Raw genomic sequence first — 544,193 nt, forward strand, 5'->3', positions numbered from 1 at the left:
CCTTTTCTTGAACTCACTAACACTGTTGTCGAACCAGGGAGCTCGATGTTGTGGTTTACGAGGTCTTATACGCACAGGGGCGATATCAATTGCAGCCATAACATCCCTATTATATTAATGGACTAGGGAACAGGGATCTTCACAGGCACCAGTATAGCAGAGAGATCCAGGTTTGCTGCAAGAGCCTGGGGAGTCATACCCCTCCTTGGACGATACCTGGTCAACTCCACGGGCAGAGATTTTATTTGAGGGGTTGCAACCAAAGGGAGTGGTGGTCTGACCAGATGACTGGGTTTATTTTTAGGTAAGTGACTTCTAATCCAATCTGCAAGACAAGATCAAGGGTGTTACCACGTTTATGTGTGGCAGAAGGAATGACTTGTGTGAAGCCCAGAACATTCATTGTGCACAGGAGGTCTTGGCCAAGGCGTGAGAGCTCATCATCCACCCATGCATTGAAATCCCTGAGGATGAGCCATCTTTAATGTTCCAGAACCAGGCCAGCAACAGTGTTTGCAATTTCTTGTAGAAATATCTTTCCATCTCCAGGGGGCCGGTAAATGAGAAGTACTCTGAAACCTAATTCTGTCAAACTCCGGGCAGCAATGCATTCGAATGAGCAAGTAATTTCAATAGGGTGGACCCTAAGTTTAAGTTATTTTTTGAAGCAGATAGCCACCCCGCCACCACTGCAGTCCAGTCTTGGGTTGTGGATGGCAGAGTAGTTTGTTGGGATCACAGCCTCCAATGTAGGTGCTGCATTTTCATCTAGTCAGGTCTCTGTAATAGCGGCTAGATCTGCAGATTCAATAAGGTCAGCAATTTTTGCAGTCTTGTTTCTTATAGATCTGGCATTACAAAGGACTGGCCTGATTGGGCATACCAGAAGGCCTTCAGTTTTCTTTATGTTAGGTGCAGGCGCTCAGGGTATGGGGGTCAGCAAGCGAGAATTGACAGTTCTGTTCTTCCAAGCACAGGGCCATCTTTTGGGTATCACTTCTATTTGATTGTTTTTTGAATCTGGGAATGAGCAGGTGGGCAAAGGACTTTGGTGGTTACCGGGGAAAATACATTTCCGGCCTGCTCGCTCCCCACGAATGATCCTGTGTTTTCTTTTTAAAATGCCAAGGGATTGGAGAATAGAAGCCTTTGATGATGTAATAGGAATTGCGGAACGTGGTGGGCTGAGTGAAAGAATGAAGTTGGAGGAATACGTATACATTGGGTCATCAATGACAGATTACTATAAGTATGAGCTGCATATGATAATGAGAGAGGGAGAGAAAGGAGTGTTTGTTCCCCCCCCCCCCAGTGTACATGGGGGTAGAGCTTTACAGTGGCAGTGTCTACAATGTGGATGCAGAGGTAGAGCTATACAGTACAATACCAGTGTACTAGTTTTTATCTGCTTTAGTTTGCAGACAGATGCTGACTAACAATATAATCTCTCTAGAGGTGAAGCTGGCCCAGAAGTTCACTCTTTATGCAAGGAGATCACATAGCGATATTCTAGACTGCTCATAACTGTACTGGCCTCTGTCGTCCCCACCCTGTACATACTCCAGCAGAAGGAAGAGCAGCCCAACTCCTCCAATATGCCTCAACCCCTTTATCCACTCACCAGCCCCTAGGGTCTTGGGAAAGTACACTTGGCTCTCCATTGGTCAGCAGTGGCAATTTTCTTATAGCTTGCCATGGGAAGAGACATTTTCTGCTAGCCCCTGCTGTTCAAAGCAAGGTAGGAGAGTTAAACGTTATAACTCAGAGCAGTCGGACCTCTGTTTGCCTCCCTCAGCCCATTGGCCCTGGATCACTACAATTTTACTGGCCCAGGGGGCAGATGGCACCCTGCGCCCTTTGCCAGCCAGCCTCTGGGCACTACTATGGGGCAAACAGATGTGTCCCGCTACAGCTTTGCTGCGTACAGCAACTTGTTTTGCAGTGAATGCATAGCGGCAGCAGGGCCGGTTCTTGGGATTGTGGCGCCCCGGGCAAAGTATAAGGGCGTGGCTTCAAATGGGGGCGTGGTCAGTTACGCCCCCATTTATGCCCCTGTAGCGACGCTGGAAAAAAATATAATTAAAAAAAGTATACTTACCATCCCCGTTCCTGATCCAGACCGCTGCAGACCTCCTCCGCCGGCGCCGCTCTTCTTCTCTCCTTTCCTCGATCTATGGGAGAGACGTTTTTACGTCTCTCCCATAGAACAGCATAGACACTAGAGGTCAATTATGACCCCTAGTGTCTGTGCCACTATGCTGTGCGGTGCGCGATGACGTCATTGCGCACCGCACAGCAAAGGTCCTCTCCATGAAGGGAAACTAGACTGTAGCGTCTAGTTTACCTTCATTGAGAGGACCTTTGCTGTGCAGTGCGCGATGACGTCATCGCGCACCGCACAACTAAGGTCCTCTCAATGAAGGTAAACTAGACGCTACGCGTCTGGTTCCCTTCAAAGCGGGGGGCACAGCTGGGCACTGCGGGGGGCACAGTGGCGGATCTTGCCCTGGTGCGGCGCCCTCCGGATGGCGCCGGCGCCCTCCGGAAGGCGGCGCCCCGGGCAAAAGTACTGCTTGCCCGTGGCAAGAACCGCCACTGAGCGGCAGCATACGCATAGATGTCTTGATCAGTTTGGACGCAGTGGGGCCCACAAAGTTCTGGCTTCGCCCCTGCTGTTTGCCATAAAGATTGAGCATGTGGGCAAATATTAATATACAGTATTTAAATCAGTACTTTTTTTCAAAGTACTTATTTAAGAGTTTTTCTCCAAAACATGGTAGTCCTTAATGTAAAAAGTGTTTGAATCCGAGGGAGACAGTGCAGGAGCTTTGTCTGCACTGAGACTTATAGGGTGAAAGTAATAGTAATAATAAAAAATAATAGCAAAAATAAAACGTAAAAGTCGCAACAACCACTCTAGAAAAACAGGGTGTTTTATTAAAGTATGTGAATTGTTACAACTTGGGATATACATACTGTATGCTACAGTATACGCATAAAATGTCATGTAAACATGGAATCTTAGGGGCAGACTTAATTATCTGCTGGGCTTAATGCACGGAGATATTCAATTATAAGCCAATTTTCCCATCTACTATAACTGCACCCTCTAAGGCTTACCACGCAGCAGTGCTTTAGCCATGTGATAAGCCCTACAGCTAATTGAATCTGCACTAAAAAAAATCCACAATACAAGACCTGTTGGGGTACTTGAGGACTGGAGTTGAGAATCACTGCACAAGATTGTTTCGTTTTCATTCACAAGTAAGCACCCTGCAATAAAAGATTTTGATCTGTTGCAGGCTCTGGCTATATAAGGCAGGAAGTGAACACGTCCAGTTAGTGATGGCCATTGAGGGGTCTACTGTTGATGGTGCCATCAGTAGTTTACATTGATGCCAGGAAACAGTCGATGAGAAACCATTGATGGTTTACGCAAATGAACGCCCATCAGTGCAGCTGTGGGGGTGGCAGTCAGTGGGCTGAGCTGTGATGTAGCTAAGTTTTCTTCCCCGGGCGCAGTCAAAGAAAAAAAAATCATATGTCTCTCTACCATTGAGAGCAAAATCATTGACCATCAGTGGAAAACCATTAATGGCCAATGACCATCCCTTCATCCAATGCTGGTGATATTGCCTGTCCTTGGGATTATGCCTAAACCTGCTGCTGTTTATTTGAAGATTTCTGTAAATGACCTATATCACTTTGTGGGGGTAAAGGTGGTATTTAGACTCTTCTTCCTAAGGATAAGTGGAAGTCTGCAGAACCACTGACCAGGTTACTGATGTATAATACTTTGGAGTTGTGACATTTCAAGAACTTAGCATGCCTAAGAAAAGAATACCCATGAACTGACCACCTTCTGACCGACAACCCTGCCAAGATCTAGGGGATATTCAAAATAATGTCTCAAGATCCGCTTACAAAGTCACCTGAAATGTTGCTGGACTCTCTGTACTTAGGGGGTAATTCCAAGTTGATCGCAGCAGGATTTTTGTTAGCAATTGGGCAAAACCATATGCACTGCAGGGGAGGCAGATATAACATGTGCAGAGAGAGTTAGATTTGGGTGTGGTGTGTTCAATCTGCAATCTAATTTGCAGTGTAAAAATAAAGCAGCCAGTATTTATCCTGCACAGAAATAAAATAACCCACCCAAATCTAACTCTTTCTGCACATGTTATATCTGCCTCCCCTGCAGTGCACATGATTTTGCCCAATTGCTATCAAAAATCCTGCTGCGATCAACTTGGAATTACCCCCTTAACTTGAAGATGGATTGTACATCTACATGTTAGACCAGTACTTCCTATATTTACCTGTTAACGTTTTGTATCAAGTCTTATCTCTACACAGGCTAATAGGCCCTACACACTGGCCGATCCGCCGCCGAGCTGCCTGACGGCGGATACGGCCGACGGGCGACCCGGCGGCGGAGGGGCAGTGACGGGGGAGTGAAGTTTCTTCACTCCCCCCGTCACCCGGTTGCATTGAAGTGCAGGCAAATATGGACGAGATCGTTCATATTGGCCTGCATGTACAGCCGACAGGGCACCAGCGATGAACGAGCGCGGGGCCGCGCATCGTTCATTGCTGGAGCCTCCACACTGCACGATATGAACGTTATCTCGTTCATTAATGAACGAGATCGTTCATATCGTGCAGTCATGTCGGCCAGTGTGTAGGGCCCATTAGCCAATGGTTAAAGTAATATTTGTCTGTGCTATACTTACACATTTTAATTTGCTACTGTATGGCTAAATGTCTGTGTGATCGAGTCTATGTTATGCATGCACATAAGATAGACTTGATCACACATTTAGCAATATCATATTAAAATGTATAAGTATAGCATACAGTAGCTAGGCTTGCATTAAAATCAGTAATTAGTCTTTAATTCCTCAGCAGCAATTCTTACAAATATAAGCTTGTAATAAATAGGGAACAGTGCTAGATGTAACCAATAGGCTTTTAAAGCATTAGAATGTAAAATGCAACAAACAGTAATAGATGTCAGCTCATCCAACTTGGGAAACTTAGGGCCTAGCTCAGATCTGATAGCAGCAGCAAATTTGTTAGCAGTTGGGCAAAACCATGGGGCTGATTCAGACCTGATCACTGCTGTGCGCTGTGTGATGCTTTTGTACTTGTGCGAGTGGGGGGAGTGGGGGTAGGGCCTGACATCCAGGTGGACAAGCCCCGCGCTGGGCGTCCCCCCGCATGTCAGAGTAAATGATCGTAGATGTGCTAAATTTATTACATCTACGATCAACTCTGAATTAGCCCCAATGTGCACTGGGAAGGGGGGTGGGGGGGATAGATATAACATGTGCAGAGAGAGTTAGATTTGGGTGGGGTGTGTTCAATCTGAAATCTAAATTGCAGTGTAAAAATAAAGCAGCCAGTATTTACCCTGCACAGAAACAACATAACCCACCCAAATCTAACTCTCTCTGCAAATGTTATATCTGCCCCCCTCCCCTGCAGTGCACATAGGGGGTCATTCCGACCCGTTCGCAAGCAGCGGTTTGTCGCGGTGCGAACAGGTCTGAAATGCGCATGCGCAGCGGCCGCACTGCGGATGGGCATCGTTGCCCGGCAACAGGGGTCGTCGGGTTAAGTCGCGATCTACAAAGGAAGCGGTCGCAGAGCTGACCACAAGAAGATTGACAGAAAGAAGGCGTTCCTGGGCGGATCTGGACCATTGGCTGCCGTTTTCGGGGAGTGGAGAAGAAAACGCAGGCGTGTCCAGGAGAACGGAGGGCGGATGTCTGACGTCAAAGCCGGCTCCAGCATCGCAGAGATTGTCGCACAGGGTAAGTATGTCCAGGGGTGGTACTCATGTGACCGCCGGTCAGCTGACCGACAGTCACATGACCTCCTCCGTGAGCCCGACGGCTCACTATCCCGATGGTCGGCATGCCGACCAACAGGGACTATTTCCACTCGTGGGTGTCCACGACACCTATAGAGTGGGAATAGAACCCGTGGCGACCGCAGGTCACCACCGAGCCCGCAGCGTGGCGAGCGGGGATCCCGGCGTCGGTAAGGCGTCGGTAAGGTGACCGCCGGTCAGGAGACCGCCGGTCACCAGTACTACACCCATGTCCAGGGCTAGTCATGTTTTGCTGAAATTTTTTTTAGCTTAGCAGGGCTGCACAAGCGATCGCAGCCCTGCTAAGCCAAAATACTCACCCCCACAGGCGTGGACAATTGATCGCAGCAGCAGCAAAAAGTTGCTGGCTGTGATCAACTCGGAATGACCCCCATGGTTTTGCACAACTGCTAACAAATTTGCTGCTGCGATCAGATCTGAATTACCCCCTCAGTGTCCATAACATTTCTTCAGTCACTTGCCAATCACATTAGGGGAGCCAATTCTGACTTATTTTTTTCAATCCCGGGATTAAGGATTTAATAAATCTCAATCCCAGGATATCCGGGATTGAGTTGATCAATACAAATATCTAACTTTCATGCCCTTCGGGAATAAAATAACTTTCACCCCCCCAGCCAGCCCAACCCCACACTAAAACAATCCTCACACATTCATTTGACTCACCTTCCACCAGAGCCCACTCCAGAAAAACTGACGAACAGCACTGAAGCAATACGCACAGTCTCGCCGCTTCAGCAATCACTGGACAGCACAGCACAGTTTGCAGAGTGCAGGCAGGGCCAGCTCAAGCACTCACTGGCAGGCCACAGAGGTATTGGGGCAATCAGGGCCGAATTAAGCCGTGGGGGGACCCGGGGAACTTAAGATAGGGGGGCCCATCCGTACTCCTTCGGACTTTCCCCTCATCATTCAGCTTGCCCCAATTGTAAACTTAATAAATTATATTGAGGGGGGGGATATGTAACAGCTGTTATAATCATCTTAAAAGCAGCCTGCCCTGTGCCTTTCCCACCCACAGGCCGCAGTAACGCGGCACTTGGGTAATGCAAATACACCAGAATGTATGTGAGTAACTGTCGAAGGCACTGGGCACCTAAAACGGCACTGGTAGAGGGGGCATTACGTGTGTAAGCATCACTGGTAGAGGGGTCGTTACGTGTGTAGGCGTCACTGGTACAGGGGGTGTTATGTGTGTAAGCGGCACTGGTAGAGGGGGCATTACGTGTGTAAGCGTCACTGGTAGAGGGGTCGTTACGTGTGTAGGCGTCACTGGTACAGGGGGCGTTATGTGTGTAAGCGGCACTGGTACAGGGGGCGTTACGTGTGTAAGCGGCACTGGTACAGGGGGCGTTACGTGTCTAAGTGGCACTGGTACAGAGGGCGTTACGTGTGTAAGCATCACTGCTACAGGGGGCATAATGTGTGTAAGCATCACCGGTACAGGAGGCTTTACGTGTGTAAGCGTCACTGGTACAGGGGGGGGCGTGACATGTGTAAGCGTCACTGGTTCAGGGGGCATTACATGTGCAAGCGTCTCTGGTGCAGGGGGCATTACATGTGTAAGTGTCTCTACTACAGGGGTCATTATGTGCGCTGTGCGTTTGTAAAGTATGCGATGGTGCAAATTTATAGTTTACAGGGGGGCGCCGAACACTCTAGCAACGGCCGTGACTGCACACCCACTGCACTGCACAGCACTGTCACCTTTTACATTGATTCAGCGTCCAGACATTACCCTCCGCGATATCACCCACTCTATCCGTTACATTAGCCATCTCAGGGCTTCCAGGCCGCCAGGCCAGGTGCTGTGTTGCGGAGTCAGGGCCTCTGGGGATCTGGGTGTGGCTGTGGTGGGGAGGCACTTCTGTGACATCACACGCAGAGCAGGCTCCGGGGCTCAGAGAGTATGCGGCGCAGGGAGGGCTATGAAAGCCTTCCGCTGCGCCGCTTTCATACACATCTATGCCGGTTGGCCGCAGCAGCTTTTGTTCCACCTGCGGCGCTGCTAGGGAGTGGGGATTGTTGATGCCGGAGGGCAGAGCCGGCCCTAGGTATAGGCAAACTAGGCAATTGCCTAGGGCATCTGGTATGCCAGGGGCATCAGCAGCTTCTGCTGATTAAAATGATATGTGGCATGCCTATATTCTGTGTGTAGCATTTCGTACGCAGATACAGCCACAGTCGCACACAGTATAGGCATGCCACATATCATTTTAATCAGCAGAAGCTGCTTGTGTATCCTAGCCACATAGCAATGCAAATAAGATACATTTTCATAAAAAATAGGCACCCGACGTTAGCAGAGCTGCCAGTTGACTCACGCTGGGAACTACATGTGTCATTATGTGTATAAGGGCACTAATAATGTGCGGCATATGTGTATGGCCAAATGTGCACACTGTTCTTATTTAAATTACAGGGGGTAGGAAAACAAAAAAAAGGACTGCTATGGGTGGGGGGTGATGGTGCTGGGAAAGGGGTGCAGGGTCAGAGGCGGAACTAGCGGTGGTGCTAGGGGGCACCAGCCAAAATCTTGCCTAGGGCATCATATTGGTTAGGGCCGGCTCTGCCGGAGGGGGCAGGTGGACTGGCAGCAAGACATTGATGGTCATTCCGAGTTGATCGCTCGCTAGCAGTTTTTAGCAGCCATGCAAACGCTAAGCCGCCGCCCACTGGGAGTGTATTTTAACTTAGCAGAAGTGCGAACAAAGGGATCGCAGAGCGGGTTAAAAAAAAATTTGTGCAGTTTCAGAGTAGCTTCAGACCTACTCGGCGCTTGCGATCACTTCAGACCATTCAGTTCCAGATTTGTCGTCACGAACACCCCCTGCATTCGGCCTGCTACACCTGCGTTTTTCCCTGAAAACGGTCAATTAACACCCAGAAACGCCCTCTTCCTGTCAATCACTCTGCGGCTGCCTGTGCGACTGAAAAGCATCGCTAGACCCTGTGTAAAACGACATTGTTCATTGTAATAGTACGCCGCACGTGCGCATTGCGCTGCATATGCATGCGCAGAAGTGCCGAGTTTTTTCCTGATTGCTGCACAGCGAACAAATGCAGCTAGGGATCAACTTGGAATAACCCCCATAGGATGCTGCAGTAAAAGGATTGTTTTTTCCCTATCTACAGTGCAGAGACTTGCTGCAGATGCAGTGGTATACCCTCCAGCTGCACCTTTTTGGCAGGTACAGTCCCTTTTTTTTTATGGTCTGTACCGTTTTTTGACTCTCCAAGCTTCCATTGAAAGTATAGGAAAAGGGGCGTGGCCACGCCACTGTACCCGTGGCTACGCCCCCTTTTCAAAAGTGCATCAATGTTTATGTGTTGGAGGGTATGTTGCTGCAGATGCAGTGGACCTATTTTGGGGTGTGAGGCTGGAGCTGCAGCTCCATCAGTCCCACTCCCATTGCTAATCCTGCGCTGTGAAAACACAGCAGCCAAAGGGCAGAGCCTCCCATTGGATGTAACCTGTGTGGGAGGGCGTTTCTCGCCCAATCAGCTGTGGACTTAGTGTGATAGACCTGCTGCTAACCCAATGAGAGCTCCTAGCCACGCCCAGCGTTAGAGGGCCAGGCACAGAATCACAGGGCTATTATATAGGAGATATATATATATATAAATGAGAAGAAGTCTGTACAGTGCAGTGCACTCGCAATGATCGCTTTAACTAAAGTAACTGTAGAAGCCCAGTCTCTGACTCTCCCCTACTTCTGTCTCCACTCTCTTCCGTACCGTTTGGGCACTGCTGCTGCCTCTGTGGATCTCCTCCTCCCGGCTCCCACACAGCGCACACACAATGCCCCTGTTTTGGTGGCTCTACAATCCAAAGTAGCAGGAGCCGGTCACCAGGGGCAGTGACGATGCTGCAGGTACCAGGAAAGGGGGGGGGGGGGGCGCACAGCCACATAGCTGCACAGTCTCCCCTAGCATTGCGGGACCCGTTGGGGCACACATAAAAAAAAAAAACTTAATTGGTGAGCCATATGTGTACTTTGGCCGGGCCCCGTGCCCCCCCCCCTTTATCCGGCTCTGGGAGCAATGACTGTAGTGACTCTCAGTCCCACCATGGTCCTCCTCCAATAAGTTATGGTCTAGAGCACAGGTTCTCAAACTCGGTCCTCACACGGTCCATGTTTTGCAGGTTACCTGTAGATTTTCGAAATGTGACAGTTGGTGATACACTGTGCACCTGCTTGGAGACATGGAAAACGTGAACCGTGTGGGGTCCTGAGGACCGAGTTTGAGAACCACTGGTCTAGAGCAGTGGTTCTCAAACTCGGTCCTCAGGACCCCACACAGTGCATGTTTTGCAGGTAACCCAGCAAGTGCACTGGTGTATTAATTACTCAGACACATTTTAAAAGGTCCACAGGTGGAGCTAATTATTTCACTTGTAATTCTGTGAGGAGACCTGCAAAACATGCACTGTGTGGGGCAGGCCCGGCGTTACCCGCTCAGCGAAGGGATGCAAAGCAGGGAGGCGCCTGCCTGGCAGAGGCGCTGTCCCTGCTCTGCTTTCCCCGCTGCAGCGCCGCCCGCCTGTCTCCGCTGTTGCTGCTGCTGCCGGCTGCTGTGCCCTGTCACACTGTGTGACAGGCATCGGCGCCGACAGCTTCAATCCTCCAGTCCTCCTCCCTTACTTGACAGCAGTAGTGTAGTCGTCGTCATAAAAGGGGGCGGGGCTTTACGGCGGCGAGGGGGCGGAGCTACACAGAAAAGGCTGCCTGAGAGGGACAGGACTGATTGAAGTACTCACTCGCTACTTGTCAGGTACTGTAAACGGGAGAGGGGGGAAAAGAGCGCTTGTGTATAGAATGTGTGTGTGTGTGTGTGTGTGACTGTGTTTGTGTAGTATGTGTGTGTGTGTTTGGGGGGGGGGAGCAATAAAAACAAAGCAGTTTTCTGGTGCCATCTTACTCCCCTTTGCCTGCTCACCACTCACCCTGGGGTCTTGCAGCTTGTTAACATCACTGTCTGGAGGCTGGCTGAGGACTAAATCCATGGCTGCCAGTCCTCATTTCCCTACTCAGGGCAGAGTGTGCAGCATTTGCTGATGCTGCATGCAGGGAGGGTTGGTTCTAAATTCGTGGCTCCGCCCCCTGACGTAAAAGGTACCTTGGGCCACTTGAATCTAGAGACCATGCAGGGAGGTTTACACTTGTATGCATACCTCCCAACTGTCCGGATTTTCGCGGGACAGTCCCCTTTTTTGGGACTGTCCCGCTGTCCCACCCACGGGCCGCAGTGTCCCGCGGTGTGGGGGAGGGGGGCGTTGGGAGGTTCCTGCACTCTCTGCCCTGCTTAGCAGAGCAGCAGGGAATAGACGCTGTGCACATGCGCAGCGTCTATTCACGGAGACGAGAGGGACTGGGGGCATGCCAGCAGCTCACTGAGTGTTGGATATGCCCCCATGGTGATGAAATATGGGGTTTGGCTCGCGATCGCGATACTCCAGCGAAGCCACAACCCATTTTCTATAAGCCGTGCCCCTTTTCATCCAGGCGCGGCTTTACCGTGCGAGGGTGTCCCAAGTTCCCCTCTATAGAAGTTGGGAGGTATGCTGTATCTAGCCTCCTCCATATTTGACACCATCCTGCTATAGACAATGTGGACTACATACTTATTGCCGGCGGGCAGGATGCCAGCTGTCAAGATCCCGACAGCGGCATCCCGGCTGCCAGAATGCCAGCAACTGGGAGTGTATTTCGATTCCCCTTGCGGGCTCAGTGACTTGTGACGCTTGCCACAGATTCTATTCTCACTCTATGGGTGTCGTGGACACCAACAAGTGGAAATAGCCCCTGTGCGCCGGAATTCCAGCTGTCGCCATTGTCAGCTGTCGGGATTCCGGCAAATTGATTGCATCCCAACAATGCATGTGCCCATTTACTGGGGTCAATGGGGCTGTGAGAGGCCCTAGTAGGTCTTGAGATCCAAACACCCCTCACTCACCCCTGTCTGACTTCTCCTCATCGGGATGCTGGTGTTGGTATTATGAATGCCGGGATCCCATCAGCCCATAGGATGTGGCTCATTCTCCTTACACTCATTATTTGGGGGAGGGGATGGAGGGTTCAGTGATACACACACACACACATACACACACACACACACACACACACACACACACACACACACACACACACACACACACACACACACACAATGAACCCAAGGGTTCATGTGGGCATTATACACAGGTGCAGAAGTATATACATGTGGGCATTACATGTGGGCATTATACACAGGTGCAGCAGTATATACACATGTGGGCATTATACACAGGTGCAGCGGTATATACATGTGGTCATTATACACTGGCGCAGCAGTATATACATGTAGGCATTATACACAGGTGCATCAGTATATACATGTGGGCATTATACACAGGTGCATTGGTATATACATGTGGGCATTATACACAGGTGCAGCGGTATATACATGTAGGCATTTTACACAGGTGCAACGGTATATACATGTGGGCATTATACACAGGTGCACTGGTATATATTGCTGGAAATTTGGTGAGTTTTGATCAGTGATGTGCATACAAGAAATGGGGATACTATTGTGTGGCCACGCCCTTGTTTGTGAAACCACACCCCCTTTTTTCAATGCTTACTGTCCCTTTGTAAAATATGAGAGGGCGCAAATTTATAGTTTGCAGGGGGGCGCCGAACACCCTAGCACCGGCCCTGGTGTGGGGTCCTGAGGACCGAGTTTGAGAACCTGTGGTCTAGAGCATACTATTGGTAGAGGTATAGTACACTGCACTCACTGGGATTGGGTATGGTGTGCTGCTGTATCTGGAGGTGTTTCGCCTTCCTGGAGATGTACTAAGCCTTGAAAAGTGTTACATTTCACGGTGATAAAATACCAGTCGATCAGCTCCTAACTGCCATGTTACAGGGTGGGTTTATAAAATGACAATTAGGAGCTGGTTGGTTAGTACTTTATCACCATGAAATGTATCACTTTTCAAGGCTTAGTACATCTGGCCCTATGTTAAATAGCTCAAGGGGGAGATACAGCGCTGCAGATTATAAGGAATGGGATAGCATATATGTGGAATGATAATGATCTTTGTGATGTGCTCAAATGGTAAAGATGTATGTGTAAACAGCCTGATGTTGGGAAAAAGAGATACAGAACAAAGAAATGTATGGAGAAAACAGATTTATTATGTACTATGTTAGGATACACAGTAACAGTGGCAGAACTTGTGAGTGGTGGGCCCAGGTACAAAAAATATTTTGGGCCCCCCTCCTCCACTCCAACCAAAGTTCACAATATGCCACATGGCAGTGGGTGACAGGGAGAGGCAGAGGGAAACAGCGTATGGAAAGGGGAGGCAGGGTGACAGTGACAGGGAGAGACAGGGGTACAAGCAAAATATCCTGCACAGTGTGGAAAACAGGAGGTATGTACCTTGGTGGGGGCAGGAACACAGTGGCCTCTGCTCTATCTGTGACAGGGGTCCTTGCATCATCGTTTGGCACTTGATCAAGAAGGGTTCCGACAGTGCTAGTTATACTGATTGTGAGCTGCATTAATTCACGGACAGCAGTTAATCAGAAAAAATGTACAGCAGTCTGTTAATTAGAGTCAGTAAGTGGCTGGGATCATCAGCACTGATAGGTGGCAGGACTCCTCTATCAGTCCGGCACATACAAAGTCAGCCCTACCCACCTAAGGTAAGGGACAGGTCCCTCAGGCAGTGGGACCCATCCTGCTCTCTGCATTGGGCCATTCATCCAACATTGCTCAAAATGCTCTGCAGGGGGCCCAGGGGATAGCTCATTGCTGGTCTGGGCAACAGTGGGACCCTTAGACCTCAGGGGACCCGGGGCAATGCATCTCCTTCACCAATGGTAGTTCTGTCTCTGCACAGTAATCATTCTCTGTCTGGGTTCCCAAAGCACTCCTTCTAGATTACTGGTCACAGTGCCAGTACGTTTTCATGCACAGGGAAGGGGGTACACACAACTTCTCATGAGATGGAAAGGGGTCATGCCTGGGGTGACCTACTACTTTGTCCTTGTCGGGGAATAGTGCTTCCTGTTGATGAAAGTCAAGTTTCTTGAGCCTACTTAGGGCTGCTGCAAGTGACAGTGGTGGGGCAGCATCCCAACCAATAAATTTCTTTACTTACGGGTAAGTGAAGAAATTTATTGGACAGGACACCACACCACCACTGAGGAGGAGGCCGGCGGCTGCTGGAGCCGGATGTGGACCGGAGGAACTGAGGACACAGGCACCGGAGGTTGTGGAGAGAAAGACGCTGTCACCGGCAGCAGGCGGAGAGCTTGCCCCCGGCGGTAAGTGTGTATACACACAGCCCCACGACCCCACACCTCAGCGGTGCACACAACAGGGGACTGACAGGCGGGACGCCACACTAGTCATACCCCAGAGACATACTGAAGGAGACACAGCTTCAGACGGCACATAGGCACCCACCACACCTATGGTAAAGGTGACCCGTAGGGTACACCTGACATTTACCTGAGCTGGGGTCTTTAGGTATACCACTAGGAGGGTATACCATGTAAAGGGTAGTCTGCAGGACACACCTGATAGTGGTGTAGGACCTCATTGCGACAAGGAACATTTTGAACATATTGACCAGCAGGAGGGTACAGACAAAAGGGTAGTCTGTAGACATACCACAGGCATAAATATACCTCAATAAAACAGACATTTCTCTGACGTCCTAGTGGATGCTGGGAACTCCGTAAGGACCATGGGGAATAGCGGCTCCGCAGGAGACTGGGCACAACTAAAGAAAGCTTTAGGACTACCTGGTGTGCACTGGCTCCTCCCTCTATGACCCTCCTCCAGACCTCAGTTAGAATTTTGTGCCCGGCCGAGCTGGATGCACACTAGGGGCTCTCCTGAGCTCTTAGAAAAGAAAGTTATATTTAGGTTTTTTATTTTCAGTGAGATCTGCTGGCAACAGACTCACTGCTACGAGGGACTTAGGGGAGAGAAGCGGACCTACCTGCTTGCAGCTAGCTTGGGCTTCTTAGGCTACTGGACACCATTAGCTCCAGAGGGATCGAACACAGGCCCAGCCTCGGTAGTCCGGTCCCGGAGCCGCGCCGCCGTCCCCCTTGCAAAGCCAGAAGCAAGAAGATGTTCCTGAAAATCGGCGGCAGAAGACTTCGGTCTTCATTAAGGTAGCGCACAGCACTGCAGCTGTGCCCCATTGCTCCCCATGCACACCACACACTCCGGTCACTGATGGGTGCAGGGCGCTGGGGGGGGGGGCGCCCTGGGGCTGCAATAAGAGTACCTTACTGGCAAAATAACACATAATATAGTCATTAAGACTATATATGTGTAAAATCCCCTGCCATATATTCCATAAAAAAGCGGGAGAAGCCCGCCGAAAAAGGGGCGGGGCTATCTCCCTCAGCACACTGGCGCCATTTCCTCTCACAGCTCCGCTGGAAGGACGCTCCCCAGGCTCTCCCCTGCAGTTTCCAGACTTCATAGGGTAAAAAAGAGAGGGGGGGCACTAAATTTAGGCGCAGTATCTGTATATTAATAGCAGCTATAAGGGAAAAATCACTGTATGTATAGTGTGAATCCCTACATTATATATAGCGCTCTGGTGTGTGCTGGCATACTCTCTCTCTGTCTCCCCAAAGGACTTTGTGGAGTCCTGTCCTCAGTCAGAGCATTCCCTGTGTGTGTGCGGTGTGTCGGTACGGCTGTGTCGACATGTTTGATGAGGAGGCTTATGTGGAGGCGGAGCAGGTGCCGATAAATGTGATGTCACCCCCTGCGGGGTCGACCCCTGAGTGGATGGTTATGTGGAAGGAATTACGCGACAGTGTCAACTCCTTACATAAAAGGTTTGACGACATAGCAGATGTGGGACAGCCGGCTTCTCAGCCTGTGCCTGCCCAGACGTCTCAAAAGCCATCAGGGGCTCTAAAACGCCCGCTACCTCAGATGGCAGACACAGATGTCGACACGGATACTGACTCCAGTGTCGACGATGATGAGACTAGTGTACATTCCAATAGAGCCACCCGTTACATGATTACGGCAATGAAAAATGTGTTGCATATTTCTGATATTACCCCAGGTACCACAAAAAAGGGTATTATGTTTGGGGTGAAAAAACTACCAGTGGTTTTTCCCCCTTCTGATGAATTAAATGAAGTGTGTGAAGAAGCGTGGGCTTCCCCCGATAAGAAACTGGTAATTTCTAAAAAGTTACTAATGGCGTACCCTTTCCCGCCAGAGGTCAGGTCACGTTGGGAGACATCCCCTAGGGTGGATAAAGCGCTCACACGTCTGTCAAAGAAGGTGGCACTACCGTCTCCGGACACGGCCGCCTTAAAGGAACCTGCAGATAGAAAGCAGGAGGCTATCCTGAAGTCTGTATATACACACTCAGGCATTATACTGAGACCAGCTATTGCTTCAGCATGAATGTGCAGTGCTGCAGCTGCGTGGTCAGATTCCCTGTCAGAAAACATTGATACCTTAGACAGGGACACTATATTGCTAACCGTTGAGCACATTAAAGACGCAGTCTTATACATGAGAGATGCACAGAGGGATATTTGCCGGCTGGCATCTAAAATAAACGCAATGTCCATTTCTGCCAGGAGAGGATTGTGGACTCGGCAGTGGACAGGTGATGCTGATTCTAAAAGGCACATGGAAGTTTTGCCTTACAAGGGTGAGGAGTTGTTTGGGGATGGTCTCTCGGACCTCGTTTCCACGGCTACAGCTGGGAAATCAGCATTTTTACCCCATGTTCCCTCACAGCCAAAGAAAGCACCGTATTATCAGGTACAGTCCTTTCAGCCCCAGAAAGGTAAGCGGGTTAGAGGCGCGTCCTTTCTGCCCAGAGGCAGAGGTAGGGGGAAAAAGCTGCAGCATACAGCCAGTTCCCAGGAACAAACGTCCTCCCCCGCTTCCTCTAAGTCCACCGCATGACGCTGGGGCTCCACAGGCGGAGCCAGGCACGGTGGGGGCCCGTCTCAAGAACTTCAGCGACCAGTGGGTTCGCTCACGGGTGGATCCCTGGATTCTACAGGTAGTATCTCAGGGGTACAAGCTGGAATTCGAGACGTCTCCTCCTCGCCGTTTCCTCAAATCTGCCTTGCCGACGGCTCCCTCGGACAGGGAGGCAGTGCTGGAAGCAATTCACAAGCTGTATTCGCAGCAGGTGATAGTCAAGGTACCCCTCCTTCAACAGGGACGGGGTCACTATTCCACAATGTTTGTGGTACCGAAACCGGACGGTTCGGTGAGACCCATCTTAAATTTGAAATCCTTGAACACTTATATACGAAGGTTCAAGTTCAAAATGGAATCGCTCAGGGCGGTTATTGCAAGCCTGGACGAAGGGGATTTCATGGTATCACTGGACATCAAGGATGCTTACCTGCATGTCCCCATTTACCCCCCTCACCAGGAGTACCTCAGATTTGTGGTACAGGACTGTCATTACCAATTCCAGACGTTGCCGTTTGGTCTGTCCACGGCACCGAGGGTATTTACCAAAGTAATGGCAGAGATGATGATACTCCTTCGAAAAAAGGGAGTTATAATTATCCCGTACTTGGACGATCTCCTTATAAAGGCGAGGTCCAGGGAACAGTTGCTGATCGGAGTAGCACTAGCTCGGGCAGTGCTACAACAGCACGGCTGGATCCTGAACTTTCCGAAGTCGCAGCTGGTTCCTACAACGCGTCTACTGTTCCTGGGGATGGTTCTCGACACAGAACAGAAAAAAGTGTTTCTCCCGGAGGAGAAGGCCAAGGAGTTGTCATCTCTAGTCAGAGACCTCCTAAAACCAAAACAGGTGTCGGTGCACCACTGCACGCGAGTCCTGGGAAAGATGGTGGCTTCTTACGAAGCAATTCCATTCGGAAGGTTCCATGCAAGGATCTTTCAATGGGATCTGTTGGACAAGTGGTCCGGATCGCATCTTCAGATGCATCGGCTGATAACCCTGTCTCCGAGGGCCAGGGTGTCGCTGCTGTGGTGGCTGCAAAGTGCTCATCTTCTAGAGGGCCGCAGATTCGGCATACAGGACTGGGTCCTGGTGACCACGGATGCCAGCCTTCGGGGTTGGGGGGCAGTCACACAGGGAAGAAATTTCCAAGGACAATGGTCAAGTCAGGAGACTTCCCTACACATAAATATTCTGGAACTAAGGGCCATTTACAATGCCCTAAGTCAGGCAAGACCCCTGCTTCAACACCAGCCGGTGCTGATCCAGTCAGACAACATCACGGCGGTCGCCCATGTAAACCGACAGGGCGGCACAAGAAGCAGGATAGCGATGGCAGAAGCCACAAGGATTCTCCGATGGGCGGAAAATCATGTGTTAGCACTGTCCGCAGTGTTCATTCCCGGAGTGGACAACTGGGAAGCAGACTTTCTCAGCAGACACGACCTCCACCCGGGAGAGTGGGGACTTCATCCAGAAGTCTTCCAAATGATTGTACAACATTGGGAAAGACCACAGTTGGACATGATGGCGTCCCGCCTCAACAAAAAGCTAAAAAGATATTGCGCCAGGTCAAGGGACCCTCAGGCGATAGCTGTGGACGCTCTGGTAACACCGTGGGTGTACCAGTCGGTGTATGTGTTCCCTCCTCTGCCTCTCATACCCAAGGTACTGAGAATAATAAGAAGGAGAGGAGTAAGAACTATACTTATTGTTCCGGATTGGCCAAGAAGAGCTTGGTACCCGGAACTTCAAGAAATGATGTCAGAGGACCCATGGCCTCTGCCGCTCAGACAGGACCTGCTGCAGCAGGGGCCCTGTCTGTTCCAAAACTTACCGCGGCTGCGTTTGACGGCATGGCGGTGTAACGCCGGATCCTGAAGGAAAAGGGCATTCCGGAGGAAGTTATCCCTACGCTAATTAAAGCTAGGAAGAAGTGACCGCAAACCATTATCACCGCATATGGCGGAAATATGTTGCTTGGTGTGAGGCCAGGAAGGCCCCAACGGAGGAATATCAGCTAGGTCGATTTCTGCACTTCCTACAGTCAGGGGTGACTATGGGCCTAAAATTGGGTTCCATTAAGGTCCAGATTTCGGCTCTATCGATTTTCTTCCAAAAAGAACTGGTTTCACTACCTGAAGTTCAGACATTTGTTAAGGGAGTGCTGCATATTCAGCCCCCTTTTGTGCCCCCAGTGGCACCTTGGGATCTCAACGTGGTGTTAAATTTCCTAAAGTCGCATTGGTTTGAACCACTTAAAACCGTGGAACTAAAATATCTCACGTGGAAAGTGGTCATGCTGTTGGCCTTGGCTTCGGCCAGGCGTGTGTCAGAATTGGCGGCTTTGTCTTGTAAAAGCCCTTATCTGATTTTCCATATGGATAGGGCGGAATTGAGGACTCGTCCCCAATTTCTCCCAAAGGTGGTTTCAGCGTTTTATTTGAACCAGCCTATTGTGGTGCCTGCGGCTACTCGTGACTTGGAGGACTCCAAGTTGCTGGACGTAGTCCGGGCCCTGAAAATCTATGTTTCCTGGGCAGCTGGAGTCAGAAAGACTGACTCGCTATTTATCCTGCATGCGCCCAACAAGTTGGGTGCGCCTGGTTCAAAGCAGACTATTGCTCGCTGGATCTGTAGCACGATTCAACTTGCACATTCTGCGGCTGGACTGCCGCATCCTAAATCTTTAAAGGCCCATTCCACGAGGAAGGTGGGCTCTTCTTGGGCGGCTGCCCGAGGGGTCTCGGCTTTACAACTTTGCCGAGCAGCTACTTTGTCGGGGTGAAACACGTTTGCTAAATTCTACAAGTTTGATACCCTGGCTGAGGAGGACCTAGAGTTCGCTCATTCGGTGCTGCAGAGTCATCCGCACTCTCCCGCCCGTTTGGGAGCTTTGGTATAATCCCCATGGTCCTTACGGAGTTCCCAGCATCCACTAGGACGTCAGAGAAAATAAGATTTTACTCACCGGTAAATCTATTTCTCGTAGTCCGTAGTGGATGCTGGGCGCCCGTCCCAAGTGCGGATTGTCTGCAATACTTGTATATAGTTATTGTTTAACTAAAGGGTTATTGTTGAGCCATCTGTTGTGAGGCTCAGTTATATTTCATATTGTTAACTGGGTATAGTATCACGAGTTATACGGTGTGATTGGTGTGGCTGGTATGAGTCTTACCCGGGATTCAAAATCCTTCCTTATTGTGTCAGCTCTTCCGGGCACAGTATCCTAACTGAGGTCTGGAGGAGGGTCATAGAGGGAGGAGCCAGTGCACACCAGGTAATCCTAAAGCTTTCTTTAGTTGTGCCCACTCTCCTGCGGAGCCGCTATTCCCCATGGTCCTTACGGAGTTCCCAGCATCCACTACGGACTACTCAGAAATAGATTTACCGGTGAGTAAAATCTTATTTTATTAACCACAATTAAAGTGTCCATTGTCAATAAACACACACTCAAGTATAATTAGGACCAGTACACGCACATTTCCTATTTATTTATCCCACATCCCACTTCCCCTCCCCCTCCTCTCCCCAAGGAGCGTGCTGACCACTCTTTGTTAGAAACCACACCGCCACTGACATTTGGCCAAAATCATGTAATACTGTAAAGTTGCAATTCATGCAGATTACCTATCCAACTAGAAATTGATAATGTTAGCAAGCATGTTTACCACTTACTTACTGGCAGTATCACCAAAGATGGCAATGATGAGTAGGTGATTCAGTGTTAGGCTGTAGGGATCCACCCACACAGGGTACAAAAGGGGTGTGGTTACCCAGAGGCTGCCCTTTGTGCAGAGCCTAAGTGGGGCTGAGGCAGTCAAGCAGGCCAGGTGACAAGGGTTCTTGCCTTTAGTTTAGATGATAGGACTGAGACTTTGTCACAGAGGCTAATGCCAAGGTGGGGTATTGGAAGGCAGCCAAGCCTGGCCGAAGCCTGTGATTTACCTGCAAGGAGCAGGCAAAGCTAAGAGACACTTTGTGTGGCAGACTAGCTGGCCATATAGAGAGAGGTCAAGAACTGAGATAGTGTCCTATACAGGGGCTAGGATGTTTGTTATTTTCTGTTCATTTGCTGCCAGTAAAGCTTCATTTTACAAGAAATACTGTGTTTGGATATTCATTAAGCACCTAGACACTGTACCAATACACGCCTCTACCGAGCGAATTACCCCAGGTCATCACAAGCTATACTAAAAAATACTACAGTACCTGTTACTTTGATTTCTTGTCTCTATAGGGAAGTAAAAACCTAAGCAGCTTGAGAGTGTTGTTCTAGATTTGGAGTTTTGTTCTATTGCAGAGTATTTTAAGAAATGTTGAATAAATTAAGAAATGTTGTGAAAATTAGGCTCCCCAGCCCAGTGCCCTAGCAGGGCAATAATGCACATTAAGCTGGCACCTGCACCCTCCTGCACATGTGATGCCATGTAGCCACAAAAGAGTTGTCTGCGGTCGTTAAGCTGGGAACTGGGCGCATTAAGGTCTTGCAACAGCTAAATCTTGTGTATCCAAGATTGGAGAGGTAGGAGGTAGACCAGAATATCAACAGTCTAATGTAGCCAATACTATTAAGGGTGAGTTTTGCATTACACCTTGAACAACATATTTTCCAGTCCAAGCAATTGCAGATGTTAAAAAGCTATCCGTTTGCTAAACCTTCGAGAAAAATCCTTCATTAAATAGACAAATAAGCTTATTTGTGATCATTATAATAATAATAATAATTTTATTTATATAGCGCTCTTTCTCCAATAGGACTCAAGGCGCTTAACAGATACATAGCATAATATAGTACAGAAAATAATGAAGTACATTTTCATAAAATACAGAAGCATGAAGATACTAAAAGGGACATTATGGAAATGCTTGAGTAAACAGAAAAGTCTTGAGTCTACTTTTGAAGGATTCTATAGTTGGGGCCTCTCGCGCTGTGCGGGGAAGTGAGTTCCATAGAGTCGGAGCCGCATGACTAAAAGCTCGACCCCCAGATGACTTTCGGTAGATTCTAGGTACTGCTAAAAGTCCTTCATCTACAGATCGCAGTAATCGAGTGGGGCAGTATGGGGTCAGAAGCTGTTTCAGGTACCTTGGGCCTTGGTCATGTAATGCTTTGAAACTCAGTAAGCCAATCTTGAAGATGATTCGCCATCGTACAGGCAGCCAGTGAAGGGAGTAGAGGATGGGTGTTATGTGGCTAGAACGGGGCTGGTTGGTTAATAGCCTGGCAGCTGTGTTTTGCACCAGCTGTAAGCGGTGCAATTCTTTTGCTGGTAGACCAAGGTAGAGGGCATTACAGTAGTCTAAACGAGATGATACAAATGCATGTATGACTTTTGGCATATCATCTGAGGGAATTAAGTGCTTGATTCTGGCTATGTTCCTCAGGTGAAAGAATGAGGATTTGATTGTTGCTGATATCTGATGTTTAAGTGTCAAGCCACCATCCAGGACAACGCCAAGATTCCGCACACCATCACTGGTCTGTAATTCTGAATCCCCGAGTGTAATTCCAGTTGGTTGGCTATGCTGCAGTCTTGTCCTTTGATGTTGCGGTCGTATCATAAGGACCTCTGTTTTATCCGGGTTCAGTCGCAGCCAACTGGCGCTCATCCACTCCTGTAGTTCAGCTAGACAGCCATTTAGGGTTGCTATTGGGTTATCAGTGCCCGGGGCAATTTGGATTTTCTAGGGTGCCATGATTAAAAAAAGGAGCAGCCTGTAATAGGGGCAGTAATACAGATTCTCTCATGGGTACCCCAGTAGCAAATACAGTATTTTTATTCGAGGAAGGGGGGGGGGGGGGGCATATATATATATATATAGTTCATGCATGCACACATACATATAAAACACCCACCTCCCCACTCACCAAGCACGGGTGATCAGCTGTGTCCAGGACAAGGCACCATTCTATTAGGCTCCGCCCCCAAAATGCCGCGATTCGCGGGTCTTACAACTGGTTGGATGATTGGACCCCAGTGGTTCTGGTTCCTGTCAATGACTGTGGTCCTGGGCTAGCAGCTGAGTGGATGCAGGGGACTGGTGACTGGAGGAGGTCGCACAGAAACTCCTCCAAACTGCAGTGCAGGAATCTGACAGGTGCCGGAGGGCTGTCTAAAAGCATGCTGTAATTCTGGTAAGGAAGGAGGGGGGACTGGAGGGCATGTGCAGTGGGAATCCGGGAGAAACACTTCAGTTTGCTTGGTAGCGGGGGACTCTGGCAAAATACGGGAGCCTCCAGGCAAGTCTGATTGGGCTTCCTATTGGTCAGAAGTCCGCCTTGTTGCTATGCTGTACTGTCCTGTGGGATACCAGATACAGCTGGTTAGCCTGCCCTCCACCAACCCCCGCCGAAGCCACGCGGTGCACTGTGCTGCCTGCTACCTCCTCCTCCAGCCGGGAAGTCCTCATCATTAGCACTGGGGGAGGGGGGGGCTGAGAGTAGAGGGGAGAATTGCTCCTCCCCCCGCATGTCACTCAGCACATCACACCACTAGTAGTCCGGGGGGAGGAGGTGGAGAGCGGACCCTCCTCCTCCGGCAGCCGGGACTTGAATGCACTGACTGGCCTGGGGCAGGGGCACTGTGTCGCCGTGGTTGTAGTGCCGGTGACGGTATACAATGAGTCAGTGTGACTCATTGTAATGCCAGCGTTTATCGGCCCCTTCACTGTGGCAGGCTGTGGGCCTATTTTCAATGGAGGGCCTGGAGCTGCAGCTCCATCCGCCCCATTGTTAATCCGGCCCTGATCTGAGGTCTACCATGATGCGGGAATGCCAAACACAGATCCTGATGTTCATCATGTACACACTACAATTGTGCTGAACTTGTACAATGTGTTGAGAGAGTTTGTAACCAGAAATGAAGAGAGGAAACTTATTTTGGGCAAAGCGTAGGAGTAGGTCCTTCACAGTGGCGGAACTAGCAGCGATGCAGCCAGTGCAATGTACCGTGGCCCTACTGCAATGAAGGGGCCAGCAGCCGAACGCTTTATAATGAGTCAGAATAGCTCATTAAATACCACCCGCCGGGGCACTGCAAGCTGTAAAACAGAATAAGCTGGTGAGCTGAGCTCAGGGCCAGCTGTGGTCCGGCCAGAGGAGGAGGAGAGGGAGGAGGGGCTGTTCTCCTCTCTCATCCACGACATGCCTCTTTCCTTTTGCTACTGGCACTGGGGAAGTGAGGGATATGGACATCATGTGACGTCCCCAGCAAGAAATGATTGTATAAGGAAGGTAGGAGAGAAGGAGCTGCTGTAGCTTAAAGTCCTTTGGGAATTCTACCAGTAGAGACAGTCAATATGTATCATTAAACCTACAGTCCCCTGCTCCTATATATGTGTGTGTGTGTGTGTGTGTGTGTGTGTGTGTGTGTGTGTGTGTGTGTGTGTGTGTGTGTGTGTGTGTAACACGTATGATAAATCAGATATTATGCTAAATCCCAAGTATATTTGGCCCTCCAATAGGTTAGTGTGGACTCTCCTAAGTTTCAAAGCATCTGAAGTCAGATTCTTTGAAACTTAGGAGAGTCCACACTATCCTATTGTGAACTAATCAGATTATTGGGCCACGTTACGTAATAACTTGATACTCATACATTAAGACTTGAGTGCCCAAGTATTGTTCACCGACTTCTAATCTATTGATGGATGCTTCATTTACAGCAAGACATACCCCTGATGAAGTCTCGGTATGAGACAAAATGCATTGGGTTACCTGTCTCTATTGTGACCTTCAAGTTACAATAGAAGGATGAGACATAAAGGATATCGGTCAAAATTTTGAAAATAGCTGTCATCATATTTTTACGTATTTTAAATAAATATTTGTATTAAGTGGAACCTTTTTATACTTGTTTATGGGGGACCAAAGCAGATATTGGAGATGTTTGCTGCAGTTCCCCATTTTTGACCGCAAATCAATTCCTATAGGGTTCTAGGGGGTTGCTAAAATGCCAAATTTATGAAGCTCTGGAATGTGAAATATTCTGTATCTTGACCCTGGCAGCTATGGCGAAAGGCATTGTAGCCTATGGGCTACACATCACAAGTTTCCGGGAGAGAGATCTGTAGGTTCCCTCCATGGCGCTCTCCGCTTGCTCATGCACAGTGGCAGCACTGGCGCATTTATAATGGATGCAGTGCGTGAGGTGCACACGGGCCCCCAGGATCCAGGAGAGCCCACACCGCACACCCTGCACCCATTACTTGTAATACTTACCCTCCGGAGTCCCGCAGCAAAGCAGCAGCACTGCAGAAATCACTGGGAAAATGGCGCAGCGCCATTTTCCCGGTGTTTCTCTTACGTCCTAGAGGATGCTGGGGTCCACATTAGTACCATGGGGTATAGATGGATCCACCAGGAGCCATTGGCACTTTAAGAGTTTGAGAGTGTGGGCTGGCTCCTCCCTCTATGCCCCTCCTACCAGACTCAGTTTAGAAAATGTGCCCGGTCACAGCTAGGGGAGCTCTACAGAGATTTTCTAGTAAAAGTTATTTTTAGAGAGTTTATTTTTTTACAGGAGGCTGTTGGCAACAGCCTGCCTGCAGCGAGGGACTAAGGGGGGGAGCAGTGTCTGCCCTGTGGGGTCTGAGCCACTGTCTCCGCTGACTGGACACTGAGCTCTAGAGGGGTCGGATCGTTCTCCGCCACAGGGGACCGTTCACCCCAGCAGCATGCCGCCAACCCCTTACAGAGCTGAAGAGTGGTGAGTGAGAAACCGATCCCCCTAGCAAGCGGGGGGCCGGTGTGAAGATGGCGGCAACGGGGAGGGAGCGCAGTATTAACTGCGCTCCTGTGAAGGTTCAGAGGCACATGGTGCGGCGCTGTGAGGGGGGTCCAGAAGTCTGTCGGTGTCCGCGGATCTCAGCCAGCACATTTTACCTCAGGCCAGTATAATCCTTGAAGAGCGGGAAGACAGCGCCATTAAGGGGGCGGAGCTTCTCCTCAGAGCGGACCCAGCAGCGTTTCAGCGCCATTTTCCTGCCTGCACAGCATCGAGAGGAAGAACAGGTCCCTCCACAGCAACTCCAGCTATCTGTACACGGTACCAGGGAGTTGTAGAAGGGAGGGGAGGCTGTAAAAGACTCTGTATCCTATTAAGGTGCACAGTCAGCGCTGACAAGGGGTCTCCCTTCATTAAAAGCGCTGTGTGTGGGTTGGCTCCAATATCTGTGTCTCTCTTACCATTCTTGGGGGGGAAACTCTGTCTGCCCCCACACGTGTGTGTGTGTGTGTGTGTGTGTGTGTGTGTGTGTGTGTGTGTGTGTGTGTGTGTGTGTGTGTGTGTGTGTGTGTGTGTGTGTGGAGTGTTTGGTGGTCTCCTTTAGCTATGTCCAGGACACTGTGTCATATGCTGCAGAGGATTTATCCTCCCAGGATGATCCCATTCCATGTAATCAGGATAGCACTGGTTTAGCACAGATACCAGCATGGGAACCTGAGTGGTTTTTCTCTATCAAATCTTGGATTTCTCAGATTTCTGACAGGGTTGCAAGTAATGAATATGCAACCCAGGTATTACAGAGCTCTATGGCAGTATGGCCTGTTTCTGGTACCTCAGGACACCCCGCTATATACCCCCACAAACGTGCACTTGTGCATGTCACACAAGATGACACGGATACCGACTCTGACACTACAGATGATGATGGGGATTTGTTGTGGGGGTCCGCATCTCTTGCAAAGGGGGTGCACTTGTTGATAGAGGCTGTCAGGGATGTGTTAAATGTTAATGATACCACACCTGAGCAGGTTGAGGAGGCTTTTTTCACTGAAAATAAAAAAGCCTCGCTAACCTTCCCTGCATCGAAGGAATTGAATGCTATATTTGAAAAAGCATGGGAAAACCCTGAGAAAAAATTCCAGTTCCCTAAAAGGGTCCAGGTGGCATTTCCTTTCCCTGAGGAGGATAGGAAAAAATGGGAAAACCCGCCGATTGTTGACGCGTCTGTGTCCAGACTCTCAAAGAAGGTGGTTTAACCTGTTCCAGGATCTACCGCCTTAAAGGCGCCGGCTGATAGGAAAATTGATAACACGCTTAAATCAATGTACACTGCTTCAGGTGCCGTATTGCGTCCCACTATTGCTACGGCATGGATTGCAGAGGCAATAGTAAAGTGGTCGGCTACCTTACTTGAGGATTTGGATACTATGGACAGGGATGACGTTGCATTGTATTTACGCAACATACATGATTCAGCAGGTTTTATGGTAGAATCCATTAAAGACCTCAGTTCCATGTCTGCGGTAATATCTTCCAAGTCTGTTTCAGCTCGTTGGGGAATGTGGCTGCGCCAGTGGTCGGCCGACGCAGAATCCAGAAGAAGTGTGGAGTCCTTACCCTATACAGGTCAGGTTCTCTTTGGGGAAGCTCTAGACGCGTGTATATCCACTGCTACAGCGGGTAAGTCTCCATTTCTTCCCTCAGCAGTACCTGCTCCGAAGAAATCTCTCTCTTCATCTGCAATGCAGTCCTTTCATCCTAAAAAGCCTAGAAAGGCCAGAACATCCAATACCTTCTTTAGGGGAGGTCGGGTTAAGTCCAAGAGACCTGCCGTGGCAGGTTCCTAGGAATAAAAGCCTGCTTCGGGTACGCCAAAGTCCTCCACATGACGGTGGACTTCACGGCCCGGTGGTGGGGCCAGTGGGAGCGAGACTCGGACACTTCAGTCATGTCTGGGTATCGTCCGGCCTGGATCCCTGGGTGGTAGATATTGTGTCTCAGGGATACAGGCTGGAATTTCAAAGTCTCCCTCCTCATCTCTTTTTCAAGTCGGGATTACCAACTCTGTTAGAGGACAGCACTGTACTACAAGACGCTGTCCAAAAGATGGTGGAAGCACAGGTCATTGTGCCAGTGCCACCTCACATGCTGAACAAAGGATACTATTCAATTCTTTTCATGGTACCAAAACCGGATGGTTCGGTCAGGCCCATTCTGAACCTAAAATCATTGAACCCCTTTCTAAAGGAGCTCAAGTTCAAAATGGAGTCTCTCAGGGCAGTGATATCAGGTCTGGAAGAAGGGGAATACCTGGTATCACTGGATATCAAGGATGCGTACCTCCACATTCCGATCTGGCGGCCGCATCAGGCTTATCTCCACTTCGCATTGCTGGACTGTCATTTCCAGTTCCAGGCCCAGCCATTCGGCCCCTCCACAGCACCAAGGGTGTTTACCAAGGTGATGGCGGAAATGAGGATTCTCCTCTGCAAGCAGGGTGTGAACATCATTCCATATCTGGACGATCTGCTGATAAAGGCATCATCCACGGAGAGGCTGCTGCAGTCCATTGTTCTCACAACACGACTGCTCCAGAGTCACGGTTGGATTCTGAACCTTCCAAAGTCACATTTGGAACCGACCCAGAGGTTGTCATTTCTGGGTATGATCCTGGATACGGAAGTGCAGAGGGTGTTTCTTCCGCAGGAAAAAGGTGTTGGTGATACAAGCTATGGTCCGGGATATCCTGAAGCCACCCCGGGTGTCGGTTCATCAATGCATTCGCCTATTGGGAAAGATGGTGGCCTCTTACGAGGCTCTCTCCAGTATAGGTTCCATGCTCGGACCTTCCAACTGGATCTCCTGGACAAGTGGTCGGGATCTCACCTCCACATGCTCCAGAGAATTCGTCTGTCGCCAAAGGCCAGGATTTCACTCCTCTGTTGGCTCCTATTGCCTCACCTTCTGGAGGGCCGCAGGGTCGGGGGTTCAGGACTGGATCCTTCTAACAAGGGATGCGAGTCTTCGGGGCTGGGGAGCAGTCACTCAAGGAGTAACCTTCCAAGGACGGTGGACAAGCCTGGAAGCCGGCCTGCCCATCAACATCCTGGAGCTAAGAGCTGTCTACAATGGTCTTCTTCAGGCAGCCCCTCTTCTGAGAAATCGGGCCATTCAAGTGCAGTCGGACAACGTAACAACAGTGGCTGACATAAACCGACAAAGCGGAACAAAGAGCAGAGCGGCAGTGTCAGAGGTGACAAGAATACTCCTCTGGACAGAAAAGCATGCATTAGCACTGTAAGCCATCTTTATTCTGGGAGTAGACAACTGGGAAGCAGACTTCCTCAGCAGACACGGTCTCCATCCAGGAGAGTGGGGACTCCATCCGGAGGTGTTCAAGGAAATAACAGATCTTTGGGGTTTACCCCAAATAGTCATGATGGCCTCTTGTCTCAACAAGAAGCTTCTGCATTATTATTCCAGGTCAAGGGACCCACAGGCAGTGGACGCCCTGGTATCTCCGTGGGTGTTCCAGTCAGTGTATGTGTTTCCACCACTCCCACTCATCCCAAGAATCCTAAAGCTCATAAGGAGAACAAGGGTTCAAGTGATCCTCATTGTCCCAGACTGGCCAAGAATGGCTTGGTACGCAGACCTTCTAAATCTACTGCAAGAAGAGCTGAGGCATCTTCCTCTTCGGGAGGACCTGCTGCAGCAGGGGCCGGTCGCCTATCAAGACTTAGCGCGGCTACGTTTGACACCATGGAAGTTGAGCGCCTGATTCTTGCTTGGAAGGGCATTCCGAAGAAGTTTATTCCTACCCTCATACAGGCTAGGAAAGGGGTAACGTCTAAACATTACCATCGTATTTGGAAGAAATATGTCTCTTGGTGAGAGTCCAAGAAGCTTCCTACGGTGGCGTTTCAACTGGTAACGTCTGAGGTTGGGATCTGTGAAGGTCCAGATTTCAGCCCTATCCATTTTCTTTCAGAAACAATTGTCTGCCCTCCCTGAGGTTCAGACCTTTTTGAAGGGAGTTCTGCATATCCAACCTCCCTTTGTACCACCTTCGGCGCCTTGGGATCTTAACGTGGTGTTGCAGTTCCTCCAGTCGGATTGGTTTGAACCTCTACAGGAGGTAGAGGTCAAATTTCTTACATGGAAGGTGGTTACGTTGTTGACCTTAGCTTTTGCTAGATGTGTGTCCAGCTGGGGGCTTTATCCTGAAAAAAAGCCCTTACTTGATCTTCCACGAAGATAGAGCTGAGCTCCGGTCAGCAGTTTCTTCCAAAGATTGTGTCAGCATTTCATATCAACCAACCTATTGTGGTGCCAGTGACTACTGACTCCTCAATTACATCAAAGTCCTTGGATGTCGTAAGGACTCTGAAGATATATGTGAAGAGAACTTCTCATCACAGAAAGTCGGACTCTCTGTTTGTCCTATATGATCCCAAGAAAATTGGGTGTCCTGCTTCTAAGCAGACTATTTCTCACTGGATTAGGTTCACTATCCAGCACGCTTATTCTACGGCAGGACTGCTGTGTCCAAAATCTGTTCAGGCCCACTTTACTCGGAAGGTGGGGTTTTCCTGGGCGGCTGGCCGGGATGTCTCGGCAGTGCAACTTTGCCGAGCTGCAACTTGGTCTGGGTCGAACACGTTTGCAAAGTTTTACAAGTTCGATACTTTGGCCTCTGATGATATGAAGTTCAGTCAATCAGTTCTGCAGGAGCCTCAGCGCTCTCCCTCCCATTCTGGGAGCTTTGGAACATCCCCATGGTACTAATGTGGACCCCAGCATCCTCTAGGACGTAAGAGAAAATAGGATTTTGGTACCTACCAGTAAATCCTTTTCTCGTAGTCCATAGAGGATGCTGGGCGCCCGCCCAGCACTTCGTTTTCCTGCAAATGTTATTTGGTTCAGTACAACTTCGTTATAGTTGAGTACTGCATTGTTATTTGGTAAGTAATGTTTCAGATGTTGCTGAGTAGTTCAAGCTAGTTGGTTTGACATGCCTTGTATGTGTGAGCTGGTATGAATCTCACCATTATCTGTGTATAATCCTTCTCTCGAAGTATGTCGTCTCCTCTGGCACAGTTTCTAGACTGAGTCTGGTAGGAGGGACATAGAGGGAGGAGCCAGCCCACACTCTCAAACTCTTAAAGTGCCAATGGCTCCTGGTGGACCCGTCTATACCCCATGGTACTAATGTGGACCCCAGCATCCTCTACGGACTACGAGAAAAGGATTTACCGGTAGGTACCAAAATCCTATTTTTGTGCATGCACAGTGAGAAAATCACTGGAAAAATGGCAACCACACCATTTTCCCAGAGCTCTGCGCATGCACTCTAGACTCTGGGGCAGCCCTTGGATCCCCTAGGGACCCTAGTGCCCAGAGTCACAGCGCTTCCAGTGGCTAGAGAGGAGGGGGCCCTGAAGGCAGAGCCAGCCATAGGCATAGGCAAACTAGGCAATTGCCTAGGGCATTTGATATGCCTAGGGGCATCAGCAGCTTCATGTCTTGACAAAGGTCCCAGGACCGAAACGCGTCGACAGACCGCTGTGTGAGTAGCCTTTTATTTTTACCCACAGAGACTATTTATGGACTTTTAAATATATATATACTTTTTTTTGTTATATTTTTATATACATACATATTTTTTTTTATACTTGGATGAATCTTCTGTGGAACTTGTTTTCATTGCATTTTTTGCACCAGCTTTTTATGGATTGTTATTACTCTTTGAGGAATAAAAATTAGCCAGATAAACTTTGGAGTCCAAGAGTTTTTTGCCCCACTGTGTCGATAAAGCATGGATTCAGTAAAGATACCTTGATGGGAGTTTTCTCTACACACCGAGCTGTAAGTTGTGGTACGATATTTAAACGTGAACAGTCACTTAAAGATACCTTGATAGGAGTCACCCAATCAATCACTGTGTGAGTCAGGGGTACGCATTGATTAAGTACGGTGAAGGGTGTGTTTGGATCATTGTTGATTAACAAATTGTTACACACATACAAGCACTATCCCAAGGTGTAAGTGAGACACTTATGTACCACACCAAGTACTTCATTTATATGAGGCTGTAGTATCTACGGTTCTACACATTGGTTGCTTTCCTTTTTGTCTTCCAACTTCACAAGACCGCCATGTGACGCGGAGACACATCAAGTGCCAAACTGAATATGCATCAAAAGATACCTTGATAGGAGTCATTATTTCCATCTTTGTGTGAGTTGGGGTACGATACCCAGGCTTTCTTGATCTATCTGAATTGATATTGCCGTCCAATTGAATAAGGATAAAGATACCTTTATGTGTACGACTTACCCCCCGTTAGTGTGAGTGGGGGTACGCGGATAACTCTTCTACAATTACCATTTCTATGAACATATGGGAAAGTAATTTGGACATAAAGTCTCCCATAAACCCTTTTCCCCTCCCCTTCCCTATGCGCCTAAGGAGCGAACTGATCCTACCCTCTTTTTATCAGCAGCTTCTGTTGATTAAAATGATATGTGACATGCCTATATTGTATGTGTAGCATTTCATATGCAGATACAACCACAGTCTCACACAGTATATAGGCATGCTGCATATCATTTTAATCAGCAGAAGCTGCTTGTGTATCCTAGCCACATACCAATGCAAATAAGATGCATTTTCATAAAAAAAGGTGCCCGACGTTAGCATTGAGGCAAGATTTATGAGGACACATCTGTTTCCAAGCAGAGGCAGAGGTCACAGCGTTAGTGGCAGTGTGAGTGCTGTGTGCATGTGAGTGAGTGGGTTGTGCAGTAGTGTTTGAAATATGTGTAAGGAGCATTATGTGTGTCATGTAAAAATGCATTAATAATGTGCAACATATGTGTAAGGAGCACTGTGTGTGTCATTATGTTTATAAGGACATTAATAATGTGTCTCATATGTGTAAGGGGCATTACTGTGTGGCATTATGTGTATAAGGTGCTCTACTATGTGGCGTTGCATATAGAAAGGGCACTACTGTGTCGTCCAATGTGAATAAAGAGCGATAGGGTGTGCTGTAATGTGAATAAGGAGCAATTCAGTGTGATGTAATGTGAATAAAGAGCAATAGGGTGGTGTAATGTGAATAAGGAGCAATTCAGTGTGATGTAATGAGAATAAGGGGCTCTACTGTGAGGAGTAACGTTTATAAGGTAAAGTGATACTATTGTGGGATGTAATATGAATTATGGACACTATCGCATGATCAAATGTGAATAAAGTTGCAGTACTGTGTGGCGTAATTGGAATTGGGGTTACTGTTGTGTGGCCATGCCCCTTGCCAGCAAAAACACACTCCTTTTAGGGCTGTGCGCCAAATGTGCGAACTGTTCCTATTTAAAATACAAACCCCAAAATAAGGACTGCTATGGGTGAGGGGTGATGGTGCTGGGAAAGAGATGCAAGGTCAGAGGCTGAACCAGCAATGGTGCTAGGGGGCACCAGCCAAAATCTTGCCTAGGGCATCATATTGGTTAGGGCCGGCTCCGCCTGAATGAACCTGCACACGTCTCTCCTCCTCTCTAGATATGCCCCTGCGTGTCAGGCACCCAAACCTATAAGTAAAGCGATGACTTTTCTTCTGACTCATTGCAGGGATAAATTTCTATCAGAGTCCCTGGATGTGATTTCTGCCCTGTTGAACCTTAATTTCATATCACAGGTTGAGTATCCCTTATCCAAAATGCTCGGGACCACAGGTATTTTGGATATCGGATTTTTCCGTATTTTGGAATAATTGCATACCATAATGAGATATCATGGTGATGGGACCTAAATCTAAGCACAGAATGCATTTATGTTTCATATAGACCTTATACACACAGCCTGAAGGTAATTTTAGCCAATATTTTTTATAACTTTGTACATTAAACAAAGTGTGTGTACATTCACACAATTCATTTATGTTTCATATACACCTTATACACACAGCCTGAAGGTCATTTAAAATAATATTTTTAATAACTTTGTGTATTAAACAAAGTTTGTGTACATTGAGGCATCAGAAAACAAAGGTTTCACTATCTCACTCTCACTCAAAAAAGTCTGTATTTCGGAATATTCCGTATTTCGGAATATTTGGATATGGGATACTCAACCTGTACTGTGATAAGAAATTATGAATATTGGGACCAATTCCGAGTTTACTTCCACATACCCAAGTAGATCTAAAGCAACAATTTGTCTACAAGTAATAGACTGAAAAAAATAAACTGTAAGTGAAAAAAAAACTTCAAGCTAATGAAAAGTATCCCCAGGCATCCAGGAAAATACAAAGCTTGCAATTCACAGCCAAAACTGAGCAAACTCCATGCGAGAAAACAAAGTTCACTTTACATAAAAAGCATGCTGCAAGGGAAACGGAAAGACGTGCAGTGGAAACAAATACGCTGAATGGTAGGTCTTCCCTCAAATCAGCAATGACATGTGGGTATTAGTGATGTTTTCTTGACCTCCATTTCCTAAATTAACTTTGTAGATTGATGTTTTTTAAAAATACAGTTTACGGCACAAAGTTATTTATATAACAAAGGTTTTTAAGTGGCACTTGTTCCTGCTGTACATGCTGTTAGTCATACAGCCTCCGTTATATTTGCAGGGACTACTGTCCACACTATGCTGTGAGTGCGTTGCAATGTTAAGGTTCCTGTGCAGAATTCAGATGTTCTTATTATGTAACGTATGCAATTTGATCGTTTTAACACACAAAAACAGCACAAAAAACAAACAATATAAAGAACATATTACACTTCTACTAAAATGGGCAATGAGAAAAAGCATGTATACTACTACAGTTTACTTTGTTCTTAGTTTATTTACCTTTATAATTATTTTGTCAGCTGTACATTTATTAATTGATAACTCATCACAAACTGTAGCTGTTATTAAAGGGCATTGTTTTGGTTTGGGTTCTAATTTATCATCGTGTTTTAGTTTTGGCAAAACCATCCTCAAGTGTTTTTGGTTCAGATTCGATTTTTGGTTCGATTTTGGATCCCTTTAAAAATCGATAAAAATTGATAAACATTGATTAATAAAACAATTCTATAAAAATCAATAAAAACAGCTAAAATCATGCAATTTGGACCTGTTTACATGCAACTCAAAACCCATGTTCGAGTTTTAAATCAGATTCATAAATCCGGGACCCCAAAGTGATTCTGAATTGGGACTCAACACAACCCGAAGTTCATGTGTGTTCGTATTTTAGGAAAACCAAAAAGCACATCCCTAATATATATATATATATATATATATATATATATATATATATACACACACAATATATATATATATATAGTCTGTAACATGCTTGTGCTATTTTACCACAGTTTTCACTGCACCACTGGCTGTTCGAGTGATACAGGGCGTTGATTAAGAGGATGCATTAAAGTTATTTATTCTTAAGTCCTGGAGTGCCATGTCCTGTCTTGGACATTTGTTTGTTCTGACTCCTCTCCATATTTAAATTTTGGACAAAGGCACACAGGCAGCTGGATATTATTGGGAGTGCCGGATTATCTGGACATTGTATGTATATATATATATATATATATATATAAGAAATGGGGAAGAAGTGTGGCTAAAAACACTGTTTTTATATGCTTTAAAAACACCAAAAGATGTTATAAAATTACAAAAGTACGTTTTTAATATATACGAGAGTAAAAACAGTTTCAAAAAATGATTTTAAAGTACAAGAATTTTTTTTTCTCATATAACACTACCGAGAAATAAAAGGATAGGAATTCAAACTTAACTTGAGAACAGTGGGTGGTCAGTTCAGGCCCAATGCGTTTCGTCTCAGCAGACTTCCCCTTGAAGAAGTCTGCTGAGACGAAACGCGTTGGACCTGAACTGACCACCCACTGATCTCAAGTTAAGTTTGAATTCCTATCCTTTTATTTCTCTGTAGTTTTATATGAGAAAAAATGTTTCTTGTATTTTAAAATCATTTTTTAAAACCGTTTTTACTCTCGCATATATTAAAAACTTATTTTTATAATTTTATAACATCTTTTGGCGTTTTTAAAGCATATAAAAACAGTGTTTTTAGCCACACTTGTCGCCAGTACCCCTATCCCCCCATTTCTTATACTTTTTAACAATACTATACCAGTGTTGTAATTTTAGGGTTGGGCTGATACCCTTTTACAAGGTTACGTGGGCTTTTAGCTTTTTATCGAAATTTTGTAATTTATTTATACAGTTTTACTGAGATTTTCACCTCACAAGTGGCGCTGTACTATCTTTTTGCATATATATATATATATATATATATATAAACACATAGAGGGCACCGGCTCTCCCATAAGCACTTTACAGCTGAGCGCCGGGTGCCTGTGCAGTAAGGCGTATGTACATGCAGAAAATGGCACAGCACTCCAAGGCGACTTTGAAATGAATCATTCAGTCAGCAGGGATACAGCAACGTTTCAATGTATTAACATTTTCCTCAGGCTTAACAGATATAAAGACATTACTTACATATATAGTAGACTCTCACCCGGTGCAGAACGCCGTCCTTCCGGAAACGGGACAAACACCCGCCCAGCGGCGTGAACGTCAAAAATGACGTCATCCATGTGCTCCCCATCACCATGGTAACCCGATGCACTGCAATTGAACACAGTTTAGCTACAATAGTACACAATGATAATCCAATATGAACGATCGTGAACCATATATAGGACCAATGCGTATAGAAAAATATATGCATAATTAGTATAATATTAAGATATCTTCAATCTACAGAAAAGAATCTTATTTATCTAAAATAACTGAGAGTAAGATATTCATTTAAACCTCGTGGAGCCACAGTGTCCAATCTCTGGATCCACTGGGCTTCCCTCTGTAGCAATTTTAACCCTCTGTTACCACCTCTTAATGAAGGTGGGATATGGTCGATCATTCTGTATCTGACCGTGGTTAACGGATGGCGTGCCATACTAAAGTGGCGTGCGACAGGCTGCTCACTTTTACCCGTATTTATGGCTGCCTTGATGGCCGACCTATGGGCTGCCATGCGTTCCTTGAATGTTCTTTCGGTTTTACCGATATATGACAGCCCACAGGGGCATATCAATTGGTACACCACATACCTGGACCCACAAGTGAGTCTATGTTGGATGTGGTAAGTTTTACCTGTGTGTGGATGTTGGAATTTGTCACCTGGTATTAAAAACTGGCATGTCGTACAGGTACATCTATAACACCCCTTTCTCATGCCATAAAAAATGGATTGGGGCCTCGGATCATATACATCTGTTCTGACTAAGATGTCATGTAAATTTCTTGTTCTTTTATAGCAGGGCATAATTCTGGACTCAGACAACTTCAAATCAGGATCTGACTGTATAATATCCCAGTGTTTTTTTACTGAAGATTTAATAGTTTCACTTACTGCATTGAATTCCTGTACCCAAGGGATACAAGACTCAGATGCTGAATTATTCTGGGGGTATAGAAGTTGGTGTCTATCCAATGCCAAGGCCTTAGTTTTAGCTGCCTTGAGCACTGTAGGATGGTAACCACGATTTTTAAATTTATCAGACATGTGGTCAATTTGCTCCGCTGCTTTTGCTGGATCAGAGGTAATACGCTTGGCCCTAATGAATTGAGAGTAGGGGAGACCGCGTTTCAGAGGATACGGATGACAACTTTTAAAGTGCAACAGATTATTCCTATCTGAAGGTTTTGAAAATAATGATGTTATTAGTCTACCATTGTTAACGGTTAATTGAACATCTAGATATTGGATGGTGTCTGCAGATATCAAATAAGTAAGTTTAATGGGATGCTCTCTCTGATTATGGATATCAATGATAGATATCAGTGACTTCCTGGAACCTTGCCAGATGACCAATAGGTCATCTATATACCTACAAAAGAAAATAATGTTTTTAGAAATCTCCGTATCCATAAAAAACAATTCTTCCTCTACGCCAAACATATATATATTCGAGTACGACGGGGCCACACTGGACCCCATCGCACACCCTTGTCGCTGCAAGTAAAACTTGCCATCATATAGGAAGTAATTGTGACTTAATGTCATTTCCAACAATCGCACACATAAAGGAATGTCTGGTCCTGCATAATCAGCTTGAGCCCTAAGGAACTGGGCAACGGCCGCCAGGCCTCCCTCATGTGGTATAGATGTATATAAACTCTGTACATCAATAGTACAGAGTAATATGTCATCTGTCAATAAAGGTAATTCTTCCAACCGCCTTAACAATGTACTCGTATCCAACAGATATCTAGGATTGCGCTGAATATACGGTTGCAAGATATCATCAAGAAAAATTGCTACTGGTTGGAATAATGATCCCCTCGCCGATATAATCGGTCGGCCTGGGGGTTTGACCATACTTTTGTGAATTTTGGGTGTAGTATATAGTACAGGAACAATGGGATGAGACGGAATCAGCGCATTTCTGATATCTGCTGGAATAAGATTAGACAATACAGCCATATCCAAACAATGTGTTAAATCTCTGGTGAATTGAGCAGTTGGGTCACATGTTAGCTGATAATACGTACAATCATCCGCCAACTGTGACTCAATCTCCTGCTTATAATCATTCAAATTTTGTACCACTAGTGCTCCGCCTTTATCGGCCGGACGAAATACTAAATTTTTATTGGCCGCTAGTTGGATCAGTGCCTCTCTTTGACCTTTGGTAAGGTTATCACGAACTGGCAATGGTTTTTCAATCAGCTTGTCACAGTCCTGTTCCACCAGCCGCATAAATGTACGTATAGACGCATTGTTTGATTGCGGATCAAATGTCGATTTAGGAAGAATCTTCTTGAGTTTTTCCGGCATTTGTATAGAAGGTGGATTTGGGGTAGGTGTAGCTGGTTGAGGCTGTTTAGCAAAAAATTCTTTTAATTTTAGAGTCCTGTTCAAATGATATTTTTCTACTTTCCATTGTAGTGGCTGTGGTTTTGGCATAGGGACAAATGATAGCCCTTTGGAAAGAACCTCCATCTCGACTTCATTAAATGTGTAATCAGACAGGTTGACTATGAGGCTTTCTTCACTTTTGGAGGTTTCGTGCCTCTGCCTCGCCCTTTGTCTTTTCCACTGTTGGCCCCGCCTCGTGTATGCTCGCCATCTTGGTCGCCTGGTTCTTTGGCTCGGGTGGCTACTCCTAAAGGGCCCCGTCTTTGTGATGGTGCTATAGTGGCCTCAGATTCACTCGCTGTGGAGGTATATTCATTAGATGACTCTTGATATCGCCTATTCTCTGGGCGACGGCGAAAAAATGGTTTCTTGGGACCATAATGCTGCTGGTTATCATTCCACCTATAGACATTGTTATTATCGTAATCTTGATCAACTTTAATTTTTTTGTCAGCTTTGAATTTGATCAGATCTCTTTTGTAAGTCTGTAACTGATTGCTTAGTTTCTCATACCAATTGGTTTCTTCATCTGCCACCAATGCTGGCTTGTGTATAACTTCAAAGCTTGCAATCTTTTCCTTGATAATGTTCATTTCTTTGGTACTTTGTTCGATGATAAGCAGCATTAAATCCATGGAACACCGATTCATGATGCCTACCCACTTTCTGCAAAAGGTCGGATCGTGACGACCTATTGTGGGTGCATTTTTTATGCGGAGTCCACGAGGGATTTTTTTGGATCGGTAGTATTCACTAAGTGATAAACAATGATAGTAGAAATCTATCTCTTTCCGCTTATATTTTAACAATGTCCGAAATATGTTATCAAGTGAACTTGCCTCCGCTTGATCTTGTAATACTGCATCATAAAGTATTCCCTCCGCTTCAGATTCTGAATACATATGTATAATGCCGAGCGGGCTTACTTTTGGCATAAAGCCACTCATGGGTTCCTCCGATGTAGTAGGAGCTGCCATCTCAAATCAGCCGTTGTAAAATCAGAAATGAATAAAGTGCTTATAGTTTTAAAGTGCTTATAGCGTAGCAATGTTCATGCAGGATGGTATGGCAATGTGGCGGTACCGCAGCACCTTTACCATGTATGTGCAAAATATGTGCAGAATAAAAAAGTGCAAAAAATAGTGCAAGGTTGACAATTAGTCAGCCGGCTCACAGAGCCATGGATGCCTGGATGAGGATACACTTTTACCTGCTGGGGAGCCTTGTAGTATAGTCACTACCACTGCCACCGGTGTGACCAAAATATAAACACATAGAGGGTACCGGCTCTCCCATAAGCACTTTACAGCTGAGCGCCGGGTGCCTGTGCAGTAAGGCGTATGTACATGCAGAAAATGGCACAGCATGACTATGAGGCTTTCTTCACTTTTGGAGGTTTCGTGCCTCTGCCTCGCCCTTTGTCTTTTCCACTGTTGGCCCCGCCTCGTGTATGCTCGCCATCTTGGTCGCCTGGTTCTTTGGCTCGGGTGGCTACTCCTAAAGGGCCCCGTCTTTGTGATGGTGCTATAGTGGCCTCAGATTCACTCGCTGTGGAGGTATATTCATTAGATGACTCTTGATATCGCCTATTCTCTGGGCGACGGCGAAAAAATGGTTTCTTGGGACCATAATGCTGCTGGTTATCATTCCACCTATAGACATTGTTATTATCGTAATCTTGATCAACTTTAATTTTTTTGTCAGCTTTGAATTTGATCAGATCTCTTTTGTAAGTCTGTAACTGATTGCTTAGTTTCTCATACCAATTGGTTTCTTCATCTGCCACCAATGCTGGCTTGTGTATAACTTCAAAGCTTGCAATCTTTTCCTTGATAATGTTCATTTCTTTGGTACTTTGTTCGATGATAAGCAGCATTAAATCCATGGAACACCGATTCATGATGCCTACCCACTTTCTGCAAAAGGTCGGATCGTGACGACCTATTGTGGGTGCATTTTTTATGCGGAGTCCACGAGGGATTTTTTTGGATCGGTAGTATTCACTAAGTGATAAACAATGATAGTAGAAATCTATCTCTTTCCGCTTATATTTTAACAATGTCCGAAATATGCATATATTTTTCTATACGCATTGGTCCTATATATGGTTCACGATCGTTCATATTGGATTATCATTGTGTACTATTGTAGCTAAACTGTGTTCAATTGCAGTGCATCGGGTTACCATGGTGATGGGGAGCACATGGATGACGTCATTTTTGACGTTCACGCCGCTGGGCGGGTGTTTGTCCCGTTTCCGGAAGGACGGCGTTCTGCACCGGGTGAGAGTCTACTATATATGTAAGTAATGTCTTTATATCTGTTAAGCCTGAGGAAAATGTTAATACATTGAAACGTTGCTGTATCCCTGCTGACTGAATGATTCATTTCAAAGTCGCCTTGGAGTGCTGTGCCATTTTCTGCATGTATATATATATATATATATTAATAATTACTTTCACCCAAATAAATAAGTGGCTAATGACAACAAGGTCCACACTAGGGCCGAATTAAGGTTTATGGCGGTCCCAGGGCAACTACCAATAAAATTGTCAAACTGATTTACTGGCGATGTTATTAAAAAGTATAATATGTAGTTGTTTGGAAGCCCTTGTTTACCTAGTACAACTGTTCTGTGCCTGAAACATTGTGAGAGTTATCCTCGGAAAACTCTGCAGTACTTTGAGTTGTAGAAGAGGCCTGTAATAAATCCCCATTTCATCCATAGCTCACTTGTACATTATTTCAGTGTTGCCTATAATTCACTCCAACCTCCGTCCCCCTGTTACCATTACCCATCAATATACAGTATCTCCTATACAATAGCCCAGATCTATGACTGTGCCTGTGTGTAAAACGCTGGGCGTGGCTAGGAGCTCTCATTGGGTTAGCAGCAGGTCTATCACACCCAGTCCACAGCTGATTGGGCGAGAAACACATTCCCACACAGGTTACATCCAATGGTAGGCTCTACCCTTTGGCTGCTGTGTGTTCCCAGAGCAGGATTAACAATGGGGCTGATGGAGCTGCAGCTCCAGGTCCACATCGCAAAATAGGCCCACTGCATCTGCAACAACATACCCTCCAACAATTTACACACAGAAATCAATGCAAATTCCAAATCAATGCAAATTCCATGCCCCTTTTCCTATACTTTCAATGGAAGTTTGGAGAGCCAGAAATCGGTACAGACCATAAAAAAGGTCCTGTACCTGCCAAAAAGGTCCAGCTGGAGAGTATGCCACTGCATGTGCATCAAGTCTCTGCGCTGTAGATAGGGGAAAAAAATCCTTTTACTGCAGCGTCCTATGTCCTGCTTCCAGTCCGCCTGCCCCCTTCGACATCAACAATCCCCACTCCCTAGCCGCGGCGCAGGTGGAACAAAAGCTGCTGCGGCGACCGGCATAGATGTGTATCAAAGTGGCGCAGTGGAAGGCTTTCATAGCCCTCCCTGCGCTTTATACTCTCTGAGCCCCGGAGCCTCCTCTGCACGTGATGTCACAGAAGTGCCTCCCCGCCACAGCCACGCCCAGATCCCCAGAGGCCCTGACTCCGCAACACAGCACCTGGCCTGCCGGCCTGGAAGCCCCAAGATGGCTAATGTAACGGATAGAGTGGGTGATATCGCGGAGGGTAATGTCTGGACGCTGAATCAATGTAAAAGGTGACAGTGCTGTGCAGTGCAGTGGGTGTGCAGTCTCACTGACACTGCACAGCACTCTCACCTTTTACATTGATTCAGCGAGTCAGTCAGTTCTGCCAGCCAGTCACTATTGTTAGCGCTGCTGTCCCAATGCACCGCATTACAGGGAAGTAGATGCACTAAATAAAATACAGCTCACAGCAGCCTTTAGCGCAGGAGCATTCCCACGCTAAGGGCTGCTGGGAACTGTAGTTTATTAAATGCATCTTCTTCCCTGTAATGCGAAGCGTTGGAACACTGGCGCTAACAATAGTGACTAGCTGCTTGGCTGCTGTGCAAGTCTCCGGGAGAGCCATTGCCAAAGGGAGGACAGCAGCTTAGCTGTTTCCAAGAAGAGAAGCAGGAGAAGCATTATCCACCCCAACCCCACTCGCAGTACCTCTGGGTCCCATCTGCGTCACCCCCACACACACCCTCCACCCAGGGCCGGTTCTGGCTGTGGTTGCGCCCCGGGCAAAACTATAGGGGCGTGGCTTCACACGGGGGCGTGGTCAGTAACGCCCACATTTGTGCCCCCTGTAGCGCCGCTGGAAGAGAATTAAAAAAAAAGTATACTTTAATACCCGTTCCTGATCCAGACCGCTGCAGACAGCCGCCGGCGCCGCTCCTCTCCTCGGATCAGCATAGACACTAAAGGTCAATTATGACCCCTAGCGTCTATGCCACAATGCTGTGCGGTGCGCGATGACGTCATCGCGCACCGCACAGCAAAGGTCCCCTCCACGAAGGGAAACTAGACGCGTAGCGTCTGGTTCCCTTCAGAGCGGGGGACCAGCGGGGGGCACAGCTGCGAGGGTGACAGCGGGGGGCACAGCGGTGGGGGGGCACAGTAGCGGATCTTGCCACGGTGCAGCGCCCTCCGGATGGCGCCGGCGCCTCCGGAAGGTGGCGCCCCAGGCAAATGTCCTGCTTGCCCGTGGCAAGATCCGCTACTGCCTCCACCACCCACGGTGGTTCCGGACTCCCGCCCCCACCTGCTGCACCCCCTCACCTGCGACAGCACTGCACCAGCCCCTCCCCCACCCGCTGCACCCCCGCAAACGCCCCTCCCTAACCTGCGGCACCCCCGGACCCCTCCCCCATCCGCGTCTCCCCCGCACCGCCACTCCCCCAACCACAGCACCTACTAGGTGATTTATCAGGCCCTGCGTGCGCTGTTCACGCTGCTGCAAGGAGCTACGAACCCTAACCATTGCACGCCCTTTGTCCGTGCAGTATTTAACCACTCACACAATTATGATTGGAGGTAATACTCCATATATTAAAAATATTGCACGCCACAAGGGCGTGCAAGGGTTAAGGGGGCGTATCCCCTTACGACGGTGTGAAGAGCTCCCAGAGGGCGCGATGAATCACCTAGTGTACTATAAAAACCCAACAGTTAAACATTTTTTTCTCCATCGCAAAGAGACTTTATACATCATTATTTGCAGTTAGTTCTCTTTCATGTTTACTAATGTGATATATGCTGGTTCTCTATTAGACAATTAGAATGGTTGTTTTTTTAACATATGAGGACAGATGTAATGACGCCCGAGTTGGCCGGACGTGCGGGTAGGGTTACCACCTCATCCCTTTAATTCTGGACACATTAATTACACAGGTTCTGTGGCTGGCTGGCTTCAAGACTCCATTTCACCTGGTTTTAATCAGCCACAGAACCTGTGTAATTAATATGTGTCCAGAATTAAAGGGATGTGATGGTAACCCTACGTGCGGGTTCCCGGCCAAACTCAGACTTTTTTTTAAAGTGGCAATCATTTACAAAAGCATGGTTTTCCTTGTAAATCATTGCCGCTTTAAAAATAAAGTCTGAGTTTGCACAGGAACACGCACCTCTGGCCAAATCAGACATCATATCCGGCCCCTGATGTTTGTAGCTGTACTATGATGTTTGCTCATTCTACCATGCATTTTAGATATTCATCTGCGCTGTCCAGTCTCCATCATAACCAGATAATGAGAATAAAAAAAAATAAGAATTTACTCACCGGTAATTCTATTTCTCGTAGTCCGTAGTGGATGCTGGGGACTCCGTAAGGACCATGGGGAATAGCGGCTCCGCAGGAGACTGGGCACAACTAAGAAAGATTTAGGACTACCTGGTGTGCACTGGCTCCTCCCTCTATGCCCCTCCTCCAGACCTCAGTTAGGAAACTGTGCCCGGAAGAGCTGACACAATAAGGAAAGGATTTGGAATCCCGGGTAAGACTCATACCAGCCACACCAATCACACCGTACAACTCGTGATACTATACCCAGTGAACAGTATGAATAACAACTGAGCCTCTCAAACAGATGGCTCAACAATAACCCTTTAGTTAGGCAATAACTATATACAAGTATTGCAGGCAATCCGCACTTGGGATGGGCGCCCAGCATCCACTACGGACTACGAGAAATAGAATTACCGGTGAGTAAATTCTTATTTTCTCTGACGTCCTAGTGGATGCTGGGGACTCCGTAAGGACCATGGGGATTATACCAAAGCTCCCAAACGGGCGGGAGAGTGCGGATGACTCTGCAGCACCGAATGAGCAAACTCAATGTCCTCCTTAGCCAGGGTATCAAACTTGTAGAATTTAGCAAATGTGTTTGAACCCGACCAAGTAGCAGCTCGGCAAAGTTGTAAAGCCGAGACCCCTCGGGCAGCCGCCCAAGAAGAGCCCACTTTCCTCGTTGAATGGGCTTTTACAGATTTAGGATGCGGCAGTCCAGCCGCAGAATGTGCAAGTTGAATCGTACTACAGATCCAGTGAGCAATAGACTGCTTTGAAGCAGGAGCACCCAGCTTGTTGGGCGCATACAGGATAAATAGCGAGTCAGTTTTCCTGACTCCAGCCGTCCTGGAAACATAGATTTTCAGGGCCCTGACTACGTCCAGCAACTTGGAATCCTCCAAGTCCTTAGTAGCCGCAGGCACCACAATAGGTTGGTTCAAATGAAAAGCTGATACCACCTTAGGAAGAAATTGGGGACGAGTCCTCAATTCCGCCCTATCCATAAGGAAAATCTGATAAGGGCTTTTTCATGACAAAGCCGCCAATTCTGACACACGCCAGGCCGAAGCCAAGGCCAACAGCATGACCACTTTCCACGTGAGATATTTTAGTTCCACGGTTTTAAGTGGCTCAAACCAATGTGACTTAAGGAAATCCAACACCACGTTGAGATCCCAAGGTGCCACTGGAGGCACAAAAGGGGGCTGAATATGCAGCACTCCTTTAACAAACGTCTGAACTTCAGGCAGTGAAGCCAGTTCTTATTGGAAGAAAATCGACAGAGCCGAAATCTGGACCTTAATGGAACCTAATTTGAGGCCCATAGTCACCCCTGACTGTAGGAAGTGCAGAAATCGACCCAGCTGAAATTCCTCCGTTGGGGCCCTTCTGGCCTCACACCACGCAACATATTTTCGCCATATGCGGTGATAATGGTTTGCGGTCACCTCCTTCCTAGCTTTAATCAGCGTAGGGATGACTTCCTCCGGAATGCCCTTTTCCTTCAGGATCCGGCGTTCAACCGCCATGCCGTCAAACGCAGTCGCGGTAAGTCTTGGAACAGACAGGGTCCCTGCTGCAGCAGGTCCTGTCTGAGCGGCAGAGGCCATGGTTCCTCTGATATCATTTCTTGAAGTTCTGGGTACCAAGCTCTTCTTGGCCAATCCGGAACAATGATTATAGTTCTTACTCTTCTCCTTCTTATTATCCTCAGTACCTTGGGTATGAGAGGAAGAGGAGGGAACACATAAACCGACTGGTACAGCCACGGTGTCACTAAAGCGTCCACAGCTATCGCCTGAGGGTCCCTTGACCTGGCGCAATATCTTTTTAGCTTTTTGTTGAGGCGGGACGCCATCATGTCCACCTGTGGCCTTTCCCACCGGTGTACAACCATTTGGAAGACTTCTGGATGAAGTCCCCACTCTCCCGGGTGGAGGTCGTGTCTGCTGAGAAAGTCTGCTTCCCAGTTGTCCACTCCGGGAATGAACACTGCTGACAGTGCTAACACATGATTTTCCGCCCATCGGAGAATCCTTGTGGCTTCTGCCATCGCCATCCTGCTTCTTGTGCCGCCCTGTCGGTTTACATGGGCGACCGCCGTGATGTTGTCTGACTGGATCAGCACCGGCTGGTGTTGAAGCAGGGGTCTTGCCTGACTTAGGGCATTGTAAATGGCCCTTAGTTCCAGAATATTTATGTGTAGGGAAGTCTCCTGACTCGACCATTGTCCCTGGAAGTTTCTTCCCTGTGTGACTGCCCCCCAACCTCGAAGGCTGGCATCCGTGGTCACCAGGATCCAGTCCTGTATGCCGAATCTGCGGCCCTCTAGAAGATGAGCACTCTGCAGCCACCACAGCAGCGACACCCTGGCCCTTGGAGACAGGGTTATCAGCCGATGCATCTGAAGATGCGATCCGGACCACTTGTCCAACAGATCCCACTGAAAGATCCTTGCATGGAACCTTCCGAATGGAATTGCTTCGTAAGAAGCCACCATCTTTCCCAGGACTCGCGTGCAGTGGTGCACCGACACCTGTTTTGGTTTTAGGAGGTCTCTGACTAGAGATGACAACTCCTTGGCCTTCTTCTCCGGGAGAAACACTTTTTTCTGTTCTGTGTCCAGAACCATCCCCAGGAACAGTAGACGCGTTGTAGGAACCAGCTGCGACTTTGGAATATTCAGGATCCAGCCGTGCTGTTGTAGCACTTCCCAAGCTAGTGCTACTCCGATCAACAACTGTTCCCTGGACCTCGCCTTTATAAGGAGATCGTCCAAGTACGGGATAATTAAAACTCCCTTTTTCCGAAGGAGTATCATCATTTCGGCCATTACCTTGGTAAATACCCTCGGTGCCATGGACAGACCAAACGGCAACGTCTGGAATTGGTAATGACAGTCCTGTACCACAAATCTGAGGTACTCCTGGTGAGGAGGGTAAATGGGGACATGCAGGTAAGCATCATTGATGTCCAGTGATACCATGTAATCCCCCTCGTCCAGGCTTGCAATCATCGCCCTGAGCGATTCCATCTTGAACTTGAACCTTCTTATATAAGTGTTCAAGGATTTTAAATTTAAAATGGGTCTCACCGAACCGTCCGGTTTCGGTACCACAAACATTGTGGAATAGTAACCCCGTCCTTGTTGAAGGAGGGGTACCTTGATTATCACCTGCTGAGAATACAGCTTGTGAATCGCCTCCAGCACTGCCTCCCTGTCCGGGGAGCTGTCGGCAAGGCAGATTTGAGGAAACAGCGAGGGGGAGACCTCTCGAATTCCAGCTTGTACCCCTGAGATACTACTTGTAGAATCCAGGGATCCACCCGTGAGCGAGCCCACTGGTCGCTGAAGTTCTTGAGACGGGCCCCCACCGTACCTGGCTCCGCCTGTGGAGCCCCAGCGTCATGCGGTGGACTTAGAGGAAACGGGGGAGGACTTTTGTTCCTGGGAACTGGCTGTATGTTGCAGCTTTTTCCCTCTACCTCTGCCTCTGGGCAGAAAGGACGCGCCTCTAACCCGCTTGCCTTTCTGGGGCCGAAAGGACTGTACCTGATAATACGGTGCTTTCTTTGGCTGTGAGGGAACATGGGGTAAAAATGCTGACTTCCCGAAACGAGGTCCGAGAGACCATCCCCAAACAACTCCTCACCCTTGTGAGGCAAAACTTCCATGTGCCTTTTAGAATCTGTATCCCCTGTCCACTGCCGAGTCCACAATCCTCTCCTGGCAGAAATGGACATTGCGTTTATTTTAGATGCCAGCCGGCAAATATCCCTCTGTGCATCTCTCATGTATAAGACAGCGTCTTTAATATGCTCTACGGTTAGCAATATAGTGTCCCTGTCTAGGGTATCAATGTTTTCCGACAGTGAATCTGACCACGCAGCTGCAGCACTGCACATCCATGCTGAAGCAATAGCCGGTCTCAGTATAATTCCTGAGTGTGTATATACAGACTTCAGGATAGCCTCCTGCTTTCTATCCGCAGGCTCCTTTAGGGCGGCCGTGTCCGGAGATGGTAGTGCCACCTTTTTTGACAGACGTGTGAGCGCTTTATCCACCCTAGGGGATGTCTCCCAACGTGACCTGTCCTCTGGCGGGAAAGGGTACGCCATTAGTAACTTTTTAGAAATTACCAGTTTCTTATCGGGGGAAGCCCACGCTTCTTCACACACTTCATTTAATTCATCAGATGGGGGAAAAACCACTGGTAGCTTTTTCTCCCCAAACATAATACCCTTTTTTGTGGTACCTGGGGTAATATCAGAAATGTGCAACACATTTTTCATTGCCGTAATCATATAACGAGTGGCTCTATTGGAATGTACACTAGTCTCATCGTCGTCGACACTGGAGTCAGTATCCGTGTCGACATGTGTCTGCCATCTGAGGTAGTGGGCGTTTTAGAGCCCCTGATGGCTTTTGAGACGCCTGGGCAGGCACGGGCTGAGAAGCCGGCTGTCCCACATCTGCTATGTCGTCAAACCTTTTATGTAAGGAGTTGACACTGTCGCGTAATTCCTTCCACATGTCCATCCATTCAGGTGTCGACCCCGCAGGGGGTGACATCACATTTATCGGCACCTGCTCCGCCTCCACATAAGCCTCCTCATCAAACATGTCGACACAGCCGTACCGACACACCGCACACACACAGGGAATGCTCTGACTGAGGACAGGACCCCACAAAGTCCTTTGGGGAGACAGAGAGAGAGTATGCCAGCACACACCAGAGCGCTATATAATGCAGGGATACACACTATACACAGTGATTTTTTCCCTATAGCTGCTATAATACACAGTTTGCGCCTAAATTTAGTGCCCCCCCTCTCTTTTTTACCCTATTGAGCCTGGAAACTGCAGGGGAGAGCCTTGGGAGCGTCCTTCCAGCGGAGCTGTGAGAGGAAATGGCGCCAGTGTGCTGAGGGAGATAGCCCCGCCCCCTACTCGGCGGACTTCTCACGCTTTTTTCAGGATATTTTTGGCAGGGGATTTTACACATATATAGTCTTACTGACTATATTATGTGTTTTTTTGCCAAGCTAAGGTACTCTTATTGCAGCCCAGGGCGCCCCCCCCCAGCGCCCTGCACCCATCAGTGACCGGAGTGTGTGGTGTGCATGGGGAGCAATGGCGCACAGCTGCAGTGCTGTGCGCTACCTTAATGAAGACCGGAGTCTTCAGCTGCCGATTTCCTGGACGTTCTTCTTGCTTCTGGCTCTGCAAGGGGGACGGCGGCGCGGCTCCGGGACCGGACGACCGAGGCTGGGCCTGTGTTCGATCCCTCTGGAGCTAATGGTGTCCAGTAGCCTAAGAAGCCCAAGCTGGCTGCAAGCAGGTAGGTTCGCTTCTTCTCCCCTCAGTCCCTCGTAGCAGTGAGTCTGTTGCCAGCAGATCTCACTGAAAATAAAAAACCTAAATATACTTTCTTTTCTAAGAGCTCAGGAGAGCCCCTAGTGTGCAACCAGCTCGGCCGGGCACAAAATTCTAACTGAGGTCTGGAGGAGGGGCATAGAGGGAGGAGCCAGTGCACACCAGGTAGTCCTAAATCTTTCTTAGTTGTGCCCAGTCTCCTGCGGAGCCGCTATTCCCCATGGTCCTTACGGAGTCCCCAGCATCCACTAGGACGTCAGAGAAAAGTTAACACAAAAATAAAATGTATAAACACTCCCAGCACCACACTGTAGGGCATTCAGTTTACATTGTTATTAATAATATTATTATCCTTTATTTATATGGCACCACAAGGGTTCCGCAGCACCTAACAAAGGGGGCTATTCAGGTTGGATTGCAGATTCTGCTAAAAAGCAGACTCTGCTATCCTTGTTTCTCTATCGTCCTAAGTGGATGCTGGGGTTCCTGAAAGGACCATGGGGAATAGCGGCTCCGCAGGAGACAGGGCACAAAAAAGTAAAGCTTTTACCAGATCAGGTGGTGTGCACTGGCTCCTCCCCCTATGACCCTCCTCCAGACTCCAGTTAGATTTTGTGCCCGAACGAGAAGGGTGCAATCTAGGTGGCTCTCCTAAAGAGCTGCTTAGAGAAAGTTTAGCTTAGGTTTTTTACTTTACAGTGAGTCCTGCTGGCAACAGGATCACTGCAACGAGGGACTTAGGGGAGAAGTAGTGAACTCACCTGCGTGCAGAGTGGATTTGCTGCTTGGCTACTGGACACTAGCTCCAGAGGGACGATCACAGGTACAGCCTGGATGGTCACCGGAGCCGCGCCGCCGGCCCCCTTGCAGACGCTGAAGAGAGAAGAGGTCCAAAATCGGCGGCTGAAGACTCCTGAGTCTTCATAAAGGTAGCGCAAGCTGTGCGCCATTTTCCTCTCAGCACACTTCACACAACAGTCACTGAGGGTGCAGAGCGCTGGGGGGGGCGCTCTGAGAGGCAAATAAAAACCTTATTAGAGGCAAAAAATACCTCACATATAGCCCACAGAGGCTATATGGAGATATTTAACCCCTGCCTAACTTCAAAAATAGCGGGAGACGAGCCCGCCGTAAAAGGGGCGGGGCCTATCTCCTCAGCACACAGCGCCATTTTCTCTCACAGAAAAGCTGGAGAGAAGGCTCCCAGGCTCTCCCCTGCACTGCACTACAGAAACAGGGTTAAAACAGAGAGGGGGGGCACTGATTTTGGCGATATTGTATATATATAAAAGATGCTATAAGGGAGAAACACTTATATAAGGTTGTCCCTATATAATTATAGCGTTTTTGGTGTGTGCTGGCAGACTCTCCCTCTGTCTCCCCAAAGGGCTAGTGGGTCCTGTCCTCTGTCAGAGCATTCCCGGTGTGTGTGCTGTGTGTCGGCACGTGTGTGTCGACATGTATGAGGACGATGTTGGTGAGGAGGCGGAGAAATTGCCTGTAATGGTGATGTCACTCTCTAGGGAGTCGACACCGGAATGGATGGCTTATTTAGAGAATTACGTGAGAATGTCAACACGCTGCAACGTCGGTTGACGACATGAGACGGCCGACAATCTATTAGGACCGGTCCAGGCGTCTCAGAAACACCGTCAGGGGTTTTAAAAACGCCCATTTACCTCAGTCGGTCGACACAGACACAGACACGGACACTGAATACAGTGTCGACGGTGAATAAACAAACGTATTTCTCATTAGGGCCACACGTTAAGGGCAATGAAGGAGGTGTTACGTGTTTCTGATACTACAAGTACCACAAGAAAGGGTATTATGTGGGAGTGGAAAAAACTACCTGTAGTTTTTCCTGAATCAGATAAAATAAAATGAAGTGTGTGATGATGCGTAGGGTTACCCCGATAGCAAATATTGGCGTTATACCCTTTCCCGCCAGAAATTAGGGTACGTTGGGAAACACCCCTTAGGGTGATAAGGCGCTCACACGCTTATCAAGTGGCGTTACCGTCTCCAGATACGGCCGCCCTCAAGGAGCCAGCTGATAGGAAGCTGGAAAAATATCCTAAAAAGTGGAAAAATATCCTAAAAAGTATATACACACATACGGTGGTTATACTGCGACCAGCGATCGCCATCAGCCTGGAGATGCAGTGCTGGGTTGGCTTGGTCGGATTCCCTGACTGAAAATATTTTATTCATGTAGAGCATTTAATAGGATGCATTCTATATATATGTATGTGAGATGCACAGAGGGATATTTGCTCTCTGGCATCAAGATAAGTGCGTTGTCCATATCTCCCAGAAGATGTCAGGGACACGACAGTGGTCAGGTGATACAGATCCCATACGGCAGATGGAAGTATTGCTGTATAAAGGGAAGGAGTTATTTGGGGGTCGGTCCATCGGACCTGGGGACCACAGCAACAGCTGGGAAATCCAACCTTTTTTACCCCAAGTTACATCTCAGCTAAAAAAGACACCGTCTTTTCAGCCTCAATCTTTCCTTTCCCATGAGGGCATGCAGGCAAAAGGCCAGTCATATCTGCCCAGACATAGAGGTAAGGGAAGTAGACTGCAGCAGGCAGCCCTTTCCCAGGAAAAGAAGCCCTCCACCGCGTCTGCCAAGTCCTCAGCATGACGCTGGGGCCGTGCAAGCGGACTCAAGGTGGGGGGGTAGTCTCAAGAGTCTCAGGGCGCAGTGGGATCACTCGCAAGTTGACCCCTAGATCGTACGAGTATTATCCCAGGGGTAAAGATTGGAGAGTCGAGAACATCTTCTCCTCGCAGGTTCCTGAAGTCTGCTTTACCAACGGCTCCCTCCGACAGGGAGGCAGCATTGGAAACAATTCACAAGCTGTATATCCAGCAGGTGATAATCAAAGTACCCCTCCTACGACAAGGAAAAGGGTATTATTTTTCCACACTATATTGTGGTACTGAAGCAGACGGCTTGGTGACACATAGTCTAAATCTAAAATGTTTTGAACACTTACATAAAAGGTTCAAATCGAGATAAAGTCACTCAGAGCAGTGATAGCGAACCGGAAAAAAGGGGACTATATGGTGTCCCTGGACATCAAGGATTACCTCCATGTCCAAATTTTGTCCTTCTCATCAAGGGTACCTCTGGTTCGTGGTACAGAACTGTCAATATCAGTTTCAGACGATGCCGTTTGAATTATCCACGGCACCCCGGGCCTTTTTACCAAGGTAATGGCCGAAAAGATGTTTCTTCAAAGAAAAAAGGCATCTAAATTATCCCTTACTTGCACGGACCTAAAAAGGGCAAGTTCCAGAGAACAGTTGGAGGTCGGAAGAGCACTATCTAAAGTAGTTCTTCGACGGCACGACTGGATTCTAAATATTCCAAGAATCGCAGCTGTTTTCCGACGATACGTCTGCTGTTCCTAGGGATGATTCTGGACACGGTTCAGAAAAAGGTTTTTCTTCCCGAGGAAAAAGCCAAGGAGTTATCCGACCTGTCAGGAACCTCCTAAAACCAGGAAAGGTGTCTGTACATCAATGCACAAGAGTCCTGGGAAAAATGGTGGCTTTTTACGAAGCAATTCCATTCGGCAGATTCCATGCAAGAATTTTCCAAAGGGATCTGTTGGACAAATGGTCAGGGTCGCATCCTCAGATGCACCTGCGAATACCCTGTCGCCAAGGACAAGGGTATATCTTCTGTGGTGGTTGCAAAAGGCTCATCTATTGGAGGGCCGCAGATTCGGCATACAGGATTTGATCCTGGTGACCTCGGACGCCAGCCTGAGAGGTTGGGGAGCAGTCACACAAGGAAGAAACTTCCAGGGGGTATGGACGAACCTGGAAAAGTCTCTTCACATAAACATTCTGGTACTAAGAGCAATCTAAAATGCTCTAAGCCAGGCGGAACCACTCCTGCAAGGAAAACCGGTGTTGATTCAGTCGGACAACATCACGGCGGTCGCCCATGTAAACAGACAGGGCGGCACAAGAAGCAGGAGTGCAATGGCAGAAGCTGCCAAGATTCTTCGCTGGGCGGAGAATCACGTAATAGCACTGTCAGCAGTGTTCTTCCCGGGCGTGGACAACTGGAAGCAGACTTCCTCAGCAGACACGATATTCACCCGGGAGAGGGGGGGTCTTCATCCAGAAGTCTTCCACATGCTAATAAACTGTGGGAAAGACCAATGGTAGACATGATGGCGTCTCGCCTCAACAAGAAACTGGACAAGTATTGCGCCAGGTCAAGAGATCCACAGGCAATAGCTGTGGACGCACTGGTAACACCTTGGGTGTACAAATCAGTATATGTGTTTCCTCCTCTGCCTCTCATACCAAAGGTATTGAAGATTATACGGTGAGGAGGAGTAAGAACAATACTAGTGGCTCCGGATTGGCCAAGAAGGACTTGGTACCCGGAACTTCAAGAGTTGGTCACGGACGACCCGTGCCCTCTACTTCTGAGAAGGGACCTGCTACAACAGGGTCCCTGTCTCTTTCAAGACTTACCGCGGCTGCGTTTGACGGCATGGCGGTTGAACGCCAGATCCTAAAAGGGAAAGGCATTCCAGAAGAAGTCATTCCTACCTTGATTAAGGCAAGGAAGGAAGTCACCGCGAAACATTATCACCGCATTTGGCGAAAATATGTCGCGTGGTGCGAGGATCGGAGTGTTCCGACGGAGGAATTTCAACTGGGTCGTTTCCTACATTTCCTACAATCAGGATTGTCTATGGGTCTCAAATTGAGATCTATTAAGGTTCAAATTTCGGCCCTGTCAATATTCTTCCAAAAAGAATTGGCCTCAGTTCCTGAGGTACAGACTTTTGTTAAAGGAGTACTGCATATACAGCCTCCTGTGGTGCCTCCGGTGGCACCCGTGGGATCTAAATGTAGTTTTAGATTTCCTCAAATCCCATTGGTTTGAACCATTGAAAAAGGTGGATTTTAAATATCTCACATGGAAAGTGACTATGTTACTGGCCCTGGCTTCCGCCAGGAGAGTATCTAAATTGGCGGCTTTATCTTATAAAAGCCCTTATCTAATCTTCCATTCGGATAGGGCAGAACTGAGGACTCGTCCGCATTTTCTCCCTAAGGTGGTATCAGCGTTTCACCTGAACCAACCTATTGTGGTGCCTGCGGCCACTGGCGACTTGGAGGACTCCAAGTTGTTGGACGTTGTCAGAGCCTTAAAAATATACATTTCAAGGACGGCTGAAGTCAGAAAATCTGACTCGCTGTTGATACTATATGCACCCAACAAGTTGGGTGCCCCTGCTTCTAAGCAGACGATTGCTCGTTGGATTTGTAACACAATTCAACTTGCTCATTCTGTGGCAGGCCTGCCACAGCCTAAATCTGTTAAGGCCCATTCCACAAGGAAGGTGGGCTCATCTTGGGCGGCTGCCCGAGGGGTCTCGGCATTACAATTCTGTCGAGCAGCTACGTGGTCGGGGGAAAACACGTTTGTAAAATTCTACAAATTTGATACCCTGGCAAAAGAGGACTTGGAATTCTCTCATTCGGTGCTGCAGAGTCATCCGCACTCTCCCGCCCGTTTGGGAGCTTTGGTATAATCCCCATGGTCCTTTCAGGAACCCCAGCATCCACTTAGGACGATAGAGAAAATAAGAATTTACTTACCGATAATTCTATTTCTCGGAGTCCGTAGTGGATGCTGGGCGCCCATCCCAAGTGCGGATTATCTGCAATACTGTACATAGTTATTGTTAACAAATTCGGGTTATATTGTTAAGGAGCCATCTTTAAGAGGCTCTTTCTGTTATCATACTGTTAACTGGGTTTAGATCACAAGTTGTACGGTGTGATTGGTGTGGCTGGTATGAGTCTTACCCGGGATTCAAATTGCCTCCCTTATTGTGTACGCTCGTCCGGGCACAGTACCTAACTGGAGTCTGGAGGAGGGTCATAGGGGGAGGAGCCAGTGCACACCACCTGATCTGGTAAAAGCTTTACTTTTTTGTGCCCTGTCTCCTGCGGAGCCGCTATTCCCCATGGTCCTTTCAGGAACCCCAGCATCCACTACGGACTCCGAGAAATAGAATTATCGGTAAGTAAATTCTTATTTTTCACATGCTGGGGGCCGCCCATCACAGGGCAAGGCCACCCAGCATGCTGACCAGGCCACCCAGTGGCTGCAACTGCAATTTAATTGCAGTCCAAGCAACTGTGGATTACCTCCTGCCACTGCATCCCGGCTGTGAAGGCATGGAATTTCACACGCAGCCACCCCGAAAAAACGCAGCTGACCCGCCTCCATTTTCCCCGCACCACGCCCACAATGGTCCATCGCCACCCCCATCCTCCCCCAGCGAACACCTCTATCTGTCAATCAGGTAATGCCATTTGCAGCCAATGCGATGCTATGGCAGTGAAGCCCCCCAACGGTTATGTTGTAGTCATCCTGAATAACGGCAGGACAGTCCCAGCAATCAGTGTACTGCAGACATGCCTGGCATCCAATTCCATACTCCAAAGAGGTCCTTGAATCAGGTTCCCCTGCACACATCTGTCCTCTTATCTAGACTAAAATGAAAAAATATGAAAAATGACCTCTTTTGTTCTGTGACAGCACATGGTGTCTATTTAGCAACTGCAATAATGCTGATTTCTTGTAGCCATTTATACTTTGCATATATAATGCTCCAGGAAGAGTAGACAATCATGAGAGTGCAGCTGATGTTTAGCAAAAATCACAACCACATCCTAGGCTGTGATACTGATGTCCAACCAGTGGTGCCGAGAGAGGGGGGGGGGGGGGGGGGGGAGGGTACAAATTACCCGGGCCAGGTCCGATGGAGGGGCCCAGTGAGGGTCCAGTAGGGGCCCAGGTCCCCTCTCCCTTATCTGACAGCAGCAGCTGCAGCTCTTCTCCTCAGCCCAGCACACGCTGCTGTGTACTGGGCTGCAGTGTGGCCATGGTGGTGCTTAAAATACTATTTTTTTCAGTATTTTTTCTAAGGGTACATGACCGCACCTACTGTGATAAGGCCACGCCCTTTAAAAGTACCTGGGCCCAGCTCAGCTCTCGACTGCCCCGTGTCCAACCCATGTAGGATAGCAAACTACAATTGTTGACAATTGTTTTGATTTATGGCTGCTGAGTCTGATTATTGCACAGTGTGTACACTGCATCCAGGGCCAATTATTGTTTTAAAACCTGTTGGATCTCCTCATCTGATCTGGCCTGCAGCACAATGTTTTTCGGTCCCGATAAATAATGAACTTCCTTCTGTTGAAACTATCATGGCTAGAGAAACACATTATGGGCACGTCGAACTAAAGTGCTCAGTCATTATATCAATTACTGTCTTCTGCTGCAACTGCCGAGTGTCCCTCTGAAGCATTAAAGAATCGCCTGACACAGTAACCTGATTCAAGGGTCTGACCGGTACACTGAGGCGGAGAAACAAACTAAATTAGCTAATACTTTGGGCTACACTGTCAGGACACGGCAGACAGAACTTTCATCCATCTAGAGCTCCCCATTGCTAAGGGTTATGCTGCAGCACAGATAACCTCCCCCCATACACAAGCTAGTATATCCACATGTTAGTGCCACTTTATTCAGTGTGAGCTCAGACATTTCGGAGCCAGGGGCGTAGAGTGGACGGCCAGGCTCTGGTAAATTAGGGTCATGGCATAATTGCAGAAGGTGTGGCCACACCCCTAAAAAAAACTAGTAAAAATATAATAAGGTGTGGCGAAATGCGCAGGTGGGCAAAATCCCCCCCTCCCTACATGTGCTGGCTTCTGGGGACAGAGAAGCTGCTCACAGGCGAGGAAGGTGTGTGTGTGTTGGGGGTGGGTGGTAGGAACCCAGTACCAAACCCCTTCCCCTCTCTGTGCCTCTGATCCTCTCAGTAGCAGCGGGTTCATTACAGTTTACACAACACTGCTCGGGCAGTACAATGGTGTAATGGTTAGCATTACTGCCTCACAGAACTGAGGTCATGGGTTCAATTCCCACCATGGCCTTAACTGTGCGTAGTTTGTATATTCTCCCCGTACTTGCGTGGGTTTCCTCCGGGTATTCCGGTTTCCTCCCACAATCCAAAAATATACTGGTAGGTTAATTGGCTCCCAACAATATTAACCCTAGTGTGAATGTGTGTGCGTGTACATGTGATAGGGAATATAGATTGTAAGCTCCACTGGGGCAGGGACTGATGTGAATTGGCAAATATTCTCTGTAATATTCTACAGTACTAGTCAAAAGTTTGGACACACCTTCTCATTCAATTGATGTGTCCAAACTTTTGACTGGTACTGTATATGTGCGCAATATAAATAACTGGTAGTAATAATAATAATAATAATAATAATAATAATAATAATAATAGCTGTTGGCCATCTGTCTCATTTAAGGCCACCACAAATTGTATAGGCTGGTCAATATAACCTTAATCACTGTACAGCCTTTGCACAGAGGCTGACTGCTAGTACTGGGATGTTTTATGTCCCCATTGCAATATAGACTATTGGGCCAATGTTTGTTCTGGATTAGACAGTATAAACAAATGGTGCTAGTACTGTCCTAATTATATTGTTTTAATACATTTTCTAATTGATATTTATAGCATTTTGAGTCTCTATTGTTTGCATCAAGAAATACTGTATATTTTTTTGTTTGTATCAAGTTTCAAATAAGAAACATTTTAACGCCCCAGGAGGCGTTGTCTACTCTTTTTATCTGCAAGCTGTGACTTTTTGCCTAAAGTAGGTAGTCAGCAGACTTTTTACAATTTTTTTCTGACAATAAGGGCCTAATTCAAGGTTGGTTACAAAAACTACAATTTTCCTCTAATGGGCAAAACCATGTGCAATGCAGGTGGGGCAGATATAACATGTGCAGAGAGAGTTAGAGTTGGGTGGGTTATTTTGCTTCTGTGCAGGGTAAATGCTGGCTGCTTTATTTGTACACTGCAATTTAAATTTCAGTGTGAACACACTCCACCCAAATCTACTCTCTCTGTACATGTTACATCTGCCCCCCCCCCCCCCCCCCCCCCCCCCCCTGCAGTGCACATGGTTTTGCTCATTAGAGGAAAATGTTGTTTTGCAATCAATCTTGAATTAGGCTCTTATTTTTTATTTGGAATCAAAAGGACCCTTTTGTATTTTCTTTCCCTAGCACATTTTGAGGTGTGTACATGATCTATTTAACATAGGGCCTGATTCATGTTTGTAAGTGAAGCAAAAAAAAAAAAAAGCAACTGGGGAAAACTACAATATGCTGCACTACAGGTGGGGAAGAGAGAGTTACTGGAGATTTGTTTGGGACATGTTCAAGCTGAATTATAAATTGCAGTGTAAAAATAAAGTTGTCTAACATTTGTGGGCTACATACAAAAGCAGCCAGTATTGAGTGCCCTCCTATCATGTGTGGGAGGTCAGTGGCGCACCCAGGGGGGGTTTCCGAGTACCCAGAAACCCCCCTCCACTAAAAAAAAAAAAAATTGTTTTTTTTTTTTTTTAGCTGCATGAGTATTATTAATGACTGTCTAGCGTCCTCTGCAGCCTGCTGTCTTCCTGGTGGCACTTGCAAGTACAATAAAAGTCTACTTTATTTTAATTATAGTACATATATATCCATGTGCATACATATATACACATGTATATACATACATACATACATATAAACACACACACACAGATATGATATATATATATACATGTGTATATATATGTGTACTGTATGTGTGTGTACATATATATATATATGTATGCATGTTTAATATGCTATGTATATGTATATATGTATGTGTGTGTGTATGTATATATATATATATATATATATATATGTGTGTAGATATATGTATGTATATATATATATATATATATATATATATAAATACACACACACACACACAGACACACTAGTTTTACGGACCAAGCATATACTGGGTCACCTCAGTCCCCACCCCCGTGATTGGCTCCGCCCAGTTCTGGAAACCCCCCCATGCAAATCCTGCGTTTGCCACTGGAGGTGGGGCCACATGACAACACACAAAACAGGCTCTACAGGCATGACAGCCTACCAGGAATCTTTCTGGTGAGCCCTATGGCCAATCCACCCCTGTCAACACACATATGGCGACATGGTTCTCTTTATGAGGGGGGGGGGTCATGTTTTTGGACTTTTTCCTTCCTTGCCTATCCATGTCACAAATCACAGTGTTTAGTAACCTTGTTGTGAGCGAAGCAAAACAACGTGCCCAATGCAGATGAGAAACTGTCCACACTAATCTAAAAAAGGCAAAATAAAATGGACATTGTCTGACATTTCATATGTCGCCCTTTTGTCCATGTTTTTTATTTATTACCATTTTCTTTTATAGCGCAGCAAATTCCGTTGCCCTTTGCAATTGGACACAATGATAAAACAAAACTGGGTAATAAACAGTCATAGAGGTAGGATGGCCCTGCTCGCAAGCTTACAATAAATAGGGAAATAGGCATTGATACACAAGGAAAGGCACTATCTATTGCATATTTGTCCACCGTATTGCAAAGGTTATAGGTGGGTGGCATGATATCACATCACAGCAATGATGAACCATGGAAAAAACCTTTTTTTATCAGGCGCTAATATCAAATGCTATAAAAAACCCTTTTGGATAAAATAACAAACAGCTGCAAAAAGTTAATGACCTGGGGTTAGCAGGTCAATCAAATTGCACTGGGCCACCCAAGTGCAATTAACCACAAAACTCCAATTGTTAGAAACTTTTGCGCTAGATTATAAATTACAGACTCCTATTGAATTAAAAATATTTAATAATATATGAATAATCACAAATCATAAAACAAGACCGGTCTTAGTAGTTTAAACATCTAAGATGACAAGTATATATACTTTCCAATAAAAGGAGGTGGACTTAAGCATATTCTGTGCACAGAGGTGTAAAAACTAGCTTTATAGCTAAATGACTTGATTTACAAAGTCAAAAAAATATAGATCAAGTGTAGCTGCTGGTAGAACCCGTATAATAGATGTTTCCAATAGACAGTCACTTTGTATCAAAGTTCCTTTGAATGTAATAATCCAACATAGGTCAGTAAAATGAAATGAGAGCCATTTTCAACCGGAATCTTACGTGAGGTGTGAGCAAGTAGTATCAGCAGGAGTACATCCCGACGTCCACCACACTGGCTTCTAGCTGCGGGGAAAACGGCACCTGCACTGGCGCCTGCTACAACCTGTCCTGCTCGGTCTGAATGCTCCACAGGTCTCCACCTCTACGTGCCGTTTGCGGGCACCGGTGAGCGGCTCCTCTCCACTCAATAATAAACAACCAGCAGATGAATGCTGCGGCCGGTATGTACTACGGGTCTAACTCCAGCTGGGGTCCAACAGTTCAGCTTCTGACCCGTTTCGCTCCTCCCACAGGGGCTTCCTCAAAGAACCTTTGTAAATTAAGTCATTTAGCTATAAAGCTAGTTTTTACACCTCTGTGCACAGAATATGCTTAAGTCCACCTCCAATGATGAACCATGGTCAGAAAGAAAGGAAAGTGAAGAAAGAGAAAATATGTGGAGGATATGTGCGGACTGTACAGTGGGGATATAATCGAATAGGAAAGCTTATGAAGGTTGAGTGAGCGGTTCTGGAATGTGATAAGCTAGCCCTGAAGAGGTGAGTTTTCAGGGAACGTTTGAAGGTTTGGAGACTAGGGGAGAGTCTTATTGCGCGTGGTAGGGCATTCCACAGAGTGGGTGCAGCCCGAAGGAAGTCCTGCAATCGTGCATGGGAGCAAGTAATGAGTGTGGATGAGAGACATAGATCTTGTGAAGAGCAGAGAGGTCGGTTTGGGAGATATTTTGAGATGAGCGAAGAGATGTACATTGGTGTAGTATGGTTAATGGCCTTATGTGTAAGTAAAAGTATTTTAAATTGAATACGGTAGAATACAGGTAACCAATGGAGGGACTGACAGAGTGGATCTGCAGACGATGAACGTCTAGCAAGGAAGATTAGCCTCGCAGCTGCATTCAGAATGGATTGTACTGGTGAGAGTCTCTATTTGGTAAGACCAGTTAGGAGACTATTGCAATAATCAATGCGGGAGATAATGAGAGCATGGGTTAGAGTTTTAGCAGTGTCTTGTGTAAGGTATGGTCGTATTTTGGATATGTTTTTTAGATGCATGTAACATGATTTTGAGACAGATTGAATGTGGGGAGCAAAGGACAGTTCTGAGTCACGTATGACACCTAGGCAGCGAGCTTGTGGGGTAGGATTGATTGTTGAGTTCTCAACAATGATAGAGATATCAGGTTGGTAACTATTATTCTATTGGTAATACTATTATATTGGTAACTACTAAAGGTCAACATGACCTTTTGTTCATGTTGACCTTGTGCCTGTCGACCATATGGGGTTTACCTAATGACTGTAGACCTACTGTATGTAGATCTAGTATAACACACACGCTCTTTTTCCCTCTGTGCTTGTGTTTTATCTCTTCATCAGCATTTATATCTGGCTCTATCTTCCCCTTGTGAAGGTTGTGGACTCCATTGCAGGGCCGTAACTAGTGGTGTACATGCAGTGCCGTGTTCCAGGTCACAGGGCCCTAGGGACAGCACTGGCATTGTCGCAGCCTGTAGCATTGCTGTAGAGCTGGCCAAAGCATCCCGGGGACGCCGGTAGACACCCGATAAGTGGTGTAATGTATCGCATCATGTATTGATGCATAGTACATCCCACCATAAGAGTAGTAAAGACTCTAAACTAACTGGTGGCAAGATTCACATTCACAGTACACACAGGGTGGGATGTAGCAACAGGTAAAATGTGGTAAAATCTGACATTTAAAGGCTTATCACAATACATGTGGCTCCCCATATGTACAGTATAACAAAGGGCCAGCAAGCCCCAGAAGATTCTATGGGTATTAATGATGTCCTCATGCATAAAGATCTGGAGAGCATAACTTTCGGGAGCTTGTGCCCGCTAGCCAACATTATCTCACCCACAGAGAGAGAGGTATCAAATTATGGAGAGAGATAAAGTGGACAAGTTGACCACAGCAACCAGTCAGCTTGTAACTGTAATTTCTTAGACAATGATAGATAAATGATAGCTAGAAGTTGTAACTGTAGGGGAGAAAGGATGTATCAAACCTTTTAAAAAGGACAGATGGAGATGTTGCCCATAGCAACCAATCAATTTCTAGCTGTCATTTTATAGCATGTACTCGATTAATGATAGGTACAGTATAAGCTTACTGGTTGCTATGGGAAACTTCTCCACTTGTCCTACCTGCATCCCTGTCTCTTCCATTGCTGCTGCTGACTGAGCTCTGACTACAATGCACTTCCTGGTCACATGACACATCCAAGTGTACATCAGTGCACAAGGCCTGCCCCCACAGTCAGAGGCATGCCTCTATAAGCTCCATTTCTGTGTACCTTTACTGCCTGTGGTGTGGATCGCCCTCAGCTCTGCAAAGCTCTGTTGCTGCCGCATCTCTCGTCTCCCTGCAGCTCCAGGGAGCTCCACAAGCTGGTGAGTGTTAGCTATAAAAAGGATTTCAATAAACAAAGAAGAGGTTTATGTTACAAATATCTTCTTTGTAATATTCTAATCATTTTTATATAAATCTCAGGAGTTTGACAGTGAGTATGACAGGGGAGGCTCTGAAACCCTATAAATAACAGGATAAGTAATAGGAAAATGACTATGTTATGTATTTTATCCTGTAGGTCTGACATACACCTATTGTACTTAAAGACTACACTAACATGAACTCTGAAGAATTCAGGAAGAAAGGGAAGGATATGGTGGACTATATCGCTGATTACCTGGAAAATATTGAATCAAGGCAGGTTTTTCCTGATGTGGAGCCTGGATATTTAAGACCACTGATCCCAGATTCTGCTCCAGAGGAAGGAGAGACATATGAAAATATAATAAAAGATGTTGAAAGAGTTATCATGCCAGGGGTAAGTAAAACATTGGAAAAGAACCCATGTGTGCCTTTAAGTACATGCTAGGATAAGTTAATGGTTTAAAACTGTCAGGGCTGAGCTATTCTGATGGAGAAACTGAGATAGCACGTGTTTAATTCCTTATGCAAATGACCACAAACATTTGCATAACAAATGCTGTAAATGCTGTTTATTTATTCATCATTAACAATTCTACCATAATGGTCATTTACAAAAGTTTAGAGATTTATATGAGGAAAATTCAGATTTTTAAACCGTATTCCTATAATTTGCTGCTGTCCAAAACTTGCTGCCTGACACTACGACCTGACACACATCCCCTCTGGGGCCCACCTCCCCTGCAGCCAAGGGTACTGTATTACTTCTTGGGGGAATCCAGCTGCAACACCTCTCCATACAGCCCCCTGCCCCTCCACCCCACCTTGCCTTCAGCCAAAGACGACATCTTCTGTGTGATATTTTTGGTACATGGCACATGCACAGGAGATTTATCAAAGCTTGGAGAGAGATAAAGTACCAATCAAGCAGCTCTGATTTTTCCAAACACAGCCTGTAAATTGATAGGTAGGAACTGATTGGTAAGTACTTTCTTTCTGTCCACTTTATCTCTCTCCCATCCCCTCAGAGTCTTTACTAACATGCAGGGTTGCTGTTAGGGAGCAGAGCCATACCTAGGCGGAGAGGCGGGCCCACCATACATCTGTTGGACCGGCTTCAGTGCTTTCAGGATTTGCATTCCACTGCAGAATTTAAACCATAAGCTGTCATGTGATCGGGTAGCGGGCACTTCCAGGTGCTGTTAGGCAGGAGCAGCGATGACCATATACCCGAGAAGTGCTGGCTGCCGCTGTGTGCTCAGCCTGGCGCTTCCCTGCCATCATCACTCCGCTGACCCAGCACGACCTTTGCTCCGCTCCTATCCAGCAGGGCAGCAGCAGCAGCAGGTGACTGGCTATTGCTGTTACTACAACTAGCAGCAGCGGTCGACAATCATCACTCCACTCTCAGCCACAAGGACAAACTACAGCTCATTAATTTCAATACACCACTCAAATCCACTTTGAAGTAATGAACAGAACAAGCTAGTTCATGATGAATATACATATTTTTTGGGCAAATAAACATGTTTTGTACTGATCCACATTGTTTACAAATCTGATACAAATTTGATCTCCTTAAAAAAATTTCTTATCAAAGTTTCCATCCTAAGCTGCGATCACAGCAGTGCAAATGAGGGGCATTCTGTCAGTCAATTTTCAGCTCCAATTTCAGCCTATTTGTAGCAACTGCCAAAGGTGATTTTGTTTGTTATTTGCATATCTCAAGCATACCTGTTCAGATTATCTCAAAGGAGTTTAAATGGACTGTAATCAGGACTCTGTGGTGACCAAACCTTGTTCTTCAGAACCTGTTGTCGTTTTGACAGGGGCCCTCATTCCGAGTTGTTCGCTCGCAAGCTGCTTTTAGCAGCTTTGCACACGCTAAGCCGCCGCCTGCTGGGAGTGAATCTTAGCAAAGTAAAATTGCGAACGAAAGATTCTCAAAATTGCGATTACACACCTCTTAGCAGTTTCTGAGTAGCTTCAAACTTACTCGGCATCTGCGATCAGTTCAGTGCTTGTCGTTCCTGGTTTGACGTCACAAACACACCCAGCGTTCGCCCAGACACTCCCCCGTTTCTCCAGCCACTCCCGCGTTTTTCCCAGAAACTGTAGCGTTTTTTCGCACACACCCATAAAACGGCCTGTTTCCGCCCAGAAACACCCACTTCCTGTCAATCACATTACGATCACCAGAACGAAGAAAAAACCGTGAGTAAAATTCCTAACTGCATAGCAAATTTACTTGGCGCAGTCGCACTGCGGACATTGCGCATGCGCATTCGCGACTAATCGCTCCGTTGCAAAAAAAAAATAACGAGCGAACAACTCGGAATGACCCCCAGGATACGGGCAGTCAAAATCCTGACGCTGGACTCCCGACACTGCTTAGAATCCCGACAATGCTCGGAATATGCATTTGAATTATACATAGGTTACCTTATATTGCACAGGACTAAGGCACTCATTCCGAGTTGATCGCACCAAGCAACTTTTTGCTGCTGGTGCGATCAACTAATCTCCGCCTATGGGGGAGTGTATTTTAGCATAGCAGGGCTGCGAACGCTTGTGTAGCCCTGCTAAAAAAAGTTTCACACAGAACAAGACCAGGGTCAGACCTACTTACCCTATGCGACGGATCCAACGATGATGGTCACGGCTTTGACGTCAGACATCCGCCCTCCAAACGCCTGGACACGCCTGCGTTTGTCTTACCACTCCCCGAAAACGGCTTCAAACGGTCAGTTGACGCCCTGGAATGCCTTCCTGCTATCAATCTTCTTGCAGTCGCCGCTGCGACCCCTTTCTTCGCTGTCAGCGCCGTTTCAGGCAATGACGCGCATGCGCATTCCAGACCTGATCGCACTGCTGCAAAGAAGTGCAGCGTGCGATCGGGTTGGAATGAGGGCCAATGATGCATTTTCTACAGTGCATTGTTGTTATTATCTAGTACATTATCATGCATGCACTGGCAGAGTTTACTATATATATATTTATCAAGGGGCCCAGCCCATGCACTCTCTAATGGTTAGGCAAACCAATGTGGCGGCTGACCACACCCCCTCTGGATTGATCATCTGCACATCAGGGAGAGAGAGGAGTGACTGCTTCTGCAGGCGCCTCTTTCCCCAGCGCAGCACACAGCAGCGTGCGTGCTGGGCTAGGGAGAGGGGCTGCTGCTGCAGAAGTCACTGCTCTCTACCTGCTCCTACTGCCGCTGCCTACAATGGGGAAAGGGGGGGGAGTGGGACCCGGGCTCCCCCAGGACCCTCTAGCAGGCCTGGGCCTGGGAAATCAGTCCTGTTTGGAACACACTCTGATTAATTTGTTCTCCTGTTTTGTGGTCACTAGAGGTTGCCAAGGTTATGGGCGATCACGTAAACGGTTATTTAAAGTGTAACTCTTCAGGGTACACTACATGGAACCAAGCGAAACCTCCAGATAAGCAATTTCATACAAAACTATCCCATGCCTTTCTCAAAGCAACTATGGCAGGTTGATAACTCCTTCCTGGGAGCCATTTACGAGACCACTTTACACTTTTTCACAAGTATTCACAGTATCACAATACAAGGCGAACACTGGATTTCTTCCAATGTGTATACGATGACAAATCTGTTTCAAACAGCATTGGGCATGTATCGAATATCACTACTGTGGCACCCAGTCAGAGCTGCCATGGATGTGTTATGGATTTTTGTGGCTTGTCACCACTACAAAACGTAGCCTGGCTGAACTCTTTGTGGCATGCAGTAGGTAAAGGGTTAAAGACATATGCATCTGGCACAGGGACAATACTGGCTCAGCGAGTCACATAGGAGGGAGTGGCATGCGCTGGGTCAGTTACCTGCCACGTTCAAAAAAAGGCCGTTGGTGTGTTAAGGCGGCCATCTTAAGTTAACGACTAGCATTGAGCAGAGAAGGATGTAAAGGCTGAGGGGGTCCACTGAGTCCCTAAACAGTCCTAAGAGGCGGCACTGAGAGTGACTGAAGGTGGGTCACTGGACCGTAACAGTTTTAAAGAGAGTGCAGGGAGGAGATTGCCAGGGGAGTTCCATGTGAGTAACTGCAGCAGAAGTGAGGGATGGCCCAGTATTCAGAGTGCTGGGATCTACAGCATCAAAGAGGGAGATAACAAAGAGGTTTTTGTTGTTACAGATGTGCGCTGTTAAAAACAAAGATTTGCAGCAGAAAAACACATAAAGGAATGTTCATCCAACGCTCCAAGAATTGGAAAATAGTAAAGTAAAAATATGTGTTTCAGTATGCGCTTCCCTGTTTAAACATGTACCAAATACAGTACACCATAGTGATGGCTGAGAATTTTTACGTGAGTACACACAACATGCACCACATCGAAAAAATAAATAAAATACGGAGCTTGTTTCAATTTCAATCTGAACAATCCGACCCCTCTTTCAAGTGGCTCATTGATGTAAATAGGAGCACCTTGCGTTCAGCGAATAATGGATCTGAAACAATAACACGTGCCTTCCTCACAGATGCTTGTTACAGCAGTAGTGGGAGAAGCACAAAGATGACAGTGATAGTGCAGTAGTCTAGACAAAACAAGACCATTTAATACAAGTTGCACTTACAAAACAAATCGCATCAACACATTCCCATTGGCAAACACAGGAACATTGATGCACACATCTCACGGAGTCCCACAGGTGTTCAATGTGGTATCATCAGCAGCTACAGTTCCGGAATCTGCAGTCACCCCTCCAAAGCGATCGTGCAGCGCCACCTAATGTCCACATCAATGGGAAGTCCCAACGACCACACTTAACGCGTTTCGGATCTCACCGAATCTTTCATCAGAAGTGTGGTAAGTGTCCCTCAGTCCTCCTTTTAAGACTCTTTGATAAGTCTAATGTGTAACAGCTGTGTGCAGAGTTCCATTTCCTGAGTCCCAGGCGGATATGACTTCACCCGGAAGTCTACATGCATTCCAGCGCTGGTCTGCGTTCCATTGATGCATTCCATGGGCACTACTTACTTCCTGTATTTCAAAAAGGAAAATAGGATTTTAATACCTACCGGTAAATCCTTTTCTCTTAGTCCATAGAGGATGCTGGGGATGCTTCAAGAACCATGGGGTATAGACGGGATCCGCAGGAGACATGGGCACACTATAAGACTTTGAATGGGTGTGAACTGGCTACTCCCTCTATGCCCCTCCCCCAGACTCCAGTTATAGGAACTGTGCCCAGGGAGACGGACATTTCGAGGAAAAGGATTTATTTAATTATTGTAAACTAAGGTGAGATACATACCAGCTCACACCACTAACACGCCGTACAACATGGCATTCAACAACAACGCATGCAACGGCATGACCAACAACAGTCACAGATTGACTGAACTCAACGCAACATGAGCGTAACTATAACCAAACTGCAGATACAGCCCGCATTGGGATGGGCGCCCAGCATCCTCTACGGACTAAGAGAAAAAGATTTACCGGTAGGTATTGAAATCCTATTTTCTCATACGTCCTAGAGGATGCTGGGGATGCTTCAAGAACGATGGGGTTTATACCAAAGCTCCAGAACGGGCGGGAGAGTGCGGATGACTCTGCATCACCGATTGACCAAACAAGAGGTCCTCCTTAGCCAGGGTATCAAACTTGTAAAACTTCGCAAAGGCGTTTGAACCCAACCAAGTAGCAGCTCGGCAAAGTTGTAACGCCGAGACTCCCCTGGCAGCCGCCCAGGATGAGCCCACCTTTCTGGTAGAATGGGCTTTCACCGATTTCGGTAACGGCAATCCTGCCGTAGAATGAGCCTGCTGAATCGTATTACAAATCCAGCGTGCAATAGTCTGCTTAGAAGCAGGAGCCCCAATCTTGTTGGGAGCCCACAGGACAAACAGAGCCTCTGTTTTCCTAATCTGCGCCATTCTGGCGACATAGATCTTCAAAGCTCTGACCACATCGAGAGACTTTGACCCCGCCAAGGCGTCAGTAGCCACTGGCACCACAATTGGCTGGTTAACATGAAATGATGAAACCACTTTAGGCAGAAATCCGCTCTATCAGCATGGAAAATCAAATAGGGGCTTTTGTGAGATAAAGCCGCCAACTCAGACACTCGCCTTGCAGACGCCAAGGCCAACAACATGACCACTTTCCAAGTAAGGAATTTTAACTCAACCTTGCGCAAAGGTTCAAACCAATGTGATTGCAAGAATTGCAACACTACATTAAGGTCCCATGGTGCCACTGGGGGCACAAAGGGAGGTTGGATGTGCAGCACGCCTTTTGCGAAGGTCTGAACTTCTGGAAGGGAGGCCAATTCTTTCTGAAAAAAGATCGACAAGGCCGAAATCTGTACTTTAATAGAGCCTAACTTTAGGCCCGCATCCACACCTGCTTGTAGGAAATGGAGCAAACGCCCCAGGTGAAATTCTTCCGTAGGAGCCTTCTTGGATTCACACCAAGACACATATTTTCTGCAAATACGGTGGTAATGCTTTGCCATTACTTCTTTTCTAGCTTGAAGAAGTGTAGGAATGACTTCACTGGGAATACCCTTTCAGGCTAGGATTTGGCATTCAACCGCCACACCGTCAAACGCAGCTGCGGTAAGTCCTGATACACTCACGGCTCCTGTTGTAACAGGTCCTCCCAAAGAGGAAGAGGCCAGGGATCTTCTATGAGCAACTCTTGAAGATCTGGATACCAGGCCCTTTTTGGCCAGTCCGGAACAATGAGGATCGCCTGAACCCTTGTTCTTCTTATAATTTTTATCACCTTTGGAATGAGTGGAAGTGGAGGGAACACATAGACCGACTGAAACACCCACGGTGTCACTAGGGAGTCCACCGCTATCGCTTGAGGGTCCCTTGACCTGGAACAATATCTCTGAAGTTTCTTGTTGAGGCTGGACGCCATCATGTCCACTTGAGGAACTCCCCAATGACTTGTCACTTCTGCAAAGACCTCTTGATGAAGACCCCACTCTCCTGGAGTGAGATCGTGTCTGCTGAGGAAGTCTGCTTCCCAGTTGTCCACTCCTGGAATGAAGACCGCTGACAGAGCGCTGGCATGTCTTTCCGCCCAGCAAAGAATCTTCGTGGCCTCGGCCATCGCCGTTCTGCTTTTTATTCTGCCTTGGCGGTTTATTCTGCCTTGGCGGTTGTCTGACTGAATCAAGACCGGCAGACCTCAAAGAAGATGTTCTGTTTGCAGTATGCCGTTGTAGATGGCTCTTAATTCCAGAATGTTTATGTGTAGACAAGCTTCCTGGCTTGACCACTTTCCCAGAAAGTTTCTTCCCTGTGTGACTGCTCCCCAGCCTCGGAGGCTTGCATCTGTGGTCACCAGGATCCAATCCTGAATCCCGAACCTGCGTCCCTCCAGAAGGTGAGAACTGTGCAGCCACCATAGAAGGGAAATTCTGGTCCTGGGAGATAGAATTATTTTCCGGTGCATGTCCAGGTGAGACCCGGACCACTGGTCCAGCAGGTTCCACTGAAACACCCTGGCATGGAACCGGCCATATGGAATGGCCTCGTAGGCCGCCACCATATTCCCCAGCAACCGAGTGCAGTGAAGAACTGACACCTTTGCCGGTTTCAGAAACTGTTTTACCATGTTCTGTATTTCCAGAGCTTTTTCCACTGGAAGAAAAACTCTGCAATTCTGTATCTAGAATCATACCCAGGAACGACAGCCGTGTCGTTGGATCCAACTGTGATTTTGGAAAATGTAGGAGCCAGCTGTGTTGTTGCAGAATTGTCAGTGAAAGGGCAACATTCTTCAACAATTGCTCCTTGGACCTCGCCTTTATAAAGAGATCGTCCAAGTACGGGATAATTGTGATTCCTGCTTGCGCAGGAGAACCATCATTTCTGCCATTACTTTGGTGAAAATCCTCGGAGCCGTGGACAGACCAAACGGCAACGTCTGAAATTGGTAATGACAATCCTGCACAGCAAATCTCAGGTAAGCCTGATGTAGAGGCTATATGGGGACATGTAAGTTAGGCATCTTTTATGTCGACCGACACCATAAAATCCCCCTCCTCCAGACTGGAGATCACTGCTCGTAGAGACTCCATCTTGAACTTGAATTTTTTCAGAAAGAAATTGAGGGATTTTAGGTTTAGAATCGGTCTGTCTGAGCCATCCGGCTTCGGGACCACAAACAGGCTCGAATAAAACCCTACTATGACAATCACTTGATTTTGACACAACTTTAGTATCGCAGCGCTATCTCCCTTTCTGGAAGAGAAGCTGGCAAGACCGATTTGAAAAATCGGTGAGGGTGCACGTCTTGAAACTCTAACTTGTACCCCTGGGTTACTATGTCTACTATCCAAGGATCCAGGTCTGAGTGCACCCAGACCTGACTGAAGAGTTTGAGACGTGCCCCCACTGGTGCGGACTCCCGCAACGGAGCCCCAGCGTCATGCGGTGGATTTGGTAGAAGCCAGAGAGGACTTCTGCTCCTGGGAACTTGCCACAGCCTGTGACCTTTTTCCCCATCCTCTTCCCCTCGCAGCAAGGAAGGAGGACCCACATCCTTTTTTGAATTTATTGGGCTGAAAGGACTGCATCTGATAGTGAGGCGATTTCTTCTGCTGTGCAGGGACATAAGGTAAAAATGAAGACTTACCCACGGTAGCCGTAGACACCAGGTCAGTGAGGCCGTCGCCAAACAAGACCCTACCGTTAAACGGAAGAGACTCCATCGCCTTCTTAGAGTCAGCATCAGCATTCCATTGATGTATCCACAACGCTCTCCTTGCTGAGACCGCCATGGCATTGGCCCTTGAACCTAAAAGGCCAATATCCCTTACAGCTTCTTTTAAATATGCTGCAGCGTCCCTGATGTGACCCAGAGTCAAAAGCACACTATCTCTGTCTAGGGTATCTACCTCAGATGACAGGTTATCTGCCCACCTTTCAATAGCACTACTCACCCATGCCGCAGCAACGGCAGGCCTGAGTAGCGACCCTGTAGTGACATAAATGGATTTTACGGCATTTTCCTGCTTACGATCCGCAGGATCCTTTAGGGCAGCCGTGTCAGGGGACGGAAGCACCACCTTTTTGGATAGACGCGACCGTGGGGATTGACTCCCACCTTTCCCTGTCCCCAGAGGGGAACGGATATGCCATTGGAATTCTTTTGGGAACCTGTATCTTCTTGTCAGGATTTTCCCAAGCCTTTTCAAAAAGCGTGTTCAGTTCATGAGAGGGAGGAAACGTTACCTCAGATTTCTTTTCTTTAAACATACAGACCCTAGTATCAGGAACAGCAGGGTCCTCAGTGATATGTAATACGTCTTTTATCGCCACAATCATGTACTGAATACTCTTAGCCAGCTTAGGATGTAATCTGGCATCACTATAGTCGACACTGGAATCAGAGTCCGTGTCGGTATCTGTATCTGCTATCTGGGTAAATACACGTTTCTGTGACCCCGAAGGGGTCTGGGCCTGTGACAAAGTATCTTCCATGGATTTCCTCCATGTTTGGTTCTTAGACTCAGATTTATCAAATCTCTTAGTCAACTTTTGTCACGTTTGCGTTTAAAACACTCAACATATTCACCCAATCATCCGTCGGCGGTGCCGACACGGTCACTCTCACATTATTTTCTGTCCCCACTCCAGCCTCCTCCTGGGAAGAGCATTCAACCTCAGACATGTCGACACACACGTACCGACACCCACAACCACACTGGGACTATAGGAGACAGACCCACAATAAAGCCTGCAAGAGGAACACAGAGAGAGTTCTGCCAGCTCACACCCAGCGCCTATCCCGGTACTGAGGCCAGTAAAATGACTGCCCAGACCTGTTAGCGCTTTATGTATATACAAATCAGCACCAAATTATTTGTGCCCCCCCCGTTTTGCACCCTGTTACTAGTACAGCAGTGTGGAGGACAGGGCCAGCGTCTCTGCAGCTTTTGAGGAGAGAAAATGGCGCTGGTCAGAGCTGTGTAGGCTAAGCCCCGCCCACTACATGGCGCGCTTCAGTCCCACTGAAAAATCTGTTTATACTGGTGGGGGTCCCTTAACTAGTGCCCTGGGCACTGTTATAACTCATGCCAGTCTGATTTGAGGTGTTAATACTGCCCAGGGAGCCCCCCCTGCACCCTGCAGTGCTGTCTTATGTGTGGGAGCATGGCACGCAGCACGCCCGCTGCGCCATACCTCTTCTGCCGTCACTGAAGTCTTCTGATCTTCTCATACTCACCCGGCTTCTATCTTCTGGCTTTGTGAGGGGGGTGACGGCACGGCTCCGGGAACAAGCAGCTAGGCGTACCGTAGTGATCAAACCCTCTGGAGCTAATGGTGTCCAGTAGCCTAAGAAGCAGAGCCCTTGAACTCTTAAGAAGTAGGTCTGCTTCTCTCCCCTCACTCCCACGATGCAGGGAGCCTGTAGCCAGCAGGTCTCCCTGAAAATAGCAAACCTAATAAAGTATTTTTCAGTGAAACTCTGGAGAGCTCCTCAGTGTGCATCCAGTCTCACTGGGCACAGAATCTAACTGGAGTCTGGGGGAGGGGCATAGAGGGAGGAACCAGTTCACACCCATTCAAAGTCTTATAGTGTGCCCATGTCTCCTGCGGTTCCCGTCTATACCCCATGGTTCTTGAAGCATCCCCAGCATTCTCTAGGACGTATGAGAAATTATGTAACCCAGAAGATCATGGGTATCCCGACGCTGGCCTGCATTCCACGGGTGCATTCCACCTTAAAATATAGCCTGACGAGGACTCTGAAAACACACAAATACAATTTTGTGGGTAGAAGTTGTGGCTAGTATCTTTAGTTTAAAGTATACCACCACCATTTTACACACAAGATAAAAGGCTTAAAGTGACAGTGCACATTAACAATAAAAACACATAAAAATTCAGTAAAATATATATAATCATTACTAAGGACAAGAGGGAAGATAAATGACAGGAATTCGAAACAAACAAGAAGAAGAACACCCCAAGGTTTCCATCGATGCGGATGTTGCTTAATGTGCAGGACAGTTAAGAGTAATTCCAGTAAAATCAAAGAATTCAGTGTTGACAATAAGTCCTACACAATTAATCAATTATCACTTGTAATTCACGCAATGTTGTTTATGTGTTCGAATGCAGCTGTGGCCTTAAGTATGTGGGCAAAACAACTAGGGTCTTAAAAACATGGCTGGCCAAACATATATACAACATTAGAAAAGGTCTCGACACACCTACTGTGTTGGCACATTTTAACTCGTCCCATAATAAAAAACGAATGCCACATTAAACATTTTTGTGGCATAGAACAAGTCCTACCAAAACATAGAACTAGGGACTTAGATAAAAGATTGTCTAAAACAGAGATGCATTGGATTTACCAATTAAAAACTTTAACTCCTAAAGGCCTCAATAGCGAGTTTGAATTGGGGTGTTTACTGACTTGATGCTCTTCTTTTGGTTTGTTTCGAATTCCTTTCATTTTTCTTCCCTCATCCTTAGTAATGATTATACATATTTTATTGAATTTTTATGTGTTTTTATTGTTAATGTGCACTGTCATTTTAAGCCTTTTATCTTGTGTGATACTACCCACAACTTTTACCCACAAAATTGTATTTGTGTGTTTTCAGAGTCCTCGTCAGGCTATAGTTCAAGGTGGAACGCACCCGTGGAGCACAGGCCAGTGCTGGGATGCGCACGATCTTCCAGGGTACATCATTTCCTTTCTCTGACTTCCTAGTGGATGCTGGGGACTCCATAAGGACCATGGGGAATAGACGGGCTCCGCAGGAGACTGGGCACTCTATAGAAAGATTTAGGACTATCTGGTGTGCACTGGCTCCTCCCCCTATGACCCTCCTCCAAGCCCCAGTTAGATTTCTGTGCCCGGCTGAGCTGGATGCACACTAGGGGCTCTCCTGAGCTCCTAGAACAGGCATTCCCAACCACGGTCCTCAAGGCACACCAACAGTGCAGGTTTTAGTGATATCCAGGCTTCAGCACAGGTGACTTAATTAGTAGCTCTGTTATTTTGATTTAACCATCTGTGCTGCAGCCTGGATATCACTAAAACCTGCACTGTTGGTGTGCCTTGAGGACCGTGGTTGGGAATGCCTGTCCTAGAAGAAAGTATAGTTTAGGTTTTTTTTATTTTCAGTGAGACCTGCTTGCAACAGGCTCACTGCAACGAGGGACTAAGGGGAGAAAAGCGAACCTACCTAAGTGGTGGTAGCTTGGGCTTCTTAGGCTACTGGACACCATTAGCTCCAGAGGGATCGAACACAGGACCCGACCTCGTCGTCCGTTCCCGGAGCCGCGCCGCCGTCCCCCTTACAGAGCCAGAAACAAGAAGGTGGTCCAGAAAATCGGCGGCTGAAGACTTCTGTCTTCTCCAAGGTAGCGCACAGCACTGCAGCTGTGCGCCATTGCTCCTCATGCACACCACACACTGCGGTCACTGATGGGTGCAGGGCGCTGGGGGGGGGGCGCCCTGAGCAGCAATAGTAACACCTTGGCTGGCAAAACTAACACCATATATAGCCCCAGAGGCTATATAGGTGTATATTAACCCCTGTCAGAAACGATAAAATAGCGGGAGAAAGCCCGCCAAAAAAGGGGCGGAGCCAACTCCCTCAGCACACTGGCGCCATTTTCCCTCACAGCTTCGCTGGAAGGAAGCTCCCTGGCTCTCCCCTGCAGTCCTGCACTACAGAAAGGGTATAAAAAAGAGGGGGGGCACAATTTAGGCGCAGTATATATATATTATAGGCAGCTATAGGGGAAAACACTCTGTATAGTGATATCCCTGTGTTATATAGCGCCCTGGTGTGTGCTGGCATACTCTCCCTCTGTCTCCCCAAAGGGCTTTGTGGGGTCCTGTCCTCTGTAAGAGCATTCCCTGTGTGTCTGCTGTGTGTCGGTACTGCTGTGTCGACATGTATGATGAGGATAATGATGTGGAGGCGGAGCAAATGCCTGTGAATGTGATGTCACCCCCTGCGGGGTCGACACCAGTGTGGATGGACTTATGGAAGGAATTACGTGACAGTGTCAGCTCCTTACATAAAAGGTTTGACGACATAGGACAGCCGGCTACTCAGCTTGTGCCTGTCCAAGCGTCTCAAATGTCATCAGGGGCTATAAAACGCCCGCTACCTCAGATGACAGATACAGACGTCGACACGGATATCGACTCCAGTGTCGACGATGATGAGACGAGTGTACCCTCCAATAGATCCACCCGTTATATGATTGAGGCTATGAAAAATGTATTACACATTTCTGATGATACCCCAGGTACCACAAAAAAGGGTATTATGTTGGTGAGAAAAAACTACCAGTAGTTTTTCCTGCATCTGACGAATTAAATGAGGTGTGTGAGGAAGCGTGGACTTCCCCAGATAAGAAATTGATCACTTCTAAACGGTTAATGGCTGCGTACCCTTTCCCGCCAGAGGATAGGTCACGCTGGGAAACACCCCCTAGGGTAGATAAAGCGCTGACACGCTTATCAAAGAAGGTGGCACTACCGTCTCCGGATACGGCCGCCCTAAAAGAACTTGCTGATAGAAAGCAGGAAAGTACCCTAAAAGCTATATACACACACACTGGCATTATATTGAGACCCGCTATTGCATCAGCTTGGATGTGCAGTGCTGCAGCTGCGTGGTCAGACTCCCTGTCGGAAAACATTGATACCATGGATAGGGACAATATTTTGCTAACGATTGACCATATAAAAGACGCGGTCTTATACATGCGTGATGCACAGAGGGATATTTGCCGGCTGGCATCAAAAATAAGCGCTATGTCCATTGCCGCCAGACGGGGGTTATGGACTAGGCAATGGTCAGGTGATGCCGACTCCAAGCGGCACATGGAAGTTTTACCCTATAAAGGGGTGGAACTTTTTGGGGAAGGTCTTTCAGACCTCGTTTCCACAGCTACTGCTGGGAAATCGACTTTTTTGCCACAGGCTACCCCACAGCAAAAGAAAGCACCGTATTATCAGGTACAGTCCTTTCGGCCCCAGAAAACTAAGCGGGCTAGAGGCTCATCCTTTCTGCCGAGGGGCAGAGGAAGGGGGAAAAAGCTGCAGCACACAGCTAGTTCCCAAGAGCAGAAGTCCTCCCCTGCGTCCGGAAAGTCCACAGCATGACGCTGGGGCTGCTCAGGCGGAATCGGGAACGGTGGGGGCACGTCTCAGGTTTTTCAGCACACAGTGGGCTCTCTCACAAGTGGATCCCTGGGTCCTTCAAGTAGTATCTCAGCGGTACAGGCTGGAATTCGAGACGTCTCCCCCCCCCCCCGCGCCGTTTCCTAAAATCTGCCTTGCCGGCAACTCCCTCTGCCAGGGAGGCAGTGTTGGTGGCTATTCAAAAACTGTATTCACAGAAAGTGATTGTCAAGGTACCCCTCCTTCAGCAAGGAAAGGGTTACTACTCCACAATGTTTGTGGTACCGAAACCGGACGGTTCGGTGAGGCCCATCTTAAATTTAAAAGCATTGAACACTTATATCAAAAGGTTCAAGTTCAAGATGGAATCGCTCAGGGCAGTTATTGCGAGCCTGGAGGAGGGGGATTACATGGTATCCCTGGACATCAAGGATGCGTACCTGCATGTCCCCATTTACCCTCCGCACCAGGAGTACCTCAGATTTGTGGTACAGGACTGTCACTATCAGTTCCAGACGCTGCCGTTTGGGTTATCCACGGCACCGAGGGTCTTTACCAAGGTAATGGCCGAAATGATGATACTCCTTCGCAAGAAGGGAGTTTTAATTATCCCGTACTTGGACGATCTCCTGATAAGGCGAGGTCCAAAGAACAGTTGGTAGTGGGGGTGGCACTTTCTCAGGAAGTGCTACAACAGCACGGCTGGATTCTCAATATTCCAAAGTCACAGCTGGTCCCGACGACACGTCTTCTGATCCTGGGAATGATTCTGGACACAGACCAGAAAAGAGTGTTTCTTCCACTGGAAAAAGCCGAGGAATTGTCATCTCTGGTCAGAGACATCCTAAAACCAGGAAAAGTGTCGGTACATCAATGCACACGAGTCCTGGGAAAAATGGTAGCTTCGTACGAAGCAATTCCATTCGGAAGGTTCCACGCAAGGACGTTCCAGTGGGACCTGTTGGACAAATGGTCCGGGTCCCATCTCCAGATGCAACAGCGGATAACCCTATCGGCCAGAACCAGGGTGTCGCTGCTGTGGTGGCTGCAGAGGGCTCATCTACTAGAGGGCCGCAGATTCGGAATACAGGACTGGGTCCTGGTGACCACGGATGCCAGCCTTCGGGGCTGGGGGGCAGTCACAAAGGGAAGAAATTTCCAAGGACTGTGGTCAAATCAGGAGATTTCTCTCCACATAAATATCCTGGAGCTAAGGGCCATTTACAATGCCCTAAGCCAGGCAAGACCCCTGCTTCAAAACCAGCCGGTACTGATCCAGTCAGACAACATCACGGCGGTCGCCCATGTAAACAGACAGGGCGGCACGAGAAGCAGGATGGCGATGGCAGAAGCCACAAGGATTCTCAGATGGGCAGAGAATCATGTGTTAGCACTGACGGCAGTGTTCATTCCGGGAGTGGACAACTGGGAAGCAGACTTCCTCAGCAGGCACGACCTCCACCCGGGAGAATGGGGACTTCATCCAGAAGTCTTCCAAATGCTGGTCAACCGGTGGGAAAAACCACAGGTAGACATGATGGCGTCCCGCCTCAACAAGAAGTTGAAAAGATATTGCGCCCGGTCAAGAGACCCTCAGGCGATAGCGTTGGACGCTCTAGTGACACCATGGGTGTACCAGTCGGTTTATGTGTTTCCTCCTCTACCTCTCATACCCAAGGTACTGAGAATAATAAGAAGGCGAGGAGTGAAAACCATACTCGTGGTTCCGGATTGGCCAAGAAGAGCTTGGTACCCGGAACTTCAAGAGAGGCTTACAGAGGACCCTTGGCCTCTGCCGCTCAGACAAGACCTGCTGCAGCAGGGACCCTGTCTGTTCCAAGACTTACCGCGGCTGCGTTTGACGGCATGGCAGTTGAACACCGGATCCTGAAGGAAAAGGGTATTCCGAAGGAAGTCATCCCTACCCTGATCAAAGCCAGGAAGGATGTCACCGCAAGACATTATCACCGCATTTGGCGAAAATATGTTGCTTGGTGTGAGGCCATGAAGGCCCCGACGGAGGAATTTCACCTGGGTCGATTCCTGCACTTCCTGCAAGCAGGGGTGACGTTGGGCCTCAAATTGGGGTCCATAAAGGTCCAGATTTCGGCTCTGTCGATTTTCTTCCAAAAAGAACTGGCTTCACTGCCTGAAGTTCAGACTTTTGTCAAGGGAGTACTGCATATTCAGCCTCCTTTTGTGCCCCCAGTGGCACCTTGGGATCTCAATGTGGTTTTGGCATTCCTGAAATCACATTGGTTCGAACCACTTAAGACTGTGGATTTAAAATATCTCACGTGGAAAGTGGTCATGCTGTTGCCCTGGCGTCGGCCAGGCGGGTTTCAGAATTGGCGGCTTTGTCTTGTAAAAGCCCTTTTCTGATTTTCCATATGGATAGGGCAGAATTGAGGACTCGTCCTCAGTTTCTCCCAAAGGTGGTCTCAGCTTTTCACTTGAACCAACCTATTGTGGTGCCTGCGGCTACTAGGGACTTGGAGGATTCCAAGTTGCTGGACGTAGTCAGGGCCCTAAAAATTTATATTTCCAGGACGGCTGGAGTCAGAAAGACTGACTCGCTGTTTATCCTGTATGCACCCACCAAGCTGGGTGCTCCTGCTTCTAAGCAGTCTATTGCGCGCTGGATTTGTAGCAATATTCAGCTGGCGCATTCTGCGGTAGGCTTACCGCAGCCTAAATCTGTAAAAGCCCATTCCACACGGAAGGTGGGCTCATCTTGGGCGGCTGCCCGAGGGGTCTCGGCTTTACAACTTTGCCGAGCAGCTACTTGGTCGGGGGCAAACACGTTTGCAAAATTCTACAAATTTGATACCCTGGCTGAGGAGGACCTGGAATTCTCTCATTCGGTGCTGCAGAGTCATCCGCACTCTCCCGCCCGTTTGGGAGCTTTGGTATAATCCCCATGGTCCTTACGGAGTCCCCAGCATCCACTAGGACGTCAGAGAAAATAAGAATTTACTCACCGGTAATTCTATTTCTCGTAGTCCGTAGTGGATGCTGGGCGCCCATCCCAAGTGCGGATTGTCTGCAATACCTGTACATAGTTATTGTTCCAAAAATCGGGTTTTGTTGTGAGCCATCTCTTCAGAGGCTCCATTTGTTATCATACTGTTAACCGGGGTTCCTATCACGTGTTATATGGTGTGATTGGTGTGGCTGGTATGAGTCTTACCCGGGATTCAAAAATCCTTCCTTATTGTGTCAGCTCTTCCGGGCACAGTTCCTAACTGAGGCTTGGAGGAGGGTCATAGGGGGAGGAGCCAGTGCACACCAGATAGTCCTAAATCTTTCTATAGAGTGCCCAGTCTCCTGCGGAGCCCGTCTATTCCCCATGGTCCTTACGGAGTCCCCAGCATCCACTACGGACTACGAGAAATAGAATTACCGGTGAGTAAATTCTTATTTTTTGAAATACAGGAAGTAAGTGGTGCCCATGGAATACATCAATGGAACGCAGACCAGCGCTGGAACGCATGTAAACTTATGGGTGACGTCATTTTAGCCTGAGACTCAGGAAATGGAACTCCGCACACAGCTGTTACACATTAGACTAATCAAAGAGTCTTTTAAAAGGAGGACTGAGGGACACTTACCACACTTCTGATGAAGGATCCGGTGAGATCCGAAACGCGTTAAGTGTGGTCATTGGGAATTCCCATTGGTGTGGACATTAGGTGGAGCTGCACGATCGCTTTGGAGGGGTGACTGCAGATTCCGGAACTGTAGCCGCTGATACCACATTGAACACCTGTGGGACTCCGTGAGATGTGTGCAATGTTCCTGTGTTTGCCAATGGGAATGTGTTGATGCGATTTTAATTATCTGTTTTGTAAGTGCAACTTTATTGTATTGTATTAAATGGTCTTGTTTTGTCTAGACCAGGGGTGGCCAACCAGTCAGAGGCAAAGAGCCAGAAAAGATCCGTAGTAAAGGGCAAGAGCCAGTATCATGGGGGCGTGGCCTAGTTTTCACAAAGCCACACCCCATTCTTGTGTGCGCACCTTTCGGTATGACATTTGTAGGAGTATGACCTTGTGTCATAACCCCATTTTTAGTCATGTTGTACAGTGCCACATACATATAATGCCCCAGTACAGTGCTACATACTGTACATATAAAACTGCCAAAAAATGGGTCCCTCCACAGTGGCAGATACATATACCCCTCTCCACAGTGCCAGATACACATATGTCCACACAGGGCCAGATAAATATATGCCCCCACAGTACCAGATACACATGCCCCCACAGTGCCAGCTATGCCCCCAGTGCCAGATACACATGTCCCCACAGTGCCAGCTATGCTCCCAGTGCCAGATACACATGCCCCCCCAGTGCCAGATATGCCCCCAGTTCCAGATACACATGTCTCCACAGTGCCAGCTATACATGTCCTTACAGTGCCAGCTATGCCCCCAGTGCCAGATACACATGTCCACACAGTGCCAGCTATGTCCCCAGTGCCAGATACACATGCCCCCCCAGTGCCAGATATGCCCCCAGTTCCAGATACACATGTCTCCATAGTGCCAGCTATACATGTCCTTACAGTGCCAGCTATGCCCCCAGTGCCAGATACACATGTCCACACAGTGCCAGCTATGCCCCCAGTGCCAGATACACATGTCCACACAGTGCCAGATATGCCCCCAGTACAGAGACACATGCCCCCACAGTGCCAGATATGCCCCCAGTGCAGATACACATGTCTTTACAGTGCCAGATATGCCCCCAGTGCCAGCTACACATGTCTTACAGTGCTAGATATACCCCCAGTGCAGATACACATGCCCCCACAGTGCCAGATATGCCCCCACAGTGATAGATATGCTCCCAGTGCAGATCCACATGCCCCCACGGTGCCAGTTATGTCCCCAGTGCAGATCCACATGCCCCCACAGTGCCAACTATGCCCCCAGTGCAGATCCACATGTCCCCACAGTGCCAGCTATGCCCCCAGTGCAGATCCACATGCCCCTTCAGTGCCCCCCCCCCCCCCCCAAAGTGCTGCTCACCGTGCTGCTGCTGTGAGGGGAGAGGAGCACAGCGCGCACTTCTCCTGTTCCTCTGACTCCGGCGGCGGTGTCTATCTTTAATTCAGCGCCGGCCCATGAGCCAATCAGAGCTCACGGTCCAGCAGCCAATCAGGAACTTAGCTGCTGGACCGCGTGCTCTGATTGGCTCATGGGCCGGCACTGAATTGAAGATAGACACTGCCGCAGGAGTCAGAGGGGCAGGAGAGGCGCGCGCTGCGCTCTCCTCCCCTCTCCTCACACACCGGAGAGACCTTAGATTAACACACAGCAATTTCTAAGCCTTAGAAGTTGCTGTGTGTCGGGCAGCGGTGGCCGGGAGCCGATCGAGCCGCATGCGGAGGATGAAAGAGCCGCATGCGGCTTGAGAGACGTGGGTTGGCCACCGCTGGTCTAGACTACTGCACTATCACTGTCATCTTTGTGCTTCATCTTTGTCATCTTTGTGCTTCTCCCACTACTGCTGTAACAAGCATCTGTGAGGAAGGAACGTGTTATTGTTTCAGATCCATTATTCGCTGAACGCCAGGTGCTCCTATTTACACCAACGAGCCACTTGGAAGAGGAGTCGGATTGTTCAGATTAAGATTGAAACAAGCTCAGTATTTTAATTTCTTTTTTTGATGTGGTGCATGTTGTGTGTACTCACTTAAAACTTCTCAGCCATTACTATGGTGTATTTGGTACATGTTTAAACAGGGAAGTGCAGACTGAAACACATTTTTACTTTATCATAGAGGGAGAGACAGTAAGCACTTTATCAGCCTCCAGTCAGAGAGCAGTGAGAGGATAAAATTGTCAAAATCTTCAAAAACACTGAGTTTGGAGACCCAAAACAGAAACTTTGTTGCCAATTGACAAAAGAAACTAGAAAGTATCAATTGAGAGAAGATAACAGAGGGGACAATTACTTCTACTCAGAACGAAGCAACATTAACTTCAGCCTAGGGACAAACTTAGTAGTTTCCAAAATTACCCATTTGCTATTCATCATGGAGACATAAAATCAGGATGATTGTTAATTCTAGGAATTGCACCACCGGGAGTATTTCCGCTTAACTGCGTTACTATATGTTATGAAGCCTCAAGGTTAGAGTAATTATAAGTGACTGTACTGTTTCTTGAAAAATATGCTTATAGTGTAAACCACAGGTATTGAACCTGAGGCCCTCCAGCTGCTGTGGAACTACTAATAATAATAATAATAATAATAATTTTATTTATATAGCGCTCTTTCTCCAATAGGACTCAAGGCGCTTAACTACACATCCCAGCATGCCCTGACTCAATTTTAGTATGCCTTAATAGCAAAACTGTGGCAGGGCATGCTGAGATACATAGTTCCACAGCTGCTGGAGGGCCACAGGTTGAAGATCCATGGTGTAAACTATTGTTTTTCTTATTTTGGGGTATTTGGGTATTGCGTCAAATTGGTCATATGTATGAGTAAATTGTTCTGCTTTAGAAGGGTTGTTTTTTTTTTTGAAGTGTAATATTACCAAGCTTTTAATGTAAGGTATAATGCTTTGTGACAATTAACGAGAGGTTCTTCCAGCCAGTTGAGCTTCCACTGAAATAAAAATAATTATGGTTGTCGTAGGTGTACATTTGTAATACAGATTGTGATGTTTTTATTGGACATTGTAACTGTTGCAAATATTTATATATACACACATGTTGTAATATTTAGGAACTTTTCTTAATTTCACTCAGAAGTGATACTAATGCTGGCTATACACCAGGACGACCAGCATCCGATCCGATTCCAGGCACGATTTCCCTTCAATTCCCCCGGCAGCTCTGGACACACGATTTGGTGGTTTGGACACACGGCAGGTCGTTAAACAGTCGTTAAAAACTTGGGAAATGCCACTTAAAATCATACGATGCATCGTGTGTACATCAAACATGGTATGATGTGCATATAATTACAACAGATAATATGGGCTGCACGTATGATCATTTGATGCGATGTGCAACCCACAGGACCACGCATCAGATTGTAATCATGCATAAAACATGCACAATGTGCACACAATGCGTCAATTGATGCATCAATATTGTGACGTATGATCATTTGATGCGATGTGCGACCCACAGGGCCACGCATCAGATTGTAATCATGCATAAAACATGCACAATGTGCACACAATGCGTCAATTGATTCATCAATATTGTGTATCCGTACATGATATCGACCTGTTGTATGGCCAGCATAAGACAATAAATCTACATATTACTTCAGTCAAGCTGCAACATTAATATTCTTTGTATAAGTACACCTCTTCACCTCTCTGTGCGACAATAGTGAAACCTGTGTTGGGCACATCATCCATACACCAAGTTCTGGTAAGAAGTGAAATCCAGGTTATATTTCATACTTACCTGGGTATCACGCTATTAGAAGAAGTTTTGTTAACAGATCATTATCTGGCTGTTAGCATACCTCCCAACTTCTTTATCTCAGAAAGAGGGACCTTTGCGCATGCTTAAAATTAGGGGGCCTGGCCTTGCTGTTAGGAGGTGTGGCTTAATGGGGAATGCTGCACCTGCAAGTCACAGCAGGTGGCCTCATTTCTGTACAAAACACCTCTATCAAGTTCATCCTTCCCAGAGAAACTGACGATTCTTGGCATGTAGTGAAATTAATAAGCTGTACTATACACTACCAGACACCTACCACCCCAGGCCCTAGGGATGTACACTCACTACCCACTCAACATCCCTTGCCCCAAAGAATAACCACCCCACCCCCTGGCCCCACGGACATACTGTACAGTAACCCTCCAGCCCAGGGACATACACCCCCAACCCCAGAACATACACTCCCCTCCTATCCCCCAGCCCCCTAGACATAGATATTCACCCCAGCCCAGGGACATACAATACTTTGTATTTTCCTGTGGTGGCCAATGTGTTTTTTTTCCCTGTCGTGGACCAATGTGTTTGGGCGGGGGATGCCTATTTTGTCAATCCTGGGTCCCACAATTTCTCATAGCAGTTCAGCCTGCATGGCATCATCTTTGTGAACATATCACACAAGATGGCACCACTGTTGGTGGGAGAACCTACTACAGGAACCCTCTTGAGTCAGGGTCCCATGTGCGCTGTGCACCCTTTACCTATAATATACTGTATACACTAGTATTGGTAATGACTATGATGGTAGTAGATGATACTGACATGAATGGATGTGAATATAATGAAGACTTGGCTATCCTTGCCTGGGAGTTTCTCTAAAAGGTAGAATACTTATCTCTGCTGAAAATACCCATTTAGACTGCATAATTTCTCCTTTAATTCCTACGGCATAACTCCTATTTGTCCTAATAAAAAAATAAGACTCAATAACTTTGCCCCCATTTTCCTCAAAATATCCCCTTTTCAGTTAAAATATAGATTGCTTTTCCTCAATTACCTTCTCAAAATGAAGAAAATATTTGTTATAGTACTTTCTGGAGTTTATAGATGCAGTTAGCAAGTAGTGTTTTATGATAATTTGTATCTTAAAATGTGCCAATCTGCATACACTTGGAATGATATTAGGATGTTCCATGTTCCTATTGATACCTGTAAGAAAAAAACACTAGATTAGGGGGAATGTTATATTTACATTTTGATAGAAGTAAATTTGCATTCAATTACAATTTTTATATGTACAAAACCTGAATTATTTACTGATATATACTTTATATTTTAGCCAGCTAAACATTTATTATTCTTCACAGGTAACTCACTGGCACAGTCCTTATTTTTTTGCATACTTTCCTTCTGCCAATTCATACCCAGCCTTGCTGGCAGATATGCTGTGTGGGGCTATTGGGTGCATCGGCTTTACCTGGGTAAGCTTCACTGAAAATGCTGACTGTTAAATACCAGATAATATATATTGTATAATATTAAGGATTATTTTGACTTCATTACAGCGGAGAATAAATTATAATATCTTACTGTAGGTCTCTTAAGTATGGGAAGCAATTTAGGGTCATCTAGAAGATTTTTATACAAATATATATATATATATATATATATACATACATACATACATACAGAGAGAGAGTGAGAGAGATGCTGATCAGTTAAGTGTATATTTGTACAAATGTATGTCTTTGTTGCAATGCGATGCAACAAAACTGCTTCATGAGACTGCCCTCATTTTGATATACAACACTTGTATATCTGGATGCCACTTGAGTCTATATATGAAGCACAACAGAACTTGGCATGAAAAAACGCTGCCGCTGTTGCATTGTAGCACTTCGTATACAGAATCAGACTCGGGGGCTAATTCAGACCTGATCGGTGCTGTGCGTTTTCGCACAGCAGCAATCATCTCTGAATTGTGCATGCCAGACAGCCGACGGTTGTCTTTAGCTAGCGATCACCTCTGCCTGATTGACAGGCAGAGATGGTTGCTGGTCGGGACGGCGGCATTAAGCTGCCGTTTAAGGGGTGCGGTCCAGCCAACGCAGGCGTGGCCGGACCGTGCCAGGGGCGGACCGCGGCAGCTGCATGATGTCACATGCAGCCGCTGCGGCCCAGGCAGTTATAGAGCTAGGCACAAGTGCAAGTCACTATAATGGCAGAAGTAACATCAATGATTGATGCAATAGCTGCACAATTAGTGAATAATCGCACACAGCTGATGTTGTTTAGTATAATCACACACAGCTTGTATGCTGCCTCACCATTTTAGCTGCATGTTTTTGACCCTTATGCATGCTGAATTTCAGGTTTATTCCTTTGTTTAGCTTATGTTGGTAAGTGCATCATTCAAACTGTTCATGCTTTATGTGAGGATATGGATTCTCTGATCACTCAGGTAAACAGTTTAGTAAAATGGCAAATGCCCTTTATTATAAACATACATGCACAGTACACTAAAACAGTATCTATTACATGCCAGGATGGTATCTCACTTACTAGGTCCCCACAAAAGTATAGGATTACAGATGTATGAGGGAGTATCTGTAGGCAGAGCCAACAAGCCTGCACTTCCAGGAAAAGCTTGTCATCCAGTGTCCACAATGTGTCCAGACACGATCCTCTCTCAGCACACTGGCAGCCTCATCTTCGGTGCACGTCCAGTAGCCTTTTTGAAACCAGAGGATAACAACAATGCTTCTAGGCTTCAGCATACTGGAAGCGCTATCCAACCAGTTGCTTTCAGAAGCAAAAACACATCATTCCTCTCAGGCCAGGAACTCCACTGCACTCCCCTAATAGCCCCCCCGTTTGCTATTATAAAACCTTTGTCTTTCCTACCATGAGGCGACACCCCCTGGCTCTGTATTGGGTGAGTTACATTAAGGGGCTGACTACAGAACAGTTTCAGATCAGACCTACTTTCACATGTTCAGGCATGTCCCATGGGCCACACTAGCTGTTAACTAAATTAACCTTACTTAATTAATCCGACTATGTGGCCTGGAATCCATTGTGTAGAGAAGAATGAGGGGGGTGTATGGGCTGACAGCTGAGACTGGCTGAATCTACCCAACAGAAAACACATAGGTTATCTGAGCAGTCACATGGGGCATAGCCAGATTAAAGAGGGGATGCACGGCATACTGTACCCCAGGCCCCCCTTTGTCAGGGGCCCCCTGGTCAGAGCACACTGACATCACTAGCTAAATTATCTTATTTTTCTATGTGTATTTTAAGGTTAAGTTGTATTAGTTCCACTACAAAAATTTTTTTAGAAAATAGTTGTCTTTCAATTAGGTGGAGCTATAAACAGTACCCAGGCATTTTTAAACTATTAGTTAAAATTAATATACACCATTGTTTTCAATTTTATATACACAATCCATACCTCCCACCATGACCCATTCCAGGAGAGACAACATGCTCTCTACCTGGACTTCCTTCTTAATTTATGATTGCAATCATCTGTGTTGAAACACCTTTCTTATCAATTAAATAGTTTAACACAGGTGACGCCAATCATATATTAAGTGGGAAGTCCAGGTAGAGAGCATTGTGTCCCTCCTGGAATGGGTCATATTGGGAGGTATGCATAATTTAATATACATCCCACACCTTCCATCGGGGCCCTCCTGTCTTAAGTGCCCCAGGCAACCCCAAGGCTTAATCTGGCCCTGACATGGGGGGAACATTATTTTACAAACTATAACACAATAACCAATATACAGGTTGAGTATCCCTTATCCAAAATGCTTGGGACCAGAAGTATTTTGGATATCGGATTTTTCTGTATTTTGGAATAATTGCATACCATAATGAGATATCATGGTGATGGGACCCAAGTCTAAGCACAGAATACATGTATGTCTCATATACACCTTATATACACAGCCTGAAGTTACTTTTAGCCAATATTTTTAATAACTTTGTGCATTAAACAAAGTTTGTATACATACACACAATTAATTTATGTTTCATATACAACTTATACTCAGCCTGAATGTCATTTAATACAATATTTTTAATACCTTTGTATATTAAACAAAGTTTGTGTACATTGAGCATCGGAAAACAAAGGTCTCACTATCACTCAAAAATAAATAAATAAATTATATATATATATATATATATATATATATATATATATATATATATATATATATATAATAATAAATATAATATATATCTATATATCTATCTATATATATAGTATACACATACACACCGTCATTTGCATTCTGTACAAAACATCAGGCTAGAGATATTATTCCCCGATAAGCAAAAACACATATAACAAGAGGGACTATGTTTCACAATAATATGTGATGTCCAGTTTTACATCTCTATTGGGAATCCAGGCAGCATGCTGTATAGGTGATAACATAGTTCTTTCCTGCCCCTTTGCACTTACGCACTGAGGGGGTAATTCCAAGTTGATCGCAGCAGGAATTTTGTTAGCAGTTAGGCAAAACCATGTGCACTGCAGGGGAGGCAGATTTAACATGTGCAGACTGATTTGGGTGTGGTGTGTTCAATTTGCAGTGTAAAAATAAAGCAGCCAGTATTTACCCTGCACAGGAACAAAATAACCCACCCAAATCTAACTCTTTCTGCACATGTTATATCTGCCTCCCCTGCAGTGCACATGGTTTTGCCCAACTGCTAAAAAAATTCCTGCTGCGATCAACTTGGAATTACCCCCTGAATCAGGCTGTCAAAAAGTACTCCGCGCGAGCCAGCTGGGACTGGGTCCATTACACTTTACAATTTAGGACATTAGTAACATATGCACATTACAGTGTGTTTGTAGTTTAATTTACTGGAAACACTAAGGCAGAGGTTCTCTTAGTGCAAATGAACGCTAATATGCAACAAACTGCAGTATAATTGCTTCTAACGCTAGTTTGCACAGGGTGACTCCTATTTTGTGTACTTGGATTTTTTTTGTAATTTTACACTGTGGGCGTGCACGTTTTTTGTGTGCAGATTTGCGTTCACTTTGCAATTGATTGAAACTATGCTTTTGCTAATACATTTGCATTCAGGTGGTCATTCCGAGTTGATCGCTAGCTGCTTTCGGTCGCTGAGCAGCGATGAGTCAAAAAAATGGCACTTCTGCATATGCGGCGCAATGCGCATGCGCGTCGTACTATTACAAAGAACAATGTAGTTTCACACAAGGTCTATTGAAGCTTTTCAGTCGCACTGCTGACCGCAGAGTGATTGACATGAAGTGGGTGTTTCTGGGTGGCAACTGACCGTTTTCAGAGAGTGTTCGAAAAAACGCAGGCATGCCAGGAAAAAACGCAGGCGTGGCTTGGCAAACGCAGGGTGTGTTCGTGACGTCAAAACAGGAACTGAACAGTCTGAAGTGATCGCAAGCGCTGAGTAGGTCTGAAGCTACTCTGAAACTGCACAAAAATATTTTGTAGCCGCTCTGCGATCCTTTCGTTCGCACTTCTGCTAAGCTAAAATACACTCCCAGTGGGCGGCGGCATAGTGTTTGCACGGCTGCTAAAAACTGCTAGCGAGCGAACAACTCGGAATGACCACCTCAACCTTGAATTAGGCCCTATATGCCAAAATGTGCAAGAAAGGTTCTGCTGTGCATGCTCAGCTGCTGCTGTTGTCTCTGGGGAAGCCAGGTAGACTTTCTGATGAGTCGCCACAGAAGTTATTATTTAAAATAGGTTTTACGTATTGCAAGGTGTACTGTATTAATACACCTGTAACAAACATAGGGGATAATTCAGACCTGATTGTAGCAGCAAATTTGCTAGCAGTTGAGCAAAATCATGTGCACTGCAGGGGGGGGGGGGGCAGATATAACGTGCAGAGAGAGTTAGATTTGGGTGTGGTGTGTTCAAACTGAAATCTACTATTTACCCTGCACAGAAACAAAATAACCCACCCCAATCCAACTCTCTCTGCACGTTATATCTGCCCCACCTGCAGTGCACATGATTTTGCCCAACTGCTAACAAATTTGCTGCTACTGACAGCACTTTGTTGGTGCTGTTTATATACTGGTTTATATGAATGTACAGTATCGCCAAGTCACAAGCTCACCAGTTTATATTTGACATATAATCCTGTTCTTAAATAAGAAAATCATGTTATTTGTAAATATTTCTTTAACTACATAACCTAAATCTTAAATGCATCAGCTGTTATATGTCACATACAGTATGCAATTGTAGATCAGTGTTTGTCATTCACAAATATTAGCCTAGGAAAGCTGTCATTTATAGTATAATAAAATGACAGACAAACTAGAAATGTTATTGATATAACCCTTTCACACATAAACCCCGGCTTTAACCCAGCTCGGACCTGGGACATTGAGCACATGTTGAAGCTGGGGTTCCCGTACTTACACCCTTCACACTGTACATGGGTCTCCCAGTGTCCCAGGTCTTCCGGCTTACAGTGGATGCTTGAAGATAATTTCTCTTCCAGTCAACTCCTTTTAGGCATGACCTGTTTCATTTTGACCCAGGTAATGCCTTTCACTCTGCAGGCAACCTGAGCCCATCCCAGGATGGTAGCGAGCAGGGTCCCAGACCTGGGACATCTGACTCAGTTCACACATAGCAGAGACCCGAGTCAAGCCGCAAGCCCTGGCAAAAACCTTTGTTGAATTATGTAAATGGGGTATTAGGAACCTATTTTCCAAATAAAATTTGTTGGGTAACCTCAAATATTAAGAAGCCCCCGGATGTACTATGGAGGGATCATGCAGATATCTCAGATATCTACCGTGGTCCCTTCGTTTCCAACCACAAATCAGTCCTATGCTATGCAGTCAGATTTACCAAACCTTTCCTGAGCTTGGCCCCGTAAACTATCACTCTGCTCAGAGGCGGAGCTACCAGGGGTGCAGCAGGTTCATTGCACCCGGGACCCTGTGGACTAATGGGCCTCCTGCTGCCCAGAGCAGCAATAAATTATCCCCTAGCTCCCCTGCAAACCAGTGCTGATGATTACAGCCACATACTGCCCCTAATTAACAGACAGCTGCACATTATTTCTGATTCACTGCTGTCTGTGAATTAAAGGCTGCTCACATCTGGTGTAACTGATACTATCAGAGACTGCCTGACTGAGTGCCAAACTGAGCACAGACAGAACAGAGGCCTCTGTGCTCCTGCCCAGGGTACATGCCCACTGTTCTCCACAACCAGGGCCAGTTCCGGGGGGTTCTTGCGCCTGGGCGGCATTAGGGGGCGTGGCTTTATACAGGGGGCGTGATCAGTTATGCCCCCTGTACTGTAGTAGGATGTGCGGTGCACGATGACGTCATCGCGCACCGCACAGCAAAGGTCCTCTCCATGAAGGAAAACTAGACGCTAAGCGTCTAGTTCCCTTCGTGGAGAGGACCTTTGCTGTGCGGTGCGCGATGACGTCAACGCGCACCGCACATCATTACAGTAAAGGTCCTCTCCACGAAGGGAAACTAGACGTGTAGCGTCTAGTTTCCCTTCACAACGGGCAGCCGACGAAGGGAAACTAGACGCGTAGCGTCTGGTTTCCCTTCACAGCAGACAGCGGGAAGCGGCAGCGGGGGGCACAGCAGCAGCGGATCTTGCCATGGTGCGGCGCCCTCCGGATGGCGCCGACGCCCTCCGGAAGGCGGCGCCCCGGGCAAAAGTCCTGCTTGCCCGTGGCAAGATCCGCTACTGTCCACAACATGCATGTGCTTGTACCCCTGTCATCCACTGTCTCTCCCTGTCATTCACTGCCTCCCCCTGTTAGCCTCTGCCTCCCCCTTGCGGTGGGGTGGAATTATATTTCTGCACCTGAGCCCACAACTCACAATTTCCACCACTGACTCAGCTTCCAGTTCTTCAGCAAGAGAAGAGTGGTAAATTTTTGTGAAAATACTAATTTTCACTGTGTAAATTTATGTGTAATATATTTATGACATCCTTATTAAAAATCTGAATTGTGATAAATATGCTCATTAGAGACAGCTGTTCTAAGCATTGGAGATTGATAAATAAAATACCAACCAATACCAACCGGAACACAGACTATAACATGGCAGTTAGGTGCTGATTGGCCAGTACTTTATCTCTCTCTGCTTGTCTCTCCAAGGCTTAGTACATCTCCCCCTTTATGAGTTACAAGCAAAACTTCACACACATAGGGAGGGAATGTAGTAAGAGTCTGAGTTTTTGTGTGAGCATTCTCTTGCATCATCTCGCTGCAAGTATGAGTTTGTTCCGAAACTTGCAGTATGTAATAGTCTGCGAGCTGGAGGGTGTGAGTTCATCTGAAATGCAAGTCCATGTGATTTTTATCATATTGTTGCTGCAGGAAAACTCACAAGTTTCATTACAGGGTGTGAGTTTGACAGAAGCCTGCACAGATCATTGAGAACCATGCAGGACTCTGGGTATTAATAAGTGTTGAAAAAAAAATAAAAAAAATTACGTCCCCACCACCACCACCTCTTTCCCCCAAAAGCATATCCAGCACCGGGGTCTCTTGAGCTGGTCCTGGTTGTTAAAATACAGGAAAAAAAACTTGGGGGTCCACCTCTATTTTCATCAAACAGTTGTTGGTTTTGGAAATATGGGGGACAAAAAGAGTAGGGCTCCCCTGTGTTATTAGCAACCAGCACTGGGTTCCTACGATCAGCAGATCCCTAAGAACTAGTAACTGAGCTAGTGAAGTAGATGTTTTTCAGAATTATACTACAATGCTTGTAATGTTTTCATTATGACACTCTTTTCTGTGGAAATAAAAACTAAAGAAAATAATAAAAATATATATATTTTTTTTCTTTTTATTTGCTAAATTCAAGGCTTCTAGTCCGGCATGCACAGAGTTGGAGACAGTAATGTTGGACTGGTTGGGGAAGATTATAGCTTTGCCGCCACAGTTTTTAGCTGGTAGTAATGGTGAAGGTGGAGGCGTCATTCAGGTAAGATATCTTAAAACTATATTTCTTCAGAGTGTTGTTATGTAATTAATGCAGCCACCAGTCAAGACTGTCATCTCATCTGTTATTTACGGAGAGAGTTTTATCACACGGGTTCTGTGGTTAATTAAAGGCCAGGTAAATTAAAGAGAAGAACAATCAAACACAGATTTAAAAATTTCTCTATCAGGTAATGAAATTAGTTTAGACTCCTGTCATACATTTACCTATACAGTATACAAAAGATACAGTACATATACAAATATTGGCAGAGCTCTGTGGGAAATGAAAGAATTATCTCCTGACTAATAGAAAAAAAATGAATAACACATTAAAAATATAATTCAAAAAAACACAGCAAATACAGCTATCTGTGGGAAAACTGTGTTATGTACTAAGAGTCTGAATCATATTTGTAAGTAAAGCAAAAAAGCAAGCAACTGGGTAAAACTGTATGGCATTAGATTTGGGTGTGGTGTGTTCATACTGAAATCTAAATTGCAGTGTGAAGAAAAAGCAATCTAACATTTATCGGCTACATGCAAAAGCGACCTGTATTTACCTTGCACAGAAAAATATAATTGCATTTGCTCCATACTTGCCTACCTGACCCTCTCCATGAGGGAGAAAATGCTCTGTTCCTGGACTTTCCTGGTAATGTATGAATGCCATCACCTGTGGTGAAACACCTTTCTTATCAATTAACTAGCTCACCACAGGTGATTGCAATCTTACATTACCAGGAAAGTCCAGGAACAGAGCATTTTCTCCCTCATGGAGAGGGTCAGGTAGGCAAGTATGATTTGCTCACCTTGCATGACAACATGGTTTGTTTCAGACACAACGTTCCTGTTTTTTTTTTTTTTTTTTGCTTTACTTACAAACATGAATCAGCCCTAAATGAGAATACATCAGTACTTCATACAGATGTGTTCCTGCTCATCCTGCATATAATTGTCTGCTGCGATGCGTACGCACTCGGCAGTGATCATATGCAGCTTGCCGCTGCTAGTTGCAGTGTGTGACTGTTCCCATTGCTTTCAATGGGAGCAGATGCATACACACATGCCCGTGAACAGTAATGGGCACACTGTTCGCGGCAAGCAAGTCACGTTTACCGCAACTTATTTGTAGAATGAGCAGGAACCCATCTGAACTCAACCACAGGGTTTTAGTGTGATCGCTCAAATTCTTCTTTACAGTATGTCTTAGAAGATACTGTAAGTCCTAATAATCAGCCTAAAAAGTTATTATATTTTGGTCCACAATAATGGAACTTTACATAATGGGATATTGCATCCCAGACCACGGCAATGGGATCATTAGCGCAACAGCTAGTGCATCAGATTGGCAATTATATGTTAATGCAGCGATAAATGTTGATATAACGCCACTTAGCTATTTGCCTAGAGACACGCTACTGATTGAAATGTATAAGCACCAGCAGTCCAGGTGCTCCCAGTATTATTTGTTCTGCAGAATCTGTGCTGAGAGTCTGCTCTAGTGGCTGCCTGGCAACACATGACTGTACCTTTTCAAGGAAAAAAATAAGGTTCAACCTAGAGTTAACAGTACATCTGTCACAAGGGGTACCAAGAGGGGATGGCAGAGCCCTGGAGTGCTAGGGAGACATAACTATGCCCTCCCGGCAGTGCCCAGCTTCAACAGGGGGCTACCAATGAAATTAGGTTTTTCCTTCTACTACCAGGGCCCATTTGATCTCTTGCTGGCCCTGTCTTTGAGGCGTGGATGAGATCCGGATATTGACATATGAAGGACAGATAAGTATGTTATGAGGACTCATTTACAGTGCACCCAAAAAGTATTCACAGCGCTTCACTTTTTCCACATTTTGTAATGTTACAGCCTTATTCCAAAATGGAATAAATTATCTTTTTGTCCCTCAACATTCTACACACAATACCCCATAATGACAACATGAAAAAAGTTTTTTTTAGATTTTTGCAAATTTATTAAAAATAAAAAACTAAGAAATCACATGTACATAAGTATTCACAGCCTTTGCCATGAAGCTCAAAATTGAGCTCAGGTGAATCCTGTTTCCACTGATCATCATTGAGATGTTCCTACAGCTGAATTGGAGTCCACCTGTGGTAAATTCTATTGATTGGAGATGATTTGAAAAGGCACACAGCTGTCTATATAAGGTCCTACACTTGACAGTGCATGTTTAAGCACAAACCAAGCATGAAGTCAAATGAATTGTCTGTAGACCTCCGGGACAGGATTGTCTCGAGGCACAAATCTGGGGAAGGGTATAGAAAAATATCTGCTGGTTTGAGGACCCAAATGAGCACAGTGGCCTCCATCATCTGTAAATGGAAGAAGTTTGGTACCACTAGGACTCTTCCTAGAGTTGGCCGGACAGCTAAACTGAGTGATCGGGGGAGAAGGGCCCTAGTCAGGGAGGTGACCAAGAACCCGATGGTCACTCTGTCAGAGTTACAGCGTTCCTCTGTGGAGAGTGGAGACCCTTCCAGAAGGACAACCATCTCTGGAGTAATCCACCAATCAGGCCTGTATGATAGAGTGGCCAGACGGAAGACACTCCTTAGTAAAAATCACATGGCAGCCCGCCTGGAGTTTATGGACTCTCAGACCATGAGAAACAAAATTCTCTGGTCTGATGAGACAAAGATTTAACTGTTTGGCGTGAATGCCAGGCATCATGTTTGATGGAAACCAGGCACCGCTCACGACAGGTCAATACCATCCCTACAATAAAGCATGGTGGTGGCAGCATTATGCTGTGGGGATGTGTTTCAGTGGCAGGAACTGGGAGACTAGTCAGGAGAGAGGGAAAGATGAATGCAGCAATGTACAGAGACATCCAGGATGAAAACCTGCTCCAGAGCGCTCTTAACCTCAGACTGGGGCGATGGTTCATCTTTCAGCAGGACATCGACCCTAAGCACATAGCCAAGATATCAAAGGAGTGGCTTCAGGAGTCCAGATTTGAATCCAATTGAACATCTCTGGAGAGATCTGAATGGCAGTGCACTGATGGAGCTTGAGAGGTGCTGCAAAGAGGTATGGGCGAAACTGCCCAAAGATAGGTGTGCCAAGCTTGTGGCATCATATTCAAAAAAACTTGAGGCTATAATTGCTGCCAAAGGTGCATCAACAAAGTATTGAGCAAATGCTTTAAATACTTATTTACATGTGATTTCTTAGTTTTTTATTTTCTAATAAATTTGCAAAAATCTCAAAACTTTTTTCACATTGTCACTATGGGGTATTGTGTGTAGAATTTTGAGGGGAAAAAATTATGTTATTCCATTTTGGAACACGGTTGTAATCAGAGGCAGAACTCTTGGAGGAAATGTTGTCAGCTGCCGCCGGGCTTCTGCTTTGAAGGGGGTCACCTCTCCTCCTGTTCCGTATGTTCAGAGACATTAATCAATTAAGTTAATTGACAGCAGCCGATAACTCTTCCATAGCCGACTTCCCCACTGGCTACTATACCTTACAAATCACACCCTCTTTATTATAGATATACTGATATATGGATATCAGTAAGACACCTTACTGATGAAGCTATTTGCTCCTATAAAGGAAGCATGAGAATTCTAACTATATGAAGTTATTTCTCTGACAATTACAAGTAACATATAGTTAGAATTCTCATACTTCCTATGCAACAGCAGATATCTCCATCAGTAAGGTGCATGCTTCCAGTGTAATAGGTTGTGGGTTCTAATCCTGGATATGACACTTGCAAATTAATTGTCAGAGAAATAATCAGCATTGTCAGTGACTGAGCAGATCTATGTAGAGTGTGGCTGGACCCTGCCTAGTTGCAATGGTTTTGTAGTAGCTTCACATAGTTAGAATCTTCAGGATTGCTATGCAGGAGCAAATTTTATATATATATATATATATATATAACAGCAGCAATGAGGGCGGCACTGGGAGACGTAGCAAGTAAGTTGAAGAAAAAAGTGCTTTAATAAATCTACGTTTCGGGGACGCAGCCCCTTCGTCAGGACGAAGGGGCTGCGTCCCCGAAACGTAGATTTATTAAAGCACTTTTTTCTTCAACTCACTTGCTACGTCTCCCAGTGTGCCCTCATTGCTGCTGTTGTATGGTGGTTGTATCCAGGAGATGAAGGCACGGGGGCAAGTTTCCTACAACGCTGGGGAGCGTAAGGAGTGCCGGGTCATACTGCATGGTATATATATATATATATATATATATATATATATATATATATATACATATGGGGGACACTCCAATATTTTTATTGCCTCCAGGCAACTAGGACAAACTTACGCCACTGGTTGTAACATAACAAAATGTGGAAAAAGTGAAGGGCAGTGAATACTTTCTGGATGCCCTGTATTACATAATCCTGATGCCCTTAGATAATTGTTTCTAATATATGTATGTTTTATAAATTATTACATTGTTAAGTGTTATCAAATGGTGATATTTTATCTATCAATCCAGAGTAATTTCTTTCATTTGACATATTATTGTTCCAACATTTATATAGAAAGTTATATATACATATACTAAAACAAATATTTAGATTTATTCTTTTGTGGTATTATTTATTGAGACATGGCAAAACTTCTGTGTATGGCTGCATAATTATTTGTTATTCCATTTTTTTTCTTCAAAGTGGCTGATCTTTGTTTATATTAGTTTATTCATTCATAATTTTGTTCACTGTTAATTGGCTCTTCACGAGGTCTTTCTGAGTTTTCATTCTTCGGCTACACAAAGAGATCAAGGATTCTTTTCAGTTTAGTAGAAATGGATAATATAGATTCTTAAGGTCAGACAGTAACAAACTTAATAACTTGTTCCATAGTTTCTAATATTAGTACAAAATGCTGCATTTAAATGTAATTATATTGCCAATAAAAACAGACAAGACAAATAAGCCTTCCTCCAATATTCGATTTGCTAGCAGTAGATACTGATTATTTGTAGATTTCTGTGACACCAAAATAATTGACATTTAGAAAACAAGCGTGCGTCCAACGTGATGTTATGTGTTGTGAGACATTTTATATTATTGATTTTCTATCTCCCAGCACTTACAAGAGGGTACATAATCCTAAATGTTATGTGACTGAAAAAGTCTAAAAGCATATTACCAAGCCAAAGTGTAATTGCACTGCTGGTAAACTGTTGCCTGTGAAATTGGTCTGTAATTGCATTTGAAAACCTGCATCTTTCGGATGCATCATTATCAGCTGCTGTGTCTGGGGCAGCACTTGAAATGAGAGGAGAGATGAAAGAAAACACTCTATGGATGTGAACATTGGTCTCTCAGTTTCCTTGTACAGCTGGTTGCTTTACCATGGCTACTACTTAACCATTTCATATCACTACAATTTAGAAATAACATTGCTGCAATAATGGAGACGTACAAACAAATACCAACTCAAGTTTAATGTCGAAGCAGATGTGTACCAGCCCCTGAGTTTCTGTTTTGGAATTGGATATGTATCTCCTTTGTGTTTTGGATCTGTATTCGGCTTTGCCAAAACCGCCCTTGCACGTTTTGGTTTTAGAGCTGTATTTTTTTGTACTTTTCAAAATAATAAAACAGATACAATCACAGAATTGTTGTCTTTTTCTTTGTTCCTACAGTATTATTAACCTCAATAACATTAATTTCCAGGCATTTCCATTCAAGCTTGACCACCTCACAGCTCACAATATTGTTTTCATCCAGTTTAGGCCAAAAGCTTGCAGTGGCAGACAGGGTGGCAGTTTAATAAACTATTCAAATGTTTATCAACTACACAAGAAGACAGTCAGCAATGTACCAACCAGCACATAATGCAGAGAAAAGAGGTGCAAGATTGAATTGTCCTTGGGCCTCCCTCCCACCCACCCTTATGTTGTGTATATTAAACAGGACATGAACAGTTTAACAAACTAATCACTTCAGCGACTGGGACTGCCACTTGTGGCTGAAATGATTGGTTTGTTTGGGCCCCCACAAAACAACCAACCAATGGGCAGCGGACAGTGCTGGCAATGATCTTTGTGTACAAAAAACTGAATCTACATAGGCACGACGTCACCATCATCATTTTCATCATCATCATCATCATCATCATCATCCGATTCCTCATCCCCTACATCTTCTTCACACAATATTAATTTGTCCCTGCTGGATTCCACCATTACAGGTGCCTCTGTATTCTTTTTGATGGAGTTGCCAGTAAAGGTCTTCCTCGTGGAATTTGTAATTTATTTTGTAATTTATCTTGATGAACATCATCTTTTCCACATTTTGTGGAAGTAACCTACTACGCTGATCCCTGACAAGGTTACCGGCTGCACTGGAAACTCTATCTGAGTACACACTGGAGGGTGGGCAACTTAAGTAAAGCAAAGCTAGTTTGTATAAGGGCCTGCAAATTGCCTTTTTCCCTCTCATTAGTGAAATGGACTGTCAAACATGGCTATTGGGATGCTATCACTAAAATATGGCCTGCAGCGTCACAGTACTTGCATGAATATTACATTGCGGTACAACCTATAGTATCAATACTTGTATGAAATTGGGGTATGACCTACAGCGTCACAATAAGTGTATGAATATTAAGCTGAGGTACAACCTGCAGCGTCACAAAACTTGGATGAGTATTCCACTGCACTAAGACCTACAGTGTTACAATACTTGTGTGAAATTGGCGTACGACCTACAGTGTCACAATATGTATATGAATATTAAGCTGCGGTATGACCTACAGCATCACAGTACTTGTCTGAATATTACACTGGGGTACAGCACAAAAAAACTATTTTTTTTACTTTTTTAAAACTTTTTTTTTTTTTAACACTGGAGCAAAGCCCCTGGACGGACACAGCGGAGCCCCTGGACGGACACAGCAGAGCCCCTGGATGGACACAGCAGAGCCCCTGGAGGACACAGCAGCCCCTGGACAGACACAGCACCCCTGGATAGACACAGCAACCGCTGAAGGACAAAACAGTCCCTAGATGGACAACACAGCACCCCTGGACAACTGCATTATAGAAGCTCCACCTCTGGAGTGAAGTTGCACGCCGATCACCAGGACCTTATGCAACCCAAAACTTGCGAAAATCCAACAGTATCAGGATGACGTTTTGCCTGATTTTGGGATTTCAGTCAGACGGGAAACCCCGAGCCATACTCTGATCTCGGCTCAGATTTGTAAGTTCATGTGGGTCTAGTTCTCTGAGAAATGGACCCGCTCATCTTTAGTTAGGAGGCATAGCCATGTTGTTCTTCATCCCAGCTGCTTGTTGCTAGAGTTTCTTAGGAGCATTAGCAATACAGAGCCGTTGTGCCAATGACAGCATTCATGCTGACCTGCTCTTGCGCCAATACTCCATGGTAATTTTCTACTGGTTTCTCTGTTGTCCTGGACATTGGCTACATTTAACTGGAACATGCTGTCTGTTACTATCCTGATCTTGGCTGCATTTAATGCAACACGCTATCTGTTGTTTGTCCTAACCCTGGCTACAATTTGTAGTATAAGCTGTATGCTACTAGTCCATTGGCTTTTCTTACTAATAAATAATTAGTTACTCCCAGCGCTAAAAACAAAGCTGTCGGAACACTCTGAGAAGTGGCTATACATGTACTACAACAATTTTTGAAGGAAGGATTACAAATAGAAGAATCGCAGATACTGCTTTGAGACTTTTCATTTCATGATTAAAGGTGTTAGCAGTTCCCACTGAGGGTGTAGTATGGTATGCTGGCAGCCGGGATCCCGACTGCCGGCATACTGGCAGCTGGGTGAGCGCAAATGAGCCCCTTGCAGGCTTGCTGCGCTCGCCACGTTGCGGGCACGGTGGCACGCTATATGCGCCATGCTATTTATTCTCCCTCTAGGGTGATCATGGACCCCCAGGAGGGAGAATAGTTGTCGGTATGGCGGGTGTTGGGATTCCAGCGCTGGTATACTGAGCGCCGGGATCCCAACAGCCGGCATACTGAATACCACCCCCCACTGACTATCTAAAAAGACAAGATTTACTATAATGTTATGAACATTTTTCTCAAGTCTTAACGAAAGAAGCAGTGCTATTCATTATCTTCTCTTATCTTCTATTCCATGTTTACTGATACACGGTCACTTGCTATCTCTCCAGATCTTACTGTCTTGACCTTTGGTCTGCTCCTGGTTTATCTCTTGTTCAAGGTCAGCCATGTTTCTGCTGTACCTGTCCACCTGCAGTCTACCTAGTAACTTGCTGATCTCCATACTCCTGAGCTAGCAAACATTTAGATAAACCAGAGCCTGTGATATTATTAGTGATTACCCACAACACAATTACAAGGTCTTTATTTTGTAGGGAGTAGAATCTTCTGTCTGTACCATTCAGTCTCTGTATCAGATGAGGGGGAGGGAAGGAAGGGTGAAGAATCATCACTAAAGAAATGTTTATAGGTGGAATACAGTACACCCTCACATGGGTGAAGAATCATCACTAAAGAAACATTTATAGGTAGGATACACCCCCCTATTATGTGAGTATGGTACGCCACCTTATAATATTTTATAAGGTTGAGGATGTTAATATCACCTTGCCTCCTAGACCGGAATTCTATAGAAAACTAAGGGTGTTTCATAATCCCCTTTTAAGACATATTACACTATTGTGTTTTTTTCCGATGTGTCTGGTAAACCACCATTGAGGATACGAGGGCAAAGAACTTTATTTGAACTAAGAACTACTAACCATAACTGAGACAATACTTAAGGACACACGTATTATTGCCTTTCTGTTACTTGACACTACCCTAACCTTCTTTGTGAGCGCTTATGATCACAGTGTTATATATTTCTGATTCCTATTCATCTAGGATGGTACAAGACTATCACATAAAACACTGTGGGCATAGGCGTAGCTACCATTGATGCAGGGAGTGCACCTGCTATGGGGCCCAGAGCTGAGAGGAGCCCACCTTCCCTGTCACAGTGGTGCATATATAGAGTATATTGGTAGATATATTGTAAATCTTAGGGCCTACAATATATCTAGTTACACCCCTGGACCTGCTCATTGTAATGTGCACCAAAATGAACTAGAAAGCATTATAATGTTACATAATATAAACAGGGTCCGTTCTAGACCTTGTGGAGTCCACGGCGAAAGTTTCATTTGGCATTGACAGGCGTAGCTTCAAAGGGAAGGGGAGTGGCCACATTTATGCCCCAAGTAGTTGTGCCCCCAGTAGCTTTGCCCCCTAGTAGCGCCACTGGCAAGCACAAAAAAAAAACAACACAATACTCACCAGCCCCGCTCCTGCTTCCTGACTGCCGCTGCTGCTCCGTCTCTGACCTTCCACTCCTCTCTATGGGAGAGACATCATAATGTCTCTTCTATAGCGCTGCACAGACACTAGAGGTCAGTTCTGACCACTAGCGTTTGACAGTGGCTCCGGCTGCAATGGGCGCACACACAGCCCACGGCGCCTGCTGCAGCCAGGGAGCAGGGTGGTCACCTGCGGGGTGACCGCAGTGCCACGGGCACCCGCCCTGCTTGCCCGTGCCTAGAACCGCTCCTGAATATGAACTGGGGCACTGTAATGTGGACAATTTGAACTGGGGATACTGTATATAATAATGTGATTTGGGAATACTGTGTGGTATACTTGCCTACTCTCCCAGAAAATGGAGGGGCTCCCGATTTTTGGGGAAGCCCTTCCCCACCCCCGGAAGAGCAGGCAGATCTCCTGCATCCTGCTCGCACCCTAGTAAAGTGGGCAGGATGGAGCATGCGCAGCAGCCATATAAGGTGCATCATTGCCCGGCAACAGCCTTCGCCGGGCAGCGATGCCGCGTATGAAGAAAACGGTCGCGGCGGCAACCGCAAGAAGATTGACAGGAGGAAGGCATTTCGGGGCGTCAACTCACCGTTTTCCGGGCATGGAGATCCAAACGCAGGCGTGTGCAGGTGTTTGGAGGACGGATGTCTGACGTCAATTCCGGGACCTTCATCGCTGGATCCATCGCACAGGGTAAGCAACTGCAGGGCTAGTCTTGTTTTACACAAAAGTTTTTTGGCATAGCAGGGCTACACAAGCGATCGCAGCCCGGCTATGATAAAATACACTCCCCCATAGGCAGAGTCTAGTTGATCGCATGAGCAGCAAAAAATTGCTATGTGCGATCAACTCGGAATGACCCCCTTAATTACTTGCATTCGCATGTCCATGGGGAGGAGGAGGGGCAAAAACAAAGCAAATCGTATAATTGTAGCCCCTCCCATGGACACGCAAAAGTGTGGCATTTCCTATGGTGGAGGCGAGCTTGATGAACCCAGCCATGCCCCCTGAAGATCCCTGCAGCATCTCCTCTCCAGGCTCCTCCTGGAGAGGAGAAATTAAAAGTACTGTAGGTAAGTATGCTGTGTGGCATAATGTGCACTGGCAGCCCTACAATGTGACATAATGTGAACTAATGCACTGTTATGCACACCAGTGCCTGCAGGAATGTACTGGTGTCTGAACGGATAGGTATGCAAAACAAATGGACTCACAGACAGACTGGGGAATATGACATAACGTACACAGAAGGTGATAGGGTAACAAAATACACACAAAGTGAACAGAGAAGCCCAGAGGCTAAGGAACTGGGTATCTCCCTTGTATTAGAAATGCTCAGATGGGAAAAGCAAGATGTTGTGTTTTAATACGTAGAGAACCCGAAATGCTGTTGCTAAGGGCAACAGCAAAACCCTAAAGGGTTACCAACGGGTGTGGCAGTAAACTCCTTGGTCAGAGATGGAATGATAGACACAAGGAGAGTCTCCACAATCCTAATTCTCACTTGCAGTGCACAGGTTCAGCTTACTGCCACTAAACTGACCCCTGACACCTAGCACAGTGAGACAGGAATACACAGGCAAGTCTTAGAATACAGCCGCAAACTTGCTAAGTTCACAGAGTAGTAACAGAACCCCAGCAAGCTAAACGACTGACTCCAGTCTTACTGCTAGGTCTGGATTGGCAGAGTGTAATACCAAATCCCCAGGCCTATTTGCAGTAAGCAACAAACAAATACAAAGCTACACAGTACTGGCTAACTTTCAGGAACTGACTAACCAACAAAGATTCAGCAGCATCTGCTTAAACTGAGAAGAGGCCTTATAAAGCAGGTGCTGTCCACGCCCCACTCAGACCTCACAGACTGTGAGCACAAAAACCAGCACCGGATCCCCTGCCGTGCACAGAGCCTATAACCACTGCACAGCAAAAGACCCGAACCGGAGTATCAGCTGCGCTCAGGTTACTCCGCTAGCACTTGTCTCCCGGTTGCCATGACGACGTGGCAGCACAGGGCAGGAGACCCTAACAGTACCCCCCCCCCCCCTCTGACGAGGGGTCAAAGAACCCCTACCACCGGGTTTATCGGGGAACTGCGAGAAGAAAGAGCGTATCAGTCTGGGGGCATGAAGATCACAACTGCGCACCCACGACCGCTCCTCCGGGCCATACCCCTTCCAGTGCACCAAAAATGACAGCCGACCCCGAACCACCTTGGAGTCAAGAATCCTTTCAACAACAAACTCCCTCTGGCCACGTATCAGAAGAGGTGAAGGTCTTCCACTGGAAGAAGGATTGCTAATCGCCCGTTTTAAAAGGGAACAATGAAATGTTTTATTGATACCCAAAGAACGGGGCAGATCTAACTGAAATGCCACCGGATTGATAACCCTGGTGATCTTATAAGGGCCGATGAACCGGGGGCCTAACTTAAGAGATGGCTGTCTCAACTTCAAATTCTTGGTAGACAACCAGACGAAGTCTCCTAATTTGAAGCTGCAGGGTCTTTTCCGCTTATCAAAAACCCTTTTGGTCACTAATGACACAGACACAAGGGCTTTCTTCACTTTCCGCCAAATACCTCTAAGGACCGAAACCACAGAGGAACCACCAGGCGTGGAGTCCAGGGGGTCAAAAGAATTGGCCTTAGGATGATGCCCATACACACAAAGGAAGGGAGAGATCCCTGTAGCAGAGTGAGCCGCGTTGTTATAGGCAAACTCCGCCATGGACAGATGAGCAACCCAGTCAGTCTGACACTTGGAGACATAACACCTGAGGAACTGCTCCAAGGACTGGTTCACCCTTTCAGTCTGCCCATTAGACTGCGGATGGTAGCCTGACGACAAGCTGACAGAAATCTGGAGATCGGAACAAAATGCCCTCCAGAATTTGGCCACAAACTGGGATCCGCGGTCAGAGACCACATCAAGTGGCAACCCGTGGAGACGCACAACATGCAGCATAAATAATTCAGACAGGCGTCTGGCCGATGGCAGCCCAACCAGTGGAACGAAGTGCGCCATCTTCGAAAACCTGTCAACGACAACCCAGATGACTGTCATCCCCGAGGATTTGGGCAAGTCCACCACAAAATCCATTGAAATGTGGGTCCATGGCTTAGATGGGATAGAGAGTGGATGTAATGGGCCAACAGGAACCCCTCTAGGAGTCTTATTTCGGGCACAGATGTCACATGCCCGAACCCACTGATCCACATCCTTAGCCACCGAGGGCCACCACACCGCCCTAGATAGCAACTCCCGAGTTCTGGCAATACCCGGGTGACCTGCCGACTTCTTGGCATGGAATTCCAGGAACACTCGCTGTCTTAACCTAGGAGGCACAAACAAAAGACCTACCGGAAGGTCTGGAGGAGCCTGCTCCTGTGCTCTAAGGACTAATGATAAGAGGTCCTGGGTAATGCCCACTTTAATACATGATGGGGAAACAATGGGCAACGGCTCCTCGGTGGTCTCCTGGATTGGAGCAAAACTCCGCGAGAGCGCATCAGCCTTGATGTTTTTTGACCCAGGGCGATATGTTATCAAAAAATTAAAGCGAGAAAAAAACAAAGCCCATCGTGCCTGCCTGGCATTGAGACGCTTCGCTGACTCTAAATATGCCAGATTCTTATGGTCAGTGAGAATTGAGACTACAAACTTAGCCCCCTCAAGCCAGTGTCTCCACTCCTCGAGTGCATCCTTAATAGCCAACAATTCCCGGTTACCCACGTCATAATTCATCTCGGCAGGCGAAAATTTACGGGAAAAGTAAGCACAGGGATGAAGGCGATTATCAGACACTCCCATCTGAGAAAGCACTGCCCCAATACCCATCTCAGAGGCATCCACCTCCACCACAAAAGGACGCTCTGGATCTGGGTGTCGCAGCACCTTGGCCGAAACGAATGCCCTTTTGAGACGGGCAAAAGCCGCTTTAGCCTCACAAGACCAGTGAGCAACATCCGCCCCTTTCTTAGTGAGTGCCACCAAGGGCGCCACTATAGACGAAAATCCAGCGATAAATCGTCTATAAAAATTCGCAAAGCCCGGGAAACGCTGAAGCGCCTTCAAACTAGTGGGCTGCACCCAATCCAGGACTGCCTGTACCTTGGAACCCTCCATTTGGAAACCTTCTGGGGAGATAATATATCCTAGAAATGCGATTTGCTGAACTTCAAATTCGCACTTCTCCAGCTTCGCCCCAAGCCGGTGGTCTCTGAGTTTCTGGAGGACTAAGCGTACATGCTTCCGATTGTTCCTCCAGGGAATGGGAGAAGATTAGGATGTCATCTAAGTATACAACTAAGAATCTATCCAAATATTCCCTGAGCACATCATTCATTAAATCCTGGAAGACTGCCGGGGCATTACAGAGCCCAAAAGGCATCACCAAATATTCATAATGCCCTGAGTGGGTATTAAAGGCAGTCTTCCATTCATCCCCCTCTCTTATTCGGATTAGATTGTACGCACCGCGTAGGTCAATCTTAGAAAAAATGGTGGCAGTACGAAGCTGGTCAAACAAGACCGAAATGAGAGGCAGTGGGTATGAGTTTTTAATCGTGATACGGTTCAATTCCCTGAAGTCGATGCAGGGTCGCAATGAACCGTCCTTTTTACCCACGAAGAAGAACCCCGACCCAACTGGAGACTGTGAAGGTCTGATAAATCCCTTAGCCAAGTTCTCCTGAATGTACTCTGCCATAGCCTGAGTCTCAGGACGTGACAGGGAGTACAACCTGCTCTTGGGAAGCTTAGCATTTGGCAACAAATCAATGGCACAGTCATAGGGGCGATGGGGAGGTAGTACCTCTGCAATTGTTTTGGAGAACACGTCCGCAAAATCTGCATAACACCCTGGCAATCCTGGCAAACTTAGCTGCGAGAGCCTGACTGGAAGGCTCAAGCAACTCCTGAAACAATCAGTACCCCAACTAAGAATCTCCCCAGAGACCCAGTCAAATTGAGGATTATGGGCCCTTAACCAGGGTAACCCCAACACCAATGGGGCAAAAGTACAGACAGTCACATAAAAGGACAATTTTTCAGAGTGTGTGGCTCCAATAAACAAAGAAATCTGGCTAGTGCAAGAGGTAATTTTACCTTGGGATAATGGTTCCCCGTTTAACCCACAAATCTCAATTTCCGATGCCAAGGGTACTAAGGGAACAGAGTGTTTCAGGGCGAATTGGCGGTCCATAAAAACCCCATCGGCCCCACTGTCCACAAAGGCCTCAGTCTTGACAGTTTGACCGAGGATCTTCAAGGTCACCGGAATGATAAAAGTCTTTTTGGGAAATTCTGACTTCTGGCCTGACAGGATATTTCCCATCACCCTCAGGCCCTGAAGTTTTCCGGCTTTTCTGGGCATGATACTACCACATGACCTTTATTCCCACAGTACAAACACAACCCCTGCTGTCTCCTCCGCGTCTTCTCACGCGAGGAGAGGCGGGTAGCCCCAATCTGCATAGGCTCCTCGGAAAATTCCTCAGAGTCTGAGGTTCCCTTGGGAAGGAAGGAAATCTCAGTCTCCCTTTCAAGCCTACGCTCTCTCAGCCGTCTATCCACCCGGATGGATAACTGCATGAGCTGATCCAAGCTATCAGGCAAGGGATATTGTACCAGTTGGTCCTTTATCTGGTTAGAAAGACCTCTTCGGTACTGGTGTCTCAGGGCTGGGTCTTTCCACTGGGTATCATGGGCCAACCTCCGAAACTCCGTACAGTAAACCTCAACTGGCCTTCGCCCTTGCTTAAGGATCGAAATCTACGCCTCGGCTGAGGCCGTCTTGTCAGGGTCATCATATAACATGCCCAGTGCCGTAAAAAAAGCATCAACACTTTTAAGCGACGGACAGTCAGGCTGCAACCCATATGCCCAGACCTGTGGGTCTCCTTGTAGCAAGGAAATCACTATGCCCACCCGCTGAATCTCCGACCCAGAAGACTGAGGCCTAAGCCGGAAGTATAGGTTGCAGCTCTCCTTGAAACAAAAGAACTGCGAGCGATCTCCAGAAAAACGATCCGGGAGATTTACTTTCGGCTCCTTAACCCCTGCAGGTGCTGCTGCTGCGGGAGCTCCGCCAGCAGCCTGGGAGGTGTGCATTTTAATGGACAAATCATTAAATTGTCGAGTCAGGACCTGCACCTGATCGACCACCTGTTGCAACGTATTTTGAGGGGTATGCTCCATATTCCCACAAAATTTCAACAGGAGTATTAGGCTGCTGAATATGTTATGCACACCAGTGCCTGCAGGAATGTACTGGTGTCTGAACGGATAGGTATGCAAAACAAATGGACTCACAGACAGACTGGGGAATATGACATAACGTACACAGAAGGTGATAGGGTAACAAAATACACACAAAGTGAACAGAGAAGCCCAGAGGCTAAGGAACTGGGTATCTCCCTTGTATTAGAAATGCTCAGATGGGAAAAGCAAGATGTTGTGTTTTAATACGTAGAGAACCCGAAATGCTGTTGCTAAGGGCAACAGCAAAACCCTAAAGGGTTACCAACGGGTGTGGCAGTAAACTCCTTGGTCAGAGATGGAATGATAGACACAAGGAGAGTCTCCACAATCCTAATTCTCACTTGCAGTGCACAGGTTCAGCTTACTGCCACTAAACTGACCCCTGACACCTAGCACAGTGAGACAGGAATAGACAGGCAAGTCTTAGAATACAGCCGCAAACTTGCTAAGTTCACAGAGTAGTAACAGAACCCCAGCAAGCTAAACGACTGACTCCAGTCTTACTGCTAGGTCTGGATTGGCAGAGTGTAATACCAAATCCCCAGGCCTATTTGCAGTAAGCAACAAACAAATACAAAGCTACACAGTACTGGCTAACTTTCAGGAACTGACTAACCAACAAAGATTCAGCAGCATCTGCTTAAACTGAGAAGAGGCCTTATAAAGCAGGTGCTGTCCACGCCCCACTCAGACCTCACAGACTGTGAGCACAAAAACCAGCACCGGATCCCCTGCCGTGCACAGAGCCTATAACCACTGAACAGCAAAAGACCCGAACCGGAGTATCAGCTGCGCTCAGGTTACTCCGCTAGCACTTGTCTCCCGGTTGCCATGACGACGTGGCAGCACAGGGCAGGAGACCCTAACATGCACTACTGTCAGAAAATTACAACTGCTAAGCAGTTCAAAATGTTGCTATAGGGCCCACAAAGTTCTGGCTATGTCTCTGACTTTGGGGCATATTTATCAATATGTATCTATCTCCAACAATATGGCTGATTTTATTTTATTTTTATTATTTTTTTTTATTGGCTTTCACCTCAGTTTATTAAAATTTCGCTAGGCAGATACAGGTGAAACTCAGAAAATTAGAATATCGTGGAAAAGTTCATTTATTTCAGTAATTCAACTTAAAAAGTGAAACTAATATATTATATAGACTCATTACATGCAAAGTGAGATATTTCAAGCCTTTGTTTGTTATAATTTTAATGATTGTGGTTTACAACTTAAGAAAACCCCAAATAAAAAATCTCAGAAAATTAGAATATTACATAAAATCAATAAAAAAAGGACTTTAAATACAGAAATATCTGCCTTCTAAAAAGTATAATCATGCATATGTACTCAGTACAGCCGGCATATCGACAACTATTCTCCCTCTTGGGGTGTCCACGACACCCCTGGGGGAAGAATAAATAGCGCGGCGAGCGCAACAAGCCCGCAAGGGACTATTTTGCGCTCACCCCGCTGCCTGCATGCTGGCAATCGAAATCCCGGCGCCGGTATGCTGGGCGCCGGGATCCCAAGCGCCGGCATAACTTACTACACCCGCTTAGTTGTTATGGAAGATCAGGATGCTTCAATAGCGGCCTTCAGCTCTTCTGCATTGTTCGGTCTCATGTCTCTCATCTTTCTCTTGGCAATGCCCCATAGATTCTCTTTTTTCTTTAGTCCAGGTAAGATGCTTCTGACGTTGTTTGTTGTTCAGGAGCGGCTTGAAAAGAGGAATACGACATTTGAAGCCCATGTCCAGGATCCGTCTGTGTGTGGTGGCTCTTGATGCACTAACTCCAGCCTCAGTCCACTCCTTGTGAAGCTCCCCCACACTTTTGAATGGCCTTTTCCTGACAAAAAAAAAAAAGAACTGGTCTGTTGCTCTGTGGTCCAAAGTCCTCTTTTCTGATGAGAGCAAAATGTGCATCTTATTTGGAAACCAAGGTCCCAGAGTATGGAGGAAGAATGGAGAGGCACACAATCCAAGATGCTTGAAGTCCAGCGTGAAGTTTCCACAGTCTGTGTTGATTTGGGGAGCCATGTAATCTGTGTTGGTCCACTGTGCTTTATTAAGTCCAGAGTCAATGCAGTCGTCTACCAGGACATTTTAGAGCACTTGGTGCTTCCTTCAGCAGACAAGCTTTATGAAGATGCTAACTTCATTTTCCAGCAGGACTTGACACCTGTCCACACCGCCAAAAGGACCAAAACCTGGTTCAACGACCGTGGGATTACTATGCTAGATTGACCATCAAACTCGCATGACCTGAACCCCATAGAGTATCTATGGGGCATTGGCAAGAAAAAGATGAGAGACATGAGACCGAACAATGCAGAAGAGCTGAAGGTGTCACACGCCATAGGCGGCGTTCACCGCGCTTACCCCTGCGTGCCTGCTGGTCTGTGTTGCGGCCTCCGCCTTCGATGGTCCACGGGCTCCGGCGTCTGGCTGGCGCGGCTCCCGGCGGTTCCCCGGAGCAGGGGCGCGGCCATGACACCCGGCATCACGTGGGCGGGGAGCAGGTGACGTCATCAGACTGTTCCGCCAATCCAGCGGAGGCGGGAGATTCAAAGGCAGACGCCGGGCAGAGCCTCCTGCAATAAAGTTCTATATAATAATAATATTTTCACCAAGCTTTACTGTCAGAGTCCTGTATGAGGAAGACCTATATCAAGCCATCCCTGTTCCGACCCAACTGTGGTTCCTCTCCCCTACCATCGGGAGAACCCCCGAGTTCACAACACCCCCAACCTAGGTCAGTGACAGTATACTCAGGCCTCATGGACCCGGGGGATCGGAGCCCAGAGGCAAGTACCATCCAGGACTTGATTTCTCGAGTACAAAGTCAGGAAGCAGCACAGGGCCAGGTGATGCATTATCTCCAGGAATTATCTGGCCGGCTGGATCAAATTCAGACTTCTCTGGCTTCAGTAGTACCGGCCCCAGCTCCAGTACCCGCTCCAGTGGTTGTCTCTAGTAATGTTCCATCCTCCTCTGGAACCAGGTCACGCCTTCAGCTCCCTACTCCTTCTCGCTATAATGGGAATCCAAAGAATTGCCGTGGTTTTCTCAATCAGTGCGAGGTACATTTTGAACTTCTTTCACATAACTTCCCTACTGATCGGTCCAAGGTGGCATACATTATTTCTTTGCTCGAGGGTTCAGCGTTGGATTGGGTGTCTCCGTTATGGGAGCGATCTGATCCATTGGTTTCTAGTTACACCAATTTCATTACGTCATTTCGGAGGATCTTTGATGAGCCCGGCAGGACGATCGCTGCCTCTGCAGACTTGCTTCGTGTCCGACAAGGCTCTCGTTCAGTGGGACAGTATGTGATTAATTTTCAGACCATAGCCTCAGAACTGCGCTGAAATAATGATGCTCTTCGGGCTGCCTTTTGGAACGGGCTCTCCGATCGTCTAAAGGACGAGTTGGTCACTAGAGATTTGCCGGATTCTTTAGAACAGTTGATCTCGCTCTGTGTAAAGGTGGATCTTCGCATGCAGGAACGAGGTGGCGAACGTAGTCGGTCAGATCGATCAAGGGTCCGATCTCTTCCGTCTAAGCAAACGGTAATTCCAAGTCCTGATGAACCCATGCAGATTAATCGATCTCGGCTGTCCACAGAAGAACGTCAGCGTCGTCGTGAGGGTAGACTCTGCCTCTACTGTGGAGCCGCAGATCACTTTCTCAAGTTTTGCAAGTCTCGCCCGGGAAACGGGCAGTCCTAGCTTGTTCCGGAGGAGTTGAGCTAGGGGTTTCTTCTAAACCTTCTCCGCCAGTGGACTGTTTACTCTCCGTGTCTCTGTTCTCCGAGTCAATAGCCAAACCCGTTAAGGCTCTGCTGGACTCAGGGGCTGCAGGGAATTTTATTTCCCTTTCCTGTGCCCAGGATCTGGGTTTTCAGCTACGGCCGGTCGAACGACCTATTACGTTGACTGCTATCAATGGGACCCAAATTTGTAACGGTCTGATTTCAAGTTGTACAGTACCAATCAAACTGCAAGTGGGAGCTCTGCATCAAGAACACCTGGAGTTCCTAGTGATTCGGGAGATGCCCCATGATCTGGTTCTTGGCCTTCCTTGGCTTAAACTTCACAACCCTCACATCGACTGGAGTTCGACACAAATAACATCTTGGAGTTCTTTTTGTCATTCAAATTGTCTCACCCCTGTCTATCCGCTCGGTGTATCTTCCAAGTCAGATGAAGGGCTCATTCCGGAGGCCTATCAGGAGTTTTCGGACGTGTTCTCGGAGCAAGTGGCCGATCAGCTACCACCACATAGACCCTGGGACTGCCCCATTGAGCTCATTCCGGGGAAAATGCCACCTCGGGATCGCACTTATCCCTTATCATTGCCCGAGACCAAAGCTATGTCGGACTATATCAAGACTAATCTGCAGAAAGGATTCATCCGCCCCTCTACCTCCCCGGCGGGGGCGGATTTCTTTTTTGTGAAGAAGAAGGACGGAGGGCTGAGACTATGTATTGACTATCGTGGTCTAAATGATGTCACCATTAAGAATAAGTATCCTTTGCCGCTCATTAAGGAGCTTTTTGATAGAGTTCGCGGAGCCCGAGTTTTCACCAAGCTTGATTTAAGGGGAGCTTATAATTTGATACGTATCCGACAGGGGGACGAATGGAAGACGGCCTTCAATACCAGGGACGGGCATTACGAGTATCTGGTAATGCCGTTTGGCCTCAGCAACGCCCCTGCCGTCTTCCAGGGATTCATTAGCGAAGTCTTTCGGGATATGCTATACCTAAGTGTAGTGGTATATTTGGATGACATTCTGATATTTTCTAAAAATCTCACAGAGCACAGAATACAGGTCAAAGAGGTACTTCTTCGATTGCGAGAGAATCATCTTTATGGCAAGATTTCCAAATGTACTTTTGAGGTTCCTTCTATTCCATTTCTTGGTTACATCATTTCGGGCACGGAGCTTCGTATGGATCCAGAGAAACTCACTGCCATCCGGGACTGAACTCAGCCTCTTTCCTTGAAAGCGGTACAATGATTTCTGGGTTTTGCAAATTACTACCGGAAATTCATAAAGGGATTCTCTACCATTGTGGCATCTATTACTGCCCTAACCAAGAAGGGTTCTGACCCAAGTCATTGGTCCTACGAAGCTGTAGCAGCGTCCGCTCAGTTAAAGGCAGCCTTTATGTCCGCTCCAGTACTTCAACAACTACATTTTTCAAAACCATTCTTTTTGGAGGTTGATGCTTCCACGGTAGGCATAGGTGCCGTGCTTTCGCAGTACGCTCCAGATGGGACGTTACATCCATGTGGTTTCCATTCTCGCAAATTCTCTCCTGCGGAACAGAATTACACCATTGGAGACAAAGAGCTTTTGGCAATAAAATCTGCCTTGGAGGAATGGAGATATCTTTTGGAAGGTGTTAAACACCTAATTACAATTTTCACTGATCATAAGAATTTGCTGTACCTCAAGACGGCCCAGTGCTTGAATCCCCGTCAAGCTAGATGGGCGCTCTTCTTTACTCGGTTTTCGTTTGTTATTAAGTACCAGGCTGGAACTTTTAACACCAAGGCTGATGCTTTATCCCGTTCCTTAACAGCTTCGGATGAGGAGAATTCCGTTGAGAAGGCTTTGGTTCTCAGTCCAGTTTCTATGTCAGCGGCTCCCACCGCTCTGGGTCGTCCTCCTCCTGGGAGAATGTCTGTGCCAGCTAAATTTCGACCAAGGTTGTTGCAGTGGGCTCATATTTCCAAGTTTTCCGGTCATCCTGGAGTTCAAAAGATGTGGGAGTTTCTACGAAGATCTTACTGGTGGGACACTATGAAGAAGGATATTCAAGATTATGTCAACTCATGTCCTCAGTGTGCTCAGCACAAAATTCTTTGATTGCCTCCTGCGGGGTTGTTGCATCCACTGTCCATTCCTCAGAGGCCTTGGACCCATATCTCTATGGACTTTGTCACCGAATTGCCCCTCTCCAAGGGTCACAATACTGTCTGGGTAATTATCGACCGTTTCTCTAAGATAGCACATTTTGAACCTTTGACCGGGTTACCATCAGCTCCCAAGTTGGCGTTGTTATTTATCCGAGAACATTTCCGCCTGCATGGCTTACCTCAGGAAATCGTCTCTGACCGGGGCGGGGGTACAATTCACTGCAAGATTCTGGAGAGCTCTCTGTACGGCCTTACAAATAAAACTCAAGTTTTCATCCGCTTACCATCCACAAACCAATGGGCAAACTGAACGCGTCAATCAAGATTTAGAGACTTTTCTCCGTGTTTATCTTTCTCCCTCCCAAGATGATTGGGTGGAACTGTTGCCATGGGCCGAGTTTGCCCATAATCATCTGTACCACTCATCGACTGGTGAGCCCCATTTTTCATTAATTATGGGTTCCATCCTCAAGTTCCTGAATTACCCATTTGTCCTCCGGAGGATGTTCCTGCTGCAGCCTCTACTCTTCGGCACTTCAGCCAAATTTGGAGTCGAGTTCATGCTAATCTCAAGAGAGTCTCCGGCCGCTATAAGTTCTTTGCAGATAGAAAGCGACGAGCAGCTCCCCAATACAAGGTTGGTGACAGGGTATGGCTTTCCACCCGCAACTTCCGGTTAAGGGTGCCCACTATGAAGTTCGCCCCAAAGTTTATTGGTCCTTACCCCGTGTTACAAGTCCTGAACCCGGTTGTCTGCAAATTGGGATTGCCTTCCCACCTCCGGATACCAAACTCCTTTCATGTCTCTCTCCTTCGCCCCCTTATTTTAAACCGGTTCCATTTAAAGTCCCCGAGGCCAACCTCTGCAGAGTCTGAAGCTGGAACGGACTTTGAAATCAAAGCTATTCTTGACTCTCGTTATCTTCACAAGAATCTACAGTATTTGGTGGAGTGGAAAGGTTTTGGCCCCGAGGAGAGGAGCTGGGTCAAGGCTACTGAAGTTATGGCTCCCCGACTGGTGCGGATTTTCCATTCCAGACATCCAACAAAACCTGGAAAGTGTCCGGGGGCCACTCCTGGAGGAGGGGGTACTGTCACACGCCATAGGCGGCGTTCACCGCGCTTACCCCTGCGTGCCTGCTGGTCTGTGTTGCGGCCTCCACCTTCGATGGTCCACGGGCTCCGGCGTCTGGCTGGCGCGGCTCCCGGCGGTTCCCCGGGGCAGGGGCGCCACCATGACACCCGGCATCACGTAGGCGGGGAGCAGGTGATGTCATCAGACTGTTCCGCCAATCCAGCGGAGGCGGGAGATTCAAAGGCAGACGCCGGGCAGAGCCTCGGCGCCTGAGGTATCGTCTCTTCCCCTGAAGTGGATGCCAGTGCTCTCGTTCCCGGCGAATCTCTCTGCAGTCGTACCCCAGTGTCTCCGGCACTTCTAGGTGCCAGTTGCTGCACAGTTCCAGCGTATACAGCGGCTGGTGTGTTCCTCTGCAATCCAGTCACCAGTGCTTCTTGGAGTCAGCGTGGGCTGCGGGCTAAACGCCGCTCTCAAACTCTACAAGTCATCAGTGTCTTTAAACACCGTTCTCAAGTTCTACAAGTCATCAGTGTCTTTAAACACCGTTCTCAAATTCTACAAGTCATCAGTGTCTTTAACCACCGCTCCCAAGTTTTGCAAGTTACCAGTGTCTTTAACCACCGCTCCCAAGTTTTGCAAGTTACCAGTGTCTTTAACCACCGCTCCTAAGTTTTGCAAGTTACCAGTGTCTTTTACCACCGCTCCCAAGTTCTACAGTGTCTTTAATCATCGCTCTCAAGTCATACAAATCATCAGTGTCTTTAACCACCGTTCTCAAGTTCTACAGTGTCTTTAATCACCGCTCTCAAGTCATACAAATCATCAGTGTCTTTAACCACCGCTCTCAAGTTCTATAAATCATCAGTATCTTTAGTCACCGCTCTCAAGTCATACAAATCATCAGTGTCTTTAACCACCGCTCACAAGTGTTTCAAATCATCAGATGCTTTAACCACCGTTCACCAGTTCTTCAAATCATCAGTATCTTTAAAAACATCACTCACAAGTTCTTCAGTCACTATTATCTTGTACCAACACTCACAAGTACTTCTTTTCCTGGAATCTTTAACATTGCTTATAAGTTCTCCTATAGGCCTGGACATTCCCCCCATACGTTCCTTCTCTGCTATGAGACATTGTGTTGCTCCCTTCCTGCAATAAAGTTCTTTAATATTTTCACCAAGCTTTACTGTCAGAGTCCTGTATGAGGAAGACCTATATCAAGCCATCCCTGTTCCGACCCAACTGTGGTTCCTCTCCCCTACCATCGGGAGAACCCCCCGAGTTCACAACACCCCCAACCTAGGTCAGTGACAGAAGGCCTCTATTGAAGCATCTTGGTCTTCCATAACACCTCAGCAGGGCCACAGGCTGATAGAGTCCATGGGGGTCATTCCGAGTTGTTCGCTCACTAGCAGTTTTTAGCAGTCATGCAAATGCTAAGCCGCCGCCCTCTGGGAGTGTATTTTAGCTTAGCAGAAGTACGAACGAAAGGATCGCAGAGCGACTACAAAAAAAAATTGTGCAGTTTCAGAGTAGCTCTAGACCTACTCCTAGCTTGTGATGACTTCAGACTGTTCAGTTCCGGATTTGACGTCACAAACACGCCCTGCGTTCGCCCAGCCACGTCTGCGTTTTTCCTGGCACACCTGCGTTTTTTCGAACACTCCCTGAAAATGGTCAGTTGACACCCAGAAACGCCCCTATCCTGTCAATCACTCTGCGGCTGACATTGCAAGTGAAAATCTTCGCTAGACCTTGTGTAAAAATACTTTGCCCGTTGTGAAAGTAGGTCGCGCGTGCGCACTGCGCCGCATGCGCAGAAGTGCCATTTTTTTGCATCATCGCTGCGCAGAGAACATTTTTAGCTAGCGATCAACTCGGAATGACCCCCCATGCCACGCCGCATTGAGACAGTAATTCATGCAAAAAGGGCCTAAACCAAGTACTGAGTACATATGCATGTTTATACTTTTTAATCCTTTTTTATTGATTATATGTAATATTCTAATTTTCTGAGATTTTGGATTTGGGGTTTTCTTAAGATGTAAGCCACAATCATCAAAATTATAACAAATAAAGGCTTGAAATATCTCACTTTGCATGTAATGATTCTATATAATATATTAGTTTCACCTTTTAAGTTACTGAAATAAATGAACTTTTGCACGATATTCTAATTTTCTGAGTTACACCTGTAAATGATACTGGCCCAGAGGTAAGGCATAATGTATTGCTTCACCACTGTGCGTATGAATACGCAAAGGACATATGTTGCTAGAATTAATAAGGCAGGTTCAGTCTCATGTTAAAAACAAACAAAAAATATCAGTGCAATTTTCAGTATTCTCCTATACTGTATAAAATCTGAAACCCTGCAGAATTTTCCTGTAAAGAACACTTTTCCCATAAAGAACACTTTCTCATTTTGAAATCCGCAATCAAGATTATGGGGCTAATTCAGGTTGGATCGCAAATCGCGATCCAACCGGAATTATTGCGCCCATCCTGCGCATGCGCCCGCTCTTTCTGCGGGGTGGGGGCAACGCTCTGTTTCCAGGGCGGAGACGGAGCGCTGCGGGTGCGGATGTGGCCAAACGGATGGTGGTGCGTGATCGTGATCAGGAACATAGTGGAGGGCATCCTCTATTTCTGCTAACAAGCAGAAATTGCGAAGCGTTCACAATTTCTGCTTGTTGAAGGGGGGAGTGGAGGCAGCGGTCAGCATGCTGGATGACCTTATCCTGCGATGGGCGGCTCCCAGCGTTCTAGCAAAAGGTTTGCAAATTCTGAATTAGGCCCTATGTTAATACCAGGGGATATATTTAATAGGGTCCTAGTTTGCTGAAGGTGCAGGACATGGCCCGTGAATGGCGGTATTTTTAAAGCGGCAATCATTTACAAGTTAAAACCAGGTTAGTTTTACCTTATAAATGATTGCCGCTTTAAATAATTTTTGCCATTCTCACCCAACATCCCGCACCTCCTTTTACGTATACCTACATAAATGTAAAATGAAGTATAATTGATACTTGCAATTTATGTTGTAAAATGGTTTAGATTTTATTAAACTTATTTTTTTTTTGGGTTCTCTTCTTCTTTTTTGTATGTCTTTTATGAAACGTGGTATTAACCAAATCTTTTCATGGTGGGCTATAGCAATAATGACAGATATTGGGTATAATTTGATACCATGCAACATACAGTACATACATAAAGCTGGGGATCATAATACAGTTATGTTTTTTTCTCAGGGTACAGCAAGCGAAGCTACATTAATGGCACTGCTTGCTGCCAGGACCAGGGTTATAAGACATCTCCAGTCGGAAAACACTGACTTAAGTGAAGCAGAGATAATCAATCGGATGGTAGCCTATTCTTCAGACCAGGTTTGTTGTAACAACATTGATGGGATGTGCCAGCGCAATTGAAACTTCTTTGAGACAACAGTTTATGCTTCAAATCTTTTGGGCATTTGAACTGCACCAAGGGGCCACTCAGCATTCCTTAAAGAATGTGAAAAATAATTTTTTATTTACTTTTGAAAGAATAAAGTAATAGGTAACTAAAGGGATATTAATGATATCCCCTGCTTACCTTTCACCTCTGATGTGGTTGCCATCAGAGTTGGACTGGCTCACCGGGGCCCTGCTGCCAATTTGTGAATGCTGGGACTATGTTTAGAGGCACCCAGTTCTTTGCACTAGCACCTACAAACAGCATCACTGACTAATTGTGATGTCAGTGATGCTGACTGTATGTGCAAGATCAGATGCAGAGAGTCAAATCCCTTCAAACATTGGGGGAGATGTACTATAGCGGCACATATCGTGCCCCTATAGCTCTTCCTGTTTCGCCTCATTACTGAGGTAAAGCAGGAACGTACATTGACGAGATGTAATAACATCTCGTTTGCCAAGCAGGGGAGTGAAAAAAAACTCCCCCCTCCGGCGATCCCTGCTGCTTAGTGCTGATGCACTGTCTCTCTCCCCCCCAGCCAACACCAGGGCACATGTGCGATATCTCGCTACTCTCACAAGATCTCACGTGCAGGCCGGAGCCATCACCCGCCAAAGCTAGGGACAGCACCATCCCTGCTGTGGAGATAGGGCAACTACACCTGCAAAATCGATAGCTGCAGGTGCCAGAACGGACCACTCATACTTTGCCCTGCACATCGGCATGCCATCTGTTAGATAGCAGCGTGGATAATGACAGGGAAGCATAGCACTTGCCACATATTGCCGCATTAATACATACAGTAACGTGCACTGATACCTCATTCCCCCCCGTTCATACATCTACCCAATTGTCTTGCCATACATAGACTGGCATTGGTGAGTCAGTCTGACTTTCTCTGGCATCCCCATAAACTAGTATGGGCACCTTCACTTATAAAACTTATAGTTCAGGAGATGCTGTCAATTGTTTTTCATATTAGTTAGAGGTGCCAGAACCATAAACATCAGGAAGGAAACTATGGGGGACATGTACTAAGCGGTGATAAAAGTGGAGAAGAGAGCCAGTGGAGAAGTGGCCCATGGCAACCAATCAGCATTGACGTAAAATTTAGAATTTGCATGCCATAAACGTATACAGGGCAGCTGATTGGTTGCCATAGGTCACTTCTCCACTTTTATCACTGCTTATTACATGTCCCCCTTAATCACTTGGGAGAATCTAATCCTTTAAAATGTGATGTATTTGAACTAAACTAAAAACATTGGCCCTCATTCCGAGTCGTTCGCTCGTTCTTTTTTTTCGCATCGCAGTGAAAATCAGCTTAGAGCGCATGCGCAATGTTCGCACTGCGACTGCGCTAAGTAATTCTGCTATGAAGAAAGGATTTTTACTCACGGCTTTTTGTTCGCACCGGCGAACGTAGTGTGATTGACAGGAAATGGGTGTTACTGGGCGGAAACACGGCGTTTTATGGGCGTGTGGCTGAAAACGCTACCGTTTCCGGAAAAAACGCAGGAGTGGCCGGAGAAACGGGGGAGTGTCTGGGCGAACGCTGGGAGTGTTTGTGACGTCAAACCAGGAACGACAAGCACTGAACTGATCGCACAGGCAGAGTAAGTCTGGAGCTACTCTAAAACTGCTAAGTTTTTTTTGTTCGCAATATTGCGTAAACTTCGTTCGCACTTTTAAGATGCTAAGATACACTCCCAGTAGGCGTAGACTAAGCGTGTGTAACTCTGCTAAATTCGCCTTGCGACCGATCAACTCGGAATGAGGGCCATTATTCCTTGAGAACTTCCTGGTTTCTACATTATTTCCTTGCTAGAGTCATAAAGATTTCTAAAATCATAACACACATATTAGCTTGTGGCATCATTAATCATATAGTACATAATATGGCAAATTATCATAGATTTAATACGTCTTCACCAACAAAAGAGTTGTGCCAGGTACACATTAGGCTACTCATGTTTATGTAGAATCAATTCCTTCTCTGCCATGATCAGTACAAATCTAAACCACTGAGCCTTTCATTGCTCCTGAAACACAAGTGACATTATCCTGTGCTGTCTCCCCCAGTCCGCTGCAGTGGTTCTATTAGAGATCATTTTGTCCCTATCAGTATTAATTATCACAGTACTATAAATGCAATTATTATAAATTACATTAAATGGTTGCTAGTATTACATCAGTGTACGGACAGAAAATCCATCCCTTTTGACTAGTAACAGCAGTGCCCTGAGGCCCACTGCTAAATTAAACTGGAACAGCTTTAGCAATGAGCAAGATTTTTATTGGTAAGCAGTAGTGGAGATCTTAAAGGACCACTAAACCTAAACTACAAGCTGTATTATATCAAAATATCTACTGGCGACATTCACAACTGCTCTCTCAAGGTTGGGTATGCGTGACCGGCAGTCTCCATACCTCCGCCAGTACACCAGCAGTGGAATGCCGGCAGGGGGGGGGGGGGGGGGTGAGCGCAACAAGCCCCTTGCGGGCTTGTTGCGCTCGACACGCTGCAGGCTCGCTGTATGGCTGCCTCTGTTTCTATTCCCACTCTATAGGTGTCGAGGTCACCCATGAGTGGGAATAGTCCCTGCTAGTCGACATGCCGACTGTCGGGATTCTCAGGGGGCGGGATGTAGGGGGAGGTGTTGTTAACCTTGGTCTCCTGACTACTGGTCACATAACTACATCCCCTCTCCCACCCACTAGTTCAGGATGTATTTCACCTCTGCTGGAGATGTAATGAAATACATTGTCTACTGCTCATATCTTCTGCGCTGTCTCTCTTCCCAACTCTTTTAGTTTTCCTGTAAACTCAACACGAACCTGAAAGAGTGGCCATTTAGCTGACCAGACACCCCTTGACATCTGTATAGACAGCTTAATCGACAACCATCTAATGGCCGCCGTTTCCTTTCAATCAAAAGTGTCTGTCATAGGGCTGAAAGGGGTTAAGTTTAGGGGAGTAAAGAATTATGAACAGATATAACATGTGCAGAAAGAGTTAGATTTGGGAGGGTTATTTTATTTCTGTGCAGGTTAAATACTGGCTGCTTTATTTTTACACTGCAAATTAGATTGCAGATTGAACTCACCACACCCAAATCTAACTCTCTCTGCACATGTTATATCTGCCTCCCCTGCAGTGCACATGGTTTTGCCCAATTGCTAACAAGAATCCTGCTGCGATCAACTTGGAATTACCCCCAATGTATGTGTGGATTTTTTTTTTCTTACTGTGAGGGCCAATGTGTGTTTTTTGTTTTTGTTTTTTCTTTGGGGAACTGATGGTGTGCTTTGGCAATTTTAAAATATGGGGGGTAATTCTGAGTTGATCGCAGCAGCAAATTTGTTAGCAGTTGGGCAAAACCATGGGGGTAAGTCCAAGTTGATCGCAGCAGAAATTTTGTTAGCAGTTGGGCAAAACCATGTGCACTGCAGAAGAGGCAGATATAACATGTGCAGAAAGAGTTAGATTTGGGTGGGTTATTTTTAGAGATGAGCGCCGGAAATTTTTCGGGTTTTGTGTTTTGGTTTTGGGTTCGGTTCCGCGGCCGTGTTTTGGGTTCGACCGCGTTTTGGCAAAACCTCACCGAATTTTTTTTGTCGGATTCGGGTGTGTTTTGGATTCGGGTGTTTTTTTCAAAAAACCCTAAAAAACAGCTTAAATCATAGAATTTGGGGGTCATTTTGATCCCAAAGTATTATTAACCTCAAAAACCATAATTTACACTCATTTTCAGTCTATTCTGAATACCTCACACCTCACAATATTATTTTTAGTCCTAAAATTTGCACCGAGGTCGCTGTGTGAGTAAGATAAGCGACCCTAGTGGCCGACACAAACACCGGGCCCATCTAGGAGTGGCACTGCAGTGTCACGCAGGATGGCCCTTCCAAAAAACCCTCCCCAAACAGCACATGACGCAAAGAAAAAAAGAGGCGCAATGAGGTAGCTGACTGTGTGAGTAAGATAAGCGACCCTAGTGGCCGACACAAACACCGGGCCCATCTAGGAGTGTCACTGCAGTGTCACGCAGGATGGCCCTTCCAAAAAACCCTCCCCAAACAGCACATGACGCAAAGAAAAAAAGAGGCGCAATGAGGTAGCTGACTGTGTGAGTAAGATAAGCGACCCTAGTGGCCGACACAAACACCGGGCCCATCTAGGAGTGGCACTGCAGTGTCACGCAGGATGGCCCTTCCAAAAAACCCTACCCAAAAAGCACATGACGCAAAGAAAAAAAGAGGCGCAATGAGGTAGCTGACTGTGTGAGTAAGATAAGCGACCCTAGTGGCCGACACAAACACCGGGCCCATCTAGGAGTGGCACTGCAGTGTCACGCAGGATGGCCCTTCCAAAAAACCCTCCCCAAACAGCACATGACGCAAAGAAAAAAAGAGGCGCAATGAGGTAGCTGACTGTGTGAGTAAGATAAGCGACCCTAGTGGCCGACACAAACACCGGGCCCATCTAGGAGTGTCACTGCAGTGTCACGCAGGATGGCCCTTCCAAAAAACCCTCCCCAAACAGCACATGACGCAAAGAAAAAAAGAGGCGCAATGAGGTAGCTGACTGTGTGAGTAAGATAAGCGACCCTAGTGGCCGACACAAACACCGGGCCCATCTAGGAGTGGCACTGCAGTGTCACGCAGGATGTCCCTTCCAAAAAACCCTCCCCAAACAGCACATGACGCAAAGAAAAATTAAAGAAAAAAGAGGTGCAAGATGGAATTGTCCTTGGGCCCTCCCACCCACCCTTATGTTGTATAAACAGGACATGCACACTTTAACCAACCCATCATTTCAGTGACAGGGTCTGCCACACGACTGTGACTGAAATGACGGGTTGGTTTGGACCCCCACCAAAAAAGAAGCAATTAATCTCTCCTTGCACAAACTGGCTCTACAGAGGCAAGATGTCCACCTCATCATCATCCTCCGATATATCACCGTGTACATCCCCCTCCTCACAGATTATCAATTCGTCCCCACTGGAATCCACCATCTCAGCTCCCTGTGTACTTTGTGGAGGCAATTGCTGCTGGTCAATGTCTCCACGGAGGAATTGATTATAATTCATTTTAATGAACATCATCTTCTCCACATTTTCTGGATGTAACCTCATACGCCGATTGCTGACAAGGTGAGCGGCGGCACTAAACACTCTTTCGGAGTACACACTTGTGGGAGGGCAACTTAGGTAGAATAAAGCCAGTTTGTGCAAGGGCCTCCAAATTGCCTCTTTTTCCTGCCAGTATAAGTACGGACTGTGTGACGTGCCTACTTGGATGCGGTCACTCATATAATCCTCCACCATTCTTTCAATGGTGAGAGAATCATATGCAGTGACAGTAGACGACATGTCCGTAATCGTTGTCAGGTCCTTCAGTCCGGACCAGATGTCAGCATCAGCAGTCGCTCCAGACTGCCCTGCATCACCGCCAGCGGGTGGGCTTGGAATTCTGAGCCTTTTCCTCGCACCCCCAGTTGCGGGAGAATGTGAAGGAGGAGATGTTGACAGGTCGCGTTCCGCTTGACTTGACAATTTTCTCACCAGCAGGTCTTTCAACCCCAGCAGACTTGTGTCTGCCGGAAAGAGAGATCCAAGGTAGGCTTTAAATCTAGGATCGAGCACGGTGGCCAAAATGTAGTGCTCTGATTTCAACAGATTGACCACCCGTGAATCCTTGTTAAGCGAATTAAGGGCTCCATCCACAAGTCCCACATGCCTAGCGGAATCGCTCCGTGTTAGCTCCTCCTTCAATGTCTCCAGCTTCTTCTGCAAAAGCCTGATGAGGGGAATGACCTGACTCAGGCTGGCAGTGTCTGAACTGACTTCACGTGTGGCAAGTTCAAAGGGCATCAGAACCTTGCACAACGTTGAAATCATTCTCCACTGCGCTTGAGACAGGTGCATTCCACCTCCTATATCGTGCTCAATTGTATAGGCTTGAATGGCCTTTTGCTGCTCCTCCAACCTCTGAAGCATATAGAGGGTTGAATTCCACCTCGTTACCACTTCTTGCTTCAGATGATGGCAGGGCAGGTTCAGTAGTTTTTGGTGGTGCTCCAGTCTTCTGTACGTGGTGCCTGTACGCCGAAAGTGTCCCGCAATTCTTCTGGCCACCGACAGCATCTCTTGCACGCCCCTGTCGTTTTTTAAAAAATTCTGCACCACCAAATTCAAGGTATGTGCAAAACATGGGACGTGCTGGAATTTGCCCATATTTAATGCACACACAATATTGCTGGCGTTGTCCGATGCCACAAATCCACAGGAGAGTCCAATTGGGGTAAGCCATTCCGCGATGATCTTCCTCAGTTGCCGTAAGAGGTTTTCAGCTGTGTGCGTATTCTGGAAAGCGGTGATACAAAGCGTAGCCTGCCTAGGAAAGAGTTGGCGTTTGCGAGATGCTGCTACTGGTGCCGCCGCTGCTGTTCTTGCGGCGGGAGTCCATACATCTACCCAGTGGGCTGTCACAGTCATATAGTCCTGACCCTGCCCTGCTCCACTTGTCCACATGTCCGTGGTTAAGTGGACATTGGGTACAACTGCATTTTTTAGGACACTGGTGAGTCTTTTTCTGACGTCCGTGTACATTCTCGCTATCGCCTGCCTAGAGAAGTGGAACCTAGATGGTATTTGGTAACGGGGGCACACTGCCTCAATAAATTGTCTAGTTCCCTGTGAACTAACGGCGGATACCGGACGCACGTCTAACACCAACATAGTTGTCAAGGCCTCAGTTATCCGCTTTGCAGCAGGATGACTGCTGTGATATTTCATCTTCCTCGCAAAGGACTGTTGGACAGTCAATTGCTTACTGGAAGTAGTACAAGTGGGCTTACGACTTCCCCTCTGGGATGACCATCGACTCCCAGCAGCAACAACAGCAGCGCCAGCAGCAGTAGGCGTTACATGCAAGGATGCATCGGAGGAATCCCAGGCAGGAGAGGACTCGTCAGAATTGCCAGTGACATGGCCTGCAGGACTATTGGCATTCATGGGGAAGGAGGAAATTGACACTGAGGGAGTTGGTGGGGTGGTTTGCGTGAGCTTGGTTACAAGAGGAAGGGATTTACTGGTCAGTGGACTGCTTCCGCTGTCGCCCAAAGTTTTTGAACTTGTCACTGACTTATTATGAATGCGCTGCAGGTGACGTATAAGGGAGGATGTTCCGAGGTGGTTAACGTCCTTACCCCTACTTATTACAGCTTGACAAAGGCAACACACGGCTTGACACCTGTTGTCCGCTTTTCTGTTGAAATACCTCCACACTGAAGAGCTGATTTTTTTTGGTATTTTCACCAGGCATGTCAACGGCCATATTCCTCCCACGGACAACAGGTGTCTCCCCGGGTGCCTGACTTAAACAAACCACCTCACCATCAGAATCCTCCTGGTCAATTTCCTCCCCAGCGCCAGCAACACCCATATCCTCCTCATCCTGGTGTACTTCAACATCTTCATCTTCAATCTGACTATCAGGAACTGGACTGCGGGTGCTCCTTCCAGCACTTGCAGGGGGTGTGCAAATGGTGGAAGGCGCATGCTCTTCACGTCCAGTGTTGGGAAGGTCAGGCATCGCAACCGACACAATTGGACTCTCCTTGTGGATTTGGGATTTCGAAGAACGCACAGTTCTTTGCGGTGCTTTTGCCAGCTTGAGTCTTTTCAGTTTTCTAGCGAGAGGCTGAGTGCTTCCATCCTCATGTGAAGCTGAACCACTAGCCATGAACATAGGCCAGGGCCTCAGCCGTTCCTTGCCACTCCGTGTGGTAAATGGCATATTGGCAAGTTTACGCTTCTCCTCCGACAATTTTATTTTAGGTTTTGGAGTCCTTTTTTTACTGATATTTGGTGTTTTGGATTTGACATGCTCTGTACTATGACATTGGGCATCGGCCTTGGCAGACGACGTTGCTGGCATTTCATCGTCTCGGCCATGACTAGTGGCAGCAGCTTCAGCACGAGGTGGAAGTGGATCTTGATCTTTCCCTAATTTTGGAACCTCAACATTTTTGTTCTCCATATTTTAATAGGCACAACTAAAAGGCACCTCAGGTAAACAATGGAGATGGATGGATACTAGTATACAATTATGGATGGACTGCCGAGTGCCGACACAGAGGTAGCTACAGCCGTGGACTATTGTACTGTACTGTGTCTGCTGCTAATATAGACTGGATGATAATGAGATGTAGTATGTATGTATAAAGAAGAAAGAAAAAAAAACCATGGGTAGGTGGTATACAATTATGGATGGACTGCCGAGTGCCGACACAGAGGTAGCTACAGCCGTGGACTACCGTACTGTGTCTGCTGCTAATATAGACTGGTTGATAATGAGATGTAGTATGTATAAAGAAGAAAGAAAAAAAAAACACGGGTAGGTGGTATACAATTATGGACGGACTGCCGAGTGCCGACACAGAGGTAGCTACAGCCGTGGACTACCGTACTGTACTGTGTCTGCTGCTAATATAGACTGGATGATAATGAGATGTAGTATGTATAAAGAAGAAAGAAAAAAAAACCACGGGTAGGTGGTATACAATTATGGATGGACTGCCGAGTGCTGACACAGAGGTAGCTACAGCCGTGGACTATTGTACTGTACTGTGTCTGCTGCTAATATAGACTGGATGATAATGAGATGTAGTATGTATAAAGAAGAAAGAAAAAAAAACCACGGGTAGGTGGTATACAATTATGGATGGACTGCCGAGTGCCGACACAGAGGTAGCTACAGCCGTGAACTACCGTACTGTACTGTGTCTGCTGCTAATATAGACTGGATGATAATGAGATGTAGTATGTATAAAGAAGAAAGAAAAAAAACCACGGGTAGGTGGTATACAATTATGGATGGACTGCCGAGTGCCGACACAGAGGTAGCTACAGCCGTGGACTACCGTACTGTGTCTGCTGCTAATATAGACTGGTTGATAATGAGATGTAGTATGTATAAAGAAGAAAGAAGAAAAAAACCACTGGTAGGTGGTATACAATTATGGACGGACTGCCGAGTGCCGACACAGAGGTAGCTACAGCCGTGGACTACCGTACTGTACTGTGTCTGCTGCTAATATAGACTGGATGATAATGAGATGTAGTATGTATAAAGAAGAAAGAAAAAAAAAAACACGGGTAGGTGGTATACAATTATGGACGGACTGCCGAGTGCCGACACAGAGGTAGCTACAGCCGTGGACTACCGTACTGTGTCTGCTGCTAATATAGACTGGTTGATAATGAGATGTAGTATGTATAAAGAAGAAAGAAAAAAAAACCCACGGGTAGGTGGTATACAATTATGGACGGACTGCCGAGTGCCGACACAGAGGTAGCTACAGCCGTGGACTACCGTACTGTACTGTGTCTGCTGCTAATGTAGACTGGATGATAATGAGATGTAGTATGTATAAAGAAGAAAGAAAAAAAAAAACACGGGTAGGTGGTATACAATTATGGATGGACTGCCGAGTGCCGACACAGAGGTAGCTACAGCCGTGAACTACCGTACTGTGTCTGCTGCGACTGGATGATAAATAATGATATAAAAAATATATATATATCACTACTGCAGCCGGACAGGTATATATTATATAATGACGGACCTGCTGGACACTGTCTGTCAGCAGAATGAGTTTTTTATTTTATAGAATAAAAAAACACCACACAAGTCACACGACGTGTGTTTAACTTTTACAGGCAGACATTCACAATACAATATAGTATACTATATACTGGTGGTCAGGTCACTGGTCAGTCACACTGGCAGTGGCACTCCTGCAGAAAAAAAGTGTGCACTGTTTAATTTTTTAATATGTACTCCTGGCTCCTGCTATAACCTAACTGCTCCCCAGTCTCCCCCACAATTAAGCTGTGTGAGCACAGTCAGATATTATACATAGATGATGCAGCAGCACACTGGGCTGAGCACAGATATGGTATGTGACTGAGTCACTGTGTATCGTTTTTTCAGGCAGAGAACGGATTATATTAAATAATATAAAACTGCACTGGTGGTCACTGGTCAGTCACTAGTATAACTAACTAATACTATCAGCAAAATTCTGCACTCTCTGTCTGAGTACTCCTCCTAAGCTCCAGTAAATGAAGTGTCACTGTCTCACTCTGTCACTAGTATAACTAACTAATACTATCAGCAAAATTCTGCACTCTGTCTGAGTACTCCTCCTAAGCTCCAGTAAATGAAGTGTCACTGTCTCACTCTCACTCTCCTATCTATTTCTTCTCTAAACGGAGAGGACGCCAGCCACGTCCTCTCACTATCAATCTCAATGCACGTATAAAATGGCGGCGACGCGCGGCTCCTTATATAGAATCCGAGTCTCGCGATAGAATCTGAGCCTCGCAAGAATCCGACAGCGTCATGATGACGTTCGGGCGCGCTCGGGTTAACCGAGCAAGGCGGGAAGATCCGAGTCGCTCGGATCCGTGTAAAAAAAGCTGAAGTTCGGGCGGGTTCGGATTCCGAGGAACCGAACCCGCTCATCTCTAGTTATTTTATTTCTGTGCAGGGTAAATACTGGCTGCTTTATTTTTACACTGCAAATTAGATTGCAGATTGAACACACCACACCCAAATCTAACTCTCTCTGCACATGTTAAATCTGCCTCCCCTGCAGTGCACATGGGCCCTCATTCCGAGTTGTTCGCTCGCTAGCTGCTTTTAGCAGCATTGCACACGCTAAGCCGCCGCCTACTGGGAGTGAATCTTAGCTTTGCAGAATTGCGAACGAAAGATTCGCATAATTGCGAATAGAAATTTCTTTGCAGTTTCTGAGTAGCTCGGGACTTACTCTGCCACTGCGATCAGTTCAGTCAGTTTCGTTCCTGGTTTGACGTCACAAACACACCCAGCGTTCGCCCAGACACTCCCCCGTTTCTCCAGCCACTCCCGCGTTTTTCCCAGAAACGGCAGCGTTTTTCCGCACACACCCATAAAACGGCCAGTTTCCGCCCAGAAACACCCACTTCCTGTCAATCACACTCCGATCACCAGAACAATGAAAAATCCTCGTTATGCCGTGAGTAAAATAACTAACTTTTGAGTAAAATAACTAACATCATGCGCTCTGCGAACCTTGCGCATGCGCAGTAAGCGACTAATCGCAATATAGCAAAACTCTGCAACGAGCGAACAACTCGGAATGAGGGCCATGGTTTTGCCCAACTGCTAACAAAATTCCTGCTGCGATCAACTTGGAATTACCCCCATGTGCACTGCAGGGGAGGCAGATATAACATGTGCAGAGAGAGTTAGATTTGGGTGGGGTGTATTCAAACTGAAATCTAAATTGCAGTGTAAAAATAAAGCAGCCAGTATTTACCCTGCACAGAAACGAAATAACCCACCCAAATCTAACTCTTTCTGCAAATGTTATATCTGCCCCCCCTGCAGTGCACATGGTTTTGCCCAATTGCTAACAAACTTGCTGCTGTGATCAACTCAGAATTACCCCCATTGTTCCGTGTGCTGCGAGTAAAATAAGGTTGAAAATTACTGCCCTGGAGGGATAATAAATAGCGTGGTGCACGTAGTGCACCACCGTGCCCGCAGCGTGGCGAGTGCAGCAAGCCCGCAAGGGGCTCTTTTGCGCTCACCCAGGCTGCCGGTATTCCGGCGTTCAGGGTCCCAGTGACAGTAATTTGGCTACCCGGGATCCCGACAGCCGGCCAGTCATACTACACCCATGTACTAGTGCCTATGGGGTCTATTCATGTAGAAAAAAAGTGAATTGACACTTATCACTATAGATTGCATCATTTTGATGCGATATATAGCTTTGATAAGAAGCTATTCATGTATACTTACCCTTCTGGCGATGCAATCCGGTATCCACGGCTCCGACAATCCCGTCTTCAGCTACGGTCCGCTCTGTGATGCGAGGAGTCAGTCAGAGGGTCCCTTCTGCGCATGTGCCTCTAGCCAAGCTCCCGAGAGGCTGCAGGGCTGCTGGAAGGTCAAGGGCAGAGCAGGTGCCGGAGCCGGAAAGAGAGCAGGGTAGCATTGTACCCAGCAACACACACATTGCCCCCTGCACCCAGCACCACACACACTGCCCCCTGCACCACACATACTGCCCCCTGTACCCAGCACCACACGCACTGCCCCCTGCACCACACGCACTGCCCCTTTTACCCAGCCCCTCACACACTGCCCCCTGCATCTAGCACCACACACACTGACACACTGTCCCCTGTACCCAACACCTCACATACAGCCCCATGTACCCAGCACCACACACACTGACACACACACACAGCCCCCTGTACCCAGCACCACACACGCTGACACACACACAGCCCTCTGTACACCCAGCACCACACACACTGCCCCCTGCACCACACACACACTGCCCCCTGTACCCAGCACCACACACACTGCCCCTTTTACCCAGCCCCTCACACACTGCCCCCTGCATCTAGCACCACACACACTGACATACTGCCCCCTGTACCCAGCACCTCACATACAGCCCCCTGTACCCAGCACCACACACACTGACATACACACAGCCCCCTGTACACCCAGCACCACACACACACTGAAACAAACACAGCCCCTTGTACACTCAGCACCACACACACAGCCCCATGTACACTCAGCACCACACACACTGACACTGCAACCGCATCCAACAGAATCAGGCCCTATGGGGGTCATTCCGAGTTGTTCGCTCGCAAGCTGCTTTTAGCAGCTTTGCACACGCTAAGCCGCCGCCTACTGGGAGTGAATCTTAGCTTCTTAAAATTGCGAACGAAAGATTCGCAATATTGCGATAAGACATCTCTGTGCAGTTTCTGAGTAACTCGAGACTTACTCGGCATCTGCGATCAGTTCAGTGCTTGTCGTTCCTGGTTTGACGTCACAAACACACCCAGCGTTCGCCCAGACACTCCTCCGTTTCTCCAGCCACTCCCGCGTTTTTCCCAGAAACGGTAGCGTTATTTCACACACACCCATAAAACGGCCAGTTTCCACCCAGAAACACCCACTTCCAGTCAATCACATTACGATCACCAGAATGAAGAAAAAACCTTGTAATGCCGTGAGTAAAATTCCTAACTGCATAGCAAATTTACTTGGCGCAGTCGCAGTGCGGACATTGCGCATGCGCACTAAGCGGAAAATCGCTGCGATGCGAAGAAATTTACCAAGCGAACAACTCGGAATGACCCCCTATGAGTAGTTTTCTGCCCCCGGTGACAGACCCCACCCCCTCAACAGACTCCGCCTCCAATAGGGCTGCATCCAGATATTTCCTGGGATGGTTTTCTATCCCAATCCGCCCCTGCACCATACTAAAGTATAGTGATGTGATTCAGGCACGGAGCGGGGGTGCTGCTGGAGAAGTCAGGATCTTCTCCACGGTAACCCGCTCTGTGAATATCCCAAAGCAAAGAAAACCCCTATATGTCTTTATCATTAACTAACGTCTATTTAGCATTAATTTTGTTTTCTGTATTGCATCATGTAATGAAAAACACTTTGCTTCATCACTGCTCTAGTCAATGGAATTATACATGTAAGGCTAATAGTGCTTGGCCCTTAAAGGTTAACACATTTCCATTGTAAGTCAGTACACAACCAAAAATCCCTGTGACCTTCTGCAGTCAGTGTTAGCTGTCAGATCCCATCTTTTATCAGTGTATCTACACAAAGACCAGCTCCCTCAACAAGTGCCCTCCAGCTCGGAGGAGGAGACGGCACAGGGCAGCTGCCCTTTCAGGAAATAAAACCAAATGAATCTCTCATACCTTTATAGCCTAGAGCAGAGTAAATACAGCCAGCCTAATCCTACTCCTTATTACACAGGAAATGTACTGAAGCAAATGTACTCCTTTATACCCACATCACAGCTTTTATATTTGACCAGCATCAGTGGAATAGACTTCAATGAGCCGCTCACATTTTAAACATACATTTATTTATAGTACAATATTTATAAGAACAAAGGGATTGTCAAAAGAAGATTAACATTAAACAATATCTGGCATTTACATTTCACACACATTTACATATATTTATCCATAATCTTGTTTCTAAGAAGGATATGCTAATTTGGTAAATTTCTATGGCTTTTAAGACATTTTATGTAAACATCTCTTCTGATCATATGTTTTTGGATTATTTTATTATTAATCAAATTACTATGCAAAATTACTTTAGTTCCCCAAGTGGCTTGGTGTTTCTATTTGTCTGTATTAAACTCCTCTTCCCATTGTGGCTTTGTAATGTATTTACAGGCTACTACTGAAAATCTAAAATACATTCACACAGCAAAGCATGCGTTTCCCACACTACGTGTTGTAGTATCAGGGATCAGCTATTTACGTGTCCTAATTTGGGTTTAGCGAACAGGGCCAGAATGCATCTCATACCCCTTTCAGATCTCCAATGCCGGATCCCACCCGGGAATTGGAAATGGGTTCTTCCCTGGTGGGATCCATCATTGGAGCCTCTGCGCTGGCTTTCTGACCCGGAAATATGCCGGGTTGGTTGCCCTAGCAGCGGGAGGCGGAGCCGGCAGTGGGGGCGGGGTTGAGGCGGCGCTGGGAGATAAGCTCATCTCCACGCTGCCTCTCCCTATGTAATCCATTTACGTTGTCACTGGGAATAACCCTTCTTATTATCCGGGTAATTCTCATGGGGCCCTTTCACATAGCACACTGTCCCGTGTTGACCCGCAATATGCCGGGTCGATACTGGGTTATTTTTGCGATGTAAAAGGGTTAAAGTGGCTTTATATGCAGTTTTAACCACTTAATCAGATGTGAGGCCGGATGTAATGACACCCAAGATCGCCGGAGGTGCGAGATGCTGGCCGATCTCGGACGTATTTTTAAAGGGGCAATCACTTACAAGGCATGGTTAAGACTAAGGCCAGGTACACATTACAATGACCTGGATCTTGTCCATGGGTTAGTAAAGATAACATTGGTTGCCCATACTCGCAGAACAATATAGTGCGCGACGCACAATATATATTGTTCAATGGCCGCATCCAGAATATGGAGTCAAAAAATGTCAAACATGACATTCTAAATGATAATCTGATCCATCCACACCTTGTCTCCCTGCAGCTTTCATGTGCTCCACTCTGATTGTGATGTCTGCGCTATTCCCATGTCTTATAGGGGTGAACACTTCTATGGCTTTATTTTTATGGTCACGTGACCACTGACATCATGGAAACGACTTGTTCAAATGAGGGTACCAGAGTATTAAGCACAAGTCCTCAGAAACTGCATACATGACTCCTCTAATAGCCCAATGGCTTTTCATACTGGTCGCGGCAGTAGCGACTTGTGCCATGTTTCTCTACGTACATGATTGCAGCTGAATGTACGGGTCAGTCAGAAGGGAGTGGAGCAAATATGATGCAATTCCTTGCAAATAGCTGCAAGGGGCGGGGCTCTGATCATGGGCCATGGGACCGCTGCTGACTTAAAAAAAAAATGTGCTCCATCAGGAAGGGTTTCTGTGTCATGCGAAGTGGGCGCAGAGCAGCCCAAGCCTCCTTGCAGGGGAACCCAGGTGAAATTTAGCTGATGTTTTACTCAAATGCTGCTGTCTGCTACCTGTTCTTGCAGCTTTATTAGCTGTTGCTGATCTCTTAAGATCAATTGCTGCATCATCATGGCTTTATTTTGCTATGTTGGGGTCTTGTTTTAAAGATAAATGCATACTATTCACTGTAAGAATGTTCTCTGTCAGAAAATCAGGGCAACAAGTAACTAGTCTAGTCCTCCCTTACCCCCAACAAGTCCAGATTTTAATGGGTATATTTATTACAATCCGCATCTCAGATGCGGCTGGGATGTGATAAATTTGCCCAAATCCACATTGCGATATTTGAGTACATCGCCGGGAGGTTTCAAATATTGCATGCAGTGATAGAGCTTGTGAGAAAGTTCTGTTTCTGCAAATCCTCTAACCGCAAACACCCCTTTTAACATTATTTTAGTAAAAATAATTTTGATAAACATGCCCATAAATGAATTGCACCAATTTTTATTAATGATGCCTTCTTCCCCAGCCAGGTCAACATTATAATAATGTATTCATATTCAGACCTTCCAACATGACCCACCCCACTAGGTACAAAATGCTCTGTTCCTGGACTTCCCTCTTAATTTATGATTTCCATCACCTGTGTTGAACTACAGTAGTTACATGATATGAAAGCTGTTTCTTCACAGGTGATGGGAATAATAAATTAAGAGGGAAGTCCAGAAACAGAGCATTTTGTACCTAGTGGGGCGGGTCATGTTGGAGGGTATGCATATTTAATAAATAGGCCTGAAACCACCCCCAAAACAACATAAAAATGATAGCATGCAAATGTAATAAATAGAGTAATTTACTCCCCACCCCCAAACAGCTCCAACATCAAATTATTGCAATTTATATTTAATAAATAGGTCTCCTTGAAATCCAGCCAGCCTTAACATTTAATAACATTGTTATTTAATAATTAAGGCCATCATAACATTGGTGGCATATTTTTAATAGAACTACAATCAGAGTATATACCCGCTCCAAGAATTAATTTTATTTTTTTATATCTATTTTTATATCACATTGGTTTAAATAAGGGAGTCCATTACTATAGTCTATATTACATATTGTTATTAGTTATATGAACAAATTTAATAGGTGCTACCCACTGGTTCAAGAAATACAAAATAAAACTTAGGAGAGAAAAAGGGACCAGTTTAAAATGGGTGCACAATGCCCTTAGTATTATTAAAATAACAAAATAAAATCAATTTTATTAGATATGCTCTAAAAGAAAGTTTTCTATACCAATGTAACATTTACTTAGAAAGCTCAATTAATGATTTTCTATTTTATTGTATTAACAATGCCTCTAATATAGTTTAATAGAGAGCAGAGGTTTTTTACCATTGTAGTACACTTCCAAGCAGTGCAAGGTATAATTGCCAACTCTCCCTGATTGTCAGGCAGACTCCCTGAAATAGTAGCGATTTCCTTGACTCCCTGAACAGTCTAGCAATCTCCCTGACTGAACTTTACTCACATTGTGTAGCTGTTGTGTATTGGGGAACAAAAACCCCAAATAAAAGCCATCAAAGATATATAAATTCAAATGGGATTCTCAATGCCATTTCCCTGTATTGCTTATAAGGCACAATGATCCCTATACAGATGGAGCCACGCTTATCTAGTGCGGCTCCATCACAAACATGCACTCCCAGCGGGACTAGGCGATCCGGCGCATAGCCCCGCTACGGGAGTGCACAGAGACGCTCCCATTGTAGTGCATGGGGCACAGGCGCATCATGGATGCGCGCGCGCCCAGGCACAGAATAGATGCTGTGCGCATACCCACAGCATCTATTCAGGGGAGACAGAGAAACTGGGGGCATGGCCAGCAGCTAACAGAGCACTGGTCATGCCCCAACCGTGAAGAAAAAAGGGGCATTGTTCGCGATCACTGCTTTCTCACAAAGCTACACCCCCTTTTGATGACAACACTCCCCCTTTTCGGGCGGGTTCGCTGCTTCGTCACGCAATGGTCCCACTTTGATGCACCAGAAAGTTGCCAGTGGCAGTGCTATGAAGCAACAATGTTAACCATTGTGCCACCATGTTTTTATAAATATATAGAAGTTACTTATTTTGATCAGTTGAGCTCTGGTGATCTATACATTTTTGAATCAGGAAAGTAAAAATATGGTGTTTAATTGCAGGCTCACTCATCAGTGGAGAGGGCTGGACTAATCAGTGGGGTGATAATGAAGAAGGTTCGATCAGATGAGAACTTTGCTTTCCGTGGACTTGCTCTCAAAAAAGTTTTAGAAGAAGACAAAGCAAAAGGTCTAATCCCAGTGTTTGTAAGTCTGATTTAAATTCCTTAAAATAAATGGCTTAATTATATTTAAAACTAGCTTTAGTACCTGGCGCATCCTGTGTGTGTATATTTTGTATTTATTATATATATGCTGACTTCTGTGTCTGTGCTTTGTATGACACAGCCACTTAGTATGACACATCCATGATGGTATGGACATACCCCTCTCATTGCCATTCATCACCGTGCGCTCTCTACATTAACGCCCCACACAAAACCATAACAGAATTTTTATCTACATTCAGAAAAAAATGATCATTCATATTTACTTTATCTGTGAAATTGTATTCTACTTGTAACCATCCAGTAAATATTGTCCAGCATATACCAGCAATCTTTGACTGTTTCTGTACATGACATCGCCCAACAAAAAAGGACATGAATATATTTCATTTATTTTGTAGTCTGTACATATAAAGGTATTTTTCAAGGAATATCTTTAACAAACTGGGACACTTAATGAAAATCTGTGTATTATGCATATTAACAGTTGCAGTGTATACTCTATGTGAATTTTGTAGTTGGAATAATATACAGTAAATATCATTATCCACCTCCTCAAAAGTCTGCATAAGTTTGCGGTAAGGCAGAAAATGTAAAAGCCCAAACTGCTTCTAGTTTAGAAACATCCCTTTCATTTTTAAAAGACTACAGTTTGGTATAACTAATGGTTTCAGCAGCAAATCATGAAAGTGGGGATATTTGGGCTGCTTGTACATGCGGTGATTCCATTTGCAATACATTTCTCTGCCGAAGTGTACCTGAGTAAGGCATAGTGTGTCCCATTATAAAATACAGGATATTATCTGTTCTTGGGGTCTAATTCAGGTTGATCGTTTATCCCAAAAGTCAGGAAACTGCGTTAACGCAAGACCCATTCGGAGCATATGAAGAACGGGTCCTGTGATCGCATCACAGGATTGTGAACGCCTCTTCCTGATTGACAGGCAGAGGCGTTCAGGGGCAGGAAAGGGGCAGCCGGTGTTGCCGGAAACATGTGTGTGTTGCCCCCATATTCCGGGAGTGGCGAGGCCAAGGACTGCGTCACGAGATGCAGTTTCCTTAGCCTCACAAGTAAAGCCAGACTTACTCAGCCTGATGTCGCAGATGATCATCCCGGACTGCGATCGCATTGATAGCAGTATTACTATCGCAAATGCAGGAAGGAAGTGCTATGCCCCACTTTCTGTATTTGCATTGCTAAGGATTGCATTTGCAAAGCTGCTACATCCCATCCGCCAGTATGCTACATGCATCCCCCTAGAAGTGCCTGGCAGCACAGTGGGTTACAAAACTATTCTTCCTGGGTTTTGTCAGCATTGTAAGAATCATAAATTGAATCAAAGATTTAGTAAGGCCCACAAGAAGAATAGCAGATTACCGTAGATTATAGATACACATATCTCCCAATTTTTAACTGTACGGGGTTGGGACCTGCAGCCAAAAATGGGGCAGGGCCTTGAGATGGGTGGGCAGGATCTTGGAAAGGAGGGGTGGGGCTTGGGGCCACGACCCCAATTTTCTTAATTTTGGGTGTGTGCCCAGTGCTCCCTGAGCCGCAGGGCAGCCCACGGCTAACACTCCCTGCACGATAGATGCCGTGTTGTAGCTCAAACTGAATCTCACACTGGTTGAGAAATCCCCTGCAGAATCTTGGAGATCCGTCAAATTTTGCTGGCGTTGGAAGATGAAGACGTGGAGCAGAAATGGGTAAGGTGGGTGGGGTTATAGCTGGAGTCACTGTGGTTGACGCACCGGACGCGTCTGATCCACGGAGGGTTGTCTGAATCCCATCCAGCCGAGTAGAGAGATCCTGGAGACAGCGGATGATGTGGCCCTGTGCAGCCTCCTGATGTTCAAGTCGGGCTGCCAGTTCTTGCATCGGCCTGGCCGCTTGATCCTGGTCTCCGGCTGGATTCATAGGGTCAGTGCTTACTGTCACAACTGAGGGCGTGAGCTGACGGGAGGCAGCCTCAGTTGTAGGGGCTGAGATGTAACGGAACCTGGGAGGTTGTATCAGACCCCTAGACATGTAAGTAACATGTAGAAGAAATGCCCGAAGGCGTGAACACGACAACCAGGGTAAAAGTCAATGATGTTTATTATGACAAACTCCGTAACACAGCAGCAGTAAAAGAAAACATAAAAATCAGCAGAGGATAAATACAGTTCCTGGGTTCTACAGGGTGGCAAGGGCCACAGGGCTCTGGTAGTGTGAGATAGTTCTTATAATCTTCTAGTTGGAAAGTCCTTACCAGGCCCGACTGTAGCAATGGAGATAGCCCAGGATCGTACCAGCTGGTGTTCCAGGAAAAGCTGGGCTGCTGTGGATAAAACGGCTGCTGTGGGTACTGGCTGGAACCAGACTGATGTTGGCACGGAGTGGATACTGGCTGGAACCAGTTAAATGATAAATGTAGCTTGAGAGCGATGAAATATGAAGTGATGTTTGGAGCTTGAGAGCGGTGAAATAATAATGCCGGTGATAAATGATAATCTGCAGAAAAGGGTACCGGCACTTTAAGAAGAGCTGACCTCTGCTGGAAGCTGATTGCTGTAAGCAGGTGGATCTGTAGCTGGAAGCAGATTAATCCAAATGGATAGGAGAGTCAGGCTACACCGCAGGTGGAATGCTGGTGCGGGTCTCTTTAGTGGAAGTGTGGAGATAGGAACTGGAACCTGGAAAACAACCACAGGAGAGAGACAAACTGGAACTAGGTTTGACAACCAAAGCACTGACGCCTTCCTTGCTCAGGCACAGAATATTTATACCTGCAGCAAGGAAGGGATTGGCTAGGCAATTATGCAGATTAACAATGCAGACAGCAGATTGGTGGAAATGAACAGATGACAGAATCCAAGATGGCTGCGCCCATGCAGACACTTGGAGGGAAGTTTGGTTTGTAATCCATGTGGGAATTAAAACAGTAATGGCGGCGCCGGCCACAGGAGACGCCAGACTGATAAGTGCACATTTAACCACGCGGGCACAGCGGAGGCCGCGGCTGACGTAATCACCACTCTGACACTCTGCATGCAGAAACTCAGGAACAGCGGCGGAGGCCGCGGGAGACGCCATTCCGGATGTTACAGGCGTTGCGGTGACCGCGTCTCAGAGTGACAGGAGAGGAGGCAGGAATGTGGACATCAGTATGACAGATGGGATCCGGTCCTGGAACGCTGAGCCAGCCTTAGAAGGCATCTGAAGGGTAAGTAATGGCGTCCAGATACCCGGATCGTGACACCTAACTGAATATGAAGCATTAGTTTTTCATGTAAAAAGAGTATGCACTGCATTGTAAGGTGACTGTTAAAACAAGTTTTACTGTACATAACTTATTGGACGGGATGCATTAACACTGATTTTGCGGTCAAACCGAAAAAACAATTTTTGGAGGTTTGACCGTTGTTTTCACATGCACCAAGCTCCGGAATGTGATACATTCAGGATCTTTGATGCGTTAAGATGGCGTTAGCCTAAAGAAGCTTATGGGCTCCTTTCCGTGTTTCTCTATGAGATGTATCCAATCAGATCCCTCCCAGCACCCTCTGTGGCATAAACCCAAAGTCCTTCAATCACAAAGGACAGCTCTTACCAGGAGAGCTGTCCTTTGCTTAATTCTTCATGCATACAGTGTTAATAAACGCTGATATGCATGTGATGAATTGCTGGATGCATCCCTCCTCTTGTGATTTTGCATAAATGGGTGTGTTTTCAATATGAGTGACCAATCAGATCCAGTCATCATAATTATCATGTGTGCAACTTACACATGGGTATAGCACCCCCAGGTCAGCCACCCCTAGGGGTGCATTGTCACTGCCCCATGGCACCCTGCAACCAATATTGCTGCTGCAGTGTCTTTTGGATACTCCAGACAAGCATCTTCAGGATTCACCAGGCAGTGCTGCACGTCCCGTTGCTGATGGCTCCTCCTCCTCTGTGTGACATTATAACATCATGGTGGGGCTGGCACAGGGTGCTCTGGAGCCCTGTTATGCTGCTTGCCTGCAGGCAACTATGTTTGCAACTTTTCAACAGCTATTTGTGACTAAAAGCCAACACCACACCCTTACTTTACTTTGTCTGCATCCACACGCCTGCTCTACACATATGCACGCCCATTTCAGGCCCTGTTACCTAGCTGTGCACAGTCACACATCTGTTGGGGTGTGGTATGTTAGATAGAATAGACTTAAGTCGACAGTGTCTAGGTCGACCACTATTGGTCAACAGTAAGTAGGTCAACATGGTTTCTAGGTCGACATGAGTTTATTTACATGTTTTGGTGTCATTTTCTTTGTAGAGTGACGGGGAACCCCAATTAATACACCGTGTCCCTTCTCATGGCTCGATTCACTCGCCATGCTTAGGGCACAGGTTACCGTTCCCAGTTTTGGTCCACGTGGATTGTAAAGTATGAAAAAGTTTAAAAAATGTTGTTTTGAAAAAAACCCTCATGTAGACCTTTTGTCATGTCGACCTAGTGCATGTCGACCTAGAGTTCCCGTCGACCTAGAAACCATGTCGACCTACTTACTGTTGACCAATAGTGGTCAACCTAGACACTGTCGACCTAAGTCTGGTCGACCTAGAGACCGGATCCCGGAGGCGGATTGGCCATAGGGTTTACAGGGAAGATCCCCGGTGGGCCGATGCACCTGTGGGGCCTGTTTCGCTTGAGGACATTGGTCCTATTAATAGACATAATGAATAAGATGCAAAATAATTTGCATATATGAAAATGACTTTGCCACTTAGCCTGTGTTTGCAGATGATCTAGTGTATGCTCTGTCTGCCTGCTTGACTGACATATAAGATTGAGTGAATAGTGATTGGAATACGGTTGGTGTAATAAGCAAGAAAATATATCTTTCTAAATAATTATATAGTTTCCTAAATTCTGAAGGTGTATCATATAATGTGCTCATAATATTTAATTTTATTTCCTTTTAACTTCCCCCTTGATGCTGGACAAGCCCACTATCTGGAAAGTCTTGGGGGGAGGGTGCTGCTGCCACGGCCCATGGGTAGACCTTGCACCTCTGGTGCTGCCCATGTGGGGCCACTAGTGCAAATTTTTCCAGGGCCGCTTTTTGTTCCCAATCCGCTCCTGTCGGATCCCCATCTGTTGTACCACTGAAAAAAAGACAAGTATTGTAAAAAGATTTCATTAGGATTCAACTTTTGTTTTACATTGACTAATTATAGAAGTAATATGCTTAACATATGGGAAAACTAACTAGACCTTAAAAAAGTATATATTTTGAAATTACAGTAGCATACTTTTTATAAAACAGTCACCAGAATCAAAAGTATGCATATAAATTGAACTATGAAACAGTTGACTCCATATACTGTAAAAGCAAATAACTACACTTACTGTACATTCAAGAAGTCACATACAGACTGTTACACAGTAAAACATTTTATGGGACAGACCAGGTTTAAAAACAGTATAGTCTGAAATTAAAATCAAATTTTAGTAATTATACTTCTCCAAAATCATTAACTCAAAATATTTTATTTTGTTTCCCAAAACTGAAATTCTTGGTGAACCCAAATAATTAGAATAAGTAGAAAGAAAATATTGTACCATGTTTACCTTATTTACAGTAGGTTTAAAATGAAATACGTAGTGGATTTTATGATTTGATCAGACTTCTTATCACATTAATAGTGTTAGGGTCTCCTGCCCTGTGCTGCCACGTCGTCATGGCAACCGGGAGACAAGTGCTAGCGGAGTGACCTGAGCGCAGCTGATACTCCGGTTCGGGTCTTTTGCTGTGCAGTGGTTATAGGCTCTGTGCATGGCAGGGGATCCGGTGCTGGTTTTTGTGCTCACAGTCTGTGAGGTCTGAGTGGGGCGTGGACAGCACCTGCTTTATAAGGCCTCTTCTCAGGGTAAGCAGATGCTGCTGAATCTTTGTTGGTTAGTCAGTTTCTGAAAGTTAGCCAGTACTGTGTAGCTTTGTATTTGTTTGTTGCTTACTGCAAATAGGCCTGGGGATTTGGTATTACACTCTGCCAATCCAGACCTAGCAGTAAGACTGGAGTCAGTCGTTTAGCTTGCTGGGGTTCTGTTACTACTCTGTGAACTTAGCAAGTTTGCGGCTGTATTCTAAGACTTGCCTGTCTAATCCTGTCTCACTTTGCTAGGTGTCAGGGGTCAGTTTAGTGGCAGTAAGCTGAACCTGTGCACTGCAAGTGAGAATTAGGATTGTGGAGACTCTCCTTGTGTCTATCATTCCATCTCTGACCAAGGAGTTTACTGCCACACCCGTTGGTAACCCTTTAGGGTTTTGCTGTTGCCCTTAGCAACAGCATTTCGGGTTCTCTACGTATTAAAACACAACATCTTGCTTTTCTCATCTGAGCAGTTCTAATACAAGGGAGATACCCAGTTCCTTAGCCTCTGGGCTTCTCTGTTCACTTTGTGTGTATTTTGTTACCCTATCACCTTCTGTGTACGTTATGTCATATTCCCCAGTCTGTCTGTAAGTCCATTTGTTTTGCATAACAGTTCAAACACCAGTACATTCCTGCAGGCACTGGAGTGCATAACAGTCCTGACACCAGTACTTTCCTGCAGGCACTGGTGTGCATAACATATTCAGCAGCCTAATACTCCTGTTGAAATTTTGTGGGAATATGGAGCATACCCCTCAAAATACGTTGCAACAGGTGGTCGATCAGGTGCAGGTCCTGACTCGACAATTTAATGATTTGTCCATTAAAATGCACACCTCCCAGGCTGCTGGCGGAGCTCCCGCAGCAGCAGCACCTGCAGGGGTTAAGGAGCCGAAAGTAAATCTCCCGGATCGTTTTTCTGGAGATCGCTCGCAGTTCTTTTGTTTCAAGGAGAGCTGCAAGCTATACTTCCGGCTTAGGCCTCAGTCTTCTGGGTCGGAGATTCAGCGGGTGGGCATAGTGATTTCCTTGCTACAAGGAGACCCACAGGTCTGGGCATATGGGTTGCAGCCTGACTGTCCGTCGCTTAAAAGTGTTGATGCTTTTTTTACGGCACTGGGCATGTTGTATGATGACCCTGACAAGACGGCCTCAGCCGAGGCTCAGATTTCGATCCTTAAGCAAGGGCGAAGGCCAGTTGAGGTTTACTGTACGGAGTTTCGGAGGTTGGCCCATGATACCCAGTGGAATGACCCAGCCCTGAGACACCAGTACCGAAGAGGTCTTTCTAACCAGATAAAGGACCAACTGGTACAATATCCCTTGCCTGATAGCTTGGATCAGCTCATGCAGTTATCCATCCGGGTGGATAGACGGCTGAGAGAGCGTAGGCTTGAAAGGGAGACTGAGATTTCCTTCCTTCCCAAGGGATCCTCAGACTCTGAGGAATTTTCCGAGGAGCCTATGCAGATTGGGGCTACCCGCCTCTCCTCGCGTGAGAAGACGCGGAGGAGACAGCAGGGGTTGTGTTTGTAATGTGGGAATAAAGGTCATGTGGTAGTATCATGCCCAGAAAAGCCGGAAAACTTCAGGGCCTGAGGGTGATGGGAAATATCCTGTCAGGCCAGAAGTCAGAATTTCCCAAGAAGACTTTTATCATTCCGGTGACCTTGAAGATCCTCGGTCAAACTGTCAAGACTGAGGCCTTTGTGGACAGTGGGGCCGACGGGGTTTTTATGGACCGCCAATTCGCCCTGAAACACTCTGTTCCCTTAGTACCCTTGGCATCGGAAATTGAGATTTGTGGGTTAAACGGGGAACCATTATCCCAAGGTAAAATTACCTCTTGCACTAGCCAGATTTCTTTGTTTATTGGAGCCACACACTCTGAAAAATTGTCCTTTTATGTGACTGTCTGTACTTTTGCCCCATTGGTGTTGGGGTTACCCTGGTTAAGGGCCCACAATCCTCAATTTGACTGGGTCTCTGGGGAGATTCTTAGTTGGGGTACTGATTGTTTCAGGAGTTGCTTGAGCCTTCCAGTCAGGCTCTCGCAGCTAAGTTTGCCAGGATTGCCAGGGTGTTATGCAGATTTTGCGGACGTGTTCTCCAAAAAAGTTGCAGAGGTACTACCTCCCCATCGCCCCTATGACTGTGCCATTGATTTGTTGCCAAATGCTAAGCTTCCCAAGAGCAGGTTGTACTCCCTGTCACGTCCTGAGACTCAGGCTATGGCAGAGTACATTCAGGAGAACTTGGCTAAGGGATTTATCAGACCTTCACAGTCTCCAGTTGGGTCGGGGTTCTTCTTCGTGGGTAAAAAGGACGGTTCGTTGCGACCCTGCATCGACTTCAGGGAATTAAACCGTATCACGATTAAAAACTCATACCCACTGCCTCTCATTTCGGTCTTGTTTGACCAGCTTCGTACTGCCACCATTTTTTCCAAGATTGACCTACGCGGTGCGTACAATCTAATCCGAATAAGAGAGGGGGATGAATGGAAGACTGCCTTTAATACCCACTCAGGGCATTATGAATATTTGGTGATGCCTTTTGGGCTCTGTAATGCCCCGGCAGTCTTCCAGGATTTCATGAATGATGTGCTCAGGGAATATTTGGATAGATTCTTAGTTGTATACTTAGATGACATCCTAATCTTCTCCCATTCCCTGGAGGAACATCGGAAGCATGTACGCTTAGTCCTCCAGAAACTCAGAGACCACCGGCTTGGGGCGAAGCTGGAGAAGTGCGAATTTGAAGTTCAGCAAATCGCATTTCTAGGATATATTATCTCCCCAGAAGGTTTCCAAATGGAGGGTTCCAAGGTACAGGCAGTCCTGGATTGGGTGCAGCCCACTAGTTTGAAGGCGCTTCAGCGTTTCCTGGGCTTTGCAAATTTTTATAGACGATTTATCGCTGGATTTTCGTCTATAGTGGCGCCCTTGGTGGCACTCACTAAGAAAGGGGCGGATGTTGCTCACTGGTCTTGTGAGGCTAAAGCGGCTTTTGCCCGTCTCAAAAGGGCATTTGTTTCGGCCAAGGTGCTGCGACACCCAGATCCAGAGCGTCCTTTTGTGGTGGAGGTGGATGCCTCTGAGATGGGTATTGGGGCAGTGCTTTCTCAGATGGGAGTGTCTGATAATCGCCTTCATCCCTGTGCTTACTTTTCCCGTAAATTTTCGCCTGCCGAGATGAATTATGACGTGGGTAACCGGGAATTGTTGGCTATTAAGGATGCACTCGAGGAGTGGAGACACTGGCTTGAGGGGGCTAAGTTTGTGGTCTCAATTCTCACTGACCATAAGAATCTGGCATATTTAGAGTCAGCGAAGCGTCTCAATGCCAGGCAGGCACGATGGGCTTTGTTTTTTGCTCGCTTTAATTTTTTGATAACATATCGCCCTGGGTCAAAAAACATCAAGGCTGATGCGCTCTCGCGGAGTTTTGCTCCAATCCAGGAGACCACCGAGGAGCCGTTGCCCATTGTTTCCCCATCATGTATTAAAGTGGGCATTACCCAGGACCTCTTATCATTAGTCCTTAGAGCACAGGAGCAGGCTCCTCCAGACCTTCCGGTAGGTCTTTTGTTTGTGCCTCCTAGGTTAAGACAGCGAGTGTTCCTGGAATTCCATGCCAAGAAGTCTGCAGGTCACCCGGGTATTGCCAGAACTCGGGAGTTGCTATCTAGGGCGGTGTGGTGGCCCTCGGTGGCTAAGGATGTGGATCAGTGGGTTCGGGCATGTGACATCTGTGCCCGAAATAAGACTCCTAGAGGGGTTCCTGTTGGCCCATTACATCCACTCTCTATCCCATCTAAGCCATGGACCCACATTTCAATGGATTTTGTGGTGGACTTGCCCAAATCCTCGGGGATGACAGCCATCTGGGTTGTCGTTGACAGGTTTTCGAAGATGGCGCACTTCGTTCCACTGGTTGGGCTGCCATCGGCCAGACGCCTGTCTGAATTATTTATGCTGCATGTTGTGCGTCTCCACGGGTTGCCACTTGATGTGGTCTCTGACCGCGGATCCCAGTTTGTGGCCAAATTCTGGAGGGCATTTTGTTCCGATCTCCAGATTTCTGTCAGCTTGTCGTCGGGCTACCATCCGCAGTCTAATGGGCAGACTGAAAGGGTGAACCAGTCCTTGGAGCAGTTCCTCAGGTGTTATGTCTCCAAGTGTCAGACTGACTGGGTTGCTCATCTGTCCATGGCGGAGTTTGCCTATAACAACGCGGCTCACTCTGCTACAGGGATCTCTCCCTTCCTTTGTGTGTATGGGCATCATCCTAAGGCCAATTCTTTTGACCCCCTGGACTCCACGTCTGGTGGTTCCTCTGTGGTTTCGGTCCTTAGAGGTATTTGGCGGAAAGTGAAGAAAGCCCTTGTGTCTGTGTCATTAGTGACCAAAAGGGTTTTTGATAAGCGGAAAAGACCCTGCAGCTTCAAATTAGGAGACTTCGTCTGGTTGTCTACCAAGAATTTGAAGTTGAGACAGCCATCTCATAAGTTAGGCCCCCGGTTCATCGGCCCTTATAAGATCACCAGGGTTATCAATCCGGTGGCATTTCAGTTAAATCTGCCCCGTTCTTTGGGTATCAATAAAACATTTCATTGTTCCCTTTTAAAACGGGCGATTAGTAATCCTTCTTCCAGTGGAAGACCTTCCCCTCTTCTGATACGTGGCCAGAGGGAGTTTGTTGTTGAAAGGATTCTTGACTCCAAGGTGGTTCGGGGTCGGCTGTCATTTTTGGTGCACTGGAAGGGGTATGGCCCGGAGGAGCGGTCGTGGGTGCGCAGTTGTGATCTTCATGCCCCCAGACTGATACGCTCTTTCTTCTCGCAGTTCCCCGATAAACCCGGTGGTAGGGGTTCTTTGACCCCTCGTCAGACGGAAGGTACTGTTAGGGTCTCCTGCCCTGTGCTGCCACGTCGTCATGGCAACCGGGAGACAAGTGCTAGCGGAGTGACCTGAGCGCAGCTGATACTCCGGTTCGGGTCTTTTGCTGTGCAGTGGTTATAGGCTCTGTGCATGGCAGGGGATCCGGTGCTGGTTTTTGTGCTCACAGTCTGTGAGGTCTGAGTGGGGCGTGGACAGCACCTGCTTTATAAGGCCTCTTCTCAGGGTAAGCAGATGCTGCTGAATCTTTGTTGGTTAGTCAGTTTCTGAAAGTTAGCCAGTACTGTGTAGCTTTGTATTTGTTTGTTGCTTACTGCAAATAGGCCTGGGGATTTGGTATTACACTCTGCCAATCCAGACCTAGCAGTAAGACTGGAGTCAGTCGTTTAGCTTGCTGGGGTTCTGTTACTACTCTGTGAACTTAGCAAGTTTGCGGCTGTATTCTAAGACTTGCCTGTCTAATCCTGTCTCACTTTGCTAGGTGTCAGGGGTCAGTTTAGTGGCAGTAAGCTGAACCTGTGCACTGCAAGTGAGAATTAGGATTGTGGAGACTCTCCTTGTGTCTATCATTCCATCTCTGACCAAGAAGTTTACTGCCACACCCGTTGGTAACCCTTTAGGGTTTTGCTGTTGCCCTTAGCAACAGCATTTCGGGTTCTCTACGTATTAAAACACAACATCTTGCTTTTCTCATCTGAGCAGTTCTAATACAAGGGAGATACCCAGTTCCTTAGCCTCTGGGCTTCTCTGTTCACTTTGTGTGTATTTTGTTACCCTATCACCTTCTGTGTACGTTATGTCATATTCCCCAGTCTGTCTGTAAGTCCATTTGTTTTGCATAACAGTTCAAACACCAGTACATTCCTGCAGGCACTGGAGTGCATAACAGTCCTGACACCAGTACTTTCCTGCAGGCACTGGTGTGCATAACAAATAGTGCTCATTTGGATTTTGAAATCATGAGAAGCTTATTTTTTACTGTATGGAAGAGGGGTTAGGTCCAATATTCTTGTAAATGTATCATTCCCTTTTTTTTTTAGGTCTGTGCCACCCTGGGGACAACCGTATCCTGTTCATTTGACAACTTGGTAGAACTGGGGCCTATTTGTAAGTGACATTATTACTCAGTTTGCAATGTATACTGTCTTCCTGGCTATTCTTACAATATTTCAATTTATTTAATAAAATCAACTACCGTATTGCTCAGCCAACTTAAAATTAATTAAAATTAAATAAATTACGGATCAATAAGGAACAATCTTGCATGTAAAAAAATAAAAATAAATTCGATACAAATATGTTGCACCAATGGTAAGTCTGGTAAGCCTGAGATTTGTTTGTTCTTTATAAATTATGGGTAATAATAATATTAACAATAAATGATTATAGATTTCTGAGCAATTTAATAGAATGGAGATTGTTCAATTGCAGTTACCAGTGGCAACAACGTAGATAGGATACTTGCTTATAGCAGCCTAATGTAATGAGTCTAATGAGAGCTTTGTTTTGGCACTAGTTTTTATAATGTTTTTCCATTGAAACATCATAATAAAATATTGTAACATTACATAATCAGTTCAAGACAAATCCATAACCAATCTTGAAAGCATATTGTTACGTATAATGTCACCCATAAGAGACAATGCTTACAATTATTAGTCACAAATTAGAAATTGTCAGGTGAAAATACACTTTCACTTAAATAGCAGATAACAGTCACTGATCAACAAATGAATACAGCCTTTAAAAGATCTCCTATGAGGGATTGCAGTAAAGGGCCATATTCACGGCACGATTTGGGGAGAGATGTGTGCTGAGCGGTTCGCTCAGCACACATCTCTCCCCCCGCTCAGCACAGCGCGATGTGTGCTGAGCGTGCGGGGGGAGACAGGGGGCCGCTCATTTCACCCAGCGGGTGTAGTGAGCGACCTGCTAGATTGGCCTGCATGGCCAATCTAGCACCAGCGATAGCGATGCGCGGGGCTGCGCATCGCTATCGCTGTGACGAGTACACACAGAGTGATCACTGCTTAAAATCTAAGCAATCTAGTCAGATTGCTTAGATTTTAAGCAACGATCGCTCCGTGAGTACCCCGCTTTACTCTTTGACTATTATAACCAAAAGTGAATGAGTGGGAGCCACAGGGCGGCACCAGGGAGACGGCAAAGGAAACAAAAAGGAGAATCACCATAAAAATGTCAGGAATCAAAATTGATCGGAGAGTCACCCAATATCTCACGGATGCTATACCGCTGAGCATGTTTCAGAGATTTACAAATCCTATGCTGGAAATCAGGACTTAAGGTGGTGATATAAATTTGCTCTCCCATATCTCAAAAAATGTAGAAACACGTGTTCCTTTTTCCAACATGGTTTTGATCTGATCCATTTTAAAAACATTAATTATTATTTATTAATGAACAGATGCAAAAGCTTAATTAAAGAGAACTGTCAGTTTATGTTGAGGTACTTCTGTCCCAACCTCGGTCCTCAAGGCACACTAACAGTGCAGGTTTTAGTGATATCTATGCTTGAGCACAGATGGTTAAATTAAAATAAGTTAGATACTAACTAAGTGACCTGTGCTCAAGTATGGCTATCCCAGAAGGGCCCAATTTCAAGTTAAAGTAGGTTATTTACATGCTGTGCAGGCTGACATGTTCTGGTTTGGGTAAAGGAGCATACAAGAAACAAAGTTCTCCACTCGCATGGGGTGCTAAGTTTGAAGTATTTTTAACTAGGGTGACCATAATATCCCTTTTATCTGGGACACCTATGATTTACACAGGTTCTGTGGCTGGCTAAACTGTAGCCTGAATTTCACCTGGTTTTAGCCAGCCACAGAACCTGTATAAATTATAGGTGTCCCAGATTAAAGGGATATTATGGTCACCCTATTTTAACCATAATCAGAAAGGGGCATATTTATCATCCTTAAAATGTCCCAATGTCTACATTCCCTAGGGCAGTGGTTCTCAGCCTTGGTCCTCAAGTACCCCCAACAATTCATATTGTCAGGGTCATCTAGCAGTTGAACACATGTATTCATTACTCACGGACACATTTTAAAAGACCCACAGGTGGAGCAAATAATTTCACTTGCAATCCTGAGAATTGAAAAGCTAAAAAATCCCAGTTCACATTTTTTTCATGATGAATATACCCCCAATTCTCTTTACTACCATGTAACAAAATAGCACAAATGTAATGAAGCCCATACAAACAAGTCATTCACTTTCATTAATCTACCTTGTAAGACATCAATGCCCTAATTTATCAATGAGTGATAAATTTCACTGTGAGTGTTAAATTGCACCAGCCAATCCGCTCCTAACTGTCATTTTTGAAACACAGCCTGTGACATGGAAATTAGGAGTTCATTGGCTGGTGCAATTTTGTCACTCACAGTGAAGTTTATCGCTCATTGATAAATAAGGGCACAAATCTGTTATTCTAATCTGCTTTATGACTGAAATTGTGACCCCCCCCCCCCCCCCCGCCATATGCCACTTGCCACCCAGCTGCAGTTATTTCATGTTTTTTTTATTTAAATATAATAATGTTCTGTAGTATCAAACTAACAAAAAAAAGAAAAAAAAAGTATAACAACAATTTATAAGCTTACATATCCTCTGGGCAGATACACAAAGACAATTATGTAAGTTGGTACAATTAATCACAGCTAAATGCCATTGGAAAATAAAAAATAAACATACACCATAAGGAAGAAATAACATAGAAGGCGGGAGTGGGGTTAGGGGAGTTTTCTACCTATTGTGCCAAATTATCAAGTTAGAGGAGTTTTATAATTGGCAGAGGATTTAAATTCAAGCCAAGGGAGCCATGTGGTGCTAAATTCACAGTGTTTATCAACTCCAAGACATAACTCTCCCATAACCATATAAAAGTCTATCCTAACAAACCATTCCGTCAGAGAAGGTGGGGCCACTGACTTCCAGTGAACTGGTATAACCACACTGTTAAGACATTTGAGCAAGGATTGTTTGTAAACCATTTAGAGCCTGGAGTACAAATTTAAAAGTCAAAAGGAAGTATCTGAGGGAACTACAAAGACTAACGCAGAGAGAGAAATAACTTTCTTCCAAAAGGGAAGTAATCCTCTACAGTCCCACCAATTGTGTATGGGCAAAGCTTCAGCAGAATTGCAACACCAACAATCATTGAACACAGCAGGGAACATTTTAGCTAATGTTTGTGGGCATCTGTACCAGCGGGATATCACTTTATAGTGACTCTCAATCACTGAATAGCTGATGGAGCTAGCAAAGGAATTATCAAAAATCTTAAACCGGTCCTGGGGGTGACAGAGACCTTCAAGTCACAGTCCCAGTCACCTAGAAACTTGGAGGGGTTCAGGGTAAACTTTCTGAATCAACACTCTATAGCATAAGGAAAGAAACTGGGGCAGGCGAGTAGTTACAAGGCACAGATACTCAAAGATGGTTAGTGGACTACTGCAGGCCAATCGCACATCTCTACTTTGTACAAAATGTTTGAGCTGAAGATATCGCCAAATCTCTGCAGCCGGCAAAAGGCAACACCTTTCTGGACTCCACCAGCTGGCTGACCCAAAAGACACCTTGTGCTATCCAATAACTAAATATAGTGCCAGAGGTACCTGGAGGAATGTCGGGGTTATCAAATAGCAGGATCAGAAGTGAGAAAGGGAAGCGATTCCTGGATATCTCCTCAATATACTCCATCTATCTAATGTGGGACCTATTGTCAGGGCACTTTGGACTTCTAACATGTAAAATAAGAGAGCTGTAGAGACAGAGTGATTTTCTAACTGAACCCATTGTCTGGCATCCCCAGCTCTAGTCCAGTCCATTATCCAACCAAGCGTCATAGTAAGTGGGGAAGTGTGGATGTTGAAGGCCCTCCATAGCCTTACATCTAAACAATATAGCATGTTTAAAATAAGGTTTACAGCCACCCCAGACAAAGGGGGTCATTCCGAGTTGATCATAGCTGTGCTAAATTTAGCAAAGCTACAATCATCTTCCCAGACATGCGGGGGGATGCCCAGCACAGGGCTAGTCCGACCTGCATGTCAGTCCGTTTCCCCCCCACACACACCCACAAGTGAGTTACTCGTCGCTGCCCCGGGTTGCAGTGATGTCACGCAGCCGCTGCGGTCCACCCCCCCGCATGGTCCGGCCACGCCTGCGTTGGCTGGACCGTGCCCCAAAAACGGCGGCAAAATGCCGGCGTGCCACCCCCTCCAACCCAGTGAATGCCTCTACCTGTCAGTCAGGGGCGATCGCTAGGTAACGATGGCCTTCGCCCGCTTGGCGTGCGCCGGCGCACTGTGGCACCGGGGCATGCGCAGTTCCGACCCGATTGCTGCGCTGCGTACAACTGCAGCGTGCGATCAGGTCGGAGTGACCCCCAAAGTCCCTCACTATGTTATGTAGCTCACGAAACCACTGCTTAGGGACATGTATGTATGGGCAGGGTCTGCAGTACATTAATTTTCACCAAACTAACCCATCCAAACCAGGATAAAGTCTTATTCGTTCAATTCCTCAGTTCTAAGCACAAGGTTTGGACGAAGTAAGGGCCTAAAATTGTTAGCAAACAGCCTTGAGAGGTTCTTATCGAGAACAACTCCAAAAGTATTTGAGACTTGAGGTGTGCCATGCAAATGCGAACAAAAAGTGCGGCCACAGAATGGGAGTGAGCTGTTAAATTAACTGCAACAGATTATGATTAATTAACCTTGAAGTTAGATAACGCACCAAATCTCAGGCATTCAGCTACTAGGTTAGAGACAACGATGTCCAAATTGGAGAGTACTGGCAAGAGGTCATCAGCAAATAAAGCCAATTTATAATCCACACCCTTAAGTTGAATAATTGTCGTGTTGAAAAAAATTAGATATAATAGCGCGTGCCAGGGCCCCCATTTCATAGGATGAAGATTAAGGGGGATAGAGGGCTGCCTTGTCTAGTGCTACTACTTATCCCCACTGCCAATTAAAGTTTTTAGTCTGGCTTGCGTAGCTGTACTCACTAACTTGTACTGTACCCACCAACTATCAGTGTATGAAATCATGCTTACTATTTCAAGGACAAAATTGATAAGAACCGAAATGAAATGGTATGCTCTTCCACAGCCAGTGACCTGCCCAATTCCCTCCCACAATTGAAGAGTAGTGTAGATACTTCTTCTCATCCTCCTACTCTACTATTCTGTCTACTCTCACAAATCAGTATATATAGCAGTATGTCTGCTGTGCTTATACCAACCTTAACTAAAATCTCTAATCTCTACCTACTGGTATCTTTGCATACCTGTTTAAACATGCAGTGATTACTCCCAGTCTGAAAAAACTAAGGACCCTATTCAGCAAGGATTGTACATTTACCACCCACAGTATGTGTATTACCAAAATGGGGACACACACTAGGACTGCATACTGTTGTTGTGCCCATCCCCACACACACACACACACACACACACACACACACACACACACACATACACATACACTGGGAGTGCAGAGTGACCAGCAACCAACATCCTTCATAGACAGAAAGCACCCCCCTCCCTCCATAGACAGACAGCATTCCCCCCTCCACAGACAGACAGCACCCCGCCTCACCTCCATAGATAGACAGCACCCCACCTCCCCTCTATAGACAGAGAGCACCCCCCTCCCCTCCATAGACCGAGAGCACCCCCCTCCATTGAGACAGCATCCCCCTTCCCCTCCATAGATAGAATAGACAGCACCCCCCTTCCCTCCGCAGACAGCACCCCTTCCCTCTGCAGACAGCACCCCCTTCACTCCACAGACCAACAGCACCCCCCTCCCCCATAGACAGTGAGCACACCCCTCCCCTCCGCAGACAGAGAGCACCCCCCTCCTCCATAGAATGTTAGCACCCCCCCCCCTCCATAGACAGAGAGCACCCCACTTCACTTCTAGCCAGGAGTCGGGAGCTGGCGTGGACAGTGAGGCAAGGCAGCAGGCAGCATCGCGGTCACGCTCCCGACAGCAGCCCTAGCAAAGTGAAGGCTAGGAGCTGCTGTAACGCTGCTGAGCAGCGCGGACCTTGTTTGGCGGCGCAGTTACCTGCGCTCCAGCTAAAAAGAGAATATATATACTATATATCAGGGCTGGCCAAACCGGTCCTCGAGATCTACCAACAGTTCATGTTTTCCAGGCATCCTGGAGATCTATAGAATTGCCAGTTAGGAATGAATGCAGCACATCTTAATTAGTAATGACTACACCTGTGCACCAGCTAGGTGGTCTGGAAAATGTGAACTCGAGGTAGATCTCGAGGACCGGTTTGGCCAGCCCTGCTATATATCATCAGCTGCGACAATGGATTGGTGGACAGGGGGGGTTTCCAGGGACTCTGAAACCCCCCTGCGTGCGCTAGTACTTTTGTTTGCATGCTGGGGGCCACCCATTGCAAGGCAATGGCGTCCAGCATGCAGACCACCACCCACCCACTGCGATTGCGCTGAAATTGCGATTGCACTGCAATTTCAGCATGATAGTTGAAACTGAGGATGGCTCCTTCTGGTGCAACCTGGCTGTGATGGCAGGAGGCCCACCGCCATCTTTTTGATTGAAGCGGCTGCGTGTGACATCACACAGCTGGCCCGATCATGCCCACACCATGCCTCCTTTTTCGGAAGCCACCGCAATGCTCCGTCTCCACCTTGTAAATGGAGCGTTGCTGCCCCCCTTCCGCCCCGCGAATGCCTCTGCCTGTCAGACAGACAGAGGCATTCGTAATTACTGTGGGTCACCTGTACACTTTCTTAACTCACACAGCTTAATGGACCCACTTCAGACAGGTTTTCATACACTGCACCACACAGAGACAGCACTGACTAAGGTAGTGAATGATCTGGCTAAGTATAAAGGGCCTGATTCACTATCATTTGCAAATATGAGATGCATGCGCATGCACTGCTCGTGCGAGAAGGGCAAAATGCGATCGCACTGTATGTAGCCTAATTGTAAAGAGAACACATTTTGGTTGACAGAAAGTGACCATCCATGGTGCTCCTTTTTTGCGTGTGTATTGAGATTCTGCAATGCATACACAGAATTGAGAATGGATCAGTGAGCGCCTTTTACCCTTTCTGGGCGGCTCTTCACATGCGATTTTTAGCAGTAGCAGGTTAATAAAAATTGCTAATTCATCCTCAATAGCGATCCATAGTGAATTAGGCCCAAAGTCTGTTACTCACTTCTTATTCTCCTCGATCTCTGTTGACCGCTCTCTTCTCATACAAACACTACAATACCTAGGTCTCCAGGGCACAGACCTTTCTTCGTTCTCATCCTACCTAACTAATCATTCTTTTAGTGTCTGCTTCTCTGAACCCACCTCCTCTTCGCTACCTCTATTAGTGGCAGTACTGCAAGGCTCAGTCTTAGGTCCTCTGCTTTTCTCAATATATACCGCATCTCTTGGCAAACCAATCAGCTTTTTCAGATTTCAGCATCATCTGTATGCGGATGATACTCAAATCTACCTATTGTCACGACACTGCCATATGCTGGTTCCTGGTTGCAGTTCCTCTATGCTGCCAGAAGTGCTGCTGTTCTCTCCTCTCATGCAGTACCACTGGGCTGCCAGAGGGGCTCCCATCAGAGAGCAATGGTTTTGTTAGCGTTCCAGCTGGGGCTAATTACTGTAGCTGGAACACACCCAACTGCTTTCATGTGCAGCTCCACAGCTGCAGCATATGGATGTGTTAGGGTCCTGTCGTGTGAGCTGACTGGTTGGTCTGGCCTGTCTTTAACCAACACATGGCAGTGTCGTGACACCTATCCTCTCCAGATTTGTCACCATCTGTATTGGTCCGTGTTACTGAATGTCTTTCTGCCATATCATCTTGGATGTCATCTCAATGTCATCTCGCCACCTCAAGCTTAAAATTTCCAAAACAGAATTAAGAATGAATTTCTACGGGCCAATAATAGTTACCAACCTGATCGCTCCATCACTGTTGATAACTTGACAATCAACATTGCTGAGTAACCATATCATACAGCCCAGTAAAAGAAATTAAGCAATCTGGCTGGACCATTATGCAATAGATAGCACTTATCCTTGTGTATCAATGCCTGTTTCCCTATAGATTGTAAACTTGCGTCAAGGGTTTCTTACCTTTATGTCTGTCTATTATCCAGTTTTGTTCTATTACTGTTGTTCCAATTGTAAAGTGCAACGGAATATGCTGCGCTATATACGAAACGGTTCATAAATAATAAATACTCTTTTGTAACAATTTTTTTGTTTATGATTCTATTGTGACATTAGGATGTAATTGTTGAAACATTGAGCTGTTTGTTAACTTTGATATTTTATAATCTGATTCAGTCACACACAGTCGAAGTACAGTGATAGTGTAACTACAGTTTATATTCTATAGGTAATGCAGAAAACATATGGCTACATGTTGACGCAGCTTATGCAGGAAGTGCCTTTATTTGTCCAGAATTCAGATACCTTATGAAAGGCGTGGAGGTAAGTGTAAATTAAAAACAAAAGAACTGTTCATTTTGTGCAATAAAATATTTAGGTCATAGATCAATGAAGCTTGTGCAAGATATTGCACATAAGACTGGTTAGAATAATCTAATGTATAACCTTGAAGCAGAAGTAAAATGTACCATATAGAGGAAATTAATGCAGACTTTATTAAAATCAAATCTATCAGATGTACATCAATATGATAATATATCAGATGCAGCATATTGTAAATTAAGAACAGACTTTGGGGCAGATGTACTAAGCCTTCTAGAGTGATAAAGTGGAGACAGAATAAAGTACCAGCCAATCAGCTCCTAACTGACATTTTTCAAACATAGCCTGTAATAATATGGCAGTTAGGAAGCGTATTGGCAGGTACTTTATCACTCTCCAAGGCTTAGTACATATCTCCTAGAATATATAAACAAACTGTTGTCAATATAGAGACGTAAAAACTAAAAAGGCGTGAAAACAAATTACATTGCCAAGTATACATGTCGATTGGTGACTTAAGGAAACAATAGTAATATCTAATATGCAGTATATGACCTACAGCCTTAAACTTCTGTTGCTGAAATTACAGGGACTATCTTCAATCCAGTGCAGAGACCCATTTAGTATCCCATTAAGTTATTTTAATAGTTTTATATGTTAGTGCTTGAAGATCCTCTTTTCAAATTGGTGATGGATTATAAGCAGTCATGATGTTGTGTCTAAAAATGTGTGTTTCTTTAAATCACATTCGTGTCAACAGTGTGAGCTTTTTCCAAGTATTACCTGAATTTTGACAATGTGAACTTTTGCATAAAACAACTGTCTTAGCAGAACACATCACTCAGATAATGTAACCAGAATTCAAAGCCCCTTAATATCCTTAGACACCGCTGCTTCGACCTGGGTTATTGCTGGGTTAACCCAGGTCGCGGCTTGGTGTGAAAGGATCCCAGAAAAAAAAACCTGGATCCTATGACCTGGGAATTCAATCCAGGTAGCTTGAAGGGTTGGACTCAGGAAGGACACAGAAGCTGCTGCGATAACCCAGGATCTGCCTGCAGTGTGAACAGGTTTTAAGCCGTTGTGACACGACTTGAAACCCATGTTCAGTGATATGGGCTTTTGATCTAAAAAGGCTGTAATATCCTCAATCCACTTGTTCAATACTGGAAGGAAGGGCGTTTAAATCTAGTGCTGCTTGAGGACAGTTTTACCTTACAGCCAAAGCTGTAACTAGACTTTTTGGTGCCCTGGGTCAGAAACTGAGACCCCCCCTCCCCCCTATTCTTCAAACATGGACATAAGGCAAGCCCTGGCGCCCACTGAAAGCACTTGCTATGTACATTTATACAGAACACTCCCAAATAAAATGGATTTGGATACCAATCCTCTTATACCATCATTTTTGCACAAAATTTGAGAGCCTTAGTCATATCGCTTTTACACTAAATACTGTGGGTCGCAGCCGGGAGCCTGACACGGGTGCTACTCGGCTGCAACCCGCTTCAGGTCGCTTTTACACTGCCGTCTCCAACCCGATATGCCGGGTTGGTGACGTTGGCGATGCGCAGTGGGGGCGGCGTTTGGAGATCACATGATCTCCAAGCGCCGCCTGTCCATTCACTGTGAATGAAAAGCCGGGTTGATGCAACCTGGCTCCCGTTTACACAGCACAGTTGAACCCTGCAAAGCACCTGAGTTGGAATACCGGATCACTCGACCCTTTTACATCAACTAGCAACAGGGGTTATACACATTCCTGTGCAATAACCCGTGTTATATGCTGGCGTTGTAAAAGGGGTCTCATTTAGGTGCATTTTCCATTATTTTAAATCACACATTTTTTAGCAGGCATAGCTAGAATCTTCAGTCACCTCCTTTATATAAAGCACACATTTTAAAATACAGTCATACCCAGGATTCAAACCTATGACATTATTGCAGTAGGACACCTTATACCCCTTTCACACCGCACAAATAACCCGGTATCAGTGCCGGGTCGACACGGGTTGGCGTGCGGTGTGAAAGGGGCATTGCCGAAATCGCGGGTCACCTGACCCAGCAATTCAACCAGGGTACAAACTATAAAGCAATGTTATACCCGGGTTGAATACCGGGTCATTGGCTGCGTAAATGGGCTCCCGGGTCGATGCGACCTGGGACCTGTTTACTAGATAGGGAGAGGCGGCGCGGAGATGAGCTCATCCCCCGCTGCCGGCTCCGCACCCCCCTCCCCCCCGCTACTATGGCAACCCGCCCGGCTTATTGCTGGGTCGGGAAAGCTTGCAGCAGCTGCCAATGCCGGATCCCAACCGGGAAGGACCCGCTTCCAATTCCCGGGTGGGATCCGGCATTGGCAGTGTGAAAGGGGTATTACTAACACCCCTTTCACACCGCAAATATATCCTGGGATATTGCCGGGTTTAGCCAGCTCGACCCGGGTCAAGGTGCAGTCTAAAAGCACCACTTTTGAATATCCCGGGTTGAGTAACCTTGCATTTCAACCCGGTATAAAAGCAGTGTTATACACGGGTTGGACCCGGGTCAATGTGACTCTAATGTGTCCAACCCCTGCATTCATGTAAAAGTGCTGATTGGCTGTTCTTTGTGTGCCTTGATGATGTCAGCAGCCTGATCCCTGCTACACAGGAGAGAACAGAGAGCATTAAGAATTAGGGGTGAGGCAGAGATTGCTAGGCAGCTTACTGCATACATCCCAACTTATTAAAAGTACAAAGAGGGACCTTGAAGCGCGCCACGCGCATCCGAAAAGGGTGTGTGATCTATATGAAAGGGGTGTGGTCTAGTGGCAGAGCTGCAATCGCGAGTCACACCCCTTTGTACCGTCACTGAGGGGGCATGCCCAGCACTCTCTGAGCAGCAGTGACAGGAGCCTCCCAACTGCCCCCCCCCTACTGCGGGACACTGCGGGCCGTGGGTGGGACAGCGGGACAGTCCCCAAAAAATGGGACAGTTGGGAGGTATGTTACTGGAACAGTTAAAGATGCAATTGTGTATAAAAATATAGCTCTGTCAGCCAGGATTCCTGCAATGATGTGAGCTGTCCCCACCCTCTCCTTTTGTTCCCTTCTGACACCAAAAAAACTCAATTTAAAATGACATCCATGGTGTTTTAATTACTGACCCGGGTTGAGTTAAAAGGAACCAACCCTGCAATAACCCGGGTTGAAAGTGTAGTGTGAAAGGGTCTGACCCGTGTCCGACCCGGGTGGGATCCGGATTCAGAATACCGGGTTGGACCTGGGTTTGCGGTGTGAAAGGGGTATTATGGAGCTATTTGCTCCTGTATGGGAAGTACAGTATGAGAGTATTTTGAAATGTGTGACTGAAGGTGCTTAGGAACGTGCAAGGTGAAAGTTGCAAGTGAGATTGACTGAAAGTGCTTAGGAGAAAGTTGCAAGTGAGGTTGATTAAAACAGAAAATTGACAGGTGCAGCAGAATAGCACCACCTGCGTTGCAATGCCCTGTGTGGTGGCACATGTCAAACCACCCTAGCTATGGCCCAGCTTACAGCCACAGGGTGCCATGTTCAGCTAGGCTGCTTCTACAGCTAATTTATTTATAGATTCAAGTTTTGTGATGATTTTCCTGTACTATGCGTTAAATCCCTTTACTTTATGCAATCGGTATTACATCAGCCACCTATGAAATACTGTCAGATAAGAACTATGTGTGTTTGGTAGCCTGGTACTTTAATTTCCTGAATCTACTAGATAAGTCAGGGTGGCTCAATAATCCAAATGACGGTAGAAATAGTCAATTGCTGATAACCTGGTGGTGAAAATGTAAAAAAAGACCAGATATTCTAATAAAAAAGCAGAAATACAGGCTTCAGCTACGTGCAATTTCCTGTTAATTCTTCTTTTATTTATGTGTATTGGTTACTAAAGGAAATGAATGAGCGTTGACGTTGGGTACAGAGCATCTGTCAGCAGTAGAAACATTCAATAGGTTCCCACCCAGTCATCTACCTCTGTATTATGTTCTGTTTCTGCCTTCTGCTTTCCTAGATAGATAGTTACATACATATATATACATACAGATGGATAACATGTTCTATGCAGGTATTATGGGTATATTAGACACTGACAGTGTTAATTATGAGAATAGTATCATAAATCTCATTGCAGTTTACAGATTATTGAACCTCCTATCTTCCATTCAATACTTATCTGTCATTAACAAATATTTTTTTTTTCTCAATTTAGTTTGTAGACTCATTTAACTTTAACCCACATAAATGGCTTTTGGTGAACTTTGACTGTTCTGCATTTTGGTAAGTTAGAATGAAACAGTATGCACATTTGCCTTAAAAGAAAAAAAAACAATAAATGTATGGAACAATGGGGACTAATCATCATACCATATTTAATGTTTATTTCAATGTTTTAACATAATATTGTAAATTTTAAGTTGCAGCGCCATTCATTAAACTACATATGTGTCTCTTACATCTTTGCTCTGTGTGCTACAAGTCGCGTTACACATAATGCGTGAGTGCTGTGTGACTCGGTAGCGCAGAGCATTTTTTGTGTGTTTTTCCATGAAAATGCATCTTAGATGCACAGTCATGTAATACAACGAACAAGCAGTTTCTGCTGATTAATGTCACGTCTGGCAGGGTTTGAGGATCCGGCAGCTGAGATTTGCCCGAGGAGGTAGCAGGCTGTGAATGAACCAGATGAGGGGGTTGGATATAGTTCCTTCGTATGGGACACTGAGCAATGAAGAACGTAGGCGGGGTTTGAGAGTCAATGGAAAGTATTTATTATGTACAGGGCTGAGGTAGGGAACTGAGGCTGTAGCACAATGGTTAAAGACGTGGCTGGAGGTGAATAACTGCGGACTGTGATTTGAAAGACGAGACTGTAGATGATGAACTGTGGATGGTAGTTGAAAACGTGGCTGGAGACGAGGACTGTGGACTGTGGTTTGGAAAACGAGGCAGAAGACCCGGGGCCGACTGTGCCCAAAGAGTCTTACTGGACCGGGTTTTCCAGGAGCGCTTCCACAGGCAGTAGCAGGCAAGAAACAGCAGGGCTGCAGCAGCAACAGAGAACCGACCAAGCAGGATCAGGAGGAACCAAGATACAGCACGAATCCTGGGAGCACAGGCTAAAGCACCTACAACAGGGTTGTAACTTGAAGCACTGGCGTCCCTGTCCTAAACCAGCCCCCTTTTATAGGGAGAGCTTCCCCTGGATTGGCTGGAAGAAACAGGAAACAGGAACTATGCTTAAAACTTGGTCTTCAACATGGCGGCGCCCAGTAATGCAGACCTTTTTGCAAAGCCACAATGCTCACTGCCCCTGGTCTCCAAGCAACGGTTCAGCAAAAGCGACCCGCTGTAGCGGCGTCCCGCCGCCACGAGCGGACCCCCTCACCTCCGCTACTGCTGCCCACGGATCCGGCGCAGCAGCCCACCTCCGCCGCTGCCCGCACAACGCCAAGGAAGCCAGCCCCGCGTACCGGTAAGACTCCGGACGCTGACAATTAAAATGATATGCAGCATGCCTATATTGTGACTGCGACTGTATTTGCATACAAAATGCTATGCTACAGTGTATTCATGGAAAACACTGTAACGTGTTATTTCGGATGCAGATAGAGCCGCAATTACACACAGAACATAGGCATGCCGTATATCATTTCATTCAGCAGATGCTGTTTGTGTGTCCTATTACATTAATTTGCATCTAAGATGCATTTTTTGAGAAACCCTCGCCCCCCCAAAAACAAAAAAAACGACTGAGTCCCGCCACGGCATGGCGTGACTTCAAGAGCTGCTTAGCGTGATTGCAGCAGGGATGTAAAAGGACATATCTGTAGTAATGCAAGAGATATCACTGATATCTCCTGGTTACCATCCTGCCACAATAGTTTCCAGAATATATATGCTTTACCGGTGGCCGGGATCCCGGCTGTCATGATCCCGACAGTGGGATCCCGGCCACCAGTATGCCAGCAGCAGGGCGAGTGCTAGCAAGCCCCTTGCGGGCTTGCTGTGCTCACCATACTGCGGGCAAGGTGGCTCGCTGTGCTCGCCACAGAATGTATTCTTCCTCTATACAGAGGGAGAACAAACTGTGGCGCTGTGAATCCGGCGCTGGGATTTCACTGCCTGTCGGGATTCCGGCATCAGCATGGTGACCGCAGGGATCGCGACAGGCGGTCTAGTAATCGCCTCTCTAGTTTCCACACTCCCTATACTTTAGAAATGTCAATACATACCTCCCAACATCTTGACATAGAGAGTCAGGACTTCTCGCAGGCCTTGGGCACGCAATCCCGAAAGTGGATGTGGTCTATGCAAAGGGGGCGTGGCTTCATGGGGATGCCGTGATCGTGAGCTATGCCCCCGTTTTCCATTACTGTGTTTGCATGCCCAGCACTCTATGAGATGCTGGCATGCCCACAGTCCATCTGTCTCCCATGACTAGATGCTGTCATCTATAAACCGCAGAGCAGCGAGTGACAGGGAGCCTCCCAATGGCCCACACACACACACACATACACATACACACCACGGGACACTGCAGCCTGTGGCTGGAACAGTCCCATAAAAACCAGGACTGTCCTGCGAAAATTGGGACAGTAGTAGTGAGGTATGCCAATCGGCTCACTTTCCTTTCAAGTCCACAGATTTTTAGGTTTGTAAATGATCATTATCATTTATATAAAAGATTTATAATTTTCCATATAATTCAACTTTATTCAACGTACAGCACAGCCAAGAGTAAGCATGTCCACAGTGACACAGTAACAGTGAGCTGGGAGAGTTCACCTGTTATCTGTATTCTCTGAACAAACAAGATACAGTATGTGTGTCCTCTGGAGACTGAAAGATACTGGTGTGTAGCCCCATATTGACTCATTAGAACAATAATCTTCAGCAAACACACTGTGTGACCAAGATATCATTGTTTATTTTAAGAACATTTTAAATATACTTAATTTAAGTCACAAAAGTATTGTTTAGGAAAGATTAGGTTATAAACAAACATTTTAGAGAATCACCAATTTCTTATTCTGGTCTGTCACTTTTTGTTTTGTGTGGCTAAAATAAAGTGAAAAGTTTTATCAATCTTTTGTTAATACTTTTGTTTTAAATGTTGTAAAAAAAATGGACTGTTATAAGTATTATACCATATAATAATATGCCTTTTTTTATTTAAAACAAATATCAGAGTCAATAAACATTTATTCTGACAAATAACAAATTTGACTCTGTTTTGTAATATTGAATATAGTTATAATGCAATGTTTATTTGTTCAGGAATTTGGTATTTAAAATATATATTTTTTAATTTATAAAAGATCAAACATTTTTTACACATTTGTGAATTTAGAGGTTTATTCAGGTTTGTTAGCAAACAATAAAAAAAGCACACTAATGGGCAAACCATGCTGCACTGCAGGTGGGGCAGATGTAACATGTGCAGAGAGATTTAGCTTTGAGTGGGTATATTGTTTCTGAGCATGGTAAATAATGGCTGCTTTATGTTTACACTGCAATTTAGATTTCAGTTTGAACACACCCCACCCAAATCTTACTCTCTACACGTTACATCTGCCGCACCTGCAGTGCAACATGATTTTGCCCATTAGTGTGCTTTTTTGGTTTTCTAAGAAACCTGAATAAGGCTCTCTCCATATGTATGCCCCACAGCGATAGCGATGTGCGGCCCGTCACTATCGCTGGTTCTAGATTGGCCTGCATGCAGGCACAATCTAGCACACCGCTCATTTCACCTGGGGGAAACGAGCGCCCCCGCCTCGCTCAACACATCGCGCTGTGTGCTGATCGGGGGAGGGGTGTGCTGAGCGGTCTGTGATAGATTGCTCAGCACACATCTCTGCCCGTGTGTACTGCCCTTTAGTTATATTTTGAAATTTATGAGCTAGTCTAGTTAGACAGTCAATGGGTCAACCCCATATGGTCGACATGTAATATAGGTCGACATGGTCATAAGGTCAACATGTAAAAGGTTGACTGTATTTTTAGTCGACAGGTACAAAAGGTTGCCAGGTTCAAATGGTTGACAAGACAATGGTGAACACACAAATGGTCAACACAAGTTTTGGGGATTTTTTTCAACTCTTGCCTCATTTACTATCCAAAATGAAAAACGATTGTGAATAGTAACCTTGCCCAAAGCGCAGCAAGCATCTATGTTTTCACTAATTGTGGTCACAGCCTGTGAAATGGACAAACTTTGGCCAAAAAACATTATACAACTTGTAACAACCGTTTTGTGTTGACCATTTCCATGTTGACCTTCTCACACTTGATCTTTTGTACTTGTCGACCTTAGACAATAAACCTTTTGTACCTGTCAATCTTTTGTATGTTGACCAGTGGCGTTACTATCGTGGGTGCAGCTGCTAAGGCGCTCAAGCTGCTTCAAGGGCCTGCTGCTCCCTCTGCACCCAGTCATGGGCTGCCTCCAAGGACAGTAGCTCTCCTTCACCCCGCTAAGAACGGCAACCGCCAAAAGCATAAACCTCCCCACATTCCCCTACGTCTGCAGCCACACGTATTATGCAGCGGGTGGGGGGGCCTACCTGGCCAGCTCCAAGTACCGAGCAATTTGCTGGTATTTAGGGGGTGGGGCCTAATGCTGGGAAGAGCCTGCACCCATCAGTGACTTCTGCTGGAGTCAGGTAGTGCTCACTCCCCTCCCTCTCTCCCCTCTTTCTCACTGACACTCTCTCTCTCTTACTCCTCTCTTTTTCTCTCTCCCTGACATTGTCTCACTCTGATGTCACTGTCTATCTCTCCCTCGCTCTCTTCCTGACATACTCCCTGTCTCTTTTTCTCTCTCCCTGACACTGTCTCTATCCCCCTGATACTGTGTCTCTCTCTCTCTCTCTCCCTGATGACACTGTCTCTCCCGCTCTCTGACTCTCTCTCTGCCACTGTCTCTCTCTATTTTCCTGACACTGACACTTTCTTTCTCGCTGATGCATTCTTTCCAACACTGTCTCTATCTATCTTTCTCTCTCCCTGGTACTGTCTCTTTTACCCTCTCTCTCTCTCTCTGACACTCCCTCGCCTTTACACTCTCTCTCTCCCTCTTTCTTTCCCTGACACTCTCTTTTACGCTCCCCCCCCGCTCCCTGATACTATGTCTCTCGCTCATCTTCCTCTCTTGCTCCTCCCCCTTTACTCTCTGATGCTCTCTATCTCTCTCTCTCTCTGACTCTCTCTCTCTCTCTCCTCTCATTCCTCTCTCTCTCTTTCTCCCATTCCCCCTCTTGCCATGAAAACCTCTCTCTCTCATTCTCTCTCCCCCATCCCCTCTCGTTCTCTTTCCCCCTGACACCCTTTTTGTCTCTCACTCCCCTCACCTGCTCCCCATAGAGGCATTGTAGCGACAATGACGTGGGGGAGTGGGATTAAAGATTTTCCTATGGGGCCCACAAAGTTATAGTTGTTACATCCCTGATGTTGATCATATGGGGTTGACCTTTTGACTATCTAATTTGTGTAGATCTACTATACCACACCTTCCAGAAAAATTGCAGAATGTTTAAAAAAAAGGTGTTTGAAATTGACCTACTGGATTGCCGTGCCTTAATCTATGTTCTACATACTCCAGTTTTGATACCCAAGCATATTTGCTTATATTTGAGTTCCAGACTCTACTTTAAATTGCTATTTATATCAGAAATGTTGCTTTTTATATAACAAAGTTTAATTTATTTAAATATATTAATTATTATGAATTCTTCTCTACTAACATGCTTATTTTTTGTTTAACATAGGGTAAAAAAGAGATCAGACTTAATTGGTGCCTTCAAAATTGACCCTGTGTACCTTCAATATGATCAACAAGAATCAGGTGAGTACATCTAGGAATATATGTACACCTATGTGTCTCTTCTCCCATTCTCAAATCTTGCTTATGAGTTACTGTACATACTGTAGCAAAACAGATTAAACAAAGATGAAGATGTGCTACGTCCTTCTTCTCTGTAAGTTTCTACTAACACTAGGATGAGCATAAGGTATCTTGCACATAATATACATTAATTATTATAGTTCTGTGTATTTACTCTACATCAGTGGTTCTCAAATTCTGTGCCGTGGCACCCTGAGGTGCCTCGGAACACTTGCAGGGGTGCCTTGGATTGGTAGTCCAGGAACAATTTAAATTATATATGGTCAATGTCATAGGCAAAACCAGTGCTGGTGGCTGTCAATCATGAAGTATGTGGACAAACAGAGGCAAATCCTGTCCCCCACCATATAACTGAACCTAATGATGACATACTGTATAAACACAATTTACTTAATTTAATATCGCTTTCTAAATTTCTCAATAAGAAACTTTTGGCCTAGGGGTTCCATGAAAACAAAAACGTATTCTTTAGGGCGCCGTGATTCAGAAAAGTTTGAGAACATAATTAGAATAATATAGACCACAGGTTCTCAAACTCGATCCTCAGGACCCCACACAGTGCATGTTTTGCAGGTAACCCAGCAGGTGCACAGGTGTATTAATTACTCACTGACACACATAGGTGTGCGCAGCACATTTTATTAGGGGGTGCACTGTTGGAGGGGTGTGTCTAGCACCGCCTTTTGGGCGTGTCTAGCACCATCTATTGACGGTCAACGCAATATAAAATATCCACCCTTGTACCAATCCTAATAATGCAGATGCATTGTCAGATGCTGTGGGGTGCACCAAACAAACACCCCTGATGGCACTCACTGCAATTACAGTGCTCCTCCTCAGCCTGTGCTGGCTCCCCCTCTCTTTCCCCTGCAAGCTGCAGTCACTCACTGACACTGACAGTCGCAGACTAGTACTGCTGCTACTGGAAAAACGAGTGACGTGTCAATGCTGCTGCCGACCGCCTGTCAGTATTGAACGCTGGCTGCATGCTGCTCATCAGTGGCTGGCGTTGGCATAGAATAGAAGGAGAGAGGTGCGCATGTGGCGGGTGTGGCGGGTGGGCGTGCGAGCAGCATGATGTCATCACGTCACATCACGCTGTTTTTGTACATGGAGGTGGAGCAGGGAGTTTGAAAGCCGGTGGCAGTGGCACCCTTGATTAACCCAGGAATCCAGTCAGTAATGCAGTCCTGACAGGGTGCAACACAGAGGAGACAGTAATCAGCCTGCTCGGCGATCGCTGCATCAGGCATGTGAGATCGGGGTGCCGGACATTAGGGGGTGCCTGTGCGCACCAGGCACCCCCCCTGCGCACACCTATGCTGACACATTTTAGAAGGTCCACAGGAGGAGCTAATTATTTCAATTGTGATTCTGTGAGGAGACCTGCAAAACATGCACTGTGTGGGGTCCTGAGGACCGAGTTTGAGAACCTCTGATATAGACTAAGAGCCTAATTCCGACCTGATCGCTGGGCTGCTAAAATTGTTGTCCTGCAATCAGAGTCACCGCCCAAGGGGAGTGTATATTCGCCATGCAAGTGTGCGATCGCATGTGTACGCCAAGCAGCTAAAAAATCCCTCAGTCAGCGGACAGCTGCAAATCCGTTCGCACTTCACTCACCAGTGAATGGTTTTTACCACTGTGTACAGTCTGTGCGCAGCCTAGGACTACAGTGCAATCAGAACGGGCTGATCGGGTCCGGAGCTGACGTCACACACCCTCCCTGAAAACGCTTGGTAACGCCTGAGTTTTCCCTGAAACTCCCAGAAAACGGTCAGTTACCACCCACAAACGGCCTCCTCCTGTCAATCAGCATGCGAACTGCTGTGCGATTGAAATTTTCCCACCAGCCTGTCTCTGTCTGATGATGCCTGTTGTTGTTTGCCGATGCGCGTGTGCATTGCGGTGCATGCGCAGTTAATCGCTGATCACCCGCTGTGCGAAAACGCACAGCAGAGTTCAGGTCTGAATTGGGCCCTAAATGCAGCAATTGTAATATCCAGCATTACTGAGGAACAGTAGTCATCTATAATGACACTACATTTATAGTAGAACAATAAATAGGATGCAGCTGATCTGTGTATTTTTTCTATTGATCATTAAGTATGTCAGTTAGATTTAACAAGGCAGTATGTCCAGCATCTGCCTATCATCATTACACTCATATGCTCATTGCACCCCTGCAAGGCAAAGAAGAAAAGAAAATATGGTATAAATAGACCAATAGAATGAAGTGATGACACCAAATGCTAGAGGAAACAAATACAGAATTATTTGCTTCACAGGGCATGGGATGGAAAGATGCTTTTGGCCTCCATTGTTTAAGATGAAAACAGACACTGGAATAGTTTTATTTTTACCTTGTGGAAATGTTTTGATTTTTCCCCTCTACTTGCAGACTTTACTTTATTTGTGTGAAAATTTGAATGAATTTCACTGTTTTAAGGGGGTCATTCTGAGATGATCGCTCGCTAGCTATTTTTTGCAGCGCTGCAATCAGATAGTCGCCGCCTATGAAGGAGTGTATTTTCGCTTTGCAAGTGTGCAAACGCTTGTGCAGCCGAGCGGTACAAAATCAGTTTGTGCAGTTTCTGAGTAGGTCTGAACTTACTCAGCCGCTGCGATCACTTCAGCCTGTCCGGTCCCGGAATTGACGCCAGACGCTCGCCCTGCAAATGCTTGGACACGACTGCGTTTTTCCAACTACTCCCTGAAAACAGTCAGTTGCCACCCACAAACGCATTCTTCCTGTCAATCTTCTTGCGATCGGCTGTGCGAATGGATTCTTCGTTAAATCCATCGCCCAGCACCGATCCGCTTTGTACCCGTACGACGTGCCTGCACATTGCGGTGCATACGCATGCGCAGTTTTGCCGAGTTTTGACCTGATCGCAGTGCTGCAAAAAATAGCTAGCGTGCGATCAGGTCGGAATGACCCCCTAAGTGTAACAGCCATGTTTGTGGTGTCATTTCCTATACACACTCACTGGTTTCACATTTGTGGCTCGTGAACGTTCTTTACAGTTTGCCTTTTCAGAGGGCCGACATTTCTGTATTTAAAATATTTTTTTATTGATTTTATGTAATATTTTAATTTTCTGAGATGTTGAATTTGGGGTTTTCTTAAGCTGTAAGCCACAATCATCAAAATTATAACAAATAATGGCTTGAAATATCTCACTTTGCATGTAATGAGTCTATATAATATACTAGTTTCACCTTTTAAGTTGAATTACTGAAATAAATGAACTTTTGCACAATATTCTAATTTTCTGAGTTTCACTGTATAGTGCAGTACTTCCGATCTAGAGGCTCTGATCCAATGCTTACGGGACAGTGCATCGGATCGGGTCAGAGATAAAGCACATGCGATTTGTCCGTTTTCATCCAATTTATCGGCCCGAAATGTTGAAATCGGGCAAAATCGCACTAGTGCATTGGCGGCTTTAAAATACCGAGCCTATGGTTCCTTATATCAGTGGCCAAATTGATAAGTTATCATTAATGCAGTAAAATGTAATATCCAGTTTTGTTATTACTGCGTTTGCTCCCAACTGTAAGGACCAGTGGAGTATACCAATACTACATGGAAAAAAATAAATGGTAATAATAAGAAGGTATACATGAGTGTACCAAATCAATGCATAATATACTATGTTTGTGTGCTATTATTTTCTTGATTTAGGCATCAGGTTATGATGAACTGAATCTGTGACAGAGGTCTGACAATGTATCGCCTTTATTCCCATTGTTAAACCTGCCCAGCATAAATAGTAACATCATGTCAAGTAAAAAGATTTGATTTTATAGCATCAAATGTAGACTCTTGTTTGCAAGATAGAAAAGCATGCCAAGTTTCCATTGGTCAAACACAGCTGCAGATCCAAAGGTTGTAATCACTGCAATATAAATACACACCAAGGCTTCATTATGTCTCGCTGTCAGAAAAGGGGTTTTAGGAAACAAAAGGGTCATTAACGACTGTCCATTCACTGCAGCATTCAATTAAAGATCCCCCCACCCCACCCCACCCCATCCTTCTCCAGCAAGCTGCACTAACCTGGATTTAATGTATAATTAAAATGATTACAGGCCACTGGGGCAAAATTAATGTTCCTTCCAATTAAGGTTAGCTTATTTGTCATGCACAAACACCAAAATACAAATGCACAAATAACATCCATATTTAGCTGTTGGGCTCGATGTAGAATGTGAATTTTTATGTTTGCTGTATAAAGAATTCACTTCTCCGACACTTCGCAGGAACAGATCAGGGGGTACAGCGATAGCTGAACAGTTCTTTCCATAGGACACTACTGTTTTTTCTATCAATCTTTTTATTGTTATATAATGCCAGCATATTCAGTTTAAGACCAAAACAGCGACAAAACAAGACTGGTTAATTACTATGCAGATAACTAGGTACGAGGGCCCTTGCAAGCTTACATTTTATATTCTTAAATTTGGAAGACCTATTTTCCTACAATTGCATATAGTCTAGAGCATACTTGCCTACTTTTATTATTTCCACCAAGGAGAAGCCTGGAGAGGAGATGCAAGTGACAGGTGATAGGGGTGGGTCCAGATGATTCATATCATTAGGCCAAATCCCGCTGTGGGTAAAATGCTGCAGATCATGCTAATATGAAGAGTGGGCTGCCCCCTCCATACAAACTCAAGATTACCAGCATTATTCTCCCCATCATGCCTACTTCCTTAGGCAGAGGGCGGGATGTGGGAGAAACACCCACTGTTTCGGGGTTGTGGGGGACTTCCCAATAAAAGGAGTTTCCTGCAGGTTCCAGGAGAGTAATATATGCTCTAGATTTGGAGTAAAAGATTTGAGGCATTTTATTGCTTTAGCATTGTTACCCTTTGCATAAGAGTGTCTTATACATAGGAAAGCTTATACAAAATGATATGCTTTATCCATCTGTGCAAGCCATGAACCTTAGGCAAGTGTCTGCCTGCCCTCTATCATATGTTTTGGAGACCCAAACATGGTAAAAGCACGTATGACAATATGCACTCACCACAATAAAACCAATAAGCCACATGCCCAGCATTTGCATTTTGAGAAGATTATCACACATGGACAAGAAGTCTCCAGGGAGAGATAAGGGGATTATGAGAGAGAGCGAAAAGGAGCAGCAGCCTGTTGAAAAGTGAGACAGAGTAATGTTACATGAGAGTGACTGATGCTGCAGGAAAACGGAAAGGAGCATTTCTCCTTGTCTGCCATATGGAACAGCACCTCAGCTCTTATGAATGCTGGGATTTTCTAGCTGGAAAAGAACATCAAGCTTACTCTTCCAAGTCACCCAAAAACAAAGTCACACCTTCATAACTATGTATTTAAGTCATATAATACACTTGTTGTTATGCTTGGTTTCTAAATACAGTATATCCATTTACAAAGTACATTTTATTTGAAATAAAGACTACAGAGCCTTTAAAACGGTGTTTCTTAATTCTAGTCCTCATGTACCCTCAACAGCTCATGTTTTGAGGATTAATGTCAGTGGAAACAAGCATGATTGTTACTGACCCAGCCAAGTAGACTATTTATCAAACTCTTTTTTCCCCCTTACAATCATGCAACAACCTTAGTTTTCATTTGATTTCAGTATAGGGGCTATATAGAGATCTCCTGCATTAAGCTACTGTAGCTAATACTGCAGACAACAGTCGCCACTATTCTCAGTGGGGACTGTGGTCAGTGACAATCCCCATTTACCAAGCTTTGAAAAAGTTTCCAGAGCTTGGTCCAATAAATAACACCATCTACAGGTGGTGTTAGCTACTTTGTGACATATCTTTACATATGTGCAAGTGTGACCTAATAGTTGCATATGCGCAGTGTGCTAGCAGGCAATAAAGCCATAGTGACCCACCCACGAGCAGATCCAGAAGAAAATGACTGGGGAGGCACCATGATAGAGGAATGGGGGATGGTCAGCAGTGTCAGTTACATGTGCGCGATTCCAGAACATGAGCATGGCCTCACTGCAAGGAATGCGGCATCGCTACAAAGGGCATAGCCTTTGAGACACACCCCTTAGTTTCATCACACTGGGGGCATGGGGCACATAAAAGAAACAAGGCCATGACCTTTACTTGCTCGTTATGCTGTGGGCCTTGTCTTCTGGGGGAATCCACTCAGGGCCATAACTAGGTGTGTGCCGAGGAGTGTTCTGTTGGGGGGAAGGTGGAGGGGGGGGGGTTGGTTTGTGTTAGGATTGTTTTATGCAGTTGTAGGAGGGTGAGGCTAGTAACTTTGGGCTTCCTGGGGCAATACTACTATGGCCATTATGTGTGGCACTGCTACTGTAGACATATGTGTAAGGGGCACTCCTACTATGGGCATTATGTGTGGCAGCACTGCTGTGGCCATCATGTGCAAGGGGCACTACTACTGTGGGCGTTATTTGTAAGGAGCACTACTACTCTGGCCATTATGTGTGGCACTATTACTGCGGATGTTATGTGTAAGGGGCACTATTACTGTGGGCATTATGTGTATAAGGGGCACTACTGTGGGCATTGTGTATAAGGGGACTACTGTGTAGCGTAACATGTATAAGGTGCAATACTGTGTGACATAATGTGACTAAGGAGCACAACCATGTAGTGTAATGTAAATAAGGGGCACTATTATGTGTTGTAATATGAATCACTAGCAGGAGTCACAGCATAATGTACAGTGCCCAGCACATGGGAGTCTTCCCGCTGCTGCTAGCGGAGACCGGCACTGTGCGGAGGAGAGAGTAGCTCTCTCCCCAGTCTGGGTTTGAAATAGCAGCGTGTGACCAGCACTGGCTGCACCACCCAAGTTACGGCCCTGATCCACAAGTGCGCGGATTTGCTGTTTGAGCTTCTGTGGGTCCTAGTGCCCGCCAGCACCTTGCATTGGTGCTGCTGCTCGGCGTTTAAAAAAAATAATGGGAAAAACAACAGGGGGGGGGGGGCATGGGTCCTGAATCCGCCAGTGAACCCAACTTATGGTAGGAACTTGGTATAAATATGTACTGTAATACACAGTAAGGAACCAGGATAATCTCAACCTGTAAAGACTCCTTGTTTTCTTTTCTCTGTCTTATAAACTCTTTATTTCCTTCCAAAGCCTTCTGCCAGTTTTTCTCATGAGCCATAACTTGTAAGAAAGAAGATTTGCACTTCAAGCTCCAACAGGGATGTGAATGATTGAAATATTCTCTGTAATATGAGGGCACTGTATAGATGGGATGCAGTCAGCATCCTGGCGATTGGGATGCCGGCGGTCATGTGAACGATGCTGGAATCCCGACACCACTCAAAATCCCGGCGCCGGAAAACACTGACCACCGACATCCCGAAGGTAAGTATCAGGGGGACAGTTAGGGCCTGGAGGGGGGGTTGGGGTTAGGCACTAGAGGGGGGGATAGCTGTAGCCACCATCCTCACTATCTTAGCCATAGCCACCACCCCAGGTGGGTCAGGGTAAGGGACAGGGAAGGTGCAAAATAATGACCCCATCCCTTCAGCATTCTAATTCTCAGGATACCAGTGTCAGTCATGTGACTGCCGGCTTCCCAACCGCAGGTCTCCTGTATCACAGCTGAATAGACTACTAGTAATAAATAAATAATAAAAATGCACTAAAATATAGTGAATACTGATTATCTGACAGTGTATTCTGTATGGTTAATTTGCACAATTTTCTTAAGCCTTATAATTGTAATTAATAATTTATCCCTTCTTAGGCAATTTGGAGAATTGCAGGGAAGGAAAGTGAAACCATCAAACCTATACAACTATGGTCTCCGTTCATGGAGAATGCCTATACCTATATTTTACTTTATTTATGCTGTGTATATAATTGTGAGATAGCACAGCTCCTCTGATCACTTATTTTACAATGCATGAATTTACTAATTCCCAATATTATTTGCAATTAAATATATTTTTTTCTCTGGTCTTCTTCAGGTCTAGTGACAGACTACAGGGTAAGTTGGCAAATAGTTATTATTTAAAATTTGTTTAATTTAGTACTTGTAAACAAACATTTATATAGAATAACTACACCCGAGTGTGACAAATATGTTATGGAGGAAAGGATCCCCACTGTTGTCTCTTAACTGTGGATTATCACCTTCACATCTTTCAGTTCTTCTGACTGTAAAGGCCAGTACTCACCAGCCGATGTCAGAGAGATGTGTGCTGAGCGAACCGCTCAGCACACATCTCTCCCGGCGCTCAGCACAGCGCGATCTGTGCTGAGCGTGCGGGGGGAGACGGGGGGGCCGCTCACTTCACCCAGCGGGTGAAGTGAGCGACCCGCTAGATTGGCCTGCATGCAGGCCAATCTAGCAGCAGCGATAGCGATGCGCGGGGCTGCGCATCGCTATCGCTGAGGGGGCTACACACGGAGCGATCGTGCTTAAAATCTAAGCAATCTAGTCAGATTGCTTAGATTTTAAGCAGCGATCGCTCCGTGAGTACCCCCCTTAAGCCATTACATTTATAAAAAGAGCATAGTACTATACAAATGTTGTCAGGTGAATAAGCCACTCTGATTGGATGGCTTCTTTACTTCATAACCACTGGACCAATTAGGTACCATCTATATCTGGGTAATATTCATGTGACCGGCGGTCGGGACACCGACGGTCACATGACCTCCACCTTCACTATCCTGAAGGTCAGCATGCCGACCAAGAGGAACTATTTCCACTCGTGGGTGTTCACGACACCCATAGAGAGGGAATATAACCTATGGCGACTGCAGGTCGCCACTGAGCCCGCAAGGGGCTTGCTGCACTTGCCCCTCCCCGCTGAGATCCCGGCGTCGGTATGCTGCCGGGATCCCGGCATCGGTATGCTGACTAGTGGTCTCCTGACCGCCAGTCAGCCATACCACACCCCTATATCTAATTGTGTAATTTGTGTAATCTTTGAATACAGTTATGCACTCTCTGTAAATGAAATGATTCACAATGACTGGAGAAACATTGGATTGGAAGTAATATGGTTTCCAGTTGAATAAGTGGTAATTATCATGAATCAATACATACCTGTGAAGTGTATGTGTCAAAGGGTTAATAAAAAAAAACAGCCACCTCCCTGTTACTGTATATCTCCTGCTCACTATAAATTCCAAAATTCTGTCACCACTAAGGTTTACTAAGTCTCTTAGCATTACATGACATTATAAGGATGGCTTAGGTCTCCAACACACACACACAAACACACAGACACACACACACACAGCTTCCACATTAATGTCACTATGTCACCACAAGCAGCGGGCCTGTGAATGCAAATGAGCATTTACTGTATGACCTTCATTCAAGACACCTTCCAACATGACTCTCATAAGTATAATGTTTTAGAAAATATGGCTGGCATCTTCCTGTGTACAGAATCCGGTCGGGATCCCGGCAGTCGAAATACCAATGCCGGAATCTTGACACTGCTGGGAATGCTAATGCCGGCATCCTGAATAGTATTACAAACCTGGCACCAGAATCCCAACCGCTGGGATCCCGAACGACTGTTGCCGGGCCACAAGAGAGGTAAACCGCGGAGGAGGGGGAGATTAGGTTTAGGCTGGTGGTAGCTTTAGGCTTCGGGGAGGGCCTTGTCAGGTTTAGTCACCCCCAGGGAGGGTTACACTGTGGGGTGGGGAGGGTTAGGTTTAGGCTGTGTGGAGGGTAGGTTAGGTTTAGGCCCTACTGGGAAGGGTTAGGCTGCGGTGTGAGGTTAGGTTTAGGTTGTGGGAAGGAGGGGTAAGGTTTAGGCACCACCATGAGGGGTTAGGCTGCGGGATGGGGTTAGGTTTAGGCTGTGGGAAGGAGGGGTTAGGTTTAGGCACCACTGGGGATGGTTAGGCTGTGAGGAGAGGAGGGTTAGGTTTAGGCTGTGGGGAGGGTGGGTTAGGTTTAGGCTGCAGGGTGGGGAGGGTTAGGTTTAGGCTGTGGGAAGGAGGGGTTAGGTTTAGGCACCACTGGGGATGGTTAGGCTGTGAGGAGAGGAGGGTTAGGTTTAGGCTGTGGGGAGGGTGGGTTAGGTTTAGGCTGCAGGGTGGGGAGGGTTAGGTTTAGGCTGTGGGAAGGAGGGGTTAGGTTTAGGCACCACTGGGGATGGTTAGGCTGTGAGGAGAGGAGGGTTAGGTTTAGGCTGTGGGGAGGGTGGGTTAGGTTTAGGCTGCAGGGTGGGGAGGGTTAGGTTTAGGCTGTGGGAAGGAGGGGTTAGGTTTAGGCACCACTGGGGATGGTTAGGCTGTGAGGAGGGGAGGGTTAGGTTTGGGCTGTGTGGAGGGTGGGTTAGGTTTAGGCTGCGGGGTGGGGAGGGTTAGGTTTAGGCTGTGGGAAGGAGGGGTTAGGTTCATGCTCCACCGAGGAGGATTAGGCTGCGGGTTGGGGAGGGTTTAGGCTGCAGGATTGTTGGTTAGTTTTAGGCACCGCCAGGGGGAGTGTTAGGGTTAGGCTGTAGGGGGTGGGATGGGGGGGTGGGGTTGGTTTAGGCTGTGGGAGGGGAGAGTTAGGGGGTAGTGTTAACATACTTACCCGACCCCTGTCAGGATTCTAACCATCGGGATGCCGTGGTCAGTATTTTGAATGCCGGCATCCCAAATGCATATCAGTCCAAACCCCTGTGTACTTATATCCCTGTTTTCATCACTGCCCTTGCTGCTTTGCTTCTTTGTCGCCCAGTTAATGTATCACAGAAACACAAGGAATATAAAAAGCCATAAATTGTTATTGGCCTCATTTATGAAGCATCTACTGTAAGAACACACCCTAAGCAGATTGGAGGAACTCAAAGGAGAGATAACCAATTCAATCATTGCTTCTCCTCCTAGAGGTTAATCCTTATCTCAATACACAGAAATCTTATGTGGAGCAGCAAGGTGCATCTGCTTTTAGTCTTTATACTGGTATTTCTATTTCCTTAACATGGGATTAGCCCATGACAGCAATATAGGGATGTATGCAGCAATTGATTTGTTAACTGATTTTGTGTCCTTCAAGTACAGAACTTCATAGTATATTTGGTCAATTTGACCAAAGAAGTACTTTATGCAAGTGTATGTACGTTGTGACATTATACTTGTTTTAAGACCACATAAACCTGATACAAAAGGAATGTACACACTAAGATGGGATGTAATTAGATATCTGTGGGCCCCAAAGCAAAAAAAAAAAAAAAATGAAAGGTCTCAAGTTACTGTCCTATAGTGAAAAACATCATACATGATCTACACATGGTTCCTTGACAGTGTAGGTGGCTTCCCCAGCACAGAACCCATAGTGGCTGCACCCCCTGTTACTATGGGAGTGATGCCTTTGGTGTTGGTGTTGTGTTATGTACTACATAATCATCACCTTTCAGTGTTTATGCATGTCTAAAGTCGGCCTGTGAAGTTACAAGATCAATTCTTTCAATATGCAATTTATATGATCATTCATGTGATTAGCTAACTGATATTTACATGCTATCCAATGTTTCTTTTAACTAAGGTCTTTGCCACAAGATACATGAAAGCTGCATTGTACTACAGATCAATATAAACTCCAGGGGTCAGCCAGACATAACATTTTAATATAATATTTGGTGTGTTTTAAAGACAGTAGCCATTTATAAAGATGTACCTGTGGGATGGTATTGGTATCAAGGCGCTTGGGATGTCGGTTGTCAGAATACTGACTGCGGTATCCTGATGCACAGGATCCCCGCACCTATCCCCAACCCCCCTAAACCTAACTTCCCTACCTTCAGCCTAACCCTAACCCTTCCCAGTGGTGCCTAAACCTAATCCCCTCTCCCCACAGCCTAACTTCGACCCCCCCCCCCCCGCAGCCTGCCACTAACACCCCCCCCCCCCCCACACACACACACACTCCCCCGCAACCTAGCCCTCCCCGCACAGCCTAAACCTAACCTCCCCCCGTGGCCTATCCCTCAGCAGCCCCAGCATAATTACGTTTGGGATCCCGGCATTTGGGATTCTGGCGCCGGCATTGCGATCCATGTCAGCATCCCGGCATCTGTATTTCGAGGAGTGTTGGGGTTCTGGCATCAGTATTCCAACTGCCGGGATCACGAACGCCAGGATCCTGACCTGATCCCGTACCTGTGTTGTACGTGAGTGTACTGTAAATATATAACTTTCTTTCTCCCACGACAGCACTGGCAAATCCCTCTGGGAAGGCGATTTCGCTCTCTAAAATTGTGGTTTGTGTTAAGAATGTATGGCGTGAAAGGACTTCAAGATTACATACGCAAGGTAAGCTCCACACACATACTATACGGTAAATCACATGTAGAACTGTTGCCACAATCACTGCAGACACTAAAAGATTATTATATACATTTTAAAGGTGTGTTTGACCAAGGTTTGTGTACCTTATTGCATTCAATATTCATCTCCTGCTCATCTAGGATACTTTGAATTGGGCGGGTTAAGAATAAATTGTAGCTAATGAAAATGTCAGTTCACATCAGGGAGTATGTTGGCTGAGCCAGTGTGACTATGGGCCTAATTCAGACTGGAGTGCTGCAGCGGCAGCGTTCGCAGTTTGATGGCCGGTGTAGTGTGCGCACGCACAGAAGCCGCACTGCACATGTGCGCACAGTAGGATGCAACGACATCTCACTTGTGCGATCGCCTCTGCCTGATTGACTGGCAGAGGTAGTCGGGGGGCAGAAGGGGGCATGTCGGCAGCATTGAGGGGTGGGGTCCAGACAACGCAGGCGTGTCTGGACTGTTTGCGGGGCGGGCCGCGGCGGCTGCGTGACGTCACACACAGCTCCTGCGACCCTAGACATGGCAGGTAGCTGTCTGCCTTCGCAGCTAGGCTGCATAGGCAGAGAGCTACACGGCAGGTGCGAAAGCATCGATGCTGTAAGATGCTTTCACACATCTGTTGTGGGGGGGTGGGGGGGCTAACATGCGGGGCAGACTAGCCCTGTGCTAGCCATCCCCATGCATGTCAGAGATTTGATCGTAGATGTGCGTTTTTTCACACATATACGATCAGCTCTGAATCACTCCCTATGTTAGGGACAGTGGGGGGTCATTCCGAGTTGATCGCTACCTGCCGTTGTTCGCAGCGCAGCGATCAGGCTAAAAAGCAGCATTCCCATGCATGCGTATGGGCCGCAATGCGCACGCGCGTCGTACGGGTACAAAGCCCGTTGTGGTTGTGCACAGGTTGTAGCGAAGTTTCAGTCGCACTGACGGCCGCAAGAAGATTGACAGGAAGCGGGAGTTTCTGGGTGTCAACTGACCGTTTTCAGGGAGTGTTTGCAAAAACGCAGGCGTGTCTGAAAAAATGCAGGCGTGGCTGGTCGTTCGCTTGGCGGGTGTATGATGTCAAATCCGGACACGAATAGGCTGAGTGATCGCAAAGCGCTGAGTAGGTTCAGAGCTTTTTAGAAACGACACAAACTGTTTTTGCAGAGCTCGGCTGCACATGCGTTCGCACTTCTGCTAAGCTTAAATACACTCCCCAGTGGGCAGCGGCATAGCGTTTGCACAGCTGCTAAAACCAGCCAGCGAGCGATCAACTCGGAATGACCCCCAGTGTTTCTATATTCAAGTTCCAGCTTTCCTGGGGGTAAGTTTACTAAAAGTTCAATTTGGTATTCGATTTTATGATTCAATAAAATCGACTGAAAGAGAATCAAAATCGAACTGCAAAATCCTTTAACAAATCCCTCTTTTACTAATACTCAATTGAGCATTCCATTTTCAAATTAAATTCAATGTGATTTTAGGAAGGGATTTTGTGTTCAGTTTATGAAATACCTTCCAAAATTGAACCGCAAATCCCCTTTAAAATCGAATGCAAAATCGAACTCAACTTCCTCATAACTTTCTATAGGGCCAAATGTATCACATGCACACTCATTAAAAGGGGAAATCTCTCTTTACACTTTTAAACTAACTGAAGAATAACATTTTATGATATTTAATGAAAAAATAAAATACAGCTGAAATAATTGGCAATAAGCGTAGCCCTAATCTGTCTTCCTGTCTGCCTTCCACTTTTTTGTGCTCACATAGGGGGTGATTCAGTTCTGATCGCTGCTGTGCGTTTTTCTTACAGTGGGCAATCAGCGATAGACTGCGCATGCATATGCACCGCAATGTGTCTGCAAGGTGATTGACAGGATGAGGCCGTTTGTGGGTGGTAACTGACCGTTTAATTGGAGAAACGTATGCGCTCCCAAGCGTTTTCAGGGAGGGTGTGTGATGTCAGCTCCAGCCCCAATCAGCCTGTTCTCAGCGCACTGTAGGAGTAAGTTCTGGGCTGTGCACAGACTGCACACACTGGATTTATGCAGCATGACGTACACATGGGATCACACACTTGCACAGGCGAATTTACACTCCCCTTGGGCAGCGACTATCTGAATGCAGGAAAGCAAAGTTAGCAGCCCAGCGATCCGGTCTGAATTACCCCTATAGTCAGTTGTTGGTAACAAAACATCTGCCTGCTTCCTGTTTATTGCATAATGTGGGGGGGGGGGGGGGGGTGATTGATTTCATGCAAGGTTATGCAATAAACAGCAGCAGAGCACAATATCGGCTACTTTTGCCAGATTATATACTAATATGCGTCCCGATTAATCAACCTTGTTTTAAATAGCCCAAGAAATGCATTCTGTCATGGATCGGGTAGCTATATGTGCCTTGTTATACTTATGCTTAGCAGGAGTTTGCAGAGCTGACAATAGAATCAGAAGCCAGGAGCAACAGTCATTTGCCTAAATTAAATGTTTGGGGGGGTGAAGGGGGCCGAATTATGATAATATAGTAACAAGTACTATTAGCTGCTTAATTAACACATACAGACAACTTACCTGACAACCATCCCTCTGGCATTTAACCCGACTCAAATTTTGCAGACAGGGATGAATTTCTGAGACTCTAGGCATCATTTCATCAACCAGGATAGACAGTTAACAACACTCATGATTTTTAGTTTTGCATCACAGACCACCTACACATTCATGGACTAGGTATGATGCCTATTAGTATAAACGTGCAGTAAGGGTAAATGTATGAACAGGCAATATCTGGTGATGGAGTATCAGCGCACGTTATGTGCGCTATATCGCTTCCCCCCATGTATGATAGCTGTCATGCGGGCACAGTGACAGGGGCGCTATGCGCCCTGTCTGTATTGGCACTGTTATCTAATAGATAGCAAGCCAATATGTGCAGGCAATGTATGAACAGTCCGCATCGCTGACCGTTCTGACACCTGCAGCTTTCCATTTCGTGTGGTGGGTGCCGGCTCCGGACTGCGCTGGGGATCTCGCGTCAGTAGCGAGATCCCATGCGCAGAGGAGCCAGCCAGGAAGGAGACACATCGTGTCAGCTCTGAGCTGATGCGCTGTGAGCTCAGGGGGACATTGTCGATGTCCCTTTCTGCTTCGCCTCGATTTGCAAATCGAATGTTAGTAACTGAAGTCATCCTATATTTGACTGTGGGAAAACATTGAAGTTTGGCCGATATTCGGGGGCGCCAGAATTTTTTTGAGGTCGGCGGGGAGGGGGGGCAGAGAAAATAGGATTTTAATTACCTGCCGGTAAATCCTTTTCTCTTAGTCTGTAGGGGATACTGGGAATCCATTTAGTACCATGGGGTATAGACAGGTCCACTAGGAGCCTTGGGCACTTTAAGAATTTGATAGTGTGTGCTGGCTCCTCCCTCTATGCCCCTCCTACCAGACTCAGTCTAGGAAACTGTGCCCGAGGAGACGGACATACTTTGAGAGGATAGATAAGGAAAGTGGTGAGATTACGAACCAGCACACACAGAACAATAGGAAAGCCATGCTAACCAAACTTGAAACATGAACAGCAACAGCTGAACAAACCAGAATACTTAACTAAGTAACAGTGCAGGAAGAATGAAGCACTGGGTGGACGCCCAGTATCCCCTACGGACTACGAGAAAAGGATTTACTGGTAGGTAATTAAAATCCTATTTTCTCTTACGTCCTTGGGATACTTGGAATCCATTTAGTACCATGGGGAAGTACCAAAGGTCCCAAACCGGATGGGAGAGTGCTGAGGTTCCTGCAGAACTGATTGACCAAACTGAATGTCCTCAGAGGCCAAAGTATCGAATTTGTAAAACTTTGCAAACGTGTTCAAACCTGGCCAAGTAGCTGCTCGGCAGAGCTGTAAAGCCTAGACACCCCGGGCAGCCGCCCATGAAGAACCCACCGACCTAGTAGAGTGGGCCTGTACAGATTTTGGAACCGGCAATCCTGCCATGGAATAAGCATGCTGGATAGTGAGCCTGATCCAGCGTGCAATAAACTACTTTGAAGCAGGACACACAATTTTATTGGGATCATAGAGAACGAACAGCGAGTCAGATTTCCTGTGACGAGCTGTCCTCTTTGCATACACCTTCAAATCCCTCACAACATCCAAAGACTTTGAAGTATCAGAGGTTTCCTTAACAGCTGGAACCACAATAGGTTGGTTGATGTGAAACGCGGACACCACCATAGGAAGAAATTGCTGACGAGTTCTGAGTTCAGCTCTGTCCTCATGGAAAATTAAGTAGGGGCTCTTGTGAGACAACGCTCCTAGCTTCGACACTCGTCTTGATGAAGCCAAGGCCCACAATGTGACGGTCTTCCACATAAGGTACTTTACGTCAACCTCCTGTAACGGTTCAAACCAGTCCGATTGGAGGAACTGCAACACCAAATTGAGATCCCAAGGTGCCATGGGAGGCACAAAGGGAGGCTGGATGTGCAGAACACCTTTCAAGAACATCTGGACCTCAGAGAGAGGAGCTAATTGTTTCTGAAAGTAAATAGACAAGGCCAAAATCTGGACTTTAATTGAGTCTAGGCGTAGGCCCACATACACTCCCGACTGCAGGAAAAGCAGGAGACATCCCAGATGAAATTCCAGAACAGAATATTGTCTGCCCTCACACCAAGAGACATACTTCTTCCATATATGGTGTTAATGTTTAGACATTACCCTCTTCCTGGCTTGGATCATAGTCGGGCCCTGTTGCAGAAGATCCTTGCGAAGAGGTAGAGGCCACGGATCTTCGATCAGCATCTCGAGAAGATCCGCATACCAGGCCCTTCGAGGTCAGTCTGGAGCAATGAGGATTGCTTGAACCTTTTCCCTTTTTATTCTCTTTAGAATTCTTAGGATCAGAGGAAGTGGAGGAAACACGTACACCAGCTGGTAGACCCACGGAGTTGTCAGAGCGTCTACCGCCACTGCTTGTGGGTCTCTCGACCTGGAACAATACCGCTTGAGCTTCTTGTTGAGTCGAGAGGCCATCATGTAGATCTGTGGATATCCCCACCGATGTGTCAACCACCTGAACACCTCCAGGTGGAGGCCCCACTCCCCCAGGTGCGGGTCATGTCTGCTGAGGAAGCATGCTTCCCAGTTGTCTACTCCTGGAATTAAGACCGCCGACAACGCCACGGCATGCTTTTCCACCCAGAGGAGAATTCTTTACACCTCTGACATTGCTGCTCTGCTTTTCGTGCCGCCCTGTCAGTTTATGTACGTTACCGCCATTACATTGTCCGACTGGACTTGAATGGCCTGATTTTGAAGTAGAGATGAGGCCTGCAGAAGGGCGTTGTAGATTGCCCCGAGTTCCAAGATGTTTATTGGAAGGACAACTTCCCGACTTGACCATCTTCCTTGAAACTGCACCCCCTGGGTGACTGCTCCCCAACCTCTGTGGCTTGCGTCTGTGGTTAGCAGAATCCAATTCTGAATCCCGAACCACTGACCCTCGACGAGGTGAGAAGTCTGTAGCCACCACAGAAGGGAGATTCTGGCTTTTAGCACCAGATAGATCCTCTGGTGCATGTGAAGATGCGATCCGGACCATTTGTCCAACAGATCCAGCTGGAAGGGCCTCACATGAAACCTTCCGTACTGAATCACCTCGTAAGAGGCCACCATTTTCCCCAGAAGGTGAATGCACAGATGCATCGAGATCCGGGTTGGCCTCAGGACAGCCCGAACCATTGACTGCATTACCATAGCATTCTCCAAGGGAAGGAACACTCTCTGAGACCCTGTGTCCAGTATCATTCCCAGGAAAGGAAGCCTCTACGTTGGTTCCAGGTGAGATTTTGGTAAGTTCAGAATCCACCCGTGATCCAGGATTAGTCTGGTAGTCTGCTGTCCAACAACTGCTCCCTGGATGGTGCCTTTATCAGAAGATCGTCCAGGTACGGAATTATGTTCACTCCCTGTCTGCGGAGTAGAAACATCATCTCAGCCATCACCTTGGTGAACACTCTCGGAGCCGTGGAGAGAACAAATGGCAGGGCCTGGAACTGGTAGTGCAGTCCTGCAGTGCAATCCGTAGATAAGCCTGATGAGGCGACCAGATCGGAATGTGAAGGTACGCATCCTTGATATCCAGAGACACTAGGAATTCCCCCTCCTCCAGACCTGAGATCACCACTCTCAGAGACTCCATCTTGAATATGAACACTCGTAAGTACGGGTTCAACAACTTGAGGTTCAAAATCGGTCTGGTTTCGGTACTACAAACAAGTTGGAATAATATCACTTTGTTTTGCAGATGAGGTGGAACTGGAACAATGACCTGAGTCTGTACCAGTTTTTGAATGACGTCCTGTAAGGTTATACTTGCCTCTTGTGAAACTGGTAAGCCTGATTTGAAGAATCTGTGAGGTGGGAGCTCCTGAAACTCCAGTCTGTAGCCCTGGGAAATAAGATCTATGACCCAGAGATCCTAGCACGAACCTGTCCAGATGTGACTAAATTTTTTTTAGTTGGGCTCCCACCTGCCAGTTCACCGTCATGCTGGAGGCTTTGAGGAAGCAGAGCTTGAGCTCTGTTCCTGTGAACAGGCAGTTACTGGTTTGCGTGGTTTACCTCTAGCGCCTCTGGTGGCTTAGAAGAACCTCTGGTCTTGCCCTTAAACTTGGCAGTCTGAAAGGACTGTAGATTAGGTCCCGAGTAGGCCTTCCTAGCTGGTGGAGCTGCAGAATGAAGATACATGGACTTACCCGCAGAAGCTTTGGAGATCCATTTGTTTAGTTCATCTCCAAATAAGGCCTCTCCTGTGAAGGGTAGGCCTTCCACGCCTTTCCTGGAGTCCGCGTCAGCAGTCTACTGCGTAGCCATAAGCCTCTGCGTGCCGACACTGCCAAAGCAGTGGTGCGTGCATTAAGGAAGTCTCACCGGAGGAGCTGTGTGTCCCTGTCAGTCAGCTTCTGTGTCCACTGCAGAGGGAAAATGGCGCTGGTGAGCTACTGGATATGCTCATAGTCAAGCCCCGCCCCTTCAATCATGCGCGGTCTTCCAGCACTTTTTTATATTGTCTGAGGTCACTTTAGTGCCTAAAATGGAGTCAGCCCCCTTTTAAGTCTGTAATGCCAGTCTGAGTACTGTGTACTTAGACTCAGTTCGCTCCCTCAGAAGCGGTATGTCTGCACTGTGTACTGAGTCTGGAGACCCAGCCGCCCCATGTAGAAGTCGTGCATCTCCCTACCCTCATGCCGCCATAAAGGCCGGCGACCCGCTAACTGAGACGCCGGCTTAGTACTCACCACTCTTCTATCTTCTGGCTCTGTTAGGGGTGGCGGCGTGCTGCGGGAATGTACGCTCGCCGCGGTGGGGCTTGTGAATAGTTTCCTCAGGAGCTAGTGTCCTGTCAGCGGGGAACGGGACCATTAACCCTTCAAGAGGTTGGGCCCCCCCATGTCCCTGTCCCCCCCAAGTCCCACAAAGCAGACAGGCTGGTGCCATCCAGTCCTGCCTGAAAATAACAAACATACAAAATAAAAGCAGAAAACTCTTCAGGAGCTTCCAGCGACGTGACCGGCTCCTCCGGGCACATTTTTAAACTGAGTCTGGTAGGAGGGGAATAGAGGGAGGAGACAGCGCACACTATCAAATTCTTAAAGTGCCCAAGGCTCCTAGTGGACCCGTCTATACCCCATGGTACTAAATGGATTCCTAGTATCCCCAAGGACGTAAGAGAAAATTAAATATTGGCGCCCCACCAATCCCCACCCCCAGGGCACTGGAGTGCTTACCTCCAATACCCGCAGCGTGCTCTTTACTGATGCATTACTGGGAGGAGGCGGGGGGATGTTCCAGCAGGTTCAGCATGGCCACACCTCCTCCCTGTAATGCATCAGTGAAGAGCAGGGCTGCCATCAGAAATTGTGGGGCCCAGGACTGACAAAATAGGCAGGGCCTGGTGAAGAGTCAGCTAGGACAGTGCATGGCATAGCACATTGCGGCAGCAGACTTTTTAAAGGACAAGTCTCCACGGGTAACGGAGGTAAGCGCTCCCCCTCCCCAGTGCCTCCTCCTCTGTCATATTTTTTTTTTTTTTTTGGGGGGGGGGGGGGGGGGCATGCTGCCCCCTTGTCCCCCCCCCCCCCCGTAGATAGATATGCATATAAAATGCATACACACTTTGATTTATTGTAACTCACACATTTTTTTTCTTTATAGGCTTTAACTTAAAAATTTCTATACTGGTCTTCTTCGACTTGTATTATTAATCTTAAATATCTCCTAATAAACTTTGTATTTCTGATAAATCAAAGTGTGTAAACATTTTTTTGGGACACTATACCTCTGGTTCCCTCTAGTGTACATATTCATAATTACAGATGTTTCATATTTAAGAGTAGAAATATTCTCATATGGTAAACATGCAGTTAAGAGAAAATATGCAGAAGATGGGAATACACAATGTTCCAAATAATTTTAGTTTTAAAAGTAGCACTTCTGAGAAAGTAATTATTTCAGTAAATTTAAATTTACTATAGTTCATGTAACTAGACCCAAAACTGAGAACCACTTTGTCAATACTACATAATACATATAGGAATGAAATAAAACTACATCAATATAAAAAGGCACTAACAATGTTGTTGCTATTATAATTAATTACAATAATTATAAATAATAATAAAAGACATACATGTTTCTAGTCTGTATTTTGTAGGGCATGTTTTCATTCTTATTGCTCATTGTACATGTTACCTATAACCTAATCATTCACTTCCTACCCAAGTTTGTGAGATTCTTTTGGCTATCATACTTCCATTTACTCTTACTTTGACCTGTCCCCAGAAGATCACGGTTTTAAAGGAGAAAGAGCATTTGTAGAACATGAAATGCATTTAAATAAATAAGTAAAGGTTTTCATTATTCCATCATTTTTGTTGACAATGACTTTTCTGCATCTCTAAGCTAATTAATAACAGAAAGTGGTAATGTAAATATTTTTACCTTTAACAGCATATACGGCTGGCACAGGAATTCCTGGACTTTGTAAAGCAGGACGACCGATTTGAAATTTGTGTCCCAGTTATTTTGGGTCTGGTATGCTTTCGGTTAAAGGTAGGATATAAATATATTTGTTTATAAATAATAGGTAACACAAAAATATGACAGAGATAAATTAACTGCTGAAGAAGCGCCTCAGCGGAGGATATATTGCATAAATTATAAATGTATATTGAAGACAAATTTCTGAAATGCTGCGCTAGCCGAACAACTATGTGTCATAATGTAGCAGGAAGGATAACAAGAAAAAACGGCTGCGCCGAATGTCAGAAATAAAATAAGAAGAGAGCCAACATATGAAAATGTATAATTTTAATACATAATAATGATATAAATATATAGTAGTAATACCAATAAAAACACTGAAAAATAAAAATGTAAAAAATAACCCACAGAACTTGTCTCAGAATGTCTATTCGAATAAGGGACTTCTGTTATGCTGCAGCTATAGAATAGAGCTGGAGTCCATATTCCAAAACTGCCAATATGCACTGCTGAATATGCACAAACGGTGGACAATAAGTGCAATAATTGTAAACTCCAAGAATGGAATATCTGTGCATCACCAGTTACAGTTCAATGGTTAATACCTCTCGGGTGGGCTGGTCCGTGTGCCGGGCGTCCCCGGTCGGATGTCCTGCGTTGCCCACAAGTGCTGTGCAGCGGAGAGGGGATGTAGCGCTCTGTGCTGTTGGGCTGGCTGTGGCGGTTAGTGCGGTAGCCGACGCTGGAACTGGAGAGGCAGTCGTTTTTTCTTGTTAACACAAAAATATGCTGACTATATCATGTGGTTTTCAACTACAGTCCTCAAGTACAGTCAACAGGTAACGTTTCAGGATCTCTTTAATTTACCACAGGTGAGCTGATCAGTAATTATCCCACTTGTTTCCCCAGACAAATATTATAAACATGACAAGTTGGGAGTACTTGAGTAATGCAGTTGAGAACCACTGATCTAGACCATCAAGTGACTAAGGGCGGGATGTAGTAAAGGGAAAATGTGTTCAATACCCCGTTTCTAGACTTTGGGGGTTATTTAGAGTTGTTAGCAAACCAAAAAAGTTAGCAATTTGGCAAAACCATGTTGCGCTGCAGGTGGGGCAGATGTAACATGTGAAGAGAGATTTAGATTTGGTTGGGGTGTGTTCAAACTGAAATCTAATTGCAGCATAAAAATAAAGCAGCCAGTATTTACCCTGCACAGAAACAATATAACCCACCCAAATCTAACTCTCTCTGCACATGTTACAACTGCTCCACCTGCAGTGCAACCTGCTTTTACCCAATTGCTAACTTTTTTGGTTTGCTAACAGCTCTGAATAACTCCCTTTGGCTGCATTTTCAGTGTTTACAGCACTAAGCCCTGGACGCCGACGCTTTAGTGTGGTGGGTTACGCAAAAGCCAATGGGTTTCTTTTGTATTCTTCCTGAGAGGGTTCTGATTGAATCCCTCCCAGCACCCCCTGTGGCCACTGCAGCCGCCTGCGCCTCCCGAGACCGAAAACCCGGAAGTCCCAGCATATGAGAAGAGCTGTTCTTTGCGATACTAATTGCATACTGTATGTTTGTACATATGATAATAGTATGTGATATTTGGCAGATGCTTAGTACATCCTTACCAAACTCACAAAAAAAAAGACAATACAAAGAACAGAGGGACAAAAGAAAAGAGAGAAAAAGAAAAAAGCAATAAAACATAAGAGTCAATAAATATAATTGTAATAAAATATAGGGATACAGATAAAACATAATCAAAAAATATCACAAACACCATAATTAAGAAGAGTAAAGGTGCATACACACTGGCCATTTTTGCCCAGTGTGTATGCAGAGAGATGATGTGAAAATCGCTTCCCAGAAAATCGCACAGTGCTTTCACACTGAGCAATTTTTACCCGGCCAGTGATTTTCAAGGGGGTCAACCACTTTCAATAGTAGGAAACTGTGGAAAGTGGTTCACTCGGCCGGTAAAACAGGCCGTCGGACGGCGGTGGACAATGATTATGCGGGAGCGCGCATCAGCACACACCGCTCATTGTCCGGCCATACACACTAGGCGATTTTCAACTCAAAGTAGCTCAAAACGCCAAAAGTGAGCTACTTTGAGCTCAAAATCACCTAGTGTGTATGGGCCTTAAGATAAAGTAAAATAACTGGACTGTAGTCCTTAGTTTTAATCCAAATTCTTAATTAATCCAACTGTGGAAAAATATCAGATATAAGGCTGTCCTTCTGGGCAGTGGCGGATCTAGAGTTTACTTTGGGGGGGGGGGGGGGGGTTTAAGAATCATGGCCCTCTACTCATAGCTCCTCCCACTTTGTTATGCCCCTCCCAATTTCAATATTGAAAAAGAAAGAGAGCAACAGAAAGAGATGAGGAGAAAAAGGGTTACAAGAGAAAGAGAGAGAGAAAGAGGGAGAGAGGTGAAACAGAGAGGGAGGGTGAGAGATAAGGTTGCGTGAGTGGGGGAGGGTTGAAAGAGGGAGAGAGAGCAGGGCACAGAGAGAGAAAATATGAGATAGAGAAAGAGAGCAAAAGAGAGAGAGGGGACAAGGGGAAAGAAAAGAAAGAAAGAAAGAAAGAAAGAAAGAAAGAAAGAAAGAAAGAAAGAAAGAAAGAAAGAAAGGAGTGAGAGAGGAGACGAGGGAAGTAGAAAGAAAGAAAGGGGTGAGAGAGAGGAGATGGGGGAAAGAAAGAAAGAAGGGGTGAGAGGGAGGGTTGAGAGAGAGAGAGCTGGTACAGGTGGTACTGACCCCCTACCCCTGATACAAGCATCACTGTGTGTGTGTGTGTGTGTGTGTGTGTGTGTGTGTGTGTGTGTGTGTGTCTTCAGTACAAGCAGCATTGTGTACCTTGGGTATCAGCAGGTCCCCTTCTCATCAGCGCGGGCTGCAGCGGGTCCCCTTTTCTGTTTTTTTGTGGGATCGAGATGTTAGGCAACAGCATCAGAGAGGGGAAGGAAAAGTGAGAGGAGGGGCTGGATTGGCTGGACTCCCCTTCATGCTAATACAGCCGCAGGCTCTGTTTAAAAAAAAAAGTGGCAGAAACAACATGGGGGGTGGAACAGGCCAATGTCCGCGTGCACCCGCCCCCCGGATTTGACAGTGCCTCCTGTCACCTCTCCCACAGCCTGCTCCCCCCCGCCACCCCTCCTCACATACACACAGCCTTTTACCCCCCCAGTCACCACACACACACACACAACGTGTTACTCCCCAAGTCACCACACACATACGTATGCACACAACCTATTACATCCCAGTCACCACACATACAGCCTGTCCCCTTCAGTTACCACCCTCCACACAAACTCATACATACATGCATACATACATATTTATAACCCAAATGTTACCTCCATGTCCCCACAGAGGGATGCTGGCAAGGGACGGGTCACACAGAGATGGTCACCTAAACCCAGCCAAAGTCAGGGGCGTGGCCTAATCACAGACCCCTGTGACCACGTCCCTTTTTTTCTAAAACCCCATGGTATGCTGCAGGCTGGAGAATGGGAGAGGAGGAGGCGGCGCTGGGCTGGAGTAAGAATCTGAATGCCCATTGTGCCCAGCATCAGCGTAAGTCAGGCGCCTGTAGAGCCCACAAAACTGCCGTTTTGTTCCAGAGCCAGGGGCTGGCTCTGGAACAAGGCTAGGGGGCTGGGGAGGGTGCTGGGGGCTGGAAGCGGAGGCAGTGACACTCGGCTTCAGCCTGACATTCTGACAGTCAGTGCTGCTGCCCAGCCGCTACACTAAATCACTGACTGAGTCAGTGAACTGATCCTCATCATTGAGGATGCGGCGGAAGCACTGCTGTACAGAAGTGGACTCGGCTTCTTAAATGTGCGGCGGGCAGGTGTAGGGGGGGGGGGGGGCATCGCCCTTTCCGCCCACCTTTAAATCCGCCATTGCTTCTGGGACTGTTTGTCACTTGTGTATATTCATCTAAATGTACTGTATATAGTTAAACTATCAGCATTAGTAGGGTTGCATTAGTATCTAAATACAGCAACAATCTTTATCTTTGCATAATAAAGAAAAAGCCCTATATCGTTAACGATACAGTGAATACACACTGGGCGATGTGAATGATATATCATTCGATTCGCAGAATCAGACGATATATCGGGTGCATATCGCCAAGTATGTATCCAGCCTTAGGACATATCAGCTATGTCAAACTGTGTGCTGTGGTACCCTGGTGGTCCATGAGCAATTCAAATTATTTAATAATAATATACTTTATTTGTCATTAACAAAACAGTCATGAAATGTCAAATAAATTACCATACGAGCACCCTGTACAATAGAACAAGCAATAAACATATTTCATTTAAAAAATTAGACCTGGTCCTTTTGTTTATTTAACAGATGAACAGCTGTTGGAAAAAAAACTATTTAACATACGCTTTGTGTGTACACGTACACTCCTAAATCGTTTTTGGGACGGCAATCTTTCAAAAACCAAATAATTTGGATGACTAGAATCAGCTAATATGCATCTGGCTTTTCGTAACACTCTACTTAAATAAAGGTCCTTCATACAGGCAAGGACACCCCAGTGATCCTACTGGCAGTCCTAACCACACGTTCTAGGGCAATCTGCTCGGCTATAGTACAGTTCCCAAACCACACTGTAATTCCATACGTCAGAACACTCTCTACTATGCTTCAATAGAACCTCACTAACGTTTTCGAACTCAGACAGCCTTAAGTCTCCTTAAAAAGAAAAGGCGCTGCTGTGCCTTCTTAATCAAAAAAGTACAATTTAAGGACCAAGTTCGGTCGTTAGCAATGTACATGCCTAATAATTTAAATGAGGCCACCTCCTTGATTGGCTCACCATCCAAAAATGCAGGAAATAACGGTCTAGTACTGCCTCGTCTAAAGTCAATTACCATTTCCTTAGTTTTAGACGTCTTTAAAATCAAATAATTTTCTTTACTCCATTCTAATAAACGTAAAACCTCATACCTATAGGCTTCCTCATCATTATTACTTATCAGACAGGCAACTGCTGTGTCATCTGCAAATTTCACCACATTAACAGAATCAGAAAACGAAAGACAATCATACGTAAAATAAGAATTTACTTACCGATAATTCTATTTCTCGTAGTCCGTAGTGGATGCTGGGAACTCCGTAAGGACCATGGGGAATAGCGGCTCCGCAGGAGACTGGGCACAAAAGTAAAGCTTTAGGACTACCTGGTGTGCACTGGCCCCTCCCCCTATGACCCTCCTCCAAGCCTCAGTTAGGATACTGTGCCCGGACGAGCGTACACAATAAGGAAGGATTTTGAATCCCGGGTAAGACTCATACCAGCCACACCAATCACACCGTACAACCTGTGATCTGAACCCAGTTAACAGCATGATAACAGAGGAGCCTCTGAAAAGATGGCTCACAACAATAATAACCCGATTTTTGTAACAATAACTATGTACAAGTATTGCAGACAATCCGCACTTGGGATGGGCGCCCAGCATCCACTACGGACTACGAGAAATAGAATTATCGGTAAGTAAATTCTTATTTTCTCTGACGTCCTAGTGGATGCTGGGAACTCCGTAAGGACCATGGGGATTATACCAAAGCTCCCAAACGGGCGGGAGAGTGCGGATGACTCTGCAGCACCGAATGAGAGAACTCCAGGTCCTCCTCAGCCAGGGTATCAAATTTGTAGAATTTAGCAAACGTGTTTGCCCCTGACCAAGTAACTGCTCGGCAAAGTTGTAAAGCCGAGACCCCTCGGGCAGCCGCCCGAGATGAGCCCACCGTCCTTGTGGAATGGGCTTTTACAGATTTTGGCTGTGGCAGGCCTGCCACAGAATGTGCAAGCTGAATTGTACTACAAATCCAACGAGCAATAGTCTGCTTAGAAGCAGGAGCACCCAGCTTGTTGGGTGCATACAGGATAAACAGCGAGTCAGATTTTCTGACTCCAGCCGTCCTGGAAACATATATTTTCAGGGCCCTGACTACGTCCAGCAACTTGGAGTCCTCCAAGTCCCTAGTAGCCGCAGGTACCACAATAGGCTGGTTCAAGTGAAACGCTGAAACCACCTTAGGGAGAAATTGAGGACGAGTCCTCAATTCTGCCCTGTCCGTATGAAAAATTAGGTAAGGGCTTTTATAGGATAAAGCCGCCAATTCTGAGACACGCCTGGCTGAAGCCAGTTCTTTCTGGAAGAAAATCGACAGAGCCGAAATTTGAACCTTAATGGACCCTAATTTTAGGCCCATAGACAGTCCTGTTTGCAGGAAATGCAGGAAACGACCCAGTTGAAATTCCTCTGTAGGGGCCTTCCTGGCCTCGCACCACGCAACATATTTACGCCAAATGCGGTGATAATGCTGTACGGTTACATCCTTCCTGGCTTTGATCAGGGGTAGGGATGACTTCATCCGGAATGCCTTTTTCCTTCAGGATCCGGCGTTCAACCGCCATGCCGTCAAACGCAGCCGCGGTAAGTCTTGGAACAGACAGGGTCCCTGCTGGAGCAGGTCCTTTCTTAGAGGTAGAGGCCACGGGTCCTCTGTGAGCATCTCTTGAAGTTCCGGGTACCAATTCCTTCTTGGCCAATCCGGAGCCACGAGTATAGTCCTTACTCCTCTCCTTCTTATGATTCTCAGTACCTTGGGTATGAGAGGCAGAGGAGGGAACACATACATTGACTGGTACACCCACGGTGTTACCAGAGCGTCCACAGCTATTGCCTGAGGGTCCCTTGACCTGGCGCAATACCTGTCTAGTTTTTTGTTGAGGCGGGACGCCATCATGTCCACCTTTGGTTTTTCCCAACGGTTCACAATCATGTGGAAGACTTCTGGGTGAAGTCCCCACTCTCCCGGGTGGAGGTCGTGTCTGCTGAGGAAGTCTGCTTCCCAGTTGTCCACTCCCGGAATGAACACTGCTGACAGTGCTATCACATGATTTTCCGCCCAGCGAAGAATCCTTGCAACTTCTGCCATTGCCCTCCTGCTTCTTGTGCCGCCCTGTCTGTTTACGTGGGCGACTGCCGTGATGTTGTCTGACTGGATCAGCACCGGCTGACCTTGAAGCAGAGGTCTTGCTAGGCTTAGAGCATTGTAGATGGCCCTTAGCTCCAGGATATTTATGTGAAGTGATGTCTCCAGGCTTGACCACAAGCCCTGGAAATTTCTTCCCTGTGTGACTGCTCCCCAGCCTCTCAGGCTGGCATCCGTGGTCACCAGGACCCAGTCCTGAATGCCGAATCTGCGGCCCTCTAGAAGATGAGCACTCTGCAACCACCACAGGAGAGACACCCTTGTCCTTGGTGACAGGATTATCCGCTGATGCATCTGAAGATGCGACCCGGACCATTTGTCTAGCAGATCCCACTGGAAGGTTCTTGCGTGGAATCTGCCGAATGGGATTGCTTCGTAAGAAGCCACCATCTTTCCCAGAACCCTTGTGCATTGATGCACTGAGACTTGGCCTGGTTTTAGGAGATTTCTGACTAGTTCGGATAACTCCCTGGCTTTCTCCTCCGGGAGAAACACCTTTTTCTGGACTGTGTCCAGGATCATCCCTAGGAATAGAAGTCGTGTCGTCGGGATCAGCTGCGATTTTGGAATATTGAGAATCCAACCGTGCTGGCGCAGCACTATCTGAGATAGTGCTACTCCGACTTCCAACTGTTCCCTGGATCTTGCCCTTATCAGGAGATCGTCCAAGTAAGGGATAACTAAAACTCCCTTCCTTCGAAGGAGTATCATCATTTCGGCCATTACCTTGGTAAAGACCCGGGGTGCCGTGGACAATCCAAACGGCAGCGTCTGAAACTGATAGTGACAGTTCTGTACCACAAACCTGAGGTACCCTTGGTGAGAAGGGTAAATTGGGACATGTAGGTAAGCATCTTTGATGTCCAGAGACACCATATAGTCCCCTTCTTCCAGGTTTGCAATCACTGCTCTGAGTGACTCCATCTTGAATTTGAACCTTTGTATGTAAGTGTTCAAGGATTTTAGGTTTAAAATTGGTCTCACCGAGCCGTCCGGCTTTGGTACCACAAATAGTGTGGAATAGTACCCCTTTTCCTGTTGTAGGAGGGGTACCTTGATTATCACCTGCTGGGAATATAGCTTGTGAATGGCTTCCAATACTGCCTCCCTGTCTGAGGGAGACGTCGGTAAAGCAGACTTTAGAAAACGGCGAGGGGGAGACGTCTCGAATTCCAATTTGTACCCCTGAGATACCACCTGAAGGATCCAGGGGTCCACTTGCGAGTGGGCCCACTGCGCACTGAACTTCTTGAGACGGGCCCCCACCGTGCCTGAGTCCGCTTGTAAAGCCCCAGCGTCATGCTGAGGACTTTGCGGAGGCGGGAGAGGGCTTTTGTTCCTGGGAACTGGCTGTTTGTTGCAGCCTTTTTCCTCTCCCTCTGCCACGGGGCAGAAATGAGGCGCCTTTTGCCCGCTTGCCCTTATGGGGCCGAAAGGACTGCGCCTGATAATACGGCGTCTTCTTAGGTTGAGAAGCTACATGGGGTAAAAATGTGGATTTTCCAGCAGTTGCCGTTGCTACCAGGTCTGATAGACCTACCCCAAATAACTCCTCCCCCTTATAAGGCAATACTTCCATGTGCCTTTTAGAATCCGCACTTGACCACTGCCGCGTCCATAAACCTCTTCTTGCAGAAATGGACAGCGCGCTAACTCTTGATGCCAGTCGGCAAATATCCCTCTGTGCATCACGCATATATAGAAATGCATCCCTCAAATGCTCTATAGTCAGTAATATACTGTCCCTATCTAGAGTATCAATATTTTCAGTCAGGGAATCCGACCACGCAAGGCCCGCACTGCACATCCAGGCTGAGGCGATTGCTGGTCGCAGTATAACACCCGTGTGAGTGTATATACATTTTAGGATATTCTCCAGCTTTCTATCGGCAGGTTCCTTTAGGGCGGCCGTATCAGGAGAGGGTAGTGCTACCTGTTTAGACAAGCGTGTGAGCGCTTTATCCACCCTAGGGGGTGTTTCCCAACATGCCCTATCCTCTGGCGGGAAAGGGTACGATGCCAATAACCTTTTAGGAATTATCAGTTTTTTATCGGGGGAAACCCACGCCTCATCACACACTTCATTTAATTCCTCGGATACAGGAAAAACTACAGGCAGTTTTTTCTCACCAAACATAATACCCTTTTTAGTGGTACTTGTATTATCAGAGATATGCAATACATTTTTCATTGCTTCAATCATGTAACGTGTGGCCCTAGTGGAAGTCACGTTTGTCTCCTCATCATCGACACTGGAGTCAGTATCCGTGTCTGTGTCTGCCATTTGAGGTAACGGGCGTTTTAAAGCCCCTGATGGCGTTTGAGACCCCTGGACAGGCACAAGCGGAGTAGCCGGCTGTCTCATGTCGTCAACTGTCTGTCGTAAAGAGCTGACACTGTCACGCAATTCCTTCCATAAGCTCATCCACTCAGGTGTCGACTCCCTAGGGGGTGACAACTCTATAATAGGCAATTGCTCCGCCTCCATCTCATTTTCCTCCTCAAACATGTCGACACAATCGTACCGACACACCGCATACACACAGGGAATGCTCTGATAGAGGACAGGACCCCACTAGCCCTTTGGGGAGACAGAGGGAGAGTATGCCAGCACACACCAGAGCGCTATATATAGACAGGAATACCACTATAAAATGTGCTTTTCCCTTTATAGCTGCTTTTAGTATCAAAACTACGCCAAATTAGTGCCCCCCTCTCTTTTTTACCCTTTTCTGTAGTGCAGGACTGCAGGGGAGAGTCAGGGAGACGTCCTTCCAGCGGAGCTGTGATGGAAAATGGCGCCCGTGTGCTGAGGAGATAGGCTCCGCCCCCTTCTCGGCGGCCTTTTCTCCCGCTTTTTGGTGAGTTCTGGCAGGGGTTAAAATACATCCATATAGCCCTGGGGGTTATATGTGGTGTATTTATGCCAGCCAAGGTGTTTACATTGCTGCTCAGGGCGCCCCCCCCTAGCGCCCTGCACCCTCAGTGACCGAAGTGTGAAGTGTGCCTGAGTAACAATGGCGCACAGCTGCAGTGCTGTGCGCTACCTTGTTGAAGACTGATGTCTTCTGCCGCCGATTTTTCCGGACCTCTTCTTGCTTCTGGCTCTGTAAGGGGGCCGGCGGCGCGGCTCTGGGACCGAGCTCCGAGGCTGGGCCTGTGTTCGGTCCCTCTGGAGCTAATGGTGTCCAGTAGCCTAAGAAGCCCAAGCTACCACCACTTAGGTAGGTTCGCTTCTTCTCCCCTTAGTCCCTCGATGCAGTGAGCCTGTTGCCAGCAGGTCTCACTGAAAATAAAAAAACTAAAACTAAACTTTCACTAAGAAGCTCAGGAGAGCCCCTAGTGTGCACCCTTCTCGGCCGGGCACAAAAATCTAACTGAGGCTTGGAGGAGGGTCATAGGGGGAGGGGCCAGTGCACACCAGGTAGTCCTAAAGCTTTACTTTTGTGCCCAGTCTCCTGCGGAGCCGCTATTCCCCATGGTCCTTACGGAGTTCCCAGCATCCACTAGGACGTCAGAGAAATAACGAGTATACTAATGGGCTCAGAACACACCCCTGTGGAACACCGGTTCCTACCCGAACTTCACCAGACACAGATTTACCTAACTTCACTACTTGAGGCCTATCAGTCAAAAACTTTTAAATCCAATTGAACATAAACCCGTTTAAGCCTAAATTAAAAAGCTTAAAAACCAAAGATGCCGATACTATTGTATTAAACGCAGAGCAGAACTAAAATCCACAAATAAAATTCTAACATGTATCCCCTTCTTCTCTAAGTGGTTATGCGCCTGGTGTAAAACAGTCATAACTGCATCATCCGTGGACCGTTTCCGCCTAAAGGCAAATTGAAAAGGATCAAAATTGGCAAAAAAATGCTGTTTTAGTGCCTCCCTCCCTCGCATGTCCATCAGGTGGTAGCAGCAGCGGGTGGTATTCAGTATGCCGGCTGTTGGGATCCCGGCGCTCAGTATACCGGCGCTGGAATCCTGACACCCGGCATACCGATAACTATTCTCCCTCTTGGGGTCCATGACCTCCTGGAGGGAGAATAAACAGCGTGGCGCGTGTAGTGCGCCACCTTTCCCGCAGCGTGGCGAGCACAGTGAGCCCGCAAGGGTCTCATTTGCGCTCGCCCAGCTGTCGGTATGCCGGCAGTCGGGACCCCGACACCGGTATGCTGGCCACCAAGATCCCGGCCGCCGGCATACCATACTACACCCTCTGCAGCGCAGATAATACCTGCACTCCTGCAGTGGGAGCAGATCTGGGGCCTCCTTTCCAGCAACGTGGGTACTGATTCTGCTAATCTCGATCCTCTGCCACCAGCAGCAGCTCTCCCAGGAGCCACACTACTGCTGGGAGAGCTGCTGTCCACGGAGGCTGGAGATGAGCAGAATTGGCCCAAAAGAGCAGCGCCATCAGTGACAGTTCTATTTGTTTCTTTAGGTGGAGCTGACAATTGACATTACCCACTGTGAGAGGTTTGTGTTGTAGGTTCAGAGAGAGAAGGAAACCAAAGAGGGGCAACAACAAAGGGAAGAGGAAGACTGAACAGGTTCAAGAAACAAGATTGAAGCTGGTGGTAGACGTTTATGAAGAGGAGAGAGCGAGCGGCAGAGAGATGCGGAGAGCAGGGTGCTGGGAGAGAGAGAAGAGAGAGATAGAGAGGAGAGAGTGAGCAGCATAGATAGTGAGAGTTAGATGCAGAGATAATAGGGGGACAGAGAGATGAAGAAGAGAGATGACAGAGGCATAGAGAGTAGGGGGCAGAGAGAAATGGGAGAGAGTCAAAGAAAGGAGAGAGATAGTGGGACAGAGAAGACAGAGAGAAGCATAGATGCAGAGAGAGGAGAGAAAGAGGCACAGAGAGGAAAGGAGAGATGAGAGAGGCACCGAGTGAGAAAGATGCGAGGGGGGCAGAGAGGATAGAGAGAAGCAGAGAGGAGAAAAGGAGAGCTGAGAGAAATCTGAGAGAGGCATAGAAAGGAGAGGGAGGAGGCAGTGAGGAGAGAATGAGAGAGGTACCGAGAGGAGGGGGGGGGGGGCAGAGAGGAGAGAGAGAACCAAAGAAAGGAGAGATAGAGAGGCACAGAGGGGAGAGAGAGAGAGAGAGAGAGAGAAGTAGAGGAGAAAGGGGAGGTCAATGAGATTGCATGGAGTCATCAGTATAGCTAAAATAGACCTAGCTAAAAGGGGGTGGTCTTCAGGTTGCTGTCGGGATCCCGGCGCACAGTATACCAGCGCCGGAATCCCGACAGCCGGCATACCGACAGATTTTCTCCCTCGCGGGGGTCCAAGGGGCTATTTTGCACTTGCCACGCTGTCGCGGTTGGGCTCCCGGTGCCGGTATGCTGGTCGCCGGGAGCCCGGCTGCCGGCATACCATACTACACCCGCTAAAAGGAGATTGTGCTAATTCATGCTCCTCTATTTCACATAACTGGATGCATACTACTGTAATTTCAAATTTCCTGGAACTCTTCTGTCTAGCAGTGCACACACTGATGTAGTTGGCAGTAAATAAGCAAATAGGAAAGCAAGGAAGGAGCTGCAAACTTATTTTTCCCAATTTCAAGCACCCAAAAAGAAAAACCTATTGCAAATGGGCAGGATATTCTAATATATAAAATACAAAGATCAATTGCAGTGATAAACATATAGTAAAACTATTATAAAATATACAGTTAGGAACATATTTCTAAAGAAAATGTTTTTTTGTTTTTTTTAACCACTTGCCTGGCATGGTCGCATCAGATACAACCATGCCTGCAAGTGCTTTATCTGACCTGGTCGCACAGGATGCGACCAGTCAGATAAACTGTGTTAGTAGCGGCAGGGAAGGGAATCTTCCATCCTCTGCTGATGTCAGAGGGACCTTCTGCCTTCCAGCACCCAGTGGCATATCTATAATGGGTGCCCACACCACACACACTGCACCCATTTTGTCTATACTTACCTTTCTGGTGTCCATCAGCGTCTTCGCGTGTGGGCCCCCTCCTCCACTGTAGCCAGCAGCGCAGTCAGTGCTCTGAACACTGGAGAGACTCTAGCACTGTGCCAGAGTCTAAAGTGCTTGTGCAGGTCTCGGGGAAAAATGGCCGCCGGATACCTGTGCAAACGCAGTTGTCTCTAGCACTGTGCCAGAGTCTCTCTAGTGCTCAGAGCACTAACTGCGCTGCCGGCTATGGAGGAGGAGGGGGCCCACACGCGGAGACTGCAAACGGGTCCCCTCCTCCGTAAATACGCCCCTGCTCAGACCCCAGTGTTGCCGTGCTACTGATCGGTCAGCACGGCAGGATCCCCCATCCCCAGCGGCTGCAGACAATAGCAGCCGTTGGTAAGTGTAAAACATCGCCCCTAGCCACCCCCAGACACCCCCTGTGCACAGCTGTCCGGGCTCTAAACACTAAAGTCACTATGTTACCGATGTTAGGATGGTTTTAACTAAAAATATTTTGGATAGGATTAAATTTATGTTCTTCACCTAAGTCACTCATAAAAAAACCTGACAATTTCTGAGTAGTTTTTTTGGGGAAAAATCATCAGTTACAGTAAGTGGTTAGAGTGGTGCCTCCCGTCTACATATAACCTGTAAGTCCAGAGATAACTATCCCTATCTTATCCTACTCCAGAAAACTACAGTAGTCCATGGCTTCCCTGTGCAGACATAAAATGATCAGCGCTCCTTCCTACTTGGAAGTGCTGCTGGCTGAGTGCTCTCCAGGGCACTGATGTTCTGTGCGCTCTACATGGATCCCCCCAGACCGATGGCCACCGTTAATTGCTAATACACCCCCTTTCCCTGGATCATCTCCCCCCCGGCTGCCGCCGCATCCACCATACTATTCCCTACTCCCCCGACTGGCAGTCACCGCTAACCACCAACACATCCCATGACCATAGGGCACCGCCCGTTGCCGCATCAATCACCCTATTCCCTTCTCCCCTGACCACTGCTAACAGCAAACCTTACCCGCCCGGACATCGTCCGCTGCTAGCACCCCCTCACCTTTTATTCTTGAATCAACTGAGAGGCGGGTGCATCTCTCTTTCTTCATTCAAGCCGGCTCCTGCATGTGACACTCAGTGCACTGTGTTTAGGATAGAGATGTGCACCGAAAATTTTTCAGGTTTTGTGTTTTGGTTTTGGATTCGGTTCCACGGCCGTGTTTTGGATTCGGACGCGTTTTGGCAAAACCTCCCTTATAATTTTTTGTCGGATTCGGGTGTGTTTTGGATTCGTGTATTTTTCAAAAACCCCTCAAAAACAGCTTAAATCGTAGAATTTGGGGGTAATTTTGATCCTATAGTATTATTAACCTCAATAACCATAATTTCCACTCATTTCCAGCCTATTCTGAACAGCTCACAATATTATTTTTAGTCCTAAAATTTGCACCGAGGTCGCTGGATGACTAAGCTAAGCGACCCAAGTGGGCGGCACAAACACCTGGCCCATCTAGGAGTGGCACTGCAGTGTCAGACAGGATGGCACTTAAAAAAATTGGCCCCAAACAGCACATGATGCAAAGAAAAGAGAAAAAGAGGTGCAAAGTGGTCGCTGGATGGCTAAGCTAAGCGACACAAACACGTCAATAGCACAGGAATTATTCGGTCTAATCAATGGTATTATTGGTCCAAATCACTGGAAGAAAATGACAAAATCACAGGAATTATTCGGTCTAATCAATGGTATTATTGGTCCAAATCACTGGAAGAAAATGACAAAATCACAGGAATTATTTGTTCTAATCAATGGTATTATTGGTCCAAATCACTGGAAAAAAATGACAAAATCACAGGAATTATTCGTTCTAATCAATGGTATTATTGGTCCAAATCACTGGAAGAAAATGACAAAATCACTGGAATTAAATGGCAGTAATGTCGGGAATTATATCAAATGGCAGTACCACTGGACATATACGGAAGTGTCAGACAGGATGGCACTTAAAAAAATAGTCCCCAAACAGCACATGATGCAAAGAAAAGAGAAAAAGAGGTGCACTGTGGTCGCTGGATGGCTAAGCTAAGCGACACAAGCACCTCAATATCACAGGAATTATTCGTTCTAATCAATGGTATTATTGGTCCAAATCACTGGAAAAAATGACAAACTCACTGGAATTATTTGGCAAGATCACTGTAATAATTATAAATCACTGATATTAATTGGTAAAATCTTGCTATCACCTGCCTAGTGAAGTGGAATCTAGATGGGATTTTGTACCGGGGACACAATAACTTCATCAATTGTCTAAATCCCAATGCACTTATGGCGGAAAACGGGCGCACGTCTAACAGCGCACTGATTATACTGAGAACTGATTATACTGATCACTGATTATACTGATCACTGATGATACTACGGAGAACTGACACTGAGCAGCGAGAACAGCACTGGACTATTGTACTGTAGTATACTGGTCACCACAATGCAGCAAAGATATTGAGCACTGATCCGGAGAATAGAACGGAGTCTGACACGGCGTTGCAAGATACAGCAATGGCCTACTGCACTGTACTACTATATACTGGTGGTCACCACAATGCTGCACTGTACTACTATATACTGGTTACAACAATGCAGCACAGATATGGATACTAGAAGTGACACTGAGCAGCAAGAAACAGCAATGGCCTACTGTACTGTACTACTATATATACTGGTGGTCACCAAAATGCTGCACTGTACTACTATATACTGCTCACAACAATGCAGCACAGATATGGATACTTGCAGTGACACGGAGCTGCAAGATACAGCAATGGCCTACTGTACTGTACTACTATATACTGGTGGTCACCAAAATGCTGCACTGTACTACTATATAGTATATACTGGTCACACAACAATGCAGCAGATATTGAACACTGATCAGGATACTGTCTAGAACTGAGTCTGACACGGAGCTGCAAGATACAGCAATGGCCTACTGTACTACTATATACTGGTTGTCACCACAATGCTGCACTGTACTACTATATACTGCTCACAACGATGCAGCACAGATATGGATACTAGAAGTGACACAGAGCTGCAAGATACAGCAATGGCCTACTGTACTGTACTACTATATACTGGTGGTCACCAAAATTCTGCACTGTACCACTATATACTGCTCACAACAATGCAGCACAGATATGGATACTTGAAGTGACACGGAGCTGCAAGATACAGCAATGGCCTACTGTACTGTACTACTATATATACTGGTGGTCACCAAAATGTTGCACTGTACTACTATATACTGCTCACAACAATGCAGCACAGATATGGATACTTGAAGTGACACGGAGCTGCAAGATACAGCAATGGCCTACTGTACTGTACTACTATATATACTGGTGGTCACCAAAATGCTACACTATACTACTATATACTGCTCACAACAATGCAGCACAGATATGGATACTTGCAGTGACACGGAGCTGCAAGATACAGCAATGGCCTACTGTACTGTACTACTATATATACTGGTGGTCACCAAAATGCTGCACTATACTACTATATACTGCTCACAACAATGCAGCACAGATATGGATACTTGAAGTGACACGGAGCTGCAAGATACAGCAATGGCCTACTGTACTGTACTACTGTATACTGGTGGTCACCAAAATGCTGCACTGTACTACTATATAGTATATACTGGTCAGACAACAATGCAGCAGATATTGAGCACTGATCAGGATACTGTCTAGAACTGAGTCTGACACGGAGCTGCAAGATACAGCAATGGCCTACTGTACTATACTACTATAATATACTGGTGGTCACCACAATGCAGCACACTGAGCACAGATATTTGCAGCACACTGAGCACAGATATTGAGCTTTTCAGGCAGAGAACGTAACCACGTCCTCTCCGCTCAATCTCCAATGCACGAGTGAAAATGGCGGTGACGCACAGCTCTTTATATGGAATACGAATCTCGTGAGAATCCGACAGCGGGATGATGACGTTTGGCCTCGTTCGGGTTAACCGAGCAAGGCGGGAAGATCGGAGGCTGCCTCGGACCCGTGTAAAACACGTGAAGTTTGTGGGGGTTCAGATCTCGACGAACCGAACCCGCTCAGCTCTAGTTTGAGAGGAGACCCAGCAGTTTGCAGGGCCAGCACAAGTACACTACACACTCCATTAAATAGCACTGTCGCCGGGGCCCCCATTGGAACTCATTGGGCCCTTAGAGCTCGCTTGGGTGGCCTTGTGGTAAATCCACCACTGCTTATGTGATTTTAGCTGCTCCCCTGGCCACATTTCCTGGTCACAGCATCTGTCCAGGAATTTGAAATTTAAATCTCTAACAAACACTGGAAGTTCATCTGTAATGCTAGAAATGGCTTATAGGGCCTAATTCAGTGAGGATTGCAAATTCTGCTAATTGGCAAAATTTGCAATCCTTTTGTTCGCATGCTGGGGACCATCCATGCTTACCGTCGCCTCCCCTTCTTCATCAAGCAGAAATTGCGATCGCATTGCAATTTCTGCTTTAGAGCAGAAATTAAGGTTGCCTCCTGCCGGCGCAGGTTTCCACAACGCTGCGCCCGTTTGCCCGCCTCCGCAACGCCTGATTGACAGGCAGAGGTGATCGCATTTTCTGCGCCCCTCTGCAGAAAAACGCCTGCATCTTTTTTAGCAATTCTTGCGGTTGGATCACATTTTGAGATCCAACCTGAATTAGGCCCATACTCCTTATATTATAATTAGTTTTTGTGATCTATATGGTAAGGTAGAAGGGGGTTTCAGGCACAAGTAATCCCTTCTGAGCTTGCATGCCTTAATGGCACTTGAGCATCAAATATTTTTATCAGTGTTTCAGGAAACTAATGCAAGTTGTTTCTTGTGTTATTGTACCATAATAGAAAAAATAAGAATTTACTCACCGGTAATTCTATTTCTCGTAGTCCGTAGTGGATGCTGGGAACTCCGTAAGGACCATGGGGAATAGCGGGCTCCGAAGGAGACTGGGCACTCTAGAAAGATTTATGACTACCTGGTGTGCACTGGCTCCTCCCACCATGACCCTCCTCCAAGCCTCAGTTAGGACACTGTGCCCGGACGAGCAGACATAATAAGGAAGGATTTAGAATCCCGGGTAAGACTCTTACCAGCCACACCAATCACACCGTACAACTCGTGATACTATATCCAGTTTGACAGTATGAAAACAACTGAGCCTCTCAACAGATGGCTCAACAATAACCCTTTAGTTAACAATAACTATTTACAAGTATTGCAGACAATCCGCACTTGGGATGGGCGCCCAGCATCCACTACGGACTACGAGAAATAGAATTACCGGTGAGTAAATTCTTATTTTCTCTGACGTCCTAGTGGATGATGGGAACTCCGTAAGGACCATGGGGATTATACCAAAGCTCCCAAACGGGCGGGAGAGTGCGGATGACTCTGTAGCACCGAATGAGAGAACTCCAGGTCTTCCTCAGCTAGGGTATCAAATTTGTAGAATTTTGCAAACGTGTTTGCCCCTGACCAAGTACCTGCTCGGCAAAGTTGTAAGCCGAGACCCCTCGGGCAGCCGCCCAAGATGAGCCCACCTTCCTTGTGGAATGGGCATTTACAGATTTTGGCTGTGGTATGCCTGCCACAGAATGTGCAAGCTGAATTGTACTACAAATCCAGCGAGCAATAGACTGCTTTGAAGCAGGAGCACCCAGCTTGTTGGGTGCATACAGGATAAACAGCGAGTCAGATTTTCTGACTCCAGCCGTCCTGGAAACATATATTTTCAGGGCCCTGACAACGTCTAGCAACTTGGAGTCCTCCAATTCACTAGTAGCCGCCGGCACCACAATAGGCTGGTTCAGGTGAAACGCTGACACCACCTTAGGGAGAAATTGGGGACGAGTCCTCAACTCTGCCCTATCCATATGGAAAATCAGATAAGGGCTTTTACATGATAAAGCCGCCAATTCTGACACTCGCCTGGCTGAAGCCAAGGCTAATAACATGACCACTTTCCACGTGAGATATTTCAGATCCACGGTTTTTAGTGGCTCAAACCAATGTGATTTTAAGAAACTCAACATCACGTTGAGATCCCAAGGTGCCATAGGAGGCACAAACGGGGGCTGAATATGCAGCACTCCTTTTACAAAAGTCTGAACTTCAGGTACTGAAGCTAGTTCTTTTTGAAAGAAAATCGACAGAGCCGAGATCTGTACTTTAATGGAGCCTAGTTTTAGGCCCATATCCACTCCTGCTTGCAGGAAATGCAGAAATCAACCTAGTTGAAATTCCTCTGTTGGGGCCTTATTGGCCTCGCACCATGCAACATATTTTCGCCATATGCGGTGATAATGCGTTGCCGTAACATCTTTCCTGGCCTTAATAAGCGTAGGAATGACTTCTTCCGGAATACCCTTTTCCTTTAGGATCCGGTGTTCAACCGCCATGCCGTCAAACGCAGCCGCGGTAAGTCTTGGAACAGACAGGGCCCCTGCTGTATCAGGTCCTGTCTGAGCGGTAGAGGCCACGGGTCCTCTGAGAGCATCTCTTGAAGTTCCGGGTACCACGCTCGTCTTGGCCAATCCGGAACCACGAGAATTGTGTTTACTCCTCGCTTTCTTATTATTCTCAATACCTTTGGAATGAGAGGCAGAGGAGGGAACACATAAACCGACTGGTACACCCACGGTGTCACTAGAGCGTCCACAGCTATCGCCTGAGGGTCCCTTGACCTGGCGCAATATCTTTTTAACTTTTTGTTGAGACGGGACGCCATCATGTCCACCTGTGGTTTTTCCCAACGGTTTACCAGCATCTGGAAGACTTCTGGGTGAAGTCCCCACTCTCCCGGGTGGAGGTCGTGTCTGCTGAGGAAGTCTGCTTCCCAGTTGTCCACTCCCGGAATGAACACTGCTGACAGTGCTAGTACATGATTCTCCGCCCATCGGAGAATTCTTGTGGCTTCTGCCATCGCCATCCTGCTTCTTGTGCCGCCCTGTCGATTTACATGGGCGACTGCCGTGATGTTGTCTGACTGGATCAGCACCGGCTGGTGTAGGAGCAGGGCTTTTGCTCGACTTAGGGCATTGTAGATGGCCCTTAGTTCCAGAATATTTATGTGAAGGGAAGTCTCCTGACTCGACCATAGTCCTTGGAAGTTTCTTCCCTGTATGACTGCCCCCCAGCCTCGAAGGCTGGCATCCGTGGTCACCAGGACCCAGTCCTGTATTCCGAACCTGCGGCCCTCTAGAAGATGGGCACTCTGCAGCCACCACAGTAGAGACACCCTGGTTCTTGGAGACAGGGTTATTAAGCGATGCATCTGAAGATGCGATCCGGACCACTGGTCCAACAGGTCCCACTGAAAGATTCTGGCATGGAACCTGCGGAAGGGAATTGCTTCGTAAGAAGCCACCATCTTTCCCAGGACCCGTGTGCAGCGATGCACTGATACCTGTTTTGGTTTCAGGAGGTCTCTGACTAGAGATGACAACTCCCTGGCTTTCTCCTCCGGGAGAAACACTTTCTTCTGGACTGTATCCAGAATCATACCCAGGAACAGTAGCCGTGTCGTCGGAACCAGCTGTGACTTTGGGATATTCAGAATCCAGCCGTGCTGGTGCAGCACCTCCTGAGATAGTGCTACTCCCACCAACAACTGTTCCTTGGACCTCGCTTTTATTAGGAGATCGTCCAAGTACGGGATAATTAAAACTCCCTTTCTTCGAAGGAGTATCATCATTTCCGCCATAACCTTGGTAAATACCCTCGGTGCCGTGGACAGTCCAAACGGCAGCGTCTGGAATTGGTAATGGCAATCCTGTACCACAAATCTGAGGTACTCCTGGTGAGGATGGTAAATGGGGACATGCAAGTAAGCATCCTTGATGTCCAGGGATACCATGTAATCCCCCTCGTCCAGGCTTGCAATAACCGCCCTGAGCGATTCCATCTTGAACTTGAATTTCTTTATGTACGTGTTCAAGGATTTCAAATTTAGAATGGGTCTCACCGAACCGTCCGGTTTCGGTACCACAAATAGTGTGGAATAATAACCCCGGCCTTGTTGAAGTAGGGGTACCTTGATTATCACCTGCTGGGAATACAGCTTGTGAATTGCCGCTAGCACCGCCTCCCTGTCTGAGGGAGCAATCGGCAAGGCAGATTTTAGGAACCGGTGGGGTGGGGACGCCTCGAATTCCAGCTTGTACCCCTGAGATACTATTTGCAGGATCCAGGGATCCACCTGTGAGCGAACCCACTGATCGCTGAAATTTTTGAGGCGACCCCCCACCGTACCTGGCTCCGCCTGTGGAGCCCCACCGTCATGCGGCGGACTTGGAAGAAGAAGCGGGGAAGGACTTTTGCTCCTGGGAACCTGCTGTTTGTTGCAGGTTTCCCCTACCTCTGCCTCTGGACAGAAAGGACCCGCCTTTTCCACGCCTGTTTTTCTGGGTCCGAAAGGACTGAACCTGATAAAACGGCGCCTTCTTAGGCTGTGAGGGGACATGGGGTAAAAATGCTGACTTCCCAGACGTTGCTGTGGAAACTAGGTCCGAGAGACCATCCCCAAATAATTCCTCACCCTTATATGGTAACACTTCCATGTGCTTTTTTGAATCTGCATCTCCTGTCCACTGGCGAGTCCATAAGCCTCTCCTAGCAGAAATGGACAATGCACTTACTTTAGATGCCAGTCGGCAGATTTCCCTTTGTGCATCTCTCATATATAAGACTGAGTCTTTTATATGGTCTATGGTTAACAGGATCGTGTCTCTGTCTAATGTGTCAATATTTTCTGACAGTTTATCTGACCACGCAGCGGCAGCACTGCACATCCAAGCTGACGCAATAGCTGGCCTAAGTATAATGCCTGTGTGTGTATATACAGACTTCAGGATCGCCTCCTGCTTTCTATCAGCAGGTTCCTTGAGGGCGGCCGTATCCGGAGACGGTAGTGCCACCTTTTTAGACAAACGTGTGAGCGCTTTATCCACTCTAGGGGGTGTTTCCCAACGTGACCTATCCTCTGGCGGGAAAGGGAACGCCATTAGTACCTTCTAAGGAATTACCAATTTTTTATCAGGGAAAGCCCACGCTTCTTCACACACTTCATTTAATTCATCTGATGGGGGAAAAACTACGGGTAGTTTTTTCTCTCCAAACATAATACCCTTTTTAGTGGTACCTGTAGTTATATCAGAAATGTGTAACACCTCTTTCATTGCCTCAATCATGCAGTGAATGGCCTTAGTGGGCATCAGGTTAGACTCATCGTCGTCGACACTGGTGTCAGTATCAGTGTCGACATCTGGGTCTGCTTGAGGTAGCGGGCGTTTTAGAGCCCCTGACGACCCATGCGACGCCTGGGCAGGCACGTGCTGAGAAGTCGGCTGTCCCACATTTGGCATGTCGTCAATTTTCTTATATAAGGAGTCTATACATGCACTCATTACTTTCCATAAGCCCATCCACTCAGGTGTCTGCCCCGCAGGGGGTGACATCCCTTCTAAAGGCATCTGCTCCGCCTCCACATCATTATCCTCATCAAACATGTCGACACAGCCGTACCGACACACCGCACACACACAAGGAATGCTCCGAATGAGGACAGGACCCACAAAAGCCCTTTGGGGGGACAGAGTGAGAGTATGCCAGCACACACCAGAGCGCTATATAATGCAGGGACTAACTGAGTTATGTCCCCTATAGCTGCTTTTTTATATATATATACTGCACCAAATTTAGTGCCCCCCCTCTCTGTTTTTACCCTGTTCTGTAGTGTAGACTGCAGGGGAGAGCCAGGGAGCTTCCTTCCAGCGGATCTGTGAAGGAGAAATGGCGCCAGTGTGCTGCAGGAGATAGCTCCGCCCCTTTTCCGCGGACTATTCTCCCGCTTTTTTCCATATTCTGGCAGGGGTATTTTCCACATATATAGCCTCTGGGACTATATATTGTGGAGTTTTTGCCAGCCAAGGTGTTAATATTGCTTCTCAGGGCGCCCCCCCCCCAGCGCCCTGCACCCTCAGTGACCGGAGTATGAAGTGTGTATGAGGAGCAATGGCGCACAGCTGCAGTGCTGTGCGCTACCTTGGTGAAGACTGATGTCTTCTGCCGCCGTTTTTCCGGACCTCTTCTTGCTTCTGGCTCTGTAAGGGGGACGGCGGCGCGGCTCCGGGACCGAACACCAAGGACTGGGCCTGCGGTCGATCCCTCTGGAGCTAATGGTGTCCAGTAGCCTAAGAAGCCCAATCCGGCTGCAAGCAGGCGAGTTCGCTTCTTCTCCCCTTAGTCACTCGCTGCAGTGAGCCTGTTGCCAGCAGTGTCACTGAAAATAAAAAACCTAAACTATACTTTCTTTCTAAGGGCTCAGGAGAGCCCCTAGTGTGCATCCAACCTCGGCCGGGCACAAAATCTAACTTAGGCTTGGAGGAGGGTCATGGTGGGAGGAGCCAGTGCACACCAGGTAGTCATAAATCTTTCTAGAGTGCCCAGCCTCCTTCGGAGCCCGCTATTCCCCATGGTCCTTACGGAGTTCCCAGCATCCACTAGGACGTCAGATAAATACTATTTAATAAGATGATGATTTTAAGTTTATGTAAACCACAAAATAAAGCACAAATGCATGCTGAGAGGTTTTAGCTTTGAAAGAGTCTTAAACAATACCCACTTCATACTAAATGCAATTAAATGATTTACTTCAGTGTTTTGAAGCTCAGAAGATTGCGTGTGATCCTGTTTATTTATTTTATTGCAATCATCCGATTATACCCTAGCTTCATCCCACTTAGTCAATTTGGTGCCCCAGTTCTCACACTTGTGATGCTGCCAGTTGCTGAATACTGAGAGATGCCCTGTGCAAAGGGTAACATGGGATGCTGCTGGGTCAAGTAAGAGAGAACGGTCTTCCTTTGTGCTTGTGCCACATTTCAGATTGATCCCCTGCTGAGGTGAAGAGCAGCTATAGCCATCATTTTAGAACTCATTTTTCAGATGGTCTGTAAAATTCCTCATTGTTTACAGTGGGGCAGGGAGGTGCGGATCTGCGAACAAATGTGTTTTTATTGTTTAAAGGCTTTGAATGTAGAACATACATATTATACTATTAGTGTATACACAGATGTGCATAATAGCAACACAAACATGTTAACGCCAGTCCTGGACATATTGCTTAAAAATTAGGACATAGGAGTAACGTTAGGGGCTAGCATAATGTGAAACATGAGAGCTACATAAAACATGTAGGGCTGTGGATATGCAATTGCGGTCGAATTCCCGAAAATGTAGAAAAACGGGACATTTTCGCCCCCCAAAAAAATTCAACAACGCAATTCAGTACTTTTCGTCAAAAAAAAAAACGGACTTTCCAAATTCGACTTTTTGAAATTCGACATTTGTCAAATTCGACATTTCTGCAATGGTACAAATACGGCAATTCGACAAAAGTATATTCAATTGAAAATTGTAAATTCGACAACAGTGCTTTTAGACAGTAAATTCGTCATTTTCAATCCGCCACACTTTGCTGGCGGAATCTAATAAAAAAAATTAAAAACACTTTTTTTTTGTGTTTTTTTTATTGCTAATAGCATATCTATTTATATTAGAAGGGATTAGGTACTTGGTTTGTCTATTTTGGAGGCACAAGTATTATCTATATATTTTTAAAAATATATATATTTTTTTAATGGAATGGTAAAAATCTGGGGGGGAAAATGCGTGGGGTCCCCCCTCCTAAGCATATCCAGCCTCGGGCTCTTCGAGCCGGTCCTGGTTCTAAAAATCCGGGGGAAAAACTGACAGGGGATCCCCGCATTTTTAAAACCAGCACCAAGCTCTGCGCCTGGTGCAAAAAATACGGGGGACAAAAAGCGTAGGGGTCCCCGTATTTTTTACACCAGCACCGGGCTCCACTAGCTGGACAGATAATGCCACAGCCGGGGGTCACTTTTATACAGCGCCCTGTGGCCGTGGCATTAAATACCCAACTAGTCACCCCTGGCAGGGGTACCCTGGAGGAGTGGGGACCCCTTCAATCAAGGGGTCCCCCCCCAGCAACCCAAGGGCCAGGGGTGAAGCCCGAGGCTGTCCCCCCCATCCAAGGGCTGCGGATGGGGGGCTGATAGCCTTTTGAAAAATGAAAGAATATTGTTTTTTCCAGTAGTACTACAAGTCCCAGCAAGCCTCCCCCGCAAGCTGGTACTTGGAAAACCACAAGTACCAGCATGCAGGAGAAAAACGGGCCCGCTGGTACCGTTAGTTCTACTGGAAAAAAAATACCCAAATAAAAACAGAACACGCACACCGTGAGAGTAAAACTTTATTTCACACATGTCGACACACACATACTTACCTATGTTCACACGCCGACCTCTGTCCACTTGTCCAAGTAGAATCCACGGTGTACCCGTGAATAAAATTATACTCACCTGATCCAGTGTCCTGGTCTTTTATTATAATCCACGTACTTGGCAAAAAAAAAAAACTAACACCCGGACCAGGCGGACTGAAAGGGGTCCCATGTTTACACATGGGATCCCTTTCCCCAAATGCAGAGACCATCCGTGACTGCTGTCACAGAAAGGTCCCTTCAGCCAATCAGGAAGCGCCACTTCGTGGCACTCTCCTGATTGGCTGTATGCGCGTCTGAGCTGGCAGACAGCGCATCGCACAGCTCCCTCCATTAGTTTCAATGGTGGGAACTTTGCGGTCAGCGGTGGGGTTAGCCGCGGTCAGCCGCTGACCGCGGGTGACCTCACCGCTGACCGCAAAGTTCCCACCATTGAAAGTAATGGAGGGGGCTGTGCAATGCGCGTCTGAGCTTAGACGCGCAGAGCCAATCAGGTGAGTGCCACGAAGTGGCGCTTCCTGATTGGCTGAAGGGATACTGTGCGCCGGGATCCCGACAGCCGGCAAATTGAAGACCACCCCCCATGCTGTGCTGATTGTTTATGTTGATGTTACGGTTACCTTATGTCCTGAACAGGAGCCGGGGGTGGAGGTGGATATCAACTTCCACGGGCACTGCAGCACAGATCATCATTCTGCACAGAGTCGCCAGGCGCTGCTGTAAGGTCCTGAGGACAGAGAACATTCTAGTGATTGCTACACAATACAGATAGCATGCTAGCAACAACCAGATAATACAGAAATCATCCTAATCACTGCCATACCATATAAAGAACATCATAGTTACCTCCATACAATATAGTTGAGCATACTAATCACTGCCTTACAATACAGAGAGCATTATTTTGACTGTGATACAATAGAAAGAGCATCATAGTGACCACTATACAGTTCTAACAGCATCCAAGTGACCACCATGCCATACAGAGAACATTCTAACTGGTATACAAAGTACTCTAGGGATTTATATAACTACTGTACAGTATCTGAATATATATTTTCTATTACGTCCTAGAGGATGCTGGGGTCCACATTAGTACCATGGGGTATAGACGGGTCCACTAGGAGCCATTGGCACTTTAAGAGTTTGAGAGTGTGGGCTGGCTCCTCCCTCTATGCCCTTCCTACCAGACTCAATTTAGTTTAGTAAATGTGCCCGGCGGAGCCGGTAACAGCTAGGGGAGCTCCTTGAGCTTCTTTAGTTTTATTTTTTTCTAAGAGTAATTAGGCACAGGGAGGCTGCTGGCAACAGCCTCCCTGCTTCATGCGACTAAGGAAGGGGGGGGGGGGGGGGGGGGGAGTAGTGTCTGCCCTGCGGGGTTCGAGCCACTATCTCCGCTGACAGGACACTGAGCTCCTGAGAGTGATGATCGTTAGCCGCCCCAGGCGACCACTCACCCCCGCAGCATGCCGACACCCCCTTACAGAGCCAGAAGATTCCAGTGGCGAGTGAGTCACCGGCCCCCCTGGCAAGCGGGGAGCCGGTGTGAAGATGGCGGCAACAGAGAGGGAGCGTAGTACTGACTGCGCTCTGGAGGCTCGGCAGTACATGGTACACCGCTGTGAGCCAGCGCCTCTACTCTACACTGATCACATGCCTGTCAGGGACCTCGGTTACACTGCCAGCAACAATCCTCAGGCCAGTATAAAGAACTGAAGAGCGGGAAGCAGCGCCATGTTCAGGGGGTGGAGCTTCTCCTCAGAGTGGACCCAGCAGCGTTCAGCGCCATTTTCCTGCCTGCAGATCCTGTGCGAGACACTGACAGGGAGAGCTGTCCTTCCAAGCAACTCCAGCTATTCTGTGTGGTACCAAGGGGTTGTAGACGGGGTGGGGGAGGCTGTGTAAATACTGTGTAGTCTATTAAGGTACACAGTAAGCGCTAGGTAGTGGTATTATATCTACCTAGGGAAGCGCTGTGTGTGGGTTGGCTCCAATCTCTGTGTCTCTCTGTGGCATACTTGGGGTGAAACTGTGTGACATTTCCCTGTGTGTGTGTGTGTGTGTGTGTGTGTGTGTGTGTGTGTGTGTGTGTGTGTGTGTGTGTTTTTGTTTGTTGTCTCAAATAGCCTGGAGAAGGCATAAGGAAGTGATAACCCAGTGATATGTGCAAGGTGATAAAGGCACCAGCCAATCAGCTCCAAGATGTAAATTAACAGTTAGGATCTGATTGGCAGGTGCCTTTTTCACCTTGCACATATCCCTGGTTTATCACTTCCTTATGTCCTCTCCAGGTTAATACATCTGCCCCTCTGTGTCTTATGCTGCAGAGGACATTTCCTTTCAGGAGGAATCCATTCCATGGGGGTCATTCCGAGTTGTTCGCTCGTTATTTTTTTGTTGCAACGGAGCGATTAGTCGCTAATGCGCATGCGCAATGTCCGCAGTGCGACTGCGCCAAGTAAATTTGCTATGCAGTTAGGTATTTTACTCACGGCATTACGAGGTTTTTTCTTCGTTCTGTTGATCGTAATGTGATTGACAGGAAGTGGGTGTTTCTGGGCGGAAACAGGCCGTTTTATGGGTGTGTGCGAAAAAACGCTACCGTTTCTGGGGAAAACGCGGGAGTGGCTGGAGAAACGGAGGAGTGTCTAGGCGAACGCTGGGTGTGTTTGTGACGTCAAACCAGGAACGAAACTGACTGAACTGATCGCAGATGCCGAGTAAGTGTGGAGCTACTCAGAAACTGCTAAGAAGTGTTTATTCGCAATTTTGCTAATCTTTCGTTCGCAATTTTGATAAGCTAAGATTCACTCCCAGTAGGCGGCGGCTTAGCGTGTGCAAAGCTGCTAAAAGCAGCTTGCGAGCGAACAACTCGGAATGAGGGCCCATGTGCACAGGAATGTAATGTCTTGTCTCAGATCCCCATTAATGAGCCTGAGTGGTTAACCTCTCTTAAGGGTATGATCTCTCAGATCTCTACTAGGGTAGCTCATATTAAGACTGAAACTCAGGTTTTAAAGAAGTTTATGGCAGTTTGGTCAGGTTCTGTTCCTATTCCTTCAAAATCCACTAGCATATACCCACAGAAACGTGCACTTGCCCAGATTACGCAAGATGGCACAGATACCGACTCTGACATGGCAGACGGTGATGGGGATGTGCTGAGGGGGGTGGCATCCCTTGCAAAAGGGGTGTAGTTAATGATTGACCCCATTAGAGATGTATTAAATATTACTGACACAACTGAGCAGGTTGAGGAGGCTTACTTCACAGACAATAAGAAAGGCTCGCTAACCTTCCCTGCGTCTAAAGAATTAAACGCTTTATTTGAAAAATCCTGGGAAAACCCGGAGAAAAAATTCCAGATTCCAAAAAGGATTCTGGTTGCCTTTCCCTTACCTGAGGAAGATAGGAAAAAATGGGAAAACCCACCCATAGTTGACGCATCTGTCTCCAGACTGTCTAAAAAGGTGGTTTTACCTGTCCCTGGATCTACCGCGTTAAAAGAAGCGGCTGATCATAAGATTGACACTACGCTCAAATCCATATACACTACTTCAGGGGTGGCACTGAGGCCTACTATTGCCTGCGCATGGATCTCTAAAGCTATAGTAAAGTGGTCAGGCACATTACTAGGGGATTTGGATTCAAAGGATAGAAGGGACATTGAATTATATTTACGTAACATACAGGATTCATGGTGGAATCCATGAAGGACCTGGGTACACTGACTGCAAGGATGTCTTCCATGTCTGTCTCAGCTTGCAGGGGACTCTGGCTACACCAATGGTCTGCAGACGCGGAATCCAGGAGAAGTGTGGAGAACCTACCCTACACAGGTCAGGCTCTATTTGGGGAAGCGGATGCGTGGACTTCCACGGCAACCACGGGTAAGTCACCATTTCTTCCCTCAGCTACGCCTTCTATGAAGAAACCTTTTTTTTAATCTGCATCACAGTCCTTTCGGACCGCTAAGACAAAAAAGTCCAAGCCTCCTAACACCTTCTTTAGAGGTGGGCGGGCAAAATCAAAAATGTCTGCACCCGCAAGATCCCATGACCAGAAGCCTGCTTCTGGTACCTCAAAATCCTCAGCATGACCGTGAACTACGCAGCCTGGAGGACGGCCTGGTGGGGGCGAGACTCAGACGTTTCAGCCACGTCTGGGTGTCGTCCGTCCTGGATCCCAGGGTACGGGATATTGTGTCCGAGGGGTACAGACTGGAGTTTCAAGAAACCCCACCTCACCGGTTCTTCAAATCAGGCTTACCAGCTTTACTGACAGACAGAACTGTCCTACTGGAAGCTATCCAGAAATTGGAAAAGTCAGAGGTCATTGTCCCAGTTCCACCTCATATGCACAACGTGGGTTACTATTCAAACCTTTTTGTGGTACCGAAACTGGATGGTTCGGTCAGACCAATTTTGAACTTGAAATCATTAAACCCTTATCTAAGGGAGATCAAATTCAAAATGGAGTATCTGAGAGCGGTGATCTCAGGTCTGGAGGAGGGGGAGTTTCTGGTATCCCTAGATATCCAGGATGCATTTCTCTACATTCCGATTTGGTCTCCGCACTAGGCTTATCTCAGATTTGCACTGTTAGACAGTCATTATCAGTTTCAGGCGCTGCCATTCGGTCTCTCCACGGCACCAAGGGTGTTCAACAAGGTGATGGCAGTTATGATGGTTCTCCTCCGCAGACAGGGAGTGAACATAATTCCATACCTGGACGATCTGCTGATAAAGGCGTCATCCAGGGAGAAACTGTTGCAGGCCATTGCTCTCACAACTCATCTGCTCAGGGTCCATGGTTGGATCCTGAACCTTCCAAAGTAACATTTGGAGTCGACAAGGAGATTGTCTTTCCTGGGGATGATCCTCGACACGGAAGTGCAGGGGGTGTTTCTACTGGTGGAGAAGGCGTTGGTGATACAATCAATGGTCCAGGATGTCCTGAAGCCAGCCCGGGTATCGATTCATCAGTGCATTTGTCTTCTGGGGAAGATGGTTGTGTCTTACAAGACTCTGCAGTTCGGAAGGTTTCATGCTCGATCCTTCCAATTGGATCTCCTAGACAAGTGGTCGGGTTCTCATCTACAGATGCACCTGAGGATCAAGGATTTCACTCCAAGGAAGGTGGTCAAGCCTGGAATCCAGTCTTCCAATAAACCTTCTGGAAATAAGAGCCATGTACAACGGTCTTCTGCATGCGGCATATCTTCTGACAGATCAGGCCATTCAAGTTCAGTCGGACAATGTAACGACAGAGGCCTACATAAACCGACAAGGCGGAACAAAGAGCAGAGCTGCAATGTCAGAGGTAACAAAAATCATCCTCTGGGCGGAAAAGCACGTGGTGGCACTGTCAGCAATCTTCATTCCGGGAGTGATCAACTGGAAGCGGACTTCCTCAGCAGACACAATCTCCATCCAGGAGAGAGGGGCCTCCATCCGGAGGTGTTCACGGAGGTGACAAATCTTTGGGGGGTTCCTCAAATAGACATGATGGCCTCCCGCCTCAACAAAAAACTTTGGAGGTATTGCTCCAGGTTAAGAGACCCGCAGGCAGTGGTAGTGGATGCCCTGGTGACTCCGTGGGTGTTCCAGTCGGTGTATGTATTTCCTCCACTTCCACTAATTCCAAGAGTTCTTAAGCTCATAAGGAGATCAAGAGTTCATGCAATCCTCATTGCCCCGGACTGGCTGAGAAGGGCTTGGTACGCTGACCTTCTGGATCTACTGCTAGAAGAGCCGAGGCCTCTTCCTCTTCGGGAGGACCTGCTGCAGCAGGGGCCATTCGCTTATCAAGACTTACCACGGCTACGTTTGACGGCATGGAGGTTGAACACCAGATCTTAGCTCGGAAGGGCAATCCGAACAGGGTTATACCTGGGTGTGGATCATTAGATCGACAATGTCTAGGTCGACAATGTTTAAGTTGACCACTATAGGTCGTCAGTCACTAGGTCGACAAGGTTGGAAGGTCGACACGGTTTCTAGCTCGACATGTGCTAGGTCGACAGGTCAAAAGGTCGACATGAGTTTTTTTTTGGGTGATGTTTTCTTCGTAGAGTGACCGGGAACCCCAATTAGTGCACCGTGTCCCCTTGCATGGCGAGTGAACTTCAGGCAAGATTTACCGTTTCAATCATAGTCCATGTGGATCGTAAGTATGAAAAAGTAAAAAAAAAAGTTTTTAAAAAAACCTCATGTCGATCTTTTGACCTGTCGACCTAGCACACGTCGACCTAGAAACTCCGTCGACATTCCATCCCTGTCGACCTATAGTGGTTGACCTAAACATCGTCGACCTAGACAGTGTCGATCTTCAGACCGGATCCCGTTATTCCTACCTTGATACAGGCTAGGAAAGGAGTAACGTCTAAACATTACCATCGCATTTGGAAAAAGTATGTATCTTGGTGTGAGTCCAAGAAGTTTCCTACGGTGGAGTTTCAACTGGGATGTTTTCTCCTCTTCCTGCAAGCAGGTGTGGATATGGGCCTGTGGTTGGGATCCGTAAAGGTCCAGATTTCGGCCCTGTCCATTTTCTTTCAGAAACAGTTGGCTTCCCTCCCTGAGGTTCAGACTTTTTTGAAAGGGGTTCTGCACATCCAGCCTCCCTTTGTGCCACCTACGGCGCCCTGGGATCTTAACGTGGTGTGACAGTTCCTCCAATCGGATTTGTTCGAACCTCTACCGGAGGCTGAGGTCAAGTTTCTCACGTGGAAGGCTGTCACTCTGTTGACCTTAGCTTCTGCTAGATGGGTGTCGGAGTTGGGGGCTTCATGGAAGATCAAGTAGGTGGCCTACTTGATCTTCCATGAAGATAGAGCTTCCATGAAGATAGAGCTGAGCCCTGGACACGTCAGCAGTTTCTTCTGAAGGTTGTGTCGGCATTTCATATCAACCATTCTATTGTGGTGCCAGTCGCTACTGACTCCTCAATTTCATCAAAGTCCTTGGATGTTGGGAGGGCTCTGAAAATCTATGTGAAGAGGACTGCTCGTCACAGAAAATCAGACTCTGTTTGTCCTGTATGATCCCAAGAAACTTGGGTGTCCTGCTTCTAAGCAGATGATCTCTCGCTGGATCAGGTTCACTATCCAGCATGCATATTCTATGGCAGGATTGCCATCACATACATCTGTTAAGGCCCACTCTACTCGTAAGGTGGGTTCATTCTGGGCGGCTGCCCGGGGTGTCTCGGCTTTACAGGTTTGCCGAGCGACTACTTGGTCTGGGTCGAACATGTTTGCTAAGTTTTACAAGTTCGATACTTTGGCCTCTGAGGACCTGAAATTTGGTGAATCAGTTCTGCAGGAGCCTCCGTGCTCTCCCTCCCTTTCTGGGAGCTTTGGCACATCCCCATGGTACTAATGTGGACCCCGCATCCTCTAGAATGTAAGAGAAAATAGGATTTTAATTACCTACCGGTAAATCCTTTTCTCTTAGTCCATAGAGGATGCTGGGCGCCCGCCCAGTGCTTCGTGATCCTGCAGTGGTTGCTTAGTTCAGTACTGCTTTGTTCTTGGTTAAGTACTGTTTTGTTACTTGGTAAAGTGACCTTGTTCAGCCGTTGCTGAGTTTTCAAGCTGGTTAGCTTGGTTTGCCTTGTATGTGTGAGCTGGTGTGAATCTCAACACTATCTGTGTAAAATCCTTCTCTCGAAGTTGTCCGTCTCCTCAGACACAGTTCCTCTACTGAGTCTGGTAGGAGGGGCATAGAGGGAGGAGCCAGCCCACACTCTCAAACTCTTAAAGTGCCAATGGCTCCTAGTGGACCCGTCTATACCCCATGGTACTAATGTGGACCCCAGCATCCTCTACGGACTACGAGAAAAGGATTTACCGGTAGGTAGTTAAAATCCTATTATCACCTGTGATGCTACAAGTCTCATCACATCCAGCTGCCAGCCTGGAATTTAAAATCCCACCACAGCTGGAAAGATACAGGTAACCTTCTAGTCATACATGAAACCCCCAGACTTGTAAATTCCCATCTTAATTACCTCTGGATCTTATACGCTATCATTGTGTACTGACAGCATTTTCTGCAGCCTATGTTTCCCAGGGGAGGCTGCAGACTGGAGTTTGTGCAGTCCAGTTCCTGGGGCCACCAAAAAATAGGATTTTGGTACTTACCAGGTAAATCCTTTTCTTTGAATCCATAGGGGGCACTGGAGTACTCTTGGGATATGGACGGGCGTAGCCGAACAAAGGCACTGAATATTCAAATTTAGGACCCTCCCCCCCCTCCATATCCCCAAGTACCTCAGTGTACTTTGCCAGTGTTTTTTACTGAGCGAACAGGATATAGAGAGGTTGACAATGGAGAATCCCTATAACATAACGGACAACCACAAAGTTGACTCGTAACCTTATTGTCAACTAAAAAGTTGACAGCTTAACCGATAGAACTTATAATTTGAACCAACCGGTGAAAATGTGTTACCATAAGCTCCTTTGAGCTTAATACCATCCAAGTTAAATTTGTTCACTAAGCTCCCTTGAGCTTAAAACAACCCAGGTAAAACTGCTCTGGGTGGGCGTCCAGTGCCCCCTATGGATTCAAAGAAAAGGATTTACCTGGTAAGTACCAAAATCCTATTTTCTTTATCATCCACTAGGGGTCACTGGAGTACTCTTGGGACGTACCAAAGCTTCCCTCGTGGGCGGGAGAGCTGTTTGATACTTGTAACAGTAGGCAGCCAAAGCTAAATGCTGATGGCGCCACCATTTATAACGTGTAAACGTGCACAAACGTGGTGCACTGAAGGCTATGTAGCCGCGTCGTAGACTCTCCACGACCCGCTGGGTCTGACATTCCCACAGAACCTGTGGAATGAACTATTACTGACGTAGGCGATTGTAACTTAGCCTTAAAGTAAGCCTGACTTGTAGTCATTATTATTCAACTGGATAATGTCTGCTGAGAAACTGGCTAACCCCAGTTTACAGTATCATATATAACAACAACGTATTCATATCACGTACTGTAGACGTTCGGTACATATATAAACGCGTAACGCGTGTACCACATTCAGAATTTTAGAATGTGCTGTCCACACAGGAACCACTATTGGTATATTGATGTGAAGAATACGAAAGCGGATTTCGTCCGAAGATCTGCTTTGTCATGAGAAAACTCAAATACGGTGGCTTGGAATACAAGGCACCCAAATATGAAAACAAACCCCTTGTCGAAGCACCATTGCCGAAGGCAAGGCTAGAAGAAAAATGTTTTCCAAAGTGAGAAACTTAATCCCCATTTGTTGAAAGGGTTCCAAAATATGAAACTGTAAGAAAATCTAAACCCAACCTCAAATCGCCTGGCGCTGTAGGTGGGATAAATAGAGTCTGAACTTTGGTGACACCTTGTAGAAAGATGTTGACAGACGCAAATAGAGGCAAACGCTTTGAAAATAAGTTTACCACACAGATACCTGCCCTCTTAGTGCAGATGAACGCAGTTTGCCATCCCATCCTGTTTAACAGAATACGGGTACTTGAAGTATGATGTTGGAAACTTCCGAGGTTTACACCCTATGTAAGCACACGAAATTTTTTTTTTTTTTTTTTTAGTCATGAGCTGCCTTAAGCGGCTTAGTATTTCGTGACATGGTTGGTATAACCGATACTGTAATGCTCTATTTTTTTAAGAGGGCGGTCTGAACCCTCACCCCGTCAACCGCAGCTGCGGTACATAGATAATAGGTACATAGGTAACTATGGGTAAAAGAACGTTCCCTGATGTAACAGGTTGGACGTATTATGAGCGGGCCAAGATCGTGTGCAAGTATTCCTTGAAAATTCGAGAAGCAAACTTCTCTGAAACCCATGAGATACCACCAGTATGACTGTGACGAACTGTCTTCTGATCCGTTTTGGCAACGAAGAAAGAAGCGGACAATGGTGGAGCCAGATACACGATGCTGAATGACCCCATGAATGTGATGTACACATACTGAGCTTTTGTAATTGTGGCGAGATGCCCTCATGTATACCTGAGGGTAACCCCCTTCTGTGGACTCACATATGAAACACCTCTGGATTTAATGTCCAGTTTTTAAGATCCAAACCCTGACGGTTGAGATCGCCTGTCTAACAGATGTCCACTCACGGATTGATGTCTTGACATTTTCACATAATAGCGTTCTGAGCCATTGAAGATTTGAGTTACCTACCGCCTTGCCATGCGGCTTATTGGTTCTCACTGGTTGTTGAGTATGCAACTGCCTTTGCTTTGTTTGACTGCTTAAGGGCAGCGTGAGCCAGGCATGAAAAAAAAAAACAAAATTACATGAAACTCACGGTTGTTCCTCTCCACAGAAATCTTTAGTAAAAAACGAAAGATTTATTTGTTATGAAGAGAAACCAGAGTCTATCCCTGGTCAGACTGAAAGCGAATCATTTATTGCATTGTAAAATGCACAGAGATGTAGGACATTTATCTATTGCATTGTAAAATGCACAGAGTTCTAGTACCTTTATCGACAGGAATCTGTCGTGTTTTAGAACCTTTGCGTTGATTTTAACTACAAATCCTGACTCTCTGTGACTGTCGTCCAGAGTATACGCACCCTTGTCCCTCTGTGGGAAACGCGATTGAAGGGTGGTGCACTAAATTGAAAACACATCTTTATTCTTAATAATTGAATACACCAATGTACCGCTAGTGTGCGTGTACTTTTGTTCTAGTTGGTGTAGTAGGTAAAAGTCTTTGATTTACCGTATTTATAAACTTACCTAGGAATTGACATCGTTTAGACAGACTTAGATGTGATTGTTTTCGAACTTAATCTGCTACCGCAGTATAACTTAGTAGCGCAAGATAGAGGAACTTTGTTGATACATAGTTCTTATGTGAGATGAGCTATTATTCCAACATCACTTTGGTAAATACCGGAAGCGATAAGCAACGGTATAAATGAAATGGTTAATGGTTGTGGCGATTTTCAAACGCTAGAACCTATGATGAAGAAACCGGACTGGGTAAATACGCATTGTGAAGATCAAATGCAATTATACAATTTTGTGGCTGCAATAAGCAAAAACTAACTGCAGAAAATCCATTTTCTAACTGTAGTAAATGACTTGCTGATTGATATTGCAACGGAGCTGTTTGATTTTGCTCAAACAGAGGGGAATAAGTAACTTTGACTCTGTTGGCGTACTATTGCCTGGTTTATAAACCAGCAAAGACTAAATGACAACCTGCCAAACCGTTCGCCAGAAGCAGTTTTGTACTCTAAGCTGTAAATAGCTGAGACATATATGAGTTGAAGTCATGAAACCTCGCAAATGTAACATGAAAAGACGCACTTCCACAATTGTAAAAGAGGTCATCAAACCACTGGCTTGCTGACTGTAACGTCCTGTCGTTACAAGGCGTGACTGTTTCTTATAAAGGAATAAAACACCGTTACAAGTATACTGTATGCGCTAATGGCAGAATATCCTATAGGGATAAAATGCCGTTACACATATATCAAATTCAGGCGCAAACAAGCTCTGGCCTTGTCGCGCTTAACTAGAGACAATGAAAATAACCGGCGTTAGCAGAAGCTTTACAGATATACTCTGCAGCTTTTTTGAACCGTGATCGGCATGGTTTCATACATAGATTCTAGTGACCCAAATGTATCTGTGGTTTTTATAATGTTTGACAGAAACGCATATACCAATGGCGGATCGCGTCCTTTTGGAAACGATTATGTATGGTTGTCCAAAACCCCGCACTATCTGAATGCTGGACTAATGTACCCTTCTCACTTGTAGTTATCGGTGTGAGATTTGACATAGAATCGTGCATTAAATTATAAGACTAGTGAAATAAACACTCTGGTACCCAAAGGAAAATTGTCACTTTGGAAAGATTGTCTTTTGTTAGCGCTGGCGGAGTTATTCTGAGACTCCGATTACCGCTGTTTTAATTTGAATTGCCAATGTTAACATTTTTAGTCTGCACTAGAGCCTTATTTGCTATGTAGACAGACATCATAATAGGCAACAGACAGACACTTGCACGACTTAATAACATTATTATATGGCATATATATCTATATATATATGTTATTGCTGAACAGCATATTTATTAGGAAACTAAAGTGTTCTTTATGTGAAAAGCAGTTCACATAGGCATGAAACCCGAACCAAATTCCTACTAACACCCCTGCGCCTTCTGGTGGCTTAAAGATGTAGGGCAGGAATGTTCTAGATTATCCTGAAGTAAAAAATTCCCACTAACACCCCTGCGCCTCCTTGTGGAGTAGAGGTGTATGGTCTGGAATTATAACTGGAAAACCAGCAATGATTAAAATGGCCGTCATGCCATGCTTTCACAGAAAATCACAGTACAGGTTACTTGCTGCAGTTTTAATATAGGCTTAATAGCCTATTATACAGTTACTATGCTTAATAGCCTATTATACAGTGATAACCCAGGTGTAGGATACAGTAAAATATATGCATTTAGTCAATTAATATGAGCACTGCCTGCAGTGTATTTATCTTGCAACCTTAACCAAAAATAACAGAAAACATGGTTAAACGTGCAATAGGTTATGCCACTGCTAACCCATGGCCAGCCAAAGCCTCATATATATATTATATATATATACAAAGTGTTTACACATATAATCACAGTTCATGCTGATATTATAGACAGTTCTGCCAGCAAAAGCTTCATTATATATTATATATATAAAACGTGCTGAAACATATATCACAGTACACATGTACATTGTTTAAAGTGCTGCGCTGCTTGTTTATTTTGAACCCATGCAGCCTTTGCTGCTGCTATGGGTATTATTCCCCCTCCCCCCCCTGCATCCCCATGTTACCTGCAGCGTACGGGGATCGGGTGCAGGGAGAGCAGGAGAGCCTGAATGTAGCGCCGGGGAGCTGACCGGAAGCTCCTTCCTACAGCAGTACACAGTCTCCCTGTGTCTGCGGTGTTTCACTGGGAGAGTGGCCGGCGTCCTTGAGTGACGTGCGGCCACTCTTTAGTACCCAGGAGAGTCTCGGCGGCGTGTAGCGGTGCCGGGCCATCCGAGCAGTGAGAGCGGCCGGCGTCTGAGTGACGTGCGGCCGCTCTGCTTAGTTCAGCGCCCGGAGAGTGTCGGCGGCGTGTAGCGGTGCCGCATCAGGGCAGTGAGAGCGGCCGGCGTCTGAGTGACGTGCGGCCGCTCTGCTTATGTAGCGGTGCCGGGCCATCAGAGCAGTAAGAGCGGCCGGCGTCTGAGTGACGTGCGGCCGCTCTGCTTAGTTCAGCGCAGGGAGAGTCATGTACGAGTGAGGTGGAACTTCATATATAAGAAGTGGTCCTTACTACTTCAGCGGGACCCGTCAGCGGCGTGCTCAGCGGCGGCCAGCTCCCTGTACAGTATAACACTCACACAGCAGGGCGGCAGCGTGAGCTGACCGCCCTGACACCCATACCTTGCTCCATCCTGGCTGTGACGAGCTCTCTGTAAGCTCCGTTTCAGTCCTTCTTCCAGCTCTTTGTCACATCCTGGCTGTAACGGATCTTCTTTCTGTAAGCTCCGTTCAGCTTGCAGGAGACAGTGGCTGCCTGTGGCTGTGAGGGTGCTCTTTGTGAGGACCGACACGCCATGCGCTGCCCTATAGCGCCTGTGGCTGTGAGGGTGCTCTTTGTGAGGACCGACACGCCATACGCTGCCTTGCAGCGGCACCATCCCGGACCCAAGTTTTTCCAGAAACTGGGACGGGAAGTGTAAAAATTAAAAATAAAAATAAAAATCTTCTGAAAAGTGGCCATTGCCACAAGCCGATGTTCATCTGTGAGCACCGAAAAAACACTGGCAAAGTACACTGAGGTACTTGGGGATATGGAGGGGGGGGAGGGTCCTAAATTTGAATATTCAGTGCCTTTGTTCGGCTACGCCCGTCCATATCCCAAGAGTACTCCAGTGACCCCTAGTGGATGATAAAGAAAGCTGACCTATGACACAGCTGACCCTTAACAGGCCAGGGCCTGCCCTGGTGAGCTCAGCCAAGCAGACCAGAGGAACACTTGATGAAGCCTATAATCAATCCATCTCTGACTGTTATTACTACTTATACTATAGTATAGGCCTGTGCACTAAAAATTATACCAGTCTGTAGTCCCACACACAGTATTACAGAGACAGTAATACTCATCCTATATCTCAAATACTGTACTAGACCTATACTTCTAAATATTGTACAACTGCCATGTGTCAGTACATATTACTAGACCAGTTACCTAACAAGTTGTTTGAGCCATATGTCCCCAGGTTCTTTAACTGTCCACCCACTATTGCAGCCATATGACTTCATATAGTGCAGTTAAATTATTTACTGACACTGTACTAATCATGTACCTCCATACACTTATGCATTATATGAGGTCTGTACACACTGTGACCCCACACATTAAAGCCCCACACACTGAATTGGCCACATGAACCCTGCATGCGTTGGACCTGATTCTGAGTCATATGTAATGCAATTGGATTTCCGGATGCCTACAGCAAACATAAGTTCTATGCGTCCCATATTCCGAATCATACAACCTTCCAGGGGGTGACACCAAAATGCCTGCGCCTCCTCAGTGACAGGGAACTGGTTGCTACAGTGTGGCATTATCGTGCTGCGCCCGCCTCCTATCACTGAGGAGGAGCTGGCAGTGTAGGCAGTCTCCGGGAATGCTGGGCATACCCCCGGACTCATTCAAATGGGACTCACTGTGTGTGCAGGGTTACGCCACTATGGGCAACTAACCTGCTATAGTCACAGTTAGTGGAAGAAAGTTTTCCCTGAGGAAAGAAAATCTGCTCAACTTCATTCCTGCATCAGTTATCTATTTCTGTGCTCATCCCAGCCTTAACTAACATTTGTAACTCTCCCTCTTCATCAGTGGCGGAACTAGTGAGCGGTGGGCCCAGGTGCGACAAAATGCTTTGCCCCCCCCCCCCCCCCCCATCCCATCCAAGTCCACCCCCTCACCCCTGGAGAGGATCTGGTGAGGGGGACCTGCTCAGGGCCAGAGAAATGGATACCTAGCAACAGTGCCGTAACTAGACATTTTAGCACTGTGTGCAAGAAATGGCATCGGAGCCCCACCCCTGCATGCAAAACAGGGGCAGTGCGCGCCGTAGGCGCGCGCAAAAATACATAGTGGCGTGGCTTCGTGGGGAAGGGGTGTGGCCACAAAATAATACCAATTCATAAAAGATGCACAGTAGTCTCCATTATTTAAATTACGCCGCACAGTAGCACCACTACACCAGGTAGAGACCCTTTTACACCTTACGGCTGACAGATTCCTCTTTTTACACATTACGGCAGACAGCGTCCCCTTTTTACACATTACGGCAGACAACGTCCCCCTTTTTACACATTACGGCAGACAGCGTGCACTTTTTACACATAATGGCAGACAGCGTCCCCTTTTTACACATAACGGCAGACAGTGCGCCCTTGTTACACATAGCTGCAGACAGCGTGCCCTTGTTACACATAGCGGCAGACAGCGTACACTTTTTACACATAACGGCAGACAGCGTACACTTTTTACACATAACGGCAGATAGCGTGCCCTTGCAAAACATAGCGGCAGACAGCGTACACTTTTTACACATAACGGCAGACAGCGTGCCCCTTTTACACATTACGGCAGACAGCGTGCCCTTGTTACACATTACGGCAGACAGCGTCCCCCTTTTTACACATTACGGCAGGCAGATTCCCCCTTTTTACACATTGCGGCAGGCAGATTCCCCCTTTTTACACATTGCGGCAGGCAGATTCCCCCTTTTTACACATTGCGGCAGACAGTCCCAAGAAAGACAGAAAGAAAGAAAGAAAGAAAGAAAGAAAGAAAGAAAGAAAGAAAGAAAGGAAAGAATTATACTTACCCTCTCTGCTGGCTCAGGCTCCTCGGTGCAGCTTCTGGTCACTCACGATTCCCGGGCAGGAGAGAAGGAGGAGGAGGGAGGTGGAGGAGGGAGCCGCAGCAGCGCTGTGTTATTGGTGGAGGCGCTGCTGCTGCTGCCCCTCTGCTTCACTATAGGCTGTTCTCGGAAGACAGCCTATAGTGAAGCAGAGGGGCAGCAGCAGCAGCGCCTCAACCAGTAACAAAGCGCTGCTGCGGCTCCCTCCTCCTCCTCCTTCTCCCCCGTACCGCTGCTCCTCTCCTCTCCGGGCGGCTGTGTGCTGCGGGCAGCGGTTGCCCGCAGCGCACAGCGGCATGTAATGAGTCAGTTTGACTCATTACATGCTTTGGGCCCCTGGACAGAGGCGGGCCCCAGTGCAACGCACTGGCGGTAGTTCCGCCTCTGCTCTTCATTGATATATTTCCATCATATTCCAGCATGCAGTAAATGAGTTTATCGTTAAAAAAATATCTCAGTTTAAAGTAGAGATGAGCGGGTTCGGTTCCTCGGAATCCGAACCCGCCCGAACTTCAGCTTTTTTTACACGGATCCGAGCGACTCGGATCTTCCCGCCTTGCTCGGTTAACCCGAGCGCGCCCGAACGTCATCATGACGCTGTCGGATTCTCGCGAGGCTCGGATTCTATCGCGAGACTCGGATTCTATATAAGGAGCCGCGCGTCGCCGCCATTTTCACACGTGCATTGAGATTGATAGGGAGAGGACGTGGCTGGCGTCCTCTCCATTTAGATTATAAGAGAGAGAGATTTACTGGAGCTTAGGACTAGGAGGAGTACTGTAGAAGTGTAGAGAGTGCAGAGAGTTTACTAGTGAGTGACCACCAGACAGTGCAGTTTATTTAATATATCCGTTCTCTGCCTGAAAAAAGCGATACACACAGTGACTCAGTCACATACCATATCTGTGTGCACTGCTCAGGCTCAGCCCAGTGTGCTGCATCATCTATATATATTATATATCTGTCTGACTGCTCAGCTCACACAGCTTATAATTGTGGGGGAGACTGGGGAGCACTGCAGTGCCAGTTATAGGTTATAGCAGGAGCCAGGAGTACATAATATTATATTAAAATTAAACAGTGCACACTTTTGCTGCAGGAGTGCCACTGCCAGTGTGACTGACCAGTGACCTGACCACACTGACCACCAGTATAGTTAGTAGTATACTTATATTGTGATTGCCTGAAAAAGTTAAACACTCGTCGTGTGACTTCACTTGTGTGTTGTTGTTTTTTTTATTCTATAAAAATAAAACTCATTCTGCTGACAGACAGTGTCCAGCAGGTCCGTCATTATATAATATATAATATATACCTGTCCGGCTGCAGTAGTGATATATATATATTTTTTATATCATTTATCATCCAGTCGCAGCAGACACAGTACGGTAGTTCACGGCTGTGGCTACCTCTGTGTCTGCACTCGGCAGGCAGTCCGTCCATAATTGTATACCACCTAACCGTGGTTTTTTTTTCTTCTTTATACATACATACTACTACGACATCTCTTTATCAACCAGTCTATATTAGCAGCAGACACAGTACAGTACGGTAGTTTACGGCTGTGGCTACCTCTGTGTCTGCACTCGGCAGGCAGTCCGTCCATAATTGTATACCACCTAACCTTTTTCTTTGCATCATGTGCTGATTGGGGAGGGTTTTTTGGAAGGGACATCCTGCGTGACACTGCAGTGCCACTCCTAAATGGGCCCGGTGTTTGTGTCGGCCACTAGGGTCGCTAATCTTACTCACACAGCTACCTCATTGCACCTCTTTTTTTCTTTGCGTCATGTGCTGTTTGGGGAGGGTTTTTTGGAAGGGACATCCTGCGTGACACTGCAGTGCCACTCCTAGATGGGCCCGGTGTTTGTGTCGGCCACTAGGGTCGCTAATCTTACTCACACAGCTACCTCATTGCGCCTCTTTTTTTCTTTGCGTCATGTGCTGTTTGGGGAGGGTTTTTTGGAAGGGACATCCTGCGTGACACTGCAGTGCCACTCCTAGATGGGCCCGGTGTTTGTGTCGGCCACTAGGGTCGCTAATCTTACTCACACAGCTACCTTATTGCGCCTCTTTTTTTCTTTGCGTCATGTGCTGTTTGGGGAGGGTTTTTTGGAAGGGCCATCCTGCGTGACACTGCAGTGCCACTCCTAGATGGGCCCGGTGTTTGTGTCGCCCACTAGGGTCGCTAATCTTACTCACACAGCTACCTCATTGCGCCTCTTTTTTTCTTTGCGTCATGTGCTGTTTGGGGAGGGTTTTTTGGAAGGGACATCCTGCGTGACACTGCAGTGCCACTCCTAGATGGGCCCGGTGTTTGTGTCGGCCACTAGGGTCGCTTATCTTACTCACACAGCGACCTCGGTGCAAATTTTAGGACTAAAAATAATATTGTGAGGTGTGAGGTATTCAGAATAGACTGAAAATGAGTGTAAATTATGGTTTTTGAGGTTAATAATACTTTGGGATCAAAATGACCCCCAAATTCTATGATTTAAGCTGTTTTTTAGTGTTTTTTGAAAAAAACACCCGAATCCAAAACACACCCGAATCCGACAAAAAAAATTCGGTGAGGTTTTGCCAAAACGCGTTCGAACCCAAAACACGGCCGCGGAACCGAACCCAAAACCAAAACACAAAACCCGAAAAATTTCAGGCGCTCATCTCTAGTTTAAAGCCCTATTTATTAATATGTGGCAATGAAGAATTTCAACCACTACTTATAAAGGTAACAGAAAATCTTATATCGCTGTAATCTACTACTCAGCAATAGATTTACTGTTTCACTGTGCAGTCTGGATGCATATGTGCATGCATTACCCAGTTTACCTACTCAGGCTTGTGCACTGGCACTGGAGGCCTTGATCAGAAGCCCTAACCAGTTGCTCTTTTCACAAAGAAAATATGCTCACTTGGCGAAAACAAAAGGTGATTGCATATTTATTTTTTTATGCCCAAGAAAGGCATTGTTGTGTAACCCAGTGCTGTAGCAAGATTCGGAGGCACTCTGTGATAGCACACCCAGCCTGGCATGTCATGTTTTGATGTCACATGAAGCAGAAAGACTCCACCTTCTATGTAGCGGGGTGCTTTGGCTGTAAACGGGTGCAGTCAGGGCAGCATCCATGTCGCCCCCTCAAACTTATTTCCTAATTGATACCATGCCATCATGTAGCTCCACTAACCACTTTTTCCATTGCAATCTGGTTGGACCAATATACAAACTGTGGCACTCAACTACAGATGTGTCCTCATACATGTAGCCTCTATACGCCACATAGCGGGAGTTGCCTGGCATAACTAAGTGGGCTGACAGGTCCCGTGCGACACCACTAGCATTCGTATATGAAGCACAACAGAACTTGGCATAGAAAACACTACATCATTGCATTTCTAAGCAGAACACAGCATCGTAGCATTGCATATGCATATTCAGAGACTAAGTCAGACACAGATATACAAGTGTCGCTTATCAAATTAATCAGCGCAGTCTCCCTGTGCATCCTAGCCGCATTGCATTGCAACTTACATGTATTTTCTGCAAAAAAGATGCCTCATGCGAGCAGAATCTCACGGGACCTGGGGTCCCAAGAGGGGCTGTTTGGTGTAACTGAAGCAAAGATGTATGAGAACACATATATATTTAATGGCTCCCCTACATTTTTTGCTGTTTTTAAAAACAGAAAACAAAGTCTTGTGTCTTATTATTTGTGTTTGTTTCTTATTGTGATGAGCTGCAGAGTATGCTAATGGTGTATAAATGGTAATAATCTGTGGTTCTCCTGGGATAGCCTTTGCCAGTCCTACAATGGAAGAATGGTAAAATTACAGTTAGTAGGGATCATTACTCCTTGCAAGAACGCTGACTGCTAAACCTCACATGGAAAATCTGCTTCATATGCCATAATGTACAATCAGAGACATCACTCAGTATGAAATACCTACAACCAGAATCCCGACAACAATTTACGGTCAAAATTCGGACAAGGTCAAAATACCGACATTTAAGATACAGACACGGTCAAAATACCGACATTTAAAATGTCGACAAGTCAAAAAGTCGACAAGAGTTTGTCATTGTATTTGTGTGTATATGTCGACATAGGTCGACATGGACACCGCATGAGTGTACCGTGTCTCCTCGCATGGCTCGCTGCGCTCGCCATGCTTTGGGCACAGTGCCTTGCTGCACTCCCCACACTATTATATTCCCCCTCCAGGTCCACTGGGAAGGTAAAGTATGAGCAAGTCGGTTTCAATAAAAAAAATCATGAAAAACTCATGTCGACTTTTTGACCGGTCTACATTTTAAATGTAGGTATTATGACCTTTTCGGTATTTTAAATGTCGGTATTTTGACCATATCGGGATTTTGACTGTCGGTCAATGGTTGTCGGTATTTTGAGCGTCGGGATTTTGATTGTAGGTAAACTGACCGCATCCCACTGTGATAGAATATTTTCTTTATAAGGATAAATGCGTATTTGGATAATGGGGGTAATTCAGAGTTGATCGCAGCAGCAAATTTGTCAGCAGTTGGGCAAAACCATGTGCACTGCAGGGGGGGCAGATATAACATTTGCAGAGGTAGTTAGATTTGGGTGGGTTATTTTGTTTCTGTGCAGTGTAAATACTGGATGCTTTATTTTTACACTGCAATTTAGATTTTAGTTTGAACACACCCCACCAAAAATAACTCTCTGCACGTTATATCTGCCTCCCCTGCAGTGTACATGGTTTTGCCCAACTGCTAGCAAATTTGCTGCTGCGATCAAATCTGAATTAGGCCCAATGGGGGATATTCAATTGTTTGAAAAGTCAGTTGGGTGTCTGTTTTTTTCCTATCTAATGGTGGGTACACAATGATATGCAGATCTGTAGATATATCTATGGACGGATCGGGCAGTGTGCTGTGCATACACACTGCCCGATCCGTCGGGGACTGATGTCATGAACTGGGTGGGCTTGTACACAATCCCGCCCAGTTCAGCTGTCAATCACCGCCGGCTGCCGCAGCATGTGTACGGGCGGCCGGCTGGTCGCCCGTACACACACAGCGATGCGCCAATATATCGGTAGATATATTGGCCAAAGGCTGTGCTGCAGGTCCGACGCGATATGTCTGTAAACGATGGAGTTCACAGACATATCACCCGTACACACTGGACCCGCGATATATTGGCCGTTCAATAGAACGGCCGATATATCGGCCAGTGTGTACGGGCCTTATAGACAGGAAAAAACAGACACCCAACCGACTTTTCAAACATTTGAATTCCCCCCAATGTGTCTGTATTTGGTTACTAGAAATTATGACCATTTCACATTTTCTTCTTTTCACTCTTTTCCATTATAGGGGTCCAATAAATTAAACAAATCTCTCCTACAAAAGATAAACAATTTGAAGAAAATCCATATAGTGCCAGGAACCTTAGGGGATAAGTTTATTTTACGTTTTGCAGTTTGTGCTCAAACTGTTGAATCAAAACACATTACATTTGCCTGGAAGCACATCGAATCATTGGCCACTGAAGTCCTAAAGACAGAAGGGGAACGAATATAGCATGACCTGCACGGTAAGAGCTGGCCCATTATCATTTCCATGTATACCTTACTGAAAGAGGTCTAGACATTTTGGTCACAACCTAACTAAAACAATCCCCCACCAATTTGTAAATTATTGTTTACCACCAACTAATAAACAAATTATTATTTACTACTGTTTTTGTTATTAAGGAGGATATGTATTATTAGCAGTTATGTGCACTGATATCGCTTCTCCTCCATGTATTACTGTGGTGATGTAAGCCAGGGGCGGATCCAGAAAAAAATGACAGTGGGGACACCATGATAGGGGAAGGGGAGAATGTCCGTGGTACCAGTTGTATTTGCACGCACCTTCGGCGCGCGTGCTCACAGAAAAGGGGGGTGGTTTCACTACAAGGGGCATGGCCTCACAAGATATGCCATCCCCATGAACTACACCCTTCATTATAGTCACACTGGGAGATACACACAAAAAACAAGGCCATTCCACTTACCTGTTTGCTATGCTGTGGGTCTTTTGTCTCCTAGTTGATGACCGATCCTTCCGGATGACTGTTCCAGGTAATCGCGGCCTGGCTCCTCTCCACAGCCTATGCATTATAGTCAGTTGTAAAAATAAAACGGAGATGTCCAGCTCACAGCACTCCCCCTTCAATAACCACAACACCCCCTCCCCCCACCAGTCCCTTCAATGTCCACACCACAGCACTTTCACAGCCCCTTCAATGTCTTCAGTACAATACACCCCCAACCACGGCGCCTTCAGTGTCCACTCCACAGCACAGCACTCTCCCAACCCGCGGCACCTTCCAAGGTCAAACACAGGTTTTTTAAGGTTTTTTTTACATATATATATTACAGTTTGAGCGGCCCAGCAACACTTAATTAACTTGTATACTTAGATACTTGCTGCGGTGCCTTCCCTGAGTGAACACACTCCAAATAACATTGCCTGGAAGGGCATCACTCACCAGACTCTCATAACATAGTTCTTATCCAGATTAAAAGACTTTTCCAAATACAGTATATAATTTTCTACTGTATAAAACAATCCAAAAACCGCTGGCACTCTCCAATAATCCAATCTGCTTCGGTACTCGAACACAGTGCCGTAACTAGACATTTTAGCGCTGTGCGCAAGACACAGCATCGGCGCCCCCCCCCCACCCCTTACATATATAAAACAGGGCCAGTGCGCCAAAAATATAGGGGCATGGCTTCATGGGGAAGGGGCATGGCCACAAAATAATACCAATTCAAATTACGCTGTAAAAAAGTCTCCATTATTCAAATTACGCCGCACAGTAGCACCACTTACAAACATTACGCCAGGTAGAGACCCTTTTACCCAGTACAGCAGGTAGAGTCCCTATCACACATTATGGCATGCAATGTCCCCCTTTTTTTTACACATTACAGCAGAAGAGTCCCCTTTTTTACATATTAAGCAGGAGAGTCCCGCTTTTTTACACATTACAGCTGGAGAGTCCCCGTTTTTTTACACATTACAGCAGAAGAGTCCCCTTTTTTACACATTAAGCAGGAGAGTCCTGCTTTTTTACACATTATGGCAGGCAGAGTCCCCTGTTTACACATAACGGCAGGCACAGTCCCCCTTTCTTACACATTACAGCAGGAGAGTCCCCCTTTTTTGCACATTACAGTAGGAGAGTCCCCCTTTTTTACACATTACAGCAGGAGAGTCCCCCTTTCTACACATTAGGCAGCAGAGACACTTTTTTTATGCAGTGACCCCAATGACTGGAATGCAGCAGCTGCAGTTGTCCTTTAAACGGAGGGGCTAGGCTGCTCTCCACTGACTGCACTGGGTTAGTGTCCCACATGCGGGGTGGGGGGTGTTTTGCAGATCATGCAGAGTGCATATTTAATAACATGCTGGCCAGGTCACCACTCGCTGTCTTCCCCAGGCAGCCTAGTTACGGCCCCGGGGAAAACAGCGAGTGGTGACCTGGCTAGCATGTTATTAAATATGCACCCTGCATGATCTGCAAACCCCCACCCCGCATGTGGGACACTAACCCAGTGCAGTCAGTGGAGAGCAGCCTAGCCCCTCCGTTTAAAACCCCCCCAAAAAACTGTCATCTGTGCCAGCAGGCGGCAGGGGGTTTTTACGTGCGTGCACGTATGTAGCTAGCCCGCTCCTCACTTGCCGGCTCCTGTCTTTGCTCCTCCGCTCATGTCCTCCCAATCCCCGCTGGTCTCCTCACCTGTCCCCGCTCCTGGCCACCGTCTACCGAATCTTCCTGTCCACTACTCCGTCTTCAGGCTCCTCCACTGCCAGCATGAGAGAGGGCTGTGCGAGTCAGCTGGGGCTGGCCGAGTCCCTGGAGTCACTGCATAGGGGGCGGAGCATCTGATCCTGGGACTGGGAGAAGATAAAGCTGGCGGCGACCTAGCTGCGGTATATGTATAGTGGGTGCGCTAATCAGCAGGAGCTTAGCGCACACTACATACAGGGCAGCGCTGCAGTGGCGGTCTCCGGGGACAGATCGTGAGTGGCTAGAGAGAGAGCGGCCGTTCGGGTACCGGGTGGTGCTGCCAGATGGTGCGCTCACAGTGCAGTTGTGCTGTGGGCAATGCACCACAGGCACACAGGTAGTTACGGCCCTGCTCGAACATATAACATGTATATCCAAGAACGACGCTCGGAGACAAATATTAGTCAAATATACTTCATGTTGTTGGCTAGTATTTGTCTCCAAGTGCCATTCCTGGATGGGGGATATATATATATGCAGACCACCCATATGCATCTTACACATGTATACATTTTTACAATGTGTTGAATAAGTAGAGGTGTATTCCCAACGTGGCAACCCCCCGGGTGGTATTCATGTGACCGGCGGTCTGCTGACCGACTGGTCACACGACCTCCTTCACCATCCCGACGGCTCACTATCCCGATGGTCGGCATGCCGACCAACAGGCACTATGTCCACGACACCCACAGAGTGGGAATAGAACCCGTGGCGACCGCAGGTCGCCACCGAGCCCGCAGCGTGGCGAGCGAAGCGAGCCCGCAAGGGGCTTGCTGCACTCGCCCCTCCCCGCCGGGATCCCGGCGTCGGTAAGCTGACCGGCAGTCTCCTGACCGCCGGTCAGCCGTACTACACCCCCAAACACACACGAACAGCAAACTACCCCCTCCCATGACCTCTGTAGGACTGCCCTTTTCTCCACACACACTCAGACTGAAAACTGACTCCCCCACAACTCAGACACACAATAACTGCAAACTGTCACTTCCCCCACACAGACACAATAACTCCAGACTGTCACTTCCCCCACACAGACACAATAACTCCAGACTGTCACTTCCCCCACACAGACACACAATAACTCCAGACTGTCACTTCCCCCACACAGACACACAATAACTCCAGACTGTCACTTCCCCCACACAGACACACAATAACTCCAGACTGTCACTTCCCCCACACAGACACACAATAACTCCAGACTGTCACTTCCCCCACACAGACACACAATAACTCCAGACTGTCACTTCCCCCACACAGACACACAATAACTCCAGACTGTCACTTCCCCCACACAGACACACAATAACTCCAGACTGTCACTTCCCCCACAGACACACAATAACTCCAGACTGTCACTTCCCCCACACAGACACACAATAACTGCAGACTGTCACTTCCCCCACACAGACACACAATAACTCCAGACTGTCACTTCCCCCACACAGACACACAATAACTCCAGACTGTCACTTCCCCACAGACACACAATAACTCCAGACTGTCACTTCCCCCACACAGACACACAATAACTCCAGACTGTCACTTCCCCCACACAGACACACAATCACTGCAGACTGTCACTTCCCCCACAGACACACAATCACTGCAAACTGTCACTTCCCCAACACAGACACACAATGACTGCAGACTGTCACATTTTTCACTCAGACACACACTTCCTGCCCAACCACAGGGTTCACACTCCCTCTCTCACTAGACTGACCTTTAATTAGAGCTGATGATTCACTGCTCGACACAGCACCGACTGTGGCTGTGAGAGACTACTCCAGACTGCCACTGTACGTAGAGATGGCTACTGACTCTGTCTCAACACAGTGACTCGAATCATCAGGAAGTGTGAATGATTCGAGTCACTCACTGTTTAATGAGTGGAGAGAGACAGCTGCAGCAGCAGCCTCTCTCAGCCAGAGGGAGGAAACTCAGTGTGTCCTTCAGTCAGGGTCTTCTGCTGAGTGTCTTCAGTGGGAGGGGGGAGGGAGCAGTCACGACTCACCAGTCAGTGAGTGCTGTGCCTGATCCATTTCATGAATTCATCAGTCTGCCAGTGAGTTGAGACAGTTGTACACTGTGTAGACTCAGTGACTCAGTGGATAAGCCTGCAGGAGGTGGAGCCCCTGTGGTACAGGGCTCTCAGCTCAGTGCTCACTGATCCTGCTCAGTGTGATTGTGGGTGGCAAACTCCCTGGAGGCTAGATAGTGGATAATATAATAAATACAAGCCCACCTAAAATCATCCAATTAGCAAAGTATGCAAAATAAAAAATATTTTTTTTTATTTGGTTTAGTTACAGACTGAATGATGTGTTTCATGGCTGTTAAGCTTTCTCTCCTCAACCAGAAGTAATGTGCATATTCTGTAACTAGTATGCAATAAGTGGTTATTAATAATATATCAACATAACAGTGAATCTATGTTAATATATTATTAACAATCAGTGCATAAGCAGCTGCCTCCCCCAGATACACTGCACAATCACTGCAGCTGAATAATACCCCTTTTACACCTACGAGCACGGGTCGCAGCCGGGAGCCTGACACGGGAGCTGCCCCCTGCTGCGACCCGTGCTCGGTCCCTTTCCCATTAGCAGTCACAACCCGGCATATGCCTGGTTGGTGACGCTTCTAGCTACACGGCAGGGGCGGCGCAGGGAGATCACATGATCTCCCAGCGCCGCCCATCCATACAGTGTAAACGGGAGCCGTGTCGCATCGACACGGCTCCCGTTTACACTACACCCTACCCGGATCATTCCCGTGTCCTACCCAGGTAAATAGCCGGGTAGGATTCACGGGTCACTTGATCCGGGTTTACCCTTTTCCACTTGCCAAAAACACGGGTAAATGCGCGCCCCCGTGCATTTACCCGTGTTTTTTGAGCTAGTGGAAAAGGGGTATGACATACTCCCTCCATGAGTCCAGCACTGATCTGCCAGCACTGGCAACTCACTGATTCATGTGCAGTCTCTGCAATACATTAAAATACAAATGAGTCATGACTCATGTGCCGAGACACTGACTCGAGACACTTCACTGAACTGAGTCATGTGTCTCAACTCAGTTCAGTGAATCACTTTGCCCATGACTACACTGTAGTGCACATACAGTACAAGTAGAAGTAGGGGCAGAAGAGACAGGACGCTCCGCTTTAAAGCAGCAGGAGAGGAGCTGGCTGCTGCAGTAGGATGTGCGCAACAGCTCCCCCTCAGTTACCTTTCGTCATTACACTGCACAGAGAACTCTTAATCAGAGCTCTCTGAAGTTCTGCTTTTTAGTGCCGCGGCGGGTCCTACTGCCCGGCGGCTCTAATATTCCTGACGGAGACAGCAGCGGAGTGCTGCTGCTGCTCACGTTTGGAGAAATAAAAATGCTAGAAATGACAGGGGACGGGGACGGGCCTGTGTGCCCCTCCCCTGGATCCGCCACTGATGTAAGCTACATGACAGGTGTGCTATGCAGGGGCGGATTGGCCCACCAGGACACCATGACAGATTCCGATAGGCTGGTCCCATATCCCCCTCAGCCAGGCCGATTCACACTCAGGCTGGGCTGGCTCACACTGCTTCCAGTACTTGTGGTTCATTAAAATGCAATCCGGAAGTTATGCTAGCGGGCACTTCCAGGTGCCGCTTGCCGTGAAAAGTGGTGAAGCTTTTCTACCAATGGGGTACCTTGAGAAAGTTAACCAGCCCAGCAGCATCCTATCCCTGGCCCCGGCCAAAGGTCTCTTCAACGAGCCCGGCCCAGGAGCAGCAGCAAAGTAATGGTCAGAGCCGGGTTCACTACACCCGCTGCCATCCCAGCTCCCGCACTCTCACTGAACTGGCCAGAGCGGGCGACTGAGCACTGAAGGGGCCCGGTAGAGAGGTTATTTTTAATTACATATTTGTATTATCATGATGGTGTAAAGGATAGTGTGTCCCCGGTCACAGTGTATGGTTTGGGGACTGGCAGGAGCAGGATGTACTCTGTTCTCATGATGCCAGCTGATCAGGCAGCACTCACAGCCAGCCCTGGGACAATCTCTAATGCAACGTCCTTCACCCCTATAGCTGTCCATGATGAAGGGCCTATTTATGCGGTGTCTACGAATGTAATGCGGAGGCTATGTATGTAATGCATACCTCCCAACTTTGTGTTTCTTCAAAGAGGGACACAGCCGCGCGTGCTCCCGAAAATGGGTGTGGCCTGAGAAAAGGGGGCGTGGCTTCACAGGAGGACCCGCGATCGCGAGCCACGCCCCGTTTTTGTCACTGAGGGGGCATGCCCAGCGCTCTGTGAGCCGCTGGCATGCCCCCTCTCCCTCTGACTCCCCTGAATAGACGCTGTGCGCATGCGCACAGCGTCTATTCAACGCTGCTCTGCTAAGCAGGCAGCGACAGACAGAGCCTCCCAACTGCCCCCCCCCACCGCGGGACACTGCGGCCCGCGGGTGGGACAGCGGGACAGTCCCCAAAAAACGGGACTGTCCCGCGAAAATCGGGACAGTTGGGAGGTATGTGTAATGTGGTGCTAGTCATATAATGCAGTGCTATACGTGTAGTACGGTGCTATACATGTAATGTTGTGCTATTCGTGTTATGTGGCGCTATTTGTGTAATGCAGTGCTATACATGTAGTGCTATACATGTAATGTGGTGCTATACGTGTAATGTGGTGCTATATGTGTAGTGCTATACGTGTAATGTGGTGCTATACGTGTAATGCAGTGCTATTTGTATAATGTGGTGCTATTCATGTAATAATGTGGTGGCTATGTATGTAATATGGTGGCTATGTCAGGGGCGGATTGGCCACTGGGACAGGTTCTGCTGCGCTGGTCCCCTGTGTCTGTGTTTCACTACTTGTGTGTACTCCCTCACTGTACTGTGCTGTATATAGTGTGTGCTCCTCCTCTGTGTACTGTGCTGTATATAGCAGTGACGTGCGGTGGGGTGAGGCAGAGCCTTTCCTGCCATACTAACATTTGTGCCAAAGTTTTTACTGTATAAAGTATATGTAAAATACAAAGAATATGTTTGAAATATCTTCTTTGCATTATTCTAATCATTTTTATAGCCAAAACTCAGGAGTAAAAAGTCTATGGCAGGTGAGGCAGTGCCTTACCTGGCTAACTTTTCCGCACATCTCTGATCAAAACTCACCAAATTTCCTGGAGTTTATACTGCTGCACCTGTGTATAATGCCCAGATGTACGCTTTGGCTCATATATTACATACCCTCCAACATTTTACACAGAAAAATCGGTACAAATCCGAAAAAGGGGTGTGGCCGCGTGTAAAGGGGGCGTGGTCACGCCCCTTTTCCTATACTTTCAATGGAAGTTTGGAGAGGCAAAAATCGGTACAGACCATGAAAAAAAGGTACTGTACCTATTAAAAAGGTACAGTTGGAGGGTATGATATTGCGTGTAAATCTGGCTCTGGTGCTAGCCAGTGCCTACTGAGCAATTTAGCTCACCGCACGTCCCTGGTATATAGTGTGTGCTCCTTCTCCCTGTACTGTGCTGTATGTAGTGTGTGTTCCCCCTCCCTGTACTGTGCTGTATGTAGTGTGTGCTCCTCCTCCCTGTGTTCTGTGCTGTATGTAGTGTGTGCTCCCTCCCTGTACTGTGCTGTATGTAGTGTGTGCTCCTCCTTCCTGTACTGTGCTGTATATAGTGTGTGCTCCTTCTCCCTGTACTGTGCTGTATGTAGTGTGTGTTCCCCCTCCCTGTACTGTGCTGTATGTAGTGTGTGCTCCTCCTCCCTGTGTTCTGTGCTGTATGTAGTGTGTGCTCCCTCCCTGTACTGTGCTGTATGTAGTGTGTGCTCCTCCTTCCTGTACTGTGCTGTATATAGTGTGTGCTCCTTCTCCCTGTACTGTGCTGTATGTAGTGTGTGTTCCCCCTCCCTGTACTGTGCTGTATGTAGTGTGTGCTCCTCCCTGTGTTCTGTGCTGTATGTAGTGTGTGCTTCCTCCCTGTACTGTGCTGTATGTAGTGTGTGCTCCTCCTTCCTGTACTGTGCTGTATATAGTGTGTGCTCCTTCTCCCTGTACTGTGCTGTATGCAGTGTGTGCTCCCTCCCTGTACTGTGCTGTATGTAGTGTGTGCTCCCTCCCTGTACTGTGCTGTATGTAGTGTGTGCTCCTCCTCCCTGTGTTCTGTGCTGTATGTAGTGTATGCTCCTTCTCCCTGTACTGTGCTGTATGTAGTGTGTGCTCCCTCCCTGTACTGTGCTGTATGTAGTGTGTGCTACTTCTCCCTGTACTGTGCTGTATGTAGTGTGTGCTCCCTCCCTGTACTGTGCTGTATGTAGTGTGTGCTCCTCCTCCCTGTGTTCTGTGCTGTATGTAGTGTATGCTCCTTCTCCCTGTACTGTGCTGTATGTAGTGTGTGCTCCCTCCCTGTACTGTGCTGTATGTAGTGTGTGCTACTCCTCCCTGTACTTTGAAACATAAAAGGTTAAAAAAAGGGGTTTGTAGAATGAAAAATCAATAAAATCAGAAGGAGATTAAAGGCATGACTGCAGTGTCAGTAGACACTGAAAGTGGGCATATCAGTCCTTGTATATTCAGACGTACAGATGTGCATCAGGGAAGGGTATTGTAGCAGCATATGCATAAAGGGGGTCATTCCGAGCTAATCGCTCTCTGCCGATTTTCGCAGCGCTGCGATCAGGTAAAAAAAATGTCAAAACTGCACATGCGTATGCGCCGCAATGCGCACGCGCGTCGTACGGGTACAAAGAGCATCGTTGTTGTGCAATGCTTTTAGAGACGAATCCATTCGCGCAGCCGATCGCAAGGAGATTGACAGGAAGAGGGCGTTTGTGGGTGGCAACTTGGAGTGTTTGGGAAAACGCAGGCATGTCCAGGCGTTTGCAGGGCGGGTATCTGACGTAAATTCCGGGACCTCCATCGCTAGAATCATTGCACAGGATAAGTAACTACATGGCTGGTCTTGTTTTGCACAAAATGTGTTTGTGTTGCTCGGCTGCACATGCGATTGCACACTTGCAAAGCGAAAATACACTCCCCCGTGGGTGGCGACAATGCGTTGCACGGCTGCTAAAAGTAGCTAGCGAGCGATCAACTCAGAATGATGGCCACAGTCACAGGTAAACAATAGCATAACGTAAAGCAAAGGAGGCCCTCTATCTCAGAATCAGGACCTCTGAGGATTGACCCCGCCCTCTTGACAGGCCCCTCCCCCTCAACAGAACCCGCCCTCATTAGGGCTGCTTCTATAAATTTCCCGGGCTGGTGTTCAATCCCAATCCGCCCCTGGTGCTATGTGACCCTGTCTAATTTTCGGCGCTGCCATCTACAAGATAGCGCGTCAATGTGCCACCCAATGTATGAACAGTCAGTGGCACTGACAGTTCCTACATCTGCAGCTATCCATTTTGACAGCTACAGGTGTTGTTGCCACATTCCTAGCCTCTGTACCAGGCAGTTGGATCACGGGAGATCTCGCACATGCTCAGTGAAGCCGGACAGGCAGTGAGACACAGCACATCAGCACTAGGCTGATGCGCTGTGAAAGGGATCGCTGGAGGGGGTTGTGTTCGCTTCCCCACTCTGGCATCCGAGCTGTTAATACAACTTCTCGTACTGCTTCCTGCTTCACCTTGGTAAAGAGGCAAAACAGGAAGAGCTATAGTGGCACGATATGCTGCTATTGTACATCTACACCAAACTACCAAGTTTCCTAAAAATCTTAACTTTTTAAAGTCATTAAAAAGAAATATAACATTAATTCAAAACAGGGCCACAATTCTGTCTCATTTTTCCCAGATTTAGGGGTCTAGTTATTGTTATTTGGCAATACACCCTTTTTTGGGCAATACTCAGCTGTCTCAAGGATACTAGCCTGGAGCAGTAATGGTTAACGTACAAGTTCTCAGGGCCAGTGGCGGAACAAGCAAGCGGTGGGCCCAGGTGCAACAAAATGCTTTGGCCCCCCCCCCCCCATCCAAGTCCACCCCATGGGCAGTGCGCGCCGTAGGCGCGCGCAAAAATACATAGTGGCGTGGCTTCGTGGGGAAGGGGTGTGTCCACAAAATAATACCAATTCATAAAACGGTGCACAGTAGTCTCCATTCTTCAAATTACGCCGCACAGTAGCACCACTACACCAGGTAGAGACCCTTTTACTCCTTACAGCGAACAGATTCCCCTTTTTACACATAACGGCAGACAGCGTGCACTTTTTACACATAACGGCAGACAGCGTGCCCTCGTTACACATAGCGGCAGACAGCATACACTTTTTACACAATGGCAGACAGCGTGCCCTCGTTACACATAGCGGCAGACAGCGTGCCCTCGTTACACATAGCGGCAGACAGCGTGCACTTTTTACACATTACGGCAGACAGCGTCCCCATTTTACACATTACGGCAGACAGCGTCCCCATTTTACACATTACGGCAGACACCATACACTTTTACACATAACGGCAGATAGCGTGCCCTTTTTACACATTACGGCAGGCAGATTCTACCTTTTTACACATAGCGGCAGGCAGATTCCCCATTTTTATACATAGCGGCAGGCAGATTCCCCATTTTTATACATAGCGGCAGGCAAATTCCCCATTTTTACACATTGCGGCAGGCAGATCCCCCATTTTTACACATTGCGGCAGGCAGATTCCCCATTTTTACATTGCGGCAGGCAGATTCCCCATTTTTACATTGCGGCAGGCAGATTCCCCATTTTTACATTGCGGCAGGCAGATTCCCCATTTTTACATTGCGGCAGGCAGATTCCCCATTTTTTACATTGCGGCAGGCAGATTCCCCATTTTTATACATAGCGGCAGGCAGTCCCCCCCTTTTTACACATTGCGGCAGGCAGTCCCAACAAATAAAAAAAGAAAGAGACAGAAAGAAAGAAAGAAAGAAAGAAAGAAAGAAAGAAAGAAAGAAAGAAAGAAAGAAAGAAAGAAAGAAAGAAGGAAGAATTATACTTACCCTCTCTGTTGGCTCAGGCTCCTCGGTGCAGCTTCCCGGGCAGTAGAGAAGAAGGAGGAGGGAGGTGAAGGAGGGAGCCGCAGCAGCGCTGTGTTACTGGTGGAGGCGCTGCTGCTGCTGCTGCCTCTCTGCTTCCCTATAGGCTGTTCTCAGAGACAGCCTATAGTGAAGCAGAGGAGCAGCAGCAGCAGCGCCTCCACCAGTAACAAAGCGCTGCTGCGGCTCTCTCCTTCACTGAGAGACTGTGACCTGTTTGTATATGAGGGAGGGAGGGACGGACCCTCCTCCCTCCTTCGTGTGCGGGTGGCCAGAATCGTTCCTTATGACGGGCGGGTCACGGGAGCGCTGGTGTGCGGCTGCGGCATGACATACAATGAGTCATTGTGACTCATTCATGTAATGCCGGCCGGCGGCTGTGGGCCCTTGAGTGCGGCGGGGCCCCAGTGCAATGCACTGCCTGCCCCACCAGTAGTTCCGCCCCTGCTCAGGGCTAGTCTGAAAGAATATGTGCATACAAAAAATACAGTATAATATTTTTACAAAATATTTTTCAAATATTGGTATCTTGGAGAATAATGTATGTGGCCTCGTGATAAATATACCCCTTGGTCTGGGATCTGGAAAAGACTAATAGGCTCTACACACTGGGCGATATTAGTGAAAGATATGAACAATCTCATTCATTAATGAATGAGATACCATTCATATCTTTCAGTGTGGAGGCACCAGCGATGAACGATGCGTGGCCCCGTGCTCGTTCATCGCTGGTGCCCCATCGCTTGTGCATGCAGGCCAATATGGAAACTTCACTCCCCCGTCACTGCCCCCCCCGCCGCCGGGTCGTCCTCGGCCGTATCCGCCATCGAGCAGCTCGGCGGCGGATCACTCAGTGTGTAGGGCCCTTATAGGCATACTAACTTCATTTTCTTTTCTTTTTTTTACGTAGAAATGTTTGTATTAATTTACCATTTAGACCATATAACTTTGCAAACAGACTTGTGAGTCTGATCAGGGCTGGACCCAAAACAGAATGCAAGGTACTGCAAATCTGCACAAGGGGGCTTCATGCGCCCATCAGCCAGGAACAAATCCAGTCAGGGTGGGTGAGGGATAAAAGTGATGGCTCCTATGGGAGAAAGAGTGCTATATAAATAAAATTGTTATTATTATATTATTACATAAGGTAGGCAGAGAAAAATGTTGGCGCTCAGAGGCAGCAACCTCTCTGGACCAATCGCAGCCCTGCACAGAGCAGCATGTGCTGGGCTGGTTAGAGATACTTCTGTCGCTAAAGGTGGTGTTGGGGTGGGGGGGGAGCTGTTGACCTGAACCACCACCGGGCACTTCAATCAAGCCCAGGTAATTAGTACCAAGTCCCCCTTCTCTCAACGCCCCTGAGCATGGTTCATAGTCAGACATTGTGATCATAGTAAGGGTTATGTACACAACATACAAATTTTACTAGTAATCTGGGAGACTGCTGAATTTTCGGGAAGTCCCTGTGGACTCCTGAAAGAATGGTTCACTCTCTGCATACTGCCCACTGCCAAGAAAAATAAGCAGGATGGAGGGCATGATGCCTCAATTCTCGAATCACATCATTGTGACACCTATTAGGCAGAGGGTGGAGAGTCCAGGAGAATGCGATTTGAGTTACCCCGCCTCCTGGCACAGGCTATCTCTGCATCATCCTTCCATGAACTCCCAGAAAAGAGATAAAGTCTGCATGTATTATGTGCCCCAGCAAATAAATCTGGCAATCAGAATGCATCTTCAATGGGAGTGAAAAATATTGCCTTTTCTGGACATTCTTAGATATATGTAGGCTAGGTACATTTAATCACCAACTTGTGTGAACATGCAAAAATATACATTATGGTAAGAACGTACTGTTGATAACAGTATTTATCCTAAGTCCACAGGCTCCACAGGATACATTGGGAAATGGTGGAGCTATAGCGGATCTGCAAACGGTCAAAGCTTTTTGGCCTCCCTGCATGCATCGGGCCCGTCCATATATCCCCGCCTCCTGGCTCAGGCAAATCAGTTGTTTTCCAAAGCTCAAGGCAGGAGCATCATGTAGAGCCCTAGTCAGGCGAGAAGAACACACATGCACACCCTTCCGTACAAGGGGGGAGAGGTTAGTGAGTAAAAGGATCCTCAAATCAGGTGCATCAGGGTGGGATCCCTGTGGAACCTGTGGACTTAGGAGATATACTGTTATCAATGGTAAGTTCTTACCATAACGAATATTTCTCCTGCAGGGTCCACAGGGTATCCACAGGATACATTGGGATGTCCCAAAGCAATTTAGTGGTGGGGACACTCCTGATTGGACAGGAGAATCCTTTGCCTGAATTCAGCGTCCTGAGAGGCATGGGTATCCATGGCATAATGTCTAATAAATGTGTTAATGGAAGACCATGTGGGTGCCTCACATATCTGTTCTGCTGAAGCACCACGTTGTTTGCCCATGATGACCTACCTTACGAGTAGAGTGAGCAGAGACATTATCCGGAATAGGGAGATCAGCTTGAGAATATGCTTCTGAAATCGTCATCCGAAGCCACCTCGTTAGTGTCTGCTTATCAGCAGGCCATCCTCTCTTATGAAATCCATAGAGAACAAAGAGAGAATCTGTCTTTCTGATAGCACTGGTACGATCTAAGTAGATCCTTAAGGCACGGACGACGTCCAACGATGCATCTCCCGCAGACAGGTCTGGCCCTTGGAAAGCCGGGACTACAATTTCTTCATTAAGGTGGAATTTAAACACCACCTTAGGAAGATACCCAGATTTAGTTTTGAGAACTGCTCTATCTGGATAAAAAATCAGAAATGGAGGACAACATAACAATGCCCCTAAATCTGAAACTCTTCTAGCTGAAGCCATGGCCAGCAGAAAGAGAACTTTAACTGTCAACCATTTAAGATCCACTCTTTTAAGTGGTTCAAATGGGGCAACTTGAAGGGCCTTTAGAACTAAACTTAAGTCCCAAGGCACTGTAGGAGGAACAAAAGGAGGTTGAATGCGCAGCATTCCCTGGAAAAAAGTGCGCACATCCTGTAGGTCGGCAAATTTCTTATGGAACCATACAGTCAGTGCTGACACTTGTACTCTTAAGGAAGACACCCTTAATCCTTTATCCATTCCTGCCTGAAGGAATGCTAGGATTCTGGAAATTCTGAAAGACTAGGGGTCAAATATGCATTCACTGCACCACTGAATATAGGCTTGCCATATTCGGTGATAAATGCGAGCTGAGGAGGGTTTCCTTGTTCTAAGCATTGTTTGAATTGCCTGTTGTAAGAATCCTCTTGACTTCAGGATGGATGTCTCAAGAGCCACGCCGTCAAAGACAGTCGATTTAGATGTCTGTGATGACAAGGCCCCTGAATCAGTAGATCTGGACGTTGAGGTAATAGGAATGGAGCATCCATTGACATTCTCTGCAGATCTGTGTACCAATGTCTTCTGGGACAAGCCGGAGCTATTAGTATCACAGCACTTTTTCCTTGTTTTGCCTTTCTTACCACCCTGGGTAACAGGGCGATGGGAGGAAACACACAGGCCAGATGAAAGTCCCATCTCATTGACAGGGCATCCACAAAGATCGCTTTGGGACCCTTTGTTCTTCATCCATATGCTGACACCTTGTGGTTCTGACGGGATGCCATGAGATCTATCTCTGGCAACCTCCATCTGTCGACCAGGTTCTGGAATACTTCCGGGTGTAGAGCCCATTCATTTGCATGAATGGTGTGCCGACTCAGAAAATCCGCTTCCCAGTTTAGGACTCCTGAAACAAACACTGTGGACACGGCTGGAAGATGAAGTTCTGCCCACTTTAATGTGCGACTTACTTCTTTCATTGTTTTCCGGTGGCGAGTTACTCCTTGATGGTTGAGGTACGCTACTGCCGCTGCATTGTCCGAGCGGATTTAGACTGGTTTTCCCTGAAGGATGTCCTTTGCCTGATTCAACGCCATGTATATGGCTCGGAGTTCCAATATATTTATTGGCAGGCAACTTTCTTCCTTGGTCCACTGCCCCTGGGAGCAATTTCGGGCTGGCATCCATTGTCAGAATTTCCCAATCTGATATTCTGTTTATATTGATATACAAAAGGGTCTTCCTTTGTCCAAATGGGCTGTCTGTAGCCACCATGCTAATGACCTCCTTACTTTCTGAGTAAGAACTATAGTCTGTGTTTTTATTGTCTGATGAAAACCATTCCATTTGGTAAGGATCAGATGTTGCAGCAGCCTTGAATGGAACTGAGCATACTCTACCATGTTGAATGTTGACACCAGCAATCCCATCACACGCATTGCTGCATGAATGGATACTTTCCGCCTGTGTAGAAGCTCCTGAATTCTTAACCGAAGTTTGGCTATTTTGTTCAGAGGTAAAATTACTCTCTGAAGGTTCAAATCCAATACAACCCCCAAGTGAGTCATTCGCTGTGACGGAACCAGACCCGATTTCGCCCGATTTATGAGCCAACCGTGCTTCTGCAGACACTCTACTGTCTGTTGCAGATGACACAAAAACAATTCCTGAGACTGTGCCAGGATTAAAAGATCGTCGAGGTATGGAAAAATTCTTGCCCGCTTCTGGCGGAGATAAACTGCCATTATCACCATAATTTTGGTGAATACTCTGGGAGCTGTGGCCAATCCGAACGGTAGAGCCTGAAACTGAAAATACTGTTGAAGGATAGTGAACCTGAGATAGCGCTGATGGAACAGGGCTATAAGAACATGTAGGTAAGCATTCTGAATATCCAGAGACACCAAAAAATCCCCTGGCTCCATGGCCAAAATTATGGAATGTAAAGTCTCCATATGAAAACGGGGTACCCAAATGTACTTGTTCAGCATTTTTAGATTGATTATGGGCCGGAACAACCCATTTGGCCTCTGGACTAGAAACATGTTGGAGTAGAAACCCTGTCCTCATTGTGCAGGAGGAACCAAAATGATTACTCTTGACTGAAGCAATTTATGAACTGCCTCTTGCAAAGCCCTGGCCTTCGTCCCTACTAAAGACGTGCTGGTACAAAAAAACCTTTGAGGACGGTTTTTCCTGAAAGCAAATGCATAACCATGAGATACCGCTTCTTGCACCCAGGCATCCATGGTAGACTGCTGCAAGATTTGTGCAAAATGAAGAAGTCGGCCTCCCACACTGGGGTCCCCCAGGTGGAGGCCTGCACCATCAGGCTGATGGCTTATCTTCTGTTTTAGAAGTCGGTCCTCTGATAGCCCAATGCTTTTTAGTCTTACCAGACCTGTTGTATTGGGACAGTTTGCCATCGCTTTTTCCTTTTGCTTTCCCTTGAGGCCGAAAAGGCCAAAAAGCTGGGATTTTAGGCTTACATTTGTAAGTGGAAGGAAACTTTACTTTCTTGGAGTCTGCTTCTGACTACAAAATACTGGTTAACTCTTTACCAAAGAGAATATTTCCAGTAAAAGGTAAAGACTCCAAAACCTTCTTGGATTCTGAATCAGCTTTCCAAGCGCGTAGCCAAACTGCTCTGCGAGCGGCTACTGCTGAAGCTGATGCTGGAGAGGCAATGGTACCCATATCCAAGGCTGCCTCTTCCAAAAACATTGCAGTCTGTTTAATATGTGCAACACAGGATTTTTGCTCCCTAGATGTCATTGAAGTTTCCCCTTCCAATGCACTGCTTTAGCCATCCAGGTTGAAGCCATGGCTGGTCTATTGATTGCCCCAGACAGGGAATTTTTTTTTTTTAGCAAACCATCTACTCTCCTATCCGTGACATCATTTAATGATGTTGAAGGCAGAGGTATTGTAGATTTTCGCACTAATCGAATAACATGCGTATCTACTTTTTGGGCTACCTCCCTCTTTAAACAGTCCCCAGCCAGTAGAGGATAATTGGCATTCCATTTCCTAGGAATTCTAAATTTCTTACTGGGCGTAGCCCAGGCCTCCTCCCTAATTTCCGTCAGCTGTTCTGATCCAGGAAACCTAGGGGGTAATTCTGAGTTGATCGCAGCAGCAAGTTTGTTAGCAATTGGGCAAAACCATGTGCACTGCAGGGGAGGCAGATTTAACATGTGCAGAAAGAGTTAGATTTGGGTGTGGTGTGTTCAATCTGCAATCTAATTTGCAGTGTAAAAATAAAGCAGCCAGTATTTACCCTGCACAGAAATAAAATAACCCACCCAAATCTAACTCTCTCTGCACATGTTATATCTGCCTCCCCTGCAGTGCACATGGTTTTGCCCAACTGCTAACAAAATTCCTACTGCGATCAACTTGGAATTACCCCCTTAGTCTTAACTGTTCTGGGACATTTAAATACAGGTGCCTTGGATTTTAACACAGGCTCTGTTGATTCTTCTAAGGATAGAATGCCTTTTTATTGCAATAATCAACTCAAATATGTCCACTGAACTGAGACCTTCTTCTTCATCTTCATATGCAGAACCAGAGTGTAATGAGTCTTCCTCCTCTGATGAAACCTCATCTGAAACATGAGTAGACTGTGAAGATATTTCGTGTCTATGTGATTTACTGTATAATAGGGGTAATTCAGAGTTGATCGCAGCACCAAATTTGTTAGCAGTTGGGCAAAGCCACGTGCACTGCAGATGTGGCAGATATAACATTTGCAGAGAGAGTTAGATTTGGGTGGGTTATTTTGTTTCTGTGCAGGGTAAAATAGGATTTGAATTACCTACCAGTAAATCCTTTTCTCGTAGTCCGTAGAGGATGCTGGGGTCCACATTAGTACCATGGGGTATAGACGGGTCCCTTGGGAGCCATGGGTACTTTAAGAGTTTAATAGTGTGGGCTGGCTCCTCCCTCTATGCAACAACAGAAATCCAACCTAACCAGCTTGAAACAATTCAGCAACGGCTCGAGCGCCCAGCATCCTCCACGGACTAAGAGAGGCTCCTGCAGAACTGATTGACCAAACTTTATGTCCTCGGAGGCCAAAGTACCGAACTTGTAAAACTTAGCAAACGTGTTCGATCCTGACCAAGTAGCCGCTCGGCAAAGTAGTAAAGCCGAGACACCCCGGGCAGCCGCCCAGGAAGAACCCACTTTACGAGTAGAGTGGGCCTTAACAGATTTTGGACACGGCAAGCCTGACGTATAATAAGCATGCTGAATAGTAAACCTGATCCAGTGAGAATTCGTCTGCCTAGAAGCAGGACACCCAACCTTGTTGAAATCATAAAGGACAAACAGAGCATCCGATTTCCTGTGATGAGAAGTTCTCTTCACATATATCTTCAAAGCCCGCACAACATCCAAGGACTTTGAGCTAATTGAGGTGTCAGTAGCCACTGCACCACAATAGGTTGGTTGATATGAAAAGTCGACACAACCTTCGGACGAAATTGCTGACCCATCCTGAGCTCAGCTCTATCTTCATGAAAAATCAAGTAGGGGCTCTTGCAGGACAATGCCCCCAATTCCGACACACGTCTAGCAGATGCCAATGCCAATAGTGTGACTGCCTTCCAAGTAAGAAACTTGACATCAACCTCCTGTAAAGGTTCAAACCAATCCGACTGCAGGAACTGCAGCACCACATTAAGATCCCAAGGTGCCGTAGGAGGCACAAAGGGAGGCTGGATGTGCAGAACCCCTTTTAAGAAAGACTGAACCTCAGGGAGGACAGCCAATTGTTTCTGGAAGCAAATGGACAAGAGAGAAATCTGGACTTTTATGAAGCGCAAACGCAGGCCCACATCCACATCTGCTTGCAGAAAGAGGAGAAACCGCCCTAGTTGAAACTCCACCGTAGGAAACTTCTTCGATTCACACCAAGACACGTACTTGTTCCAAATTCAATGGTAGTGTTTAGACGTTAGAAGTGTTTTACTCCTTTCCAAGCCTGTATCAGGGTAGGAATAACTTTGTTCGGAATGCCCTTCCGAGCTAAGATCTGGCGTTCAACCTCCATGCCGTCAAACGTAGCCATGGTAAGTAGAGATGAGCGGATTCGGTTTTACTCGGTTTTACTCGGTTCTCAAAACCGAATCTTATTGGCTATCCAAAACACGTGACATCCGTGAGCCAATAAGATGTCGTTTTGAGAACCGAGTAAAACCGAGTAAAACCGAATCCGCTCATCTCTAATGGTAAGTCTTGATAAGCGAACGGTCCCTGTTGCAGAAGGTCCTCTCAAAGAGGAAGAGGCCTCGGATCTTCCAGCAGTAACTCCAGAAGTTCCTTGCACCAAGCCCTTCTTGGCCAGTCCAGAGCAATAGGGATCGCCTGAACCCTTGTTCTTTTTATTAGTTTGAGAATCCTTGGGATGAGTGGAAATGGAGGGAACACAGACACTGACTTGAACATCCACGAAGTTACCAGGGCGTCCACCGCCACTGCTTGTGGGTCCCTCGACCTGGAACAGTACATCTGAAGCTTTTTGTTGAGGTGGGAGGCCATCATGTCTATTTGAGATACACCCCAAAGACGTGTCACCTCTGCGAACACCTCTGGGTGGAGGCCCCACTCTCCTGGATGGAGATTGTGTCTGCTGAGAAAGTCCGCTTCCCAGTTGTCCACTCCTGGAATGAAGATTGCTAACAGTGCCAACGCGTGCTTTTCCGCCCAGAGGATGATTCTTGTTACCTCTGACATTGCAGCTCTGCTCTTCATTCAACCTTGTCGGTTTATGTAGGCCACTGTCATTACATTGTTCGACTGAACCTGAATGGCCTGAACTTTCAGAAGGTGTGCCGCTTGTAGAAGACCATTGTACACGGCCCTTAGTTCCAGAATGTTTATCGGAAGGATGGATTCCAGACTTGACCACCTTCCTTGGAAGTTTTCCCCTTGGGTGACTGCTCCGCAACCTATGAGACTTGCATCCGTGGTTAGGAGGATCCAATTCTGAATCCCGAACCTGTGGCCCTCTAGTAGATGAAAAGTTTGCAGCCACCAGAGAAGCGAGATTCTGGCTTTCGGTGACAGACGTATCCTCTGGTGCATGTGAAGACGAGATCCCGACCATTTGTCCAGGATATCCAGTTGGAAAGACCGTGCATGAAATCTTCCGTACTGTAGAGCCTCGTAGGAGGCTACCATCTTCCCCAGAAGGCGAATGCACTGATGAACCGATACCCAGGCTGGCTTCAGGACATCCCGGGCCATTGTTTGTATCACATACGCTTTCTCCGCCGGCAGAAACACCCTCTGTACTTCCGTGTCAAGGATCAACCCCAGGAAGAACAGTCTCCTTGTTGGCTCCAGATGCGACTTTGGAAGATTCAGGATCCATCCATGATCCTGGAGCAGTTGAGTTGAGAGAGCAATGTGTTATGAGCCACGGCTGTGGCTCATTCCTGTTTTGAATTTTGGTTATGTATTTTATGTTAATACTTCTGTTTATGTTCCCCGTGGGTGTCATGGGGTGTTCGGAGCTCACCCTTAAGAAGAGGGTACTGTTATGAACCACAGGTAGTGGTTCATTCCTATTCTATGTTTATAATTGCCTTGCAGGCCAGGATTTCCCGTTGCTCTGGTTTGAGAAGACTCTTTGTTTGCTGCCGGTGGTGAGTCTGTGTGATTGCAGCTTGTTCCCATGTGTTCAGCCTCACCTGTCTGTTGATTGCACCTCTCAGTTGTGCAGCAGGGCAGCTGCACGACATAATTAATTAAGACTCTCTGTTATATTCTGGCTCAGTGCAATTCACAGACGCTGGTGATATTTCCAGAGTACCAGAGTTCTTGCGTTCTGAGCTAGTCCCTGCCAGTTCCTGAGCTCCTGTCTAGCAGTGTCTGTCTAGCTGCTTCCAGTGTCTGATCCCGTGTCCTGCCGTGAAGGGTTCCTGTCCAGAAGTCCTGTGGCTTTGTCTGTGCCTGGTCGAGTATCTGGCTTCTTGGTGTCCACCGGTCTGTCGTTTGGGATTCTGCCTGTCCTCCGGTTCTGAGAGTCTGTGTCGGCTACATTGGGGGTTCCTGTCCGTTTGCCAGTATTTGTACCGGTTCTGTGAGTAGTGGCTTTGCCGCGTCCGTCGGCCTAGGCCGCAGTATTCTTTGGTTACATTTGTTACTGGTGTTTTGCAGAGGGTTCTGCTTATGCTGTCACCGCCGGTACACAACAGTATTGTGTCGGCGTGTGGACAGCATTTCCTTTGTTGCTCTTTTCCTTTGGCGGCGTGCCGCACATATATTTAGTTTTAGGGTTGTTAGTAGCCCCTAGCCTTCTGTTTGCTTTAGTTAGAGGTCCCCTTGTTATTATCCTGTCTCGATTCATGCCTTGTCTCACTCTAAGACCTGGGGGCATCGGAGTTGGGCAGACCTAATTCGCCCTTCAAACGCGGCTGCCGTGGGCCCAAGAAACCATAGTCACTCAGGCGTGAACTGACCACACGGGTGAAACAATGGAGGTAGGGTGCTAGGGGCTATTTCCACACCACACCTTATTTCAGCATCACGTTCTGGTGCTCTGGACTCACTACGCAACATCTCCCTTGTTCTGAGCACCAGAAACCTAACATTATCACCAGCCATACAACAAAAAAGAAATAAAGCTTTTTCTTTTTTGGCCCAGTCCAGTGTCTTGTCTAGAATCCAGTCCTGTCTAGAACTCAGTGTGCAGAATCCAGTCCGGTGTTTAGAATCCAGTCCTGTCTAGAATTCAGTGTGCAGAATCCAGTCCGGTGTTTAGAATCCAGTCCTGTCTAGAATTCAGTGTGCAGAATCCAGTCCGGTTTTTAAAAATCCAGTCCAGTCTTGTCTTGTCTAGTTTAAAAATCCAGTCCAGTCTTATCTTGTCTAGAATCTTGTCTAAGAATCTTGTCTAGAATCTTGTCTTAGAATCGTGTCTAGAATCGTGTCTAGAATCTTGTCTAAGAATCTTGTCTTAGAATCGTGTCTAGTCTTGTCTTGTCTAGTTTGAAATCCTCCTATGCCTACTATGCAAGCCCTGCAAGCATCTCTCTCAGCCCTGAACTCTGCTTTCAGTGCTTTGAAACCTGAGCGGCTTGAAGTTTTGCAGCAATCCTTAAAGCAACTGCAAAACCTTCTGACCAAAATTTTGCTTATTTTGCCAGAAGTAGTTGAGAGTTCATTCTCTAAAGAGACTCTTGTTCACAGTATGGTGACAAGTGAATCCTCAGGTTTAATTAGAGAGAAAAAGTTTGAAAGTTTTCTGCGGCCCAGGCTCTCAGAAGAGGAGCGTCTGCGTCGCAGAAACTTAGATTTATGCCTATATTGTGGGGGTTTAGGCCACTATCTGCAGACCTGTGAGTTGCGCAAGCCAAAGTGTGGCGACAAGTCCTGCCCTCTGGCCAAGTTGAGTCAGGATACAAGACCTACTCCTGTCTCTACTGTGGCAGAGGTACTTGTCACACAACCCACACTAAAAAGCACTCTGTCCTATAATTGGGGTCCTTGGGCTAGGGAGCCCCATTATAGATTCAGGAACCAAAGGAGAATGTTTCTCTCCTCTCTTGATTTTCCTGTTGAAGCAGAGTTGCAAACCCCTGGAGCGGTGCCCGATGCCCGGGGTCCTGGAGTGGTGCCCGATGCCCGGGGTCCTGGAGTGGTGCCCGATGCCCGGGGTCCAGGAGTGGTGCCCGATGCCCAGGGTCCTGGAGTGGTGGCCGATGCCCAGGGTCCTGGAGTGGTGCCCGATGCCCAGGGTCCTAAAGCGGTGCCCGATGCCCAGAGTCCTGGAGCGGTGCCCGATGCCCAGAGTCCTGGAGCGGTGCCCGATGCCCAGAGTCCTGGAGCGGTGCCCGATGCCCAGAGTCCTGGAGCGGTGCCCGATGCCCAGAGTCCTGGAGCGGTACCCGATGCCCAGAGTCCTGGAGCAGTGCCCGATGCCCAGAGTCCTGGAGCGGTACCCGATGCCCAGAGTCCTGGAGCGGTACCCGATGCCCAGAGTCCTGGAGCGGTAACCGATGCCCAGAGTCCTGGAGCGGTACCCGATGCCCAGAGTCCTGGAGCGGTACCCGATGCCCAGAGTCCTGAAGCGGTACCCGATGCCCAAGGTTATAGAGGGACATCGAATATTATAGCTCAGGTGTCAATACCAGAAGGGGTCTCAGAAGCTGTTACCCCAGGTAGAGACTTGAAAAGCGCAACTCCAGAGAAGGTGTCTAAAACCATAGTTCTAGAAGGGAACTCGAGAAGCAAAACCCCAGAAGGGATCTTTGAAGTAATATCCCCAAGTGGGTTCTCGAGAGACAAAGCCCCAAAGAAGGGTCTAGAAGTCGCTTCCCCAGGAAAGGACTCAAGAGGCATAGCGTTAGTGGAGGTTCTGAAGGTTATAGCTTCAGCAAAAGTCCCGGAAGTCATTGTCCCGGGAGAAGTTTTGATAATTATCGACTAGGAGAGGGAGGCTGACGGCCCGGTCCCAGAGAGGGAGGCTGACGGCCCGTCCCAGTAAAAGAATCCGAGGTGCTGACCCCAGCGGGGTTCCCGAAGGCCACTGCCACAGCGGGGTTCCCGAAGGCCACTGCCCCAGCGGGGTTCCCGAAGGCCACTGCCCCAGTGGGGTTCCCGAAGGCCACTGCCCCAGCGGGGTTCCCGAAGGCCACTGCCCCAGCGGGGTTCCCGAAAGTCACTGCCCCGGGTGGGGTTCAGAAAGTCACTACCCCGGGTGGGGTTCAGAAAGTCACTGCCCCGGGTGGGGTTCAGAAAGTCACTACCCCGGGTGGGGTTCCGAGGGCCACTGCCCCAGGTGGGGTTCCGAGGGCCACTGCCCCAGGTGGGGTTCAGAAAGTCACTGCCCCAGGTGGGGTTCAGAAAGTCTCAGCCTCGAGTAAGGTCAATAGTGACCAGGTCCTAGCAAAGCACTCTAGTCAGTCAGATGGGAAGGAAGCAGATCCTGACTCTGTTGATATCTCAACATCTATAATCTTTGATGGGGACTTAGTCCAATTTCTGGCGCTTTACAAACACTATTACACCATTTTGTTGTCTAGACCATTTCTGGGCATCACTTCAGAGAACCTTGTGCTCTATCTGATATATTCCTTTAGAGGAGAGCCTTTTGAGTGGGCGACCAGCCTAATGAAAGCTGAAGATCCCATTCTTCAGGATCCCCCAGCATTCAGTGATGCAGTTATTAAAAGATATGGTTCCAAAGAAATTGGTTCAGGTTCCTCTAGGTCACCCGTCTTATCTGCTGAGAGTTCACCGTATACTGTAAACTCGGCACAAGAGTCTCAGCCCGTTGTTTTGACTGCAGGATGTGCTTTTCTGTCTTCTTCTAAAAGTAGTACTTTGCCTGAAGGTTCAGCTCCCAAGGTTAAGAAACCAATCTCTGATTTGAACCCAGCCTTGCTGGGAGGTACCATCAGTTCAGACAATGTTTGGGGAATTACCTTGGTCAGACCTCAAGAACTTTGTAAAAATAAGAAGAAGAAGAAAAAGAAATAATTATTGACTCTTGCCTTGATATAAAAAAAAATATATTTTTTTCCCCCTTGTCTTGTGTCCAGCTTGTTTCTGTTAGACCAGTGTGTCAGGGTTTTTTTTGGTATCCCTTGTTTTGGAAAGTCTGAATTTTGGGGTCCTTTGACCCCTCCTCAAGGGGGGGTACTGTTATGAGCCACGGCTGTGGCTCATTCCTGTTTTGCATTTTGGTTATGTATTTTATGTTAATACTTCTGTTTATGTTCCCCGTGGGTGTCATGGGGTGTTCGGAGCTCACCCTTAAGAAGAGGGTACTGTTATGAACCACAGGTAGTGGTTCATTCCTATTCTATGTTTATAGTTGTCTTTCAGGCCAGGATTTCCCGTTGCTCTGGTTTGAGAAGACTCTTGTTTGCTGCCGGTGGTGAGACTGTGTGCTTGCAGCTTGTTCCCATGTGTTCAGCCTCACCTGTCTGTTGATTGCACCTCTCAGTTGTGCAGCAGCACGACATAATTAATTAAGACTCTCTGTTATATTCTGGCTCAGTGCAATTCACAGACGCTGGTGATATTTCCAGAGTTCTTGAGTTCTGAGCTAGTCCCTGCCAGTTCCTGAGCTCCTGTCTAGCAGTGTCTGTCTAGCTGCTTCCAGTGTCGGTTCCTGTGTCGGTTCCAGTGTCTGATCCCGTGTCCTGCCGTGAAGCGTTCCTGTCCAGAAGTCCTGTGGCTTTGTCTGTGCCTGGTCGAGCATCTGGCTTCTTGGTGTCCACCGGTCTGTCGTTTGGGATTCTGCCTGTCCTCCGGTTCTGAGAGTCTGTGTCGGCTACATTGGGGGTTCCTGTCCGTTTGCCAGTATTTGTACCGGTTCCGTGAGTAGCGGCTTTGCCGCATCCGTTGGCCTAGGCCACAGTATTCTTTGGTTACATTTGTTACTGGTGTTTTGCAGAGGGTTCTGCTTATGCTGTCACCGCCGGTACACAACAGTATTGTGTCGGCGTGTGGACAGCATTTCCTTTGTTGCTCTTTTCCTTTGGCGGCGTGCCGCACATATATTTAGTTTTAGGGTTGTTAGTAGCCCCTAGCCTTCTGTTTGCTTTAGTTAGAGGTCCCCTTGTTATTATCCTGTCTCGGTTCATGCCTTGTCTCACTCTAAGACCTGGGGGCATCGGAGTTGGGCAGACCTAATCCGCCCTTTCAATCGCGGCTGCCGTGGGCCCAAGAAACCATAGTCACTCAGGCGTGAACTGACCACACGGGTGAAACAATGGAGGTAGGGTGCTAGGGGCTATTTCCACACCACACCTTATTTCAGCATCACGTTCTGGTGCTCTGGACTCACTACGCAACATCTCCCTTGTTCTGAGCACCAGGAACCTAACACAATGCTCTGCAACAGCTTCTCCCTGGAAGATGCTTTTATCAGCAGATCGTTCAGATAAGGAATTATGTTCACCCCCTGCTTGCGGAGGCGGAGCATCATCTCCGCCATGACCTTGGTGGACACCCTCGGTGCCGTGGAGAGGCCAAACAGCAGTGTCTGGAACTGATAGTGACAGTCCAGCAGTGCAAATCTTAGATAAGCTTGGTGAGGCGGCCAGATCAGAATGTGAAGGTACGCATGCTTGATATCCAGGAATACTAGAAATTCTCCCTCCTCCAGACCTGAGATCACCTCTCTCAGAGACTCCATCTTGAATTTGTATTCCCTCAAATAAGGGTTCTATGACTTTAGGTTCAATATTAACCTGACCGAACCATCCGGTTTTGGTACCACAAACAGGTTTGAGTAATAAACCTTGTTTGCTAGGTGAGGTGGAACTGGAACAATGACATTTGACTTTAGCAATTTTTGAATGGTTCCTGTAGGATAGCACTTTCTGTCAGCAAAGCTGGTAAGCCTGATTTGAAGAAACTGTGAGGTGGGAGTTCTTGAAACTTCAGTCGGTACCCCTGGGTAACAATATCTTGTACCCAGGGGTCTAGGCCTGATGACGCCCAGACATGACTAAAATTTCTCAATCATGCTCCCACCTGCCTGATCTCCAGGCTGGGAGGTCCACCGTCATGCCGAAGATTTTGAGGAAGCAGAACCAGGTTTCCGTTCCTGTGAACCTGTTGGTGCAGGTTTTCTGGATTTCCCCTGACCTCCTCTAAAGAAAGTGGAAGGGGGTTTGGACTTTTTAACTTTCGCGGTCCGAAAGGACTGCATTGTAGACGTAGGATAAGATTTCCTAGTCGGCGGTGTGGCTGAGGGAAGAGATGTTGACTTACCCGCAGTTGCTGAAGAGATCCACGCATCTAACGCTTCCCCAAACAGAGCCTGACCTGTGAAGGGTAGGTTCTCCACACTCTTCTTGGATTCCACATCTGCAGACCATTGGCGCAGCCAGAGTCCCCTGCGTGCCGAGACAGCCATGGAAGAAGCCCTCGCATTAAGATGGCCAGGGTCCTTCATGGCCTCCACCATGAAACCTGCAGGGTCCTGTATGAGACGTAATAACAATTCAATGTCACTTCTATCCATAGAATCTAATTCCTCTAGTAATGTAAAAACAGATTAAAGAAGACTCTTGTTTGGGTGCACTCTTGTTCAAATTATATTGATAATATTAAAACATAACGTTTATTATAGAATAGGAATTAGAAAAGATCCCTGCGCTCTGGAAGCAGCTATAGTAAGTGTGAACCTGAGTATATCACCAAATCTACTCCAAAAGATAATACATACAAAGAAAGGGTTTTTTTGGTGCACACTTTCAGTAGCGCTACATATACAAATTAAACCATAAAACATCAAATGGAAAGTTCTTATATATATCCGGATGGTTGTCTCGGATTAGTTATTTGCTTGAAGGAAGATTTTTCAGCCGTCTCCGTCGGTTTAAATCGTAGGGGGGAGAGACAAAAAAGAGAGAGAGGAAGGTCTCAGTTCTTATTTCTCATCCAATGGGAAAAATCTATATCAAAGGGAGAGTCCTCAATCTTCCTCCATATGGGTAGTGTCACAATCCTAAAGTCTTATAGGGTCACCCTTGTGGTAAAGGATCAATGGTGTGCTCACAATATTCTTACATAAAGCCTGAGTGAAAATTCTCATAAAGGTTTCTTTTCCCGTCACATTTATCAATAACAGAGATGGGAGGATGCTCACATGTATGCTTACATCAAAAGAGGTATAAGTAAACACATCAAGGTATCTTTCATCAGTCTAGGGTCCTTCAGATCTCTCCTCGTGATATCCGGAATGGAGTCACAAAAAATGAGGCAGAGGGAGGTGGTTAGTTGGGGAAATAAAAAGATTCTACCTCTGTAGGGTACCCCTAGGTGTATGGGATGATGTGAAGGGATAGGTTTAAAGGACCACCTGTTCCGTGAAAATGGATACGTAAACAATGCTCACATGAAAGCTTACATATAAACAATTGTGGAAATACATGTAAAGGTATCTTTATCCCTGATATTTAGATCTCATATCTCAAAGACATCTTAATGGTTAATCGAAATGCTCACTTGTCTGCTTACATCAATACGAGAGGTTCCAAGCACATAAAGGTTTCTTTTCCCAAAGCAAAATGAGGTTCACAACGGTACCAAAAATTTTTTGTGGCCAAGTCCTTATGTTAAAAACAGTTCTGACAATTTATTCCAATAAAAACAAATATACAATAAAAAGCAAAAAATTTTTTTTGAAAAAGACCTTTAGGTTAGATGCCAGATGGAATCACCAACCGTGGGAGGGCAAGATGTACCCGGGTTCCTCACCACTGGATAGCGAGGTATCCGTCCCAAAGGTCAATCTCTATATCCTTTCAGCTCCTCACCAACGCGTTTCGACCGGAAGTATGGTCTTTTTCAAGGTGTGTGAAGAGGAAGCTGAGATGGAGTGTTTATATACCCAGACCCTATTAGGTCATTTCCTGTGTGGGCGGTGTTAATTGAAAACTGAAATGTTTTTTTATTCAAAATAGGTGTGGATTCCCTTTATAGGTTAGTAAATTGTAGTATATATATTAATCTATACAAGATGGATATAGTAAGTGTGATCTTACTTATAAATTAAACGGGTTTTCGTGGTGTTGCGTTCCACGGGCCGTGGAACGCACACAAACCCGGCGGATATCCGTTTTTTTCCAGCGGATATCCTTGTTACTGATGGGTGAGCCACAAAGTGTGGATACCGCTGTGGTCAGTGTTCTGACAGACCACAGCTGTGCATGAGAGAGTGGAGCGCCGGTGGGAGACGTGGGACGCATGCTCGTAGCATGCGTTCCACCTTGTAGGTCCGTTCCCGGAAGTCTCGATCTTTACGTAATGTTGCCGGAAGTGCCGTTGCGTTCCACTGGTTACTGGAACGCATAGGGCTGCCTGTATGCTATCGTAGTAGGATATTTACATAAAGCTGGATATGTGCATAACAAGGAAGATTCTTTTCCCCGTCCATACTGTTTAAAACATTGGTAACTTTCCAAAACGGGGGTATATTGCCAGAATCACATTCTTTTTTAGAAAGGAATTGGTGAGTATGAAAATGAGAATGGGTACAATGTGTTAGGTAGAGGGGACCATAGTAGGAGGGACCCTTTACTTATACATTATGTTAAAGTCCAAAAATACGTGATATAGAAATATAGAAAAATATATAAGACAAAAAAATGAAAAATAAAGTTAAATATAGAAGGGGAGGTATTTGCACAAAGGAAAAAGGGAGAGTGTATCCCTAAATATAAAATACTTCCCTAAATAGGGGATGACACAAAAGAGGGGGGGCTCATAAAAACCATTTCGCCTCAAAGTCCAAATTGAGACCTGCAGGATGTAACGTCCCAGTGTTAAAAATGCATTTCATTTCTGCCTTTGCCAACATCCGTTCTGTATCGTTCTTTCTCCAGTTGTTCTGAATAGTCTGTATCCCACAAAAAAATACTAATTCGGAGGGATCGCAATTGTGTTTATCTTTAAAATGGGAAGAGACTCCATGTGTAATAAGACCTTTCTTTATATTTCTAATGTGTTCCGTTAGGCGTTCTTTTAATTTTCTAGTGGTTCTGCCTATATATTGCTTGCCACATGAGCACTGTAACAGGTATACTACGTTTTTGCTGTTGCACGTGATGAACTGATTGATTTTAATACAGTTCTTCTTATTGGTGGATGTATAGTCCATGATCTTAGAGGTGGTGCTCTTACAGTTCCTACACATAGCGCAGTTCCCGCATCGATGAAATCCTTTGGTGCGTATCATACCCTTCCTTCCAACTCTTCATGAGTATAGCTTTTTACCAACTGGTTTTTTAGGTTATCCGCCCTTCTATAGATGAATCTTGGTTTGTCAGATAGGACATCTTTTAGGATGGGGTCCCTAAGTAATAATTTCCAATGCCTCTTAATGACTTGTTCTACTTGCATATGTTGGTTACTGTATTTAGTGATGTTTTATGGTTTAATTTGTATATGTAGCGCTACTGAAAGTGTGCACCAAAAAAACCCTTTCTTTGTATGTATAACGTTTATTATGCCTTGTTAAAATAAGTTCAGTATCCACTCATTCTCCCCATGGAGTTATTGCAAAGAAAGGAAAAAGACGGAAAAAAACAAACATAAACACCACAAATGTATTATTGGAGAAAAATTGTTTGTATGTTCTGGTTTAATCTATCCCAATATAGACTGGCATAGGGATGTAGGTACAGTCGACATACATCTGATCTTATGCCATACCAGTACAAGCAATGCTTGTTTTAATGGGACCTGAGTAGGTCATGCACAAATAGGTACCAATTACAACGGGAGTATTTGTCTCATATATCTACTGTCACATCCCATCCTCTAATGTTTAAAGTGCTCTGTCGACACATATGCTTAACTCACTATAGGAATGTTTGATCAGCACACAAACCCTGGTGGGTGTGCCTAGTGTCACTGGAATTGCCAAATTATTGATTCCTAATTGGTTCCTGCCTGAAAAAATCAGGGTAGGTCAAGGTTGGAAGGAAAGAGCATTGGTGATCCTGCTGTTGGTATTGAGTTTTGAAAAGAAACAACCTCAAATTACTACACTGGGTATTCTCTGAGGGTCACCCCACAGATACTGACCCAGCCCATCACCGTTTTGCTTCCAAGATCGGACGAGATTGGGCTCTAGCGGTGAGGTATGATAGTAACACGTATATGAGGTGTTTCACTCACCAATGAGAGTGCACCTAATCAGTAGATTGAAGAAAAAATAAGATTTTACTCACCGGTAAATCTATTTCTCGTAGTCCGTAGTGGATGCTGGGGACTCCGTAAGGACCATGGGGAATAGACAGGCTCCGCAGGAGACTGGGCACTCTAAGAAAGATTTAGTACTACTGGTGTGCACTGGCTCCTCCCTCTATGCCCCTCCTCCAGACCTCAGTTAAGGAAACTGTGCCCGGAAGAGCTGACATTACAAGGAAAGGATTTTGGAATCCAGGGTAAGACTCATACCAGCCACACCAATCACACCGCATAACTTGTGAAAAACTTACCCAGTTAACAGTATGAACAAACAACAGAGCATCAACCAATGGATGCCAACATAACATAACCCTTTATCAAGCAATAACTATATACACGTATTGCAGAAAGTCCGCACTTGGGACGGGCGCCCAGCATCCACTACGGACTACGAGAAATAGATTTACCGGTGAGTAAAATCTTATTTTCTCCAACATCCTAGTGGATGCTGGGGACTCCGTAAGGACCATGGGGATTATACCAAAGCTCCCAAACGGGCGGGAGAGTGCGGATGACTCTGCAGCACCGAATGGGCAAACACAAGGTCCTCCTCAGCCAGGGTATCAAACTTGTAGAATTTTGCAAATGTGTTTGAACCCGACCAAGTAGCAGCTCGGCAAAGCTGTAATGCCGAGACCCCTCGGGCAGCCGCCCAAGAAGAGCCCACCTTCCTTGTGGAATGGGCTTTCACTGATTTTGGATGCGGCAATCCAGCCGCAGAATGAGCCTGCTGAATCGTGTTACAGATCCCGCGAGCAATAGTTTGCTTTGAAGCAGGAGCACCCAGCTTGTTGGATGCATACAGGATAAACAGCGAGTCAGTCTTCCTGACTCCAGCCGTTCTGGTTACATAAATCTTCAAAGCCCGGACTACGTCAAGCAACTTGGAATCCTCCAAGTCACAAGTAGCCGCAGGCACCACAATAGTTTGGTTCAAATGAAAAGATGACACCACCTTTGGCAGAAATTGCGGACGAGTCCGCAATTCTGCCCTGTCCATATGGAAAACCGGATAGGGGCTTTTACATGACAAAGCCGCCAATTCTGACACACGCCTAGCCGAAGCTAAGGCCAACAGCATGACCACTTTCCACGTGAGATACTTTAGCTCCACAGTCTTAAGTGGCTCAAACCAGTGGGATTTCAGGAAACCCAACACCACGTTAAGATCCCAAGGTGCCACTGGTGACACAAAAGGGGGCTGAATATGCAGCACTCCCTTAACAAACGTCTGAACCTCAGGCAGTGAAGCCAGTTCTTTTTGAAAGAAAATGGATAGGGCCGAAATCTGGACCTTTATGGACCCTAATTTTAGGCCCATAGTCACTCCTGACTGTAGGAAGTGCAGGAATCGACCCAGCTGGAATTCTTCTGTAGGGGCCTTCCTGGCCTCACACCAAGCAACATATTTTCGCCATATACGGTGATAATACTTTGCTGTCACGTCCTTCCTAGCCTTTATCAGCATAGGAATAACTTCATCCGGAATGCCTTTTTCCGCTAGGATCTGGCGTTCAACCGCCATGCCATCAAACGCAGCCGCGGTAAGTCTTGGAACAGACAGGGCCCTTGTTGCAACAGGTCCTGTCTAAGAGGCAGAGGCCATGGGTCCTCTGTGAGCATTTCTTGCAGTTCCGGGTACCAAGTCCTTCTTGGCCAATCCAGAACAATGAGTATTGTTCTCACTCCTCTTTTTCTTACAATTCTCAGCACCTTTGGTATGAGAGGAAGAGGAGGAAACACATAGACCGACTGGAACACCCACGGTGTTACTAGTGCGTCCACAGCTATCGCCTGAGGGTCCCTTGACCTGGCGCAATACCATTTTAGCTTTTTGTTGAGGCGGGATGCCATCATGTCCACCTGTGGCAGTTCCCGTCTATTTGCAATCTGCGTGAAGACTTCTTGGTGAAGTCCCCACTCTCCCGGGTGGAGGTCGTGCCTGCTGAGGAAGTCTGCTTCCCAGTTGTCCACTCCCGGAATGAACACTGCTGACAGTGTGCTTACGTGATTCTCCGCCCAGTGAAGAATTCTGGTGGCTTCTACCATCGCCACCCTGCTCCTTGTGCCGCCTTGGCGGTTTACATGAGCCACTGCGGTGATATTGTCTGACTGGATCAGAACGGGTTGGTCGCGAAGCAGGGTCTCCGCTTGACTTAGGGCGTTGTATATGGCCCGTAGTTCCAGGATATTGATGTGAAGGCAAGTCTCCTGCCTTGACCACAGCCCTTGGAAATTTCTTCCCTGTGTGACCGCCCCCCACCCTCGGAGGCTTGCATCCGTGGTCACCAGGACCCAGTCCTGAATGCCGAATCTGCGACCTTCGAGAAGGTGAGCACTCTGCAGTCACCACAGGAGAGACACCCTTGCTCTGGGGGATAGGGTGATTAACCGATGCATCCGAAGATGTGATCCGGACCACTTGTCCAGTAAGTCCCATTGGAAGGTCCTCGTATGCAACCTGCCGAAGGGAATGGCCTCGTATGATGCCACCCTCCTTCCCAGGACTCGAGTGCAGTGATGCACTGACACCTGTTTTAGTTTTAATAGATTCCTGACCAGTGTCACGAGCTCCTGAGCTCTCTCTATCGGGAGATAAACCTTTTTCTGGTCTGTGTCTAGGATCATGCCTAGGAGAGGCAGATGAGCTGTAAGAACCAACTGCGACTTTGGACTATATAGAATCCAGCCGCATTGCCGTTTCACTTCCAGAGAAAGTGATACGCTGTTCAGCAACTGCTCTCTTGATCTTGCTTTTATGAGGAGATCTTCCAAGTACGTGATAATAGTGACACCTTGCTTCCGCAGGAGCACCATCATTTCCGCCATTACCTTGGTGAATATTCTCAAGGCCGTGGAGAGACCAAACGGCAATGTCTGAAATTGGTAATGACCATCCCGTACCGCAATTCTGAGGTACGCCTAATGAGGTGGATAAATGGGGACATGAAGGTATGCATCCTTTATGTCCCGAGTCACCATAAAATCCCCCCCTTTCATGCTTGCAATAACCGCTCTTAGCGATTCCATCTTGAACTTGAACCCTTTCAGGTATATGTTCAGGGATTTTAAATTCAATATGGGTCCGACCGAACCGTCTGGTTTCGGGACTACAACATGGTCGAATAATAACCCCCTCCTTGTTGAAGGAGGGGAACCTTGACCACCACCTGTTGAAGATACAATTTATGAATTGCAGTTAACACTGTTTCCCTCTCGTGGGGGGAAGCCGGCAGGGCCGTCGGTGAGGGGGCATCTTCTCAAAGTCCAGCTTGTATCCCTAAGACACAATATCTACTGCCCAGGGATCTAACAGAGAGTGAACCCACTTGTGGCTGAACTTACGAAGGCGTGCCCCCACCGGGCCTAGCTCCGCCTGTGGAGCCCCAGCGACATGCGGTGGATTTTTGTAGAGGCCGGGGAGGACTTCTGTTCCTGGGAACTAGCTGTGTTGTGCAGCTTCTTTCCTCTGGCACCCGGCTCTGGCAAGAAAGGACGCACCTCGGACTTTCTTGTTTCTTTATTCGAAAGGCTGCATTTGATAATGTCGTGCTTTCCTAGGCTGTGCAGGAATATAAGGCAAAATATCAGAATTACCAGCTATAGCTGTAGAGACCAGGTCCGAGAACCCTTCTCCCCACAATCCTCAGCCTTCCACATGCCTCTTAAGTCGGCATCATCTGTCCATTGCATATTCTACAGGACACGTCAAGCAGAAATCGACATAGCTTTGACTCTAGGACCCAGTATACTCATGTCTCTTTGAGGATGTTTTATATATATATATATATATATATATATATATACCTATCACTTAAGACAGCATCTTTAATATATATACATATATATATATATATATATCTATAAGCATACTAGGGTCTCAATCTCTGCTGATAAGGTACCTGTCCACGCTGCCACAGCGCTATAAACCCATGCCGACACAATCGCCGGTCTGAGTAGTATACTAGAATGTGCACGCTATCTGCAGGATCCCTGAGAATAGCTAGTGCTACCTTCTGTGCAAACGGGACACCCTAGGGGAAGATTCCCATCACATCCTGGCCCTAGTGGGGAAAGGATACTGCTTGAGAATTTTTTGTGGGAAGCTGCAGTCTCTTGTCTGGAGATTCCCGCTCTTTTTCCTCATAAGAGGAGGGAAATTTACCTCAGCTTTCTTCCCCTTAACATGTGTACCCTTGTGTCAGGGACAAATGAGTCATCAGTGATATGCAAATCATCTTTTATTACAATAATCATATATTGAATACCTTTCAGCCATCTTGGATGTAACTTTGCATTATCGTAGTCGACACTGGAGTCAAACTCCGTGTCGATATCAGTGTTTATTATTTTGGATAGTGAGCATTGTGAGACTCTGAAGGTCTCTGTTACATAGGGACAGACAAGGGTAGATTTCCTGTCTGTTCTCTAATCTTTTGTGCAATAAATTCACCTCAGCTCTTACACATATCCAAACAGGTGTCGGCGTTGTCGACGGAGACACCCTCTCACACACATATTTGCTCCATCTCCTCCTTAGGGGAGCCTTTTACCTCAGACATGTCGACACACACGTACCGACACACCACACACACACAGGGGATGCCCTATTTGAAGACAGTTCCCCCACAAGGCCCTTTGGAGAGACAGAGAGAGAGTATGCCAGCACGCACCCCAGCGCTATATGACCCAGGAATCACACAGTAACTTAGTGTTAACCCAGTAGCTGCTGTATATATTGTTTTTACGCCAAATTTATGTGCCCCCCCTCTCTTTTTCACCCTCTCTATCGTGCAGGGGAGAGCCTGGGGAGCTTCCTCTCAGCGGATCTGTGGAGAGAAAATGGCGCTGGTGAGTGCTGAGGAAGAAGGCCCCGCCCCCTCAGCGGCGGGCTTCTCCCGCGATTTTGTGTAAAATTAATGGCGGGGGCTCATGCATATAACAGTGTCCAACTGTATATATGCTGTTTTTGCCAGGAGGTACTAAATTGCTGCCCAGGGCGCCCCCCCCCTGCGCCCTGCACCCTACAGTGACCGGAGTGTGTGGGTGTAATGCGGGAGCAATGGCGCACAGCTGCAGTGCTGTGCGCTACCTCATGTGAAGACAGGAGTCTTCTGCCGCCGATTTCGATGTCTTCTTGCTTCTGCCGGCTTCTGTCTTCTGGCTCTGCGAGGGGGACGGCGGCGCGGCTCCGGGAACGGACGACTAAGGTTAAGATCCTGTGTTCGAACCCTCTGGAGCTAATGGTGTCCAGTAGCCTAAGAAGCGCAACCTAGCCGCAGTTAGTAGGTTTGCTTCTCTCCCCTCAGTCCCTCGTAGCAGAGAGTCTGTTGCCAGCAGAAGCTCTCTGAAAATAAAAAACCTAACTAAAATACTTTCTTATTAGCAAGCTCAGGAGAGCCCACTAAAAGCACCCAGCTCTGGCCGGGCACAGATTCTAACTGAGGTCTGGAGGAGGGGCATAGAGGGAGGAGCCAGTGCACACCAGTAGTACTAAATCTTTCTTAGAGTGCCCAGTCTCCTGCGGAGCCCGTCTATTCCCCATGGTCCTTTACGGAGTCCCCAGCATCCACTAGGACGTTAGAGAAAGTGTGGATCTGCTGTCTATGTTAGACCCAGGATTGCTCCTAGGAATCGTAGATGAGAGTCCACGAAATAGAATGAGAGATGAAATCTCAAATGAGAGAAGAAGAAGATAATACAATAATGGAGCACAATTTCACATATATATTGTATTCGATATGTGTTTATGGTATCCCTAAACAAATTCAATGTGGATATACCCTTTCATAGGGGATATTTTATCCACACACGATCTCAATTTAAGCAGCATATCAAGCTATATAAAAGAGAGTCCGTATAGAGCGTTTTTGCTCCCGCAGCGCGCGGACCGCTTTCCTCTTTTTCTTTTCTTTCCTTTTCTCTGTTTTCTTTCTACCCTTCCTTTTCCTTCTCCGCTCCCGTGCGCCCTAATGAATAGGACCTCCCCGTTACCTCCCACAAGCCTATGATACCTAGGTTGCTAGGCAACCATATACACACCCACGGCTTCCGCTGATGTCAGCGGGAGCTGAATACCTAATCAGCAGACTAAGCAGCTATTGGCTGATCAGTAACTACCAGGGTTTTTAAACTCGGTACAACAATAGATTATCAGCATTGGAAGTGAGCAAGCCCGCTAGACGGGTGAAACGCGTTTTCCTACCTAGCATGCAATAGGACCTTTGAACCCTTGAGCAAGTCATGCAATAGGATCCAATCTCGAGAGTGTATCATCACTACTAATCATCTCTTTAACTGACCCAGGGACCTGGGCGGTATCCGGTGTCGAATTTGATATATTTTTTCTCAATTCCAATCCTTGTCAGACTATCTGAACTACTACTAACAGATAGGGACGCCTGTACAGCACCTGGGGAATGCGGGCCACACAGCATATATCCTAGTACACTATTCTAAACGTAATGTTTTTTGGAGGTTGTTTAGATCCTTGTTTTGAGACATACTGTGCAGTGATCCCCCACACTGGCATATGGGAGGGGTCATATATGTGAAAAATGTTTTTCCAGATCATGGAGATAATTTTGCATTTGCACATGTAAATGAGATCTGTTCAAAACAGCTTAACTACCATGTATTACTATCTCATGTGATGCTAAATACTGGAGATGACAGCTCCAGCTATGATACATTTGTGCAAAAATTGATTGATATGTTACTGTGATTTTCACATATTCCCACATACATTTGGATTGAGACTCTCTGTTTTATATAGCTTGATATGCTGCTTAAATTGAGATCGTGTGTGGATAAAATATCCCCTATGAAAGGGTATATCCACATTGAATTTGTTTAGGGATACCGTAAACACATATCGAATACAATATATATGTGAAATTGTGCTCCATTATTGTATTATCTTCTTCTTCTCTCATTTGAGATTTCATCTCTCATTCTATTTCGTGGACTCTCATCTACGATTCCTAGGAGCAATCCTGGGTCTAACATAGACAGCAGATCCACACTTTTTCTTCAATCTACTGATTAGGTGCACTCTCATTGGTGAGTGAAACACCTCATCTACGTGTTACTATCATACCTCACCGCTAGAGCCCAATCTCGTCCGATCTTGGAAGCAAAACGGTGATGGGCTGGGTCAGTATCTGTGGGGTGACCCTCAGAGAATACCCAGTGTAGTAATTTGAGGTTGTTTCTTTTCAAAACTCAATACCAACAGCAGGATCACCAATGCTTTTTCCTTCCAACCTTGACCTACCCTGATTTTTTCAGGCAGGAACCAATTAGGAATCAATAATTTGGCAATTCCAGTGACACTAGGCACACCCACCAGGGTTTGTGTGCTGATCAAACATTCCTATAGTGAGTTAAGCATATGTGTCGACAGAGCACTTTAAACATTAGAGGATGGGATGTGACAGTAGATATATGAGACAAATACTCCCGTTGTAATTGGTACCTATTTGTGCATTGCCTACTCAGGTCCCATTAAAACAAGCATTGCTTGTACTGGTATGGCATAAGATCAGATGTATGTCGACTGTACCTACAGCCCTATGCCAGTCTATATTGGGATAGATTAAACCAGAACATACAAAAAAATTTCTCCAATAATACATTTGTGGTGTTTATGTTTGTTTTTTTTTCCGTCTTTTTCCTTTCTTTGCAATAACTCCATGGGGAGAATGAGTGGATACTGAACTTATTTTAACAAGGCATAATAAACGTTATGTTTTAATATTATCAATATAATTTGAACAAGAGTGCACCCAAACAAGAGTCTTCTTTAATCTGTTTTTGCTCTAGCTGTTTTCTGACTCTGGGTGCACCACCAGACTGTAACTAAGAGATTATCTCTGTATATACTAATACTGGTCCATATAAACACATGTAATTGTGTATGACTGGTGCGGAATCACCAACCTTCCTTGGTAATCCTCTAGTAATGTGCCTGACCACTTTACTATGGCTTTTGAAATCCATGCACAAGCAATAGTGGGTCTTAAAGCTACGCCAGTAGCTGTGTATAATGATTTGAGTGTAGTCTCAATCTTACGGTCAGCCGACTCTTTTAAAGCGGTGGACCCAGGGACAGGTAAAACCACTTTTTTAGACAAGCTAGCATCAGAAGCGTCTACTACAGGCGGGATTTACCACTTTTTCCTGTCCTCCTCAGGGAAAGGAAAAGCAATGAGAACCATTTTTGGGATCTGGAATATTTTCTCTGGGTTTTCCCAGGATTTTTCAAACAATGCGTTTAATTCCTTAGACGCAGGGAAAGTAAGGGAGGATTTCTTATTGTCAGTAAAGTAAGCCTCCTCTACATGCTCAGGTACCTTATCAGTAATGTGTAAAATGCCGCTAATAGCCTCAATCATGAGTTGCATCCCCTTAGCAAGGGATGCATCTCCCCCCTGCATATTCCCATCACCGTCCCCTGTATCAGAGTTGGTATCCGTGTCAGCTTGCATTATCTGGGCAAGAGCACGCTTCTTAGGGTAAACAATTGGTGTCTTTGAAGAGGTAGTGGGAGCTGAATGCGACAAAACCTCAACAGATTTTTAAAAAACCCTTGTTTCAGTCTAATTTTGAGCTATCCGAGATGAAATCTGGGATATCATTCCCCCAATAGAATCCACCCATGGGGGTTCAGATTCAGAAGGCTGAGACAGTATATTACAGTCCTGAGTACATGGAATAGACTCTTCAGGAGACGATACACACTCTGCAGCACAAGATACAGCGTTCCTAGACATGTTTATGTGAGCTATACAAACACACACACACACACACGAAAATGCAGGCACAGTTTCCCCCAGAAAAAAATATATAAAAGAGTGCGCTATCAACGGCAGCCTGTTTTGGGAAGGTCAATTCCCTGGGTAAATGCAAAAATGAAAAGAGGTGTGTATACTGGCGCCGGCTGTAAGTCAAATAATGATAGACATAATACAATTAGAAATATAAAATATATAACCACTATTTTATTTGAACAATCTTAACAGATGTTAATTATTAAAATATTGTAACAATTGCTAAGAATAGTAGATAAAAGATTGAGATGATACATGAAGATCCAAATTGGCAAACAGGGATATATCCGGGTCTGTAAGTGACTTGTGCTGGGATTTTATCCGGTGGATGCAAAAGAGTCCATACCGTCAGAGTTGTTGTTGGAGAAACACCTTGTGGTCCTTAAATAGATAGCTCAACGCGTTTCGCTGGTCTTGTAACTGCCAGCTTCCTCAGGAGCATAAAAAGTTTTTTATATCCCTGTTTGCCAATTTGGATCTTCATGTATGAGATTCCTAGGGGGACCTTCTTCCGGAAGCAAGTCTGGTAACAATATATTTCACCAATTGAACTTGTGAGCTTAAGTGGAATAGAGTCCTAGTCAGAAATTTGGGACATCTCACCTTAAAGGACATAACCAGTGGTACCTTATAATCTCAATCTTTTATCTACTATTCTTAGCAATTGCTACAATATTTTAATAATTAACATCTGTTAAGATTGTTCAAATAAAATAGTGGTTATATTTCTCTAACGTCCTAAGTGGATGCTGGGGACTCCGTAAGGACCATGGGGAATAGCGGCTCCGCAGGAGACTGGGCACATCTAAAGAAAGCTTTAGGACTATCTGGTGTGCACTGGCTCCTCCCCCTATGACCCTCCTCCAAGCCTCAGTTAGATCTTTGTGCCCGAACGAGAAGGGTGCACACTAGGGGCTCTCCTGAGCTTCTTAGTGAAAGTTTTAGTTTAGGTTTTTTATTTTCAGTGAGACCTGCTGGCAACAGGCTCACTGCATCGAGGGACTAAGGGGAGAAGAAGCGAACTCACCTGCGTGCAGAGTGGATTGGGCTTCTTAGGCTACTGGACATTAGCTCCAGAGGGACGATCACAGGCCCAGCCTGGATGGGTCCCAGAGCCGCGCCGCCGGCCCCCTTACAGAGCCAGAAGGCAGAAGAGGTCCGGAAAATCGGCGGCAGAAGACGTCCTGTCTTCAACAAGGTAGCGCCATTGCTCTCAACACACTTCACACTCCGGTCACTGAGGGTGCAGGGCGCTGGGGGGGGGGGGGGGGGGCGCCCTGAGACGCAATAAAAAACACCTTGGATGGCAAAAAAAATGCATCACATATAGCTCCTGGGCTATATGGATGCATTTAACCCCTGCCAGAATACATAGAAAAACGGGAGATAAGGCCGCCGATAAGGGGGCGGAGCCTATCTCCTCAGCACACTGGCGCCATTTTCCCTCACAGCTCCGTTGGAGGGAAGCTCCCTGTCTCTCCCCTGCAGTCACTACACTACAGAAAGGGTTAAAAAAGAGAGGGGGGGGCACTAATTACGCGCAGTATTAAAGATACAGCAGCTATAAGGGGAAAAACACTTATATAAGGTTATCCCTGTATATATATAGCGCTCTGGTGTGTGCTGGCAAACTCTCCCTCTGTCTCCCCAAAGGGCTAGTGGGGTCCTGTCCTCTATCAGAGCATTCCCTGTGTGTGTGCTGTATGTCGGTACGTTTGTGTCGACATGTATGAGGAGAAAAATGATGTGGAGACGGAGCAGATTGCCTGTAATAGTGATGTCACCCCCTAGGGGGTCGACACCTGAGTGGATGAACTGTTGGAAGGAATTACGTGACAGTGTCAGCTCTGTATAAAAGACAGTGGTTGACATGAGACAGCCGGCTACTCAGCTTGGGCCTGTCCAGACGTCTCATAGGCCGTCAGGGGCTCTAAAGCGCCCGTTACCTCAGATGGCAGATATAGACGCCGACACGGATACTGACTCCAGTGTCGACGGTGAAGAGACAAATGTGACTTCCAGTAGGGCCACACGTTACATGATTGAGGCAATGAAAAATGTTTTACACATTTCTGATAATACGAGTACCACCAAAAAGGGGTATTATGTTCGGTGAGGAAAAACTACCTGTAGTTTTCCTGAATCTGAGAAATTAAATGAGGTGTGTGATGATGCGTGGTTTTCCCCCGATAACAACTGATAATTTCTAAAATGTTATTGGCATTATATCCTTTCCCGCCAGAGGTTAGGGTGCGTTGGGAAACACCCCCTAGGGTGGATAAAGCGCTCACACGCTTGTAAGGGCTCTACCCTCTCCTGAGATGGCCGCCCTTAAGGATCCTGCTGATAGAAAGCAGGAGGGTATCCTAAAATGTATTTACACACATACTGGTGTTATACTGCGACCAGCAATCGCCTCAGCCTGGATGTGCAGTGCTGGGTTGGCGTGGTCGGATTCCCTGACTAAAAATATTGATACCCTAGATAGGGACAGTATATTTTTGCCTATAGAGCATTTAAAAGATGCATTTCTATATATGCGTGATGCACAGCGGAATATTTGCCGACTGGCATCAAGTCTAAGTGCGTTGTCCATTTCTACCAGTAGAAGGTTATGGACACGTCAGTGGTCAGGTGATGCGTATTCCAAACGGCATTTGAAAGTATTGCCTTATTAAAGGGAGGAGTTATTTGGGGTCGGTCTTTCAGACCTGGTGGCCACGGCAACAGCTGGGAAATCCACGTTTGTACCCCAGGTCGCCTCTCAACATGAGAAGACGCCGTATTATCAGGCGCAGTCTTTTCGTGGACAAGCGGGCAAAAGGTTCCTCATTTCTGCCCCGTGACAGAGGGAGAGGAAAAAGGCTGCAGAAATCAGCCAGTTCCCAGGAACAGAAACCCTCTCCCGCCTCTGCCAAGCCCTCAGTATGACGCTGGGGCTTTACAAGCAGAATCAGGCACGGTGGGGGGCCCGTCTCAATGAATTTCAGCGCGCAGTGGGCTCACTCGCAAGTAGACCCCTGGATCCTTCAGGTGATATCTCAGGGGTACAAATTAGAATTCGAGACGTCTCCCCCTCGCCGTTTCCTAAAGTCGGCTTTACCGATGTCTCCTTCTGACAGGGAGACAGTTTTGGAAGCCATTCACAAGCTGTATTTCCAGCAGGTGATAATCAAGGTACCCCTCCTGCAACAGGGAACGGGGTATTATTCCACACTGTTGTGGTACCGAAGCCGGACGGCTCGGTGAGACCGATTCTAAATCTTACATACAGAGGTTCAAATTCAAGATTGAGTCACTCAGAGCAGTCTCGGGACATCAAGGATGCTTACCTTCATGTCAAAATTTACCCTTCTCATCAAGGGTACCTCAGGTTTATGGTACAGAACTGTCACTATCAGTTCAGACGCTGCCGTATGGATGGTCCACGGCACCCCGGGTCTTTACCAAGGTAATGGCCGAAATGATGATATTCCTTCGAAGGAAGGGAATTTTAGTTATCCCTTACTTGGACGATTCCCTGATAAGGGTAAGATCCAGGGAACAGTTGGAGGTCGGTGTAGCACTATCTCAGGTAGTGTTGCGGCAGCACGATTGGATTCTCAATATTCCAAAATCGCAGCTGGTTCCGACGACTTGTCTTCTGTTCCTAGGGATGATCCTGGACACAGTCCAGAAAAAGGTGTTTCTCCCGGAGGAGAAAGCCAGGGAGTTATCCGAGCTAGTCAGGAACCTCCTAAAACCGAGCCAAGTCTCAGTGCATCAATGCACAAGGGTTCTGGGTAAAATGGGGGCTTCCTACGAAGCAATCCCATTCGGCAGATTCCACGCAAGAACTTTCCAGTGGGACCTGCTGGACAAATGGTCCGGGTCGCATCTTCAGATGCATCAGCGAATAACCCTGTCACCAAGGACAAGGGTGTCCCTCCTGTGGTGGTTGCAGAGTGCTCATCTTCTAGAGGGCCGCAGATTCGGCATTCAGGACTGGGTCCTGGTGACCACGGATGCCAGCCTGCGAGGCTGGGGAGCAGTCACACAGGGAAGGAATATCCAGGGCTTATGGTCAAGCCTGGAGACATCACTTCACATAAATATCCTGAAGCTAAGGGCCATTTACAATGCTCTAAGCTTAGCAAGACCTCTGCTTCAAGGTCAGCCGGTGTTGATCCAGTCGGACAACATCACGGCAGTCACCCACGTAAACAGACAGGGTGGCACAAGAAGCAGGAGGGCAATGGCAGAAGCTGCAAGGATTCTTCGCTGGGCGGAAAATCATGTGATAGCACTGTCAGCAGTATTCATTCCGGGAGTGGACAACTGGGAAGCAGACTTCCTCAGCACGACCTCCACCCGGGAGAGTGGGGACTTCACCCAGAAGTCTTCCACATGATTATAAACCGTTGGGAAAAACTCGACAGGTATTGCGCCAGGTCAAGGGACCCTCAGGCAATAGCTGTAGACGCTCTGGTAACACCGTGGGTGTACCAGTCAGTGTATGTGTTCCCTCCTCTGCCTCTCATACCCAAGGTACTGAGATTGATAAGATGGAGAGGAGTAAGCACTATATTCGTGGCTCCGGATTGGCCAAGAAGGACTTGGTAACCGGAACTTCAAGAGATGCTCACGGAGGATCCGTGGCCTCTACCTCTAAGAAGGGACCTGCTCCAGCAAGGACCCTGTCTGTTCCAAGACTTACCGCGGCTGCGTTTGACGGCATGGCGGTTGAACGCCGGATCCTGAAGGAAAAAAGGCATTCCGGATGAAGTCATCCCTATCCTGATCAAAGCCAGGAAGGATGTAACCGCAAAACATTATCACCGCATTTGGCGAAAATATGTTGCGTGGTGCGAGGCCAGTAAGGCCCGACGGAGGAAATTCAACTGGGTCGATTCCTACATTTCCTGCAAACAGGAGTGTCTATGGGCCTGAAATTGTGGTCCATTAAGGTTCAAATTTCGGCCCTGTCAATTTTCTTCCAAAAAGAACTAGCTTCAGTCCCTGAAGTTCAGACGTTTGTAAAAGGGGTACTGCATATACAGCCTCCTTTTGTGCCTCCAGTGGCACTTTGGGATCTCAATGTAGTTTTTGGGTTCCAAAAGTCACATTGGTTTGAACCACTTAAATCTGTGGAGTTAAAATATCTCACATGGAAAGTGGTCATGCTGTTGGCCCTGGCCTGGGCCAGGCGCGTGTCAGAATTGGCGGCTTTATCCTGTAAAAGCCCTTATCTGATTTTCCATTCGGACAGGGCGGAATTGAGGACTCGTCCTCAGTTTCTCCCTAAGGTGGTTTCAGCGTTTCACCTGAACCAACCTATTGTGGTGCCTGCGGCTACTAGGGACTTGGAGGACTCCAAGTTGCTAGACGTTGTCAGGGCCCTGAAAATATATGTTTCCAGGACGGCTGGAGTCAGGAAAACTGACTCGCTGTTTATCCTGTATGCACCCAACAAGCTGGGTGCTCCTGCTTCTAAGCAGACTATTGCTCGTTGGATTTGTAGTACAATTCAGCTTGCACATTCTGTGGCAGGCCTGCCACAGCCAAAAATCTGTAAATGCCCACTCCACAAGGAAGGTGGGCTCATCTTGGGCGGCTGCCCGAGGGGTCTCGGCTTTACAACTTTGCCGAGCTGCTACTTGGTCAGGAGCAAATACGTTTGTAAAATTCTACAAAATTGATACCCTGGCTGAGGAGGACCTGGAGTTCTCTCATTTGGTGCTGCAGAGTCATCCGCACTCTCCCGCCCGTTTGGGAGCTTTGGTATAATCCCCATGGTCCTTACGGAGTACCCAGCATCCACTTAGGACGTTAGAGAAAATAAGAATTTACTTACCGATAATTCTATTTCTCGTAGTCCGTAGTGGATGCTGGGCGCCCATCCCAAGTGCGGATTGTCTGCAATACTGGTACATAGTTATTGTTACCAAAAAATCGGGTTATTGCTGTAGTGAGCCATCTTTTCTAGAGGCTCCTCTGTTATCATGCTGTTAACTGGGTTCAGATCACAAGTTGTACGGTGTGATTGGTGTGGCTGGTATGAGTCTTACCCGGGATTCAAGATCCTTCCTTATTGTGTACGCTCGTCCGGGCACAGTATCCTAACTGAGGCTTGGAGAAGGGTCATAGGGGGAGGAGCCAGTGCACACCAGATAGTCCTAAAGCTTTCTTTAGATGTGCCCAGTCTCCTGCGGAGCCGCTATTCCCCATGGTCCTTACGGAGTCCCCAGCATCCACTACGGACTACGAGAAATAGAATTATCGGTAAGTAATTTCTTATTATTTTATATTTCTAATTGTATTATGTCTATCATTATTTGACTTACAGCCGGCGCCAGTATACACAGTTTCCCCCAGAGTACCTTCAGAGAGACACAGAGTATATGGAGCCAGCCACACAGCGCCCCAGTAGGCAGTTTATACAGTAAACAGCTGGCGCTGACTGAATAACCTTAATAGATTAAACAGCGATTATTACACTCTCCCCCCCCCCCGTCTATAATACCCTGGTACCGCAGTGGTATGCTGGAGTTATGTGGAGAGCAGCACTCCCTTTCAGCGTCTCTTCAGTGTGATCTGCAGGGAGAAAATGGCACTGGTGAGTGCTGAATCCACTCTGAGGAAGAAGCCCCACCCCCTGTAATGGCGTGTCTTCCCGTTTTTACTGTTTATACTGGCCTTAGGTGATTTAGCTTCTAACAGTGGGATTAGCCCCTGTTAGCATATGTGACCAGTGTAGGGTATTTGCGCTGGCCCAGGGCGCTCCTCACAGCGCCGCACATCAAGTACCGCTGAGCCCTCCGGAGATCAGCCCGTCAGAGCTGCGCTCCCACTCTTGTGCCGCCAATCCCGTCGGCGTCCCGCTTACCAGGGCGCTGGCATCATACTCACCACTCTTCTATCTTCTGGCTCTGTTAGGGGGTGGCGGCCATGCTGCGGGAGTGAACGGCCGCCTCGTGGCCTTGCGATCAGCACCCTCAGGAGCTCAGTGTCCTGTCAGCGGAGATAGAGAACCATTAACTTCTAGAGTTGGGTCCTACTCCCCCCCCTAAATCCCACGAAGCAGGGAGGCTGTTGCCAGCAGCCTTCCTGTACCTAACTCTTAGAAAAAACAATAAAACTAGAAAAACTCTTATGAGCTCCCCTAGCTGTGACCGGCTCCACCGGGCACATTTTCTAAACTGAGTCTGGTAGGAGGGGCATAGAGGGAGGAGCCAGCCCACACTATTAAACTCTTAAAGTGCCCATGGCTCTAATGTGGACCCCAGCATCCTCTAGGACGTAAGAGAAATACTGGCTGCTTTATTTTTACACTGCAATTTAGATTTCAGTTCGAACACACCCCACCAAAATCTAACTCTCTTTGCACATGGTATATCTGCCCCCCTGCAGTGCACATGGGGGGTCATTCCGAGTTGATCGCTCGCTAGCTACTTTTAGCAGCTGTGCAAACGCATTGTCACTGCCCAACTGGGAATGTGTATTCGCGTTGCGGAAGTGCAAATGCTTGTGCAGCAGAGCGCCTGCAAAATCATATCGTGCAAAACAAGACCAGCCCTGTAGTTACTTTTCGTTTGCGTTGATTCTAATGACGGAGGGACGGCTTTTGATGTCACACACCCGCTCAGCGTTCGCCCAGCCACGCCTGCATTTTCCCCCCGACACGCCTGCCTTTTTCTAAGCACTCCCTAAAAACGGTCGTATGACACCCAGAAACGCCCACTTCATGTCAATCTTCCTGCATTCGGCCGTGTGACAGAAAGCTTTGCTAGAACCTGTGCAAAACTACAAAGGACTTTGTATCTGTACATCGTGCGTGCGCATTGCAGTCCATACGCATGCGCAGAAATGCCGATTTTTAGCCTATCGCTGCGCTGCGAACAACGGCAGCTAGCGATCAACTCGGAATGACCCCCATGGTTTTGCCCAACTGCTAACAAATTTTCTTCTGCTATCAACTCTGAATTAGGCCCAATGTCTGTGCAAACATAGCTCATGGGGGATCAACTTGCACCTGCGTCTGCCTTGAATTTTTCAAGAGACTTTGGTGAAAGCTAAAACAATTTGCACACAACCCATCCTGAACCAGATACTGAGAGCTTAACCCAGATTTGCATGACAAACATGAAATGAGTGTTGGTGCTGCTGTGAGTGTATTTTCCTCACCCTTGCCGCTCTTAGACATGATAAATAATCAGACACTTTCACAGTGTACTACCCAATTTGTGACTGTAATCACTTTAACATGTGTTAAAGTGACATACAATCTGACCCTACCCTGCTTAGCACCAGCATTGAGGATCGGAATAAATAGAGAAAACTGACAGAATTATAGCAAAGTCAGCAATCACACTAGCAGTCAGTCACAGGTTATACATTAGTATAATAAGCAATATGAGTACATAATCTACTAGATACATTTCAAGTATGTAGGAGAACATATTACTGCATTACTTTACAAAAGTTTTAACCGTATTCAGACACATAGCAAAAGAAACCACAGTAATATTATCAGACTCATATGCATTATGCACCTATCCAACTATTCATATTCAAAAGGAAGATAGAGACTTAGTGCTGTATAACCCGTACTCAGTAGAGTGGGATACAGGGAGACTTACCCTGCTTCCAAGATCGAACAATACATTTGCGAACGCTGAGTGGATCCAGACGCTATTAGTGTACACCGCCGCTATGTGAACCTATAGTGAACACAGACGCCCAAGTGAACACCGACCCACCAGTCACACAACCGCCTATGCTGCGACTGGGTCCCTTAGTACACAGCGTCTGAGACGGAAGCGGGAAAACAGTTCATGGCGGAGACTCAGAGGAAACTGGTCATGAACCGGGGGGATGTGCGACCAGGGGAGCGTCTAACTCCCCACTGCTGACCTCAACCCATGGGATCCCATCCTCTTACTACCCCTGGAGCCTATGATCCCTAGGTCCTAGCGCTGGTGCACTCTCAGTGGCAGCCGCGTCAGCGGCTGTTTGGTAGTTTCCTCCCAAACCAGTGCGGCTGTGTCTGTGTTCCCCCTCTAAGCGGAACCAATGCCTCACCTTCTCCCCGTGCTCCGGCCACAGCCTGGTAACGTCTGCTGGACCTGCTAGTTTTTTCCGACACAGACACCCGCCGAAACAGCACTGTACTCGTGGGTAAGCATTGTCGTGACCCGGCAGAGAGTTGTTGGAACGACTCTTTCTAAGGTACGTATAAGACGCTGTTTAGAAAGTTCACTCATAAAAAACAGTAAGACTTTAAAAATAAAATAGAGAAAGCTTATGGCTGCTAAACCAGCAGCCCTTAGACCATGGTCCGGCTCCTGCCGCACCAAACAAAAAAACGATTTGCCTGAGCCAGGAAGCAGGGATAGATATATATATATGTATGGGCCCGCTGCATGCTGGAAGGCCAAAAAGCTTTGACCGTTTGGTGCAGATCCACTGTCGCTCCACCATATCCCAATGTATCCTGTGGATACCCTGTGGACCCTGCAGGAGAAAAGAGACTTTATTTTGCGGGACAGGATATTTAAACAAGATTTAATAAGTAGAGAGTGCACATGTAATATATTATTGCAGAGCCTGTTTCTCTCCGCAAAAGGACCATATTTACCTGGTGCTCAGGAGATGCTGGTCATCAGGATTTGCCTTATACTTTCAAAGTGATGGCTATTTTATCACCCAGGTGCATTCAGTGTAGGCAAGTGCAGTTCTACACACATAAATAACCATGTATGGAAAAAAGTATTACAATACACAGATGTGACATATCATGTGATAATGACACGTAATAAATACCTGCACAAATTGTTCCAAATGTCATGATAATGTTTTTTAAGGTTCATAGACTACACTGTGGGACATTGGTAACTTTTTTATTATGTGCATTTACGGCCAGCCCTACAATCCTGCAGAAGTACAAAATCATTTTCCAAGTCAGTCCTCAAAATCAGAATGTGAAGTGCTCCTCCTGAGTACAGATAAGGTTAATAAATAGGCACAACTGTGCATAATATGAACATAAGTACATACAATATTTTGCCTCCTCATTTTTCCAGTTTCATAAATGACCGTTATTTTTACCACAAAGCTTTTAATACCAAAAAAAAAAGAGAAACTTTGTTTACGGATACAAACTGTGGGTATATTATCCACCTGTCAGAAGTGATTTTCACTGTGGTCAGGAAAACCCCAGTACAAATATACAAGCCTTAAAACTGTGTCTCATGATGATGTACAGTAATAAACTACTAATCTGGCACAATTCATATGGACATTTAACAATGACACCACCTGGTGGTTTGTCCCTGAACTGCAAGTACAAAAAAATCCAGACTGTGGGGTAAATTTACTAAGATTCGTATTTTCCCGTTTCAGGTCAAAGTTCAATCACGAATGACATCGAAAGTGTAAAACTGCAACTTTTTGAATTTATTACGACTAATTTACTAAGCTGTCGTATTCGGGTTTTTCTTTTGTTCCGATGTCGATGTCATTCGTGTTTTTTTTTTTTTTTTTTTACGGCAGTGATTAGCAAAACACTGCCGACTTTTTAAAAATGAATCTCGGCCGGATCTGTGTGATCCGTGCTGGGGTTCATTTTTTTTTTTTTTTTTTTAAATTAAACAGTGTAAAATAAATAAAAAAATTGCGTGGGGTCCCCCCTCCTAAGCATAACAAGCCTCGGGCTCTTTGAGCCGATCCTGGTTGCAGAAATATGGGGAAAAAAATGACAGGGGTTTCCCCATATTTAAACAACCAGCATCGGGCTCTGCGCCTGGTCCTGGTTCCAAAAATACGGGGGACAAAAAGAGTAGGGGTCCCCCGTATTTTTAAAACCAGCACCGGGCTCCACTAGCTGGACAGATAATGCCACAGCCGGGGGTCACTTTTATATAGTGCCCTGCGGCCGTGGCATCAAAAATCCAACTAGTCACCCCTGGCCGGGGTACCCTGGGGGAGTGGGGACCCCTTCAATCAAGGGGTCCCCCCCCCAGCCACCCAAGGGCCAGGGGTGAAGCCCGAGGCTGTCCCCCCCATCCAATTGGCTGCGGATGGGGGGCTGATAGCCTTTTTTTAAAATGAAAAGATATTGTTTTTAGTAGCAGTACTACAAGGCCCAGCAAGCCTCCCCCGCATGCTGGTACTTGGAGAACCACAAGTACCAGCATGCGGCGGAAAAACGGGCCCGCTGGTACCTGTAGTACTATTACTAAAAAAATACCCAAAAAAAGACAAGACACACACACCGTGAAAGTAAAGATTTATTACATACATGCACACAAACATACATACATACTTACCTTATATTCACACGCAGGTCGGTCCTCTTCTCCAGTAGAATCCAAGGGGTACTTGTTGAATAAATTCTACTCACCAGTTCCAGGGTCCCAGGGTCCTCGGGGCAACCATTTGTAATCCAGGTACTTGAATAAAATAACAAAACGGATACCCGAGCCACGAACTGAAAGGGGCCCCATGTTTTCACATGGGACTCCTTTCCCCGAATGCCAGAAACCCACTCTGACTTCTGTCTAAGTGGGTTTCTTCAGCCAATCAGGGAGCGCCACGTTGTAGCACTCTCCTGATCGGCTGTGTGCTCCTGTACTGAGTGACAAGCGGCACACGGCAGTGTTACAATGTAGCGCCTATGCGCTCCATTGTAACCAATGGTGGGAACTTTCTGCTCAGCGGTGACGACACTTTAGGTCAATTCTTCCACATTTTTTTCTGACCAAACAAATTTACCACACACAGGCTCTGGACAGCATTACAAGACTCTAGGCACTACAGAGGTGGGACGCCACTGACCTGAGTGCCTCCAATACGTTATATTAACAAAAAAAACATATCCGCCAATACGGATATTGCTACATTTACAGCTTATTTATTACAACTTTTTTCCATTCCCCCTCCCCCCAGCTCTTTCACTCCCCTTTCCTCCATATCCGATACCACCCCTCCCCCCCCCCCCCATTTTCTGACCAAAATAAAGAACACCATTGTGAGATTCAACAATTAGTTTGAGTATCATTTCAAACATCATCCCTTTCAAATAAGCACAAGTTTGTCCCCTTGGCGCACCTAACCCCATATTGTACCTACCATTATCGAAGTTTGAGGAACTTCTGCAAATAGGTAGCAGCCTTAGGGCAAATCAAATACCCACCTACATGAGCGCTGGATAACCTTCCTTCTAAACCACTATATAAAAGTGACCCCCGGCTGTGGCATTATCTGTCCAGCTAGTGGAGCCCGGTGCTGGTTTTAAAAATACGGGGGACCCCTACTCTTTTTGTCCCCCGTATTTTTGGAACCAGGACCAGGCGCAGAGCCCGATACTGGTTGCTTAAATATGGGGGAACCCCTGTCAATTTTTTTCCCATATTTCTGCAACCAGGATCGGCTCAAAGAGCCCGAGGCTGGTTATGCTTAGGAGGGGGGACCCCACGCAATTTTTTGTGTGAAAATAATCACTTTCCCACCCCTTCCTACTGATATACATGCACGGATCTCATGGATCCGTGCATGCCTATCCAATCACGGATAAAAAAAGCAGGTCTGTTTTTTTTAAGCACTTTTTTACGAGTTGTAATTTTTCACGGCAGTGTTTTGTTTTTTTTTGCTTTGCACTTCTTAGTAAATGACCGAGATTCATACTTAAACAGCCGCGTTTTGACCGATGGTGTATTCATTCGTGATTTTTTCCTAGGACTTCCAAATATTACGAATGCCCTCATCACTGCCGTGATTTGAGTTTAGTAAATTACCGAGATGACACTTTGATGAAAAAACGGCATCTCGGTCAAAATCGGGACCTTAGTAAATTTACCCCTGTATCTTGAAATGTTTAACCAAATATAGGGTTTAATTCAGACCTGATCGCAGCAGCAAATCTCCCCAGATATATGGGCCCCATTAGCTTCCCTGTAAACTGACAGAGACACTTGCAGATATGTGCTCTATTATATTGTACATTGCATTCAGTGAAGACAATGTGCCCTTACATATTAAGTGAATTTACGCCTATAACTTAGGTATTTAAAATGCAAGCAAACTTGTATTTGATGTTTTACAGACTGCAATAGTACTGTTTTGTATGGACAAGATATATGCAGTTTACATTTGCTAACAATGCATGTTTTGTTTTCTTAGGTCGAGATGCTCAGAGTGGAAAAGTAAAGGAAAAAAACACGTTTTGCTGCACATTCAGTATTCTTCTTGGAGTTTGTTTTCTTGTTGATCAAAAACGGTATCCGGTCTTTAGGTCGACACTCAGGTTGACCACTATTGGTTGACTTGCATTAGGTCGACATGGTCATTAGTTCAACATGGTCACTGGGTCGACATGACAAATGTCGACACATTGACATGTCATCATGGTTTAAAAAAAAATAAAAAAAATTGAACTCTTTTATACTTTACGATCCACGTGGACTACGATTGGGAATAGTAACCTGTCCCGAGCGCAGCGGTAGCGGAGCGAGGCACCTTGCCCGAAGCATGACGAGTGAAGCGAGCCATGCGAGGGGACAAGGTGCACTAATTGGGGTTCCCGGTCACTTTACGGAGAAAACGACACCCAAAAAATATAAAAAACTCATGTCGACCTTTTTCCATGCCGACCTAGTGACCTATTTCAGGTGTCGACCTAGTCACTGTCGACCAATAGTGGTCGACCTAGTTAATGTCAACCCTATGATCCACACCCATCAAAAATAATGCTGGTCATGTGAAATATATGTAACTTTTGGTGTACTGTATTGATCTGCCATGATATTTGCAATTTAATTAGTGTGGTTGGTAGGGAGGGTGACTATGCTGCATAGATCGCAGTCTGGCAGTTGCGGAACTAAACATTTGTGGACCCTATAGCAATATTGTGGTTTCCCTGTGCCCCAAGTGTGATGCCCATTTTGTCTTTGAAATACAAAACAACCCTTTTTGAGCAATAAACACTTTTTGGCTACATTATTAGGTATAATAACTGTGACTGCACCAGTATCTCACATTAACCACATTGTTTACTAACAATTCATTCATTTTATTACATTACATTCATGCAATCTTTGTGCAATTAAAAGCAGTTTACATCATGCCGTCTAGCAGGGACTACTCCCAATCGTGGGGTGCCACGACACCCATAGAGTGGGAAGATAACCTGGCGAATAGCATGGCAAACGCAGCGAGCCCACAAGGCGCTTATTGGAGCTGAAATTAAGTAAGGGCCTATCGTGTGCCATCACAGGTAGTTTGATCAGTGTTGCAAAGAAATTCTCCTGGGGTGGGTAGAGGGGTTTAGTGACATACTGCGAGTATCACTGCAAAACTTCCCCACACTACCTTCCCACACTACATTTTCACACTATATCCTTGCACCACCTCCCCACACTATGGGGGTCATTACGAGTTGATCGCTAGCTGCCGTTGTTTGCAGCACAGCGATCAAGCTAAAAATCGGCATTTCTGCACATGCATATGCTCCGCAATGCGCACGCGCGACTTACGGGTACAAAGCCCGTTGTGGCTGTGCACAGGTTGTAGCGAAGTTTTCAGTCGCACTGACGGCCGCAAGAAGATTGAAAGGAAGGGGGCGTTTCTGGGTGTCAACTGACTGTTTTCAGGGAGTGTTTGCAAAAATGCAGGCGTGTCTGAAAAAACGCAGGTGTGGCTGGGCGTTCGCTGGGCGGGTGCATGACGTCAAATCCGGACATGAATAGGCTGAGTGATCGCAAGCGCTGAGTAGGTTCAGAGCTACTCAGAAACTGCACAAACTGTTTTTGCAGAGCTCGGCTGCACATGCGTTCTCACTTCTGCTAAGCTTAAATACACTCCCCAGTGGGCGGCGGCATAGCGTTTGCACGGCTGCTAAAACTAGCCAGCGAGCAATCAACTCGGAATGAGGGCTTATATCACTACGTTAATTCCCCACATTTCATTCCCTCATTATATCAATCCCCCTAAATCACTTCCCCACACTACATCACTATGCTACCTACTCATTCTATATCTCCTCAATTATACCTACCCACACTACACACCCATATATTAATGAACTACTTCCCCACACTACATACAAGCACTATGGGGTCTATTCATAAAGGAGAGAAAAGCCCTGTTTCGCGTTAAACAGGACTTTTCTCTGCTTCCTGCTATCCACAGATCAGGTTACAGTGGGGAAGTCCATGACTTATCCAGCGGCACCCCCAGCTCCATGCCTGAATCGTATCACCATACTTCTGTATGGTGAGTGCGATTCATCTTTCCGCTTCTCCACTGAGTTCAGGTTCACCATCTCAGGATGGCGTAATCTGGACTATGGTGCGGTAACTGCAGGGAAGCTCAATGCCTCCCTGCTCTCTGTCCACACCCGGCCCTGGCTCCGACCCCCCATGACGCCTCTCCCATAGAGAGGAGCCGCGGGAGGCCAGACGGAGCAGCAGCAGCGGTCGGGAAGCAGAAGCGGGGCAGTGGTAAGTATTTATTTTTGTGTGTTTGTAAGCGGCTTCTAAGGGGCACAGCGGCAGGGGGCACAACTACTGGGGGCAAAGCAACAGGGGGCACAACTACTGGGGGCACAACTACTGGGGACACAGCGACAGGGGGCAAATCAACTGAGGGGCACAACTACTTGGGGCAAATCTGGGGGCACAGCTACTGGGGGCATAACTGTGGCCACGCCCCTCCCCTATAAAGCCATGCCCCTATTTTTTGCCACGCGCCTTCGGTGCACACTAACTGTTTTGCCACGGGGGGGGGGGGGGGGGGAGTGGTAACTTTTGCAATGGGTGTCACAAGGTGTAGAACCGGCTCTGAGTACAGGGGTGAGGCAGTCGTGGTTGGCTCTAATATGAGCATGGCTCCTACCACCCTAGTTAGTCGCAAATTCTGCATAATAAGGGCGTGAATATACCCCTTAAGGAGTTGAAGCAAAATCATCACTAAGTGAATTTTTAACAACCATAAGGCTAATACCAGCATTTATTAACATCTAAAGCATTCTTTATTAATCCTCTAACAAAAATGAGTGCACATAAACGGTTCCAGTAGCCGCAACATAATGTACAAGGATCCTGCAGCTAGCTGAGAGAGATGGGCAAGAGCTACTGCTGACCCCCTGTAGGGGGGTTTACAACTATACATACAGTAGCTGCACAATGAGAGTGAGAACACCTGGCTCTCCTAGTACATACTGTAGAGTACACAGGCAGCGTTTATAGGAAGATTAACACTGTGTGCAATGCATAGTGTCTCAGCCTTCCTCCCTGAGACCTCACAAGCACTCCCCCGAGAAGCTGATGCTGTCTGCTACACTCCACATTCCATTCATCATAGTCACATGCTGGGACACACATCGCAGCACCACACTGTATCACTGCATAAGACAGGGGGGAAAGAGGTAGTGAGAGAGATACCTTCCTGGCAGCAGCAGCTGCATGAGAGACGCCCGGCCTCCACAACACTGGGAGCGCATTAATTCAAAAAGCAGTGGCACTCAGCAAGTATGCTGCTCTGGCCAACGACGGCCCCCTCTGTTGGGTGCACACAGTGCATGTGCCTTGCTGTCCCCACCCTAGTTCCGCCTCCTCAGGAGGGACTTGCTAGCCTCAGCATCCAAGCATATTGGATACTGTTCACCAGCGGAGGCAGACACTGGGCGGGCGCGACTCGACACATACATACTGCCTTACACTGCCGGCACCGGCTACCCCATAGGCTAGCTTCATGATGTTACAGGACAGAGTAATTAGCTAGTCGCGCTGCACGCAACGGATATCAAATTGCAGCAGATGCTGTGAGCCAATTTTTTATTGGGGGCCTGGAGCTGCAGCTCCATCCGCCCCATTGTTAATCCAGCCCTGCTGGCCGGATATTTGAACCCGGGAATAAAGCAGGGTTATACCCAGGTTATTACCGGGTCAGGTGCAGTGTGAACGGATTGCTTGGCCGGTGCAACAATCCGTTCACAGTATAGGTAGAGGCGGCGTTAGAGGGACAGGTGGCGCTTAGAGATGATCTGATAACCAGGCGCCACCTCCGCACGTCACCGTTGATGTCACCAACCCAGGTCGCACCCCAGAAGAACCTGTGCGCAAGTCCCGAGTGCGACCTGGTACAGCGATGTGAAAGCGGTATTAGCAATATATTGTACAATGGCCCTCATTCCGAGTTGATCGGTCGCAAGGCGAATTTAGCAGAGTTACACACGCTAAGCCTACGCCTACTGGGAGTGTATCTTAGCTTCTTAAAATTGCGACCGATGTAATCGCAATATTGCGATTACAAACTACTGAGCAGTTTCTGAGTAACTTCAACCTTACTCTGCCTGTGCGATCAGTTCAGTGCTTGTCGTTCCTGGTTTGACGTCACAAACACACCCAGCGTTCGCCCAGACACTCCCCCGTTTCTCCAGCCACTCCTGCGTTTTTTCCGGAAACGGTAGCGTTTTCAACCACACGCCCATAAAACGCCGTGTTTCCGCCCAGTAACACCCATTTCCTGTCAATCACATTACGATCGCCGGAGCGATGAAAAAGCCATGAGTAAAAATACTATCTTCATTGTTAAATTACTTGGCGCAGTCGCAGTGCGAATATTGCGCATGCGTACTAAGCGGATTTTCATTGAGATGCGATGAAAAATACCGAGCGAACGACTCGGAATGAGGGCCAATGGGCCTAATTCAGCATGGATCGCAAAATCTTTCTCTATTGGGAAATACCATGTGCAGTGCAGGTGGGGCAGATATAACATGTGCAGAGAGAGTTAGATTTGGGTGGGATGTGTTCAAATTGAAATCTAAATTGCAGTGTAAAAATAAAGCAGCCAGTATTTACCCTGCACAGAAACAAAATAACCCACCTAAATCTAACTCTCTCTATTACATTTGCCCCACCTGCAGTGCACATAGGTTTTCCCAGTAGAGAAAGATTTTGCTTTTGCGATCCATGCTGAATTAGGCCCAATATATCATTCCAACGCGGATCAGAAAGATATAATGTACACATCGCATAGTGGGCCTGATTCAGATTTGTACGTACATGGCTACGTAGCTGACATTTTTCATCCTATAGACCTGATAATCATCCCATGTGAAGTAGGTGCCCAGAAAAGAACACATCGCAAAGTCCTCAGCAACTGTGTACACATATGCAGCATCGATGCAGAAACGCGGAACATCAGCTCCACAAGTGAGTCTATGGTCATGCAGACTGACCGCTGCAGTTTCTCTATATACATGGGGGGTCATTCCGACCCGTTCGCACGCAGCGTTTTTTTTGCTGCTGTGCGAATGGGTGCGGAATGCGCATGCACGGCGGGCGCAGGGTGCGTGCACAACGATGCCTGGCGACAGGGGTCGCCGGGTTACATCGCGGCTTCCGGCGGGAGCGGTCGCACCGGCGACCGCTAAGAAGATTGACAGCAAGGAGGCGTGGAGGGGGCGGATCCGGACCGTTGGAGAGCGTTTTCGGGGAGTGGTGAGTATAACGCAGGCATGTCCAGGACAACGGAGGGAGGAGGAGTGACGTCAAAGCCGGGCCCATCATCGCTGGATCCATCGCACAGGGTAAGTAGGTATAGGGCTACTCTTCTTCTGCTTGAATTTTTTTTAGCTTAGCAGGGCTGCACAAGCGATCGCAGCCCTGCTAGGCTAAAATACACTCCCCCATAGGCGTGGACTGTTGATCGCAGCAGCAGCTAAAAGTTACTAGCTGCGATCAACTTGGAATGACCACCATGATCACAGCTGGAGGCAGAAACAAGCCCCCAAACTGCTGCATGAACATTAGCATTGCATATAAATCTGAATCAGGCCCAGTATGTACCAGCGATCGCGTGTGCCTGGTGGTCGCTCCCTGGGTCACCCCATGTGCTATGCTGCACGTCAAATGGACAATGCCACGGATGACTGCATGCCGCTCCATGCAGCCGATGGCATGATGTGTTATTACATCCCATTGTTCCGTTGGCTGAGAGACACTTCCTGTAGTGTGTACACAGCCTAATGATTGTTTGTTATCTATACAGAAATGTGTAGCCTCTTATCACTTAGCTATTCCAATTTTTACCTCCACTATAAAATCAGTTAGAGCCGTGTTGCAGACAGATTGCAAACCACCGATATTAAATACCATGCACAGATTAGACTTCTACATGGTAAGGCACAACTAACACAAAGGGTGACAGGCCTATTTTCCGAGTATAGACAATAGAAAAGCTTTCCTTGTCTCCGCCTATTGCAGTGATAGAAAAAAAAAAAAAACATTTTTTTTTTAAATTAGCCTTTAAAATATTGCAGAGGAAGCTGAGTGATACTCAGATCTTGTGTTACCAGCTGACAACAGTAAGAGGACTCTAACTGCTTTGCTGTCTAGTCCTGGTCCATTCACCCAATCACACATGTACAGCAGGGCACTAAAATGGGATGCAGTGACGAGTTTGACAGTTACACCGCTGACAATCACAATGGAGATAGTTGTTAATAATGCAATTTAATGCATTTTAACAGTGTTGACTTAACAACATCAAACATCATCGGCAGGATGTAATGGAGTCCGAGATCGAAGGAGGTTCGGGATGCCGCCCAATCTCTGACAGTTTTTTAAAGGGGCAAACACAAGGCAAAACCATAGCTTGTAAGTGATTGCCCCTTTACAAAAACATCCAAGATCGTCCGGCATCCCGCACCTCCGGCGATCTCGGGCTCCATTATATCCCGCCGCTAGTTTGAAGTTGTAAAGACAACACTGTTAAAATGCTTACAATTACATCATTAACAGTGCAGCATGTTAGGATCAACCTCACAGTGTCCCTGTTGTGATTGTAGACATATTAACTGTGAACGCACATACCCAACCCCACTGGGTTGGACTTGAACTTCCAGTTCCACTTTTAGAATTAAATTAAATACAAATATAAAAAAAAATATAAAAAGAACATAATTTTACTAGTGTATTTCAATTATGATTTTTTTCCAGTTTAATAAAAACTATTTTTTTTCTCTCAAGTGTCTCTGCTTTCCCAATAATGATATGAGGACACTTGATATTACTTGTACCAGAGATGTTCTAGTTAAATAGGCTTGAGTCTTTGTCAAAGAACACCCTGAAAGATATTGCCAGCAGAACCCTATTAGTATTTTTACCTATTAGCATTTTCTCAGATAAAGAAATAATTTATGAGCGCGCTCCAGTTATTTTTATTATTATCCCTTATGTATATGGCGCAAAATGTGATCCCCAGCGCCCAATTACAGAGTATATACACAAATAAGCAAAACAAGAAAACAGTGACTTACAATTCAAGACATAAAGGACAAGTACACTGCAAATAAGTGTCAGGGCAGCAGATAACCGAGGAATTTGATGCCATCGAAGGGAGTATTGAAAATAAGAATTTACTTACCGATAATTCTATTTCTCATAGTCCGTAGTGGATGCTGGGGACTCCGAAAGGACCATGGGGAATAGCGGCTCCGCAGGAGACTGGGCACAAAGTAAAAGCTTTAGGACTAGCTGGTGTGCACTGGCTCCTCCCCCTATGACCCTCCTCCAAGCCTCAGTTAGGATACTGTGCCCGGACGAGCGTACACAATAAGGAAGGATTTTGAATCCCGGGTAAGACTCATTACCAGCCACACCAATCACACCGTACAACTTGTGATCTGAACCCAGTTAACAGCATGATAACAGAAGGAGCCTCTGAAAAGATGGCTCACAACAACAATAACCCGATTTTTGTAACAATAACTATGTACAAGTAATGCAGACAATCCGCACTTGGGATAGGCGCCCAGCATCCACTACGGACTATGAGAAATAGAATTATCGGTAAGTAAATTCTTATTTTCTCTAACGTCCTAGTGGATGCTGGGGACTCCGAAAGGACCATGGGGATTATACCAAAGCTCCCAAACGGGCGGGAGAGTGCGGATGACTCTGCAGCACCGAATGAGAGAACTCCAGGTCCTCCTCAGCCAGGGTATCAAATTTGTAGAATTTAGCAAACGTGTTTGCCCCTGACCAAGTAGCTGCTCGGCAAAGTTGTAAAGCCGAGACCCCTCGGGCAGCCGCCCAAGATGAGCCCACTTTCCGTGTGGAATGGGCTTTTACAGATTTTGGCTGTGGCAGGCCTGCCACAGAATGTGCAAGCTGAATTGTACTGCAAATCCAACGAGCAATCGTCTGCTTAGAAGCAGGAGCACCCAGCTTGTTGGGTGCATACAGGATAAACAGCGAGTCAGATTTTCTGACTCCAGCCGTCCTGGAAACATATATTTCCAGGGCCCTGACTACGTCCAGCAACTTGGAATCCTCCAAGTCCCTAGTAGCCGCAGGCACCACAATAGGTTGGTTTAAGTGAAATGCTGAAAACACCTTAGGGAGAAATTGAGGACGAGTCCTCAATTCCGCCCTGTCCGAATGGAAAATCAGATAAGGGCTTTTACAGGATAAAGCCGCCAATTCTGACACGCGCCTGGCCCAGGCCAGGGCCAACAGCATGACCACTTTCCATGTGAGATATTTTAACTCCACAGATTTAAGTGGTTCAAACCAATGTGACTTTTGGAATCCAAAAAAAAAAACTACATTGAGATCCCAAGTGCCACTGGAGGCACAAAAGGAGGCTGTATATGTAGTACCCCTTTTACAAACGTCTGAACTTCAGGGACTGAAGCTAGTTCTTTTTGGAAGAAAATTGACAGGGCCGAAATTTGAACCTTAATGGACCCCAATTTCAGGCCCATAGACACTCCTGTTTGCAGGAAATGTAGGAATCGACCCAGTCGAATTTCCACCGTCGGGCCTTACTGGCCTCGCACCACGCAACATATTTTCGCCAATTGCGGTGATAATGTTTTTGCGGTTACATCCTTCCTGGCTTTGATCAGGATAGGGATGACTTCATCCGGAATGCCCTTTTTCCTTCAGGATCCGGCATTCAACCGCCATGCCGTCAAACGCAGCCGCGGTAAGTCTTGGAACAGACAGGGTCCTTGCTGGAGCAGGTCCCTTCTTAGAGGTAGAGGCCACGGATCCTCCGTGAGCATCTCTTGAAGTTCCGGTTACCAAGTCCTTCTTGGCCAATCCGGAGCCACGAATATAGTGCTTACTCCTCACCATCTTATCAATCTCAGTACCTTGGGTATGAGAGGCAGAGGAGGAAACACATACCCTGACTGGTACACCCACGGTGTTACCAGAGCGTCTACAGCTATTGCCTGAGGGTCCCTGGACCTGGCGCAATACCTGTCGAGTTTTTCCCAATGGTTTATAATCCTGTGGAAGACTTCTGGGTGAAGTCCCCACTCTCCCCGGGTGGAGGTCGTGCTGAGGAAGTCTGCTTCCCAGTTGTCCACTCCCGGAATGAATACTGCTGACAGTGCTATCCCATGATTTTCCGCCCAGCGAAGAATCCTTGCAGCTTCTGTCATTGCCCTTCTGCTTCTTGTGCCACCCTGTCTGTTTACGTGGGTGACTGCCGTGATGTTGTCCGACTGGATCAACACCGGCTGTCCTTGAAGCAAAGGTCTTGCTAAGCTTAGAGCATTGTAAATGTCCCTTAGCTTCAGGATATTTATGTGAAGTGATGTCTCCAGCCTTGACCATAAGTCCTGGATATTCCTTCCCTGTGTGACTGCTCCCCAGCCTCGCAGGCTGGCATCCGTGGTTACCAGGACCCAGTCCTGAATGCCGAATCTGCGGCCCTCTAGAAGATGAGCACTCTGCAACCACCACAGGAGGGACACCCTTGTCCTTGGTGACAGGGTTATCCGCTGATGCATCTGAAGATGCGACCCGGACCATTTGTCCAGCAGGTCCCACTGGAAAGTTCTTGCGTGGAATCTGCCAAATGGGATTGCTTCGTAGGAAGCCCCCATTTTACCCAGAACCCTTGTGCATTGATGCACTGAGACTTGGCTCGGTTTGAGGAGGTTCCTGACTAGCTCGGATAACTCCCTGGCTTTCTCCTCCGGGAGAAACACCTTTTTCTGGACTGTGTCCAGGATCATCCCTAGGAACAGAAGACACGTCGACGGAACCAGCTGCGATTTTGGAATATTGAGAATCCAATCGTGCTGCCGCAACACTATCTGAGATAGTGCTACACCGACCTCCAACTGTTCCCTGGATCTTACCCTTATCAGGGAATCGTCCAAGTAAGGGATAACTAAAATTCCCTTCCTTCGAAGGAACATCATCATTTCGGCCATTACCTTGGTAAAGACCCGGGGTGCCGTGGACCATCCCTACGGCAGCGTCTGAACTGATAGTGACAGTTCTGTACCATAAACCTGAGGTACCCTTGATGAGAAGGGTAAATTTTGACATGAAGGTAAGCATCCTTGATGTCCCGAGACATCATGTAGTCCCCTTCTTCCAGGTTCGCAATCACTGCTCTGAGTGACTCAATCTTGAATTTGAACCTCTGTATGTAAGTGTTCAAAGATTTTAGATTTTAGAATCGGTCTCACCGAGCCGTCTGGCTTCGGTACCACAATAGTGTGGAATAATACCCCGTTCCCTGTTGCAGGAGGGGTACCTTGATTATCACCTGCTGGGAATACAGCTTGTGAATGGCTTCCAAAACTGCCTCCCTGTCAGAGGGAGACGTCGGTAAAGTCGACTTTTGGAAACGGCGAGGGGGAGACGTCTCGAATTCCAATATGTACCCCTGAGATATTACCTGAAGGATCCAGGGGTCTACTTGCGAGTGAGCCCACTGCGCACTGAAATTCATTGAGAACGGGCCCCCACCGTGCCTGAGCTTGTAAAGCCCTAGCGTCATACTGAGGGCTTGGCAGAGGCTGGAAAGGGTTTCTGTTCCTGGGAACTGGCTGATCTCTGCAGCCTTTTTCCTCTCCCTCTGTCACGAGCAGAAAAGAGGAACCTTTTGTCCGCTTACCAACAAAGGACTGCGCCTGATAATACGGCGTCTTATTTTGAGAGGCGACCTGGGGTACAAACGTGGATTTCCCAGCTGTTGCCGTGGCCACCAGGTCTAAAAGACCGACCCCAAATGTCCCCTTTCAAAGGCAATACTTCCAAATGACGTTTGGAATCCGCATCACCTGACCATTTTACTGGTAGAATTGGACAACGCACTTATACTTGATGCCAGTCGGCAATTATTCCGCTGTGCATCATGCATATATAGAGATGCATCTTTTAAATGCTCTATAGGCAATAATATACTATCCTTATCTAGGATATCAATATTTCCAGTCAGGGAATCCAACCATGCCAACCCAGCACTGCACCTCCAGGCTGAGGCGATAGCTGGTCGCAGTATAACACCAGTATGTGTGTAAATACCTTTTTTTGGATACCCTCCTGCTTTCTATCAGCAGGATCCTTAAGGGCGGCCATCTCATGAGAGGGTAGAGCCCTTGTTCTTACAAGCGTGTGAGCGCCTTATCCCCCCTAGGGGGTGTTTCCCAATGCATCCTAACCTCTGGCGGGAAAGGGTATGCAGCCAATACTTTTTAAGAAATTATTAATTGTTATCGGGGGGAAACCCACGCATCATCACACATTTTATTTCTCAGATTCAGGAAAACTACAGGTAGTTTTTCCCTCACCGAACATAATACCCCTTTTTTGGTGGTACTCGTATTATCAGAAATGTATAAAACATTTGCCATTGTCTCAATCATGTAACGTGTGGCCCTACTGGAAATCACGGTTGTCTCTTCACCGTCGACACAGGAGTCAGTATCCATGTCGGCGTCTGTATCTGCCATCTGCCTGACGGCCTATAAGACGTCTGGACAGGCACAAGCTGAGTAGTCGGCTGTCTCATGTCAACCACTGTTTTTTTATATAGAGCTGACACTGTCACGTAATTTTCAACAGTACATCCACTCAGGTGTCGACCCCCTAGGGGGTGACATCACTGTTACAGACACTCTGCTCCGCCTCCACATCATTTTCCTCCTCATACATGTCGACACACACGTACCGACACCCAGCACACACACAGGGAATGCTCTGATAGAGGACAGGACCCACTTAGCCCTTTGGGGAGACAGAGGGAGAGTTTGCCAGCACACACCAGAGCGCTATATATGTATAGGGACAACCTTACAATAAGTGTCTATCCCTTATAGCTGCTTATATCTGTTATTTTGCCAAATAAGTGCCCCCCTCTCTTTTTTACCCTGTTTCTGTAGTTGCAGGATGCAGGGGAGATTCTGGGAGCCTTCCTACCAGCGGAGCTGTGTGGGAAAAATGGCGCTGTGTGCTGAGTAGATAGGCCCCGCCCCCTTCACGGCGGGCTCTTCTCCCGCTTTTGACTGGAAAACTGGCAGGGGTTAAATACATCCATATAGCCCAGGAGCTATATGTGATGTATTTTTCGCCAACTAAGGTAAATTCATTGCTTCCCAGGACGCCCCCCCCAGCGTCCTGCACCCTCAGTGACCGGAGTGTGAAGTGTGCTGAGAGCAATGGCGCACAGCTGCAGTGCTGTGCGCTACCTTATGAAGACAGGAAAGTCTTCTGCCGCCGATTTATGGACCTCTTCTTGCTTCAGCATCTGTAAGGGGGCCGGCGGCGCGGCTCCGGGACCCATCCATGGCTGGGCCTGTGATCGTCCCTCTGGAGCTAATGTCCAGTAGCCTAAGAAACCCAATCCACTCTGCACGCAGGTGAGTTCGTTTCTCTCCCCTAAGTCCCTCGATGCAGTGAGCCTGTTGCCAGCAGGTCTCACTGAAAATAAAAAACCTATTTAAACTTTTACTCTAAGCAGCTCAGGAGAGCCACCTAGATTGCACCCTTCTCGTTCGGGCACAAAATCTAACTGAGGCTTGGAGGAGGGTCATAGGGGGAGGAGCCAGTGCACACCAGCTAGTCCTAAAGCTTTTACTTTGTGCCCAGTCTCCTGCGGAGCCGCTATTCCCAATGGTCCTTTCGGAGTCCCCAGCATCCACTAGGACGTTAGAGAAAAGAAGATAGGTGAATTCAGAGATGGAAAACCACATGAGGGAAGAGGGCCCTGCTCGTGAAAGCTTACATTCTAAAGGGGAAGGGCACACAGACAGTGGTGACACAGATGGGAAAGAAAGTGAGCATGGGACAGAGGGCTTAGGTTGAGAGATGGCTGGGTTTGTTGAAGAAGTGGGTCTTGAGAGCCCATTTGAAGTTTTGTAGAGAGTCTGAGGGGGAGAGGTAGAGAATTCCAGAGAAAGGGAGCAGCACATGCAAAATCTTGGAGATAGGAGTGGGAGAAAGTAAACAGTAGGCAGGAGAGGCGGTGTGTATTAACGGAGCAAAGAGGACAAGCAGGAGTGTAAAGGGAGATAAGGTCAGAGATGTAAATGGGAGAGGAGTGGGTGAGGGCTTTGTAAGTGAGTGTGAGAAGCTTGAAATGAATTCCGAAGGGGAGCCAGTGAAGGCTTGTAAAAGAGGGGTGGTGAATGCAGTGCATTTGGTGAGGAAGATGAGCTGGGCAGCAGCACTGAGGATAGATTAGAGTGGAGAGAGGCATGTATCAGGGATGCTAGATAGGTGATTACAGTAGTCCAGTATGGAGATGACCAGTGAGTGGATAAGGGTCTTTGTGGCATCCTGAGTAAGAAAGAGTCTGATCCTGGAAATATTTTTGAGATGAAAAAGACAGGTTTGTGAGAGGTGCTGAATGTGTGGTTTGAAGGAGAGGGAGGGGTCAAGGATTACTCCAAGACAGTGCACTTCTGGGCTAGAGGAGATGTCATCAATAGATAATAAAATTGTGGGAGGTGAGGTTGTGTGGGAGGGTGGAAAGATGATCAGCTCAGTCTTAGACATTTTAAGTGTAAGAAAGTGCTGGGACATCCAGGAAGAGATAGCAGAGAGACAGTTGGATACACAAGTGAGGAGAGCAGGGGAGAGGTCAGGGGAGGAAAGGTACATTTTTAGCATCATCAGCATAGAGATGATATCGGAAGTCAAAAGAGCTAATGAGCTCACCTAAAGAGGACATATAGAGAGAGAAAAGGAGCGGACCAAGAACAGAAGCTTGGGGAAGTGGGGGGGGGGGGGGTGGAGTCATGAGAGAAGACAGAGAAGGAATGGTCAGAGTCATAGGAGGATAGCCAGGAGAGGGCAGTATCAAGCAGACCAAGGGAGTGAAGGATTTTCAGAAGGAGAGGGTGGTCCAAAGTGTCAAAAGCAGCAGAGAGGTCAAAGATAATAAGCAGAGAGTAGTGGCCCTTGAATTTAGCAGAAATGAGGTAATTGCAGACTTTTGTGAGGGCAGTTTCAGTGGAGTGGATCAATCAGTGAGTGGGAGGACAGAGAGGCAGTAAGGTGGTTGTAGACAAAACTCAAGGAGTTTGGAGGCAAAAGAGAGGAAAGAGATGGGTTGGAGTGAGGATCAAGGGTAGGTTTTTTAAGAATAGCGAAGACAAGTGCATGCTTGAAGGCACAGTACCTGATGAGAGGGAGATATTGAGGAGGTGGACAAGATGGGAACAGGCAGAAAGAGAGATGTAGCGGAGGAGATGGGAGAGGATAGGGTCAAGTGGGGTGATGGAGGAACAGATGAGGGCCATGACTTCCTCACCATATACAGATGTCAGAGTTGGTAAACGGGATAGGATGGGGTGGTAAGGAAAGGGAGGTGGCTGGTTGCTGATGGTTTGGTTGGATGTGATTTCCTGATATATGTTGTAAATTTTGGATGGGAAGTAAGTGGTAAAGTCAAGAGCAGAGAATGAGGCTAGGAGATGAGGGAGTTGAGAGTAGTAAAGAGGCGTTGGGGGTTCAAAGACCGGGAGGAGATGAGGTTCTTTAAGTATGACTGTTTAGCGAGGGAAAGGGCAGCACTGAAGGATGAGAGCATACATTTAAAATGGAGGAAGTCTGCCTTAGAGCGTGCTTTCCTCCACTGTCGCTCGACAGCAGTACGTGAGTATTTTTGCATATATCTGATGAACTTGGTGAGCCAGGTGTTAATCTGAGAGGGTGAATAGTGGTCGGTGGAGTCAAGAGCAGAAGGGAAGTATTGTATAGGGAAGTGGCTTGTTCAGGACATGAGAGAGATAGTATAGGAGAGAGAAGTGAGTCGAGCAGGGAGGATAGAGAAGTGGTGTCGCCATTCTCAATGTTACATTTAGCCTTAGGAGGTAGAGATGAGGAAGCAGAGAGATAAGTGAAAGGAGGGCACGTGATGGTCAGAGAGTGAACACCAGATCCACTGAGCTGGAAGTAGGTTCTAAGCTCTGGATGCCCAGTCCAACGCAGGAGTCCTCAGCCAACAAATAGTTGAGTAAGCCTGGAGATATCCCTAGATTCTCTTAATGGCACTACAGGAACCAGCATGCCCTCCAAATGCTGGGCATCTGTATCTTATAACCTACTTCCTCTGTGACATCTCAGATTCCAGGGACTCCCCAAGGCTGATGTTGATGCTGTATATGCCACTTTGGAGTTGTATATCACGCTTTTATTCTGCTTCTATTGTCAGTGTGATATATAATTAAACCTGTGTTTTTAAAAGGATTCTGCACTAAGGCCCTCATTCCGAGATGATCGTAGCTGTGCCAAATTTAGCACAGCTACGATCATTCACACTGACATGCTGGGGGACGCCCAGCACAGGCCTAGTCCACCCCGCATGTCAGTGCCGCCTTACCCCCCCCCCCCCCCCGCAGAAGTGCAAAGGCATCGCACAGCGGCGATGCCTTTGCACTTCCGGAGTAGCTCCCGACCAGTGCAGCTTTAGCGTGCTGGCAGGGAGCTTATCGTCGCTCCCCGGACCGCAGCGGCTGCATATGACGTCACACAGCCGCTGCAGGCCACTCCCTGCACGGTCCGACCATGAAACGCCGCCATTCCGCCCCGCGAACGCCTCTGCCTGTCAATCAGGCAGAGGCGATCACAGCCCTGCGACGGCCTTCGGCCATCTGGCATGCGCAGGCGCATGCGCAGTGGGAACCCGTTCGCTCGGCTGCACACTTGTCACTGCATAAGTGCATTTGGGAGGGGAAAGTTGTTTTAAAGAATATATCTCATAGTGTTGTGACCCAAATGAATTATCTCTTTATGAATGGACACTACATTATATGGTGATTATTGGATCCTCTTATTACTGGGTGAGACACACTGGTGCTATATGAACTAAGGGCCTAATTCAGACCTGATCGCTGTGCTGAAAATAACACTGTCCTGCGATCAGATAGTCGCCGCCCAGGGGGAGTGAACATTCGCCCCGTGCAAGTGTGTGATTGCATGTGTACGCTCAGTAGCAGGACTTTTGCCCGGGGCGCCGCCTTCCGGAGGGCGCATGGAGCCATCCGGAGGGCGCCGCACCAGGGCAAGATCCGCTGCTGCTGGCCGCTGCCCCCGGGAAGGGAAACTAGATGCGTACGCGTCTAGTTTCCCTTCGTGGAGAGGTCCTTTACTGTGCGGTGCGCGATGACATCATCGCGCACCGCACAGTAAAGGTCCTCTCCACGAAGCTACGCGTCTAGTTTCCCTTCGTGGAGAGGACCTTTGCTGTGCGGTGCGCGATGACGTCATCGCGCACCGTACATCATTTCAGTCTGTACAGGGGGCGTAAATGACCACGCCCCCTGTACAAAGCCATGCCCTTAATGCCGCCAGAAGCCCCGGAACCGGCCCTGTGTACGCTGTGCGAAAACTCTCCTCAGTCAGCGGACAGCTGCAAAACCGTTCGCTTCACACTCACCATCAAATGTTTTCCCCATTCTTTGCAGTGTGTGCAGTCTGTGCGTAGCTCGATACTTACTCCTCCAGTGCGAAGGAATCACACTGATCGGATCTGGAGCGGACATCACACACCCGCCCTGAAAATGCTTGGGAACGCCTGCGTTTTTCCTGACACTCTTAGAAAATGGCCAGTTAACACCCACAAACGTCTGCTTCCTGCCAATCACCTTGCGAATGCCCGTGCAATCAAAATTTTTGCACCATCCTTCCGCTATTTGGCAACACGCGTATGCATTGCAGTGCATACGCATTCGTTCGATAATTGCCCGCGAAATCGCACAGCAGCGTTCGTCTGAATCGGGCCCTAAGACCGTTGCTCACATACATATGTTGATCCTGTTAACTAGAGAGTGATTGTATTTCTGTGCAATCTTTTTTCCTGTTGCCTTATCTTGAATATATTTTGGATGTGTACTCCCTTGCACTGTTTGTAGCTGCTCCCCAGTTTTGATTGCGCACATTTTCTAAAAACCTACCTACTTGATTTTCTCAGATACATTAGAGCTTTTAAATTCTATTTTCCTTGGTATATAAGACTTTTTTTTGGCTTCTCACCAATGCACTGTATGGGGTCAATTCAGTTAGCCGCAAGGTAGACAAGTTGCCGTTGCAAGGCTATGCAAACACTGAAATGACACCTCATCTTACCCCTCAAATCCTGTTCTTTACCTGGACTCTCTGAGTTTTGTACACAGTTCTGTGGGGCTGCAAACAAATATCATCAGGTCTGGCGCTACCACACGTGTGGCATACAGTAGCAGGGGCAAGATAATTGAATCAACCCCATTATGAAAGAACATTTTTGTCCATTTTCTAAAAAAAAACCATACAGACCTTATCAAATGACACTTCTATTTCCTGGAAAGATTAAATTATGGACAACTGGGATCTAGCTGTTCATCATGGCTAGCTACACATATTCCCACAAAGACCTGTGCACTCCAGAGGACCACCCCTGACACACAGGCCCATTATCAGATTTTTGTTATTTATTAACACTCCATAGATTATGCATACAGTAGTGTTCATTTTAGCACCATACATCTGTAACAATCTGTGCAGTTTCTCTTTCCTGCCTAGGGAGTCGCTCTCTGCTCTAGTGCTTCTAGCACACTGTAGCTCAGTGCTGAGACACTGGGGGTCAATCAGATCTGATCACTGGGCTGCGTTTTTTGCTGTCCTGCTTTTCAGATAGTCGCCGCCTACAGGGGGACTGTATTTTCGCAGTGCAAGTGTGCGATCCCATGTATAGCTGAGCTTCTAAAAATCAGTTTGTGCCGTCTCTGTGCAGCCCAGGACTTACTGTTCCAGTGCAATTGAATCCTGCTGATCGGGGCTGGCGCTAATATCAGACACCCTCCATGAAAACACTTGAGCTCGCCTGCATTTTTCCGGACATTCCCTGAAAACTGTTAGTTGCCACCCAGAAACAGCCTCTTCCTGTCAATCACCTTGCATACACCCGTGCAAATGGATTCTTCGCACCATCCCTTCGCTGACCGCCGATGCCCGTTGTACCTGTCCGATGCACCAGCGCATACGCATGCGCAGTTCTGATCTGATCGCCTGCTGTGCGAAAGCGCACTGCAGTGATCAGATCTGAATGACCCCCACAGACCAGGGTGTGCTAGAAGCACCAGAGCAGAAATCGACATCCCAAACAGGAAAGAGGAACTGCATGGGCTGTGACAGATGCAGGGAGCTAGAATGAACACTACAAACAGCTTATAGAAAACAAACTGCTCATTAAAGTTTTGGTTCTACTTATTTCTCAAATTAGAGTTTACTACTGTTAAGTTGAACATGTTGCTAATGAATATATAATGTTTATGGATACCAATCAATATGGATGGCACATGTTTGTTTTATGGAAAAACTGAAAAACGAATAAAAATATTGCACGGAAAAAGTTGTATTTTTTTTGTCTGAATCCTCACCTTTTCAACATGAATTGCCACTACCTCCAATGATTAACTATATTTTTGTTATATTAAACATACATGTATCCCATGAAACCAAGGGGTAAATACATGTATCCCATGAAACCAAGGGGTAAATTTACTAAAGCTTCTAAAACAGGCAAGTGGTGGTGTTGCCCATAGCAACCAATCACATTTTATCTATCATATTCTAGAATGCAATAGAGAAATTATAGCTTGAATCTGATTGGTTGCTATGGGCAACACCACCACTTGTCTCTTTTAGAAGTTTAAATAAATCCCTAAATATTTAACATAGTAAACTACTAACGCCTATCTTACTGTCCAAAATAAGAAAGTAAAACACACTCATAATTACGACATAATATGATTTATTTTACTGAAAAAGGAAAAAATAAGAATTTACTCACCGGTAATTCTATTTCTCGTAGTCCGTAGTGGATGCTGGGAACTCCGTAAGGACCATGGGGAATAGACGGGCTCCGCAGGAGACTGGGCACTCTAAAGAAAAGATTAGGTACTATCTGGTGTGCACTGGCTCCTCCCTCTATGCCCCTCCTCCAGACCTCAGTTAGGGAAACTGTGCCCGGAAGAGCTGACATTACAAGGAAAGGATTTTTGGAATCCAGGGTAAGACTCATACCAGCCACACCAATCACACCGTACAACTTGTGATAACCTTACCCAGTTAACAGTATGAACAACAACTGAGCCTCACTCAACGGATGGCTCATAACAATAACCCTTATTTAAGCAATAACTATATACACGTATTGCAGAAAGTCCGCACTTGGGACGGGCGCCCAGCATCCACTACGGACTACGAGAAATAGAATTACCGGTGAGTAAATTCTTATTTTCTCTGACGTCCTAGTGGATGCTGGGAACTCCGTAAGGACCATGGGGATTATACCAAAGCTCCCAAACGGGCGGGAGAGTGCGGATGACTCTGCAGCACCAAATAAGCAAACACAAGGTCCTCCTCAGCCAGGTATCAAACTTGTAGAACTTTGCAAAGGTGTTTGAACCCGACCAAGTAGCCGCTCGGCAAAGCTGTAAAGCCGAGACCCCTCGGGCAGCTGCCCAAGAAGAGCCCACCTTCCTTGTGGAATGGGCTTTTACTGATTTTGGATGCGGCAATCCAGCCGCAGAATGAGCCAGCTGAATCGTGCTACAGATCCAGCGAGCAATAGTTTGCTTTGAAGCAGGAGCACCCAGCATGTTGGGTGCATGCAGGATAAACAGCGAGTCAGTCTTCCTGACTCCAGCCGTTCTGGAAACATATATTTTCAAAGCCCTGACTACGTCCAGCAACTTGGAGTCCTCCAAGTCCCGAGTAGCCGCAGGCACCACAATAGGTTGGTTCAAATGAAACGATGATACCACCTTTGGGAGAAATTGGGGACGAGTCCTCAATTCTGCCCTGTCCATATGGAAGATCAGATATGGGCTTTTACATGACAAAGCCGCCAATTCCGACACACGCCTAGCCGATGCTAAGGCCAACAGCATGACCACTTTCCGCGTGAGATACTTTAGTTCCACGGTCTTAAGTGGCTCAAACCAGTGGGATTTCAGGAAATCCAACACAACGTTAAGATCCCAGGGTGCCACTGGTGGCACAAAAGGGGGCTGAATATGCAGCACTCCCTTAACAAACGTCTGAACCTCAGGCAGTGAAGCCAGTTCTTTTTGAAAGAAAATGGATAGGGCCGAAATCTGGACCTTTATGGACCCCAATTTTAGGCCCATAGTCACCCCTGACTGTAGGAAGTCCAGGAATCGACCCAGCTGGAATTCCTCTGTAGGGGCCGTCCTGGCCTCACACCAAGCAACATATTTTCGCCATATACGGTGATAATGCTTTGCTGTCACGTCCTTCCTAGCCTTTATCAGCGTAGGAATAACTTCATCCGGAATGCCTTTTTCCGCTAGGATCCGGCGTTCAACCGCCATGCCGTCAAACGCAGCCGCGGTAAGTCTTGGAACAGACAGGGCCCTTGTTGCAGCAGGTCCTGTCTGAGAGGCAGAGGCCATGGGTCCTCTGTGCGCATTTCTTGCAGTTCCGGGTACCAAGTCCTTCTTGGCCAATCCGGAACAATGAGTATTGTTCTTATTCCTCTCTTTCTTATTATTCTCAGTACCTTGGGATATGAGAGGAAGAGGAGGAAACACATATACCGACTGGTACACCCACGGTGTCACTAGGGCGTCCACAGCTATCGCCTGAGGGTCCCGTGACCTGGCGCAATATCTTTTTAGCTTTTTGTTGAGGCGGGACGCCATCATGTCCACCTGTGGCAGTTCCCATCGCTTTGCAATCTGTGTGAAGACTTCTTGATGAAGTCCCCACTCTCCCGGGTGGAGGTCGTGTCTGCTGAGGAAGTCTGCTTCCCAGTTGTCCACTCCCGGAATGAACACTGCTGACAGTGCTTGCACGTGATTCTCCGCCCACCGAAGAATCTTTGTGGCTTCCGCCATTGCCATCCTGCTTCTTGTGCCGCCCTGGCGGTTTACATGGGCGACCGCCGTGATGTTGTCTGACTGAATCAGCACTGGCCGGTTTCGAAGCAGGGGCTCTGCTTGACTCAGGGCGTTGTAAATGGCCCTTAGTTCCAATATATTTATGTGTAGAGAAGTCTCCAGACTTGACCACAGCCCTTGGAAGTTTCTTCCCTGAGTGACTGCCCCCCATCCTCGGAGGCTTGCATCCGTGGTCACCAGGACCCAGTCCTGTATGCCGAACCTGCGGCCCTCGAGAAGGTGAGCACTCTGCAACCACCACATAAGAGACACCCTGGCCCTTGGGGACAGGGTGATCAGCCGATGCATCTGGAGATGCGATCCGGACCACTTGTCCAACAGATCCCACTGAAAGATCCTTGCATGGAACCTGCCGAAGGGAATGGCTTTGTATGAAGCCACCATCTTTCCCAGGACTCGCGATACCTGTTTTGGTTTCAGGAGGTCCCTGACCAGAGATGCTAATTCCTGGGCCTTCTCCACCGGGAGAAACACCTTCTTCTGTTCTGTGTCCAGAATCATGCCCAGGAAAAGCAGACGCGTCGTAGGAATCAGCTGCGACTTTGGAACATTCACAATCCAGCCGTGCTGTTGCAACACTTCCTGAGAGAGTGCTACGCTGATCAACAACTGCTCTCTGGACCTCGCCTTTATGAGGAGATCGTCCAGTACGGGATAACTATAACTCCCTTCTTCCGAAGGAGTATCATCATTTCGGCCATTACCTTGGTAAATATCCTCGGTGCCGTGGACAGGCCAAACGGCAACGTCTGAAACTGGTAATGACAGTCCTGTACCACAAACCTGAGGTACTCCTGGTGAAGTGGGTAAATGGGGACATGCAAGTAAGCATCCTTGATGTCCAGCGACACCATAAAATCCCCCTCTTCCAGGCTTGCAATAACCGCTCTGAGCGATTCCATTTTGAACTTGAATTTCTTTATATAAGTGTTCAAGGATTTTAAATTCAGAATGGGTCTCACCGAACCGTCCGGTTTCGGTACCACAAACATTGTGGAATAGTAACCCCTTCCCTGTTGAAGGAGGGGGACCCTGATAATCACTTGCTGGAGGTACAGCTTGTGAATTGCCGCCAGTACTACCTCCCTTTCCATGGGGGAAGCTGGCAAGGCTGATTTGAGGTAACGGCGGGGGGGAGTCGCTTCGAATTCCAGCTTGTATCCCTGAGATACAACTTGTACAGCCCAGAGATCCACCTGTGAGCGAACCCACTGGTTGCTGAAGTTTCGGAGACGCGCCCCCACCGCACCTGGCTCCGCCTGTGGAGCCCCAACGTCATGCGGTGGACTTAGTGGAAGCAGGGGAGGACGTTTGTTCCTGGGAACTGGCTGCATGGTGCAGCTTCTTACCTCTACCCCTGCCTCTGGCAAGAAAGGATGCGCCCCTGACCCTCTTGCCTTTCTGAGAACGAAAGGACTGCATTTGATAATACGGTGCTTTCTTAGGCTGTGAGGAAACCTGAGGCAAGAAAGTCGACTTTCCAGCTGTCGCTGTGGACACGAGGTCCGATAGACCGTCCCCAAACAATTCCTCACCCTTATAAGGCAAAACCTCCATGTGTTTTTTAGAATGAGCATCTCCTGTCCATTGCCGAGTCCATAAGACCCTCCTGGCAGAAATGGACATAGCATTAATTCTAGAGCCCAGCAGGCAAATGTCCCTCTGAGCATCCCGCATATATAAGGCGACGTCTTTTATATGGCCCAGGGTTAGCAAAACAGTATCCCTGTTGAGGGAATCTATGTCGTCTGACAGAGTATCTGTCCATGCTGCTACAGCACTACACATCCAGGCTGAAGCAATAGCAGGTCTCAGTAGAGTACCAGAGTGTGTATACATTGACTTCAGGATAGCTTCCTGCTTTCTATCCGCAGGCTCCTTTAGGGCGGCCGTATCCTGAGACGGCAGAGCCACCTTTTTAGATAAGCGTGTCAGCGCCTTGTCCACCCTAGGGGATGTTTCCCAACGTAACCTGTCCGTTGGCGGGAAAGGGTACGCCATCAGTAACCTCTTAGAAATCACTAGTTTCTTATCAGGGGAACTCCACGCTTCTTCACAAAACTCATTTAATTCATCAGATGGGGGAAAAGTCACTGGCTGCTTTTTCTCCCCAAACATATAAACCCTCTTGGTATTAACAGGGTTAATCTCAGAAATGTGTAATACATCTTTCATTGCAATAATCATGTATCGGATGGCCTTGGTCATTTTAGACTGTAAATGTGCCTCATCATCGTCGACACTTGAGTCGGACTCCGTGTCGACATCTGTGTCAACCATCTGAGATAGAGGGCGTTTATGAGCCCTTGACGGTTTCTGAGGCTGAGACCCCGGCTGTCCCAAGGCTGCAGCGTCATCAAACCTTTTATGTAAGGAGCTTACATTGTCGTTTAAGATCTTCCACATATCCATCCAATCAGGTGTCGGCCCCGACAGGGGCGACACCACACTTATCTGCCCTTGCTCCGCCTCCACGTAACCCTCCTCATCAAACATGTCGACACAGCCGTACCGACACACCGCACACACACAGGGAATGCTCAGACTGAGGACAGGACCCCACAAAGTCCTTTGGGGAGACAGAGAGAGAGTATGCCAGCACACACCACAGCGCTATATAACACAGGGATTTTCACTTATAATAAGATTTTACTTACCGATAAATCTATTTCTCGTAGTCCGTAGTGGATGCTGGGGACTCCGTCAGGACCATGGGGAATAGCGGCTCCGCAGGAGACAGGGCACAAAAAGTAAGCTTTTAGGATCACATGGTGTGTACTGGCTCCTCCCCCTATGACCCTCCTCCAAGCCTCAGTTAGGTACTGTGCCCGGACGAGCGTACACAATAAGGAAGGATCTTGAATCCCGGGTAAGACTCATACCAGCCACACCAATCACACCGTACAACCTGTGATTTGAACCCAGTTAACAGTATGATAACAACGAAGGAGCCTCTGAAAAGATGGCCCACAACAATAACAACCCGATTTTTGTAACAATAATTATGTACAAGTAATGCAGACAATCCGCACTTGGGATGGGCGCCCAGCATCCACTACGGACTACGAGAAATAGATTTATCGGTAAGTAAAATCTTATTTTCTCTAACGTCCTAGTGGATGCTGGGGACTCCGTCAGGACCATGGGGATTATACCAAAGCTCCCAAACGGGCGGGAGAGTGCGGATGACTCTGCAGCACCGAATGAGAGAAACTCCAGGTCCTCCTCAGCCAGGGTATCAAATTTGTAGAATTTTACAAACGTGTTCCCCCCTGACCACGTAGCTGCTCGGCAAAGTTGTAAAGCCGAGACCCCTCGGGCAGCCGCCCAAGATGAGCCCACCTTCCTTGTGGAATGGGCATTTACAGATTTTGGCTGTGGCAGGCCTGCCACAGAATGTGCAAGCTGAATTGTACTACAAATCCAACGAGCAATAGTCTGCTTAGAAGCAGGAGCACCCAGCTTTTTTGGGTGCATACAATATAAACAGCAAGTCAGACTTTCTGACTCCAGCCGTCCTGGAATTATATATATATATATATATATATATATATATATTTTCAGGGCCCTGACAACGTCTAGCAACTTGGAGTCCTCCAAGTCCCTAGTAGCCGCAGGCACCACAATAGGTTGTTTCAGGTGAAACGCTGACACCACCTTAGGAAGAAACTGGGGACAAGTCCGCAGTTCTGCCCTGTCCGAATGGAAAATTAAATATGGGCTTTTGTAAGACAAAGCCGCCAATTCTGACAATCGCCTGGCCGAGGCCAGGGCCAACAGCATGGTCACTTTCCATGTGAGATATTTCAAATCCACAGATTTGAGCGGTTCAAACCAATATGATTTGAGGAATCCCAACACTACGTTGAGATCCCACGGTGCCACTGGAGGCACAAAAGGGGCTGTATATGCAATACTCCCTTGACAAACGTCTGGACTTCAGGAACCGAAGCCAATTCTTTCTGGAAGAAAATCTACAGGGCCGAAACTTGAACCTTAATGGACCCCCATTTTGAGGCTCATAGACACTCCTGTTTGCAGGAAGTGCAGAAATCGACCTAGTTGAAATTTCTTCGTGGGGCCTTCCTGGCCTCACCCACGCAACATATTTTCACCACATGTGGTGATAACGTTGTGCGGTCACCTCCTTCCTGGCTTTGACCAGGGTAGGTATGACCTCTTCCGAAATGCCTTTTCCCTTAGGATCCGGCGTTCAACCGCCATGCCGTCAAACGCAGCCGCGGTAAGTCTTGGAACAGACATGGTACTTGCTGAAGCAAGTCCCTTCTTAGCTCCCGAGGCCATTAGTCCTCTGTGAGCATCTCTTGAAGTTCCGGGTACCAAGTCCCTCTTGGCCAATCCGGAGCCACGAGTATAGTTCTTACTCCTCTACGTCTTATAATTCTCAATACCTTGGTTATGAGAAGCAGAGGAGGGAACACATACACCGACTGTTACACCCACGGTGTTACCAGGACGTCCACAGCTATCGCCTGAAGGTCTCGTGACCTGGCGCAATACCTGTCCCGTTTTTTGTTCGGGCGGGACGCCATCATGTCCACCTTTGGTCTTTCCCAACGGTTCACAATCATGCGGAAAACTTCCCGATGAAGTTCCCACTCTCCCGGGTGGAGGTCGTGCCTGCTGAGGAAGTCTGCTTCCCAGTCGTCCACTCCCGGAATGAACACTGCTGACAGTGCTATCACATGATTTTCCGCCTAGCGAAAAATCCTTGCAGTTTTGCCACTGCCCTCCTGCTTCTTGTGCCGCCCTTTCTGTTTACGTGGGCGACTGCCGTGATGTTATCCCACTGGATCAATACCGGCTGACCTTGAAGCAGAGGTCTTGCTAAGCTTAGAGCATTATAAATTTGCTCTTAGCTCCAGTATATTTATGTGGAGAGAATTCTCCAGACTTGATCACACTCCCTGGAAATTTTTTCCCTGTGTGACTGCTCCCCAGCCTCTCAGGCTGGCCTCCGTGGTCACCAGCATCCAATCCTGAATGCCGAATCTGCGGCCCTCTAGAAGATGAGCACTCTGTAATCACCACAGGAGAGACACCCTTGTCCTTGGATATAGGGTTATCCGCTGATGCATCTGAAGATGCGATCCGGACCATTTGTCCAGCAGATCCCACTGAAGAGTTCTTGCGTGAAATCTGCCGAATGGAATCGCTTCGTAATAAGCCACCATTTTTACCAGGACTCTTGTGCAATGATGCACTGACACTTTTCCTGGTTTTAGGAGGATCCCGATTAGCTCGGATAACTCCCTGGCTTTCTCCTCTGGGAGAAACACCTTTTTCTGGACTGTGTCCAGAATCATCCCTAGGACCAGCAGACGTGTCGTCGGAACAACTGCGGTTTTGGAATATTTAGAATCCACCCGTGCTGTCGTAGAACTACTTGAGATAGTGCTACTCCGACCTCCAACTGTTCACTGGACCTTGTTCTTATCAGGAGGTCGTCCATTTTCTTTGAAGACGAATCCTCATTTCGGTCATTACCTTGGTAAGGACTCGGGGTGCCTTGGACAATCCAACGGCATCGTCTGAAACTGATAGTGACAGTTCTGTACCACGAACCTGAGGTACCCTTGGTGAGAAAGGCAAATTTTGGGACATGGAGGTAAGCATCCCTGATGTCCCGGGACACCATAAGTCCCCTTCTTCCCGGTCCGCTATCACTGCTCTGAGTGACTGCATCTGGATTTGAACCTTTGTAAGTGTTCAAATATTTCAGATTTAGAATAGGTCTCACCTAGCCTTCTGGCTTCAGTACCACCATATAGTGTGGAATAATACCCCTTTCCTTGTTGTAGGAGGGGTAATTTTATTATCACCTGCTGGGAATACAGCTTGTGAATTGTTTTCAATACTGCCTCCCTGTCGGAGGGAGACATTGGTACAGCAGACTACAGGAACCTGCGAGGGGGAAACGTCTCGACATTCCAATCTGTACCCCTTGGATACTACTTGCAGGATCCAGGGGTCCTGTACGGTCCCAGCATCATGCTGAGAACTTGGTAGAAGCGGTGGAGGGCTTCTGTTCCTGGGAATGGGCTGCCTGCTGCAGTCTTCTTCCCTTTCCTCTATCCCTGGGCAGATATGACTCTTATAGGGACGAAAGGACTGAGGCTGAAAAGACGGTGTCTTTTTCTGCAGAGATGTGACTTAGGGTAAAAAACGGTGGATTTTCCAGCAGTTGCCGTGGCCACCAGGTCCCATGGACCGACCCCAAATAATTCCTCCCCTTTATACGGCAATACATCTTTGTGCCGTTTGGAATCTGCATCACCTGACCACTGTCGTGTCCATAAACATCTTCTTGCAGATATGGACATCGCATTTACTCTTGATGCCAGAGTGCAAATATCCCTCTGCGCATCTCGCATATATAGAAATGCATCCTTTAAATGCTCTATAGTCAATAAAATACTGTCCCTGTCAAGGGTATCAATATTTTTAGTCAGGGAATCCGACCAAGCCACCTCAGCTCTGCACATCCAGGCTGAGGCGATCGCTGGTCGCAGTATAACACCAGCATGTGTGTGTATACTTTTTAGGATATTTTCCAGCCTCCTATCAGCTGGCTCCTTAAGTACGGCCCTATCTGTAGATGGTACCGCCACTTGTTCTGATAAGCATGTGAGCGCCTTATCCACCCTAAGGGGTGTTTCCCAACGCGCCCTAACTTCTGGCGGGAAAGGGTATACCGCCAATAATTTTCTATCGGGGGAAACCCACGCATCATCACACACTTCATTTAATTTATCTGATTCAGGAAAAACTACAGGTAGTTTTTTCACATCCCACATAATACCCTTTTTTGTGGTACTTGTAGTATCAGAAATATGTAACACCTCCTACATTGCCCTTAACGTGTGGCCCTAAAGGAAAATACGTTTGTTTCTTCACCGTAGACACTGAAATCAGTGTCCGTGTCTGGGTCTGTGTCGACCGACTGAGGTAAATGGGCGTTTTACAGCCCCTGACGGTGTTTGAGACGCCTGGACAGGTACTAATTTGTTCGCCGGCCGTCTCATGTCGTCAACCGGCTTGCAGCGTGTTGACATTATCACGTAATTCCATAAATAAGCCATCCATTCCGGTGTCGACTCCCTAGAGAGTGACATCACCATTACAGGCAATTTGCTCCGCCTCCTCACCAACATTTTCCTCATACATGTCGACACACACGTACCGACATACAGCACACACATAGGGAATGCTCTGATAGAGGACAGGACCCACTAGCCCTTTGGGGAGACAGAGGGAGAGTTTGCCAGCACACACCAAAACACTATAATTATACAGGGACAACCTTTATATAAGTGTTCCTCCCTTATAGCATTTTAATATATATTCATATCGCCAAATCAGTGCCCCCCCTCTCTGTTTTAACCCTGTTTCTGTAGTGCAGTGCAGGGGAGAGCATGGGAGCCTTCCCACCAGCATTTCTGTGAGGGAAAATGGCGCTGTGTGCTGAGGAGAATAGGCCCCGCCCCCTTTTCGGCGGGCTTCTTCTCCGGAGTCTGTGATATCTGGCAGGGGTTAAATACATCCATATAGCCTCAAGGGCTATATGTGATGTATTTTTCGCCATACAGCTATTATACATTGCTGCCCAGGGCGCCCCCCCCCCGCGCCCTGCACCCTCCGTGACCGCTGTGTGAAGTGTGCTGACAACAATGGCGCACAGCTGCAGTGCTGTGCGCTACCTGATGAAGACTGAAAGTCTTCTGCCGCCTGGTTCCGGACCTCTTCAATCTTCAGCATCTGCAAGGGGGGTCGGCGGCGCGGCTCCGGGACGAACCCCGGGGCGAGACCTGTGTTCCGACTCCCTCTGGAGCTAATGGTGTCCAGTAGCCTAAGAAGCCAATCCATCCTGCACGCAGGTGAGTTCACTTCTCTCCCCTAAGTCCCTCGATGCAGTGAGCCTGTTGCCAGCAGGACTCACTGAAAATAAAGAACCTAAAAAACTTTTTCTAAGCAACTCTTTAAGAGAGCCACCTAGATTGCACCCTGCTCGGACGGGCACAAAAACCTAACTGAGGCTTGGAGGAGGGTCATAGGGGGAGGAGCCAGTACACACCATGTGATCCTAAAAGCTTACTTTTTGTGCCCTGTCTCCTGCGGAGCCGCTATTCCCCATGGTCCTGACGGAGTCCCCAGCATCCACTAGGACGTTAGAGAAAATAAGTGATTACCCAATAGCTGCCTTATATGTTTTATTTGCGCCTAAATTTATGTGCCCCCCCTCTCTTTTTTACCCTTCTTGTACCTGGATACTGCAGGGGAGAGCCTGGGGAGCTGCTTCCAGCGGAGCTGTGAAGAGAAAATGGCGCTGGTGTGCTGAGGAAGAAGGCCCCGCCCCCTCAGTGGCGGGCTTCTGTCCCGCTTTCTGTGTAAAAAAATGGCGGGGTTTTTTACATATATACAGTGCCAGACTGTATATATGTATTTTTATTGCCAAAAGGTACTTCAATTGCTGCCCAGGGCGCCCCCCCCCAGCACCCTGCACCCTACAGTGACCGGAGTGTGTAAGTGTGCTGGGAGCAATGGCGCACAGCTGCGGTGCTGTGCGCTACCTTAAATGAAGACAGGAGTCTTCTGCTGCCGATTTCGTCGTCTTCCAGCTTCTGTTCTTCTGGCTCTGCGAGGGGGACGGCGGCGCGGCTCCGGACGATCGAGGACAGGTGCCTGTGTTCGAACCCTCTGGAGCTAATGGTGTCCAGTAGCCTAAGAAGCACAAGCTAGCTGCAAGCAGGTAGGTTTGCTTCTCTCCCCTTAGTCCCACGTAGCAGTGAGTCTGTTGCCAGCAGAAGCTCACTGAAAATAAAAAACCTAATAAATACTTTCTTTACTAGTAAGCTCAGGAGAGCCCACTAGGAGCACCCAGCTCTGGCCGGGCACAGATTCTAACTGAGGTCTGGAGGAGGGGCATAGAGGGAGGAGCCAGTGCACACCAGATAGTACCTAATCTTTTCTTTAGAGTGCCCAGTCTCCTGCGGAGCCCGTCTATTCCCCATGGTCCTTACGGAGTTCCCAGCATCCACTAGGACGTCAGAGAAACATAATTTCTACAAGAACGTCTACGGCCATTGTTGATTGCTATTTACTAAATCATTTTGAATAAGGTTTCCCCACTCTTCTGCTGTTCAGTCACCATTATATGCTAATATTTTATTGGCCAATTTTATCATTGTGCCCACTGTTTGGCACAGTGGCCAAGTGACCACAGATCTAGTTCTGCAGCAGTTTTGCTAAATGCTTAGCATGTGGGGATAACTTTTTGCTTTGGTATCTTGTTCAGTTCACGGTTAATAGTTGCTATTCGTTATTCTTTACTGATCATAATCTTTACTGTAGGAAGGAAGGAAATAATTTGTAGGGATATAGATTACTGGTAAAAGACAACCACTTGTTAGTAGTACAAGGGTGGTGGTATATTTGCTATAGTAATTGTGGTGTTGGTATTATTACTGTAGAGCAGAGATGATGGTGGTATTATCAGTGCTGCCGAGAGTGGGGCCCAGGCTCTGGGGGGAAGTGGGGGAGGAATAGGTGGGCAAATCCAGGTGGTGTGGATGCCCCCTCTGGATCAAAAAAATCGAATGCACTGTGTTGTGCGGGGGACATTTGGAGTAATCAGATGACTACACAGAGATCCTATATACGAATAGTAATGTCCGCAAATATGTCTTGAGAAAGGAGCACAGTCAAAACACGTTGACACTGCCAGAGATCAAAGATAGCAATCTTTCACACTGTAAGCTGCAAATATAGTTTGCAGAATCCTCATGCCACCTGCTTGCCCAAGCTGTGGAGCACAGTGTATTCAGTGACTCATAAAGTACCTTCTAACTCTTGGTACAAAGTAAAGGTCCATTCACACTGGCGTTTTTGCCCAGTGTGTATGCTGGGCGATGATGTGAACATCGCTGGCAGGAAATTAGCTCAGTGCATTCACACGGACCTATTTTCACTGTGCCCAGCGATGTTCACAGGGGGCGAACCACTTTCTACAGTAGGAAACTGTGGAAAGTGGTTCACTCGGCTGATAAAACAGGCCGGCGTACGGCGGCGGCCAGCGATGATGCAGGAGTGCGCATCAGCGCTCACCGCTCATCGCCAGGCCATACACACTGGCCAAGTTTGAGCTCAAAGTAGCTCAAAACGCCAAAAGTTACCTACTTTGAACTCAAAATCCATGGCTTGCTGACTGCATGTTTTTCATATTGTTTTAAAAGTGGTTTCTTTTATTGTTACAATAAATCTTTTTCATTAAATATGAAGGAAGGTAATGCACTATTAGTGCCTTGTTTTATCTGCTCCCTCCATGATATGATAAGCACCCACATGAAGTACTGTAAAGACTAGGTTAAAGATCCAATTTATGGGAGAAATCGTGTAAATAAGGGGAGTTCATTCAAGTTACAGAAACGTTTACAAGTTTGATGAATGTGAGTACCATTTTAACATGCAAGCAGTGCGCGCTGGAGATTATTCAGAGTTACACTATGTTGTACAGTATATACATTTTCCTTTTTTACATGTATGCATTATGATACTCAAGATATTGGACCCATTGACTCCGGGATTTACCTTAACTTGGGCAATCTGCTCTGTGGTTTAGTGTATCTGCTTATTTTATGTCTATGTGACCCTTAATGTGGCCTTGGTGACGCTGTGTAACTGCTCACTCAGGCTATTGTACTCTCCACTGCATATACAAAGTAATGTCTACCTGCTGGTGATCAATACTGTATATTCACTCTCTTAATAAGGAGGGTAGATACAAGCAGAGCCTCTTAATGTGGTTAATTATCATGTGGCACTTTGATCCTAGGAAATGAGGATAAGGGTAAAATGGGTGGGTCTCCTTCCTCCCAGCTCCAGTAGAAATTAGGGGCACATCAGGAGAGCTATTAATGCGGGCAGACATAGGACATGTATAAAAGACACATCAACCAGCACGTTTTGTTGCACCACAGATTGCACAATTTAACCATGCCATGCTTACCGCCAGTTTTGTACCAAATATAAGCTTTTGTCACATCACTAATGTGACAAAAGTACAATACACAAGTACCCTTGAGGCTGATGCAACAGCGGTTTGCGACTTAGGTGCTAACCTGGGTAAAAAGGCCAAGGGCTGGTACGAGTGAGCACTGTGCATCGCACCAAGCAGCGTTGTACTTAATGTGCAACATTATACCAACTCCATTACAACAAAATGACTAATCCTAAAAAACCCAGTACACTATGGGGCATATCCAATTAAGCACATTTAAATTTTGTTCCCCTCGACAGGCAAAATTTCAGGCAGTCACTGGGTTTTTGATATTCAATTAGATGTGAGAAATTTAGCCACAGTAATTTCTATTGGAATTACGGCAGATTTTTTTTATCACAGTTTAAAAGCAGGTGCAAAGCCAGGGAAGATCCCTATTTTAAGGTAAAAATGTCATAACTTGGACACCCAACTAATGACTATTTAGACAATTGGAAGCTTTCATTTAGCTTAAATGGGCCAATAATTATGTCATTATTGGGGTGAAAGTCTATACAGTGTACACTACTGGGCTAAAGATGTGGGACAGGTATATATTGGGGTGTTGTATGGATGGACAGGTGTTTAAAATGTCGCAGATGGGAGTTACAGGTTGTTGTTTTTTTACTTTTTAATGCAACATCAAATTACTCCAAAATAAACTTTTCTGTTACTTAAAAAAAATGCATAAGTCAGCTATTTTTAAGCATTTTAAAAGTGCAAAATACTGTTACCCAATATTTTTATTTTTTTAAGGTACAGGCTGTTCTCCAAATTTTTCAAACATTTCCTGCAGGTTTATGGCGAAAAAAATTACAGTATGTAACTGTTTTTGTTAACTGGATAGCACAGCGATCAAGAGCTTGCATACCTGCAGTAAAAAAAGAAATTGGTTCCGATAGCCATGTTTCTTTTTGCAGCAAAAATCACGCAAATTGGATGTGCCCCTATAAGTGACTCTGGATGCAACTATTATGTGACACAGATACTAAATTAAGATATAGGGGGTAATTCTGAGTTGATCGCAGCAGCAAGTTTGTTAGCAATTGGGCAGAACCATGTGCACTGCAGGTGAGGCAGATATAACATTTGCAGAGAGAGTAAGATTTGGGTGGGTTATTTTGTTTCTGTGCAGGGTAAATACTGGCTGCTTTATTTTTACACTGCAATTTAGATTTCAGTTTGAATACACCCCACCCAAATCTAACTCTCTCTGCACATGTTATATCTGCCCCTCCTGCAGTGCACATGGTTTTGCCCAACTGCTAACAAACTTGCTGCTGCGATCAACTCAGAATTACCCCCTTAGATAGGTACAAGGGCCCTCATTCCGAGTTGTTCGCTCGTTGCCGAGTTTCACTATATTGCGATTAGTCGCTTACTGCGCATGCGCAAGGTTCGCAAACCGCATGCGGTTAGTTATTTTACTGAAAAGTTATGTATTTTACTCACGGCATAACGAGGATTTTTCTTCGTTCTGGTGATCGGAGTGTGATTGACAGGAAGTGGGTGTTTCTGGGCGGAAACTGGCCGTTTTATGGGTGTGTGCGGAAAAACGCTGCCGTTTCTGGGAAAAACGCGGGAGTGGCTGGAGAAACGGGGGTGTGTGTGGGCGAACGCTGGGTGTGTTTGTGACGTCAAACCAGGAACGAAACTGACTGAACTGATCGCAGTGGCAGAGTAAGTCCCGAGCTACTCAGAAACTGCAAAGAAATTTCTATTCGCAATCTTTCGTTCGCAATCTCGCAAAGCTAAGATTCACTCCCAGTAGGCGGCGGCTTAGCATGTGCAATGCTGCTAAAAGCAGCTAGCGAGCGAACAACTCGGAATGAGGGCCAATAGACTTGAATCACTGTCGGAATGTCTAAATTACACCATGCTGAGCAAAAAGGATGGGTGAATGAGGTCAAATCTGCATATGCTGTAGATACAGATAACATGTAAATTCTGGTGATTAATTCCTACCCATTTCAGGTTGAGATATAGGAAAAAATAGGATTTTAATTACCAACCGGTAAATCCTTTTCTCGTAGTCCGTTGAGGATGCTGGGGTCCAATTTAATACCATGCGGTATAGACAGGTCCTTTGGGAGCCACTGGCACTTTAAGAGTTTAATAGTGTGGGCTGGCCCCTCCCTCTATGCCCCTCCTACCAGATTCAGTCTAGAAACTGTGCCCGAGGAGACGGACATACTTCGAGGGAAGGAAATACACAGATAGTGGTGAGATTCACATCAGCTCACACATAACAAAAAGGAAAGCCAAGCTAACCAACTTGGGACAATTCAGCAACGGCTGAACCAACAATACTGAACCAAGTAACTATGCAGGAATACGAAGCACTGGGCGGGTGCCCAGCATCCTCTACGGACTACGAGAAAAGGATTTACCGGTAGGTAATTAAAATCCTATTTTCTCTTACATCCTAGAGGATGTTGGGGTCCAATTCAGTACCATGGGGATGTACCAAAGCTCCCAGTACGGGAGGGAGAGTGCTGAGGTTCTTGCAGAACAGATTGACCAAACTTTAGATCCCCAGAGGCCAAAGTATCGAACTTGTAGAATTTAGCAAATGTGTTCAACCCTGACCAAGTAGCTGCTCGGCAAAGCTGTAAAGCCGAGACACCACGGGCAGCCACCCAGGAAGAACCCACTTTATGAGTAGATTGGGCCTGAACAGAATTTGGAATCGGCAATCCTGCCGTCGAATAAGCATGCTGCCTGATCCAGCGAGAAATTGTCTGCTTAGAAGCAGGACACCCAATCTTGTTGGGATCATAAAGGACAAATAGAGCGTCCGATTTCCTGTGACGAGAAGTTCTCTTCACATATATCTTCAAAGCCCTCACAACATCCAAGGACTTTGAGCTAACTGAGGTGTTAGTAGCCACTGGCACCACAATAGGTTGGTTGATATGAAAAGCCAACACAACCTTTGGAAGAAATTGCTGACGCGTTCTGAGCTCAGCTCTATACTCATGGAAAATCAAGTAGGGGCTCTTGTGTGCAATGCCCCCAATTCTGATACATGTCTTGCAGATACCAATGCCAACAGTGTGACTGCCTTCCAATTAAGAAACTTTACGTCCACCTCTTGTAAAGGTTCGAACCAATCCGATTGCAGGAACTGCAGCACCACATTAAGATCCCAAAGCGCTGTAGGAGGCACAAAGGGTGGTTGGATGTGCATTCCTTTAAGTGAAGTGCTGACAAACATTCATCGCTATTTAGCGTACCATTGATGTCCCATTTGCTGAATGGACTATATATATGAACACTAACTGCGGTATATGAACCAGCCCTATATACCTATATACACCTAAGGAATTGATACAGTGAATAAACCGCTATTTAGCGTATCACTGTGTGTTCTACGTTTTACGTTTTATGTTTCGTTGTTTTATGTGATTGTATACCGGTATTAGGATCACTTTCTAATTTTTAGAATAGAGTAGAACCTATGATTAGAGTCCTATTTTAATTTATTTTGTATCAGATTAATAATAAACTCATTTATAAATTATATTGCCTTTTTGAATGATTTATAAATCTATTAATAGATATTACCAATCACCATCAACTTTAAATCTGATCATCTCTAGCGCTGGGAGACGTCTCTTCTTTCCTTATTAGTATCTTTGTGGGGATAGTGGAAATCCTCTTTGTTTACTCCCTAGCAGCTTAAATTGATCAGGATAGCACAACAGCGCAGTCCTCTATCTTTTATTCTCACATCCACATCTGCTTGCAGAAAGAGGAGAAACCATCCCAGTTGAAACTCCATCGTAGGAAACTTCTTGGATTCACACCAAGAGACATACTTTTTCCAAATCTGGTGGTAATGTTTAGACATCACCCTCTCCCTAGCTTGGAACAGAGTAGGAATAACCTTGTTCGGAATGCTCTTCCAAGCTAAGATCTGGCATTCAACATCCATGCCGTCAAACGTAGCTGCGGTAAGTCTTGATAGGCGAACGGCCCCTGTTGTAGAAGGTCCTCGCGAAGAGGAAGAGGCCTCGGATCCTCCAGCAGTAATGCCTGAAGATCCGCGTACCAAGCCCTTCTTGGCCAGTCCAGAGCAATGAGGATCGCCGGAATTCCTGATCTTTTTATTAGTTTGAGAACCCCTGGGATGAGTGGAAGTGGAGGGAACACATACACTGACTGGAACACCCACGGAGTCACCAGGGGGCGTCCACTACCACTGCTCGTGGGTCTCGTGACCTGGAACAGTACCTACGAAGCTTCTTGTTGAGGCGAGAGACCATCATGTCTATTTGAGGTACACCCCATCCGCTTGTTACCTCTGCGAACACCTCCCGGTGGAGCCCCCATTCTCCTGGATGGAGATCGTGTCTGCTGAGGAAGTCCACTTCCCAGTTGTCCACTGCCAGAATGAAGATCGTCGACAGCGCCAGCGCGTGCCTTTCTGCCCAGAGGAGGATTTTTGTTACCTCTGACATTGCAGCCCTGCTCTTCATTCCGCCCTGCCTGTTTATGTAGGACACTACTGTTAAATTGTCCGACTGAACCTGAACTGCTCGATCTAGCAGAAGATGTGCCCCTTGGAGAAGACCATTGTATATGGCCCTTAGTTCCAGAATGTTTATTGGAAGGACAGATTCCTGACTTGACCACCTTCCTTGGAAGTTTTCATCCTGGGTGACTGCTCCCCAACCTCTGAGGCTTGCATCCGTTGTTAGAAGAATCCAAATCTGAATTCCGAACCTGTGGCCCTCGCGCAGGTGAGAAGTTTGCAGCCACCAGAGGAGTGAAATTCTGGCTTTCGGCGACAGGCGTATCCGCTGGTGCATATGAAGATGTTATCCCAACCACCTGTCCAGGAGATCCAGCTGGAAGAACCTTGCATGGAATCTTCCGTACTGGAGAGCCTCGTAGGAGGCTACCATCTTCCCCAGAAGGCGAATGCACTGATGAACCAATACCTGAGCTGGACGCAATACATCCCAGACCATTGATTGGATCACCAATGCTTTCTCCACCCGCAGAAACACCCTCTGCACTTCCGTGTCGAGTATCATCCCCAGGAAGGGCAGTCTCCTTGTCGGTTCCAAATGTGACCTTGGAAGGTTCAGGATCCACCCATGATCCCGGAGTAGTTGAGTTGAGAGTGCAATACTCTGCAACAGCTTCTCTTCTTTTTAATGTCTGGAACTGATAGTGACAGTCCTGTAGTGCAAACCGTAGATAGGCCTGGTGAGGCGGCCAGATCGGAATGTGAAGGTACACATCCTTGATATCCAGGGATACTAGGAATTCCCCCTCCTCCAGACCTGAGATCACCGCTCTCAGAGACTCCATCTTGAATTTGAAAACCCTCAAGTAAGGGTTCAATGACTTCAGGTTCAAAATAGGCCTTACCGAACCGTCCGGTTTCGGTGCCACAAACAGGTTTGAGTAATAACCCTTGGTTATTAGGTGAGGTGGAACTGGAACAATGACATTTGTTCGGACCAATTTTTGAATGGCTTCCTGTAGGATAGCACTTTCTGTCAGCGTAACTGGTAAGACTGATTTGAAGAACTGTGAGGTGAGAGTTCCTGAAACTCCAGTCTGTACCCCCTGGGCAACCATATCTGTCACCCAGGGATCCAGGCAAGATGACGCCCAGACGTGACTGAAATCTATTAGTCTCGCTCCCACCTGTCCGATCTCCAGGCTGGGAGGTCCACGGTCATGCTGAAGATTTTGAGGAAGCAGAACCTGGTTTCTGTTCCTGGGAACCTGTTGGAGCAGGTTTTCTGGAATTTCCCCGACCTCCTCTAAAGAAGGTGTGGGGTTTTTTGGATTTTTTAAATTTAGCGGTCCGAAAGGACTGCAGTGCAGGCATAGGATAAGACTTCCAAGCCAGTGCAGCTGTGAGGGGAAGAATGGCCGACTTACACGCAGTTGCCGTGGATATCCACGCATCCAGAGCTTCCCCAAACAGGGCCTGACCTGTGAAGGGTAGGTTCTCCACACTTTTCTTGGATTCCGCATCTGCAGTCCAATGGCATAGCCAGAGTCCTCTGCGTGCCAAGACTGCCATGGAAGTAGCCCTTGCATTAAGCAGGCCAATGTCCTAGTCTCAATCTTGCGGTCAGCCGGCTCCTTTAAGGCGGTTGAACCGTGGACAGGTAAAACCACCTTTTTTGACAATCTAGGTACAGAAGTATCAACTATAGGTGGGTTTTCCCACTTTTTCCTGTCCTCTTCAGGGAAAGGAAAAGCTATGAGAATTCTTTTAGGAATCTGGAATTTTTCTCTGGGTTTTCCCAGGACTTTTCAAACAAGGAATTTAACTCCTTAGAAGCAGGGAAGGTAAGCGAGGATTTCTTATTTACTGTAAAATAAGATTCTTCTTCTTGCTCAGGCACTTTCTCAGAAATATGCAACACATCCCTAATTGATTCAATCATCAATTGCACACCTTTAGCAAGGAATTCATCTCCACCCTGCATATCCCCATCACCGTCCCCAGTATCAGAGTCAGTATCAGTGTCAACTTGCATTATCTCGCAAGTGTACGTTTTTGAGGGTATGTAGGTGGGTCCATAGTAGTAGGGGCTGAATACTTTTAGCCCTCCACTGATTTTTTCAAAACCTGCGTCTCCCTTTCAGTATGGGACATCCTAGTAGAAATCTGGGATATCATTCCCCTTAAAGAATCCAGCCATGGGAGTTCGGATTCAGAAGGCTGAGACAGTATATTACATTCCTGAGTACATGGAATAGACTCCTCAGGAGAAGATAAACACTCTGCAGCACAGGACACAGAGTCCTTAGACATGGTAATGTGGGATATACACACTTACACACACACAGGAAAATGTCAGACACAGTTTCCCCCAGAGTACCTTCAGAGAGACACAGAGTATAAGGAACGAGCCACACAGCACCCCTATAGGCAATTATTATGATAAAAGCCCGGCGCTGACTAACTACCCTTAATAGAGTAGTTAGTATTGATATCACACTCCCCCCCCCTCTCTCTATAACATCCTGGTACCACGAGGCAATGGAGTTATGTGGAGGGCAGCGCTCCCTGTCAGCGTCCTTGCAGGGAGAAAATGGCACTGGTGAGTGCTGGATCCACTCTTAGAGGAAGGCCCGCCCCCGACATGGGGCGCGGCTTCCCACACTAAATGTTTAAACTGGTCTGAGGTTTCCTATAGCTAACAACGGGATTAGCCCCTGTTAGCAGCGTGACCAGTGTAGGGTGATCCGCGCTGGCTCAGGATGCCCCTCACAGCGACTACACAGAGTGTTGCTGAGCCTTCCTGGAGCGCAGCCTGCCAGTGCTGCGCTCCCACCCTTGTGCCACCATACCCACCGGCAGCTCACTAGCTGGGACGCCGGCGCTGTACTCACCACTCTTCTTTCTTCTGGCTCTGTTAGGGGGTGGCGGCCGTGCTGCCGGAGTGAGCAGCTGCATTGTGGGCTTGCGATCATCACCATCAGAAGCTCAGTGTCCTTTCAGCGGAGTAGAGAACCATTAACTCTTTAGGAAGTTGGTTCCTACTCTCCCCCTAAGTGCCAGCAGCCTCCTTGTAACCCAACTCAAAAAAATTAAAAACTAAGAAAACTTCTAGGAGCTCCCCTAGCCGTGACCGGCTCCTCCGGTCTGGTAGGAGGGGCATAGAGGGAGGGGCCAGCCCACACTATTAAACTCTTAAAGTGCCAGTGGCTCCCAAAGGACCCGTCTATACCCCATGGTACTAAATTGGACCCCAGCATCCTCTAGGACGTAAGAGAAGATGTTACTTATATGCAGGAATGCACATATACACCTAGTAAACACTATTACATACATGGCATGTGTACAACTCTGATGCTGGGAGGACTCCGCAGGAAGAAGACCCATCCCATAAGTGTGTAGAACAGTTCCTGTGTTGTCGCATGCAGCGCCATTAGGGGACATGGAGGGGGTGGTGCAAGACAGCAGTCCTGAAAACAAGGGCTTGTGTCCCTCGGCGAGGCAGATTTACTTACCTTGGCTAAATACCTGCGATGTCCATTTTAGTAACCTGAAATCACTGTGTACTCAGCTTGACCACATGTGAGCCCCATACACACTGTGCCTGATTCAGATGTTGTCACAAAATAAATTTATCTCCTGAGGAAACCTCTGATGTATATAGCGGAGAAACGCGTTGAGAAAACGATTATATTGAATTGAAGCTGACATCCGTGCCTAACAGCTAAATCAAGCCATCACTGCAATTGGGTTCGCCCTCCACCGCTGGACAAAATACGTCAGGTACGTTTCGGGATACCATACTACTGCCACCAGACATCTCTGCACATGCGGTGATATACACCACGGGAGCCTACTAAGCGGCAAATGTTAACAGCCTGCACCCGCTGTCTGAGACTGAATTGTGCAAAACGTCTATACTATCACGGGAGCCCACCAAGCAACAAACGCCAACAGTTGGCATTCGCTGTCTGAGAGTGGACTCTGCATAATGCCGGTGATACATCCTAGTGACTGCCATACACTTTTCTCCCATTGGGGAGGATGATACCTTCAATAAGGGGTAGTAGCATAGTGTACCCAATTGGTGGCTACAAATTAATTGGGCTTATAACCAAACATGGATTGTGTTTAGGATCATATACGAGATATTTTGGTCCTAATCAAGTATATCCAATTAATGACTACTGAACAGCTTCTAATTCATGCATACCTGATACGATTATCACACAAGATTTATTATTGTTATATATTTTATCTGATGTTGCTGTTTTTACATTTTTTTGGCAAACAGTATTACATTATATTATTTGATTTATCTACTTTATTAGTGCTCCTTTCTGCCACCTTTAACCAGGCTGCAAGTTTGTTACTCTGTCTTTTCAGTGACGGAACTGCGAGTCATCACAAGTGTAGCAGCCGCCCACAAGTGTACAGGGGCGTCCACCAAAGCCATCGCAACATGCTCAGCAACTGTGTACCCTGTTGCAACACTGGTGCCAGGTTTTATGTGTACAAGAGTGCAGTCACACTCCGAGACACAGCCTAAAAACGGCCGTAACATGCCTTTCTTTACTCCCCGTTACCTCCCACAAACGGTCACTTCCTGACACTCATTTTGTGACTGATTCCTCATTGCCAGCAACATCGCAAAGGTACCTTGGCGCATGCTCACTGCAGCCACGACACATGCGGTCTACTGATAATTGCTCAGTCGCAACACCATCTAAGTTGCGACCGCATCTGAATTAGGTCTAATGTGCTAGAATTAGCTCAGAGTGTAGGGTTCTATGGGATCGGGAGGTTGGGCAGATAAATATTAAACAGCACATATGATGAAACCTCCTGGTCCCAACTGTTGCGGGAGGGTTATAAGTTGTTTATCATAAACTCTGTTCATTGTGCCAAGGACTGTACTGTATAGATGTGTACCCAGCTTTCCTATAATTGGTCAATGTTTTCGCATATGGTCCAATGCCGAGTCCTCGGATGCAGCTAGGAATCACAGAAGCCAGCAGGAGACGTCTATTTACACAGGACACCTCCTGTTATGTTAGCATATTTACATACTGCAGCTGTATCCAAAGACGCAGCTGCTGTGTACACCTTTGTCCACCTTTGAATCAGGCCCTTATAGTACAGGAAGAGCACTTTGGAAAGTCTCCCAGCAAAACTATTCTGCAAAAAGTGGTTCACAGTTTTTGTGAGAATTGTAGCATTGGGTACATATCGAGCCCTAGATGTGGTTATTGTTTGGGGGCGGTGTTGCTCCCCAGCTCATGTTGGCTCTCCACGAGCCCAGTCCGGCGCTTACCGCTCAGCGAAGGGATGCAGTGCAGGTAGGCGCAAGGCTGGAGAGGCGCTCTACCTGCTCTGCATCCCCGCTGTTGTGCCCCTGCTGCTGCCGGCTACCGCTGCGTATGTTGAACTGTCAGACAAGCAGCAGCGGCGCCAGCAGCGCAAAGAGCGGCGCCTTCCCTTTGCTTGCTGCAGGTCACGGTGTCTTCCCAGTGGCCCTCACTCATCCCTCCGACTGGGCCATCTGGGCTGCTGCGATCGGATGTCGGCTCTGATCCGCAGTGTCCAGGGAGCCGCACAGCAGAGAGAGGAGCACGACGGCAGGAAGCGGTAGCTTGAGAGAGTGCTGAGTGACTTCAACTGCCAGCCAGGCTGCATCATGGGTGGATGCTTGCTGTATGCTGTGGGTAAGGAAGATGTCAGAAGGCGGCTGCTGTATGTGGTAGATCTAGGGAGAGGAGTGTCAGATGCTGGCTGCTGTAGGAAGCGGGAGGAGAGGTGGATGAAGGATCAGTATGAGGGGTCTCTCTGGCCACAGCTATACTGTTTCTCTGGCTACTGTTATGTACCAGAGGGAGGACAGACTGGGAAGCCAGACACTGCCTGTTGTGCACTGGGGATGGAAGGGCATCTTGTGCATGGCAGTGTAGGGCGGCTGCTGTGTGTGGTGGTGGAGGTTTTTTACTGATAGTGTGGGGTGTGCAGATGTGTGCTCAAATATTGTCCTCCTAATAAATATAAATTATATATATATATATATTATAATATACAGTATGTCGAGGGAGGGGTGGTGCAGGGTTCCAGGGTGAGGTTATGGGTTGAGGGTAAGGGTGTAGGGTTGAGGGGAGCAAACAGAGTTATCAGTGTATCAGGCCCAAAGATTTCTGTTGCTGGCCCTGGGTGCAGGAACCCCAATCGTGCAACAGGGTTCCCACATAATCCCGGCTGGAGATCAGCAGCAGGTTCCACCAGTGAGTCCATACTTGGAGGCGCTGAATGCAGGTGAGCAGTGGTGCAGGGTTTTGTCTTGGCATGGTCCTGTGTGCACGTGCCCAGTCCCACCCCCTTATTACACACTCGCCCTCAACTCAACTTCTCTGTGAGCATTATGCACTACTACCTCTGGGCATTATGTGTTTAAAGGGCACTACTACCTGTGGGCATTCTGTATATAAAGGAAACTACATGTGGGCATTATGTGTATAAGTGGCACTACTACCTGTGGGCATTATGCGTATAAGCAGCACTACTACCTGTGGGCATTATATGTATAAGCGGCACTACTATCTGTGGGCATTGATAGGGTAATAAATCTATTCAGGTCGGATTATGAACTCTCTTCAGTCATCAGTCAGAATGCTGTTCTCCTTTAGCAACCGGTTGGAGGTCAATGAATGATAAGATGACACAAATTTATGCGTAATCGAAGCAAATCATAAGTGACCCGCTTGAGGGCCGTCATGGCTTTATTATTTATAGCTTGAACACAAAGGGTTTATGCTTGCCAATACATTTTAGCCAATCAGAATACACCATGTATGTCTTGAATACATCGATTGTCATACAATGTTAGAAGTGGCAACTAGGACAGCCTTGAAAATGGTTATTATTTCGTTTATCAGTCTTTCGGACATAAACTCAAAAGATTTCTTTCTTTATTCTTCTCAATTAGCCTTGGATATATCTGGTGTTGCTTTGTCCGTCTTGGATACATTTCCAATACATTTAATGTTGCATTTGTCTTGTACAAGTCATGCCTTAAAACAAGATTATTCAGCAAATACAATATTCTGACCAGCTCTGCACATTTTTCTTAAGGACATATCAACTCATTTTGTGATTAACAGTAAATATCTTTGTTAAATGTGAAAAAGCTTGAATCAATATATATTTGCCATTTAAAGGAAGCTCATACACTATCATTTCCCCTCTTTTTGATTCCACTTTTTCTCCCTAATATCTACCTACACTATCTAGGCCTGAACTATTTTCTTTCAGTAAACCAGTCCCCTGGACTTATAGTCCAAACCTTGGGGATTACCCCTAACAATAATCAAAGGATAAGCAACTTCATTCTTCTGGCTGGAGAGTCACTGTCAACTTCTTCAAGTGGGATGCACGTAATCAAATATCACGACCTTTCACCTTAATTTAAGGTAGACATGGTTAGCAGCACTTGATATGGACCATCATATCTTGGTTTAAAGGTCTTTCTCACATGTCTCTTTAAATAGACCCAATCTCCTGGATTTAGCTTATGCGTAGCTGATCCTTCTGGGTCTGGAATGGAAGAAAACACTCGGCAATGGAGGTTAGTCAATGTTTTACAGACCTCCTGTACATAACCTGTAAAAATCATCATGATTATGTTGTAATTGTTGTGGATAATAACAACCTGTTCTTAGAGCTGACCCAAACACTATTTCATATGGAGTCAGTTTACTAGGTTTCATGGGTGTGGTCCTAATATTAAACAAGACTATAGGTAGGCATTCTGGACAAGTTCTTTTGGTTTCTGTCATTTTCTGTAGTTTTAGCTTAAGGTCAAAGTTCAGATGTCCCCCCTCCCACTCGCCTGGGGCTGGTAAGGCACATGGAAGGCCTGCTGTACCCCCAAATCTTTCATTATATGCTGCATGACTTCTCTTGTGAAATGTTTACCTCTATCTGATTCTATAACCTCAGGTATCCCAAATCTACATACTACTTCTGCTATCAGTTTCTTTGCAGTGGTTTTTGCTGTGGCTTTGCTTACTGGCCAGGCTTCGGCCCAGTGACTAAACATGTCCGTTGCTACTAGTACATATTCATATGGACCGCTTCGTCGCCACTGTATATAGTCAATTTGTAGTCTTTCAAATGGGTAAGAGGCTTTGGGTATAGTTCCTAGAGGTGTCTTGGTTCTTTTTCCTGGATTGCTGATTTCACAGATCCAGCATCCTGCTACAAAGTTTGTTGCAGCTTTATTGAAGCCTGGAGCTATTCAATGCTCTTGTACTCTATTCACCGTGGCTTCCTTTGAATGGTGTACTTGTCCATGAGCTACTTGTAACATAGGTGGAAATAGAGCTGCTGGTAGACAGTACTTCAATTCTCTTGACTTCCAAAGTCCATGTTCATCTTCTTCTGCCCCCAGTCGTGTCCATTTTTCTTTTTCTCCTTGTGATGCTTGTTGTTGAATTTTGATCAGCTTCTGTTCACTAGGCATTTGCTTCACATCTTGAGCTACGAAGACTTGCTCAAGTTCTTTTGATTGTAAGGCAATTCTCTTGGCTTCTGCATCTGCAAATGCATTTCCTTTAGCTTCCATGGTTTGGCTCTTAGTATGTGCTTGTACCTTGATTATTCCAAGAGTTCCATAATCAAACTGGCATGTTTGATGGGTTTTCCGTTTGCACTTTTGAAGTCCCTACTTTTCCATATAACAGCGTAATCTTGGGACTAGATGTTAGCTGTCATGTTTTCAGCATGTATGCAGGCTTTGGTCATTGCTATGAGTTCTGCTTCTTGTGCTGACATGCTTGGTAGCAATGCTCCAGAGTCTATGACTTCAGTTTCAGTTGTTACTGCATATCCTGTCTTTGGGGATCCATTATCATAATATCTTGATCCATCGACGAACAGGTTCATGTCTGGATTGTCCAATGGTGTATCTTGGACATTAGGGAGAGGTAAAGTCTCTAATTCCATGAGGGCTAGGCAATCACTTCATATTTGGTAAGTCTGGCTGCAGAAAGATGCTTTTCTGTTACAGCATGCGGTACTTGTATACACAGTGGATGATCAAACACAATGATGTCTGTCACCTTTTCCTTCATTATTGCTGCTGCTGCCACTGCTCGGACACAGGATGGTGCTCCTCAGATAATCGGATCCAGCTGGGCTGAATAGTATGCCACTGGTCTTTGTTTTGGTCCGTATTTCTGGGTGAGCACCCCTAAAGAATGCCCTCTGTTTTCATGGCAGAATAGGTTAAAAGGCTTTTTTGTAATCAGGCAATCCCAATGCTGGGGCTGTGATTATGGCTTGCTTTAGTTGTCTTACTGCTTCTTCAATGGTGTCCCTGTTTTCTGCTGACGCCTCCTTTTTTATTAATTCATATAGGGGCTGCATCAGTAATGAGGCCGAGGGAATCCATTCTCTGCAATAACCAATAAGGCCCAGAAAAGCTCTGATTTCATTTAATGTTCTTGGGGTTTTTGCTTGAGTTATTGCCTTTGTTCTTTCATCAGTAAGATGCCTTGTTCCTTGAGATATGCAGTGTCCTAAGAAGACAACTTTTTTCTGTACTAGCTGAAGCTTGTCTTTTGACACTCTGCAATCTTCTTCTGCCAAAAAGATGAGTAGTGATACTGTTTCCTTTTTGCACTTCTCTTCTGTCTGTGCAGCAATAAGCATATCATCGACATATTGAACTAACTGGGTGTCTGTAAAGTGTGGTCTCCATTTCTGCAGGATTAATGCCATTGCCTCTGAGAAATCTGATAGACTAGTGGCTCCTGCCTTGGGGTAATTGTCCCTCCTTTTGAATCTTGAGATTCAACACCTTTATTGATTAATGTTGGAAAAGGGTTGCTGCGTTGTGGATAATACATCTTCTGATGGTTACTTGTCGCATTTTGGCAGTGCTACTTCATACATGGTCAGCCTTGCCACTGACAGGTGTTTGGTTCTTGCTTGTTGAAGCTTCTCTGTACCTGCATGTGGACCCTGGATGATAAGTTCATGATTCAGCACTATGCCTGTGCTCTTGTCCTCTTCTAGGACTTCTGATTCATCACTGTGTCTGTGCTCTTATACTCTTCTAGGGCTGTTGCTGCTATCACTGCTCTGATGCCGGTAGGTGCTCTTTGATTACCGCTGTCAAGTTTGCTTAAGTTGTAGGCCACTGGTCTTCACCTCAGTCCATGATTTTGCATAAGGACTTCTATGTATGGCCTCCTTCTTTAATAGTCAGGTAGTTCTAGGGCTTGAGATGAGGCAACTGCTGTTTCCAACTATTCAATAGCTTAATTCATCTGTTGCTGTATGTAGGATGCGGACCCTCCTCCCTTTCAGTGTTGTCATACAATGCTTGCATGTAGACTGGTGCTAGAGGTATCCGTGTTCTGTAGTGTCCTACTAGGCCCAGGAATGATCATCTGACTTGCTTGACACTAGTTGGCATCTTAGCTTGCAGTCTGAATCTTTTCCTTTTCACTTTTGTTAGATGTCTGGTACCTTGAGTGTCCTAGGAAGATTAACTCTTGCTTGACTAGCTGCAATTTCTCCTTCTGAGGCTCTGCAGTCTTGTTCTTCCAGAAACTTCACTAAGGACACTGCCCCTTCTTGGTGCTTCTTTTAGTAGTGGTGGCAATCAGCAGTTCATTCACATCCTGTATTTAGCTGTGTGTTTTGTGGATATATCACTTGGTGATATAGCCCCTCCACAGGGCTATTCTGGTCCAGTAGTATTGCTTCCTTTCTTCTACAACTGGTACTGCGGGAATGAGCCAATACTGAACTTCTGTTTTAACTTGCTTCTAAATGGCTTTTTTGTTCTTTCCTTTGATAAGTTGCTGGAAAGTTAAACTTCTGCTGGTGTGTACTGTATTCTCCTTAGATAAGCTTTAGTACATTGTGCTTCAGCAAAGTCACTGGACATGTACTCCAAGGTCAAGAATTGGTATTGGTGACTGCATTTCTCTCATCTCCTGTCCCTTTAAGAATTTCTGATATCATCAGTTCTTGTGGTATCTCCCTCTGCTGTCTTCTGCGTGTGCTGGCTCCAGTATTCATTAGGCACAAACGTATTTCTCCAGTGGGCAAGGTGACTGTAATCATACCTTCTGCTGTTTCTTCTGGAGACATTCTGTTCACTGGGGAGTACCTGAAGAAGCTTGTACTTCATATTGGCAGAAGAAGCATCATTCATTTGTTTTCTGGAACTTTTTTCTGTCTTGTTCCTTATTATTTGCTTTAAATCCCGGAGCTTCTGTTGCTTTAAATCATGGCATTATCTCTGTAATCTTGCCAGGTAGTACTGACCACTTGTCAGATGTCTTTCTTTGTCCTTCTTAACTTGCATATTCTTTCTCACTGCTGCTGGCATGTCATTTTCTTAGTCCAAGTCCACCCAGGCTGGTGTTTAACGTAATGATGTTTATGCTGGGAGTTGTTGTTCCTCTTTGTCTTACTTTTCCAGTGAGAGATAGTCTTGTATAGCAGCTTGTATTTCAGGTTACATCTTTGCTTTCTTGCAGGGGTAGGGCTTAACCTCCCAATCCAGTCGTTGCAATGGCTTGATCTGTACTTAAACGTAGAGGAATCTGGTTGTGCATAAAAACAGCTCTTGAAACCCTTGGGTCTCCTGTGGGTAAAAGTCACTTTTATCGAACTGCCAGTGGTGACTGAGTACACTGTTGTCGACACAGGAGTTGCACACCTTCATATTCTATCATCTTGTGTGTCGTATAGTGACTTTATCATAGTAAGTTCTGATGGACTCAGTCTTTTCCTGTTTCAAATCTGGGGCTGCTGGTGCCCTGAGTGTCTGTGCATGACACCATCTCTTAAGTCTTGTCATGTACATCTTTCCACTTTCAAACGTTGTTCTATTTTTCTCTGTCGGAACGTCCGTTATGGCTGGGCAATCATCGACTGCATCTGCTTTTAACATGGTGCTTACTGTTTGGGCAGTTGCTGGTCCTAGTATAGCCTCACACAACTGGTGGTAGTCGACCCATGCCGGTGTCCATATGGTTTGAATTCTTTCCATATAGGCATAAACTGCTATTGGGTTTTATCTAGGATCTGGGGACTCTGCAACTATGTTTGCGAGGTCATTGCCATACCATGGTTTGTGGTGTTGGCTCTGTACGATGTATGGTTCGTTCGTCCTGGCTGCATTATCTGGGTTGCGTATTTTCTGTACTTGTGCTGGATACAGAGAAACAGGCAATGATGACCGTCTTTCCGTATTTCTAGTCGCATAGATATCTTGGCATGGTGGTTCATGGTGTGAAATCCAGTTTCCACAATTTGGGCAATGTTCATATCCTTCTGGAACGCAAAACTGACATACCGGACACAATCTTTCTGGAAAATATGTCAGTTTATTCTGTACATTATGCACCTGGGCATTAAAAGCTGTAGAGGCTGTGTCTTGATCCCTTGTTTCTTCTCTCTGCCTGAATTGCACCCTGCTGCCTATAGTCCCTGATTGTGGACAATTGTTTACTGGACTCAGCTTGATTGCAGGTGTCTACCACTCGTTTAAACATGAGGGAAGCATTAGGTAGAAAATTTCTTTGCTTTAACCTTGTTGGGGTTTCTTGTGATGAAGTATCAGGACACTGGGGCATACTCTGTACACATAGCTCAGGTAAATCATTCGGATTTTCAACCACAGATCCTTCTAAGATAGGGCTGATTATTCGTCACTCTTTTAACCTTGCTCGTATCTTTTTAATTTCACTTTTAGTGAGCTTGTAGGTAATTGCATTCTGTTCATACTAGGGGTACCTTGGTGTGCATGCATGTCTGGGTATAGGGGTGGGGTATAGTGTGGAGGTGCTGTTGCTGGACTAGGTCTCAGTTATGCTTTAGGTTTTTCTTGCTGGTTTTCACACCATTTCTTGTATTTTCTGCAATTCTTCTTGAAATGTCCTTTTTTCTTGCAGAAATAACACTTTCTTTCATCTTGCTTGTGCTTCAGTGATCCAGATGGATGCTTGATCTCTACTATTATGATTCCTTTCAGAAATTTATTACCCTCCCTGTTATTAACAATATCCACGGGTTTGTCGGGCCCTGACATCTTTACAGACCGCGCTCCCATGCCTGGGTGAACGTGCGCGGAACCCCTCCTGATGTGGTATTTTAATAACTCCTTTTGAGGGACTTAAAATCTCCTTTTAAAGAATCTCTATCTAGGTCAAGTGTCCCCCCCTGACGGGAAGCCTGCTCCTTTGAAATTCCTTTCAGAGATTCATTACCCTACCTGTTATTAACAATATCCACGGGTTTGAACCCATCCTGATGTGGTATTTTAATAACTCCTTATTAGGGAATTAAAATCTCCTGTTAAAGAATCTCTAAAAGAGCTTCTTCAATCCGTCTGTGGACAAATGACTGGGGTTGTAGTGTTGCCTGTGTTGGTGGAGACTGCTCCCCAAGTGAGACCTGCATAATAGATTATTTCTTCTGGATCACTGAGATGCGTCTTAAGTTACTCCAAGGGTCTATCCCCCTGCCTATATGGACTCCTGCTTGTATCAGTATCCCTGTTGTAGTTTAATGCTTGTTTCTCTTCAGAAAGTAACAGCTAACACCGGGAATGCTTGGATGTGAGAAATACCTATCAGTGTGTGTAGGAGAATCTAGTTTCATTATTCAGCAGACAACCCGACTCCCCCCCACCTTTTCAAAAGCATATTGACAGAGTACATATAACAGTGCAAGGATACAAAAACAAAGATGACAGTAAATCCTATATCTGTTATCTGCGTGCACGGCAGCTGTTTGAGACTGCACGGCACATGGGTCTTAGACCTGGAATTATGTGGTTCCTAGGCCAATAGGTTATGATGTTAAATCAATCATTCTTAATGTAATGTTCCAACAATTCTCTTTTTAAAATGACACCCTTTTGTACAATAAAATTCATCATCATTTTCCACATAACCAAATGAGACTTCAGTGCTTGTAATTGCCAGCAATCTTGGTGCTACAGACCCTTCGTATTTTCTTAACACAACAACACAGGTACAAGATTTGCATATACCTCTTTGGTTATTTATCAATTCAAACTGGTTATCAGCATTAGAACAAATCTTGGCCATGCGCCACTTTTATAAAACGGCTCTATTTTCTCAACAAACACACATCAGTACAATTTAAAAGTTTTCTGCATACTTGATTAATTCCCCCTGTGCACTTGTGACAAATTATCTGAAATTATTTACCCACAATTCAACAATATAACATAATTCAACTATATAACATACTTCAACAATATAACATACATGTATGGTACCTTAAAAAAAAATTTCTTCTGACTGACGCTGGGCTCTTTAAGATATTCTCTGACCTTCTCGACTGGACTTCCCCTTGATTTACACAGGAAGCGCTGAGTTCAAGTGAGCAGGTAGAAATCTACACAATAAATCTCACTTACCGGTTTTTTTTGTTATCAGCGGTTCCTGAAAGATCAGAGGATTTATTGCCAGTGGAGGAGATGCTGGAATATCCCGGACGAGATCCCAAAATGATAGGGTAATAAATCTATTCAGGTCGGATTATGAACTCTCTTCAGTCATCAGTCAGAATGCTGTTCTCCTTTAGCAACCGGTTGGAGGTCAATGAATGATAAGATGACACAAATTTATGCGTAATCGAAGCAAATCATAAGTGACCCGCTTGAGGGCCGTCATGGCTTTATTATTTATAGCTTGAACACAAAGGGTTTATGCTTGCCAATACATTTTAGCCAATCAGAATACACCATGTATGTCTTGAATACATCGATTGTCATACAATGTTAGAAGTGGCAACTAGGACAGCCTTGAAAATGGTTATTATTTCGTTTATCAGTCTTTCGGACATAAACTCAAAAGATTTCTTTCTTTATTCTTCTCAATTAGCCTTGGATATATCTGGTGTTGCTTTGTCCGTCTTGGATACATTTCCAATACATTTAATGTTGCATTTGTCTTGTACAAGTCATGCCTTAAAACAAGATTATTCAGCAAATACAATATTCTGACCAGCTCTGCACATTTTTCTTAAGGACATATCAACTCATTTTGTGATTAACAGTAAATATCTTTGTTAAATGTGAAAAAGCTTGAATCAATATATATTTGCCATTTAAAGGAAGCTCATACACTATCAGGCATTATGTGTATAATCAGCACTAACTGTGGGCAAGTATAATTGGCACTGCTGTGTGTAACATGTACAAGGGGCACTACTATGTGGTGTAATGTGAATAAGCTTGTACTACTGTGTGGCGTAATTTGAAAATGTTGGTACCATTTTGTGGCCACACCCCTTTTTTTGCAAAATAAGCTTTGGTGCACAATATCCCTTTGTATATTCTATTGATCCCCTGACCAATATAAGAGTACTCTACCACCTAAACAGTCTTTCAAGCACTTTCCTTTAAAGAGCTTGGTTTCCTTGCCTTGAGCTTATTATTTCACTTGTGATTCAGTGAGATCTGAAAAACATGGCCTGTTTGGTGACAGAGGGGTATATGTATTATACCTACACTTATCATGAGGGTATAACGCTTCCTGCTCCACCTCTTTACTGAGGTGAAGCAGCAGCGCCGAAATGTATTAACATCTCGGATGCCAAAGTGAAAACATCTCCTGCCAGCAATCGCTGCCAGACTCCACACAGCACTAGGCTGATGTGCTGTCTCTCTCCCCTGGCCGGCTCCACTGGGCATGCACGAGATCTCGCTACTCTCACAAGATCTCCTGTGTAGTCCGGAGCCAGCAGCTGCCACAGTCAAGGACAGCACTGTCCTTGCTGTGGAGAAAGGGCAACGATACCTGCAGCTGTCAAAATCACTAGCTGCAGATGTCAGAACAGTCAGTGCAACTGACCGTGCATACATTGCCCTGCACATAGGCATGCTATCTTTTAGATGGGTATGGGACTCAGGGTTGACAGTGTCTAGGTCTACACCCATTAGGTTTACACCTGTTGATCGACAGTGAATAGGTTGACACTAGAAATAGGTCGACATGGCCATTAGATCGACATGAACAAGGTTGACATGAAAAAAGGTAGACATGAGTTTTTCATGTTTTTTTGGTGTCGTTTTCTTCATAAAGTGACCAGGAACCCCAATTGGTGCACCGTGTCCCCTCGCATGGCTCGCGCTTTGGGCAAGGTGCCTCGCTCCACTACAGCTGCGCCCGGCACAGGTTACCGTTCCCAATCATAGTCCACATGGATCATAAAATAGGATTTTAATTACCTACCGGTAAATCCTTTTCTCGTAGCCCGGACTACACAGGAGATCTTGTGAGAGTAGCGAGATCTCGTGCATGCCCAGTGGAGAGACACAGCACATCAGCCTAGTGCTGTGTGGAGTCTGGCAGCGATTGCTGGTAGGAGATGTTTTCACTTTGGCATCCGAGATGTTAATACATTTCGGCGCTGCTGCTTCACCTCAGTAAAGAGGTGGAGCAGGAAGTGTTAAACCCTCATGATAAGAATAGGTATAATAGCGCTTTAGCTTCTTGTTGAGATGAGAGACCATCATGTCTATCTGTGGAATTCCCCACGACTTGTCAAGGACTCTAACACCTGCTGGTGAAGGCCCCACTCTCCTGGATGAAGGTCGTGTCTACTGAGGAAGTCCGCTTCACAGTTGTCTATTCCCAGAGTGAACATTGCCGACAGCGCCATTGCGTGTCTTTCTGCCCATAGAATTTTTGTTACCTCTGACATTGCAGCTCTGCTCTTCTTTCCGCCCTGTCGGTTTATGTATGTTACGGCCGTCACATTGTCTGACTGAACCTGAATGGCTTTATCTTGAAGAAGATGCGATGCCTGTAGAAGGGCGTTTTATATGGCCCTTAATTACAGAATGTTGATGGGAAGAATGGCTTCCTGACTTGACCATTTTCCTTGGAACGGTTTCCCTTGGGTGACTGCTCCTCAACCTCTGAGGCTTGCGTCCGTAGTTAGCAGAATCCAATTTTGAATCTCGAACCGTCGACCCTCGGTCAGGTGAGAAGTCTGGAGCCACCATAGAAGAGAAATCCTGGCTTTCGGCGACAGATGTATCCCTGGTGCAAGTGAAGATGTGATTCGGACCATTTGTCCAACAGATCCAGCTGGAATGGCCTGGCATGAAACCTTCCGTAATGCAGAGCTTTGTAAGAGGCTACCATCTTCCCCAGAAAGCAAATGCACAGATGCAACGATATCTGGGTTGGTTTTAGGACATCCCACACCATCAACTGGATTACCAATGCCATTTCTAGGGGAAGGAACACCTTTTGTTCCTCTGTATCCAGGATCATTCCTAGGAACGGAAGCCTCCGAGTTGGTTCCTGGTGGGATTTTGGTAGGTTCAGAATCCACCCATGATCCTGGAGAAGTCTGGTTGAGAGGGCAATGTTGTCCAACAACCTCTCCCTGAAAGGCGCTTTTATCAGCAGATCGTCCAGATATGGAATTGTGTTCACTCCTTGCTTGCAAAAGGAGTAGCATAATCTCTGCCATGACCTTGGTGAACACCCTCGATGCTGTGGAGAGGCCAAAAGACAGTGCCTGGAACTGACAGTGACAATCCAGCAGCGCAAATCGGAGATAAGCCTGGTGAGGTGGCCAGATCGGAATGTGAAGGTACGCATCCTTGATATCCAGGGATACTAGGAATTCCCCCTCTTCCAGACCTGAGATCACCGCTCTCAGAGACTCCATCTTGAATTTGAATTGCCTCAAGAAGGGGGTCCAATGACTTTAGGTTTAATATCGGCCTTACCGAACCGTCCGGTTTCAGTACCACAAACAGGTTTGAATAATAACCCTTGTGTTTTAGGTGAGGTGGAACTGGAACAATGACATTTGTTTGAACCAATTTTGAATGGCTTCCTGTAGGATAGCAATTTCTGTCAGCGAAGCTGGTAAGCCTGATTGAAGAATCTGTGAGGTGGGAGCACTTGAAACTCCAGTCTGTACCCCTGGGCAACAATATCTTTTACCCAGGGGTCTAGGCATGATGACGCCCAGATGTGACTGAAAATAAGATTTTACTTACCGGTAAATCTATTTCTCGTAGTCCGTAGAGGATGCTGGGACTCCGTAAGGACCATGGGGAATAGACGGGCTCCGCAGGAGATAGGGCACTTTAAGAAAGCTTTGGATTCTGGGTGTGCACTGGCTCCTCCCTCTATGACCCTCCTCCAGACCTCAGTTAGGGAAACTGTGCCCAGAGGAGATGGACAGTACGAGGAAGGATTTTTGTAAATCTAAGGGCGAGATTCATACCAGCCACACCAATCACACCGTATAACTTGTGATAAACTTACCCAGTTAACAGTATGAACAACAACATAGCCACGGTATCACCGAAAACTATAACATAACCCTTATGTAAGCAATAACTATATACAAGTCTTGCAGAAGAAGTCCGCACTTGGGACGGGCGCCCAGCATCCTCTACGGACTACGAGAAATAGATTTACCGGTAAGTAAAATCTTATTTTCTCTAACGTCCTTGAGGATGCTGGGACTCCGTAAGGACCATGGGGATTATACCAAAGCTCCCAAACGGGCGGGAGAGTGCGGATGACTCTGCAGCACCGATTGAGCAAACAGGAGGTCCTCCTCAGCCAGGGTATCAAACTTATAGAACTTTGCAAAGGTGTTTGTCCCCGACCAAGTAGCTGCTCGGCCCAACTGTAATGCCGAGACCCCTCGGGCAGCCGCTCAAGAAGAGCCCACTTTCCTAGTGGAGTGGGCCTTAACCGATTTCGGTAACGGCAATCCTGCCGTAGAATGCGCCTGCTGAATCGTGTTACAGATCCAGCGAGCAATAGTCTGCTTTGAAGCAGGGGCGCCAACCTTGTTGGCCGCATACAGAACAAACAAAGCTTCAGTCTTCCTGATCCGAGCCGTTCTGGTCACATAAATCTTCAAAGCCCTGACTACATCCAGGGACTCAGAATCCTCCAAGTCCCTTGTAGCCACAGGCACGACAATAGGTTGGTTCACATGAAAAGATGAGACCACTTTTGGCAGAAAGTGAGGACGAGTCCTCAACTCTGCCCTATCCACGTGAAAAACCAAGTATGGGCTTTTATGCGATAAAGCCGCCAATTCTGAAACACGTCTCGCCGAAGCTAACGCCAACAACATGACCACTTTCCACGTGAGGTATTTCAACTCCACAGTTTTAAGTGGTTCAAACCAAGGTGACTTGAGGAAACGTAACACCACGTTAAGATCCCAAGGCGCCACCGGAGGCACAAAGGGAGGCTGAATATGCAGCACCCCCTTCACAAAAGTCTGTACCTCAGGAAGAGAGGCTAATTCTCTTTGAAAGAAAATGGATAAGGCCGAAATCTGGACCTTTATGGACCCTAATTTTAGGCCCAAGGTCACTCCTGTTTGAAGGAAGTGAAGTAGACGGCCCAAATGGAACTCCTCCGTAGGAGCAGCTCTGGCCTCACACCAAGAAACATATTTCCGCCATATACGGTGATAATGTTTCAACGTCACGTCTTTCCTAGCCTTGATCAGGGTAGGAATGACTTCCTCCGGAATTCCTTTTTCCACTAGGATCCGGCGTTCAACCGCCATGCCGTCAAACGCAGCCGCGGTAAGTCTTAGAACAGACAGGGCCCCTGCTGCAGCAGGTCCTGCCTTAGAGGAAGAGGCCACGGATCTTCTGTGAGCAACTCTTGTAGTTCCGGATACCAAGTCCTCCGTGGCCAATCTGGAACAATGAGGATTGTTCTGACCCTGCTTATTTTTACAATTCTCAACACCTTGGGTATGAGAGGAAGAGGAGGAAACACATAGACCGATCTGAACACCCAAGGTGTCACCAGAGTGTCTACCCCAACCCCTTGAGGGTCCCTCGACCTGGCGCAATACCGCTTTAGCTTTTTGTTGAGACGGGACGCCATCATGTCTATTTGAGGCAGGCCCCACCGAACCGCGATCTGTGCAAAGACTTCTTGATGAAGTCTCCACTCCCCCGGATGCAGGTCGTGCCTGCTGAGGAAGTCCGCCTCCTAGTTGTCCACCCCCGGGATGAACACCGCTGACAGCGCGCTTACATGGCCTTCCGCCCAGCATAGAATCCTGGTCACTTCTGCCATGGCCACTCTGCTCCTTGTTCCGCCTTGGCGGTTTATATGAGCCACTGCCGTGACATTGTCTGACTGAATCAGAACCGGTCTTCTCTGAAGTAAGTTCTCCGCTTGACGCAGGGCGTTGTATATGGCCCTCAACTCCAGGACGTTGATGTGGAGACAAGTCTCTAGGCTTGACCAGAGACCTTGGAAATTTCTTCCCAGTGCCACTGCTCCCCAGCCTCGGAGGCTTGCGTCCGTGGTTACCAGGACCCAGTCCTGAATGCCGAACCTGCGACCCTCTAGAAGGTGAGCACTGTTCAGCCACCACAGGAGAGATACCCTGGTCCTGGGAGACCAGGGTATCCTTTGATGCATTGATCCTTTGATGCATTTGTAAATGGGACCCGGACCACTTGTCCAAGAGGTCCCATTGAAAAGTCCTCGCATGGAATCTGCCGAAAGGGATGGCCTCGTATGAAGCCACCATCTTCCCCAGGACCCGCGTGCACTGATGCACTGAAACCTTCTTTGGTTTCAATAGGTTCCTGACCATAGTCATGAGTTCCTGAACCTTTCCGATCGGAAGAAAAACCTTTTTCTGGTCTGTGTCTAGGATCAGGCCCAGAAAGGTAGGAACTAGCTGGGACTTCGGTATATTGAGAATCCAGCCGTGTAGCTGCAACGTCTTCATGGACAGAGACACGCTGTCCAGCAACTTCTCCCGAGATCTCGCCTTTATTAGGAGATCGTCCAAGTATGGGATAATTGTGACCCCCTGCCTGCGCAGGAGCACCATCATTTCCGCCATTACCTTGGTGAAAATCGTCGGGGCAGTGGAAAGCCCAAACGGCAACGTCTGAAATTGGTAGTGACAGTCCTGCACTGCAAATCTCAGGAATGCCCGATGAGGGGGGAATAGTGGAACATAAAGGTATGCATCCTTTATGTCCAGGGACACCATCCTCTAGGCTGGCGATGACCGCCCGGAGTGATTCCATTTTGAACTTGAACCTTTTCAAGTACAAGTTCAGAGATTTCAGGTTTAAAATGGGCCTGACCGAACCGTCCGGTTTCGGGACCACAAACAGGGTTGAATAATATCCCTCCCCCTGCTGGAGATGAGGAACTGTGACAATCACCTGTTAAACATACAATTTTTGGATTGCTGTCAACACTGACTCCCTCTCTGACGGGGAAGTCGGCAGAGACGATTTGAAAAACCGGCGAGAAGGCAAGTCTTCGAATTCTAGCCTGTATCCCTGAGCAACAATCTCTATTGCCCAGCGATCCACCTGCGATTGAACCCAGACGTGGCTGAAAAACCGAAGACGAGCCACCACCACCAGATCTGCCTCCCCCCGGGAAGCCCCAGCGTCATGTGGTGGACTTTGCAGACGCAGGGGAGGACTTCTGCTCTTGGGAACTAGCTGTGTGCAGCTTCTTTCCCCTGCCTTTTCCTCTGGTAACAAAGGACGATCCCCGCACCTTCTTGTTTTTATTGGAACGAAAGGACTGCATTTGATAATGAGGTGCCTTCTTAGTATGCTGCGGGGGGACATAAGGTAAGAAATTCTACTTACCAGCCGTAGAGACAAGGTCCGAGAGGCCGTCTCCAAACAACTCCTCCCCCTTGTACGGCAAGGACTCCATGTGCCGCTTAGAATCGGCATCCCCCGTCCACTGCCGGGTCCACAGGAGTCGCCTAGCAGAAATAGACATAGCATTTATTCTGGAGCTTAATAAACAAATGTCTCTCTGAGCATCTCTCATATACAAGGCAGCATCTCTGATATGCTCTATGGTCATTTGAATGGCATCCCTATCTAAGGTGTCAATCTCCGTAGATAAGGAATCTGCCCATGCCACAACTGCACTACAAACCCAGGCCGACGCCATAGCCGGTCTAGCAATAGTACCGGAGTGAGTGTAAATGTGCTTCAAGGTAATTTCCTGCCTGCGATCGGCCGGTTCCTTGAGGGAAGCCGTATCCTGAGAAGGCAGTGCCACCTTTTTGGACAAGCGTGTCAGCGCTTTGTCCACTTTTGGTGAAGATTCCCAGCGTATCCTATCAGTTTGTGGAAAAGGATACGCCATAAGAATCCTTTTGGGAACTTGTGGTCTCCTATCTGGAGCGTCCCAAAAGCCTTTTCGCACAATTCACTTAACTCAAATGATGATGGAAAAGTGACTTCAGGCTTTTTCTCTTTATACATGTGTACCCTCGTGTCAGGGACAGGGGGTTCCTCAGTAATATGCAAAACCTCTTTAATGGCCATAATCATGTACCAAATACCTTTTGCCACCTTCGGCTGTAATTTAGCATCTTCATAGTCGACACTAGAGTCAGAATCTGTGTCGGTATCTGTGTCATCGATCTGGGATATGGTGCGCTTCTGAGACCCCGACGGGCCTGGCGCCACAGGGACAGGCATGGACTGGGTACCTGACTGATCCCTAGATTCTGCCTTGTCTAACCTTTTATGCAATAGATTGACATTTGCATTCAAGACATTCAGCATATCCACCCATTCCGGTGTAGGCGTTGCCGACGGCGACCTGACATTCAAACACTCCCCCTCCACAGTAAGCGAGCCTTCCTCGTCAATCATGTCGACACACGCGTACCGACACACTTCACACACACAGGGAACCCCTTTTCTGAAGACAGTATCCCTGTCAAGGCCCTTTGGAGAGACAGAGAGAGAGTATGCCAGCACACACCCCAGCGCAACAACCCTGGAGACCAACACAAAATGTTTTTCCCCAGCAGCGCTGTGTAATATGTAAACCGCCAATTATGTGCCCCCCCCCCTCTCTTTTAAGCACCCTTTCACCGTGTGTAAGCAGGGGAGAGTCCAGGGAGCTTCCTCTCAGCAGTGCTGTGGAGAGAAAATGGCGCTGGTGAGTGCTGAGGGAGAAGCCCCGCCCCCTCGGCGGCGGGCTTCTGTCCCGCTCAAACTTAGGAAAATATGGCGGGGGCTCTTTTATATACATGTACAGAGCCCACCTGTACATGTATATAGTCTTTTTGCCATGCAGAGGTTTATATTGCTGCCCAGGGCGGCCCCCCCTGCGCCCTGCACCCTTACAGTGACCGGAGTGTGTGAGGTGTATGGGAGCAATGACGCACAGCTGCAGTGCTGTGCGTTACCTCAGTGAAGCTGAAGGCTTCTGCCACCTGAGACGTCTTCTGACTTCTGTACCTCTGGCTCTGTGAGGAGAACGGCGTCGCGGCTCCGGGGGTGGACGCCCAGTAAGAACCTGCGTTCACCCCCTCTGGAGCTAATGGTGTCCAGTAGCCGAGGAAGCAGAGCCTATCTTTGACAAGAAGGTCTGCTCCTCTCGATGCAGGGAGCCTGTTGCCAGCAGTGCTCCCTGTGAAAAAGTAGTAAAAAGTAGAAAGAAAAATCCAAACAAAAATGCTTTCAGGCAGAGAACTCTGGAGAGCTCTCTGCAGTGCACCCATCTTGCACTGGGCACTGTGTAAAACTGAGGTCTGGAGGAGGGTCATAGAGGGAGGAGCCAGTGCACACCCAGAATCCAAAGCTTTCTTAAAGTGCCCTATCTCCTGCGGAGCCCGTCTATTCCCCATGGTCCTTACGGAGTCCCAGCATCCTCAAGGACGTTAAAGAAACCTTTTAGACTCGCTCCCACCTGCCCTAACTTCAGGCTGGGAGGTCCACCGTCATGCTGAAGCTTTTGAGGAAGCAGACCCTGGTTTCTGTTCCTAAGAACCCGTTGGTGCAGGTTTCCTGGATTTTCACCGACCACCCCTAAAGAAGGTGGAAGGGGATTTGGATTTTTTAGATTTTGCGGTCCGAAAGGACTGCAGTGTAGACGTAGGATAAGATTTCCTAGTCGGTGGTGCTGCTGGGGGAAGAAAGGTTGACTTACCCGCAGTTGCCGTGGAGATCCATGAATCCAATGCGTTCCCACACAGAGCCTGACCTATGAAGGGTAGGTTCTCCATACTTTTCTTGGATTCTGCATCCGCAGTCCATTGGCGTAGCCACAGTCCTGTACGCACCGAAACCATGTTAGTAGCCCTCACATTCAGCATGCCAAGGTCCTTCATGGCCTCCACCATGAACCCAGCAGAATCCTGTATGTGATGCAAAAACAATTCAATGTCACAGCTATCCATAGTATCTAAGTCCACTAGTAATGTGCCTTTAGAAATCCACGCACAAGCAATAGTGGGCCTTAAAGCCATGCCTGTAGCAGTGTATAGTGATTTGAGCATAGTCTCAATCTTGCTGTCAGCCGGCTCTTTTAGGGCGGTTGAACCAGGGACAGGTAAAACCACCTTTTTAAACAACCTAGAAACAGAAGCGTCTACAATAGGTGGGTTTTCCTACTTCTTTCTATCCTCCTCAGGGAATGGGAAAGCAATGAGAATTCTCAAATAAAGAATTTAACTCCTTAGAAGCCAGGAAGGTGAGCGAGGATTTCCTGTTTTCCGTAAAGTAAGATTCCTCTACTTGTTCAGGAACCGTCTCAGAAATATGCAAAACATCCCTAATGGCTTCAATCATTAGCTGCATGCCCTTAGCAAGGGATGCATCACACCACTGCATATCCCCATCACCAACCCCTGTATCAGAGTCAGTATGAGTATCAACTTGCATTATCTGGGCAAGTGTACGCTTCTTTGGGTATGTAGGTGGGTTAGTAGAGGAAGTAGTGGGATCTGAATGCTGCAACCCCTCTACAGTTTCTCAAAAACTGCGTCTCTTTCTCATTATGGGACATCCTTGATGAAACCTGGTATATCATTTTCCTTAAAGAATCCACCCATGGGGGTTCAGATTCAGAAGGCTGGGAAAGCACATTGTAGTCCTGAGTACATAGAATAGACTCCTCTGGAGAAGGTACACACTCTGCAGCACATGATACAGAGCCCTTAGACATGGTAATGTGGATATATACACTCACACACATACAGGAAAATGTCAGACACAGCTTCCCCCAGAGTACCTTCAGAGAGTTACAGAGTATAAGGAGCCAGCCCCACTGCGCCCCTGTGGACAGTTATTATGATAAAAGCCCGGCGCTGACTAATCAACCTTAATAGGTTGAATAGTACTAACTACACTCTCCCCCCATATCTATAACACCCTGGTACCGCAGTAACTGGAGTTATGTGGGGTTCAGCGCTCCCTGTCAGCGTCCTGTTAAGCGTTCTGCACGGAGAAAATGGTGCTGGGTCCACTCTGAGAATCACTGCCCTCTGTAATAGCGCGTGGCTTCCCGCACAATGATTATACTGGTCTGAGGTCTCATGGTGCTAACAGCGGGATTAGCCCGTTAGCTATATACACCAGTGTTAGGGTGATCTTGCTGGCCCAGGACGCCCCTCAGCAGCGTCTACATACACATGTTGCTGAGCCTGTATGGAGTGCAGCCTGCCAGAGCTGCGCTCCCACCCTTGTGCCACCATTCCAGCCGGCGACCTGCTAACCGGGCCACTGGCGCTGTACTCACCACTCTGCTTTCTTCTGGCTCTATTAGGGGGTGGTGGCCATGCTGCCGGAGTGAGCAATCGCCTCGTGGGCTGCGATCAGCACAGGAGCTCATTGTCCTGTCAGCGGAGATAGAGAACCATTAACTTCTAGAGTTGGTTCCTACTCCCCCCCTAAGTCCCACGAAGCAGGGAGGCTGTTGCCAGCAACCTCCCTGTACCTAACACTCTTATAAAAAAAAAAAAAAACTAGAAAAACTCCTTAGAGCTCCCCTGGCTGTGACTGGCTCCTCCAGGAACATTTTGTAAACTGAGTCTGGTAGGAGGGGCATAGAGGGAGGAGCCAGCCCACACTATTAAACTCTTAAAGTGCCAGTGGCTCCCAAAGGACCCGTCTATACCCTATGGTACTAAATGGACCCCAGCATCCTCTAAGACGTAAGAGTAATAAGCACCTTAGTAGTGGTAGTAGCGGCTCTTGCCACGGGCAAGCAGGCTTTTTGCCCGGGGCGCCGTTACCCTGAGGGCGCCGCCGCCACCGTGGCAAAAGCCGCTACTCCTGACCCCCTCTCCCCGGCTGCAGCAGGCACCGTGGGCTGTGCAGGCGCCCGCTGCAGCCGGCGTCGCTGATGCTAGAGGTCATAATTGACCCCTAGTGTCAGTGCAGTGCTGCTATGGGAGAGACGTCATGATGTCTCTCCCATAGAGAGGAGCCGGCAGCGGCCAGAGACAGCAGCAGCAGCGGTCCGGAAGCAGGAGCGGGGCTGGTAAGTATTGTTTTTTTGTTCGTTTTTCTTGTTTGCAAGCGGCGCTACTACAGGGGGCACAACTACTAGAGGCACAACTACAGGGGGCACTACTAGAGCGGGCACTGCTACGGGGGGGAACAGATCAACTGGGGGCACAGCTACTGGGGGCACTAATACAGGGGACACAACTAGTAGGGACACAACTACAGGGGGCACATACTGGAAGCACTGCTACAGGGGGCAAATCAACTGGGGGCACTGCTACGGGGGAACAGCTACTGGGGGCAAATCAACTGGGGGCACTGCTACAGGGGGCACAGCTACTGGGGGCACAGCTACAGGGGGCAAATCTGCTGGGGGCACAAGTACAGGGGGATAACTGTGGCTGTGCCCCTTCCCGATGAAGAAGTTACACCCCAATTTTTGAACACGCGCCTTTGGCGCGCACAAACTCTATTTTTCCGTGGGTGAAGGGGGGGCGTGCCACAGGAAACTTTCGCCCTGGGCGCCACAAGGTCTAGAATCGGCCCTGGAGTAGTGGTTATAATCTTAAACTTGCTCCCCCCCTTAACTAAGACCAACTGAGGAGACTTGGGAGTCCTTGTGGAGGAGCTGAGCGTCCCTGGGAATGCTGGCTGTATGAGCTGCAGAGGGAAATGGCACTGGAGAGCTGTAGGATCCGCTCTGAGTGAAGCCCCACCCCCTGTAATGGCGCGCGGCTTCCCATATCTTTTATACTGGCCCTGAGGTAAAAATACGATTTTAATTACCTACCGGTACATCCTTTTCTCGTAGTCCGTAGAGGATGCTGGGGATCCATTTAGTACCATAGGGGTATAGATGGGTCCATTAGGAGCCATGGGCACTTCAAGAGTTTAATAGTGTGGGCTGGCCCCTCTCTCCATGCCCCTCCCACCAGACCCAGTCCAGAAACTGTGCCCGAGGAGACGGACATACTTTGAGAGAAGGAAATACACAGATAGTGGTGAGATTTACACCAGCTCACACATAACAAAAGGAAAGCCAAGCTAACCAACTTGAAATGATTCAGCAACGACTGAACCAACAATACTTAACCAAGTAACAATGCAGGAATACGAAGCACTGGGCGGGCGCCCAGCATCCTCTACGGACTACGAGAAAAGGATTTACCGGTAGGTTATTAAATCCTATTTACTCTTACGTCCTAGAGGACGCCTGGGTTCCATTTAGTACAATGGGGATGTACCTGTCACGAACCGATCTCTCACCTCTGCGGGTTCTGGGGTCCATCCGTTGCCAGTGCAGTTGCTCGCGGTGCTGTGCAGCCGTGTGGGGACGCAGCGTTTTCAGTGGCACGGGTGATGCAGGTTCTGGGAGCGCGGGGACCAAATGGCCAAAGGCACCGCTGTGTGTCTGCAGTATAGGAGGCGGCCATGTTGGAGACCAAATGAGCACCAGAGAGCACTTGTGAAACACCTGTGGGTAAGTGTTAGCCAATCCCGTGCTTGTGCTGCCTTTAAGTAGGCTGGGATTATGTTACTCTGAGCCAGTGCTTTGTTGTATCTACTCTATGTCCTAGCTCTGTGCTTTCTCCGTGCATTCCCGTGTGATTCCCGTGGTCCAGATATCGCCTCAGCTCCCAGAGGTCTGCCTGCAGCCTTCACTGCAAAAGATCCATCAAACTCCCTGCTGTGCTGTCAGTTAATCGCTCTCCCAGTGGCAAACAAGTGTATTTCCAGAGTCTTGCAAGAGGTTACCCTGTCAGCCTGCTTCAATCACACAGCCTTTGGAGGAGTCCACTAAATTCAGGTGCTCGTTTGTTCAGCTCTAAACTTAACCCCTTCATCACCATTGTCGTCTGCTGCAGTTTCACAGTGCTGTGTTATCTTTTGAACTCGCAAGTAACCCATTCAGTATTGTATTTTCATTGTTGCTGCAATCAAGGACAATTCTTCACAGCCTTTCAGTTTAATCTTTAAGCTTCAATACAGGTCTCCACAGTTATTAATTTATGCCTGCAATATCCAGTTAACACTCCTTACAGTTTGGCACCAATCATTGCTTTATTTGGACAATTCGTCATTCATTCACAAGACTGTTTAAAAACTCAGTTCTAAGAACATTTCTTCAATGCATCCTTAAGACTGTTCCTGCTTATCATTATACCATTCTTTGCAATACGTCAGTTTATATATATATATATATATATATATATATATATATATATAGAGTGCTTAATAATTTGTCATTTAACTCCTTACTGGAATTGTTGCCTTTAATAATTATATGAAACGGAACTTTCTTCGTCCTCCCTGCTTTCATCATACCCCAGCACCTACACCTTTGGTTGGTCCAGGGTTAACGGAATCACAAAAACACTCGTCCCTGACAGTACCAAAGCTCCCAGTATGGACGGGTGAGTGCTGAGGTTCCTGCAGAACTGATTGACCAAACTTTAGGTCCTCAGAGGCCAAAGTATCGAACTTGTATAACTTAGCAAACGTGTTCGACCCAGACCAAGTAGCTGCCCGGCAAAGCCAAGACACCCCGGGCAGCCACCCAAGAGGAACCCACTTTACGAGTAGAGTGGGCCTTAACCGATTTTGGACACTGCAAGCATGCTGTAGAATATGCATGCTGGATAGTAAACCTGATCCAGCGAGAAATTGTCTGCTTAGAAGCAGGACACCCAATCTTGTTGGGATCATAAAAGGACAAACAGAGCGTCCGACTTCCTGTGACGAGAAGTTCCCTTCACATAAATCTTCAAAGCGATCACCACATCCAAGGACTTTGAGGTAATTGAGGAGTCAGTAGCCACTGGCACAATAAGTTGGTTGATATGAAAAGCCGACACAACCTTTGGAAGAAATTGCTGACGTGTTCTGAGTTCAGCTCTATCTTCATGGAAAATCAAGTAGGGGCTCTTGCAGGACAATGCCTCCAATTCGGCACACGTCTAGCAGATGCCAATGCCAACAGTGTGACCGCCTTCCAAGTAAGAAACTTGACGTCCACCTCCTGTAAAGGCTCGAACCACTCCGACTGCAGGAACTGCAGCACCACAGTAAGATCCCAATGTGCTGTAGTAGGCACAAAGGGTGGTTGGATGTGCAGAACCCCTTTCAAGAATAAACCACTTTGCAAAGGAAAAAAACCCCTGCAAAAAAACCAGGAGCGCTGTGCCTATTAGATTAAACAAACACAATTTATATATCACACTGTACACTAGATCCTTAAAATTTAAAACATTTTCTTGTTTTATTTTATCATAAACATAAATGTAACAATGCTGCAGCATTAAAAAATATTAATAAAATTAATATCACATATTCCATATAATTCAGTTCCCTAATACTCAATGTTGTTACTTTCAAATAAGCATTAATCCATCGAGAATGTCCAATCCCACATATATATATTTCTTGCTGAGTTTTGTGGGTTCTATTAGATTAATTCTCACGTATATGGCTGCTTCCAAAATTTGTGTAATTTATGTATCTAGAGGCTTGGTCATTGAATATGACAATAAAGTCCCGAACTACTCAGAGTGCTGAGTTTATATGTGTGCACACATTTTCCTTGCAGAAGAGAAATTATAATAAATATAGAGTTAATAATTTTCACATATTGTTGAAATCATTTCACCTCCAAGGTATTAAAGTGCTTAATATTGATCATTAGGCTCCCTCTATTGATAGTATACCTATGATTACAGGTAGAGTGGATTTCTTTCAATTGTCCTGATGTATTGTTGGAACATAAGGAAGAAAAGATGACTTGTCCGCTGTAGTGGTAGACACCAGGTCAGCGAGGCCGTCACCAAACAAGACACTACCTTTATAAGGGAGAGCTTCCATAGCTTTCTTGGAGTCGGCATCAGCATTCCATTGATGAATCCACAGCGCTCTCCTGGCCGAGACTGCCATGGCATTGGCCCTTGATCCCAAGAGGCCAATATCCCTCGCCGCATCCTTTAGGTAAGCTGCAGCGTCCCTGATATAACCGAGAGTCAAAAGAATGTTATCCCTATCCAGGGTATCCATGTCAGATGCCAAATTATCAGCCCACTTAGCAATAGCACTACTCACCCAAGCCGACGCCACGGCAGGTCTGAGGAGTGCACCCGTAGTGACATAAATGGCTTTTAATGTTGTTTCCTGCTTACGATCCGCAGGATCCTTGAGGGCAGCAGTGTCGGGAGACGGAAGCGCCACCTTCTTGGACAGCGGGACAGAGCCTTGTCCACATTGGGAAATGACTCCCACTTTTCCCTGTCGTCAGAGGGGAAAGGATAGGCCATAAAAATTCTCTTGGGAATCTGCCACCTTTTATCAGGCGATTCCCAAGCTTTTTCACAAAGAGCGTTCAGTTCATGAGAGGGGGGAAACGTCACCTCAGGTTTCTTTCCCTTATACAAACAAACCCTTGTATCAGGAACAGCAGGTACTTCAGAAATATGTAAAACATCTTTAATAGCCACAATCATGTACTGAATACTCTTAACCAATTTTGGATGCAAACTGGCCTCACTATAGTCGACACTGGAGTCAGAGACTGTGTCGGTATCCGTATCAGCTATTTGGGTAAATGAACGCTTTTGTGACCGAGGGGACCTGTACCTGGGATAAGGCGTCCTCCATGGATTTTATCCACGTTTTGTGTCTGAGAATCAGATTTATCCAGCCTTTTAGACAATAACGCCACATTTGCATTCAATGTACTCAACATATTCACCCAATCAGCAGTCGGCGGTGCTGACAGAGTCACTCCCAAATCCTTCTTTGCGCCCCCAGTAACTTCCTCCGGGGAGGAGCACTCAGCCTCAGACATGTCAACACACCGTACCGACACACACACACTGGCTATAGGGGACAGACCCACAGGGAAGCCTGTTAGAGAAAACACAGAGGGAGTATACCAGCTCACACCCCAGCACCCATATAATACTGAAAAATAATATATGATGTCCGGGCCAGCGTCTCTGCAATGTCTGTGAAGAGAGAAAATGGCGCTGGTAAGCTGTGAGGGCTAAGCCACGCCCCCTCCCGGCGTGCTGTAGTCCCGCTCAATTTCAAATATTTATACTGGCGGGGGCTTATATTTAGTGCCTAGGCACTTATAATATGTCTTTCTGCCAGTTTTATAGCCTCAGTAACATGCTGCCCAGGGCGCCCCCCTTGTGCCCTGCACCCTGTGAGTGCCGTTGGAAGTATGTGTGGGAGCATGGAGCGCAGCGCGACCGCTGCGCTGTACCTCGTTACTGAAGTCTTTAGCCGTCACTGAAGTCTTCTTTCTTCTGTATACTCACCCGGCTTCTTTCTTCTGGCTTCTGTGAGGGGATTGATGGCGCGGCTCCGGGAACAAGCAGCTAGGCGCACCAAGTGATCGAACCCTCTGGAGCTAATGGTGTCCAGTAGCCTAAGAAGTAGAGCCTTTAACTCAGAAGAAGTAGGTCTGACTTCTCTCCCCTCACTCCCACGAAGCAGGGAGCCTGTAGCCAGCAGGTCTCCCTGAAAATAAAAAACCTAACAGAAAGTCTTTTCAGAGAAACTCAGGGAGCTCCCCTAGTGTGTGTCCAGTCTCTCTGGGCACAGAATCTAACTGAGGTCTGGAGAAGGGGCATAGATGGAGGAGCCAGTTCACACCCATTCAAAGTCTTATAGTGTGCCCATGTCTCCTGCGGATCCCGTCTATACCCCATGGTCCTTTTGGAGTCCCCAGCATCCTCTAGGACGTAAGAGAAATAAGATTCCTCTTCCTGCTCAGGTATCTTTTCAGTAATGTGCAAAAAACATCCCTAATTGCTTCAATCATTAGGTTCACCCCCTTAGCAAGGGATGTATCTCCCCCGTGCATATCCCCATCACCGTCCCCTGTATCAGAGTCGGTATCAGGGTCAGCTTGCATTATCTGGGCAAGTGTATGCTTTTGAGGGTATGTGGATGGGTCTTTTGATGAAGTAGTGGGGGTCGAATATTGTAAACCCTCCACAGATTTCCTCAAAAACTGCATCTCTTTCTCATTATGTGACATCCTGGTAGGAATCTGGGATATCATTCCCCTTAAAGAATCCACTCATGCAGGTTCGGATTCGGAAGGCTGAGAAAGCATATTGCAGTCCTGAGTGCATGGAATAGACTCCTCAGGAGAAGATAAACACTCTGCAGCACAGGACACAGTGTCCTTAGACATGGTAACGTGAGATATACACACTTACAGTACACACACACACAGGAAAATGTCATACAGTTTCCCCCAGATTACCTTCAGAGAGTCACAAAGTATAAGGAGCCAGCCACATGGCGCCTAAGTAGGCAGTTATTATGATAAAAGCCCGGCGCTGACTAATTAACCTTAATAGGGTAATCAGTACTATAATCACACTCCCCCCCGTCTATAACACCCTGGTACCGCAGAGGTATGCTGGAGTTATGTGGAAGGCAGCGCTCCCCGTCAGCGTCCCATTCCTAAGATCTGCAGGGAGAAAATGGCGCTGGTGAGTGCTGGATCCGCTCTGTGGAGAAACCCCGCCTCCTGTAATGGCGGGTGGCTTCCCGCACAAATTGTATTATACCGGCCTGAGGATTTTGTTGCTAACAGCGGGATTAGCCTGTTAGCCGCTTGACCAGTGTAGGGTGATCCACGCTGGCTGAGGACGCCCCTCAAAGCGCCTACACTGTGTGTTGCTGAGCTTTCCGGAGCGCAGCTTGTCAGCTCCCACCCTTGTGCCGCCATTCCCGCCAGCGACCCGCTAACCGGGCCGCTGTACTCACCACTCTTCTTTCTTTTGGCTCTGTTAGGGGGTGGGGGCCGTGCTGCGGGAGTGAGCGGTCGCCTCTTGGGCTTGCGATCAGCACCCTCAGGAGCACGTGTCCTGTCAGCGGAGTAGAGGACCATTAACTTCAAGAGTTGGTTCCTACTCCCCCCTAAGTCCCACGAAGCAAGAAGGCTGTTGCCAGCAGCCTTCCTGTAACCTAATTTACTCTAGAAAACAACAAAACTAAGAAAACTCCTAGGAGCTCCCCTAGCTGTGACCAGCTTCTCCAGGCACATTTTCTAAACTGAATCTGGAGGGAGGGGCCAGCCCACACTATTAAACTCTTGAAGTGCCCATGGCTCCTAGTCTATACCCCTATGGTACTAAATGGAACCCCAGCATTCTCTAGGATGTAAGAGAAAAACGTCTAACCCCTAGTACGTTGTGGCCAGTGTGGGCATCAGCGGAGGCTCAGCGCGCCCCTCACAGCAGGACACACCGTCAGCGTGTGTCTGTCTGAGCCCCCTGAAGCGCAGCCTGCAGTTAGAGCTGCGCTCCATCCCTTGTGCCGCCACTCCCACTGGCGCCCCGCTAACCGGGACGCCGGCATTGTACTCACCACTCTTCATCTTATGGCTCTGCTAAGGGGTAGCGGCGTGCTGCAGGAGGGTACGCTGCGCCGTGGTGTGGCTTGCGTATGGCTCCCTCAGGAGCTCAGTGTCCTGTCAGCAGAGAAACTGAACCATTAACTCTAAGGAAGTTGGGCCGTTCTCCCCCCTAAGTCCCACGAAGCAGTCAAGCTGTTGCCAAACAGTCCTGACTGAAAATAACAAACATTTAAAATAAAAGTAGAAAACGCTTCAGGAGCTCTCCAAAGCGTGACCGGCTCCTCCGGGCACATTTTCTAAACTGAGTCTGGTAGGAGGGGCATAGAGGGAGTAGCCAGCCCACACTATTGATTTCTTAAAGTGCCCATGGCTCATAGTGGACCCGTCTATACCACCATGGTACTAATGTGGACCCCAGAATCCTCTAGGACGTAAAAGTATGGAGAAAAAAAAAAAAAGTGAAAAACTCATTTCGACCTTTTTGCACATCGACCTTGTTCATGTCGACCTATTCACTGTCGACCAAAGTTGTGTGGTGTCGACCCAGAGTCCGGATACCCTTTTAGATAGCAGCACCGATATAAACATCACTCAGCACGGACTTCCAGTGTAACACATGGGGAAGACATGGTATGAGTGCACATATCGACAGTTATTACATCTACCCCCAAATTTGAGAACCTGTGGCATACGTAAACTTAGAGAATTGGACAAGGAGGAGAAAATAGGATTTTGGTACCTACCGGTAAATCCTTTTCTCTTAGTCCGTAGAGGATGCTGGGGACTCCAAAAGGACCATGGGGTATAGACGGATCCGCAGGAGCTTGGGTACACTATAAAGACTTAAACTGGGTGTGAACTGGCTCCTTCCTCTATGCCCCTCCTCCAGACCTCAGTTAGAAAACTGTGCCCAGGAGAGATGGACATTTCGAGGAAAGAATTTATAAACACGGTGATTGTCATACCAGCTCACACCACGAACATACCGCAGAACGTGGCATTCAATAGAAAACCAGCCCACGGCATGAACAAGACACAGCCACATGCTGAGAGAATATGTAACACAACCTGTGTGTCAACACAACCAATAATAAGACACCTCATGCCATGGCATGAACAACGTCAGCAACAGCCTGACAGAAAGAAACACCACCAGAGTAACCATAACCAATTACTGCAGACACAGTACGCACTGGGACGGGCGCCCAGCATCCTCTACGGACTAAGAGAAAAGGATTTACCGGTAGGTACCAAAATCCTATTTTCTCATACGTCCTAGAGGATGCTGGGGACTCCAGAAGGACCATGGGGTCAATACCAAAGCTCCAGAACGGGCGGGAGAGTGCGAACGACTCTGCAGCACCGATTGAGCCAACAAAAGGTCCCCCTCAACCAGGGTATCAAACTTGTAGAGCATAGCAAAAGCGTTTGAACCCGACCAAGTATCCCCTCTGCAAAGTTGAACCGCCGAGACTCCTCGGGCATCCGCCCAGGAAGAGCCCATCTTCCCAGCAGAATGGGCCTCCACCGACCTCGGTGACGGCAATCCAGCCGAAGAAGGAACATGCCAAATAGCATCACAGATCCAGCGTGTAACAGACTGCATAACACGGTCACCCAAACCATGCTGGGAACATACCAGACAAACGGAACCACTGGTTCTCCAAAATGAGCCCAACTGGCGACCAAAATATTCAAATCCCTGGCTACATCGAGAGAAATTGAATCAGCTAATGCCTAAGTAACCACCGGCATCAAAATAGACCGATTTCTGCGAAACCCAGAAACCACTCTTGGCAGAACTACTAACCGAGTTCTCAAGTCCTCTCTAACCACATGCAAGATCAAACAAGGCTCTTGTGAGACAAAACCACCACTTCCGACACCCGCCTTCCGGATGTCAAAGCCAAGAGCACAACCCCTTTCCAAGAGAGAAATATTTGTAAAGAAATTATTAGGCTACACTGCACAGAAATGGAGCCCAACTTTAAGCTCGCATCCACACCGGTTTGCAAAGTATGGATAAGAATGACCTAGCTGAAAGTCTTCCATAGGCCTTCCTGGATACACACCATAAACCATAGTTACGCCAACTACGGTGGTAAAGCTTAGCCGTTACTTCTTCTTAGTCTTAAGAATTGAGGAAATGACTACACTGGGAACACCCTTTCAGCTTAGGATATGGCAATCAACCACCACGACGTCAGACGCAGCCGCGGTAAGTCTTGAAACACGCCCTGATCTTGTCGTAACAGATCCTCACGTAGAGGAAGAGGGCAGGAATCCTCTGTGAGTAAACATGAAAAAAACTGGATAGCAAACCCTCCTTGGCAAGACCGGGTCCAAGAGGATCGCCTGAACCTTCTTTCATCTCCCGTTTATCACCTTCAGAAAAAGTGAAAGCGGAGAGACCACATAGACCGACTAAAAACACCCACGGTGACGCGAGGATGTCCACTGCCATAGCTTGAGCGACCCTTGGCCTGGAACAATATCCCTGAGGCCTCTCGTTGAGGTGAGACGTCAACAAATCCAATTGTAACATTCCTCAAAGACTTGTAACGTCTGTGAAAACTACTCGATGATGACTGAATTTCTCCCAGTATGGAGATCGCGTCAGCAGATGAAATCTAGTTCTCAGTCGTTCACCCCCGGAACGAAGACTGCTAATATAGCATTTACCAGACTTTCCACCCAATGGCAAAACTGTGCATCTTCTGCCATTGCCGCTCTTCTCCTAGCTCCGCCATAGCGGCATACTTACGCCACTGCTGACAAGTCGTCTAGCAGAACTAACACGGACAGAACACGAAGAATACAGTTGTCGAAACTAACTCTTAATTCAAAAAAGCTTATAGCAGACAAGCTTTCCAACTTGACCTTATCCCATGGAAACACGTCCCTTGCAAGTACTGCTCCCCCGTCGCGGAGATCTGTATGCATGGACACGAGGATCTACACCTGGAACCCGAACCTTCATCCCTCTAGAGGGAGAGAACCGAGCCGACACCACAGGAACGATGTCCTGGCCGTTATGATTATATTCAGGTGCATGTGCAGGTGAGACCCGGACCACATTTCCAACTGGTCTCTTGAAAGCCACTCTAGCATTAGACCCGCTCACCAAAAAAGGCCTTTCAGGCCGCACCCAACCGGTTTAGTAACGGAACACATTGATGAAGCGTCACAGTAAAGCCGATCCAACTTTGGATCCTCAGACCTCTTTTCATATGGAAAAATACCAAACCTTAACCGATCATTAGCAACTCTGAAACCCACCTCCGACATCTGTGTTGTTGGAAACCACAGCCAATCCTCATGTCGCAGAACAGAGAGAAACAACGATGTGCCCCTTTTACAGAGACAACCGGACAATGTCCTGAACCTGACGCACCTCTGTATGGCATCGAGTACTATCTTCCCTTCCATAGTGGAACGGCAAGAACTATTAGAAAAACAGTAAGGGGAAACAACCGTAACTCAGAATGTTCCCCTTTGGATTCTATAAAAAACCCATAGGTCCTAGTCTATTCCTGGACCAACTGAAACTTAGTAGACGAGTGCCCATCGGAGTGGGGACCAGCCCGATAGACTCAGTGACAAGTGGTGGATGTGGAGGAAACAGAAAACGACATCCACTACTGCAAACCCAACAAGGCTGCAGAACTCTTACCTTTTCACCTTCCACTGTCTGCATCGAAAAGAACGGTATCGAACCGGTTAAAACGACAGCATCCCACAAAAGAATGCGTCACCAACCATTGTGAAGGAAGCTAACTCACGAAGTTAGACTTACCAGTGGTATCCGCCGAGATTGCCCGGAGACATCCTCAGCATTTTTCCGGTCACACCTCCTGCTGTCACGTGGCAGTCTGCTGTAATGTTATAAGATAGAATCAACATAGGCAAGCCTACCCACTCTGGGTAGGGTAATTCTATCGGATGCCTACCCGAATACAACATTCCCTCAAGTGCATACAGTGCAAATAAGGTCCACGTATAGAAATAAAATTTTACTTAGCTGCCTGTGTACGATCCTTTTCGACCGGGCTCTGCGTCGACCAGGAGTTGACTGTTATAATTTTTTCTCCGCGTTGTGAAGAGAATAATATTCGGACTCCTTGAGAGGATCGAAAACCAACTCGTCACGGCCAATCTAGAGCTTAATCAACAGAGCGACCAGCACATGAGAAGAATAGCATTATTTCAGCCTTCATGGATATACATCATGCAATACACAATAAAACACATATATCCTAACCATGCATATATAAACCTATATCTACATATATACACATATAGATATAACCTATACGCAAGTGGATTGTCCAGACCTGTCAGGTCCCTAGTGACAGTAATGTGTTGTGAATGTGTATGACCATGTACTGACATGCCCCAGATGTGGATCTACCAGGAACGCTATGGTCGACAGAAACTTAGTAAATTTCGACAGCAAGGAATAGTAAGCGGGCAAAAAATAATAATAATCTTGGAACCCCGAGGGGTCTGAGGGAAGGATACGAATACAATTTTGATAACACTCGCCCCACATATACATATAAATATATATATATATATATATATATATATATATATATATATATATATATATATATACATACATACATACATACATACATACATACATACACACACACACACACACACACACACACACACACACACACACACACACACACACACACACAGGTACAAGGCCATAACAGCCTGATAATTTTTTTACCCAGGAAATACCGTTGATGCCGACAGGGCATCCCCAAACCACTGTACCTCCCCTATCGTGTTTACTGTTCCAAGCACACAAACACCCATTTGCTAATACTTAATTTTCCGAATCAAGAAACGCCCACGCCGGCGAAGCCGACAGTTATCCCCACAGCAGCTTGTGTCAAAGCCCTCACACCTGTCGACTAACCAATAGTGGGTACAAACAGGGAAACAGTGAAGTTATGAAATACAAGTGATTATGCGTCCATTATCAAACCATAATGCTATATGGCACCCATATAGCATTAAAAACCCTGTGCCCCCCCTCCATCTTACTATCCAGTAAGTCCTGGCGGGGATCTGGGGAAAATGGCGCTGACTCCTCAGTGAGGGCTTAAGCTCCGCCCCTTCCCGACACGCTCAAGCCCGCTCAATATATAAATAAATATATAACCCTAACTTGAACTGGGGCTTATATACAGGGAGTAACCCCCTGTATATACCCCTATAGGTATAAACACAGCCCAGGGCGCCACCCCCCGCGGAAGCCGTTGGTGTGTGGGAGCCGTGGAGCGCAGCGGGATCATTCAATAAATGCTGCCCAGGGCGCTCCCCCCCAGCGCCCTGCAGGCTTCTGGTGTACGGGAGCAGGGAGCGCAGCGCTACCGCTGCTGCTCCCGCCCGTTCGCGGCGTACTGGCGGGGCGGGCACCGAAGGATGTCCCCCCGCCAGTGAAGTACATAACACAAATATATATATATATATATATATATATATATATACTGCCCAGGGCGCTCCCCCCCAGCGCCCTGCAGGCCGATGGCGTGCGGGAGCGGGGAGCACAGCTGCTCCCTCCCCTTCGCGGCGTACTGGCGGGGCAGGCACCGAAGGATGTCCCCCCGCCAGGGAAGTACACGATACATATATATAAATATACTGCCCAGGGCGCTCCCCCCCCCAGCGCCCTGCAGGCCGATGGTGTGTGTGGGAGCAGGGAGCGCAGCACTATCGCCGTTGCTCCCCCCTGCGGCACACTGGTGGGGTGAACATACCCGGTGCCCGGGCACCTAAATATGTCCCCCCGCCAGCTCCTAGACCCTCAGCAACATGCCCCCAGGGCGCTCCCCCCCAGCGCCCTGCACCCTGCCAGAGACGATGGTGTGTGGGAGCATGGAGTGTAGCACGATCTGTTACCTCCGTTACTGAAGTCTTCTGCCGTCACTGAAGTCTTCTTTTCTTCCAATACTCACCCGGCTTCTTTCTTCCGGCTTCTGTGAGGGGATTAACGGCGCGGCTCCGGGAACAAGCAGCTAGGCGCACCAAGTGATCGAACCCTCTGGAGCTAATTGTGTCCAGTAGCCGAGAAGCAGAGCCTTTGAACTAAGAAGAAGTAGGTCCTGCTTCTCACCCCTCACTCCCACGCTGCAGGGAGCCTGTAGCCAGCAGGTCTCCCTGAAAATAAAAAACCTAACATAAAGTCTTTCAGAGAAACTCAGTAGAGCTGCCCTAGTGTGTGACCCATCACTCCTGGGCACAAAGTCTAACTGAGGTCTGGAGGAGGGGCATAGAGGGAGGAGCCAGTACACACCCAGTTTAAGTCTTTATAGTGTGCCCAAGCTCCTGCGGATCCGTCTATACCCCATGGTTCTTTTGGAGTCCCCAGCATCCTCTAGGACGTATGAGAAAGGGTTTGATCCTTCTAGGCTCCTACTCACCCCCGTGCTTCCAATAAATGTCCATCCACACTTGGGGGGTAATTCCAAGTTGATCGCAGCAGGATTTTTGATAGCAATTGGGCAAAGCCATGTGCACTGCAGGGGAGGCAGATATAACGTGCAGAAAGAGTTAGATTTGGGTGGGTTATTTTATTTCTGTGCAGGGTAAATACTGGCTGCTTTATTTTTACACTGCAAATTAGATTGCAGATTGAACACACCACACCCAAATCTAACTCTCTCTGCACATGTTATATCTGCCTCCCCTGCAGTGCACATGGTTTTGCCCAATTGCTAACAAAAATCCTCCTGCGATCAACTTGGAATTACCCCCTTGGTTCAGAGTACAGCTTTAATAAATCTAAAACAATTTAAAGTTACTGATATTTAGGTGTGCAACCATTTAGTTTTGCAAACACAACTGAATTTGAGAAGCCATAGTCGAGATGTCCAAAGCCCGAGCTAACCCGTGCGATGCATCTAACAAAACAACGTTTCGAGTCGACTCGGAGTGCTACACATTGTAGTACATACAGCGGAGAGATCCCATGGGACAGGCAGCGCACACAGTGACAACGATAGAAGGAGGAGGAAGGAGCATGTAGCGTTATTAGTCCTAGCAGGGAAGGAGACGCCGGTAAGATCCGTAATCACCGCCTCACACTCTCACAGCGACACACACGCGCATACAGTAGCTACAAAAAAATGGCGACGTATTCTGTGTGCCTATGTAATAGAATGCCGCCATCGTAGAGAAGCGAAGACTAGAGGAGATAACGTGATATTTCAGTGTGGTCCCCAAGTATAGTAGAGACGCGTATTTGTGACGCCGCCTGCAGTGGACATCACTCCGCGGGAAAGATAACAATGTTACGATAGTGAGAATAAGTTACGGCCACGGTGCAGACTCTCTACAGCATTAGGAGCCTGACATTTTTAAGGTGCACTTGTGTTACGGTATGTTTCATGTAGTGGCCTGTGATTCTCGTGTGGTTTTGCTGGGTCATTTTTTCCTTTTTAGACAAGTTCGTAGATCTGAGGTCCTCAATGCACCCCAACAGTCCAGGTTTTGGGTATATCCGTGGTTAGATGGTTGAAGCAAATTGAGGTGCTAATCAAGTCACCTGTGGCAAAGCATGGGTAAGCTTAAAACCTGGAACATTGGGGTGCCTTGAGGTCTGCATTTGAGAACCTCTGTACTAAATAATGATCAATATGTAAAATCTACCCAAGTAACAATTGGCTGTGCTGCACTTTGATTTGCCGAGCATGGAAGTTTCCATGGAAATTCCTATTCAGATTTTAGTAACATTAGTCTCCCATCCACTACACTTTCTCATACCTCCCGACATGACCCTCTCCAGGAGGGACAGAATGCTCTGCTCCTGCACTTCCCTCTTAGTGGGCGGGATGTACTAAGCGGAAAATGCGGTAAACTCCCTGTTTACCGCATTTTCCTGATGTACTAACCCCCGGCTGGCAGGACAGCGCCCTATGGGCTTCTCTCCGCGGCACTGTGTGAGGGATCCGATCGGATCCCTTCCAGCATGCCCTGCGGCCGCCCCCGTCACCCCGCGCATGCGCAGACTGACTTCTGGGGCCGAATCCCGGAAGTCAGGCTGCCGCTGCGCATCGCGGAGGACAGCTCTTATCGGAAGAGCTGTCCTCCGCAATGCTGATCGCATATGTTAGTACATATGCGATCAGCATCGTGGCGCAGGGAGGCGATGGGCGGCGATGTACATTAGTACATCCCGCCCAGTGTATGATTGCCGGCACCTATGCTGAAACACCTTTCTTATCCATTAACCTGTTCAAAACGGGTGCCGGCAATCATACATTAAGAGAAAAGTCCAGAAGCAGAGCATTGTGTCCCTCCTGGAGAGGGTCATGTTGGGAGGTATGATTTATGATTGCCCTCACATGTGGTGAAACACCTTTCTTATCCATGAACCTGTTTTCTCTTACGTCCTAGAGGATGCTGGGGTCCACATTAGTACCACGGGGTATAGACGGATCCACTAGGAGTCATTGGCACTTTAAGAGTTTGAGAGTGTGGGCTGGCTCCTCCCTCTATGCCCCTCCTACCAGACTCAGTTTAGAAAATGTGCCCGGAGGAGCCGGTCACAGCTAGGGGAGCTCTCCAGAGTTTCTCTAGTAAAAGTTTTTTTTTTTAGGTTTTATTATTTTACAGGTCGTGGGACAAAAGGCGGGGGGAGGAGTGGAGTAGTGTCCGCCCTAAGGGGTCTGAGCCACTATCCGCTGCCAGGACACTGAGCTCCAGAGGGGATTGATCGATCGCCGCCACAGGGGATCGCTCACCCTGGCAGCATGCCGCCACCCCCTTACAGAGCCAGAAGACTTGTGGCGAGTTAGTCACTGGTCCCCCTAGCAAGCGGGGAGCCGGTGTGAAGATGGTGGCAACAGGGTATGGAGCACCATACTAACTGCGCTCCGGGGCTCAGCGGTACATAGTGTGGCGCTGTGAGGGCGCCCTGAGCCAGCGCCTACACCCTACACTGGTCGGCAAGCCTGTCAGGGACCCTGGATCACTGCCAGCGCATACCTCAGGCCAGTATAATTCAAACAGAGCGGGAAACAGCGCTATGAAAGGGGGCGGAGCTTCTCAGAGCGGATCCAGGAGCGTTCGGCGCCATTTTCCCTGCCTGCAGAGACGCTGAGAGGGAGAGCTGTCCTTCCTCATCAACTCCAGCTATCTTGTACGGTACCAGGAGGTTGTAGAAGGGGGGGAGGCTGTGTACAGACTGTGTAACCTAATAAGGTACACAGTCAGCGCTGGGTAGTGGCTATTATCTATCCAAAATGCGCTGTGTGTGGGTTGGCTCCAATCTCTGTGTCTCTCTTGGCATTCTTGGGGGGGAAACTCTGTCTGCCTTTCCCTGTGTGTGTGTGTGGAGTGTTTGTGGTCTCCATTAAGCTATGTCCAGGGATTCTGTGTCATATGCTGCAGAGGATATGTCCTCTCGGGATAATCCCATTCCATGTAATCGGGATTGCACTGTGTTAGAACAGGTCCCAGCAAGGAAGCCTGAGTGGTTAGCCTCTCTTAAAAATTATTTCTCAGATTTCTACTAGAGTTGCACAAAATACCGTATATACTCGAGTATAAGTCGACCCGAATATAAGCCGAGATACCTAATTTTACCACAAAAAAATGGGAAAAATGACTGACTCGAGTATAAGCCTAGGGTGGGAAATGTACGGTGCCAGGGGTGTTCATGCTCAGGGTGTCATGCTCGTTGCCAGGGGTTTCATGCGGTAGGTGTTATGCTTGTTGCCAGGGGGTAATGCTTGTTGCTAGGGTTGTGCCCCCAGTGCCACATATACCCCCAGTAACAGATATCCCCCCACAGTGCCAGATAAAAACATGCTGCCGTTGCTTTGCCCCCAGTAGTTATGCCCCTTCTTTGCCCCCAGTAGTTGTGCCCCTCTTTCTTTGCCCCCAGTAGTTGTGCCCCCTTTCATTGCCCCCAGTAGTTGTGCCCCCTTTCATTGCCCCCAGTAGTTGTGCCTCCTTCTTTCTTTGCCCCCTGTTGCAGTGCCCCCTTCTTTCTTTGCCCCCTGTTGCAGTGCCCCCTTCTTTCTTTGCCCCCTGTTGCAGTGCCCCCTTCTTTCTTTGCCCCCTGTTGCAGTGCCCCCGTCGCCGCTTACAAACACACAAACACACACAAAAACAATACTTACCACTGCCCCGCTCCTGCTTCCCGACCGCTTCTTCTGCTGCTGCGCTGCTCCGCTCCGTCCGTCCGCTCGCTCCATCCGGCCGCACGCTCCGTCCGGCCGCCGCTCCGTGCGGCCGCCCGCTCCCCGGCACCCGATCATCTCTATGGGAGAGACGTCCTGACGTCTCTCCCATAGCAACGCGCACAGACACTAGAGGTCAATAATGACCTCTAGTGTCTGTCCTGGAGCCGGCTGCAGCGGACGCCCACACAGCCCACGGCGTCTGCTGCAGCCATTGACTCGAGTATAAGCCGAGGGGGGCTTTTTCAGCACAGAAAAATGTGCTGAAAAAGTCGGCTTATACTCGAGTATATACGGTAAGTCTGCAACTCAGGTTTTACTGAACTCTATGGCTGTTTTGTCCGGTTCTTTTACCTCAGGGCCCCCTGACGTACGCTCCCAAAAACGTGCCCTTGCCCAAATTATGCAGGATAACACGGACACCGATTCAGACATGGCAGACGGTGATGGGAATGTGCTGCGGGGGGGCGGCATCTCTTGCAAACTGGGTGCAGTTTATGATAGAGGCCATTAGAGATGTGTTCAATATTGCTGATACAACACCTGGGCAGGTTGAGGAGGCTTACTTCACTGACAATAAGAAAGTCTCGCTAACCTTCCCTGCGTTTAAAGAATGAAATGCTATTTCTCTTACGTCCTAGAGGATGCTGGGGACTCCGTAAGGACCATGGGGTATAGACGGGCTCCGCAGGAGATAGGGCACCTAAAAAAACTTTGACTATGGATGTGCACTGGCTCCTCCCTCTATGCCCCTCCTCCAGACCTCAGTTAGATTCTGTGCCCAGAGGAGAAAAGGTACAAAGCAGTGAGCTCTCAAGAGTTTGCTGTTTTAAAGAATTTTGTTAGGTTTTTTATTTTCAGGGAGTCCTGTTGGCAACAGGCTCCCTGCATCGTGGGACTGAGGAGAGAGAAGCAGAGCTGGCTTGTAAGGTTGGGCACTGCTTCTAGGCTACTGGACACCATTAGCTCCAGAGGGAGTCGGAACACAGGTCTCACCTGGGGTTCGTCTCGGAGCCGCGCCGCCGTCCTCCTCACTGATGCCGAAGATAGAAGCCGGGTGAGTATTGAGGAAAAGACTTCAGGCGGCAGAAGACATCAGATCTTCATGAGGTAAGCGCGCAGCGGTAAGCTGCGCGCCATTGCTCCCAGACACACACACACAAGAGGCGGTGCAGGGCGCAGGGGGGGGCGCCCTGGGCAGCAATAAACCTCTATTTGGGCATAAATATGTTGGATTAGGCTGTGGGACAGTAAATCCACGGACCCCCGCCATTTTCTTACAATATCATGAGGGGACCGAAGCCCGCCGTCGGGTGGGCGGGGCTTGATCCTCGGCACTAACCAGCGCCATTTTCTCCACAGAGGCTGCATGAGAAAACGCTGGCTCCCTGTTCTCTCCCCTGCTGAGCTCACAGGCTGGAAAAAAAGAGGAGACGCAGTGAGTGAAGATTAACATAAATATATAAAAGCGCTATCTGGTCATATATTCCAGTGTTTGGGCGCTGGGTGTGTGCTGGCTTTCTCTCTCTCTGTCTCCCCTAAGGGCCTGGTTGGGGTTTTGTCCCCTTATAGGTAACCCCCTGTGTGTGTGGGGTGTCGGTAAGTGTGTGTCGACATGTCTGAAGCGGAAGGCTTCTCCAAGGAGGAGGTGGAGCAAATGAGTGGTGTGTCCCCGTCGCTGGTGCCGACTCAGGATTGGATGAGCATGTGGCATAGGTTAAATGCAAGTGTGACATCTTTACATGAAAGGCTTGATAAGGCTGAATTAAGGGGAACATCAGGGGGTCAATCCTCGGATTGGACCGATTCACAGGGCCCGTCGGGGTCTCAAAAACATCCCTTAACACAAGACACTACTACCGACACGGACTCTGATTCCAGTGTCTACTATGACGAAGTAAAATTGCACCCTAGGGTGACTAAAACCATTCAGTGTATGATTGTGGCTATTAGGGATGTCTTGCATATTGAGGATGAACCCTCGGTCCCCGACACAAGGGTACACATGTTTAAGGAAAAGAAACAGATTATTAATTTTCCCACATCTCATGAATTAAATGAATTCTTTATAAAAGCTTGGGAGACTCCGGAGAAGAGGCCGCAGATCCCCAAAAGAATTTATATGGCATACCCCTTCCCTAAACAGGACAGGGAGATTTGGGAATCACCTCCCACTGTGGACAAGGCACTGACGCGCTTGTCCAAGAAGGTGGCGCTACCGTCTCCTGACACAGCTGCCCTTAAGGACCCTGCAGATCGCAGGCAAGAAACTACCTTAAAGTGTATTTTTTCTCATACGGGTGCTGTACTACGACCGACGATTGCGTCGGCATGGGTGTGTAGCGCAGTTGCAGCTTGGGCAGATGAGCTGACAGATAATTTTGAAAATATGGATAAGGATACTATATTCTTAACTCTAGCTCATATAAAAGACGCAGTCTTATTTATGAGGGATGCTCAAAGAGACATTGGATTGCTAGCTTCTAGGGCCAATGCCATGTCGATCTCAGCGAGACGATCCTTATGGACTCGCCAATGGACGGGTGATGCGGATTCCAAAAAGCATATGGAAGTACTACCCTATAAGGGTGATGTATTGTTTGGGGATGGGCTGACGGACCTGGTTTCCACAGCTACAGCAGGTAAATCAAATTTTTTACCATATATTCCCCAACAGCAAAAGAAAATGCCACCCTATCAGATGCAGTCCTTTCGGTCGCACAAGTCCAGAAGAGGGCGGGGATCCTCCTTCCTTGCCAGAGGTAAGGGCAGAGGCAAAAGAGCACCTGCTTCGGCAGGCGCCCAGGAACAAAAGTCCTCCCCGGCTACTCCAAAACCCACAGCATGACGCCGGGACTCCCCTGAGGGAGTCCGCACCGGTGGGCGCACGTCTTCGACTTCTCAGCCAGGTCTGGGTCAGCTCAGACCTGAATCCCTGGGTGTTAGAAATAGTTTCCCAGGATTACAAACTGGAATTCGAAGAGGTGCCCCCGCGCCGATTTTTCAAGTCGGCCCTACCAGTTTCCACGTCGGAACGGGATGTAGTGTTAGCTGCAATTCAAACGCTGTGTATACAGCAAGTGATAATCAGGGTTCCCATGAACCCAGCAGGGAAGAGGTTACTACTCAACCCTCTTTGTGGTCCCGAAACCGGAAGGTCTGACCGAACCGATCTTGAATCTGAAATTCCCTAAACCTGTACATAAAAAGATTCAAATTCAAAATGGAATCGCTCAGAGCGATAATAGCCAATATGGAGGAGGGGGAGTTTATGGTGTCTCTGGACATAAAGGATGCGTACCTTCATGTCCCCATATATCCCCCCCCATCAAGAATTCCTGAGATTCGCTGTACAGGATTGTCATTACCAATTTCAGACGTTGCCGTTTGGACTTTCCACGGCCCCGAGGATTTTCACCAAGATAATGGCGGAAATGATGGTGGTCCTGCGCAAGCATGGAGTCACAATTATCCCATACTTGGACGATCTCCTGATAAAAGCGAGATCAAGGGAGAAATTGCTGAGCAGTGTGGCGCTCTCTCTGAAAGTGCTCCAGCAACACGGTTGGATTCTAAATCTACCGAAGTCACAGTTAATTCCGACAACTCGACTACCGTTCCTAGGTATGATACTGGATACGGAACAAATGAAGGTCTTCCTTCCAATGGAGAAAGCCCAGGACGTCCAGAACATGGTCAGAGACCTGCTGAAACCGAAAAGGGTGTCTGTTCACCAGTGCACTCGAGTTCTGGGAAAGATGGTGGCGGCCTACGAGGCCATTCCATTCGGAAGGTTCCATGCAAGGACTTTTCAATGGGACCTTCTGGACAAGTGGTCCGGGTCCCATCTACACTTACATCGAAAAATTACTCTGTCCCCAGGGGCCAGGGTGTCTCTCCTGTGGTGGTTGCAAAGTGCTCACCTACTGGAGGGTCGCAGATTCGGAATTCAGGATTGGATCCTGGTTACCACGGACGCGAGCCTCCGAGGATGGGGAGTAGTCACACAAGGAAGAAATTTTCAGGGACTTTGGTCAGACCAGGAGTCATGTCTACACATCAATGTGTTGGAACTCAGGGCCATATACAACGGCCTTCGACAAGCGGAGAGTCTTCTTCGAAACCTACCGGTTCTGATTCAGTCAGACAATGTCACAGCAGTGGCTCATGTGAACCGCCAAGGCGGGACAAGAAGCAGAGTCGCGATGGCGGAAGCCACCAGGATTCTTCGCTGGGCGGAAAATCACGTGAGCGCTCTGTCGGCTGTCTTCATTCCGGGAGTGGACAACTGGGAAGCAGACTTCCTCAGCAGACACGATCTCCATCCAGGAGAGTGGGGACTTCATCAAGAAGTCTTTGCAGACATAATACGTCTTTGGGGAACTCCTCAAATAGACATGATGGCGTCACGCCTCAACAAAAAACTTCGGAGGTATTGTGCCAGGTCTCGGGACCCTCAGGCAGTAGCAGTAGACGCTCTGATAACACCGTGGGTGTTCAAATTGGTCTACGTGTTTCCTCCTCTTCCTCTCATCACAAAAGTGTTGAGGATCATAAGACGAAGAAGAGTACAGACGATACTCGTTGTCCCAGACTGGCCTCGAAGGGCCTGGTACTCAGATCTACAAGAGATGCTCACAGGAGATCCCTGGCCTCTTCCGCTGAGGGAAGATCTGTTGCAACAGGGGCCCTGTGTATTTCAAGACTTACCGCGGTTACGTTTGACGGCATGGCGGTTGAACGCCGAATCCTAGCAAAAAAAGGAATTCTGGAAGAGGTCATCCCTACTTTAATAAAGGCTAGGAAGGAGGTGACAGTTAAGCATTATCACCGTATCTGGCAAAAGTATGTGTCTTGGTGTGAGACCAAGAATGCACCTACGGAAGATTTTCATCTGGGTCGTTTTCTCCACTTCCTACAAACAGGAGTGGATATGGGCCTGAAATTAGGCGCTGTTAAGGTTCAGATTTCGGCCCTCTCGATTTTCTTTCAGAAGGAATTGGCTTCTCGTCCAGACGTTTGTAAAGGGAGTGCTGCACATCCAGCCCCCTTTTGTGCCTCCAGTGGCACCATGGGACCTCAACGTGGTGTTGCAGTTCCTAAAATCACACTGGTTTGAACCGCTTAACAAGGTTGAGTTGAAATTTCTTACTTGGAAGGTGGTCATGTTGTTGGCCTTGGCATCGGCAAGGCGAGTATCAGAGTTGGCGGCTTTGCCACACAAAAGCCCCTACTTGATTTTTCATGTGGATCGAGCTGAATTGAGGACACGTCCGCAATTTTTGCCTAATGTGGTTTCTTCATTCCATGTGAATCAACCTATTGTGGTGCCTGTGGCTACAAGTGACCTGGAGGATTCCAGATCCCTGGACGTAGTCAGGGCCTTAAAGATTTATGTAGCCAGGACGGCTAGAATTAGGAAAACAGAGGCCCTGTTTGTCCTGTATGCGGCCAATAAGATTGGCGCACCTGCTTCGAAGCAGACTGTTGCTCGCTGGATCTGTAATACGATTCAGCAGGCTCACTCTACGGCTGGATTGCCGGTACCAAATTCGGTTAAGGCCCATTCCACTAGGAAGGTGGGCTCTTCTTGGGCGGCTGCCCGAGGCGTCTCGGCATTACAACTTTGCCGAGCGGCGACTTGGTCGGGGTCAAACACTGTTGCTAAATTCTACAAGTTTGATACCCTGGCTGATGAGGACCTAGCGTTTGCTCAGTCGGTGCTGCAGAGTCATACGCACTCTCCCGCCCGATTGGATGCTTTGGTATAAACCCCATGGTCCTTACGGAGTCCCCAGCATCCTCTAGGACGTAAGAGAAAATAAGATTTTAAACCTACCGGTAAATCTATTTCTCCTAGTCCGTAGAGGATGCTGGGCGCCCGTCCCAGTGCGGAAACTCTGCAAGACTTGTATATAGTTGTTGATTACATAAGGGTTATGTTACAGTTGGAATCGGTCTTGGACCGTTGCTGTTTTTTGTTCATACGGTTAACTGGTTATGTATGATCCAGGTTACATGGTATGATTGGTGTGGGCTGGTATGAATCTTGCCCTTGGATTTCCAAATCCTGCCTTGTAGTGTCCATCTCCTCTGGGCACAGTTCTCTAACTGAGGTCTGGAGGAGGGGCATAGAGGGAGGAGCCAGTGCACACCCATAGTCAAAGTTCTTTTAGGTGCCCTATCTCCTGCGGAGCCCGTCTATACCCAATGGTCCTTACGGAGTCCCCAGCATCCTCTACGGACTAGGAGAAATAGATTTACCGGTAGGTTTAAAATCTTATTTTTTGAGAGAGCCTGGGAAAACCCGGAGAAAAAATTTCAGATTCCTAGAAGTGTTCTGGTGGCTTTCCCTTTCCCTGAGGAGGATAGGAAAAAATGGGAAAATCCACCCATAGTTGACGCATCTGTATGCAGACTCTCCAAAAAGGTGGTTTTACCTGTCCCAGGATCTACCACGTTAAAAGAACCGGCTGATCGCAAAATTGATGCTACGCTCAAATCCATATACACGGCTTCAGGGGCGATACTACAGTACGTCCTACTATTGCCTGTGCATGCATTTCCAAAGCTATAGTAAAGTGGTCAGACACGTTACTTGAGGATTGGGATAGAATGGATAAAAGTGATGTTGAAATGTTTTTACGTAACATTCAGGATTCTTCAGGATTTATGGTGGAATACATGAAAGACCTGGGTTCAATGGCTGCAGGAATATCTTCCATGTCTGTCTCATCTCGCAGAGGACTTTGGCTGCGCCAGTGGTCTGCCGACCCACAATCCAGGAGAGGTGTGGAGACCATACCCTACACAGGTCATGCTCTCTTTGGGGAAGCATTGGATGTGTGGATTTCCACAGCTACCGCGGGTAAGTCCCCTTTACTTCCCTCAGCTGCACCGGCTACAAAGAAACTTTTTACTTCTCCTGCATCACAGTCCTTTCAGGCTGCTAAAGTAAGAAAGGCCAAGCCGTCTAACACCTTCTTTAGTGGAAGTCGGCCAAAATCCAAGAAACCTGCTGCCGCGGGTTCCCAGGAACAGAAGCCTGCTTCAGGTGCGCCTAAGTTCTCAGCATGACGGTGGACCGTGATAATGTCAAATATTACCTTAAAACATAAAGCTATATACTATTACCGTGGAGCCGCTATGGCCGCTAGACTTATTACACACACTACGGACTAAGTACGCTATTTGCGTACTGAGTACCGTATGGATACGCACTTAGCGTATCAGACGCTGTGCCGTGGGCACGACGCACACGCGGCACGTACGCACACAGAGTAATATACTGTAAACCTTATTAATGAAAACAGTGTAAGGATGTGCTTATACTTTAAACCTTAAATAGCACTGGCGATACAAAGTATCCGCAGTGCATACACCTTAACAATGCAGGTTAATCTAAAACAGGTTAATCTACTTTAAAAGCCCAGGCAGGAAAGTGAAAACACAACACTGTTTGTGGTAAACTACTGGGCTCTAACACCACAGTGGATTATTCAGAGAAAAGGGGTAAACAGATACAAGTTATACACTACAGGCTAACAAGGAAATCTAAACAGAATAATAGAGAATAATGGCTACAGAGAATATACATACGTGGGGAATCGTTCGCAAGCGCGTCCTGGACCAGTCCTCAGCTATCGGGGAGAAAGCCTTCAGAGTCTGTGTGCTGGCCAGGCAACAGTGGTCTTTTTATACACAACATACATTCACAATACAATGGTCACTGTAATCTCATTGTTCATTGGACACAGGGATGTGTCTCTACATTACAGCAAAGGTCATAGGTGGATTTGAACAGGTAGGCGATGTCCTTTCCCAACTGCTCCGGTGGGAGGTATCCTCAGGATTCCCGCCGCATGTGCAATTTACAGCAAATACAGTTAATGTTCATAATCTACTTCTGTACATAACTATACGCAGGAGCAAGCAATCTTTTCCTAACTAACACCGGAATGTTACCCTTAAAATACCCTACAGCTGGATACCAGACATCACCTACCAATCTTTGTCTGACCCTTCCTATCATGCAAATACGAATCTCTCTGTCCAGGAACTGTTTAAACTAACATTACTCGCTGACATGATCTAAGGGAACTATATCTACAAAATGCACTATTTGGGTTAAATATGCTGCGTTCGAGTCGCACGCTACACGCTCACAAACTCCGCTGTAAATACACATATCATGCGCACGAGTCGCTGGAGCGTCTCCTACGCAACTTGCGGATATGTGTACGCACGGGGGACCGGGTGCACGAGCAGCGTGCACGTGCATGAGGGGTTAGTACAATGGACATGTATTACAATATTTTTCGACTTTGACAACCGCGCGGCCTGGAGGTATTTCAGCCACGCCTGGGTGTCGTCCGGTCTGGATCCCTGGGTACAGGATATTGTGTCCCAGGGGTTCAGGCTGGAGTTTAGAGATCTCCCACCTCACCGGTTCTTCAAATCAGGCTTGCCAGCTCTGCTGGCAGACAGTGCTGTCTTACAGGAAGCCATCCAAAAGTTGGAGTCACAGGTAATTGTACCAGTTCCACCACATTTGCAAAACAAGGGTTACTATTCGAACCTTTTTCATGTTGCCGAAACCGGATGGTTCGGTCGGGCCCATTTTGAACTTAAAATCGTTAAACCCCTTTCTGAGGGAGTTCAAGTTCAAAATGAAGTCTCTGAGGGTGGAGATATCGGGTCTGGAGGAGGGGGAATTCCTGGTATCCCTGAATATCAAGGATGCGTACCTCCACATTTCGATTTGGCCGCCACATCAAGCTTTTCTCCGATTCGTACTGTTAGACAGTCATTTTCAGTTCCAGGCCTTGCCATTCGGCCTTTCCACAGCACCGAGGGTGTTCACCAAGCTGATGGCGGAGATGATGGTTCTCCTCCGCAGACAATATAGTCCCGTATCTGGACGATCTGCTGATAAAGGCATCGTCCAAGGAAAAGCTTTTACAGTCCATTGTTCAGGGAACACTTTTGGATCCTGAATCTTCCGAAATCACATTTGGAACCGACCAGGAGGTTGTCTTTTCTAGGAATGATCCTCGACACGGAAGTGCAGAGGGTATTTCTTCCGGGGGTGAAAGCGTTGTTGATACAAACAATGGTCCGGGATGTACTGAAGCCAGCCCGGGTCTCGGTTCATCAATGTATTCGCCTTCTGGGGAAGATGGTGGCCTCTTACGAGGCTGTGCATTACAGGAGGTTTCATACTCTGTTCTTCCAACTGGATCTCCTGGACAAGTGGTCGGGATCTCATCTACACATGCACCAGAGAATACGTCTGTCGCCAAAGGCCAGGATTTCACTCCTCTGGTGGCTTCAATTACCTCACCTTCTGGAGGGCCGCAGGTTCGGGATTCAGGACTGGATCCTTCTAACCACGGATGCAAGTCTCCGGGGGGTGGGGCGCAGTCACTCAAGGGGAAACCTTCCAATGAAGGTGGTCAAGTCTGGAAGCCAGCCTACCGATAAACATTCTGGAACTAAGAGCCATCTACAACGGTCTTCTCCAAGCGGCCCATCTGAGAAATCGGGCCATTCAAGTGCAGTCGGACAATGTAATGTCAGTGGCTTACATAAACCGACAGGGCGGAACGAAGAGCAGAGCTGCAATGTCAGAGGTAACAAGAATCATCCTCTGCGCAGATCTTTGGGGTGTACCTCAAATAGACATGATGGCCTACCATCTCAACAAGAAGCTTCGGCGCTATTGTTCCAGGTCGAGGGACCCGCAAGCTGTGACGGTGGACACCCTAGTGACTCCGTGAGTGTTCCAGTCGGTGTACGTGTTTCCTCCACTTCCACTCATTCCAAGAGTTCTAAACTCATGAGAACAAGAGTTCAAGTGATCCTCATTGCTCCAGACTGGCCAAGAAGGTACGCGGATCTACTGATAGAAGAGCTGAGGCCTCTTCCTCTTCGGGAAGACTTGCTGCAGCAGGGGCCGGTCGCCTATCAAGACTTACCGTGGCTACGTTTGACGGCATGGAAGTTGAACACCAGATATTAGCTTGAAAGGGCATTCTGAACAAAGTTATTCCTACCCTGATACAGGCTAGGATAGGAGTGACGTCTAAACATTACCATCGTATTTGGAAAAAAGATGTATCTTGGTGTGAGTCCAAGAAGTTTCCTACGGTGGAGTTTCAACTATGATGGTTTCTCCTCTTCCTGCAAGCAGGTGTGGAAATGGGCCTGAGGTTGGGATCCGTGAAGGTCCAGTTTTAGGCCCTATTCATTTTTTCTTCCAGAAACAATTGGCTGCCCTCCCTGAGGTTCAGACTTTTTTTGAAAGGAGTTATGCACATCCAACCTCCCTTTGTACCGCCTACGGCGCCCTGGGATCTTAACATGGTGTTGCAGTTCCTCCAGTCGGACTGGTTTGAGCCTCTACAGGAGGTTGAGGTCAAGTTTCTCACATGGAAGGCTGTCACTTTATTGGCCTTAGCTTCTGCTAGACGTGTGTCGGAGTTGGGGGCTTTGACCTGTAAAAGCCCTTACTAGATCTTCCATGAACATAGAGCTGAGCTCCGGACACGTCAGCGGTTTCTTCCGAAGGTTGTGTCGGCATTTCATATCAACCAACTTATTGTGGTGCCAGTGGCTACTGACTCCTCAATTTCTTCAAAGTCCTTGGATGTTCTAAGTGCTCTGAAAATCTATGTGAAGAGAACTGCTCGTCACAGAAAATCGGTCTGTTTGTCTTATATGATCCCAAGAAAATTGGGTGTCCTGCTTCTAAGCAGACTATCTCTAGCTGGATCAGGATCACTATCCAGCATGCGTATTCTACGGCAGGATTGCCGTGTCCTACGTCTGTTAAGGCCCACTCTACTCGTCAGATGGGGTCTTCCTCGGCGGCTGCCCGGGGTGTCTCGGCGTTACAACTTTGCCGAGAAGCAACTTGGTCTGGGTCGAACATGTTTGCAAAGTTCTACAAGTTCGATACTTAGACTAAACTTCAGGTCCTCAGAGGCCAATCAGTTCTGCAGGAGCCTCCGCGCTCTCCCTCCCGTTCTGGGAGCTTTGGTACATCCCCATGGTACTAATGTGGACCCCAGCATCCTCTAGGATGTAAGAGAAAATAGGATTTTAATTACCTACCGGTAAATCCTTTTCTCGTAGTCCGTAGAGGATGCTGGGCGCCCGCCTAGCGCTTCGTTTTCCTGCAAATTGTTATCTAGTTCAGTACAACTTTGTTTTGGTTACGTACTGCATTATTACTTGGCAAGTAATGTTTCAGCTGCTGCTGAGTTTTCAAGCTAGTTAGCTTGATGTGCCTTGTATGTGTGTGCTGGTGTGAATCTCGCCACTATCTGTGTATTTCCTTCTCTCAAAGATGTCCGTCTCCTCGGGCACAATTTCTAGACTGAGTCTGGTAGGAGGGACATAGAGGGAGGAGCCAGCCCACACTCTCAAACTCTTACAGTGCCAATGGCTCCTGGTGGACCCGTCTATACCCCATGGTACTAATGTGGATTCCAGCATCCTCTACGGACTACGAGAAAAGGATTTACCGGTAGGTAACCAAAATCCTATTTTCTCTAACGTCCTAGTGGATGCTGGGGACTCCGTAAGGACCATGGGGAATAGACGGGCTCCGCAGGAGACATGGGCACTTTAAGAAAGGAATTTAGATTCTGGTGTGCTCTGGCTCCTCCCTCTATGTCCCTCCTCCAGACCTCAGTTTGAATCTGTGCCCGGACGAGCTGGGTGCTGTTCAGTGAGCTCTCCTGAGCTTGCTGTAAGAAAGTATTTTGTTAGGTTTTTTTTTTTATTTTCAGGGAGCTCTGCTGGCAACAGACTCCCTGCATCGTGGGACAGAGGGGAGAGAAGCAGCCCTACTCTTTGAAGCTAGGTCCTGCTTCTGAGGCTACTGGACACCATTAGCTCCAGAGGGATCGTACACAGGATCTCACCCTCGTCGTCCGATCCCAGAGCCGCGCCCCCCTCGCAGAGCCGGAAGACAGAAGCCGGGTGAGTATGAGAAGCAAGAAGACTTCGAAATCGGCGGCAGAAGACTCCGTTCTTCACATGAGGTAACGCACAGCACTGCAGCTGTGCGCCATTGCTCCAAACACACCTCACATACTCCGGTCACTGTAAGGGTGCAGGGCGCAGGGGGGGGCGCCCTGGGCAGCATATGGACCTCTGTTGGCAAAAGTACTCATATATACAGTTGGGCACTGTATATATGTATGAGCCCCCGCCTCAAAGATACGTATTTTAGCGGGACAGAAGCCCGCCGTCGAGGGGGCGGGGCTTCTCCCTCGGCACTCACCAGCGCCATTTTCTCTCCACAGCTGAGAAGAAGCTCCCCAGGCTCTCCCCTGCAGTTCACGGTAGAAAAGGGTAAAAAGAGAGGGGGGGCACATAATTAGGCGCTAAAAACACAATATACAGCAGCTACTGTGTTAACATTAAGTTACTGTGTTATTTCTGGGTTATATAGCGCTGGGGTGTGTGCTGGCATACTCTCTGTCTCACCAAAGGGCCTTGTGGGGGAACTGTCTTCCCTGTGTGTGTGTGGTGTGTCGGTACGCTTGTGTCGACATGTCGGATGAGGAAGGCTATGTGGAAGCAGAGCGGGAGCAAATGAATGTGGTGTCTCTGCCGACGGCACCGACACCTGATTGGATGGATATGTGGAAGGTTTTAAATGATAATGTTAATTCCTTACATAAAAGGTTAGAAAAAGCTGAAGCCTCAGGACAGTCAGGGTCCCAACCCATGCCTGATCCTATGTCGCAGAGGCCGACAGAAACCCCAGTCCCTGACAGGAGGGTTCATATGTATGGGGAAAAGAAGCCGCAGGTAACTTTTCCCCCCTCACACGAGCTCAATGAGTTATGTGAAAAGGCTTGGGAATCTCCAGATAAAAAACTGCAGATTTCCAAAAGGATTCTTATGGCGTATCCTTTCCCGCCAACGGACAGGTTACGCTGGGAATCCTCCCCTAGGGTGGACAAAGCTTTGACACGCTTATCCAAGAAGGTGGCCCTGCCGTCACAGGATACGGCTACACTCAAAGATGCTGCGGATAGAAAACAGGAGGGTACCCTGAAGTCTATTTATACACATTCAGGTACCTTACTAAGGCCGGCAATCGCGTCGGCCTGGGTGTGTAGTGCTGTAGCAGCATGGACGGATACCTTATCTGAGGAACTTGATTCCTTAGACAAGGATACTATAATAATGACCCTGGGGCATATTAAAGACTCTGTCCTTTATATGAGAGATGCTCAAAGAAACATTAGCCTACTAGGTTCTAGAATAAATGCTATGTCGATTTCTGCCAGAAGGGTCCTGTGGACTCGGCAATGGACAGGTGATGCCGACTCAAAAAGGCACATGGAGGTTTTACCTTACAAGGGTGAGGACTTGTTTGGGGAGGGTCTCTCGGACCTGGTCTCCACAGCTACGGCTGGAAAGTCAAATTTTTTGCCATATGTTTCCTCACAGCCTAAGAAAGCACCGTATTACCAAATGCAGTCCTTTCGATCACAGAAAAACAAGAAAGTCCGAGGTGCGTCCTTTCTTGCCAGGGGCAGAGGAAAGAAGCTGCACAACACAGCTAGTTCCCAGGAACAGAAGTCCTCCCCGGCTTCCACTAAATCCACCGCATGACGCTGGGACTCCACAGGCGGAACTAGGCCCGGTGGGGGCGCGTCTCCGAAATTTCAGCCACAAGTGGGTTCACTCCCAGTTGGATCCCTGGGCAATAGATATTGTGTCTCAGGGATACAAGCTGGAATTCGAGGAGATGCCCCCTCACCGATACCTCAAATCGGCCCTGCCAGCTTCCCCCTTAGAGAGGGAAATAGTGTTAACTGCAATTCACAAATTGTATCTTCAACAGGTGGTGGTCAAGGTTCCCCTCCTTCAACAAAGAAAGGGTTATTATTCGACCATGTTTATAGTACCGAAACCGGACGGTTCGGTCAGACCCATATTGAATTTAAAATCCCTGAACATGTACCTGAAAAGGTTCCGGTTCAAGATGGAATCGCTGAGAGCGGTCATTGCAAGCCTGGAAGGGGGGTATTTTATGGTGTCTCTGGACATAAAGGATGCATACCTTCATGTCCCCATTTATCCACCTCCTCAGGCGTACCTCAGATTTGTGGTACAGGATTGTCATTACCAATTTCAGACGTTGCCGTTTGGTCTCTCCACGGCTCCGAGAATATTTACCAAGGTAATGGCGGAAATGATGGTACTCCTGCGGAAGCAAGGAGTCACAATTATCCCATACTTGGACAATCTCCTCATAAAAGCGAGATCAAGAGAGCAGTTGCTGATCAGCGTAGCACTTTCTCTGGAAGTGTTACGGCAACACGGCTGGATTCGAAATATTCCAAAGTCGCAGTTGGTTCCTACGACTCGTCTGCCTTTCCTGGGCATGATTCTAGAAACAGACCAGAAAAGGGTTTATCTCCCGATGGAGAAAGCTCAGGAACTTATGACACTGGTCAGGAACCTATTAAAACCAAAACAGGTGTCGGTGCATCACTGCACTCGAGTCCTGGGAAAGATGGTGGCATCATACGAGGCCATTCCCTTTGGCAGGTTCCATGCGAGGACCTTTCAATGGGACTTACTGGACAAATGGTCCGGATCACATCTTCAGATGCATCGGTTAATCACCCTATCCCCCAGGGCCAGGGTGTCTCTCCTGTGGTGGCTGCAGAGTGCTCACCTTCTCGAGGGCCGCAGATTCGGCATTCAGGACTGGGTCCTGGTGACCACGGATGCAAGCCTCCGAGGGTGGGGAGCAGTCACACAGGGAAGAAATTTCCAAGGGCTGTGGTTAAGTCAGGAGACTTGCCTTCACATCAACATCCTGGAACTAAGGGCAATTTACAACGCCCTACGTCAAGCAGAGACCTTGCTTCGCGGTCAACCGGTTCTGATTCAGTCAGACAACATCACCGCTGTGGCTCATGTAAACCGACAGGGCGGCACAAGGAGCAGGGTGGCGATGGCGGAAGCCACCAGAATTCTTCGCTGGGCGGAGAATCACGTAAGCGCACTGTCAGCAGTGTTCATCCCGGGAGTGGACAACTGGGAATCAGACTTCCTCAGCAGGCACGACCTCCACCCGGGAGAGTGGGGACTTCATCAAGAAGTCTTCACGCAGATTGCAAGTCGGTGGGAACTGCCACAGGTGGACATGATGGCATCCCGCCTCAACAAAAAGCTACAGAGGTATTGCGCCAGGTCAAGGGACCCTCAGGCGATAGCTGTGGACGCACTGGTGACACCGTGGGTGTTCCAGTCGGTTTATGTATTTCCTCCTCTTCCTCTCATACTCATAAGAAAAAGAGGAGTGAGAACAGTACTCATTGTTCCGGATTGGCCAAGAAGGACTTGGTATCCAGATCTGCAAGAAATGCTCACAGAGGACCCGTGGCCTCTTCCTCTAAGTCAGGACTTGTTGCAACAAGGGCCCTGTCTGTTCCAAGACTTACCGCGGCTGCGTTTGACGGCATGGCGGTTGAACGCCGGATCCTAGCGGAAAAAGGCATTCCAGATGAGGTCATTCCTACGCTGATAAAGGCTAGGAAGGACGTGACAGCTCAACATTATCACCGTATATGGCGAAAATATGTTGCTTGGTGTGAGGCCAGGAATGCCCCTACGGAGGAATTCCAGCTGGGCCGTTTCCTTCACTTCCTACAGTCAGGAGTGACTTTGGGCCTAAAATTGGGTTCCATTAAGGTCCAGATTTCGGCCCTATCCATTTTCTTTCAAAAAGAGCTGGCTTCTCTACCTGAAGTTCAGACGTTTGTGAAGGGAGTGCTGCGTATTCAGCCCCCTTTTGTGCCCCCGGTGGCACCTTGGGATCTTAACGTGGTGTTGAGTTTCCTGAAATCCCACTGGTTTGAACCACTCAAAACGGTGGAATTGAAATATCTCACGTGGAAGATGGTCATGCTACTAGCATTGGCTTCGGCTAGGCGTGTGTCAGAATTAGCGGCTTTGTCACATAAAAGCCCCTTTCTGGTTTTCCATGCGGATAGAGCAGAATTGCGGACCCGACCACAATTTCTGCCAAAAGTGGTTTCATCCTCTCATATAAACCAACCTATTCTGGTGCCTGTGGCTACTACGGACTTGGAGGATTCCGAGTTACTTGATGTGGTCAGGGCTTTGAAGGTTTATGTAGCCAGAACGGCTAGGGTTAGGAAAACAGAATCTTTGTTTATCCTGTATGCTTCCAACAAGCTTGGTGCTCCTGTTTCAAAGCAGACTGTTGCTCGCTGGATCTGTAATACGATTCAGCAGGCTCATTCTGCGGCTGGATTGCCGCTGCCAAAATCAGTTAAGGCCCATTCCACTAGGAAGGTGGGCTCTTCTTGGGCGGCTGCCCGAGGGGTCTCGGCATTACAGCTGTGCCGAGCGGCTACTTGGTCAGGTTCAAACACTTTTGCAAAGTTCTACAAGTTTGATATCCTGGCTGATGAGGACCTTGTGTTTGCTCATTCGGTGCTGCAGAGTCATCCGCACTCTCCCGCCCGTTTGGGAGCTTTGGTATAATCCCCATGGTCCTTACGGAGTCCCCAGCATCCACTAGGACGTTAGAGAAAATAAGATTTTACTTACCGGTAAATCTATTTCTCGTAGTCCGTAGTGGATGCTGGGCGCGTGTCCCCAAGTGCGGACTTCTTCTGCAATACTTGTATATAGTTATTGCTGCAATAAGGGCTATGTTATTGTTGCATCAGGGTTGAGCTGATGCTCTGTTGTTGTTCATACTGTTGACTGGGTAAGTTTATCACAAATTATACAGTGTGGCTGGTATGAGTCTTGCCCTGGATTTAAATGTATATCAGACATTGCTACAGTGTATATTGCAGGGTTGGGTTTTTATTTTTTTTGTTTAAACGTTTTTTTGTGTTTTCTTAATTTATTTTTTGTTAAACCAGGTTGTTGTGTGTTTCTTTTTTTTTTTTACACTGTGACTTTATTTAAATGTTTCATTTTAGTTGTCATTTAGGCATTGCACACAAGGGTGCTTTCAAGGTATAGTTCTATGGTGTTTCCAGAACATTGGCTTATTTATCATTCAATATTAGTGCCATAGACATGCAGATATTAAGTACTAGCTGAACACCCGTGCTTCGCTACGGAATTTCAAGTATTTCTGTGCGTATAACTTTAATTTTAAAGGACTTCCTGGTAAACTAATTAGACTTACAACAGGACATGCTCCGCCCGTCGCTGCCAATCTTTGTCAGGCCTCAACTCCGAGTGGGCCTTCCCCAGATTGATGCTGTCAGAAAGCTGGTGCTGAGGAAAATAATCTGCCTCCTTCTCTTCCCCGCACCACCTCTGATGCTGCCCTGCTCAGTGCTGTAAATGCTGGGGCGACAGGCCAAGCTCTGCCTGCTGTATGTTAAATATGTAAGGTTTGCAGGGATAAACTGCCTCTATTCCAAAGGGCCCTAGGTCTCCTTGCTTAGCTTCTTACTCTCCTTAGTGCTCCTCCTTTCAGGTAAAAAGGTAAAGATTTTCGCACAACACTTAAAGTCACTGGGAGAGCTGTTGGTACCCTTTACACAGCAGATAAGCAGTTGCTGTCTATCAAGCTTTCCTTTAATGTATTAGAGTCAAAATAGCTATGTCTTTTTTCCTCCTATTGCTCTCTGAGAGGTTTGGCAATTTTAGTTCAAGTGACAGGTTAACCTCTGATAATTGAGACACTATCCTTTCCTGACTGGAAATAGGCTGGTTAAGTACTTATATCTGAAATCTATGGTGTGTATGTATGTATATATGTGTGTGTATGTGTATGTATATGTGTGTGTATATGTGTGTATGTATGTGTATATATATATATATATATATATATATATATATATATATATACGTCCTAGAGGATGCTGGGGTCACACTCAGAACCGTGGGGTATAGACAGGATCCGCAGGAGACATCGGCACTTTAAGACTTTCAAAGAGTGTGAACTGGCTCCTCCCTCTATGCCCCTCCTCCAGACTCCAGCTTTAGAATTGTGCCCAGTGAGACTGGATGCACTACAGAGGAGCTCTACTGAGTTTCTCTGAAAAGGCTTATGTTAGGTTTTTTATTTTCAGGGAGGCTGCTGGCAACAGTTTCCCTGCTTCGTGGGACTTAAGGGAGAGAAGTATGACCAACTTCTAGTGAGTTTAATGGCTCTGCTCCTGGCTACAGGACACCATTAGCTCCTGAGGGTTTGATCGCTGGGTACGCCCAGATGCTCGCCCCCACAGCCGTCCGTCACCCCCCTTGCAGAGCCAGAAGTCAGAAGACAGGTGAGTAGCAGAAGAAAAGAAGACTTCAGTGACGGCATTTATGAGGTACCGCACAGCGAATGCTGCGAGCCATGCTCCCACACAGCACTACAGGGTGCAGGACGCGGGTGGGGGCGCCCTGGGCAGCTAATAAATCCTCAATTTACCACTGGCAAGAGGGGACATTAGTGCCAAGGCACTGTCCTAACCCCCGCCAGTATAAATATTTATTGAAAATTGCGGGATAAGCGTGCCATTAAGGGGGCAGAGCTTCTTCCTCACAGCTCAACAACGCTGGTCCTTCCTCTCACTGCTGGCAGGGTGCAGGGGGGGGGGGGGGTAGCGCCCTGGGCAGCATAATAGCCTCATTTACACCTGAAAAAAAGGCGACATTTGTGTACGGGCATTCTCCTACCCCCGCCAGTATAATTCATTATTTATTTAAGAGCGGGAGAAGCGCGCCATTATGGGAGCGGGGCTTCTTCCTCACTAAGCCAGTACACTACTCAGCGCCATTTTCTCAAGAGAAACGCTGGTCCTCCCTTCACTACTGACATGTGTCAGGGTGCAAAAGGGGGGGGGGGCGTGGTATATAGCGCTTGAGTTACAAGTCTGGCATATATGTGTTTATTTTTGTACAGACTGTGTATATTTGGCGCTGGTTTATGTACTGAAAAATCCTCTGTGTCCCTCTGTCAGATTTATTCCTATAAGGCGGTGGGTCTGTGGATACTTGGTACATATGTGTCAACATGTCGTTGGCTGAATGTTTTTTCCTGAGAGGAAACTATATTAGGGACACAGACGTGTGTAGGTGGCTCTGTCGGCACCACCAATAACTGACTGGGTGATGTGATTTATAACTCTGTGTTCCACACACACACAGATGTAGAAATATCTATGGAGGATGTATTGTTCATAGCTATTTTTCCCTCAGACCCCTCGGGGTCGTAAAAACGTTCTTTTACCCAGTTGCTACTCCCTGATACCGACACGGACACTGATTCCTATGTCGACTAGAATGTTTCCTGATTAGATCCCCCCCAAAAAAACATGATTAATGCATATTAAGGACGTATTAACGTCACTGAGGAACCCTGCTGTTCCCGACAAAGGGAAAATATAATATATATATATATATATATATATATATAATTTGTGCCTGATGACGATGTAATACACATCGAAACGTTGCAGTTTATCCTGACTCCTTGTGTCGTTATTTACCGTGTGCTGCCGATACCATTTGCTATATATATCAGAATATGTCTGAATATCAGAGGGAGAAAAAGATACCCCGTGGGTTCCGTGTGCGAAATATTCCCACGATTGGGAGGTACAATAATGAATTTTGTCGCCGTTGGGTGGCAGTTTTAAACAAATGAGCCTTTAGAATTTGTCGGCAGATAAGAACCACTTAGCCCATCTAGTCTGCCCCTTTTTTTTTTTTTTTTTTTTATATTATTTTTTTATCTCTAACCTTATTTGATCCTTATTTCTTTGTAAGGATATCCTTATGTCTATCCCATGCATGTTTAAATTGCTCTACTATAGAAACATAGATTTGATGATTTTGGTAATTGAGGAGTCGGCACGTGAGTTGTCGGAAATCAGACGTAAGATTCATGATTATGAGTCGCTGTACTCACAGTTGCTACTGGATGATACTAAGAATGTACCTATGGAAAAGCTTGCACAGGAATTGGCAATATATAAACGGGATTTAATTGCCTTTAAGAAACAGAAAATAGAGAAGGTGAATAAAGATTATTCCGAGCAGCGAGTCTATGGTTGGTTAACTGGTGTCCCTGGTAATAACTCGAGAATACGTCCGCAGAGGCGTTGGAGGGGTAGAGGCCAGAATACCAATTTATCATCCAGTGAAGCATATTCCTCATCAGGTGATGATTCGACCTTAGTACGAGGGGCAGTTGCCAATAAACCCCCTTTAGTGACACGTTCCCGCGTGGGACGCGGGCGAGGAAAAGACCCATAAGGAGGGGCGGGCAATGCCGCCGGAACATCCAAAAGGGGACGGAGCAAGAAATGAATTTGGTATTCAATTTGTCATCCAGGACTCTGACTGACATTGAAGTCAGAGTATTGAATAAAGGTTTGGGGTTTGTGCCTACAGTCCCATTCAATGATTTACATTGGAAAATTGATCAGTCGCATTTACATCGTCAGCTTAAATTAAAAGAATTTTTTGGTGAAATGAATGATAATAAGGGTGATGCTCAGACAGTGAAGATTTTTAAGAGAAAGTCGATGTTTGATCCATCTTCAAGGAATACGTCCATTATGGCCTTTATGAGGGCATTGGATTGCCAAGTTGTTGAGCAGTCTAGGAAACAGACACTGCGCAGGTCCAATTTAACACCCTCTGAATATAAGGCATTAAAAGACTTGGGAAACTATAAGGATGTGGTATTTCGGGCCGCAGATAAAGGTGGAGGTATAGTGGTGCAAAATGTAACCGACTACTGCAATGAAATTGAGAGGCAGTTGTCGGATACTAGTACCTACTTGAAACTAACTCAGGATCCTACCAATGAGTATAAACTGGCACTAGACACTTTATTAGATGAAGCTGTGAATAAGGAGATTATTGATGAAGATACTTCCCTCTTTTTGAAAATAGACTGTCCTAGGGTACCACTGTTGTATAGTCTACCTAAAATTCATAAGAATTTGGAAAGGCCGCCTGGCCGTCCCATAATCTCTGCAAGGGAGTCAGTGTGTAGTAAGATTTCTGAGTATTTGGATTATCACATTCAGCCAAGTGTACAATCACAACGGACTTACCTTAAGGATACTACATCTTTGTTGATAAAACTTAAGGAACTTGGAAATATACCTGATAATACATGGATGTGTACGTTAGACATTACCAGCTTGTACACGAATATCCCTCATGGTGATGGTATTCGAGCGGTCAAGGAGTTGTTAAATGATGATGTAGACTACAGTGGTCCTGATTTAGATTTTTTTATCTCTCTCCTTGATTTTGTATTGCATAATAATTATTTCTATCATAATGGTGGTTATTATTTACAACTTAAAGGCTGTGCGATGGGTTCTCATGTCGCACCAGCCTATGCGAATGCTTACATGGTTAAGATTGAGAAGGAATGTTTTTTCAATAGAGATGTTAGAGATAAAATTCTGTTTTATTACAGGTATATCGATGACATTATATTGTTTTGGAGAGGTGATCATACTAGTTTTGTAGAACTGGTAGATTCGATCAATGAGCGTGATTGTCCTATTAAGTACACGTATACCTGTAGTTTGGATAGTATTTCTTATTTGGATGTGAATATTACACTCCAGGATGGTATACTTACCACTTCCATCTTCTCTAAACCCACAGATAGGAACACGTTGCTATCTTTTAATAGCCATCACCCAGTTGCAATGAAAAAGAGCTTACCTTTCTCACAGTTGTTGCGAGTTAAAAGGGTTACAAGTGATGAGCAGACGGTAGCACGAGATCTTGAGAGAATGTCAGATAAGTTTAGTGAACGAGGTTACCCTAGGAACGTACTCTCTGAGGCTAGGAGAAAGGTTGATTTGATGACCAGAGAATCCTTATTGAATCAAACAAATAGAAAACAGATACCAGATAAATTACATTGGGTGAGGAGATTTAATACCTCACATGATTCTGTGGAGAGAGCAGTCAGGACCCTGTGGCCTATAGTGCAGGGTGATAAAGATTCTAAGGTGTTTAGACCTTTGCAAGTGATGTCTTGTCTCAAGAGGGGCAAGAACATTCGAGACTGGGTAGTACACCCAGATATCACAGAACAGATGCAGTATGATCCTCGAGTACAGATCAAAAGTGGGGGTTGTTATAAGTGTTCTGGGTGTACAACATGCCGTTATATGATCGCTAGTAAATGTTTTTACCATCCACATAGCGGCAAGAGGTATTTAATAAGATCAGCAGTTACATGTACAACGAGCTTTGTGGTTTATATGATTACGTGTCCCTGTGGCTCTTGCTATATAGGCAAGACTATACGTACTTTCAGGGAGCGGATGACCCTACATAGGTCGTCGATTAGGGCGGCGCTGATGGGCAAGCCATCTGAACAACCTGTGGCGAGGCATTTTGTTGAGAACAATCATTCTTTATCCAGCCTAAGGTATCTTATTATTGACCATGTGCCGGAGAGCCCGAGAGGGGGAGATCGGCACAAAAGGTTGTTACAGATTGAGACAAAATGGATACAGGTTTTGGATACTGTTAAACCTAGGGGCCTCAATGATCACCTCTCTTACAATATGTATTGGTAACCTTGTGGGAGTTATGTTCTGACCTATTTATGGAACTTTGTTGTATGGTATATTTTGCATAGTCATTTATATAACCATATATATAGGTTCAGTGGCTTCATTGACTTTGTCTATAACCGTACTTGCAATTTGTTTATTATTTTCTATGCACTAGCACTTTGTTCTGTATGTGTTTTTTTTGTATTTGGTTAATATTTGTTCTTTGTAGGTATGTGGTGGTACTATAAATCTGTGTTGCCAAACGGGTTGCCATGGATACCAGACGCTTGGCTTGGCCTTCGTGGTCAGCATTATTAGGTTGCTAAGGCAACAACTACGGCGGCCGGTGAGGTCCGTGAGAGGGATGCGGCATAGCTGCTGATTGGTCTTTGAGTTAAGCGTTTGCTGACAGGCACCGCTATTGGTGCGTGTCATTATTGATGGCCCAGGAGCTATTGACGGGTTGCTATGACAACCGGGCGCGCTTTGTACACGTACTAAGACTTCCGGAAAAGGGATGTGCTACACTGATTAGACGGCTGGGATTTGAGATTGGCGCGCTCGTTTGGCTGCACGGAGGGGTATATAAGGTATGTCTATGTCACTTGTTAATTGTTATGTGTATCCTGATGATGGGTTGAAATAAACCCGAAACGTTGATAAGAGGACGTTGTCCAGTTTTTCTTTGTGAGACCAGTGAGTGCCGTCTTTGGGTGTACATATATATATATAAATAAATTAAATATAAATTCTCAGACGTCCTAGAGGATGCTGGGGACTCCGTAAGGACCATGGGGTATAGACGGGATCCGCAGGAGACATGGGCACACTATAAGACTTTGAATGGGTGTGAACTGGCTCCTCCCTCTATGCCCCTCCTCCAGACCTCAGTTAGACTCTGTGCCCAGGAGTGACTGGACACACACTAGGGGAGCTCTACAGAGTTTCTCTGGAAAGACTTTTGTTAGGTTTTTTATTTTCAGGCAGACCTGCTGGCTACATAATCCCTGCAGCGTGGGAGTGAGGGGAGAGAAGTCAGACCTACTTCTTAGTTCAAGGGCTCTGCTTCTTAGGCTACTGGACACCATTAGCTCCAGAGGGTTCGATCACTTGGTTCGCCTAGCTGCTTGTTTCCTGGAGCCGTGCCGTCACCCCCCTCACAGAAGCCAGAAGAAAGAAGCCGGGTGAGTATGAGAAGAACAGAAGACTTCAGACGGCAGAAGACTTCAGTAACGGAGGTAAGCGCAGCGGTAGCGCTGTGCTCCATGCTCCCACACACCAACGGCACTCACAGGGTGCAGGGCGCTGGGGGGGAGCGCCCTGGGCAGGGTCTCTCTTTTCACTGGCAAAAGTCATATTCGGGCACCGGCTCCGTTACCCCGGGCAGTATACAGCAGCGATCGCGCTGCGCACCATTGCTCCCACACACACCAACGGTTACATGGGTGCAGGGCGCAGGGGGGGCCCTGGACCGCATTATATATGTTATTTGAGGAGGTATATGGTGTATAGACACTATATACGGTCCCCTGTCCTGCGTATAAAACTATATTATACCGGGGCTGAAGCGCGCCGAAGAGGGGGCGGGGCTTAGCCCTCACAGCAGTGTTCAGCGCCATTTTTTCTCTGTCCCCGCCAAAAAGGTGTACAAACAAGGGGGGACACAGATTTTTAGTGTTATAAGGAATTTAGCACTATTTTTTAGAAAGAGGCATATAATCATTGCTGTGCATGTTTCTCTGTGTTCCCTGTCAGAATACCCTCCATAGTCCACATGTGTCTACACAATCGGCTATGGGAATCACTGTCTGCATCGCCGACGCCTGTTGGTACTTGATGCTGTAGATGCTGAGTCAACAGGTCTATAGTTGTATGCTTATCAAAAGTAAACACTGTATGGGAAACACAGTAGTGTGTGGGTGACCCTGTCGGCACCAACTGCTATTACTGGGTGTGATTTAACATGCTATAACTGCCTTATGCCCGTATATATATATATTTATTTGTATATGTATGGTACGGTTCCATGGGCCTGTAGCTCGTGCACAGGCTCGGTAGTATATGTGGGGGAGTGTTATTAAAATTATTTACATATACTCCCCTCGGACCCCTCAGGGTCACAAGAATGTTATTTTGCCTGGTTATTACTCCATGCTGTCGACGACTACTGGGTTTTCTGTCGACCATAAGGCTTCCTATTAGATCCACAATGGGGACATTCAGCAAATGGTCATACACATTCCGAACACATTAATGTCACGAGGGAACCGAGGGTTCCGGACAATCCGCTTATATGTATGTGTGTGTGTGTGTGTGTGTGTATATATATATATATATATATATATATATATATATATATATATATATATATATATATATATATATATATATATATATATATATATATATATATATAGATGATAGATAGATAGATATAGATATATATATATACACAGACTTTTTTGAGTGAGATAGTGAAACCTTTGTTTTCTGATGGCTCAATGTACACAAACCTTGTTTAATACTCCGTTATTAAAAATATTGTATTAAATGACCTTCAGGCTGTGTGTAGAAGGTGTATGTGAAACATAAATGAATTGTGTGAATGTAGACACACTTTGTTTAATGCACAAAGTTATAAAAAATATTGGCTAAAATTACCTTCAGGCTGTGTGTATAAGGTGTATATGTAACATAAATGCATTCTGTGCTTAGATTTAGGTCCCATCACCATAATATCTCATTATGGTATGCAATTATTCCAAAATACGGAAAAATCCGATATCCAAAATTCCTCTGGTCCCAAGCATTTTGGATAAGGGATACTCAACCTGTGTGTGTGTATGTATGTATATATGTATGTATATATATATATATATATATATATATATATATATATATATAATTTGCAAGAGTCTTGGCACTCGTCTGAAACTGGGTAATGTGCTGCAGTGCCTTCCCAGGGGAACAAATCCTCCATGTATTAATGTGGAATAAAGGCGGAACTCAGACAGGCTTCATATGCAGTATAAAAAGGTCAGCTTTAATCAACCGACATGTTTCGGGGCTCAACCCCTTCCTCAGGGCCTCAACAACCCTAACTGAACCACAGATGATACATATATACACCAACATTAACAAACAATCAGAGAACCCTAATGTGACTCACCTGCTCGGCGGCGCCATACTGTCCGTCCGGACGCTCAGCAGCGCTCCCTCGTCGCCCGTCCATGACGTCATCAAACTGAGCCTGGAGTCCGTCGCCATACCAACTCACAGGCCCGTTCGCTCGTCGATAAGTGCTGTACTTCGGTTCTCACGCTGCCGGACCGTGACGTCATCCGGCGGCGCGTCGCAGGGCAGTAGCTAAGCAACCAAAATACAATCGTGAAAAAAACAAAAGTGAAAACATGAAAAAGATAACTGTTACAGCTCATTGCACAGAATAGATAAATCCTAGCCTAAAGGACATATGAATATGTAGTATGTAAGCATGGGGCCGTAAATAGAATTTAAACAGGGAAAAATATAATTGGAGCTAGCTAAAACAGTGTAAAAGAGGTGACACCATTCTCATACTAATCATGCTGGTTAGAGTAACTCTTACACATAGTAGTGGTCTGGGAAAAGTGGGGTTAAAGTTAACTGACTAAACCCTATAAAGGCTGAATTAGAGAAAACACTGTAGACCGAGGTTTTCATTCAGTCCACGAGGGGATAGTGTGCCCAGCTTATGAATCCACCTGGATTCACGTTGTAAAAGGGCTCGATCCCTATCTCCCCCTCTCATCAATTTGGGGACGTGATCAATCAGGATGGCTCGGATACTGGCCACCCCATGTTTAAACGCCTGGCGGGCAAAAGGTTGATCACTGCTGCCTTTCTCAAAGGCTTTTTTTAATAGCGCTTCTGTGTAGCGCCATACGTTCCCGAAACTGACGTACGGTCTTGCCAACATTAAGCAAGGCCGCACGGACAAGTCAATAAATACACGACATGGGTAGAAGTACATGTGAGACGGTACTTAATGGCTAGCTTCTTCCCAGTAAGGGGGTGATTGAACGAGCCCCCTGTCATAAGCGTGTTACAGGTGGCACATCCAAGACATCTGAAGCAGCCCAACTTAGTTCTTAAAAAATGTGTTTCCTGTGCCCCAGTCAAGCGTGTAACATCCAGTTTGACTATATGGTCACCAATATTCCTACCCCTGGTGTAACTAGGTAAAAGCGACGTATTCGCCAAAGATGATAGTGCTCCCTCAGTTTGAATAATGGGCCACAATGATTTGGCCCTACATACCCTCTTTTTAGTGGCTGTCGAAAATCTATTAACCCAGGGGAGTTTGGGACTGGGCGCCCTCTGTTGGCTATCAGAAGGATTTAAGGCCTGCACCCGTGAAACCTTCAGTGCTCTGGCCTTTGCTTGTTGCAGTTCACTTAAGGGGTAACCTCGCTCGGCGAACTTGACTTGCATGCTATCCAGAGCTCTCATAGTCTCGTCTGGGTCTGAGGTAATGCGACGTACGCGCATAAATTGGGAATAGGGTAGTCCTCTACGCAATGAGTCAGGCTGGAAGCTACGGTAATCTAGAAGCATGTTCCTATCCGTCTTCTTGGTAAAGAGGTTAGTCGACAAATTGCCCTCCCTGACTGTAATGGTCACATCAAGATAGTTGATGCTAGTATCATCAATAACGTAAGTAAATTGCACCGGGTGCTGCGTCAAATTATGCTCCTCCCACAATGAGATTAAGTCCTCTCTAGATCCCTGCCAGAGTACTATCAGGTCATCAATATACCTTTTAAAATATAGCACCTGGGACTTAATGACTGGGTCCAGGTAGAACATTCGCTTTTCTACCTGGTACATGAATGCGTTGGTGTACGACAGGGCCACTGCGGACCCCATCGCACACCCCGCGAGCTGGAGCATAAATTTGCCATTAAATACAAAATAATTACGTTTTAGGACTTTGTCAAGGAGAGACAAAAAGAAAGATATTTCAGGGCCAGAGTAGACTTCACTCTCCTGGATAAGTAGTCTCACAGCCTCAATCCCTGCCTCATGGGGAATACATGTGTATAAGCTAACAACGTCCGAACTGCACAGCAACAACCCCTCAGGTAAAGGGCCCAAAGATTGTAGCTGCTGCAGAAGGGACGTTGTGTCCTTCAAATAAGACATCAAAGATTGTATGCATGGATTAAGATAAGCATCTAGATACACAGACACTGGATGATATAATGAACCCCTAGCTGACACAATAGGCCGGCCTGGGGGGTCCACCAGGGACTTGTGGATCTTAGGCACGGTATAAAACAATGGAGCCTTGGGGTGCTCTATAGTAAGGGCCCTGACTGTTTCACTGGAAACAATGCCCTGCTCCCTAGCCACATTTAACAAAGCATCAAGCTCACTTTTATAATCCTTGGTGGGGTCCATCGTGAGCCTTTTGTAGACTTTGGTATCACCCAACTGTCGCTCACATTCGTTAACATAATCAGTCAGGTTAAGGATCACGATGGACCCCCCCTTGTCGGCCTTGCGAACAACTATATCGGTCCTGCGGGACAAATCTTGCAGCGTGACCATCTCGGACTTATGGGCCCTACACACTCGGCGATGCGCCGCCGAGGTGCCCGACGGCCGATACGGCCGACGAGCAACCCGGCGGCGGGGGGGCAGTGACGGGGGGAGTGAAGTTTCTTCACTCCCCCCGTCACCCGGCTGCATTGAAGTGCAGGCAAATATGGACGAGATCGTCCATATTGGCCTGCATGCACAGCCGACGGGAGATCAGCGATGAACGAGCGCGGGGCCGCGCATCGTTCATCGCTGGAGTCTCCACACTGAAAGATATGAACGAGTTCTCGTTCATTTATGAACGAGATCGTTCATATCTTTCAGAATATCGGCATGTGTGTAGGGCCTATTAGAAAGATTAGGGTAAGCCCAATCGGTCATCTGCGCCATGTCCTCGGACTCCAACATCCGCAAGAAAGTCCGGATGGATGGGTTTAAGCTTGGAGGGTCAAAGTGTGAGCGATGGGCAATTCTCCTTAGTTGGTCAGGGATATTAGAGGGAACTGATTCAGGCGTCTGTGAGTTGAAATGTTCTTGTCGCCTTAAGGACCTTCCTAAACGGTGTACTTCAACTTTCCACTCCAAAGGGTCTGGATAGACTGTGGGGACAAAAGACAGTCCCTTAGCCAATACGCGGTATTCTGGCTCAGTTAGAGGAGTGGAAGATAAATTGAACACTAGCTCCTTAAGGCTCTCGGTGGTTTTGGTGCGGAGGATTCTTTGATTCTGCCCCGACCTCCGCGTCCTTTCCCTCTTCCTCGCTGGGGGGTACGATTGGAGCGGGTCCGAATTCCCTGCGGGCCTTGGCCTAAAGGGAGATTGCCATCAGACTGGGAAGCAGCGCCAGTGGTACCATCGGAGTCGCTTGCAGAAGTGCTGGCTCCTGTCTGTTGTTCTCTTCGCCATCTTGAATTAGAGCGCCAATTGGGTTGCTTAGAATCCTGTGATGTCCGAGTACCTCCTAGCCAAGGATAAACTTGTCTTTGTTGATAGTCTCTCTGAACAGTTGCAAGTTTATCTTTCTTAAATCGCACCAGGTCCTGGCGGTACTGCTCAATCTGTGTAGTGAGTTTGGTGACCCAATCGGTTTGGGTGTCCAATAGTAACGTAGGTTTGTGTTCACCTTCAAAGAGTAAAAGTTGCTCACGCACCAGGTTAAGCTCTCTGGTCGACTCTTCCACTACCAATAATAGTAAGTCCACGGAGCATTTATTAAGGATCGCAACCCACCGCCGGCAAAAAGCTGTATTAAATCTGCCTATGGTCGGTGAGTTGCGAATCCTAAACCCCCTTGGGATAAGGTTACTCCGGTAGTAATCGGATAAGGAGATGCCATGGTAGAGGAAATCTACCTCCCTTTGTTTCATCTTTAGCCACTTTCTGAAGAGTTCTTCACTTGTGTTTTTAATAGGCTCATCCTCCAGCCGTTGAACCACTAAAATGGCATTAGCTTCAATATCTGAGAAGCTGAGGCGCTCACTGGCGTCCCTCTGTATAAGATCTAGTGCTGCCTCGCTGGCATTCGCTGCCTCCATGATGGTAAGGTGCTGCGCGCACCGTTAACAATACAGAGGCTAGGGTGAATATCTACTGGCAAAGGTGAGGTGTAAACGTGCTCAGACACCACTAAAGACACCGATGCAGCAAACAGCTAAATGAAAACAGTTTGCAGACAGACAGGGCCCGTGTTTGTTCGGTAAGGTGAAGATAAAGATGGTGCCTTGGTGTGGAGAGGCGTCACTGCTGGACGGCACTGTAATGTGACAACCAACCTGGCGTCAATCCAAATAGATGCTTGCAAGAGTCCCGGCACTCGTCTGAAACTGGGTAATGTGCTGCGGTGCCTTCCCAGGGGAACAAATCCTCCATGTATTAATGTGGAATAAAGGCGGCACTCAGACAGGCTTCATATGCAGTATAAAAAGGTCAGCTTTAATCAACTGACATGTTTTGGGGCTCAACCCTTCCTCAGGGCCTCAACAACCCTAACTGAACCACAGATGATACATATATACACCAACATTAACAAACAATCAGAGAACCCTAATGTGACTCACCTGCTCGGCGGCGCCATACTGTCCGTCCGGACGCTCAGCAGCGCTCCCTCGTCGCCCGTCCATGACGTCATCAAACTGAGCCTGGAGTCCGTCGCCATACCAACTCACAGGCCCGTTCGCTCGTCGATGAGGGCTGTACTTCAGGTCTCACGCTGCCTGCCCTTTCTTGTCCGTGCGGCCTTGCTTATGTTGGCAAGACCGTACGTCAGTTTCGGGAACGTATGGCGCTACACAGAAGCGCTATAAAAAAAGCCTTTGAGAAAGGCAGTAGTGATCAACCTTTTGACCCCCAACGCCTGGCGTTTAAACATGGGGTGGCCAGTATCCGAGCCATCCTGATTGATCACGTCCCCAAATTGATGAGAGGGGGAGATAGGGATCGAGCCCTTTTACAACGTGAATCCAGGTGGATTCATAAGCTGGGCACACTATCCCCTCGTGGACTGAATGAAAACCTCGGTCTACAGTGTTTTCTCTAATTCAGCCTTTATAGGGTTTAGTCAGTTAACTTTAACCCCACTTTTCCCAGACCACTACTATGTGTAAGAGTTACTCTAATCAGCATGATTAGTATGAGAATGGTGTCACCTCTTTTACACTGTTTTAGCTAGCTCCAATGATATTTTTCCCTGTTTAAATTCTATTTACGGCCCCATGCTTACATACTACATATTCATATGTCCTTTAGGCTAGCATTTATCTATTCTGTGCAATGAGCTGTAACAGTTATCTTTTTCATGTTTTCACTTTTGTTTTTTTCACGATTGTATTTTGGTTGCTTAGCTACTGCCCTGCGACGCGCCGCCGGATGACGTCACGGTCTGGCAGCGTGAGACCCGAAGTACAGCACTTATCGACGAGCGAACGGGCCTGTGAGTTGGTATGGCGACGGACTCCAGGCTCAGTTTGATGACGTCATGGACGGGCGACGAGGGAGCGCTGCTGAGCGTCCGGACGGACAGTATGGCGCCGCCGAGCAGGTGAGTCACATTAGGGTTCTCTGATTGTTTGTTAATGTTGGTGTATATATGTATCATCTGTGGTTCAGTTAGGGTTGTTGAGGCCCTGAGGAAGGGGTTGAGCCCCGAAACATGTCGGTTGATTAAAGCTGACCTTTTTATACTGCATATGAAGCCTGTCTGAGTGCCGCCTTTATTCCACATTAATATATATATATATATATATATATATATATATATATATATATATATATATATATATATATGTGTGTGTAATTGTGTATTACATTATGTATACAGGTTGAGTATCCCTTATCCAAAATGCTTGGGACCAGGAGTATTTTGGATATCGGATTATTCTGTATTTTGGAATAATTGCATACCATAATGAGATATTATGGCGATGGGACCTAAATCTAAGCACAGAATGCATTTATGTTTCATATACACCTTATACACACAGCCTGTAGGTCATTTTAGCCAATATTTTTTATAACTTTGTGCATTAAACAAAGTGTGTGTACATACACACAATTTATTTATGTTTCCTATACACCTTAAACACACAGCCTGGAGGTCATTTAATAAAATATTTTTAATAATTTTGTGCATTAAACAAAGTTTGTGTACATTGAGCCATCAGAAAACAAAGGTTTCACTATTTCACTCTCACTAAAAAAAATCTGTATTTCGGAATATTCCGTATTTCGGAATATTTGGATATGGGATACAAAACCTGTATTCGTATTATGATTCATAATGAATGCTGAAGTAATAGTATTCCTTCTCATGTGCTGGTCGCTCTGTTGATGGAGCTCTAGGTCGGCCGCGACGAGTTGGTCTCAGATCCTCTCGAGGAGTCCGAATGTTTATTCTTTTCCCTCCAAGTTTAGAATACTGCGAAAGTCAACTCCTGGTCGACACGGGGCCTGGTCACAAAGGATCGTATACAGGAAGCTAAGTGATATTTTATTTCTATGCTTTGGGCTTATTGGCATTACATGCACATGAGGGAGTGTTTGTATTCGGAAAGACATCCGATAGATGTACCCTAAAGAGAGAGGGGATGTTCCTTATGTTGGTTCTTCTCTATAACATTGCGGCAGGCTGCCATGCGACTACAGGAGGTATGGCCAAGGGAATGCTGAGGTTGACTCAGAGAGATGATGGAGTATTTTCCCTGGGTAGGTGTAACCGCTGTTTGGGGATGCCTTAGTTAAGTTGCTGATACCACTGGTAAGTCTACCCTCGTGAGATAGGTTCCCTCACAACGGTTGATGACGCATTCTTTTGTTGGATGCAGTCGTTTAAACCGGTACGATTCCGTTCTTTTTTCCTTTTCTGTGCAGGAAGGTGAAAAGGTAAGAGTTCTGCAGCCTTGTTAGGTTCACAGAAGCGGGTGTCGTTTTCTGTTTCTACCACATCCACCACATGTCGCTGAGTCTATCTGGATGGAGCCCACTCCGGTGGAAACTTGTCTACTACTTTGTCGGTCCGGGAATAGACTAGGACCTGTGAGTAAATTATAGAATCCTAAGGGGGACATTCTGGCGTTACAGATGTTTCCCCTCACTGATTTTTCTAATAGATCTTGCCGTTTCCCCTCTGGAAGAGGAGGTAGTACGAGACGCCATACCAGAGGTGGGTCAGGCTCAGGGCATTGTCCTGCTGTCCCTGTTTTTATAAAAAAAAAAAGGCTATAGGTTTAAATGCGTTGTTCTTCGCATTCAGATTACCTGGGTGGATAGCCAGGATTGTCTTTGCTATTTCACCAGAGTGATGGCAGTGGGAAGGTATTCTTTCAATAGTAAGAGCCATTGTTGTTCTGTACTGGGACACTCTCCTGTTTAAGGCGAGATCAAGACACAAGTGGTGAAAATCGTTGTTTTCTCTCTGACTGTTCTTCAACACAGGGGAAGACTGTTATTCCCAACGACGCAGGCGTCGGAGGTGGGTATCAGAGTAGATACGGAACGGTTGAAGTTCTGTGTGTTCCTGTGGAAAGAGGTCTGAGGATCCGGAGTCGGATCAGATTTGCAGTGACAATCTATCAATATGTTCCGTTGATGAAGAAGATCGGTGTGGCCTAAGAGGCCTTTTCGGTGAGCAGGTCAAATGCCAGAGTGGTTCTCACGGGGCCAGTTGGAAATGTGGTCCGGGTCTCGCCTGCGGATGCGCCGGAATATAATCCTGATGACCAGGTTTTCGCTCCTGTGGTGTCGGATCAGCTCTCACCTCCTGGAGGGACGAAGGTTCGGAATCCAGGATGAGATCCTGGTGTCCATGCATGCAGATCTCCGAGACTGGGGAGCAGTCCGTTCAAGCGAAGTTTTTCCAGAGGAAAAGGTCGAGCTGGGAAGCTTGTCTAAAATAAGCTTTCTTGAATTAAGAGCTATTTTCAATGAACATATGCTTCGTGATTTGCCCGTGTTAATTCTGTCGGTCGACTTGATAGCAGTGGTGTAAGTAAGCTGCTAGGGCAGAACAAGGAGCAAAGCGGCAATAGCAGATGCCGAAAAAGGTTTCCCGCTGGGTGGAATAACTGGTAAACGCTATATTGGCGGCCTTTGTTCCGGATGTGAGCGTCGGTGAAATAGATTCCTCTGCAGGCGCGATCTCCATCCGGGAGAAATACGATCGTCATCGAGAAGTTTTCGCTGAAGCGACAAGTCGTGGAGGAGTGCCTCCATTGGACATGTTGGCGTCTCGCCTCAACGAGAGATCTCAGAGATATTGTTCCAGGTCAGAAGTCACTCAAGCTATAGCAGTGGATGTCCTCAGAACACCTTGGATGTTTTCAATTGGTCTATGGTCCCCTCCGTTTTCGCTCTTTTGAAGGCAATAAACGTAAGAAGAACAAAGGTTCAGGTGATCCTCATTGTTCCGGTCTAAATGAGGAGGGCTTAGTATCCAGTGCTTCAGGATATACTCATAGAAGATCCCTGGCCTCTTCCTCTACGTGGGGAATTGTTACAACAAGGCCCGGGCGTCTATCAAAACTTACCGCGGCTGCGTTTGACGGCGTGCCGGTTGAATGACATATCCTCACCAGAAAGGGTATTCCCAGTGAAGTCATTTCCACACCTCTTCGGGCTAGAAAAGAAGTAACGGCAGAGCCTTACCACCGTGTTTGCGGAAAATGTGTGTCTTGGTGTGAATCCAAGAAGGCTATTATGGAAATTTTCAGCTGGGTCGTTCTTCTCCATTCTTTGCAGACAGGTGTGGGTGCAGGCCTAAAGTTAGGCTCCATTTCAGTACGGTTTAGGCCTTGTAAAAAAATTTCGAGAAAGAAGTGGCAGCCTTTCCGGAAGTACTGCACATCCAACCTTCATTTGTGCCCCATTGGCACCGTGGGACCTTGACGTGGTGTTGCGTTTTCTTGTCAAGATGTTGGAACCTTTATGACAGGTTGTGTTAAATTTCTCTCTTGGAGAGTGGTCATACTCTTGGCTTTGTCGCCCGCAGGGCGGATGTCGGAAGTAACAGCTGGGTCTCACAAGAGCCCCTGTTTGATCTTCCAGGTGGATGGAGCGGAATTGAGAACTCGGATAATAGTTCTAAAAAAAGTGGTTTCGGTGTTTCGCAGAAACCTGCCTATTTGATGCCTTGGTTTGCTTAAGCATTGGCTTTTTCAAGGTCTCTCGATGTAGTCAGGGCTTTGAATATTTATGTCGCTACTTTGGCTTAGATTGGGGAAACTGAGGCTCTGTTTGTCCGGTATGCCCCAACATGGTTGGGGCGCCTGCGTATTTGCAGTCTTGTTACACGCTAGATCTGTGATACAATTCGGCGTGCTCGTTCTACGGCTGGATTGCCGTTACCGAAGTCTGTGGTGACCCATTCTACTAGGTAGATGGGCTTTTCTTGGGCGGATGCCCGAGGAGTCTCGCCAGTTCAACTTTGCCGAGCAGATACTTGGTCAGGTTCAAACACTTTGGCTAAGCTATAGAAGTTTGATACCCTGGCTGATGGGGACCTCATGTTTGCTCAATCGGTGCTGCAGAGTCGTCCGCACTCTCCCGCCCGGTCTGGAGCTTTGGTATAAACCCCATGGTCCTTACTGAGTCCCCAGCATCCTCTAGGACGTCTGAGAAAATAGGATTTCAGTACCTACCGGTAAATCCTTTTCTCTTAGTCCGTAGAGGATGCTGGGCGCCCGTCCCAGTGCGTACTGTGTCTGCAGTTATTGGTTATGGTTACACTCTTGTGGCGTTTCTTTTCTGTCAGGCGGTTGCTGACGTTGTGCATGACATGGCATGCGGTGTCTTATTATTGGTTGTGTTGACACACTAGTTGTTACATATTCTCTCAGCATGTGGCTGTGTATTGTTCATACTGTGGGCTGGTATTCTTTTGAATGCCATGTTCTGTGGTATGTTCGTGGTGTGAGCTGGTATGATGCTCATCGTGTTTAATCAATAAATTCTTTCCTCGAAATGTCCGTCTCCCTGGGCACAGTTTTCTAACTGAAGTCTGGAGGAGGGGCATAGAGGGAGGAGCCAGTTCACACCCATTCAAAGTCTTATAGTGTGCCCATGTCTCCTGCGGATCCCGTCTATACCCCATGGTCCTTACGGAGTCCCCAGCATCCTCTACGGACTAAGAGAAAAGGATTTACCGGTGGGTATTAAAATCCTATATTAGTGGTATAGCCTGCTGCACACAGTATTGTCCATGTTAGGAGTGCTGGATACATAATATGTTACAATAGTCCCAGAAGAAAAGAAACCAGCACCTCCAAATTACTGCATAATAAAATCTTTAGCAAAAAATAAGATCTTAAAAGCACCAGAGGCAAGAAACATTAGTAGAAGCACATGGGGTGTCAAAAAACTGCATAATATCATATCACCATTTCAACGTGGTAAGTAGTGCAAGCCTCCAGCAACAAACAGGTACCTGTTTGTTGCTGGAGGCTTGCACTACTTACCACGTCAGAAGGAGTACTGCATATAGAATGGACAAAAACAAAAGTTCTCTTGGGGAGCTTTACCACCACAGATATACTTATATAATTATAAAATCATTTATTAAAAAACATGTATACTTTTATAACATGAATCACAAGATCACATATGTAATATGAGCAATACATTCATTTCTGATTGTCTGTTATACATGATGTTTTCAATCATTAGATGAAATACTTATTCCTCAGCATGAGAAAGTATGAATGATCAGTTCACTGTTTTTACGGAAAACGCACAATGAAGACGGGGTCTAGAACCCCGAAACGTTGATAAAGCACCCGTTTGTTTCACCACGTTATGGTCTCCTGAGTGCCGCCTTATTTCTTTTCTCCTGCATATACGGACTTCTAGCCCGGAGGGAGGGCACCGGAGTATTTTCTCACACAGCTGTTTATCCGTGAGTGCCGGATTAGTATTCTATGTGTGTGTGTATGTATATATGTGTGTATATATATATGTGTGTATATATATATATATATATATTATATATATAGATATAGATATAGATATAGATATATATATATATATATATATATATATATATATATATATATATATAGATAATGTATGCTGAGGTAACGTTTCCCCATCTCATGTGCTGAACGCTCTGTTTGAGATAGTCTGGGTCAGCCCTGACAAGAGGGTTTCAAATCCCCAAGAGGATTCCAATTGTTTATTCCTTTCCCGCCGTGGACAGAATAAAGTGGGAGTCACCCCCTGGTCTGCACGGGGCCCTGTCACTAATCCAGCGGATCGTATGCAGGAAGCTACGTTACATTCTAGTTAGGTGTCCACGCGTACGTTATTTAGACCTGCCATTGCATGTGCATGGGTGAGTAGTAGTATTCAAAAATGGTCGGATACCTTGTCATGCGATATAGATACCCTGGGGAGAGATGGGATACTCCTTACGTTGGGTCATATCAAGGACACTGCAGCATACTTACGTGAGATTGCAAGGGATATAGGACTCGGGTTCACGGGCCAATTCCATGGCGGTCTCGGCTAGGAGGGCGTTGTGGATTCACCAATGGAATGCTGATGCTAACTCCGAGAAGAAATGGAGTCTCTTCCCTATGAAGGTGAAACCTGGTTTGGTGACGGCCTAGTTAATTTGATCTCGGGAGCTGCCGCAGGTAAGTCTACCTTCTTGCCCTATGTTCCCTCACAACGGAGGATGACACATCTTTGTTGGATGCAGTCATTTCGGCCCATAGGTACAGATTCCTCTTTCTTTGCAGGTAGAGAAAGGAGAAGAGGGAAGAGGTCCGCAGCCTCTTCATGATCACAGGAGCAGAAAACATCCTCTGTTTCTGCCACATCCACCACATGACGCTGGGGCTCTCTCGTCTAAAACTCTTCAGTCAGTCCTGGATACGTGGGTTTTAAAAATGTCCCAAAGGTACAATCTGGAGTTTCAAGACGTTCCCCCTCACGATTTTTCTAATCGGCCTTACCAATTCTCCGGAGGACAGGAAGGTAGTATGCGACGTAATACAAAGGTTGTGTCAGAATCAGGTCATTGTCCTGGTTTCCCCTGTCACAACAGGGAGAAGGCTTTTTATTCAAGCCTCTTTGTGGTACCGTAGCCAGACTGCTCGGTCAGACCAACCCTAAATCTGAAATCCCTCAATTTCTACTTTAAAAAATTCAAATCCAAGATGGAATCTCTCAGGGCAGTGATCTCCAGTCTAAAAAAAAAAAAAGGATAATGATGGTTCTCCTGCGCTAGCATGGAGTAACAATTATCCCGTACTTGGACGATCTCCTGATAACGGCGAGATCCAGGGACCAGTTGGCGCAAAACATTGCACTCTCCCTGACAGTTCTTCAACAACATGGTTGGCTCCTGCACTTGACGCGGTTATCGTTTTTGGGAATAATACTGGACACAGAACTACAGAGTTTTTTTCTACCAGTGGAAAAGGCTCTGGAGATCCAGAGTCTGGACAAACATATTCTGAGAACAGCAAGAATGTCAATCCATCAATGCATTCGGTTGCTGGAAAGGATGGTTGCGGCCTGCGAGGCCATTCAGTTGGCGGGTTCCATGCCAGAGTGTTCCAGTGGAACCTGTTGGACAAGTGGTCAGGATCCCACCTACACATACGCCGGAGGATATTCCGGTCTTCCATGACCAGAATCTCATTCCTGTGGTGGCTGCGCAGTTCTCACCTCGTAGAGGGGCGCAGGTTCGGGATCCAGGACTGGATCCTAGTGAACACGGATGCAAGCCTCTGAGGCTGGGGAGCAGTCTCACAGGGGGAAAACTTCCATGGAAACTTGTCACCACATAAACGTTCTGGAGTTGAGGGCCATTTACAACGGCCTTCTACAAGCGGAACATCTTCGCAATCTGCCCGTACTGATCCAGTCGGACAATGTAACAGCAGTAGCGTACATAAACCGCCAGGGCGGAACATAAAGCAGAGCGGCAATGGCAGAAGCCACAACGGTTCTCCGCTGGGCGGAAAAGCATACAAGAGCTCTGTCAGCCATCTTCATTCCAGGAGTGGACAACTGGGAAGCAGACTTCCTCAGCAGACACGATCTCCATCCAGGAGAGTGGGGCCTCCATCAAGAGGTCTTCACAGAAGTGACAAGTAGTCAAGATGGCATCTCGTCAAAACAAGAAGCTTCAGAGATATTGTTCCAGGTCGAGGGACCCTCAAGCACTAGCAGTGCATGCACTGGTGGCACTATGGGTGTTTCAGTCGGTGTATGTATTCCCTCCACTCCTCTCATTCCAAAAGTTACAAAGCTTATAAGAAGAACAAAAATTCAAGCAATCCTCATTGTCCCAGACTGGCCAAGGAGGGCTTGTTATCCAGATCTTCAGGAATTACTCGTAGGAGATCCCTGGCCTCTTCCTCTATGCGAGGGCCTATTACAGTAGGGGCCGTGCGTGTATCACGACTTAACGCGGCTACGTTTGACGGCATGGCAGTTGAACGCCAAATCCTAGCCGAAAAGGGTATTCCCAGTGAAGTTATTTCCACACTTCTTCAGGCCAGGACAGGAGTAACGTCTAAACATTACCACAGTATTTGGTGAACATATGGTTCTTGGTTGGATCCAAGAAGGCTCCTACGGGAGGATTTCAAGGACGTTTTCTCCATTTTCTACGAGCAGATGTGGGCCTACAGTTGGGCTCAATTGAGGCACAGATTTCAGACTTATCTGCTTTCTTTCAAAAACAATTGACCTCCATTCCAGAAGTTCAGACTTTCGTGAACGGCGTGTTGCACATCCAGCCTCCATTTGTGCCTCCAGGGGCACCATGGGATCTTAACGTGGTGTTGCAGTTCCTTCAGTCACATTGGTTTGAACCTTTACAGAAAGTGGAGTTGAAATTCATCACTTGGACAGTGGTCATTCTGTTGGCCTTGGCATCTGCAAGGCGGGTGTCTGAGTTAGCGGCCTTGTCTCACAAGAGCCCTTATTTGATCTTCCATGAAGATAGAGCAGAGTTGAGGACTCGTCAGAAATTTCTGCCGGAGGTGGTTTCATCTTTCCACGTGAACCAGCCTATTGTGGTGCCAGTGGATACTGTCGCCTTAGTTGGGTCAAAGTGTCTGAAGGTGGTCAGGGCTTTGAAAATTTATGTCGCTAGAACGGCTCAGGTTAGGAAAACGGAGGCTCTGTTTGTCCTGTATACTCCCAACAGGATTGGGTGTCCTGCTTCCAAGCAGACCATTGCATGCTAGATCTGTTCTATGATTCAGCATGCTCATTCCACGGCTGGATTGCCGTTTCCGAAATTGTTGAAGGCCCATTCTACTAGAAAGGTGGGCTCGTCCTGGGCGGCTGCCCGGGGGGTCTTGGCGTTGCATCTTTGCCGAGCTGCTACTTGATCGGGTTCAAACACTTTGGCTGAGTTTTACAAGTTTGGTACCTTGGCCGAGGATGACCTCACGTTTGGTCATTCGGTGCTGCAGAGTCTCATCCGCACTCTCCCGCCCATTCTACAGCTTTGGTATAACCCCATGGTTCTGAATGTGACCCCAGCATCCTCTAGGACGTATGAGAAAATAGGATTTTAATACCTACCGGTAAATCCTTATCTCTTAGTCCGTAGAGGATGCTGGGCGCCCGTCCCAGTGCGTACTGTATCTGCAGTTGATACTTGTGGTTGCACACATGTTGTGTTATGTTTCTTGTCAGCCTGGTGCTGCTATTGTTCATGCCGTTGGCTTGTATTCTGTTGAATGCCACGTTCTGCGGCATGCTTGAGGTGTGAGCTGGTAAGAGGCTCACCGTGGACTAACAATAAATCCTTTCCTCGAAATGTCCGTCTCCCTGGGCACAGTTCCTATAACTGGAGTCTGGAGGATGGGCATAGAGGGAGGAGCCAGTTCACACCCTTTGAAAGTCTTAAAGTGCCCATGTCTTCTGCGGATCCCGTCTATACCCCATGGTTCTAAATGTTACCCCAGCATCCTCTACGGACTAAGAGAAAAGGATTTACCAGTAGGTATTAAAATCCTATTATACACACACAAATCAAATTGTATAGATCAGTGCGCTTATTTATAGCTCGGTTATCCCGTGCACAGTTCAACGTGTAACACAATTAGGGAAAGTGATTTCCAAGTCTCACTTCAGATACCCTGATACGTAATCCACAGGGAAGCTATGAGAGTCCAGACTATTTAGTCCTCTGTAAACACCTTCTACTCCTCTTGGCGGCTGCTCAGTTCTTCGAAAATGCCATAAGGTACATATGGCAACAAAGGTTCTGTGAAAGTAGGGGAGAAGAACAAGTGCCTTATGGTGTAGTAAGTTATTTCAAGGTGTGCTCTACACACGCCGATCAATAGTTGCATACCAGATAGTAACTTGTATCAAGGCCTATCAGTCTCCTAAGAAGAGCTTTTTTTCTGAGAAAAAAAGTGAAGACTGCAAGGGCACCAGCAGTGTTACATGTCAGTGGACATTCATTGCTGCAGCTCCGGCTCTCCCCAGCGGCGCTTTACAATCCCGAGCCCTGGTTGCCGGGTAACTACAGCAGGAGGCTCCGGTTTTCTTCTTGTCGGGCACACACGACGGGGGCTCTCCGGGATCGCGTGGCCGCGCTTCGGGAGGTGGTAAGTGGGTCCCGCTTGCGGGACCTGGTCTTTATCGCGATCCGGCGCGGTCAGTGGGAGGCGGGCCGCGCGCGCTGGCGGTGGACACTACATTTTATTAGAGCCCGCAGTACCCGGTGGTTTTGCCAGCAGGGGGATTGAGCTTGGACCTGAAGCCTCTCCCCCAGCCCCAGGGCGCCATTTTCTGCAAATGTTCCCGCCCTGGAGCTGCATATCTGTCTCTCCCTCACTCCCTGGCAGTGTCTGCGGCGCCATTATCCCTCAGCTCACTGTTCCTGGGAATGCTTGGGCAAATCCTCCTATGTAAAGCCGCCTGGTTGTCAGTGCTGTGACTTTACAAGACACTTAAGTATTCTACCTGTCTTTTTTAGTCAGTGTTAGTTAAGAAAGAGTGCACTTAGTCAGGGTTTCCTAGTACAATTCCCCTGTGATAGACATCCAGTTCTTACTGTGTACTGTTATATCTATTGTTATATAGCTGTGCTCTGCATTGTACAAACTGTGACTATTTGTGTGTGCGTTTGATAGCTGAGTGGTGTTCATTTCGTGTCTTTCACTCAACCTGCTATCCCTATATTCTATAACCTGAGGGGGCTTGGTGCGTCAGGTTTTATCTAATATAGGATTTTCACAAAGATATATAGTATTACGTATTTTTCTCTGTGATTTAGTCACCATATCTCTCGTTTATCTCTGCTGGTGCTGACTACACTGTGCAGGGGTTTGGGCTAGAGGTATCGTGCTGCTGACAAATTGTACTGTTACCTGATACTGCAAGTTATATCATGTCTGCTTCTGAGGGTAACGGTTCTGGGGCTGAACACACTGCCGGTGTTGCTGAAGCCGCAGATACCTATGAGGAGAATATAGCAGCTTTGGGCTCTGGTTCTGGGGGCTCCTTGCCCCCCAGTGGGACGGTGGCAACGGGGGCAAATGACCCGCCGTGGGCCGCTTTTTCCACGCTTCTGCATACGCTAGTTCATAAATTAACACCCCCAATGCCGGTGCAACCGTTTGGTCCCTGCAGCTAACCGATTTATCTGCTCAAATAAAGAAGTTGAACCAGTCCCTGACTACTAAAAAGCCTGACCGTCGTTCGCCTACGTCCAAGGGGTCCTCTAAGCGAACGCTTGTCTCCTCACAATCCACTGCTGTCACTGACACCTCGTCGGATGAAGACGGCACTTACACTGACCCCATAGGTTCTGACTCAGATACGGCTGATGGGGAGGGTGGTTCACATGTGGATGTTCCTGATCTTTTAGAGGCTATTAAGTTAATTTTACAGATTACGGATGATCCCGAGCCATCCGTTCCTCCTAAGAAACCAGATAGGTTCAAGCGTCAGAAGGTGATTAAACAAGTTTTACCTCACTCTGACCACCTAATTGATATACGTCAGGAACCCTGGGAAAACCCAGATACGAAGTTTGTGCCTCAAAAGAAGATGCTGGCTCGCTAACCCCTCGCGCCGGAGCTGTCTAAGAATTGGGAAACGCCTCCTCCAGTGGACTCACATGTGGCTAGAATGGTGGTTTCCTCAGCTCTACCGGTCACCACCGTCACGTCTCTGAAAGAGCCTACGGATAAACGTGTGGAGGGTTGTCTGAAAGTTATTTACACCCTCACGGTTGCTGCACAAATGCCCACTATTGCAGCTACTTGGGCTGCAGAGGCCATTGAAGCATGGGCCTTGGAGTTAGATGCTGAAATCTCCTCTGACCATGCTAGACAATGCTTGTCTTATATTGTCACAGCTTCTCGTAAAGAGGCGGCTTATGATGCCGGTATCCTAGCAGCCAAGGCCTCTACTACGTCAGTCCTGGCTCGCCGGATATTGTGGCTGAGATCCTGTTCTGTGGATCTGGACTCTAGAAAAACCCTGGAGGTACTCCCTTTTAAGGGAGATATTCTGTTTGGGGAGGATTTAAATAAGATTGTGGCTGACTTGGCTACTGCCAAAACTGCCTGTCTGCTAAGTACTGCTCCTTCTGTGTCGAAGGCTAAAGGTACTTCCTTTCGCCCCTTTCGTCCTTCAGGTAAAGCAAAAGGTCAGGCGCACAACAAGCAGGCCCGCACTTCCAAACCTGGTAAGCCTAAGCCCAAAAGAGCCTGGGCGGCCCGTCAGCCAGCTTCCAAGACAGATAAGCCTGCCTCATGACGGGGCGGGCCTCCCTCTGGGGGATCCCAGGGTGGGGGGCCGGCTTCTAGGGTATACCCAGGAATGGTTGAAGACCACTTCAGATGCTTGGGTATGGGAAGTCGTCACTCGAGGTCACGCCATAGCCTTCAAAAACCGACCCCCTCATCGATTTTGCCAGACAGATGTCCCTTGGACAAGACAAAGGCAAACACTCTACATTCGGTGGTACAGACCCTCCTGGATACAGGAGTCGTAGTACAGGTGCCTCTTGCGCAGAGGGGCCGGGGATACTATTCTCAGCTGTTTCTAGTCCCGAAACCGAATGGGTCCTCCCGGCCCATTCTCAACCTCAAGGCATTGAACAGGTTTGTGAAGGTTTCCAAGTTCCGGATGGAAACCCTTCGCTCTATAGTTCTGGCCTTGGAACCTGGGGACTTCATGGTCTCCCTGGATATACAGGATGCTTACCTGCATGTTCCTATAGCAGTGTCTCACCAGCAATACCTGAGATTTGCGATTGGCAACTGCCATTACCAGTTTCGGGCATTACCTTTTGGTTTAACAACGGCTCCGCGAGTCTTTACAAAAGTCATGGCGGTGATGACGGTGGTACTCCGCCGTCAAGGGGTCAGGATACTGCCGTATTTGGACGACTTGTTAATCCTGGCAAATTCCCCAGAACTTCTCCTGCGTCATCTAGATGTGACTGTCCGGGTGGCTCATCAACTGGAAGAAGTCATCCCTGATCCCTGCTCAGAGCATGGTGCATCTGGGAGCACTATTGGACACTCACAACCAGCGGTTGTTCCTGTCTCAGGAGAAAGTCCTGAAACTTCAGGACAGGATTCGGTGCTTCCTATCTCGTCCGCAAGTGTCGATACATTCGGCGATGCAGGTGCTGGGCCTCATGGTATCAGCATTCGACATGGTGGAGTACGCTCAATTTCACTCTCGCCCTCTCCAGAGGCTGATTCTAGCCAAATGGGACCGCCTGCCTCACCGGATCAGGTCTCAAATGATCTCATTGACTCCGGAGGTCCATCTGTCGCTGCTCTGGTGGCTCCGGGACCAACAACTGTGCAGGGGCTGTCCGTTCTGGATATTCGACTGGGTCCTGTTGACGACAGATGCCAGTCTAAGAGGTTGGGGCGCAGTGCTGGAGCAACACTCCCTTCAGGGGCGGTGGACCAAGGAGGAGTCCCTCCACTCGATCAATATTCTGGAGTTGCGGGCGGTCTTCAATGCCTTGAACCTAGCCCAGCATTTAATTCAGAACTGTCCTGTTCAAGTACAGTCTGACAACGCCACCACAGTGGCTTACATAAATCATCAAGGCGGCACTCGAAGCCGCCTAGCAATGAAGGAAGTCTCACGGATTCTACAGTGCGCAGAACGCCATCTACTGGCCATATCGGCAATATTCATTCCGGGAGTCCTGAATTGGGAAGCGGACTTTCTCAGTCGTCAGGACGTGCATGCCGGCGAGTGGGGCCTCCATCCAGAAGTGTTTCAACTCCTAGGGGAAAGGTGGGGCCTTCCAGACGTTGATCTGATGGCGTCTCGACACAATCACAAGGTTCCGGTCTTCGGAGCAAGGACAAGGGATCCTCAAGTAGCATTCGTGGATGCGCTGGCGGTACCGTGGAGGCTTCGGCTGCCGTACGTGTTCCCTCCGGTGTCGCTCCTGCCCAGGGTAATTCGGAAGTTCAAGCAAGAAAAAGGAATTCTGCTTCTCTTAGCTCCAGCGTGGCCCAGACGGCACTGGTTCTCAGACCTGCAAGGCCTATCGTCAGAGCGTCCAATTCTACTTCCACAACGCCCAGACCTCCTCGTTCAGGGCCCCTGTGTCTACCAGGACCTAGCCCGGCTGTCTTTGACGGCGTGGCTCTTGAAGCTTCCGTCTTAAGGGCCAAAGGGTTTTCTGAGGTGGTCATTCAAACTATGTTGCGGGCCCGGAAACCTGCTTCGGCTCGGATTTACTATAGGGTCTGGCATTCTTACTTTGTTTGGTGCGCATCTAACAATTATGACACTTCCAAGTTTAGTATAGCCAAGTTGTTGGCGTTTCTTCAGCAGGGCCTGGACTTAGGCCTGCGTCTGGCCTCCCTCAAGGTTCTAATATCTGCCTTGTTGGTGTGGTTTCAGAGAAAAATTGCGACCTTACCTGATGTGCATACCTTTTACTCAGGGCGTGTTGCGTATCCAACCTCCCTATGTCCCGCATGTGGCTCCTTGGGACTTGGTGGTTTTGGAGGCGTTACAAGTCTCCGTTTGAACCTCTTGGTTCAGCTGACCTTAAGTGGCTTTCCCTTAAGGTGGTGTTTCTGCTGGCTATTGCTTCAGCTAGAAGAGTGTCGGATTTGGGTGCCTGTAGTTCCCCATATCTGATATTTCACAGTGACCGGGCGGTTCTTAGGACTCGTCCCAGCTATCTACCTAATGTGGTTTCTTCGTTCCACCTTAATCAGGAGATTGTAGTTCCGGCACTTGTTTCTCCTGATCTGTCTTTCAAAGCGCGTTCTTTGGATGTAGTACGGGCTCATCGTATCTATGTGAAGAGAACTGCTCCTATTAGGAAATCTGATTCTCTTTTTGTTGTGTTTGGGTTTCACAAACTCTGGCCAGATGGATTAGAATGGTGATTGCACATGCATATGTGAGGGCTGGTCTCTCTGCTCCTGATCACATTAAGGCCCATTCTACTCGGTCTGTTGGACCTTCTTGGGCGGACCAACGTGGTGCGACCCTTGGAACAGTTGTGCAAGGCGGCTACGTGGTCCTCTGTGAACACGTTCATAAGGTTCTATGCCTTCGATACTGCCGCTTCCCAGGATGCTTCCTTTGGACGCCGGGTTCTTGTGCCCGCTACAGTGCGTCCCCTCCCATAAGGAACTGCTTTAGGACATCCCCATTGTCCATTCCTTGTGGAGCCCAGTGTACCCCGCAGCAGAAAACGAGTTTTATGGTAAGAACTTACCTTTGTTAAAACTCTTTCTGCGAAGTACACTGGGCACCACAAGGCGCCCACCCTGACGCACTTAGCTTCTTTGGGTTGGTATGGCATTAGCCGCTGACACGTCTCCTGTCGTGAGAATGCGGTGTTGTGGCTACTAACTGTCTCTTTTCCTGCTACTGCATTGGACTGGTTAACTAAAAACTGAGATCCTGTGCAGGGAGGTGGGGTGATATAGGAGGTGGCGCTATGCATTCTGGGAACAGTCAAAGCTTTGAGCCTGTTGGTGCCTCGGATCAAGATCCTACTCTACACCCCATTGTCCATTCCTTGCGGAGCCCAGTGTACCTCGCAGAAAGAGTTTTAACAAAGCTAAGTTCTTACCATAAAACTCGTTTTTCGTAGCTTCTCACCACCTATATGATGCTTTCTCACAATGTGGAACATCTGAAGAAATGCATCCTCCTTGGGAAGACAGCGTCTTCAGTCGTTGTTCATCTAGGTCATATCGCCTGGAAGATGCCTGTAGTTAATACTGGAGTCTAAAAAGGTTTGGTAATTAATGTTGTCTACCTGAGATCTGGATGCCTGTGTTTGTCCTGTGGATGCCATTCTCATGTTTCCTGTTTTGTTCCTGTATTTCGTGATTCTTTTTAGACTCCAGTATTAGCTACAGGCATCTTCCAGGCGATATGACCTAGATGAATAGTGAATACCGACTGAAGACCCTGTCTTCCCAAGGAGGGTGCATTTCTTCAGAGGTTCCTCATTGTGAGAAAGCATCATATAGGTGATGAGAAGCTAAGAAAAAGGAGACTGATAGGCCTTGATATAAGTTACTATCTGGTACGCAACTTTTGATTGTCATGTGTAGAGCACACCTTGTAATAACTTACTACACCCTCCCTAATATATATATATATATATATATATATATATATATATATATATATATATATATATGAATCCAAACAAGTAACTGGCACTCAGGAGTCTGAACAAATAGCGGAATTAATTTTTATCCATAGTCAACGTTTCGGGGGTCTTAGCCCCGTCGTCAGGACATAACAGAACAGCATACAACATACAATGAACACTTACCCCACCTTTGTACCCCATCAGACACATGTGTTCGCCCACGATCTCTCCCCTTGACTTCCGCCCGCCGGAGGTCACGATCCTTCCTCCGCCCGGCTTCCGCTCCAGTTGTTGCTAGGCAACCGCGAGTGTGCGTTCCACACACCCCGGCATATGCGCTCCACCGAGCGGAAGTACCTCATACATCTCACGGACGGGGTAATTCATCGGGGCAGGTCTCGCCGGCGTAACTACAAAAGAATACATAAATGCACATTTATAACTTATAAGTATGTTACAAAAACAAAAACAAGAAAATAAATACAAAATTGCATATGGACAAAAATGTCATGTAACCCAGCAACAAAATAATTGCATGTATTGCTTATATCGAAAGCTATTTAAATGGTGTTCCAATTAATCTTTTCATTAAGCCCATTAGGAGCTATAGTCCCTAACCGGATTATCCATCGCGATTCTTTAAGCAAGAGCTCACGGGCTCTGTTGCCACCTCTCAATGTAGCAGGAACGTGATCAATAATAAAGTATTTTAACATATCTAGCCTATGTCCAGCTGATCTAAAATGTTTTGCTACAGGCTGGTCAATCGACCTACCTTGTAGCACAAGCCGTATAGCAGACCGATGAGCCGCCATCCTTTCAGTAAATTTTCTGGTAGTCTGTCCCACATAGTATAGTCCGCATGGACAAACAATAATGTATACCACGTGGGACATATTACAGGTAAGGACATAACGTATGTCAAATTGTTTACCTGTGTGGGGATGGGCAAAGGTCTTACAAGAGATCAGGTGAGAACATGTGGCACAGCCACAACATCTGTAACATCCAGGGGGTTTCCTATGAATGTTTGGGGGTAATGCTGATCCCCTCCCTGTTATGTCTGCCTTTACCAACCTGTCTTTTAAATTACTACCCCTTTTGAAAGCAGCTATCGGTCGGCTACAGTTCAACCCCCTCAGCTCCGGGTCTGTCTTGATAATTGGCCAAAGTGCATTGGTCGCTCTTTTAATAACTGGACTGGCTGTAGTGTAATCTGACGTCCATGGAATCAGACTACTGGAACTACGTGCCTCAGGGTTGAGAAGATCAGACCTAGACATGTTGAGTACTTTTAATTTTTGTGAGTTTAAAATCTTGCTGTTGTACCCACGTACTTCGAATTTACTAATAAGTGTATCTAACTGTTTGGGAACTTTATCAGAATCACTAGTGATGCGTGCTATGCGCATCATTTGCGACATAGGCAAACCTCTTTTAAGAGCCTCAGGATGGTGGCTGGAATTCATAAGAAATGTATTCCTGTCAGTATCTTTAATATATACTTCAGTAGATATTAAATTATTTGTGACTGACACCTTCACATCTAAGAAGTTAATTTCCTGCATGCTGTATGAATAAGTAAATTTAATTGGAGAAGCCCTGTTGTTAACCTCTTGCATCAACCTTTCCAGGAGTTCAGCACCTCCTGTCCACAGCAGGAATACATCATCGATGTATCTCGTGTACCACAAAATATGTTTCTTAACCTCCCGATCCTGAAAGAATATTTGAGTTTCCTCCTGAAACATAAATATGTTAGCGTAGGAGGGTGCCACGGCAGAACCCATGGCACACCCCCTGCGCTGCAAATAAAAGTTTCCATCAAACAAAAAATAATTTTTAGTTAGAGTCAATTCTAATAAGCGTAGAAACAAGACTTTATCAAACTCAGTATTGCTCAAATTTTGTTCTAGAAAGTTACTCATAGCTGATAGACCACCGGCATGGGGAATTGATGTGTATAGACTGCAAACGTCCAGAACTACCATGAGTGTACCAGAAGGAATACTGTTGATGGAAATTAATTTCTTAAGAAATGAGGTAGTGTCTTTCAAGAACGTATCCTGTTTCAGGAGTAAAGGCTGCAGTATACAGTCTAGTAGTTGCGAGACCGGTTGTAGGAGAGAGTCCCGTGCCGCAATAATCGGTCGTCCAGGCGGTTTTTCTTTATTTTTATGCAGTTTTGGAAGAGTGTAGATTACCGGGACCTTCGGAAAACGCACCAAGAGAGCATCATATAATTTGGAAGGAATTTTATTCAAAGATCTCGCTTCATCCAAGATAACCTTAAGATCTCTCTGATAGTCCATAGTAGGATCTTGATTTAACCTCTTGTAAATGGCAGAGTCGGATAATTGAGACAGAATTTCAGCGCGATAGTCCCCAATATCCTGGAGTACAATCGCCCCACCCTTGTCGGCGGGCCGAATTATGAGGTCTTCATAGGACTCCAGATTTTTCAGAGCACCTATTTCCTCTTTAGATAAGTTATGTCTTATTTTGCATGGAGCCATGGTGAATTTTTCTACGGCTTTATCCATCATTCTCCCAAATGTTTTAAGGGAGGCATTAGTCGAAATAGGATCAAATGTAGATCTAGATGCAGATCTAATGAAATCATCATATACCGTAGGTGTGGATAAATCACCCGGAGCATGTTGATAAAACTCCTTAAGACGTAACTTTCTTGCAAAGCGGTGAGAGTCTCTTTTCCAATTAAAGGTATCAAATTTGTTGGTCGGGACGAAACTGAGTCCTTTGTTGAGGACCCTTTCTTCCACTTCAGTCAGAGATCTTGAAGAAAGATTAAAGATTAAGTTGTCTTTTTGTTTCCACCCCTTCTGCCTCTTGTTTTGGCCACCCCTGCGGGTGGGAGGTCTCCACTGGAGGGCACCCCTTCTGTTCCTAAAGGGATTTGTCGTGCCCTGGTTACATCATCTGATTCAGAGACAGCAAAATCGCTGTCACTGTTAGAGGTATTTCTATCACTCGGGCCGCTCTGGGTCCTTTTCTGCCACGGTCTGCGTCTGGGATTTAATGCTCGGTTTCCCCTTATACCGTCTCCACCTGCCAGCCATTTATAGACTTTATTTTCCTCATAGTCCAAGTCAACAGTGTATTTTTTATTTTTCTTAAATTTAATCAGGTTTTTCTTGTAGTTTTCACACTGTATTTCCAACTTATGAATCCAGTTCTGGCTAGTCTCAGTCTCCATCGTATCTTTAAATTCTCTTTCAAATTCAGCAATTTTCATACGGGTAAGTTTTAATTCCCTATTAGCTTCTTCTATGACAGCTATCATCAGGTCAAACGAACACTTATTAAGTATTGCAATCCACTTTTTTACGAAATCCGGATTGTACCGGCCTATCGTTGGTACATTGAGAACCCTGAAGCCCCTGGGTATCTTATGCTCCCTGTAGTACTCAGAGAGCGAGATCCCATGTAATAAGTAATCAATTTCTCTACGCCTGAGTTTAAACAGACGATTGAAGAGGTCTTCAGAATTATGTACCGGATCACTAATAGTTAAATTTTCTTTAGATAACAACAGGGCTTCTCCAATTAAATTTACTTATTCATACAGCATGCAGGAAATTAACTTCTTAGATGTGAAGGTGTCAGTCACAAATAATTTAATATCTACTGAAGTATATATTAAAGATACTGACAGGAATACATTTCTTATGAATTCCAGCCACCATCCTGAGGCTCTTAAAAGAGGTTTGCCTATGTCGCAAATGATGCGCATAGCACGCATCACTAGTGATTCTGATAAAGTTCCCAAACAGTTAGATACACTTATTAGTAAATTCGAAGTACGTGGGTACAACAGCAAGATTTTAAACTCACAAAAATTAAAAGTACTCAACATGTCTAGGTCTGATCTTCTCAACCCTGAGGCACGTAGTTCCAGTAGTCTGATTCCATGGACGTCAGATTACACTACAGCCAGTCCAGTTATTAAAAGAGCGACCAATGCACTTTGGCCAATTATCAAGACAGACCCGGAGCTGAGGGGGTTGAACTGTAGCCGACCGATAGCTGCTTTCAAAAGGGGTAGTAATTTAAAAGACAGGTTGGTAAAGGCAGACATAACAGGGAGGGGATCAGCATTACCCCCAAACATTCATAGGAAACCCCCTGGATGTTACAGATGTTGTGGCTGTGCCACATGTTCTCACCTGATCTCTTGTAAGACCTTTGCCCATCCCCACACAGGTAAACAATTTGACATACGTTATGTCCTTACCTGTAATATGTCCCACGTGGTATACATTATTGTTTGTCCATGCGGACTATACTATGTGGGACAGACTACCAGAAAATTTACTGAAAGGATGGCGGCTCATCGGTCTGCTATACGGCTTGTGCTACAAGGTAGGTCGATTGACCAGCCTGTAGCAAAACATTTTAGATCAGCTGGACATAGGCTAGATATGTTAAAATACTTTATTATTGATCACGTTCCTGCTACATTGAGAGGTGGCAACAGAGCCCGTGAGCTCTTGCTTAAAGAATCGCGATGGATAATCCGGTTAGGGACTATAGCTCCTAATGGGCTTAATGAAAAGATTAATTGGAACACCATTTAAATAGCTTTCGATATAAGCAATACATGCAATTATTTTGTTGCTGGGTTACATGACATTTTTGTCCATATGCAATTTTGTATTTATTTTCTTGTTTTTGTTTTTGTAACATACTTATAAGTTATAAATGTGCATTTATGTATTCTTTTGTAGTTACGCCGGCGAGACCTGCCCCGATGAATTACCCCGTCCGTGAGATGTATGAGGTACTTCCGCTCGGTGGAGCGCATATGCCGGGGTGTGTGGAACGCACACTCGCGGTTGCCTAGCAACAACTGGAGCGGAAGCCGGGCGGAGGAAGGATCGTGACCTCCGGCGGGCGGAAGTCAAGGGGAGAGATCGTGGGCGAACACATGTGTCTGATGGGGTACAAAGGTGGGGTAAGTGTTCATTGTATGTTGTATGCTGTTCTGTTATGTCCTGACGACGGGGCTAAGACCCCCGAAACGTTGACTATGGATAAAAATTAATTCCGCTATTTGTTCAGACTCCTGAGTGCCAGTTACTTGTTTGGATTCATATTGATTTATTTCTACTGGGCACCGGAGCAGTTGTTGTGGAATCGGAGTGCCAGCAAAATTGGGTTGGATATATATATATATATATATATATATTATACGTACACACACCCATATATACACAAATGGCACTGTCTCCTCAAAAAATCTGCTATTTGAATAATGAAGTCCAGGGACAAAGCATTGTGTCCTCCCCCCCCACCGTGACTTGGTATTGCCGGCTCCATGCATTCTTTATAGCCCCGGCTGGGTGGGCTGACTTAACTCTACTCTGTGAGGGGGAAATTATCTCACCCCTTTGGGTTAAAAGGTGGAATTTTGAAAAATACCTTAGTGGGTGCCTACGTCGCAAAAACAAGCTACTGTCCAAATTTCAAGTTTCTAGTCCTTATGGTTCAGGAGATTTTGTGATGAGTCAGTGGTACTTGCCTTTTATTTATATAGATAACCCCTGTGTACAAAGGAGTGACCGCAGCAGATATCTCCAATATCTGCTGTGGTTTATCCATCTCTGACAGCAGCCTCTCCTCCCCATAGGTTTTACTGGTAGCTGCGAAGCTGTCAGATTTACTTGCATTCCAGAGTTTGGCAGCCACAGTTATCACCATCTAAAGGTGGCCATTTAGCCTATGAGCTAGATTTCCCAATGATTACTAGGAGAGGGTTCATCCAGAAACCCTCCCCGGGAATGGCTGCCGCTCATGCATGGTCTGCAGACCACACACGTGCAGTAGCACGCCCACGGTTACAAAATAGTAGTGACGTGACTTCTAATGCTATCACTACACTACAACCTCTTTTGGAGCCCCTGTCACTGTATGTGTTTTTTGAAACATTGGGCAGTATATAATTTATTGCTGTGATTAGTGACAATAAGAAATTTTAAATTATCAGGTCTAAAATCTGATAATTGATACATATTTCACTGTTAATGCACAGAAAATGAAGGTTCATTATTTGCTTTGGTATAGTCACGCCAATTAGCGTTACATGCAGCATTCACCATAGATAAATGAGCTCTAATTTTCAGTCTGTTCACAACACATACTGTAGGAAAAGTCTGCATATGAAGCCATTCAGTTCTTTTCACTACACTCCATTGATTGCAGAATACTTTCAAACTTCTCCTGGTGGTAAAATCCTGGTGGGGTGGGTGACCCAGAACTGTCCTTGTATCTGATATTGTACTGTTGCACAACTACTGCAAGGAAAGTTATTGGGGAGATATGATACTTGAGGTGGAGGTCGTAAATTATACACATTAAAGGTAAACATACATGTAAATTATATGTTGATGAAATAGAGACTTTTAAATTGTATTCATTCTTTTATTTGTTAATTAAAAGGGGGTAAGTCACTTGTTTTTGGGGCGCCCTGCAAATGATGAAGCAAAACAATTGTTGCTCCAGTTTCCTGCGAATACCGCAGTCACCCTTTGTTTCTGCTTGCACCCTCCTTGTCCCATCCAATAGTTTAAATGCCCTCTGCATGTCTAAACCCTGTCTATTAGAGTGTCCCATGCATGAAAAGCAATGGGTGCCAAGCACAGGAATATCGTCCCATCTGAAGTGACGGACGATCAGACGCTAAAGGGTGCGCTAAAACAATTGAACCACTTCCAAATTCTCCATTGGCATTTGATAATCACTTGTAGTGGTAGAATATTTTGTCTATAGATAATACAGTGTTCTGTTTTATGCTTAGATACTGAAAAGAAAATGTTTTAGTTGCAGTCTGACTGTTTGAAAGTGAAGATCAGTGGTAAAGGAAGTAAAACATGCTTAATCTCCGTAATACTTTCCATAGTCATTGCTTTTCTTTTTGGTAATATTCACATTGTACTACAGAATGTAATGTTTTGATTTTGTTTTGTAGGAACCACTATGCAGACACCTAAACCCAGCTCTGTTCACCTGACTGAATGGCAAAAGAACGCGTTTGCTCTGAGTTCCGGCACCTGCTCCCCAGGACAGAAGGCAGATATGTACCGTGCACATATCTCACAGATTCAGTATGCATGGGTAAACTCTGAGATTTCCCAGGCATCAGCAGCCCACCTGTTCAAGAAATATACTGAAAGGTACGCTGCCATTATTGACTCTGACAAGGAGGGGACTGGCCTGAATAACTACGCAGACAGCATTATTTCTTTGGCCAGATGTCCACGGAATGACAGTGACAAGTGGCAGTCTTCTTTGACTACCAGCAGTGTTTTAAAATTAAAGCGTGTGCAGGAAATGTTCCAGGCTGCTAGAACAGATTTGCAGTCTCTAGTGACTCCAGCAGATTCATCGGTCAGGGTTGGTAATGGGGTCAGCACCTTTGGAAATTCATCGGTAACAAGTAATGTCCTTAGCAGTTCAGGACATAAGAAAACCGAACTTACCTCATTAGAGTGTCCAGTAACAAAAGATAACTCGAACGTTATTCAGAATACAAAACATTCCATTGCAGCAAAGACAAAAGATTGCACAAATACTAATTTCTCACCCACTGCTCCACACTGCAGTAAACAGTTTCAGGCAAATCCAATATTTGGAATTAAGGATCCCAACGTGTCTACAAATGTATGTACTGTGTCTGGGCAAAATCTGTTTTCTTCCAGTACTACACATTCAGGAAAGAGGAAAACCTTTTATTCAACGGGGGAAGAAATTGGGGATACACAGAAATACCAGACCATTCCAAGGCAACCAGCTAGCAGACCTAACTGCGGTCCAACAGATGAAAGTGGCTTTAAAACAGCTAAAGAACAGCTGTGGGTTGATCAGCAGAAGAAGTATAATGGTCAGCCCCAGCATAACTCGGGACCTGGTACTTACAGTACTGGGAAAAAGTCACTGGGAGCCGTTCGCTCTCGTGGACTCCATGGAAAATTTGTGCCTCCTATTGCTAAGCAAGATGACTGTGATGTTGGCTATACGGCACAAAGAAAAGCATATGGAGAAAGTAGCACTGAGACAAATTTACCATCTGATGAGCGTTTGAGAAATATAGAGCCAAAAATGATTGAATTGATTATGAGTGAGATTATGGATCATGGACCTCCACTGAACTGGGATGATATAGCTGGTTTGGAGTTTGCCAAAACTACTATAAAGGAGATAGTGGTATGGCCAATGCTAAGGCCAGATATTTTCACTGGTCTTCGAGGGCCTCCAAAAGGAATTTTGCTCTTCGGACCTCCAGGGACAGGAAAAACTCTGATAGGCAAGTGTATTGCTTGCCAATCAGGTGCCACGTTTTTTAGCATCAGTGCGTCTTCACTGACTTCTAAGTGGGTTGGCGAAGGAGAAAAGATGGTACGTGCACTCTTTACAGTAGCTAGGTGTCACCAGCCTGCTGTGATCTTCATAGATGAAATAGATTCTCTTTTATCTCAACGTGGTGAGGGGGAGCATGAATCTTCAAGAAGGATCAAAACAGAATTTTTAGTGCAGCTAGATGGGGCTACAACTTCCTCAGATGACCGTATCCTGGTGGTCGGTGCAACTAACAGACCTCAAGAAATAGATGAAGCTGCTAGAAGACGACTTGTTAAGAGACTCTACATTCCTCTTCCAGAAGCCTCAGCCAGAAAGCAAATTGTTGTCAGCTTGATGTGTCGGGAGCATTGCATCCTCAGTGAGCAAGAAGTGGAGGCAATAGTTGTACAGGCTGACGGATTTTCTGGGGCAGACATGACACAGCTTTGTCGAGAAGCTGCCCTCGGTCCTATTCGTAGCATTCAGGCAATGGATATTTCAACTATTAAACCTGAACAAGTCCGACCCATTGCTTATATTGACTTCCAAAATGCTTTCCAGACAGTGAGGCCCAGCGTGTCCAAGAAGGATCTAGAATTATATGAAAACTGGAACAAAACATTTGGGTGTGGGAGATAAAAATAAAACCCATTATCAAACGCAAAGAAACTAATCATAAACAATTATTTATTATTGCACCGCTATTAAAGTATCAAATGAATCTCTTAAAGGCTATTAGTTCTAGAAGAGTTTAACTTCTTTATAAGTTGTACATCTTGATCAATTTACTCCAAATTTTTTTTTCTATTTATCCAATTTTGGTTTGCCTGTCACATTTGTTTCGAGGCAATAATAAAGACACTTGTACCAAATGTTTACTTGCTTAACTATGCTTTTATGCAAAGCACTAAAGTATGATACAAGGCACCCCTGGTTGTTTCCAGCACTGATAAACATTCATAAACTATTCTGTTAGCAGATGTACTTATTTCAAGGTTATACAGATGTGTCCACTTACGTCTAGCCTCTTGATACGTTAAACAGCCCTTCTAGTCACACCATGATGTGGCGTAACTTGGTTGCGCCGAGCGTCTTTTCATGCGAAATCGATGTGAATAGGACGCACAAGAAACTTATGCGGCATGCCTATAATCTGTGTGTGACCGTGGCTGTATCTGCATACGAAATGCTACAGTACTGTACAGTGTTTTCGTGGAAAGCACTGAAACGTACCATTTCTTATGCAGATACAGCTGTAGACGAACATAGAATATAGAGTCCAATATTCCAATGCGAATAAGATGCATTTTTGTCAAAAAAAGGCGCCCGACACGAGTTGCGTGGGACCTGCCCGCTTATTCACGCCAGGCATCTCCTGCTGAGTGGCATACTGAGGCTAGATGTATGAGGACATATCTGTACTTGTACATTGCATTTGTTTGCAAAGCAGACTGTTAAGGGGGGTACTCACGGAGCGATATTCTAAGCAATCTGACTAGATTGCTTAGAATTTGAGCATTATCGCTCCGTGTGTACCCCCTACAGCGATAGCTATCGCTGCTGCTAGATTGGCCTGCAGTGCAGGCCAATCTAGCGGGTCGCTCATTTCACCCAGCGCCCCCCCTGTCTCCCCCCGCACGCTCAGCACAGTTCGCGCTGTGCTGAGCGGCGGGAGAGATGCGTGCTGAGCAGTTCGCTCAGCACACATCTCTCCCGCATCAGCCCGTCTATATGGGCCTTAAAATTGAAAAATAGGAAAAAAAAACCTTTGTACTCCAGTTAAAATGGATGAACACGTGTAATGCGGACTCGGGCTAATTCACAGAAATTTTATTACAGTTTGACAATTTTTTTCTGAACATCACTGTCCTATGAGTTTTCCCAATAAAAATAGAACCGATTCCCCCTTCAAGCTACTGATTGACTTCAATGGAAAAACACTTATCGTCAGAGACCCGAGAGAGGGTAAGGATTTCCTGTCTCACTTGGAGGACTCCGACTCACTGCCAGCGACAACCTCTATCCACCAGACGACCTAGCCACTCTTGCATCCACTTGCACTCAAGTACCTTGGCCCACATATGACTCGGTTCTATTTGCTCCGGCCCATTTTACCAGTTAACGTTTACTGCATATAATGCATTGGCTGCTGGTTTTTTTTTTTTGTTATTTATTTTATTTTTTTAATTCTTTTTTTGTGGCGCCTTCCTATATGTTTTTCAAGTTTTAAACAATACATTTTTCTGCCGATTTTTTTTTTTTTTTTCCTCTTTCCTTTTTATAGCAATTGCTTAGCTCTTCCACAATACTTAATGCAACCGTATATTTACAAATTTGTTACAAGATCCTCCCCACCTTGCTTTCATTTTTATTGTTTTTCAGTCGGCGTTCAGGTCATACTGGAAATGTTTGAGCGTATAACCCGGAGCGCCTCAGTGGGAAGCACACCGACCTCCTTGACAATGTGTTTGAGGAATTAATGTAAAGGTTGCTGTAAACGGGTCGGTCTTGTTTTGTTTTGCGTATATTCCATTATACCACCAGTGTTTAATGTTTGGTTCTTCTTGTTACTGCATTTACTTCATGTTATTTCTCTCCCATGTTCTTTACCCTATGGCCATTGTCAACTCACTTTCGAAATACCTCACCACTGGAGGGACATGGTCCCTCACTTATTTTATATAATCCACGAGTTCACGTTGCTGAACTCTTACCTGTAAACACACTCCTCCTCCACCGTATCCCCTTGGAGGGAGTACGGTTATCACCCGATACTTCCTCACTCTGGACCAGTTGGTCCTAATTTCTGTGCCTGTTCCTCCTCGCTGGTCGTGAGGAACCTTTGCACGGACCCCTCCCCTTTCTGTTTCCCTCTTCTGGTCAACTACCTTTAACTCTCCTCTTTCCTCTGACGGGCCGGGACTCCTCACTTGTTCTCTACCCCTTTTTTTTTTTTTTTTTCTCCCCTCCTTTCCCTTTTCTTCCTCTCCCCCTCTCTCTTTCTCCTCCTCCTTCTTAATCTCTTAACTGCAACTCACAATGCCCCTGTTGCTGGCGTCTCTGATGGTCAAGGGCCTCAACACTCCCCAGAAACATTCGTCCTTATTTCGATCTCTTCGAACTCTTAGGGCGGGTCTAGTATTTATTAAGGAGACTCATTTTAAAGCCCAGTCACACCCAACCCTTGCCACCAAACGTTACCTGACGGCTTTTTATTCCTCGAGCCATTCAAAACACAATGGGGTGGCCATTCTGGTAAACTCCAAAACTCCGTTTACTCTGGGCTCCTCACACATGGACAAGGACGGGCGGTTTATTATTTTAATGGGTAAACTTGGACAGTTAGAATGCACAATAGCCACTGTTTACGCCCCTAACTCTGGACAAGCGTCCTTTTTCAACTCTTTCTTCTCCACACTGTCCAAAGTCAGAAAAGGCTATTTAATACTAGGGGGAGATTTTAATGCCGTCCCGGATACCCAACTAGATAAATCTTCTCACCAATCACGCTTACACCGCGACTCCTCATCCCGATCTCTAAACAAGCACACATGGGAATCCGGTCTCTTCAACGTTTGGCGGGCCCTCAACTCCACATCCAGGGACTACACTTTCTTTTCAATCCCACACCAATCTTACTCCCGAATTGACCTCTTCTTCTGCGGTGCCCTGGCCTCCAAACATATACTCGACTCATCCGTCATCACCAACCCGTGGTCAGATCATTCCATCATCACAGCTACCTTTGATTTTCTCGACACCCCGGCATCCCGACCTACTTGGCGTTTAATCGAAACATTGTTGAAAATCCCCCAATTCCAGGAAAAAATCAAATTAGCTCTTGCAGACTACTTCACTTTGAACATCACTGACTCCTCTTGTACTCCACTGATATGGGAGGCGCACAAGGCAGTTATAAGAGGTCATATCATTAGTTACGCCTCATACAGGAACAGGGAACATAAACAAAAATTTACTTGTCTCACAGACGAGGTCCACAATTTGGAAACCCAACACAAACAACGGCTCTCTCTACGCACAACTTACCACCGCCAGAGCGGCCTTAAACGCTTTGTTGGCCGAAAAGATTGAGTACTCACTCCGTTGGCTAAAACAAAGATTTTATGAAAAGGGTAATAAAGCTGACACACTATTGACCAACAGATTGAAGGCTCGGAAAGCGCAAACCGCCATACCGTCTATCAAAGATAACAATGGCTCACTCCAATATAACCCTTCCACTATTAACTCCCTTTCTCTGACGTCCTAGTGGATGCTGGGAACTCCGTAAGGACCATGGGGAATAGCGGCTCCGCAGGAGACTGGGCACAAAAGTAAAAGCTTTCTGACTAGCTGGTGTGCACTGGCTCCTCCCCCTATGACCCTCCTCCAAGCCTCAGTTAGATTTTTGTGCCCGGCCGAGAAGGGTGCATGCTAGGTAGCTCTCCAGAGCTGCTTAGAGTAAAAGTTTTAAATAGGTTTTTTTATTTTCAGTGAGACCTGCTGGCAACAGGCTCACTGCATCGTGGGACTAAGGGGAGAAGAAGCGAACTCACCTGCATGCAGAGTGGATTGGGCTTCTTGGCTACTGGACATTAGCTCCAGAGGGACGATCACAGGTTCAGCCTGGATGGGTCCCGGAGCCGCGCCGCCGGCCCCCTTACAGAGCCAGAAGAGCGAAGAGGTCCGGAAAAATCGGCGGCAGAAGACGTTCCTGTCTTCAATAAGGTAGCGCACAGCACTGCAGCTGTGCGCCATTGCTCTCAGCACACTTCACACTCCGGTCACTGAGGGTGCAGGGCGCTGGGGGGGAGCGCCCTGAGACGCAATAAAACATGTTTTAAACCTTATATGGCTAAAGAAATGCATCACATATAGCTCCTGGGCTATATGGATGCATTTAACCCCTGCCAGTTTTCCTAAAAAAAGCGGGAGAAAAGGCAGTTGAAAAGGGGGCGGAGCCTATCTCCTCAGCACACAAGCGCCATTTTCCCTCACAGCTCCGCTGGAAGGACGGCTCCCTGACTCTCCCCTGCAGTCCTGCTACAGAATCAGGGTAAAACAAGAGAGGGGGGGGCACTAATTGGCAGAAAATACATATACAGCAGCTATAGAAGGGAGAAACACTTATATAAGGTTATCCCTGCATATATATAGCGCTCTGGTGTGTGCTGGCAAACTCTCCCTCTGTCTCCCCAAAGGGCTCGTGGGGTCCTGTCCTCTATCAGAGCATTCCCTGTGTGTGTGCTGTGTGTCGGTACGATTGTGTCGACATGTATGAGGAGGAAAATGAGATGGAGGTGGAGCAATTGCCTGTAATAGTGATGTCACCCCCTAGGGAGTCGACACCTGACTGGATGGTAGTATGGAAGGAATTACGTGACAGTGTCAGCACTTTGCAAAAAACTGTTGACGACATGAGACAGCCGGCAAATCAGTTAGTGCCTGTCCAGGCGTCTCAAACACCGCCAGGGGCTCTAAAGCGCCCGTTACCTCAGATGGTCGACACAGACCCAGACACGGATACTGACTCCAGTGTCGACGGTGACGAGACAAACGTAATGTCCAGTAGGGCCACACGTTACATGATCACGGCAATGAAGGAGGCTTTGAACATTTCTGATACTACAAGTACCACAAAAAGGGGTATTATGTGGGGTGTGAAAAAACTACCCATAGTTTTTCCTGAATCAGATGAATTAAATGAAGTGTGTGACAAAGCGTGGGTTTCCCCCGATAAAAAACTGCTGATTTCTAATAAATTATTGGCATTATACCCTTTCCCGCCAGAGGTTAGGGCGCGTTGGGAAACACCCCCTTGGGTAGATAAGGCGCTCACACGCTTATCAAAACAAGTGGCGTTACAGTCTCCTGATACGGCCGCCCTCAAGGAACCAGCTGATAGAAAGCTGGAAAATATCCTAAAAGGTATATACACACATACTGGTGTTATACTACGACCAGCAATCGCCTCAGCCTGGATGTGCAGCGCTGGAGTGGCTTGGTCGGATTCCCTGACTGAAAATATTGATACCCTGGATAGGGACAGTATATTATTGACTATAGAGCATTTAAAGGATGCATTACTATATATGCGAGATGCACAGAGGGATATTTGCACCCTGGCATCAAGAGTAAGTGCGTTGTCCATTTCTGCCAGAAGAAGTTTATGGACACGACAGTGGTCAGGTGATGCGGATTCCAAACGGCATATGGAAGTTTTGCCGTATAAAGGGGAGGAGTTATTTGGGGTCGGTCTGTCAGACCTGGTGGCCACGGCGACGGCTGGAAAATCCACCTTTTTACCCCAGGTCACCTCTCAGCAGAAAAAGACACCGTCTTTTCAAACTCAGTCCTTTCGTCCCCATAAGGGCAAGCGGGCAAAAGGCCACTCATTTCTGCCCCGGGGCAGAGGAAGGGGAAAAAGACTGCAGCAGGCAGCCTCTTCCCAGGATCAGAAGCCCTCCCCCGCTTCTGCCAAGTCTTCAGCATGACGCTGGGGCTTTACAAGCGGACTCAGGCACGGTGGGGGCCCTTCTCAAAAATTTCAACGCGCAGTGGGCTCACTCGCAAGTGGACCCCTGGATCCTGCAGGTAGTATCACAGGGGTACAAATTGGAATTCGAGACGTCTCCCCCTCGCCGGTTCCTGAAGTCTGCTCTACCAACGTCTCCCTCCGACAGGGAGGCAGTATTGGAAGCTATTCACAAGCTGTATTCCCAGCAGGTGATAATCAAGGTACCCCTCCTACAACAGGGAAAGGGGTATTATTCCACGCTGTTTGTGGTACCGAAGCCGGACGGCTCGGTGAGACCGATTTTAAATCTGAAATCATTGAACACTTACATAAAAAGGTTCAAATTCAAGATGGAATCACTCAGAGCAGTGATAGCGAACCTGGAAGAAGGGGACTATATGGTGTCTCTGGACATCAAAGATGCTTATCTCCATGTCCCAATCTACCCTTCTCACCAAGGGTACCTCAGGTTTGTGGTACAGAACTGTCATTATCAGTTTCAGACGCTGCCGTTTGGATTGTCCACGGCACCACGGGTCTTTACCAAGGTAATGGCCGAAATGATGATTCTTCTTCGAAGAAAAGGCGTCTTAATTATCCCTTACTTGGACGATCTCCTGATAAGGGCAAGATCCAGGGAACAGTTAGATGTCGGAGTAGCACTATCTCAGGTGGTGCTACGTCAGCACGGGTGGATTCTAAATATTCCAAAATCGCAGCTGATTCCAACAACACGTCTACTGTTCCTAGGGATGATTCTGGACACAGTCCAGAAAAAGGTGTTTCTCCCGGAGGAGAAGGCCAGGGAGTTATCCGAGCTAGTCAGGAACCTCCTGAAACCAGGACAAGTGTCAGTGCATCAATGCACAAGGGTCCTGGGAAAGATGGTGGCTTCTTACGAAGCGATTCCATTCGGAAGATTCCATGCAAGAACTTTTCAGTGGAATCTGCTGGACAAATGGTCCGGATCGCATCTTCAGATGCATCAGCGGATAACCCTATCTCCAAGGACAAGGGTGTCTCTCCTGTGGTGGTTGCAGAGTGCTCATCTTCTAGAGGGCCGCAGATTCGGCATTCAGGACTGGATTCTGGTGACCACGGATGCCAGCCTGAGAGGCTGGGGAGCAGTCACACAGGGAAGAAATTTCCAGGGCTTGTGGTCAAGCATGGAAACGTCTCTTCACATAAATATCCTGGAACTAAGGGCAATTTACAATGCCCTAAGCCAAGCAAGGCCTCTGCTTCAGGGTCAGTCGGTATTGATTCAATCGGACAACATCACGGCAGTCGCCCACGTAAACAGACAGGGCGGCACAAGAAGCAGGAGGGCAATGGCAGAAGCTGCAAGGATTCTTCGCTGGGCGGAAAATCATGTGATAGCACTGTCAGCAGTGTTCATTCCGGGAGTGGACAACTGGGAAGCAGACTTCCTCAGCAGACACGACCTCCACCCGGGAGAGTGGGGACTTCATCCAGAAGTCTTCCACATGATTGTAAACCGTTGGGAAAAACCAAAGGTGGACATGATGGCGTCCCGCCTCAACAAAAAACTAGACAGGTATTGCGCCAGGTTAAGGGACCCTCAGGCAATAGCTGTGGACACTCTGGTAACACCGTGGGTGTACCAGTCAGTGTATGTGTTCCCTCCTCTGCCTCTCATACCCAAGGTATTGAGAATTATAAGACGGAGAGGAGTAAGAACTATACTCGTGGCTCCGGATTGGCCAAGAAGGACTTGGTACCCGGAACTTCAAGAGATGCTCACAGAGGACCCGTGGCCTCTACCTCTAAGGAAGGACCTGCTCCAGCAGGGACCTTGTCTGTTCCAAGACTTACCGCGGCTGCGTTTGACGGCATGGAGGTTGAACGCCGGATCCTGAAGGAAAAAGGCATTCCAGATGAAGTCATCCCTACCCTGGTCAAGGCCAGAAAGGATGTAACCGCAAAACATTATCACCGCATTTGGCGAAAATATGTTGCGTGGTGTGAGGCCAAGAAGGCCCCTACAGAGGAATTTCAACTGGGTCGTTTCCTGCATTTCCTGCAAACAGGACTATCTATGGGCCTAAAATTAGGGTCCATTAAGGTTCAAATTTCGGCCCTGTCGATCTTCTTCCAAAAAGAACTGGCTTCAGTGCCTGAAGTTCAGACGTTTGTCAAAGGGGTACTGCATATACAGCCTCCTTTTGTGCCTCCAGTGGCACCTTGGGATCTCAATGTAGTGTTGAGTCTCCTAAAATCACATTGGTTTGAACCACTCACCACTGTGGAATTGAAATATCTCACATGGAAAGTGGTCATGCTGTTAGCCCTGGCTTCAGCCAGGCGTGTCTCAGAATTGGCGGCTTTGTCATATAAAAGCCCTTACCTAATTTTTCATTCAGACAGGGCAGAACTGAGGACTCGCCCTCAATTTCTCCCTAAGGTGGTTTCAGCGTTTCACATGAACTAGCCTATTGTGGTGCCTGCGGCTACTAGGGACTTGGAGGACTCCAAGTTGCTGGACGTAGTCAGGGCCCTGAAAATATATGTTTCCAGGACGGCTGGAGTCAGAAAATCTGACTCGCTGTTTATCCTGTATGCACCCAACAAGCTGGGTGCTCCTGCTTCTAAGCAGACGATTGCTCGTTGGATTTGTAGTACAATTCAGCTTGCACATTCTGTGGCAGGCCTGCCACAGCCAAAATCTGTAAAAGCCCATTCCACAAGGAAAGTGGGCTCATCTTGGGCGGCTGCCCGAGGGGTCTCGGCTTTACAACTTTGCCGAGCAGCTACTTGGTCAGGGGCAAACACGTTTGCTAAATTTTACAAATTTGATACCCTGGCTGAGGAGGACCTGGAGTTCTCTCATTTGGTGCTGCAGAGTCATCCGCACTCTCCCGCCCGTTTGGGAGCTTTGGTATAATCCCCATGGTCCTTACGGAGTTCCCAGCATCCACTAGGACGTCAGAGAAAATAAGAATTTACTTACCGATAATTCTATTTCTCGTAGTCCGTAGTGGATGCTGGGCGCCCATCCCAAGTGCGGATTGTCTGCAATACTTGTATATAGTTATTGTTACAAAAATCGGGTTGTTTATTGTTGTGAGCCATCTTTTCAGAGGCTCCTACGTTTATCATACTGTTAACTGGGTTCAGATCACAAGTTGTACGGTGTGATTGGTGTGGCTGGTATGAGTCTTACCCGGGATTCAAGATCCTTCCTTATTATGTACGCTCGTCCGGGCACAGTATCCTAACTGAGGCTTGGAGGAGGGTCATAGGGGGAGGAGCCAGTGCACACCAGCTAGTCAGAAAGCTTTTACTTTTGTGCCCAGTCTCCTGCGGAGCCGCTATTCCCCATGGTCCTTACGGAGTTCCCAGCATCCACTACGGACTACGAGAAATAGAATTATCGGTAAGTAAATTCTTATTTTTTAAAACCTACTATGCGCGCCTATACAATCTCCCAGTTCGACCACCCACCCTCGACCCGAACCACCCACCTGCCTCTGACTACCTAACATCGTGTGACCTACCCTGTTTAGACCCAGAGACTTCTTCAGGCTTGGACAGGCCTATTACCGAAGAAGAGATAGCTTTTGCTATCAAATTTCAGAAACCGTCTAAAGCTCCAGGCCCAGACGGCTTTCCAATGTCATACTACAAAACCTTTCAATCTTCATTACTCTCCCACCTCGCAACAGTATTTAATCTAATATTGGAAGGCTCCCCTTTCTACCCTCAAACCACCAAGGCTACTATTACTGTAATCCCAAAACCAAACAAAGATCCCCACCTAATTACTAATTACCGGCGCATGTCGCTATTGAATGCCGACCTCAAAATGTTTGCCAAAATATTGGCCAACAGGCTTAACCCTATTCTTCCCTCCCTAATTCATCCTGACCAGGTGGGCTTTGTCCAGTTCCGACAAGCGCTTGATAACACCAGACGAACGATTGACATTATTCAGTATATTAACCTCCACAAGATTCCATCTCTGGCGCTTGCTCTGGACGCGGAGAAGACCTTCGACAGGGTTTCTAGGCCTTTCATGATGCAAACCCTGCAACACTTTGGTTTTCAGGGTAAATTCCTACAGGCCATCCAAGCCCTATACCAAAATCCCTCAGCTTCAGTACACTTGAACGGTTTACTGTCAGACCCCTTTACGATCTCCAATGGAACTAGACAAGGGTGCCCGCTATCTCCCCTCATTTTTGCACTGATAATCGAACCTCTCGCGAGCCGCATCAGGGCCAACCCAGATATTTCCGGGATTATCATCAACCGCAATCATTATACTGTTTCCCTATTCGCTGACGACATACTCCTCACATTGACGAATCCGACCATCTCTCTGCCCAATCTCTTTCAAGAATTGTCTATCTACGGCAACCTCTCGGGATATAAAATCAACCAGTCGAAATCCGAGGCCCTCTCCCTACACATCCCCAAACGTCTCAAGACCCAGTTGCAAGCAAACTTCGAATTCTCATGGCGTAAACATTCACTTAAATACTTAGGAGTTTTCATAACCAAATCTTACAGCTCTCTTTACCGGGCTAACTACCCCCCGATCATAAACTCGATTCTCAAGGATATTCGCCAATGGGACTCTTACTATCTCTCTTGGATAGGACGCATTAATGCTATAAAAATTAATGCACTCCCCAAACTCCTGTATTTATTCCAAACACTCCCAATTCTAATCCCCCCACACACCCTTCGCTCTCTCCAGTCCTCGCTATGTGAATTTATTTGGAACCACACAAAACCTCGACTCCGAAGGGAAACCCTGGCCAAACACTCTCAGAATGGAGGCCTAGGCCTCCCCATCCTTCAGCGTTATTTCACTGCGACTAAGCTGAGCTAATTGGTTGCTTGGCACGCCCCGAAGCATACTAAATGTTGGGTCGATCTAGAGAGCGACTTAATTGGCGTCCTTTCGGTCTCCTATCTACCTTGGATTCACTGCAAAAGTTACCCTTATTTTAGCCACCCTACACCTACTGTAGAGCTAACACTTAGGAATTGGGAGCTCCTGAACAAAAGACTGAAATTGTCTACTGGCCCCTCCCCCCTAACCCCTATTTGGAATAATTTGGCATTTACCCCAGGCCTGTCTCCAGTAATGGCCCGCCCTTGAATCTCTGCAGGTGTCACTAGGATCCATCACTTCACAGGAACCCACGCCATCAGATCGTTCCCTGATCTACAAGCTACATATGGTTTGCCCAACTCCCTGCACTACCAATATCTACAAATACGTCACTACATTTCCTCTTTACACCTATCATTCCCACTTCAAATCCCTTCCTCTTTTGAAAGGCTTTGTATGTATAATTCCACTGACAGAGGCGTCATCTCTCACTCCTTTACAAAACCATCTTGACCCCCAAAACCCCCGCCCTTGAACCACACGAGCAGGCCTCGGAAGCGGACTTGGGGCTACATCTCGAGGGCGAGGATTGGGAAAATATCCGGGCCGCGGTCTCGAGATGTTCCATCAGCGTGGCCATTCGTGAAAACTCATTTAAAATCTATACAAGATGGTATTTGGTTCCAGACCGCCTGCACAGAATGTTTCCTGGCACTTCAAAGCTTTGCTGGAGAAATTGCGGTCTGGTAGGCACGTTCTTTCACACATGGTGGTCTTGTCCAATAATCACCTGTTACTGGGCCTTGGTCCGAGCCCTCCTTGCCCAACTGCTGGGCTTGACGCAGCCTCTTTCGCCTGTTAACCTACTTCTTTGTGCCCCTCTGGATCAAGCACCCAGAGACACAAATAGACTGATCCTCCATATTTCTTGTACGGCCAAATACCAAATAGCGCGTAACTGGAAAGCCCCTGGTGCACCCAACCGCCAAGCACTAATAAACAGGATTTGGTTCATTGCACAAATGGAATACATCACTAGTTTTCAAAACAATACAGTACAAAAATTCCACTCCACTTGGCTTCCTTGGTACAGATACCAAAATTCACCCCTCCCAGGTCTTAACTCATATGATGTCTCCCACCCCCCTCCCACCCTTAAATTTTTTTTTTCTCTTTTTTTTTCTCCTCCTCTCTTCTCTTTTCCCTGCTCCCTGTCAGCTGGGCTCCTGACTCGTCAGAGGTTCTTTTTTCCATCTTTTCTCCCTTCCCTACATCTTCCCACCCGCTACCCTTACTTATTTTTACTAGATCCACCACCACGACTTGATAATTATGCTCAATGGACTCACACTCTTTTGATGTTTTCTCTCTTGGTCAATCGTGAATTTTTATTATTACAACACTCTACGTATCGAATCTCGTGAATTTTGATTTATAATATTTCTTTTTTTTCTGGAAAATATGTATATTTTTGAGTATTTACTCTCTACAGTCTCCCTGACAACATTTATTGCATTTCTATTTCCTGTGTTACCATGTGTTGTTTACATGTTTATCTTTCCTAATAAAATTTCATGATTTAAAAAAAATATATATAAAAAAAAAAATAGGCCGCTTCTTATTGAGTGACGATACAAGACTCCCAAATCCTCCAAATTTTTATATGAAAAAAATCAGTAGTACATTGGCACCAAATAAACTAAGAAAAAAGACTGTCTTGGGCATTAAAAAATTCTATAGTCAGATATAAGCAGGCATCAGAATGGTTAATTGCATAGAAAACAGTTAATATTCAAAAGGTTAGTAAAGCAGCGTCCTAATTAGTCTCCAGGAAAGTATTTTTCTTTTTAGAAATGATGCTGGCGTCCCAGCTAAATCTATACATTCCCCAATTGATCTCCTATGAATAGCAGCAAGTCTATAAATGATAGTGCAGGCAGAAAAGCAGATAAGGAAGCCTATTCAGCTTCAGTTGCAGTTTTGCTAAATTAGCAAAACGGCAACTGCTTGCGATCGCATGTTGGGGGCAGCCCAGCATGCTGATGGTCGCCAATTGTGATCGCATTGCTGTCCTCGCAAAACAATAGTAGCCCCCTGCCTGTGCAGCCTAGCTGCAAAGGCAGGCGCAGCGCGGGCATGTTTTGCTTGCAGCGGCCGCATGTGATGCCACACGGTTGCCCTGAAAACAGCCCGGACTCACCCTCCTTCCTGACGCCAAGTCACTGCCCCGTGAATGCCTCTGCAGAGGCATTCGTGGGTTGTTATCGTTATATCGGCGCCCGTCATCCCGGCGGTCAGAATCCCTACTGTGGAATTCCGGTAGCTGAGGCAAGCGCAAAAGAGCCTCTTGTGGGCTGGCTGCGCTCGCCATGATGCGGGCACGGTGATGTGCTATGCGCGCCACGCTATTCATTCTCTAGGGGTGTCGTGGACACCCCAAGTGGGAGAATAGGTGCCGGTATGCATTCGCATTACTGAGATGCGATCACATCTCACTGCCAGCACACACGCAGTGCGGGCTGTGTGTGTGCGCACTAGGCCAATATTCAGGAGTATGCGATCGCATCTCAGATGCAATCCATACTGAATAAGGCCCATAGTCAGACTCTGTTTAGTAATAGAGAACTTCCAAATCACTATAAATGTCTGGCTTTCAAAGCCTTGGTAGATTTTTCACTCATGGCAGATCAGGTCTACCGATGTTAGACACCGTGCGACTGTAGACACCAGGTGAGTGAAAGTCTGAGGCCGTTTGGGGGCCTGGGAGGTGGACCATTTCAGAAAATGTGGGCTTGTCTGCCCTGTTTTCTGGGTGTGCCGAAGCCTTAACTGCGGGATTTAACCAGACGTCCTGATGACTACGCAGATGTTCAATGTTCATGCTGTTGATCCGATGCTGCGTCTTTAGAAGTAGCAGCAGATCACAGAAGTCTGCAGTGGGTGTCTTTTTATACAAAGATGCAGCGGCTGTGCTGTAGCGTACAACTATAAATCGGCTCCTGACAAATACAGGTAGCTCAACCCCTCTGCTAATCAAAACTGTCAGCAATCACATTGCGCTTCATAAAGTTAGTAAATTTATGAAGTTTGTTGATATTGCCAGAGTTTTTTTAAATTTACAATTTTATTAATAACAAAAGCCAGCGTGTTGGGTTGGAAAATCTATAATTTTGCTATATTGTTACTTGATATTAAACCCTATTATATATCAAAGCTTAGTGAAACTTCTTATTTAGAAAATCACTTTGTAAGACCATTTCCTGTAGAAGTAAAGTGGATAATTGTAATGACGTCACTTTCTACTGGAAGCAGATTTGACTGCAGATCAGAACCACTTGGCCCTTGCAGTCTGCCCATGTACACTAGGGTTAATTTTTGTTGGGAGCCAATTAACCTTCTAGTATATTTTTGAATTGTGGAAGGAAACGGGATTAACCAGAGGTAACCCACGCATGCACGGGGAGAATATACAAACTCCACACAGTTAGGGCCATGGTGGGAATCGAACCCATGACCTCAGTGCTGTGAGGCAGTAATGCTAACCATTACACAATCCTGCTACAGTTTACGTTGATTTAGTGACACCTTTCTAATACACAAATAATGTTCGTATTTGCTTAAATCTAATCCAATATATAATCTATAAATTAAATCCATATAAATTAGAATTTTGTTAGGAAATTGCGTGTATTGTAAGGAATAATTTGAGACACATTATCATATGGTTTATAAAAGTCACAGATCTCCATGTGGTCTTTTTATATCCTGTGCTGCAAGTTCTAAGCATAGTTCATATGTACTTGTGCCAGACATATAATCCATTGCATAGTATATGTTACTATATTACAATATTACTATTAGTACATTTAAAGAATGACAAAAATAATACTCTGTTCAAATAGTGTGTGTGTGGGAAGGGGGGGGGGGGGTGTCTCGAAAGATTTGCAATTTTTTTCTTTTCTATTCTGCACATAAAATATTAATAAATAGGAAAATGCAGATATTTACTGTAGTCTTATAAGTGGCCAGAAGGTGGTGCTGTTTTGTTAAGTACACACTTAGCCCTATTTCATCCTTATATTTTTCACTTTTATGTGTCTTAAGTCTACTGTACATTGAATTCTAAAGTGTCACCGGAAATTCAGTGCTGTGACCACGTGGAAATATGATGTCATTAGTAACTCCATATTTTTATTTCTGGTAACTGTTGTTAGGAAAACCTTATGGGCAGAAGAACGATTTACAGGAGACTATACAGGCAATAAATTTTGTTTGTTTATTCCAAAGCAGCTGTTAAAAAAAGGGGGATAGTCTCTTAACAAAGGTTGATGAAACAAGAATAAACAGTGTTAAATTATATAGAAACAGTGTTAAATGGTTAAAAAAGCTATTTAATAATAAAATTATAAAATTCATAATAAGACAGTCACCAACAATGTAAAAATTGAGGTTAAAAGCAATTGCAAGCAGTTACTGATTAATTCAATTGTATAAAATCTCTGGTAAGTAAGTTACCGGAGCTGTGGTTGTCCTTAGTAAGGGTCCTAATTAGCGATGGTTCTAGTATACAGAGGAGTCCAACGCAAAGTCCACTGCTTTACTTTCCCCCTAGTCGATGTATTGCTTTGCTAGAGATCCCAACGTCCCAATGCCAGAAAAGGTGCCACAATGCCAAATGTTCCAATGCTTGTAGCCTAATGCGTTTTGCCGCTATTGTGCGCCGAATATTGCACAGTAGGGTTCACGCCATTGCTCTCTACTGTGGCTTAACGTGTTATGCTATTCAACAAGCGTAAACACGTTAAACTTCACAAAATATCTTTCCTTTATATAACACCATTTCAGAATAGTGTTCTATAAAGAACATCTTGAATTGTACCAAAAATGCAGGGACACAGGGAATTTTTTTCCATCAGTCCCAGGATATTATGACTTGATCCACTGCAGACCTAACAATGCGAATAGGAGACTTCGCATTGTTAAGTAAAAGCATGACTGAGCATGTGCAAAATGAGAACCAGAAGGCATTGTTTTCGGATTTCCAAAAACAAAGCCTAGAACTTCGCAGGAACAGCTGTTACCGCAACCACTGTTCCTGTGAAGTTTTATGCTGAATAGCATGATTAAAAAAAAGTGTTAACACTTTATTTTTTTGTGTCGATATTGCCCGATAATGGCAATATCGACTTTTTTGCTGAATAGACCTCAATGTTGCGTTCACAACATTGTTATTTTTTTAATATTTGTTATTTACTATAGTTTAAAAAGTATTAAAAATATTTAATATATTCTGCACATCTGCAGAACGGAACATGTCAAAAACTGGGGGGAGCAGTGGGGTGGCGCGGTCTCATGCAATCTGACCATGCTAGTTAAGCGGTTAAAGAAGATACTGTAGCAACTAAACATTTAAAATGTATTTGCTGATTGCGAATCTGAAATGGACCAGTGGATCTGACTCTGAATATTGTGGAAAGCCACACTTTGTCACTGAGAAGTTAGAGAAAACAGCTTCTAGTGTCTGTAGCAAATATTTTCTGATGCTTGAATGCTTTAATTAAAATTACTTGTGTTTCTGACCAGAGGGAGAGGAAATCAGCAAATATAGAGACAGTCATGTTAACTTTTGATGAAAGTATTGAATAGCATGGATATTTTGGCTGGCTGCTAATGCTAATACTGTCGCAGAGTCTGGTTTTCCCTTTCAATGCATTTGTTAGACTGAGGGTTATTGGCTGAAGAGTTACACAGTTTGAATTTGACAGAATGCTATGGACAGTTGTGAAACCTCATCAGACATGATTTCAACTGGTGAGGTGCGAAGACAATAAATGCCTGTTATAAAACGTTCAGAAGGTCCAGCATTACCCAGATAAGTGAATATTCTTTAGCTGCAATACACTCTGGTACCAACAGAGGATGCAGTGGTCTTGTAGATGTTAGTTGAAGGGCTACCTTTTGTATTCCACTGTGTAAAACTTAAAATACTGTAATCCACAATAAATCTACAGATAATGTCATGTAAAGGATATATGCTGAAGTTATTCTTTTTTCCAAAGTATTTTTATTGAAAATATTTTCTCCTGCAGGGTCCACAGATTATCCACAGGATAAACATTGGGATATGAGGTAGCGTCAGTGGATTGGCACCAACGATCAAAAGCTTTCGGCCTCCCAGAATGCAACGGGCCAGTCCCCTATATCCCCGCCTCCTGGCTCAGGCAATTCAGTTTTTTTGTTGGTGTGGCAGGAGCCGGACCTCAAACTTTGGGCTGCTGATTTTGGCACCCATAAGCTTGTTATTTAATTTATTTTTAGAGTCTTACGTTTTTTGAGCAAGTTTTCTAAAAAGCGTCTTACATGCACCTTAGAGTCGCTTCAACCACTCTCCGCCGGGTCGTGACAACACTTACCCACATTTCGGTGAGCGTCTGTGTAGGATGTACTAGCAAGTCCAGCTGGCATTACCAGGCTGTAGCTGGAGCACGGGGAAAAGGTAAGGCGTCAGTTCCGCTTAGCGGGGGTGAAGCTAGACACAGCTGCAATGTTTTCGAGACGAAGACTACTGAACAGTCGCTGACACAGCTGCCACCTCGGGTGCGCCAGCGCTAGGCCCCAGGGATCATAGGCTCCAGGGATTAGTGTGAGGCTGCGGTCCCTGTGGTTGATGTCAGCAGTGGGGAGTAAGACGCTCCCCTGGTCGCCCCTCCCCCTGGTTCATAAACCGTTTCCTTTGAGTTTCCCGCCATGAACTGATTTCCCGATTCCGTCTGAGACGCTGTGTATCTAAATGACCCAGTCGTAGCATAGGCGGCTGTGTGACTGGTGCGTTGGTGTTCACTTGGGCGTCTGTGTTCACTGTAGGTTCACTGGGCGTTTGACGGTGGAGGAGTTGCGGGAGGGGTCACTGGTAGAAGAGGATGATTATCAGGTAGCCAGCTGGGTCACAGTTAGAAGGAAGAAAAAAAGGGGGAGGCTCGACATCTCCGAACTATCAAACCCGAACAAATTTGCCCGTCTGGACGAGGAATCGGAGGATGATAGTGAAGAAATGACGGTGCCGGAGGAGACTGCTCCCTCTAGCATCCAGAGGAGCGGTCCCTCTAGCGCGGTTGGGATAAAAGATAGTCAGGTACCTAGTCAGATGGTGGTGGTAGGGGATTCTATCATCAGGAAGGCAGATAGGGCAATCTGCTACCGGGACCGTGATCGCCGTACAGTCTGTCTCCCGGGTGCTCGGGTACGACACATCGCGGACCGGGTAGATAGATTGTTGGGAGGGGCTGGGAAAGACCCGGTGGTCTTGGTGCACGTTGGCACCAATGACAAAGTTAGCGGAAGGTGGGATGTCCTTAAGAAAGACTATAGGGACTTCGGAAAGAAACTTAAGGCAAGGACATCTAAGGTAATATTCTCGGAATTATTACCCGTGCCACGCGCTAGTCCAGGGAGGCAGAGGGAGATTAGGGAGGTAAATGTGTGGCTTAGGGATTGGTGCAGGAAAGAGGGGTTTGTGTTCCTGGAACACTGGGCGGACTTCTCAGTCAGGCGCCATCTCTTGTCGTGACGGATTGCACCTGACTGAGGAGGGGGCAGCGGTGCTGGGGGGAAGGATGGTTAGAAGGTTGGAGGAGATTTTAAACTAGGAGCCTGTGGGGAGGGTTTAGCTAGAAACTACTGGTCATGCAGTGAGAATAGTGGAGATGGCGGTAGTAAACGAAATGGGGGAGAAGTTGGGGGGAGTGTAAAAGCAGGCGGTAAGGTTACTAACATGGGTACTAAAAGAGATTTTACCAAAGCACTAACCAATGACGATTACAGGTCATCATTGCTACGTAAGGTGAAAGATGTCCCTAACGCAAGGGAAAATACTTATCTAAGTTGTATGTATGTAAACGCTAGAAGCATTACTGGTAAAAAGGGCGAACTAGAAATACTTGTAGCAAGCAAACAGTATGATATTTTAGGCATTACTGAAACTTGGTGGGGCGAATCTCATGATTGGACAGTCAATCTAGAGGGCTATACACTGTTTAGGAGAGACAGACTAAATAAAAAGGGTGGAGGGGTGTGTCTTTACGTAAAGCCGTTTTTAAAACCTGATATACGGGAAGATATTCAGGATGGGAATGGAGACACTTGAGACATTATGGGTAGAAATTGCATGCGGGGAAATAGGAATAAAAAAGTTAGTATTGGGTGTATGCTATAGGCCGCCCGGTATCAACGTATCTGATGAGGAATTGTTACTAAAGCAAATTGAAAGAGCAGCAGGAGTAGGAGACATAGTAGTGATGGGAGATTTTAACTATCCAGAGATAAACTGGAAAACGATTCATGTGATACAGCTAGGGGCAATATGTTTTTAAACACACTTAATGATAACTACTTAGTTCAACTAATTGAGGAACCAACTAGGTACAATGCAATCTTAGACCTGGTATTAACAAACAATGGGGATTTGGTATCATGTATTATAGTAGGGGAACCCATAGGAAACAGCGACCACAATATGGTCACATTCAATATCAGTTTTCATAAACAGCCCTATACTGGCTCAACTAGGACTCTAAACTTTAGCAAAGCAAATTTTGAAAAGATGAGGGTATTTTTCAGGGATATTGAATGGGAAGGTTTGTTTTTAGGAAAAAATACTACGGAGAAATGGGAGGTACTAAAATTCCTGCTAGCAAAAAATACACTCAAATTTATTCCTACGAGCAGCAAAAAAAGGAATAAAAATCATAAACCGATGTGGCTTAACAAAAAGATAAAGGAACTTATGGGCAAGAAAAGGCGAACATTTAAAAAATACAAATCTGACGGGGAAGCAGTCATTTGAGCACTATAAGGAATGTAACAAAATATGCAAAAAGGAAATAAGAGCGGCTACAGTAGAAACTGAAAAACTAGTAGCAAAGGAAAGCAAAGCGAATCGCAAAAAATTCTTCAAATACATTAATAGCAAGAGATTAAAGAAGGAGAGTATAGGCCCTTTAAAAGACAAGTTGGGAGTCTTAAGCAAAAATGATAATGACATAGCGGATACACTAAATGAGTTTTTTTTCCAACAGTATTTACTAGAGAGGACCCAATTCAGGGACTAACACATAATCTCAATAATGAGAATATCCCACTGATAGGTACTTATTTAAGCGAGGAAGTAGTCTGTGACCGATTAAAACATTTAAAGATTAATAAATCACCAGGGCCCGATGGCATTCATCCAAGGGTTCTAATGGAGCTTCACTCTGAACTGGCAAAACCGCTATCTTTGATCTTTAAGGATTCAGTAATATCAGGTATGGTTCCCAAAGACTGGCGTATAGCGGAAGTAGTGCCTATATTCAAAAAGGGAAGTAAAGCTGAACCAGGTACATATAGACCAGTTAGTCTTACATCTATAGTGAGGAAAGTATTTGAAGGTATTCTAAGAGATTAGTATTCAGAAGTTCCTTGAAGTCAATAAGGTCATTAAAAGGAATCAACATGGGTTTATGAAGGACAGATTCTGTCAAACCAACTTACTTGGTTTTTATGAAACAGTAAGCGCAAACCTAGATCAGGGTAAAGAGGTGGATGTAATCTTTTTAGATTTTGCCAAAGCATTCGACACTGTACCACACATGAGACTTATCTACAAGCTACAAGAATCAGGGTTAGGAAGCACAATATGCACTTGGGTCAAAAACTGGTTAGATAATAGGGAGCAGCGCGTTGTGGTTAATGGATCTTTTTCAACTTGGACTGAAGTACTAAGTGGTGTGCCGCAAGGCTCAGTATTAGGACCGCTATTGTTCAATATTTTCATTAACAACCTAACAGAAGGTCTAGAGAGCATGGTGTCAATTTTTGCAGATGATACCAAATTGTGTAAAGTTATAAATGCGGAGGGGGATGCTGAGTCACTTCAGAACGACTTCGTTAAATTAGAAGCTTGGGCAGTGAAATGGAGAATGCGCTTCAATACAGATAAGTGTAAGGTAATGCACTGTGGTAACAAGAACAAAAATAACACCTACCTACTAAATGGGGAAAAATTAGGGGATTCTGTATTGGATAAGGACTTAGGTGTCCTCATAGATAGCAAACTAAGCAGTAGGACTGCAGCAAAGAAGGCTAATAAGATATTAGCATGCATAAAACGGGGAATAGATGCTAGGGACGAGAGTATTATACTCCTGTTATATAAATCACTTGTGAGGCCACGCCTTGAATACTGTGTACAATTCTGGGCACCTTACTACAAAAAGGATATCCTGGAGCTAGAAAAGGTTCAAAGGCGGGCGACCAAACTAATTAAGGGTATGGAGACGCTGGAATACGAGGAAAGGCTTGCAAGACTAGGCATGTGTACACTGGAAAAGAGGAGATTAAGAGGGGACATGATCAACATTTACAAATATATCTGGGGACAATATACAGATCTTGCGCAGGACCTGTTTTTGGTTAGATCAACACAGGGAACTCGTGGACACTCGCTCAGGTTAGAGGAGAGGAGATTCCGCACAATACGGTGTAAAGGCTTTTTTACGGTAAGGACGATACGTGTTTGGAATTCCCTGCCTGAGGGAGTTGTAATGGCCGACTCAGTCAACACCTTTAAGAATGGGTTAGATAAATTCCTAATGGATAAGGATATTCTCGGTTACGGGGCATAGTCACGCACTATGGTTATTATAAAAAAGGGGTAAAACGTAACGGCAGTCATCAACTTCAGTCAAAATTTTATACAAAATAATCGTGCATAGGAGACCACAAATAGGTTGAACTCGATGGACAATTGTCTTTTTTCAACCTAAGATACTATGTTACTATATATTATATATATATATATATATATATATATATATATATATACGGTTACAAATACATAAGAAGCAGATACAGCCAACATACTTCACCCTGTCCCATAGAACTTTCCTCCATCTCAGCAAGCCACTAACAACAGCTTCCTGGGTGAGGGGAAATACCTATATACTGTTTATTGGGGGAGGTACATGTCTGGGCCTGAGTTTTCTGCTATTGGTCCAGGGGAGGGAGGTCTCTCATTCATGATGTGTTATTGGTCAGTTCATATGCAAACAACGTACAGTTTGATGATGCAATTATAGGGGTTAGCCACTGTTTTTTGCTACACACATGCTGTCTTTCAGGAAGTTCTTTTGTTCACTTTAGAATGTGGATTCATATTCATACATTAATCATAACTAATCGTTGCAATGTGCTACAATCTACCCATAGCTATCAAATTAGCACACACATTCTCCTGATCATTTTGGCACTAAGCATAATATATTTAACTTGTTCCGTTCCAATAATACATATATATCTGATGTTACACTCTATTATATAATTTAATACAAAATGGTGCTAAACATGTTTTGTCTATGTGTTGTATGAATATATCGTATGTGTCTTTGTGGCTTCTCTGTGCGAATGCGTCTGCTACCGTATATGCGCAAAACGCACGAACAGAGACCCATCTGTTTGGAGTTTGTATGTGGTGTGTATGTAATATTTTTGACTTCAACAGGTGGGCAGAACTTCTTCATCAAGCCTTGTTCGCAGTGTTCATTCCAGGAGTCCTAAAGTGGGAAGCAGATTTTCTCAGTAGACACGCCATTCAAGAAAACGAATGCGCTTTACACCCCGAGGTCTTTCAGACTCTGGTGGACAAGTGGGGGTTACCGGAGATAGATCTCATTGCTTCCAGTCAGAACAACAAAGTTCCCGCATACGGGTCAAGGACAAAGGATCCCAGTGCAATCTTTGTGGATGCCCTGTCAGTAAGATGGGATTTTCGTCTGACCTATATGTTTCCACCGATCGCCTTGTTGCCCAGGGTGGTGCGAAAGGTAAAACCAGGAAAGGGTGCCATGATACTAATAGCTCTAGCTTGGCCCAGAAGACATTGGTACACAGATCTGCAGAGGCTGTCGATGGATTCTCTGTACCTACTCCCTCAACATCCAGATCTACTGTCTCAGGGTCCTTGCTATTACAAGCACCTGGATCGGCTGTCTTTGATGGCGTGGCTCTTGAGACTTCCGTCCTGAAAGCAAGAGGATTCTCACAACAGGTAATTCAAACAATGCTCAGAGCAAGGAAACCATCCTCAGCTCAAAGTGACAGGATATTTGACCCTAGGTTTTTCAGAGTTTCCAGAGTCCTAGTATTCCTTCAGGCGGGAATGGAGAAAGATCTACGGGTAGCTTCCTTGAGAGTTCAGGTGTCAGCATTGACTGTATGGTTTCAAAAGAAAATTGCTAACCTACAGGATGTTTGCACTTTTTTTCCAAGGAATGCTTCACATCCAACCTCCTTTTATGCCTCCTGCAGCTCCTTGGGATCTAAGTGTAGTTTTAAAGGCACTTCAAGTTGCCCCATTTGAACCACTGAAGCAAGTGGATCTTAAATAGTTGACAGCTAAGGTTCTCTTTCTGCTGGCTATTGCTTCAGCTGGACGAGTTTCAGACTTAGGGGCATTGTCTTGTCGCCCTCTTATTCTGATTTTTAATCCAGACAGAGCGGTTCTTAGAACCAAATCTGGTTATCTTCCTAAGGTGGTGTCTAAATTCCACCTTAACAAAGAAATTGTAGTACCGGCTTTTCAAGGGCCGGATCTTTCTGCGGGAGATGCATCATTGGACGTAGTCCGTGCTTTAAGGATCTACTTGGATTGTACCAGTGCCATCAGAAAGTCAGACACTCTTCGTTCTCTGTGGATTTCACAAGAGAGGATGTCCTGCTGACAAGCAGACACTGGCGAGGTGGCTTCGGATGACTATTTCAGAAGCATATTATCAAGCTGATCTTCCTATTCCGGCTAATGTCTGTGCTCACTCTACTCGTAAGGTAGGTCCGTCATGGGCAGCACAATGTGGTGCTTCAGCTGAACAAATATGTTAGGCAGCCACATGGTCTTCCATTAACACATTCATTGGACATTATGCCTTTGATACCTTTGCCTCTCAGGATGCTGCATTCGGGCAAAGGATTCTCCTGTCCAATCAGGAGCGTCCCCTCCACTAAATTTGCTTTGGGACATCCCAGTTTTTATCCTGTGGATAATCTGTGGACCCTGCAGAAGAAATATGTAGTTATGGTAGACTTACTGTTGATAACTCTATTTCTCCTTAGTCCACAGTATCCACAGGGATACCACCCTGACGCACCTGATTTGAGGATCCTTTCACCTACTTGCCTCTTCCTTCTTGAACGGAAGAGTGTGCATGTGTGTTCTTCTCGTCTGATTAGTGCCCTCTTTGATGCTCCTACCTTGAGCTTTGGAAAACTGAATTGCCTGAGCCAGGAGATGGGGATATAGGGGACTGGCCCGTTGCATTCTGGGAGGCTGAAAGCTTTTGATCGTTGGTGCTACCTCATATCCCATATCGTTGGTGCTACCTCATATCCCAATGTTTATCCTGTGGATACTGTGGACTTAAAAGAAATAGTATTATCGACGGTAAGTCTACCATAACTACGTATTTTTTTGCAAGTTGTATTAACAATAAAGATAAACAAGTACATTATTTTGCACATACAAATGTAAGTATATAGCAATAGAACTTAAAAAATAAAAAAATTAAAATTACATCTTTCACATGAGTTAATTTACTGTAATGAAAGAAGATTTAAAACATTTGTATCGATGGTAGATAAAATGTCCACAGAATTTAAATACTTCAAGAAAACAGAAGTAAAATGGGGGAGATGGGAAGGGTAAGAGGTGTATGTACCATACTGTATGTTGTGGTGTGCGCAAGTTCTTTTAATATGCTTAGGCAAAAGTTTGTCTTATATGTATGGTGCTGTGGATGCTTTGTCACACCATGGATATAAAAGTTAATCGTAATACTGTCAGAATTTTAAGTATATGCTAAAATAATCTGTAATAATGACAACTGATCATACAGTATACACAGATAGTCTTGGATATAAGCTTTAAAAGATTATGTAATCTGAAGAACAATGACCAAAGTGCTTGTTGTGCAAAATGTTTAACTCTGTGTGCAGGTGAGTCTGAATCTGTGTGAAAAGGGCTTTTCCCCACACCGTGCTCCAACAGGGACTTTGCACATCTGTAAAACCAATTCCTTTGCCATTAAAGTCGCATTCTAGCATCTCTGGCACATTGTGAGAGGCTTTTCACTGCATCAACAATGTGACTAAGATGGATAAGTTTAAGAAAAATATGGCACTCTGCTCCTCTTGGAGCATCTCAGTCATGTCTGATGTCTTGCGCAATACAACATATGGACAACTAGTAAGTGAGGGCGCATCTGTATTTCTTTTACGTCCTAAAGGATGCTGGGGTCCATATTAGTACCATGGGGTATAGACGGGTCCACCAGGAGCCATTGGCACTTCCAAGAGTTTAATAGTGTGGGCTGGCTCCTCCCTCTATGCCCCTCCTACCAGACCCAGTTTAGAAAATGTGCCCGGAGGAGCCGGTCACAGCTAGGGGAGCTCTCTTGAGCTTCCTTGGTAAGAGGTTTTTTCTCTGACGTCCTAGTGGATGCTGGGAACTCCGTAAGGACCATGGGGAATAGCGGGCTCCGAAGGAGGCTGGGCACTCTAGAAAGATTTATGACTACCTGGTGTGCACTGGCTCCTCCCACTATGACCCTCCTCCAAGCCTCAGTTAGATTTTGTGCCCGGCCGAGGTTGGATGCACACTAGGGGCTCTCCTGAGCCTTTAGAAAGAAAGATAGAAATTAGGTTTTTTATTTTCAGTGAGACCTGCTGGCAACAGGCTCACTGCAGCGAGGGACTAAGGGGAGAAGAAGCAAACCTGCCTGCTTGCAGCCAGCTTGGGCTTCTTAGGCTACTGGACACCATTAGCTCCAGAGAGATCGACCGCAGGCCCAGCCTTGGTGTTCGGTCCCGGAGCCGCGCCGCCGTCCCCCTTACAGAGCCAGAAGCAAGAAGAGGTCCGGAAAATCGGCGGCAGAAGACATCAGTCTTCACCAAGGTAGCGCACAGCACTGCAGCTGTGCGCCATTGCTCCTCACACACACTTCACACTCCGGTCACTGAGGGTGCAGGGCGCTGGGGGGGGGCGCCCTGAGAAGCAATAATAACACCTTGGCTGGCAAAAATACCACAATATATAGCCCCAGAGGCTATATATGTGGAAAATACCCCTGCCAGAATATAGGAAAAAGCGGGAGAATAGTCCGCGGAAAAGGGGCGGAGCTATCTCCCTCAGCACACTAGCGCCATTTCTCCTTCACAGATCCGCTGGAAGGAAGCTCCCTGGCTCTCCCCTGCAGTCTACACTACAGAAAAGGGTAAAAAAAGAGAGGGGGGGCACTAAATTTAGGCGCAGTATACAATTATATAGAAAAAGCAGCTATAGGGGACATAACTCAGTTAGTCCCTGCATTATATAGCGCTCTGGTGTGTGCTGGCATACTCTCACTCTGTCCCCCCAAAGGGCTTTTGTGGGTCCTGTCCTCTGTTGGAGCATTCCCTGTGTGTGTGCGGTGTGTCGGTACGGCTGTGTCGACATGTTTGATGAGGATAATGATGTGGAGACGGAGCAGATGCCTTTAGAAGGGATGTCACCCCCTGCGGGGCAGACACCTGAGTGGTTGAGCTTATGGAAAGAAATGAGTGCACGTATAGACTCCTTACATAAGAAATTTGACGACATGCCAAATGTGGGACAGCCGACTTCTCAGCTCGTGCCTGTCCAGGCGTCTCACAGGTCATCAGGGGCTCTAAAACGCCCGCTACCGCAGACCCAGATGTCGACACTGATACTGACACCAGTGTCGACGACGATGAGTCTAACCTGATGCCCACTAAGGCCATTCACTGCATGATTGAGGCAATGAAAGAGGTGTTACACATTTCTGATATAAATACAGGTACCACTAAAAAGGGTATTATGTTTGGGGAGAAAAAACTACCCGTAGTTTTTCCCCCATCAGATGAATTAAATGAAGTGTGTGAAGAAGCGTGGGCTTTCCCTGATAAAAAATTGGTAATTCCTAAGAAGGTACTAATGGCGTTCCCTTTCCCGCCAGAGGATAGGTCACGTTGGGAAACACCTCCTAGGGTGGATAAAGCGCTCACACGTTTGTCTAAAAAGGTAGCACTACTGTCTCCGGATACGGCCGCCCTCAAGGAACCTGCTGATAGAAAGCAGGAGGCGATCCTGAAGTCTGTATACACGCACTCAGGCATTATACTTAGGCCAGCTATTGCGTCAGCATGGATGTGCAGTGCTGCCGCTGCGTGGTCAGATAAACTGTCAGAAAATATTGACACATTAGACAGAGACACGATCCTGCTAACCATAGACCATATCAAAGACTCAGTCTTATATATGAGAGATGCACAGAGGGAAATCTGCCGACTGGCATCTAAAGTAAGTGCATTGTCCATTTCTGCTAGGAGAGGCTTATGGACTCGCCAGTGGACAGGATATGCAGATTCTAAAAGGCACATGGAAGTTTTGCCATATAAGGGTGAGGAATTATTTGGGGATGGTCTCTCGGACCTAGTTTCCACAGCAACGTCTAGGAAGTCAGCATTTTTACCCCATGTCCCCTCACAGCCTAAGAAGGCGCCGTTTTATCAGGTTCAGTCCTTTCGGACCCAGAAAAACAGGCGTGGAAAAGGCGGGTCTTTTCTGTCCAGAGGCAGAGGTAGGGGAAAAAGGCTGCAACAAACAGCAGGTTCCCAGGAGCACAAGTCCTCCCCCGCTTCTTCCAAGTCCGCCGCATGACGGTGGGGCTCCACAGGCGGAGCCAGGTACGGTGGGGGGCCGCCTCAAGAATTTCAGCGATCAGTGGGCTCGCTCACAGGTGGATCCCTGGATCCTTCAAATAGTATCTCAGGGGTACAAACTGGAATTCGAGGCGTCTCCACCCCACCGGTTCCTAAAATCTGCCTTGCCGATTGCTCCCTCAGACAGGGAGGTGGTGCTAGCGGCAATTCACAAGCTGTATTCCCAGCAGGTGATAATCAAGGTACCCCTACTTCAACAAGGCCGGGGTTACTATTCCACACTATTTGTGGTACCGAAACCGGACGGTTCGGTGAGACCCATTTTAAATTTGAAATCCTTGAACACATACATAAAGAAATTCAAGTTCAAGATGGAATCGCTCAGGGCGGTTATTGCAAGCCTGGACGAGGGGGATTACATGGTATGCCTGGACATCAAGGATGCTTACTTGCATGTCCCCATTTACCATCCTCACCAGGAGTACCTCAGATTTGTGGTACAGGATTGCCATTACCAATTCCAGACGCTGCCGTTTGGACTGTCCACGGCACCGAGGGTATTTACCAAGGTTATGGCGGAAATGATGATACTCCTTCGAAAAAAGGGAGTTTTAATTATCCCGTACTTGGGCGATCTCCTAATAAAGGCGAGGTCCAAGGAACAGTTGTTGGTGGGAGTAGCACTATCTCAGGAAGTGCTGCACCAGCACAGCTGGATTCTGAATATCCCAAAGTCACAGCTGGTTCCGACGACACGGCTACTGTTCCTGGGTATGATTCTGGATACAGTCCAGAAAAAAGTGTTTCTCCCGGAGGAGAAAGCCAGGGAGTTGTCATCTCTAGTCAGAGACCTCCTGAAACCAAAACAGGTATCAGTGCATTGCTGCACGCGGGTCCTGGGAAAGATGGTAGCTTCTTACGAAGCAATTCCCTTCGGCAGGTTCCATGCCAGAATCTTTCAGTGGGACCTGTTGGACCAATGGTCCGGATCGCATCTTCAGATGCATCGCTTAATAACCCTGTCTCCAAGAACCAGGGTGTCTCTACTGTGGTGGCTGCAGAGTGCCCATCTTCTAGAGGGCCGCAGGTTCGGCATACAGGACTGGGTCCTGGTGACCACGGATGCCAGCCTTCGAGGCTGGGGGGCAGTCACACAGGGAAGAAACTTCCAAGGACTATGGTCGAGTCAGGAGACTTCCCTTCACATAAATATTCTGGAACTAAGGGCCATTTACAATGCCCTAAGTCAAGCAAAATCCCTGCTCCTACACCAGCCGGTGCTGATCCAGTCAGACAACATCACGGCAGTCGCCCATGTAAATCGACAGGGAGGCACAAGAAGCAGGATGGCGATGGCAGAAGCCACAAGAATTCTCCGATGGGCGGAGAATCATGTTCTAGCACTGTCAGCAGTGTTCATTCCGGGAGTGGACAACTGGGAAGCAGACTTCCTCAGCAGACACGACCTCCACCCGGGAGAGTGGGGACTTCATCCAGAAGTTTTCCAGATGCTGGTAAACCGTTGGGAAAAACCACAGGTGGACATGATGGCGTCCCGCCTCAACAAAAAGTTAAAAAGATATTGCGCCAGGTCAAGGGACCCTCAGGCGATAGCTGTGGACGCTCTAGTGACACCGTGGGTGTACCAGTCGGTTTATGTGTTCCCTCCTCTGCCTCTCATACCAAAGGTATTGAGAATAATAAGAAAGCGAGGAGTAAACACAATTCTCGTGGTTCCGGATTGGCCAAGACGAGCGTGGTACCCGGAACTTCAAGAGATGCTCTCAGAGGACCCGTGGCCTCTACCGCTCAGACAGGACCTGCTACAGCAGGGGCCCTGTCTGTTCCAAGACTTACCGCGGCTGCGTTTGACGGCATGGCGGTTGAACGCCAGATCCTGAAGGAAAAGGGTATTCCGGAAGAAGTCATTCCTACGCTTATTAAAGCCAGGAAAGATGTTACGGCAAAGCATTATCACCGCATATGGCGGAAATATGTTGCATGGTGCGAGGCAAAAAAGGCCCCAACAGAGGAATTTCAGCTGGGTCGATTTCTGCATTTCCTGCAAGCAGGAGTGAATATGGGCCTAAAACTAGGCTCCATTAAAGTACAGATCTCGGCTCTGTCGATTTTCTTTCAAAAAGAATTAGCTTCAGTACCTGAAGTTCAGACATTTGTGAAAGGAGTGCTGCATATTCAGCCCCCGTTTGTGCCCCCTGTGGCACCTTGGGATCTCAACGTGGTGTTGAGTTTCTTAAAATCACATTGGTTTGAGCCACTAAAAACCGTGGATCTAAAATATCTCACGTGGAAAGCGGTCATGTTATTGGCCTTGGCTTCAGCCAGGCGAGTGTCAGAATTGGCGGCTTTATCATGTAAAAGCCCTTATCTGATTTTCCACATGGATAGGGCAGAATTGAGGACTCGTCCCCAGTTTCTCCCTAAGGTGGTGTCAGCGTTTCACCTGAACCAGCCTATTGTGGTGCCTGCGGCTACTAAGGATTTGGAGGATTCCAAGTTGCTAGACGTTGTCAGGGCCCTGAAAATATATGTTTCCAGGATGGCTGGAGTCAGAAAATCTGACTCGCTGTTTATCCTGTATGCACCCAACAAGCTGGGTGCTCCTGCTTCTAAGCAGACTATTGCTCGTTGGATTTGTAGTAGAGATGAGCGGGTTCGGTTTCTCTGAATCCGAACCCGCCAGAACTTCATGTTTTTTTTCACGAGTCCGAGCGACTCGGATCTTCCCGCCTTGCTCGGTTAACCCGAGCGCGCCCGAACGTCATCATGACGCTGTCGGATTCTCGCGAGGCTCGGATTCTATCGCGAGACTCGGATTCTATATAAGGAGCCGCGCGTCGCCGCCATTTTCACACGTGCATTGAGATTGATAGGGAGAGGACGTGGCTGGCGTCCTCTCCGTTTAGACACTTGATTTACTAATTTTGGGGAGCATTAGGAGTACTCAGTAGTGTACAGTGCAGAGTTTTGCTGATAGTGACCAGTGACCACCACTTTTATTTATAATCCGTTCTCTGCCTGAAAAAAGCGATACACAGCACACAGTGACTCAGTCACATACATACCATATCTGTGTGCACTGCTCAGGCTCAGGCCAGTGTGCTGCATCATCTATATATATTATATATCTGTCTGACTGCTCAGCTCACACAGCTTATAATTGTGGGGGAGACTGGGGAGCACTACTGCAGTGCCAGTTATAGGTTATAGCAGGAGCCAGGAGTACATAATATTATATTAAAATTAAACAGTGCACACTTTTGCTGCAGGAGTGCCACTGCCAGTGTGACTAGTGACCAGTGACCTGACCACCAGTATATAATATTAGTAGTATACTATCTCTTTATCAACCAGTCTATATTAGCAGCAGACACAGTACAGTGCGGTAGTTCACGGCTGTGGCTACCTCTGTGTCGGCACTCGGCAGCCCGTCCATAATTGTATATACCAGTGACCTAACCGTGGTTTTTTTTTCTTTCTTTATACATACATACTAGTTACGAGTATACTATCTCTTTATCAACCAGTCTATATATTAGCAGCAGACACAGTACAGTGCGGTAGTTCACGGCTGTGGCTACCTCTGTGTCGGCACTCGGCAGCCCGTCCATAATTGTATATACCAGTGACCTAACCGTGGTTTTTTTTTTCTTTCTTTATACATACATACTAGTTACGAGTATACTATCTCTTTATCAACCAGTCTATATATTAGCAGCAGACACAGTACAGTGCGGTAGTTCACGGCTGTGGCTACCTCTGTGTCGGCACTCGGCAGCCCGTCCATAATTGTATATACCAGTGACCTAACCGTGGTTTTTTTTTCTTTCTTTATACATACATACTAGTTACGAGTATACTATCTCTTTATCAACCAGTCTATATATTAGCAGCAGACACAGTACAGTGCGGTAGTTCACGGCTGTGGCTACCTCTGTGTCGGCACTCGGCAGCCCGTCCATAATTGTATATACCACCTAACCGTGGTTTTTTTTTCTTTCTTTATACATACATACTAGTTACGAGTATACTATCTCTTTATCAACCAGTCTATATATTAGCAGCAGACACAGTACAGTGCGGTAGTTCACGGCTGTGGCTACCTCTGTGTCGGCACTCCGCAGCCCGTCCATAATTGTATATACCAGTGACCTAACCGTGGTTTTTTTTTCTTTCTTTATACATACATACTAGTTACGAGTATACTATCTCTTTATCAACCAGTCTATATATTAGCAGCAGACACAGTACAGTGCGGTAGTTCACGGCTGTGGCTACCTCTGTGTCGGCACTCGGCAGCCCGTCCATAATTGTATATACCAGTGACCTAACCGTGGTTTTTTTTTCTTTCTTTATACATACATACTAGTTACGAGTATACTATCTCTTTATCAACCAGTCTATATATTAGCAGCAGACACAGTACAGTGCGGTAGTTCACGGCTGTGGCTACCTCTGTGTCGGCACTCGGCAGCCCGTCCATAATTGTATATACCAGTGACCTAACCGTGGTTTTTTTTTCTTTCTTTATACATACATACTAGTTACGAGTATACTATCTCTTTATCAACCAGTCTATATATTAGCAGCAGACACAGTACAGTGCGGTAGTTCACGGCTGTGGCTACCTCTGTGTCGGCACTCGGCAGCCCGTCCATAATTGTATATACCAGTGACCTAACCGTGTTTTTTTTTTTCTTTCTTTATACATACATACTAGTTACGAGTATACTATCTCTTTATCAACCAGTCTATATATTAGCAGCAGACACAGTACAGTGCGGTAGTTCACGGCTGTGGCTACCTCTGTGTCGGCACTCGGCAGCCCGTCCATAATTGTATATACCACCTAACCGTGGTTTTTTTTTCTTTCTTTATACATACATACTAGTTACGAGTATACTATCTCTTTATCAACCAGTCTATATATTAGCAGCAGACACAGTACAGTGCGGTAGTTCACGGCTGTGGCTACCTCTGTGTCGGCACTCGGCAGCCCGTCCATAATTGTATATACCACCTAACCGTGGTTTTTTTTTCTTTCTTTATACATACATACTAGTTACGAGTATACTATCTCTTTATCAACCAGTCTATATATTAGCAGCAGACACAGTACAGTGCGGTAGTTCACGGCTGTGGCTACCTCTGTGTCGGCACTCCGCAGCCCGTCCATAATTGTATATACCAGTGACCTAACCGTGGTTTTTTTTTCTTTCTTTATACATACATACTAGTTACGAGTATACTATCTCTTTATCAACCAGTCTATATATTAGCAGCAGACACAGTACAGTGCGGTAGTTCACGGCTGTGGCTACCTCTGTGTCGGCACTCGGCAGCCCGTCCATAATTGTATACTAGTATCCAATCCATCCATCTCCATTGTTTACCTGAGGTGCCTTTTAGTTGTGCCTATTAAAATATGGAGAACAAAAATGTTGAGGTTCCAAAATTAGGGAAAGATCAAGATCCACTTCCACCTCGTGCTGAAGCTGCTGCCACTAGTCATGGCCGAGACGATGAAATGCCAGCAACGTCGTCTGCCAAGGCCGATGCCCAATGGCATAGTACAGAGCATGTCAAAACCAAAACACCAAATATCAGTAAAAAAAGGACTCCAAAACCTAAAATAAAATTGTCGGAGGAGAAGCGTAAACTTGCCAATATGCCATTTACCACACGGAGTGGCAAGGAACGGCTGAGGCCCTGGCCTATGTTCATGGCTAGTGGTTCAGCTTCACATGAGGATGGAAGCACTCAGCCTCTCGCTAGAAAACTGAAAAGACTCAAGCTGGCAAAAGCACCGCAAAGAACTGTGCGTTCTTTGAAATCCCAAATCCACAAGGAGAGTCCAATTGTGTCGGTTGCGATGCCTGACCTTCCCAACACTGGACGTGAAGAGCATGCGCCTTCCACCATTTGCACGCCCCCTGCAAGTGCTGGAAGGAGCACCCGCAGTCCAGTTCCTGATAGTCAGATTGAAGATGTCAGTGTTGAAGTACACCAGGATGAGGAGGATATGGGTGTTGCTGGCGCTGGGGAGGAAATTGACCAGGAGGATTCTGATGGTGAGGTGGTTTGTTTAAGTCAGGCACCCGGGGAGACACCTGTTGTCCGTGGGAGGAATATGGCCGTTGACATGCCAGGTGAAAATACCAAAAAAATCAGCTCTTCGGTGTGGAGGTATTTCACCAGAAATGCGGACAACAGGTGTCAAGCCGTGTGTTCCCTTTGTCAAGCTGTAATAAGTAGGGGTAAGGACGTTAACCACCTCGGAACATCCTCCCTTATACGTCACCTGCAGCGCATTCATAATAAGTCAGTGACAAGTTCAAAAACTTTGGGTGACAGCGGAAGCAGTCCACTGACCAGTAAATCCCTTCCTCTTGTAACCAAGCTCACGCAAACCACCCCACCAACTCCCTCAGTGTCAATTTCCTCCTTCCCCAGGAATGCCAATAGTCCTGCAGGCCATGTCACTGGCAAGTCTGACGAGTCCTCTCCTGCCTGGGATTCCTCCGATGCATCCTTGCGTGTAACGCCTACTGCTGCTGGCGCTGCTGTTGTTGCCGCTGGGAGTCGATGGTCATCCCAGAGGGGAAGTCGTAAGCCCACTTGTACTACTTCCAGTAAGCAATTGACTGTTCAACAGTCCTTTGCGAGGAAGATGAAATATCACAGCAGTCATCCTACTGCAAAGCGGATAACTGAGTCCTTGACAACTATGTTGGTGTTAGACGTGCGTCCGGTATCCGCCGTTAGTTCACAGGGAACTAGACAATTTATTGAGGCAGTGTGCCCCCGTTACCAAATACCATCTAGGTTCCACTTCTCTAGGCAGGCGATACCGAGAATGTACACGGACGTCAGAAAAAGACTCGCCAGTCTCCTAAAAAATGCAGTTGTACCCAATGTCCACTTAACCACGGACATGTGGACAAGTGGAGCAGGGCAGGGTCAGGACTATATGACTGTGACAGCCCACTGGGTAGATGTATGGACTCCCGCCGCAAGAACAGCAGCGGCGGCACCAGTAGCAGCATCTCGCAAACGCCAACTCTTTCCTAGGCAGGCTACGCTTTGTATCACCGCTTTCCAGAATACGCACACAGCTGAAAACCTCTTACGGCAACTGAGGAAGATCATCGCGGAATGGCTTACCCCAATTGGACTCTCCTGTGGATTTGTGGCATCGGACAACGCCAGCAATATTGTGTGTGCATTAAATATGGGCAAATTCCAGCACGTCCCATGTTTTGCACATACCTTGAATTTGGTGGTGCAGAATTTTTTTAAAAACGACAGGGGCGTGCAAGAGATGCTGTCGGTGGCCAGAAAAATTGCGGGACACTTTCGGCGTACAGGCACCACGTACAGAAGACTGGAGCACCACCAAAAACTACTGAACCTGCCCTGCCATCATCTGAAGCAAGAAGTGGTAACGAGGTGGAATTCAACCCTCTATATGCTTCAGAGGTTGGAGGAGCAGCAAAAGGCCATTCAAGCCTATACAATTGAGCACGATATAGGAGATGGAATGCACCTGTCTCAAGTGCAGTGGAGAATGATTTCAACGTTGTGCAAGGTTCTGATGCCCTTTGAACTTGCCACACGTGAAGTCAGTTCAGACACTGCCAGCCTGAGTCAGGTCATTCCCCTCATCAGGCTTTTGCAGAAGAAGCTGGAGGCATTGAAGAAGGAGCTAAAAGGGAGCGATTCCGCTAGGCATGTGGGACTTGTGGATGCAGCCCTTAATTCGCTTAACAAGGATTCACGGGTGGTCAATCTGTTGAAATCAGAGCACTACATTTTGGCCACCGTGCTCGATCCTAGATTTAAAGCCTACCTTGGATCTCTCTTTCCGGCAGACACAGGTCTGCTGGGGTTGAAAGACCTGCTGGTGACAAAATTGTCAAGTCAAGCGGAACGCGACCTGTCAACATCTCCTCCTTCACATTCTCCCGCAACTGGGGGTGCGAGGAAAAGGCTCAGAATTCCGAGCCCACCCGCTGGCGGTGATGCAGGGCAGTCTGGAGCGACTGCTGATGCTGACATCTGGTCCGGACTGAAGGACCTGACAACGATTACGGACATGTCGTCTACTGTCACTGCATATGATTCTCTCAACATTGATAGAATGGTGGAGGATTATATGAGTGACCGCATCCAAGTAGGCACGTCACACAGTCCGTACTTATACTGGCAGGAAAAAGAGGCAATTTGGAGGCCCTTGCACAAACTGGCTTTATTCTACCTAAGTTGCCCTCCCACAAGTGTGTACTCCGAAAGAGTGTTTAGTGCCGCCGCTCACCTTGTCAGCAATCGGCGTACGAGGTTACATCCAGAAAATGTGGAGAAGATGATGTTCATTAAAATGAATTATAATCAATTCCTCCGCGGAGACATTGACCAGCAGCAATTGCCTCCACAAAGTACACAGGGAGCTGAGATGGTGGATTCCAGTGGGGACGAATTGATAATCTGTGAGGAGGGGGATGTACACGGTGATATATCGGAGGGTGAAGATGAGGTGGACATCTTGCCTCTGTAGAGCCAGTTTGTGCAAGGAGAGATTAATTGCTTCTTTTTTGGGGGGGGTCCAAACCAACCCGTCATATCAGTCACAGTCGTGTGGCAGACCCTGTCACTGAAATGATGGGTTGGTTAAAGTGTGCATGTCCTGTTTTGTTTATACAACATAAGGGTGGGTGGGAGGGCCCAAGGATAATTCCATCTTGCACCTCTTTTTTCTTTTCTTTTTCTTTGCATCATGTGCTGATTGGGGAGGGTTTTTTGGAAGGGACATCCTGCGTGACACTGCAGTGCCACTCCTAGATGGGCCCGGTGTTTGTGTCGGCCACTAGGGTCGCTAATCTTACTCACACAGCTACCTCATTGCGCCTCTTTTTTTCTTTGCGTCATGTGCTGTTTGGGGAGGGTTTTTTGGAAGGGACATCCTGCGTGACACTGCAGTGCCACTCCTAGATGTGCCCGGTGTTTGTGTCGGCCACTAGGGTCGCTAATCTTACTCACACAGCTACCTCATTGCGCCTCTTTTTTTCTTTGCGTCATGTGCTGTTTGGGGAGGGTTTTTTGGAAGGGACATCCTGCGTGACACTGCAGTGCCACTCCTAGATGGGCCCGGTGTTTGTGTCGGCCACTAGGGTCGCTAATCTTACTCACACAGTCAGCTACCTCATTGCGCCTCTTTTTTTCTTTGCGTCATGTGCTATTTGGGGAGGGTTTTTTGGAAGGGCCATCCTGCGTGACACTGCAGTGCCACTCCTAGATGGGCCCGGTGTTTGTGTCGGCCACTAGGGTCGCTAATCTTACTCACACAGTCAGCTACCTCATTGCGCCTCTTTTTTTCTTTGCGTCATGTGCTGTTTGGGGAGGGTTTTTTGGAAGGGCCATCCTGCGTGACACTGCAGTGCCACTCCTAGATGGGCCCGGTGTTTGTGTCGGCCACTAGGGTCGCTAATCTTACTCACACAGCTACCTCATTGCGCCTCTTTTTTTCTTTGCGTCATGTGCTGTTTGGGGAGGGTTTTTTGGAAGGGACATCCTGCGTGACACTGCAGTGCCACTCCTAGATGGGCCCGGTGTTTGTGTCGGCCACTAGGGTCGCTTATCTTACTCACACAGCGACCTCGGTGCAAATTTTAGGACTAAAAATAATATTGTGAGGTATTCAGAATAGACTGAAAATGAGTGTAAATTATGGTTTTTGAGGTTAATAATACTTTGGGATCAAAATGACCCCCAAATTCTATGATTTAAGCTGTTTTTTAGTGTTTTTGGAAAAAAAACACCCGAATCCAAAACACACCCGAATCCGACAAAAATAATTCGGTGAGGTTTTGCCAAAACGCGTTCGAACCCAAAACACGGCCGCGGAACCGAACCCAAAACCAAAACACAAAACCCGAAAAATTTCAGGCGCTCATCTCTAATTTGTAGTACAATTCAGCTTGCACATTCTGTGGCAGGCCTGCCACAGCCAAAATCTGTAAATGCCCATTCCACAAGGAAAGTGGGCTCATCTTGGGCGGCTGCCCGAGGGGTCTCGGCTTTACAACTTTGCCGAGCAGCTACTTGGTCAGGGGCAAACACGTTTGCAAAATTCTACAAATTTGATACCCTGGCTGAGGAGGACCTAGAGTTCTCTCATTCGGTGCTGCAGAGTCATCCGCACTCTCCCGCCCGTTTGGGAGCTTTGGTATAATCCCCATGGTCCTTACGAAGTTCCCAGCATCCACTAGGACGTTAGAGAAAATAAGAATTTACTCACCGGTAATTCTATTTCTCGTAGTCCGTAGTGGATGCTGGGCGCCCATCCCAAGTGCGGATTGTCTGCAATACTTGTAAATAGTTATTGTTAACTAAAGGGTAATTGTTGAGCCATCTGTTGAGAGGCGCAGTTGTTTTTCATACTGTCAAACTGGATATAGTATCACGAGTTGTACGGTGTGATTGGTGTGGCTGGTATGAGTCTTACCCGGGATTCAAAATCCTTCCTTATTATGTCAGCTCGTCCGGGCACAGTGTCCTAACTGAGGCTTGGAGGAGGGTCATAGTGGGAGGAGCCAGTGCACACCAGGTAGTCATAAATCTTTCTAGAGTGCCCAGCCTCCTTCGGAGCCCGCTATTCCCCATGGTCCTTACGGAGTGCCCAGCATCCACTACGGACTACGAGAAATAGAATTACCGGTGAGTAAATTCTTTTTTTTTTTTTTAGTTTATTTCTTTACAGGAGGCTGCTGGAGACAGCCTGCCTGCATCGAGGGACTGAGGGGGGGGCAGTGTCCACCCTGCGGGGGCTGAGTCACTGCCTCCGCTGACTGGACATTAAGCTCCAGAGGGAACGATCACTCGCCCCAGCAGCCAGCCGCCACCCCCTGTCAGAGCTGAAGTTGGCGAGTAAGTCACTGTCCCCCCTCACAAGCGGGGGTCAGTGTGAAGAAGGCGGCTTGTGGGTAAGGAGCGCGGGTTTACCCGTGCTCCAGAACGGCTCAGCGATACTGCGGTGTGGCGCTTGGAGGGGCGCCCTGCGCCTGCTCCAGACCCTAACTGACCTGTCCAGCCTGTCGGGGTCCGCGGATCTCGGCCAGCAGAAAAATCCTCCGGGCCAGTATAATCTAAAGAAGAGCGGGAAGCCGGCGCCATTGCGGGGGCGGAGCTTCTCAGAGCGGACCCAGCAGCGTTCAGTGCCATTTTCCTGCCTGCAGCTCCCTGCCAGTGGATGTCCAGGTCCCTCCAGAGCACCTCCAGCGATCTGTATGGTACCAGGGGGGTGTAGAAGGGAGGGGTGTCTGTGAAGGTCTGTGTCACCTATTAAGGGACTCAGCGCTGGTCTGGGGTCTCCCTATGCCTGTTATAGCGCTGTGTGTGTGGGTTGGCTCCAGTCTGTGTCTCTCTGCCATTCTTGGGGGGGAAACTCTGCCCAATACCCTGTGTGTTTGTGGGGTGTTTGGTGGGTGTGTGACAACATGTCTAGGGACACTGTTTCATATGCTGCAGAGGATTTGTCTTCCCAGGAAGACTCCATTCCATGTAATCGGCATTGCACTGTTGTAGCGCAGATCCCAGCTAGAGAGCCAGAATGGTTAGTCTCTCTGAGGGGGACTATTTCTCAGATTTCGGATAGGGTGGCTAGGACTGAACATGCCACTCAGGTCCTGCAATACTCTATGGTTGTATGGTCTGATACTGCTTCCTCTGGGTCCCCTGCGGTACATTCTCACAAACGTGTGCTTCCAATGCTTATGCAGGATGACACAGACACCGATTCTGACACTGCAGACGGGGATGTGTTGAGGGGGACAGCATCACTTGTTAAGGGGATGCAGATGATTGAAGCTGTAAGGGATGTTTTACACATTTCTTACACAGCTCCTGAGCAGGTGGAGGAGGCCTTTTTTACAGATAATAAAAAGCCCCTCCCCCCCTCACTTTCCCGGCATCCAAAGAATTAAACGCGATCTTTGAAAAGCCTGGGAAACTCCGGAAAAGAAATTCCAGATCGCTAAGAGAGTCTTGGTAGCTTTTCCTTTCCCAGAGGAAGATGGAAAGAAATGGGAGTCCCTGCCAATAGTCGACGCCTCAGTCTCCAGGCTGTCCAAACAGGTGGTGTTGCCGGTCCCGGGATCTACCGCGTTGATCGCAAGGTGGATGCTACGCTAAAATCCATTTACATGGCTTCAGGGGCTATATTGCGGCCTCCTATAGCCTGTGCTTGGATTGCAAAAGCTATTGCCAGGTGGTCTATCACTCTACAGGAGGAATCGACTACACTGGATAAAGGTGACGTTGATTTATTTTTACGTAATATTCAGGGTTCCTGGTAGATTCCATGAAGGACCTGGGTTCCATGGCTGCGGTGATCTCCATGTCCGTCTCGGCTCTCAGGGGTCTCTGGCTGCGCCACTGGTCTGCGGACGCGGAATCCAGGAAGAGTGTGGAGGGCCTACCATATACAGATCAGGCTCTCTTTGGGGAGGTGCTGGATGCGTAGATTACCACGGCTACCGCGGGTAAGTCTCCTTTTCTCCCCTCAGCTGCATCGGCTACAAAGAAGCCTTTTACACCAGCCACGTCACAGTCCTTTCGGCCCGCGAGGCCTAGAAAGAACAAGCCTTTGAACACCTTCTTCAGAGGTGGTCGGGCCAAAGGAAAGAAACCTGCTCCCGCAGGTTCCCAAATCCAGAAGCCCGCTCCTGATACCCTTCAGTCCTCTGCATGACGGTGGACAGCTAGGCCTGGAGGAGGGTCAGGTTAGGGCAAGACTCCAGCAGTTCAGCCACATCTGGGTGTCATCTGGTCTGGACCCCTGGGTCCTGGATATAATGTCCAGGGGGTACAGACTGGAGTTTCAAGATCCCCCAGCTCACCGTTTCTTCAAGTCAGGCTTGCCAGCTCTGCTGGCAGACAGAACAATTCTTCTGGAGGCCATCAGAAAATTGGCGGTGTCAGAGGTCATTGTTTCAGTTCAACCTCAACAGTGGAACAAAGGTTATTATTCGAACCTTTTTGTGGTACCAAAACTTGATGGTCCGGTACGGCCTATTCTGAACTTAAAGTCTTTGAACCCTTATCTCAGGGAGTTAAAGTTCAAGATGGAATCTGAGAGCTGTCATCTCAGGACTGGTGGAGGGGGAGTTCCTGGTGTCTCTGGGCATCAAGGATGCATACCTCCACATTCCCATTTGGTCGTCACATCAGGCATATCTCCGGTTTGCACTGTTGGATGATCACTATCAGGTCCAGGCGCTGCCGTTTGGCCTCTCCACAGCACCAAGGATCTTCACCAAGGTGATGGCGGAGATGATGGTTCTCCGCAAGCAGGGGGTGAACATAATTCCATATCTGGACGATCTCCTGATCAAGGCGTCGTCCAGGGAGAGGTTGTTGCGATCCATCGCGCTCACAAGCGCGGTTGGATCCTGAACCTTCCAAAGTCTCATCTGGAGCCGACAAGGAGGCTATCTTTCCTGAGAATGATCCTCAACGCAGAAGTGCAGAGGGTATTTCTCCCGGTGGAGAAAGCAATGGTGATTCAAACAGTGGTCCTTAAACATGCTTTACTTTGTCACAGGTAATTGAGGAGCCAACTAGGCAAGGGGCTATAGTGGACCTAGCACTAACAAATAATGAGGAAATAATAACAAATACTAAAGTAGGGGAGACCCTAAGAAATAGCGATCACAATGTGATCACATTCGATATCCGCTTTCAAAAGCAGCAATATAAGGGTTTAACCAAGATTTTTAACTTTAGGAAAGCAAATTTCACATTGCTGAAGCAAGCAATGAAGGAGATTAATTGGGAAATTGTATTTCATGGTAAGAATACTGCTGAAATGTGGGACATTTTTACAACTGCGCTCAATAAGTACACTAATTTATTTATTCCCAAAGTCAACAAAAACAGAAGTAGGAAATCCAAACCAATGTGGCTTAATAAAAAGGTCAAGGAACAAATGGATAAAAAGAAGCGTGCTTTCAAAGCATTTAAGTCTGACAGAAAGGTGGAATCATTCCAGTTCTACAAGGAATGTAACAATAAATGCAAAAAGGCAATTAGAGCAGCTAAAATAGAAAACGAAAAACAAATCGCAAAGGAGAGTAAAACAAATCCGAAAAAGTTTAAGTATATAAATGGTAAAAGGTTGAAAAGGGAGAATATTGGGCCCTTAAAGGGTAAGCGGGATGTCTTGATTAATGATGATAGGGAAAAAGCAGATTTATTTAATTAATTATTTTCATCAGTATTCACGAAAGAGGACAAGTTGACAAGAATAGAGCATAACATAAATAATAATGACCCTCTGCTTGGTAATTGCTTAAACGAGGGAGTAATCCGGAAGAGACTGAGTAAAATTAAGACAAATAAATCTCCTGGGCCGGATTGACTCCACCCCAGGATTCTTATGGAACTCAACGTAGAGATAGCCAAACCTCTATATTTGATCTTCATCGAGTCAATTAGATCAGGAATGATACCAAAGGACTGGCGTGTAGCAGAGGTAGTCCCAATATTTAAAAAGGGTATTAAAACGCTCCCCGGGAACTATAGACTGGTTAGCTTGACATCTATAGTGGGGAAAATACTAGAAGGTATATAAAGGGATAACATTCTGGAGTACTTGGATACCTCCAAGGTTATTACTAGGAATCAACATGGATTTGTGAAGGACAGGTCATGTCAAACTAACTTAATAAGCTTCTACGAGAAAGTGAGCGATAGTATTGATAAGGGTCAAGCAGTGGATGTGATCTTTTTAGACTTCTCTAAAGCTTTTGACAAAGTTCCACACAGGAAACTAATCCTCAAGCTAAGAAAGCTTGGGGTGGGAAATACTATCTGTACTTGGGTGAGTAACTGGCTGTTTAATAGGGAACAGCAAGTGGGGGTTAATGGGATGTACTCTGAATGGGCTTCAGTACTCGGTGGAATACCGCAGGGCTCAGTACTCGGGCCATTGCTGTTTAATATATTCATTAATGACCTAGGTGAGGGACTGGAAAGCACAGTGTCAATTTTCGCAGATGACACTAAATTATGTAGAATAATTAATTCAGACAAGGATGTTGAGTCTCTACAGAATGACTTAACTGAACTGGAGGCCTGGGCAGACAAATGGGGAATGAGGTTCAATATAGACAAATGTAAAGTTATGCACCTTGTGACTAAGAACAATCAGGCAGCCTATAAACTAAATGGGGAAAATGTAGGGATAACGGTAGTTGAAAAGGATCTGGGTGTGCTCATCGATAATAAACTTGGTAGCAGTTTGCTATGTCAAAATGCAGCAGCAAAGGCTAATAAGGTGTTCTCATGCATAAAACGGGGTATGGAGACAAGGGATGAGAGTGTAATCCTGCCACTGTATAAATCATTGGTGCGACCACACCTGGAATATTGTGTACAGTTTTGGGCACCATACTATAAAAAAGATATCTTGGAACTCGAAAGGGTTCAGAGGCGAGCCACCAAACTGGTTAAGGGGTTAGAGGCATTGGACTATGAGGAAAGACTTAAAAGGCTTGATATGTTCACACTGGAAAAGGCGACTGAGAGGAGACATCATTAATATTTATAAATACATTAAGGGACAATACAAGGATCTATCAAACGATTTGTTTACCAAAAAAACACTACATAGGACACGCGGACACCCACTGAGGTTAGAGGAGAAAAAATCCCATACCCAACGGAGAAAAGGATTCTTCACAGTAAGATCAATAAGGATTTGGAATTCTCTTCCAGAGAAGGTAGTAATGGTGGACACAATCAATAAGTTTAAAAATGGATTGGATATATTCCTAGCTGAAAAAAATATCCAGGGATACAGCATTTAATTAATATTTAAAGAAAAAAATTAATAAAATAATGTAATGTACAATGGGTTGAACTCGATGGACATTTGTCTTTTTTTCAACCTCAACAACTATGTAACTATGTGTTAAAGCCTACCCGGGTATCTGTTCATCAGTGCATCCGCCTTCTGGGGAAGATGGTTGCCATCTACGCGGCTCTGCAGTACGGCAGGTTTCATGCTCAACCTTTTCAGCTGGATCTCTTGGACCAGTGGACAGGCTCTCACCTACACATGCACAAGAGGATACGCCTGTCTTCGAAAGCCAGGATTTCACTCCTGTGGTGGCTACAACTTCCTCACCTTCTGGAAGGCCGAAGGTTCGGAATTCTGGACTGGATCCTTTTAACCACAGATGCAAGTCTAAGTGGTTGGGGAGCAGTCGCTCTAGGGAAAACCTTCCAAGGAAGGTGGTCGAATCAAGAATCTTTTCTCCCAATAAACATCCTGGAGCTAAGGGCCGTGTACAACGCCCTTCTGCAAGCAGCACACCTTCTACAGGATCGGGCTGTTCAGGTGCAGTCGGACAACGTGACCACAGTGGCCTACATAAACCGACAAGGTGGAACGAAGAGCAGGGCTGCCATGTCAAAGGTATCAAGAATCCTCCTCTGGGCAGAAAGGCACGCTTGTAGTGATGTCGGCAATCTTCATTTCGGGAGTAGACAACTGGGAAGCAAACTTCCTCAGCAGACACGATCTCCATCCAGGGGAGTGGGTCCTCCATCCGGAGGTGTTCGAGGAGGTAACAGGTTGGTGGGGGGTTCCTCACATAGACATGATGGCCTCCCACCTCAACAAGAAGCTGGGGAGGTACTGTTCCAGGTTGAGAGACCCGCAGGCAGTGGCGGTGGACGCACTGGTAACACCGTGGGTGTTCACGTCAGTGTATGTGTTCCCTCCACTTCCTCTGATTCCAAAGGTCCTTCAGCTGGTAAGCAGAACAAAGGTTCTGGCAATCCTCATTGCTCCGGACTGGCCAAGGAGGGCTTGGTATGCGGATCTACTGGATCTTCTGCTGGAAGATCCAAGGCCCTTACCTCTTCGGGAGGATCTGCTGCTGCAGGGGCTGTTCGCCTATCAAGACTTACCACAGCTACGTTTGACGGATGGCGGTTGAATGCCAGATCTTAGCTCGGAAAGGTATTCCAAGTGAGGTCATTGCTACCCTGATTCAGTCTAGGAAGGGGGTGACGTCTAAACATTACCACCATATTTGGAAGAAATATGTTTCTTGGTGTGAATCCAGGAAATTTCCTGCGGTGGAGGTTCAACTTGGACGTTTTCTCCTTTTCCTGCAAGCGGGAGTGGATATGGGCCTGAGATTGGGATCCATCAAGGTCCAAATCTCTGCTTTGTCCATCTTCTTTCAAAAACAATTGGCTGTCCTCTCCGAGGTTCAGACCTATTTGAAGGGGGTTCTGCATATCCAGCCTCCCTTTGTGGCGCCAACGGCAACCTGGGATATAGATGTGGTGTTGCAGTTCCTACAATCAGCGTGGTTTCAGCCTCTACTGGAGGCTGACATCAAGTTTCTCACGTGGAAGGCGGTCACTCTGTTGGCCTTGGCTTCTGCCCGACGCGTGTCGGAATTGGGTGCTTTATCTTGCAAAAGTCCTTATCCGATCTTCCATGAAGACAGGGCGAAACTTAGGACTCGTTCACAGTTCCTGCCTAAAGTTGTATTGGCTTTCCATATCAACCAACCTATTGTGGTGCCAGTGGCTACTGACTCCTCAATTGCTTCAAAGGCCTTGGATGTTGTACGGGCTTTGAAGATCTATGTGGAGAGGACTGCTCGTCATAGGAAATTTGATCTCTATTTGTCCTCTACGATCCCAAGAAAACTGGGTGTCCTGCTTCTAAGCAGTCGATTTCGCATTTGATCAGGTTCACTATACAGCATGCGTATTCTACGGCAGGATTGCCGTGTCCGAAATCGGTTAAGACCCACTCTACTCGTAAAGTGGTTTCTTCTTGGGTGGCTGCCTGGGGTGTCTCGGCCTTACAGCTTTGCAGAGCTGCTACTTGGTCTGGTTCGAACACGTTTGCCAAGTTTTACAAGTTCGATACTCTGGCCTCTGATGACCTCAAGTTTGGTCAGGCGTTAATGCAGGAACATCCACACTCTCCCTCCCTTACTGTGAGCTTTGGTACATCCCCATGATACTAATATGGACCCCAGCATCCTCTAGGACGTAAGAGAAAATAGGATTTTAATTACCTGCGGTAAATCCTTTTCTCGTAGTCCGTAGATGATGCTGGGCGCCCGCCCAGCGCTTCGTTTTCCTGCATTGGTTTATAGTTTGGTACTACCTGGTTCCTAGGTAAGTTCTGCGTTTTTTACTGTTTCAGTACTGGTTCAGATGTTGCTGAAGTTTCCGGCATGTTTGCCGGATTTGTTAGTGGCGAGATTCATACCAGCTCACACAACAATCTGTGTAATTCATTCTCTCGAAGTATGTCGTCTCCTCGGGCACAGTTTCTAGACTGTCTGGTAGGAGGGGCATAGAGGGAGGAGTCAGCCCACACTATTAAACTCTTAAAGTGCCAATGGCTCCTGGTGGACCTGTCCATACCCCATGGTACTAATATGGACCCCAGCATCCTCTACGGACTACGAGAAAAGGATTTACCGCAGGTAATTAAAATCCTATTTTTTGTTCCCTTCTTTTACTTGCAGATATTCTATGATGAACCAAAATGGAACATATACTGAATAGCTTTCCAGAGAGTTGAGATACTGATATTACAAATTCAGATACACTTTGTCAGGATCTGTGTTTTGTTTGAGCTCTGGATTTGGGACCACTGGGCAAGACCTTGCAATCCGGTACAGGAGTAGGCTCTGCTGTTAAAATAACTGCACACTGGTGAGGGTAGGCACCCTGCTGGTGATGGCTAGTAATCACATAGTGGTATAGGTTGTGCACTCTATAGGTTAAGAGTGGTAATGCACACAGGTAAATGATATGCAGACTCAATAGGAAGGTGTAGGATGTGCACTCTGCAGGTTGAGTGATAATGCACGCAGGTACTGGCTGTGAGAATGATTATGAGACTGGAACTGCACAGAACAGCAATTGTTAATTGCACAGTCTCTGCAAGCTGGAGATTATTAGCAGTGTAGGAACTGCTCAGGATTGCCGGCACAAACAAGCTAGGAGAAGCTGAAACAGTGAACAAGGAACTGATGAACTCAGAGCTTTTGCATGCACCAAGGAAGGTGCATCAGACAGCAGATTCAGCAATCCAAAGAGGAATCGGAAGCATTGCTGCTGATACTGGAACTGGTAAAATACAAGTTGCACTGGCAATGAGCAGATGCAAGTCAAGGGTTTAAATAGGGCGTTCTGATCTGTCATTGATGCCTGCTATCAAGTTTTAAGCTAGCCCCTTTGTGAATGGGAGAAACCAGAGTTAGCTGATCAATCCAGCATGGCTGTACCCATACAATGCAGAAAACCGGAATAGGCGCCAAATCACCAACAGCATATTGGGTTCAATATGCTTATGCTTACTGTAGTTGCCAGCAGGATTGCCCCAGCAGGTGAGGTGTCAGCGCCGGTAAGAGACAGAATCCATTGCGTTACATACTTTTTTCAAGTTTAAAGTTGATCACTTGCATTGGCAGTCAGACACATATCTTAGTACCTGTATCAGTGTGGTTGCTTATTACATACTGCCATATTTAAGTGTGTGGACTTGTTCTGTTGTTTCTATGTTGTATTATTATATATGTTGCAATAGCTCAGTGTTCATTTAAAGTTTGTGCCTCTTTCAACAAGACTCTCGGGTGTTTCAGTACATTGACATTAGGTTCAGGCTGGTTTACAGCTCCTGGTGGTGTTGAGAGTGACTTAACATTCACAACCAACTAACCTGTCTACCTCCTTAGCACTTACATTACAACCTTACCTGACTAGTCAATGCTAGGTGATTGCTTTGTGAGCTTACACTTGTTAGACACCACAAACTTTGAATGAGATATTGGCTTCTGACGTTCCTCTTGCTTATTGACTAGTCTTCTGTCTGTTCAATTGCTAAACTACTGTGTACTGATTTTGCTTGTTATCTGATCACGCTTTTCTTAAAAAAAAGTGTCTGTTATATAACTGTTACAGTGTAGCAAATCTTGCTTATCTATGTACCAACATATCAGCTTGCCATTGTACATAACTTTGCCTAACTTTTATCTGCTGGTTCACCTAGCCATGTATTGACCCTGGACTGGTGTTAGGGACTTACCCAATGAGAGGCTACCTTGATGCATTGGGTAAGCTCATAGCCCTGGCCAGGCATACGCTAAGTGCCTCTGGTTATTACAGGTTGAGCTAGTGTGAGACAGTGCACCTGCTACTTTTTCCCTCTGTACATTGTATTAAGTCTCAAGCAGAGTAGTACCTCATTACTTAATTAAGGTGTGCAAATTAGGGCCCCCTTCCCCTTGTAACTGATGTATTTATACATATTTCTGAAGGTAGGAGACACCTTCATCCTAATTTAGCACCCTGCCCCACCTACCCTCACTGATTTTAAATAGTCTAGCACTTAGCCTGCATATGTAGAAAGAGCACACTGAGGTAAGACTCCTACATTTTGGTTTACTGTGGAAGTCAATATTGGGGGGATTCTCTGGGGTGCGGGGCTCCCTGTGCCTGCCATGGCTGGACGTCCCTGGGGCATTGCAATTTAACACTTTCATTACACTATGGCACTTAGTTTGTCTTATATATATATGTTACACTTTCACATTATTTTCTTTTACTCCTCACATTACTCACACATGCAGCAGCAGCAGCTGCTCCTACCTCTTTAACTCTTTATTTGTATCACTCTTGCGATGCCCTGGGGTTGTCTGGCAGGGTGGCTCTGGGGTGTCCTGCCCCCCGGACCTGAACCCCTATAGTTAGTGTTAGGGACTTACCCAATGAGAGGCTACCTTGATGCGGTGGGTAAGCTCATAGCCCTGGCCAGGAATATGCTAAGTGCCTCTGGTTATTACAGGTTGAGCTAGTGTGAGACAGTGCACCTGCTACTTTTTCACCCTGGACTGTTGGACTACAAATCATTTGTGTCCTGACACTTCAAGACAGGTAAGACACATATCTTAGTACCTGTATCAGTGTGGTTGCTTATCGCATATTGCCATATTTAAGTGTGTGAAATTGTATGGTGCACTTGTTCTCTTGTTTCTTTGTTGTATTATTATGTCTCAGCTAGGTAGCACATCCCATTATAAGTAGCTAGGGTGTGCAGTCCAGGTCCCTTCTCCCTAATATAAACAATTATATAGTTGCCTGTGCATACTTTTGTATTTGTGCGAACACTAACTAATGCTTCACTATTTTGGTGTTTCTATTAACTTTTTGTACACAGATTGGACAATTGGCAAAATGCTATCATCATAAGAAATTTAAAAACGATTTTCCTCTTAATATATTGATCTTAGTACCTATATAAACTATTTACAATCTAAACTACTAATAAAAATGTTTCAGAAAAACAATGATGTAAATGAAAACAATATTTAAATAATGTGTCATTTAGAATGACATTTTAATGGCAAAAGAGTCATTTACTAGGAAGTGATGAGTATTACAGTCAAACCAAGGGTATAAGTTCATACAGATTGCCAGGAGGCAAGATATTGGCCCCGAACTAACACCCTAAACCCCTGGTGCACCAAGCAACATTACCCCACCACCAATACACCAACTTCAGTAGAACCCATTTAAACACTCCCCACCCTACCAACACCCCTACATCAGCAATACCCACAGTTACGCTCCCCATACCAACACGCCACTCTCAGCAGCGCCCAGAGACACACTCGACAACCTAACTCCCCAAACACCCAGTACACACCCTCCTCCTACCAACACTCCAACCTCAGCAGCCCCCATAAATAGCCTTCCCCTTCAACCAGAGGTGTAGCATGTAGCCATGGCTCCTAGACCACATGCATTCTATGGTGCCCACGCTACCCCGCCAAGTGTGCATGTGGGGTTAAATTAAAGGGGATCAAAAAAATATTAGGGGAAGTATCAAAATGGGGCATTGAGGACTAGATATTCCAACCCACTAAAGTACAGTAATTCCACCAAAAAATAGGATTTTAATTACCTACTGGTAAATCCTTTTCTCGTAGTCCATAAGTGAATATTGGGGAGACTTGGTACGATGGGGTATAGACGGGGTCCACAGGTGCCAGTGCACTTTAAATATCTTCAACTGGGTATGCTGGCTCCTCCCCTCTATGCCCCCTCCCACAGGCAGTTATAGGTAAAACAGTGCCCGAAGGAGAAAGGACATACTTGAGAGAAGGAACATCACAACGAGTGGTGAGATTTACACACCAGCACAACACTAACATACAACGACCAGCAACGGCTGGCAACAAAAACAGCAACAGCTGAACAGGTAACCATATAAAGAGAACCTGCAGAAAAGTTAACACACTAAGGCGGGCGCCCAATATGCCTTATGGACTACGAGAAAAGGATTTACCGGTAGATAATTAAAATCCTATTTTCTGAAGCGGGTACTTCTGCAGTGGGGTACACTGGTATTCCACAGGGAATAACATTGGGGGTGTAGAGTTGGATCTTGATCCAAGGCACCAACAGGCTAAAGCTTTGACTGTTCCCAGTATGCATTGCACTGCCTCCTCTATAACCCCGCCTCCAGGCACTGGAACTTAGTTTGTAAGTTGGTTCCTGCAGTGCAGGTCACTAACAGGTGGGGCTGCGCTAGACAGCCCTGGAAATAGCTTTTTAAGAAGACTTCAAGGTCCGCAGCACTATTTGTCAGTCTGACATTCTGTGCTGCGGCTCCATCACCTCCCCCAGCAGCCATACTCCCGCAGCCTGGTTCCCAGGTACTTTCAGCGGAGGCACACCGGACTTCAGGCACACACCGCTGACGCTCTCCTGGATCTCGTGGCTGCACATCAGGTAGGAGGTAAGAGGGTCCCCCAGGTGGATCCCGCCGGTAAATCGCGGTCCCAGGAGACGGACCGCGACGCTGGCGTGGACACTGTACTGTACAGGGACCCCACTTTATCCACCAGGTCAGGGAGGACAGGTGGGATTTAATAAAATCCGTTTACAATAGGCTCCATAGTACCCGGTGGTAAAGTCCACCAGAGGGGATAAGGCGCTGACCTGTAACCCCTCCCCCAGCTCCGGGCGCCATCTACTGCTAGTGTTCCCGCCCTGGAGCTGCATCTCTCCCTGACAGAGATTATGGCGCCATCTTCACTACTAGCTGGGCTGATCTCTGGGACTGCTGGGCTAAGTCTCCTCTGTAAAGCCGCCTGTCTTATCAGTGCTGTGCTTTTACAGACACTTAAGTATTGTACATGTCATTTTAGACAGTGCTAGTTAAGAACAAGTGTACTGCTATCTGAATATTTGGTACAAGTATTCTGTGATATACATCCAGTATCTACTGTGCATTGTTATGTTTATACTCATACATAGTTATATGTAAAATACTAGTCCAGTGCAGTTTTATTGTTTATATGTAATAACTTCTGCATTGTACATGTGACTAAGTGTGCCTGTAGCTGTTGTGTGGGATTTCATTCTCCTTTATCACATATTGCTATCACTATATTCTGTACCCGGAGGGGCTAGGTGCGTCAGGGTCCCATAGTGTTACACAGAATATACAAATTGGTATTTCTCCTGCGGGGTACACTGGGCTCCACAAGGATTAACATCGGGGTGTAGAGTAGGATCTTGATCCGAGGCATCAACAGGCTCAAAGCTTTGACTGTTCCCAAGATGCACAGCGCCATCTCCTCTATAACCCCGCCTCCGTGCACAGGAGCTCAGTTTGTAAGTTGGTGCCATGCAGTAAGCAAGCAATCAACAGGGGGGCTGACATTGCAGCCCATATCTTAGCTTAAATCAGAAAGAACTTTTGAAGACTTCAAGGGCTGCAGCTTTTATGCATGTCACATAAGACATTCTTTGCTGCAGCTCCATCACTCCCCCAGCGGCGCTGTATACTCCCGCACCCTGGTTGCCGGGTAACTACAGCGGAGACTCCGGTGTCCTTCTGTTAGTCACACACACCCGCCGCTGCCCTACAGGATCGCGTGGCCGCAGGTACAATGGGAGGTAAGGGGTCTCTTTGGCCCGCTGTTATCCGCGATCCAGCGCGGCCGTGGGAGGCAGACTGCTCTCGCTTGCGTGGACACTATAAAAGGCAGCCGCTCCACTAGTCAGTGGGACCAAGGGCACAGGTGGGGGGTTTTCTCTCATAAAAGCCCCGTTTTAATCAAGCCTGCAGCGCCCAGTGGGGAAGCCAGCTGGGGGATAAGGCCTAACCTGTAGCCTCTCCCCCAGCCCCAGGGCGCCATTTCAGTGAATGTTCCCGTCCTGGAGCTGCATATTTCTCCCTCACTCCCTGTAAGCCGCCATCACAACGGAGCTGTGCTGTTCCTGGGACTGCTGGGGCAAATCCTCCTCTGTAAAGCTACCTGCTCGCCAGTGCTGTGCATTTTACAGGACACTTAAGTATTCTACCTGTCAAGGGACAGTGTTAGTTAAGAAAGTGCATACATTCAGGACTGTGTGGTAAAAATGCCCTGTGATATAAATCCAGTATCTACCGTGTTTTGTTATATCTACTGTTTACATATATATAGCCATACTGAGTATTACTTTGTACTGCTAGTCCAGTGCAGTTTTATGGTGTATAATTTCTACATGGTACGTTTGTGACTATATATGTGTGTGTGCATGTAGCTGCTGAGTGGCTGCCATATCGGGTATTTCACTCAGCGTACTGCTCCTATATTCTATAACCTGAAGGGGCTAAGTGTGTCAGGTTTCTACAAAATATACTTGCTGTGTATTTTTCCTTGTGATTTATAGTCACTTTCTATATAGATATATATATCTCCTGAATTCCCGGTTTGTGCTGACAAGAAAGTCACACTGCACTGAGAGTTCTTGCTAGGTATATTGCTGCTAAAAATTGTACCAAGTTGCCTGATATTGGGCTTATATTATGACAGCTACACAAGGCAACAGAGCTGGGGCTTCTCCCACATTGCGTGGTGGTGATGCCGTGGACATTTTGGAGGAAAATATGGCAGCAGAGAGTTCAGGTTCAGGGGGTTTCTTACCCCCCAGTTGGTCTGTAGCAATGGGGGTAACAATTGACCCACCTTGGGCTACCTTTTCCACGCTGTTGAATACACTAGTAACTAAACTGACGCCCCCTGTGGGACCACCTGTGCCACTGCAGCAGTTTATGGTCCCTGCAGTTAACCGGTCACTGACTAAGTCCAAATCTCACTCTCGCCCACCTAAGACTAAGACGTCTTCTAAACGGGCCGATACTTCCTCACAATCCACTGCTATCCCAGACACATCCTCTGAGGAGGAAGGTGCATATATTGACCCCACAGACACTGACTTAGATGCTTCTGATGGGGAAGGGAAGTCAATGGTGGATGTCCCTGATTTGATTGAGGCTATCAGGCTCATTCTTCAGGTCTCTGAACCTGAGCCTGTGGCTGTCTCTAAAAATCCGGACAGATTTAAACGTAAGAAAGTGGTTGAACAAGTTTTACCTCATTCTCAACACCTGGCTGACATTCGCCAGGAATCCTGTGAAAACCCGGGAACGAAATTCACACCGCATAAGAGACTGTTGGCTCGCTATCCTCTCTCTGCGGAGCTATGTAAAAATTGGGAAACACCTCCGCCTGTAGATTCTCATGTGGCACGCATGGTAGTTTCCTCTGGTCTGCCAGTAACTACCGTCACCTCTCTGAAGGAACCGATGGATAGACGTGTGGAGCGTTGTCTGAAAATGATTTACACGCTAACGGGGGCTGTTCATAGGCCAACCAGTGCAGCAGCATGGGTTGCTGAAGCTGTTGAGGCGTGGGCTCAGGAGCTTGAGGCGGAGCTGCCTTCCAACGCATCTGAGCATGCTCGACAATGTCTCTCATATATTACCACGGTTTCTCTGTACCTTAAGGAGGCGGCCTCCGATGCTGGGGTGCTGGCGGCCAAAGCTGTCTTGGCCAGACGTATCCTTTGGTTGAGATCCTGGTCGGTGGATATGGATTCCAAAAAATCCCTGGAGGTGCTTCCTTTCAAGGGAGACATTCTCTTTGGCAAAGACCTCAATAAGATTGTGGCTGATCTGGCTACTGCTAAAACAGCTTGCCTACCTAGTACGGCTCCTTCCGCACAGAAGGATAAAAGTACTTTCCCTCGGCCCTTTCACCCTCCAGGTAAAGCGTACCCAGATCAGGCGTACCCAAAGCAAGCTCGTGCTTCCAGACCTGCAAAGCCCAGACCGAAGCGAGCATGGGCTGCCTGTCAGCCTGCTTCCAAAACTGACAATCCTGATGCATGATGGGGCGGGGATCCCAGGGTGGGGGGCCGACTTCTAGGTTTTGCCCAGGAATGGTTGAAGACCACTTCCGATACCTGGGTAAGTGAAGTCGTCACTCGAGGTTACGCCGTACCCTTCAAGAATCGTCCCCCTCATCGATTTTGCCTGACAGATGTTCCTCTGGACCTGGCAAAAGCAAACACTCTGCAATCGGTGGTACATTCCCTCCTGACCACAGGAGTGGTAGTACAGGTGCCTCTGGCTCAGAGAGGCAAGAGGTACTATTCACCGCTGTTTCTAGTCCCGAAACCGAACAAGTCCTCGCGGCCCATTCTCAATCAGAAGTCCTTGAACAAGTATGTGCGGGTCTCCAAGTTTCATTTGGAAACTCTGTGCTTTGTTGTTCTGGCCTTGAGGCCTGGGGACTATATGGTCTCCCTGGACATACAGGATGCCTACCTGTATATTCCCATTGCAGTATCTCATCAGCAGTACCTGAGGTTCGCGGTGGGCAACCTTCATTACCAATTTCGGGCGTTACCCTTTGGTTTGACAATGGCTCCCCGAGTTTTCACCAAAGTAATGGCGGTCATGAAGGCTTCACTCCGCCGTCAAGGGGTCAGGATCCTACCGTACCTAGATGATTTGTTGATCCTAGCAAATTCCCCAGAAATTCTCCTATGTCATCTAGATCTGACTGTCCAGGTCATGACAGCCCACGGGTGGCTTGTCAACTGGAAGAAATCATCCCTGGTTCCTGCTCGGAGCATGGTACACCTGGGAGCGTTATTGGACACTCACAACCAATGGTTGTTCTTGTCTCAGGAAAAAGTCCTGAAACTTCAGGACAGGATTCGATGCTTCCTATCTCGTCCGCAAGTGTCGATACATTTGGCGATGCAAGTGCTAGGTCTCATGGTGTCAGCTTTCGACATAGTGGAGTATGCTCAATTCCATTCTCGCCCTATGCAGAAGTTGATTCTGTCCATGTGGGATGGCCTGCCTCACCGGATCAGATCTCACATGATCTCCTTGTCTCTGGAGGTCCGCCTATCACTGAGCTGGTAGCTGCAGGACCATCGATTGAGCAGGGGCCGTCCCTTCTGGATATCCAACTGGGTCCTGCTGACAACGGATGCCAGTCTGAGAGGTTGGGGCGCGGTGTTGGAACAAGACTCTCTCCAGGGTCGGTGGACCGAGGAGGAGTCTATTCTCCCGATAAACATTTTGGAACTGTGGGCAGTGTTCAATGCGTTGACAATGGCCCAGCATCTGATACAGAACAGACCTGTTCAAGTACAATCGGACAACGCCACCACGGCGGCATACATCAATCATCAAGGCGGCACTTGAAGCTGCATGGCAATGAGGGAAGTATCAAGGATTCTTCAGTGGGCAGAACGCCATCTGCCGGCCATATCCGTAGTGTTCATTCCGGGGGTCCTAAACTGGGAAGCGGACTTTGTCAGTCGTCAGGACGTACACGCCGGAGAATGGAGCCTCCATCCAGAAGTATTTCAGCTTCTCGTGGACAAGTGGGGCCTTCCAGATGTGGACCTGATGGCGTCTTGACACAATCACAAGGTTTCAGTCTTCGGAGCAAGAACAAGGGTTCCTTGAGCAGCGTTTGTGGATGCTCTGTCAATCCCATGGAACTTTCGGCTGCCGTATGTGTTCCCTCCGGTGTCACTCCTGCCCAGAGTAATATGGAAGTTCAAACAAGAAGAAGGAAACCTACTTCTGGTCGCTCCAGCGTGGCCCAGGCGGCACTGGTTCTCCGATCTACAGGGCCTCTCGTTGGATCATCCCCTTCTACTTCCACAACGACCAGACCTCCTCATTCAGGGCCCTTGTGTTTACCAGGACTTGGCCCGTCTGGCTTTGACGGCGTGGCTCTTGAAGCTTCCGTCCTGAGGGCCAAGGGTTTTTCTGAGGCAGTCGTTCAAACTATATTGAAGGCCCGTAAGCCGCCTTCTGCTCGGATCTACCATAGGGTCTGGGATGCTTACTTTACTTTGTGTGCGTCTCATAATCATGACGTTTTCAAGTTCAGTACGGCCAAACTGTTGGCCTTCCTACAACAGGACCTGGACTTAGGCCTTCGTCTGGCCTCCCTCAGGGTTCACATTTCTGCCTTGTTGGTTTGGTTTCAGAGAAAGATTGCTGCCCTACTTGATGTTCATACATTCACTCAGGGCATGTTGCAGATTCAGCCTTCTTATGTGCCACCTGTGGCCCCTTGGGATCTGTCTGTGGTTTTGAATCTCCGTTTGAACCTCTTGCCTCTGCTGACCTTAAGTGGCTTTCCCTCAAGGTGCTATTTTTGCTGGCTATTGCTTCAGCTAGAAGGGTCTTGGACTTGGGTGCCTTATCCTGTAAGTCACCCCATTTGATTTTTCACTGTGACCGGGCGGTTCTTAGAACGTGGCCAGGTTATTTACCCAAGGTGGTGTCTTCCTTACACCTTAACCAGGAAATTGTGGTTACGGCCTTTAATTCTCCTGAGTTGTCTCACAAAGAGCGGTCTTTGGCTGTAGTACTGGCTATCCGTATCTATGTGAAGAGAACGTCCTCCGTTAGGAAATCTGATTCTCTTTTTGTACTGTTTGGTTTTCACAAACATGGCTGGCCTGCTTCCAAGCAGACACTGGCCAGATGGATTAGAATGGTAATTGCACATGCTTATGTACAGGCTGGTCGTCCGGTTCCTGCTACCATCAAAGCCCATTCTACTCGGTCGGTTGGACTTTCTTGGGCGGCCCACCGTGGTGCGACCCTTGAACAGTTGTGCAAGGCTGCTACGTGGTCCTCGGGGAACACGTTAATTAGGTTTCCATGCCTTCGATACTTCCGCCTCCCAGGATGCTTCCTTTGGACGCCGGGTTCTTGTGCCCACTACAGTGTGTCCCCTCCCATAAGGAACTACTTTAGGACTTCCCTGATGTTAATCCTTGTGGAGCCCAGTGTACCCCGCAGCAGAAAACGAGATTTATGGTAAGAACTTACCGTTGTTAAATCTCTTTCTGCGAGGTACACTGGGCTCCACAAGGCGCCCACCCTGATGCACTTAGCTTCTTTGTGTTGGTGTGGAATTAGCTGCTGACACCCTCTCCTGTGTTGAGTGTGTGATGTAATTGGCTACGAGCGATTGTCGTCTCTAGTACCTGCTACTGCATTAGGCTGGTGAACGACACTGAGCTCCTGTGCACAGAGGCGGGGTTATAGAGGAGGCGGCGCTGTGCATCTTAGGAACAGTCAAAGCTTTGAGCCTGTTGGTGCCTCGGATCAAGATCCTACTCTACACTCCGATGTTAATCCTTGTGGAGCCCAGTGTACCTCGCAGAAAGAGATTTAACAACGGTAAGTTCTTACCATAATTCTTGTTTTTTACTGTGTGTTTGTCACCTCATATCGTTTAAATCCTCTGTTTTGTGTCCTGTGTTTACTGTCAAATAACATAGGGTTTTTTTGCAGATATTGATTGTCTGGCTATATTGTACCGTTATGCCCTACGGCTACATTCCCTATAATGTCTGCTACACAGGGCGGGAAATCCGTGGACCCTTCTGCATCCTGCAGTACTGGCGCCACGGGTTTACCTGTGGGGGAAATTTTAGCTGCTGGTTCAGGCGCTGAGTGCCATACACCCAGTCTACCTGCGGTACCTGTGGCCAATCAAGACCCACCTTGGGCAGCGTTCTCAAGTATGCTGAGTACACTTGTTACACGTCTTGCGTCCCCTGTGGGACCTCCTGTGCCATTACAGCCACATTTTGTCCCTGTAGTTAATCCGCCCTGGGCGGATACTCTCTCTACCCAGTTACAATTAAATCAATCCTTGGGGCCAAGGGGTAGACTTTTAAAAGGGACATTTCTTCACAATCCACTAATATTTCGGATAATTCTTCTGATGAGGATGGAGAATATACTGATCCGTCAGACAGTGATACAGTTGCTTCTGATGAGGAATCTACAACCCAGGTTGATGTTCCTGACCTGGTAGAGGCTATTAAGTTAATTTTTCAAATAGATGATGACATTGAGCCTACTACTGTGTCTAAGAAACCTGACAAGTTCAAACATCAGAAGGTTGCTAAGGTAGTCTTACCACATTCTGACCACTTAATTGACATACGTCAGGACTCCTGGTCATCACCAGGAATGAAATTTTCCCTGTCTAAAAAGATGCTAGCTCGTTATCCTATCCCTGCGGAGTTAAGTAACAAGTGGGAAACTCCACCGCCGGTGGACTCTCATGTCGCCCGTCTCGTGGTGTCCTCTACTCTGCCTGTCACCTCACTGAAGGAACTGACAGATAAGCGTGTGGAGGGATACCTGAAGTCTATTTACTCCCTCGCTGGCGCTGTACATAGACCCACTATAGCAGCCTCCTGGGCTGCGAAAGGTATTGAAGCATGGGTTCAGGCAACTGAGGATGAGCTCCATCAGGATTTTTCTGATACTGCCAGACAATATCTGTATTATATTACCACAGCCTCCGACTATATTCAGGAGGCGGCCTCTGATGCAGGTGTAATGGCGGCCAAGGCATCTACTACGTCCATCCTGGCTCGTCAAATTATGTGGTTGAGGTCCTGGAAGGTGGATCTGGACTCCAAAAAGACCTTGGAGGTGCTCCCTTTGAAGGGAGACATCCTATTTGGGGAGGATCTGAACAAGATTGTAACTGACTTGGCTACTGCCAAGACTGCGTATCTTCCAAATACTAATCCTTCTATTTCAAAGGCTAAGAGTACCACCTTTCTTTCATTTCGACCTCCAGGAAAAGCAGAGGGTCAGGCGTATCTGCGACAGGCTTGTGCTTCCAAACCACTTAGCCTAAATCTAAACAATCCCGGGCCGCCCGTCAGCCTACTTCCAAACAAGACAAGCCTGCTGCATGACGGGGCGGACCTCCTCCTGGGGGACCCCAGGGTGGGAGGCCGACTTCCGCAGTTCGCCCAGACCTGGTTAATGACCACTTCGGACGCCTGGGTGCGAGAAGTTGTCTCTCACGGGTACGCGATCTCTTTCAAGAGACGTCCCCCTTACCAGTTATGCACAACGGTTATCCCTGAGGATCCGTTAAAAGCGCAAGCTCTACACTTGGTTGTACAATCCCTCCTGGATACAGGAGTTGTAGTGCCGGTACCTCTGTCTCAGAGAGGCAGGGGATACTATTCGACCCTGTTTCTTGTTCCGAAGCCAAATGGGTCCTACTGGCCTATACTCAACCTCAAATCCTTGAACAAGTTTGTAAGAGTATCCAAATTCCATATGAAAACTCTGCGCTCTATAGTGTTGGCCATGGAACCCAAAGACTATATGGTATCCCTGGACATATAGGATGCTTACCTGAACATATCTACTGCCATGTCGCATTAGCAATATCTGTGGTTTGCTATTAGCAACCTACATTATCAATTCCAGTCACTGCCTTTTGGATTGGCTACGATCTTCACCAAGGTCATGGGCATGATGACGGCTCTGCTCCATCATCGGAGAATCAGGATCCTGCCGTATCTGGATGATTTGCTGATCCTGGCGAACTCCCAAGAGGTTTGCCTCAGTCATCTGGAACTGACAGTCCAATTCCTACAAGCCCACAGGTGGCTCATCAACTGGAAAAAGTCCTCGCTGGTCCCGGCTCGGAGCATGGTGCACCGGGGGTACTACTGGACACACACAACCAACGATTGTTTCTCATATGTCCTAGAGGATGCTGGGGATACCATTAGAACCATGGGGTATAGCCGGGATCTGCAGGAGACATGGGCACTTTAAGACTTTCAAAAGGGGTGTGCACTGGCTCCTCCCTCTATGCCCCTCCTCCAGACTCCAGTTTTAGAATTGTGTCCAGTGAGACTGGACGCACTACAGGGGAGCTCTACTGAGTTTCTCTGAAAAAGACTTATGTTAGGTTTTTTATTTTCAGGAAGGCTGCTGGCAACAGTCTCCCTGCTTCGTGGGACTTAGGGGAGAGAGGTATGACCTACTTCTAGTGAGTTCAAAGCCTCTGCTTCTGGCTGACAGGACACCATTAGCTCTTGAGGGTGATGATCGCTGGGTACGCCTAGATGCTCACTCCCGCAGCCTGCCGTCACCCCCTTACAGAGCCAGAATTCAGAAGACAGGTGAGTAGCAGAAGAAAGAAGACTTCTCTTCAGTGACGGCTTTATGAGGTACCGCGCGGCGGGTGAGACGCTGCGCGCCATGCTCCCACACACAGGCACTGCAGGGTGCAGGGGGGGGGGCGCCCTGGGCAGCATAAAATCCTCAGTTTGACCTGGCAATAGAGGACTTTAGTGCCTAGGCACTGTCCGAACCCCCGCCAGTATAATTAATTATTTATTTAGGAGCAGTCAGAAGCGCGCCATTACGGGCTTCTTTCTCACTCCCTCAGTTCACTGCTCGGCGCCATTTCCTCTCACAATGCTGCAGAGATTCTGGTCCTCCCTTTCACTGTCTGATAACTATCAGGGTGCAAACGGGGGAGCAGTAAATTTTTGGTGCAATATATACTGGCAGAAAAGCGCTACAATTTCTGAGGCATTATTTAGTGTTTTCAGGGTTGTTTGGCGCTGGGTTGTGAGCTGGCAAATCCTCTCTGTGTCCCTCTAACAGACTTTACTGTGGGTCTGTCCCCTTATAAGCCCGGTGTGTCTGTGAGTGTTTGGAACACATGTGTCGACATGTCTGAGGCTGAGTGCTCTTCCCAGGAGGAGATTGTATTGGTGACAAATGTGGGTGAGACCCTGTCGGCACCGCCGACTCCTGACTGGGTGAATGTCTTGATTGCGAATATGGCTCGTATCAGTAATAAGTCTGAGTCTCAGACCCAGGCATAAAAAATAAATAAAAATAAAATAAAAAAAACCTTTGTTTGCCCAGTTGGTTAACACTGATACCGACACGGACACTGATTCCAGTGTCGACTATAGTGATTCCAGATTTGATCCGAAATTGGCAGAGAGCATTCAGTACGTGATTGTGGCTATAAAAGATGTATGGAGTATCACTGAGGACCCTGTTGTTCCTGATAAATGGGTCTGTATGTATAAAGAAAAAAAAACGGAGGTAACGTTCCTCCCTCTCATGAACTGAACGCTCTATTTGAAAAAAGTCTGGGAAAGCCCTGACAGAAAATTTCAAATTCCCAATAGGATTCCGGTGGCTTATCCTTTCCCACTGAGGACAGAAAAAAGGGGGAGTCACCCCCTATTTTGAACAAGGTCCTATCCCGGTTATTAAAAAAGGTGGCTCTGCCGGCACTGGGCACGGCGGCCCTTAGGGACCCAGCAGATCGTAAACAAGATATTGTCATCTGATATAGATACACTGGATAAGGATAGCATACTCTTGACGCTGGGTTATATCAAGGACGCTGCGGTGTACCTCAGGGAATATGCAAGAGATATTGGCCTTTTGGGATCAAAGGCCAATGCCATGGCGGTCTCGGCTAGGCGAGCATTGTGGATTCACCAATGGAATGCTGATGCAGACTCCAAGAAAATTATGGAGTCTCTTGCATACAAAGGTGGTGTCCTGTTTGGGGATGACCTCGATGATTTGGTGTCTACAGCTACCGCGGGTAAGTCGTCCTGTTTTGCCTTATATCCCTCAGCAACAAAGGAAAACGCACCACTATCAGATGCAGTCCTTTCGGCCCAGTAGAAGAGGGTGAGGCTCTTCCTTCTTTGCTAGTAGAGGAAGGGGGAAGAGATAAAAGATCACCAGCCTTGTCTGGTTCGCAGGAGCAAAAGTCTCCCCCGGCTTCTGCCAAATCCACCGCAGGACGCTGGGGCTCTCATGCGAGAGTCCGCACCGGCGGGGGCAAATCTCAAACTCTTCAGTCAGTTCTGGGTTCGTTCGGGCCTAGACCCATGGGCTTTTACAAATAGTGTCCCAAGGGTACAAACTGGAGTTCAAGACGTTCCCCCTCACCGATTTTTCAAATCGGCCTTACCAGTTTCTCCTCCGGAAAGGGAGGTAGTATGCGAGGCTATACAAAAGTTGTAAAACCTATCCTAAACCTTCGTAAGCAAGGAATCACGATTATCCCGTACTTGGACGATCTCCTGATAAAGGCGAGATCCAGGGACCAGTTGGTGCAGGACATTGCACTCTCCCTGACAGTTCTTCAGCAACAGGGTTGGCTCCTAAACTTGCCGAAAATCACAGTTGGTTCTGACGACGCGGTTGTCGTTTTTGGGAATGATACTGGACATGGAACTACAGAGTTTTCTTCCAGTGGAAAAGGCTCTGGAACTTCAGAGTCTGGTCAAACAAATCCTGAAACCAGCAAGAGGGTCAATCCATCAATGCATTCGGTTGCTGGGGAAGATGGTTGCGGCCTACGTGGCCGTTTAGTTTGGCAGATTCCATGCCAGAGTGTTTCAGTGGGACCTGTTGGACAAGTGGTCCGGATCCCACCTGCACATGCACCGAAGGATAATCCTGTCTTCCAAGGACCAGAATCTCACTCCTGTGGGGGCTGTACAGCTCTCACCTCCTAGAGGGGCGCAGGTTCGGGATCCAGGCCTGGATCCTAGTAACCACGGATGCAAGTCTCCGAGGCTGGGGAGCAGTCACACAGGGGGAAAATTTCCAAGGAAGTTGGTTAAGCCAGGAAACTTGTCTCCACATAAACGTTCTGGAGTTAAGGGACATTTACAATGGCCTTCTACAAGCGGAACATCTTCTTAGCTATCTGCCCGTACTGATCCAGTCAGACAATATAACAGCAGTAGCATACCTAAACCGCCAGGGCGGAACGAAAAGCAGAGCGGCAATGGCAGAAGCCACAAAGGTTCTCCGCTGGGCGGAAAAGCATACAAGCGCTCTGTCAGCAATATTCATTCCAGGAGTGGACAGCTGGGAAGCAGACTTCTTCAGCAGACACGATCTCCATCCAGGAGAGTGGGGCCTTCATCAAGAGGTCTTCACAGACGTGACAAGTCATTGGGGAATTCCTCAAATAGACATGATGGCATCTCGTCTCAACAAGAAGCTTCAGAGATATTGTTCCAGGTCGAGGGACCCTCAACCAATAGCAGTTTATGCACTGGTGACACCATGGGTGTTTCAGTCGGTGTATGTATTCCCTCCACTACTTCTCATTCCAATAGTTCTAAAGATCGTAAGAAGAATAAAGATTCAAGTGATCCTCATTGTCCCAGACTGGCCAAGGAGGGCTTGGTATTCAGATCTTCAGGAATTACTCATAGGAGATCCCTGGCCTCTTCCTCTACACGTGGACCTGTTACAACAGGGGCCGTGCGTTTATCAAGACTTACCGCGACTACGTTTTATGGCATAGTGGTTGAACACCAAATCCTAGCCCGAAAGGGTATTCCCAGTGAAGTAATTCCCACACTTCTTCAGGCCAGGAAAAGAGTAATGTCTAAACATTACCACCGTATTTGGAAAAAATATGGTTATTGGTGTGAATCCTAGGAGGCTCCTATGGAAGAATTTCAGCTAGGACGTTTTCTCCATTTTCTACAAGCAGGTGTGGATGCTGGCCTAAAGTTGGGTTCAATTAAGGTACAGATTTCAGCCTTATCGGTTTTCTTTCAAAAACAACTGGCCTCCCTTCCAGAAGTTCAGACTTTCGTGAAAGGTGTGTTGCACATCCAACCTCCATTTGTGCCCCCAGTGGCACCATAGGATCTTAACGTGGTGTTGCAGTTCCTTCAATCACATTAGTTTGAACCTTTACAGAAGGTGGAGTTGAAATTCATCACTTGGAAAGTGGTAATTCTGTTGGCCTTGGCATCCGCAAGGCAGATGTCTGAGTTAGCGGCCTTGTCTCACAAGAGTCCTTATTTGATCTTCCATGAAGATAGAGCAGAGTTGAGGACTCGTCAGCAATTTCTACCGAAAGTGGTTTCATCTTTCCACATGAACCAACCTATTGTGGTGCCAGTGGCTACTGACACCTTAGTTGAGTCAAAGTCTCTGGATGTTGTCAGAGTTTAAAAAAAATTTGTCGCCAGAACGGCTCAGGTTAGGAAAACGGAGGCTCTGTTTGTCCTGTATGCTCCCAACAAGATTGGGTGTCCTGTTTCCAAGCAGACCATTGCACGCTGGATCTGTAATACGATTCAGTATGCTCATTCCACGGCTGGATTGCCGTTACTGAAATCATTTAAAGCCATTCTACTAGAAGGGTGGGCTCGTCCTGGGCGGCTGCCAGGGCGGTCTCGGCATTGCAACTTTGCCGAGCAGCTACTTGGTCGGGTTCAAACACTTTTGCAAAGTTTTACAAGTTTCATATCCTGGCCGATGACGACCTCAAGTTTGGTCAATCGGTGCTGCAGAGTCATCCGCACTCTCCCGCCCGTTCTAGAGCTTTGGTATAACCACATGGTTCTAATGGTGTCCCCAGCATCCTCTAGGACGTATGAAAAAATAGGATTGTAATACCTACCGGTAAATCCTTTTCTCTAAGTCCGTAGAGGATGCTGGGCGCCCGTCCCAGTGCGTACTGTTTCTGCAATTATTAAATTGTGTTACATATATGTTGTGTTAAGTTATTGTCAGCCCGTTGCTGAAATTGTTCATGCCGTTGGCTTGTATTCTGTTGAATGCAACTTTGTGCGGCATGCTTGAGGTGTGTGCTGGTATGAATATCACCTTAGTTTAACAATAAATCCTTTCCTCAAAATATGTCAGTCTCCCTGGGCACAGTTCCTATAACTGGAGTCTGGAGGAGGGGCATAGAGGGAGGAGCCAGTGCACACCCCTTTTGAAAGTCTTAAAGTGCCCATGTCTCCTGCGGATCCCGTCTATATCCCATGGTTCTAATGGTGTCCCCAGCATCCTCTACGGACTTAGAGAAAAGGATTTACCGGTAGGTATTAAAATCCTATATTTTGTCTCCAGAGAAAGTCCTGAAACTTCAGGACAGGATCAGATATTTCTTTTCTCGCCCAAGAGTGTCGATACACTCAGCGATGCAAGTACTAGGCCTCATGGTGTCGGCTTTCGACATGGTAGAGTACGCTCAATTTCATTCCCGCCCTCTGCAGAGGTTAATCCTTTCCAAGTGGGATGGCCTGCCTCATCGGATCAGGTCTCAAATGATCTCCTTGACTCCGGAGGTTCGACGGTCACTGAGCTGGTGGCTACAGGACCAACAGTTGAGCAGGGGACATCCCTTCTGGATCTCCAACTGGAACTGGTTCCTCCTGACAACGGATGCCAGTCTGCGGCGTTGGGGTGCGGTGTTGGAGCAACACTATCTCCAGGGTCGGTGGACCAGGGAGAAATCTCTCCTCCCGATAAACATTCTGGAATTGCGGGCAGTGTTCAATGCGTTGACACTGGCCCTGCCTCTAGTATAGAACAGGCCTGTTCAAGTACAGTCAGACAACGCCACCATGGTGGCGTACATAAATCATCAAGGCGGCACTCAAAGCCGCATGGCAATGCTGGAAGTATCAAATATCCTCCATTGGGCGGAACGCCATCTGCCAGCAATATCAGCAGTGTTCATTCCCGGAGTCCTCAACTGGGAAGCGGATTTCCTCAGTCGTCAGAGTCTTCATCCGGAAGTCTTTCAACTCCTGGGGGACAAGTGGGGCCTACCAGATGTAGTAGTACAAGGAAAAGAAGAAAATATGTGTGCGCTGTCAACAACAGCATGTATAGGGGTGGTTAGCCCCTAAAGTATTATAGATCCAAAAGTGTAAAAAATATGGGTGTAGTATGGTATGCCGGTGGCCAGGCTAACGGCGACCAGCATACCGGCGGCGGGAGCCCGACCGTCGGCATACCGACAGCATGGCGAGCGCAAATGAGCCCCTTGTGGGCTCGCTGCGCTCGCCACGCTGCGGGCACGGTGGCGTGCTATTTTATTCTCCCTCCAGGGAGTCATGGACCCCCATGAGGGAGAAAGTGTCGGTATGCCAGCCGTCGGGATTCCGGCGCCGGTATACTGTGCGCTGGGATCCCGACAGTCGGCATACTGAAGACCACCCAAAAATATATACTGGCGCCGGCTGTGTTTCCAATAAAAGGACAATACAACGATTTTGATAATCAATTAATACATACATTTATTACACATTCATTAAAAAGTAATAAAAGGTATCACAATTATCTCACTCTGTAAGTGTCCGTTGAATGAGATAGACCTCTTGTGTCCTACTCAAAATACACTGCTCAAAAAAATAAAGGGAACACTTAAACAACACATTCTAGATCTGAATGAATGAAATATTCTTATTAAATACTTTGTTCTTTACATAATTAAATGTGCTGACAACAAAATCACACAAAAATTATCAATGGAAATCAAATTTGTTAACCCATGGAGGTCTGGATTTAAAATCACACTCAAAATTAAAGTGGAAAAACACTTTGATGTAATGTCCTTAAAACAAGTCAAAATGAGGCTCAGTAGTGTGTGTGGCCTTCACGTGCCTGTATGACCTCCCTACAATGCCTGGACATGCTCCTGATGAGGTGGCGGATGGTCTCCTGAGAGATCTCCTCCCAGACCTGGACTAAAGCATCCGCCAACTCCTAGACAGTCTGTGTTGCAACGTGGCGTTGGTGGATGGAGCGAGACATGATGTCCCAGATGTGCTCAATTGGATTCAGGTCTGGGTAACGGGCGGGCCAGTCCATAGCATCAATGCCTTCGTCTTGCAGGAACTGCTGACACACTCCAGCCACATGAGGTCTAGCATTGTCTTGCATTAGGAGGAACCCAGGGCTAACCGCACCAGCATATGGTCTCACAAGGGGTCTGAGGATCTCATCTCGGTACCTAATGGCAGACAGTCTACCTCTGGCGAGCACATGGAGGGCTGTGCGGCCCCCCAAAGAAATGACACCCCACACCATTACTGACCCACTGCCAAACCGGTCATGCTGGAGGATGTTGCAGGCAGCAGAACGTTCTTCTTGGCGTCTCCAGACTCTGTCACGTCTGTCACATGTGCTCAGTGAGCACAGGGCGCCAGTGGCGAATTTGCCAGTCTTGGTGTTCTCTGGCAAATGCCAAACGTCCTGCACAGTGTTGGGCTGTAAGCACAACCCCCACCTGTGGACGTCGGGCCCTCATACCACCCTCATGGAGTCTGTTTCTGATCGTTTGAGTAGACACATGCACATTTGTGGCTTGCTGGAAGTCATTTTGCAGGGCTCTGGCAGTGCTCCTCCTGTTCCTCCTTGCACAAAGACGGGGGTAGCGGTCCTGCTGCTGGGTTCTTGCCCTCCTACGGCCTCCTCCACGTCTCCTGATGTACTGGCCTATCTCCTGGTAGCGCCTCCATGCTCTGAACACTACGCTGACAGACACAGCAAACCTTCTTGCCACAGCTCGCATTGATGTGCCATCCTGGATGAGCTGCACTACCTGAGCCACTTGTGTGGGTTGTAGACTCCGTCTCATGCTACCACTAGAGTGAAAGCACTGCCAGCTTTCAAAAGTGACCAAAACATCAGCTAGAAAGCATAGGAGCTGAGAAGTGGTCTGTGGTCACCACCTGCAGAACAACTCCTTTATTGGGGGTGTCTTGCTAATTGCCTATAATTTCCACCTGTTGTCTATTCCATTTGCACAACAGCATGTGAAATTGATTGTCAATCAGTGTTGCTTCCTAAGTGGACAGTTTGATTTCACAGAAGTGTGTTTGACTTGGAGTTACATTGTGTTGTTTAAGTGTTCCCTTTATTTTTTGAGCAGTGTATATTATGCATACTTCTGGCTAGGGCTCATTCCTCAATAAAAGTCCTTAGTTCATTTAAGTGTTGGTATTACACCATCATATATTTTTTAGACCTACCAGATGTAGACCTGATGGCGTCTCGACACAATCACAAGGTTTTGGTCTTCGGATCAAGGACAAGGGATCCTCAAGCAGCATTAGTGGACGCACTGGCAATTCCATGGAACTTTCGGTTACCATACGTGTTCCCTCCAGTGTCACTCCTGCCAAGCAAGAAAGAGGAATACTACTTCTAGTCACTCCAGCGTGGCCCAGACGGCATTGGTTCTCAGACCTGCAGGGTCTCTCGAAAGAGCATACTCTTCTACTTCCTCAATGCCCAGACCACCTCGTTCAGGGCCCTTGTGTCTACCCGGACCTGACCAGACTGGCTTTGACAGCGTGGCTGTTGAAGCTTCACTCCTGAAGGCCAAGGGATTCTCTGAGGCAGTTATTCAAACTATGTCCAAAGCCCGTAAACCGGCTTCTGCATGGAATTATCATAGGGTCTGGAATTCTTACTTCACCTGGTGTGCTGGTAAGAATTATGTTGCATATACTTTCAAAACTTCCAGACTTTTGGCTTTTCTGAAACAGGGACTGGACTTACGCCTTCGTCTGGCCTCCCTCAAGGTTCATATATCTACCTTGTCGGTATGGTTTCAGAAAAAAATTGTCTATTCCTGACGTTCATAATTTCTTTCGGGGTGTTTTAAGGATTCAGCCTCCCTGTGTCCCTCCTGTAGCTCCATGGGATCTGTCTGTTGTCTTAAATGCCCTACAAGAGTCTCCATTCGAACCTCCTGAGTCTGTGGATCTTAAATGTCTTACACTTAAGGTCGTGTTTTTATTGGCTATTGCCTCTGCTAGGAGGGTGTCGGACTTAGGCGCTTTGTCCTGTTGTCCACCCTTTCTGATTTTTCACCGTGCCCGGGCAGTTCTTAGAACTCGCCCTGGCTATCTACCTAAGGTGGTATCATCTTTTCATCTTAACCAAGAGATTGTGGTTCCGGCCTTTATCTCTTTTGGTTTGTCCTCCAAAGAACGGTGTTTGGATGTGGTACTGGCTCTCCATATTTACGTAAAGAGGACTGCCTCCCTCAGGAGGTCAGATACCTTTTTGTACTTTTTGGTTTTCACAAACATGGCTGGCCTGCAAATAAGCAGACCTTGGCCAGATGGATTAGAATGGTGATTGCACAAGCCTATGCGCAGGCTGGTCTCCCAGCTCCTGCTGCTATCAAACCCCTTTCTACTCCATCTGTTGGACCTTCTTGGGTGGCCGAAAGTAACCTCACCGCTGACCGCAAAGTTCCCACCATTGGGTACAATGGAGCGCATAGGCGCTACATTGTATCTCTGCCGTGTGCTGCCTCACAGACACTACAGGAGCACACAGCCAATCAGGAGAGTGCCACGACGTGGCGCTCCCTGATTGGCTGAAGGGACCCTCTTTGACAGGAGTCAGGGGGGGTCCTGGCAGTCGGGGAAAGGGGTCCCATGTGTAAACATGGGACCCCTTTCAGTGCGTGGTCGGGTTTCCGTTTTTTTGTTTTGCCAAGTACGTGGATTATTACAAAAGGACACGACACACAGGATTTAGGTGAGTATAATTTTATTTTCAGGTACCCTGGAATCGCCGTTGAGACGTGGGCCGAGTCGGCATGTGAACATAGGTAAGTATGTGTGTGTGTCGGAATATATGTAATAAAGTTGTACTTTCAAGGTGTGTGTGTCCTGTTTTTATTTGGGTATTTTTTTTGCAGAAGAACTATAGGTACCAGCGGGCCCGTTTAACCCCCGCATGCTGGTACTTGTGGTTCTCCAAGTACCAGCTTGCGGGGGAGGCTTGCAGGGACTTGTAGTTCTTGTGAAAAAAACAATATTCTTTTATTTTACACTTGGCTATCAGCCCCCCATCCGCAGCCCATGGATGGGGGGGATAGCCTCGGGCTTCACCCCTGGCCCTTGGGTGGCTGGAGGGGGGGACCCCTTGATTTAAGGGGTCCCCATTCCTCCAGGGTACCCCGGCCAGGGGTGACAAGTTAGTGATTTAATGCCAGGGCCGCAGGGACCTATATAAAAGTGTCCCCCGGCTGTGGCATTATCTCTCTGACTAGTGGAGCCCGGTGCTGGTTCAAAAAATATGGGGGACCCCTACGCTTTTTGTCCCCCGTATTTTTTGCACCAGGACCAGGCGCAGAGCCCGGTGCTGGTTGATCAAATATGGGGGAACCCCTGTCAATTTTTCCCCCATATTTTTTCAACCAGGACCGACTCAAAGAGCCCGAGGCTGGTTATGCTTAGGAGGGGGGACCCCACGCAATTTTTTCCAGATTCTTAAACACTTTAAAAACCTTTCTAAGGTACACAATGAAGCCCTGCACGGATCTCACAGATCCGGCCGGGATTCCTTGTGTTTTGTCAGGCAGTGTTTTACTCATCACTTCCGTAAAACACTGCCTGATATTACGAATCACATCGACATCGGAAAATACGAATTGTGAAAAGTCGGCAGCTTAGTGAATGACCGTATCAGGATTCAAAAAGTTGCAGTAAAATGCACCTGATACCATTCGAGTTCAAACACCCTTCAAAACGGCCAAAACACGAATCTTTGTAAATATACCCCCTGGTTGGCTATTGCAAGTGCTTGGACTCTGAGCTCAGTAGTCCCCTTAGGACAAATATTATTCAGGCTGCCCTTGTGTACGCGAGTTTTACCACATACCAGTAGTGTTATCCCTGACTAAATTTGCTACATACTTTTATTTCCAAATCACAGCGATTGTGGACACAATATACACCTGGACTATGTGCTCCTTCTCTGCCACACAATCCTCCTTTTAACAATGCTACTGTACATTGATTGCCTTTACTGTTTTTCAGTGAAAACTAAGAAAAGGCCTCAGGAAAAATCTCATCACTTCTTCGCCAAGGAAAACCACTTTCACCTCCCCTAAAAGTCCTTCTCCATTATCGAAAATGGATCAGACATTGTCACCTCCCACTAGGGGTGATATTCAAAGCCTACAGTCACTCATTATGGTCTACCGCCCTTCAAAAAGCTGTAGGTGAGCTCAAAGCAGACATGATGGAACTCTCCTCTCGCACTGCACCACTTCAGACCCGTATAGATAAAATTCATGATGACCATGACAACTTTTCTAAGGACTTGACCTACTACTATAGTGAGCTAGACATCCTGAGGGAAGAAATGGAGATTTAGAAAACCGAGAGAAACATAATAATCTTTGTATACATAACATTCCTGAGACGGTAGTGCCTAGTGATATTGAGTCATATCTCATTCGACTATTTATGCACCTTATTCCTTCAGAGGACGTTTCCACTTTTCAGTTTGAAAAGGCCCACAGATCCTTCGACCTAGGCCAATAGACATCCATCCTCCTAGGGATGTGATCCTTAAGTTGGACTGTATTCTCATGTGAAATATTGCATTTTTGCTCTTGATGGGAATTAGTTGGTATACCATCAAGTCTGATCACCCCCTAATTTTAGGGATTATTGCATTTAAACTTGTATATCATATATATATTGTAACTCAGGCACTGTTCCTGATTATTGAATCCCGTCCCTGAGCTCTCTTCCTTGCTAGAGCTCATTTGTAGTAAATTTTTGGCAGTCCCAGCTACTTTCCCCTTCCCAATTCCGATCCTTTTTTTTTTCCCAATTTTATTTTATTTTTTTATTAGCAGATTCCATCTCCATTTGTGATTTTGTTTTACATCTAAACTTCCATCATGCCATTTAAATGTCTCTCCATTAATACAAAGGGCCTTTTATACCCCGCAGAAGCGCACTCATTTATTTAATTTATTGAAGTGACTACATGTTGACTATCATTTTACAGGAAACTCACCTCAAATCGCTCGCTAGCTTCTAAACATTACCCGATTGTATACGATTCTAACAATGTTTTTAAAAGAAATGGTGTGGTTATATTATTTCATTCATCTTTCCCATTTGTATTATCAGACACCAAAGTTGATCCCGAGGGTCGTTATCTCATTCTTAAGGGTAAAGTAGGACATGATGACTTGACATTGGTCAATGTCTACGCCACCAATTCAGGCCACTCCCAATTTTTTAATAAATTGGCTGAGGCTGGTTTATTTGACATCTGGAGGACCCCCAGTCACATAGTAAGAGGCTATACTTTTTATTCTAATCCCCACGATACCTATTCATGCATTGAAATGTTTTTAGGGTGCACCTCCTTCTCCCACACAGCAGCCCACTCCTCCAGTCTCCCTAATTCCTGGTCTGATCATTCCTTTTTAGGTGCTTCTTTTGGGCTCTTAGAGGCTACCGCCGGCAGATCCTCGTGGTGGCTCAATGAAATACTATTGAAACTTCCACAGTTTCAAGATATGGTAAAGGAATGCTTGCAAGAATATTTTCAGCTCCATTCCTCTGATGACGTACCTTTCCCTACGGCAGGGGTGGGGAACCTGCGGACCTCCAGCTGCTGTTGAACTACAGATCCCAGCATGCCCTGCATCAGTTTTAGCATGGCCAAACAGCAAAACTGTTGCAGGGCATGCTGGTATGTGTAGTTCAACAACAGCTGGAGGTCCAAAGGTTCCCCACCCCTGCCCTACGGTTTGGGAGGCACATAAATCAGTGATTAGAGGGCATGTCATTCAGTTTGCTTCCTGCCACAAAAAATATCAAGAGATGTTGATAGCATCTCTGAATTCTAGTTTGCAGAGTACACAAAAGAACGCTATCTAAAAAAAAAAACCTGTCTCAACATTTTCAGAAACTGGATGAACTAGAAATTCTTCTAGCTGAACGAGTTGAGAGAAGCCACAGGTGGGCTAACCAAAATATTTATAAGAGTTATGAAGCTCGCGCTACTTAGGTCTAAGTGGACTTTTCAGGTTATTTCCTCAATTAGAACCTACTGCAAGTCATTTGCACAGCAAATCTCTCCTCAGCTGGTACAGTTTTTTTAACAGTCTTACATGGAGCCCTGTTTCACCCAGAATCCACCACCTCTAGAATTATTGTTATTCCCAAGCCAAGAAAAGATCCCTCTCTATTTGCCAGCTATCATCCAATTTCCCTTATCAACAATGTTCTCAAGCTATTGGTAAGATTCTAGCCAACAGATTAAATGGGGTGCTGCCTTCTTTAATACACCCAGACCAGGTTGGCTTTATCCCTCAGCATCATGCCTCAGCCAAGGGTGGTCTTCAGTTTGCCGGCTGTTGGGATCCTGGCGCACAGTATACTGGCGCCGGAATCCAGACACCTGGCATGCTGACACCTTTTCTCCCTCTTGGGGGTCCACGTCCCCCCTGGAGAGAGAATAGATAGCGTGGTGCGCGTAGCACGCCTCCGTGCCCGCAGTGAGCCCGCAATGGGCTCATTTGCGCTCACCTAGCTGTCGGTATGCCGGTGGTCGGGACTCCAGCGCCAGTATGCTGGCCGCCGGCATACCATACTACACCCCTCAGCCAATACCAGATGTACCATAGACTTAATACACTATTCTACAGCTTATTTTTTTTGGCCTTCGATGCAGAAAAGGCATTTGACCGTCTTTTGTGGCCTTTTATGTTTAACACTTTGTCCTCAGTAGTTCTATGGGGCAATTTTTTACAAGCCATTTCAGCTGGAACAAGACAGGGATGCCCCCTTTCCCCCCTTCTTTTTTGCTATCTGCATTGAGCCATTGGCAGCTAGAATTAGAGCTAATCATAATATCCGGGGTATGGAAGTAGGGAAGAACCAATTTAAAGTGTCTCTTTTTGCAGATGATATTCTTCTCATTTTGTGTAACACCTCAGTATCTCTCCCTAATTTTTAATCCGAGGTATGACTCTCTCTCTCTCTCTGGAAATGAAATGAATAGCTCTAAGTCTGAAGCTATGGCTCTCTGCATTCCGTCACAACTACTCTCCATGCTTATGTCTTCCTTTCCCTTTATATGGTGCCCTTCTGCAATCAAATATCTAGGCATCTCCATCACAAAGATTTAATCTCTTCTATATCAGACAAACTACTTCTCTATCTTCCAAACGTTGACTAAAAGTTTAACACATTGACAATCTCTATACAGTATATCTCATGGTTCACTAGTTTTAATATTAATCGTCTCCCAAGATTATTATATTTGTTTCAGACCCTTCACGTAACTGTCCCACTTTCGGCCCTGGATTCTATATAAACACTTTGCAATTGATTTATTTGGGCATGAGGCAAACCTCGCATTTGTAAATCTGTTTTAGCTAAAATCTGTCCCTGTTGGAGGTCTAGGTCTCCTAGTGCTTTGTTGTTATTACTGTGCAACCCAACTAAATCAGATAATATCGTGGCACTCTGAACCCGGGATTAGAAGATGGGTGGCTCTTGAAAACACTATGCTTCAAGAAAGATGAGTGGATAGGATGGTATGGCTTTCCAAGTCACTCAGACCAGCTTGAGCCTATGTGATACCGACAGTACGTTTTGCTCTCAATTTGTGGGACAAACTCTGTTTATCTCTAGACTTGGCTCAATTCCCTTGTTTTATGTCCCATATTTGGAATCGCCGTCTTTTTTTCCCCCTTGGATGTGATGTATCCATAGCTTCTTATTGGCAAAAGCTACAAATTGATAGGTTCAAACATGTGAATTGTCAATTCGCTCTATTAACTGTTACTGACCTTCAGACTAAATACTCAACCCCTGCCTCTTACCAATTCCAATACGTACAGATTAAGAGCTCTGTTAACTCTCAACATCCTTCTAACAAACTTCGAATGCTGTCTTCATTTGAACGTCTTTGTACATACTCTGTTGGTCAAAAAAGTAACATCTCTGTTATGTATCACTCTGTTTTGGCGCAGAATCTTTCTGACTGAGAACTTCACGAACTAACTTGGGAGGTGGACCTCCCAACCCCTATTGATGATGAGGATTGGTCCACCATTGGATCAAGAATTACTAAAGCTTCTATTAGTGTGGCCATAAGAGAGACATGTTACAAGGTGTTTACAAGATGGTACCTAGTACCATCCAAGCTTCTCACTATTTTTCCATCATCCTCAAACTTATGCTGGAGAAATTGTGGAGCAGTAGGTACATTTTTTTCACATATGGTGGTCATGCCCAATTATACGTGCTTTTTGGAATCAAGTGTGGGCACTGTTGTCAAGGATACTGGGGACACCTATATTGAATGATGTTAGTGGCTTTACTGTTTGATCTGTTAGGTCACACGAAGATAAGCTTATAGTACATGTATGCAATGCCTCCAAATCACTGATCGCTAAAAATTGGAAATGCCTGACAACACCATCAATAACAGCCCTTCATGCGCGTGTCCATTTTGTAGCCTCTATGCAGTATGTTGCGAACCTACAAAATAACACTATAGTATAACTACTTTCTATAAAGTATGGTCCCCCTGGTACCTTTCCAACTCTTCCCCTCTCCCTGGACTCTGCTAATGATCCCCCGTACCCTTTCCCTCCTGTTTTTGAGTTTATTTTGTCTATGTTGTTAGTAGTAACCCAGTCGCATTTCTGATATATCCGATTATGTTCTTTGTACCATGTACTCTGCTCCTTTTGTATTTTTAGCTTTTTTATGGTATTTTGTTTGTCAAACTTACTGTATACTTTTGGTATCTATAATAAAATAAAAATCATTGTTTTCAAAAATAAAAATAAAAGACCAGCTTCAGTTTGACAGAAGCATACACAGATCAGCAAGATCTGTGCAGGCTTCTGCCTGTAAAAGTTCTTAAAGAGTTAAAAATAAATAAAAACTGTGTAGGGCCCTCCCCCCAAAGCATAACCAGCTCCGGGTCTATGAGCTGGTCCTGGTTAAATAAATACAGGGAAAAAATTACGTAGGGTCCCCTGTGTTTAATGAACAGGAACCAGGCTCTTGGAGCCGGCCTGGTTCTAAAAATACGGTTAGACAAGTATGGGTCCCCCATATTTTTTAGAACCAGCACAGCGCTCCATTACAGGGGATAATGACATATCCCATCAAGTGTGTCCCTTGGCCAAAGAATTTACTCCCGTAACTAGTCAGCCCAGGCCGGGGACTCCTGGGGAAGTGGGAACCCGCTCAATAGAAGCCCCCCACCCCATCTCCAGCGAGCCCTTAATGCCTCACATGCTGGTAATTGTAATTCTCCAAGTACCAGCATGCTGGGAAGGCTTGCTTGGACCTGTAGTCCTCCTGTAAAAGACAATATTACTTCTAACACTTTCTCTGGAGCAATTAATTATGCTTCTCCATTTGACTGATGAATCAGGCTTTTGTGGATGCCAGTTCAACGCTTGTTTGCATACGTAATACCAACTGTAAAGCTTGGTGGAGGATGAATCATGGTCTTGGGCTCTTTTCCAATGTTTAACTTGGCTGTTATTTCCAGTGAAAGGAAAACCTAATGCATCCACATACTTTGACATTATAAATAACTGTGTTATTCCAATTTTTTTGCAACAATGTGGGTCCATAAAAAATAGTTTGCCAAATTTGGTGTTGAAGAACTTGACTGGCCTTCACAAAGCCCAGACCTCAACCCATCAAACACCTTTGGGATGAATTGAAATGCTAAATTGTGAGCCAGGTTTTTGTTGTCCAACGTCAGTCTCCGACCTCACATTTACTCTTATGGTTGAATAGGTGGGACCTTGTTCAAAATGTCTAGTGGAAGGCCTTCCCAGAGTGGAGGAGGCTCTTATGGCAACAAATGGGAAACTGTGACAGAAAGTGGTCTAGTACTTGCTTAATCTGGTGGGGTAACTTGTGGCTTCCTCTTGGTTGTCCAACATGGCAGATCAACTTTGGTTTCTTCTCTCTTTGTCGCTGGTGACCTACAATTCCATTGCATCCTACAATTCCACCCTACACTTCAGTGCTCACTGCAACCATTGCCCCAAGACCATTGCGGCAGATGCGCAGCAGCAAAAAAATCCAACAACACACCATTGGTACCATCATTGACATTTTCAGCCCCTGCCTAGTGTAGAGTCTCCCATGTAAGTTTCTTAAGATATTGCCACTGTGGCAGTGGTGCTATGTATGAGATCGCAGCCGCATGCCAATACATGCCATGACACTCCCATAACATGCCTATGACACCTTTTTCTTTTTATGAAGACTTTAGATCACTGCCCAGTCTCCACCCTGAACTGCCCATAGATCACAGAAGCCATCTCAAGTAATAGCGAAGACGTATGCAAATATGTGCGCCATCGCACACCTTGTTTCCCAGACATTTCACACATGTGCAGTAGCAAATAATTGCTCACCTGCGCAAACACAGGTACCAGGATAATTTCTTGCAAAACTTATCATAAGTGTGCATATTAGTGTAAAGCATACTGGAAAGCACAAAGTGTTGCTGTCTTTCATTCTACACTTGCCATGCAGATAGAATCCACAAGTGTAGACAACTGCAGCAAAAAAATTAACAATTTTAAATATATTACTTAAATTGTGTTGCCCCTGATAACTTGAGTTGATTCCTGTCTCGGTTTAATAGTCACCACCCAGTTTGTGAAGTAGAATCATTTATACCCCTTTCATACCTGCTGAGGCACGTCGCGCCCAGGAGCCTGACACGGGAGTTCCCAGGGTGCGACCCGCCTCAGGCACCCCACCGCCGCTGTAAGCTACCCAGCATATTGCCGGGTTGGTGAAGTCAGCGGTGGCGTGGCGGGGTCCGGTGCTTGGAGATCACATGATCTCCAAGCGCCACCCGTCCACACACAGTGAACGGGAAACGGGTTGAAACGACCTGGCTCTCGATCACACCGAGCAGCGAGCCGGGTTGAACACGTGTTCAACCCTGCTCGCTACCCAAGTTGGAATATGGGGTTGCTCAACCCGGTATTTCAACCCAAGCAACTTTTAGGCCGCACATGAACGCAGGTTATGCAGGTTCATTTGCCAATAACCCATGTTCATAGCGGTCAGTCTGAAAGGGGTATAACTTGCATACAGTAAGGTCACATTGTAAGAGATGAGAGCATGATACATATTTGCCAATATGTTAAGATCTTAATAGACTAATGTACAATGATAACGTTAGAGATGTGCGGCGGGCACTTTTCATGTTTTGGTTTTGGATCTGGATCCTCGCTCGTGTTTTGGATCTGGATTAGTTTTGCAAAAACCACACTTTCGGATTTGGGTTTTGGATCTGGATGATTTTTAAAAAAACATACAAATAACTAAATTCACAAAATTTTGGGGTAATTTTGATCCTACGGTATTATTAACCTCACTAACATTCATTTCCACTCATTTCCAGTCTATTCTGAACGCCTCACAATATTGTTTTTAGGCCTAAAAGTTGCACCGAGGTAGCTGTATGACTAAGCTAAGCGACACAAGTGTGCGGCACAAACACCTGGCCCATCTAGGAGTGGCACTGCAGTGGCAGACAGGATGGTGCTTAAAAAAAACTAGGCCCCAAACAGCACATGATGCAAAGAAGTAAAAGAGGTGCAATGAGGTAGCTGTATGACTAAGCTAAGCGACACAAGTGTGCGGCACAAACACCTTGCCCATCTAAGGTTGGCACTGCAGTCCCACTGCACTAATAGCAGATACCGGACACACGTCTAACACCAACATAGCTGTCAAGGCCTCAGTTTTCCGCTTTACAACAGGATGACTGCTGTCATATTTCATCTTCCTCGAAAAGGACTGTTGGACAGTCATTTGCTTAGTTGAAGTTGTACAAGTAGTCTTCCGACTTCTCCTCTGGGATGACGATGGACTCCCAGCAGCAACAACAGCAGTAGCGGCAGCAGTAGTAGGAGGAAGTGGTTCTTGATCATTCCCTATTTTATCCTCCAAATTTTTGTTCTCTATTATTTTTCTGGAGTTGCATAACAAAATGCAGCACAAGAGAGTGTACCGCTACACCGCACAGGGCAAACCCTGTAAAAATTATTTGGATTAAAATATTAATAACCCCTTTATTTGGAATAAATAATATACAGCACAGGACAGCACCACTGAACTTATACGGCAGTACCACTGGACTTTTACGGCAGTACCACTGGACTGGATTTATATGGCAGTATCACTGGACATTTACGGCAGTATCACTGGACATATACGGCAGTATCACTGGACTGTATTTATACGGCAGTACCACTGGATTTATACGGCAGTACCACTGGACATATACAGTACGGCAGTATCACTGGAATTATATGGCAGTACCACTGGACATATATGGCAGTATCACTGGACTGGATTTATACTGTCGTACCACTGGACATATACGGCAGTATCACTGAATTTATACGGCAGTACCACTGGAAATATACGGCAGTACCACTGGACTGGACATATACGGCTGTACCACTGGACGTATACAGCAGTACCACTGGACATATACAGCAGTACCACTGGACATGTATACGGCAGTACCACTGGACATATACGGCAGTATCACTGGACTGGATTTATATGGCAGTACCACTGGACATATACGGCAGGTTTTGCAAAAAAAAAGGGGGTTTAGAGGACTCCTATCCTATTGGCGCCTACAGAAGCTGCCCTGGATTGTGTTCCCTCCTAAAGTGTCACCACACTTTCAAAATAGAACATACACACAAGATTGGTTGAAAGGTGTACAACCATGGCACTATTAATTATACCAGTATGTGAACTGTGAATGTGAGAAAACATGAGTGTTCAAAATTCTTATTACAATAAATAAAGTACGTCCCTTCTGATGAAGTTCCGATATTGTTCTCATATGCCATCAGGATATTGTGAAGGATATAAAAAACAAAAAATAGTGCACATGTGTAGAACAGTCTTAAATTCAACAACAGCAAGTGTTCACTTTTATGGTCCTTCCTAATCGAAATGCCAGGAACACGATAAAAGCATACCCCAACTGACACTCCAATATGTCAAGATGTGTACATAAAGGTTTCTTTTTTATTTCCGCCCCCCCCCCCCCCCCCCAAGAATGTTGTCATATAATGCCAGATACTACGGTATTAAACACAATTAGATCGGCGTTCCCCACTTACTGAATTTGTAGAGTGAAAAATCCCATCAAGGTATCTTTATCTTCTAAAGGGCAGAAAGGTGCGTACCTAACTCACAATATTGGAGACGATACCAAGTACATCAAGGTTTCTTTACCATTGTTTCTCCTATGGGTGATCTTTCTCCTCTTTAACTCGATTCCAACAAATGATTGAGATCCAAATATGTGAAAACAACAAAACTATCCCAATGTGTAGTATATATTGAAACTTTTATAAGGTGTGATAGATGTATTAATGGATTCTTGGTATACCTTAACAGAATCTTTTCTTAAAAGTGAATTGTCAATAAATGTTAAGAAATGGGGGCAGAAAGGATGTACCGCACTTACACGTTTGTGAAGTAGTGTAAAACTTATAAAGGTATCTTTTAGTTCCAGGCTTTCCAAAGTTCCAAAGACATCTGTAGGAAATGCATCGACTAAGGAGTGTGGACAGCCTTATTTATTCTTTGGACTCTATTGAAAGGTAGACAAGACTACTGGTAATTTTTAAAGACTTTTTTTTTTTTTTATCTTCGGAGGAACGTCAGTTTCTTGCTTGTATATATCTGGATGGCGGCTTCCAATTTTTATTGTTACTGTATATACCGTTTTCTGGCTCATTTTGGAATAAATATGTTTTTCCATTTTTTATAAAAATGTGGACATTTGGTTTCTTTGGAGTTGTATGGAGTGAGTTGGAAACTCTAAAGAGGATGTACATATGGATGGCAAGGAATAAAGATAACTTGATGTGCTTGGATACAATCTCCTTGATTGTGAGTGGGGTACGCTTTTTGAAGTCACTTACCTGTCCTGTATAAAGATTCCCTTTTGTGCAAGTTTTTGCACTTATCTCTAGTGAGTGGGGTACACCTATCGTTGATCCACACTTTTGGCACACACTGGGCAAATATAAGGATATACCCTAAAGGGGCATAACTTTGGAAGGCCTAGAATTAAAAGATACCTTTATAAGTTTTACACTACTTCACAAACGTGTAAGTGGGATACGTCCTTTCTGCCCCCATTTTTTAACATTTATTGACAATTCACTTTTAAGAAAAGATTCTGTTAAGGTATACCCAGAATCCATTAATACATCTATCACACCTTATAAAGGTATCAATATAATACTACACATTGGGATGGTTTTGTTTTTATCACATATTTTGGAACTCAATCATTTGTTGGAATCGAGTTAAAGAGGAAAAGGTCACCCATAGGAGAAACAATGGCAAAGAAACCTTGATGTACTTGATATCGTCTCCAATATTGTGAATTGTATACGCACCTTTCCGCCCTTTATAATCTAAAGATACCTTGATGGGCTTTTTCCACTCTACAAATTAAGTGAGTTGGGTACGCCAATCTAATTGTGTTTAATACCGTAGTATCTGGCACTGTATGACAACATTCTTGGGGTGACGGAACTAAAAAAAGAATTCTTTATGTACACATCTTCCCATATTGGAGTGTGAGTTGGGGTATGCTTTTATCGTGTTCCTGGCATTTCGATTAGGAAGGACCATAAAAGTGAACACTTGCTGTTGTTGAATTTAAGACTGTTCTACACATGTGCACTATTTCTTGTTTTTTATATCCTTCACAATATCCTGATGGCATATGAGAACAATATCGGACTTAAATAGAGTAAAAAGAACAACACCGGAACTTCATCAGAAGGGACGTATCGTATTTATTGTAATAATAATTTTGCACATTCATGTTTTCTCACATTCACGGTTCACATACTGGTATAATTAATTACGCCGGGGTTGTACTCCTTTCAACCAATCTTGTATATATGGCAGTATCACTGGACTTGATTTATATGGCAGTATCACTGGACTGGATGTATACGGCAGTCGCAGTACCACTGGACTTATATGGCAGTATCACTGGACTGGACTTATACAGCAGTATCAGTGGACATATATGGCAGTATCACTGGACTGGATTTATATGGCAGTACCACTTGACATGTACGGCAGTATCACTGGGCATGTACGGCAGTATCACTGGACTTTTTCAGAAGCACAGGGACACCACCACTGGACTGATGCAGAACAACACAGCACCACTGCAATGGACTGGACGTATACAGCAGCACTGGACATATGGCAGCAGAGGACACCACCACTGTGACTGGACTGATGCAGCACAAGACACTACCACTGTACTGATGTAGGACAACACAGCACCACTGCAATGGACTTATACAGCTACACTGGACATATGGCAGCAGAGGACACCACCACTGTGACTGGACTGATGCAGCATAAGACACTACACTGGACTGGACTCGCCACCCCACTTTCCCACACAGACACTGGGTGAGGACGGAGACACGTCCTCTCGCTACGCTCTCCAATGCCGGAGTGAAAATGGTGGCGACACGCGGCTCCTTATATGGAATCCAAATCCTGCGAGAATCCGACAGCGGGATGATGACGTTTTACCTCATTCTGGTTTCCAAGTCTGGCGGAAAGTCCTGAGCCAGACTCAGATCCGGGCTCTGGACGTAATGTTCGGTAGGGTTCGGTACTCGGAGAACTGAACCCTCTCATCTCTAGATAAATGCATTTTAAGTTCTCCTTTTCAATAACTAGTCATTTATAATCTAGATAATATGAATAGATGGTAAGAATTGCATCTAACTTTCAGAAAGATATGAATTTTATTGTGCATTTGGTAAACACTGAAAAAGGATATTTTCAGGGGCAAATATGTTTTGTCAGTAGTGTTGCCAATAAAGGAGAATGTGGACTGATTGCTTTTAGGCCTGGGAAAAATAAAATATTTTGCAACTGCAAGAAATCATATTAGGAAATATTAGGAAATGTCTAGTTCCCTAACTTGTGCTTCCAACGGTTGCGGTGTTGTGCAATGAAGCCCCAAATTTTGTTAGGGAGGGGTTGCTGCTAGTTCCCTGTTTTTGCTAATGTTTTTGGAAACTCCAAACACAGGAATGTAACTGCTCATATATATGTGTTTAAAAGTGCGGTGTACATGTTATTAGGGTTTAACATCCGTTTTAATGCACAGTAACATTCTCTGTGTGTGTATGTATGTATGTATGTATGTATGTATGTGTATATATATATATATATATATATATATATATATAAAATATGTATATATATATATATATATATATATATATATATAAAATGTGTGTATATATATATATATATATATATATATATATAATATATATATACACTGCTCAAAAAAATAAAGGGAACACTAAAATAACACATCCTAGATCTGAATGAATGACATATTCTTATTAAATACTTTGTTCTTTACATAGTTGAATGTGCTGACAACAAAATCACACAAAAATGATCAATGGAAATCAAAATTATTAACCCATGGAGGTCTGGATTTGGAGTCACACTCAAAATTAAAGTGGAAAAACACACTACAGGCTGATCCAACTTTGATGTAATGTCCTTAAAACAAGTCAAAATGAGGCTCAGTAGTGTGTGTGGCCTCCACGTGCCTGTATGACCTCCCTACAATGCCTGGGCATGCTCCTGATGAGGTGGCGGATGGTCTCCTGAGGGATCTCCTCCCAGACCTGGACTAAAGCATCCGCCAACTCCTGGACAGTCTGTGGTGCAACGTGTCGTTGGTGGATGGAGCGAGACATGATGTCCCAGATGTGCTCAACTGGATTCAGGTCTGGGGAACGGGCGGGCCAGTCCATAGCATCAATGCCTTCGTCTTGCAGGAACTGCTGACACACTCCAGCCACATGAGGTCTAGCATTGTCTTGCATTAGGAGGAACCCAGGGCCAACTGCACCAGCATATGGTCTCACAAGGGGCCTGAGGATCTCATCTCGGTACCTAATGGCAGTCAGGCTACCACTGGCGAGCACATGGAGGGCTGTGCGGCCCCCCAAAGAAATGCCACCCCACACCATTTCTGACCCACTGCCAAACCGGTCATGCTGGAGGATGTTGCAGGCAGCAGAACATTCTCCTTGGCATCTCCAGACTCTGTCACATCTGTGTCAAAGTCAGAAAAATGTCTCAATGCACGTTGCCATATTTGCACCGCACACTGGTCCGTGCTGCGCATGCGTACGCTCTCCCGTGGAAGCGCATACCCGCAATAGCGTGCACTCGCACGCGCAGTATGCGCATTTACGGTAGAGTTTATGTGATCGTAGCGTGCGACTCATTAGTTACAAATGTTCACAATTAATGTAGTTTATAGATCATGATCCCTTTGATAGTTTCTGTAAGTTTGGTTAAAGTATAATGTCCCAGAGCTGAGGAATCCCTCTTTGCATCGTACGAAGGGTTTAACAGGAATCATACTGCAGTGTTTGGTACCCATCGGAAGAGTATTTAATTAGCAATATTCCGGTGTTGGTTTGGAGCGTATTAATCGCTCGTGCGAATAGTTATGGACATAAGAAGTTTATGTCCATTTCTATGATTTGCACATACTCAGGTATGCGGCGGGAAACCCAGTTTCCCACCCACCTGAGCTGTTGGAAATCGTCACAGCCCACCTGTATGAATCACCCTATGACCTTTTGTTATGATGCAGGGCCGAATTCCTTCGGCCAATGGACAATGGGATTGTAGGACCAGGAGATTGCATTGTGTGTGGAGCATAAATAGGCAGGCCGACCACATCCAGCTCTCACTCTCTCATCAACGGTTATCTGCTGATAATCGGGAGCTGGATATCGAGGCGCTGGCGATCATACCCTTTGTGCGTAAATTCTCTCCATAATCATTGTCTTTCTGCGAGCCAATCTCTCTCTCTCTCTCTCAATCTCTCTCTCTCTCTCTCAATCTCTCTCTCTCTCCTCTTTTTCTCTTAAATACCTTATAGTATTATAGTATTGTATCGTATTGCATTTAGGTCAGTGTAGTATTGTCTTTTTGTATTTATTGTTTAGTTCTGTGGTTAGGAAGTCTCTGTTATATTGTAGTGTATCATATGTACTGTTATCCCCTTTTACAAGTATATTAGACATAATACAGTTAATAGGCCTTGGAAACCTAAACCAGTATCTGTGTATTTACTATAGTGTTAAGTGTTCACTTGAGCGTCGGTGACGCTCAAACAGCTTTGTAGATAGTCAGGTTACACAAGGTTGCATTTACACCCTGTATTCACATTAAGGTATTCTGTGTGTTTCATCGGTATAAGGTTTAACATAAAGGTATAGTGTTGTGAGCGTCTGCACCGCTGGTGACCTCCTCGTGGTCTCTAGCGTATGCTACGTTACAGCGAATCTTTCCCCTAGACATAACCAATAACGTGTCCTGTGATCACTGGGCCGTGAGCGAACGTGACGCTTGAGCGTCTCGCCTACGGCTGAGCGATCGTTACGCAAATAGCGTATCATTACGGTATTTCTTAAGTAAACAGCGTACAGTGTTCTTAGCTTCATAAGGGTTGTTTATACGACAAAGGAATTTAGCATTGTCAATTGCGGGCTCGTCCGGTCCTTTTCACATCTGCACTAGGTAGATCAGCAGACGTTATCCCCCAGCAAAAGGGTGGGAGGTTGTCTCGCAGTTGCTGACGGGATAAGCGTCTGCTTCGCTTAGGTAAAGAGTGCTGAAGGAATCCGGTAACCGGAAGTAAGAACAAAACGCTTGTGTCTTTTAAAACTGTTTATTTTTCTTTTGTCTTGCGTACGCATACATTTATCTGCATTTCTTTTTCAAATTTCGTATATCACTATTCCTGTTTGCCAATTTTTTTATAGTTGATAGAAAGTGCTAAAAAGAGATTTGCTGTTATTTAAAAGTAGAGGTAATAGTTAAAGTATAGAACAAACACACGGTTTGTCTGAGATACAAGGCAGTCAGTGTGGATTGCGGTAGATGATCAGGGATCATCTACATTGATAAATAAATATATTGTGTTACGGTGGATCCTTTGCATTGCGTACACGTGTCGCTAACAAAGACTAGCGTACGCAATCCAAAAGGCAGACGCACGCAGCGTTCATTACGCAACGTAGCGTCTGGTTACGCCCACGTAGCCCAAGTCACGAAAAGCGATAATTAGCGCAAAGCGATAATTAGCGCAAAAGCGATAAGTAACGCACAGCGGTAGATAACGCGACGCGGTAAATAACGCAAATCTATTTTTTGGAAAATCTGAAATTCAGTTTAACAGATCCTGCTCCTAATTGGTAACACTTTTGGCCTGAAGACAATTTCTGCGCAGAAATAGATATAGAAACAAAGTGTACATGTGTTGAGTGAGTGTGTTTTGTATACAAAAGTTTATATAACTTTAAGGTGGAACCAAAAGGAAAGTCGGGTACTCGTTAAGGAACATACGTGTAAGTGACATATACGGTGGCCAGGGAGGCATCTCTGGTTAAAATAATATTTGAGCATTAGAGTATAGCGGACCATAAGGTAACAAGACCAGGAGGTCATAAGGAACAAGACCAGGAGGTCGTAAGGTAAAAGGTCCGCTATAAAAGTCCAGTGGCACAACGCCTGGGGTGTTGGTGCAGAACCCATATAGGCCATACAAGCTCTGGTTGAAGGAATCGCAGCCGAAAACATCGATTCCATTGATCTTTCAGTACATGACAAGTAGTGCTCGTATACTGAACGATTGGACCGCACGTTATTGTGTGCAGTAGTTAGTAATCTGACCTAATACCATTAGAGTAAAGTGGTCACAAACGCTATCTGTACATTCTGACGTGATTTGTGTAATTTTTTATTTTTGGAAGGGAAGTTCGCTGGTCACTCAGGAACTATCTAACAACCCCAACTTTACTGGAAAGAGTAAGTGTCCTGCGGGTAACCCTCATATGTTCCAGTAAACTAAAGGTTCACAGGGGCCCTGGGTTGGGTACCACAGCTCTGGTTTACAGTGATTGCGGCATAGGCCAACGTGGGCGAGAAGTAAGTGGGGTACTTGATAAACCACCACCGCCGGCCTGCCCAAGGACATCTTGGTTTGTTTGTAAGGGTGCGCTGAAAACCTTGATATTCAAGGAGGAATAAGCAACGCCTGCAGATTATGGGGGCCATTTGTTCAGGTAGGGGGCGATCAACCCAGGTTCAGGTTGATTCAGAGAACCGATCCATCGGGTCGGCACGATATGTGATGTGTAAGAAATATGGAAATCACGCTGAAGTTTTTTGTGATGAATGGGAGAGAATGACTGTACAAGACAGGGACAAGTTCCCAAGAATAGGTAGCTTCAGTCCAGAGGTGTTACAAAATTTAAGGAGGAGGATAAGTCTCGTTGAACTAACGAAGAGACAAAATAAACATTATGAATATTTACAGTTATGGCAACAGGAAAGTGAATTACAAAGAGAGTCTATTGACTTTTCTGACTCTTATCTTGAGAGGAGAGACATGGCATCGGGAGAGGAGTTGATTGCGGAGAGAAAAGCACAAGGGTGGAACAATAAAAACGCTCTTAGCAACTGTAATATAGATTATAAGAATAAGTGTAATAAATGTAACAATGATTATTGTAATACTGTTGAATGTACAACTATTAACCTGTGCCAGTTGCACCCCATGTCAAACCTCCCTCAGGAATACAAACAAGACAGTGAGCCCAGAACGATGTCAGCACCTCTTCCAACAACCATCACAGAAGCCATCCAGGTGGACACGACCAAATGGGTAAAGGCAATAATCGAACCCCCTAACGGAGGGTCAGGTGAGGTCGTGTCCACAGGTACGTACAATGTTTCATATCACGCACAAACAGATGTACCCCATATTGTAAGGCCAACACAAGATGATGGAACTGAGCTCAATCTGGCCAGGGTGATCTCAGTCCCCAATGGGAAGACTGACGATCAGGGAATCATTCCCGTCAAGGACAGTGCAATGCGCTGTCTCTTGTCCCGGACCGAATTGAGATCAATTGTGTCTGAATTTCCTGATCCTAGGAAAAATCTAGCCAAATGTCAAAGGTTTATAAAAGAACTAGGAAACGCCACAGGAACCCGACAGAGTGGCTGTTATCAAATGTAAAGCACATACATATAGCCAAGACCCAGTATCCCTTGGTAACAGCCGAGCAGACGAAGCTGCAAAGCTTGCAGCTGCTACCCCCATACGGACAGACACCACACAACTGATGGTATTTAATACCATCAACACACGAAAGTTGTGTGAAATGCAGAATTTGTGTTCCACTCAGGAGAGAGCAGTCTGGAAGGCAAAGGGATATGGCCAGGAGTCCTCAGGGCTCTGGACGGATGGACATGGTAAACCAGTGGCCCCCAGGGCATACCTTCCGTGTCTGGCTGAAGCAGCTCACGGGCTGACTCATCTAGGCAAGGAGGGGATGTGCAAATTGGTAAGAGCATACTGGTGCGCCCCAGGATTCTCCTCTCATGCTAGTAAAAGAGCAATGTCATGCCTTACCTGTCTGAGAAAGAATATTGGAAAAGCAATACCAACAGAACCATCCCATATCCCACCTGCCGGCGGCCCTTTCCAAGTAATACAAATTGACTTCATTCAATTACCCCCATGTAGAAATTTGAAATATGTACTTGTTTGTATAGATGTTTTCTCGAATTGGGTCGAAGCTTTTCCAACAGCTACAAATACCGCTATGTTTACAGCTAAGAAAATTGTGCAGGAATTTGTATGTAGATATGGTATCCCTAGAATCATTGAAAGTGATAGGGGTACCCATTTTACAGGTGATGTCTTTCAAGGAATGTGTAAGTTGATGGGAATTGATAGTAAGCTGCACACTCCGTACCGTCCACAGGCGAGCGCGAAGGTCGAAAGAGTGAACAGCACTATTAAAAATAAATTGAGTAAAGTAATGGCAGAGACAGGATTGACGTGGCCAGAAGCTTTACCCATTGTTTTGTATAGTATCAGAACCACTCCCAGGTCCCCTCTTAATCTGTCTCCTTTTGAAATTCTGTTTGGTCGACAACCGCATGTCATGATTAACCCTCAGGATGATTTGAAATGTAACAATGAAGTAACTGTAAAGTACTTAATTAATATGAGTAAGCAGTTGAAGAATCAAAATGATAATCTGAAGTTGGTGATTCCTGATTTACCAGATAGTAATTGTCATGACATTGAACCTGGGGATTATGTAATGATACGAAATTTTCTACGCTCAGGTTGTCTTATTGATAGATGGGAAGGACCATACCAGGTCTTATTGACTAGCACCACAGCATTGAAGGTTGCTGAGAGAGAGACTTGGGTCCATTCATCCCACTGCAAGAAGGTTGCTGATCCAGAGAAGTCCCGTGATAAGGAACAGACGGTAGAGGTTGTATCACTAGAGTGTCTGTTCCAGGAGGACTGAGGCGGCACCTGAGCCTTGAAGACCGAAAGCAGCTGTCGACTCCCCTCTCCCTTTTATTGTTTTCTCCACTTCCCATCCCCTCTCCCTTAAAATTTCTTTTTCCCCCTTCTCATTCTTCTCTATTTCCTCCTCAAAGATGGACTTGCCCCAAGAGACTGTGGTCCGGATTTTGATGTTAACCATGATGTTGACCAGAGCAGTCTGTTCCGGCGAGAGTACCATAGAGGTCGAAAGAGGTTCTGGAATGGGTTCCGATTATGATGATGGAGGTGTAGTTTTCCAAGATCAACCAAGCCAACAAGCAAAGGCGAGTATCAGAAAACGATCCGATAGAAGAAATTGTGATGGATTGTTAGCTGAGGAAAATTGTATCTGTAGGCTCTGTGATAATCTGGTTGAAGATGGATGCATAAAGAAATGTCAATCTAGTTTTAATATCCATATAGACCGGCATCCATTGAGTGACTATCACTCCTTAGTGGGTAACGTGTTAAACCAAACAGATTGTTGGGTATGCTCTCAAGTACCTCAGGGTCACAGTAAATCAGGGCTAGTACCATTTCCTTTAACGTTAGGGGAGGTACTTGAGCTAAGTGGTGGGAGACCGGTGGACCGGAGGTTTAACATCTCCAGCCCTCCTAGTTTGAAGCTCCACCAATACCATGTGGATAGGTCCCTCATATGTTTTAACATCTCCAATCCCAGAAAACCGGGAAATTGGGAAGTGTCATGGAGCAACCTTACCATGACCTTTTCACACAGAGCAGATAGAATGCCTACAGATACAGAGCTCGTACGCCACATAGCCAGTAGAGGAAAATCTTTCCGGTATCGATATACCTTAGGAAATAGGATTACTAGAGTTGGAGAGGTATCACCAGGATACTGTGCACATATCGTACAAACCGATACGTGCATTAGGCAGATGGAAGAATTAGGGTCAGGAGATTTCACCTGGAAGGTTTGTAACATGGTCATGTCCTTCTCCGTCCCATATGTTCTCCCCGATGATGCATATTTCATATGCGGGAGAAAGGCGTACAAGTGGCTTGCCCCAAACTCTGAAGGATTGTGTTATATTGGAAAAGTATTGCCTGAAGTGATGACTGTTACACATGACAAAATGAAGGACATACACCGTGGTGCCCAAACTCCTTATACTCACACTCACTACGAGCACCTTGTTAAAAGACAACTGTCAGAAAGGTTAGAGCATCCGGCCTCTGATCTTATCCATGAATCCACCGGGATTCAGGTTCTGGTAGCGTTAGATTTCACTCGCACCGCTCGAGGTGTGATGAATTATAGATACATTTCCGCACTCGCCAATTTGTTAGATAATATCACTGAAATGTATGATGACACGTTTAGATACACTGGAAGAGAACTTCAAGCTTACAAAACAGAACTAGTTCAGCATAGGATGGTTCTTAATTATCTTACAGCAGTAACAGGCGGATATTGTGTTACATTGGCAACACAGTACGGCATAAAGTGTTGCACGTATATCACAAATAGCACCGAGGATCCGGTAGAGGTCATAGACCAAAAGATGGACGATATTCTGCAATTAAAGTGGGAATTTCGTCGAAAACACAATCTCACCCTTGCTGCTGTAGGTAATGAGCTGACTGGTTGGGTGTCATGGTTGAACCCGCGAAATTGGTTCTCCGGTTTAGGAGACTGGGCTCAAGGAGTCATAATGGATGTTGGAAAGTTTCTCCTATGTATTTTGGGTGTCGTTATATCGTTTGGATTGATATTTAGATGCGGGCAGGCTTTGATGAGGTGTAAACAAAGTACGAAAGTGATGAGCTTGAGGAGTGAGGAAACTGTAATTAACCTGGATTTGATTTATGACCCAATGCTAGAAACCATGACGTAATGATGTAATAAGTATACGGTCCGTCTTTCACCCATTTCTATGTTTTCCTCCGAGGTACAAAGACCCACGTAGACGAAGGATTTGATGAGCCAAGGGGCCGACAACGGAAAGATGGAAAGAAGAAGAGCAGTCGACCTGATATACAAGATTTTGATGGACAATGCCATGGGTACCCCAGTTTCCCTAGGAACTTTAAAATCACGATAGCCCAACATTTTTTTGTAAATCCATGGACGTTGTTTGCTTTACTCACGATTTATGAGCAAAAGCACAAAGAAGAAGACTCCAATCAACCGACACCAATCAAGACCTCAATCGACGAATGTACATTTCCCTGACATAGAATACCATTGCATTTTTCATAAGTGTTCTCTATCTTCATCTCTACAACCCTCAGGTAATGACACACATAGACGATAGGGAATTCAGGCACAGATATCAGCAACCACATACCTCCCCCATTCATGTATCATCAACTAAAATGTGCATCCCCATTTTGTTACAACTACAGCCGAAATGAGCTCGGTAAAGTTTGACAGCCCATCCACAGACCTGTACCACAGGATAAGAAGGAATTCAAATGTATACTTCGCAATACCTCGAAGCTTGATTTACCACACGTACGGCACGATGATACATGACCCTCCAAACATGGACTCATACACACATGCTTCTGCTTTCTCACTAGGTCATACCCTCTTCACACCTTCTCCTCTCTCCTCCCCTACCCAACCATGGAAATCAATTAACCCCTGACTTACATTTTTCTCCTTAAATGTTTTGTGGCAGTTATTATTGACTGCCAAAGGGTGGACTGTCAAAGTCAGAAAAATGTCTCAATGCACGTTGCCATATTTGCACCGCACACTGGTCCGTGCTGCGCATGCGTACGCTCTCCCGTGGAAGCGCATACCCGCAATAGCGTGCACTCGCACGCGCAGTATGCGCATTTACGGTAGAGTTTATGTGATCGTAGCGTGCGACTCATTAGTTACAAATGTTCACAATTAATGTAGTTTATAGATCATGATCCCTTTGATAGTTTCTGTAAGTTTGGTTAAAGTATAATGTCCCAGAGCTGAGGAATCCCTCTTTGCATCGTACGAAGGGTTTAACAGGAATCATACTGCAGTGTTTGGTACCCATCGGAAGAGTATTTAATTAGCAATATTCCGGTGTTGGTTTGGAGCGTATTAATCGCTCGTGCGAATAGTTATGGACATAAGAAGTTTATGTCCATTTCTATGATTTGCACATACTCAGGTATGCGGCGGGAAACCCAGTTTCCCACCCACCTGAGCTGTTGGAAATCGTCACAGCCCACCTGTATGAATCACCCTATGACCTTTTGTTATGATGCAGGGCCGAATTCCTTCGGCCAATGGACAATGGGATTGTAGGACCAGGAGATTGCATTGTGTGTGGAGCATAAATAGGCAGGCCGACCACATCCAGCTCTCACTCTCTCATCAACGGTTATCTGCTGATAATCGGGAGCTGGATATCGAGGCGCTGGCGATCATACCCTTTGTGCGTAAGTTCTCTCCATAATCATTGTCTTTCTGCGAGCCAATCTCTCTCTCTCTCTCTCAATCTCTCTCTCTCTCTCTCAATCTCTCTCTCTCTCCTCTTTTTCTCTTAAATACCTTATAGTATTATAGTATTGTATCGTATTGCATTTAGGTCAGTGTAGTATTGTCTTTTTGTATTTATTGTTTAGTTCTGTGGTTAGGAAGTCTCTGTTATATTGTAGTGTATCATATGTACTGTTATCCCCTTTTACAAGTATATTAGACATAATACAGTTAATAGGCCTTGGAAACCTAAACCAGTATCTGTGTATTTACTATAGTGTTAAGTGTTCACTTGAGCGTCGGTGACGCTCAAACAGCTTTGTAGATAGTCAGGTTACACAAGGTTGCATTTACACCCTGTATTCACATTAAGGTATTCTGTGTGTTTCATCGGTATAAGGTTTAACATAAAGGTATAGTGTTGTGAGCGTCTGCACCGCTGGTGACCTCCTCGTGGTCTCTAGCGTATGCTACGTTACAGCGAATCTTTCCCCTAGACATAACCAATAACGTGTCCTGTGATCACTGGGCCGTGAGCGAACGTGACGCTTGAGCGTCTCGCCTACGGCTGAGCGATCGTTACGCAAATAGCGTATCATTACGGTATTTCTTAAGTAAACAGCGTACAGTGTTCTTAGCTTCATAAGGGTTGTTTATACGACAAAGGAATTTAGCATTGTCATCTGTCACATGTGCTCAGTGAGAACCTGCTTTCATCTGTGAAGAGCACAGGGCGCTAGTGGCGATTTTGCCAATCTTGGTGTTCTCTGGCAAATGCCAAACGTCCTGCACGGTGTTGGGCTGTAAGCACAACCCCCACCTGTGGACGTCGGGCCCTCATACCACCCTTATGGAGTATGTTTCTGATTGTTTGAGTAGACACATGCACATTTGTGGCTTGCTGGAGGTCATTTTGCAGGGCTCTGGCAGTGCTCCTCCTGTTCCTCCTTGCACAAAGGCGGAGGTAGCAGTCCTGCTACTGGGTTGTTGCCCTCCTACGGCCTCCTCCATGTCTCCTGATGTACTGGCCTGTCTACTGGTAGCGCCTCCTTGCTCTGAACACTACGCTGACAGACACAGCAAACCTTCTTGCCACAGCTCGCATTAATGTGCCATCCTGGATGAGCTGCACTACCTGAGCCACTTGTGTGGGTTGTAGACTCTGTCTCATGCTACCACTAGAGTGAAAGCACCGCCAGCTTTCAAAAGTGACCAAAACATCAGCCAGAAAGCATAGGAGCTGAGAAGTGATCTGTTGTCACCACCTGCAGAACAACTCCTTTATTGGGGGTGTCTTGCTAATTGCCTATAATTCCCACCTGTTGTCTATTCCATTTGCACAGCAGCATGTGAAATTGATTGTCAATCAGTGTTGCTTCCTAAGTGGGCAGTTTGATTTCACAGAAGTGTGATTGACTTGGAGTTACATTGTGTTGTTTAAGTGTTCCCTTTATTTTTTGAGCAGTGTGTGTGTGTGTGTGTGTGTGTGTGTGTATGTATGTATATATATATATATATATATATATATATATACTTTGGGATTCCGTCCCTGTCTTGCTGCAGACGGCAGGATTAGCTATCTCCTCTGGGCTGCGATGCGTGTTGTGTCTCAGCAACGGGGGTGGAGGCGTCCTGTTGCCTTGGTAGCGGTGTCGCGTCACTCTGGCGCACCAGTAGGTGACGTCATTGCGGTGCGTCTCACCGCTCCAGCGGACGGGACGGGCTCCTGCACAGGTGAGGGTGGTTTCTGGTATTTTGGTCCCTTTGTAAGTGTGGTAAGCGGCTCTTTGTACTTGTCTTGGTCACGTTTATTTATGGTTATACATCCTGAAGACGGTGCTGTGACACCGAAACGTCGATAATGCTTTGACACTTTTTTGGATTACAAACGTCATAATCAAAATCCTGTGAGTGCCGTCCTCTTTCTTTGAAACTACTGTCCCGTGGATTCGTGTTTGGACTGGGTGCACCGAGGTATTTGCAGTTTATATTTTTTTGAGTGCCGATCTGCTGGAAGTTATATATATATATATATATATATATATTTCTCCAAAAACTAAGTGCACTCTCTAATAAACGGTTAAAAAGTCGCGTGTTTAATGATACCACCCAGTGTAAAAAGCCGTATATTACAATCATTAGTGGTATAGCCAAATCATAAGGACATTTAGAATAACCGGTGTCAAAAGCACCATCCATTACATAAAAATTCCATTATACTTATGCATTATTAGTTATAGGTGTCTGTTGGACCAAGTAACATGGGCCCTCATTCCGAGTTGTTCGCTCGCTAGCTACTTTTAGCAGAAATGCAAAGGCAAAGCCGCCGCCCTCTGGGAGTGTATCTTAGCATAGCAGAATTGCTAACGAAAGATTAGCAATTCTGCTATTATTAAGTATTTCCTTGCAGTTTCTGAGTAGCTCCAGACCTACTCCTAGATTGCGATCACCTCAGTCCGTTTAGTTCCTGGTTTGACGTCACAAACACGCCCAGCGTCCGGCCAGCCACTCCTCCGTTTCTCCAGCCACTCCTGCGTTTTTACCTGGCACGCCTGCGGTTTTTAGCACACTCCCTGAAAACTGCCAGTTTCCGCCCAGAAACACCCACTTCCTGTCAATCACACTACGATCAGCAGAGCGATTGAAAAGCTTTGTTCGCCCATGAGTAAAATAGCATAGTTTTCTGTAAAAATACTTAGCGCGTGCGCCCTGCTGTGCATACGCATGCGCAGAACTGCCGGATTTTAGCCTATTAGCAATTCTGCTAAAAATAGCAGCGAGTTAACAACTCGGAATGAGGGCCATAGCCTGTATGGCTGTCTATATCATCTACCAAAACATTAAAACCACCTGCCCAATATTTTGTAAACTCCCTTTGTGCCATCAAAACAGCTCTGACCTGTCAAGGTTAGGTTTATAATTTATTTTTACCTGCGAGTTGCCAGGGTTTCATATGCATTGCCAGGGGTTTTATGCATGTTGCCAGTGGTTTCATGCACTGTCATGCTTTTTGTTAGGGGTTTTATGATCGGACCCATGCTCATTGCCACTGGAAATGCTCGTTGCCTAGGGGTAGCTAGGGATGGCCATTGACCATCGATGATTCAAAATCATTGATGGTCTATGACCAATGTTGAATACTTTTACCATCGATGGGGAGAACCAGATAGTTTCCCGCTACCGATGGTTCAGTGCTACTGAATTTATTTATTTTTTATTTTTCTCAAAGTATCAGGGCACGGAGCTTAGCACCGCCCCCTGACACTCACTAAGCTTTGCCCCTTGGTTCGCATTTGTACTAAAGCAGGGATAACCATCGATGGGAAAGACCATCGATGGATCCATTCCAGATGGTTTTACACCATCAAGGGTATCCATCGATGGTGAACATCGATGGATAACGATTAGCCATCCCCCGGGTAGCATTTGCTGGCGGGCTCTAGCCCGCCAGCACTGAATTCCTCTAACCCCCTCCTCCCTGGTATTCCACTTGGCTGGCAGAGTTTTGCGGAATGACGCGATTGCGTCATTCTTCAAAGTCCAACGGCTGAGCGCAGTACAAGGAAGGGGAGCAGTGCCTTGCCCCAGAAAATTTCCGCGGTTGCTAGTCTGCACAGCCCAGGTGGCCTCAGAAATTTGCGTGCATACCACTCAAGTGATCTCCGAGCACCGCTCCTCGCCGAGTCCTGAAAGTTGCAAGGTGGGGTCTCCATGGTTTGGACTTGTTTTTGCAGTACGTCCCACACATGCTTGACCGGATTGAGATCTGGGGAATTTGGAGTCCAAGTCAACACTACCCTTTGTAATTTTCTTTGTCATGAGACCATCAGGGAATACCAATGCATGCATGGCTGTTCTTGGTCTGTAGGTAGGTGGTACGTGTCAAAGAAACATCTACATGTATGCCAGTACCCAAGGTTTCCAAATAGAACATTGCCTAGAGCATCATACTGACTCTGCTGGTTGGCCGCCTTCCCATAGTGCATCTTGACCCCCTCTCTTCCCCAGGTAAACAAAGCACATGCATCCGTCTGTCTACATGATGTAAAAGAAGATTCTTTAGACATGGCCACCTTCTTCCATTGCTCCGTGGTCCATTTCTTACACTCATGTGCTTTCGGTGTTGGGCTAAGAGTCAGCATTGGTACCAGGCTGGAATAATCATTAAGCAAAATATGCATATGCTAGATTTACCATGGACCATATGGTTCACAATTGTAAATGGTGCAGGTGAAACCGACTACCACAAAAAGCGGCTCCCACAGTAAATGAAAAAATGTATAGAAAAAGTAGGAGAAAACTTTTTAAATATAAATAAAGTGGAAGTATACAAAAATAAACATTATTTTCCATCTTACTCTAAGTTTTGTTTCATTTCGAAAAATATAAATTTTATTTTACAGTTTATTATTGTTTATCTTTAGAATTAGATATACAGATAGGTCCTCCATTATCTTGGCTGTTTCTGCGCCTAGACGGAGGTTTAGTCACGCCTAGGCGATAGCTTAGGTTGCGGAGTTTAATCACAGACAGGCGCATTGAGGCACGACTAGATACTCGGCATGCAATACACATCACCACTGTGTGGCTAATGCTCCACTAATCCAGTACTTTAGTTCGAATAGTGGCGGATTGATCTACAGTACAAGCTCTGGCAAAATAGTTTATACAGACGCAAATGAATGTGTTAAAACACTTGTGTATGCAGACGCAACTAATGTGTGAAAGGAATAATGTAGCTCATTGACTTTAAAGTATATACAGTGCACTAAATGAGCGTCCGAGTACCCTAACTGCATAAACGAACACCAATGGAAAGGAATCGCTGCTTGCATTACTTTTACACATGGACTTGTGTATCTTCCATGCAGCTATGTGGGCTAGCGGTGAAGGCTTCCGCCTCCCATGCTGAGAGTCCCGGGTTTGATTCCCAAAGTGCCAATCTATTTTTTTCCCCCTGACATTCACTTTATTAATTTTTTTTCTGTGATATCCATTGTAATACATTCAATGGAAGGGTGCACAACAGGGTTCACATAAATCAGGGTACTTCTGCATGAGCGTCTGATTCCGCTATCTAAAATACACAGCGGTAATGAGCACCCATAGACATACTGTATCAATAAATATAAATGAGTGTATCCTGATGCAATTAACTGTTTGAGCAACAGAGTACTGTAGATCATCGGTGATATAGAATCTGTGTAATACTTTATGAGAAGGGATCACTGCTACTGTACCATTTACACACCTACAGTATCAACACGCCTGCAGTTCTCTATGTGATTTTCATATACAGTATACTGTAGTATTGTGTTGCACATTTATTGTAACCTGACCTCCCTCCCTGTCTACTGTATGAACTGTGTAGGCTGGCAGGGGGGATGGGGGTAGGCGGTGGAAAATACAGTGTTTTGAATATGAGCGTCCGAGTCCCCTAATGGCATAAACGAATACCAATGGGAAGGGGGGGGGGGGGGTGGCCACACCCCTTTTACCTGCGACCACGCCCCCTTTCCTAATTTTAACCGGTTTTCATGTGTAAAGTGTTGGAGGGTATGGTACAGTATCGTATTGTGCATAGAGCTCACCTATCCCTATCAGCCCTGTGTATTTTAGCTAGGGTATTCAGATGCTCCTTCAGCATTGCACTGTAGCCTGCAAAACCTATGCCGTCACTCACCCCATAGCTGAGCGCTGCCATAAGGCGGGAGGGTAATGGGCGCCGGACATTTTATCAACTTGGTTTGCGATCGAGTCCGGTGTATCAGAATGTGCATAGAGCTCACTTATCCCTATCACCTCTGTGTGTTTTAGCTAGGGGGTATTCAGATACTCCTTCAGCATTGCCCCATAGCCTGCAAAACCGGTAGCTGAGCGCTGCCACGAGGTGGTGGGAGTCGGATGGTGGCCATTTTGTCAACTTGCTATGCGATCGAGTCTGGTGTATCATAATGTGCATAGAGCCTGCTTATCCCTATCGCCCCTGTACATTTAGCTAGGGGATTGTGACGCTCCTTCAGCATTCCCCTGTCACTTGCAATACCTATGCAGTTGCTCACTCGATAGCTGAGGGCTTCCACGAGGCAAGGGGTCATGGGTGGTAACCATTTCAATCGAGTCTGGCCTGCTACTGAAATGTATGTGTACCATACGGTGCATAGAACCTTCTCCTCGTAGCCACTGTGTATTTTATAGAATACAGCTCCTTCAGCTTTGCCCTGCTTTATGTAAAACTTGTGTGAAAGTATAGTACAGTACAATAGTAACAAAAATAAAAAAAATTAATAAAGTGTAAGGAAAAAATTAACATGCATCGCACTTTGGGAATCGAACCCGGGACTCTAAGCATGGGAAGCTGCACACTTCACCACTCAGACACGTCGCCGAATGACAGATGCATATGCCCATTGGTTTTGATTATGCCGTAATGGGTACGGGATTTGGACGTTAACATACAATATCCCTAACAGCAATAGACCACACTGTACCTGTTCGTTTGCGTCTGTATACAATACTGGTTTTATTTGTTGATTTGTCTTCAGGACTTGGACACTCACATATTCCTAACGTCAATGGACGGTATATATACCATGGCTTTAACACGTTCGTTTGCGTCTGTATATACTGTACTACTGTATTTATGTCTGTACACTGTAATGTACTGTATGACATACTGTAGCATATTGTAGCGTAATGAGATGCACCAGTAAAGTAGTTCTTACTATGTATTTCGGTATTGTATTTTAATGGAGACCACACGCATGCGCAATGGTGATTTTAATAAGCGACATCTGATGGATGATCGCAGGTATTACCCTTAAAGGTAATGCCAAATGCTCTGTGCGCCTCCCTACGACTAGGCGTGCCTCATTGCGCCCAGGAACGCTGCGTATGCCCGATCGCGACTAACCCCTCAGCCAGCCAAGAGAACAGAGGACCCATCTGTACTGTATATGGTGGTACCAAAATATTTAAGTGCTTATGGTCTATAAAGGTCCATGGACCACACTCAGGTTGATACACAAATCACAACCCAAATAATGTCGGCAGGTCTCATGCTGTTGCAGCATTTGCAATTTAAGCAATCGCAATTTCAGCATGATCGCAGTGGGTGGGTGATGGGCTGCATTCTGGGCAGCCTTGCCCTGCAATGTGCATCCCCCAGCATGCGATTCAAATAAGATCCTGTATCCAGCCCTGAATGGCACTCTGAACAGTCTGCAGCTACACAGCCGCAGAAAGCTGCGATGGACTGTGTGTTCTGACACATTTCTAACTTAGCCAGAATTAACTTATTCAACAATTGCTACAGCGGCTCTTCTGTCTGTGGGTTTGGACCAGACAAGCTAGCCTCAACTCCCCATGCGCATTAGTGAGCCTTGGGCACCCATGACCCTGTTGCTGGAACGGAAAAGAAGAGATTAGCTTTGGACACATGAATTAACAACAATGCAATACGGTATTCTCTAAGACACAGAGGTGTATTGAGAGAGGAGGGGGCCCATGTGCAGGCTCCGCCTGGGCCCCCTGCTCTCTAGCCGGCAGCGGAGTCTGTACAAGCACCGTGATAGAGTTTACTGAGCATGCGCAGGTCTCCGGGGAAATAGCTGTGGCGCTATTTTCCCAGTGATTTTGCAGCACTGCCTCAGCTGAAGGAATGGGTACAGCATGGCAGTGTGGGCCCCTCTGGATCCAAGGGGCCCGTGTGCACCCACTGCTGGGAGACCTATATTTTACCTGGAGCCTAAAACTTTTATTCTTTTTTCTGCAGCGGGGTACACTGGTATTCCACAGGGAATAACATCGGGGTGTAGAGTTGGATCTTGATCCGAGGCACAAACAGGCTAAATCTTTGACTGTTCCCAGCAGGGGCGGATTGGGATTGAAACACCAGCCCGGGAAATTTATAGAAGCAGCCCTAATTAGGGCGGGTTCTGTTGAGGGGGAGGGGCCTGTCAAGAGGGCGGGGTCAATCCTCAGAGGTCCTGATTCTGAGATAGACACAGTTGGGGCCTCCTTTGCTTTACGTTATGCAATTGTTTACCTGTGACTGTGGCCATCATTCTGAGTTGATCGCTCGCTAGCTACTTTTAGCAGCCGTGCAAACGCATTGTCGCCACCCACGGGGGAGTGTATTTTCACTTTGCAAGTGTGCAATCGCATGTACAGCCGAGCGACACAAACGCATTTTGTGCAAAACAAGACCAGCCCTGTAGTTACTTATCCTGTGCGATGATTCTAGCGACGGAGTTCCCGGAATTTACGTCAGATACCCGCCCTGCAAACGCCTGGACATGCCTGCATTTTCCCAAACACTCCCAGTTGCCACCCACAAACGCCCTCTTCCTGTCAATCTCCTTGCGATCGGCTGCGCTAATGGATTCGTCTCTAAAAGCATTGCACAGCAACGATGCTCTGTGTACCCGTACGACGCGCGTGCACATTGCGGCGCATACGCATGTGCAGTTTTTACATTTTTTTACCTGATCGCAGCGCTGCGAAAATCGGCAGCGAGCGATCAGCTCTGAATGACCCCCTTTATGCATATGCTGCTACAATACCCTTCCCTGATGCACACCTGTACGTCTGAATATACAAGGACTGATATGCCCACTTTCAGTGTATACTGACACTGCAGTCATGCCGTCTGATTTTATTGATTTTTTTTTCATTCTACAAATCCCTTTTTTTAACCTTTTATGTTTCAAAGTACAGGGAGGAGGAGCACACACTACATACAGCACAGTACAGGGAGGGGGAACACACTACATACAGCACAGTACAGGGAGAAGGAGCACACACTACATACAGCACAGTACAGGGAGGGGGAGCACACACTACATACAGCACAGTACAGGGAGGGGGAACACATACTACATACAGCACAGTACAGGGAAGGAGCACACACTACATACAGCACAGTACAGGGAGGGGGAACACACACTACACACAGCACAGTACAGGGAAGGGAGCACACACTACATACAGCACAGTACAGGGAAGGAGCACACACTACATACAGCACAGTACAGGGAGGGAGCACATACTACATACAGCACAGTACAGGGAGGGAGCACACACTACATACAGCACAGTACAGGGAGGGAGCACACACTATATACAGCACAGTACAGGAAGGGGGACACACACTACATACAGCACAGTACAGGGAAGGAACACACACTACATACAGCACAGTACAGGGAGGGAGCACACACTACATACAGCACAGTACAAGGAGGGGGAACACACACTACACACAGCACAGTACAGGGAGGGAGCACACACTACATACAGCACAGTACAGGGAGGGAGCACACACTACATACAGCACAGTACAGGGAGGGACACACACTACATACAGCACAGTACAGGGAGGGAGCACACACTACATACAGTACAGTACAGGGAGGGAGCACACACTACATACAGCACAGTACAGGGAGGGAGCACACACTACATACAGCACAGTACAGGGAGGGAGCACACACTACATACAGCACAGTACAGGGAGGGAGCACACACTACATACAGCACAGTACAGGGAGGGAGCACACACTACATACAGTACAGTACAGGGAGGGAGCACACACTACATACAGTACAGGGAGGGAGCACACACTACATACAGCACAGTACAGGGAAGGAGCACACACTACATACAGCACAGTACAGGGAGGGAGCACACACTACATACAGCACAGTACAAGGAGGGAGAGCACACACTTCATACAGCACAGTACAGGGAGGGAGCACACACTACATACAGCACAGTACAGGGAGGGAGCACACACTACATACAGCACAGTACAGGGAGAAGGAGCACACACTACATACAGCACAGTACAGGGAGGGGGACACACACTACATACAGCACAGTACAGGGAGGGAGCACACACTATATACAGCACAGTACAGGGAGGAGGAGCACACACTATATACAGCACAGTACACAGAGGAGGAGCACACACTATATACAGCACAGTACAGTGAGGGAGTACACACCAGTAGTGAAACACAAACACAGGGAACCAGCGCAGCAGAACCTGTCCCAGTGGCCAATCCGCCCCTGATTACATACATAGCCACCATATTACATACATAGCCACCACATTATTACATGAATAGCACCACATTATACAAATAGCACTGCATTATACGTATAGCACCACATTACATGTATAGCATTGCATTACATGTATAGCACTACACGTATAGCACTGCATTACACAAATAGCACCACATAAAACGAATAGCATAACATTACATGTATAGCACCGCACTACACGTATAGCACCGCATTATATGACTAGCACCACATTACATTCGTAGCCACCGCATTACATTCGTAGACACCGCATAAATAGGCCCATCATTATGGACAGACATTGGGCAGCTATAGGGGTGAAGTACGTTGCATTAGAGATTGTCCCAAGCTGGCTGTGAGTGCTGCCTGGTCAGCTGGCATCCTGAGAACAAAGTACATCCTGCTCCTGCCAGTCCCCAAACCATACACTGTGACCGGGGGACACACTATCCTTTACACCATCATGATAATGTAAATATGTAATTAAAAATAACCTCTCTACCGGGTCCCTTCAGTGCTCAGTCGCCCGCTCTGGCCAGTTCAATGAGAGTGCGGGAGCTGGGATGGCAGCGGGTGTAGTGAACCCGGCTCTGACCATCGCTTTGCTGCTGCTCCTGGGCCAGGCTCGTTGAAGAGACCTTTGGCCGGGTCAGGGAGAGGATGCTGCTGGGCTGGTTAACTTTCTCAAGGTCTAGCTAGCTAGCTTAACTTCCGGATTGCATTTCAATGAACCACAAGTACTGGTAGCAGTGTGAGCCAGCCCAGCCTGAGTGTGAATCGGCCTGGCTGAGGGGGATATGGGACCAGCCCATCAGAATCTGTCATGGTGTCCTGGTGGGCCAATCCGACCCTGGTTCCCAGGATGCATTGCACCTCCTCCTCTATATCGACACCTCCAGGCACTGGAGCTCAGTTTGTAAGTTGCTAGGCAGCCCTGAAAAGAGCTTTTCTGACAAGAAAGAAGACTTCAAGGGCCGCAGCACAGACACTAGATGCTATATGTCATACTGACATATTGTGCTGTGGCTTCCTCACCTCTCCCAGCAGTGCTGTATACTCCCACGCCCTGGTTGCTGGGTACTTACAGCGGAGGCGCTCCGGTCTCATCAGGCACACATGCCGCCGCTCCTCTCCAGGACTGCGTGGCCGCACGATAGGAAAGAGGTAAGAGGGTCCCCCAGGAGGGATCCGCCGAAATTGCGAAACGGGCTTGGTCTCAGGAGACGGACCACGCCACTGGCGTGGACACTGTGGCCGTGCAGGGACCCCACTAAATCCACCAGGGCAAGGAGCATAGGTCGGATTTACTAAAATCCATTTAGTATAGGCTCCATAGTACCCAGTGGTGAAGTCCAGCAGAGGGGATAAGGCTTTGACCTGTAGCTCCTCCCCCGGCCCCAGGCGTCATCTACAGCAGATGTTCCCGCCCTGGAGCTGCATCTCACTCCCTGTCAGCGTTTGGGCGCCATTACACAGACCTGCGCTGATTCTGGGACTGCTGGGCACTGTCTCCTCTGTAAAGCCTCCTGCCTCATCAGCGCTGTGCATTTACAGGACACTTAAGTATTCTACATGTCGTTTAGACAGTGTTAGTTAAGAACAAGTGCATAACTACAGGGATATATGTTATATCTGTATACATACATAGCTTTATTTAGTATTGCTAGTCCAGTGCAGTTTTATTGTTGTTTGTAATAATTTCTGCATTGTATATGTGACTGTGTGTGCCAATGGCTGCTGTGTGGTTCCTATTCTGTGTATCTCACACACATTGCTATCCCTATATTCTGTACCCTGACAGGGGCTAAGTGCATCAGGGTTATATATATATATATATAGTGTTTCACAGAATATACTGTTTGATATTTTTTCTGTGTATTTCAGTCACCATATACCACTTAAATCTTATGTTTGTGATCTGCATTTGCAATCACACTCCACTGGGTTTTTGTCAGGTACTGTGTCTGGCTAAATTGTACTGTTACGCTCTAGAGCTACATTCTCCAATAATGTCTGCATCACAGAGCGGGCGATCCATGGCTGATCCTGCATCATGCAGTGCTGATGCCGCAAATTTTTCTGAGGAAAATTTTCCAGCTGGGGATTTTGTACCCCTCGGTCAGCCTGCAGCACCGGTGGAACACCAAGACCCACCTTGGGCTGCTTTTTCTAATTTACTGACTACGCTAGTAATGAGACTTGCGCCCCCTGTGGGACCTCCTGTGCATGTACAATCACATATTGTCCCTGTTGTAAATCCACCATGGGTGGATTCTCTGTCGACTCAGTTACAGCAGTTAAATCAGTCCTTGGTTAAACAAAAGCCCGATCCTCGCCCACCTAGGACCAAAGGGTCATTTAAGTAGGCCATTTCTTCCTCGCACTCCACGCATGTTTCGGATACTTCATCCGATGAAGATGGCGTATATACTGACCCATCAGACACTGATGCAGATGCTTCTGATGGGGAATCTACAACACAGGTGGATGTTCCTGACCTTTTGGAGGCTATCAAACTGATTCTTCAGATCGATGATGAAACTGAACCTCCAGATACGTCTAAGAAACCTGATAAGTTCAAACGTCAGAAGGTTACTAAATTAGTTTTGCCACGTTCTGACCATTTAGTTGACATAGGTCAGGAATCCTGGGAGTCTCCAGGAAAGAAATTCTCCCTGTCTAAAAAGATGCTAGCTCGTTATCCCCTCGCTGCAGAGTTAAGTAAAAATTGGGAAACACCACCTCCGGTGGACTCGCATGTTGCACGTTTGGTGGTGTCTTCTACTCTGCCTGTCACTACCGTCACCTCTTTGAAGGAACCGACGGATAAGTGTGTTGAGGGTTGCTTGAAGTCTATTTACACCCTTGTGGGTGCTGTGCATAGACCTACTATAGCGACTTCTTGGGCTGCAAAAGCTATTGAAGCCTGGGTTCAAGAAGTTGAAGCGGAGCTACGTTTTAATTTTTCTGATAATGTCAGACAGTGTCTTTCATATATTACCACAGCCTCTGATTACATACAGGAGGCAGCCTCTGATGCCGGTGTGCTGGCAGCCAAAGCGTCTACTACGTCTATTCTGGCTCGCCGGATTCTGCGGTTGCGGTCCTGGTCTGTGAATCTGAACTCTAAAAAGACCTTGGAAGTGATCCCTTTTAAGGGAAACATCCTTTTTGGGGAAGATCTGAACAAGATTGTTGATTACTTAGCGTCTGCTAAAACTGCATGTATGCCGAGTACTAATCCTTCGGCTCCGAAGTCTAAAAGTACCTCCTTTCGTTCCTTTCGACCTTCAAGTAAAGCAAAGGGTCAGGCGTACCCAAAACAGGCTTGCACTTCCAAAACCTCTAAGCCCAAACCTAAACATTCCTGGGCTGCCAGTCAGCCTGCTTCCACACCGGACAAGCCTGCTGCATAATGGGACTAGCCTCCCCCTGGGGGACCCCAGGGTGGGAGGCCGACTTCTGCCTTCGCCCAGGTATTGTTACAGACCACTTTAGACGCCTGGGTGAGGGAAGTCGTCTCTCGCGGATACGCCATCTCTTTCAGGAAATATCCCCTTCACCAGTTTTGCTCGACAAATATCCCTTTGGATCTGTTTAAAGCAAAAACTCTACATTTGGTGGTACAATCCCTCCTGGAAACAGGAGTGATAGTGCCGGTGCCTGTTCCTAGTTCCGAAGCCGAATGGAACCTTACGGCCCATTTTCAACCTCAAGTCTTTGAACAAATTTGTGAAGGTTTCCAAATTCCGTATGGAAACTCTTCGCTCATTTGTTCTGGCCTTGGAGCCCAAGGACTATATGGTATCCCTGGACATTCAGGATGCTTACCTACATATACCTATTGCCATGTCGCATCAGCAATATCTGCAGTTTGCTATTGGCAACCTACATTATCAATTCTAGTCCTTGCCTTTTGGACTGACCACGGCTCCGCGAATCTTCACCAAGGTCATGGCGGTCATGACGGCCCTTCTACACCATCAGGGTATCAGGATCCTGCCGTATCTGGATGACTTGTTGATCCTGGCAAACTTCCCAGAGGTTCTCCTCCGTCATCTGGAGCTGACGATCCAATTCCTGCAAGCCCACGGATGGCTCATCAACTGGAAGGAATCCTCGCTGGTTCCTGCTCAGAGCATGGTACACCTGGGGGCGTTACTGGACACACACAACCAACGGTTGTTCTTGTATCCGGAGAAGGTCCTGAAACTTCAGGACAGGATACGATGCTTCCTCTCTCACCCTCGTGTATCAATACACTTGGCAATGCAAGTACTAGGCCTCATGGTGTCGGCTTTCGACATTATAGAGTACGCTCAATTTCATTTTCGCCCTCTGCAGAGATTAATCCTTTCCAAGTGGGATGGCCTGCCTCACTGGATCAGGTCTCACATGATTTCCTTGACTCTGGAAGTTCGTTTGTCTCTGAGCTGGTGGCTCCAGGACCAATGATTGAGCAGGGGTTGTCCCTTCTGGATCTCCAACTGGGTCCCCCTAACGCCGGATGTCAGTCTGCGGGGTTGGGGTACCGTGTTGGAGCAACACTATCTTCAGGGTCGGTGGACCAGGAAGGAATCTCTCCTTCCGATAAACATTCTGGAGTTGCAGGCAGTGTTCAATACTCTGAAACTGGCACTGCCTCTGGTACAGAACAGGCCTGTTCAGGTACAGTCGGACAACGCTACCACAGTAGCATACATAAATCATCATGGGGCACTCAAAGCCGCATGGCAATGATGGAAGTATCAAAGATTCTTCTATGGGCGGAACGCCATCTGCCAGCCATATCGGCAGTGTTCATTCCGGGGGTCCTCAACTGGGAAGCGGACTTCCTCAGTCATCAGGACATACACGCCGGAGAGTGTAGCCTTCATCTGGAAGTCTTTCACCTCCTAGTGGACAAGTGGGGCCTACCAGATGTAGACCTGATGGCGTCTCGACACAATCACAAGGTTCCGGTCTTCAGAGCAAGGACAAGGGATCCTCAAGCAGCGTTCGTGGATGCACTGGCAGTTCCATTTAACTATCGGCTGCCATACGCGTTCCCTCCCGTGTCACTCCTGCCCAGGGTAATAAGGAAGTTCAAGCATTCATTACTACTTCTAATTGCTCCAGCGTGGCCCAGGCAGCATTGGTTCTCAGACCTGCAGGGTCTCTTAATAGAGCATCCTCTTCTACTTCCACAACGCCCAGACCTCCTAGTTCAGGGCCCTTGTGTCTACCAGGATCTGGCCCGACTGGCTTTGACGGTGTGGCTCTTGAAGCTTCAGTTCTGAGGGCCAAAGGATTTTCTGAGGTGGTCATTCAAACTGTGTTGAAAGCCCGTAAACCGGCTTCTGCTCAGATTTATTATAGGGTCTGGAATTCTTCACCTGGTGTGCGGCTAAGAATTATGATGCATACAAGTTCAGTACTGCCAAACTTTTGGTTTGTCTGCAACAGGGCCTGGACTTAGGCCTTCGTCTGGCCTCCCTCAAGGTTCATATTTCAGCCTTGTCGGTATGGTTTCAGAGAAAAATTGCGACTTTGCTTTACGTTCATACTTTCACTCGGGGTGTTTTACGGATTCAACCTCCCTATGTTCCTCCTGTGGCTCCTTGGGATTTGTTGGTTGTTCTGGATGCCCTACAAGAGTCTTCATTTGAACCTCTTGAGTCCATGGACCTTAAAAGGCTTACGCTTAAGGTTTTATTTTTGCTGGCTATTGCCTCTGCTAGAAGGGTTTCAGACTTAGGATGACCGTCAGGATAAGGCACCCTTATGATTTTTCACCGTGGCCGTGCAGTTATTAGAACTCGCCCTGGTTATCTGCCTAAGGTGGTGTCGTATTTCCACCTTAACCAAGAGATTGTGGTTCCAGCCTTTATCCCTCCTGTTTTGTCCTCCAAAGAACGGTCTTTGGATGTGGTACGGGCTCTCCGTATATATGTGAAGAGAACTGCCTCTCTTAGGAGATCCTTTTTGGTTTTCACAAATGTGGCTGGCCTGAAAATAAGCAGACCTTGGCCAGATGGATTAGAATGGTGATTGCACAAGCTTATGTACAGGCTAGACTTCCAGCTCCTCCTACTATCAAGGCCCATTCTACTTGGTCGGTTGGACTTTCTTTGGCGGCCCACCATGGCGCGTCCCTAGAACAATTGTGCAAGGCGGCTACTTGGTCCTCAGTGATCACGTTCATCAGGTTCTATGCCTTTGATACTTCCGTCACCCAGGATGCTTCCTTTGGACGCTGGGTTCTTGTGCCCGCTACAGTGCGTCCCCTCCCAGGAGGAACTGCTTTAGGACATCACCAATGTTATTCCCTGTGGAATACCAGTGTACCCCACTGCAGAAAAGGAGATTTATGGTAAGACTTACCATTGTTAAATCTCTGTCTGCAAGGTACACTGGATTCCACAGGGCGCCCACCCTGACGCACTTAGCTTCTTTCGGTTTGCATGGCATTAGCCGCTGGTACCTTCTCCTGTCGTGAGAATGTGGTTATATGTGGCTACTAACTACTGTCGTCTTTTACCTGCTACTGCATTGGACTGGTTAACAAAACTGAGCTCCAGTGCCTGGAGGCGGGGATATAGAGGAGGCGGTGCAATGCATCCTTGGAACAGTCAAAGCTTTAGCCTGTTGGTGCCTTGGATCAAGATCCAACTCTACACCCCGATGTTATTCCCTGTGGAATCCAGTGTACATCGCAGAAAGAGATTTAACAATGGTAAGTCTTAGCATAAATCTTTTTTTAAATTAATTTATGTTTTTAGAGGTCTTAAAAAGGAATGGAAAGTGAATATTTGAGTTATAATGTCCCTGCCTCCAGGCCCAGAGCTGCCTGCTCAGCAAAGGGATGCAGTGCAGTTAGGCGCCAGGATGCAGAGGTGCTCTTCCTGCTCTGTATCCCTGTGCTGAGTTCCCCTGCTGCTGCCGGCTGCCGCTGCTCTTGTCACACTACTACAGATACAGGCAGCGGCGCCGGCAGCCTGAAGAGTTTGTCCCCCTCTCCCTGTCAAAGCAGCAGAGAGAGCAGTCACAGTGTGCTTGTGGAGGACAAAAGGGGCTAATACGGATGGAGGGGGCGGAGTTACACGGGTTCGAGAGGTGGAGCTACACAGACCAGGCTGCTGTGTTGAAGAGGGAGAGGAAGCTTCTCCTGATCCGGCCAGCCAGATTTAGGTAAATGGAGGGGAAGAGAGAGTGAGTGAAAGTGTGTGTGTGGGGGGAGGTGGGGGTGGGGGGGATTATGTGTGTAGGTGGCACTACTATTGGGGGGATTATGTATAAGTATTACTAGGGGCACTATACTGTATGTCTAAGTGGAGCTACTTCTGGGGGCACTGCACTGTGTATAAGCAGCACAACTACTGAGGTCGCTACGCTGTCTGCCGTAATGTGTAAACAGGGGACGCTGTCTGCCGTAATGTGTAAACAGGGGATGCTGTCTGCCGTAATGTGTAAAAAGGGGACGCTGTCTGCCGTAATGTGTAAAAAAGGGGGACGCTGTCTGCCGCTATGTGTAAAAAAGGGGTCGCTGTCTGCCGTAATGTGTAAAAAAGGGGACGCTGTCTGCCGTAATGTGTAAACAGGGGACGCTGTCTGCCGTAATGTGTAAAAAAGGGACGCTGTCTGCCGTAATGTGTAAAAAGGGGGACTGTCTGCCGTAATGTGTAAAAAGGGGGACTGTCTGCCGTAATGTGTAAAAAAGGGGACTCTGCTGTAATGTGTAAAAAAGGGACGCTGTCTGCCGTTATGCATAAAAAGGGGGACACTGTCTGCCTTAATGTGTAAAAGGGGGACGCTGTCTGCCACAATGTGTAAAAGGTGAACTCTGTCTGCCGTAATGTGTAAAAAGGGGAATCTGCCCGCCGTAATGTGTAAAAAGGGCCCTACCTGGTGTAGTGGTGCTACTGTGCGTCGTACTTTGAATAATGGAGACTACTGTGCACCGTTATATGAATTGGTAATATTTTGTGGCTACACCCCTTCCCCATGAAGCCATGCCCCTATATTTTGTGCGCGCGCCTACGGCGCGCACTGCCCCTGTATTACATAGAGGGGGGGGGCCCCGATGCCGCTTCTTGCACACAGCGCTGTCTAGTTACGGCACTGTTGCTAGGTATCCATTTCTCTGACCCTGAGCAGGTCTCCCTCACCAGATCCTCTCCAGGGGTGAGGGGGTGGACTTGGATGGGATGAGGGGGGCCCAAAGCATTTTGTTTCACCTGGGCCCACCGCTCGCTAGTTCCGCCACTGGCACAACTACTGGGGGCACTGTGTTTAAGCAGCACAACTACTGGGGGCACTGTGTATAAGCAGCACAACTACTGGGGGCACTGTGTATAAGCAGCACAACTACTGGGGGGACTGTGTATAAGCAGCGTTACTACTGGGGGCACTATGCATATAAGCAGCGCTACTCCTCAGGGCACTATGCGTGTTATCTGCGCTATTATTGGGGGCACTATGCGTGTCAGCTGCACTACTACTGGGGGCACTATGCGTATAAGCGGCACTACTGCATGCGGTGTAATGTGAATAAGATTATGCTACTGTGTGGAGTAATTTGAAATGGGGATACTATTGTGTGGCCACGCCACATCCTTGTGAGACCACACACCCTTCTTCTTTGTGTGCCATACCTCTGTAAAGTATGGGAGGGCGCCGAACATCCTAGCACCGGCCCTGCCTGCCTCAATAAGCTATTCACAGAGGAGGCAGGTTATAATATAGAAGTAGCTTTCATGATAACAGAAAAAACGGGAAAAGTTTTGACTCATTGATTTATAGCAAAATCCGTGGGCCTGATTCAGATATAGTTGGAGAGTGCAGCCGCCCAGAAAGGACCGGAGCCATTGCAAAGTCCTCAGCAACTGTGTACGGGATCCTGGTGGGCAAAGTACATTTGCCAGAATCTCGACACTACTTGGAATGCCAGCACCAGGATCCCAACCATTGATCACTAGCCTGGTGCTGGAATTCCGAACGAGGATTTGCCATGTCTGCGGTGAGGTAAGCCGTGGGGAGGGAAGAGCTTAAGTTTAGGCTGCAGGGGGAGGGTTAGGGTTAGGCTCCGGGGTGGATGGGGAGGGTTAGACTGCAGGTAGGGGGACTTAGGGTTAGGCACCACCGGGGAGAGGGTTAGGTTTAGGCTGCGGAAAAGGAGGGTTAGGTGGTTTTGAAATTAGGGATAGTATAACGACCAAGGCACATCTGCATTTTTGGACGCCACTCCCCCTTGCCTACGCCAACAGTCCCTTCCTGTCAATCACTCTGTGATTATATCCACATTGGCATCACAAATTTACCTTAGCATGTATGCAGTGCAATCATGGCACATGTGCAGTCTTCCAAATAATGCTTAGTTGCGTGAACATAGCCATTGCTTGCAAATTGGAATCCGTACCATAATGTCCACTTTCCCTCTTACCTCACATTACAGGACTGGGTAGAGTATTAGAGTATGGACTCCAGCAGCTTCCCCATCCTATCAGCCATGCTGCATAGGGTATACAGGCAGGGGCGTAGAACTGTGGGTGGTGGTGGGGGAATGGACAGTTGATGATTTCTGTTAGGTGGGAAAAGACTGTGTTTTGCACACACACCCCCCCTTCCCCCCATGAACTTCTACATAAAAGCTAATTTTGGATTAATTAAAGTGGGGATGAAGCGATAATAGCTTTATTTGAACTCACAAACTGTTGTTGTTTCTGTTTCCAAAAATGAAATTATCTTCATGTCTGTGCTACGTATTTTCTTCTTGCAAGCGTTTTTTTTTAATCTTTCTTAAAAGCCCCACTCATTTTGCTATCACAATTTGCAGTGAGCATAAGCAGACACAAAGCTGCACTTCTCATTGACGTGTTGAGAGAGTTTGTCACCAGAAATGAAGAAAGGAAACTTGTTTTGGGAAAGTTGTAGGAGTAGGTCCTTTATGCTACTTTCTGAAGTCATGTTATCTGTTCTAAACTTGTGAAACTTTTTGCAAATATAGATTGTCGTAGTATAACTTCCAAATGTTCTTTAACCACATAACTGATGATTTTGTCCGCCAAAAAACACTCAGAAATTGTTGAGGTTTTTTGAGTGAATTAGGTGAAGAACATGAATTTAACCCTATCCAAAATGATTTTAGTAAAAAAAAAAAAAATGGGGGGGAATTTAAAAATAATAATATTTTTTTCAAGCATCGGAACATCAATCGGGAACATCGCGACCATTGGAACATCTGTAACATCGTGAGCATCAATACTTTAATTTTTATACCCCAGACAGCTGCCAGGTACACAGGGTTTGGTTTGGGAGGGGGGGGGGGGGGGGGTTTGGTTTACACTTACCAGTGGCTGCCATTGTCTACAGCCGCTGGAGGTGGGGGATCCTGCCGTGCTGACCGATCAGCAGTGATCGGCAGCACGGCAATCAGTAGGGGAGAGTGCAGGGAGGTAGAGGGAAGTTTCCCTTCCCTGCTGCTGCAAACACTGTATCTGTGTATCTGATTGGACACATCTTGTGCGTCCAGGTCAGATAAAGCATTTGCAGGCATGGTCGCATCTGATGCGACCATGCCAGGCAAGTGGTTAATATAGATTGCCTTAGTATATGGATTGATTGATTTGTTTATTTAAAAAAAAAACTCTGGTCCGTTCATAAACATTTAATAAATAACCTGTATTGATAATCTAGTCACTTTTTCACTTACGTCCTAGAGGATGCTGGGGACTTAAGGACCATGGGGTATAGACGGGCTCCGCAGGAGACATGGGCACTATACAGAACTTTAGAATGGGTGTGCACTGGCTCCTCCCTCTATGCCCCTCCTCCAGACCTCTGTTAGATCCTGTGCCCAGAGGAGATTGGGTGCATTACAGGGGAGCTTTCCTGAGTTTCTCTGAAAAAGAATTTTGTTAGGATTTTTATTTTCAGGGAGCACTGCTGGCAACAGGCTCCCTGCATCGTGGGACTGAGGAGAGAGAAGCAGACCTACTTAAGTGATAGGCTTTGCTTCTTAGGCTACTGGACACCATTAGCTCCAGAGGGAGTCGGAACGCAGGTCTACCCTTGCCGTTCGTCCCAGAGCCGCACCGCCGTCCTCCTCACAGAGCCGGAAGATAGAAGCCGGGTGAGTATAAGAAGAAAAGACGACTTCTTAGGCGGCAGAAGACTTCAGATCTTCCCTGAGGTAAGCGCGCAGCGGTAACGCTGTGCGCCATTGCTCCCACACACAACACACACTAGCAGGCACTGATGGGTGCAGGGGGCAGGGGGGGCGCCCTGGGCAGCAATAAAAACCTCTAAGTCTGGCATTTATATGTATATAGGCTGCGGAGGCATTAATTATAAAAATCCCCTGCCAGTTTTATACATTTGATCGGGACCGAAGCCCGCCGCTGGAGGGGGCGGAGCTTGGTCCCTCAGCACTAACCAGCGCCATTTTCTCCACAGAGAGCTGCAGAGAAGCTGGCTCCCCGGTCTCTCCCCTGCTGAACACGGTGACACAGGGCTGAAAAGAGGGGGGGGGGCACTTGTAAGGTGCAGTGAGTGTATTACACAGTTAATTATATATATTAAAGCGCTATATTATCTGGGAAATTGTTTCCAGTGTCAGTTGGCGCTGGGTGTGTGCTGGCATACTCTCTCTCTGTCTCTCCAAAGGGCCTTATTGGGGACCTGTCTCCTTATAACTATATCCCTGTGTGAGTGGGGGTGTCGGTACGAGTGTGTCGGCATGTCTGATGCGATAGGCTCATCTAAGGAGGAGGTGGAGCAGATGATAGTGGTGTCTCCGTCGGCAACGCTGACTCATGATTGGTTGGACATGTGGAATGTTTTAAATGCAAATGTGACCTTATTACATAAGAGAATGGACAAAGCAGAGTCCAGGGAAAAAGCAGGAAGTCAATCCACGGCTTCGACTGGGTCACAGGGCCGTTCTGGGTCTCAAAAACGTCCCCTATCCCAAATAGCAGACACTGATACCGACATGGATTCTGACTCCAGTGTCGACTACGATGATGCGAGGTTACACCCAAGGGTGGCCAAAAGTACTCATTATATGATTATTGCAATAAAAGATGTTTTGCATATCACAGATGACCCCTCTATCCCTGACACGAGGGTGCGCATGTATAAGGAAAAGAAACCTGAGGTAACCTTTCCCCCATCTCATGAGCTGAACAAGTTATTTGAAAAAGCTTGGGAAACTCCAGACAAAAAGCTGCAGATTCCCAAGAGGATTCTTATGGCGTATCCTTTCCCTGCACAGGACAGGGTACATTGGGAATCCTCACCCAGGGTGGACAAGGCTTTAACGCGCCTGTCCAAGAAGGTGGCGCTACCGTCTCCAGACACGGCAGCCCTCAAGGATCCTGCTGATCGCAGACAGGAAACTACTTTAAAATCTATTTATACGCATACGCTTTACTCAGACCGGCAATAGCATCAGCATGGGTATGTAGCGCAGTTGCAGCTTGGACAGATACCTTGTCAGCTGGCCTTGATACCCTAGACAGGGATACCATTTTATTGACCTTAGGTCACATTAAAGACGCAGTCTTATATATGAGGGACGCTCAAAGAGACGTTGGGCTGCTAGGTTCGAGAGCCAACGCCATGGCGATTTCTGCTAGGCGAGCCCTGTGGACCCGCCAATGGACGGGTGATGCCGACTCAAAGAAGCATATGGAGGTTTTACCATACAAAGGTAACAACAAGACTGGAAAATGCAATTCACAGTCTGCTACAATGAACTTCAAAGTTCCATTTTAACAATGCTACAAATAATGCTTTGCTTTTCCAGTCATGCAGAATTTCAGTTAAGACGTGTCATTAAAATGTATATTTTGGAAACATAACAATAAAGGGTGTTGGTGGCATTCTGCCTATTAGTCAGAGCCACAAACAGTTCTGAATAGGGAAACTTTCATTCTGGCAACGTTGTATATGTGATGATTGATTTTATTTGTGTACTTTGTACTTGAATGAAAATATTAGAGGTTGATATATTTTTTGTATTAAGAAATATTCAAGTATTGTTTGAACCATATATTACAGATAACACTTAATAATAGATGATGCTATGTCAATACCCTAACCTGAAGATTTTGTAACAAATATGAAAAAAGTGTATATGAACCTCATGTTAAAGTTATCCACTTAACTGGCATGGTCAGATTTCATGCGACTGCGCCGTCCCATCCATTTTGATGAGGAGATCCATTTTGCAGATGTGCATAATATAATGTTTAAATATTTTGAAAAATACTGTTTAAACTTTATTAAATAAATGTAAAAAAACAATGTTATTAACAGTTTTGAAGGGAAAAATCGTCAGTTAAGTGGTTAAGCCTTTTATTTATTTAGTCTTGACATAGTGCTAGAGAGGGAAGATTGCATTCATATTTATTTTCCAGTACGGGAATACAGGCAGTGCAGTATTATGGGAGGGAAATCAAACAAAAGTATATGTAAAGAATTTAATGTGCTATTATTTCAAATTTAGATGTATTTAATTAACCTAGCTTTGTATCATATCCCATGTGGGTAAAGTTTATTCTACCCATAGATTTCTTTAAGCTTAAAGTAAAAAAAAACTTGCTTGTTACAGTAATGGGCCTTGAGGGTAAGACACAAGGAAAGAAGAAGTGAAAATCATCAGGGCTGTTAGCAATCCATTAAGAACTTGCAAGTTTTAAAATAATCCCTTGCTATGCAAATTTCCTGACCAACTGGCTGGTTCCCAGTTATGCTTGGGGAGAAGCTGTACTCACATCTGCTTCCCGTTTTGCCATCTGTTTGGTCTCCTCCAAAGCAGCTTGCGTTCTACTGATTAAGCTGTCTTATTCAGCTATTAGGACATACACCCACTCTGCTGGTTGGCTGATTGGAGCCATATTCATAACTGTTAAACCCATGTTCCTTTCACTCCCGAGAGACAAAAAAGGTGTTGGCTGGTGTCATGCTTTCAGCAAACAGTCCCTTGACTCAAATTGTTCATGTTACAGTACTTTACTATAAATGTATGAAAATGTGGGAGTTATCATTGTTCATACATGTTTTATATGGTTTTTTTTTAAATTTGGTGGGATTTACTAGGGAAAATTTAGAGTAGGTCTTAGTCTCTGCTTTAAGTAAGATTATTATTATTATTATTATTATTATTATTATTTTTGATGCAGCATGTTAAATATAATTAAATTAATTACATTTTTCAATATAATGTAATATATTAGATCAGGGGTGGCTAACCAGTCAGAGTCAAAGAGCCAAAAAATCTTGTTAGGTACGTCAAAGAGCCGAAGGCGAGCATGCAAAAATGGGGTGTGGCCTTGTGCCTGCTGGGCACTGCCCCTGGTATAAAATACACTGAAAAGGCCAGATCCACATAAAATAAATTTTTAAAGCCAGATCCAACATAAAATACATTGAAGAAGTCACTTCCGCATAAAATAATTGAAAAAGCTAGAACCACATAAAATATAATGAAAGACGATTCACACAGTACACTTCAGCCAGCACCCTGCTGTGTCACTCCAGTCAGCTCCCCCACTTGTCACTCCTGCTAGCACCCTCCTATGTCACTTCATCCAGCTCTCCCATGTGTCACTATTGCTAGAACCCTCGTGTCACTTCAGAGCCCCCCCAACTTGTGCCATTGTAGCAGCTCCTTATTACCCCTTTCACACCGCGCAAATATCCCGGTATCGACCCGGCATATTGCCGAGTCGACACGGGTTGGTGTGCGGTGTGAATGGACCATGGTCGAATTCCTGGGTCACCTGACCCGGTAATTCAACCCGGGTTATAAGCAGTGTTATTCCTGGGTTGAATACCAGGTCAGTGGCAGCGTAAACGGGTTCCCGGGTCGAAGCGACCCGGGACCCGTATACTACTTAGGGAGAGGTGGTGCGGAGATGAGCTCATCTCCCAGGGCCGCCTCCACCCCTGCGTTTTAGCCCCCCCTCCCTGCAGCTATGGCAACCGACCCAGCAAATTGCAATATTGGGAAGTCACCTGTTAGGGTCCAATGCCGGATCCCACCCAGGAAGGACCGTTCCTAATTCCCGGGTGGGATCCTGCATGTGAAAATGTGAAAAGGGCTTAAGGATCCTCTGTTTGATGGTGGGTGTTTTATCTCTAGTATCTGGCTCCCTCAGTCCACAGTCCTCGTACTGTTTCCGCGTGTCTTTCTTGAGTGCAGTGGTTACCGGAACTGTTGTGGTAATGTGACTTCAAGAGTCGGGAGCCACATTTAAAGAAAGAAAGAGCCACATGCGGCTCAAGAGCCACAGGTTGGCCACCGCTGTATTAGATGAAATAGAATATACAGTACTGTGAAAAAGTTTTAGACAGGTGTGGAAAAAAATGCTGCAAACAATTATGAGTGTCTGCAAGCAACAGTGAAGCATGCTGGATGTTCCTTGCAAGTTTGCGACCACATTTCAGAATTGGGGATTTGGTCAGGAATAATGGTTTCCTCAATGCTGAGTAATACAGGCAGGTACTTACTCATCATGCAATACCATCATGGAGGCGACTGATTGGCTCCAAATTTATTCTGTAGCAGGACAGCTACCCCAAACATACAGCCAATGTCATTAAGAGCTATCGTCAGCATAAAAAAGAACAAGGACTCCTAGAAGTGATGATATGCCCCCACAGAGCACTGATCTCAACATCATCGTGTCTGCCTGGGATCACTTGAAGAGACAAAAGATTTTGAGCAAGCCTACATCCACAGAAAATCTGTGGTTAGTTTTCCAGGATCACTGGATCAACCTCCTTGCCGAGTTCCTTCTAAAACTGTGTGTAAGTGTACCAAGAAGAATTCATGCTGATTTGAAGACAAAAGGTGGTAACACCAATTATTGATTTGATTTAGATTTTTCTTCTGTTCATTCACTTTGCATTTTGTTAATTTATAAAAATAAACTATTAACACTTCTATTATTGAAAGCATTCTTACTTTGCAGCATTTTTTCCACACCTGCCTAAAACTTTTGCACAGTAACGTATGTTTAGAGTAGTACCCATTTCAGACCGCCAGCAATAACACGGGTTATTGCATA

General features: G+C 46.6%; 2 protein-coding genes, 1 long non-coding RNA gene, 1 other non-coding gene and 2 pseudogenes across 8 annotated transcripts; 3 read left to right on the plus strand and 3 right to left on the minus strand.

The window, feature by feature from the left end:
• Positions 1-33,992: 33,992 nt before the first annotated feature.
• On the plus strand, positions 33,993-289,884 carry DDC (dopa decarboxylase). 3 transcript variants are annotated; one of them, XM_063922623.1, is made up of 15 exons: positions 33,993-34,042; positions 63,373-63,612; positions 86,149-86,262; positions 93,657-93,776; positions 119,615-119,749; positions 137,588-137,731; positions 149,601-149,667; positions 157,991-158,085; positions 162,316-162,383; positions 167,876-167,952; positions 175,981-176,000; positions 180,185-180,283; positions 189,311-189,412; positions 236,013-236,232; positions 289,075-289,884. In XM_063922623.1, exons 2-14 carry the CDS (start codon positions 63,412-63,414, stop codon positions 236,217-236,219), a joined length of 1,449 nt encoding a protein of 482 aa, XP_063778693.1. In that variant the 5' UTR covers positions 33,993-34,042; positions 63,373-63,411; the 3' UTR covers positions 236,220-236,232; positions 289,075-289,884. The 3 variants fall into 3 exon arrangements, with proteins under 3 accessions (XP_063778693.1, XP_063778694.1, XP_063778695.1); XM_063922624.1 differs by lacking the exons at positions 33,993-34,042; positions 63,373-63,612 and adding an exon at positions 67,097-67,276; XM_063922625.1 differs by lacking the exons at positions 33,993-34,042; positions 63,373-63,612 and adding an exon at positions 67,097-67,211.
• LOC134931297 (U5 spliceosomal RNA) lies at positions 224,986-225,101 on the minus strand. The gene has a single exon (XR_010179080.1). It is a non-coding gene; the product is annotated as a U5 spliceosomal RNA (small nuclear RNA).
• Positions 233,581-236,815, minus strand: LOC134927735 (uncharacterized). Its single transcript, XR_010177714.1, has 2 exons — positions 236,698-236,815; positions 233,581-234,459 (listed from the first exon to the last, which is right to left on the minus strand). It is a non-coding gene; the product is annotated as an uncharacterized LOC134927735 (long non-coding RNA).
• LOC134930513 (5S ribosomal RNA) lies at positions 266,873-266,990 on the minus strand (annotated as a pseudogene).
• LOC134930514 (5S ribosomal RNA) lies at positions 274,171-274,288 on the plus strand (annotated as a pseudogene).
• A 76,201-nt stretch (positions 289,885-366,085) lies between the features above and the next one.
• On the plus strand, positions 366,086-425,991 carry FIGNL1 (fidgetin like 1). Of its 3 annotated transcripts, none has more exons than XM_063922627.1 (2): positions 366,086-366,398; positions 423,750-425,991. In XM_063922627.1, exon 2 carries the CDS (start codon positions 423,758-423,760, stop codon positions 425,756-425,758), a length of 2,001 nt encoding a protein of 666 aa, XP_063778697.1. In that variant the 5' UTR covers positions 366,086-366,398; positions 423,750-423,757; the 3' UTR covers positions 425,759-425,991. The 3 variants fall into 3 exon arrangements, with proteins under 3 accessions (XP_063778697.1, XP_063778696.1, XP_063778698.1); XM_063922626.1 differs by lacking the exon at positions 366,086-366,398 and adding an exon at positions 366,418-366,718; XM_063922628.1 differs by lacking the exon at positions 366,086-366,398 and adding an exon at positions 366,418-366,702.
• Positions 425,992-544,193: the final 118,202 nt, after the last annotated feature.

This window comes from Pseudophryne corroboree, chromosome 5 (genome assembly GCF_028390025.1).
Source record: "Pseudophryne corroboree isolate aPseCor3 chromosome 5, aPseCor3.hap2, whole genome shotgun sequence".
Lineage (NCBI taxonomy): Eukaryota > Metazoa > Chordata > Amphibia > Anura > Myobatrachidae > Pseudophryne > Pseudophryne corroboree.

Excerpts from the sequence above, each read along its gene's own strand:
- DDC (XM_063922623.1), top strand. The coding sequence starts at position 63,412 with ATGAACTCTGAAGAATTCAGGAAGAAAGGGAAGGATATGGTGGACTAT. Across the intron at positions 93,777-119,614 it reads AAGGTGGAGGCGTCATTCAG|GGTACAGCAAGCGAAGCTAC; the intron begins GTAAGATATCTT and ends TTTTTTTCTCAG. Across the intron at positions 119,750-137,587 it reads TAGCCTATTCTTCAGACCAG|GCTCACTCATCAGTGGAGAG; the intron begins GTTTGTTGTAAC and ends GTTTAATTGCAG.
- FIGNL1 (XM_063922627.1), top strand. The coding sequence starts at position 423,758 with ATGCAGACACCTAAACCCAGCTCTGTTCACCTGACTGAATGGCAAAAG.